The 537,619-nt window shown below is 40.8% G+C and overlaps 13 protein-coding genes and 1 long non-coding RNA gene across 38 annotated transcripts; 10 read left to right on the forward strand and 4 right to left on the reverse strand.

Moving 5' to 3' along the window:
• Positions 1-278: 278 nt before the first annotated feature.
• phc2b (polyhomeotic homolog 2b (Drosophila)) lies at positions 279-33,645 on the forward strand. Of its 5 annotated transcripts, none has more exons than XM_054783549.1 (15): positions 279-429; positions 9,111-9,486; positions 10,785-10,946; positions 12,260-12,334; positions 13,390-13,551; positions 13,910-14,068; positions 15,956-16,247; positions 20,223-20,536; positions 20,922-21,168; positions 24,951-25,162; positions 27,491-27,620; positions 27,840-27,945; positions 29,391-29,505; positions 29,603-29,936; positions 31,670-33,642. In XM_054783549.1, the coding sequence occupies exons 2-15, from the start codon at positions 9,169-9,171 to the stop codon at positions 31,822-31,824; spliced, it is 2,781 nt and encodes a 926-aa protein (XP_054639524.1). In that variant the 5' UTR covers positions 279-429; positions 9,111-9,168; the 3' UTR covers positions 31,825-33,642. The 5 variants fall into 5 exon arrangements, with proteins under 5 accessions (XP_054639524.1, XP_054639525.1, XP_054639521.1 ...); XM_054783550.1 differs by lacking the exon at positions 279-429 and adding an exon at positions 452-811; XM_054783546.1 differs by lacking the exon at positions 279-429 and adding an exon at positions 6,722-6,854 and having other exon boundaries at positions 29,606-29,936; positions 31,670-33,645.
• Positions 31,315-75,525, reverse strand: anks1ab (ankyrin repeat and sterile alpha motif domain containing 1Ab). 13 transcript variants are annotated; one of them, XR_008572156.1, is made up of 15 exons: positions 75,202-75,525; positions 68,294-68,360; positions 62,562-62,677; positions 54,302-54,400; positions 53,999-54,145; positions 47,695-47,802; positions 45,768-45,935; positions 44,119-44,256; positions 43,775-43,846; positions 43,593-43,676; positions 43,316-43,453; positions 42,886-43,064; positions 40,244-40,357; positions 37,019-38,862; positions 31,315-34,343 (listed from the first exon to the last, which is right to left on the reverse strand). XR_008572156.1 is itself a non-coding variant. In XM_054783553.1 (15 exons), exons 1-15 carry the CDS (start codon positions 75,451-75,453, stop codon positions 34,235-34,237), a joined length of 1,872 nt encoding a protein of 623 aa, XP_054639528.1. In that variant the 5' UTR covers positions 75,454-75,525; the 3' UTR covers positions 31,315-34,234. The 13 variants fall into 13 exon arrangements, 11 of the variants coding, with proteins under 11 accessions (XP_054639528.1, XP_054639529.1, XP_054639534.1 ...); XM_054783553.1 differs by having other exon boundaries at positions 38,765-38,862; positions 40,244-40,342; positions 42,888-43,064; XM_054783554.1 differs by having other exon boundaries at positions 38,765-38,862.
• Positions 75,526-88,980: 13,455 nt separating this feature from the next.
• snrpc (small nuclear ribonucleoprotein polypeptide C) lies at positions 88,981-93,790 on the reverse strand. 2 transcript variants are annotated; one of them, XM_054784860.1, is made up of 6 exons: positions 93,723-93,790; positions 93,078-93,120; positions 92,854-92,962; positions 92,598-92,657; positions 91,273-91,377; positions 88,981-89,369 (listed from the first exon to the last, which is right to left on the reverse strand). In XM_054784860.1, exons 1-6 carry the CDS (start codon positions 93,728-93,730, stop codon positions 89,251-89,253), a joined length of 444 nt encoding a protein of 147 aa, XP_054640835.1. In that variant the 5' UTR covers positions 93,731-93,790; the 3' UTR covers positions 88,981-89,250. The 2 variants fall into 2 exon arrangements, with proteins under 2 accessions (XP_054640835.1, XP_054640834.1); XM_054784859.1 differs by having other exon boundaries at positions 88,981-89,372.
• Positions 93,791-95,512: 1,722 nt separating this feature from the next.
• On the forward strand, positions 95,513-100,508 carry ilrun (inflammation and lipid regulator with UBA-like and NBR1-like domains). 2 transcript variants are annotated; one of them, XM_054784568.1, is made up of 5 exons: positions 95,513-95,816; positions 97,135-97,232; positions 97,378-97,575; positions 98,669-98,973; positions 99,041-100,508. In XM_054784568.1, exons 1-5 carry the CDS (start codon positions 95,659-95,661, stop codon positions 99,074-99,076), a joined length of 795 nt encoding a protein of 264 aa, XP_054640543.1. In that variant the 5' UTR covers positions 95,513-95,658; the 3' UTR covers positions 99,077-100,508. The 2 variants fall into 2 exon arrangements, with proteins under 2 accessions (XP_054640543.1, XP_054640541.1); XM_054784566.1 differs by having other exon boundaries at positions 97,135-97,289; positions 99,041-100,500.
• Positions 100,509-106,761: 6,253 nt separating this feature from the next.
• On the forward strand, positions 106,762-121,956 carry LOC129186629 (SAM pointed domain-containing Ets transcription factor). 3 transcript variants are annotated; one of them, XM_054785064.1, is made up of 7 exons: positions 106,762-106,991; positions 111,900-111,975; positions 112,641-113,064; positions 116,741-116,938; positions 117,014-117,061; positions 117,198-117,332; positions 119,383-121,956. In XM_054785064.1, exons 3-7 carry the CDS (start codon positions 112,650-112,652, stop codon positions 119,559-119,561), a joined length of 975 nt encoding a protein of 324 aa, XP_054641039.1. In that variant the 5' UTR covers positions 106,762-106,991; positions 111,900-111,975; positions 112,641-112,649; the 3' UTR covers positions 119,562-121,956. The 3 variants fall into 3 exon arrangements, with proteins under 3 accessions (XP_054641039.1, XP_054641038.1, XP_054641037.1); XM_054785063.1 differs by lacking the exon at positions 111,900-111,975; XM_054785062.1 differs by lacking the exon at positions 106,762-106,991 and having other exon boundaries at positions 111,519-111,975.
• A 73-nt stretch (positions 121,957-122,029) lies between these two features.
• On the reverse strand, positions 122,030-145,747 carry pacsin1b (protein kinase C and casein kinase substrate in neurons 1b). Its single transcript, XM_054785061.1, has 10 exons — positions 145,638-145,747; positions 130,643-130,749; positions 127,301-127,457; positions 126,995-127,230; positions 126,610-126,765; positions 126,233-126,408; positions 126,021-126,141; positions 125,825-125,949; positions 125,506-125,702; positions 122,030-125,427 (listed from the first exon to the last, which is right to left on the reverse strand). The coding sequence occupies exons 2-10, from the start codon at positions 130,700-130,702 to the stop codon at positions 125,318-125,320; spliced, it is 1,338 nt and encodes a 445-aa protein (XP_054641036.1). The 5' UTR covers positions 130,703-130,749; positions 145,638-145,747; the 3' UTR covers positions 122,030-125,317.
• A 384-nt stretch (positions 145,748-146,131) lies between these two features.
• Positions 146,132-149,092, forward strand: rps10 (ribosomal protein S10). Its single transcript, XM_054785245.1, has 6 exons — positions 146,132-146,196; positions 146,620-146,769; positions 147,152-147,326; positions 148,662-148,739; positions 148,845-148,900; positions 149,011-149,092. Exons 2-6 carry the CDS (start codon positions 146,620-146,622, stop codon positions 149,050-149,052), a joined length of 501 nt encoding a protein of 166 aa, XP_054641220.1. The 5' UTR covers positions 146,132-146,196; the 3' UTR covers positions 149,053-149,092.
• Positions 149,093-149,824: 732 nt separating this feature from the next.
• nudt3b (nudix (nucleoside diphosphate linked moiety X)-type motif 3b) lies at positions 149,825-160,499 on the reverse strand. The gene is made up of 5 exons (XM_054785244.1): positions 160,192-160,499; positions 159,092-159,202; positions 152,590-152,634; positions 152,411-152,495; positions 149,825-152,218 (listed from the first exon to the last, which is right to left on the reverse strand). The coding sequence occupies exons 1-5, from the start codon at positions 160,288-160,290 to the stop codon at positions 152,022-152,024; spliced, it is 537 nt and encodes a 178-aa protein (XP_054641219.1). The 5' UTR covers positions 160,291-160,499; the 3' UTR covers positions 149,825-152,021.
• Positions 160,500-162,504: 2,005 nt separating this feature from the next.
• Positions 162,505-165,621, forward strand: LOC129187024 (uncharacterized). The gene is made up of 3 exons (XR_008572333.1): positions 162,505-162,623; positions 165,375-165,491; positions 165,568-165,621. It is a non-coding gene; the product is annotated as an uncharacterized LOC129187024 (long non-coding RNA).
• An 8,818-nt stretch (positions 165,622-174,439) lies between these two features.
• On the forward strand, positions 174,440-391,764 carry LOC129185994 (metabotropic glutamate receptor 4-like). 5 transcript variants are annotated; one of them, XM_054783739.1, is made up of 12 exons: positions 174,440-175,281; positions 215,414-216,391; positions 291,975-292,191; positions 339,690-339,825; positions 339,967-340,121; positions 340,222-340,362; positions 352,448-352,648; positions 366,134-366,270; positions 368,688-369,623; positions 371,247-371,273; positions 385,551-385,797; positions 390,171-391,763. In XM_054783739.1, exons 2-12 carry the CDS (start codon positions 215,855-215,857, stop codon positions 390,218-390,220), a joined length of 2,784 nt encoding a protein of 927 aa, XP_054639714.1. In that variant the 5' UTR covers positions 174,440-175,281; positions 215,414-215,854; the 3' UTR covers positions 390,221-391,763. The 5 variants fall into 5 exon arrangements, with proteins under 5 accessions (XP_054639714.1, XP_054639715.1, XP_054639716.1 ...); XM_054783740.1 differs by having other exon boundaries at positions 174,440-175,070; XM_054783741.1 differs by lacking the exon at positions 371,247-371,273 and having other exon boundaries at positions 390,171-391,762.
• Positions 391,765-437,292: 45,528 nt separating this feature from the next.
• LOC129186237 (immunoglobulin-like and fibronectin type III domain-containing protein 1) lies at positions 437,293-461,376 on the forward strand. The gene is made up of 31 exons (XM_054784273.1): positions 437,293-437,459; positions 440,822-440,908; positions 441,742-441,777; positions 446,033-446,152; positions 446,260-446,402; positions 447,044-447,143; positions 447,235-447,279; positions 447,955-447,991; positions 449,131-449,314; positions 449,401-449,508; positions 449,604-449,748; positions 449,957-450,229; positions 450,305-450,784; positions 451,202-451,309; positions 452,671-452,784; positions 453,092-453,187; positions 454,064-454,222; positions 454,705-454,803; positions 454,944-454,976; positions 455,799-455,923; positions 455,983-456,124; positions 456,311-456,604; positions 456,679-456,975; positions 457,679-457,858; positions 457,952-458,080; positions 458,152-458,460; positions 459,099-459,184; positions 459,280-459,472; positions 459,577-459,873; positions 460,632-460,958; positions 461,052-461,376. Exons 2-31 carry the CDS (start codon positions 440,860-440,862, stop codon positions 461,054-461,056), a joined length of 4,713 nt encoding a protein of 1,570 aa, XP_054640248.1. The 5' UTR covers positions 437,293-437,459; positions 440,822-440,859; the 3' UTR covers positions 461,057-461,376.
• A 6,765-nt stretch (positions 461,377-468,141) lies between these two features.
• On the forward strand, positions 468,142-475,824 carry LOC129186807 (immunoglobulin-like and fibronectin type III domain-containing protein 1). Its single transcript, XM_054785434.1, has 22 exons — positions 468,142-468,193; positions 468,627-468,749; positions 468,858-468,994; positions 469,084-469,183; positions 469,262-469,303; positions 469,379-469,424; positions 469,502-469,685; positions 469,788-469,901; positions 469,997-470,159; positions 470,600-471,151; positions 471,236-471,360; positions 471,437-471,578; positions 471,639-471,932; positions 472,015-472,311; positions 472,385-472,564; positions 472,640-472,768; positions 472,849-473,157; positions 473,223-473,308; positions 473,389-473,581; positions 473,822-474,118; positions 475,302-475,628; positions 475,720-475,824. Exons 1-22 carry the CDS (start codon positions 468,142-468,144, stop codon positions 475,722-475,724), a joined length of 3,897 nt encoding a protein of 1,298 aa, XP_054641409.1. The 3' UTR covers positions 475,725-475,824.
• A 15,772-nt stretch (positions 475,825-491,596) lies between these two features.
• LOC129186808 (immunoglobulin-like and fibronectin type III domain-containing protein 1) lies at positions 491,597-505,420 on the forward strand. The gene is made up of 23 exons (XM_054785436.1): positions 491,597-491,642; positions 492,405-492,527; positions 492,602-492,741; positions 493,334-493,433; positions 495,430-495,511; positions 495,587-495,779; positions 495,876-495,989; positions 496,200-496,368; positions 496,512-496,784; positions 496,862-497,029; positions 500,019-500,078; positions 500,496-500,540; positions 500,713-500,828; positions 502,344-502,485; positions 502,568-502,861; positions 502,936-503,238; positions 503,327-503,506; positions 503,580-503,708; positions 503,793-503,872; positions 503,974-504,166; positions 504,484-504,780; positions 504,892-505,218; positions 505,297-505,420. The coding sequence occupies exons 1-23, from the start codon at positions 491,597-491,599 to the stop codon at positions 505,299-505,301; spliced, it is 3,579 nt and encodes a 1,192-aa protein (XP_054641411.1). The 3' UTR covers positions 505,302-505,420.
• Positions 505,421-511,671: 6,251 nt separating this feature from the next.
• On the forward strand, positions 511,672-532,090 carry LOC129186238 (immunoglobulin-like and fibronectin type III domain-containing protein 1). Its single transcript, XM_054784274.1, has 22 exons — positions 511,672-511,702; positions 518,040-518,162; positions 518,247-518,386; positions 520,480-520,611; positions 522,362-522,399; positions 523,897-524,092; positions 524,160-524,273; positions 524,346-524,508; positions 524,585-524,857; positions 524,967-525,148; positions 525,428-525,592; positions 525,688-525,829; positions 525,924-526,217; positions 526,292-526,591; positions 526,896-527,072; positions 527,155-527,283; positions 527,422-527,730; positions 529,495-529,580; positions 529,651-529,843; positions 529,942-530,238; positions 531,683-532,009; positions 532,086-532,090. Exons 1-22 carry the CDS (start codon positions 511,672-511,674, stop codon positions 532,088-532,090), a joined length of 3,816 nt encoding a protein of 1,271 aa, XP_054640249.1.
• Positions 532,091-537,619: the final 5,529 nt, after the last annotated feature.

The raw sequence follows: 537,619 nt of genomic DNA on the forward strand, positions 1-537,619 counted from the left end.
TTACTGTGATTACTGAAGTTCCTGAATATATGGGAAAAAGAAAAGTGGTCACCTTTCAGGTCCATTTTGATCCACTGCGCAGCGTTGGAGGCTTTTAAATGGTTCCTCCGGTTGCTATGGGGATGAAAACGTCGCTCTGGGCTGACAGGCCAAGGAAGAGGAGACAAGGGCAGACAGGAGGCAAGGGGCGGGGCCTGTAAAAGGGCGGGACTTCCTTCACAGCATACTCTCCTCATTGGTCGCTTTTGTGTCACGTTACCAGTTTGGAATGCAAATGAAAAAAGTTGCTGGTTCCCTGCCATTGCTCCTGCTTCACGTCGAGTAGTTGTAGGACACCGCCAAGCGTCCACAAATGGTGTAGGCTAGCAGAAAAAACAGCGAGGCACAACACCCAGACGGCACGGTCACCCGTGGAGGCTGACGACAGCGGTACGTAGATGACGACAATCATGCGCCTTTTGGCTGCTAGCTATCTTGCTTGTTTGTGTGCTGGAACGCGGGAGGGCTCTCCAGTTAGCATGTGTAAACTGCAACATCTACGTGTTGTCTGGACATGATGGTCCTCGTAACGGTTTGCTTTCATGAATTCTCGTGTGTCATGAGCTATTAAGTTGGACTGTGATGGAATTCACTGCGTGCTAAATGCTAACACGGTTAGCCTTGAATGAAAACAAGCACGTGAGTCCAGCCTTTAAATGTACAAGCCCGTCCAGGTTGTTGACAGGACAGCCTTGTGCATTGACAGCCTTCTGCACGGTGCGCCGTATTGATCAAGATTGCCTTTACCAGTGTACAAACCCTGCAACGAAAGGTATGTATACTATACAACCCTTGTAAGGTGCCATAAAAGTGGCATGCATCCATTGATGCTGTCTTGGAGGAATCGGGTTGCACAGGGCATGACAAAAGAGGAGGAGCTAGTTGTTTTTTTTTTGACAAGTGGATGTTATCACCTTGCAAGAATAGCATGGCCCAGGCGATAAACTCCCACGTCAGTTTACATTTGTGTCTGAAATCATGTGAGGGCATGTGGGTCAAACATGTGACCACAACATTAGATACACCAGGCTGCTCAATCTAATGACTTATTTCAAGAGTATATAGAGAGAGAGTCAACATGCTGCCAATACATCAATATGTTTATTATTGTAGTGTTGTCGTGGTATCAACCTGCACTGCATTCTCCTGAGAACTTTTTTTAATATTTTGATACTTTTATGCAGGTGATTAAAGCACCTGACAGCTCTTGTAGTGATTTGTTTTGGAGCTTTTGTTCTGGAATACACAGTATTACTTTCTCCACCATAAACATTAGCTTTACAGATGCCATGACAACCATGATACACTACTTTTCAACAATTTGAAATAAGTCTCAAATTCCCCACAGTAGTGCCTTGGAATCTCTCCTTGATGCTGGAATGCAGCCACCGACTGGCCACCCAGACATTTCGGGTATCAACTTATTGCCACCCCTATGTGAGTAATGGTCTCACCTTGGCCACCCCAATGACAAATTTCTGGCTCTGCCACTTCTGCTGGACTAAGATTGCTAGGCCTACATGAAAATTATGACGCTTGATTTTCTTCCCTGGAATTTTTGGGCAAAAAATGTAAATGGCGACTGACTTTTAAAACAAATGTCACAGCCTAAGCCTAATTGCAAGTATTTCTCAGATGTTTTACAATGTTGTACGATGTTGTGTACCACGTTGAGAAGCAAATTGCTGATGCTGTATCCATGACCTTCACAACAGATATGTGTTAATTTCACGACAGGAGATATGTGATGTTAGACATATCGGCATCGGAAATTGAGAGTTGGACAACATCGGCATATCTGTTATCGGACATCCAAAAACAATAATCAAACTTAAAGCTCCCACATCTGTTGCTGACTAATGCATCGTTGATAGAGAGCGAAGCTGCATTTTAGGATGTGTAGCAAAGCCTTCTTTTTGTGTGGTGTGAGTATACACATGTCGGGCTCATGTAGCTAGGGGTGATTTAGAGGCAGTATCATGTTTATTAAAAAAAAGTGCCCCAAGTAGTTTACAGAAGAGCTACAAATTACCAACACCACTATCGGATATTTCGGTGGAAGCACTTTTTGACTTTGATGCACCTCATTTGGGCTCGTACATGACCTGATTTATTTTTCCTCTGGTGTGAAAGAAGCCCATGAGAGTGATTCATCAGAGACTCTGCTTCTGTGCAACTGAAGTGCGTTCCTAATCTGCAAGCTTTGCCAGAACTATTTCACTGTGGTATTTATAGATCAGATGGAGACGGTAGCATTTTTCAGGCAACTGCTCTCTTTAAGGTTGGGCTTCTTTGGGAGGTATACTGTACTGTCTGAAAGTCCACAGAACAGACAAGAGATGTATGCCATTTAAAAAAATCCAAAAAAAAGCTGTGCAGTCAAGTGTTTTGCATCACTATTGTATTACTATGCTGGAGTGTGTCCTGGAAGTGAGCCAGAGTGTCTTTGTGCTGGTCCACTCAGCCGTGTAAAGGAATGTCCATCAGCATCATGTCTCAATTATTGGAAAACAACCCACTCGGATTGTGGTAGTAGGTAGTAGTATGGTAGTCCTGCGCCCTCTAACACATAAAATCTCCCACCTGCTATGTTTGGATAAGACCCTGACAGTTTACCATCCTCATCATGGCCTCTGTGATGTTTCTGACTGCTGTTTTTGGACGTTTGACCTTCTTTAGGCAACATTTGTCCACATATTTGGACATACAGATGGGTTCGTGTTGGCTGCCCTTCATCTTGATTTTGTCCTGTTTGCCAAGGAAACTAATTACAGCCAATGATACCTGCAATCTTGAGTAGAAAAGAGTAGTAAACTGTACACAGCTGTCACCATCCAAATCATGGTCCATAATAGTTGTCTATTAGATACTATATACAGTATACTGTAGGGGGACTTAAAGGAGATTTTCTAAGTGCTGTATGCTGTAACAGACATGTTGCAAGTCACCAACCGCTGACCATTGGGGAAAATGCAAGTTTCTGTTTCAAGTATTACAAAAAGTCCAAAGTGAAACACAATATTCCATAAAATTGTCCAATGGTACTACTAAAAAAGTAAAAAACCTGCAAAAAGTGGTCAATTTGCAGGGTTTCCCCTATCATTATATTGGAGAGGAAAGGGGCATCATATTCGTTATACAGGGTTTCCCCTAGGATTTTGTGAAACTGTGGGGGTGGGCTGAATGGGAGGGCAGACTGCCGCCCCTGTGCCGTGCCGCTGCTGCGTCTGCAATTTTCTTTTATTATGACAAATGCAAATTTTTATGACTTAATTATTAACTTATTTATTTCACATTTTTCACCAGGGTGTACCCCGCCTGTCGCCACAAGTCAGCTGGGATAGGCTCCAGCATACCTAATGAGGAGAAGCGGTATAGAAAATGGATGGATGGATGGTGACTGCAAACATTTATATTGTAGTTTATTTACAAAGCACATCTGCACTCAGTGTGCTCATTTGTCAATAGATACAGGCGTCATGTTTGAATTGAGCACTTAGTATTTTTATAAGATGTGAAGCAAATATTCTTTGGAGACCTGCTCAACATCAGCTGGTGAGCTATTGCTAGTTTACGGGCTACTCGTTGGAGACCCATGTGGTAGCGTCGCTATCTTAAAGCTGGACACACTACGTGTTTGTGTGTTTATGTTGAACACCTTTTTATACTGTAATTATAAGAAGAGAGCAAGATTGTTAAGTGACATAAAAAAAAACAAGTTAGTATGAATGTGATAGCCAGTTGTAGCTCGCTCGTGGGACAAAAACAAGCTAGCTAGCTACCGCCAGAGAGGCAAAATGTGCAAACAAAGATGCCACAAAGTCAAATGAGATTGAAACGTTATCGATCACACACGCTGGCTTAGCCTGTGACAAGCTGTCGTCAGTTGACTATTGAAAAACAGTTTGTAAAATGTATAGATACATTTTACAAACTGTTTTTCAATAGATAACAAGGAACAAAGTGAACATCAACACAAGACACGTAGGTTCATCTGGCCACATATACGCAAGTGCCAACATGGCAGACAGGCAATTCCGGTGCATCATTATCCAAATAAAGAGCAGTGAAACATTTTTATGATATTTTAAATTGTTTTCAAACTAATTGTGGTCAATATGTGTGTAAGTAATAAGCTATATATGGATCTATATAGCATATACAGTATATCCATTCACACAAGATATTTCTTAACATTGTTTTCAAGTAAAAAAAACCTCACTTTTAAGGTGTGGGGGTTTTTATTTTGTAGTGGCGGACCGATAGATTACATGTAGCGGAAACTACATGTCTTTATTTGAGTGGTGGTCTATTGATTTCTTCTATAAATGTGTGATGGTTATCCTATATAACTGGTGAGGGTGGATCGCCATGACAGTCACTATATGAATTGGCTCCACTTTCCTCTCAAGTTGCCTTAAAAGAAATCAAAGCAAATCACAATGGATCTTTTTTTTCACATAATTTAGGAGACGTGTGTTTGTAGGAATCCGCATTTAATGTCCATGTGGAGACCAGATTGTTGTTTTTGTTCATCCTCCTGGAAGAGCAAGTAAGCATATTCATTGTTGTTGAGACTAATGATGTGTTTGTGTTCCTTTTGAACAGAAGATGTGGTTTGTTTGCTTTAAAGCTCCTCTGCTCAATCCCCCTTACTTCATTAAAAAGTGTTTATTCTAGAATTCAACGCTTTAGGAAGCTGGGCTTTCATACCCTGAGGAAGAGCCCTGTCATTGTCCCTTTCTTCTTCTTTTTTTTTGTTGTTGACATCCCTCCCCCTCTGCCCTCACAGCTCAGCTCGCAAAGTGCGAGACTCGAGGCCCGGCATTTCCGGCTGTACCTCCAGCTAATCTATATGCTAATGAGAAGATGATAATCAATGAGGTTCATGCATGGCTAGCCCCAATCAATACAAGCCGCTCACATGGCTACATTTCACAGAGCCAGACATACGGGGGCTGTCTTAATGTGGCGGGGCTGACCATAAGCACACCATTATCCACTGATTCCATCTACTTTATTCCACATTAATGACGAGCCGTCTCATCGAGAGAGAGTCTTGAATTCCAAAAGTCTAAAAGTCATTTGATTTTATGAGAAGGAATTGCTATTTTATGGCTTTGTGTTTTGGGCAGATTTTTCCTTTCCAAGGGCTGCTGTAAAGTGGTTATCCCTCAGCCCATGCATGTCATTTATGTGACAATTTAGGCCACAACTACTTAACAAATAATACAAGTACTCTATATACTCTACTAGTGGCCTCCTCTCTATTAGAGAATAAACAGTGCATCTTCTTTCATTCTGTCCTCAAGTACTATTATGAAGCCGGAGATCTTGGTGAAAACGCAGCTTCATTGTGTGGGCAAACCAGCCCACAGGAACTGGTTTGAAACAAATAATTTTACTAATCAAACATAACATCATCATAGTCTTACAGCCTTGCAGCAAGTGCAAAGCGCTCCTATGGAGCAATAGGTCCTTAAAAAGCAGCTCAGCGCTCTCATATAGAGGATCTTGGTAATGGCTTATTTGTTTCGGACGTGCACGTGTTATATTGAGGAACATCACATGTTTACACTTGTACAAGTTAACATGTCCGAAAAGGATCTTTCACGAGTGTTTTTGCAGTATGTTCTTAAAAAAAAAACAGCAGATCCCTCCTGTCATGCAGAGGATCTTTGACGAGCATTTTTGCAGTAGGTCAGCTCAGCTCTCCTCTCCTATAGTGGACTGTAAACCAGGGGTGTCCCAAAATAACTTTTTCACTTCCGATACAATACCGATATTGCAGCCTTGAGTATCTGTCGGTATGAATGTGAAAAATGCACCACTTTGGCTGGGTTCTGTGTAAAAGGCAAAGGCACCTTTTACTGTATATTCTGTTTCTGTGTGGAAATGATGTGTGATGGTGTGGAGTACCAGGAGAGTTAGTTATACATGTAAATACAGCGGATGCCCCCTTCAAGTCAACTGGTACTCTCTGCAGCTGAGTGAATAAGTATGCCAGGTATTTGAGGAAATATGCAAGGCACATTCAGTGAACTGAAATAGCCTCATATGACGCTCCCAAATTCATGTGAATTACAGTCCTGCTCATAAGGCAACGGGTGAGTCACCACTCTTGTCCCTAGCTGACTGACTGACACCAAATTGGCCTCCTCACAGCTGCTGGTTATTTGTGCAAATTAATCAGTTTAGCCATACGAAAGCGGCACTGTGGAAGAGAGTGTCGGGCTTCAAATTATGGACGCACCAAGATGGACATGTGAGCAATTGAACATATGCTGTGAAAAGATGCATTGTTTTCATAGACATTTGTCATTTTTATATTCAGAACAATAGAAGTGATAATAATATTGGATATCATGTCAGAGGGTCTTTGCGTGCAAAAAATCCGGGCAGCGTAGGGGGAGGGGGCCAAACCATCATTACCATCATCTTCATTAGAGAGGATGCTGTCATCCAATCAGCTTGCCTCCCTGCACGGGGATTCCACAATCACCCCGTTGGCTGTCGCTAGGATACCACATAATCAGGAGGCAGACTGCGGCCTGGTTGGCAGACTGGGGTGTCGATGCTGGGACGTCGAGCTCGCTGTGCATTAGGTGGAGGTGTCTGTGGAGGGGGGCGTGATGGGGGGAGGTGGGCTCATATAGCACGCTGGCAAAAACGCATGCATTCACTCAGTCAGTCAGGCAGCCAAGCAGGCACTCACTGGAAGGCAGACAAAGAAGGGAAACATCCTGAAGTAGGACAGCACGCTCCCGGGGGATGGGACATCATACCCCTGCATCGCGTTGGGGGGGCCACAGGAGGTAGGAGCACCAGGGGTTATGGGGCTTTGTCTCCTCACATAAAAAAACATTTGCTGTAGCTCTCCACATTTGTGAGCTGATGTTAAATGCTTTGGATGCCGGGGCTGTTTCCTTGAGGGAAAGCACTGATGGAGGCTTCCATTCGTAGAGCCACCCAGTCTGTCTGACAGCATCTTAATGGCTCTCCTCCTTCTCTTCACTTCACAAATCTTTTGTCGGTTGCAGCGTCCATGAAATGATCATTATGAGGCTGCGGAAACAGTACTGTAGTGATGGTCGTCGCAGCTTGGTCAGTCTTCCGGGGTACCATAGCTTTTGCAACTGGAGGCATGATCCGGGACACAGATGTAAAATGTGGAATGCCAAATAGAATGTTTGGGAGGGGGGTTCTCCATCACACCCTGTCACTGATGGATGGGTGATTCCTCTCGCGGCGACTGGGGCCAAAGGCATCATCTCCAGAGGGGATTCCCTCCCCTCCTCTGCCCTCTCCTTTCTGTGCATCATCAGCAAGGCAGGCTTTGTTTACAACGGGAGTGCTCTCGTTGTCTGAATGGATTTAACGTGTAGGTGGGATGTTTTTAATGCCTTTAATGAGATGTAATATTCATGCTCTGCTCTTTATTTTGCTCCCGTGTAACATAGATGAGTTTTTATGATCATCTGCACTGAGACGCTCCCCCTTTACCATCACTGCCATTCCCATCTTATTTTAAACTTTGAAACCAGCTTTGTCCCCCTCTCTACTGTGGTTTACTTGACACATTTATTGGGAAGACATATGGTATGTAAGGATTTTATTAAGTTAGGAGTCTTCAATACAAGTGGGTTGTACATCTGGGCTCGGGCCTCTAATCCGCTCCAAATTCTAATGAGAAGGAAGGCGAGGAGGTGGTAATAGCTTTAGAATAGTAGTACTGCAGCAGGGTTGGTCCTTATTTAATTACTTCCATCAAACCCTCTTGACACTCAGACATGTTTAAAATCCTCAAACTGCTCTCTCAATCTTTTTCTGGCCCTTTCCTCCCCATCCCCTACTTTTTCAAATGAAATGCACCTCTAACCCCAAGGTTGGAAATTCCATCCTCCTCACTTTAAGCTCTTCTAAGCTGGGGAACCCTCTTCCTCTAAGTATGCCCTATTCCCTTTCAGAGACTTCTCAGCCTCATCTTCTTCTTGCCTCCAGCATCCTTTCTTTGCTCTCATTCTGCCGGTTGTCAGGGTGAAGCCTTCTAGATCCAAGAGATTTTTGCTTTGACGTTTTAGACGACTAAAATTTTGCGCATCAGTCATAGGGGTCCATATAGATGCCTGAGCCACGTAAATGGTAGGTAATACTGGCAGGAGTCCAACACAACCCTGCTTATTGGTATTTTTATTAAGTTTTGTGTATTTAGCATTTGAATTTTAGAGTATTCAACTCTCATTCATCACTTTCCCCCGATTTTGACTACACGGAGAGCAATTTTACTTCCATCCTAATTAACATTTGCAAAATGAATGTTTTCTTGTTTAAGTGTGATACTCCATCAGTGTTTAACATGTAATTTAGAGCCTCCACTAATATGAGCCAGCTACATTTTTTAATGCTAAATTGTCTGGCTCTCATTAGGGAAACCAAATTGTTTTTCCTTTTTTAACTTAGTTTGTTCTGTGTGTGATGCTCACTTTCTGTCTGTAGGGGGGAAAAAACATTTTCGCTGCCAAGTTGTGTGCCTTTTAATCAAACTGAGTAAGGCAAAGCAGTTTATTTACAGGCATTTCTGTTATTGATCTGTTCGTAGACACATCATTTAACAGTATCAATTTCCCCACTGACGCTAATGAAAGAATAAAGAATGAAAGCTGTATGAAGCATTGGCATTGCCATTTGTGATTTATTGCTGAAAACTGTGCTGTGTGCTTTATAGTTTTGCATTGGACACTCAAAACCTGAACACGATCCGTTCCAGAAGGCTTTTTGATCTTTGATTTGCTGAAAGTTTAAATGAGGTCAAACTTTGACCATCATAAATCTTTTGTTTTTAGCTTTTATTTGTACAGATAATGATTTGGGTACTGTTAAGGCATAGTAAATTCTCATATGAATGCAAAACTCTTATTTGGCACTGTATACAAGGCAAAAAAAAATTGCTTGACTTTTGCACCACATGTTCCTCAAATTGTAGACAAAGTTCCCAGTTGTTGGCCCTCCTAACTATTCTTGTGTGATGTTTCTGACTTCAAACATCTTTCCTACCTTGTGCTGTGTTCTAGACACAGGAGGGCCATTCAGAAGAGCCGAGGGTCAAAGGTGAGAAGAGCAGAGGGCACCATGAGCGAGCCGGGGCCCCCAGCTTCCACAGGCGGCAGCACCGGGACCACCATCTCCTCCGGCACCACCAGCTCTTTCTCCACCACCACTACCACCACAGCCATCAACAGCACCATGACAGCTTCTACTACTACTACTATTGCTGCTGCTGCTGCTACTACTACTACTACTACTACTACTACTACTCCTGTCACTAGCAGTACTAATAGTAGCAATAGCAGCACTAGTAGTAGTTCCACTAGCACCACCACTACAGCGAGACAGGCAGTGCCTCAAATTTCCGTTTATAGTGGGATACCCGACCGGCAAACTGTGCAGGTAATTACTTTGAATACGTTATATCTCCTAATACGACTGAAATGAGAGATGTTTGTGTTCCTTCAGGGTCTTAAAACAAATGGCTTTGGGATAGTTTAAGGGAGGAATGCTCTTTGTGCTTTAGTGCTCTTGACCCCCTGACCCCAGGATTAGCCTCCACACTGGCTGAATGAGTGCCGCTCCACTTTTGGAGACCACGCTTTGACAGCAGGTTTTTAGCTTTTTAGACCTTCTTTTCTCCTGCGTGGCCTTGTTGCCTTTGTAAGGCATACACTATTGTCACCATGCAGCCCTCTGAGCATAATGGAGCAATGGTCATTTCATGTCAGCTAAGAGCTGTAGGAACCTAGGCTATGTTCACACTGCAGGTCAGTTCAGATTTTTTTTTTTTTTGTGCTCATATGTGACCTGTATCTGATTTTTTTCCATGTCTGTGTGAACAGTACAATTCCATTTTTTTTCCAAATGCGACTCAGGCCTCGTTTGTATGTAGATATAAATCCGAAATGTATCAGGTGCTACTGCAGTATGAACATTCCATATATATCCGACATATATGTCGATATATATGGAAAGGGGTGGTTTATCGTGCAAGACTTGGATAAAGGTACTCACAGATGCAGGCAAAAGTTCTTCTTCTCATCTGAAAATGATTTTAAAAAGGTCAGTGAAGCAGCCCTCGTCAATATCTCATCACTCCTGCCACCGACATCCACTCACACGCTTCTTGGAACAGATGTCGCGGCAAGTGGTCTACGAACTGCCATAGCCAAAAATTTTGCCCTCTTTCTTCTGAATCTCCAACATGGAATCATATGGTTGACAAAATATTGACTCCCGTAGCGTTAAGGAGAGCACACTAGTGATGAGCGGATCGATACTGAAATATCGATACTTCTGAATCGACTCTGAAATGAAAATATTGACACTTCAGATATATGATTTTGTCATTTGTTTTTTTGATGTTGTATTTTAGCTTGGCTATATTGTAAATCACCAAGCTACCTCAATACACGTCAGGGTTTAAAATCAATAATAGTAATTATGATGTCTTGATTCTTTATGCTATGACTTGCAATACTGTACACTACTTACATTTTGGACGCTTTGGAAAACATGCTGGCATAAATGTAATATACTAGAAAAATGGTCAATTAGATAATTAGATGCTAAGTTCCTCCCGTGCCTCCGCACAGACATTTTGTTTAATTTTTCAACCAATCTTGTGGATGTTTTGATTGAGTTATACAGCAGACCCCGCACATCCTCATCCAGTGTCTGTCTTGCTCTTCGCACAGGTGATCCAGCAAGCTTTCCACAGGCAGCCCAACACAGCTGCCCAGTACCTGCAGCAGATGTATGCAGCCCAGCAGCAGCATCTCATGTTGCAGACCGCCGCCCTCCAGCAGCAGCACAGCCTCAGCACCGCTCAGCTGCAGAGCCTGGCCGCCGTGCAGCAGGTGATATATGCCTTTCATTCCAGTGTGGAACGCCACCTGGTTACCTGGTTTTTCACTATAATTAATTGTGGACAGACATGGACACAACCACAGCTTGACTGAGCTGTAGGTGAATCATGCCAGGTCCCTGGCATGATTCATCAACTTTGCTTAAATATGTTTTATATTGTTTGTAATTATGTTCTACGTCATTTGATTTTTGAAACTCAACAGTAAATTCTTAAAAATTACATTTATAGCTCATGGCTCCACCCATGACGAACTAGCTCTCAAAGCCTCATTCCGGAAGTGATGTCATCGGGGTGACGCCTCTCAGCTAAAGCAGTGTAAACAAACTCTTCTCGAGGTAGATCGTCGACTTGGTTCAGTATATTTTTTCATCAAACTAGTAGTCATGACAAATAGTTGTCTTGCTGCTGGATGTTCACAGTATCCGAGTGATACTGTAATATACTTTGTTTTCTTTTCTAAAAGAGGAAAGTTTAAGACAAAAATGGACAAAGCAAGTGCAGAGAACTAGAGACGGATGGAAGCCCACCTTCTGTTCTTTGATGTGTTCATTTTACTGATGAGTGCTGATGAGTGCAAACGCATTTTGAAAAAGGATTCTATTCCGCCAGTATACCAGCACAGGAAAAAACGACAACTATGTCAAAGTTGCCACAGAACAGAGTAAGTCATGTCTTGTTTACATAATGTCTTCTAAACACCATTCGACAATAGCGACAAGGCTGCAAAGCATTGTACATGTTATGTAAATATCTTTTGACAGCGATACAGTGGGGAGTGGTGGTGATGGCGGAGAAATATACAATAAAAAAGGCTATAAAGACCCCTTTACGCTCATTAAGAAGCTGATTTAAAACAATAATTGAAGGATAAGCAACTCCAGAGTAATTTACACTTACCATTCTGTGTTTTGAAAGCGACCAATCTTCATCTCCATGTCTTAAGTCCATGTTGTGCAAGTTCTCTATTTCATCTTCAAATGTTTCTCCCTTCTTTTCTCCTCGAAAACTATTGACACATCACTCAAATCTTTGCTATAATCACTGTAAACATCCTCTGTCTCGTACGGCGCTATGTTTGTTTACCTTAGTGATAGTACTCCAATGGCGTCACTTCTGAAAATGAGACTGAACAGCGAGAGCTAGCTCATCATTGCTGGTGCAGTGAACTACAAATGTAATGTACCATTAGCTTTCAAAAATCGAACAATGTAGATCATAATTACAAACAATATATAACATATTTAAGCAAAGTTGATGACCCTTTAAATAACTTTCGCCTTTCCTGTCTCCTACATGCCATAGGCCAGTATTGCAGCTGGTCGCCAGAACTCCTCCCAGAACGGCACGTCATCTCAAACAGGGTCGACTCAGGCTACGGTAAGAACAGTTTACAGGTTCAGACTCCGTCCTGCACATATAATGTTATCAGTCACGTCACTGACAAATTTACCAATTTGGAATTTTCCAAATTCCAAATTCCAAAAAATTTGAAGACAACTTTTCTCATAGGTAATGTAAAAAAATTAAGCTTCCCAAGTGTGAAAATAAGTTAACCACTGTATAATAACCTTAACCCAAAATAAAACTACTCACCATTTGAAGATGCCTGACTAGTGGAGAGGGAACAGGGAGGTGCTTAGAAAGTAATACTATCATCTAGGGATGTTTTATACTTTATACTACTGCAGTTAACTTGTATAATTGTATTTAATGTTATCTGCTTGGTAATATGTGTATGTAATTGATGTTAAATTGATTAATAGTTTGTATTGTACTTAGCAGCCAGACACGGACCTATGTGGTTCTATGGTTACCATTACTGTTCCTCTTTGGCATCACCAGTACCCTTCTGTGGCATCACAAACACCACAACACATCCTAACTAGGGCTGAAAAATGATTACAAATTTTTAATCAAATTAATTAAACATGATTAATCACATTTGCTTCTGTGTGGAATATGCCTATTTAGCTGTATATTATTGACAGAATTGACAGGACATAATTACATAAACTGCTCAAAAAATAAAGGGAACAATTCCTGTTGTACGGAAAGGATGGTCACGGAAAGAGCTCCATTTTTTACTACCGGAGTTTTAAACTATAAGCACACAAGAGGTAATTAAAAAAGTCACGGATGAAATGGCCATATTAAAAAGATGGTTTGATAAAAACAGATTATCCTTGGACTTAAGTAAAACCAAAATAATGTGCAATTGTGGCTTCGTCTGCCGTCAAAACAGAGAGATGTGGCTCGACATGATATGCATGCGTTAATGACATTTTTATGTCATTAATGAAATAAATTACTTACCGTCGTTAATGCGCTAGCCCTAATACTAATGTGATGCAATTACTGTGTATTAAAAGAAGATAAAGCTCAAATCCCTAATGTAGTTCTCCTAACGTCCCCCCCCCCTCCGCCCTCCCCAGATCAACCTGACCACCTCGCCGGCTGCAGCTCAGCTGATCAGCCGGGCGCAGAGCATCACTTCCACTCCCACCAGTATTTCCCAGCAGGCTGTTCTTCTGGGCAGCCCTTCAAGCACCGCCCTCACAGCCAGCCAAGCACAGATGTACCTGCGTGCACAGATGGTGGGAAAACAGCACAGTCATGGGCGCATTCACACCAGCCTGCACATATACATCAGCACCAGAGAACACAGACTTTTAAATGATTGTTTTCTACCCAAATGCTGTCTTCTGCTCGCTCAAGTGTGTGTGTGGGTATTTTTGTTGTTGTTGGGTAATCAGGATAATGTTTTACAGAAGCAGATGGGAATAGTTAGAAGCACTATTTTTAAGTTTGAAGTTTTTTCAGAGGAATTCCTGTTTCAGGACAACCACTTTTTAGCAGGCTCGTCTTACAAACACTGTAACCTAGCATTAACTCTTTATTAAAACAATTCATTAACGTTGTCTTATGCTTATATGTCTCATGTGTTGTTTCCAGGCCCAGCAGAGCAATGTTTTCCAGGCCCAGCAGAGTAACCTGGTGCAAGTGGCCAGGAGTTTGGGCCGAGCCGTTCCGCTGTCGCCGCAACTGATCTTCACTCCGACGGCCACCGTGACCGCCGTGCAGTCTGAGAGCTCCACACAGGTCTCCTCACAAGTACCTTTCGCTATTCATTTGTCTTTTTTCTCTATATTTCAAAGCCCCAAATTGTTGTCAAAGTAGTTTGAAAGCAACACTGGACGTGTGTGTTCAGTGTTGTGAAACAACAATGGCAGAGAAGATACTGCACTGCTACCACAACCAACAGTAATGCTTATTTACAAATTCTCAACTCAGATATACAACACTAGTGAAGAGGTTGGAAACACCTTGTAATTTCTAACTTGGACAAATGTGTCCAAACCTTTTAAGATCTGGGAAGACAAGCAGTTGCAAATGTGTGCAGTGTTTCTCAACAATGTGACATTGCCATTTACTGGTATGGCATCTATATTGCAGATCGTAACGGTTGTGTACACAGGAGAGACAAAGGAAACCTCTTTTTACCAGATAGTTGTCCTTTAAACTTATCCTAAAATGGTATCTCATGATTGTACATCAACTTTAACGAAACGTCATGAGAAGTACTTTGCATTGTTCCCAATTTATGTGCAATGATTACACAATCAGTCAGCTGTGCAATCTAGATAACACTGGAGATACACTCCAATTTTAAGACCAGTTGAACAATTGCATGTATTTACATTTTGCACGGTTGGCTCTTAGGGAGTTTCTAAGTAGCACTTCAAAGTGGAAAAAAAGGACTCGGCAATGAGTGGCTGCACCATTCTTGTTAATCACCTAAAAATTGGTTTGGGCATGCTTGATGCCAGTGTTTCCAGGAGGCTAGTGGGAATGTTGCTCCAGGTGGTGAAGACGGCTTTACGGAGGCCATCCGCTGTCTGGAACTGATGTCCATTTTTGTAAACTTCCCTTGCCATCCATTCCCAAATGTTCTCAATTGGATTTAGATCATGGGAACATGCAGGATGGTCCAAAAGAGTGATGTTATTCCTCTGCAAGAAGTCCTTTGTCCGACGAGTATTGTAAATTGCAGAGTTATAACTGTTGAAAAACCCAGTCATCACCACACAGACGAGGGCCTTCCGTCATGAGAGATGCACCCTGCAACATCTCCACATAGCCAGCTGCCGTTTGACATCCCTGCACAACTTGAAGCTCCATTGTTCCATTGAAGGATGGATCATGATGGCCCCCCCCTCTGTTGTGCCGTGTGGTGGGATCTCCTAGTCAAGCCAGTAACGTTGGAAGCCATCAGGACTGTCAAGGTTACATTTTTTTCTCATCAGAGAATAAAACTTTCTACCACCGTTCAATGTCCAATGTTTGATGCTCTCATGCAAATTCTAAATGGGCAATTTTGTGTGGTTATAGTAGACAAGGCCTTTTGAAGATGATTTTTGTTCTTAAAACCCTTTTCTGGCAGATGCCGCCTGATGGTTATTGAACTGCAGTCGACACCAGTAACAACATTCATTTGATTGTTCCGTGTCGTGACGGACAGCCAATCAGATCCTCCAGCTCAGGGCAGTTGACATTTTTTGGGTCTACCACTTGAGTTTTTTTTTGTTCCATAACCCTCAGGATCTTTTGAAGAACTTTAAAATGACAACAATCCGACCCATCAATATAAGAGATCATGGAATTGTGAATACCTGACAGAAAATGGCATTGAATCCACATTTTTGCCATGATTTTATCTTTTAAAGGCTGTGGTCTTAAACTCCTGATCAGCTGATGAACAGCTTATTTCAGTTTAATTGTTGTTTGCAATAAATTGCTTACTCTAAATTTTTGTCTCACTCCCATTTTTTTCTTTTTTGCATTTTGAAACTCTACTTAGAAACCTGCTTAAATACCTGATCCAAAATGTGCAAAATGTAAATTCTTGCGAACTTTAAACTGGATTTTGACATTGAATTTCGATGTATTTGTGTAAATAACAAACATTAAATAAGATCATTACTTTTTCTGTCTCTCAAGAATCAGGTTCAAAATCTGGCCATACGTGGCCAGCAGGTGGCGACCACGTCCTCCTCTCAAACTCAGACTCTGCAAGCCCTCAGTCTGAAGCAGACCCCCGTGCCCATCCAACCTGCCTCGCTCATCAAGAACCCCAGCCAGGGAGCCAGCCAAGTGTCTGCAGGAGGCAAGCCGGGCTCATCCGAGAGCCCATCTTCTGAGGGTGGAAAGAAGGGGGACGTCACAGAGGCCCAAGCCATTAACATGAGCCGCAGTGTTACAGCACTCAGTGCGCAGCCTCTCATTGCTCCGGGTGAGTGCCGCAAAGTTCAATAGTGTGTTTTATCAGCCTTAATTGCTGGCCACACTCCAACTAGACCAAGAACTCCCATAAATATAATTTCCTCACAGTTTGTGGTATGACCCTCCTTTCCCCTGAGTTGAACTAATCATCAAAAAAAATAATCTACTTTATCCATTATAAATGATGTTTTGGGTTGAAGCCCTCTTTGAACTGTCATTGTTCAAGGTGGGAGGGATTACGGCAGCCTGTCAGTGCACAACTTCACCTCACTTTGTTGTCGTAATTGATGTATAGAAGCAAAAGGGGAGGCGGGCAAGAGACTGAGCGATCTGTAAAAATTTACATTGGGTTGCCATGACAGCAGGCCACAAGGGACGGGGTGCACACAACATGCCGTCGTGATAATGCACTATGGCTAGTGGAGAACTCAAAGGAGTCGGATGACGATAAAAAAGGTCAAGCTAACTGGATTTTAGGAGTGCACAAGGGCTTGGAAAAAAACATACTGTAGATATGTCTAAACTATCAGAAAAAACTTTTGTGGATCTGCAGCACAATGAAATGGTGTCTTCTTCCACCCATGCCCCACCCTTCCACAAAGTCAGTGGAAATTGGTTAAGTAGTCTTTTGCATGATCCTTATGCCAAACTCACTGTGACAACATAACCTCTTGGTTGTCCTTAGTCATCATCGCCCCCTATCGGCCAAAAGGAGCACAGCATCTGCATACAGATGACAACATTTTTTATAAAGACATCTTGGCATATTACCGTAATTTCCGATGTAAAAGACGAACGGGTGTTTAAGCCGTGAGGACCAGGCAGCTCTTTGACAGGAGCCAATCATGAGCTATGAAAAAACTCCCGACAAGCAGTATCCCATTGGAAATCGCAAGAGGTCATTACTCAATATAACAGTCTGACTCATGGTGTCATCTTACGAAGAACGCTAAAATCATCACACAGCAACTTAATACGCAAAAGGTAGCTAGTAAATATTGCAAGACAAGTACAAATTTGAGTTTAAAATAACAAACTGCCTGGCAGCCATGGCAGCCGTTGGCCAATGAACTGCTCTGCTGAGAGTAATGCATTATGGGTAAAAATTAAAATAGCTTTTATTTTAAACTCGTATTGATACTTGTCTTGTATATTTCCTAGCTACCTTTTAAGTGTTAATTTGCTGTGTGATGATTTTAGCGTTCTTTGTAAGATGACACTGTGAGTCAGACTGATGCGTAATGACCTCCTGTGATTTCCGATGGGTTGACAAGCTCGTCATGAGTTCCCTTATAGCTCCTGATTGGCTCCTGCGACAGAAATAGCTACTGACTCTCCAGCAGCACAGTATTCAAAGAAATACTAGTATTTCTGAAGTATAGGAGATGTCACGAGATTAGAACATGGTCATAAATTAGCCGCTCCGCTGTATAAACCGCATGGTTCAAAGTTTAAGAAAAAAGTAGCGGCTTTTAGACCGGAAATTACGGTATACACAAGTGTACTTAATAAAACTGTATTTGCTGGTGCTGCTTTGTTGGTTTTGGATCAGAATAGGAACATGTCCTGAATAAACCCAAAGCAGCAGCAGCAGCCTGTGACACTATGGGAATTCAGGCATTTTCCAGGGTCCACTACTAACTTCATCAGAAACATTAGCTGGCATTGTAAAACACATGCAGCTTAGAGCGGAGGCCTTTTTGGTGACATGGAAGTGAAGCTTCCACTCTGTCATTGTACGGGGAGCTCGCACGCAGTGGCAGAGCTACGTGGTGGCCGTGGCCACCTTTGGTCACTCTCTGGCCACCCCTCTGGCCATCTAGACATTTAAGGTATCAAATTATTGCCACCCATACGAGAGTAATGGTCTCACCTTGGTCAACTCAATGAAAAAAATTCTGGCTCTCCCACTGCTTGCACAGTAGGTGCTGCTCTAACCGCTGGTTGTTTATTGTAGGGGCCGTCAATAAATTACTATTGCACTTTTTTTTTGTTTTTTTAATTCTACATCACACCACAAATTGATCTGTAATCATGTGAAATGATTAGTCCTACCCTAAAAATATTTTAGGTTTTGAGAAGCCAAAGTCTTTACTTAAATGTCCCCAGCAACTAAGCGGAACTACGTTATTCATCACTGAAATCTGACCAGAACTGGACTTAGGAGACCAAGTTGGGGGGTAAGTCGCTGTTATTGGACTACAATGCTGATGGCGATGTCATACAACTTCATGTAAAAAAAAAAAATCCGAACTATCCCTTTAAGGACCTGACTCACAAAGATGTGTTACTAAAACCAAACATGGAGTGTATCCCACAGCAGCTTTCAATGCAAGAACAGGTGGGGAGGTGGAGGCAAGCACAATTGGAGACAAACGCTGATGTTCCAAGCAGGTTCCCATGAGTGTCTTGGTTGTGGCTTTTATTCAAATGAGCAAACGCACCTCAAAGCTTCACATTATTGGGTGTGGAGACTATTTTCATGTGAATTCCAGGAAATAAAGGATGATTCTGTCAACTCTTATTGGTTCCTGGTAGAGTCGTAGGAGGCAGCCTAGTGTGGCTGTGACCCACTGACTCACCCTTCACTTTTATCAAGTGTCACATTTGGCTCGGTGGACTCATTCCTGGGATGTTGCTCATATTGGTCTCATTTTCCCCACTGTGCAATACACGCTCCCACAGTACACGACTGAAGGCTTCAGTGACTAGCAATGACTGGTGCTGATAGACCACCTTGAAACAGTTTCTAAGTAAATTTTAGGAATCAGCGGGGAACTTTCACAAAATTCCCAATAACACACAAGGCAAGAATCAGAATGAATGTTTATGTAAAGCAGCTCAATTCAACTGGTGTCCTGTGGGCCAAATACGGCTGTTAAATGACATCAGACCAGTCCACAACTTCCATTCTAAACTTGGGAGAGACTAAAAATGTTGCATCCGATTCCCAAAAACAGCAGAGTGCTCTGGTCATATAGAAAATCTTTGATTAGCATTTTTGCACTAGGTCCTTTTAAAAAGAGCAGAGTGCTCCTGTCATAGAGAGGATCTTTTACTAGTCTTTTTTGCAGTAGATTCCTAAAATCAGGAAAGCGGCCTTGTCATATTGAAGACCTTTGACTAGCATTTTTGCAGTAGGTGGTTAAAAACAGCAGAGGCTTCCTTGTCAAATGCACCGCGTACGTAACGAAACAAGTTTACCAAGTAACTTTAGATACGAGCTGAGCTGAGGAAAACCTAAAAAAAAACAAAAAACAAAAACATCCAGAGTGGAGGCAGTGACCAACGCGACACGAGCCGTTTTTAACACTGTCTTGCCAATTGCGCTGCGTACGTGAGCGAGGCATGGCTCCTCTCTCACTGCAGCCTGCAGCAAGTCTGTCTCGGGCGGTCGCTGTGTGTGACTGGCCAATCAGAGCGTGAAGAGTGAATACATAAGTAGTTACCCAATGACGATTTTCCTTCAACAAGATCACAGATGACGAGCTGTACTCTACTCATGCTCGTATTAAACAAAAGTGCATTATCCGTAACGGATACTCTGGCTCATCCCTACTTGTGCCCCTAAATAGCATAAGCAATACAGAAAATGGAGGGATGGTTTCTTTGTTTGATTTGGATATTGATAAACTAGCTCCAAAATGTGCTATAACCAAGTCACAAATACTTTCCATTACAATTTCTTGGAGGCCACAGTGAAGTCCTGCAATTGCCTGTCACTTTTTAGATGGATGTGGTTTGGAGCAAGAGTGACAGCCAGCTGACAAATGACTTCTTTATGGCCGCAATCCCTCCTTAAATAGCAATAACGCGCGCACGCAATCCCTCCTTAAATAGCAATAACGCGCGCACCCACATACACTGGGAATAATAACAGCCATGTGTTTCTGTTGTCAGAGTCACCCACTGGTGAATTTGGAATGCACAGTGCTGTGAATGCTTACATTTTGAAAAATGACAACTGTATCTGTTTTCCGTTCAGCCTACACGCAGATCCAGCCCCACTCGCTGGTCCAGCAACACAAGCAGCAGCAGTTTTTGGTCCATCAGAGCCAAAGCTCCCAAAGGATGCCCGGTCAGCTCCTGCAGACGGCGTCCATTCAGCCATCACAGCACCCTGTGCCCGTGTTGCCCAAACCAGCAGCGCATCAGCCTTTGACACCCAGCCAGCAGGCCACCATCTTCCACTCCACCATCAGCACCCACGCCCTCCACTCCGCCCCCTCCCCAACCTCCTCATTGGCCAAAGCCCAGCCCGTGCAGCTCACAGCCATCAACCTACAAATCCAGCCAACGGTAAGAGCCCCAACAAATTAGCTTTTGTCCGCACATACTCTGTCAACACCAGTAATGTGTTTTATTAATGCCTTCCAACACCAACAGCTATAACTCTAAGGCCATTTTAACCAACTGTTTATGATTTTAAATGCAAACACAAATTTTATTTGTAGATACAATGCCTGGATGCATTTAAATATACAGTTGTTGTTTTAAAATATGCACATTTGTTTGCACAAGGCCTAACATGCATGATGTAATTACAAATCAAACAAAAATGTATGTTTCATAGATGGCCATGCTCCACTTTCAGTGAAAATCATTTGGAGAAACTCTGAATCGGGATACTTGGGAATATTTTCCAGTCTTAATAGTCTCCTCTCTACCATATTGTTCATTGTAGGCCTCTCGGATGGTTCAGGACAGTAAAGATAAGCCAACTTCCCTGGTGGTGAGAGAGACGTGTGCAGCCCCGACCACACAGCAGCAACAAAAGCCGCCGCCTCTACCACCACCACTACCTCCGCCACCAACGCCACTACCGCAACAGCAAAAGCAGCAGCAGCACAGTGCGCCTACACCATCGCAACCCACCAAGCCTGTAGAGCAGCCCAAGTACAACCCAACAACACCCGCTGGTCAGCCACAAGGTAATCACTCAAGTTTACAATTTAAGCTGCTGAGATGACATCATCACATCATCTATCATGATAGAAAAAGAACATTATGGTTGTTGGACGTGTGATGATAGAGCTCTTTAGTGTCAACGATTGTGGCTGTGGGCAGCGTCTTACTTGTGGAAAGGCCTCTACGGTTGTAGCTTGGCAGATTTGTTTGGAAGGATATCCCACTCATGGAATGTGAGCTGACCATACCATGTAGACGGCACGAATCAAAAATTCCACAGATGTTGTGTCAGTGTTTGTGTATTGGTTTCTATGGTGACATTGGCTCTTCATGGTAGGGCTAATGTTGTGTTTCTTGTTAAGGCAGTCTACAAAGCTGCAAAAGTTTTTGGGCACCAAATTGGATCCTGCAGTATGTGAAATAGGCCCTGTCCATATGGGAACGTTCTTGGGATTTCTTTTTTTTTTTTTTTTTTTTTTTTGGCGGGTTGGAAAAAAAAAGTCACGTCCAAACTGTGCCGGATTAGTATATACTGTATATAGTATGTACAGTATATATACTGGAGTTGTGTGTGTATATATAGTGTATATATAGTTGCATCTATAAGGGAACGCATCACTGAGTGAAAATGGTGTGATACACAAGGCACACTTACGTGTGGCGCTGTGAACAGGCACACAGACAGAACCACGTGACACTCCAAACTAATGATGGGTAGATGGGGCCTTGTGAAGCGTTGTGGCACATTACACTGTATAGATACTGTGTTGTGCGTTGTGCGCATCTCTGCCATGACACATCAGACACATCGCGTTTGTCGATAGTCCAGGCTGAACCAGGCTGAAGTCCATCGTAAAATTTTTGTCCGATTCCACCTCTGATTTCAGTCAACCTACTCAAGAGACTCAACTGACATATTGATTCAACAACTATATACAATAATACTGAAATTATTGTATTATTTTATATCTTCATCGAAGTTCATTTGATAGATTTAAGTAATATAGTCAATAAATAACGAGAAGGCGTGTCATAACGTTTGGAAATCAAAATGAAAGTATTGTGAATGTGATGTTTCCTATTGTCTTTAATGCAGGAAAGTTTATATGTGTGAGTGCGTGTGTGTGTGTGTGTGTGTGTGTGTGTGTGTGTGTGTGTGTATAGATATACAGGTATATATTAATGAAGAAAATATGATTTTCCAGTGTCTTGGCATTCAAACCAAGTAAAACCAAAAGCAAATCTATATTGTAAACTGAAATCAATTATTAAATTAATTTAATATTTACTATTTATGAGGAAGTAGTCAAATGTTTGTACACTGTACCTATTCGTATTGATTAGGTGCTTTTCTTTACACAGGACAGTTCAGTAAAACAAATACATTGTTAAACACATTTAACCTGCAGAAAATAAACCAAATATTTTCAACTAAGAGTCACTGAAATGCACATGATTTCTGATAGGTCAAGGGGAGATGAACCGTTCCAGTGGAACAGGATGAAATAAGGAAATAAAAGCAAATAGCTTATTTGTCGATACAAAATGGTCCCACACGGCAGAAATCTTTCTTTATGTCACACTGGATTAAATGGAAGAATTGTGCCTCATAAGATTTGTTCTATTGCAGAGACGTTGCACCCCAATGACAGAAATCAGACTCATTTCCTTATAAATACAGTTTGGTGCTTCAGTGACAGGCGAAACAGCAACTATATCAGTCACGTGACTTTATCTCAAAGCGTTGCCCGCACCGACACGGGGCTTCGCTGTATGAGCTCGACACATCCACCAATGCATTGATGTTCCCGGACCCATCACTCTTCCAAACCACAGAAGAAAGAACGAATGTGCATAAGTCCGTCTTCTGCTTACGAGAAGTGGAATTATTTCTGTGAGTCAGAGTCAACAAAATATCATAAGAATGTTGACTGAGGTGAGTCATGTCCGTCGAAATATTCAGATATTATGTTGGCTTATCGTCAAAGCTCACTTCTGGTCATGTGACCGCGACGGTGTGGCGGTGGGTTCTCGTATTGCCTGTCTACACGGCAACGGCAAGCCATCGTTTTCAGATTTTCCCGCTCTGGAAGCCAAAAAATGCAGTTTCAGGTCACCCAGAATGTCGTTCCCATGTAGATAAGAGGCTGAAACGATTAAATACTATGCCATTTTGACCTTTAAAACTTTCTGTGTGGATAGCCCCTTAGAAATTAAGTGTCAATGCTGATGGCACTATGAGTTATATTTTACTTATTAGTTTTTGCCAAATATAATGGCAGCAGTTTGCAGATGTATAAATGTAAGCTGATCGGCAGTTGTCTAGGATTGCCTATTTTCCTGTTGTGAAAGGTTGCATATTCTACTCTTTCTTACTGAAATTGAAATAAGTTTCAGAGGCCCCACAATAGTGTATCTAGTTTTGATGCTGGAATTTAGACATTTTTAAAGTGCTTTCAGTCTGGCTTAATATGAAATGACTTAATATTTACTTCATCTTGCAAATAATTTATTAAATGTTTCCATGTACCGCCTGCAATTTGCTCGCGTACCACTAGGGGAACCCTTGTTGGGAATCACTGTCCTAGAAGCTCTACTTTGCATTTTATCCACTCTTTACATGAACACTGTAAGTCTGTACTTGTGCAACGTAAGGGAAGCCTTATATCACATACAACAGCGTAACATTAAGGAGTGGGACAGGAGGACACAAATGTTAGCAACACGTACTAGCATAGCTGTGTGAGCTGCAGGGATAACGTTACACTCTCATTGTAGCAGCAACGTCATGCTAACAAGACAAAATCATCAAACTTTCCTCACGTTTGGGGCTCATAAACAGGCTACTGTTAGAAAGTCACTTTGGCATAATAAGGGACTTTTAAATGGGGCTAACACAGACAGGGCATTGAAGGCGGTAGTAGCAGTGGTGGTGGTGGGTAGCTGTTTATTCCAACATTCTTGCTGCAGCCCTGCTCCAACACGCAGAAGTCAGCCTAACTTGACTGTGACGACGCGGTAGTCGGTCAGTCTGGAGCTGATCATTCACTGCTGTTCGTTCCAAATAGAGGTGTGGGCAACGCTGTCTCTTTAAGTGCTCAGACACAAGCCCGTCGTCCTTTGTCCGTTCGCCACAACAAGGAACAGAACCGCGTGTTTTCTGCAGGACACAAGAGTCGAAGCTGGTAAGAAAATTATTAAAAAGGAAAAAGAGACAAAACATGTTGACGTTTACTTCCGTTGTTGAACTTGATCAATTGTTCTACACTGCTGTGTGCACATAAGCCTTTGTAATGTTTTTTTGTTGTCGCGTCATGAGTATAACTTTATTTAAATGTGTTACATTAGCAGATACAAACCAAACACGTCTCATTGTAATGGTTAGATCATTTAACTCCTCCATTCTTTCATGTGTATCGCTGTAGCCATTTTTATTCATTCAGTCATTTCAAAGAGAAAGTGTTTACTGAAGAATATTACATTATCAAACAAGGATGATCAGTTTGAGTAACTTTTTAAAGGTCCAGTCTGCTTTGGTTAGGCACTCAGTGGGGGGCGCCAACTTTCGAAAGTGTTTATTCTGACCTCAGAATGCGTAGACTTTGCAAGCCACGCCCCATGTAACGTGCACAGCATTCGTTTTGCTTGTTGTCAGCTTATAGTGATTTGGCCAAATTGAGCTATCATTGAATGCCTATTATGACTTCTTGGTGGTGATCTCGACCATCAAAACAAAATCCTGCTCTTGTTGTTTTTTAAATTTTTTTATTAATAAGTATTTTTCTTGTACTCATTTCCTGGTCAGGAGGGGCTACAACCAAGAGGCCGACGGCTGCACCTAGGACGCCGCCCCCAGCTATGACCTCAGGAAATGAGAGCGAAGCGCCAAGCGTGACGGCCATCGCGCCACACAACGGCGAGAACAAGCTGCCCCAGGCTATAGTCAAACCGCAGGTTCTCACGCACGTCATTGAAGGCTTTGTCATCCAGGAGGGCGCAGAGCCATTCCCAGTGTGTGTAAGTGACCCCCACCTAGGCAGCGGCCACAACTTGATAAACAAGCCCCTGGTGGTCCAACACTCCAGTGTGTGCACGCCTGCAGGAAGCTGTCAGCCTACAAACACAAAGCCTCTCTCTTTATTTCCCGGCTGACAGCTCACAGCTTGTGTGTGATTCTGGCTTTAATTATGGACGGCCGCACTCGCTGAAAGAGTACAAATGGATGTCTGAATGTGTGATGAACATCAATTTTAACTGTGTCTGCTGTTTGTCTGGACGAGGTCTGCTGCATTAACAGGGACGCATGCTGTCACCGCACTGTTGGTTTATTTTGTGAAAATTGCGCACAAAAAATGTATTCTGATTATCCTTTTTCTTGTTTTTAGCACACGTTTAACACAAGCACAAGAGTGTCCATCCATTCCATTTTCTATACCGCTTCATCCTCATTAGGGTCGCCGGGACATTCACACATATGGACAATTTAGAGTCGCATGTTTTTGGGAATGTGGGAGGAAGCAGGAGTGCCCGGAGACAACCCACGCACACATGGGGAGAACATGCAAACTCCACACAGAAATGCCCAGGGGAGAATCGAACCCAGGTCTTCCCGATCTCCAGGCTGTTCCTGTATTGGCCAACGTGCTAACCACTAGACCACTGTGCAGGCACAAGAGTGTGTTTTGGAAATTTAATCTGTTGCAGGGTTCACATGCCGTCGTCATAAAACCTTTTAAAAATAAGTGAACAAGAGATAAAAACAATAACAAACATAATACCAACAATAAACATACTGTAATTAAAATGTTATATACAGGTGCATCTAAAAGTAGAATATATATGAAAAGTGAATTTATTTTAATATTTCAGATAAAAATGTAAAGCTCTTACATTTTTGATTCACTAGACAGAGTGAAATACTTAAAAGATTGTATTTCTTAATAATTTTGATGATTATGGCCGCACGGTGGCTGAGTGGTTGCCACACAGTCAGGAGATGGGGTAGACGTGGGTTCGAATCTCCACTGGGCATCTCTGTGTGGAGTTTGCATGTTCTCCCTGTGCGTGTGTGGGCTTTCTCCAGGTACTCCGGTTTTCGCCCACATTACAAAAAACATGCATGTTAGGTTGATTGGCTATATGTGGTTAGGTTATACAGACCCTTTCCAAAAAATTTGAATGTCAAGGAAAAGTTGTTTAATTTCCATAATTCCATTCAAAAAGTTAAACTTTCATAAATTATAGATTCAGGGCCCACAATTTAAACGATTTCAAGTGTTTATTTGTTTATTTTTATGTAATTTGGGCTTCCAGCTCATTAAACCCACGAAAACAGGAATTCAAAAAATTAGAATACTGTGAAGAAATCACCATTTACTTCTCAGTTTTTGCAGGAAAAAAAAGAAAGAAATTAGGATCACATCAAATCAATCAAAATATGGTACTTTCAAAACTATATGTCAATCTTCAATACTTGGTTGGGAATCCCTTTGCCTTAATCACTGCCTCGATGTGACGTGGCATTGAAGCAATCAGCCTGTGGCATTGCCTGGGAGTTATGGAAGCCCAGATTTCCTTGATGCTTCTTTGTTGTTGGGTCTGGTGCCCCTCATTTTCCTCTGGAGAATACCCCATAGATTCTCAATGGGGTTTAGGTCCGGTGAGTTGGCTGGCCAGTCAAGCACTGTGATGGCATGGGCATCAAACCAGGTTTTGGTGCTTCTGATGGTATGGGCAGGGGCCAGGTCCTGCTGGAAGATGAAATCTGCATCTCCATACAGATCCTCAGCAGAAGGAATTATGAAGTCCTCTAAAACATTCTGGTAGACTGTTGCGGTGACCTTGGATTTAAGAAAGCAGAGTTTACCAACACCTGCACTGGACATTGCACCCCAAATCATGACGGACTAAACTACTGCATAAACTACTGCACTCTAACCAGCTTTAATTGGTCTCCTAGTCTGAAATGAACTCCTGAGATGCACCTGCATAAAGGGTCGTCTGTTCTTTCTTACTTCAAAGATGGGAAGCAATGTTGTAAAAAAAAAAAAAACTAAAGAAAAAGCAAAACCAAGGCAGTGGCATGTATTTTGCCGCTCGCTGAACTCCCATGACATATAGTGATGACTTGCACGATAAATAGGAAATGCGCGGTTCATCTTTTGGACTAAGTGTTGCAGTAAAATAAAAAGCAGATAAACTCACAGTTACTGCGCTGCTTTGATGCTTACTGAAAGTATGCGCAAGTCTTGCATGCTGTCATCTATAAACAAGCCTCACTGGTTTATATTCATTTTGCAGCATGTTTCCATTCATGTGTAATCCTGTTCTCTTGTATTGAAACAGGTGGAGCGCCTTCCTATCCTCATCAACAGCCCCAAGAAGCTGGACAGTCAGCTCTCCTCCGACCCTGACAAAACCCCTGTCAGCAATGCGGCAAACTCCGACTCTGAGCCCGAAGACATGAACCAGACAGGTGAGACAGAGGAAGCACCAAAGATGCTCAGTAATTTAGTTTTATCTTAGATGGAGGTATGCATTCCTGTGTTTAAAATGTAATATGCAAAATGTAAAAGGTGTAAGCCGGTGTCGTAATTCGCAAGTCATAAACCTGAACATTACACCTCCTAAAGTCTTTCCAGTTCTTTTTAGACTCAACATCAAATATCTTCTTTTTGTTTTTTTGCCTCCACAGAACAGGAACAAGAACCCAAGCTGACGTGTGAATACTGTGGCTGGGTAGACTTTGCTTACACTTTCAAGGGCACCAAAAGATTCTGCTCCATGGTTTGTGCAAAGAGGCAAGTCTGACGTTTTGGGCACTTCATTAGACATGAGCATCTCTGTCCCTTCTCATTTGTGATGCTCTCTAACCAAAACGTAAACTCTCTGGTAGATTCATATACAGTCGTCCCTCGTTTATTGAGGTTGGCTGAAAGTTAAGGTAATGCAATGTAAAGAAATGTCTCATCAGTGTAACATTACCGGCGACTAGTGAACAGAATACTACATATGACTTGTCTTTCAATATTTTTGGACTCATAATAGGCCATAGTCAACCACAACATATATCAGTATCGGCCTTTATTTATATCCGATATATAGAAATAAATTTAAAACTGGGTTATTTCGGCTCATATGCAGCCGTGCCTCCCTCCCTCTCCTGCCGGCTGTGACTTCTGTCTCCAGCATTGCTCCACCCACGGCGCCATTAGTGCACCGTTAGCCAGTCTGAAGTGGACGCTGTCCTCACACACACACACACACATACACACACGGCTGAGAGGGAAGTTTTTTCGCGCGGAGAACGTCCTGAGAACAAATGCACATGTCACGGTAAACGCAGAAAACTCTCTCTAAATTGTAAGAAACATCCCAGTGCTCTACATCTCACAACTACAGGTAACGTTACAGTGAGAAGCAGAATAATGTAAGAGCTGCGTAAACATTAGCGACAGCTCTACTAGCTCATAGTATCTCCCGACATGTCTGTGAATTACTTGAAAGACGGCTGCTGATAATGTCGACAGTCAAACAGTCCGTGATAGTAAAAGCATGAATGTGAGTGTGAATGGTTGTTTGTCTATACTTTGTATGTGCCCTGCGATTGGCTGGCGACCAGCCAATCTAAATGGATAGATGGATCCATTCATTTTCTATGCCGCTTAGCCTCACTAGGGTTGCAGGGGTATGCTGGAGCCTATCCCAGCTGACTTTGAGCGAGAGGCGGGGTACACCCTGGACTGGTCTCCAGCCAATCGCAGGGCACATCCTGTATAACAACCATTCACACTCACATTCATGGATGGATGGAATACCTGCCCCAAATATAGCTTATCGGCCTCCTTAACTACTGATAATTGGTATTGTTATTGGTCCTGAAAAACCCATACCGGTCGAGCGCTAATCATTTATTAATTAATTGATTTTGCAAAAAATGCGGTAGAGCGAGGGAGTGCTGTTCAAACTGCAATGTAGCAAAGGACGACTGTAGAGGGAATCAATCATTTATTGGTTAATGGTTATTTTCTCATTATTTCAGCCTGTTTAGGAAGCAAACTGCTGGGTCTAAAGTAGCCTCTAGCTGGTTGCTGCCAAGTACTGAAATTCTCTATGTGGAATGGAAGAGTGGTCAAAAGCCACATTCAACGTACTGTCAATGACTCATACATTCTTAAGTGTCTTTTCATGGCCACTGAAGGAGATTATACTATACGTGTAAGTAATGTTCAATGTCTGTGTCCAGGTACAATGTGGGCTGTACAAAGCGCATAGGACTGTTTCGTCCAGAGAAGACCAAACCAACAAATCGCTGGCGTAGAAGAAGTCAGGGCCGTTCAAGCATCGAAGCAAAGAAACGGGTACACAAACACTCCTCATATCAGACACTGCAGCTATATATCATCAAGCCACTTGATCAACCTAATTAGCGTTCTTCATCTTCATCACCCTTCTCAGAAGATGTCCCCGTCGCCGCAGCAAGCTCAGGGCGGCTCTGTATCTTCGCCGCATCCCTGTCAGCCCAGCCAGGAGGAGTCCAGCCCATGTTCCGAAATGTCCAGCTACGAGGAGCCACCGTCCCCGCTGTCGGCAGCCAGCTCTGGACCCCTGGCCCCGCCGACTCCAGCCTCCGTCCCGGTCTCTGTCCAGCAGCAGCCCAGCCGGGCCTCATCAGAGCAGGATGGCTGCGCGGGGAGGGACAACACGGACGCTTTGTGTCAGCCTTTGTTACCCAACGACCCCACCAAGTGGAACGTGGAGGAAGTGTACGAGTTCATCTGTTCGCTGCCAGGTTAGCCTCTCACCGGCTCACTCCGCCTCTTTGTCATTTGTCATTTACTTATTTTGTATTGCAGTACCTCATTTTAGCAACAAATGACACTAGGAAAGATGATAATGCTTAGCTTTGATTGACACATATTCAAACCTGTTATAGTGCAATAATCCATATCAAGTAACTGCTTTCTAGGCCAGTGTTTCCCAACCTCTTTTGTCTTGCGTACCCCCAGAGCCTTTTTGTCATACCACAAGTACTCCGTCACTCATATTTGTTGATAACTCTCCAAAAGTAGAATGTAACACAACTGTTCTGATTTTGGCGCAGCTGTACCACAGGTTATTGTCTCCCTAGGGAAACTAGTTGTAGCGCACACTCTCCATTTTATTGTCCAGCTTAGTATGAAATGAGAATATTTACTTATCATCTTGAAAATTAAATTTCACAATTGTTGTTGTTGCTGCTGTTGTCCTTGTCTCTTGTCTCTTTTTTTTTTTTTGTCCCCCTCTCATCCCCGCACCCCCCTGTTTTCTTTTCTCTTCTTCTCTGTACCCTCCTGCTCCGGTCCGGTCGCTCCAAATTTGCTTAATAACAAGCATCAAAGTCAAATAAATTCTGTATAACAGGAGAATTGTATATCACACTTCTCCCTGGCAGAGTAACTCTGTTGAGCACTTGACGGCATTTAGATCTACAATTCTATCTGCTTTATAGGCTGGACAGGACAGAGGGAAAAAAAAAAAAAAAAATTAAATGTTTCCGCCTAGTGGTAAGCATATCCCTGGTTGGGAATCACTGTTGGAGGCTATCAACAACGAAGCACAATACGAATATAAAAAAAAACTATAATATACCTATAATAAATATGAAAATATTAAAAAAAAAAAAAAAAGAAAGATTTGTATTTGATACAGATATACCATACTGACCCGAGTATGTTTTGTTTTTTTTCTCTCTCTGGAAAAAAAATTGTGTCACACACACACACCAGCCTCACTGCATTAGACTGTTTTATTGCAATCTACCAGTTCTTTCACTTTCACATTGGAAACATAATTCCTAATGGCACTATTTTTAATTCCTTTTGTCTTTTTCTTTTTTTTAATAATATTTTTCCAAAAACAAGTCTTGAAACAGTCTTATATTCAGGGTGTACTTACTGTATATTCTGGCCAATATGTTATGATTATTATCGAACTATTTTCATATTAAAATTGTTAATACAAATTCAAATGGAAAGAAAAGATTTCAAAATATTATACAATATATAAAACTGGGATAATATAAAATTATTTTTGAAAAACTAAAATAAAGTCTTGTAACATTTTCTGGAGTTAAAACTGTGAAATTTAGTATACTGAATTAACTTAATGTTTATTATCTTTGTGATTATTATCATTACTACTTTATATGTAATTTAATTACATTGCAACAGAAGCAGTTGTTGTGCAAACTCCAACTACAAAAGACATTGTTGCATTAAAAGCTTATCAAAACTTTACTAAGCATTATTATGTTTTGATACTTTGGTTGGCCCTCATTTGACTATACCTAATGAAATGACAGGTGAATACTGTGTGTGGTGTTGTCTACTCTTTATTGCGTAAGTGGTTTTTTGGTAATAGTATATTGACAATGACTGCAAGAATAAACGCTTTAAGTGTATATTTGCGTTGGATCTGTGTGTGTTGCTGTGATGATTTTGTCTTGTCTCTATTTGAACAAACGTGTTGTTGTCGTCCACACAGGATGCCAGGAGATAGCAGATGAGTTCCGCTCGCAGGAGATTGACGGCCAAGCTTTGCTCCTGTTAAAGGAGGACCACCTGATGAGCACCATGAACATTAAACTGGGACCTGCGCTTAAGATCTTTGCACGCATCAACATGCTCAAGGACTCGTAGCAGGAGCGAGTGTCTGTTGCTTTGTGTGTGCGCGCGTGTGTGTGTGTGTGTGTGTGTGTGTGTGTGTGTGTGTGTGTTAGCAGCACAGGACAGCGCAGCACTGACTGCACTATGACGTCACCATCTCATGTTTGCAGACTTTTTGCTCTCTAATGGCTGATCTTGTGTGGCTCGAGTGTGGAAGTTTTTTTCTTTACTTCCATATGGAGAACTGATCACTCCTTGAGATTAAAAGTGTTAACGTAGAGAAAGTTTCTCTAGTAAATGTGGTTTACAGAAGAATAACAATGAAGTATAAACATAAAGGGCTGAGAGTCTGATTAGTAGCACTGCTATGACATGAAGTGTTTTTTTAAAGATGGGTTTTTGTACTTTTGTCAGCCTAGGGAAAAATATTTTGGTTTTGGGAGCAAAGGATTGTATTAATTATTGTTTATTCATCAGGACTCTGCTTTTGTAGAGTTAGGCTGCCTAGAATCTTTAGTCGTATGTATTCAAATGTTTCAACAGTTCTGCTCATGGCACTTATTGTCTCAGTGTTGCCTCCACTTTAAAGTGTGAGAAATGTGGAGTTGCCAGATGTGTAAATAGCAGCAAGACTGAAACTGTGCGCTTAACTTATCCTTGTTATTTTAATACAAAAAGGATGTTTAATATTTTGAAATATGCAAATGTATAAAAAAATACATTGATCTGGAGTTTTTTCTATTTGTTTTTGGAAAGATATGACATCTGTGTGTGTGTGTGTTTAGTGGCAATGGAGGACTTTTATAGGTAATAAATATAAGTGTAAGTGTGCTTTGTCAAATGCTTGTATTTATCAGCACAGTTTGGTACACAGCTTTTTTGCAGCTATAAATGATTTGAACATCATTTTTGGCCTTTTGTGTCCTGTCTTGTGCCATTTTTACAGATTCACAGATCCCCTCGATTACCACTCGAGCGGTCACTCCGGTAAGAGCTGTCAGCTTCTTTTTTCTTAGCAGGTGATGGCTTGTGATGTTCTCACGTTGTTATGCCTTTTTTGTGTGCAAAAGTAGGAGCTGTTGCAAATGTACAGTACATGACTGACATCCTTGCAGGAAGAGGCCTGTTGCTTGATTGTGTGCTGCTGCAGGACCTCCTACAGGAGGAGAGGGGCGCTGTTGGTTGGCTGGTAGACGTGATTACCTGAGGTGCACGGCAAGTTAAAGGTATCACCATTTATCTTATCAGGGACAGTGCATATTAATGAACATCTGCTACAAATACAGCTGTAAATATGCCAAATTATAGCACAACTGCTATACACTATTTACCATATCTGTTTACAATCGCTTTCTGTTCATTTTTAGATGGAACAGTGACTTGTTATACAACTGCGGACTTGACAGCACAACTTTTAATGACAATTTAAGTTTGCATGTAATTGTGCTCTGAGTGCGTGCAGAGCTGATTATAATTTCAGCTTCATCCAAAACCATGAAGAGAGTTTCCTTGGGGCCATGCTGGAGGCATTTTAGGAGTAGATGCCCACTCCCAGTCATGCAAGTTTTCTGCTTCTTACTTAAGCGAGTCCAAATAAACTTACTTCCAACTAGAAGTAGGGATTAGCAGTGAGAAATAAAAGACAATACTATAGAATGTCAACTTGGACATACAGTATTTTAGAGTAGTGTACAATTGTACAGCAGTGTAGATTTGCTATCCAATGAAAATGAGTCAACCCACAGCCATTATTGTCTAAACAGCCGGCTACACAAGTGAAGAACAGTGCACGAGTGCAGTGCACTGGGGAACTGCGGTTCATTGATGGAAAGGTGCATTTCAACATGTTCTGTGACATTATGAAGCAGCATGATCCTCTACCTTGGGTCTAGAGGAGCGTGTATTTACCAAGCTGTACACAGACTACTCGAAGCTTATGCAAGTTTACTTAGTTTTGTCCCTTGAGAAGGTATAATTAAATGCATTAGGAAAGGACAGCAAGAAAACACACAAACAATGCTGACTTTCGGGGATGCTTTTCTTATTGTATCATTTAATATCATGAATATAATATTGCTTTTTGAAATTTTGAACCAGTATCACATTTTCTTTGACAAATGAAACTTTGGCCACAAACATGGGCAAAGCTTTGGATGCTGGTACAGTTTTTTTTTTCTTTTTTGTCCATATCAAACAGCTATTGTCTCCCGTAGACCTGGATCGATTGACATGCTCGTCTACAACGCTCATACCCGTTGCAGTACCGACATAACGAAGACCGAGGCCAGGAAGTAGACTTGACCTTTCTAGCTGACCTTTGTCGAGAAGGTAATGATACTTGGGTCCTGTTTAGCAGGCGATATTGGACAGGTTACCTTTCGTCTGTGTGATCAGGGGGAGGTTTGATGGTGGGGGTGTAAGTGTACAGGGCGAGAGCTAAATGTCAAAGAGTTGATTTCCTCCCTCTACCTCCTCCCACTAACTCACACATGGGCCGCTCGCTGGCTGCCAACTCACAGCTTGGTGTCCGGGAACTTGAACGCTGGGACGAGCTACACAAGGAAGAATACTAATGTTAAGAGAACAAAGACATGCACCATGTCACCCTGTCACAACCTGCTTCTTATAGCTGCTGCTTTTTAAAACACAGTGCAGTAGGGATGGACACTATTTATCCAGTTTGTCGATCATGCGTAAATATGTTGCGTCGTAGGTATCCCACATCATGAAGTAATAACATCAGGGATTGTACTAGTTCACAGCTACCAGTAGGGGGTGTTATTAGGTCAGTCAGTCCCTACTAATTTGCTGTACAGTATAAACGGACTAATCCGAAAGTAAACAGAGAGCAACTTTTGTGTGTGCAAACAAAGTTTCTTGTCAACATTGCAATGATGCTTTACAGTACAGTATTGCTGTTTTGCGGATTTTTTTTTTTTTTTTTGCGTTTGTTTTTAACAGCATATGAACACGCCTTGTGTTCTGCTTCCTTGTGGTGTATTGGAGTGGTCTGTCGGTGCTTTGTTGTATGTGTCTGTTATTGTATTTACTACTGCTACCAGTAGAGGGTGTTATATACTCATGTGAGAGTTGAAGACATGTGCAGCTGCACCTAGTCTCAGTGTATGTTTAGTGGCCTGTACTAGCATATGAGGAACCCACAGTAGACAATAGCGGGCTAAATATAGAGCGACAACAGTCCTTATTGGCTAAGGGAGAACCCACCCATTGTGTTCTGCATCCTGATTGGCTGTAGACCATTGTCAATCAATCTCCCTTCATGCCATTTCCTGTTGTGGTCAATAGTCGCTAGCAAACTCGCTAACTGTGTGAGCTGCTTGCAAACCGCCAATAAACGAGAAGAAGACGACGCAAACCGGCTAAATTAAGCTTCAGTTCAAGCAGTAGGACGAGGAGGAGGTCGACGGCAGTAGGAATATGTTTTAACAAGGATACAAAAACGCGACAGCAGAACGGCGCCAGGACAAGGCACGGTCAGAGTGAATATGCGTGTGTCACTTAATAATTTCTTGTGTCCAACCTAGTTGATTGATCATTAAAATTCAAACGAAATTTCAACTTTGGGTGTGTTTAAACAAGAGAGAAATGTGAGAAAAGTGTATAAAGTATATTGTAGGAGTACGTATATAGAACACATATAATAACTGTAAACAAAGTTGGCTACTTTGTGGATTTAACCGCGATAAACAAGGGAACACTGTAATGGAATTAAATCAGGCCCAACTAGTGTGAAGTCTAGACAGCCTACTGTAGAAATCAAATCTAGTGAAACATCCAAGGTTGCTGGTCTACCTCTGGTTTGTTTGTTTAGAAGAAAATGTAATTATTAATACAAATGATAAAAGTTCCGGATGTCCGAGAATATAGGCCGACCTATATTAGGGGCTGATATTGATCAATCTAATATCACACTTCAGGAAGAATCACTCTAACTCACACGCAGCCAGATATACCTGCAGCAAAATAATAAGCGATGGTAGATGTGCTGAATGAGCTCAGTTTCTAATTTCACTGATTGTATTAGTCCAGAGTTTCTCTGTACTTTGTCCTTAAAGCTTTCCAAATTGTGTCGTTGCCACAATTATTAACAGTAGTTAGATATCAAATGTATTAAGACTAGCCTGTTTTACTTGTCAATAGTAAGAGAACGGACTGGCGACCAGCCCAGGCAGGGTGTACCCCGCCTCTCACCTAAAGTTACCTGGGATAGGCTCCAGCATACCCCCACGACCCAAGGGAGGATAAGTAGCATAGAAGGTGGGTAGATGGATAGTTAGAAAACATGTTATTTTAGTTTGCTATCATGAGTTTTTCACTATTTTGTTGAGACAAAATGTTTAAAATAAACATGGCTTGCACGGCACATTGTATTTGTCTTAGTTTGCACAAACTGTTTATTTGTGAAATGCATCCAGCGGCATCACAGTCAAAGAAGCATAATGTGTTCATTCATTACACAAGATGTGATGTGACATTAGTTTGAGGAAAGAGCTGCCTATATCTGTATCGGTTGATATTGTTAATGAAGTGTTGGACTTTATTGATATATTGGATATCGGTAAAAAGCCAATATCGAGCATCACTAATAAAAATCTAATTAATTTCTGCAGTCATTGTATTTTTCCTCTCTGTCATCACTCATACACTCCTGTCGTAACCTGCCATGAGCCAAGGAAAATTGCAAAAGACACAATTTTGGTTGTCTGGCGGTCCAACTGCAGAAGTTCCACGGTAGAGGCATAGTGGGCTTTAATACTTGGCAACAACCAACAGAGAGTGCAAATGTATTCAGGCCCAACTCGAGTGCTGCCTCATGACACTACCAATGAAATGTAATTGGAAAGTTAAAAACAGAATAGTGCTTCAACTTCCAAATTTTGAGCTGTAAGCGCTATTGAAGCTGTAAGCATGAGATACAACACAGAGTGAGGTCCCCCAGTCTGGCAAAATGCATCTAAATGTATTTCATGTGGCACTTTATGTTCACATTCTGTACTGATGATATATTTATGTTGTTATTTTGTTATATTTGGCATTTGAATATGAAGAGGGTTATCTCTGAGCTGCAGGTTCCACAACCACTTCAACCTGTTTTTTTTTTTTTTGCTTTGGTTAAACCACTTTTTAAATTTGAATGTACCCATCCTTACTTTGCAGCCATAGGAGAGCAGGTTGCCTTGGTGACGCACAAAATGGGAGAACGTACATGAAATGTTGCCCGGATGAGGACGGTGGAGGGATGACTGAAGGTGACAGGCTGGAATGTTCAAACGGAGATGGACGAAGCGTGATGAGCCAGAGCAGGAGACGCCACAGTGCACACACACAGACTGGTCCGGCCCGGCCCAGTGCATCCACAGGTACCAGACCAAACGAACACTGCTTGCATGCATCACCGGTGGAAGCTAACAGTCAGAACACGGTGGCCAGAATGCCGCTACGGTGCCACACAAACACACACAGGTCTTAACAGTCTGCAAACACATCAGCATCCCCTGTGCACACACACAAACAAACGCACAGGGACAATGGCCAGTGACTTGACAGAAACAATCCAAAGGTAGCAGTGCACACAGGCAAAGGACACAAAGCGTGTCGACTCCACAACAAGCTTTTGATTCACAGTGCAGGAGGAGGAGGAGGAGCATCCTTTAAAAAAGAAATACATAAACATGGTGTGTCGTGCGCTCAGCATAGCAAATCCATTCGTATCATCACAACACCAACACATTTAAATTTGGTTCTTTTAACACGCCGCCGTGTGACACACTTAGCGTGTGCTGCCGAGCTTCATTTTAAATTGGCGTGAAACGGCACGTGTGGAAAGCCGTTTCATCGTGATAATGAGATGCTAAGTTGGGAAACTCGTGCTCGAGCCCTCTTTTAATATAGTCAACTCAAATCATGTGGGGCATGTTTGGATTTCATTTACAAAATTAGGATTATTATTATTATTATTATTTGTCTCAGTTGGCCTCAGTGTACGAAAAAAGTATCACAAAATGGACCCCCAGCTAAGAAAGGTTATTCAAAGGGATAGTGCCACGTGTGAACACAGTGTTTTTGTTGGTTTTCGTCTGCAAATCCAGGTGCTTTGCAGTCTCTCGGTGCTACCGTGATGCTGAGAGGCACAGGGCACATACAAGGCCAGAGCAAAGACCCCCCCCTCCCCCCAAATCTGGTCATGGGTTCACAATGTCCCAGGTGAAGTTATTTTGACACAGCAGTGCCTTCCAAAAAAACGCAGCGTGCAGTCATTGGGTGGTGTCCAGGAAGGGAGAATAATTTGGATATAACTAACATGAACTTCTCAAAGTGCAACAAGGTGTATTTGTGAGCAATGTACAAATGCATAGAAGAAAAAACCAAACTTGTTTATCATTGATTTGTCTGTTTGGCATCCCGTAAGCCAAGCGGCCTCCTCACAGCGCCTCACAGTGGTAGATGCCTGGTAAGACAGGATAGGCTACACATGGAAGAAGAAAAAGCCAAAACAACCAAATGTAAAATTTAAAAAAGGGAAAAAAATTGTGTAAAACAAGACATAAGAATAAATAAGCAACCTCTGGGTGCTGTCAAGGAGTTGAGGCAGATGCATGTCGTCATGAGGAGGAGGAGGAGGAAGGGGAAGGTCGGGAAGAAGAGGCAGTTTAGTTGACAGATAGCTCAGTTCTGTGGATCTTCCACTTCCAAGGCTCCGAATGACAAGAAGGCGGAGTCAAGGGGGTCCTTGTCATGGCAGGTTGGAGGTCGGTGTGGGTCACCGGGCGGGGCAAAAGGAGGAGGAGTGCATGGGGAGGCAACCCTGAGGGTGGCTATGCCGTCACAGTGAGAAGGCACGAGGCTCAAACTGTGTTTGTGTTTGTGTGCGCGGAGTACAATACAAAGGGAGGGAGGGGGGCAGCCGCAGGGACGGGGTGGGAGGGGGCCTCAGAATATGGTGGTCTCGTACTTGGTGCTGACTGGCCGCCTGTTGATGTCCCGCTGGTCCAAGAGCCAGGAGGTGCTGCCCAGGGAGTGCATGTCTGCATCCATCTCCAGGGGGTCGATCTGCCGGGTCAATTGGGGAAGGGGGAGGAGGTAGGGAGGGAGGGGGAAGTCGGGAGGGGAGGAGGAAGGACGAGAGGAGTGCGTGAGACGGGCGTCAGCGGAGGCCTTTGTGACCACACTGACATGTCTTCAGTTCGCACACATGGATTAGAGGTGCCGCCCGGTGATCGTCTGCCGATCACGGACACTTGAGGCTCAATCCACCACAAGGATGATGGACAGCTCTGTGAGCTTCCCCCACCACCACTATAGGCTAACACCCCCATGGGAGCTCAAAACAATAATAATAGCGACATCATTGTGAAATTTCTAAACTCAATGAGGACATCAAAGAAAATGAATAATACGTGCCTACTGTATGTAACATACACTGTACACGCTCCTTTCACATAGCCTGTAAAAGCTGGCATTTTTACACATTTTTTCACATGTCACTGTTCTGGCACAGAGACTGAATTGGGGAATCAATGTCAACCAGGCAATTTTCAGTTGAAGGTCGTAGCAGAGCCATAATAGAGGTGGGACGCTGTCTGTGTGTAAGGGTAGTCCACACTGTTGTGGCCGAGTGACACTCCCTTCTACCACCCTGTTGTGTTGAAAGTAATTGTCAGTATTCGACAAGTATCAATCAAACCACGCGTCACCCCAGCATACCAAACTATCTGCTTGCAGATTCTGTGTAAAAAGTACAGACAGATAGATGCTACTATTATGGCTGTGACGTGGCAATATTGCAGGATCCAAGTGCAAAAGTGCTGAACGGGCTTAGAGTGCTATTGGAGAAATGTGTTGTAATAGCAAAGGATTATGGGTAATCCTCAGCAAAATGGAGTATTTTCTGTGAATGCAACACTTAATGCTAATTAACTGATAAGGCAAATATATATGCAGCGAGTTTGATTGTATTTGCCGTATATTACGTTTGCCATGTTTTTTATTAGGTTTCGCACACCTTGCTAGCGCTAACATGAAGCATGCACTGTATGTTCACAAAACTGACCCCCTCTCAGACGTCCATTGACACAAAAGACATGGCCACCACATCCCAGAGGTTACAATCACAGATACTGACGTCTTCAAATGTAGAAGATAGAACACCAAGAAACAAACAACCATAACCACTTTGTTCCACCAGAGGCTAAACCTCTTAGCTAGAAAGCTAAACTGCAACACTGGACCTAATGGCGTCTATTTGGTCAGATGGCGATGGCAGGTGATGTGAAAGAGAGATGAGATTGGTGGCGCAAAAGGAAGAAGAAGAAGAAAAAGAAGAAGGGTAAAAAGAAGATGACTGGTGCATCCAAATAGCGGTTGGGCAAGGTGGTGCGTGAGCAGATGTGCAATGGCGGGGGGTGGAATAGAGGCAAGGAAAAAGAAGGACCTGGACTCCAGGGCTAACAGAGTGCAACGGGAGGAAGGAAGGACGGTGGGTGGTACACGTGTGACAGTGACAGCAGCGGCATTCGAGCACGGGGGCACCCTGGGGAGCAGCAGGACCAAGAAGACAAGAACAAAGACACGTTAAAAGAGAGACATTGTTATAAAAGGACATGACATGCTTGCCTAATGGAGGCTTGTGCTGTAAGGACTCGGGGTTTGGATGGTGTCTGGTTCAAGTGCAACTACAGAGCAAAGTATGGAAACTGGGAATGGTGTCTGGAAAGGTGCCAGTCAACAAGGTTAGACCCATTTCTAACATTCTGGCTCGGAAAAGTCTTTTTCTTGCAAGTTTTTATCGCTTGGTGCATCTGCTGCTGGTGCCATTTTCAGAAATTCCAAGTCATTTAATAGGGATGGGCATAATGATTGATGAATCGGTTGATTGATCATTAAGACCTCTGTTGATTGTGTGATTGTGTAAATGCTGTAATTGTAGCCGGAACGTTGATTTATCTAAACTGCAAAGCGGAAGTGATGTTGATTGGAAGCAGGCTATAATTGGAGCGAGGCTGTTATTTATCAAATATGAAAATTCATTACCTCGGTTAGTTTACACACCTGTTAGGATATTTTTCAGTTTACGTTGAAAATGAATGCAAAAATGTTGCCTCGGTTCGCGCATATTTCCCATTAGCTTACAATATGGCGTGCGTCTTGTCGTGTTATTAATACACTGCACAAGTCCAACGGTGTTCGTAAATTATTTTTATCACAAGATGTCCCTGTTAGCATCTTGTTAGCATGCTCTGAACTGAAAACCGGACCGGAAGTCATTGTCCTCCAGCTCCATCGCCTGTCTATGATGTCATCAGCGGTTGACTCTGTAGTTCTTTGCTAACTAATACAGTTACGCCACTTGTCTCAGCTGTTCTTATTGAGTATGGCTGCAAAATAATCTACAATAGAGCCAAATTGCCAATTGCCAGCATTTGGATAAAGAAGGCGATAAACAGTATTGAATTCAATAAATAACTCAGAGCAAAATGGGAAAGTGGTGTTCCAGTGAATCTCGCTGCCATATTGTGGCCTTGACAATAAAGTCTTCAATCAAGGTAAAAGTGATGTTAAATGTTCATTTATTGCTTTCATTCGTCATTTATATGTATTTCAAATTGTTTTCTACATGTAAAACTATAATTGTAAAGCTATAAAAAAGTGTTTTGTGTTAACACATTTTTATGTATATTTTTTTATGTATATGAAATGTATTAATTGGATTTGCATCGTTTTTTGGGGGAAACATTTATTCAGTTAAGAATACGTTTTGGTTTTAGTCTGACTCTCTGGAATGGATCAATGACGCTAACCGAGGTTCCACTGCGTTTCTCTCAAGTACATTTTTTAACTTTAATTATGATTTTGGGTTCATGAGAAAGCTTAAAAAGAAAATGTAGCGCTCTTTGACCACATGGTCATTTATTAATAAGTATATTACACAGCGGCAGCAGAACCAATGTTTTAATAGCGATTAATGTAGTAATAGCGTTAACACCGCTGATGAGTTCATTGTAGATAACAGTACGGCAAGTGCACGCATGAGTTTCACACCCACATCTGAGTAGTGCTATCAGCATTTTAAAGCGCATGCAGAGGTAGCTAAAGCTGCTGACCATTCATGATACCTCAAATGCAGCTACTGCCATCTTGTGGAGTCAGTAAAAGCCACATCAGGACGTTGTCTACAGCAACATTGGTTAATACCAATGTTTTTTGTTTTGGTGCTAACGAGAGGCCCCTGTGATTATTTGCTTTTGTAGACCATGCACCCGGCAACGTCGTTCTCATTACCAAAAAAATGCAACTTGTATTTGTGTGTGATGTGAACGCAAAGCGCCCGGGAAGTGACACGCATGCGCACATAACACCAACATCACACGCATGTGAGTGTGTTTACGGAAGTGAACATGTCCGCAGTTCTTTGTCCATCATGCCGCATTTGTGTCAAGAATTTTGTGAAACCGAAGTCAACATTTTCGTAACCCTATGGTCTGATGTAGGAGATTCAAAAGGAAGAACTTTTGGGTACGGAAGTTTGTGGGGTACTTGCTGAGACGTTACTTCCAAGGAGCGAGTGGGTGGATGTCGGAGACGGGAGTGGTGGGACATTGATGTTAGCCGCCTCACTGAAACATCTTTTCAAAATAATTTTCGGAAGAAATGTTATCTACATCTGTGTGTATGTTTTCCCAAATTTTGCAGGGCCAAACACGTCTTTCGATGATTTGTAGATCAGATATACGAGATCCGAACGTTCAGACTGCAGTAGTATCGGATGCATATCGCATTTATATTACCTACGAAAGAGGCCTGGGTGACATTTGAAAAAAATGGAATTGTACTGTTCACATTGACAGATACAGGTCACATATAAGCAAAAAAATTGGAATTGACCTGCAGTGTGAATGTTGCGCTACTTGCAATAAGCAATAAAACAAAGTCAGCAGTGAGGTAACTCCAGCAAACAGACTCAGTTATTCAAGGAAAGATGATACCCGCCTTTAGGCAACGGGTAGGACTTTACATATAAAACATTAAAAGCAGAAAACAAATGTGACTTTGTGGTTGTTTGTGGGGGCGCTACTCACTGCGGATCTCCTCATGCTGCTCCACGACTGCGACACAGGGCGGCTCATTTTCGTCTCTAGGACCTCTGAGCCCAGAGACGAATGCGGGACATACTGTCTCGGCCTAGACTGGACCGTCATCTGGTAGGCCACCTCGAAGGCCTGGCCCAGTGTAAGGATGATCTCGTAGGTCTGTGTCTGCCGTGAAGAAACGGTGCGTTACACAATTGTTTTATTTCTGAGTGCTTCCGTTATTTTCAGCTCAACCTTTTGTTTTATTGGAACTGTTACCATCTTGTACATGTAAATGTCACACTTAGCGGGATGGCAAACTTTAATCAAGCCGTCTAATGAGCCAATCGGAAGAGCTCACGTCCCCATGCTGCTTTCACAGTAGGATTTCATGATGAATAATAATTAAAGCATTATTGTCTCAACACTATACTTACCACCTCCACCGTGCTGAAGACGTGACAGAAATGGTGGCCGCTCTTCAAGTCCTTGGTGATGTAGGCAAACGTGCAGAGGTCATCCGGGTCCTGGGCAGCACAGGAGATGTTGCGGATCTCGTGCTCTGCAACTATGGTCTAATAGTGCAGACAGGAAGGAAAGGGAGGAAATGCTGACTGGAAGCAATAACGGAGGCAGAGGCAATCAGCGGGAATGTTTGGTTTGAGTCGACGATCAATAAACATGAAGAGTGGTAGACAACTCTTACGACATTACCTTTGTGGCTGCGTCGATGAACTTGACCCCCCTGTAGGTGATGGATAGGATAACAACTGGACCTTTTCTTGAGTCCTTTGATTTCTGCAATAAAAGAACCAATCTCAATGGAAGCTACTCTACAGTATGGATTAAGGTAAAGAAACAGAAATACTGTACACACAGGTTTCAGCAATACTTGCCCTAATTTTGGCGCAGGCATCTTGTGTGGACTCTATCCCTCGTAGATCCCTGATTATCATTGAACCTAAGTACTTTATTAGAACAAACTAGGTTAGACAGTGTCATCAAGTGTAACATCTGGCAATGCTAATGTTTTTTGACCTGGTGCTAAATAGAGACTTAGACAGCAGTTATTTGCATTTGTAGCCCACGCCCCCAGCAACTATACTTGAAGCATTTTTGGGAAAACATTAGATGATGCAGGTGTTCTATGAAGTATGTGGTGAGTGCACATCAATTACATGTAATTAATTACAATCTGTATCTAAACAGTCCTACGCTGAAGGCCGTGAAGGTGACTTACTGTTGCCTCATATCCGCAGGCGTCCAGGATGAGTTTCTCAGGCTGGTGGTGCCAGGCGGACACGGTGGCATAGGTAGCAGAGTGGCTGGGCGGCCGCAAGTTGAGACGAGATTCTTTGTGTCGTTCACTGTGACGGTCCTACAGAGAAAAGATCTAGTTGGCCACCAAACTGGCAATCGAGTCAAATGCTCCTCCTTGTGGAGGTCAGCAGCATTTGGTGACAAAGACCACTACGGATGTTTTATTATGGTGGACTGGTGAGCGGTTCAGTCAAGTAGTATTTCTCTTCTTCTGGCTGGATGCTCTTGAGTTGTGCACGCATGACTGTTTTTGTGTTTATACCACAGCTTGACCTTTAGCGAATGGTAACATTTGATCGCAGAGTTATTCTTAGTGCTTTCACCTCAGGAGGAAGCAGCTGATCACGTAAGAGCTGGAGAATTCACGACAGTGCACCGAGATGCTGGTTCCGATCTCGTTCACATGTTAAATCGACTTGCTAGATTGTGTTAGCATTCGCTGGCTGAGGCTGGAAACAGATGCGACTCTGTTAGTATGCATATTTAGTGCAGAATGTTACTGTCTGTACTTGGAATACAACACAAGCTTGTCTGAACTTCATTACTCCCAAGCAATAATTCTTCTATGTCATTAAAAACCCGCAACTGCTCATCTTGTTGCCACGAACCATAACAAATGTATACATTTAGTGGAAACTACAGGGGTGCCACCATGAATTTTGGACCCCATGGGGAAAAAAATCACATTGGGTCCCCCCAGTCAGCTGTCACCACATCTGTATTTTTGGGGGCCCCTGTCATTCCAGGGTCCTTGGAATTGTCCGAACTTTTCCCCTCTATACGGCGCCCTGGGAATCAAGCCTTTAAATCAAATAATGAAACAGCAAAGTGCCCTGAAACGGGCAGTAGTACTAGTAGTAGCACCAGCAGCAGCAGCAGCACCAGCAGTAATTCAAATAATAATACTAATAATATTAATACTAATAATATTACGAGTTTATTTTTGTAAAATTTTGACTCTTTTCTTGTCAGAATACGACTTTTTTCTCTTAATATTTTGACTTTATTCTTGTAAAATTACAGCTATTTCTGCTGTGTTTTTTAAATTTTCCAACTAATTTTTTTTCCTCCTAATTATGATTCTAGTCCCATAATATTTTGACTTCATTCTCGAAACATCATGATTATAGTTACAACTTTATTTTGTTTTGTTTGTTTTTCATTTTTTCCTGATATTATGTTATTCTCCTAAAATTACATCTTTTTTTTTTGTAGATTACAACTTTTATTGTTAATATTTTGACTTTAATGTTGTAAAATTACTACTGATGTTTCCATTTTTGCTACTGTTGTTTTTATTTTTGTTTTTTTTGATGATTTATATTTTTAGAATGTGCCGCGGCCTCTAAACAAACAGCAATAGGCCGCATTTTGGACACACGAGTGTCACTTTAAGGTTTTGTGGCTACTGTAGTATTAAAACTTGTGCTAAAACACACAACGACATGATAAAAATTGTTATCTATATAATACAATCTATACATTATCATGGATGAGGATAGAAGTTATAGCATGGCCAGTTAGTTTAGTAGATGATGAAGGAGATGGTAAATAAATGTAGCAACTTACGACAGAGCGCGGTCTCTCACAGTAGGAACGCAGAGAAACGCTACAGTCTTGATCTGCTCCTCTCCGCCTCCGGTCGGCCTCCAGGGGCAGGAGCATGTCCATGGAGCGACTGGTGTAGGGGTCCATCTGGCCCAGGGGGCACGTGCTCTGGGACAGGAGGTCATGGAACTAACACACACACACATTGATAGAAGACATCACACACACGCACACACACACACACAGATGACTGTTTAGACAGAATTGTCTCCCTGAGCACTCCTGCTCTAAGGCCAAGATTCCTCCTCAACAATAAAGCCTCAGCTACTTTCATCTGTCTGGGAAATCAGCTTCGGCTATTTACTTGTAGGCATTGTGAACATTACGGAAGAAAAAAATCTGCTAAAGGAGATGAATCCATTTGCTCACAAGCACAGAAATACAAACTAAATCGACAACATTCACCTTAATCCCTTAAATTTGTTAAAAAAGAAAAGCAGCACAATGCATTCTTCAATAGGTATTGTTTTGCGGAATCAGATTAAATGCATTCCAAGGGTGAGTAAATAAAATGTTTTCATTCTAATTTTCAATATGCTTCAGCTTCATTCCTTGTTGGAATGAATCATTATTACCCCGTGAGGCTCCAAATGGTATTACAAGACAGCAGCTAGCTGGTTAGCCTGTCACCGAAAGCAGTGATTCTCTACTGGTGGGTCGCGACACGCAGTTTTCCATGGGTCGTGGGGGTCTTGACCAATAAAATAATAATGTCATGACTTGATGTCTGTGAACGCACCTCACGCCAAGTCGGTGCTATTCGCTTGCTACGCCAACACGAGGCGCACGCGCCATTTTGTGGGCAACTTGGCCAAATTTGAGCAGGAGGGGAAAGACAATGAGTTCGCACTTAAGGTGCCGTCTGTCCGACACACTGCTAGATAGCTAGGTATCTACTGGAGAAGAGCGTGGCATAAAGTAAAGCTCACGTTATGTTACATGGGGAAATTCCGCCCATAATGACACTAAATGACGCCTCTTGTCATTGAAGGGTGATGGTTGATCCCTCAGCCAAACCAGTTGAGAACCACGGAGGTAAAGCAAGGGTTCTTAAACTTTTTGACAGTGGTGCCCAACTTTTCCTGTTCAAAGTGGCCCGGGGACCATTCAGTTATTTACGATGATGGTTTGATTCATATTAAATAAGTACATCAAACTAAAACTGTATGTAACCTTATATACACACGCGAGAAAACACCACACAAAGATTTCCAATAAAATATACATTTTCTACAGAACTTTGTCGTAAGGAGCTTGCTACTTCTTGCATCTTCATCACTAGGGCTTCTCCACAATTCTGGAGAAAATGTGAATCAGGATTTTCTTGCTTAGAATTGAGATTGCGATTCTCTGGGACAATTTTTTACGCACACACATACGACACATTCTCCGAACCTCTATCTTGTATTCTCATGTATATTTTGAAATTGGTAGTCATACTGTAGGTGAAATGGGAATTGTGTCGCTATGTAATTGCAAATGACAGTGTGGTCCTTGAATAATGCAGCTCGTTAAGTAGTTATAAATAGCATTGAAAATCCTGCTTGCAGTGACAGATTTGGCGTTAAAAGTCTTCTTTGTAACTTTCACTACAGGCTTGTCTGGCTTCTTCTGCTTATTGAAGCTCGTTGAAACACAGACTCACGCATTACTGCCACCAAGTGGTTGGAAGATGTATTTTAACTGTAGTAATGTATTTTAAATAGATAACTGTATTATCTCTGGTGTCTTCAACTAATAACATACTGTATGTCGTCCTGCTGCCCTCGTGGCCCACAGGTGCACTGACCTAAACCATACCTTACTACTAGAATTTGTGTCATTTAGACACTAAAAAGAACCAAAGGTACCAAGTGTGAGCATAGCTGTATTGTAAAGTCATTCTCACCATGATGGGAGACAGGCGACGGGACTTGGAGGGAGCCTCCTCGTAGGGTCTCTCGGCCAGAGAGGCGATGATCCTCTTCCTGTGGCCCAGGGGACCCACCCTGATGACCTAAAAGGCAAAGCATCCACGTCAGGCACAATGACGCACACTCTCTTTGCCTGGCACAGTCTAAGCTAAACTAATAGAGTCGCATCCAAAATACACCGAGTTGGTGGCACACGCCCCTCGACTCCCATCAATAATTCAGCCTCAATCTGTTTTACCATCAGCTTTATGTACTCTACTTTCTCCTTCCTGGGATGCTCCATAATTCACAATCTGTGAGCGAGCCCCTTTTTTATTGCAAAATAACAAATGCACTCTAATAGAGGCTGTACCCCACTTAGTCTTCGGTTCCACTTAAAATAGACAACTGTTTTTCCGTTTAGTGCTCAGCAATCTGTTGCTAAACAAAACAGCAGCACCCACCGAGACACATAAACAATCCCTCAGATTAATTCAAGGGTAGAAATTTACCCTCGTCTGGTAAAGTTCCCTTCGCAGTTTAAAAGACAATCATGTGTAGACAGCGTACTTGACGAAGAGTAGATAGCTGGTTGCTCCACAATGTGTTTATGTACCAGGCAGCCATGTCTTATTAGTTCCGCCCAGTCTGTCTCTGCTCATGTAATTTCTCTGCCATTTCTCCAGGATAGTCCTTTGTACCGTAAATGCTGTAATTGTTTCTGGGGTGTTTATTTACTTAGACTGTAAAGACGATGGGAGTGTTAATTGGAAGCAGGCGATGATTGGAGAGAGGCTGTTATTTGTTTTTTAACCTGTCCTGTCCAGCCTATGGGGCAAATAGTAGGGGAATACTGGGGAAGTCCAGATGTATTGTGAGTGTGTATATGTGTGAACAGGTATCTCTGTAGGTGTGTGTGTATATACTGTGTATATATATATATATATAGACATACAGTATATATATGCGTATGTATGTATGAGTAATTGTCACTGAGAATGCATGAAAGGTGAGGGACCGTTTCCCATCACCCAGGAAGCCCCGCCCCACACAGCCAGCCTGCGCCCCCACCACCAGGGAGCCACGGGCTCCACGAGGGCGGCCAGTTCCAGGACAGCACCCTCAAGACTCCCGCAAACCTCCCGTTTGTACACCACACACCCAGTGACTATTGGGGACTCGGCGAATAGAGGTATTAATTGGAACATTTACTGTACAGGCGTCCCTCACCACATTGTGGTTCGAATTTTGCAACTTCACTCTATCACTGTTTTTAAAAAATATGTTAATAAATCACGCTGTTTTGTGGTTGAATACGGCCTATTATTAGTAAAAAATAAATAAATAAATTCACATTTAAGCAACTTTTACATATTTTTGGACTAAATGAAGCATTTTCAAGGATAAAATCGACTAAATGAACTGAAATACAAATATAAGACATTGAAAGACATGTAGTATTGGACACTGGTCACTAGGTGTCAGTAATGTTGCTATAACGACCTGTTGGTGTTGCAGTGTTCTCAATTCTGATGTTTGTGAACGCACCTTGCTCTTAATGTTATTGGCTGAGAAGGATGAAGTTTTGTTGTTGTGCCAGACACAGCGAGGAGGAGACAGGTGTGCAGCTGAACTTTGGCAATAAAACTTCCAAAGAACGTCAGACTCTTTGTGACTCTATAAGAATGCTACATTACATTAGCCAGTGGTAGAAATCCCGGAAGGACAAAAGAAAAAAAAGAAACTGCAAGCAGGAACTCTCCCAGTGCTAACATGTAAGTTTATATTATGTGTTATTTTCTATTATTGTGTATACTATATTGGGTAATACAAATGTAAAGTTCCTAATTGTGTTAAATAAACGGTATTTAGGTGGTAAATAAGTTCTCTATGCACCAGGAACATATTCCATTTATAAATAAGGAATCCTATTTTGAGGAAATTCACTTATCACGGTCAGGTCTGGAACCAATGTACTGCGATAAAAGAGGGAGGGATGACAGTATTTTGTTTGAAACTACTTATAGTTTGATGTAAATGTAATCTAAATAGACACAAAAACTTTACAGGTGGTCCTCGTTTTATAGCTTTCTGTGTTTGAAGACTCGCTCATGAACTAGTTCCAGCGCACGGCGGCGGAAGAATACACTATGTGCTGAATATTGGCCACACTTGTCTCAATCGCTCGACTGTCACGGCCATCATTAGGATAAACATCGTAATGTAACATCTACAAGGAGGTTGTAAGGATGACGATGAGGTGGTTGATCAGCAATCTCTTTACTGCAGAAACAAAAGAAACTACTGTCGGCCAAACCATGACAAAACAACATCAGCAAACTCAGCTGTCCTCTCTGCACGCAGCCACCCTCCTGGTCCCGCAGTCACACACACACACAATTAAGCCTCAATTCACATTCATGGCTGCACAGAATGACAAAACTCTAACACCACTCGTAACTGCCAGGTCGCTACAGTATCCTTGTGCATGTTAAAAGATGTGCTCCTATGAAAGTGAAGGCAATAACTAAGCAGCATAGTATTTTCTTGTTCTTTCTTGTTTTATTGCTGTTTCATGTACTTCATCTAATTCTGTGTACAGTGTCAGTGACTTAAGAGTTAATTTAGGTATGAATTCCACAAACAACGCGTCGTCCATAACCTGAGGACCACCTGTAATATATCGTAAGACGCGCGCCTTCTCCAAGTAAAAAATGTTCCTCCTTGTTAATCTGTGATTACACGTCTCTGAGGTTGTTAGTTTTATGCAGTCAAAACTCTTTATCGTACATTTGCATAATTGGCCATTAACACTCATGCAGCCTGTTATTGATGTTCCATGTGCAATTAGTTTTTGCTGCTGCAACAGACTGTGCTGCTTCTTTGTCTGAAGCTTTCAATTATTCATCCAGTCATAGGCAGGGAGAAGAGGCAACTGGTCTGGAAGTTCTGCTGCATGTTTCCATTATTCTCCACATTCCCACTGGGACCAGAATAAGGCATGAGGTGCGCTGCATTTAGATAGGAATGTAAATCCTAATAAAGAGCCTTGGGATTGCATGGGAATGTAAAACGGTTTGTAGGTCATCTTGATGCTTGATTTGCTGCGAGATGCTGCAGAGCATGTCGGAGATGTTGTAGCGGGGGTAAAAAAAAAAAAAAAAAGATGGGACACTGAAGGAAATTCTACTAAGTGTAACCATGGAAACACACTCATTTGCTGAACCTATGCTCAAATAGTAGAGGTGAACTTCTAGATGGTATCTGACTTGTGTTATATCTGCCACAATGAACACCAAGGCTACAAGATGTCTGTGGCAGTTTCTACCCTAGAGTAAATTATTCATGCCAACCATTGCTAAAATAAGTTTTAAAAAAAAATCTTTGGAGAGTGTCTTTGAAAAAGAGGCCAATCATGGAAAAGAAGACTCTAAAACTAAACCTTCATTTAAAAGAAAATACCATGATTTCTACCCTAATTATGTTTGTATCACAATAGGTCATGTAAATGTGCTAAATAGAATATCTGTAATACATTGTGCAGCCACTGAGGGTGTATAATTTGGAATTTAACCAAAATTTTTCATGGAAACGCCTCTAAAAACACACAATTCTTTTCCAACTGCCACCATGCATTGTGTAACCTGAGATCGCTGCCTATTATTTAAGTACTCAGATCAGTGAGGGTCAAAGTATAGCCATGCGTGCGTGTTGCTTTTTCTTCGTTTTTTTGTAGCTTTTTGTAAGACAAAAAAAAAGACATTCTAAGAAGAGACCAAGAACAACATACTGTCTCCAAGATTCAAAGCCGTAAGTCTTCATCGATGTCCCAATACTTCTTTCCATTGTCACCATATGCATCAACACTTTAGCTTAGTTTAGTTAAGGTACTGTGTTTTCTTGTTTTTATGTTTTACTGGGGTTAAGTTATTTTTACATTTGTGATGTAATGTTAAAAAAAAATAAATGAGGAATATCTGCAGTACACCTTCATTATTAACATTACGACAGTGTTTTATTGTTTTTCTACCTTTAATATTGACAGTGGTTAACTTCTTTCTTCACTTGTAAGACAGTTAAGAATTAAACTTAAATTTTGCCTGTGCAGTTAATAAAGATTTTTTTGATTGTTCTGTAATGTCAGTGGCAAAATATTGCAATTAATAGATGCACCCATAAAAAGGCCAAAAAGCTAAAACCAGGGGTCTAAACCAGGGGTGTCCAAAGTGCAGCTACTCCTGGCAGATCCTGAGGCGTTCGCAGGCCAGCTGAGAGACATAGTTTCTCCGACATGTCCTGGGTCTTCCCCAAGGCCTCCTACCAGTTGGATGTGCCCTGGACGCCTCCCCAGAGAGGCATTCTGACCGGATACCCAAGCCACCTCATCTGGCTCCTCTCAATGCGGAGGAGCAGCGATTCTACTCTGAGTCTCTCCCGGATGACAGTGCTTCTCACCTTATCTGTAGGGGAGAGCCCAGCCACCCTACGGACAAAACTAATTTCAGCCGCTTATACCCGCGATCTTGTCCTTCCGGCTACTACCCAAAGCTGATGACTACAGGTGCGGGTAGGAACGTAGATCGACCGGTAAATTGAGAGCCTTGCCTTTCAGCTCAGCTCCCTCTTCACCACAACGGACCGATGCAAAGTCCGCATCACTGCAGATGCCACAGCAATCCGCCTGTCGATCTCACGTTCTATCCTTCCCTCACTCATGAACAAGAGCCCAAGGTACTTAAACTCCTCCACTTGTGGCAGAATCTCATCCCAGACATGGAGATGGCACTCCACCCTTTACCGAGGGAGAACCATGGACTCGGACTTGAAGGTGTTGTTTCTCATCATCGAATGTCTTCTCCAAGTCCACAAAACACATGTGGACAGGTTGGGCAAACTCCCACGCACCCTCAGGGATCTTGGTGAGAGTGTAGAGTTGGTACACAGTTCCACAACCAGGACGAAAACCACACTGCTCTTCCTGAATTTGAGATTCAACGATCTGGCCGATCCTTCTCTCCAGAACCCCTGAATAGACATTACGAGGAAGCCTGAGGACTGTGATCCCACGATAGTTGGAACACGCTCTCCGGTCCCTTCTTAAAAAGGGAGACCACCACCCCAATCTGCCAATCCAGAGGCACTTCCCCCAATGTCCATGCAATGCTGCAGAGTCATGTCATCCCACACCGCTGATGTCCACCAACGAATTCTGGGATTACCGGCACGACAGGCACATTTTACGGCCACGACAGGCACATTTTATGGCCACAGCGCTGATCTGTCATCTTGACAATGGAGGCTCGACATTGCTCACTCGGACTCAATGTCCACTGCCTCCCTCAGAACATGGTCGAAGGTCTCCCGCAGGTGGGAATTTAGACTCCTTCTGACGGGGGACTTTGCCAGACATTCCCAGCAGACGCTGACAATACATTTGGGTCTGCCACCCAAATGGGCAATCTGTGATGAGCACAGAAGTCCAATAACAAAGCAACGCTCTGGTTCAAATCAGGGAGGCTGTCCGTCCCAGTCACGCCTCTCCAGGTCTCACTGTTGCTGGCAACGTGAGCGTTGAAGTCCCCCAGCAGAACAAGGAAATCCCCTGTGGGAGCACTTTCCAGTACTCCCTCTATGGACTCGAAAAAGGGTGGGTATTCTGAACTGCTTTTTGGCGCATAAGGGCGAACAACAAGAACAACATGAACAAGAACCAACAAGAATTACCACCTCTGTCTGTCGCCTCTCACTGCTGGCAACGCCAGAGTGGAATAAAGGCCAGCTCCTATCGAGAGGACTGGTTCCAGAGCCCTTGTCGTGCGTTGAGATCCACCAGCTCAGGCTCCTTCCCCACCAGAGAGGTGACATTCCACATATCGAGAGCTACCTTCTGCAGCCGAGGATTGGACCACCAAGGTTCCCTCGCTTTCAACTTCTACCCAACTCACTCTGCACCTGACCCCTTTGGCCCATGTTGCCTCTTTGGGCTGTGCACGGAAACGGAAACAATTAAGAAACAATTACAGGCATACATTACACTGTAATGTGCTTATTGAAACGTGTAGTTACACAACATCACGTCTTGTCAAAGTATCTTCCTGATGGAAAATTTTGAGTGAATTGACTTGTGAGACAACACCATCTGCTGGATTCACAGCTGCAGCCCTCTTTTTCCCGTGCGGATTGGGCCATCGTACCACTTTGTATTTAAGTTACCATTAAAAACAACTCATGGGTTTGCATGGTTGCATTTAATGTACAACTGAATCATGACTTAAAGCGCATGCACTATAAGCTTCTTACATTGATGATCTCCAACTCCCATAGGTTCTTGACGCACTCCAGAGTGCGGTAACCGCTGGACAGGAAGTTGGGCAGGTATTCTTGTAGACCCAGGACATCCAGCCACGAAGCCAAAGACGTGCTGCCATCACAGCCCAGAGCTTTGACCTGCAGCACAGAAACGGTGCAGGTGTGTGGCCATTGTCTCTTAAAACACACTCAGACTTTGAACCCAAGAGCTTTTTCTCTCTGGTGCATTGACATAGTATTTGAGTAGTCCTGCAAATCAAAATATTATAACGGTTTTTGAGATGGAAGTCATACCTTTGGCAAGTTGCGTGCTGCATGGAGGATTTTCTTCCTGTGTCCTGGGTCCGTGATCCCAATGTCTCTGAGATCCTGGTCCTCCATCACGTTACTTCCCTGCATGTGCACACACGTAGGAGATGCATACAAATACAAACGCAGCCGCACTCATGCAAACACATGTACTGGGCATGCTCGTGCCAACAAATTATGGTGAGCACACACACACACAGACACACACACACACAAGAACTCAAGACAATAAAGCCTGTTATGAAGTGAAACGTGTGCATTCACTATTAATAAAAGTCCAGAGCCTCGTCTCCTCCAAGCAGCACACTTAAGCTCAGTTTGGTACAATTTTTGTGTTTCCATTGTTGAGAGTTGTACATCCATACAATACATTTTTTTGGCACCCTGTTCTTGGCATAGCAAACAAGGTGGTTGGGTTCTGAAGAGGTGGAACTTGTTAGAGCCAAAGGGTCAGACAAAAACCAAAATGTACGAAAACCGAAGCAATTTTTAAAAATGTCCTGTAGCAAGTAATGAAAATAATGTTTTGGCACTTGATGCGAAGGAATGATACAGTACAGGGCAAACGAGCTAGTTTGTCACGTACAATATTGTATGACAAACAAGACAGTGAACGGAACTGAGGCAAAATTTTGATGAACATTTTCATTGACAACCAAATCATACGAGAACTGCGGCATTTGAGGTTTGACTGTGTATATAAACATAAATAGTCATTCCCTTTTATTGCGGTTAATTGTTTACAGGCCCGACCGTGATGGATGAATTTCCGGAAAGTAGGAATCCTTATCGTTATCCTTATAAATGGAAATAATAACACCCCTGAAATAACACCCCTATCTCCTATAGTGACCTTTACACTCGTATTACCCAATATAGTAGATATAATGATAGAAAATAATATGCACTCACACATTATGGGAGAGTTCCTTCTTTTTGTTTTTTGTTTTTTAACCACAGGACTGCTTACGGTGGCTAATGTAATGTAGCATTCTTATAAAGTCACACAGTGTCAGACGTCTTTTAAAGTTTTAATGCCAGCCTTAACATCAATAGGGGTGCTCAATTACAACATAGAACACAGTTCAGCTCGTACACTTGTCTCCTCCCCACTCTCTCTCCCACAACAACACTTCCTCCTTATCCACCTATAACATTAATAGCAACATTAGAATTTGGAACATCAACATTACAACATCAAGAAGTTCTTACATTATTGGCACCTAGTGACCAGTGTAGAATACTACTGTACATATTCACATCATCTTTGCATGCATTTTCTAAATACCTTATATTTGTATTTTAGTGAGTCTAGTCATTCTTATGCTTGGAAATGCTTAATTTAGGCCAAAAGACAAGTAAAATTCCTTAAATCTGCATATTTTGACTAATAATAGGTTGTGTTCAACCACAAAACAGCATCCATCCATCCATCCATCCAATTTCTATGCCGCTTATCCTCATTAGGGTCGTGGGGTATGCTGGAGCCTATCCCAGCTGACTTTGGGTGACAGGCGGGGTCACAAAACAGCAATATACTGTATTTTTGAAAAAACATGATGGGGTGAAACCGCGAAATTCGAACTGCGATGTGGCACGGGACGACTGTAGTGGCCATTCCTCTAATATACGCCATTCCCCACTTAATTGCCAGGTCGGTATGGTATGTTTATTTGTTTCAGAGATGTGTAATAAGTTAAGTGACGAAATAAAGGGAATTGAAAAATTATAAATTGGGAATACATTTTAATGAGTAAAACATGAAATAAAACAAATAAAACACTGAGGATGTTGACTTTAAAACTGCATCAAGACTTTGAGGGTTATGTCTTTAATTTCCTTGTAGGCGACATGATGTAATCTTCAATACTCTTCCAGTTCTTCAATGTCTTTGACAACAAGTACTTTGGCTTCCTCCGGTCCTCCAGTTATCTTGATGTAGATTTTGCAGTTGGCACTCCAAGTGCCTTGAATTTTCCCCTGCTTCCTTAAGGCGCGTGCCTTCTTGCGTGTATAACACCTGCGTGTTATACAAAGCCCAGTCCCAATCACATTCTTCATGCGGGTCGACTGCTCCAAATCATCCACTCTGCATGTCATTTGCGATATAATGCAATCCTTTTCATCATTTTGTTTCTTTAAAGTTTCAACTTTTCCTTCCAGACCACCCATTTGTTTTCAAAGTGATGCATTTTCATTTTTCAAATCCTTAATGTGTTTCATTAGGGATTTCACGTCTTCATGCTGTTTATCTATTTTGCTGTTTAGCTCCTTCCTTATATCATTCAACATCACAATTAGTGTACCTAGTAGTGTATCTGGCTCCTGGTTTCCTTTTGTGTCCTCCTCCTCCTCTGTAGTTGCGGGCCCAGGAACAGAAGCAGAAGCCCGAGGCATTACTACAGTACAGTTCTAGGCATTACTAACATTGGTAATCAACACCTTTGAAGAGCAGACATTAGCAACAATTTGCTTGTCTTGTTAGCGATTGTCAGCACTCGACGTAATTCGTTTTTTTAACAGATTCTTCACGCTAGACATACACAACGCTAGGTATACAGTACAAGCTATTGGTGTCAGTAAACAAATCTGTAATTATAGTCAAGATCTGTGGGAAGGAAAAGTTCCAAAATAGTTAAAAACTTTGAGAACCCTCAGCCTCCTGGGAAAGTCTATTCCAGCATGCTGGAGAGAAGGGTACGACCGTTAGTTGAACCTTGGCTACAGGAGGAATGCAATGTGGTTTTTGTCCCGGTTGCGGAACACTGGACCAGCTCTACATCCTTGCTAGACTACTGGAGGGCACATGTGCTTTGTGGACTTAAAAAAGCTACTACCTGCCATTCGGTCCTTGTACAACTGGACCAGGAGCCTGGTTCGCATTGCCAGCAGTAAGTCGAGCCTGCTTCCGGTGAACATTGGCTTCCGCCAAGGCTGCCCTTTGTCACGGATTCTGTTCATAATTTTCATGGAAAAGGCGTCGAGGGAGTCCAGTTCGGGGGTCTTAGTATCTCGTCTCTGCTATTTGCAGATGATGTGATCCTGATGGCCTCATGGGCCTGTGACCTTCAGCGTTTACTGGGTGGGTTGCAGCTGAGTGTGAAGCTTCTGGACTCAACACCTCCAAATTCGAGGCCGTGGTTCTCAGTCGGAAAAGGGTGGATTGCACCCTCCGAATTGGGAAAGAGGTCCTGTCCCAGGTGGAGGAGTTCAAGTATCTCAGGTTCTTGTTCACAAGTGAGGGAAGGTTGGAGCGTGAGGTTGACAGGTGGCTCGGCGCAGCATCTGCAGTAATGCGGTTGCTGTACCGGACCATCGTGGTGAAGAGAGAGCTGAGCCGGAAGGCAAAGCTCTCGGGTCGTGACCAAAAGAATGAAATCACAGATACAAGCGGCTGAAATGAGTTTCCTCTGTAGGAGCTCAGAGTAAAGGCGCTGCTCCTTCACAACGATAGGAGCCAGTTGAGGTGGTTCAGGCATGTAGCCCGGATGCCTCCCGGTCGCCTCCCTGGTGAGGTGTTCCAGTCATGCCCAGCTCCAGAACAAAATGAGTTGCTAACCAAAACAGCAGCACCTACCAAGGCATGTAAAAAGTCTCTTATGAATTACAGTCTCTGAGGGAGTCTTTAACGATTTTCCTGCACAGTTTTAAAGGTGATCTTACGTGATGTGGAGACGGCATCTTTCGTGTTCCAGTAGATTCTTAACAGGTGCTCGCTCCACAACGTTGTTAGGGTCCATGTTTGTGTTCTAGACAGACCTTGTTGGTACAGCTCAGTCTTGCGATATCTTTTACTTTGTTTTGAAGTACAGTTTCACTTGACATTTATTGTAATATGCTAGTAAGATTGTTTACTATTACTCTAAAAATGCGTTAGCATTTGACTAAATAAATGTGAATAAACTGACTAAAAACGGCCACTTGCGCGTGTGACAAGAGGAATGGCATGAGATGATGGGAAAAGGCACTTTTTCCTCAAATAAGCGCATTTTAATACAGGCTGCTCATTAAGTGGACATCATAGAAATGATCAGTAATTCACTTGCGTTCAAAATTTTGTTTTAAATACTTCTTAGACCCATTTATTTATTTATTTGTTGTAAACTGAAAAACATTTGTGTTCTTACCTTTTCATTTGTATGTGCCTGTCCTCCTGTTGTAAGAGTCCATCACCTTCTGTTTTGTCTGAAAGTTTTTTTAGCTTGGCTATCTACTTATACACTCCTTGTTGCTAATTCTAGCTCTCGCTGGTGCTGCCGTCTGTGTATTTCAGTAAAAAAAACAAAAAAACGCTGGCATGGCTTTTCCTCTCTATGGAAGGGCGGAAGCGACAAGCACCTTCTAGTTCACACCCCCACGCCTTCGCGGTGAGGAAGAGTTCGCCTCAGGGTATGACATTTCTATGTATTTTATTGTCCGATTAGCAGGAATAATGATGTCACACTTACATTAAAGACAGTACACAGGCTGTAGAAAGTCATGGTGTATAATAAATGTTTCTGCAAACATTGTTATTGGTGACATGCGGACACACAGAAACGGACATGCACCATCAACCATCCGGTGCACTCCGACGGTAGGCTCAGCTGTGCACTAAACTGAGAGAAGAGATTCACCGCAGTCTCATCTATGCTTTCTGCCCTGTTTTATGTTATTATTTGTTTTTTAAATTACGGTATTAATTATGACACATCACTGAAATGAAGCCACCCAAGACCATTCCGAAACTGTACACTGCTTGGTGGAAACGTGTCTCTGGGTTGATGCAATGACAGCGGGTTTAGCACCTACACACACAAACATGCAGGATGTACACACCCCTGACAAAAGCCGAGTAGGAGGACAATGAAGTCAAATAAATTGTGCATGGCGAGGGAGATCAATGTGATGCGCTGCCACTCATAGTGAACAAAGCCTTAGTGAATGCATCTGCAGTAGCTATTTGCTGCTTCGGCTGCATGAAACAACTAACAGCAGTCGTTTTCTGATTCCTCATCTCATTTTAAAACTGCTTCTTTCTTAGCACGTTTATAGGCAGATATAAAGATATGCAGTGGACCCTGAAACTGTGGAACTAAGCATTTTTCCTCAATCGTGTGGACTGCCACATATCGATTGTCCCTGGCCAAGAACGTTAAAAATGTTCTGTAGTTTTTGCTCGCTGGCGCAGCCTCCAACGACCACTGCAGCAGCCATCGCAGGCCATGATCGGAGTGGGGGAGCTGATCACCGGATTAAAGGTCACCGCCAAAGCCATGAGGGCCTGAAATAGAATCTCGACTTTCTTTAGTTTGCCTTGGGAGGCTCTCGTTTTTTTCTGTTTCATTTGATGTCACGCTGCATTTGAAACGTGTGATGGGAATGTATGGTTGAGTACTTGCATAGCTAATGAGCGGCGCCGCTTTGATCTGATGCGCGGCGACTTGCACATGAAGCTGCGCTGGAAGTCGTCCGTCTCGCTGCGCACACTCGCAAATTATACTCGCTCTTTTGACCCGTACAAGAAATTTTCATTTTTGTAAGAGCTTGCAGGCGTGGCGACTTCCTTGACATGTGTTACCATTTGTTGTGTTCACATTGTAACGTATTTGAAAACCCATGTATATGTAATATGCATGGCAATGCGAATGCTTCTCCAATTTGCCACATGAGCTCGGACATCGGGCAACAAAGCATAGCCAAAAAAAGAAGAGAATCGTCAAATGTTGAGAACAAGCGAGACAGGCGACCCACTTCCTGCTAGCATGAAAGCAGCGGAAAATGATAATCGTCGTGTAAAAATGATGAGAATGGGCACACAGCTGTTCATAATTCATGATCCCTCAAAAGCTGCTTCTCTGAGCATGAGGCAGCGGAAAGAGCGGCTCTGCGGGCCAGGCCGGGGGGAAACTTCTCATGCGCCGCTGTCCGTCTCCGTGGTGACACTTTGCCCGCCACTACCGAACGCTCTCAAATTGAGAATGCGCTTCCTTCGGGCTCACATGTGATGGGAAGGCATGGATTTCTAAAGAGCATTTTTATCCTCAGAGTGCCAACGAGTGCTGCCCCCTACTGGTCAGTCGTCTTGATTGATGACCTTGATTAATGTGGCAACATCTTAAAGGGCGCAATATGAAACATTCACCACCGTCTGCCGGACTCGTCTGACCTTTCTTGTTGTTTACAAGCCTCACATCTTGGTATGTTAGCATGGGTCGTTTGCCTCGTGGAGATGATCATTCATCTTCCTGCTGCATCAGGTCCAGCAGACACATTAGGCGTGGTATGAAAATGAACATCAGAAAGCTTAATGACCCGTAGTCTGCATCACATTATGTCTGGGAAATTTTCCATCTACACCGAATCATCCAATCTACGCCCTGGCACTTTTTTTTTTAGCCTTGTGTCTATCGCATCCACTTTGAGCAACATGGGATTTTAGATGATAAAAATCTGCCTTCTGCTGCACATTATGTACTTAGGCGCTGTGCTGTGGGAGGGAATTACAAGATCGGAACGTTAGTTTGAACATATGTTTCATTCAAAGTATTAGCAAAAGCTGTACTTTGTATATCGTCACTGAAGTATATTTTTAACTTTTGAGGCAGTTGAATTGGTGTGGATGCAGAAGAACAAGCCAACCAATCAGCATCCCTTTTAAGAGCTAGAGGTGGAAATAAGGAAGGAAAATTGAGAAGCCAAAACAAAGAAGAGATTATCGTGGATGCCAACGGGGCAGCTTTTTTTTCGGAACAGAACATTCCTCTTGTCTTGTCTTCATTAGATTTTGCTACATTTTCCAGTTATATTTAGGCAAAATTAAATGTTGGGTTGCGCCTGTTGCCCGAAGTCAGCTGGGATAGGCTCCAGCATCCCCCCGCGACCCTAATGAGAAGAAGTGGCATAGAAAATGGATGGATGGATGGAAAATGTTGGGTTTTTTCTGTCTGTGAAAAGTTCCATAGAAAAATGCATCCGAAACAAACGTTACTGTGGGTTGAATACAGTTTGTCATGTTTTAGCTGCTGAAAGCCCAGCCGTCAACAATTAAAATCTTATGTTATCAGCGGTGCATTGGGGGCAAGTGAGACAGTGCCCTACCAGATCCTTAATATACTTCATGTGTTAATTAAGGAGTACAAACAAATTGGTCTTTTAATGCTTTCAATGACATTTTGGGGTTATTTCTCCTTTGAGTTCCTGAGTTCCGGCTCTCTTCTCACGCTTTCAGTGGTACTACTATCACGGTATTTTTTACCTTGTTTTATGGCAACAATGGTGGAGCCCTTTAAATTATGCCTAGCAACAAGTGGCTAGGTAGCTGCTTTTTTGTTGTTGTCTGTTCTCTTTGTGTTTTGCATTTTGTAGTAGAAGTATTTGTAGTATTGTGTTTTTTCCTAACTTTAGTGGACCAAAGTGTATTTTTTCCATATAAAGCAACATTTCATGTTATTGCGGTTATCGCCTTTCTGGCCAGATGAGAGAGTCACAGTGCAGAGCAGAGTACCTCCACTCCCACACTTAGCAGAGTTTAAGTGACGTAATCCACAGTGCCAACACAGCTCTGTGGCCCGACAGACGCACGCCTGGAACCCTTTGGGGTGGCGTTATTTACAGCGTGCGGCCATCGTCTGACCTGGGGAGCGGGCGACATCACAGCGGATACGCGTTTTTCCCGGCAATTTAACAAAAACACAGTAATGCTTTTAGTCATGCTGTGGGCACCGAGGTGCAGTTAAAAGAAGTGATTAATATGTAATTAGGTGGAGGCGGTGAGGATGGGGTTATTGAACTCAAAAAGGTAAAATAGATAGTTTGCTGTGCTCACTTTTTAGCAGACTGTGTCATGATCAGCACAAGCTGACGTTTGGGACTTAATGAGACCGAGCAAAGTGCATTAAAAGTGAGCTCCACTTTGCTCCAATAAGGAGATTGAATAAAATACTTTAGAATTGTCCACTAAATGAGATCATCTAATTGTCGATGCTGAGGAAACGTTAATGGCTTTGATGGCCATTTGTCTTGCCAGTGATGGCGGCCTATGCTCCAGCCCAGATAGAGATGGGGGGGGTTATAAATCCTGGCAGGGTCATGCATCGCACAGAGGTGAAGCTACAAGAAGGGAGGGGGGTGATTTGGACGGATGATGTCGATGGTGGGTGGCGCAATAAGGTGAAAGAGCAGCAAAGTCGAGGTGGCGAATACAAGCAAGCAATGCCCCGAAAACCACTACCCGCGCCCCCAACCCCACCATGCTGAGACTCACCATGAAGCGCAGGTCGTCAAAGCCGTTGAGCAGGAACTTGCCCTCGTACTGCGGCAGCCCCACGTGCTCCAGCCACTCGCCCACCGGCTGGTCCAGGGCTTTGCCGCAGGCCCCATCTGCCGAGAGAGGGAAGCGCTTGAGCAGCGAAAAGCCGTTGAGCCTGTAGCAGCGGCACTCGGAGGACGACACGTGGCACTGCCACATCATCCTCGGCCAGCAGAGGCAGAGCCGAGTGCAGCAGCACCAGGCGGGTCTAGGGGGAGGCAGGGTCCGAGCTGGTACAGGCTAACACAGGAGGGAGGGAAGGAAGCGCCCTGCAAGGGGGTGGACTACTTTGTGCTAGCGTGACTGAGTGGAGATGTCAGGCGAGGGTGGAGGTAGAGCGGGGAAAGGAAGCCCATCTGAAGCTGGCATTTTCCGACAAACGGGGCTCACTAAACATCCCCTTAGTGAGCAGATGAGCAGGTGCGAACACAAGAGGCTAGCGGCTCCAAAGACATCACAACACTAAAGCAAGTCAAAGGAGGTTCATGGACACATTAGAACACATTTACACATTATTCACTATCCCTAAGTCAGAAATTATTAATGGGTCAGGAGGTTGTCACCACATACTTGTAAAGCTCTGGCTGAGTCCCATGGCTTCATTGGTCAACCTCTTTGAGAGCTAGGGCACGGCTCATACAATGAAGGTAGCAGCATTCTAAAGTACACTTGAGGCACCCGAAGAAAATACACTTAAATCATTTTCACTCCGGAACCACAGCGGTTTAGGTAGACATATTGTAAATCCTGCAGCACGAGTAAAGGATGCTTCACGTTGTGCAAACTCCTCAATTCATAGTGAAATCCCAACAAAGGTTCAAAGAGGACGCTCCAGACCAGCGTGGAGGAGGGTGGAAGTCCTCGCCCAGCATTCACGCTCTGGAGCCGGCAGAGAAGATGCTCCCGGCCCCCGGGAGCGTCCACCTGAGGCCAGTCACGGAAAATGACGATGGGAAGAGTGCCGCAGCCCACCTGGCTCCTCTCCTGGCTGTCAGGGCAGAGCTTTGCTGCATACCCCCCCACCTTGGATGTGTGTACAGAGAGAGGAGGCAAGTGGAGGGGGGGGGTCGCATACGCTCGCCACTCTTCAGTGCTCACAGGGCATGGCGTCCCGGCGCCTGCCACACAGACCTGCCTCGATCTTCGACCGCCGCCGCCGCTGCTGCTGCTACACGTCCTCCCCCACGACAGGAAGCAGACTCAAAGATCATGCCCCCCTCTACACCTCACTTCGCTCTCTGTCTCTCTCTCTCTCTCTCTAGCCACATCTCCCAGCAAATCCCCCGAGCTGCTTTTTTTAACGCCACCCCCCTCGTTGTCTCTCTCCGCAGCCGATTTCGAAGCCCCCTTCTTCCCAGATCGCACTGCAGGGCTGCTGTATGGGGTGCTGTGATCACCCCTCCTCACCCCCTCCTGCCTCACTAGCTCTGCCTCTCTAGCTCACTGGCACACAAACACACACACACTCCGCTCATGTCTCCCGTCTCTCGCTCTCTAACTGATTAGGAATGCACATGCAGAGGCGCTCTGATCTTGCAGAAAGGACATCAGAGGTACAGCAAGGCCAGACCCCCCCCAACAAAAAAATCCACTGCATTGAGTGTACATTGAGTGTAAGGTGATGCAGGGATAAGCGCCATCCTTTGGCTGTCAGTACAAAATATTCATTTGCATTTTATTTAGACGACAGGTCAATTTTTTGTCCGGGGGGCGGGGGGCGGGGGGGGGGGGTCACATGACAGACAGCAGACAAACTACCGTCTTGTTGGACCTCACTCTCACATCACATCTACAACAAAGATGACAAGTTTGCTTATGTAGAAAGACATTGACTCTGACTTGAATAGTGTTATGGTACAGTTCACTGACCACAACATCGGGTACACCTGCATAAACACGAAAAATAAAGACAGGGGTTAGCAAACACAAGCCAGCACTTAGCGTGTGTTTATTTATTTGCGGTTTTTGCGGCCTTATTAAAGTAAAATAATATATGTCCCCATTTCACATTGATATACAGTATATCTAGAAATGTTGTAAATGCCATTTGTTGATTTAAGAGTGCCAGAAATGAATGCTTTCAAATTAGCCATATAAATGTCTAATTGCATTACTAAATACAAAATCTGTGGTACTGCAGTCCAGACAAAACAAACGAGACTTAAGTTAAAATGTACTTTGTTTTTTTTTGGAGGGGGGGGGGGGTTTGGTTTCTTTGGTGAACTGATAAACCTTGAAGTCGCATAAAAAAAGGTAGATTAAACAACACTAAGGTTTGGTCATCACTGGGTAAAAAGAACATATCTGTGAAAAATTGTCTTTTGTGTTTACTAAAACATGTATATTAGATTCATTAAAGACATATGCAGGGTTCATTGAAGAAGACTACATTGCTGAACGTTTTACAACAATGTCAAAGATGTTAATATTCACGTATGTTACGTTGATTGAAGAACGTATTGCCTTTGTGGAACCTGCCACGTTCAGCCAGCCCCGCGTTGTGCCCTGGGCTCGCACCAAGGTTCGCAGAATGAGAGTGGGAGTGCTCGCTGTCAAGCTAAAAGCCCGGACAGTCAACTCGTCGTCCGGCTCGACTGTTAAGGCTTCAGGGAGTGGGGTTTACCAACGTACATTCGCGCAGTTGCGCCAGCTGGCATCTGTTACATTTGGCATTGACATAAACTTACTGTGTGTTAGTTTTAACGAAGGCTGCAAAATGAAAACACGCATAAGGTTCGCTGAAAACAAAATTGTCTATGGTGCACACAAAGAAGTTTCATTGGACACAGATTCAATGGAGACTAAAAAACAAATGGGAAGTTTATTGATGGCTACATTGTCTGCAACTTTTGTGAAAACGCACGTTAGGTTCAGTAAAGAACAAATTGTTGTCAATGTTTATGTAACGATGCATTCATTGCAGATTGCAAATGGTCTCAGATATTCATGGTAATGTACGATAGGTTCAATGATGACTTGAATGGTCTTTGATGTTTACAGAAAGACTAGGTTCATTGACGACTAAATAGTATTTGACAGTATCGTAGAAGACGTATCGTATGCTAGGTTCAGTGAAGACTAGTTCATTCAAGACTAATATCTTTAGAGTGTTTACGAAATGTTGGGTTCAAAGAAGACTAATCTGTAAAAGTGAGTGTGAATGTTTGCGCTTGCCTGTTTCCGTCATGTGATTGACAGGTGATCAGTGCGTGGCGTCTGCATAGAAAATGAATGGACGGATGGAGTTATTTAATGGATTTACGAATAAATTCAGTTAATGACAGTTAGAGCTTCTTGCCGCGTATAGACACCGAGGCTACAGCGTGGCTCCCAGCGTGCATTGCTGCTCAATGCGGTCTTGCTGGTTGGCGTTTATCTGGGTGCAGCTGCGGGCCGAGTGGGATTATGCAAGTTTTCAAAGCTGCCTGCAATCAGCCTCCTGTATGGCTCTTCAGCCAAATGAGAGGCTATTGATTGGAGTTCCTCCTTGATTGGCAGCCTAAATGCTTTAGCGATGGAGTGAAAGTCTTTCAGTCACCCACCTATGCTCATCTATGACACATGAGGAGGAGGGCTAGTTAAGATGCTAATAGCGAGTAAGACGGACTAATTCTAATTCACCGTGAGACCCCCACAGCTCGACTAAACTGAGCGCTTACGCCAGCGCATGCAGACAAAGCTTGGTAAAAATACCAGCCGCCCCTTATGATGACTTCCTAATTAGGCTCCTCTGTAGGGGGAAGCAGGTCACTATCTTATCCCGTGTTAAACAAATGTAGCGCCAGGTCCACTCTGGCGATCCCTGTACGAGGAGAACCTGGATAGAAACTCTTTTACCAGAGGCGAGCAAGAAGCAGCGGCTCCTTGTCAACACGCGAGAAAAAGAGTGGCAAAGCTGAATTAATTCAGGGAAAGTGAGGACAGTTGCTTTGAATGTCAGCGTGTCTCTACTCGCTCTGCTTTAAGCTCATTTACACGCAATGGAACAGCATTGGAACATTGGAACACTGCCGTGATGTTTCTAAACAATGCAAGCTATTGACACCGTATCATAATTCATGTGGACTTGTTAGCACGTGACGTATATTTCAATACCAGCATCCTGATGAACTCCGGAGCAGCAAACATGACTCAGCGGGATGTGGGGCACTTAGAGCACGTCTTTCTGCAAGGCTATAAATAGCACACACCTATAGTATATGTGACGTGTGTGTTTGTGTGTGGGGGGGGTGTAAAGGCAAACAAACATTGCATATTCTCCCTTATGAAACACACAACGACCTCAGGTGCTTCAGTCATTTTAGTTTATTATTGAACACGTACAGTACAGTAGTCTGGGTCTTATGAAAATACTAATAAAACCCAAAGCTGAATAATTACTAAAGTAAAAGAGGCTTTCTTAGTAGAGTACCTGTGTGTATTATTGAACAACTATAGGAGAAAAACGACATTTTCGCATCCTAATTGTGTAACTTTAATGATAGTTTGGAGTATAGGAGGAAAAGAAAACATAGCTTATTTACCAAAATCCACAAAAAGGATGGGGCATTAATTGGAAGCAGGTCATACTATGTTATTTCCACATTAATGATTTGTGTCAGGGAAATATGGTTTCTTAATGCACTTCAAAACAACCACATGCTTCCTCCACATGCTTATCACCTCATTCAAATTTGTTTACCTTGTGTACACTAGTAGTAGGGAAGGGGTGTAAGTGGAAAGGAAAACCTATCTCTCTTTGACCACATGGTCATTTATTCACAACTATATTGCACAACACAGCAACAACAGAACCAGTGTTGTAATAGTGATAAGGAGCAAACTGCTTAGCCAGAATTAATACCACCGATGAGTTCGTTGTAAACAAGAGTACAGCAAATGTAAGACACATGAGTTTCACAGCTGTCTAGCCATACCAACATTTAAAGTGCATGCAGAGGTAGATAAAGCTGCTGGTTGCTGACCACTCATGATACTTTAAATGCAACTACTGCCATCTTGTGGAGTTAATAAAAACTAACCGAGAGGTTGCCCACAGCCACAGCTGTGAATCCCGATGTTTTTTACCCAGCGCTAATTAGAGATCCTGGTGGTTATTTGATTTTCCTGGCGGCTATAAGTGTTATTATAGTATGCTGGAAATACTCACTTACCTTAGAATTGTGCACACAGTGTACATATTACAATATTTTTAAGTACCTGTTGCACTTCCATGTGTCAAATTCCATGCCCTCGTTGCTTATTGTCATAGGAAAGTAATTGGGAGAATGTCTAGCTTTGGTGGAGGTCTCTCTTCTATTGAGTGTCTTTCTAGTGTAGTTCAAGTTCACAACACGTAGCAATTAGCTATTAGACACAGAATGCTTTCTGACCTTTCAGGTTTATGTGAGTGTTATGTAATATCCAATCTTCAAAGTCCTAATAACGCCAACAAATGCAGTCAGTCACACGGTCATAGAGGTCATGGTTGCATAGAGTTTAATGTCCAAAGGAGGTTATGCTCACTGCAGCCGCCAGAGCAATAACAAGCTCTATAAACGCTTCATAACTAAGTCTCACTTAATCCCAGAGCCCCTCTTGTCATTTCCTATTAGCTAACCAATAAATTACACTCATATCTCTCAGGGGGGGAAATAAAATCACTGCGCCGTTTGAATGAAATTGGACCATTATGGGGAAAGTGTTACCTGAGCTCGTTTGATTCTTGTCTGTCTTTTCGATGCCCGCTCCTATCAGGTTCATGATCTTCTCAATCTGTTCAAAGATGGAAATGATATGACACTCGTCATCTTTCTTTCTCATGCAAACGTCAGCAGATTCCCACCACCCAAAAAATGCAGACGCTGATGCTGACTCTATGTAGATGAGTGTTGTGCTTCGATTCAAGGTTGGGGTGGCGGAATGCTTTGGAATGATGGATGACGAGCAAGGTGAAGGCGCCAGTCACACACACACGCACGCACACACACAAACACACCCACAGCTAAACTTTTGCAATCTAAACTCAGCAAATGATGCAAACTTCAAAAAGTCCAAATTGAACAGAGAGCTGTTGACTTTCCAAGAAAAGTCAAAGGTCTTGCATCCATGTTTGCAAGTTCTCATCCATAATACATTAAATATAAGCATTTATTTTAGTTAATGATAAATAAATTAGTTTAATTTATTTGGTTTTTAATTCTACAACCGACACTATAAAATAATAGAAAATAATACATTTCTTAAGTAATTTCAAGTCGAGCCGCCTTTTCTTGGATTTCCTTGAATTGCGTTCCGCAAATGACTTTGTTCACCTTTCTGATTGGCTACAATGGCCTTACAGTTAGAGGCGTATATAGCGCCACCTGGTGCTTTGGCATGAGCTTGACAGGCCGTAAATGCATTTTTATGTGTAGGAAAATCAATCTTTTTATCCTGGAGTGCAATGTAATGTTACCTATTCTATGTCATCTCTATTAATCTGACAATGAGGAAAATCAAAAATTGTTACTGGTAAAATAGTTTAATTTTAGTACAGTAGTACCTCGCATAACGTAAACCTCCTTTTACGTAAATTCCACTGAACGTAAAGAATTTATGTAAAGTTTTTGCATCGTATTACGTAAGAAATTCCATATAATGTAAAGCGTCTTTTTTTGTTATTCAATCAACTTTATGAATGCCTTATAAATTACACTAACAGTGCATCATACCATGGGCATTGAAAAATAACAGTTGGATAATAAACCACATAAAATAAATCACACAGAAATCGAGATTAAAGAAAGTGATAAATAAATTAATAATAAAAAAAAGCTAATAATAATAATAATAATAAAGTAAGATACACCAGGGGACATGAGCAATGAAAATTAAATTGAATAAGGATATTGAAGTGGGAGCACAGCTTTATAGTCTTGATAGCTTTCTTGTTATTAGCAGAGGATATTGATTTGAAGTACAGCTTCAGTTCTTTCATGAAAACATAATAAAAAAGGGGTTTCACTTTGGCAAATTTAAAGTCTGTGCAAGTTTTTTTTGTTGTTGTTTTTTTTTAAAGTCAGTGCAAGTTCAGACTAACAGAGTACTGTACACTTGGTGACGCCTTTCAGTTTTATTCATTTACAGTAATCTTATTTATTACCTTATTTTATATTGGAATGTTACTCTACTATGTTTATGCTAACATTTTCTTATATTTTCCCACCATATTTGGTGGACTTTGAATATTTTGAAGGGCCAAAGGGGTGAGTTTGGGAAGATCTTGGAACGGATTAGGCTATTTACATGTATTTTACGCTTCGTATAACATAAAAACCCTATAACATAAACGTTCTTGGAACAGATTATTTACGTTGTAGGGGCGTCTACTGTATTTATTTTGGTACAATAAAAAGGTCAAAAATCACATACTTTTTATACATAATTATTTTTATTTTATATTAATATTTTTCTTTGAAATAATGGTAATATATAAAGTTGTCATACAGAATACTGGTAATTTTTTATTTAAATTTTTTTATTTATTTTTAATTTTTTTTTTAATAAAATAATAAAATTATTTTTACATTTTTATTTAAAAATTTGTAATTTAAAAAAATGTCTGAATATAATTTTAGAACATATGAATCAAATTGAGCAAAGCATTAGCTTCTCTTTTAGGTGTTATAAATAAACAGCAATTTCTTAGAAAAATCTCTTGTTTTACTAGAAAGCAGATGTTACTTACTGACTGATAAACTAGTTCGTCATTCCAAAGTCCACACTTCATTTGTTTTGTTAGTTAGAATAAGACAAGTGACAGGCTGCGGTCACCTGCAGCAGAGCTTTCCAATGACTGTCATCAGTGCAGACTCAGGGAGCCTAAAAAGCCGCCATGTGTGCCCACTAGCACGGCACCAGCGCCGGCCCGGGCTCATTTGATGTAATATTTAGTGTTTGAAAAAGCCCCCGTGCACTTGGCTAGTGGCATCAACACTGTGAAAGAGCCTTGATTCATTTGGAAGGCAGGCACGTGGGACGCCTACTGTGGCATACTGCAGCCTGCAGCGACGCAAACCTCACATTACTCCCTGAATTAACCCACTTACATTCTATATCGCACACACACAGTACACACAGCACATGACAGGACAGCCTAAGTGCACCTTTATTGGATTCTGTCATCAAAATGTCACTTATGCGGCAACCGGCAGTGTGATGATTTATTTAAGTGTTTCATCACATGCTGCACTGTGTGCTGCACTCACTGTCATCGCAACTTTTGATTACAGATGCATTTTTTTTTTATTGGGTTATACATCTTTATATTATTTTCTCATTTGTCCACTAGGGCCACCACAAAATGTCTTTTTTATGATTAAAAATGACATGCTATAGTTAGATAGGCGTGCTATGTAATGTACTGTACAGATTTACATTCATTGGTCAAATCATTTGGTGCACCTGCACGATCTCACGAAAGTCAATACAAGAGTTGTGTTGTATACATTTTACACAGAATTCTATTTTTTAAATGATATTTTTATTAATATAATGCACAGTTTTGATTGACACTGCCAGAGGTATTCTATTTAAATATTTGCTCCTTATTTTTTTTACATTTTCTATTGTTATATGTATTACTATATGTTTAACTTTATCTATTATCTATATATTTTTTTCCAATAATTAATTAGAAATATATGAGGGGCAAAATATTAGAAACAGCTGTGATTATGATGCAATACAAGCCCAATAATCAACGTATTGTCAAATGAATACCTTTCAAACCGCTTCAACCAAAATTCAGCATTATCATATTTGAAAGGCATTGTGGATCTCCTGAGGTGTACCTAATGTGGTGTCCTGTGTGCGTATAAAGCACTTAAATATTGAACCACGTCTAGAGAAGCTAATAAAAATAATATATCTGTGAGAGTGCACCATCCAATAAAATGATCTTATTCAGGAATTCCCCCATGAAACATTCCCAATGTGTATTTATATCACCAATCTTATGTAAAGCTGCTAAAATTAGTCTTGGAAATACACACGCTGTACACACGTACACTTTAAAAGCTTGCAAGAGTAATGACTTAGTGGGGAATACTGCTGGGAAATGAAGTGATGCACTCTCTAAGATGTGTGTTACATGTAACCTTTAACCTCCTGAGAGTTCCACACACGGAGATGATGTGTCGGTCAAACCTTGTGCTACGCTACACGCTACGCAGCCGCCCCTCGTTTATCTTGGTTAATTGGTTGCAGACCCGACCGTGATAAGTGAATTTCCACAAAGTATGATTCAATAATAGTAATTGATTACCCGATTATTTGCGTAGATAGAGCATAGAAAACCTGTTTATGACTTTCTAAATATGAATTTTAACATTATTAGAGCCATGTAGACATGAAATAACACCCTATTCCTAATATTCTTTGTTTACATCACATTGCGCAGGCTACGGGATCACTGCAGGGACATAACAGATGGCTTCCGCTAGCATAGCAAGCTGCTGAGCTACCTAGTCACCCTCTCCAATGTACTTATTCTAAACTTAAGGGAGTGTTTCGAACGGAGTGGGGAAGAAGGACAAAGAAGCCAAAAACGTACCACTTCCACACAGAATGAGAGGAGAACCTTTTTTCCCCCTTTTTCCTTCATCCTCAGCCATAGCATGTCCGTCTCAACCATGACATGTCGGCTCGGCTCTGCTGTCTTAGTAGCCAGTCTCCATGCGGAGACATCACATTACTGACGCCTAGTGACCACAATAATACATATAACCTGTCTTTAAATATGTTTTGACTAATAATAGGGCATAGTTTACCACGCAAAGAGCGACCATTTATTAGTTCATATTTTTTTCAAAAAGCGCGATATTGTGATGGAGCAATATTCGAACTGCAATATAGTGAGGGACTGTAAATAAACAAGTTTCTATAGTCATCTTTGCAGTTATATGAAGTTATGACTACATTTTCACCCTTTTGTTGGCAGTGGTTCAGGAGTAAAAGAGTTACACCACGGGGCGGCCACAATTTTTCCACGTTAATTTACGTTCCTGCGCCAGATTGCTAGGTAAAGTGTTATTCCAATTGTGAGGTTTTGGATTAGATGACCAGTTTGAGCTCCCGTCATATGTGATGTATCACGTTGAAAAAAGAGAGTCAAGTAGTTCTCCCAGTACGGAGCCTGCCTAAGTAGTTGGTGCACCACCGTATTATTTTGTATACACTATATTTGTGTGTGCATGTACTAGCGATTGATGATACACACAACATCATTTGGCTTTGTGCACTCGCACGCACAAACAACGAATGAGTCGGGCCCATCATCAGACAGTCGGGGAGCAGCTGCATAAACAGGATGCCCTTGAGAACAGGACACCCCACCCAGCACGGCCTGAATAAACAGTGGTGTCACAGCAAAACCCGGGTTACCACTGCGATGACACAATGAAAGAATAGCCTCTTTTAACACAGGATACACTGAACTACTTGGAAGTCTCAAGCCAATGCTTGGAGTACATTACAAGACCTTTTATTTTTCGGACAGTATCATATTGAACTGTAATGCTCTGAAAATCTACATTCAGACGACTCTTTTTATCCCACCATAGGGATGATTGATTTCCTTGTATATGGCGCATTTGCAACATTAAATATTTTATAGTATTAAATATTCAATAGTTATCTTGCAATTGTGCCATATCATACTTAAATACAGTAATCCCTCATTTATTGCGGTTAGTTGCTTCCAGAACTGACCATGATGAGTGAATTCCTGCAAAGTAGGATTCCTCATTTATAAATGGAATATTTTCATAGCTAGAGCATAGAAAAGTTTACAACCGGTTTACAACCTTGTAATGGTAATTGTAATGGTAATGGTTTCATTTATTTCGAACATGCATGCAGTTTACGTTGAAATGTTTCATGTTCCAAATGCGTTTTTTTAACATTATAACTAAAAGAACATTATTAGAGCCCTCTTGACATAAAATAACACCGCAATGGTCAACTTTACACTCATATTACCAATACAGTAGACATAATAAGAGTAAATTAGCCGCTTAATACATTAATAATACTCATGCTCATGTGTGTTACTAGAAATGTCTTCCGTACGAGACCCGAAAGAGGGACGGACAGAAAGTGACATCAGGGTTTCAGAGTTGACTCTTGACTCTAGGTTACGGCCACAAAAGTAGATAGATAGAAAGATTGATTGATAGATACTTTATTAATCTCCAAGAACCCGTGCTTTTAGTTTTATTATTATTATTATTATTATTTATTAGGGCTCATTAGGGATTATTGTGGCTGTTGTGAAATCAATCAAACCCGCAGTAAAAGCCTTTTTCTCCGACCATCAAGTCTGATCCTTGTGTCTTTCACCCAACATTTCATTCAAAATACGTAACGTTTGCGCCAACATACATTCACAGCATGATTTATGATTTCATATATTTTTGAAAAACCGTGCTAGAATGAAGCCGCGAAAACTGCGAAGAGGCGAGAGACGACTGTATTGTTATAATATGTACCAAATACTATATTGTGCTCATAATTATGTTGCAAAAAAATTATGTATATTTATATAATATTTAACATATTTCAAAATAAATTTAAAAATAGTAAAATAAAGTCATTACAATTTAAAAACTTAAGATAAATAAAAAGGTGTGAGTTGAAAATTGTATTTTAATTTTTAATATTTTATTGTTTTAATTGAATATTCTGTTCTATTCTATTCCATTACATTCCATTCTATCCTATTCTCTTCTATTCTATTCTATTACTAATATATTCTATTCTATTACAAATATGTATTAATAGTAAAATGAAATATTAAATATAAAAAGATGAAATATTAAAAATTTCAGTAAAATATTTAATTAGCATTCGTTTAGCTTACTAGTTTTTTTAATTGCAATTATTTTATTTGACTATTTTCATTGTAATATTTTAAATTTATTTAGAAAAATGTTAAATATATAATTAAAAAGCTAAAAAGCTAAAAGGGTGCTAGTTGAAGAAATACAAAAATAGAAATAAGAAAAATAAGTACAATCTTCAGGATGTAACATTTCATTCATCATTTTTCTCAGATTGGAGGCAATAAAAGTAATAACTTGCAGCAGGCCTGTTATTATTATTCTTATTATCATATTATCATTATTAATGTGACATTTTCTTGTTCAGAGATTGTCAAAAACGCTTCACTCTGCTCTGAAGATTTTGTTAAGACTCCCTCCAAGCTGTTTGTGCTTTCAAAATGTTTTTTTTATTGAGTTCATAAACGGGTATACAACTTCATGCTATGAGAAAAATATCTGTGGTGGTGATGCTCCACGCTGCCCCCAGTGGTGGTGAATGGTGGTGGTGGAGTGAGAGGAGGACATGTGACAGCACGAACCCAATTAGCCTCCAATGCTCGAAGGATGCTAGTCGTCGGCACATGAGCGGCGGCCTGCAGGAGGTGCCATTGCCATGGCAACCTCTGCAGGACCCCCACACCTCCCACTTTCTCCTTTCCTTCCTTTTTTCCAAAAATGTGGTGCCTCGCCCTCTTCCCATTCTCTCTCATGGTAATCCCAATCACCCGCTCCCCCCCCCATAGATGGATTACCTCATCCCATTCGGAGGCAAAGGACGGCATTCTCTCCGTGGACATCTTGCCGGACTTGCACTTGGACACGGATCCACTCCGAATGGCATGGCCTCCCTCGTCCTCTCCAAGTGGCGGCGCCAACAAGTCCGAGTCTGACTTGGACAAACTTCGGGTCAGCCTTAGGTCTGCGGGTCTGGATTTTACGACCTGGTTGGTCTCTTTGCTGTCAGTCTGGATCGCTTTGGAGGGGTCCGGCGTGCACAGTGCCATTGTTTCAAAGAGCTGTCAGTGTGGGGGGGCCGTCCTCCTGCAGGGAGGGACATCCAGTGGTGAGATTGGAAGACAAAGATGAAGTCAAGTGGGGCAAAGTGCTCCAGTTGGGAGAGGAAGGGAGCATGAGAGTCACTAAGGTCCACCCACTGGTCGCTTCCTGTTGCCTTCCCCTCCACTTCCTCTCCTTTCAGTTCTCTGACAAACATTCCCACTTTTCACTTTGTGTCTGAGGAACATCCCCAAAGAGGACACTTACACGGATTGGCAAATAGTGCACATCCAAGTCGTAATGAGTACTTTCCATTACCTCATTGAAGTCTTTCATGGCTGGCCCGTCCCAAGGATGTCCCAAAGACTGTGTCCGGGAATCCCAGAAAGCCTGGTCCTAATCGCAGTGACAGCTGGATAATCAGGTTACTGGTGCACATTTGAGACGGGACGCCTCCTCCGCCTCTGCTGTCCTGTCCTGCCAAAGACGCTTGAAATACAGGTCACACTCTAACTTATTTTAATAGCACAGACATGATGTAAATATGTCTGTCTGGCTTTCCATCAATGGCTGTGATGATTTCGGCCAAATACAAACAACACTGAGGGACATGAGGGACAACACTATGGTGCCAAGAAAGATGCCATTATGTGTTGGTGAGGATCTGGATAAAGGTGCACCATGTCCGGTATTAGAAATTGCAGTGGCTGAAGACTTGTTGCACAGTACACACAACAATTAACGTACCTAAACATGTCACATATTTCATGTAGTGCTCTTCGACTTCCTGCTCCTGCCGCCTCTCCCTGTCTTTTGTTTCACGTGTGAGGCAGCAGGGCCGTCTTCCCCCGAGTTGCCAGAAAAGCAGCACTGTGACTGGAGTATGCCAGTTTCTTTTTAAAACTGGCCAAATTCTGCCTAGCGACAAGTTTTAAGGCGAGGCGCAGCATCTTGGAAAAGAATGAGGAAAGAATGTTTTTTATAACTAAGCTAACTTCATTCTATGCACTTAAGTGTTTAAAGGAAAAAATGGCAAAATCAGGGGTGTCCACAGGGCGGCCCGAGCGCCAATTGCAGCCCGTGGCTGATTTTTTTTTTCACCCCCCAGCTCATTTGAAAAATACAATGAAACAAGAAAATTAACAAAAACAACAAAAGTGGAAAAATGCAATAATTTTTACAAAATATTAGAATAAAGTCAGAATATTAAGTAATTATATGAATTATTAATTGCTAAATGAATAATTAGCACAAATTAATACTTAATTTTAAAAGGCATTATATAACTTATTTTTTTATTATTATTTCGAGCATAAAGTTGTAAAACTGATAAAAATTTTGACAAATTGAAATATTAAATACATTTTAAGGTTGAGTATATTAGAAACAAAAAAAAGGAATGAAGTTGCAATTTGGTGGGGAATATTACAAAAACAAATATTATGGAAATAAAATCATAATGTTTCGAAAAAAATTACGAGAAGATCTGTAAAACTGAAAAACAACAGCAAAAATGAAAAACGAACAGTGGAGAAAAAGAACTTTGTCACCTTCAACACAAAGCTGAGATGTTAGGCTGTGTTTTCTGGAAATATATATAACTTTTTAACGTATTTATACGGTTTACAGAATGTAAAATATGAAAGTGGCCACCGTATTCTTTGATTTTACCGTATGCAGCCCTCGCTGGGAAATGTTTGGACACCCCTGGCCTAAGTAAACATGTCACACACTTGAAATGAACAATGAAACTGAATAATGAATCGTAAGGCAGGCACAGCAGCTTGAGAAAATGCAGGAAAAGCTAAGATAGCTTCAGCGATGCCAAAGGCAAAACAGAGTCTGTTATTGAAAAGTCACAAAATGGGCTTCAGAAAATACTTTTAATTTAGATTTTTTTTAAATTCTATGTTTATTAAATGCTACTGTCCAGTAAAAAATGATCTATGGGCCCCGAATGGCCCCAGCACCAGACTTTGGACACTAATGCACTACTGTAGTATGTAAGTGTGTCGATATGAAAACACCACTAATGTGTTTTCATTTGTCGCTGTTTGATACTGTTTTATTGCATTCCTTGACCCGACTAAGAGTATATCATCTAGTGTGTTAATCTTTGAGCTGTGTCGCCATGACGACCTCCTCCTCCTCCTCTTCTTCCTCCTCCTCCTCTTCTTGTCGGTGCTGATGCTCTCATGACAGGCCGCCATCTCCATGCACAGCACGCCTGGCCGCCCGTGCCCTCAATCAGCCAAGCTCCTCTGCATTGCTCACCTCCTTCCTCTCGTAGCCGTGACAGAGAAGATGACCTCCTTCTCTCCCCCGAGGGGCAGGGGGGCTTCACGAGGCCCCATATAGTGCTGAGCCGCCACAAAAAACAAACGCCACATCTAATGATGCGTGTTGTGAAGTGAAGTCTGATCATCTCCATGACCGTGATGACGATGTGTAGCCTCCTGTGTCCTCCTTGAAACAACCTAAGCTTTTAAGAGAATGTCTTTATGGCATGTTAGAGGTCGGACGTAAACACGCTGTAGTCGGCTGATGATCCTCAGGCCAAAGACAGCTGTGACTCATGAGCGTTCTTGTGGACACGCCACACACAGGAAGTGAAACAAACAATGCACACGGGGTCATGGTCGGGTTGCGTGCTCTCCGCCGCACACGGATGCATCTTCGGGATTCCGGTGTGCGTTCGTGTTTGCCGCACTTTCCGCCTGCTGTGTTGCTTCCTCTGGTGCGTGGTTGACATAAACTGTGCTCATGCAGGAAGGACCACGTCCCTGTGGCGCCTTGTAGCCACCACGCAAATGAAGTCGCACTCAACAAAAGTAGTCATCTGGCACAGAAACAGGAGTGCAGAACAGTCGTAGAAAAAAAATGATTACTTTGGTCCAGTAGTTCTCAATTATTTTCTGTCATGGCCCCCATGATTAATTACGATTACGGTAATTACTTTCTTTTGTGCTGATAAACCTCCTGATCAGAGCAGCCATTTGAAAGAATGTTGCAGCAACTAGCGAGAATACACCAATGACAGACGTTTTGCAGCGTGCCTGTGCTGTTTTGACCTGGACACGCCGCACTGGATGATGACGACACTAAGCGCCACTGCTACTGGACCGTAAACCACTGCCAAGAGGCATGCAAAACGTCCTTCCTTTGCATTTTGTCCCCTTAAAAGGAGTTTCAAATCAAGACAGATGAGTTCAATATGAATACTGAATGAAATGAATTAACCGACCAAAAGAAGAAGACACGAATCCACTGTATTCCACAGGTCCGCTACCACTCCCATGACCGCTGCGTACCCTGAAGACAACGACGTCACCAACACAGACTGAATGTCTTAATCGTTAAAAGTGCTAAAAGAAAGCACACACATCCATACACATAAAGCAGTGCTTTATATCCTAGTATCAAGTCAATTGATTGATTACCTTTTAAACGATGTTAGATCGATATAGTTGGATATAAATATAAATATAAATCAATGCATCGATGTAGTGGATGAGTCGTTACAGCCCTAGTATTTATCTGTACATACCACTGTATGAGTTGCTGGCACCAGTATCATTCAAGCATGAAGAAAGACACTAATAGACCTGGCAACCTACAAGGGTGTTTTATGCTTTTTCTTTGGCTTTTCTTTGTTTTTTTTCCCCCCTCAGAACGATACCAGTGATAGCAAAAAGTGTGACAACCACAGATTCAGAAATGGAACTTACTGCACCTCAACATTTACCGGTGGTGTTATTACAGTTATTCGTATTGTTTTTCCATTATACTACACGGGGCTTAACTTCTTTTTACACTCGTGACATTCGAGACTGCATGAAGTCCACAACGGTCAACCAGCCTCACATGCATATCAACGAGCGCGTGATGTGAGTTTTGCTTGGCAGTGATTAGCTTCATTTTAAGGCATTGCCTGTGCAGTAAAAAAAAAGACCTGGCTTGTTGCTGACTGTCGCGCTGCGAGTGAATCGGCGTGCTAGCGTGAAGATCATGAGCAGATAAATTTAGCATTCTGCAGAGATCACAATTACAACATACCTGCAGTGTCCTCCTTTTGAGAGATAAACAATGTGTGCATGTACTTTATGTACGTGCGTGTGTGCGTGTGTGTGTGTGTGTGCCCCGCTGCCAGTGAAAGCACCGGGCATGGCTCCATGTTTGTGAATGTACCATGAGCAGAGGGTGACGACAACCACCTCTGACAGATTTCAATGCCTTCAGCCAGGAATTGAACCAAAATGTAGGGTTTAGTGACACTGAGGAGGAAGCATAGTGCAGGAAGGGTTATATCATCCATAAATAATCCATAATAGTGATGGATTACAACCAGGACATTCAATTCAATCTTATATACAGTATCTCACTAAAGTAAGTACGCCGCTCACATTCCCGCAAGCATTTTACTATATCAAAGGACAAATAAGCGTGGATATATTTTAGAGTAGTCAGTGTACAGCCTGTATAGCAGTATAGCTGTACTATCCACTGAAAAGGAGTCAACACACAGCCATCATTGTCTCAATAGCTGGAAACACAAGTGAGTGCACCTCACAGTGAACACGTCCAAATTGTGTCCAAAGTGTCATCAAGCACTGCCTTAATCCTCTTGGGCATGGAATTGACCAGAGCTGCACAGGTTGTTACTGGAATCCTCTTCATGATGACATCACTGGTGGTGCTGGCGGATGTTGGACACCTTGTGCTCCACCTGCTTGAGGATGCCCCGCAGGTGCTCAATTGGGTTGAGGTGTGAGGAGACATACTTGGCCACTCCATCGCCTTCATCTTCCTCAGAAGGCACTTGTCATCCTGGAGGTGTGTTTGGGCTCCTTTTCATGTTGCAACCCAGTTTCCCAAGCTCTGCAAATGTTTGTCACAGTCCATCCGTCCATCTATCTTCTTCCAGTCCAGACTTCCCTCTCCCGAGCTACTTCGTCCAACTCCTCCCGGTGGACCCCGAGGCGTTCCCAGGCCAGGTGAGAGACAAAGTCTCTCCAACGTGTTCTGGGTCATCCCCGAGGCCTCTTACCGGTCGGACGTGTCCTGAACACATCCTCAGGGAGGCGTCCGGGATGCATCCTGACCAGATGCCCAAGCCACCTCATCTGGCTCCTCTCAATACGAAGCCGTAAACTTCTGAGGTCTTGCACCCTTGTCTCGGTACGGTGCGTCTCTCTCTCTAGTGCGGCAAATCCGATAGAAACAAACGCTGTTGCTCTAAAAAGGCGCCTGTGACCCACAATGCATTACACAATCACGTGTCAAGTATCACAAGATTTGTGGCGCGTGATCCAGGACGGCAGTGTAAACAAACCGGACGGTATTTTGGACGCAAAACAAGCGGGCCAACGCAAGTCAAAGCAACATTTTAGCAAAAATGTTGGATGTTAGCCGAAAAACGTGCTAACCGGGGCGGATGTTAACCAAGGTACCACTGTACACCCACGTTGTTTGTTAAAAATCAAAGTTCATAGCAAAACATGTTTTTCTTTTCAAACTTGCACACTTTTATTGGGCCGACGCAGAGCTCAGGCTTTTAGCCTTTCTAACTTTAACCATGGAAGATCTAAAAGAACCTTCCTGTCTATAAAAATAGATGATGTCCTCCACCTTGTATGGAACATTTCTTTTAGAAGCTTTTTTTGCCCTTGTTGCAGCGGAAAGCCTGACAGCGCTGGGATGTTCTCCCTGTGTTTGTTGCTTTTGCGATGTCAGTGCAAACGTAAGTCGGTTGAGAGCGACTGATGATGACGTCTCTTTGCTGCACATTAGCTCGAATGGAAACATGCATGTAAGTGGTCTCGAAACAAAAGCTGACTTTGAAAAAAAAAGACAGCAGCGGTAAGCGGATTGTCACACTTGGCGATAAAGACGCTTTCTGTGCTTCCGTGAAGCACTAAATGACTTTTTCCCTTCCACCTCGGACGCCTGTTGACTGGCAGCAGGGAAGAAGAGAAGAGTCTGCGGAGGAGATAAGAACGCACGCTTTTATAGTTTCGCTAAAGAGAACAATAATAATTGAGGCCTCTGAGGTTGGAGGAAGAAGTATTTCTCTTTCTTTCTTGGGATGGAAATCTGCTGTCATCATCAGGAATAAAAGTGCTAATTTGGCACCTTCGTTTAGGTTTGACATTTTATTGTTCATGATGAGTTCGCACCGTACCGTCTTTTGGAGTTATCAGACAAAAAAAACACAATAAAATTGTCCAAATAATTGAATAAAATAAATAATTACTATTCATTATAATTTATTTTAATTATACACATACTGTACTACGATATATTAAACTACATTTCAGTTTTTGAGGTATCAAAGTGAAATAAGACAGAAGATTAAAGGACATATTTGTTCACATAAGTAAAATATTATTATTATATACAATATTTTTTACAAAATATAACGTCCATAGCGCTATTTGAGGCATCAGACTGAAAAAAGAAAATTCTATTAAATTATTATTTATTATTTTTTTTGTATATTTTGAAACAAAATTATGTTCACAACATAATTTTGAGGCATCAGACTGAAATAAGTTAAAAATCCCATTAAATGACTGTCCAGTCATTTAATGGGATTTTGTTGAATTTAATTTCTATTTGGTTTTTTTTGTTGGTTTTTTTTTTACATAATTTGTTGCTGTTAAGGAAAATTGTGTATCTCCAATTTTTTTGTCAGTTTTTAGGTTAATTGGTGACTCTAAATTGTCCATAGGTATGAATGTGAGCGTGAATGGTTGTTTGTCTATATGTGCCCTGCCATTGGCTGGCGACCAGTCCAGGGTGTACCCCGCCTCTTGCCCAAAGTCAGCTGGGATAGGCTCCAGCATACCCGCGACCCTAATGAGGATAAGTCGTGTAGAACATGGATGTACAAAAAAAACTACTTTGTGAATCACATTGTTTTATGATTTAATTTTTTCACATAATCCATCACAGTCTAAGGGGAATCAAGCATCTCCAATTTTTCTTGGTTCTATATGAAAAACAAAGACATTTTATTACATAAATATCTGTTTTTGAGGTGCTCAACTGAAAGAAGAAAGTCGATGAAATGACATGTTTGTTCAAGTTAGCCAAAGATGATTATACAAAATATGATTTCATCATACTTTTTACAAAATATAAAGTCCACAGCATTATCTGAGGTATCCGACTGAAAAAAGATAATCACTTTAAATAACGTCATTGTCATTTATTATTTTGAAACATTTGATATACAAGTATATATCATAATGCCTAATATCATTTCTAAACAAATAATCTTTCCAACATTATTATTTGGCATCAGACAAAAAAAGGAACTAAATTACTAATTTGTCTAAGTGTCATTTGAAAGAATTCAATTTAAACATTAAGCGCTCATCTGCAGCCGTCACTCCTCCTGTGTGAAACGTCATGTAAGATGTGCTGCTGCATTTTTAAGAGCACAAAGTGACGTGAAAGGCCAGCATGATGTACATATAAGTATTTAACTGTGTATATATACATAGAGATATACTGTATGTAAGCATAATGTGTGTCTGAGTGCGTGTGTGACATCTGCCTCAGTCTTTAAGTGACACAAATTGGCAAGTACTTTAGCATGCATGCTGGGAGAGATGCAGCATATGTCCGAGGTGATGATAAAACATTCAAGTCCTCTCGTCAGAGGTGAGGTCACATGAAAAATGGATCAGTTTGTTTCCAAGTTTAGCTCGGGGAAAGACAAACACAAAGACACCCCCCCCCAAAAAAAAAGACATCCATAGAGTGTAAACTGAAAACTTGAAAGGATGGACTCAAAACCATAATCACACAAAAGTGCCTAAATATCTCGAGCGAGACCTCCTTTCAAAGGATGAAACCGCATGTTTTGTTTATTCTGCGGCTTTTATTGTGGCCAGCCTCGTTAGAGTACACACGGGGTTAGGCGAAGCAGGCTTAATCGTATGCTTTTATTGCGCGTTGGGAAGTGTTTGGATGTTTTTAACGCTTTACGGTGCTGAACTTCTTTTTACACTTTTAAGGAATCAGAATGATTTTTTAAAAAAAGCGAGTTCGGATTCACCTTTGTAAGTCATTTCGAAGTTAGTTTCATTGTTTTTATTTTTTAGTAACTTTCTTTTGTGACAATTTAAACATATAATAATTTGTTCAAAACTCCTGTTTTATTTGTCTTTCAGAATGACTTGACTGTTTTATTTATTAGAATAACATGAACGGCATTAGCATTATTTCAGCAAAGTGAGCATTTTTACACGAGCAACATTTTGACTGAATTAAGATAAACAATCAAAACAATGCCGACATTAGTGATGCAATATCGGCCCACCGACTGACTTTGTGCGAGAGGCGGGGTACACCCTGGACTGGTCGCCAGCCAATCACAGGGCACATATAGACAAACAACCATTCACACTCACATTCATACCTATAGACAATTTAGAGTCTCCAATTAACCTAACATGCATGTTTTTGGGACGTGGGAGGAAACCAGATTACTGCTGTCGCAGTCGATTCGAACCCAGGTCTTCCCGATCTCCTGACTGTGTGGCCAACATGCTAACCGCTCAGCCACGGTGCGGCCAATTGGTAGTGCAGTAATACATAATAAATAATAATAATACATAGTAATAATAATACATAATAAGGTAATGAGTCCAGTCCTGTTACACATATCGGTATCGGTTGATATGGGAAATTGAGATTTGGACAATATCGGTTATCGGCAAAAAAGCCAATATCGGACATCCCTTGTGGATATTGGACAAAATATCCCTAAAATAGCTGAACATAAATAAGAACAATACATTTACATTGATATCAGTCCTGTATCTGTGCTAGTATAGGTGCTAATTGGATTTGATTGGATTACTGTCAATGACTTCTAGCAACACTTAGCAGTTTAGTTTTTGGGTGCAGATGCTGACATATGAATATTTAACGTGGTTATTTATAAAATATGGCCGTACAGCAGGTGAAGGAGGGAGGAGAATCACAGCCGGTGTCCATGATCCGTGCATGGTGCTGGTCCTGGTCCTGGTGGGACTTAGTGAAGCAGAAACCCTCACAGTCACGTTTGGATCTTCTGAGCTTCATGTTGTTGAATGTGTGAGACAAAACGTGCTGACAGGAAGTCAATACTTGTAATGTCCCCTAAGGTCAAATGAACCTTATTTGGAGGTTGTTTGGGAGACCCACAGGTATACTTCACGTCCTTACCCTCATGAGAAGGTAAGATGTTTATTGCGCTGCTTGTAGTTTGCATACTGGGTCTGACTGAGAGCTTTCTGGAATATTTAGTCCTGCAGGCCGTGTGAGGAAATGGACATTGATCTCGTCCGTGACTAAATGGATTAGATTGCAGTTGGAAGCAAAGTAAACAGCACAGAGAGAAGAGGAGGTAAAAGAAGACTTGTCTTGTTATCATCTTTAATCAATGGTATTGTCTATAATTCATAGCGTTTATATCCATTTCATATGCTTTACTAATATTTGATATTTATGTGAAAGTATCACCGCCATTAGTATGACTCAAGACAGAAATCTATCATGACATTTATTTTAAAGAGTTCTGTATTATTTTCTATTTTTTTTAATGATTACTATTAGGGGAGGTGACAAGATTAAAACATGGCGAGATTTAATCGTTCGGAAAAAAAACGTCTTGCGATAATTAATTAATTAATCACGCAATAAATGAAAAAGAACTTGATCATTTCTGATCTTTTTTGCGGTACATTGAGTGAGGGAAGATTGCTTTTATAGTTATTACCTGATATCTCCACACAATAAGTGAGATATGGTCATTAATACTAGAGAACAGGAAAGAGTGTGGAGTGATTTTTGATGAAGAACAAATTTAGCTTTATTCAATACTGAAGTATTTCTCGCCACATTATTTTCTATATTTTTGATGTGAGATTTCCAACTCATTTTTTCATCTATTATGATCCCCAAAAATGTATTTTCGTTCACCCTTTCAATGGCCACACCGGCAATTTGCATTTGCCCGTGCCTGTCCTTTCTGCTATTACCGAATAGCGTTATTTTAGTTTTACTTAGGTTCGAGGATAATCTGTTTTTATCAAGCCATCTTTTTAGTATGGCCACTTCATCTGTAACTTTTTTAATTAGCTCTTGTGTGCTTTCCCCAGAACAAAAAGCATCCGCAAATAATACTTTCGTCACTTTACAGATGTCACTAATATACAAGTTGAACAGTTTTGGTCTCAGCATGGACCCCTGGGGTACTCCACACGTAATATGTAAACTTGCAGATGTGTATTCTCCTAGCTTTACAAATTGCTTCCTGTTAGCTAGGTAGCTTTTGACCCAATTCAAAGCTAACCCTCTGATTCCGTACCGTTCTGATTTTGTAATTAACATGTTGTGATTAATTGTATTGCGAGTAATTCATTGTCATTAATACATTTGTCCAACCTGTTATTGAATCGCTTTTCGATTGTTTTAGAAAATTGTGGTAATAAGGAAACTGGTCGGAAGTTTGTAAATTGATGTTTGTGTACATTTTTGAAAATTGGAACTACTTTAGCTGTTTTCATTTTGTGAGGAAATTGACCAGTCTGTAGTGATGAATTACTGATACACGTCAGCAGTTGTACCATCTCGTTAATAACCCTTTTTTATCGTTTCCATTTCGATTCCATGACAATCAGTTGATGTTTTTGCTTTACAATTATTGACAATATCAGTGTTTTCTTTTTTTGTCACATCAGAGAGAAACATGGAATTAGGATTCCTGTCTATTGCTTCATTCCTTCCCTCGACTATCCACAATTTTGGAATCTCTTCTTCCAGTTTTGGTCCAATATTTACTAAATAATTGTTAAACATTTCAACTACCTCATTCATATCATCTTTATTGGTGTTTCCAAGCATAAAATAATGAGGGTAGTCTGCTTTCTTAGTGCTTTTCCTTGTAATACTGTCTAGAATGCCCCACGTTGCTCTACTATTTTGATTTTTGTCTAATAATTGACTATAATATTCTTTCTTACACTCTTAAGATTGTTGTTAACTTATTTTTGTATGTCTTATATGTTTTTTCTGCTGCTTTAGTTTGTTGAATGATACATTTATGATACAATAATGTATTTTTCTTCTTCCAGGCATTTTTTTGGCCTTTTTGTCATCCATGGCTGATTGTTTTTCTTTGGCTTATTGGGTTCAGAAGATCAATATTGAAGTCTCCACATACAAAGATTATTTTTTGACTGACGTCTGTGACGGTTGTTTTGATTCAGTCCTCGAACATTCCAATGCTTGACTTTGGAGTTCTATATGACCAATTTACGAATACATTTTGCTTTTTTTCTTTACAGATTTCAAATGTTATGCATTCCAAAATGCTATCAATAGCGAATGACATGTTTTTTTTACCATTTTGTAGTTCAGATGTTTGTCCACGTGCACAGCCACTCCCCCTCCACTTGTATCATTCCTGTTATTGCAGATCATTTCATAACCATCCAGCTCAAAGTCCACGCCTTTGTCGGCATTAATCCAAGTTTCCGAGATTGTGATTACTTTGAAGGGTTCCTTGAATTGATTAAAATATTGTCTGATGTTGTTGTAATTTATGTGGCTAACTGACAACTTATTGCCGATGTTAAGGTTGTTGTTGTATTGCTCCTCCGTGGAGTAACAGCAAAAGGCGTCCAATTGCAGATCTTCTTGTGGCATACTGATGACGTTGTTTGAGTTATTTTCCTTTTCCATGTTGTCGTGTTGGTATGATCTTTAGTGTTTACCCAGATCCTTCATGTCTTTGACAACAAGCACTCTGGCCTCTGATCCTCCATTTAACAATGAAAATTTTGCAGTTGGCACTTCAGGTACCTTGTATCCTTTCCTGCTTCCTCAGATCACGTTGCGTTTTGTCAGATGCTCATTCATGTAGACATTTGTACCTTTCAGCTTCTTTCCATGTTTCAGTAGTGCGGTTTTAAATGTACTGTCAGTGAACTTGACGATGATGACGGGTGTAGTGCTGTTCCAGCCATAGAGTGGGATGCAAGTGTCTATGGTTTGGATGTCTACGTCCACCTTTGGTAGAAATTAGGAGGGAAAAAGCCAAATGCCACAGCATTTGATAATAATAATGAGCAAGGTGAGCCCATCAAAACGAACAAGCCAGTTTGCCAAATTTATTGGAAAGTGGTGGCAACATAAAAGGCAACGAAACAAACTTGCCCCCCTCAAGCATATCCACCCGACCTAAAGTAGTTTTCCCACCTGGGAAAAAAACTACACATAGAGATGCAGAGCCTTCGTCCCGACAGTGGACACGGAGACGTTTGGTCAGCAAAGTGAATACAAATGGAACGGTGCAAAATGGTGTGCATTCACAGAAAGTCATCACAAAAGTTGAAAAGCCAAACAGACTGCGAATTGCCTGTGTGAGAAAATAAATGTCAATACCAATTTTGGAACTTTAGAGTGAAAGATGACATATTAAAAGGAAGTATTTCATCATATTATTTGCTATTATTATCATGATATATTCTAACAGTGGTTTATTTACTGTGAAAAAATGTTAACAGCCATTTAGCGTCAATTTGTGGGACAATAAACAATTCATAACGCAGCTGCATTGTTTTGTGACTCGATTACATAAAAAAAAAAGTTTGTCTTTTGTTGTTTAGATTTTTTCATTGTACTTTTCTTAAAATATTAAAATCTTGCCTTGTTTTTGTGGACCCAATCTCCTTTAGCATCTCTTCTAATGACCCCCTAATTACTAGCATTTTCAGTAAAATAGTCTGTTATGTTAAATTTGTATTTTTATATAATATTGTATTCTAATATTCAATATAAAACGTTTTCATTTCAGAAATCAAAAGCATCACTCCTATTTGTGATACTTATGACCAATTAAAAACGTATTTCAAACTAATATTTGCAGGAATTTACTGATAAATGTATTAGACTTTTGCATTAAATATATCACTGCCATTAGTGATACTTCATCAACATTTGTTTCTTTTCTTTCATAATTTGTAATTAATATTTACATAAACATTTATATTTATTGATATTGAATACTTTAAATGTATTATTAATTCAAATCCCTGCCATTAGCGTTAAGACAGAGCCCTTTCCAAATTTCTTGGATATTATTTTTCACTAATTGTAGTTTTAGTAATATACTTATTTACTCATTTCAGATATTTTACTACTTTCACTTCTTACATATGATGGTCTTTCTAGGGGATGATGGTCTTTCTAGGGGAGGTTGCAACTTTTGAGCCCTTTAGAGTGAAAAAATAGCTTCACATTGAATATTTCTGAAGACATGTTTGGTCACATAGCACTGAATCATCTTTCATAGTAAACTATGCATGAAATGTACGTGTGAGGATTGACAGTCACGTGACCGTTTTTTTTTGTCGTTATTGTACAGTGATGGACCAGTGATAAGACGTGTGCTCGCACTTCATCACTAATTTCATCACATTTATGCTCTCAGGGCATTATAACTCTCTGGCTCCATCTGTCGGTACATCTAATAATACACACAGACATATTAGCTTTAAATGACTGCTTTATTTCTCAAAGCAATGTAATGTGAAAAAAACTAAGTAAGGTAAAAACATGGTCAATAAAGAAAATCAAATATGCTGTAATGGGTGTGTCTGCAGAATGAGAGTGAGACAACCAAGCAGTACAGATTCCTATGAAAGCAGACGTGTGCTACTGAAGAAATAAATACATGCATGTGTTCATCACTCATCACTCTGCAGCGCCTCCTTGTGGTAACAATAACAGAAACGTCCATGTCAGTCTTATCTGTCTGGTCTCATCATGCCCGGCCTGACTGGCATCATCATGGGCCGAGGATGACGCATCATGTGAGGCGGTCCTGGCATCATCTGCATGGGTCCTCCCATTGGCGGACGCATTCCTGCTGGAGGACACAACAAGGAGCAAAGATGAGGGCAATACCAGGAAGTGTTAAAATGCTGGTCTAAGTTAATGAAGCTTCTCTTGCAGAAGTACCATAATTTCCGGTGTACAGTGTTCTCTCGCTACGTCACGCTTCACCATTCGCAGACTCGCTGAATTTTTTTGTGTATTTTTTTTTTTTTACAGCGTATGAGCGTGCATTGTGTTTTGCGTCCTGATTGGCTAAGGAAGAACCCATGCATTGTGTCTGCGTCCTGGTTGCTTGACAATGGACTACCGTCCCTTAGCCAATCTCCTCCGTGCCTTCCTGTGCAGTATGAGAATGCGTTCGAAAAATTTTATCCCCGACAACACCCACAACGTTGACGAAACGTCTTACACCGTCAAAGGCACCTGCGGTCGCACCCAAAAGGCAGAGAAGGATGCTAACCATCGCACAAAAACTTGGATTTCTGGACGTGCTGAAGGAAGGTCGAAGTTGCGGCTATAGGCGCGATTACGGAATAAATGAATCTTCGGTTCGAGGAGGAGGAAAATAGCAGGAGCAACATGTTTTAACAAGGATACAAAAACGCTACAGTACAGCGGAACGGCGCCAGGATTAAGAGGCACTGTCAGAGGAGTGAAATACATGCGAGCCACTTAATTTCTTCTGTCCAACCTTGTAGGTTGATCATTAAAACCAAACAAAGGTTTTAACTTTTTTGAGAGTGTTTAAACAGGAGCAAAATGACAACTTGTTAACGCCCGTCTGAGAAAAGTGTATAAAGTGTATGGTGAGGGGTTTTACAGCCTTAAAACATATAATCATTGAAAAAAAAATTAAGTTGACTACTTCGCGGATTTCACTTATTGCAGGCTATTTTGGGAACCTGTCCCCCATGATAAACGAGGGAACACTGTATAATCCGCTACTACTAAAAAACACATTTTGCATTAGGGATCAGCTGCCGAGCCGCTATATTTTGAAGATTGGATACTATCAGCTTCCCGCCACGAGATGGGGCCAATCCGGTAGGTGAGGTAATGCGCCTCAGAGCTGGTTGCACCTCGACTCCCACCACCCCCAAGAAGAAGAAAACGCACCACCACCACAGTCATATATTCAAAATCACACCACAAAATGACCCATAACCATGTCAGATGATTCGTCCTACCCTAAAAATGTATCTTGCACGGCCATTTTTCCAATTTTATCTTTTATTGGATTAGGGATCTGACTCACAGAGGTTTGTTCCAAAAGCCAAACAATATTGTTGGTCATGCTGTGTAACAAAAAAGTAAATTCAGCAATACTTTGGTTGCATTATTTTAATACTTTGAAGAGCTATTTTCATAACCATATTCAATTCCACAAAATCATATTTGTAACAAAAGCATATTAGAAAAAAAAAGAAAAGTATTGGTACCGGATCGGATCGGCAAGACTATAAAAAAATCGTATCGGATCAGAAGCCAAAAAATGTGGATCGGGACATCCCTATTTCCGATGATGCTTAGAGTGCAGCTACAGGAAGCAGTAATGTGGACAAATGAAGCAGAAGCTAATATCACGTTTTTAAGACACATCTTAAGTAAATTTGATCAAGTGGAAAATTACTGTTACTTCTGTTTGGACTACTTGGACCGCCAACCGTCCATTATCAATGCGTTTCTAAAGGCTGGACTGCTGTGTGATGAAGAGCTTTAGCTCAAGCTAAATGGCTAATGGCTCAAAAGAGCGACAACGAAAGAGAGAGCGAGAGAAACTGAAAAGTGTATAACGAAGGAATTATGGCGCTGTTCCATTGTGATGCTGAAGAAGACGACTTGAGTGGTTTAGTTTAGTTTTCAATTTAGTGGATGCGGCTTACGTACCGGTGCGCTCTATGGCCCGGAAATTACAGTAAAATGGATCTTACCGGGACCGCCGGGCATCATTCCATGAGGCGGGGGTCCCATCATGGGCATCATAGGAGGGCCAGGCATGGGTGGGGTTGGCAGCATGCCTGGACGTGGAGGACCACCTGTGTTAAATACAAGACATACGGTACGTTTACACAAACATGTAAATCAAAGTACATAAATTGCCCGTGTATTGGGTTTTTTATTTGGGCCCACTCAGACAGTCTCGGTTGGTCCGGACTGTGTTCACACTCGACCAAACTGTACAAGCAGAGCAAATGAACTGCAGTCCGTTTAAAGTGTGAACGCACCCTAAAAGTAACATATGTCGCTACAGCCTGTTTATGAGCACGAAACATGTCTCCCTCACTCGTATGCTCGCCTTTGTGGCTTTTCATGGCATCATGAAGGAAAAACCTTCTTCCTCATGGACATGATACTCCCCCGCTGACCCGCCCCTTGCTAGATGAAGAAGCTGGAAACATATTCCTGTAATCTACTTATTTGTAGCACATCTTCGCCGTAACAACAGCCTTAGGGTAATTCAGGCCAACACTCAGTGTGCATGGGCTCAGTCCGGTTCTCTTTGAATGCCTGCATAAATGCGACAATAAATCACTTGCTTGCTGCACTTTAGTTACTAACACATAGGCCTGTCACGATAACAAAATTTGCTAGTTGATGATTGTGCTACAAATGATCGACAATCGATAATTTTGACCTTTAAGCCATGTTATCATTAAGATTATCATTCAAAGATCATTGTGTCACATTTGAGCCACTAGATGGAACTCAAGCGTAGTGTACCAGTGTGAGGCCCAGAAATCGACTTTAATGTTGACGCCCAAACGCCTCAGTAAGCGTTGACTGTCAGGAGGAAGGCTCTGATGCACATCCACAATGGAACTGTGGCATTCGGCTTAGAAACTATCGCTTTTGTCTTCATTCACATTCACGTCTGCTTGCTAACTGCTAGCACTCCGTGTACGTAGCCGCCTCCTCCACTACTGGGACAAAGAGGCTTATTAGATGCGAAGATGCTCACTCTCATCCTTATTCATTTCATATAGAGCCAATGCGCACAGACACATGCAAAGTGAACCCTCTTGTCATCCAGCCTGTGGACCACAGACAGACAAACAGATGTGGCAGACGTGCATATACTGTATGTACATGTCGACTTATTGAGGGCTCATAATTATCAACCAGCTGTTTTTTTTTTTAATCGTTCGATAAATCGATTTATCCATTGTCGTGACAGGCCTACTAACACAATATGTTGGATTTCCTCCAGCAGCACTAAACGTTGATTGTTACAGTACAGTCCTTCGAAACATCCTACCTGGAGGGGGTGCACCTGCGAATGGTGTGGGGGGTATTTTTCCTTGCTGAAAAGCAGCCGCTGTTGAGGAAAACGAAAAAGTCATCAGCAATCATTCATGTACCATGCGTTATAATTCCACACAAGCAATGGAAATCTCATTTTCACTCAACACACAGGAGTACAGCCTTGTTAAAAATCTGTCTTCGCTACACATCATGGAGTAGATAACGGCACAGACGCAAAAATACTACGCAACTATCTTAACAATACTTACTCGTTTTATCAATAAGGCTCTGGGCCTGCTCTTCCATCCATTTCTGGTAGTAATCTTTCACATTTTCTTTGTGTTTTCTGCCACTGCAGTGGGTTTTCCTCACCGAAGGCTAAAGAATCAAGAGCAGGGAAGAGAAAATAAGATAACAGTACACCTGTACATACGACGGACACTACAACAAGCGTAATGAGTCGGGGTAGTTTTATTTGTAGGTGAAAGCTTACCGAGTCGTGTGTAAGGTAGGTGTCACAGTAGTCACAGTAAAACCTTTGGAATGAACACAAAAAAAGAGAATAATGATGAATAACAGCACCACAACAAGTCTACAACTGCAAACATGTTTGAATTTGTGTATTACACCACATTTATGTTCCATTATTTATCTTAAAGTCAATGCTATTGACAATCCATGATGCAAAATTACCGGTTACCGGTTAAATGTCAGAAATAATAGCAACCGTAATAGCAAGTATTTAGTTTAATCATATCTCTGAATGTTTACTGACAATGGGACACGGCTAATACCAGAAAAAGCGACGAATTCCTAACAGTTTTGTAAATTATGTAATATTTCTAATAAATGTATATACAGTGCTAATAAATTTGTATTTACTGACATTATATCACAAGCTTAGAATAGTACAAAATGAAAAATGTATTCTAGTGAATTCCCTTCGCAAAGAGGTTGGCTCCAGCAAATAGACAGAGCCGGAACAAAGGTAGCGAAGCTTCAATACATGGGTCGATTAGGTTAATTGTTTTTTAAAATCAGAATCAGTTAGAAATAATTGTTAACATTTTTTTCAATTATCTTAAAGTTAGGAGACACAAATTATATCGCTACGAACAAAGAAAACATCCACACTCACTTAGGCATGTTTCGGAATGAGAGTCGCTCAATGGTCGACTCGAGTGTTCCCAATAAATGTTCCCACCAGAAATGTGTCCTGGGCACAAATAGTTCCGGGTGGAAGCTGAGCAACATCGTTTTTAGGGTCCGCTTAACTGCTTACGTTTTAAATATTAAAAAACAGTTTATCATGCATACTAAATTGCGAGATTAAAACAGGAATTGTTTAATTTCCTTTGACATGTCAGAAAGAGGGCATCTCTGTGTGGAGTTTGCGTGTTCTCTCTCCCTGTGCGTGCGTGGGTTTTTTCCGGGTACTCCGGTTTCCTCCCACATTCCAAAAACATAAAAAAACATGTTAGGTTAATTGGCGACTCTAAATTGTCCATAGGTATGAATGTGAGTGTGAATGGTTGTTTGTCTATATGTGCCCTGCGATTGGCTGGCGACCAGTCCAAGGTGTACCCCGCCTCTCGCCCGATGTCAGCTGGGATAGGGCTTTGGAATCATCTTATTGAACTTTTTTAAACATTCATTCTTTGGGATTGTGTGTTTGATTATAGATAGAATTTTGTAATACAGTATAAATATTTGAGAAACATCGCCCTAGTCAAATGGCATGCTCACACTAGGCCAGATGTATCGTTCTTGGGTCTACTTTACACCGAAAGTCTGGAATGTTTGGCCAGTGTAAGTGTGTGCTAAAGTTCAGTACACTTTCCCTCCTGATTGGAAGAGGTACTTGTCATGATTGCATGCACACATGCAAAGTAGCCTCGTTGGTTCTTAATGATAACTGACACATTTCATAATACAAATAAAAATACAAAAAGCCCAAATAATCCAAAAGTCAACTACACAGCATACTCGTTCACTCGTGACTTCATTCATTTTGCATAGTAAAAATGTGTCATTTAATTAATGCGATTGTTCTTCTCACAAGTAATTAATGACAGCTGCCACCTTGCACAATATAAATAACAAACAACTCAAAATAAGATCCACAAGGGAAGGAAGGTGGACCTGAAGTCCAGCATGGTACGAATGACCTAGTGTGACTATACAATAGCTGACAGTGGCAAACACACAGCAACGTCCAAACACTCCAAACTCACAAACACCTTAAAACAAGAAAAAAAGGAAAAATGCTGCAAATTAAAGATACTGCAAGAAAGCTGCAGGATCAGAAACAAATGCAAAAGGAAAATGATGCAAATTGTAAAAGAACACATACAAACCCCAGAAATAATTGCATGAGAGAAATGCTGCAAGTTCATGGCACAAAACAAAAGTTAGCCAGGCTACCAGGGACATCAGACCTGAGGGATGGTCCTTTTTTAAAGACATGAGCAGGATACCCGGAAGAAAGTTGGATTGAAAAGGTTTTTTGTTTTGTTTTTGTTAAACACTTGGCCCTGATATTTTACAGCTGATACAGCAACCAATTTTCATGATTACATTCTAAATGCAGTGGAATAAACAAAGTCTGTTAGGGTTTAGCTGTGAACACAGGTCCAAAATTATGGACATTAGAACTGGTAGCTGGAGATAGGCCTGTGATCTCTTTCCTGTATTTAATTATTATAAATGAGACACTTACACTTTTTAGGTGTACATAATCATATATAAATGAGCTTTTAGAAGGTCTCAATTTTTGAATGTTTCAAAATGAATTCATAAACCATGCTTCGCTGCAAAATGAGGAAGTTGGATTGGAGCGATGAGCCAATAGGAGGAGGGCTGCAAATAGCAACAGATGACGTCATCGTCAACGCCGTGATTGGCGCAGGTGACGCGCGGTGCTGTCGTAACGTCAAACTTCGTCCCCCTTGTCGAGCCATGCGCATTGACGCTTGTTGTCGTGCTTGTGGAGCTGCTTGTCATGGCTAGACCAGGCCTAAGACCCCACTGAGACACAAGAGAGAGAGGACTCCCCCTGTCCTCCTCCTACCCACATGGAGGGCACTGACATGGACGTAGACGCGGAGCTCATGCAGAAGTTTAGCTGCATGGGCACCACGGACAAGGACGTCCTCATCACGGAGTTTCAGAGACTGCTGGGCTTTCAGCTCAACCCCGCCGGCTGCGCCTTCTTCCTGGACATGACCAACTGGTGAGTCCGGGGATGAGGAGCGAGGAGGAGGGCCCTGCTGGTGGTGCCACTGGACATCGACTCGACGGCTAACTAACTAGCTAGCACAATTAGCTTGTTAGCATACATGTTTCAAATAAAATGGAGCCAAACACATTGTGTTAACAACTTCGTAGCGGTTTATTTAACAGGTCAGACACTGAACAAGACCACTGGCGATCATTTGTGACATAGTAAGTACTTGCGATATAAATAAAAGTGACACTTTTAAAGGTAAACACAAGCAAGCTAGCCGATGAGAGGGTTAATTAAAGTCCAGGGAGGCTTCCGGTTTAGCTAGCCCGCTCAATGTTACGTCAGCTACGCTACGCTCGGTTGGTGACGTCATCGGTCTTGACGCGTTGGCGGATTTCAATGCCAGTGAATGATTTTTAGTCTTAATTTTTATTATTTTATATATTATATTATGTTATATTATTATATATATATGATTATACACATATAATATAAAAGTAAAACATTTTATAATTTGATATTAGATAATCAAAATCTTGAGGCCAGTTCAAAAATGGTAAGAATATGCATTTTGCACTGTTGCTCTTAAGGAGCTTAAAAATGCACCAAAAAAAACCCAGCAGGAATTTTTTTTGAAAACTGCATTTAAGCTCAAGCATGCTTTTGTAAGATGGTTAAAAGTTTAAGACCACAGCCTTTTAAAGCCAAAATCTGCACAGAAATGTGAATTCCATGTCACTGTGTGTCAGCTATTCACACCTTCTGATGGCAAAGAGTGTTAAGACTTTCTGAACGTGGTAGGATTGTTGAACTGCACAAGGAAGGCCACTGGTTAGTTTGACACGGTATTTTTTAATTTCTTAAGATCGTGAGGGTTATAGGACAAAAAAAAGTCAAGGAGTTGACCCAAAAATATTTCACCTGTGCTGAGCTGGAAGATCCGATCGGCTGTCCCGTCAAGAGGCCATTACTGGTGCTGATTGCAGCCCAATAGACATAACAGAAAACTGAGGTTTTTGGTTTGTGTCATAAGAAATGTGCAACATTATCTCATGTTTTTAAAACTTAATTAACAATACAACATGAAGTTATTGACTTACGGGCGTTGGTTTGATTTTGTGCAGCGGTTGTGTGTCCTTTGTGTGCAGGGAGAAGTTTGTTTTTTGTCACTTTGGATAAAGGAACCATGCAAAACTTTCCCCAATGAATTGTAGATACAGAAAGTAACCACACCCCAGGTTTTGTGGCCATGTCCTAATATATAACACTGCTATCCTAAAATCACTGCTCACACTAACACCATTCCCCCACTGTGCTGCACCAGGAACCTACAGGCTGCTATCGGTGCATATTACGACTTTGAGAGTCCCAGTATCAACACGCCCTCTATGTCCTTTGTTGAAGACGTGACGATTGGCGAAGGCGAGTCAGTCCCTCCAGACACACCCTTCACAAAGACCTGGAGGATACAGAACTCGGGTTTGGCTCACGTCTTTGCACGTAGGGCGTGCCTCTTTTTTTTACATACTCACTGCAGGTTTCATAGTTTTTTCTGTTTGCGGCATAGGGGCAGAGTCATGGCCGCCCGGTGTGTGCCTGAAGTACATTGGCGGGGATCAGTTTGGCCATGTGAACACGGTCATGGTGAAGTCTTTGGAGCCCCAGGAGATTGCAGATGTGAGTGTGCAGATGAGAAGTCCTACCTCTCCGGGCATGTACCAAGGCCAGTGGCGGATGTGCACAGCCACAGGATTGTTCTATGGAGGTAGGAGAGAACCAAAGACCTAGATGAGGAATTTATATACTATTTTTTTTTTTTTTTTTATTTCCTTGACTCATCAGAAAAATTAGGACAAAGTATTAATTGTTCACATTATTATGATGTGGAGAAATATGAGTTGCGACATTTTTTCTATAGACATGTACAGTTTGAGCGCAAGACAAGCTGGTGTACGTATGTGCGCTCATGGTACGTCCGGTCGGGTTTTAGGCACTGGACTCCTGGCTGGAGCTTGCGGGCTGCGTGCCTGGAGAGCGGCAAGGCAAGGTGGTCAAAATGCGTGCCTGTTGGAAATTCTCCGGGAGGGGAGGGCCATAATGTAGTAATACATTTTTTTGTCTAATATTCTCGCGATCGATCAGCAAAGTCCCAAAGATCGACTTCTAGCTCGTGATCGACGGGTTGGTGACCCCTGCAATATACAATACTAATACAGTTATTGCTGCGCAGATTAAACTAACAATATAAATACCCATAATATTTAATGTTATGTCTGAGTCCGTGTAAAAAGGTACCTGGGCCCAGATCAATTTCTGGTTTTAATAGACATTTTGCATGGGATTGAAGTAACGCTTCAATTAATGTCTCTATTCAATCATGTCTCCTGAAGTCACAGGTGCGTGGTCTACAAAAGAAAATAACCAAGTCTCAAGTGTTAGGTCAGAAAATATCTGCATAACCGCTGTGACTGTAGACAACCACCTGATGTTGTTTTTATTAACGCCACAAGATAGCAGTAGCTGCATTTGAAGTTTGAGTCGTCAGTACCCAGCAGCTTTATCTACCTCTGCGTGCACTTTATTTGTGGTTTGCGCTACTCAGCTGTTGGTGTGAAACTCATGCGTTACATTTGTTGTACTGTTGAACTTCTCAGCGGTATTAATACTGGTTGAACAGTTTGGTCCTTACCACTATTCCAACATTGGTTCTGTCACTGTTGTGTTGTGCAATACTTAGTAAATGACCATGGGGTCAAAGAGGGCTGTTTTCCTTTCCACTATGGTGCACATTTAACATTTAAAAGCCAGTGAAGTGTTTTGACATTTTGATCCCTCTTGTCCCCACGTCGTCATGACAGACGTGATCTGGGTGATTCTCAGCGTGGAAGTCGGCGGCCTCCTCGGCGTCACCCAGCAGCTGTCGTCCTTTGAGACGGAGTTCAACACGCAGCCGCAGCGTGACGTGCAGGAGGACTTTAACCCCTTCGCCTCACCGCAGAAGAACAAGCGGGAACTGGCGGACTGCAGCATCGGTGACGCCGGCGGCGCATGGGAGCACACGCAGGAGTCAGCCCCACGGGACGAAAACAGACCGTCTCACAACGCCGTCAACAGGGCGTCAAACGGCCTCCAAGCTAATGTGTCAGCAGTGACTCGTGACCAGGTACGCTAGTTCCACTTGTATTTTTATGGCCTCAACACAGATTTTTAAACATGCTTGTCTTCTCCAGGGTGTTCATGGACCCTTTCCTTTTGGACAGAGCTAGAGACACAAACAGACCTCACAGCTGGGAGTCCTTAAAGGGGGGCGGGGATAAACTGTTTTTCTAATGACTCTGAACAAGCCCCTCCTCCTAGCCCTGCACCCTCTTTCACCGACACAAAGACATCAGCCAGACGATGCATGTGTGAACGCTTCTTTCAGATTGATTACATTTTTTATTTCCATCACCAACCACTCCCGAATGGACGGGATATTTGCGAGGGTGCGGGATGTCTCCACAGGGTTCCTGCACAGGTCGGGTTGCTCATCCTTTGGCCATCTTTTATAGATGTTGGCCTTAAAAGTCAAAATACACGTCACAGCAGCGCAAACCAGAGTGTTAATCAACTTAGAACTATTGGAGTTTTTGAAGGCCCCTTCTTTCGGCCTTTCAGACCCAATTATCATTTAAATAATCCTTAAAGGTCAAATGAAATGAAAATAGGTCAAAATCCAGCATCAGTTAAGGCATCAATCTTGCGACTTTTATGTCTACAAATTCCTGTGTAGGAACTCCCAAAGATGATGCTAAAACATGAGGGCATCCAGCCGCAAGGGAGCCCTCTCATGGAACAATACTGTATGTGTGTGTTTTTTAAGGCAGGCTTTCAAAGTGTGCAAAAGTGCAAAAACACTATGAGTAATTGAAGTGTGAGAAAAGGTTTTAAAAAGCCATGAAAAGTCTATTTTGCCTGGTGAGTGATTGTGTTTTTCCACGTCTTCGTTTGTGTGTGTGTGTTGCATTTAAAAGTTACAATGCAAGGGGCGTGGGTGTGTGTGCTAACTGCCCAACTCATTCATAATCCACGTTATTTATTTGTACTCTGCAGGCGCTGCAATGCCACTCTTGGCCAGCAGGTGGTGCTAGAAATCTATTTTAAATCCTTTGTGCGTGTGTTCTACAGATTTAAATTGAAAGGTGATTCTGCTTGGAGGGAAAAGTCAGCACTGATCTTTTACTGCTGTTTGCACACACACTTCTCATGACTTCTGATAGTGAAAGTAGATTTGATTTGATTTTGGGCTTGTTGTGAAATGTGATGCATTCTTTCTGTCTTTCACAGCTTTAAAGATTTTAAAACCTGCTCGCTGCACCAAATTGTCCTCATGATAGTGAGTTTTACATCGTCATTATCACCACGTCAGACAGCGACTTTGAACGTGTATTTTTGAATGGAGAATAAAATGGGTAAAGTTGTTTGAAAAGTGTTGCCTTTTCTACACATGACGTCTAGTATTAATAGCTAGTCTACCTACAGTTCTGTCAAATTAATGTGAATGACATTCAATGAAAGCTGAAGGTGTGCCTGCCTGATAGACAGCTACACCTCCGTGCACGAGTGCAACAGCGCAAATATTGACCTTTCTTTTTTTTTTTAATACAAAAGGTCCAGTGACGCACCTCTATCACATCTACCATCTTTCATTGGTGCTTTTGAGTCAACATGCTTGTTTTCTTTGATAACTGCTGTCAAGTCAGAAAAGACGAGCAGTTTGAAAACAAAATATATTCAAAATTGAAAAAATTGTGACATGGGGAAAAAAAAGACAAAACAGAAAAGTGACATTTTCTGCCATTTCTGTGTCATGTGGAGGAGGTTTCAGCCACCTCCCGAACTGGGGTTTCAACCTACACAAAACAGCTAAAAGCTAAAACAGCTCAAAGCCTCACACCGACTCTAAACCCAAGCCCAACCTTAATACCGCCCCAAACCGAAACATCAACCTCAAACCACACCCTATCCCTGACCAAAACCCTAACCCTGACCCCCAGATTTTAAACATCCATCCATCCATCCATCCATTCATTTTCTATTCCGCTTATCCTCACTAGGATCGCGGGTAGGCTGGAGCCTATCGCAGTTGACTTGGGGTGAGAGGCGCTGTACACCCTGGAGTGGTCGCCAGCCAATCGCAGGGCACATATAGACAAACAGCAACGATGTTATGCGGATCAAACTACATAACTGGCGCATTGACACTTCGCCAAAACACACTGGCTAGCTACTAGCCGGCTAGTGACTAGCTTCACCACACACTCGCCCGCAGCGCGTCTGGAGACACATGCTGCAGGCTGGGGACCACGTGTCATTTCTGATCTAATCTGAAGAAATTCAAACAAACTCATTTCACACTGGTGTCCGAAGCACACACAATCACACGCACTGGCCACTTCATTAGGTACACCTGCACAATTTAATGATCCTCAAATACAGCTTTTGTGCTGGTTCTCATTTGATTGTATACTTACTATTGTGTTTGTGAATGTATTCTATATAAATGATTACGGGTCTGAATTTTTCTTTTTATGATCAGGATGTACAGCAATTCTGGAGTTTTTAAAACATATTTTGGTGAGATGAGATGGGAAACTATACTAATATACATTTACAAGTAAAATACACCAGTGAAAAGGACAACTTTTATCATAAACATTGTTAAATGAACACCCCAATGACAGTGTCAATCAAAACTGGGTATGGGTACCTTCGTAAAGTCACATGACGGGAAGAAGCCGTGTGTCTTCATGCACCATCTGCTTGTTGCAGGAAAGTATTAATATTACGATTGTGGGTTTTATTTGCCAGGAGGGAGGGAACGCCTGCAGGCGTTGTAAACGACAAATGTCAGCCAAGAATCCGTCGATAAACTGCACTAGAGCGACCTTTAGGGAAGTTTTTACCACATTAAAACGCTGCCATGATACATTAGATGGCTTGTTTAAACTGTTCATTTCACAAACCAATGTGGTGAATAGGTGATAAAAACTGCTTGGAAAAGTACTTTCAGAAATATATTTAATAAAAAAAAAACAACAACAAAGCTACAGTTATTGATCAAATTATACATTTAATCATAAATCACAAAATCATGGATTCTCTACTTATTTTATTAAAAATGTTTGTATGGACAGACCTGATCAAAATCTTAAGACCAGTTGAAAAATTGCTAGAATTTGCATTTTGCACATTTGGATCTTAATGAGGTTTTAAGTAGAGCTACAATATGCAAAAGCAAGAAGGGGGAGTGAGACAAAAAACATTTGGAACTTGTAATTGAAAATAAACTGAAATAGGTTGTTTATCACCTGATCAAAAGTTTAAGACCACAGGCTATAAAAACGAAGATCTGCTCAAAATGTTCATTTTCTGTCAGGCATTCACACTGTCATGCCCTCCTGATGGCTAAAGCTAAGAAGTTTTCTCTTTTTGAACGTGGCCAGATTGTCGAGCTGCATAAGCAAGGCCTCTCGCAGCGTGCCATTGCTGCTGAGGTTGGGAGCAGTAAGACAGTCATTCTACATTTTTTGAAAGGTCCTGAGCATTATGGAACAAAAAAGTCGAGTGGTAGACCCAAAAAAATCACACCTGCGCTGAGCCCGAGGATCCAATTGGCTGTCCATCAAGACACAGGGAGGTCTTCCACCCAAATTAAGGCCCTTACTGGTGCTGACTGCAGCGCAATAACCATCAGACGGCATCTGAAGGAAAAGGGTTTAAAAAACAAAAAAGGAATTGAAAGACCTCATCTCCTTCAACACCACAAAACTCCCAGTTTAGATTTTGCCAGGGAGCATCAAACATGGGATAATGACAAGGACATCCCACCTGAGATGTTTTCTACCCGGCACAGTGGAGGGGGGTCCATCATGATCTGGGGTGCTTTTTCATTCAGTGGAACACTGGAGCTTCAGGTGGTGCAGGGTCGTCAAACGGCGGATGCTTACGTGCAGATGTTGCAGCGGGCATCCCTCATGACTGAGGGCCCTCGTCTGTGTGGTAACAGCTGGGTTTTAAACAGAACAACGCTGCAGTTCACAATGCTCGCTTGACCAAGGACTTCTTCAGGGAGAATAACATCACTCTTTTGGACCATCCTGCATGTTTCCCTGATTTAAATCCCAAAGAGAACATTTTGGGATGGATGGCAAGGGAAGTTTATAAAAATGGCCATCAGTTCCAGACAGTTGATGCCCTTGGTGAAGCCATCTTCACCACTTGGAGCAATGTTCCCACTCGCCTCCTGGAAACACTCACATCAAGCATTCCCAAAAACATTTTTGAAGTGATTAACAAGAACGGTGGAGCTACTCATTACTGAGTCCTACTGGGAACATTTTTTGTTCTGTTTTGGAGAGTTTTTTGAGCGATGGTCTTAAACTTTTGATCAGCTGATGAACAGCCTATTTCAGTTTAATTTTTGTTTTCAATCAATTACTTTTTCAAAGTGTTTTTTGTCTCACTCCCCCTTCTTGCTTTTGCATATTGTAGCTCTACTTAAAACCTCATTAAGATCCAAATGTGCAAAATACAAATTTTAGCAATAAAAATGTTTATTAAAATGTTTTATATTATTTATGTAGTTCAGCAAGTTTTGTTATTTTTATACTCTTCTATTTTTACCAGCACAGATTTCACAAAAAGCTTCTAAAATATCCTTTTAAAGAGTGCAGTTGCACTCAGTTGTGAACGCTACACGGACCAAAGACCAACGTTAAAATTACAGCACAGAGACATTTGTTGGAACTTGTCTTTTCCAGATCATTTTCAGATCAATACCGCCTTATATTTGTGTCAATACGATGATGTTGTAATTTGTGTCCAAGATCCAAACATTCAGCATCCTGTTCTGAAATTCAATCGCTTTCTTTCATCAATCTTTCGGAAGGACGCGCTAAGCGACCCACGTGTGAAAATAACCATTTCCTGCCCTGCAACAATAGCTCGTCAAGCTGTAGTTTAGAGCCGAGGATTCTTGTTGACTTTGCTGAGACGACCCTGGCGGGTGGGGTCACTGGCACCTGTTGACATAGGGGGACACCTGCACGCTCATGACTCACATGCACGCCATTAACATCCCGTCTGTTAGCTTCTATTAGCTCAGCAGCGCTGAAGCGTGACAATGTTGTTTCAGATCCAAAGGAAAGTTCACACGGCACTTGAAGAAACTGCCATGCAAATTTCATTTTCATTTTTATATATACGGCGTATATACAGCATATAGGAGGACAGCTACTCTGTGTGTGTGATTTAATACAGTGGAAACGTCAAAGTCCGGTGTTTTGTGTTTGTGGTGCTGGTCGACCTCTAAGTTGTCGGAACTAAAAAACAAAGAAAATGTCACAGAAAATAAGCAACATCTTAGAAGCTAAGAAGCCTGTTCTATTCGCATGTGAAGAAATATGGAAATAAAGGGAAATGTAAATGTTTTTTGTTTGAAATATGGTATGTATTTAGACATTTTCTTTTGAATATTGAGTGATGAACAACTTCTTTTTCTTTTGGAACCTCTTATGCAGAAACAAAGCAAACCCGCTTCCACACTTATTTACATTTCCATCTCCACTACATTCAACTCCATCATATCATTACATCAACTCAAGAAAACTGGCCTGAGAAAAGTGCAAAGTAATTAAATTCAAAATAAAAATAACATTTTAAAGCGTGTTAAACATCCCGCACTAATGTACTACAGTAATTGTATTGAGAACACAATTTTTTTCTTCATGATTCGTAATCTTCAACTCTCACGTGAACCAGACTCCTGCTCCGGTTGTACAAGGACCGAACGGCACACAGTAGCGTGTCACGAACCCCGTATTCCCTGAGTAACCCCCCACAGGACACTGAAGAAAAACACGACAAAGGAGTCGAAAGTTAATGTTGAAGTGCAGCCAAAACCTGCTTATTTTTTGCAGTGTTCAATCACCGCGACACCAGAGAAAACATGTAAAAAAAAATAACTGTACAATGTTAAGTTCATGAAAAATAGTGGCAAATGAAACCTTGCACCCACAAAACATTCACATCAGTGATAACAATCATGATGATTGGACACCACACGAATTTTGGATATCAATTCAATACATAATTAACTTAATAACCGTTTGTTATCGTGGAGCAATTTGGCTACATTACTCCATTACTACTATTTGCTTTGCAGCTGGTGTGTGTTAGAAGCACAACAGAAGGTGTTTAAGGCACGTCCCACGCTAATTAACGCGTGTAATGGTGAACGGCACAAAAGGTAACAATCACTATTGGATTTCCAAATTTCCTGTACTTTGTCAATGTAATCTGTGTAGCAGAAAATGCATGTGTATTTTGCAAACAGCATATCAAGCCAAGGCAAGACGAGTGTATTTATAGAGAACAATTCGTACACAAGGTCACTGAAAGTGCCAAAAAAAATTCAGCAAACCACAGTGAGTGTCATTATCCACAAATGACGAAAACATGGAACAGTGATGAACCTTCCCGGGAGCCAAACAAAATGACCCCAAGAGCGCAGCGACTACTCATCCAAGAGGTCACAAAAGACTGCATCCAAAGAACTGCAGGCCTCACTTGCTTCAGTTAAGGTCAGTGTTCATGACTCCACCATAAGAAAGACACTGGGTAAAAACGGCCTGCATGGCAGACATCCACTGTTGAACAAAAAGAACCTTATCATCTCAATTTTGCCAGAAATCATCCTGCTGATCCCCAAGACCTTTGGGAAAATACTCTGTGGTCTGATGAGACAAAAGTTCAACTTTTTGGAAGGTGTGTGTCCCATTACATCTGGCGTAAAAGTAATGCCAAATTTCAGAAACAGAACATCATACCAACAGTAAAATGTGGTGGTGGTAGTGTGATGGTCTGGGGCTGTTTTGCTGCTTCAGAACCTGGAAGACTTGCTGTGATAAATTAAACCATGAAATCTGTTGTCTACCACAAAAAGAAGAATGTCCGGCCTTCTGTTCGTGAAACAAACTTGGGTTCTGCAGCAGGACAATGATCCAAAACACACCAGCACACCTCTGAATGTCTGATGGCCTAGTCAAAGCCCTGACCTGCATCCTATTGAGATGCTGTGGCATGACATGAAAAAGGCGCTTCATGCTGGAAAACCCTCCAATGTGGCTGAATTACAACAATTCTGCAAAGATGAGTGGGCCAAAATTCCTCCACAGCGCTGGAAGAGACTCATTGCAAGTTATCACAAACGCTTGATGGCAGTTGTTGCTGCTACGGGGGGCCCAACCAGTTATTATTAGGTTTAAGGGGCAATCATTTTTTCACACAGGGCCATGTAGGTTTGTTTTTTTCTCTCTCTTAACAATAAAAAGATTCATTTAAAAACTGCATTTTGTGTTCAGTTCGGTTGTCATTGACTAATATTTACATTTGTTTTATGATCTGAAATATTTTAGTGCGACAAACAATAAGAAAAAAAATAAGAAATCAGGAAGGGGCAACCACTTTTTCACACCACCGTATGCACAAAACCATACTTTAAAAGTCAATAGTGTGAAAAGTGATATTTCTTGATAAGATAAAGACCGGAAGTATAACGTTTCAAATGTTTGAGACACACTGACATCCCAATAAAACAAGCTGCCGCTGCTCTGTTTTCACTTTAATCCAGTGAGGTCAAATAGTCGCGTTTTGACGAGGCCTGAGCTTACGAGCACATACATTCAGGAAGTGAAAGGAGCTCCTCATCCTTGCATTTTTCACCCAAAAATCCCCACAAAGACAAATATCCTTACAATAAAAGGTGAGAAGTCAAGGGTGGTGCCGCACAAAGACAGAAAGACAACAGAGCGCGCACACACACACCAGCTTGTGTGCATAGGTAAACAAGGCGGCCCTATAAATTTAAATAGCTGTCAATGGAGCTGGAATTCCTTCACTCTCACTCTGTCAGAAGTGAGTGCGAGTGTGTGTGTCTCCACTCCAGCAGGTGCTGCTGGTGCCTTAACTTGAAGGCAGCCTGACGTGGGGTCTTTTTCTATCTGCCACCATCATCACTCAATTCACTGCCTGATGCACCTCCACCCATCCCGTTAGAAGGTCATCCTTCATCGCATTGAAGCCCACGGCTACATCACTGCACCTTCAGTCTATCAACAACATCATCTGTAGCCGCTCCAGGTAAGACCACACTGGTTTACTTGTGTTCAGTCAAATTGCAAAGATTTGTGGTGATCCACAAAAAAATCCTTTCAACTTCCAGCAGATATTATTAAATATTAGATATGATTTCTTTCCCTGCAATATTTTATTTTAATTGCGTGGGGTGTCCAAAGTGCAAACTGGGGGCAATTTGTGGCCTGCAGCTGTTTTTTTAATGGCCCTTGGCACATTTAAAAAATAAAATGACACAGGGAAACAAAAAAAAACAAGAAAATATGTGAGAAAAGAGCAGTGATTTTACAAGAATAACGTCAAAATATTAGGAGAATGAAGTTAGAACAGTAAGAGATAAAAGTGGTAATCTTACGAGAAAAAAAGTCATAATAGTATGAGGAAAAAAATTATTTTAGAAGCATCAAGTTGAAACATGAAAGAAAAAAAAGGACGTTACTTTTTAAAAAGTCGTAATATCATTTGAAAAAAACAAAACAAATATTAGCAAAAATGCCGTTTTATAATAAAGTCAAAATATTTTGGGATAAAGTCACAAAATTACAAAAAAAAAAAAAGATTCACAATAATAAAGTTGAATTATTTGTAAAAAAAAAAAAAAAATGCAAAAAAAAAATTGTAAAAAAAGTCTATTGTAAGGAGAAAACGTTAATATAAATATTACGCTTTGTCACCTATAACATAAAACTTCAGATGGACTACTAGTGACTACTTAGCATATCTACATGGATTGGTTTGCATTAGAGATGCTCCAATCAGGGTTTTATGCTGCCGATACCGATCATCCATGATATCCACCTTAGACCGCCGACTTCCACGCACACACGTCTACATTAGCCGCCGCCAGACCGATGATCACATCGCGAGCTTCAAAAACTCATCACACCCTGCCCCCCAAATGCCACACCAAACTAAAGGTTTTTAACACGCCAGACATTTTTCGTGCAGGGTGCAAAACTTACATCACTCTCACAATGACAGGTAAGTCCCAGGCTTTGTGAAAGGGAAGTGGGCGAGAGACGGTCACTATAGGCTGGATGCTGCAATGGGGGCGGAGCTGATCGGTGCTACAAAGCGAGTATCGGCACATGCCGATACCGTGCTTTTTCACGGAAATCGTCCGATCGGAGCACGCCTAGTTTGCATAATATAAATATAAAACATCAAAGTGGACACCCGCATTTGTGGAAAAAGTTTGGGCCCCCCTGGTTGTATGTTCGACATACAGTATTTTTTGTTTGTTTAGTTTCAGTGTTGGTTGCTAGGCAGAGTTCAAAGGACTCAATCATAAAGGCCCATACGACAATAAAAACATTGCAATGCCTGCTCTGTATTAAATATACCGTACAGTAAAGTATCTGCAGAGTTGCTGTTTATTTGAATCATTTTATAAGGCTTTCATAATCTGGACTATTTAACTTAAAATCACCTGCCTTTTGTTGTTAGCGTAGTTTTTAGCATTAGCTTCGAAGTCCACTGACAGCTTGTACCGTCGTTGTTGTCTTCTTGAGGGTTTCTGTTTGTCCAGAGTCTATTTGGAATTTGACAAAAATCCATCATAATTGAAGAGGAAAATGCCATTTTTGGCCCATGCTGGTCTCTCAAGTCCTGTTTGAAACACAAAATAAAAACTGTGACTTCTATTCTGCAAACACCGATGACGATTTTTCCGCACGGTGACTTTCCACAAGTAGACCAAAAGACGCCTGGCTGGACACACTCAAACCACACACACTTTTTGTTGGATGTTTGGTTCACTTTGGGGAAGATTTTTTTCTTTTGTCATTTGTACTCATTAACTTTCATCTAAACACTCTGCTGTCACACTCCTACACTGATGAAGAATGATGGGTTCATTTTAAGCTAGAGATCTGTAACTCTGATTTCAACAGAACCTCTTGTGAGGCCTTTTTGTTGCCGCTTTAAGTCCAAAGCCTGCAGGTAACTTGCTGTCCGTCAAAGAAGCGAGAAATCCAATTACACAGCTGCAGTCCTCACATCGTCACTGTCTTCCCGCTCAAAAGGATCACGTATGTGGAAGAAATGCGGTTCCCATGGCCTGATGCCGCCGTCTTCCGTCACTGTCAAAAGGCTGACTTTGCTGAGCAAATGGACTGAACGCTAATGCTCCTGAAATGAATATCAGCTTCTTGACCAAACTCATTTAGAGATCAGTCAGGGACTTAATCCGTCTTCCCCCCAAAGTGTTTGTGTCTTTTTCCTGTGCCCCCTCTTGCTTTTAGAAGAAGGTAATATGGCTAAATTTGCTATGCTAATGGGCTTAGCGCAAGCTGTTACAGAGCAGAGTTGACACGCAGCAGAGAAAGCTTTAAGTGTGGCTTAGACGGGACACTGCAGATGAAAGGAAGACTGAGCAGGAGGGAGGACGACGAGGGGGGAATCTTTTTTTAAGCATGTTTGGGGCAATAACTTCATTTTAAGTTCACCAATGAGAAACACTTCCTTATGATACCATGGCTCACAAACAACGGAATTTCATCACAAATCATCCACAATCCTTATGTGAAACATGAACACATATTTCTTTCCCTTTTCTGTGTGTTCTAAAGACAGAAAACGGGTTAGCATGAGGGAGCTAACAATGAACAATCACGGGACACACCTATTTTGACGATAAAGCCCTAAAAAAAAAAAAAAAAAATGCCATCAATGTTCAGTTTACATAACTGACCTGCATATTAACCAAGCTTCTGCGATATTGTTATTGTAGCAGCTAACACACAGAACTATATTTTTCTGGCAGAGTAACACAACACCTCGCGAGTCTCAGCGTTACTCCCAACGCCTCAAGCCACAGCCAAGCGGTAACCTACCGAGTGCAGCTGCTACTGTGCTGTTTGGGAGTTTTGAAAAGTTAACGCTAGGTTCTTAATCATGCCTCGCTGTGTATGGTAGAAAATTGTGGCAATAAGCCAAAAAGTTGGCCAACTTTAAGATTCCGCACGCTACCAACTAAACAATGGGACAGACTTGAAGAGTGGATACTGTTGGCTCTCAACGTCAGTACGAACACTCAACAAGATGCTCGTTTGCTGCCAGCATTTTTTACCTGAGGACTATGTTGAATTTACCATCTCAACGGGGAGCCCAAGTCTTGTGCTGAAAGACACAGCCATCCCAATGAGAGCGGAGTAAGTGAGTGACTGTTTTCATGACACTGTTATCCATGATACATTTAGCACTAGTGCTAATGGGGGCAAGGGGGTGTCTTACCTGATAACCTGTAGCTCATCCTCCATATATTCAGGTTTATAATATCAAGTTCTGGTTCCTCATTTGTCCAAAAGTAGTCTTTGGTGGCGGCGGGACTCTCACAAAGTCTGCCATGATCAGTAAGAGTAAACAGACATGCTCTTTCTATGCTGCTGTTGTTGACGGAAGTAGCGTTACCTCCTACTGGCTATGTGAAATCAATAGGAAAGAAAACAGCCAAATACATTTGGACCGCCACAAATACATTTCACCCTCGCTCATTAACACATCTTTGTCGCTATACGTTTAGCGAGGAATCAGACCCACCTCGATACTTTTATTCCAAATCTTTTGAAGAGCCTTTTGGCGCCATGAAAGCATGTTGCTCTTCTCAAGGGTCGCGCTTCTGCAAATGCGACATGGCCGATGGTGCAAATTTGCCGTTGATGTCGTTACGTCATACCCCATTCCTCCTGCACTGGGAGACACTGAATTTTCAAAATAAAATGAACAGATATGACCTCTGACCACAACGCAAACATCTTAGGGTGATCATGCTTTAAAATGAGTAGAGTTCTTCGATGTTTCACCCCAGCTTCCTGCAGCATTTCGAATCTAAACATCACACTATAGCATTATTTTATTGATATTAAACATCACAGACTGAAGAAGAACCAAAAGTAAAATGACTGACAAGTGAAAAAGATGTTGGTGTCACTGGCAATTCTGCATTAGGGGTAAGGGGCCAGTACCCCACTACATGAGATGAGCTTTTTGTATTAGTTTTTTTTCCCAATATGTATGGTGTTTCTAACAGAGCGATGATGTGATAGAATTGTGTGCATTTTCGTGCATGCATGACTGGCATATGCCATTTTTTTCATTGGGCTAAGGCCCCTATGAAGTCTGTCTAGCAAAAGGTGGCCATGCAAACATTTTAGTTGCATCTTTTTCATTTCATTCCAGTTGTGAATGATTCATTGCAATACTGCAGTGGTTGGTGACCGTCTCCAGGTAAAAACCTAAACATTTTTTGATCTGAAGTTTGATGGGCGGTGTTGGTCATTTCCTAATCTTTTATTGGGGCTTTAATTTCTTGAAGATATGGACAAACAGAGCACATGTGTGCTCTGTATAGAAGATTTCTTTACAGCTGATAAGCTTCTGCATATGCCACCTGTGTGGGCTACACATCACGTCTGGTGCCACATCCGAGTTCCCCGTGAGATTACAACACTTGTGCTGACGTCCATAAAAGCACACTTACGATGGTGATCATAAAAAAAAAGGAGAAAAAAAAACAGGCCATGGGCAGATGAAGTAAAGTGTTCCAGCACATTATCAGACTTTGGTTTTGATTAAAACCTCCAGCTGACAGTGGAGCCAGTGGCCGTGGTGACGGCACCTTAAAAGCTGAGGCTGAAGAGCGCCTCAATATCAGTCAACTGCCCTGAGACGGTGGCCATTCTGGATCACTGACCCACAAATTTAAGACTCAGACAAATCCAGGTTGCACTGTGTGGGTTTTAACCCTGTCCTGGGTCAGCCCCCTACCCCAATACCTCATCATCCTTAAAGCAGCTCATCAGTTTGCGTCCAGCCTGAAGGTTCTGATGGAGCTCCTCACAGGACTACATGCTTTGCTTGCCACCAGAATGGCTCTTATTTAGGAATATTTATCTTTACAATATACTCACACAGGTGGGGAAGGTCCTGAGATCGCAGAGATTCTTTAACGTTTCATTCAAGGACCGAAAACGACGCTCGAGGATCTTTTGTAAGTTTTATAAAAATATGGGGTTTTAAATTCTCTGTTAAAAAGTAGGGCTGTTTTTGTGATCTTATGACAAGAACAAAAATGGTAAAAATGCTGAGAAAATGAGTTAAGGTGACTATACAGTACTGTATATCTTTTTATATTTGTAATAGAAAAATGTATACATATTAAATAATAAATACATAATATTACAGGTATGTATTATTACACCTACCTTATTCACTTTATAGTTTAGTTCAGCTCAGTTGATAAATACAAAAATTAAAAAGACTGATAGCATTCACGGCATAACATCATAGAATTGTAGACATAGCTATGAAAGTTAAAATAAAAAAAAACACAAAGTAGAAAAACACAATGATTAATAAATTATGTGTATTGGCATGGATATATTGGATAATGTAAATATATTAATAAATATATATATAAATATAATATAATAAATATAATAATATATTAACTGTTTTGTAAATAGTCGAATTGTTTGCTTGTTGTATTATTATTTTAGTATATTTAATTTGGTCTTTTTTTCCTTTGTCATGGAGCATAGCACTTACTGAGTGTTCAATAGAACTGTGCCGCTTTCATTCTTATACCAAACACCAGTACGCCAGTAGGGGCCATATTTGCACGGATGTTTTACTTTGTCTCTGTTCCATTCACAGGTGTCCGTTATGTCAAATTCCATTGGAGGTTTAGCGGAAGTCAGTGTTTACGGATCCCGGATCGGAATCCCAGAAGATTCCCTCACCATCCTCGAGCGAAACAGGGATTGTGGTGAACCCTGGGACGCGGTGGAGGCCAAGCCAGGCAGCATGTCAAGCCTTTACCTGCCCTGCTTCGACATGCTGGCCACAGAGGACGCCGCCTGGCTCGTCAAGGTGTCCGAGGGCTCGAACATGTCTCGAATGGAGGCGTCCCGAGAGGAGCCGGAGCAGTGCCCGGTCATTGACAGCCAGGAGCAGGGACTCTCACCGGGGTTGGAGGGCCCCGAGGCGGAGCGGTCCCTAGAGCAGGTGCAGAGCATGGTGGTGGGCGAGGTGCTGAAGGACATCGAGACGGCTTGTAAGCTGCTCAACATCACGCCAGGTAGATGCGCACTCTAACTGAATAAGAAACTAAGAGTCCAAAAATATTTCACTGCTTATTTGCTGGAAAAGGCCATATTGATTCTGTGATATTTACTGTAAGCTTCAGAAACTTAGTCCCAAAACCAACATGGCTCATTCTGGATGACAGATCTCCTCCATCATATCCTTACTCATGCAAAGCACCAGGATGTGTTTAATCCTAACCTTTGCATCAGTATTGTCGGGTCGTGACGGCCAAGGCTTCTTAGCTGCCGGTAGAACGTGTATGCACAGTCTCCTGGGCGAGGTCGCCTCCCGCTTGGAGAGCAAACACTCAACTCACGCTTGTATAAGCTGTCATAAAGCAGCCATCATAAAAGCCTGTTGACTTTGAGTGTGCAGGACATCGATCATGTAGCCAGAAAAAGTGACGGGAATGATCTGAAAAGATGGATGTTTTCTGACATAAAACAGCTTTTTCAGCTGCCACATTCTCACAGTGTCCACATCTACCTCCAACAAGTGTGAACACTTTTAGTTAGCAGGATGATGCCACAACTGACAACTGATTTCCATGAAACTTTGTGGCGGGTTAGCACAACTGGCAAGCAAAAACCTGTTACATTGTGGTGCCAGTCCAGATAAAAATGGATAAGTGTAAGTGTGGGTAAGTGTAATCTTTTTGGAAAATAGCCTGCTAGCCACATATAGACTGCAGTTTTCTGCAATCTATTAGTGGTGGGTCATATAATTTGTCTGTGACTCATTTGCATGTACAGTGCAACCTTGGTTAGCATACGCCTTGGTTAGTGTGTTTTTTTTTGGTTAACATTGAAAATGTATGCCAAAATTTTGCCTTGGTTTGCGTACAATACTGTGCACATCTTGTTATTAATACACTGTGTGAGTCCAACTGTATTTTTATCACAAAACATCCTTGGTAGCAGTCTGTTACCTTGCTACAACATGAAAACAGGAAGTCTGCTCCGTCACCCATCTACGTCATCAGCGATTGACTCTGCAGTTCTTTTCTAACAAACAGAGTTACACCACAAGTCTCAAAAATGTTAACACAAAACACGTTTTATGGTTTTACATGCATAAAACTATTCTAAAACCATATACATGCCGAATGAAAGGGATAAATGAACATTTAAGGTTACTTTTACCTTCCATGAAAACGTGTTGACAGATTGACAAAGACACAATGTGGCAGCGAGATCAAAACGGACACCACCTTCGTGTTTTGCCATGAGTTATTTCTTGAATTCAGTCGTGTTTCTCACCTCCTTTATCAAGATGCTGGCACCTGCAACTTTCTTTGGCTCCATTTTGGGTTATTTTGCAGCCATGATCAAAAGAAAAGCAGAGGCTTGAGGTGAGAAACACAATAAGCAAGAAATGTCTGTGATCTTGCTGCCACATTGTGTCTTTGCCAACAACACGCCTTCAGTGAAGGTAAAAGTAACCGTAAATGTTCATTTCTCCTCTCGCATCTTCTTCTGCGACGGAGCGTTGCGGCCATTTGTTTACTTGTGTGTTCCGCAGCGGAAGAAGATGTGAGCGTCTTCATCACATACACAAGGATGCACAGGCGACAGTGCGCAGGGATACGGCGGGAGACAAATGTAACGCCGAGCGATTTGTGAGGTCTGATTTTTTTGAGGAGGCACGTTTTTGATGCAAATGTATTATTAATCTTTTGAACGCATTTTGTTTTGAGAAGCCAATCTCTTTACTTAAATGGCCCCAGCAACCTAGCGGAGCTACGTTCCTCGCCATGGATCTCCAACCAGAACTGGACTCACGGGATGTCTTACAACTTCATGTCAAAAAAATCCGAACTATCCCTTTAAGGCTCCCAATTTTGCCAGAAAACAGCTTGATGATTGCCGCACGGTGGCCGAGTGGTTAGCATGTTGGCCATACACCCAGGAGATCTGAAAGACCTGGGTTCAAATCTCCGTTTGGGCATCTCTGTGTGGAGTTTGCATGTTCTCCCCGTGCGTGCGTCGGCTTTCTTCGGGTACTCCGGTTTCCTCCCACATTCCAAAAACATGCATGTTTTGGTTAATTGGAGACTCTAAATTGTCCATAGGTATGAATGTGAGTGTGAATGGTTGTTTGTCTATATGTGCCCTGCGATTGGCTAGCGACCAGTCCAGGGTGTACCCCGCCTCTCGCCCGAAGTCAGCTGGGATAGGCTATGGCAGACCCTCAACCCTCGTGAGGATAAGCGGCATAGAAATGGATGGATGGACATCTTGATGATCCCCAAGATCTTTTGTCTGACGAGACAAACGTTGAACTTTTTGGAAGGGGTGTGTCCCATTACATTTGACGTATTTCAGAAAAAGAACATCATACCAACAGTAAGATATGGTGGTGGTAGTGTGATGGTCTGGGGATGTTTTGCTGCTTCAGGAAGACTTGCTGTGATAAATGGAACCATGAATTCTGCTGTCTACCAAAAAATCCCGAAGGAGAATGCCCGGCCATCTGTTTGTGACCTCAAGCTGAAACCAACTTGGGTTCTGCAGCAGGACAATGAAGACTTTGGAGTGGCCTAGTCAAAGTCCTGACCTGAATCCCATTGAGATGCTGTGGCTTGACCTTAAAAGGCGGTTCATGCTTGAAAACCTTCCAATGTGGCTGAATGACAACAATTCTGCAAAGATGAGTGGGCCAAAATTCTTCCACAGCACTGTAAGAGACTCATTGCAAGTTATCGCAAACGCTTGATTGCAGTTGTTGCTAACCAGTAACCAACCCATAACCCAACCAGTTATTAGCTTTAGGGGGCAATCACTTTTTCACACAGGGCCATTTAGGTTTGGACTTTTTTTGTCCCTTAGTAATAAAAAGTGTCATTTCAAAACTGCGTTTTGTGTTCAGTTGTGTTGTCATTAACTAATATGAAATTAGTTTGATGATCTGAAACATTTAAGAGTGAGTAGAAATTAGGAAGGGGGCAAATACTTTTCACACCACTGTATAAGCATTTCACATTGTTTTATGCATGTAAAACTATAATTGTAAAACTATTAAAATGTGTTTTACATTAACATTTTTGGCTCTCTGGAATGGATTAATTGGATTGACATGATTTATTATGGGAAAAATTGATCCAGTTAGCATACGTTTCGGTTAGAGTCAGACCTTCTGGAATGGATTAACGCTGCTAACCAAGGTTCCACTGTAATTGTAATAGTCGGACAGAGAAATAATGTTGTGTGAGACAAAAAGTGAGTAAAAACATGGCAAAGAAGACACAGCAGCACTTGGTGCTCTTTGAGCAGAGCAATACGTGCTTTCGTGTCAGTCTTTTCACTACATTTGTGGCTAGTCGCTTTTTCCAATAAGATCTACAGCAGCGCTCACCAACGTGGTGCCCGCGGGCACCAGGTAGCCCCCCCACGACTACATGAGGTGCCCGCAAGCCTGCTTTTCATTCAGGTTTTCAGTTAATAATGAAAGAACAATAGATGTCTAAATTGTCCAAAGGTATGTTTGTCTGTGCCTTACGATTGACTGGCAACCAGTCCAGGGTGTACTTTGCCTCTCGCCAAAATGTCAGCTGGGATATGCTCCAGCATACCCCTGGCGGACAAGTGGCATACAAAATGGACGGATGAACAGTTTAGCCGTGACGGAGGTCTGCTAAGTGCTCATCTAGTCCTTCTATTTCTTCTCAGACCCGATGGACTGGAACACGGCCAACGTACAGAAGTGGCTGCTTTGGACCGAGCACCTGTACAGGCTACCCCATGCAGGGAAGGCCTTCCAAGAGCTGATGGGACGGGACCTTTGTGCCATGAGCGAGGAGGACTTCCGCCAGCGCTCTCCGCAGTGCGGAGACACATTGCATGCACACTTGGACATTTGGAAGTCTGGTGAGGAGCTTAACAAAGTGCCGTGTCAGCATCACAGTGAGGTTTGTCTAAAAGCAGCTTTTTTTCTCTCTGTAGCTGCCTGGATGAAGGAAAGGTGCACAGTTGGAGACAGCAAAAGTCCTGGTAGGGTAACCCTTAACCCTAACCCTTTTAGCACACAAACAATAGCCATAGCCGTAGCATGAGCCCCTCAATCTGTGGACAAGCGTCAATAAAACATGAAGCGTTTTTTTTTTTGTTTTCAATCTGTTATGTACAGGCACTGATGAGCTATGGTCTGAGGCTGATTCCTCTTGTTCGGGTCAACCGATTCACTTGTGGCAGTTCCTCCGAGAACTTTTGCTCAAACCTCACAACTACGGACGCTGCATCCGCTGGCTCAACAAAGAAAAAGGTACTCCTAGATGATATTCCGATATGAACTATATTAAGGAAAAGTGGAAATAACATCAAACACTTTGTAACACGTAAGGACAAAATAACATATGTACGTAATAAAAACAAATACATAAAACCAAGACTCGTATGCTTAATAGGGATGAGCGATATGGCCTAAAATCCACACTGCGATACATATTGCAGCCTTTTGCGATCAGGATATATATCACAAGATACTCTGTGGCATATAAATTATAATGGAACCATTTCAAAGCAGGTTACAGATTACAAAAGTTCCTCCCTTGGCTTCTGACGTAGGCGTTAACGTATCATTTTTGGTGATCTGTGTAGCTGTTGTATTACTCTCTCTGGACCAGGGGTGTCCAAAGTGCAGCCCGGGGGCCCGCAGCTTGTTTTTTATTTGCCTGCGGGACATTGTAGGAATAAAATTAAACCAAAAAACCCATCAAAAATAGAGCGAAAAAGCAAAATGTACATTTCTATACTAATAATGATACTGATAACTAATAAAAATGTCTTTAAACATATAACTTTTTTTTTTTAGCCTTTTCACAAAATTAAAAAAATACATAAAAATATAAAGTTCTCTCTCTTAGCTTAGCTATTCCTCAACCTGTTTTAATGATAAAAATAGTAAGAAATGTTGTTTATTTGCAGCCACGCAGGGTAGATTACTGACTTAGAAGTATGGTTCTGCACGTACTTTAGCCGCGCTACATTATGACTTGCCGCAGCTTGTCGCTGTCAGTTTTGCAAGACACGGTTAGGTTGCGTCACCAACGTGCATTATCGCGATAGAATTAAAATCTCTATCGTAGGCCAAATTGATATTGTTTCTATCATATATCATTTATATTGTCCATTCCTAATGCTGATATAATCAATTTTATTGACTCCCACAATTCAAGTTTTAACAATTGAATAAAATTCAAAATGTATTGTCGTTTATATTGAATAGTTTAATCATTTTAATTGAAACAAAATTGTACATTTAAAATTTTGCCCATCACCCACAATCGTTATGTGAGACATGAACACACACGTCTTTCTCTTTTCTGTGCGTTCTAAAGCTATAAAAAACAGATAAAAAGAGACAGCTACTGTACGTAATGGGACACACCCAAGCCGCCTACAAAGACCGCATTTAAAAAAAACTCCAGCAAGGTTTTATGGTTTTCTATACATGCTGTAACCATGTAGTAACAGGTACATTCATGGTAACATGTAATACTTAGTATTTTGTCGTATTTTGGTCCTTTTAAGCATTACCAGAACTTCTTTCCTGGGCACATTGATTTCACATAGCAACAAACAGTACAAACGAACGTCTACACCTAGCATTAACTTTTCCACACTCAAAAATAAGAACACATCAGCAGCTCCAATATGTAGTTTTCCCCTTCGGTAGTCGCCAGTAACGTAGTCCGATCGGCGTAAAAATGTTAATAATAACAATGTCTCTGTAGCTTGGTTAATATGCACATCACATTATATGTAAATGGAGCGTTGTTGGCACTTTTCAGAGTTTTTTTCAGAAGGCTTCATAGGCGGAGTGAGTGTTTCCCATTACGTCCATTTTTAGCTGTGTGTTTTTAGCTGTTTTTACATATTTAGACCGTACAGAAAAGAGAAAGACATATGTGCTCATGTCTCATATAAGGATTGTGGATGATGGGCAAAATAAATAAAAAAAAGTGCAGTTTTCCTTTAACTTTCAAAAATGTAAACAAAAAGAATTAAATAAGTATGTATGTATGTACTGTATGTACAGTTTAAAAACAACATTTTGATTTTACATCTAAATTATTACATTACAATGATTTACACCCAATAAAATTAGACTATTTATGAATAATATGAATAATCAATATACAGTATTTCCATGTTTGAAAATGAATACTGAAAACTTCTGAAACAAATGTAATTGCATTAAAATGTATTTTATGTGAATAGAGTATTTGAACAAAAGGAAGTCTAGGGGGTGAGGAGTTCCTTAAGGTATTGGGGGGCATGTTTCTAATGCATGTTTCTGTGATCGCATCCAGGTATTTTTAAAATCGAGGACTCGGCTCATGTGGCAAGGCTGTGGGGGCTGAGGAAGAACCGTCCCGCTATGAACTATGACAAGCTAAGCCGCTCCATACGTCAGTACTACAAGAAGGGCATCATTCGCAAGCCGGACGTCTCTCAGAGGCTGGTGTACCAGTTTGTGCACCCGGTATGAAGAGCAATACATGCAAAAAGCCACTCAAAAAAAAAAAAAAGACTCCTGGAGGTGACCTCTGGCCAAAAAAGGTCGGACAAAGTATGCAAATCGTTTTCCACTGCCAACACAATGTTGTTCACCACAGCCACTAAATATACTGTACATTGACTACATTGTCTATAGCGCAATATGCCTGTTTCTTTGTTTTTACAAAGTGATTTTCTATATTTTTCTAATGAAACACGTCTTAAAAATACAACAGGAAGTGAACATATAAGGACAAAGGACAAGAGCGAAAGACAAAACAGGACAGAAATACAAGGTTGCCCACCCTGTAGAAACAAAGGGAGGAAAATACAGTTGGATTTACTTTGACATGAATAATAGAAATTGAAAATAAGACGACAAAGGGTTGGTTCCCTCACCAGGTTAAAACATCTTTTACTTCATGTGTACAGTCATCCCTCGCTACATCGCTGTTTGAAGATTGCTCGCTCACTCAATCGTGGTTTTTGAAAAATGTATTGATAAATGATCACTGTTTTGTGGTTGGTTATGGCCTATTAGTCAAAAAAATATTGAAAGCCAAGTCATAAAGTGGTGTGAAAAAGTGTTCCTTTGTCACACCTAAATGTTTCAGATCATCAAGCAAATTTAAATATTAGTCAATGACAGCACAACTGAACACAAAATGCAGTTTTTAAATACAACCTATAATTATTATTATTTATTATTAATGTCCACCAAGGCCGCACGGTGGTCTAGTGGTTAGCATGTTGACCAAGACCTGGGTTTGATTCTCCCCTGGGCATTTCTGTGTGGAGTTTGCATGTTCTCCCTGTGTGTGTGGGGGTTTTCTCCGGGTACTCCAGTTTCCTCCCACATTCCAAAAACATGCATGTTAGGTTAATTGGCGACTCTAAATTGTCCATAGTATGTAAGTGTGAATGGTTGTTCGTCTATATGTGCCCTGCGATTGGCTGCCGACCAGTCCAGGTTTTACCCCGCCTGTCGCCCGAAATCAGGCTCCAGCATGCCCCCGCGACCCTAATGAGGAAAAGCGGTATAGAAAATGGATGGATGGATAGAAGTCCACCTATGAATGGCTGAAGAAAAACAAAATGATGACTTTGGAGTGGCCTAGTCAAAGTCCTGACCTGAATCCTATTGAGATGCTGTGGCATGCGGTTCATGCTGAAAACCCTCCAATGTGGCTGAATTACCACAATTCTGCAAAGATGAGTGGACTAAAATTCCTCCACAGCGCTGTAAGAGACTCATTGCAAGTTATGGCAAACGTTTGATTACAGTTGTTGCTGCTAAGGGGGGCCCAACCAGTTATTAGGTTTAGGGGGCAATCACTTTTTCCACAAAGGGCCTTGCAGGTTTGGATTTTTTTTTTCTCCCTTAATAATAAAAAGTGTCATTTAAAAACTGCATTTTGTGCTCAGTTGTGTTGTCATTGACTAATATTTAAATTTGTTTGATGAACTGAAACATTTAAGTGTGACAAACATGCAAAAAAAGTAAATCAGAAAGGGGGCAAACATGCACCTCTTTATGTAGTATTCTGGTCACTAGGCGTCAGTAATAGGGGTGTTATCGCAAGATCTCATGTCACAAGATGTCATGAGACTAAAACATGACAAGATTTGATGTTTTGAAAAAAAAATTTTCTCGTGGGCACTAGGCCTGGGACGATAATAAATTCATTAATTTATCACACAATAAATGAAAATGAACTCCATAATTTTGCCAACCTCAATACATTGCCGTGTGCATGTATGCCTGTTTTCCTTACCTCCTGCCTGCATGAAGAGAGTTCACTTATTGGTTTCAGCACCTTGGCGCCTTTGTTCCATAGAACAACAGCATGAACGGAGTTTTGTCAGTCTTTGTCTCAGTGGGTGGAGGCGGGGCCGGTAGTATACACACAGAGTGCAGAAGAGTGTAACGTAGTAGAAATTAAATGAGTAAATTGCAATATATTGTAATATATTTTTTGTTTTTCATTGTACCTTTCTTAAAAGTAATGTAATGTCCTGGGATCGTTCAAATTTTTAAATTTCAATCCCGAGTTTCCATGCCTTGTCCGATGACCGGAAGAAATAGCCACAAACGCCAACGAAAAAGAAGCGGCTACAATGTTTGCCTTAACTTAATAAAAAAAATTTTAAAAAAGAGTGATTGGCTCAGTGCAATATTTGCAACACAATGATATCAAGCAAAGGAGGGTGCATGACAAACAAGATTAAAAAACTCCAGATTCATGGTGTACAAATAATGGAGCCCTACATTGAGCTTCCGCTACGCAGTCCGAATCAGGGAGGTCACACAATAAGTGACGTCTGTCTCATGCCAATGTCCAGAAGATTTCAGGATGCCTCTTGATGTTGTGGAAGTTTGGTCAAAATAAAGGACGGGAGCCACGGCTGCTGGATGCAAATTTATTCATGTTCAGAGCGAGTCTCTAAATAAGACTCAAGAGACCTTCTCGCCCCACACAACACACTCCCGACCTTCAAAATAAGAGTGATGTGCACTACATCCTGTTTGCTTATGGTAACAAAATAAGGGTGCCATTAAAAATAGCTTACACCAGCATTGAGGCAGTAAGTAGACAAGTGCTAATATGGTAGATCAAGACTCCTAACTCATTGACAACATTCTGCACCCGGGTTAGTGCATGTTTAAGTGCCTGCAGCATCACTCACACATAAACGACAGCATATGTGGAAATGCTTTACATAAGCTTTTTAAAAGTAAACATCTTTTGTGAAAGTGTTTTCTGGGAAAATAGATCTGTGAGAAATGGTGTTGATACAAGTTGATACAAAAAAAAGTTCATATCGTTTAGAAAATTCATGGAGAAGTTCAGACATTTCATCCAAAAAGAACTCTGTTTAGCACGCTCATTTAAACCATGCAAACTTGCCTTTGAATGCATCGGAATCGAGAATCGTCAAGAACTAGAATCGAAACAAGGAATCAGAATCAGAACCCGGAATCGTTCAAATTCAAGCAACTCCCAACTCTACCTCACGCAGGTGTTCTCTGGGACAAACAATGCACAGAGTGAACTCCCTTCCTGCCTGTTTGTTGGCGAGAGACATGCAAAAGAGACACGAACGCACATGTCAGAGTACTGAGGCCTGCTAAATTATTGAGTTCATCTTCATTTATTGCGTGATTAGTCCCAGGCCTAGTGCCCACGAGAAATCTTGTCACGTTTTAATTTCGCAAGATCTTGTGCCACCTCTACAATATACAGCGCAATACTTATAGTACGAAATGCAACTAAATTCTTCCAAGAACAGGCTCTCCTGCTGCATGATCATAGAGCTGTCTAGCTGATAAAAAAAGTTAGTAAATACTGACCTCCAGCGGCCAAATCTTTTTACAACCCGTTCAGAAAACTGCTTTGAGACTCTGGTGTGCCTCCTGATGACAACTTTTATTTCCACTCAAACAGGCACTACAGTTTGGACTTTGGAGCAGTGTTCTCACAAAAAGACAGTCGTTGAGTCCTTTTAGTAGGAGGTTGTCCTCACATTTTCCAACAAGAGCAGGGAGGACTTTTAGGGTTTCATTCCAGGACTGTCACAGTGTATGCAGCCATTGAAATACTGTTAAAATGCAACAAGTCAGTCTCTTTCTGTTGGTGGAAAGTAAACAAGCGCTGCAAAGTCAGAAGAAAAGGAGTTGAAGCAAGCACTTTGGATGCGGCAGGGTGGTGGACTATGATAAGGCGATGTTTAGTCCACCTGAAAACAGTAAACAGTTTGTTCACAACCGGCTTCTTTCTTGCGTAAGGAAACGCTCATCAATATTTCATATGCTGGTCCCGTTTCTTCTTCTTGTCGGCTGCAGCTTTCTCTGCTTTTGCAAGTAAGACAACACCAGACAGGGTGTAGTGTTCACTTCAACGCTGACACCTGTAGCCACCACACCACTATCATATAACATACCTATGCTGCAACATGCTCCCAGGAGTCTGCCTGATACCCAAATGTTCATTACATACAAAACATTGCAGAGAAAGCAAATTGAAGCAATGCAGTAGTTCTGGTAGAGCGTTTGTGTTAGCAATAGCACACACATACTGTAACCACCAAGGGAGGCTTAGTTTTCCATGTAAATATTTGTAAGAAATGAGGCTATTCTCCTTTAAAAGGCGGTAAGTGGAGGCAGGTTTTGTTTCTGGTCGAAATGGGGGGAGCGGAAACGTGTGTGCTAATTCAGTGGCTGCTTATTAATCAGGTAAACCCACTGAACTGTAAACTACTTAGAGTTCAGTGGGTAACCCTGGTCAAATGTGACAGCGAGCCTCCGGATGCTAGGTGGCTACATGTTAGCATTACTAACGACAAGTATTTTATAAAACATTATAACGTCGGCAGCGAAGTTTCACATGTCTACCTTTGTTGTTTAAATGAGTAAAAAAAAACAACATACTACCTACATTTGTGCTGCCATGTATTTTTGGAAGTAGCGGCGCGCAAGGCATGATGGGAAACGTGAGGTTCCCAATGATGCGCACGATGATATGACGTCATATGTCTTAGAATGCAGCCCGTAAATTGGCACACATGCTTTTTGTGTTCTTGCTTAAACGTAAATAGCAAATTCCCCACAAAACAACAATTCTGATCTCAAGTAAGTCACAGCGTTAGCTTATTAGCTAAAGAGTGAAAACATGGTTAGTGCTGCTAGCAATATCAAGTCAGTCACAGCATTAGCTTGTTAGCTTAGCACAAAGAGTGAAAACACAGTACTGCAAATGATATGTAGTATTATGGTCACTAGGCGGCAGTAATGACACAAAACATTGAGACGTTACGTTACATTTCAGTGCCTCTCAAATAGTGGGGCGGGCCACGGTGAACTGTCCGGTGTGAGAGGCAGGGAGGACTTTCAACAGACCTGCCAACATGTATGAATTTGTCGTACTCTGCAAGCAATTTGACTCTTGAATACGCTTGTATGCTGGTTTCAGTTTCGAGTTCAGTCCTTGCAGTACGGATAAATAAATAGATATTATGAGTTTCTCAATAGTATTTCAAATTGGGGGGGACAACGAGGGACAAGTGTATATTAGAAATGTATGTAGGAAATAACCGTGCCAATACAAATTTACTAACCAAAGATTTGCTGAAATTGAATTGACTTTAAATGTTCCTTTACTGGCTTATTGTTTAACTCAATTTGGTTATCTATGAGTTATCTACTGCCACATGTCCACGGCTAAATTGTGATGGCAAATGGAGGTAGCAAATGTACTTGCAAAGCAACATTTTGCGGTGGTTCTTGGTGTAAAAAGTTCGAGAGCCCGAAATTGAAGAGCAATATTGTTTTTTGTGTATTGAGTACAGGTTAATTGGCAAAGTGTAAAAATGCCAGTTTTTGCTTGTCCGTGGATTTTGTTTCCAGTTTTTAAGCTTAGCTAACACCTAGCCTGCCTGTCGCATGATCTTTTAAACCATAGTCTTTAGGATCCTTTAAACTAAAAATGTAAATAATTCACAGTCTATGAAGAGTCAACATTGTGCAAGCATCCAGATGGTAAAAAAAAGGAAATATATACATGAAATGCACAATGCATAGCTCGTTCTTGCTATCCAGGCATGACTTTGAAGACCATCTCTTAAAATGCAGAATTGGGAGTCACATGATCCTGAATGGGGAAAGAAAGCTCAGTGGGATGGACGCACGGAGAAGCGTGAGAAAGTCAGTGTGCGTTCATGGTTTAGTCCAGTTTAGAGTCTGAAAGACCGCTAGATAGGCTCCACGTAATTGGCCGGGTAGAGACCCAGCTGGCCGTTGTCGAGGCGACCTTTGCACCAGCCCTGCTCATCCTCGTCCTCCAGCTTTGTCAGCTCGTCGCCTTTGTGGAGAAACACACACACAAGACTCCAGCAGGATGACCAATAGCAGATTTGTTAAGATTGTGCGCGACTCTCACCTGCTTTGAAGCTGAGCTCATCCTGCTCCTGGCCCTCGTAATCGTACAGCGCCCGCACTCTCACGCCATTGGCCATCTCTTCGTCAAAGGGGTTGCCGCCACCGTTGGTGTCGCTGGCTGAGTTGGGTGCCGTCTGGTCCTCGTCCGACCACTCGTTGGAGGCCGTGTACGCTTGGTTCTTCTCGTAGCTGCTCACACTGAATAAAGACCAAATAAAGATTGTTGTGTGGACCCATGAGGGAACATGGAATGACCAAATTGACTCAGCGTGCAGAGATCTTTTGGTCCCCTATCCAAAGGTCACTTGAACACAACTCACCTGCCCTGATCTGCAGCTTGAGCACGGTCCACCACTGTGGTGACATTGGTCAGCATGATGCTATCACTGCCTTTCTTTGACTTTTCCTTCTTTGTGATGCTATGGGCAAGGTCTGGGTTGTACTCCTACAAAACAAGAAAATGGTTTGGTCGCTGCCCTTGTTTCTGCATTGACGGGACTGTGGTGGTTACTGTACCTCAAACTGCGGCCAGTTCATGTGCATGCCGGGGCCATGGTTGTTGCTGAACCACTGCAGGTCTTCCTGAGGGCTGGCTGACGTGATGGTGTGTTCGAGTTCCCGGTACACTGACGTGTAGCTGCTCAATACAGACAAGAGTTCAGGGCCGATTTCTACAGCATCTCACATATGTAGGCACACCCTATACTTAGCCTTTAAATGATTCAAACCTTTGGTTCTCTGTGAGGTTGAGGTGGCGTTTGATGTCCAGCAGCACCTCCCTGAGGAAGCTCAGCCTCTTCTCCTCAAACTGCTGACACTGGTCAAAGACTTGTTCCATGTTCTCCATGTACGCAGGCGTGCACTTATTCAGCTCATCCAGAGCTTTCTCGTACTTGTCCTTGGCCTTTACACACACCCACACACAGCAAATCACAGCTCAACAGAGTGGAAGCCAAAATATAGCAGATTCCAGTGGAGAAGAGATCTGCTCAGTGGACTCAGAGGGAGGTGGGGGTTAAAGTGCGGTGCTGAGTCACATATTAACAATGCTGATAACACCCATGATGCTTCTCATCTTTAAAAGAGAGGCTTGCATCGTTCTCACCTTCTGTGAATCGACTTTGCACTTATCCACTTTCTCATGGAGTTTCTTCAGCTGGTCGGCAGTTACAGTGGCTTCACCCTTGCCGTTGGCCTCCCTGGTGGAGGCCAACCTCTCCTCTTTGCAGGAGACGTGGTACGATTTCTTGGCCGCCTCCAGCTGACAGGGCGAGATGACAAAAGAACATGTCTGTGTGGATTCTCTCTGCCATCTGCAGGTCACGGTTCCAAAAAAGGTGAATTGTAGGCAACTGGACTCCTTCATTGTTGTCAAGATGTTTCAGAATTCTTCTGATTTAATGCGAAACATCTTCAACAACCACAAAAAAGGATTCTAGGTGGCACTGATTCAACTTTTGTGGAGTTCATGGCTTCTATCATTTTCTCACCTCCTTCAATTTTTTAGCCCAGGGCTTCTGGGCCTTCTTGAAGCCGTCCTCTGCCTCTTTGGTTTCCTTGAAGCCTCCCATCATCTGCTTGTGGTACGAGTCTTTCTGCCAATTCTTCACCTTCTCAAAGTCCTCGCTCATCAGGCTGTTCTTCACGTCCTGGTGAAGCTCGCTCACCTTCTCCGCCTCCGTCATCAGTGATATCCAAGCGCGTTCCACTGTCCCATACTGAGGACCTGGGATGGGATGGGTCATGTTATCACAGAGTGAGAATATGTCGACCTGGGAGCTTGAAACTTCTCTCACCTTTGTCTACCAGCTGTCTCCATCTCTTGGACCACTCGGTCAGCTGCTGTGCGTAGGCTTTCTCAATTTTAGCTCGCTCCTGGATGCAGTTCATGAGGTCATTGCAGAGTCTGTGACCATCGTCGATCCGCTTCACTGAACGCTTGTAGTTTCCGACCTTACCAACAGAATGAAATGTGCAAACTCAAAGTACGTTTTATGGACTAAGTATCCTGACCACATGTGATGTTTGATGGGGTTGAAGTTCATATAACCCTTGCTAACACCCCAAACTGTTCCCATAAACTTGAAATTAGCATTCTGGAGGAAGTGAGCTGTCTAGCTCATCGCTTGACTGATTCATGAATTGATTAAAATGTGTGTCTGTAGCACCTTTTAGTTGGTTATATGTGCTCGATGGGAATATACCTAATTGGTTTTGGGCTAATGAGCCGCCATGATAATTAATTGATGAATGAAGGAGCCACAAGAACAGGGATAGCATACAGATTAGATAGAGCAGGCCTCGCATTCTTTCAGTATAAAAGTTACAGCAGAAAACCTTTGTGACTGGATTAAAGAAATTAAAATGTGAGGATGAGTTCAGCAGTTACATGATGAAGAATCGACTAAGCTTAATCGACTAAACTATGTCCATCCAGCGGTCTTTTGCATCTTATTTATTGTACAGACGTGAGCGAACTTAATTTTACCTTCTGACTTACATATGCTACTTGAAGCAATTTACAGGGCATACGGTGATGTGAAAATGACATGTGGCGCTCCCCATGGGTTGTGGTCAAAATGCTTTGGAAGACATACCAGCATACATGTCATACAGATATCATCAAAGTTTTATAACAGACAAAATGTCAGTTAAATGTCAGGTTTCAGTTGGTGTTGTGTACAGAAATTTCAAGTCAATCCGACTAAGGTGTCAAACTTTGAGGTTTAATAACAGTGCCACAATGTGGTGCGTTTATGTATTTGTATGAAAAAATAATAGCATAGGCAACACAGTATGGTAGCAGGAGTAAAATAATCATCTTACACAAATTCATAGTCATGTGAAAAAATTAGGACACCACACTGTATTGGATTAATTCATAATATTAGAAACACAACCTACAACCACAATATTAAACATACAGTTAAATAAATACCTCTCTGGCAGTGTCATTCCAAAGTGAGCATTATAGTCTTTATAAAGGCAAAATGATTGTATTTCATTGCATTATATTGTAGAATTAAGCCACTATGGGTACAGATTCAGGTCTTTGGTCTGGCAGCTCAAGATCTTTCATTACGATTTATGAATCTAGCGATGTCACGCCCCTATACATGAACTCAACACCCTCAGTGGTACCGTCAGCATTGCCAAGCAGTCGAGTCAGCACCGCAGCACCGTGATGCAGCGGGCAACACTGATGTAGCGATGCTGCACTGGAAGACGACACCTATTGCTGCTCCGGCTGAAAGCACCGCACAGCTGAGTGACATGTTAATGATAAAACACTGCAGGGTGTGAGGGGACACGCAGGAAGGGACGACTTTGCGTGTGAGAACAGTTCCATTCCTTGTTAGACTTCCAAATGCAGCAAACCCGCTGAGGCACAGTGCTACTTGTGTTAAAGCGCTTCTTGGTTGGAATTCTCAACAGTCATCAGCTCTCATATATAATGAATGACCTCAGGGAAGTCCAGTTACTCTTGGTTGCTTGTGCTAGAAAGCCGTAGTTGGTGGTGTCATGTTAATTTCTCATTCATGATGACGTCATCTTGCTATTTTGTCAACAAAACGGCACTATTTCACAGCTTGGGAACACACATTTACATTTTTAGACCTGGAAATGGTACAAACAGTTACTTGGAGTCCAAGGCATTACTGTAGACTGGACATTAAGGGACACAAATAGACTCCTACTCTAACCCTGTTTTTGACTTCTTTGAGACACACACGATCTTTAGACAGTTTAAAGGACAATGTCTACATACACTCCTGGTCAAAATTTTCAGACAAGTTGAAAAATTGCAAGAATTTACGTTTTGCACTATTGGATCTTCAAGTGATCATGACACAAAAACAATAACAAAATGAAAATACTCACTCAATCAAACATTTTTGTCATACTGCTGTCATAGATAAATAAACAACTATAAAATATAAGTGAAATGAATTTTGACACGCCCCCCAGCAATTTTTTGTGAACCGCCGCCATCTTGGCTGTGACATCATGACCAGAACACGTTCTGGGAACCAGATTCAAACAAATGCAGCCATGAACTCACAGCAAAGACAAGGAGGTGACATATTGAAATTGTACGAGAGCACCAAACATGGGACATTGAAAGGTGGAAGAAAGTATGAAAAAAAAAAATGTAACCTTAAATGGTCCTGATAGCTTACAACATTACTGGCATTACAAGAAGGTCCCACCTGAGATGGTTTCCACACGGTTACAGTGGAGGGGGCGCCACCATGATTTGGGGTGCTTTTTCAGCGCTTCAGCTTGTACAGCGACGTCAAACTGCAGCTGGCTATTTAGACATGTTGCAGGGCGCATCCCTCATGACTGAAGGCCCTCGTCGGTCTGGTAATGACTGGGCTTTTTTTACAGGACGACACTGGAGTTCACAATGCCTGCCTAACAAAGGACTTCTTCCAGAGGAATAACCTCACCCTTTTGGACCATCCTGCACGTTACCCTGATCTAAATGCAACTGAAAAAATGTGGGGATGGATGGCAAGGGAAGTTCATGAGTTTTTGCATTTTGAAGCTCTGCTGAGAACCTCCTTAAGATCCAACAGTGCAAAATGTAAATTCTTGCAATTTTTCAACCCGTCTTAAAATTATGATCAGATGTATATAAGCTAATCGGGAAAGGCTCAACACAATAATTAACCAATTATTGCACCAGAACCCTTAAAGTTCCTCCTGAATTTAATTTTGTCATTTTAGCAAGATATTCTAAACTATATTGTATTCTTCGTGGCAACAATTTTGGGGTAGGCTGTGAACTATCCATGTTTACCCATACGCACAGGTGTCATCCTGCCTCTGTTACAGCTCGCATAGTACCTCTGAAGCAGGAAAAAACGTTTTTTTCACCTTCCCAAGGCTGGAATATTGCACAGCTGACGTTGTCCCCCCATAGGGTGTCTTCTGATACGAATTCAAAAAGCCAGAAAAAGGCTAGCTTTTGCAGGAAGTACACTGTGTAAGGCAAGCAACGCCATATTTACCTCCATTCTTCCACCACTGGCCATTTGGGCTATGTTTTACACATGGTCCTAAAGAAATCTATTTCCACAGATGTCTGGTTCACAGAGAGATCAACAAACTGCTTCCCTCGTATTTCTCACCTCCCAGAAACTGTCTGTGCTCTCCTCCAGGCTGGCCGACTCGTCGTAGGCACCAGACATGTTAGCAGTTAGGGCAGGGCAGCTTTGGTAGCTCCTCTCATGCACTGCTGAGTAGAAATAAAAAAAACAAAAACAAATGAGATGTCAACTTCCATGAAAAACACTACAGCATGTTTAAGAACATTACCTCTTTGATTAAAGCAATATGTATGCGACCATGCACAATACGCATGACATTCAAGCTGCAACAATTAATCGATGATTAATCGATTATCCAATCAAACAACAACTATTTTGGTATTTGATTAATCTTTTTTAATTTAAAAATGTAAATATCACCTGATTTTAGCTTCTGAAATGTGAATATTTTTTAATTTCCTTAATCAGAAAGCAGACCTATGACCTTTGTGTTTTAGGCAAAACAAGATATTCACACACATCAGCTTTGACTCCAGCGACACACGAAAGTGCAACTTTCATCTTTATTAGTCCGATTACAGATAAGCTAAGTCAGCAGTATGATGCCGATATCTTTAACAAAAGTTATCCGTTCACTTGCAGCGGCTAGTTATATAGGACAAAACTCAGTTGTTTGACAGCTCTGCTTGGCACCCTGAACGCCGCTATAGATGCGTTTTCTACAGTTTTGTTTGTGAAACTATTATTTCATGATTCATTTTTGCCTCGACTCCAGCTGCATTGTCTTGCGCATAATCATTTTCATTTCTTGTCTATCTGTAATGTTTGACGGCAAATGCTAACTGGACGTAGTACATGAACTGGAATGTATACAATGAACGCTGCGTAGCTATTTTGACTGACATACGACTGAGGTTATCTGCAGAATTTTTGAGAAATTATGTGTAATTTCTTTCATTGCCATACTGAATTGAATTGTGAATTATTGAACAATATCAACTACTTTGATGACCTGCAAACTTTGAAACTGTGAATGTGAAATACTTACTAGTACTTGTATTTAGTAGTTTCAAGTTTCAAAGTTTACCGGTTAGATATGTTATACGTTTTATAGTAACAGGTAGATCATTTTGACGTGTAACTTGCATGCTGAAAAAGTGTGTGCACCCCTGATGTACAAGGTACAATGTACATAAATAGTCATATTGATAAAATAGCTAAATATATAAATTCTCCCTGTTTGTAGTATGAGGTAGATCTTTGAGACTTGGTCATTTTAAAAGTAGCTCACAGGCAGAAAAAATGGTACTCGATTAGTCGAGACAGACTAATAATTGTTAGTTGCAGCCCTGCTGGACATTGGTCAGATATATACGGTAATATTGATATTTGTGCAGTGTAGTAGTAGTAGTGTAAGCAATCAATACTGACAGTGACGGCTCAACATACTCATTTTGAAACCATGTAACAAAACCATGGAACAAGTATCACTCCATACTCTCTATTGTTCTGATTTTACCATATCTAACCTATTGTGTGGCGATATGGAAATAACTATAAAAGTACACTTCACTAACTGTGCTACAAAAAAGGTCAGGATAATCCACAATGCTGCTTATAGAGAACATACCAACCCTTTATTCTTAAAATCACAATTATTAAAATTTGCTGACATCAGCTAAAACTATGCATAAAGCAAACAATAACCTGCTACCCAAAAACATACAATTCTTCTCAACAAGAGAGGAGAAATATGATCATAGAGGAAAAATTAACTTAAAATATTTACTGTATATGTGCGAACAACACTAAAAACCTTCAGCATATCAGTATGTGGAATCAAATTAAGGGGGATATCTCCTTTTGGACATGTGGAACTGTGAATTGTAGTGTTATGTTTTCCAATGTAACCCGTATGCATGTTCAAAATCAAATTAAACAATTACCATTGCCATGCAGTTTTACTATTATGCACACACAGCAGCTGATAAAAGTACAAAGTCTGAATCTAAAGGTGAACCAGTCGACGGCATCAAGGAAACAGTAGGTTCTCAACCTGAATGCTTCGGTCTCTTTCTCCAGCTTTCTCCTCCCTTGAGATCAATAAATACAAAGAGCAGCTATTAATCTTCAGTGGAATCGACCCATTGACATTTCCGTGGGACAACTTGCAGAGTCACTGTGTTGTCAACACACATAAGGAGCAATCACTGAATGAAGAATTAAACAGTTGCAGTCAATTGTTACTATCTTTTGTTAAGTTGCTATACAACACATGGACGATTGACATTTTATTATTCTTTTAATTGTCGCTATAAAATGCACATGTGACAATTTGATGTAGCAATTAATAAGGGTGTAATTGTTTGCCGGACTGCTGGGAAACACAAACAAGGCACAGGGATGAATAAAGCATTTCAAAATGAAATGCAAACTAGAAAATGACAGAGTAGTCACATGATCCTGCAATATTAAAACTGATTGTCCAATAAAGACAAACAAGTAAGTTAATAAGAGCAATTAATTAGCCTAGTTTAGTATAAAACATTAAAAGTGGGAAACTCCACTCAAATGTTTGCCTCATGGCCGAATCCAACTGAGGAGCTTGTTTATCATCCTATAAAAGCTGATTTTTGTTCCATATATTGTAACCCAGAATTTCTGACTTCTTACGTTTTTCAACAGACCGAATACTGCTTTGTAAACACTCCGTCACTTTGTAAACAAATTAATGGGCTGGAAGAAAAAGTTACATTTAAGATGACATCATCTTGACTACAAGGTAATAAAATACAAGTTTATCCCAAAGACACGAAGTGGCAGCGAGGTCAAGACAGACACCAACTTTGTGTTTTGTCACCAGTTATTTCTTGAATTCCAAAGTTTTTCCACTTTCTTTATCAAATGCTGGCACTCGCAGCTTTCTTTGGCTCTGTTTTGGGTTATTGACGTGAGAAACGCTATTGAATTCAAGAAATAACCCATGGCAAAACAGGAAGGTGGTGTCCGTGCCATTGTTTCTGTTCTGTCGAATTTGGCTTATTTGAGAACATTTTGTTAAAAATAAGCATCACATGACTGTGCATGACTGTATGTGAGAGTATGACAATTTTTATGCTAACCATGATGCTTAATAAAAGCATGTCTTTCAAGTCTGATAAGAATATGATGCAAAATTGACTTGTTTGATACCTATGTGACATAGCTATGACATGTTTTATATGATGCTAGCTGGTTGTACAAAGTAAATAATTGGTAAATTCAGTAGAGAATTAAAAGACACTACTACGCAAATGATTGTAAGGAGAGAAGAGAGACCACTGGTATGTAAAAACTACTGTTGATGAAGATACAACTGTGTCTTGAGTCGTAATTTGATGCTATTCCTCTTTGATTCAAATGTCATCCACCTAACTTGCAAGCTCCCGTAAATAGTTCAAGTGTCAGCGAAAACTTAAGAAAATCTACTGATAAAGCGTCTTATACTATCTTCTCAGCCTTTTCCAGTGCAGGCTGGCTCGAGACCAAAATAACTTCACAGTTGATAACCATGGTGCAGTTGTTGGACGGAAAAGAAATTCTGTAAATGTTCCAAACCAAACTGCGGACCAAGCTGAGATCTATTGAAATGGAGGATCACGTAACAGAACTCAAAATACTTTCAAGGAAAAAACCTTCTGCTACAGGTTCTTTCATGAAGAAATTTAACTTAATTCACAAAATGGCGGACAAGATGGCGCAGAAATTTGTTGAGGAGCTCATTCGGACCAGTCTAGTGACTAAATGTACACTCAACAAAAATATAAACGCAACACTTTTGTTTTTGCTCCCATTTTTTACGAGATGAACTCATTAAAACTTTTTCCACATACACAATATCACCATTTCTCTCGAAATATTGTTCATACATCTGTCTAAATCTGTGATAGTGACCACTTCTCCTTTGCTGAGATAACCCATCCCATCTCACAGGTGTGCAATATCAAGATGCTGATTAGACAACATGATTAGTGCACAGGTGTGCCTTAGACTGCCCACAATAAAAGGCCACACTGAAATGTGCATTTTTATCACACAGCGCAGATGTAGCAAGATTTGAGGGAGTGTGCAATTGGCAAGTTGACAGCAGTTGGTCGTGTATTGAACGTTCATTTCTCTACCATAAGCCGTCTCCGAAGGCGTTTCAGAGAATTTGGCAGTTCATCCAACCAGCCTCACAAACGCAGACCACGTGTAACCACACCAGCCCAGGAACTCCACATCCAGCATGTTCACCTCCGAGATCGGTTTGCATAACCAAAGAATTTCTGCACAAACTGTCAGAAATATATAATATTCGCGATAACTACAAATCACATCTGGATGACCTGGAAAAACAGGTGACTGAAACAACTTATGCTTTTTCAGCGTGGCAAATGTGGGGACCACAGGATGAGATGAAGGAAATAAAAGCAAGGGTCGAAACTATCCTAGAGACTAAAAGTGACCTGAAGTATAAGTATAAGAAATGCCAGTTCCACATCCCACAGACTGATCATGAGAGTTTATCGCTAGTCCCAGCACAGTCCAGAAAAGTTAAAGCAAGTCGTCTACCCATGTTCAATGGTTGCGACAGACTACTACTGATGGAAGAAAGATTAGATTTCACTGCAAAAACAAGCAAATCCACACGGATCAGATGAAGTCTTGGAAGTTTAGTTCATAGACAGCTTAGATAAGAGGATAATAAAAGACCTTCGATTAACATCCTACAGTACTGACGAAGAAATATTCTGAGTCCTTGCCAGCAAGTATGGAAACAAACCATCCCTCGTCATTTCGATCCTGAGGAAGTTACAGGATCTACCTCCCATCGAGGGGAACAACCCAAGGCAAATAACTGAACTCATCAAAAAGATAGAACAGGTTCTAGCAGACAATCAATGATTGAGGTTTGTAGATGATACCAGGAACGATGTTTCTACTTCAAACTGGTTCAGCAAGTTGCTGTCATTCCTCCAAAGAAAGGAAAAGAACCTTGTAGAAATTACACGATTTAGCGCACATTAAAGAAACCCCCCCTACGCTATTGAAAGAACACGATCATTCACCAAAAACATCAACCTCAACGAGGGCCACTGGAAGCACATGCATAGTGTCCGGAGAAGGTCGACATCACTACAGAGTCTTTCTCTGTGGGAAGTTCAAAAGGCTTGGACTGCTTGGGAAGAAAGCTGCGGTGGCGAATTTAGGGGCCTGCGGACTGTGTTAAGATGTCGCGATGAAGAAGAGCACTGTGATAAATTGTACCTCTGCAACAACAAGGAGTGGAGAGGGGATCACCATTACTTCCTCTGTCCAATATAGGAAAAGAACAGTGGAAAAAGGAAGAGAGTACTAGCAATCTGGCAATCTTAGCAGTGATCAGGTTAAACTCTTGTCAAACTTGTCAAGCTTGTCGGCTAAAGGAGGCCAGAAAGCTCTTGGTACTCAAAGGTGCCAGGGAAACCAAGAAAGCTTTTACAAACAAATCAAGCACTTTCATCGAGCATGATGACCTATCAAAGACAGGAGAAAATGCCATCATTTTTAACACTGAAGACAGACCAACTGGTTGCATTGCTCAGGCAGCTATGCAAGAAACCGCAAGAGTAAACTTGTCAAGAGTAAATTTGTCAAAAAGTAGTTCAGGAAAACAAGGTTCTCAACGTGTCTGATATCTTGACTTCTCCAAAAAGGTCAAGACAGACTTGACAAAACCAACCTGACAGTCATCAAGATCACAATGTTCTTGAAGTATCTGATAGCTTGATTCTCCCAACGGTCAAGAGGAACTTGGATACACCGAAGCTGCAGCAGCTAAGGAAATCTTTGCTCTCCCAAACCAAGATGACAAAGCCTTCAGGAAAGAAACTGAGGAATATGTGCAGCTTGCACAAATCAAACTCCACACGTTTCACAAGACCAGACTGGCAAGGAAGACCGAATGAAATCACATTCTCCAACGGCAGTGACAAAATCCATGGAGGAATTGTCCTGCACGTTAAATGGAACACAAACCAAGTGACTGTAGGACTTATAAAGTCAAAAGACAATTTAACACCACTAGATCAGAAGAGAGCTAGTCAAACTGTTCAGGAAGCTATTCAGAGATATTTCAATTTGCTAACGTCACTAGAGCATGCACTGATGACACTGGATGGAAAATTGGATTTATAAAGAGTGGCCCAAAATGTCAAACAATCAGTGAGAAAACGAGAAAACGCTCTGGAAGGCCCCTTCCATTATTTCCAGGACAAAACAGGTATTCCGAACTCAACCTTCAGTAGGTTAGCGGGCTACGAAGATGAAGACACTGAGCCCTTAAGGCGGTAGTTCGAATTTTTTGACATGAAGTTGTATGACGTCCCCATCGGCATTACTTTGTCTGTTGATGCACTACACTGCTGATGGGGATGTCATACAAGTTCATGTAAAACTGAACTATCCCTTTAATGTGTGGGGTCAAAGCCCACACATTTGACACACAATGAATTTCAGCCAACGTTGAAGAAGGTACCAGGAATGGAACAGATTCAAACAGAAATCAGGAGGATCTTGGAACAACAACCTCACATTCTCACTCCTCTGGATTGGAGCAACCGAGGTGACCCAAGTCCAAATAGGAAAACAAGCCCTCACCGACCTTGAAGGAAATGGAGTTTTGATTTGGGAAGAAATCCAATTTCTTATGGTGACCAACTTTGCACATGAGCGACCCCTGATGCAAGGATGCCAAGTCAGGAAGTGCATGTACATGTCAGTGCCAACGCACTTCTACTAGGACAAACCAGGAGGAAGCCAGGCAATTTCCAATTTGAAGGTTGGAAAAGCCATAAAAGACTGGTGTGACTTCCTTGGGTTTGAGAACCACGAGGTCAAGTAGAAGGTGTTCTGTCGAATGTGGCTTATTTAAAAATCTATTGTTAAAAATAGCATCACATGACTGTACAATACCGTACACGTATTCATCAAAGAGTATGACAATTCTTATGGTAATCATGCTATAAAAAACGCATGTCTTTCATACAAATATGATGCCAAATTGACTTGTTTGATACCTGTGTGACATAGCGATGACATGCAAATTCAGTAGAGAAGGAAAAGACACTACTACGCAAATGATTGGAAAGAGACCAGAGAGAAACCACTGGTATGTAACAACTATTGTTTCAACATACAACTGTGGTTAGTTTTCAGCAGTAATTTGATGCTATTCCTCTTTGATTCAAAGGCTGTCAACCTAACCGGCAAGCTCCGAAGTGTAAAATAAAACTCAAGAAAATCTACTGGAGTTGAGTTGATAGTGTCTCTACAATCTTCTCAGCCTCCAAAAGAACTTGACTGTCTTTGGGAACAGTCACGTCATGATAATTTAGCCCTTTCATTCATCATTTGTATGTATATTTTAAATAACATTTTGAATTATTTTCTGCATGTAAAACTATAATTACAAAACTATGAAAATGTACTTTGTGTTAACAGTTTTGGCTTTCTGGAAGTGATTAATTGGATTAATTGGTCATTGAACGTTTCTGTGTGGATGAAAGGCTGAAACAATAAAACAACATTTCGACTTGAGGGAAACATTTAAGACAGGTCTCAAATTTTTGCGGGTCAGGTCATGGGTTGAGTCTTTTGGGGCACCAGCGCAATTTTGGTCTCAAGTCTTTAAGTTAGTCAAGTCCAGAAGAAATACGATGTTTGGATCTGGACTTTTTTCTCAAACCTGGTTTTGAAATGATAATTTTATAGAGAAATGAGGAACGTGGGACAGATCTGTAAGAATCTGATCTGTTTTTATAGGATGTCAGGGGAAGTTGTAAGGGGGTGGGGCGGGAGTAGTATTGGTATTTGGGTCAACCATTGCTATCACATGAAGCGACACTTTTGCCAATGATCATCCCTAGACAGTGAGCGAGAGATTTCCCAAAAAATCCACTTCATTGAGAATTTCCACAGCAACATCTTTGGAGCGTTGGGAGGGGCGAGGACACACTGTGTTTATCATGCTTGCTTAATCCATTAGCTTCACGCTGAGAGAAGGCTTTTGTTTGGCACAGCCCTGCTAGCTGCTCCCACTTTTAAACATGGTAGTGCACAAACATCGACAACATTAACTGAGGCTTCTCTGCTCCTCCCTCAGCATCTTCCCAAACATGCCGGAGCACCAGAGCATGTCCAGAAAGAACCAGAACTCCCAGCATCAACACATCAAGAGCCGAGACAAAGACCAGCACAGCCCCCACGCCGGAACAAAAGCTTACCCCCGGTCCTCCATTAGCAGCAGCCTAGAATGCAGCCAGGAGAAAAAGAAGACACGTGGTCTTGGACAGCAGCTTCCTTCCTCTTTGGAGCAACAAGAGCATCAACAGCAAAGCAGCTCGGATTGATCGTTTGTGTTTGTCAGTGAAGAGAGTGATAATCCCGTGGTGTTTAGCTCAAGTGGTTCTGACAGAGCGCTCAGCTGGAGGGATGCAGGCAGAGAGGGAAGGCAGTTGGAGGGGGGTGGGTGTGTTGCTGTTTGTGTGTAGGGAGTGACCCGCCTTTGGAGGGGCTAATCCAGAAAGGCACTAGGAATCAGGACGGCTACACTTACCGTCTAACTCAGCTCTTCAGATTTTAGAACGCTAACATATACAGAAGTCAGGAATTAAATGTTAAAAACAACATCATTGTTATTAGAACATGTTCTTCAGACTATATGTGCCTTGTGATTGGCTGGCGACCAGTTAAGGGTGTACCCCGCCTCTCGCCCGAAGTCAGCTGGGATAGGCTCCAGCATACCCGCGACCCGAGTGAGGATAAGCGGCATAGACAATAAATGGATGGATGGATGGATGGTGTCCGTCAGACGAAACAATTAACTTTTCATGCAACAATGATGCCATGGCATGTACAGAAGTTAATCCTGATTAATATTCATCCAATCAAGAGTGCTAGAATGTTAGTACTATGTTGCTTATAGCCACCAGAGAGCATATTTGTGTGGTAGCGTGGATTGCTATAATAGGCTATGATGTACAGTATGTAACAGTGTTAAAGCGGTTTATCCATGACTTTGCGACTGCAATGTCTGAAAAAAATGACAATTTCTAGTTATTAGACCAAGAATCTGCAAGCGCTATATAACTATATAGCTAATAAAAGTTGAATCATTTACATTTACATTGCACTTACATAAAATAAAATCTTAACATTTTGCAGCTACAACAGATCAGCACAGATACAAAACCTTGGTGCGGTTGCTGTCTTGTTCGTCCCGACGACCTTCAGGAGAGCTGACGCCTCACTGAAAGTGTGGACCGTTGTTGCTGTTGCTGGCCTGCAACATGTCGCTATGCAGCACTCCTTTAGCACACACGCACTGCAGGAGTGAACTTTGATATTTCCCTGCTAAGACACATCAGGCCATCAATAATTAGCAAGGGAGGGTCACGCACATTCCTCTCAGTCCAGCAGGAGATGACGCGCTGATAGACGAAAGAGAAAGAAAGGTGGTGACACGGCGCAGAGTCATCAAGTGGTCAACTGCCAATCAATTGTGGGGGAGGGACACATCTCAGAATATCAATGATTTGGGGACATGTGTCCTTCAGAAGTGACAGGAATGGATGAATTATCAGGGCCAAAGAGATGGCCATCTCAGTCCGAGGTGTTGCAGTTCGACGTGCTTGATGGGCTTCTTCCACACCAAATCCACCCAAGCACACCTTTAGGAACAGAAAAGAGCCTTCCATCAAAGGAACCTGAAAGTATATAGACTTCATTGATTCTTTAATTGATTAAAGAGGTGTGTCCTATAAAGACTGTAATATCTAAGATGATGCACACACAGGCGGATGTTCAGGCCATCTGTAGATCATCTAATTAGGGTGGCCTCTGAGGAGACTCGCTCCATCTGACCTCTGTGTTGCATCCCACCATTGTTACAGCTAATTTATGACAGCCGTGAATCACAAATTAGACAAGGAAAGGGGGCATCAGGTCCGGGGTTATCTCTCGGACATTGAGACAATCTTCTAAGTGAGTCCAGCTTGGCATTGTTGCTGTGCTTGGAAGACAAGTGCTGGCCGAGCTCGTGTCAAGTTGAAGACAATTGTTAGTGGAAATATTTGGTAATGGTAAGTATCGATGACACCTGATGCAAATCCAGTGGCGGGGAAATATGTGTTCCTTCCCTCGGTGCTTTAATAACAGCGACGTGCTAACACTCCATCGAAGGTTCTGCTTTGGTGCAGTTTGGCATCGTGAACACTTGCTCATTGACGCTAAACGTCTAGCTGTCTCTAGAGTCGCCTCTTCATGGCAGGGAAGCTGATACTTGGCAGGATGACTCGCTCGAAGGCGCTGCAGCTGCACATGCACGCACACACACATACAAGGCCTCTTGTCGTCTGACTGTTAGATGCTGCCAGTAAGTCTGCAGCCAAGCAACAACACACTATAGTACAACATAAACACATGCAAAACTGCATCATAGCTGGGTAATGCAACAGAAAGACAATACAAGAATATGTGTCAACATGAGACTTATTTAAATGTCACAGAAGTATATTGGAAGTGTGTTGGCCAAAAGACCGTTTAAAAGTGCTTTTAGTAAGCCTTACACGCTATCTTGTGTGTCTGTACCTACAATGCTAATGAGCTGTGTGTGTCTCTAAGAACCGCTATTGTGCACTTATCCACTTTTTACATGTACACTTGTCCAGCGTAATTGATGCTATATATCACATACCACATAACAAGAGTGGGACAGGAGGACACAAATGTTAGCAACACTAACATAGCCATGTTAGCACCAGTGCTAACATTACACTCATATTTTAACAGTAACATCATGCTAGGTTAGCCTGTTTGCTGATGACAAACAAAATGATCAAACTTGCAGCTCTCACATCTGTAGTTGACTGACGCATATTTGACAGAGCTCCTGGCTTGTCCTCACTAGGGTCGCGGGGTTATGCTGGACCCTATCCCAGATGACCTCAGGCGAAAGGCCGGGTACACTCTGGACTGGTCGCCAGCCATGTAACACAGCCAGACCATTTCAGCACAATCAAAGCTTCTTAAGGCTCGACAATAAGCATCAGTAACACACACACACACACGTCTAATAGGCTGTTGTTGTTCCACTGTGGCTGATTTATTACAGGAAGTGATAGCTGCGCATGCCACATTATGAAGATAAACAAAGGACTATAAATTATAATTTGAAGAAAATTTGTCGAGAACTATTCATAACTATAGCAAGACTCAACCTTTACTTAACTATCTTATAGAAACATATTTAGAGGTGATTACACTGAAGGAGCACTTCAGCCCAAATAAGAGCTGGCGTGAAATCAATAGAGCTTCTGAATCATTTATATATGACATCATTAATGTATAAGTGTATAGCTGGAGTCTTTCAGGAAGTTTTTAAAGCATCGGAGCACGTACACGATTGTGTGCCTCGAAGCCCTATAGCTGTTCATTACCTTTGCCATGGTTATATTTTCCAGTTTGTGATCATAATAGAAGTGAGGATTACCGTTATTACAAAACAGAACACTTAAGGCTAATGGAAACTATGACAAAATATGCTTTATACAGTGGTGTGAAAAAGTGTTTGCCCCCTTCCTGATTTGTTATTTTTTTTGCATGTTTGTCACACTTAAATGTTTCATATCATCAAACAAATGTAAATATTAGTCAATGACAACACAACTGAACACAAATTGCAGTTTTTAAATGAAATGTTTTATTTATTTATTAAGGGAGAAAAAAAATCCAAACATGGCCCTGTATGAAAAAGTGATTGCCCCTTGTTAAAACATAACTGAGATTCATTGAGATCTATTAGTCTGGAAAAGCCATTTCTAAAGGTTTTGGACTCCAACGAACCACATTGAGAGCCACTATCCACAAATGGCGAAAACATGGACCAGTGGTGAACCTTCCCAGGAGTGGCCAGCCAACCAAAATTATTCGAAGAGCTCAGCGACGACTCATCCAAGAGGTCACAAAAGACCTCACAACAACGTCCAAATAACTGCAGGCCTCACTCGCCTCAGTTAAGATCAGTCTTCTTGACTCCACCATGAGAAAGACACTGGGCAAAAATGAGTTCCAAGACTAAAACCACTGCTGAACAAAAAGAACATTAAGGCTCGTCTCAATTTTTCCAGAAAACATCTTGATGATTTCCAAGACCTTTGGCAAAACACTCTGTGATCTGACGAGACCAAAGTTAAACCTTTAAGAAGGTGTGTGTCCCATTACATCTATAACACCGCATTTCAGAAAAAGAACATCATACAAACAGTAAAATATGGTGGTGGTAGTGTGATGGTCTGGGGCTGTTTTGCTGCTTTGGGACCTGGAAGACTTGCTGTGATAAATGGAACCATGAATTCTGCTCTCTAACAAAAAATCCTGAAGGAGAATGTCCGGTTTGTGATCTCAAGCTGAAACAAACCTGGGTTCTGCAGCAGGACAATGATCCAAAACACACCAGCAAGTCCACTTCTGAATGGCCGACGAAAAACAAAATGAAGACTTTAGAGTGGCCTAGTCAAAGTCCTGACCTGAATCCTATTGAGATGTTGTGGCATGACCTTAAAAATGTGGTTAAAATCCTCCAATGTGGCTGAATTACAACAATTCTGTAAAGATGAGTGGGTCAAAATTCCTCCACTGTAAGCAACTCATTGCAAGTTATCGCAAATGTTTGATTGCAGTTGATTGCAGTTGTTGCTGCTAAGGGGGGCCCAACCAGTTATTAGGTTTAGGGGACAATCACATTTTCACACAGCGCCATGAAGGTTTGGATTTTTTCTTCTCCCTTAATAATAAAAAGTTTCATTTAAAAACTGCATTTTGTGTTCAGTTGTGCTGTCATTGACTAATCTTTAGATTAGTTTGATGATCTGAAACATTAAGTGTGACAAACATGCAAAAAAATAAGAAATCAGGAAGGGGGCAAACACTTTTTCTAACCACCGTATCTATGTAAAATGAAATCAAGATTTCTAGGTGTGGACCTTTAACCAGATCCTCACCACAGTTGATCTGCAAAGGAAGCGTATCAGAGGAACTGAAACAACCTTTCTGCCTGTGAGGCTGCCAACTTAAAGGAAGAGGCCATCATAACGGCTACTGCCTGTGTTTTTCATTTCAGCCGGCTGAGCCCGTAGCAGATGTTGCGAGGCCAAATGAGAGACGGTGTCTGGCAAGAATAACACAAAGGTCTGAAAGACAACTTAGGGGATGAGTGCAATTAATTACATTAGCAGTGACATTTCGTCTGTCACCTCTGCAGCCTAAATGGAGAGCAATTGAATGAGTCTCTTTCTCTTTAGCCTGACATCCAATAAGATACTTGTTTGTTGAAGTGAATCCCAAACATGCCCCTGCATTATAATAACAATAAAATACAAACGCATTAGGGAGTTGACTTAAAAACCACATGGGGCAAGTGTAGGGCAAAGGGGGCCACACATCTCCCACTAGAAGACATTAGTTTAACCATGTGACTTAATCCAGCCAATGAGCAAATAAAGGTGATGATAATAATGTTAAAATGATTAAATGTAATTAAATTATTACTCGCACATAAACTTTATAAATATGATGAACAGCTTTGTAAAGTTATTAAAGTAAAAAACAAAGTTTCACAACATACCACAAAACTTTTCTGGGTTTATTTTTTTAAATAAAATTTTAATTAGATAAAAAAATAATAATAATGGAAAAGTCTAATAAATAATAAAGATATCACAATCATTTTCTGGCGTTAACATTTTAAAAAATTACATACAATTTGGAGAAAAAACATATTATGTTTTTTTTTTTAAAGACATAGGTTAGAAAAGTAGAGTATGTGTTTTTTTAAATTGGAAAAAAAACCTTTAGGTGGAAAAAAAAAGTCATTTTCATTTCAAATGAAATTACATAAAACACTGACAAAAGTGCCTTATAGGAACACCTAAATACATTTTTGCACTGGATAGATGACACTCACAGCGCTTGACTTTTTCTTTTTCCAAAATGGAATAAATTCATAGTCATATAATGAAAAAAAGTACTTTGTAAATGTTTTCAATTTAAAAAAAAATGTAATGTCCAAAAAACATCACATGTACAAAAGTAGACCTATTCACAGCCTTTACGTAATACTTGATTACAGCCTCAGGTCTTTTTGAATATGATGCCACAAGCTTGGGACACCTAACTTTGGGAGGTTTTGCCCATACCTCTTCACAGCACCTCTCAAGCTCCATTAGGTTGGATTGAAACCGTTGGTGTAGAGACATTTCTAAATCTCTCCTGTAATGTTATTTCTTTTTTTTTTCTTTAAGTTTTTTTATTTTGAACAAATTTGCAAACATTTTCAAATCATGTTTTTGTGTAGTCATTAGGGGGTGTTGTGTCTACAATTTTGAGGAAAAAAAATAATTCATTCCATTTTGTAATAAACGTCACACAAGAAAATGTGGAAAAATGAAGTGCCGTGAATATTTTACGCATGCACTGTATTGTCCCGTTGCAGCTCTCAGTATACATGATGTAGTGCAGCTGCACACCGCTGCAAACGAAAAACACAATAATAGACGTGTGTATGAGATAAAAGGAACTTTAAGGAGGAGCCTACAGTGTGCACTGCCCAGCAGCCCCCTCACTTCAGAACCATGGACAGAGCCCGAGCCCACTCAACATGGAGGTCAGCGGCAGAGTGACCACGACCACCACATAAATAAAATAATAATAATAATTTCTACCCGGCACATCCCTCTCCACTGCATGCAGTCTTGAACATTGTCTTCAATTAAAACTGCAGAGTAGGATGAAAGCAATATACGGCACGTAGCAGCAGCTGCAGCGTTTTAAATTAGAATTCTAGATTGCTTAAGCAACTCTTACGTAGAAAAGATTTGTATTTCAATAAACGTCATGACATTCAATATTGTGAACCAACGCTGACAATTGGACAAGCGGATGATGAAAAGGACACAGTTAACGCAGTTAATTTACAATCATATGTATGCTAGGTTTAAATTAAAAAAGGCTTACATACCGACGAGGACGATCCACGTGCTTCAGTCTTTGGAAAATGAAACCATCGTCTTCTTTATTCACAGGCAGAAGGGGGATGGCGAGAAAGCGAGAGATAAGGTCAAGACAGCGATAGTAATGTGCACTTCCGAAAACCTACCTGTGTATTTCAAAATAAAAGGCAAGAAATAAATCTCACCAAGTCAACGGCAGATTACAAGCACTTTTTTTAAAGATCGACGAGAACATTGGAAGGGAATATACTAAGCCGAGATGGGTGGTTTAAAAACGAAAGACATTTTATTAAGATAAGCAAATGACTCAACCCAGTGAGGTCCAAAACAAAATCTGTCTTAAAAATCTGTCTTTGCAAAAACAGTAATTCTCTGTTTTAACTGACACTGAGGTATTGATTTATCAACAAAACTCCATAGATAGATAGTGATGAAGTAGTCCGGGCTGCTATTATCCTCCGCAACGACAGGGGGCAACATTTCACTCCAGTCTCCTAGCGGGAGCATAACCCCTCCTCACCAACACCGGTCTGTCCTTCCGGCTCCGGTCTGACATCAAGTGTAAAGGTAAAGATACCGACTGGTGTAGAAATCTAAATACATCTCCAACATCGTGAGTGCTAATAAAAATCAACAACGAACATTCAAATCGTGTAATCATTTGGGTGGAAGATGTCGATGTATTTTAACCGTGATTGATACGAATTAGATGATATTCAGACTGGTGCTGTGGTGTTCGTCCCTGACTGCCATTTTATTTCGGCTAAACTAGGCCCTGATATATTGTATTAATATCCGACAAAGTGTGCTTAGCTTATGCTGTCATTGAACACCATATTAGAGTGTCTATGTTATAAGGCTTGAGATAATGTTACATACTTTCCGGCCATAAAGCCACACTTGGTACTAACTGGTAGGCTAGCAAGTTAGCATTGTAGCCACTGGAGGGAAACCACGCACTAATGATTACGCCTTATGATTTTAACACAGATGCTGATGCCCAAGAAGAATCGCATTGCTATCTACGAGCTCCTCTTCAAGGAGGGAGTAATGGTGGCCAAAAAAGACGTCCACCTGGCCAAGCATCCCGAGCTTGCTGACAAGAATGTGCCCAATCTTCATGTGATGAAAGCGATGCAGGTGAATTACTGGACCAGTTCTGCTAAACAGTGGTGCTGGGTTGGGGACTATATAATGGACTAGTTATATCAACATAATATATCGTAATATATATTGCGATCACGCCTTCTGCTGTGCGCGCTACAAAGAGCAGAGAATTGTAAGTGCATGACCACGTAGAGGCACAAATGACATGCTGTTGTGTACGTAAGACAAATCGTTTGTTGTTCAGTTAAAAGCAGAAGATGGAGACCTGTTCTTTTAAGAAATGTATCCTAAATGACTTCTGTTGTGATCTGGCGATATTCAGACACCCCACCCAATGATGTAGGAAACACTGCTTTGCCATAAACTGAACTACGAAGAATGAACTTAATGCTTTTTTGTTTTGTTTTGCTTCCAGTCCCTAAAGTCGTGCGGGTACGTCAAGGAGCAATTTGCATGGCGTCACTTCTACTGGTCCCTCACCAACGAGGGCATCCAGTACCTGAGAGACTTCCTCCACCTCCCCTCTGAGATTGTGCCGGCCACCCTGCGTCGTCAGACCCGCCCCGAGACAGCCAGGCCCAGGCCCAAGGGTGAGCCCTTAGTTAGGTCATTTTTTAGAACTCATTTTGCAGAGTGAAATTGATAAAGGTAGGTCAGTAAGACTAATGTTGGGCCAAATAACATAAAAATGAGGGTGATTTTATGGTTCCCTTTTTCATATCGAGCAGATAGCAGGGGTGCGACCAGGAATTCTGGGCCCCATGAAAGAAAAAATCACGATGGGCACCCCCCTTTTTTTATTTTTTAATAATTGCTTATTTATTGGGCCCCCTGGCAGTTAGCGGACCTTGGAATTGTCCTAACTTTTCCCCCTTATACGACGCCCTTGCCAATAGCACTCAAAATAAATACATAAAAGCATACACTTAATCTATGTCATTGGTATCGGCTGATTTCACTCATGGATGACCCTTGCATCGATCGTGTGGGATATCCCCACTGCCTCAGACAAATCGCGCATTAGCTAGCTAACTAACCGCAAACACTTTGCGGCGCGAGAAAGAAAGAAACAAACACTCAGCACACCAAATCCCACTAGCCACCTGACATGCCAGCAGCATCATCATGGCCAGCTCCGATCGCCGCTGTGTCCTCAATCACCGAGAACACCAGCACCTGCCTCCAGCAAACCACTATGAATCACAATTTGTTTTTGTTGGTCACCCATGTGAACCCTGGCTGTTGACATTACAAAAAATGCGACTTGTAAACAAACGTGAGGCGTCCAGGACATTACGAGCATGCATTGCTGTCTGTTTACAGGAGTAAACATTGCCACAGTTTGTGCTCTCCTTGGCAGTTTCAGATTTTGTGCAATGGGAGCCGACATTTTCTGAAACCAATGATTCCATGTAGGAGATTTAAAAAGGAAAAGGGCAAGACTTTTTGCTATGGCAGTTTGTGGTGAGCTTGCTGCAGTCTTTGTTCTGAGGTGCGTGTGGCTGATGTGAGCTGCTTCACTGACACTTTTTAAAAGTAATTTTTGGATGACAAAATTTTTTTTCTGAGTACGTTTTTATTGAAGTCAGGCACGACAAAACACTGCTCTTATGTATAGGTCGGACATGTGATCTGACCATTCAGACAACAGTAGATCGGATTTATTTACATACGAATGAGTCGCATTTGGGAAAAACATCGAAATTGAACTGCAGTGTGAAGGTAGCCTAATTTTCCTGCAATTTTAGGCCATGTCTACACAGGAATGCTTTTTTCCCCTTTTTGGTAGGTTGAGAAAAAAATCACCGCTTCACTGTTCTGTTTACCACATTTTTCAATATGCTCACTTTGCTGTGTAGCAGTGCAAATGTCAACGCTAAACTTGATAGAACATAATCTTCAATGTTTTTCATTCATTTCTGCAGGAATGGAAGGAGACAGGCCTGCCCGCCTTAACCGTGGAGAGTCTGACAGAGATGCATACAGGCGATCTGCAGCACCCCGTATGTACTATTTCTTCACAAGTGATTTCTGAAATACATTTTTCAGGCCTATTGAACTGTGGTGAAAGTTTTTTTGCAAATTTGCTGACTTTTAACATCTTTTAGCTGGTGCTGACAAGAAAGCAGAGGCTGGTGCCGGAGCTGCCACAGAGTTCCAGTTTGTAAGTACTCAAAATTGTCAACTACTGCATGCCTAAGACGTTGAATACTACAAATACCTTTTAAAAGTGACTGAAGTTGGATGTTGATGAAAGGTTGTTTTGTATTGCAGAGGGGCGGCTTTGGTCGCGGCAGAGGACAGCAGCCTCAGTAAATTTACTATCTTTCTGTACAATAAAAGAAAATCCAAACAACTCATTCCTCAGTGTTTTGCTTTAATTTAAACTACATATGATGGAAAAGTAACATCTAAAGTCTTTTAATAATCCTTATTGTGTCTTGAAACAGGAAGCTAAATTCTTAGTCATATGAAAATGTTACATGGTTAAAGGCGCCAGTGGAAGAGGGAGTTTCAAATACTTAGACATATTCAACTGATAAGCTGAGTACAGGTTGTTCTAACTACAAAAAGGCATGGACAGACAGGCAGACAAGGCTGTATGTGAAATACTGGTGTTTATTGTTGGCACATTTATATTACAATCTTCAGTCTTGCACTTTTATTCTACAGTCCCAAATGACAAGAGAAAAAAAAAACTCCAGTGACACGTTAAACAAGTATAAGGATGTTACTTCTAGGCTAGGTTATTGGCCAAAGAAGTACATGTGTTGACGCAGCTAAGAACGTTTTACTTTTTTGGGGGGGGGCATTTCCAACCACTGTTAGTCAAGTTTGCCAGATCTGCAAGCTGCTTTTCACAACTTTGACCACTAGGTGGTGTCAGTCAATACCCTTGGTGTGAGCTGCAGTATTGCTTCTGGTTAAATGTGACACCTCCCAACTATAAATTCCAGATGTGTGTCAGACAAGAGCCATGCTAAAACTTCTGGAAGGAGGACTATGTGGATGTTAGTCACTTCATAAATTTCATAAATCTCCAGCTTGAATCACTTCCCCTTTAACAGCCTGCAGTGTTCATTTTGAGTAAAGGAGGATTTTTTTTTTTTTTAAACATCCTTGAGTGTCATGTTAGCACTGTACAAATATAAGCATGTGGACAACACAGGATTAAAGACAAGGATGAAAAACATGGACTGAAATGAAATAGCTGAGACTTTTTTTTTTCCCCCTTGTGACACCTGTCCTCCACATCAAACCTATTTGAAGTCTCCAACTAAAGGTCAATGCCCTCAACTTTTAATTGCACATTCAGATGAAGACTCAAAAACGTCATGCGAAAGGGGCGTCGTAAACAAAGACTTTGGCCACCGCACCTTTCCTGATAGGTGGCAATAAAAATAAGACTCCTTATAATTTTTACCAGTTGACGAAGTCTGATAAATTCAGTCATCATTGCAGGAAAAGCCAGAAGAGCCTGATAAAAGAGGAGGAGAGACTACTCCCTCAAAAGGTAAACAGGAAAGGAAAAAAGGTGTTGGGTCTCAGCATGGTTTCACATGACTGCTTCACAAACACCAATAAGCTCAGTTTCTGGCCATCAAAAATGACATTTTGCCTCTTATCAGCCAAGAATGGAAAAAGCTCACACAGATCCCACAAAATTGCTGCCTCAAAGCTAACAGAAAATTCAGCATTAGTTAGCCTGTGCCTTTCACACAGATTCCACTGAAGGGAGATGATGCTGCAACTGTGTGCCTCTATTTCGGCTCTTGGACAAGGGCTATTTCATACGCACATTGGCTAAGGCAACATCTCGCTTGGGTAGGTTTTGTGTGAAAGGCACAGGCAAATAAATGCCAGATCTACTGTTAGGGCTCTGAGAAAGAAAGACCATCTCATGTGAAAACACACTGGGCTTCAGCTAAGGTGTCACTCCCCGAAAGAAAGGGAAAGGATGTCACGGGTATTCAATCACAGCCTCATCCCACATTATTCAGTGTCTCGTTAAGACCGTCGATCGGCCTCTGCACATGCCAGCACTTGCAGGATCTCTATCCTCCGTTGAAAGAAAAAAGCACAAACACATGTGCAAGAGATGCTCTGTCGTTTGTACGCTCACCGTTGATCTATACAGAAATAAACAATTTACAATAAAACCTCTTCCGTGCTATCTACAGCGCTCCCTCCAGTTTCACAGTATCAAGCCGGCGGCTTGCGTGACGCGGCTAACGAGACTCTTGCCAGACCTTTTTTTTTTTTCTTTGTGGAGAGGGGAAAAAAAAATAGTATCCAAAAAAAGGAAGCATTTTACATGTGAAAAACAAACTGTACAAGGCTTGTTTGCTCTGCATCATGCCAAAAATAGCATTGTGGATTGTGTTACTTTACTTTCTAATGGGGTGTTTTTTGGAGGGTGGGGAGGTGGATGCAGATTAAATACTACAGGAGGAACAATCATTTAAAAAACAATGAAATGTGCCCAATAAAGTTACCTGTGCTGTTACAATGTAAACAATTGAACCAAAACGACAGAGGGGGAGTAAAACAGGAAGTGATATGTTAAAAAAAAAAAAAAAAAAAGCTGAAATGTTGTATTTCACCCTCAGCATGTGGCCAAAGACGTTTCAGTTGACAGGCAAAGCATTAAAAAAAAAAAAAAAAAAAAAGAGGCAAAAGCAAATGGAGAAGCTATGTTGACATTCTTTCACTCTCTGTGGAGCGAACGTGTCCCGAGAGGATCAAACTGAAGCACAAGCAGACAGAAATCCAAAGAAAAAAAGAATGGGAGACAGGGTTGTGGTGGTGTGGAGGCGGCGGGGGGCTACATGGGCACATTCACACACAGACAGGAAAAAAAAATGAAGGAGACGTTATTAAAAAGGACCACCAAAAGCCTTTCAATTAGCACTAGATACACACTTTTACATGACAACAGTAAAAAGTAGTTCTTTGCATTCCGTTAACACGTTAATTGTGTGTCCAAGGAGGCCAGGGAACTTTTTCTTCTTTCATGCAAAGAGTTCAGTAAAAAGAAAGCAAAAAGAGGTCAAAATGTACAAAGTGTTTTCACACTTTTTTTTTTTAAGCCAACACTTGGTCATCCAGTCTGTGCCACGATAGCTGTGGCACCACAGAGTTGGCAAGGCAAACCAGACAAAGAGTAAAAGAAGAAGACTAAGAGCGCAAGTGGTGGCTAAAGCTCCCAACGTGGAGGAGTGAAGGAGGGAGATTGGGGCAGTGGTAGGTGGGGGTTGGAAGGGGGTCTTCAGTTATGGTTTTAGTTATCTGATATCCGAAACAGAGCTCTGGTTGATGCTGTAGGTAGGGGAGAGGTCCCCGCCTATCGTGGTCACCAAAGGTGTTCCATTGCTGGTCAGGCAGCTCTCCTGGAGAGCCTCGAAGTAGGTGGCCTGCACGGGCTTGTGACACTGCAACAATTGTATGGCATCGTCTATTTTAAACCATTCCCTTTTTCTCCCTGTTGGTGAGAACAAGACACCGATGGAGAACAAGTCAAGACATGGCAAATAAAAGGGCTGGAGACTACAATACAGTGTGATATTATAACAGCTCTGAGGGGAAACAAGGCTTTAAACAGCCCCGCGCCATGTGACGACCCCCTGATCCATCATTATCCCACACTTGGACAAGTAAACAAAGTGCTGTTTACCAATGTTGACTGAGTCCTCCCAGTCCTCCAGAACCTCAGTCACGATCAGAACATACACATATGTCCTGTGTTTCCTCTCCTGGTTCTGTGAGGGGGGGAATAAAAAAAAGACAGGTTTCACTTGCAACTTACAAATATGGTGAACTGTATTTATGGGACAAACATCAAAGGCAGCTCACCTCAAACACGCCCACTAAGCGACCCAAAGTCCCCTTCACCCCTGCCTGCCAAAGAAAAACAGTAAAACAGTGACAGAGATTCCTCACATATACAGTACAGTATCTATTTAGACCATAAAAATAGTTGTGTGTTGAGTTATTTTCAGTGGATAGCAACTCTATCCAAGCTTTACACAGACTATAGTACGTCCATGCTTACTTTCTATGGTGTTGTCCCTTGACAAGATATAAAATTAAGGCTGTTAAAAATATTGCATTAACGGTGCTAACTAAATTATTTAAACGTACTGTATGCCCCGCCTCTCTGATATGGGGACAGAGTAGCGTCCCCACAGAGTACCACTCTTGAATTCTGAGAAAATCTGGCAGGGAAACATCAACAGCAGTGCAATTCCAACGCAGGGTTTCTGCTGCATGTAATTGATTGTGTATAGTGTAGCATATGGTTTACACGCATATTGAGCACAATTAAGTTTGAAAACAATTTAAAATATAAAAATGTTTCACTGCGCTTCATTTTGATAAAATTCGAATTGCCTGTCTGCAGTGTCGGCACCTGCTCATGTCGCTGGCTCCAGGCACCAGTGATGGAAATTTCAGCTCTTTTTAGTGAGCTGTTTTTTTTTGGCTCTGTTCACTAAAGACGGCTCTTTCACTTCCAAGAGGCTCCTCAGATTTTTTTGTAGTCTTAAATTAAATTTATGACCAAATGATGTGTATTGTGTAAAAAGAGTTACTAATGTAAAAAATACAAATTATGAAATGTTTATTATTGAAATGGATTTATTTAAATCCTCAATGAGCAACTACAAAAAAATATAACGTTATAAAATTTTGATTTATATTATCTTGATTTTGCACTTTCTATGCTTTTGTACTATGCTTTTGCTGGTGTAAACCAGGAATTTCCCCTGTGGGACTAATAAAGGTATATCTTCATCTTAAAATACAAGACCCATCTCAATAGACAAGGTCTATAATGTAAGGTCTATAATCTCTGCATGCAAATTTCTAACTACCGGTATTTACAATCAAACAGCACATCAACAAAAAACAAATTAAAAAGTGCAAAAGAAAAAGAAAAAGCAGCATCCCGGTAACAGTTGTGTCTTTACGGAACACTGGCATTCAAAGACTCCTCCTCCATGTGCTGTGTGCCCTTATGGCGTCACACTTTAACAGGAAAAAAAAGCCAAGGAAAAAACAAACTCTCTAAATTGGCTCCCAACGATGCGAGCCGGCTCCTGTCGTTCATTTCAAAGAGCCAGCTCTTATGTGCGATTCGTTCACCACCGACACATCACTACGCAGCACTAGCATCTTGTGTTGACGTTTACTGTGTTCCTTCCTTATTATCGGGCAAACAAAAACATTGTCCGTAAATGTATCAGCTTGTCACATGCGAAGCCTTTCAATGCCAGCGTGTGTGATCGCTCACGTTTCAATCTCATTCGCCTTGGTGTCTGTTACCCATTTGCACTGCCTCTCTGGCAGTAGCTAGCCAGCTCACAGGCGAGCTAGAAGTGCTAACTTACTTTTTAAAGTGTCACTTAACAATCTTGCTCTCATTATAATTATAATACTTATGGTTTGACACTTAAAACACTATAAGTGTGTTCAACCAATCAGTGTTCCTCAGTACAGCCCACCCCTCAATAGCTCCGGGAACTTCAGAGAAAGTACCTAGTGGGCTAGGAGGAACTTTTTAGGTCACTAGAGGAACTTTTTTTACCCAGGTAGGCTTTAGGAGGGTATTTCAAACCACCAGGGTAAAGAGGAAAGTTCCTCAAAGAGTTCCTGCGGTGGAAAAGGGGCTAATGTGCGTTGTGGCTAAAGGTTTGCTACAGTGTCAGTACAGAAGTACAGTGTCAAGAGCATGGAGGAGATATCAGAAGAAAGGCCAGTACACTCGGAGACATGGAGGGGGCGCTAGGAGAACAACAGCCCAGCAGCAGGACTGTTATATGCTCCTTTGTCCACGGAGGAACAGGAGAAACACTGCCTAAGCCTTACAAAATGACATGTGCATGTTTCTGCTCAAGCTGTCAGAAACTGACTCCATGGGTGGTATGAGGGCCCGACATCCACAAGTGTGTCCTGTGCTCAAAGCCCAACACCGTGCAGCCTGAATCGCTTTTCCCAGAGAACACCAAGATCGGCATATTCACCAATGATGCCCTGTGCTCTTCACGGAAGAGAGCAGGTTCATCACACTGAGTACGTGTGACAGAGTCCGGAGAGGCTATGGAGAATGTTCTGCTGCCTGCAACATCCTCCAGCATGACCACTTTGGCGGTGGTTCAATGATGATTTGGGAAAGCATATCCTTGAATGACCGTACAGACATCCAAGTGCTAGCCAATACTGCCATTAGGTGTCTGGATGAGATCCTCAGACCCGTTGTCAGACCATATGCTGGTTTAGTGGCCCCTGGGTTCCTTCTGATGCATCACAGCACTTGCCATGATGTGGCTACAGTGTGCCAGCAGTTCCTGATGACGATGGTCACAAAGGACTGGCCTGCCCGTTCCTCAGAACCAAATCCAACTGACTTGGGACATCAAGTCCAGTTCCATCCACTGTCGCACCATAGACTGTCCAACAGTTGACTGATGCCCTGATCCAGGTCTGGGAAAAGATCTCCTCCATCATCTCAGCAGGAACATGCCCAGATGTTGTATGGAGTGCATACAGGCACGTGGAGGCCACACACAACTGATGATACTCATTTTGAATTGACTTGAGGAATTTCCACAGAAGTGGAAATTGCTTGCCTGTGATCTGATTTTTCCACATTTGAGTCAGATTCTGAATCCAGACTTCCAAGGGTTCATGATTTAAATTTTTGTTGAGTATTCTTGTGCTTGTGCTATCAAAATGCTATTTTGTTCTGAATGCATACAACTACACTGTATGTATTCTCAGGGCATTGAATCCAGTCTGGGCATGCCTCTACCTTTAGAAGATAAATACTTTGGATCCTGTACCAACAAATTAGAGCTGTCCTATCTAGTCGATGAGCATGAACTAGTGAAGCCTGCTCAGATGAGGAGAAACATCTTCGAAGACAACCTGAACAATCGAGTTGCCATCAATTAATTGCCGTGAAAATACAATGACCTGGATGAATGAGAATATTCACAGGCATTCCACTATGTAATGAATGAAAAAAAAGAATATTTAATCAAGATCAAGAATGTGTAATTTCAGTGGTCCCTTATTTCTTGACCATTTTATAAATACAGTACCAATAAGTTATGAAGATAACTTCTAAAGTCAAATGGCATTATGTTGTACTGAGCAGGCTCACATTTTACTATGTGGCCATGCGGTCCATTTCCTGTTCTATGGTTATAACAAAAATGCAAAAAACTGTCAGTCAATCTGTTATATGACCACTAATCTTAAGTCTAAAAAAATTTGTGACATATACAATCACCGATGATGCTGGTTTGAACTTGTTTGACATGACTTATGCAGATCTTCCCAGAAAATGTAGGGTTAAATTTTAATTAGGACTGTCAAATGATCAACTATTTTAATAAAATTAATCAGTCCTGAAATTAATTAATCATGATTAATCACCATTAGCAAGTATGTCTGAAATATATATAATTTTTTTTTTTTTGTCTAACACTAGCTTCTTTAATAGTAGTAGCAGAACATTTGAATCACACTTTAAACCGTGTTATTATGAACAATGAGGTGTTGTGTTCAAAGACATCAGTAAATTTAAGGTAAATAATAATTTAAGGTTACTTGTTTTCAGTGTATTTGCTGATGTACTGAAATGTAGCAAGTTGTACATCCGAGTTACAGAGTGATTTTCGTCCTGTTCCGTCACAAAAGAGGCGTGCTTGATCTGGTGCGCATACGTTAATTACACAAAAAAAATGTTACGTGATGAATTCAATTAATTAGTTACCGCCATTGACGCGTTATTTTTGACAGCCCTAACTTTAATTGTATCACTTTAGGTACACTCCACTGTCATGGTTCTTCTGTAATGCATAAGGAGTGAATAATTGCCTGGTCCAGTCAGCCCCGTGTTCTGCCAGGGTCTTGAACCAGGGTGCAGAGAATGAATATTTGAGAGCACTGGTCATCGAGCTAAAAGCACCGGACTGCCGACTTGATGTCCAGCGACTCTAAGGGCGTCAAAGAGCGAGGTAAACATTCCCACAGCCACACTAACTGACACCCGTTAAGACCCATTGATTGGAACATTTAACACAAGGAGAAGCTACACCTTAAGTGACTACTTCACTTTTCTAAAAACCAAACCAATCGCAAGGGGAGATGCCAAGGTGAACGGTAGGTCAGCTGTAGCTGTGGAGCCACTCAGCTGGCGTCTTTGCTGTTTCTTCTTCATCTTCAGCTTCCAGTTACAGTCTAAAAATAACTTGACTGCACTCGCAGGACTGTGGTGTCAGTATTGCACCCTTCAGGCTTCCAGCAAAGATCATGTGGGAAGGCAAAAACAAACAAACAAAAAAAAAAGGCCTACTACCGCATGAATGGGATGAAGCGATGAAGTCAGGGACCAAAAGTCAACCTGTGCACTTCTTTTATGCAGTGCCTAAGTGGAGCATTTATGTAGCTGATAAGGATGACTTAGCTTCGGCTCGTAAGATTTTTTCGTTATGCAACGCTGTCCTGGGTATAGTTAAGAGGGATAACCGTGTGCAACGACTGAGCATAAACAGACTGATAGAAGAGCCTTCTTAAACCTTTTGCCTACTCATGAGTCAAGTTTGTTTGCCTCAGCTTTGGCAAGATGTGTCAATTAGCATAAATGCATCCTTCAGCGCAATAAGTTAGAACATATGACAAGTTAAGGATCCGTTTGAGAGTTTGTTAAAAAACAAACTAGACTTTGTATTCAGCGCTTACAGTGTGTGGCGTGTCTCTGGCATGTTGGCAGCATACTGCCACTGATCAAAAGCCACCACACACAAGAAGCTGGGGGAGAGAGAGATGATATCCAGCCTCCGTCATTGTGCTTGGACCTTGCACAGAGAATAGGCTTTTTATGTTCAGCAACCTGCCAACAACTGACAGCCGGGTGAGGATTCAGTGTCTTCCATGCCACCGCCATGACCGCTCTCTGTTCAAAATGTCAACGGCTTGAACAGCATGTACCCTCCAGAAATACTAGAATTAAGTGATGGGACAGGGTCCCGGAGGAAAGATATTGATTTCCATGGAGCTTCACAACTGTTTATTATTTGCTGCCCTTCCCTGACCACAGCGATGTGCATAAAAACCAATACAGTGGAACCTCAAAAGTCGAACACCTCAAAGCTTGTGCAACTCAAACTGACCCAAATTATCCATGAACAAAATATGTACTTCAGTTCACTGAAGTAAGAGTTAGCAGACAGGATAGCGCATAGCATTGCTTTAGCCTTGTTTGTATATGCTATACAGTTCGTTGACCACATTATTGCCCCAAAAAAAATCACTTTATTTTGTGTCATGTATGTTTAATGTGAAGAAGATGTTGTTGCGCCTTGAGCTCAACTTTTTTTTCTTATGTTTTCAGTAAAAAAAAAATAATAAAAAAAAAAAATCAAGACTGCCATCTACTGCAGTATATTCTTGCCTCTATTCAATTAACCATAGAGTCGTCTAAAGTGAGACTATAATGAACTCCTCAGTGGTATTAATGCTGGCTGAGCAGTTTGCGCCTTACTGCTATTACAACATTGGTTCTGTTGCTGCTTTGTTATGCAATATACTTGTTAATTACCATTTGGTTGACGAGAGCTACATTTTCAGCCAACTAGAAGCACCATGAAAAAATTGATCGCCAATTTTCTCTTTATTTCAGGGGAAATAAGACTAGTCAAGGGAATTCTCATTCCTAGTTTTAGTGGCTAACTTCTTTGTGACAGTGACTTTAAAAATGACTTTAATATTACCCCCTGCTCACGCATCAATAAAGTTAAGTCCGTATTTAATACTTTTAATATGTTAACTTGGTGGTGAACTTATTTTTATAGTGTATGGTAAAGTGTTACTTAAAACATTGCCTGCACGGGTCATGAAGGTTTTACAATGGCGACAGTTTAAGCCTGGAAAGGATTTATGTTTTGAAATCCAAACAAATCTGAGGTCAACCAACTTCCCACAGCGGCTTGTGATTGACCTTTTCGAGCTCCACAGTGTTTGTATGAGCTTGTCACGTTCCTTCATTTGAAATATTTGTAAGGATAGGCAGACCTCAATCTCAGTGACCTCCCTTGACATCCAAACACTGCTGTGTAACATGATGATAATGGCACTGCTGACATGTTGCTAGGCTCTCTCAGAGCAAGCAAACAGGAGCTGTGCATTGTTGAAACAGTGTTTAAGTGCATGGTATTTGGCCGGGTGCAAAAGCCAGGCAAATGTTTTGGAAACAGGAGTGAAGTTTACCCGAGTACAGTTTAACCAAGCTATTGAAAAGTGATATAAACCGTAAAATAATCACGTGTGTGTGTTCAACAGCAAAACCCACCTCTTCACACACTTCCCGAGCAGCAGCAACGTTGGGCTCCTCCTCGGGTTCCATGCCCCCTCCGGGAACGATCCACTTATCAGGGTGTCTGCTGCTGCTCACCAGCAGCACCTGCAAAGCATCCCAAACAACAATGGCAGGGTTTAATGGTCTCGATCAATGCTGCATGTTCACACTATGCAAGGATTGTTGTCCGAGCATACTTACAGGGAGTTATGGTGCACAAACGACTGGGACAGAATGTGTGGCATTGTCAACTTACAAATGTCTATGTGGAGAGTTTGATGAAGCTTGGCTGGATAAAGTTTCTAAGCTTCGAGCCATTCATACTTATCTGATCACTTCACGATAGTAGTAACAATTATGACCCTATAACGAACCTCTTCTTACAACGACAACTTTGTGCATGTTGGTGTCTGAACCTTCCAGAACTGCATCTGATCTCAGCTCTCTCGGCTTTCGTACACCGGTTGCTACAGTGGCACAGTGGTAGCAAATACATAAAACACAAACAACAGCCAGGACGTGTCATCTAGTAAACATCTAGCATATCTAGCTATCTATCTTAACGCTTTTTGGTATATAACAATGTGGCATACACATGGCTATATAAGCTAACAGTGCATCGCCTCTTGTGTTGTGTCTTTTGGCTAAGAACTACTTCGATGTTTGGCTAGCAGTACCAGTTGCATTAGAATAGTTACTTGAATTAATAGGAGGGATGCGTTGTATAATTGAACAATGAATTGACATTAAAATCCGAAATGTCCCACCTCACAACAGCCCTGGTTGCTGGCAGACAGCTGGCTGCCCACGGATGGTTAGCATTAGCTGTCGGTGGCTAATGACCGGTGCGAGCGAGGTGTAAAAGGCTGTTAGCCACATTAGCTTACATAACACTAGGGAATACAATTATAAAAATAGACAATAACATATGACGTTAATATGACCAACACAGTTACAAGTAAGAGGTGAGTATAACATAGACACATACCACAGCTGTGTTGATGAATATATTCATTTACAGTTAGCGCAGATGCTCATGCTGCTAATGCTAACCTTAGCGCGGCCTGACTAAATAGCGACATCCCCGGACTCACCTCCTCCTCTGATTCGCTCCTGAAACACAGGCAGGCAGCTCGCTTCTTGTAGCCATCCCCGTCGTACGTCCGGGTCTGGTTGGACTTAAGCTTCATCATTGCGGGGCGGGGGGAGGCACAGACGTTCAACAGCACGGCTAAGTTTACCACGTTTGAAGGCGACGGTTGTAGACGCAAAGAAGTCCTCCTCCGGGGAAATCTCGGCGTTTTTAATTCAGTAGAAATAACTTCTTCTTCGCTTCATTTTCACTGAGAGAGAGCTCGGCGCATCTACGGCACGGTCGCCATTACAAGGAGCCACTACGCCCACAACGTAATTTAAGCTTTAATAGCTCCATGAGCGGAAGGAAAGTCGCGTATGCCGCGTTCGAGAATAGGGGCGGCGGATAGCGGGGGGGACGCAACACGGCGTAGAGACCGGAGTGAGCCGGTGAAGAAAACTGACACTTTTGCTTCCCACCCCTTTGCAACAGACACTTGTTTGAGCCTGCTTTTACCGCAGTCCTTAATTTGAACAATCTAAATACCCATTTAGTATCTTCAAGTAAAGGTGGAGGAAGATGCTGTTTTTTTAATCACGTTCAGCACCGCAGGTAATGGACAGCGCCATATCAAACATCCCAATAATACATGCGAAGATGACTTTTCGCTTTGCCCATTCCTCTGCAAATCTCGAAAGACTATAGCCCAGTAAATAATTAATTATGCTTAAATTTTACTTTGGCTTTTTGTGTTTTTGCTTGAGGTTCCACCACAAAAGCACAAAAAACACCATAAGAATGTGACTATGACCATATCAATCAATCAATCAAAGTTTATTTATATAGCACTTTACAATAGCCCACAGGCTCCCAAAGTGCTTTACAATAAAACGATACATAAGAACACAGCATAAAAACAGAACATAACCACAAAGTACACCAAAAAAACAAAACAAAAACTATGACCATAGAACAGGAAATGCAATATAGGAATTAAGTAAATGCGCATCTGTCCTGGCTGCTCAGTACAATATGGCTAAAGCATCCGTGTTGATAGTGAATACGCAGTTTCAAACCACACAGTCTCCTATAGACCACAGGCACGTAGTAATAACCGCCAAGGTTAATTTGCGCTGTGTCAAATTTTTGGGGGGCATCAACATCTGTGGCTGCTGACAACCTCTTGATGTATTTTTTAGTAGCTTTATTTGAAGTATCATGAGCGATCAGAATCCAGCAGCTTTATCTACCTCTGTATGCACTTTAAAATGTTGGCACTCAGCTGTTGATGTGAAACTCATATGTTTTACCCTTGCTGTACTGTTGTTTACAATGAGATTCATCAATGATATTAATGCCGGCTCAGCATTAATATCCTTACCACTCCTACCACTATTACAACATTGATTCTGTTGTTGCTGTGTTGTGCAGTATACTTGTTAAATAATACATTCAACATGTGTGCTTTGATTTTTTTTGTGCTTTTGTTTGAGATTCCACACAAAATGGAAAGTTATCAGAGATGGCAATGAAGAAAAAGTGCGACGACGACCATAGAACAGGACACTCAACATAGGCTGTGGCTGCTCAGAACAAGATGGCTAAAACATCAGCATTAATGATAAGTACACATTTTCGTCTTTTAAAAGTTGTTACTAAGCAGCGGCAGAGACCGTTTTAGCTTTAATGCTGCCTTGTGCGAGACCTCCTTTTGGTGCTGTCTGCGCTCAACACATAATTGGGACACTGGGGCACCCACACCACACAAGGGTGTGCTAATTCCCCACATATGTCACCACCGCTTGCCAAGACACAAAAACACTTTTTGGCGCCATTTATTAATGTTTTTGTGGTGGGGGCGCACATAATGTGCATATATGGTGCATATATGGATGGGTGCCCATCTGACACACATATCCTGACCTGATGAGCAAATGAACAATGAATACAAGTAAATATGATTCTTTTTTTTCTCCTCCTCATCCTTGCAGCGTCCCCTAGAGAATGTCTTCCAAGGGTGTGTAGAGTAGTTTTGTTTTACAGTGTTCCCTTGCTCTATCATGGTCACCTTTCGCGGATTCGCTGTTTTGTGGATTTTTTTATAGTGCTTCTTTTTTTAAATTACATTGTATAAATGCTGTTAGAGGACGAACCTGGTCCTTTAAGAAGAATTGCATTCAGGGAAGTTGAGTGTCTTTCTCTTCCCTCCCTCCTCTGTCTGCACCGCCTACTGTTTTCTCTGATTGGCTGTAGACCATTGTCAATCCATATCCTTCATGCAGCCCTGCTGTGTCTCCTGTGTCATCGCTAGCTTGCTTGCTAGCTTGTAAATGAATCTTCGGTTCGAAGAAGGAGGACTGCAGCAATATGTTTTATCAAGGATACAAAAACACTACAGTACAGCGGAAAGACGCCAGGACGAAACGACACGGTCACAGGATTGAAATACGCGTGAGTGATATAATAATTTCTTGTGTCCAACCTGTAGGTTAATCATTAACATTCAAAAGAAGGTTTGAACTTTTTTGAGAGTGTTTAAACAAGAGAGAATGTGTGAAAATGTTATTACCTGTTTGAGAAAAGTGTATAAAGTGTATGGTGAGGAGGTTTACAGCCTTAAAACATATATAATAATTGAAAAAAAAATTAAGTTGGCTACTTCGCGGATTTCACTTATTGTGGGCTATTTTGGGAAAAATAAATTATTTTTAGACTTGTATGACACAAAATGCTATACATTGCCTGTACAGTTGATCAAGGTTCTACGTAGTTTGACCCTGGAACTCCATACCAATTTGGGAAAACATGCATTAGAAAATAAAAAAATTCCATACGTGAAAAAAATCTGAAAAACGGTAACAGCACTCAGTTGGTGTCAGGAGCACTGTGTGTGTGTGTGTGTGTGTGTGTGTGTGTGTGTGTGTTTATTAAGATGGCCACTGTTGAGAACATTACAGAGTGCAGGAAATGAAAAATGTAATTAGAGTGAAGTGTTTCTGCCACCCCCCGGCCCCCCAGGCAGTGCAGCAGTAAATATGCAAACATAATTAAACTCCAGTGGTAATGTTTCTAAAGCGGGTGCCAGGACGTGTGAAGTTTGGCTTCGTACATTTAGAGTTGTTGTTGTTGACCACTTTTAACAAAGCCATACACATTCAGTTGTCATAACGTTTTGTGCAGGCGTACCTAATGTTGTGGCAGGTGAGTGTATATTCCAGGAGCTTGTACACTTTGCTGTGAAGAAACAAAACAAAAAAAAAACAGCTGCAAAGATGCTATTTGTTGTTTTCTTGAAGAGGGTGTGTGGAGGCTTCACGCGGTTAAAATAAAATAATATATACAGTGCATAAAGAGCAGGGTCAGACACAAGAGGTTCCGCTGCTTCGCGCACTTTTGCGATCCACAGTTGCTAAGGCAACCCCTTCTCTGCTGCTGGGCGAGTCATTCATACACTCAGTAGTCATATCGAGACTGTCCAGATGGGGGCGCTCATCTTCTTTAAAAGACACAAAGTGAAGTGACGAACAGTGTTGAAGCTTACAAAATGTAAATGGGAATACATAATGTTTTCTTTGTATTCAAAGACAGATCATGTTTAGCATCGACATTATATGTAAATACACATCATTTTACATACACAGTTTATCACAAATGATGCTCCTAACACCGACAACGACCATTACTAATACTACTACAACTTCTACTACTACTTTGTCTACTACACAGATAATACTTGTGACTTCTAGCTTTGCTGCAACTACTACTACTACTACTAAGTAAGCACAGTAATGCCTCTGCTCACTCGAAGTAAACACTAAGTAAACAGACAAACTGCTAACACGACTCCCGCTACTAATAGTAAATATAAAACACAAATAATACTGCTACTGTACTACTACTAAGTAAACATAACATATACTGCAGACACCTCTACCAATACAACCACCAAGTAAACACAAATGATATTGCTACTACTACTAACTAAGGATAAATTATACTACTATTACTATGTGAACACAAATGATGCTTCTAGGTGGGAGGTGGGGGCATGTCAATGGTTGCAAGCCTCAAGTAAGTCTCAAGTCTCAAGTCAAGTCCCAAGTAAAGATGTGCAAGTCCAAGTCAATACAAGACAGGTCGAGTCAAGTCCCAAGTGATAGGCATGACATTTTTGAGTCCTTGCACGTCGTAAGTGCTGTTTGGTGTCTCCCAAATAAAATGTCATTTTAACAACGTAAGAATGTATTGAATTTGACAAATACAACAAATGCATTGTAAATTGTTGTATTTCTTAAATAAAATACGACCAATGTGACAAGACTTAGTCACGGAAAGAGTGCTGACATAGCGTTCAGGACTTAGTGAATGTAATTCACATATTCGTTGTTTGTTCTTAAATCTGATTGGACGTTAATACTGTAGATGCATTCAATGAGGCACATTCAAAGGGAAAATATGTTGTCTTGCTGGAAATTACATAATAACAACCGTGTTAGTTGAATACCTTGAAGGGGGACACATTTTACTCACACACATTCACTGAAAATCTCAAGTACTCTCAAGTCATCAGGCTAAAGTCTGAGTAAAGTCCCGAGTCATTGATGTCAAAGTCCCAGTCGAGTTGCCAGTCTTTGATGATATTGTCAAAAGTCATCAAAATTGTGACCTGAGTGTGACTCAAGTCCAAGCCGCGTGAGTCGGATCCACACCTCTGCTTCTAACACTACTACAGCTACAAGTAATGTTAAAAAAAACACAAATTACTCTTATACTATTATATATTATACTAGCAGTAAAAGTACAAGTGCAAAATATACTGCATCCTACCTACCTTCTACTACTACTACTACTACTACTACAAATATCACTGATAGGAATACTAAGTACATCACTTACACAATTTACATTGCAAACAAAATGTAATCGTAAACACGACTTGAAGTACAACAACTAGTACAATTTCTATGTAACCGCAAATTATACTATTGCTATTACAATCACTCAGTAAACAATACAAATAATCTCGCTAACACAACTACTCCTAACAACAACTACAATCAGTACTAGGTAAACACAGATGATAATGCTACTACTTACTCGGCAAACATTTTTTATAGTATACCATATAACATAAAAAATCAGGGCTGTTAAAGTTAAAGCATTAACGGATGTTTCGTTGAACTTGACGATTATTGTGCGCAGGTCCTGTTTGACCCTCGGCCCACATCGTCGTGTGAGGAAACAAGAGTGGTGACGGTGGAGCCACAAGCGGGAACAAATATTGAACAGAAATGGACAAAGAAAAGGGAATTTTGATTGGTAAGTTTAGCTTCAAAGCCCTGGCGGATGGCTCTCACAACAAAACTGAAGTTGTTTGTATCTACTGTGATTTCAGTTGCCACGGATTACGTCATCTGCCAGAGAGAAGAGAGAAGTTACCGGAGCACTGCCGGTATTTTTTATTGTCATTTATACAGTGGTACCTTGGCATACGTGTGTCCCAACTAACTAATGTTTTTTATATGTCAGCCGTCTTTTGGCTTTGAACTGCAAGCTAAAATTTGGGTTACGAGCTGCTATTTACTGGCAGGTATAGCCGAGGACAGCTATTGTGGGGCTTGTGTCAGCGTGGTAAATAGCATTAGCAGCGCTAGCATTAGCAGCGCATTAGCTGAGAAAGATTTTCAACACATCAACAAAACATACGTACTAGGGATGAGCGAGGACACCGCTATCTGTATCTGTATCTGTTCACCCATCTAAATATCTGTATCCGTATCTGTACTCGGAGTGGGCGGGGCATAAACCGGAAGTGGGCGTAGTTTAACCCGGAAATGGGTGAAGCTTAAATCGGTACATTATTTTAAGTCTGAAATTGAAATAGGTTGATCAGAAGTTGCTGTATTTATTGTTTATTATTCAGCTATATGTGTACTGTGTATGTGTGTAAGTGAAACACGAGCCGTTTACAGCTCTGTCTTGGTGAAGGCACCGCATACGTAACAAAACAAGTTTACCAAGTAACTTTAGATACAAGCTGAGCTGAGGAAAACCTAAAAAAAAAAACAAAAAACGTCTGGAATGGAGGCAATGACCGATGCAATACAAGCCGTTTACAGCTCTGTCTTGTCAAATGCACCGTAACAAAACAAGGCATGGCTCCTCTCTCTGGCTGTAGGGAGTCTGTCTAGGGAGGGGCGGTCGCTGTGTGTGACTGGCCCTCTAATCACAGAGCGGGAAGAGTGAATACATAAGTAGTTACTGTACCCAATGAGGATTGTCCTTCATATTGATTATGGCTATTGATGAGCTGTACTCATTTCATGCTCGTACTCAGCAAAAATGCATTATCCGTAACAGATACTCGTCTGAAACGAGTATCCGGCTCATCCCTAATATGTACATTATATAATTTATCTTATTTATCACGTATTCTGTAAAACTATGACAGGAACAACATCAAATTAAAAGCACAAAATGAATACACAGCCACCATCCACCAGCACTGGTGGATGGTAGTTAATCGAATCGTTAACCACAAAGAAATTTACATCCCTATTTATTACAGATAAAAACTTATTTGTAGCTGTGATTAAGTGTGATTAATTATGACTTCACTATGGACAAGATGTGATTAATCCCGATTAAATATTTTAATCGACTGACAGCACTAATTATACTACATCTAGTAGTTGTAATAATAAGTAATCATAGTCATAGTCATAGTCATAGTCATAGTAATACTAATAGGAATAGTAATTAAAAAATGCTGGTAGTAGTAGTAGGAAGTAAAAATACAAAATATATATATAACTATCACTTATATGAAGTACACAAACTACATTGCAAACTAAATTATCCTGCAAACACTAAAGTAAAAGTAAAACAACTACCACTACTTATGATAAGTAAACACTCATTATACTACTACTTCTACTACCACTAAGTAAATAATACAAATAATGTTGCTAACACAACTACTACTAATTCTAAGAAAATACTAATGTTACCAGGGGTGGACTGGGACAAAAATTTGGCCCTGGACTTTTAGGTTCAGACTGCCCTCCGACCATTAAGAGCCTCCTCTTGTTTTAGAAAACCTGTCTAGGACTGGGATGAAACCAGTATACTCTGCCCTGAAGGGGGGCAGCATGTACCATTACACCAACAGGCACTGACAGGAGAGTGGGTGAATTCTGCAATGTTATTCGCTAATTGGTGACAGAGCCTCAGGCTGACTCGATGCTCCATGCTCCACCTAAACGATGCGTATCCTTTGCGCATTTGCAGAGAATGCACCCCCTTGTGCAAAATGGGCCACCCCATTGATTGTGGGGCCCTATGTGCAGCGCGTGTTCTGCGTGTAGGGAGGGGCTGTGCCAACTACTCGCTCCCTCTATTGTGTTGTGTCTGCTGCAGCTTGTTCCCGAACCGGCCCGGGAGAGTTAGTTACTGTAGTTACCAAGCAAGGCAAGGCGCAGCACAAAGTAAATTAATAATGTAAAAACAGCCATCAATTGGCCTGGTACTGGCCAGTCCGTCTCTGAATGCTACTGCTAACACTACTACTACAACTATGACCGATACTAAGTAAACACAAACGATACTGCTTTAAGTAAACACGAATTATGCTTCTACTGGAACCTAACTGGAACCACCACTACTACTACAACTACAACTAACCCTGATACAAATGCTAATGATATTGCTGACGTGAAAAGCAAAAGATATTGCAACCACTATCACTTCCTCCTGTCATTTTTTTAATTAAAATGATTCGTTTGTCAAGAGAATATAAGGACAGCCAACACACACCTCTCTAATGCTAATCTGTTAAGTAGATAAAAAGATGACAAGTAAATAATCTCCTTGGTAGAGATCATTGTTGTCCAAAATAGCCTTTTCTATCGATAATCCACACTTCACTAATGGGATAAGAGCTTCAGTAAAACAAATAAGCATTAAACGTTCGCAAAGTGACATTTAAATAAGACAGGATTATCAGACCTCAATTAAACGCAGATCTATTAAAACCCAGCTGCTGACAAGCGCACAGCAAGGGATCGAAGCAGAAGTCATAGAGCAGCAACATTTGATGGTTGTGTTTGTCCTCAGTGAGACCTTTCTTCACTCACACCACCAAAGACGACAAAGCATCTGAGCATATTGTTATTTATTTATTTCACTCTTTAATTGAAGCCTGGAAAGATATTGGCAACATTAACCTTTTTCTGTGGCTAAATATGTACATTAGCGACTTCAATGAGCAGGAGATTGCGTTGTGGCGCCCGAGGCCAGAGGAGATTGCGCTCGGCTTCGCCCGTAAGAGAAGCAATTTGCTGTGCTGTGATTGTCTGGGCTTCCAGTTGCACCGCCTCTTTATGCAAGCTATCGTTTGCTAAAAGGTATCAGCGTAAAGAAACATTAGTTTTGCTTCCTCCTCCGGGACACAAACATAGAAAAATACATCATGTAACACAATATAATAATGTACATAAACGAATGATACAAAACACAAATTACATGAAGTCATAACAAATGTGAATCAAAAAGCCCTTTGCCACAAAACGGTTTGCCTGCTTGACGAGCAAGTCGGCGACCGAACGACAAGTGGACTGTGACCCAATTTAGGTCCAGACCCTCTGTTTTGGAGACCTGAACAATATACACTGTAACCTCTTAAGTTGTACAATGATATTTTACTGAAATCTCTAATTGGTGGTGTGCCTTGAAATTTTTCTAATGTAAAATATGTGCTCTGTCACAATAAAGGTTGGCACACACTGCTCTAAAGTCGTACAAAATATATGATGCCATCTAAGAGGGCTTGGCTTTTTCTTTGGCTTTTTTGTGGCCCGTATTCCAGTTACACAATGTAAACGAATGTATAGTCAAGGTCGTAAAACTCCAGCGTGGCACCACTTGTTATGAACGTAAAGGTCGGGTATTTTACACTTTTTAACGTTTTAGAGTGGTTAACTTGTTTTTACAGTTTGGACTATTTATGATGTATAGCAAGTGAGCTGGGGCCGCGCGGTGGCCTAGTGGTTAGCATGTTGGCCAACACAGTAACAGTCTGGAGATTGGGAAGACCTGGGTTTGATTCTCCCTTGGCATTTCTGTGTGGAGTTTTCATGTTCTCCCCGTGTGTGGGTTTACTTTGGTTACTCCGGTTTCCTCCCACATTCCAAAAACATGCATGTTAGGTTAATTGGCGACTCAAAATTGTCTATAGGTATGAATGTGAGTGTCTATATGTGCCCTGTGATTGGCTGGCGACCAGTCCAGGGTGTACCCCGCCTGACGCCCGAAGTCAGCTGGGATAGGGTCCAGCATGCCCCCGCGACCATAAAGAGGAGAAGCGGTATAGAAAATGGATGGATGGATGGAGCAAGTGAGCTGCATTATGCTTTTAAAGTTAAAATGGAATGTTTTCTACACGTCAATATCTGACTGTCAACTCCTTTTTAAAAGCAGAATGTTACTTTAAAACTAAAAAAATCACCTGAACAGTTAATAATGTTTCACAACCGACTATTTCTATTGTTCAAATTGTGCCCTGCCTCTGTGGCTCACCTGTATTTGAATGCATGCTAGTCTTTCTCCCACCACTAGGGGCTGCTCTCATCATGTCAGTTATTTCTCATGACACCCAACAATATATACTTCCTTAATAAACCCTCGGCAATCAGATAGTAGACCATGCATCATATATAAAATATGACAGCATGAGTCTGTGGAGTCACGCATGATTGAAGCACCATCATTGCATCACCTGGCTTGTGACAGCTGCCCATCCGTCCCCTGCACATTATTACATTGTTCTTTATCTTTCTACTTTAGCTTTCCATGGAAATGCTGGAGCTGCAGTGTAACCACCCACTGGAGATGGATATTTTTACATTCAAGTGCGTGTTAAACATCCCTACGTCGTACCAATTGTCCTTTTTATGATGTGCAGGCGCACCCACAGAAGAATGCTTGGCCGTCACTTTGAAAGGGATGTGTTTATTTCCTGTTATAGGGTCTGCCATAGACAGATAGTTGTCAATGGATCTTCAGGGAATTGTTGCTTACTCTTCACCCATTCTCACATGTAGCTGTGAGGATTGGTATTAACCCTCAGAGGATTCAAGTGACAGATGACCATTAGCAAGCATGCAGAGGTCCTAGAATATGATATTTAAAACAAATGATTTTAAAATATGTTCAGATTTTGAGAATACTGCTTGAGCTGCCTTTTTGTAGATAGTATATAGCGCGGATTGCTATCTTTAGAGGACAATATACCGGGAGGTTTTCCTAATCTAGATTGAATTTATTTACTGTTGGTATAGTTAAAAATTCAATACAAAACACATAGAAAAGTTGTTTCTGGCTAAAAATAAATTTTAAATTAAAAATACAGCAATGACAAATTGTGATTCCATTCTTTCATAAAATTATATTATTGCCATACTTGCACATTTGGTTGTTAGTTAGGATCATACACAAAGACAACACAAAACGACATTCCCTGACATTTTGTGGAAGTGCTTGTTACATGTTGGTGTAGATCAGGGGTCACCAACGTTTTTCCTTGTGAGAGCTACTTTTACAAAATGAAAATGGCCAAGAGCTACTCATTTTTGTAACATTTATTTTCAGATTTTAAACCCAAACAAAGCGAATATGCTTGTTTTACCAGAACATCAACAAAATGCTGGTGTCCACAACTCACATTTTGTATTTCAGAATACATTTATTTCTACTGTTCTTTCAATATTAACTGAAAACCTGAATGGAAAGCAGGATTGCGGGCACCTCATGTGGTCGTGAGGGGCTACCTGGTGCCCGCGGGCACCACGTTGGTGACCCCTGGTGTAGATCTAGATAATGTGTATATGTAGAATTCGGTTTTTTAAATTAATTGAATTTTTACACCTTTTCTTAACATTTTAGTGACTACTGCATGACTCCTGAATATCCTGCTTACTCAAATGGCGGAAATAAAATCCTTTATCCAGATTGTAAAACAAAAATGTAATCCACCCCTCTAATAACTTTTGGTGTAATCTTTATAGGCATGTACAGTATAGCCTCCTTCTTTCTGTTTTATTATGTCTACATGGCTACAAGACTTTTTGCACAGTGCTATGAAAGTACCTCACTACAAAGGGGAAGTCATAGCTGTGTGCACGGCACACATGTGCACGGAACATATGTTGCATCAGATAGCTGAACGTCAGACGCTCACTTTGATACACTCAAAAGTCAGCAGAGAGAGAGAGAGAGTGTGTGTGTGTGTGTGCCGGGAGGAGTTCAATATTAGATGACACTGATGAAAAGCAGCACAACACAATATCTTTATTTCCCGGCCACTATTAAATCAACGTGTTTGATGCTGAAGGACACCCGTATCATCATTTCACACGCCAGTGGAAAACTTTTTTCCTTGCCAGCCTAATTGAACATATTAGTAACTTATTTAATTTCCTCTCCAAGACGTGAGTGAACGAGAGAATGAAAAAGGATTGAGAGCTGTCAAGAGGAGCTCAAAGTTTTGGCCCTCTTAATGTACACCAGTAGATAAAGAAACCTTTTGAACTTGAAATTTACACTCTGAATAATTGCCATTATGTGTCCATGAAATGAGAAGTGTCTGGGGGCAGGCGATTATGCCTCTGTAGTTCGCTGCTTCCGCTAGGGATTTCTGGGAGTGACTGGAATTAACATGGCTTCAATTCTCTCCACCTCATGGCTAATTGAAACAAGTACGCTGAGGCCCATGCTTAAGGGAAGGGATGGGGGGGGGGGGCCTGACTGTGTTGTGTTCAGCTCAGACAGATGCTATAAGAAAATACATAAATGTACTTTTTAGGGCGTGCAATGTTTTTCACCAGGTTCTTCTTTTATATTCTTTGGGATCAGTTTTCAGTCCAGTAATTATCCCGATTGTCTACATTGGCGTACGGTATCGGCGGTATCGCTGGGAACACAAGTGAGTAGCAAGATAATTGTCAGTAAAAGTCAAGCATGGTAGTGGTAGTGCCACGGTCTGATACTGTGAAGCAGAGTTTGGGAAACATGATAAAGAGCCCAAACACCCCTCCAAGATGACAAGTGCTGTGCTGAGGAAGCCGAAGGTGATGGAGTGGCCAAGTATGTCACCTCCACACCTGAAATCAATTGAGCACCAGTGGGGCAAGCAGAAGCAAAGAAGGTGGAGGAGGGCAAGGTTTCTAACTCTAACATGTGTTCGTGCAGATGTTTTGTGAGATACTGTATGTCAGGAATAGGGATCCACTATCAGGGGGCCTTGTATGTTTCTTATCTATTCTATTGTTTCTTATCTATTTCATCATTCATGAAAAAATATGATGCAAGAATTGTTATAATCCAATTTTGAGAATTTGTGGGTGAATACAGTTTATTTAAGTTTCTTGTTATTCTTTACTATTACTACTATCAATATGGCAACTAAATCGAAAACGCACCAAATGTTGTGAGCATGTGCATTCTGCATGGTGAAAATGTATGTATCTTAGGGATTCTGGGCGAGAAACACACAAATACAGTATAAAATAGGAGCACCCACCACCAGTGTGTCCAATTTATGCAAAATCACATGTTCATCATGAAATCATCAAAAAAACCTATGCTGCAAGACACACAGGTCATCCTTCATTTTGGATTGCAGGTGCCAAGCTCTTGCGTTCCGTATATATAGTGTAGCTAGGACCATGAGAGACAAAAATGGCCTCCTACTCTACTGCAATCCCCGACAGAAGTGTTATCATGTTGGAACATCCCATGTGTGTGACAGTGCACCACAGACAGATGGAGCAAACGGAGGCCAATGCATTGTGGGATAATAAAGTCATGTGAAACATTTTGCTCAATAACGGGAACAAGTTAGCGCTGCGATTCCTTTTTTCGTCTCGTCCCCCAGTGCTGCTCCCCAACACTGTCAGCCTGCTCCAGTTGAGCTGCAGGGATGAATATTCATAAGCTTGGCTGCCTCAGAGGAGGCTGCACGATGTACCCCATCCCAGTCCCCCATTCCTGCTTTTCCCTTGATGTGGAGGCCAGCACATCACCACAGGTGTTGACCTGCTCACTAGAGAGACTTCACACTGCAAGTGGAGCTTTCTATTAGAGGCAATATACATCACAATATCTGTAGTCATGTGAAAAAACTGGGACACCTCATGAACTGTATGTATTTGTGTCAAATGACTCTTCTACTCCTGAAACTCTGCACACAAAAGGATAAAGTGTGTCAAAACACGCACCCCTACTGTGTTGCATGCGGGCTATTATTTTTCCGACACACACACCACATGGTGGTGCCGTCATTAAAGCCCATAAGTCGGACTGACTTAAAATTTCTCACACAGCTCAACATGCTCTAAGCACCCACTGTAACATTAGGGTGTTTAGCCCAATCACCACAACATTTAGTACACACCTTTGGGGAGCTGACAAGCAGATGTGTGTATAATTTGAGCAACATTGGTTGACAAACATGGCTGCCAACAAGTGAGACATCTTTGCAGGGGTTCGTGCAGGACTTAACAACTAATATCCATAAGTCACATCTATCTACTGTATATATGATATAAATATGAACGGTTTTGGAACAGCGTGTACAATAAAAGTGACTGATGTTCCACATTGATTATTTCCAGCCTCCAGCTGCTAACAACGATGTGGATGTTGCGAAGACACTCGCATCTTCTTCCGCTGTGAACACATACGTAAACAAGCGCGGCGGAAGTAGATGCGAGCATCTTTGTCACATACACATGAACGCGCAGGCGATTCAGGGAACGCGCAGGGATGCGGTGGGAGACGGCGTTTTGTGAGGTCTGATTTTTTTGAGAAGGCATTTTTGTGATGCAAATGTTTTCATCTTTGGAATGCATATTGTTTTGAGAAGCCAAACTCTTTACTTAATTGTCCCCAGCAACTAAGCGGAACTACGTTCCTCATCACAGAAATCTCACCAGAACTGGACTTAGGAGACCAAGTGGGGGGTAAGTCGCTGTTATTGGACTACAATGCTGATGGGGATGTTATACAACTTCATGTCAAAAAATCTGAACTATCCTTTTAACTACTGCTACACAGGAAGCTAAACAGCTAGTGAACAAAAGCTGTGGTTGCTCACTCTCAAGAAAACACTGCCCCTCGCGTTTTGGTAGAGAATTGCAAGTCACGCGCTCAGCCCCGCTGGAGAGCTACAACAGCACCAAGAAAGAGTCAGAAGAGCTGGTGTAGTGACTACGCTGTAGCACAGTGATGCCTTTACTTGTTTGCAGAAGATGCATGAAGTACACGTCAGTTGAAGCTCACACATACGCACGGAGAGAAAGAGAAAGAGAGAGACCAGAGTTTTTTCTCCCACTGATTGGACTTGATATCTTCGTCATGCTTTACGCACACGCACTCCCACAACGCGCATCATCTGCTGCGCACACCGGACAGCCAGCAGCACCTGCAACACCCCACACCGCGGGTATCGGTCGGATGGATGCAACAATTGAACTACCCACAAGTCGGGTTTAATTAACCTCAGTAGATAGCCATTCCCCCACCCGCAGAAGAGGATACCTGCAAACTCCACCGAAACTGCGTTGACCAAAACCAGGATGTAAACGCTTGGCGCCGCTCTCGCCGAACATCCATTAATCTGGCATCAACACTTTGACGTTCATGTGTGTCGGGGGTGCAGTTCGGCACAGATAAGAGCTCCGTGGAGTGGTGCGTGGGGCATCAATCACGTGGCATCGTCCAGCAGGGAACGCAAAGCTCGCCTCGTTTGTGCAGGCGCGCCTCTTTGCTTTGCAACGTGATACCCCCCACTAAAAAATCGGATCCACCTACTTATCAGCCACACCGTCCAAGCCACATACAGTAAGTTGGAGACTTTTCAGCACCACTTTCCTCATGGACAGCGCTCGTTTTCTGTGAATTAAGATGGACTTCAGCTCGGTGAATTCCTTCTGGATACTACACCATGCATGACTTCCCCGCACGCCACTGTAAGATTCACTAAGGTGCATTGTGAGGGTTTCTTTGATGTGGGTCACTTCGGGTGGACGGATCGTGGAAGGAAAAAACACAGGTAAGTGGACAAAAAATAACATGCAACCAACTAGATGGTTTTAAAGTAAATAACATAATTTGTGCACGATAAATGCACCCAAATGAGGTGTGCAACACCCAGGGTTGTGGGTGCATTGCTTGATTTTATTGGTGTTATTTTTAGTGCTGGCTGCGCTGCAGAGGCGCCTCAAGTGTTCCCTGTTTCGATTAAAAAATGCTCGGTTTCAAGGAAGGTAGGATTTAAAGGTAGCAACAGCTGGTGCACATCAGCTGGAGTGATACAAACTGACCCCCTCAGCCTCTTCAGTCTATCTCACATTTATCTCATGTGTCTCCCCAGCAGCCCTGAAACAAGTTGAGTCATGTAGGGAAGCACCCTGGATGCCTGGGTGGTGTGTGTGTGTGTTTTTGTGTGTGTGTGTGTCTGCAGCTTCCGAGCAGTGCCCCCAACCACTCCAGCCTTTTTTGGCAGACTTTAATAGGGCACTTCAGCATGACCCTAATGCAGCACCATTATCATGTTGGTATGGAAATGTGTGTGGGGGGGTGGGTTTTCCTGGCTGGAGGTTGTGACTGTGGACTGTAAGCAACACAACACTGTGGTATTAATATTGCCTCCATTCCTTTCCTTGTTATTCCCTGCGGCCTTTTTTGCAGGGGCCAGAGATTAGCTTTGTGCCATGTAATTCTCATAGCTTCAACATAGCTTCAGTGGGAGGTGGTGGGTAAATATGCCATTGTCTGCATTCTGTCTCAACTTGCAGCCAAGAGAGGTGGACATGGAGATAGCGGTGGCGGTGGTGGTGGGAATACGCCTCATATCAGCATCAACGAGTAATTATCTCCAGGCGCTGACTCAGCAAAAAAGAGATTTTTAATTCACCCTCATCCGCAGCACCTGATCTCAGAGGGGATATTTTAAAAATATATTTTACATCATAGTTATTCGTGGTTGGCGTGTTCCTCACATTAAGTATCTTCTGCAGCTCCAACAGTATACATGGACTTTTTTGCTGCTTTATCTGCTCCCCTCCTGAATGCACCGTCAGCGTAAAATGTTCCCCCCTTCGTGCTGCAGCCAAAGTATGAGGCACAGAAAGAATAAATATGGCTTTATGTGTAATAGAACAGCACTGATGCACAGTGTATGATAAGAAATCAAGTCTGTGGTGACTTCCAATTTGTTCCAATTTCAAAACAAAACTGTGATAAAACATTTATTAAATATACTGGCAATGTTTTTAAGTAACATTCCTACCAGCCATTCAAGTATTAAAGAAGTAAGTAGGGAATAATTGGAGAGAGGCTCATTAAAACACTCATAATATATAACAAGATATTTATTTTTAACTTTAATAACTATTTGGAGCGCATGAGAAAGTGGAAAAGAAAACTGTAGCTCTCGATGACCACATGGTCATACACTAACAAGTGTCGTCCCTTGCCACTTTGCGGTTCGAACGTTGCTCCCTCACTCTATTGTGATTTTTCAAAAATTAATTAATAAATGTTTGCTTTTTTCATGGTTGGCAAATTATTGGCGAATTATTAGACAAAAAATATTGAAAGACTAGTCGTATGTATTATTGTGGCATCAGTAATGTTAGATTGATGAGGCATTACCTTACATTACATTACCTTAACACTGCATGGAGTCAGCCATGGCATGCCCGCCACGACATAGTGTAAAAAAGCTCTCCTCTCATTTCGTGCAGAAGTTTTTGGCTTCTTACTTTGTCCTTCTTTCCCGCTTCTCCATAAACCCTTTCTTAAGCTTAGAGTAAATAAATTGGAGGCAAACTATTTAGCTTGGTAGCGTGCTATGCTTAAAACGGTGGCTTCAGCCTCCTGGTGCATTCAGAGCATCAGCAAGGCGCAGCATGTTGTCCATGGTTTTTTTTTGGTCCTCAGTTATCAGGGTTGCTGTCCTGGGGTCTGGTCCTTTGGTGGACTCGTACTGATGATGGCAAGTTTCATCACTTGCCTTTGCACTACTGCTTCTAGCTCATCCGTGTCCTTGTAAGATTACAATGTTTAGAATATGCTGACTTGTAATGTTTTGCCACTCTTGAATTCTGTTTAAAATACAATGGGGCTGCATTAACAAAATGAGTATTAATTTTTTGCTATTGTTTGCAGGGTTTGTCTTTACAAACTTGCTTTTCAATCTAATACGGTACCTCACAAACGGCAGGACACGGCAGTACACCCCTCAGATTTCTGCAAATATTTCATCATACCCTTTCATGGGGCAGCAATAAAGAAACAACACTTTGATACAATGTAATGTAGTCAATGCACAGCTTGTATAACAGCGTAAAATGACTATCTCCTTAAAATAAGTCGACCACAGCGAGGCCTGTTCTGAGTGGAAGCTGTCCTGTTAAAGCGCTGTATGGTGTTGGCCACCGTGTTGCAGCTTACTTTCAGGGTGTTGGCAATCTTCTTATAGCCTAGAACGTCTTTATGTAGAGCTACAATTCTTTGTTTCACATCTTCAGAGTGTTCTTTGCCATGAGTTGGACTTTCTTTGACGAGTATGAAAAAGTGTGACAGCGATAACACCAAATTTAACAAACCTGCTCTTCATTCACACCTTAGACCTTCTAAAACTAACACCTAACAGGACCCCAGGGAGAAAAAAAACAAGATTAATTGGGCCCAATTTGTGCAGTTTAACATAAGTGTGTACAAACACACTGTGCCCCAGTCGAATACACACTGTCAAATATACTGTCATACAAGCTGTACAATCACTACTTTGTGTATAAAAATGTCATTTCTTCAGTGTTGTCATGAGGGTATAATAAAATATTTGCTGAAATGTGCCCAGTGTGCACTCACCTTTATCACATACTGTATCCAATACAAGAGCAGCATGCCTACTTGAACACCTGACTGCAGAGCTGGTGTAGAAACAGTTACTTTGTATGTAGTCATTTCTTGTAGTTACAGTACTTACAATGACCTCCATAAAAATGTCCTAAGGTCCCCAAGGCAGACAACCAGGCGGCAGATAGCTACTTCTCGGTGGACTTCAACTGTATTGTTCTGTTACGGGAAGAGAAAAAATATCTGACAAAAGTTGCTAAAGGAATGCAACAAGAAAGGCTCAGTAGCGTTCAGTAAACTTAACATAACTTTTTAACTTTAAGCTATGATACCCGAAGAAGCATCCTTAATTTGTCTCATTGCGACTCTCACAGTTCCTCTCCTTGATAATACTACATCCATCATTTTGGCAGTACAACGATCACTACAGCACAAATCAAAGGCCTGTTAAATGAATTGTCAAAAGCAATGTTATTGTTTATTAGTACTGTGACAAACTAGCTGGACATATGTACTGCTAAACCCTAAAGATTAGCATTAGCTTTCTCGTCTAGTCGAGAATGTACTCAGAGTCTCATAGAGGCACTTAGCACTAGTCTATTTGTATGTTCTAATATGAATCCATCATAAGCTGCTAAGTGCATGTACCTGTACGTTGCACAATGTACGGTATTTCTAAATGAAAAGATACTCACTTGAAAATATCCGTTGGCTTTCAGCTTCAAACTTGCCCAGGCATGTTTGGTGGGTGGGAGGAGGAGACCTCAGAAATTCGGTCAGGGTGGAAAATTAAGTTATCCGAGTAATTTTATCAAGTTTCTTCAACTTTTTTCTCTTAACTAATAAATGCAGAAAATGTATTTAAATGAATTTAAAATATTGGGTTGATGCAATTACCAGCATGATTAAGTTAATACAACTCATAATTATAAAGTTCTCAACATAGTAGTTTAATTTAAAACAATATATTAATATTCTGTAATGATGTATTTAATTAAGTTACTATAATCGATACGCTGCCGTAGTTTTTACAGTGTATGCTCTAACTACGATGTCGATGTTGCATTCCTCAATATTGAATCAGTACTGCAAGTGTAACACGCAAGAGTTTCACACCAATAGCTGAGTAGCCATGCCAACATGGCAACACACGAGGTAAGCTGCTAGATGCTGACCACTCATGATACTTCAAATTGAGCTACTGCCATCTTGTGGAGCTAACAAAAGCAACCATCAGGAGGTTGTCTACAGCCACAGCTGTTAATACCAATGTTTTCAGACACGGGGCAAATTAGAAATCCCAGCAGTTATTTGCTTGCTCAAACTCATGTTCTATGGTTATCAGCACACTCTATGGCTTTGCCATCACCGGTACCTGTCACAACAACAGAAAAAAAAGGGATAGTTCGGATTTTTTGACATGAAGTTGTATGACGTCTCCATCATCAGTGTAGTACATCAACAGTGACAACACCCCCGTGAGTCCTGCGAGTCCAGTTCTGGTTGGATTTCCGTGACGAGGAATGTAGTTCTGCTTAGTTGCTGGGTCATTTAAGTAAAGAGTTTGGCTTCTCAAAAAAATATGCGTTCAAAGGAGAACATTTGCACAAAAAAATCAGACCTCACAAAACGCTCAACGTTATATTTGTCTCCCGCCGTGTCCCCACGCGCTGTCGCCTCTCCATTCTCGTGTATGTGATGAAGACGCTCGCATCTTCTTCCGCTGTGGAACGCACGTAAACAAGATGGCCGTGGCGCTCCGTCGATGCGAGCATCTTCCTCCGCATGAATGGAGAGACGACAGTGCGCCCAGACACGGCGGGAGACAAACATAACACCGAGCGATTTGTGATGTTTTGGCTTTAATGACATCATGCAGCCTTGGGTAAGAGTCTGCTTAAATGGACTGCTATTTGGAAGTGTCCATAAGGACCTTCAGCTGAAACAAAGCATGATGCTGCCGCCACCGCTTCACTGTAGCCGTGCTGCTCTTCTGATGATGCACATCACCGTTTGTGCACCAGCTCTTTTTCTTCCAAAGACAAAAAAATGTCCTCCCAAAAGCATTTGGTTGAAAAATGTTTCATGGACAATTGCTGTATATATATTTACAGTACACAGCAGGTATAAAGGGCACATGTAACCATTATGTCATGTTCACTCTGTGCAAGCCCACCTTGATCAAAGTGCTTGAAATCATTCCAAAGCTGCTCCAGTCTGCAGAGAGCCTCTCCACCACCAAGCACAACCTCCAATATAGGGCTGCTGCATCCAACACAGACTGCAGGGAGAAGAAAAAAAACATTTTACCAAAACAGAACTGTGGTCAAATTCCCACTAGTCCTTCGTTATTCTCGTTACAAAGGCTTAAGCTGGAAATAGGAAGTATTCGTGTGTGTGTGTGTGTGTGTTTGGTTACAGCTTCATTCTTGTGTCGCCAGAAACCATCTGCTCAATAGGGAGGCTTTTCATAGTAAAAAAAAAAAAAAAAAAAGGAGGTGAATCAGACACATGGACACACTACAAAGCCAGCTCTTGTTTGTGTCCCTAGAAAATAAAACATGTAACAGCTCAATTCATCATACAGCAGAATATGTTCATCACAGGACAGAATTATAGGTCTTTTTGCAAAAAAAAGTAAATGTAAATAATCAGTTCCAGGATCATGATACTGTGGCCATCATTAAACCGTTTTGAATCATACAGGAAAAATAAAAACTTTAACAGTCTTAATGCTCATAGAGGTGAAAAATAATAATAACCACTAGTAACGGTATAACGTAAAAAAACAATAAATCAGTCTCGCTTGACTTTGATAATAAGCGAATACTTTTTTTCCCTAAAAAGTTTTCTCTACAGAGATATGTTATCATTGTCCACATAGTACATCATTTACCAGGGGTGTCCCAATCCGATATTCATATGGGATATCGGGCTGATATCAGCAAAAAAAAAAAACGGACGATCGGATTATATCGGCCTGCATCTAAAATCTCCAATATTGGCACAAACAATTGATTCCAGACTGCGTCCCAGCACGTTTATCCAGCAGCGACTGGACAGTGCCCATGTGATCACAACAACAGCGTGTTAAGCACGGAGCAGGAATGATGTCGGATGTGTTTATTTTTCGTTAAAGTTCGAAAAAGACGTTCCAGCCGAGTGCGACAATGAGTGCACAAGTGGTGGCATACAACCAGGGAAGATTAATACAACCAAACTCATTGCGTGTTTGAAGCAGCGTTACATGGAAACTCTTGTGACAAGAAGGCACTAGATATAACAGAAAAGATGACCAGCCCCTGTCGGTGGTGAGTAATGTCGGGTTTAAACGTTATAAAAACCTAAAACCGCGCTATATTGTGCCAAGCCTGTTGCTGGTTATTGTTCTCTGTCTGAGTGATGTTACTTGATGAAGCCTTTTCTAACATTCCACACTACAAAACGAGTAATAAAAGTATGTGTAATTCGTGCTGATATTGGATGAATATTGGTATCGGATCGGAAGTGAAAAAGTTATATCAAGACACGCCTAAGGAACAAACTATGCAGTGGCCATTAACATCACCGATGAGTTCATTGTAAACAACAGTACGGCAAGTGTAACATGAGTGTAGCATGAGTTTCATACCAACAGCCGAGTAGCCATAGCAAATAATCAACATTTTAAAGCGCACGTAGAGGTAGATAAAACTATTGGATGCTGACCACTCATTCAACTTCAAATGCAGCTAGTGCCATCATGTGGAGTTAATAAAAACTATATTCTGATGTTGCCTACAACTACTACTGCTATTTTTCACCCGGCTCCAATTAGAGACTCCGGTCAATTGAACAGAAGTGTTATTTGGAGAATTTATAGTATAAACAATCACATACAGGGAGTGTTCAAATGAATCATTTTCATTCATTTTCATTTAAAATATGAATATCTCAGTAACTACATGTGCTAAGCAAATGAAATGAATAGGCTTCACGTTGACAGGTAACATAATTAGCAACATTCTAACAACGTATTCCAACGGACATAGATTTCATAACAGATTTCACAAGGCTTCACAAATATGACACGGCACACATCGAGTCGGTAGTAAGGCCCCTGTCAAACACGCTGCAGCATATATTGCGTAACATTCGCCTGCACATCGATGATTCTCTCTAAAACATGAACGTTTTTACACATCTCGTGAAAATTTTACATAATTTTAGCTGAATTTGGCTGCTATTAGACCATGAAATTATATATATATATTTTTGGGACACACTGTACATACAAAATTAATTAATTTTTTAAACTTTAATAATAATTGGTAAGTACACGGTCACACGTATATTGCACACTGCAGCAGCAACAGAACCAGTGTTGTAGTAGTGGTGAGGAGCAAACTGCTCAGCCAGTATTAATACCACTAATGTGTTCATTGTAAACAACAGTACGAGAAGTATTTTAAAGTGCATGCAGACAGTATATAAAGTATACACTATATAAAGCTGCTGGATGCTGACCGCTCATCATACTTCAAATTTTGGTGGGGCTTCTAAAAACTACACCCTGATGTTGCCTACAGCTACTATTGCAGTTATGGTCAATATGTTTTGACCCGGCGCCAATGACAGATGCCGATTAATTGAATAGAGGTGTTAATTGGAGAATTATGCGTATGCAGTATGTACTGTACACTGAAAACAAAGTAACAGGTAGTAATCAGCTCCTCAAATGCCACACGGGAACGCCCCTCTTACATCTCGATTTGCCAGATACCGCCGTGTGTTGACGAGTATGAATTTCACACATAACATGGAACCTGGCTCTTTTTGTCGCTGACATTTCATTAATTTTGAAATATTGTGCCACTATTATGGGTTTTCATGTTATTATCAATAAAGGATTGGGGGAAATAACAGCGGGGAGAAGCAGAAGAAGAGTAATGTTGTGCGTCGCCTGAGTCATCGTAGACTTGCACTTGTGCATGCACACGCACACACACACACATGCACACACACACACACACACACACACGCATTCTTCTTCCTTGGGCAGCGTTGTGTGAAATGGAGTGTGAAATGAGTGCACTTAACATCCCTGCTGTGGATTATACACATTATCTTACACCAGGGTTGAAGAACATCTTTGCCTAGGAATCTGCCTCCCAGTTCCATTTATTTCCACGCGTGTCCATTTTAATGTTCCCTACATGCCCCAGTCCATTTGTTACACAAGCTCCACACCTGAGCGACAAGCAACATACCTCGCAGTAGACTTTTTTTAGAGGTTTGCGTGATCGGGAACCACCAAAAAGTCAGATATTGTAACTTTCAAACTTGTTTTGTTCTTTTTTCCACCTTACAACAAACACTGGTTAGAAAAAAATATGGTATGGATTCAAGATAGAGTTGTAAAGGTATGCCGTATGGTTCTGTATGCCTCGGTTTTGTGGCGGCTTACCATAAATACATTCGAGCTGCTGCAAATTGATTTAGCGCTACCTGTTCGCCCTAGCTCATAAACAAATTATAATGCACCAGGTCTGCCAGACAATAAAGGGAGGGATCAGTATTGCCAAAGTGACAACTTTGTCGCTATATTTAGCGAGTAATCGGACCTTTCTAGATGCCAGTGACAAATCTAGAGAAGCGTCTTTGGACGACTCTGACATGGAAGCCACTGATGTGCGATGCCACTGATTTCCTTTCCGATCTGATACTGAGTAAAACTCATTCTAATACCGATACTTTGTGCAAATACACCTAATGCCTAGGGTAAATTTTTAAAAGTACTGTATTTCAAATCATAGCATAGCTCACAGCACAAAGAATACAAGACATCAGAGTAATTGACTTATTTATTTTGAAGTATACAGTAATCCCACGCCACGTCTCACTTAGGATTTTGCGTCTTCACTGTATCACTGTTTTTAAAAAATATATGAATGAATAAATCATGCTTTTTCGTGGTTGAAAACGACCTATTATTACTAAAAAAATATGGAAATTGAAGCAAATGTAACATATTTTTTGCCTAATTAAGCATTTTAATTCTAATTAAATTACCATTAAAATGACAAAATGAACGAAAATGCAAATATAAGCCATTCAGAAGACTCATTGAAGGACGTTGAGATGTTGGGAAGTATTCTACACTGGTCACTAGGTGTCAGTAATGTTACTGGAATGTTTGGTGAGACACACAAGCACCAGACTTGAGCAACAGGCTTTTATTGCAGGTTTGAATTGACTCACAACAGGCACAATGATCCCTAACATGGGCTACTGTTGCGGCCGTCACCCAGGCCAAGCTAAAACTCAAATCTGAGCACCTAAGGTCACTTCCTGTCCCCTAGAACCGGAACACATTTACAGTAACGCACACGTGCACAGGTCCTACTTATGTCTTAAACGGCTTATTTTCTGTTATTATGTTTACTGTATTGGGTAGAAGAAGTGTAAAAGTGATCATGGGGTATTATAAAATGTCCCGTATTTACGCGTACTTATGCTGTAACTATAGCGGTGCAACAATTTTCAACCTTTAAAAACCTGATTTGCCAATTCTGATTTTGGCTGATACATTTATTTATTTATTTTTTATAACTGACTGCATATACTTCAATGTCCCAATCTTATTTTGCTGAACGTCATTGAACAATAACTTGTAACTGCACATGAGGCAGTTCTCTCAAATACAAATAAAAAGTTTAGAAAATTACTGTCTAAACTACTAAATGATATCCTTTAGTCTTTCGTTTTTTACAGTTTAAAAAGAAACAACGGGTTACACTGCAAAGCCACTTACCAAAAATAAAGTGCACAGCGACCAAAAATGGCTGGTCGTCCAATGCCACGAACTCCATCATTGTCCTTATGGTAGCTTTGCTCTTTTACTGCTCATAAGCGGCAACAGCAGGCCACTGTCTGGATGCATGAAAGCTACACCCGCTCTTGCCTTGTCCGAATATACACAAATATGCGGTACTTCTGCAACATTGGGTGGTTGAAGAGGAAACACAAAGACGCATAAGGGTATTTCATTGTTTACAGAAAGTACTGAACGACATAACTGCGTATACACCCATATGGAAAAGAAATAGAATAAACTTATCAAAAAATGTTTAAAATTTCAGTCGCTATGTTTCATATATTGTGCATCATACAGGGCTTACATTGCATTTTTTCCATACATGATAATAAAATAAATTTCATCAGAATCATATGAAAACTATGTATGTGGTATATAAGGACATCAACACACAATACCATACATGTTTCATATTATTTTGAAATTATAGTTTCTATAGTTCACTATTACTATTTAAAAAATGATATGAGACATGTACGCAACATATGTTGACATGCGATTTCCTTATTTACCACATACAGTCATGGAAAAAAATTATTAGACCACCCTTGTTTCTTCAATTTCTTGTTCATTTTAATGCCCGATACAACTAAAGGTACCTTTGTTTGGACAAATATAACGATGACAACAAAAATAGCTCATTGGAGTTACATTTGTTGTCAGTACAATGCTATAGATATTCATGTAAGAACTTAAGTGATTTTGGTTATTATCAAGAAAACCATGGAAGTTGCTAGATATCACCGCTTAAGTTAAACTCTTATGAGCTATATTTGTTATCATCATTATATTTGTCCAAACAAATGTACCTTTAGTTGTACCAGGCATTAAAATGGATCAATAAACTGAAGAAACAAGGGTGGTCTAATCATTTTTCCCATGACTATACATAGTTTTCACGTAATTCTTAATTGATTTTATTATCTAAAAATGCAAAAGTGCCCACTTTCCAGAGTAAATCATATAAGCCTCATATGATTCCCTATATGTGAAACACAAACGGAAGGTGACTGAAAGTTTACATGTTTTTTTCTGTTTCTTTCCCATATGGGCAGATGGTGTCCGCTCTCATTGTTTATGTGTGTTTGTCTCCCTCCCGCTTTCATTCTTGTGTTCGGGTTAAAATGTTATTGTGTCATATTTTTAACTTCAGTTTAGTCCCACAGCTTCTACTGACTGTTTACTCAGCCGTCTTCAAAAGCCAACTCGGGGGTAGTGAGGCTTCTCCGATTTTCCACGTCGGAAATCTCATCTAGCCTTAGCTTGATTGCCAGCTGTCAGTCTGGCAGAGCAACAGGAGACAGTGGCTGACTTTCAGACCTTTAAGGATGCAGATAAGATCGGTTTCATATGGGAGAAAAAGTAGTTCCCACCAACGGTGTATCATTTAGACAAGATGTCAATAATTTAGTTACTCTCCATTGTTTTCCTGTTGATGATACACATTGCCTCAAATGACTGACGTAGGAAATGATCAACGTTTTGATTTGAGAATTGATTTTGAAACATAAAGATCTGGTATCACAAGTATCGATATCTCAGTATTGCGCTGCACATCACTAATGAAAGCAGCGAGTGCTGCATCTTCCCCCCAACTAAAACGTCAGTTTTGTTTGTGACATTAAAAAAAGCGACAAAAAGAAAAAAAACAAGCAGGAAAAAGTTCATTTGCAGTTGCAAACATGCAAGTGAACAGGTTGGATTGGTCACCCATTCATGGGGAACGCGAGCGGTGTTTAGACTGTCGTGAGACAGGTTAGTTTTACCCTACTGATGATGTGTTGTTGTAAACAGTTGTAAACATGCAAAGGAACGCCCTCTCATGTTTGTAATATACTGTCTTATTATACTGTCGTATTATCTACACACCGTCCTCTCCTGCACCACCGAGGCACATTGAGTAATAACAAAATAGCACTTCTTCACTTCTGTCCACCTCTGAATGTGGGCGCAGTAGGATGAGCGGAGGAGATGAGCGATCGCGCCGCATGCACACGTTCCATTTCATGCTAACCCGAAGCTCTGTCTGTGTCACATCAGCATTTTTGAAAGGCGGGGGTGGGGGGCTTGGGGGGCAAAGCCAAGGGTTTAATATAATGCCATTTTCTGTACCATACTATAGAAAGTCAACTTTAGAGTCATCAGTGTACAGCGGTACAGTAGACTGACTACGCACTGAAATGAGAACATTTGGTGGAATGAGTCCAAATTGTGTTGTTATCTTAGTCCTCTTGGGCATGGAATTCACAAGACCAGCACATGTTGTTGCCGGACTCCTCTTCCACTCCTCCGTGATGACATCACGGTGGATCTGGTGGGTGTTAGACACCTTGCACTCCTCCACCTTTCTTCCACTTGAGGATGCCCACAGGTGCTCAATTGGGGTCAGGTGTGGAGGTGACATACTTGGCCACTTCATCGCCTTCACCTTCATCTTCCTCAGCAAAGCACTTGTCATCTTGGAGGTGTGTTTGGGCTTTTATCACGTTGGAAAACTAACTGCCATGCCGCCACTTTCCCAAAATCATAAAATTATCAGTGCATTCAGTGCGATCTATCATTTCTTTATTTATGTTAATATCTTTTAATATCTTTATTTATGTTAATCGTTTTAGTTCTTTCTCATTTCTTTTTCTCTTTATTTGTGTAATTATTGTTTTATAATTATACGCATTTATTATTTATTTATGTACTGTATGTACTGTATATAATAATAGTTATTTCTTTGTAATCCATTTATCAATTTTCAATCACAAAAAAATCATATTCTCAAATTATCTGTCTCTGAGTAGAAAATGGTAACATTTAAACACAGGGAGTGCACAAGCTACCAGTAATTGCTGATACACGGAAAAGGGGTACAATTAAATCAGCTCTGCCGCGTCCTACTCCTTTTCAAACATGTTGCATTGTGCAAGGGTAAGCATGTGAGGTTGGGCATGTTTGAAAGAAATAAACCCTAACCAAAACCATGCTCCAATGTCATTGTACATTTTGGAATTCAGGTTTTCCCTCAATTAGCCACAGCTCCCCAGTGCTGGCAACACTCATGCACCACTATGCTTAACCGTAGGTTGCATAGTAGGTTGCTACTCACTTGTGTTGCCCGCTGTTTAGACAATAATGGCTGTGTGCTGACTCATTCTCAGGTGTTGGTTGCTGAAATGCGAGGGGTGTGCTAACTTTTGTCAGCTACGGGATTGTTTATCCTCACCAGAAATTTAAATAAGTCAAAGTTTCTGGTGAAATGTGACACACATGTTTGTCATTGGACAATGAGCATCATTATCAGCACCCATGCATGTACTGGTGCTCTCATCCTGCCGTGGGTATCATTAACAACCACTTCTCCAGAAATAACAAGCTATATTTCTGCATAAAAGGCAAAACGCGATTTAAGTTGTGTGAACATCTGTCTGAAGCGCATCCACCTACATGCAGCGTACAAAGGCAGCTGCGCGTGCTTTTGAAAGGCTCACGTGTGCACAAGATGGCACACGCGGCGAGAGGGACACACTTCAAGCAGTCTGCATGCATGTGTATGATGATTTTAACCATGTGTCAACTAACGTATATTAACAATGGCTGCACAGTTCAGGGGGGCGGATGCAAAGATCACAATCTCTTCTGAGAATCTGCCGGCCCACCGTGGGTGTTTTTGTATCCCCTGCGATGGATGTTTGTGATGCAGAGGCAGGTTGAGCTGCTGGATTAATGAAAAGCCCCATCTTAGTCATGAAAAGAGCATTTTCACAATCTATTTAACACACTGCATAGCCGAGGCTCTCACATGAGGCGCTGTTGACTTACGGTCGCCTCCAGCGATGTGTTGTGATGCATTCACTGACGCTGCTGTGATGGTCTGTGGGAAGGCTGCAACCGCCGCCACCACCATCATCATCATCAACCTCCCCCCACATTGTAGCCCATTGAGTCAGCATGCATTTGTCACATTCACGGTCAGAAAAAGTCATTTTTCAGCGACACGCCACTGGAGGTCTGAGCGAAACTAGCAGAAACGAGCATGCGGACCACTGTGCCCAGGGAACAGTGTGAACAGTCAACAACCCAACAGCAACAACAACAACAACAACAACAAAAACAGACGTCGCCATTACATTTGTTGTTTTTTGTTTTGTTGCTGTGATGACCATGAATAACAAGCATGTCCGAAGTGCAGCCTGGGGGCCATTTGCGGCCAGGGGCTGTTTTTTTATTGCCCCTGGCACGTTTTAAAAATAGAAACAAGCAAACAAACGAAAAAACAAATTGAAGAATTTGCAGCAATTTTACAAGAATAAAGTAAAAAATATATCAATAGCAAAAAAAAGTTGTAATTTTACGAAAATAGCGTAATATTATGAGGAAAAATAACGTCATTTTAGTAGCATAAACTTGAAGTATTGAAGAAAAAATTGTATTTTTATTAAGTCATAATCTTAGGAAAAACAAATAACAAATAAACTTGTAGTTTTTGGAAAATTTGGTTGAGGAAAAAGTTATAATGTTAGGAGAATAAAGTCAAAATATTATGGGAATAAAGTCATAATTACAGGAAGAAAGTTTAAATAGAAAATAAAAAAAACAACAACGGCAGAAATAGAAAATACAGCTGTAATTTTAGGAGAATAAAGTCGAAATATTAAGAGTTGTATTCTTACGAGAAAAAAGTCACAATTGTACGAGAATAAACTCGTGCTATTATGAGGAAAAATAAGGCCATTTTAGTAGCAGGGAGTCGAAATATTAAAGAAAAAATACGGTATTTAAAAAAAAACGTGTAATATGAGAAACAAACAAAATTTTTTGGAGGAAATAGTTATAATATTGGTGATAGACTAAAAGAAAATTTACAAAGATTATTTAAGAAGAAAGTTTAAATATTTGGAAAACGAAGAAAAAAACGGCAGAAATGGAGGGAAAAAGAGCAAAGACCCAAGTTTATATTTAATATGCTTTTTCACTGACATCACAATGCTGACATGCATTTTTTTTCTTGAAATATAAATAACTTCTTATCATATCCATATCTGCATGTGTTGCTTTATAAAATATCAACGTGCATCCTTTCATTTTCCAGTATGTGGCCCTCGGTGGAAAAAACTAATCAGTCAGTCAGTACAGGAGAGTGCACACTTCCAGCAAGGCCAGACCAGTCGTATCATATTTGTGTTAGACGTTCCATCTGTTTGTTTATTACCAGGCTACTTCCTGTTTCATGGAGGATATTTAGACAATATGATTGTGGGGGACGGATGCTTCCATTAACCCTTTATCCAGATTCTCACCAATATGTAATGGCTTGTTTCTGTGCCCGTGAACCTCCCCTCTACAAAGTTTTTCACTTTTAATGTAGCAATGTTGTACAAAACGACAGATTGAGTCTCGGTTCTGTTCGAGGTTTCTTCCTTGTGTAGGAGTGGTCGCTGGAGTACAATGAAAGGTATTCCAGGAATTACTGCGGAGTGCTCCCACCTTTCCTCCCTTCTTTTTTGCTGCATTAGCTATTTCACCACCACCCAACCCCCGCACCGCCAGTTGCTGGCGTCGGGCCGGCCGTCTGAAGCTTTCAGAAGGCTGTTAAACGTCCGTGGGAGACACGGCCATCGTCCCTGCGCTGTCGCTGCCACCCAGCGACTTGCCCACGTAGCCCCTTTAAGCATCCACGGCTTCTCCGGATGTCAGCATGAATTAATCTAACCCCCTCCCCAGCCCTGCCCATCACACACACACACATAGGTGCACATACTCCCTTTTACGCCTGGAAAAGCAGGGGAAGTGCGGCAAAACCCGCAAACGGTCTGGACTTCTGTGCTACGGCTGATCTCAGAGCGGACCTTTTGAGCATGCTACTAAGTGAGCGATGGCCAAATTATAAACCAGAGAATGACTAGCGCTGCAAGTCATGGACGTTAAAATGTTATCCAAGTTTCTCTTTGGAAGCGGGTGGGGACAACCTGAGGGCCCGTCATGCGATCCTGGCTCCTCTGTAAAAGTAAAATGCCAGCACTGAGGATTGGACCAGACAGCTCCCCCGGGGGAGACAAAGTGGTGTCAACCTGTTGCTGACAATGTGATGATGAACAACTTTCATTTAAAAAAAAGGGATGTCACAGGAAAGGACAGAGCAGGAACCACTGAAGTCCAAATGAGGATTGGGTCTTATGTGCAGCCAGAGGCCGTATGTCACTGCAGTGCACAATCGCATTTGCAGGATTTTACAGGAGCTACTAAAGTATTAGAGGCGAAAGCAAAGGTCCAGTCGCTGTTGGAGACTTTAAATCTTGTCGAACGTTGTCAACAATACATGTGCGAATTCACTCTGCTTAATTACTGCTACTTACTGTAGTGACCAATGTAGGATCATGGATGCATCGGTACTGCAGGTGCGTCCCGTCTGACATTTCCATGTATTTTAATAATAATCATGTTGTTTACATTAAACACATTACACGGACTGTAGAAATTCATGTTGTATAATACATGTTATGCAACGTTATATTTTTGGCGACGTGCTGACAAACAGAAGCCGGCAAGCACCATGATCCCACTAAGTGTGCACTCATAAGGTAGGCGGGGCTTGCGCAGTAAGCCAAGAGGCGTGGCTTGCGGCGGCTTCATTGTTTTCTCTCCCGTACCTGCAAAGAAAATGTTAAAAACGATTGGAATCATACCGAAAATACATTCGTAGTACAGTTCAATGGACAAATATTAATATTCATTATTATACATTACTATTCCGTTATTATTCTTTTTTTCGTGCTTTTTTCATGAGGCTCTGCAAAAAAGTTTGGAGTTAAGCTATAGTCTCAAGGGATTTACTTGACAGTTTTGTTTGACTTTTAAGGCAGATTTTTTTTCAGAAAATTTTAGGTTGTACCACCTTTGGGGCGTTCCCCATTTGTAAGTTGCACTGCATTTTGCGTAAACGCTTGAATCAAATTGATTTACCTAAAGTGCACAGAGGATGTCTGGAGAAAGGGCGTTGTTTCACAAATGTGAAAACTCATTCTATATATTATTATATATTATGTTATTTTTTGAAAAACATTAATAATGATTTGGAGTGCACGTGGAAGTGCAAAGGAAGATGAAGCTCGTGGTTGTTTATTAAGAAGTGTATTCCACAACACAGCAGCAACAGAACCAATTTAACAATAATACCGACAAGTGCTCTGCAAGCGTGAAAACTGCTTATGAGTTCATTGTAAACAAGAGTAAGACAAGTGTAACACACATGAGGAACACACACAACATTTCAGAGTGCTTGTGGACTTAGATAAAGCTACTGGATGCCGACCACTCATGAAACTTCATGATACAGCTACCGCCATCTTGTGGAAGTAATGCAAAAATGAACTCAGGAGGTTGCCTACAGCCACATATGTTAATGCCAATGTTTTTTTGAATTAGAATCGTTTTTTAAATTTTTTTTTTTATTTATCTTTGTAGATCACACACGCAACAACTACAGGAGACTTGGCAGGAGACACGGTCACAGATAAAGAGACCGGCTTAAAAAAATGTGTTATAACATCATGTATTTTAATAATCATACACTACAGAGGGCAAGATTCTTTGCGGACAACTCAGGAGCAGTAAGATACTAGATACGCGAGAGAATAGGTGAACGTTAAAGTATCCATGATCTAGGGTCGCCTTGGTTTCTGCCTTATTAGGAGCCAGTGTAGAATCAGCATGATTCTGAAGATAAATTACAACATAGCGCTGCTTTAAAACTGCACTTGGCAGCTTTGACACCTCCAAATGGCAGAGTTGGTAACCATTTTGACATTTTAATATTGGGAAACTCCAGACATTATCATTAAACTGCAGACAGCCACACACGAAGAGGCCAGAAACTATGAATTATTATGTTTTTGTTCAACTCAAAGTTTGTGACTTCTTTGGCAGAGTTTATTGGATATATGGTAAATCATGGCTGCATAATAAATCCTTTATTGTGGCTTTTTAATATAATGAGATGTCCATGACCTTTTGCACACACTGTTAAAAGCATGTTTTATTCTGTTGCATCATGGGCGGTTTTGGCATGATGTGTCCAATCTGCTCTTGAGGTTTCCCAGCAGCATGAAACCAGACAACGCATTTGCTGGGGAGCAAAGAACAAAGTCAGTAATCGGCAGCGTATCCCTCTTGAGGAATGTGACAATATGTCGAGTGATCAAAAGTTTGGGGAAAAACTACATTTCCATTGATTATGGTGAGAGAAAGAGGCGGGCTGGTATCCATTCGTAGGATGCAAATGACAGCATTAGGAGAAAAATGAAGGAGCTTGGATGTCCACGTAAACACCTAAAATCCATCCGCAAATCATTAGCAGCCTAATGAGCGACATCAAAACCCCACATAATAACAAGATGCCTCCATCTCCATGACGACCGAGTCTCCTTGTGACTTTCCCTCTCCCCTGGAACTTTGCGTCACGGAGGTTTGGCACTAAGTGCAGCGCAGGATGACGATGCACGTTTTCCTCTTTTTAACATTGGACAGTTGTATCGACGCTCGCTACAGCAGTGGCCACACAGGGTTCGATTACATTGATTTGTTTTTTTTAAACCCCCATCCTCTTCTTCCTTTGCTGGCTGTTTTAGATGCTCGGGGCTGCACTGTGCAGCAGAAGACAAACAACTGCAACACCTGAAATTATCTTATTAGATCATTTTGAAAGAAAACAAGCCACTAATCTGTATCGTAAAAACGACACACACCTAAACTAACAGTTGGCATCTACGCTAGTAAAGGTCAACGGTGGTAGAAAACAGCTACAGCCAACTGGAGCAAAGCGCAGAACTCCGCCAAGGCCAAACACTCACACTGACAGTTTGGATTAGCATCAAATTGTATACCTTCACATGGTATGTCATTTATTGAAAATATAGACAAAATATAGAACAAAGTATAAGTAAAATAAAAAAATGAACACCTTTATCCAGAGCTGCACCAAAATAATTAAATAAGGTCTTGCATGGTTAAATAATTTTGTTGAACTTTTTTTCACAAATGGAAATAAAAAATAAAAATAACTTACTGGACAGTTTCCAGTGTAGTCGTATCATTCCAAAACATGCATCTTACTCTTTAACTTCAGGGTCAAGTCAAATAGTATAAAAATAGCTTTTAATGGGTTAGTTAGGTCCTAAAACTGGAGTGACCACAGCTGTGATTTTTTTTTTTCAGGGGCGATCCTGAATACAGGGATGTCTGGATTGCTAGAAAAGCCTGATATTTTTTCCATCGTCCAATGGGGTGGCTTGGTCTTTGCTGAAATAGTCCGATGCACCATGGCTCTTTTTCTCTGTAATCTCATTTATTGCCATGATTTGACAAAGTGAAGAGGGACAAAGGGTGTTGAGATGCCACAAAGGTGCACAGCTGATTTTGAATTGTAAACAAACAGCAAAGCCGTCAGCACAGCTCACTTCTCAACCTGCATCTTTTATTTCCTGCTGCCGTTTGTCATTCGTGCTGGCTAGAGCTAATAAAAAAAAGACCTTTATCCAACCTGCTTTTATAAACATGCATTACATGGCTCGCTTGTCCACCTGCAGCTTTGCTAGTGAGACCTTGCAGCGTCAACATCTGCTGTATGTCTCACAGGACTGACCTCCTGTCGACCAACGTGCTCTTGCATTTGTTTATGTGAGATCCATTAAGAGGCTCCTTGGCCAGATTATGAAAAGGTTAAAGAAACAGGTAGGATGATGGACTGACAGTAAGATGAACCAAAATTGATTCCAACATCCAAAAAGTTTAAGAATAATGTAATTTCAGGTTCACTGACTTCATATTGAGGCACCTAAAGAGCGATATTCACATATATGAACATGCAACCCCGGTTGCCTTCATTTTCGGGGACACTCCTTCAGTGGTAGAATTTGAAAGTTTTGCTGTTGATTCTGCAGGGAGCCAAAGACAGTAATACAATAGGGATATGAACTATTTTTCAAATTCAGTAGAAACCAGCTGTACTGTGGGCCATGGGGATCATCCTAACTGCACCTGATTTGTGCCTTGTGTTGCATACCACTGCTCATCTGTACTCTGCATAATGAAGCAGCTGCCTCCAGTCAAGCATGGTGGTGGTAGCGTCGTGGTCTGGGGCCAAACGAGTCCTGCCAGCACTGGGTAGCTGCGGTTCACTGAAGGGAAACATTATTGACAACACACGTACTGTGACATTGCGAAGAAGAGAATGATCTCCTTTTCCAACATGACATGGAGCACAAACACACCTCCAGGACGACAAGTGCCTTGCTGAGAAAACTGAATGTGAAGGTGATGAAGCGACCAAGTATGTCTCCAGGATCTGGACCCAATTCAGCACCTGTGGGGCATCCTCAAGCAGGAGGTGAATCGCAGCTCCCCAGTACCACACAGCACTCGTGCAGCCCCCAGTCGTGACGCAACCACCACATGCATTGCATGGCAATCACCTTATAAGGGTGTACTCACACCCAGCCAACTTCATGCATAAAACAATCTCCCTTTGACATGAATGGAAAAGGTGGGACAGGGCACAATCCAATTGCATGCAATACAATGACTGTACAGTGTTCCCTCATTTATCACGGTGGATATGTTCCCCAAATAGCCCACAATAAGTGAGAGCCGTGAAGTAGCTAACTTTATGTTTTTTTTTACCATCATTATATATGTTTTAAGGCTGTAAAACCCCTCACCATACACTTTATACAATTTACTCAGACGGGCAATAACATTTTCTCACATTTCTCTCTCGTTTAAACACTCAAAAACACAAAAAAAGTTCAAACCTTTGTTAGAATTTTAATGACCAACCTTAATGATCAACACAAAAAATTGTTCAGTCACTCACGCATATTTCAGTGCTGTGACCTTGCCTTTTCGTCCTGCTGCCATTCCGCTCTACTGTAGCGTTTTTGTACCCTTGTTAAATCATATTGCTGCAGACGAACTGAAGATTCATTTACAAGCTAGCAAGCTAGCAAGCAAGCAAGCTAGCGATGACACAGGAGACATGGCAGGATGGCACAAAGGAGATTGATTGACAATGATCTACAGCCAATCAGGACACAGAAAACAATGGGCGAGAGAGGGAAGAGATAGACACTCAACTTCCCACAATGCAATTCTTCTTAAAGGACCAGGCTTGGCCTAAAGAACCACTAAAAAAATCAGCGAATCAGCGAATCCTCGAAAGGTGAACCGTGTTTTGCGTGTTTTGTTTCTCTCGTCACAAGCTCTTAATGATACCTGACGTATTTCATAATAAAGATATATGAAAAAAGTCTAAACCCATGGTACGGTCATGTGCATGATAAAGACCATTTGCCATTTAATGAACATGATCTCTCCTCTCACAAGTAATTAATGACAGCTGCCACCTTGCACCATAGAAATAATCTGACTGAAAAAAAATAAAACAGGAAATAATCCACAAAGTCATGTGAATTAGAGTAATACAGCAGAAGTGTGAGTGAGGACCAGGAGAGGGATGTCCAGCATTGTAAGAATGTAAGATGTCTGGATCCACATTTTTTGGCTTCCGATCCGATCTGAATCTTTTATAGTCTTGCTGATCCGATCTGATCCGGTACCGATCCTTTTATTTTTTTTTTTTAATAATAAGCTTTTGTGACAAACATGAACTTGTGCAATTGAATATAATTACGAAAATAGCTCTTCAGCATTAAAAATAATGCAACCAAAGTATTGCTGAACTTAACTTTTTTTATTACACAGCATGACCAACAATATTGTTTGGCTTTTGGAACAAATCTCTGTGAGTCAGATCCCTAATCTAATAAAAGATCCAATAAAAGTCCATCCAATGAAAGATAAAATTGAAAAAAATGGGCACGCAAAGTACTTTTAGAGTAGTACTAAGCATTTGACACAGCTACAGATCAATTTGTGGTGTGATTTACAATATATGACATTTTTTCATTTTTTTAAACTTTCTTCAATGCAAAAATGTCATTTTTTGACAGTCCCTAGTATAAACAACTAGCGGTTAGAGCAGCACTTCCCATGCGAGCTCCCACAATGACACAGCAGTCCATACACAGTGAGGGGGAACTACCGCTGTAGCTACAGAGCCGAATATCCAAAATCCAATATGAAACCAACTTCACCACGGTACACCGCAGACATGTCTGCATGGTGGTGGTGCGTTTTCTTCTTCTTGCGGTTGGTGGGAGTCAAGTGGCAAGCAGCTTTGAGGCGCATTACCGCACCTACCGTGTTGGAGTGTGGCCCAGAGTTACGAAAGTTATGCGGCAACCGTATCGGCCCGATATTATTTGATCTTCAAAATACAGCGAATCGGCAGCCGATCCCGATCCTGAAGATCGGATCGGGACATCCCTAGTGTGAGTTTGGCCTATACTGCAAAAATTGTACTGTGCAGTACAGGCATTAGTTGCTAACAGCACCATCATTTTCAATGCCGTGTCATGTCGTTAAAGACAATTTCAACCTGAAGACTTTAGGGTGTCTCTCCTTTTGAGACTTGGACACAATGCATACATTGGAATGTCTCTCAAGTTCTTGATGCACTGTGTTATTGCCTACAATCTTAAGCCAATGCTCCGAAAGCGTTTCCCTTCATTGACGATAAGGCGTAGTTTTCCATACGTTGGCAGCCTCGAGCGATTCTCTTGGAAATAACTTCTCTCAAGGTTTGATAGGACAAGAATGCCTTAATCTTGACAGGCAGGCAGGCAAGGCAGGCCGGGCTCAACAGATACAGTAAATCAATCAGTGTGTCTGAGAGGTAGCAGCCTCCTGTATCGACCGTAACACCATCCTCCCCCCACACTCTCTCCTGTGATGGGCTCGTCTGTGTGATCATCTTCCATCTTCCAGCTCCTAAGCTCTTAGGTTGTGCTCACACTTTTCATGTTTTGTTTGGTTAAAACGAACTCTGGTGCATTTGCTCTGCTCGTACGGTCCGTTTGGTCGAGTGTGAATACAATCACCCGATCCCCAGTGGAGTGAGACTACTTGAGAGATGGGTTTTGTTTCCACTTCCAAGTCAACTCTGGTGCATTTTGGTTCACTTGAATGCAAACATAAATGCTAAACGGACCAAGACATGGACTAATGTTAAAATGACAGCAAAAAGCCTTCAGAAATGACAAATATCTCTCCCTCTCCCTCATGGTGCTCTTTAAAATATGAAATCTAAGACGGTAAATAGCAGAATATAAAAATAACATACATGACGCTATCTGATTAAATCCTTACGTTATGAATATGTTCTAGCGTTTGCTCCCATGACAAAAATACCAGCGTGAGAGCCAAGCGAACCGCATCCAAGAGCGCACAAAGTAACCTTGGTTCCGAACCACAAGCGTGAACGCAACCAGAGACTGGGTTGCATTTTTCCATGACAAGCAAACAGGTGCTTTACCTGTATATTATATACAGTAATATGCCCTTCAGTTCATTCCCTCAAGATGTGCATCTGATGTTTTATTGGTTCATTCCCAAAAGGAGAGCCCAAAAGAGTGACTGCATAAAGAGGAAGGCAGGCTGGTGAAAGGTTTTATTTCATTATGATAGGAAGATGTTAGCCAGCAAGCGGGAAGTCAACAATTTTTGATATGCTTCCATGTCTTCCTGATGGATTCCCTGCAAAGCATCTTCCATCCTTTTTAAGCAGCATGTGATTTCTCCCCCTTTAGTTCGTCCAGGGCAGGAGAAGCAAAGCTCCTTCTCACATATCACTCAATTTATCTCCTGCTTGATGCCGCTCAGTGATCATAGCCCTCCATTAGCCTGAATGGACTGCCAGGAAACCAAAAACTTAAGGATGGCCCACTTCTTCTCCTTCTTATCAATTCCGTCTTCTAAAGTGACCTGCAGTATATAAAAAACAACACACTCCGCTCCCTGTGGTATTATTGTCACTAAGCCTTGTTTGCATGCCCTAAAATGTCTCGTCCCCAGTGTAGAAAGGCAGAGACTTTCTGGCACAGTTGTCATCAAGTTGATATTTCAAAAAGATAAATTGCACTCGCAGTGTTTCCTCGGGCGTCCTGGCAAAGGCGAATCAAAACAGCAGCAGTCACGTCTCATAGAGAGATTTACCGTACGTCTTGGCCTTCTAAATAAATCACAACAGTCATCTGTGTTTTTGCTCTTTCTTTAAGTAATGCACCCTCAGAGTTGGAACTTTTCAGCCCTTTGCGCCCTTCTTGTTTAACACGGAACACTGACTAAACAACATCAGACTTTAAGGGATGTCAAGACGGAATCATCACCCTCACCCTCCCTTGTCTAGTACTGATCTACACCATGCATCACATGATGGAATCCGAACTATTGAGTTGTTTGTGCCCGCTTCGGTAAACATCACTTTAAACGCAGACAAAACTATAAAATCTAAGATGTTACAGGCTAAAATAAAGTTCAATCCAGGCCCAGAAACACTTACGTATGCAAGGGGCCGACATTTACACAAACAATAAACAAATACTGTACCACTCATTGGTTTTGAGACAACCTCACATTCAATAGCATAAGTAATTGTCGCCAAAATTTGACTGGTGCGGTAGATGTATGAAATTGTCAAGTAGGATTTGAACATGTTTATTTTCATGGTTAAAGTTGTAAGAATATGAGTAATAATAAATATGTTTCAAATTGAATATGGATTTCATTCAAAAATGTTATTTTAAAAAAATCCCACCCTCTGAAAAAACACACACACACCCACATATATATTAAAAAAATTAAAAATTAAAAATTAAAAAATTAAAAAAATTAAATTTGACCAAAATGTGAATATGTCTTACATCATGACGAATTTTTCTGTGTTTTGCTTTTTCTTTATCAGCCTCAAAAAGGGGTGTAGAAGAATATACATGGTGAGTTACAAGTAAGCAAGCAAAGCGCCCAGTGTCAGTGTCAGTTCATTTCAACAGTGGTTAACTTATTTTTACACTGGTATGAGGTTTTTGGTGCTTCTTCCTACTCCTTTTCAGATAGGACGGGTTGTGCAAGTGTAAACACCATGTTCTTTATTGTCACTTTTTGTAGAAACAAATAAAACAATGACCATAACCATTTCATGTTAGGTTTTATGATGATAGCAGTTTGACCCTGGAACAGCCCATTTCTGTTGCCAAGATTTGCTATGTGAAAAAATGTACTACGTCCTGGGACAGATTGTGTTCATGGCTTGACCGTGGGCATGTTTTTTAAGCTCTACATATGGGTCCTAAACTGGGATTGAAATTTGGCCTTGTATTTTTGCTCACAATACAGTATGTAAGCAAACAAACACACACAAACCTCCTTGGTGGAGGTAACAATAGGCTCCAATCAGCTATAAAAGAACAGAGAAGGATGGTGCTGGCCTATGACTTCCTTCCTGCCAACTGTTTCATCTGACAGCTGGGATGTGTTGTTGTTGTGGAGTGTTCAAAAAAAAAGAAAAAGCATGCATGCACCACTTAGCAGCCTCTGTGAGGCTTGGCAGAGGTGCGGCGGCTTAAAGAAATGTTCGACATAAGCAAGGCCAAGCCCCATAGTTGTTTTTTTTTGTATAGCCCGAATAGAAAGACATCTCCACTGCTGCTGTTTGCTTCCTAATGTGCGGCCTAACGGTCATGGAAGCGTGCTTTGTCTAAATTATGCAAATACTTAGGAAGCAAATGTGCAGTGGAGGGATTTCTAAATGGGCTTTTTGCCTTCCTGTCTGTCTGATTGAAAAAGCCATTCAGATGGCCTCCAGACTGTTTACATTTGTGGACAAGGAGCGATATTGTACGTTTTAGCCACCCTTCTTCATGCCACCTCTCAAAGATTTCACTTTTCCTCCACTACTGCACGGGGGCACCCTCATCTAAGTCTTCGCTAGCGCTGCCTATGTGTGTATGTGTGTGTGTGTGTGTGTGTGTGTGTGTACGCTCGCCATTCATTTTCCTCAGGGCGTATGTCCTCCACCAATCTATTGATCAACTGCGCAGCGTCAACATGCTGAAGTGTCAATTAGGAGGCCCCTCCTGCCCATCTGTTAGAGGAGCACATCTCTAAAAAGGTTCCCCGGCTGGTTTCAGCACCCAGCAGCTGCTGCATGACTCCAGAGAGTGGATGTCCTGTGGAGAAAATAAACGCTTATTTATAGAGGGAGGTTTACTAAAAGGTTTTAGTTGTATGTTTATTTGTAAAGGTAGCCTGGTGGCTATCAGGCCATACAGAGAGAGATTGTATGCATGTCCTTTCAGCTCGTTTTTCATTGGCCCGCAGTATATGGAAAACTTAAATGAAGCATTTACCCATTGCTTTGTCACCCCTAACAAAAGCTGATTGAGAATACTGTATTTTCTTAAAATACTATATCCAACTTTTGAGCATAACCTGACCTGCGTTGGTGAACAATATTTGTCATCAACGAGTGAGGGAATTCTTCCGATCAAAAACAACAAATTGCTACCTAATCTGATGAATTGCAATAGCAGTGCAAGCATCCGAACATGATGACGGTTTCATGTGTTAAACTTGCAGTGAAAACCTGGACTTTTTTTTTGTAACCATTATATATGTGTTTACTTTTGGTCAGATTGATTGATTGATTTTATACAGGGTCAGGCAAAATGATCTGACACATTTGTAGGTTAAATAAAAGGCAAATAAAGTAAGAAACAAGAAAGTGTTTTTATTTTCGAAAAGTACATATAATGCCATTCTGTTTCATTATGTTTTAAAAATTAAATCAGTCAAATGGGATCCATTAGTGTCCACACACTCAATGCAGATCCAGTAGCTGTGAAGTTGGTAACCCATAACAAGATGGTGTTTCGAGCTGGTACGGGATCATTTCTACCAAGATCGAAGTGCAAACGGAACGCTCGTTGTGTTGCAGGTACAGATTCGTTTGTTTTGATAAACGTTTCCACAATGAAAGCGCGATGCTCACCAGTCCAATTCATGGCAGCAACTGAAAAAGAAACGAAAAACAATGGCATTATAAAGAAACAACGCAAAATGGCATTATATGAAAAAATGGCATTATATGTACTTTTCGAAAATAAAAACACTTTCTTGTTTTTTTACTTTATTTGCCTTTTATTTAACCTACAAATGTGTCAGATTATTTTGCCTGACCCTGTATATATATATATGTATATATATATATTACTCAGTAATGGATTGAATTTAGAATGTAGAAAAGTATCAATTAAAAACAAGCTCCTGTCAGTAAAAGTACTACAGTGGAACCTTGTGTTTTTGTCATTAACTTGTTGCAAAAATGTACAAAAACCAAAATGTCCGAAAATTGAGGCAATTTTTCCCCATAGAAAATAAAGTCAATGCAATTAACAAGTTTCAGACACCCAAAAATATTAACATTTTAATACATAATACATTTTATCGAAAATAATTACAATTTGACGTAAAAAAATAACGAACGGATGGAACTTGCTGATGCGGACGTCCTGTACAATGTTGCGATCGAATTGAAATGGCGGGGGTTATTTAGCCGTTGCACTCAGTGAGTCAGCAACACGAAGGGTGCTTTGTTTGGACACTCCATTTTGCAGAACTATACAGTAAAGGGCAAACAGACTAGTTTGTTACATGCAATATTGTACCAAAACAGAGGCAATTTTCTGCGAAAATTTTTGACGAAAACCGAATCTGGGGTGTACGAAAACCGAGATTTGACTGTATAACAGAATTTAAATATGACTTTAAAAAATCCACAAGTAAACGTCGTTACTTGCTTTCTACTTCGGGAAAATTGTAGCAGGAAAGCTGCATACCAGCAAATATGAAATAGGGTATTTTCCTGGCAAAGTACAGTAGATCCCCACTACCCCCCGAATAGCAAATAAACACGAGTAATTGAGATGCCCATAAAAATGTCTATTTTGACACTGTAATAAAGCCTGGACTATGCTGCTGCACGAGGTATTAACATAAACTACGTCAGCTCGCTCCTCCCTCTCCAAACCATCCCTTTAGCTTAATGTTGATGTTCTCGGATTTAGTAATTATTCTATTTGATTCAGCTCCAGAACTCTCCCTGTCTCTCTTCAATAGCCAATGTTCACTCATGACAAAGGAAGCTAACAAGCTATACTCATAGAAGCACGGTCCAGGTTTAAGCCCTAAATGTGCCTCCCTCATGAAAACATTTTAAATTATAAAATGTATCGGTACTCAACGATCAAGAAAACAGATGGAATCGGAGTCATGGTCTAGCCTTCAGCCTGGTTGTCAGGCTCGCGCAACTGCGCTTCTGTGCGCTGTGGCGCCGAACTCCAGCTCGCTCTAAAGCGGTTAGCGGTGATACGCAGCTGTGCTACGGCACTAGTTCATCCTGGCTAGCTGTCAAAGAAGCCATTTCTCTCAGCCGCTTCAACATAATCCACAATACTTGCCTGCTGTAATTCCAATAATCACTTACAATCGTATATTAACTTGTGTTCACCTCTCTTCAAGTTTTTATGAAGGTTAGTGCTTTTGGAGCCACAAAGGGATTTAAAAAATGTTATCAATTTCACATTAACAATGAATGTTTGGAGAAGTCTGAGACCACCAATGTAATGACTGGGGAAATATCAAAACCTCCGATCCCAGATATTTTCGAATGAAAATATTGATACTTTGATACTTCAGTCAGTGGAAAGTAGCTAAATTATTGAGATCTCGTCTAAATGATATGCAGCTGGTGGGAATGACTTTTCCTTCCGCCTGGGTAAGTGCGTAATGCAGTGCAGGGACATACTGCTGCGTCGCTCAGACTCAGTCTGTTGAAACGATCAGAAACCGAGGCATGTGTGAATTACTTTTCATTATTAAAGTAGTTCTTAATAATTTATCATTTATTTTAATGGTTTTATTATTATTTTTTACTTATTTTCTATTTTTATTGTTTCAAGCACCATTTCCACATACTTGATATGATTTTGTCCTCTGTTTGTATATATGTCATATATTATTATGTATATAATATTATGTATTGACTAGATTGTAAATGCCCCAAAAAATCACAAAATAATAAAATAAAATAAAATAAAATAAAATAAAATAAAATAAGTAAATAATGCTGCTATCTCAATGTACTTCAGAGTTTAAAAGAAATAAATCAACTATTTCAACTATGGAAATGGCTAAAGGAATTAAAACACAAATAAGGCATTCTGAAGACACATTTAAAGATGCTGTGGTTTGTACATGTGATCTATGTGACATTTGACACTGGTACGAGTGTCAGTCATGTTACTGACACACAAAAAACAGACTTGATTGCCGCAACAACAGGCTTTTATCGCAGGGTTGAATTATCTCACATCAGGCACAATAATAACAACAACAACAACAACAACAACATAATAATAATAATAATAATAATAATAATAATAATAATAATAATAATAACATGGGCTACTATGGCAGCCATAACCCACGGCAAGCTAAAACTCAAGTCTGAACCCCCAGCATCACTTTCTGTCCGTCTGCCACTCAGCTCTACTAGGGAGCACATTTACAGCAACACACATGAGCACTAGCTTATTTACTCTTATTATGTCTACTATATTGGCGAATATGAGTGTAAAGGTAACTATAGGGGTGTTAGTTCATGGGTAGAGGACTCTAATAATATGAAATATCGTATACAGTGTTCCCTCGCTCCATCACGGTTCACCTTTTGCGGACTTGCAATTTTAGTGCTGTTTTTTTTTTTTTTTTACAGAGTATAAAGTATGTTATAGGCTTTAAGGAGAATTGCGTCTCTCTCTGTTCTTCCTCTTCTGTCTGCACCGCCCATTGTCTTCTGCGCCCTGATTGGCTGTAGACCATTGTCAGTCAATCTGCTTCGTCTCGTCTCTTGTTGTGATCATGGCTAACAAACTAGCTAACCATGTGAGAGCAATATGACTTTAACAAGGATACAAAAACGCTGCATCTGAACGGCGCCAGGAAGAAGAGGCACGGTCATAGGAGTGAAATATGTGTGAGTCACTTAATAATTCCTTGTTTCCAACCTAGTAGGTTGATCGTTAAAATTCAAACAAAAGAGAGAAATGTGAGAAAATGTAAATGCCTGTCAGAGAAACGTGTATAAAGTATATGGTAAGGGGCTTTACAGCCTTAAAACATACAGTAGATCATAATTGTTAAAAAATATAGTTGGCTACTTCACAGATTTCACTTATTACGGGCTATTGGGAACCTATCCTCCACGATAAACAAGGGAGCGCTGTATACAAGTTGTAAACAGGTTGCTCCAAGTACAAAATATTCCATTTATAAATAAGGAATCCTACTTTGCGGAAATTCGCTTATCACGGTCGGGTCTGGAATCAATTAACCACGATAAAGGAGGGATTACTGTATATATAGTTTTTGGTTCTTACAAGTGTTGGACAGCCACCTCATGCTATGCCACTGGCCTTAACCATGTTATCTTGAACCCTTAAATGATAACAAAAACAGCATTTTCAGCATCACATAGTGCCTGAACTCAAAACTCTTCATGACAATGACGCAAAACTTAATACACTTAATACCAATACTTGTACAGTACTTCACTTTTGTAGGATTTCTTAGTAACCTTGAATGTTCTACATGTTCACTTCCTCCCCCATCCGTTACGTCTGTCTCATCCTCCCCCGCCTCATTTATCTTCTGCTAGAACACAAATGCTCTCCAGACCTCCTAAATATCAAAACGAGCTCAAAAAGAGCCTCTGCGACAAGCGCGTGGGATGCGGTAAAATATAGCAGCACCCCCTGTGTCTTGTGCACACAAAAATAAATGGTTCAATGTGAGAAGAGATATATCTGGGATAATTGTCAGGGTTTTCTTCCATGATAAAGCCTGTAAGGGTTCCTTATTTATTCACATGCCTGCTTGCGTAAGCTAACTCTTCTACTCCTGAACCACTGAGCACGAAAGGGTGAAAATGTGTCAAAACACGCACCCCTCCTGTGTTTCCTGTGCTATTAGTTTTCTGATAAATACACAGCGTTGGGAGAAAGTCAGTGTTTTACAAGTCTCAAGTCAATACATGCAAATCCAAGTCAGGTGTCAAGTCCAGACAAGACATAGGCTTGACATTTTTGAGTCCTTCCAAGTCATAAGCACTGTTAACCAAAACAAATACGATAACTTGAATGCAAATTAAATTCCCTCTGTAGTGTGTTGACACACCCCGGTGTTAGTGTGGTGACGTAATTTTCAAATGGCCATCAAATGGTCATTTATTGGCCAGAATTGCCTTTAGTGACACTCCAGATATACTCCAAAATACGTCTTTGACCGCGCTTGTCAGGTTTGCTCCTGAGCTTTCATCTTAAACACAATAAGCTTGCTATCGTCTCGCACAGCAGTGTCAGTCTGCAACAAGAGCAAAGGCGTGTAGCATATGGTGCATTACAGTGCACGTCTGGAAATAGGATACGCAATGATGATGATGATATGGAATATGCTAATGTAGTGCTTTCCACCCAGTAAGCACATGGCTCCATGTCACTGTGAACACTACGCTCTGAAAGGTGCTTGATTAAAATGGCTGCTTTTTTTTTGACAGACGGGCGGTCGGTACTGGAGTGATTTATTCTGTGTATGTGCCAGAACCCACCTCCAGGAAATGTAAATATATACTGGTTAAGGAGCAAACACATATGAAACAAGGATTAGGATCACGCAGCAGCGGTGTCCAAAGTGTGACATAGGTATATTCTACAGACAACTGGCCCACATTAAAGCAGTGCACGGAACACAAAGAAAAATGGCCCAAATCTCCACTAATCACTAAAGTTAACCCAAACAAATAAAACTGGCAACGTTTTGTGTGCAGATGACAATCAAAGTGATCCCTTTTAATACAGACCTGAAAAAAATGCACGCCAGGTCAGTAGCTGGCAATGCAACCTTTGTAAAGAAACACTGCAATCATGTTCTTGTTCTTCCAGGCTTTATGCAAAACCTTCTTTTGAATGCTCTTATTTTACGTACGTGCCTCAAACAGTGAGGCACGTACTCCAATATCGAAATCCAGTTGTACACTTTTTTTGTTCATCCCAAATTTTCTTGAAATAACCGCCTGAAAAGTCAAACAAAACTTATTTGGCTTTTTTGTGGTGCCACCACAGAACAGTCCCAGTAACATTAACCATAGAACCAGAAATGGAACCCACTGTGACATAGGAAAGGCTCTGGCTGCTCACTACAATATAAACAATACAATTCATTAAATAATGAATATCGATTACAGATGCAAATCAGTCTTATGTACAGTAAGTATACACTATACACGACACTTATTAATCCCAGCAGTACCTATAAAAGGCCACCGTGTCACAGCATCGCTCTGCAAACACCTTCTTGCTCCCTCTCAATCTGGCTGTTTTTCCATTATTTCGGTTTTCTTTACTTCTTTTATTCTAGTGTTTTGCTTGTCTTTACACTTGGGTGTCAACCAGCTTCTTTGAACGGATTGTGTTAAGACTTTAGTGGTTCCTCAGGAAAGTAATGCATCTCTGAGCAGTGCTGAAGTGTTTATATTGATTACATTATGGTTCAGAAAAATGTGCATATTGAGAGCCATTTCTGTCGGCATTTTCAGGCTCCAAGATGCAGTTAAAGGCGTTGCTGTTATCCTTTCGTGGTTGAAAAAGCTGTGGCCTAAGGGGTGATTTGCCGTGTGAGAGCATTCCCATTCTCGTGCTGGTTGTAAGTGCAGGACCAGTGTGAGGACATTAAACCTCCCATCCACAAAGCTCAGGGTTTGCGGTCTTTACTGGCTCGTCGGCAGTTAAAGGGCACCTGGAGTGAATCACCTGTAAAAAAGAACTTCTCTTCACTCTCGGTGAGAGACGGTCGGCTGTGTTCGCGGGACCTTGTCACTTCACATGTGCTCTCAATGAATCTCGGCCGTTTGCTGAGCCAAGGCTTTAACCCGTTGTCTTTTGACGCTGGAAGATTGTCCCTTCAGAGATCATTACCGCTTCAGCCATGAATCGGGTGCTGATACGCACTTATAGGAGGGGGATAGCTGAGTGTTACTTAATATGTGTATATGTATGTTTTCAATACACTCTTTAGCCGATATGCTGCTGAAACACAGCACTGAAAATACAATACCTTGCCACCAAAACACAATATTTAATTTCCACCAAGGAGGTTATGTGGCGGTACCACCATATTTGTATGGACAGGTATATTTGATATGTACTGGGGGTGCGCCGATCAGGATTTTATGCTGACAATTCTGATACCGATCTTCCATGAGTGAGATCGGCCAATACCAATACCGATCACATGGATTAACTGTAAGTTTTTAAATTAGTTTATTTGAAGCGATGAATTAGTAATACGTTAGCATGCTCAGTACACAGACGCTTGCTAGCACACACATATAATTGATCGATTGAATATATTGATTTTTTTTCCCCACTATGCTTCTGCATGCTAACTGCTGTATCTGTCACGATCCATGAGTTAGCCTGCGTGACAGTTTAGTTTGTTTCCACTTTTATGCCTTAGTTTCTGTTTTATGCTCTTATTTTGGTAGTGCTTCCTGTTTTGCCTGGTTTGTGTCCACCTGCTTTGCTTTTTCCTTTGTCACTTGCACCTGTTGCTAATTTGAGTTCTCCTTCTATTTAGTTCAGGTGCGTGCATCTTAGTTTGTCGTTGCATTGTTTGTGAAAGCCTGACACGCTCCTGCAAACCTGTCTTCCTGAGTTCCTGCCACTGCACTGCAGCTATCATTAAAAGATACGTTTTTTTCCTGCAATTGGTTCCTGCTTTTTGCATACTGGGGTCATCGCCACAATGCACAAGACAAGACGTGGCAGTATCACTATTATGTATATTGTAGCATAGGACACAAGTGTAAATGATTGTCTTTAAAGTGACGCACACAATCACACACACAGTCGTGTTAGGGTGCTAGGAGGTATTTACGAGTGGAAAAGCACCAACGGAGCCATGACAGGCTAGCCCAGGATGCTTTGCCATGGTGACAGGCCAAATGGTGATATCAAAGACCCCCTTTCCCTGATCCGAGGGGGGCAGGGACAGTGTACGGATGATTCTAAGGTGAAAGTCATGAGAAGTTCAAACGTCTCCCTTTTCGGGACCGCTGCCTGAAATTGTATCTTTTTGCTTCAATGAACCACAGTGTAAAATAAATCTAAGATGAATTGACAGATGCTTGGTGAGTTTTGTTTTGGTGTTTGGTGTTTGTTTTTGGTGTTTCAAAATTAATTAATAAATTGTTGCTGTTTTGTGGTTGACTACGGCCGATTATTAGTAAAAAAATATGCATATACAGTCAAACCTGTCTTAACGGCCACCTTTATAGAACGGCCACCTGCCTATAGCGGCCACTGAAAAATCCCCCGCAGCAAATTTACATGTTATAGACCCTGTGTATAGCAGTCACCTGTCCAACGCGGCCAGCGGCCACCCATTTTGTCTCCCTTGGTCAATACCTGACCGCATATAGCGGCCAAATTACCAACTCAAGTAGAAGCTTCATGCACGAAAAAGTTTTGTTTTTCAATCAATGAAGCCGTCGTGTGTAGACTTTAATTACTGAGTCCTAGCTCAGTCACAATCATTCACAAGATCCACACAAACTGTCAGTTGTTCCACATAAAAAAGCCGTCTTCTTTTGAGCTTGCTATTTCCTGGTCAAACATGTAACTTTAAGAGCATCTGCACCAAAACATTACCACAAAGTAGGCTGGGAACATTACGTGCTCCCAGCGACGCTACAATACAATACAATACTGGATGCACTCTAAAACACTTTTTAAAACGCTTTTTAAAAAGGCAGCGGGCGCAAAACTGAGTTCGGTTGTACTTAATTGAAGTATTTTAGAATGTACTCACGTTATTTTTCATCAATCCCCATCCGCAAATCCATCAAAGTCCTCATCTTCTGTATTCGACACAAAAAAGCCGTCTTCTTTTCCGTTCGCTACTAGTCTGTTAACTTGTCAGTGTTATTCAGCTCCGAAGCAAAGAAGGAAACTTCTCCTGTTGCTTCTGCCAACTTTATTTATTGAACGCGGCCACCAGACAGCAGCTCAGAAAGCTTGCCCACAAAGCAAAGGTTAAACAAGCCCCACTACTTAGCTGTCCAGGCAATGCCTGTAACAAGTGACACCGTTTATTTCCTGGTGTGAGACAATGTGCACAATGTGTGTCAATACTGTAATGCCGCTTGTTGTGGGGAAGGAGAGACTCACGTCGCCGATGCACTTTAATGGCTTTATTAACAGCGGAGAACACTGCAGGACTTTACATCCACGCCAACATAAACACACTTCCCAACTCTCTCGAAACTCACAGCTAGCACTGAGCCTAGCTCTCCTGCTCGGGACGCCCACCGTCACTTCTCGTCACTTCCTGATGAACTAAAGCTGTAATGACACTCTGCCGTATAAAAAGTAAAATATTAAAAACAAGCATAAGACATTACTAGCACAGCTTTGTTCTGTGGGTCGTGGATATATTCTATCAGTTATTATTAAGCCTCTAGCTTCCTTTTAGTAAGTAAAAACCTTGGCTATGATTGCACTACATTGTCATGTAGACCTACAAAGTACACTTGGAAGAACAAGAGGTGAATAAATGTATTGCAACTGATGTGAAACTGATGAGGGGTAGGATTAAATACGCTTTGCTTCTTCCTACTCCTTTTTGGACATGCAAAATTGTGAATTGTACTATGTGATGTGCTCCTGTTGTAACTCATATGCATGTTCAGGATTAAAACCATGAACTATGATAATAACAAGCCTAGTAGTGCTGTACAACTTTTATCCGCAGTCCGCAGTGCCCTCTACTGGTCAACATTATTATTATTATTATTTTTCCCTTTTTTTTCTTTTTTTTCCTCTTCTGGTGAACATTCAAACTGGACGCCAACCTGTCTATAGAGGCCACCTATCTATAGCAGCCACTTTTACAGACTCCCTCTAGTGGCCGCTATAGACAAGTTTGACTGTATATTGAAATTGTATGTTGTCTTAGCCTTAAAAAAATCGTTAAAATAATGAATTAGATTAGATGAATAAAATTACAAATGTAACGCATTCACAAGACGCATTCAAAGACGTAATATGTATGTATTCTACATCGGTGATACACACAATAGCCACCGCAGGAAGTACACTGTCCAGAAAAACAAGAAACTCTCCCAATGCTAACGTCTGAGTCTATGTTATGTCTTATTTTATTTGTCTAATATGGCTTATTTTCTGTTATTATGTCTACTACATTGGGTAATATGACTGTAAAGGTGATTATAGGAATGTTATATCATGTCTGGGGGTGTCTAATAATGTTAAGAACCATATTTAGAAGGTCATAAACAGGCTTTCTCTGCTGTAACTACGAAAATATTCTGTTTCTAAATAAGGAACCCTACTTCGCGAAAATTCACTTATCACAGTCAGGTCTGGAACCATTTATCTACGATAAACGAAGGATTACTGTATAATGATTGTATGTTCAATTGTTTTATGTAGAGTTTTACATACATCCAGCAGATTTGTATGAAAAACAGATAAACAAACAGATTCGAAAGCCACATTATTTGATAGTGTAGTAATTATAGTAATTATTATGGGCGTAACTGTACACCATAATCAAGGTTCCTTGCTTTTAATGTCATCGTTTAGTTCATTTTCGTGCAAAACATCAAACTGTCTAGTTTTTTGTGAAAACAGCTTTAATAGTTTTAAAAATGAAACATAAACAACTGCAAACTGTTGGCAGGTAATTCTCCAAAAAATAAAATACTTAAATGAAATGGAAGATGGATTGATAGACGAAAGAAAGTTCCTTATTGACTGAAACGCAGCATTAATAGTTCCAGCTTGTGACCCGTTCTCTACTGAGCAATGCCGACACACTGCTTTTGTCTTATCCGCTTGTCTTTGTCCATCCGTGTATTTCATATGCATAAATGTATCAAATGTAGGTAACATTATAGTGTGTTACAATTAAGCATCTGTGTTGATTTCCTTAATTTTGAGGGACCCTTACATATGAAACCTGACCTCATCCACCAGTCTTATCTACCTCGGCAAAGGTCTGACAGTCAGCATCTATCCCCTTCTGCTCTGCCAGACTGACAGCTAGCAATCGAGCTAAGGCTAAAGCTAAAGCTAGCCGAAGTCAGGCAGCGGCCTGCTGTTAGCACTTATGAGCAGTGAAAAGAGCAAATGTCACACCGGGGAAAGGCGATGTGGGTGAATCCCAGGATGCAGACACGGGAGAATTCCAGCAGTGAGAGCGGTTTAATAATGAGTCCAAACAGATGATAAAAAAACAGCAACGGAAGGTGACGCCGCACAAGACAGGAAAGGCGCCGTGGATATTCTAGAGACAAAAAACACTATCTTCAGCTGGTTCCACCGTAGGAGCTGGACGGGCTACTGGGCCGCAGGATGGCAGCTGAAGTACCTGAACAGAGGTGAGTCCAGAACACAGAACAAACATGCGGTAGAAGGAGCTGATAGGAGGAATAATCCAGCGCTGGCCAGGAGCAGCGGAGAGGATAATAAAGGGTGCTAATGAAGAAAAGCTGCAGGATTCCAGTAGCTCCGCCCAGCTCAGGTGTCTGCTTCTGCAAGACCAGCGTACGAGGCATCAGGGGACAAGACAGTATTGTCAAACAGCAAAATGCAGACAAACTTAAAAGGGAACAAACCTGTGTCACCGTAGAGTGTGACAGCAAAGCTACTACAAGAAAAATGATGGCGTTCATGGCATTTGGTCGTTGTGCACTTTATTTTTGGTAAGAGGCTCAAATCAGGTCTGCAGTGTAACCTGTTGTGCAAGTTTGGTTTGTTTTTAAAATGTCAAAAATAGAAGACTAAAGGAACTGATATAATTTAGTACTTTGGGCAGCAATTTTCTAAACTTTTCATTTCTGTTTGAGAGAACTACTTCATGTGCAGTTAAAACAACATTTTGTATTGTGTCACAGCTCGTGTTCAATGTTTTTCAACACAGTAAGATTGGAACTTTGAAGTTGTATGAGGGAAAAAAAACACATTGGCCAAAATTGGAATTGGCACGTCAGACTTTTTAAAGATCGCTTATCAGTGATCAGCTGGAAAATTGTAATTGGTGGACTCCTAGTTACAATGCATTTAAAGGTGGTGACCATTTTTCGGACATATCATTTTAAGAAGGATTCCAGTAACTCCGTCAACATGTATTACTTCACTTGCTCGGACTTGAGTTTCTGGGTTGAAGTCCCGCCTCCCTGCTACGTCTCTGGAACACCATTGGCTGGCTTTTCACTTGAAATTTAATTTATTCACATTAATCTATTCGGGTCGTCTTGTTAGAGGTCATCATGTTATTTTGAGGCAATGATATGATAACTTAACTAATTACCTAAAATGACAGTAGCTAGTAATATGTAATATATTGCAGTTTGGATGTAACTTACCCACCAGTGCAGGTAAAGTTGTAATTTGTGCCTGTCTGGCATTGAAAAGGACTAACAACACATCTAGAGTGGCAGAATACTGCCATGCTGATAGCGTGTTATGTTCAGATCCAAGGATCTGTTTATTGAGATTACCAAGTCTATTTGCTTGAACAATTACCTTTTGAATCTTAAAAGTCCCCTTTTTACTGCTTAATAGCACTATTACCACTTCCGTCTGCTTCTTTTAGCCCGCGAGGCTCATTCACCTACATGCACATATAAATACTATTGTATGAATGTAATTGATTTTGCCAGCAGTGAGCAGACACAGCAAGGTAATGTTAAAATGGTCCAGTTTGGTGCAAAAAGATCACAGCAGTGTTTGAACCCAATTTTTAGAGATTTAATGTACCTAATGGTTTCCTTTATAGTAGAGCTCTGCTACATAACACCCTTTTATACAGTACAGCCTCTTAGAGCCTTTCCCCCAGATTGCTATTCTGCTGTTCCGCCATTGGTCCACCTACAGTTTTAAAGCTGGTACAAAGCCCTGTGAGGTTGTCAGTACAGATGCTTGATAATGGCTTTTTACCAATATCTGATATATTGATATTGTCCATCCATCCATCCATCCATCCATCCATCTTCTAAACCGCGTATCCTCACTAGGGCGGCGGGTATGCTGGAGCCTATCCCAGCTGACTTCGGGCGAGAGGCGGGGTACACCCTGGACTGGTCACCATCCAATCGTAGATATCGATATTGTCCAGCACTTTATTACTTATACCAATATCAGCCGATATCGATATTGGCAGCAGCTCTTCCCTCAAACTAATATCCGGCCACAGCTTGTACAAGTATAATGAATTGACGAAACGGGCCGAGATCTGTTCTCTCAAGCGGTCTCGGTCCACTTGTTTGGTGCACACTAGGGTTTGGATGATCACATTCACTCTTGACCAAACAAGCCGTACAAGCAGAGCAATGGTCCTGAGTTCTTTTTAATCAAACCAAACATGACAGGTGTGAACACACCGTTAGGGTGTATTCACACTAGGTCAGTTGTTATGGATAGACACGTAATAGAGATAAATAAAACAACTCAACAACTTTTAATAGTAGAAATAATCAAAGTGACTAGAAATAAGACTGCAGTGGGAAATAATCTACAAAGTCAGGGGAACTGCAGTAATACAGCAAAATAAAGTGATGGGATGAGGAAACTATCGTGGCTCTAACGTTTAGTGTGAGCATAGGCCAGTGGGGGGCCAGGAGAGGGAGGGGCAATCGTAGCCAAGTCTAGCAAAATACAAATGACCTAATGTGAGGACGCCCTTAGAGTCTTCAATTAGCCTAACGTGCATGTTTTGGGGATGTGGGAGGAAACCTGGAGAAACCCCATGCAAGCACCGTCTGAACATACAACATCCACACAAAGATGTTTAAGTTTAGCAAAATGCACAGAATGCAGAATGCAAACCTGTATGGGCCAGGGGTGGAATGGTTAGGTCGGAAAATGTTTTTATCCCAGCCTGAAGGTTGCTCCATCCTTAGTCCCCCTGTGACCATGTTAAAGTATCCTTGTGCAAGATACTGAAACCCTCCTGATGGCTCCTGATGCTGTGTCATCAGTAGCTGAATGGGGCAACAGTGTCAAAGAACTTTGAATACCTTGAAGGTAGAAAAGAGCTATACATGTTTACATGTACGTACACGCATTCGGCTGATGATGGAAATGTAAACGTATCATCATGTTATCGATTAATTTGAAATCACAAGCAAAGAAGACATATTGGAAAAACGTGTGCTACAGAATGTGTTGACAAGGTTGGCAGCTGAGGAGGAGGCACTGACTGTGACATTGACCTTGAGAGTTCATGACAACTCTGTCTGAATTCAAAATGCATCATCACTAGATAACGTTGCATTTAGAAAGAAAGCAAAGAAGTATTGAAAAGCTCCCGCCAACACAAATCCCTTCACCTTTTCTTTCCTGTTTCTCTCAACCTCACTGCTCTCCTTCTTTTCATCTTTCAGGAATTCACAGAGAAGCTTGCGGACCTAAGCACACCCGAGGGCTCTGACATATACCAAATCCCTGCCAAGAGGGACGGCGAAGATTAAAACTTGTGATTGCGGCGGAGGGTGGACGAAAGAATCGAAGGCAAAAAAAAACAAAAAACACAGCTTGTCTTTCACCTTTGTTCTTCCTGATGCCCCAAGTGACGGATCTCCATAGGTAAGGGTGTGAGAAACAACAGACTTTGGTTCAGATGATGTAGTGAGGGAGTGGAGGATTACATCCTTTGAAAGAGCCAAGCTCATATTAGACATTAACTGTCTGAGAGAGTGGAGACATGCGAGGAAGCCGTTCCTGTGCCAACTGCTTGGAGAGCAATTAACCCTCCGGCCAGCATCAGCGAGTACCTGGCTTGTATTTTGCAATTGCGGAGGGTTTTGCTCATACAGGCTGCCGTCATGTTTCACCCCCCGCCTTGCAGAGCGGATCGGACCGGCTGCCAGCGACACGGTGTTGTTCTCCTGTTGCTGCTCCTCGACAGCTCCCTGAAGGCCGCTCAGGCCGCCAAACCCAAAGGTCCGGGCCACACGCATTTGAATTCCATCCGCATTGACGGTGACATATCATTAGGTGGGCTGTTCCCGGTGCACGCCAGGGGCCACGACGGAAAGCCATGCGGGGAGCTGAAGAAGGAAAAGGGTATTCACAGACTGGAGGCCATGCTCTTCGCCCTGGACCGCATCAATAACGACAATAACCTGCTGCCAAACATTACGCTGGGGGCCCGAATCCTGGACACCTGCTCGCGGGACACCCATGCCTTGGAGCAGTCACTCACCTTCGTGCAGGCGCTGATCGAAAAGGATGGGACAGATGTCAAATGTCTTGGCGGAGGGGCGCCCATCATCACCAAACCAGAGAGGGTGGTGGGTGTCATTGGGGCGTCTTCCAGCTCAGTTTCCATCATGGTGGCCAACATACTGAGGCTTTTTAAGGTAAGGACAGATCAGTGTTTTCTACATTTCTTATCATCAAGACTTTGCTTTTGCGGATTATATTTGATGTGTAGCTTCAATATGATTTGCAGATAAACTGATTCATTTCTGAAAATGATCTGGATTCTCAAAAGTAGTGACTGGATTACAGTGAAACTGTGTATCTTTGGTACACTGCAAAGACGAACGGATTAACTTTTCTTCACTATCTGGATCTTATAACTTATCACAAACTCAAATGTTGGGAATACATAATACTGACTGATTCATTTTTAACTATTTCCTACAACATGTCTCAAGTTGTGGCTGGATTCTTATGAAACTATATACTAGTGACATGTGGCCAGGAGAGGCGGGTGATGATAACGTAATATACAGTGGTGTAAAAAAGTGTTTGCCTCCTCCCTGATTTCTTATTTTTTTGCATGTTTGTCACACTTCAATGTTTCAGATCATCAAACATATTTAATTTGTCAATGACAACACAACCAAAGTCAAAATGCAGTTTTTAAACGAAGCTTTCAATTATTTAAGGAGGAAAAATCCAAACTTATATGGCCCTGTGTGAAAAAGTGATTTCCCTCCCCACATAATTTTACTGAGATTAATAAAAATCTATCAATGTGGAAAATGTTATAAAGCCGTTTCTAAAGCTTTGGAGCCTCCAGAAAACCGCAGTGAGAGCCATTATCCACAAATGGTGAAAACATGGAACATTGGTGAATTCCCAGGAGTGGCTGGCCAACCAAAATTACCCCAAGAGCGCAGCGACGACTTATACGAGAGGTCACAAAAGACCCCACAACAACATCCAGAGAACTGCAGGCCTCACTTGCCTCAGTTAAGGTCAGTGTTCATGACTCCACCATAAGAAAGACACTGGGCAAAAACGGACTGAATGGCAGAGTTCCAAGACGAAAACCACTGCTGAACGAAAAGAACATTAAGACCCGTCTCAATTTTGCCACAAGACATAATGATGATCTCCAAGACCTTTGGGAAAATACTCTGTGGTCTGACAAGACAAAAGTTGAACTTTTTGGAAGATGTGTGTCCCATTACATCTGGTGTAAAAGTCACGCCGCATTTCAGAAAAAGAACATCATACCGACAGTAAAATATGGTGGTGGTAGTGTGATGGTCTGAGGCCGCTTTGCAGCTTCATGACCTGGAAGACTTGCTGTGATAAATGAAACCATGAATTCTGCTGTCTACCAAAAAATCCTGAAGGAGAATGTTCGTGACCTCAATCTGAAACAAACTTGGGTTGTGCAGCAGGACAATGATCAAAAACACACTGGCAAGTCCACCTCTGAATGGCTAAAGAAAAATGTAAAACTTTGGAGTTGCCTAGTCAAAGTCCTGACCGGAATCCTATTGAGATGCTGTGGCATGACCTTAAAAATGTGATTCGTGCTGGAAAACCCTCCAATGTGGCTGAATTACAACAATTCTGCAAAGATGAGTGGGCCAAAATTCCTCCACAGTGCTGGAAGAGACTCATTGCAAGTTATCACAAACGCTCGATTGCAGTTGTTGCTGCTAAGGGTGGCCCAACCAGTTATTAGGTTTAGGGGGCAATCACTTTTTCACACAGGGCCATGTAGGTTTTGATTTTTTTTTCTCCCTTCATAATAAAAAGTTTCATTTAAAAACTGCATTTTGTGTTTCGTTGTCACTGACTAATATTTAAATATGTTTGATGATCTGAAACATTAAAGTGTGACAAACATGCAAAAAAATAAGAAATCAGGAAAGGGGCAAACACTTTTTCACACCACTGTATTTTCAGTATGACAGAAAGACAGATGGAAACTTTGCTCATGATTGGCTTTCACTGAAATTTTGTATGCAGCTTCAGATAACTTTTATCACGATCTGGATCTTTTATAACGACCACATACCTGTGAATGGATTCCAATTACCATGAATGTGTTTTGCTTCCCAAAAATGAATCGATTACCTTACCTTACCTTACCGATTACCTAATCTAGATCTTATACTTCATCATAACCTACAACTTTCAGACATTTCATTGGAATTTGGTGTGTATATTTGATATGGACTGAGTTTTCATCCTGATTGGGTCTGGAATTCTGGTGCCGATCTGAATTTGCGCCTTGTCTGCCTCTGACTGTACTCCTCATGACCACACAAGACAGACTTACTTTATTGTTATGTGTTCTGTGATAGCGAAAATTGGCTTTTGATTGATTCTTTTATATATGTGTAGTTGCTCTTGCTATACATGGAAAAACAAAAACACTTTATGTTTGATTTCTACTGCGATGCAGTGGACACATTCATAACTTAGAAGGGATCCCTTGGTAAATCTCATCACTCGCCGCTGTGGCCCTCAAGGGGTTGGTTGCTAAGCAGTGAGAGGTATTGCTTGTCACTGTGGAGAAGCGACTAAGACATCACGTCTGGCGTTCTTTGCCTGCCGCCATAGATTTTTCTCACTCGAATTTTACATCTGCTTATGCTATAGAAAACACCATTTTCATGGACATTTGATAAAACACTTATTAAATTGTCCATAGGTATGAATGTGAGTGTGAATGGTTGTTTGTCTATATGTGCCCTGCGTTTGACTGGGGACCAGTCCAGAGTGTACCCCGCCTCTCACCCGAAGTCAGCTGGGATAGGCTCCAGCATACCCGCGACCCCAGTGAGGATAAGCGGCACAGAAAATGGATGGATGGATGGATGAATGTTGCTATTCCTGTTTCTTTTTGGTCCCACAGCAGCTCATTTTCATGTATTTAGTAGGATTTTGCCCCAAAACACTGCACCATCCTGGCCTTTGTCTGGAGCAATTCACTTCAAAATAGCAGCAGGAAAACCATGCAGCACGGAATGCTTCACACGTAACGAGACACGCTAACAAACAAATGCAACGGAGGAGAACGAGGACCTCCTGTATTTACACGACATTTCATCCAAGAGGATGCAACAAAGCACAGTGCTTGACTTCTCATATGATTTCCAAAATAATCACCAGCCGCTGGTAGTGAATCACTGCAGCCTAGTTTGACTTTTTAAAAGCGCCCCTTTAAGAACATAAAGTAATAAACTCTCATCATTTGAAACTTCCCAAGACTTCAAAACTAAGTTCACAGGGTTTGTTGACCCCTCTTTGTGCTGCACTCACCAGGAAAAGCAAATGATGAAAAAAAACAAGGGATTCTTGCAGTGAAGCATCACAAACAACTCCTCAATACATCACCTCTAATAATATTACTCATTGTTGCAACATTAATTCCACTTGTCGTGACTCATGCAAGTCATTACAGCAGTCAGCATAACTTCAACTTGATTGAGTCTTTCAGTGAATGAGCTGCTGAGTGAATTGTCAGCATTCCACTGTGTCAGTGGTATGGAGGTACATGTGCATCAAACTGCAATAACCGTGTTGACAGATGGATTATTTTTGTACTAATTTAAAATGCAGCAAGGCCCAAAAGTGACTCGTTCCTCAGAAGTAAAACCATCTCAGCCATTGGTCAAAGAAATCATCACTTTTTTAATTCACCTCTTGGAGTTGTGGGAAATCATAGCGTGTATTCATAGCAGTCTGATAGCCCAATAAAATGGGCTGAATGATCATTAGATGCAGCTCGGTAATACACAAACTGGTGATGCATGGCTATCTTTTATGACAGCAGCAAACTTCTGAAAAAAAGTGATGATACTTAAGATACTTCCGATTTTTATTGATATTCTTTAGCAATGATTACAGCAAGCTGTACAGTCCAGTCTTGCTTGGTTTTGCCCGGCAAAGATCCTCTATATGGGAGTGTCACTCTGCTCTTACATATTTTACATTCATTAAATCAAGCCAGTCAAATCAGTCAGTTACATTATATGTACAAAATATGAATTTTTGGACCAATTAAATGAAATTGGATAATTTCACTTATTGCACACTAATGTCGCTGCACAGTGCTTGGGAATCACTGCTCAAAATGACAGAAGCGCTCTGCTGTTTTTATGCACATGCTGCAGAAACGCTAGTCAGAGATCCTCTATACGAGAAGTGCGATCTGCTGTTTTTAGTCATTTTAGTCTCTCCCAAGTTTTGAACTCACCTCGCCCGTCTGATGTTATTCACCGGCTGGATTTGGACCGCGGGCCACCAGCTGAATACCAGACATTATAACGCCACTAAAACAATTGTGTGTTTTTTTTGCAGTGTGAACCTAATAAACACATGTAGATGGAACCAGAGCCTGAGCAGAACACTCTGTACATGTAAATGAGCGCTCATACAGGTAATGAGTAGCAGCAGCTCGTTGTAGAGCTAGCACTCATTCTCTCCTCATTACAGGCCCTTAGTGGTGTCCTTGCATATTTAATTTGGATTTCTCTGATCTCCCATCTCCTTCGACTCAGTGTATGCATTAGCATTCACCTCCACTATGTGTTTCCACATATACGAGAGTGGAAAGTTAAAAAATTCTCTGCACTCAGACGGACGATTGCGAGAGACGTTTGCGGTATCATTCCAGATAAAGGAAAAACCAATCACTTTCCGAACCCTATTAGACAACACAAACACAACGCTTTATAGTATAATACTGTACTCCTAATAATAATCATAATAAATGTTATTCATTGGCACCATTGTGGCCACTCAGGGATACCACACATAAATAACAAAAGGACAAACAAAATAAGTCAAACACATGAGGTCAGTGAAATGAAACTGAACAAAGAAAGACAGCATGTGTACTTTCATGCTTATAGCATAGCGACCGTATTCTGGCAAAAAAATAAAATTAAAAAATCTGATGCATTTCTCCTATATTATGATTTTAATATTATCATGACGTCATGCCTTGTTCTCATGAAATTATTGTTTTTCCTGTAATACCGTGTTATAAAAAAAACAATAAAATCATGTTTTTTTTCTCATAACATTATAACTTCAAAGTGGCAGTTGTATGACTTTATTGAAACATTTTTTGTAACGGTAAAATTACAACATTTTTTTCTTGAGATGCTGACTTACTCTTTTTTTGGTATTTTTTTCATTAAATTATCAAATTCATAATTCCAATTCTCATATTATTTGGATTTTCTGGGGGTGTCAAAGGATGTATTTATTATCTAAATGTACCATATTTCATTTGAATTCCAATTTAATTCGTATAAAATCTATGTTTCACTTTATTTATAATAATCAATAATTATTATATTGTATATTCTGCCTTTTTGTAGTATAAGTATAAATCTGAATTTACTTTTGTTTTTAAATTCCAACTTAATTCTTTCTTAGCAACTGTTTCACATTAATTTATAACTCAATTCTCTTGATATTCATTCTTCCCATAATATTTCAATTTTGGTCTCGTTGAATTGCATTTTTTTTCTTTATGGGAAAATTCTGACTTAATACACATAAAATTATTAGTATTTTTAAAATTAAAAGCATGACTTCAGTCTCATAATATTACAACATAATTCTTCTCTAATATAATTTTTTTTCTAGAAAAATGAATGAGATGGCGGATTGAGAGAAACATTTGTAGTCCTGTATTATTCCAACTAAGGAAACACTGAGGCCCATCAATCAGCATCCACTCTAATTGAGTAGCGGTCATTAGAATGATCAAAAAAGGAGACTGAGCCCGCTGGTGATGTGATGTAAAGCAGCCTTGTCACTTGTATGGATTAAACAGTAAAGCTTTAATGGAGAGTGCCATGTTGTCATTTACTTATGGCGTCCTTCTCCCGTTCCCCGTCGCTCTCCAAACATACGAGCTGCTTCTGCAGGACCTTCCTGATGGCTCCAGAAGGACTGCACTCATCAAATACTTCTTGCTCAACGTCATTTGCTGCATGGGCTCACATGCAAAGAGAAAAAGCGTTGCAGCCAGACACAAATGTTTGCTTTAAATGGCAGGAAACCAATGCACTCGAGTACGGCGAGGGCATACTGATGAGACACTGTAGACATGCTAGACATGCTGCTGAACAAACGCAGTGGAGCACGTTAGCACGCAGGTTAAAGGCAGCAGTGTCAGCAGCGAGGCCTCGCTGCTGAAACTAGCGGCAAAATGTTTCCTCGCCATTGTACAGATGGTCAATCAATATTTAAATTCATGTCAAATTTGGTGCTGGCAAGCATTTGTCAAGAAGATAACAAAAGAGATCCCAGATGAAGGATGAAAAAGGCCCCAGTGAAAAATATTTAGAGCCGTTTGAGACCCAACAATGCATTTTTTGTCCTCTTTGAGGGAAAAACATGTCACTTATTTCAAATGCAAAACACGACAAGATTAGTAAACCTGTCAGTTAGGAATTGAGAGTGTTTTTAAGCAGTGTGTTTTATAAATAGTAAGAAGTGGATTTGGTAATATCCAGTCGTTTGTGAGATACTGGGGTCATGGGTTCAACGCCGACCGGTGCTGAATATTTTCCCCATTTTTCTGTTGTATTTTCTTGCAACAGACGAGGCTTTTTCATCTTGTTGGTATATTTATCATTCTTAGTCAATACTTGGGCACTTGCACAGTTGGAGCATTAAATAAAGCAATGAGGAAATGAGTGTTGGTCAGAGGTGCACATATTTTGTAAATATTTAGCTTTCCACTTGGCGACACATTTAAGATTTAACATTTATATTTAATATTTACAATTAGATTTAGGTTTTAATTTTACATTTAGATTTAGCATTTAGATTTCAATTTAACATTTACATTTGGCATTTACGTTTAGATTTAGCATTTAGATTCACCATTTAATTTTGATCTCAAATGTGAAGAAAATGAGCTAAATGTGAGAAATGTCATCTAAATATTTCAAATATAAGTGCGACTGAATTTTTACATTCTGCACCCTATAGAAAACAACACATTTTTCCAATGCCCTTTGTGGTGGACATGAGGATTTACTTCTACTACGATTGTTTCATATAAAATGATGTAGATGATGTAGTTGAGATGCAGACATGCATGTGTGTAACCAAGAAGAAAAACAGCTTCTTGCGGTATCATTCATAATAAGACTGAAAAAGTGTGAACATGAAATTTCCAAAATGCTGAAATGTTCAAGCAACAATTTCCAATGTTTTTCTTTATTTCCAATGTTAAAGTATTTGTAGAAAAATCAAGAAATATTTTCTGACAACAACAAAAAAATTATTGAGACACATAATTTTCACTTAATGCAAATTAATGCAACTTTTATTTTTCAGAGGCAGCTGAATGAATCATTGTAACGCCCCAGCAGTCGTGGCTAATGAAAGGCTTGGCTGGGAAGCACTGCATGACGGGAAGCCGTTAAAATTGTTGTTTTTTATTTTAAACTCGTATTGGTACTTGTCTTGTATATTTCTTCTGCGGCGGCATGGCTCAGGTGGTAGAGTGGTCGTCTCCCAACCTGAGCGTTGCGGATTCGATCCTCCGTCCTTCCGTGATCGTGTCGAAGTGTCCCTGAACGCCCAGTTAATCCTGATGCTGCATCATCAGTAGATAAATGTGCTAGCAGTGTCAAAGCGCTTTGAAAGCCTTGGAGGTGGAAAAGCACTATACAAGTGAAAGACCATTTACCATTTTTTTTACTTAGCTACCTTTTGAATGTTAAGTTGCTGTGTGATGAGTTTAGCGTTCTTTCTAAGATGATACAGACTGTTATATTGAGTAGTGACCTCCTGTGATTTTGACAAGCTCGTCGTAAGTTCCCTTATAGATTGTGATTTGCTCCTGGCAAAGAAAGAGCTACCGTTTCCTCACCGACTCACGAGCGGGACAGTATTTAAACAATTAGTTGTAGTTCTGAAAGATTAGAAAATGGCCATAAATTTGCGGCACCGCTGTATAAGATGCAGGGTTCAATGTTCAAGAAAAAAGTAGTGTCTTATACACCGAAAATTGCAAAAATTGTAATAAACCGGCTTGAGTCGGTCCACAAGTGGTCAGTCCAAACAAGGCAGAGGCATCCAAAACGTGAGGCAGAAGTCGAGGTCAAAAGGTCAGGCAAGGATCAGTAACAAGAAAGGCAAAAGCAAATAGAAAATGCTAGGACGTGGCTGGTAGACAACAAACGGGCATAAGAGTGAAAGGCTAGGGAAATGTACTGTACATGGAAAAATTTGAAGTTTTGCAATGCAAAACACCTGGGCAGACATCGGCAGGCGGGGGGAGGGGCCAGAAAAGGGCTGGATCACCAGGACTGACAGGAGGCAGGCATGACATGATTTTACTCTATCCATCCATCCATCCATCCATTTTCTATACCGCTTCATCCTCATTAGGGTTGCGGGGGCATGCTGAAGCCTATCCCAGCTGACTTTGGGCGACAGGCGGGGTACACCCTGGACTGGTCGCCAACCAATCGCAGGGCACATATAGACAAACAACCATTCACACTCACATTTTTATGACTCTATGTTTTTATTTTTTAAACAATAAGGGAATAACAATAGGACAGTCATTTTTTTAGAGTAAAGCAGTAATATTTAAAGAATGACGTCCTAATTTTACATGAAAAAAGGCAGAATATTACAAAAATGAAATTGGAACTTTAGAAGAAAAAAGTTTTTATTAAGAGAAATTGGCAGAATTTTACAATAATTAAAGACATTTTTAGGCAATTTAAGACAATTTTACCAAACAAAAAGAAAATTGGGAGATTGAATATATGGTTTTTATTTAGGAAGATTTTTTTTAACAATAAGGAGAGTAGAGTAAATAAAGAGTACAATAGGTAGAAAGTAGAAGTGGACAATAGAAAGTAATAAAGAGAGTCATTTTATGAGCGTTAAGTTGAAATTTTATAATTATTATTATTTTATGACACAAAAACAATAAAAAACAAAATCAAATATGCTGCAGTGTGGTTATTATTTAAGTCTGAATGTTATGAGTATTTGTATTACGAGAATTAATTACCAATTTACAGTCATCGAGCCGTAATATTCCGAACTGTTTGAGGATGAGTACACAACCAATGAACACTAATGGCTTGTCACATCAAAACCATCATCAGCATGAACACATCAATGTGACTATTTCTATGTTTGTTCCTGACAAAAAGCGACACACGATCACCCTCTTTTGTTGGTGTTATTCCATCGTCAAACAGATGTGATGATTTTCCCTGAGTAACATATGGAACGTCTGCAGAGACCGTGTGAATTCACTGGATAAAATGGCATCTTTTTTTTCTCATAATTTGACCTTTTTCTATGTCAGTATTGCCGCAATACTCCTAGGTCTGGACCGAAATAGACCAGGTCCAAAAGGCATCCCTGTAGGGCTCAGTGACATGAGACCAACTGAGAGGAGGAATCGTAGAAGAAGAGCATTGATCATGCAAAAGCACACCAGGCATTCAGCATCCCTACTCCTCCTGACATTTCTCCTTCATGCCCTCAAGTTCAGGCTGTTGTTGCCAAGTTTCACATCGGGGACACCAAAACTGACCTGCAGAGTTATTCTTGTGCTCGTGGAGAATACAGAGACCTTCACATTTGCCCATGCTGGATCCTCTCAGAAACGAACCTTGAAACATTCCCGCTTTGAATCTAAGGCATTTTATTTACAAAGCACAGCTTTCTTAACTGCTGTAGTTATTAATTATTGAGTATATGATGCTATGTTGATGCTCTATTTTTTAATAAATTCTAGTGGGATTTCATAATGTTGTTGATACAAAGCATGTAAACATCCACACTGTTGAATTATACATTTGGAGTCAAGTAAGATGTTGATGTTAATGTTATATAAAAGGAAAAACATAAAATATGTCAATTTAATTAATTCTCCAATATTATGAGAGTGAGTATTTAGTGATTTTAACAACAAAAAACCCAAATTTGCTCAAAATTAAACCATAATTTAACAATAAACATAATGTCATTTTATGAGTTTAGAAGGAAAAATATAAATATTGTACTCCAGCTTGCTCCCACATTCCAAAAACATGCATGTTAGGTTAATTGGCGACTCTAAATTGTCCATAGGTATGAATGTGAGTGTGAATGGTTGTTTGTCCAGATGTACCTTGCGATCGGCTGGCGACCAGTCCAGGGTGTACCCCGCGACCCTAGTGAGGATAAGAGGCATAGAAGATGGATGGAGGGATGGAAATATAAATATTACTTATTATTATTATTAACAACAACAATAGTCAGTCATATTTTACAAGAAACAATTGTTAGAGGTGTCTTACAGTCGCCGACTGTTCGACGATTTGATTCATAAGAACCACTGAGATAGACTGTTCGACTATCAATCTCGCCGTTGAATCATATAAAAATGGCATGTGTCTTATGTCTTATTGACTCATAATGGCTACTAAAAATCATGTAAAATGTGGAAGTACAGGTGCTGCACAATAAATTAGAATATGACCAAAAAGTTCACTTATTTCAGTAATTTCATTCAAAAAGTGAAACTAGCATTTTATATACAGTCATGGAAAAAAATGATTTGACCACCCTTGTTTCTTTGATGCATTTTAATGCCTGGTACAACTAAAGGTACATTTGTGTGACAAATATAATGATGATAACAAATATAGCTCATAAGAGTTTAATTTAAGTACTGATATCTAGCAACTTCCATGGTTTTCTTGATAATAACCAAAATCACGTAAGTTCTAACATGAATATCTATAGCATTGTACTGACAACAAATGTAACTCTTATGAGCTATTTTTGTTGTCATTGTTATATTTGTCCTAACAAAGGTACCTTTAGTTGTATCAGGCATTAAAATGAACAAGAAACTGAAGAAACAAGGGTGGTCTAAACATGTTTGCCATGGCTGTACATTTATTACACGCAGATTGGTATATTTCAAATGATTCTTTCTTTTAATTTTGATGATTATAACTGATAACTAATGAAAATCCCAAATTCAGTACCTCAGAAAAATGTAGTATAATTTAAGACCAATAAAAAAAATGGTTTTAGAAAAAACTGAAAAGTATGCACATGAAAAGTATGAACATGTACTGCACTCAATACTTGGTCGGGGCTGCTTTTGCCTGAATGACTGCAGCAATACGGCGTGGCATTGAGTCAATCAGTCTGTGGCACTCCTCAGGTGTTATGAGAGTCCAGGTTGCTCTGATAGTGGCCTTCAGCTCTTCCGCATTGTTGGGTCTGGCGTATCGCATTTTCCTCTTGACTACACCCCATAGATTTTCTATGGGTTTGAAGTCAGGAGAGTTTGCTGGCCAATTAAGGACAGGGATACCATGGTCCTTAAACCATGCACTGGTAGTTTTGGCACTGTGTGCAGGTACCAAGTGCTGTTGGAAAATGAAATCTGTATTTCCATAGAGTTGGTCAGTAGCAGGAAGCATGAAAGTGCTCTAAAACTTCCTGGTAGACGGCTGCACTGACCTTTGACCTCAGAAAACACAGTGGACCAACACCAGCAGATGACATGGCACCCCAAACCATCACTGACTGGAAACTTTACACTGGACCTCAAGCAACGTGGATTCTGTGTCTCTCCTCTCTTCCTCCAGACTATGGGACCTTGATTTCCAAAGTCACAATTTTAACTGAAAAAAAGTCCTCATATTAGAATGAAGTCATAATTTAATGAGAAACAATTGTAATGATATGAGAATAAAATTATAAGGTACTTTGGTCATTTAATCAGAATAAAGTTATAATTTAACAAGAAACGAATTAAAGTTCCCATTTTAAGAGACAAATGCAATTTTTTTTTATTATAATTGTAATTTTATGAAAATAAAGTTATAATATTTTGAGGTCATTTGGTCATAATTTCATGAATTAAGTCACAATTTTACTAGAAAATATCCAATAGAAAATTTGGAATATTACAAAGTTAAAAAAAAATCAGTCAATGAATTTTATTAGAATAACATTAAAGTATTAAAGTATATTAAAGTATACTTCACTCAGTAACTATGCTACAAAAAAGGTCAGTTAGAATAATCCATAATGCTGGTTTATCGAGAACACACAAACCCTTTATTCCTAAATTCGCAGTTATTAAAACTTGCTGGTAAACTTTCAAACAGCTAAAATTATGAACAAAGCAAACAATAACCTGCTACCCAAAACCGTAATACAATTCTTCTCAACAAGAGAGGAGAAATATGACCCGAAGGAAACATTAAACTTAAAACACTTATACGCGAGAACAGTATATCCCTCAGCATATCAGTGTGGGGAATTAAATTGTGGAACGGACTGAGTAAAGAACTCAAAGAAATGAGCCATTTCAAGAAACAGTACAAGCAGTTGATGCTTACAAAGTATAAGGAAGACGACTACTGAACCACACGCAAAATATCTGTACAATGCTACGTCAAGTGATAATATAGGTTTGTTGTAATCCTGACTTGGGTGTTCTTCTTTAGATGTTGTGCTTTATCTTTTCGTTACACTTATGAACACTTGGAGTCATAAAGTGAGTCGTTCGTCTTTTAGGAATTCTCCATTAAGTGAGCGGATGCACACGGCTGCTGTTCCCGGTCAAAGCGTCACCTTCCCAGAGGTGCTGGCCATCTGCTCTGTGACAACCTTTCAACTTCCTTGATGGTTATGTACCCTCAGTTATCTCTGTCAACATTTTTAGCACTTTTGGTGTGGTAGAAGGGACAGAAAGATGGGCAAGTCTTGTCTTCAAACTTCCTGTGACATTTCTGGAATCATGCTACTGTGGCACCATTGATTGTGCAGCTCATTTAGTGGATGAGCACTAAATCACGACTAAATCGCGGGCGGATGTTAACCGAGGTACCACTGTACATGTGAAGTGTGCATTATGTCCCAGAGCAAAGTGTTTGTACGCGTTCGCTGTGAGTAACTCTAATCTCTACAAAGCTAAATCTCAATTCTTTGACATATTTTAAGGTTTTACTTTCCAATAATTACTTTCCATGGTAATTAATTACATTTTCAATTCCATTACTAATTCAGTTTTTGGCTCTCTTTGATCACATGGTCATTTATCAACATGTATATTGCACAACACAGCAGCAACAGAAACGATGTTGTAAGAGCGGCAAGGAGCAAACTGCTCGGTCCGCATTAATACGGAAAGTGAAATCCGCATGAGTTTCACACCAACAGTTGAGATACATAAACATAGATAAAACTGCTGGATGCTGACCACTCATGATACTTCAAATGCAGCGGCTGCCGTCTTGTAGAGGAAATAAATAAAAAAAACTGGGGTTGCCAACAGCCACAGCTGTGGTTATTTGTTTTGCTGACCACGCACCCGGCGACTATAGGAGACTAATTGAATAGAGGTGTTCATTGGAGTATTTATCGTATGTACATCTGAGCGCAGCCTCCATTTGAAAGCCAGTAAAGAGACTAAGTGGAGGTTTTATTGTGTCTTGTTTGTAACCACCTTTGGCGCTGATAACTTCATGCATGAAGGCCCTAAATGCTACATCTGCAGGAGCAAACAAACAAAAAGAAACACATGCTAGATGAACCGCATCAAAAGTTCATCACGCACCTCAAGCACACCCTAATGGGTCTAAATATCTTCTCACGACAACTTCATGAGCACAGTTAAATAAGACTAAGACAGCTGGACTGCAAGGTCATACTCATATAGCATTACAATAGTGCCGTGAAATGCATGGTTGTAGAGAACTAAAAGGTATCCCGCCAGGCAGTCTGTTCAACACAACCCTCACATTTCAATAATAAAGTCTGCTAAAAATGAAACTGCATTTGAAATAGGGGTGTCACAAGATCTCCTGTCACGAGTTTAAAGATTTCTGAAGATTTCTCGTTCAGAAAAAAAATTTCTTGTGGGCACTCGGTCTGGGATGATAATAAACACATGAATTAATCACTCAATAAATGAAAATGAACTGGATCATTTTACCGGCCTCAATATATTGCCCCGTGCATGTGTGTCTGTTTTCCTGTTTTTGTCAGTCATACAGTTTCGTTGTCTCGATGGGTGTAGGCGGGGCCGGTAGCATACGCACAGAGTGCAGAAGAGTGTAATGTAGTAAAAATGTAATTAGTAGATTGCAATATATTGTCATATATTTTTTCATTGTACTTTTCTTAAAGTAATGTTAAAATCTCGTCTTGTCTTGCTCTCGTAGACCCAATCTCATGTATCATCTCATGAACTGCATGAGTGTCTCATGACACCCCTAATTTGAAATGTTGAATTTATGAGTAAATATGACATAACTTCAAATTAAAAGTAAAGAAAGAGCTGACATTTTTGGAGCTTGTTGACATAACAAAAATGTGAACCTGTTGGATTATCCCTCAAATTGACCGAAAGCCTTACATCACACTATTTAGAAACTAAAAGAGACTAGAATCTAGAGTAGCAATACTTTATCCAAACAGATCTTGGATTCCAACTTGTTAACCACCATTTAATTTTTAATGTTACATTTTGAAGCCTCTTGAATATATATATATATATATTTTTAAATTGTGCTGACTTCAAGTGGCAGAGGAAGGCTTCCTGTTCTGTGTTCTCAACAGCTTATTATGTGATTAAAGTCAATTAATCGTCAGTGTTAACAGCAGCAAGTGGCTGCTATTTAATTAGGCTTAAAAAGCAGCACTAAGGTTATTTGAAGCTTGATGTCTCTGTTGAACACTGGCAAATAATAAATATAGGTCGCACGTGCATTTTCCAATTCAGGGCGTCCAACGTAACAAGGCTGTCATTCGACGCTGACATAATGGATTTAGTGATGACAGCCAATTGGTGTTTGTAGCGCGTGGGAAAATGGCACACTGGCCTTATTATTGCTTCATTTCCCACTTGTGCTATTTTGCTGGCGGATGAGCGTGTTGATTCACAGTGACTCATTTGTCTGGAAAAGATATGTTCTGACAACACCCAAGGCCACAAGACAGACACTCTATGAAAACAACGGTAAGAATATCTGACAAACACACATCCCGTCCACGCTTGCTTACCAGGACGGAGAGGGCTTTAATTGATGTTTAACTCAAAGACAATTTGCCTTGTTTTGTGTGGTGATGTTGTGTGATAGATGTTGGTGTGCCTGCAGGAACAGACTGGAGGCAGGATGTACAGTCAATAATTACATTCTTTCCTTGTCTAAATTAGATTTTGGCGTAATTGTCACCAAAGCCGCTGAGTGGTTCACCATAACAACATTTTTGCTATGTGTGAACTTGACAAATGTCCATCCACAATCCCAATGCCGACACTTTACCATCTGTTGGTTTTCGTCACACGCCAGACGCTCTGCTGCTTGACTGTGCGAGCGTGTGGGAGGGTGCCTTTGCACACATATGTCCAAGTGTTTGTTGACATATTTTACTTTGTGTATTTGTTTAGACATTTCAATATCATACCTTCTCAGCTGAGTGTAAAAATAACCATGTAACACACAACCAGCTGCCATTTATAGCCCCCAAGCATATACAGGGCCCTGGAATTCATCCTTCCCTCAATGAACCACAGCTCCCCAGTACCAGCAGCACTTGTGCAGCTGAGACGAGCCGTGACGCTACCACCACCATGCTTGACCGTAAAAATGACAAAATTATCTTGATGCTCGCTTGTATTGCCAAATAATTAGAAAATAATGGCGTAATGACTCATTTTCAGTCCACAGTAAATCTTTACTGCTGCACAAGCTGTACACTGACTACTCTAAAGTACAGTATATCCAAGCTTACTGGTGGTGTTGTGGTGTTGCCCCTTGAAAAGATATACTGTCATAAAATCCTTGCTGAAATGTGAGGGGTGGACTCTCTTTTGTCCAGGGCTACAAATAATAATTATTTTCTTAAGAGATTAGATCTGAAGCTTGTTTTGATTAACTGATTTATCGGTTAGGCCCTAGACAGACCAAATGAATATGAACCAAACACTAACAGTTTGTGGTTTGGTCCTCAACATATCAGAAAAGATACAAAGTCACACCCTGGTGTGTGTGAATGTCTTGCTATACCTAAAACACAAAGATAATAGGTCTGCTTTCATGGATGACTAAGGAAATGTAAAAACTATTCTCATTTGAGAGGCTGAAATCAGAGAATATTTCCATTTTTTAATTTAAAAAAGATTAATTGAATCCCAAAATAATTGTCAATTAATTGGATAATCGACTAATCATCATTTAATTGAATAATTGCTACAGCTCTAATTGTATCAGATACTGTAATTGCACAGTTATGAATATGCATAGGGGCCGCACGGTGGTCTAGTGGTTAGCATGTTGGCCACACAGTCACAGTCCGGAAATCGGGAAGACCTGCGTTCAATTCTCCCTTGGGCATTTCTGTGTGGAGTTTGCATGTTCTCCCCGTGCGTGTGTGGTTTTTCTCCGGGTACTCCTGTTTCCTCCCACATTCCAAAAACATGCATGTTAGGTTAATTGGAGACTCTAAATTGTCCATAGGTATGAATGTGAGTGTGCTTCTGGACATGGCTTCCCCTTTCTGAGGCGTCGGACGGTTTTCCAGAACTGAAAGTTGTGCTCCATGGCCTCACCTAACTCCTCCCACACACACATAGTTCTTTTCTCGACCACCGCTGAAGCCACGTGCCGCTTGGCCTGCTGGTACCTGTCAGCTGCTTCAAGAGTCCCACAAGCCATCCATGCTCAATAGGATTCCTTCAGGTTGACGGCAGTCCTGACCTCTGGTGTCCACCATTGGGTTTGGGCCTTGCCACCACGAGTGCTACCGACCACCTTGTAGTCGGCTGCCTCGGCAATGGAGGCACGGAATACGGCCCAATCGGATTCGATATCCTCATTCTCCCCCCAGGATGCAGGTGAAGCTCTGCAGATGCAAGTGAGAGTTGATGACTCGACGAACCGGAGACTCTGCCAGACATTACCAGTACAACCTCACTACACGTTTGGGTCCCAGGTCATCCTTCCCCACCATCTAATCGAACTCATCACCAGCTGATCAGTTGACAGCTGAGTCCCTCTCTTCACCCACGTGAGCAGAACATGAGGACGCAGGTCTGATGATACGACTACAAGGTTGATCATAGACCAGCGACCTAGGTTGTCCTGGTGCCAAGTGCACCTGTAGACATCCTTATGTTCAAGCATATTCGCACAGAAGTCCAATAGCATCACACCGCACGGTTCAGCTTGGGGAAGCCATTCCTCCCAATCATGCCCCTCCAGGTCACACTGCCATTGCCCACATGGGCATTGAAGTCTCCCAGTAGAACTACGGATACACCAGCTGGGGTGCTGTCCAGCTCTCCAAATAGACTCCAAGAAGGCTAGGTACTCTGAGCTGCCGTTTACTTTTTCCCCAACCCGAAGGCGCAGGGATGACTTCAAACTATCTACAAAAGGGAAAGATGTGTGTTCTTGTTTCACAAAGGGATTGTGGATGACGTTCAAAATTAAAAAAGTGCGGTTTTCCTTTAGGAATACATACTGTTTATATTTTGTGCCTTCATAGTATGGTCTGTGGCAAAATTGACCCAAGCCAAGAATTCCCTTGTAGCAAGTATTTCCACAAAATGTTTGAAATACAAACTTGTTTGGAATGTTTGAATAGCCTATGCCAGTTAAAAAATAGGAATCCTTCATACATGTTCCAAAGAGCAAGGAAAGTGCATTCTTCAGGTTTCACACCACTAGTTTTTGGTGAAAAATATCTATGACACAGTAATACAGTATATGTAGGAAATAGAAATATACAGTAAAAGCTATAATGAGTTCAATATATTGGACTTCAAAATATAACCATTGAACACTGTCCTCATCTCTGCATCATGAGATACAAAGTGCTTCTTGTGAAGTCGTCACTGTATTCAAAGCAGAGGTGGGACACGTTTATTGTATGGATCTTGTACATGTGTTTGTCACATTTCCAGCAGGTTGTCCCTGTTTTTTTTTTTTTTCAAGGCATAAGCTGCATCTCCTTCTCTTTTGTTTTCTCATGTTTGCGTCATGACCACGGTCAGGGTCAGGTTGCCTCATTGCCCTTACCATTTCTACTGAGGTTGCTGTGTGCTTGAAGTGTCGCTTTTACATGTAGGAGCCACAAGGACCTTTCCAAACTACTCCAGAAAGAACCCTCTCTAGTTCTTGCTTGCCCGACAGGTTGGGTTTAGCTCACTCCGAATCGCGAAGGCATTGTACGTGGATACATCAATTATGTTGTGGAATATGACAAGAGGCCAATGGTGTGATGTAGTTTGGCCAGGTGGTAGTTCAGGTTTGTTCCGTCTCACAGTGCCAACCTTCCACCTTCCACCTTCCACCTCCTGCTCTGACACATCCTCCTCTAAATGACTATCAGAGCCATCTTGGAAGAGTAGACCCAGGGCCTGTTGGACATTTAGTCTTGTTGGCATGATGTCCGACTTTGAAATGGCAGCTCTCTCAACCCAAACAAATTCTAATTTGTTACTTTGTAGATGTAGGTGCTTGCTGGTGCACATATTGTTTCTGTGTGAAACCACCGTTGAACCTCTGGATGACTTTACCATATGTGATCACTCCTTTGTTGTTTACTATTTCAATATTTTGGGATTCACTCTGCCCCCCACCCCCATTGCCTTTAGTAGTAGTTCTGAAGTATAGGAGATGTCACGAGATTAGAACATGACCACATCAAGCATCGTGGGAAATGTAGTTTTTAAGCCATAAATTAGCCGCACAACTGCATAAGCAGCAGGGTTCAAAGTTTGAGAAAAAAGTAGCGGCTTATACACCGGAATTTTTTTAATGTATTCAGTCGCTTCATTAAATTTCAGGCTAAAAAAATGATGTTTGGGGTATTTTTATTGCTGTCAAATATCAAAACGAGTCAAATTTGACCCGAACTGTAGGGTTAAGAGCATTTTTGGTCTTTACTTTGTTCTTTTTTTTTTTTTTTACATAGTGACAGTCTGTTACAAGCAGATTAGTTTTAATTTTGCGCCTCTGAACCTAAAAATCTCTGACATGAAGAGATCACTGCAGACTGTATGACAACATTTGCTTTAATGCACATTAAATTGCTGTTTAATGTTGGATCAGCCCCACATATCCCATCTAAAGGCACTTAAATACAATGTTCTCATCATGGGGGGTGGGTATAACCCCGTTGTGGGAGAGATTGTGTCACACAAAAATAGCAAGAGAGGTTTTCTTTAACACTGCGCTCCGTTGCAGTCAACTTGTATCTCCAGCAGCAGCGACAGAACAATGGAGGAGGACTTGTATGCAAATTACACCATTCACAGAGTGTCAGCTCCCTGCTTGTAACCATGGCGATCTTTGGCATCCGCTCTGCTTGTCCATTGATTTGATATCAAGGTGCAAAGCCTTGACTTTGTTCACAGATGAGCGAGCAATGTGACGGCATCACATGGCCTGCCAAACGCCTAACAGATTACAGTGTATGGGCTGTTATACAACAGTACACATTTACTGTGAAAGGTTCACAACACATCCTGTGACAGGCCAAAAGGTCTGTGGGGATTAATATTGGACAAGATGATGTATTGATCAAAGTCGTGTATTGGCAGCCATGCTCTTTTCATACGTATCATCACAACATCACCTGTGTGGGTGATTACCACCGCTTGCTGATTACTGCTCTAGCATAGGATGGAAAGGCCAGACTCTTCCAATTGATTCTTATCAGCTGTCTTATCTGATGTCTATTGATGCTAGCAACAGTGATGGGAAGAAAATAAAACATTTTTGTCCTCATACAACTATGGTGTAACAGTAGGGCATTATCACGGTCCTGTACGCGCCTCAGTTTTAAGGTTACCATAGTTCAGTTCATTTTTACTACAGTAAGGGAACAATATGCTAAACATAAAATAATGATTTTTAAAACAAAACATAAAAAACCTCCAAAATGTATGCATGTAATTCTCCAATTAAATAAAATTCTGGAATGAAAATAAAATATTTTATTGGGAGGGTGCCGTGAGGTGTTGCGAGGGCTTGAGAGGCAGGGGGGACTATACTTATGCAATTTTTTGTAAATTAAAAACCTATTTTTTTAATAAAATAAGTTGGCAGGTGTGTTAGCGTGTTTACTCAAGTTTGGTTGATTCTGGTGCCTGCAACTCATACAGTGGTTTGTACAAATAAAGAATAAATTCCCTCAGGGGAGCATGGCAGAAAATAATTGAGAACCACTGGAGTAGGTGCATGACGATGGGCGGGTGTACTTCCTGTACCCCACTTGTACCATACCACAGGTTCAATACTGGAAAATATCAAACTTTGTAAATGTATTATTTTAAGTTAATGTGTTAAGTGTAAGAATAAATGAGTAAGAATGCAAGGAGTTTCATAAGAAGCTATTTATTGAATGTATAGTTATGGATTGTGAATACTCCTCTCGCCTTATAACAAACATTAGCTGGTTAACACTACAATGTTCAAAATCAGCATGATTCATTGTTTTAATGCATAATTTAGGTACAGATTTTTACTTTTCCGCATCATTTACACTCAGCTGAGCAGCCTAAACCATTACGTTTTTTACCCAAAGGTGTTAGCCGCTGGTAATGATGATTGTCTCTAGTATTAACCTCGTTGGTAGTATTTGCTGTTCTTCCACAGAAAGTGAACAGTGGGTGTGGTCTTTAGGGAAAGTCCTGCCCCTTCTCAAAGATGTAGCAGTTCCTGGATACAGTTGGGAGGCGACAGAAACTGTCAGCTTCCCAAACACTGCTGTAAAACACGACATAGTAACACTTTTTTTCCCATTTTAAAATCAATATGTTAAAACGACATCAGACTGAAACATGCATTAGGTGAGAAATTCTGCTGCATGCTTTGAATGGGTTAATGTTGTGCTATCTGGCGGATAACTGTAAAAAACAGACAGTAGTCCAAGTTGAAATCTTAAAGGAAAACTGCACTTTTTGGGGGGAATTTTGCTCATCATATCTTTAGAACGCACAGAAAAGAGAAAGACGTGAGTTCATGTCTCATACAAGGATTGTGGATGATGGGCAAGTGCAGTTTTTCTTTAATATAAAGGACAGTGTAAGTTTTTTTTAAAGCTAAAATGGATGGAAAATAAAAAAAACAGAATGCCACAAAATGTGCCTCAGATCTCCTATGGTCTGGTGTTATTGGACGAGAGGAGCCCATCTCCCAGGCTGCTGCTCCGGTACGGCTGACTGACTAATTATTTGTCCAAGCTTGTTTTCAAGTCACTTTAGACAAGCGGCAATTGGCTTTGACCTACTGTGATTGTCAGTTTGACATGGAGCTTGACAAATGCCAGCCAATCACAGCCTGTCTGCTCTGTGCACGTATATAACAACAATACGTGCATGCAGGTACGAGTTTTTAAACGCTTCTGACCGCCGACTGGGCGTCATTTGATGAAAAGGCCACCAGACCAGGTAGGAATTGCAAAAGTGCGTTTGTCATCCTCTCTGCCATCTAATTCTGGGATGTAGTTTTTTTTTTTTTTTGAAGGCAGTGGCAGCGAGGCATGAGAGAGACCATTACACACACGTCTAGCACACTCCACATGATGAAGAGATGTGGGAGCACGTCCTCCCGTAGAAAGCGCCTGTGGCAGGGATGCTGCACTCAGCGGACACAAGCCGCAGCCAAGCCACCACACAAACAATGATGAGACTTGTCTCCCTGCCTGGTCTGGGCTGGGCCTCTCCTGCTAACTGATACTACTGAGGGGTCTGAAAAACAGGTATGCAAATTAAAAGCAAGCTTTTTCTCCACGGCAGAGTCTGCCCCATCAAAACCTTCCTGCCTGCAGTATAGAGCTGAGCTCATTCACACATGAAACAAAGTTATTATGTCCAACATTGTGGGTCAAAGAACAGGTCAGCCGAGATAAGTGTTGGACAGACTTTGTAACATGTAGTCCCCCGTGTTGTGTTCACTGACCATTTTGTTGCAGGAAACGCTTAAAAGACACATGGTCATAGGTCAGCAACCTCTAAAATAGACTCTACCAAGACATTGGAATGTTTACTGAGGCCACACAAGCGCAAATAGTTTTATAAGGTCCACTTACAATCTCTGTTCTAGGTCACTGAAAATAGACTTTTCTGCCAAGGTGAATATTTCCTGGACTCTTTTTTTGTGTGTGTTTGCAACTGGCATTTTTTTTAAGCTTGTATCCTTTTACGGCACATCTGGTCAACTAAGTTGTTCAGGGGGCCACATTTTCGGAAAAGAAAAGCACCAGAGACTAGACTAGTACTTAGGAATGATTGCCCTGTCGACTAACAGAGATATCTATTTAACAACTGTCAAAGATCATCTGCATAACAAGAGCATTGGTTACCAGTACGTAAAGACAGACACATTTTTGTCAACGAAAATGCAGAGGAGTGATTGTCCTGCCCACAGACATACGTAGAGGGTCTATTTACCAGAAGTGACAACAGTCAAAGATTGTCTACATAAAAGAAGCGTTGCCTCTGCTGCTGGTTTAAGTACAACCTCTTTTTAAAAAAATCTTTTGTGGGATTTTTTTTTTCATTTGCTCGATTTTTTTTAAGTGTACACAGAACAGATTTCTTCTAATTCTACATACTCTTAGGCTGAGCAGTTTTACACCCTTGGCTTTTTTTGTATTTTTGTTTGCTTGTTGTTTGCTCAAGTGTGATAGTGGATGACATAACTCCCCTGACTCCCCTTTTCTTGATTTACCATTTATGCTATTATTGTATTTTTTACAGACTTTACTAGACTAAGGTTGGGGATAAAGCGGCATATGACAGACTTTGAATGTGTTCTCATTATGTGCAAAAACAGAAATCCCTCGGCACTTTGCGCTTCAAAGTTTACGACTTATATTAAGTAATAAATCATGCTGTTTCAGTTGAATACGGCTTATTGTCAGTCAAAATATAGGCAAATGTAAGCATAAAACTGGCTAAATGTAAAACGGCTAAATGAACTAAAATATGAATACATGTAAAGGTGACAAATAGTGGTGTGTTTCATGTTTAGAGGGCTGTAATAATGTTAAAAAACATATTTAGAAGGTTGTAAACAGGTTTTCTATGCTCTAACTATGTAAATATTCTATTTATTAATAAGGAATCCTACTTTCTGGAGATTCACTTATCACAGTTGGGCCTGGAACCAATTAACCACAAAACATGAAGCATTACTGTATAGACTGTGCATATATATATATATATATATATATATATATATATATATATATATACATATATATATATATATATATATAAATAACACTGGCAACATAGACATTTTTTCTATTAATATGATTCAATAAAATAAAAAAAATAGTCTTCTTCTTTTTCTGCAGCCGTCTCTTATTTATAGCGGTTAATTTGTTCCAAACCTGACCACATTTAATGAATTTTGGCAATACAGGATTGGTTAATAAATGGAATATTTTCATATTTAGAGCATAGAAAACCTGTTTATGACTTTTAAATATGTTTTTTTAACATTATTAGAGCCCTGTAGACATGAAATAACACCGCAAGAGTCACCTTTACACTCCTATTATTCATAGTTTACACCACATTGCAACTCTTATGCTGCAGGGACTCAAGATGGCCGCTAGCTCGTACACAAGTGAGCTAACCAGTTAGCCTCGAACGTATTTCTTCTAAACTTAAGAACCCAAAAACATACCACTTCCACACGGGATGGGAGGGGGTCAGACATGCTATGGCTGACTTCATGACTTCATGCAGCGTTAAGGTAATGTAATGTAAGGTAATTTCTTCAATGTGTTCAATATGTTTTGACTAATAATAGGCCATAGTCTATCACGATACAGCGATCATTTATTAATTAATTTCTGAAAAAAAAACGCAATAGAGTGAGGAAGCGATAATCAGACGCGATATTGCGAGGGACAGTTGTATATTTAAAAATAGTAAACATTAAAACTAAAAAATACTAAAATGTTTAAAACATTTTATGTAATATTAATGATATTTGTGTATGATATAAACATACATCAACTCAATATATGTCTTAATAAACAGTATCGCTAAAATCAACAAATTAGGCTAATAAAAAGTGAAGCTTTCCATTTAAATAATCATGCAATAGCATAGCACTGCTTATTTAATTTAATCCTCTCTCCTTGTGGGAGTGGGAATACTCACTACAGCTGCTGTCTTTGAACAGAATTTTATTTTGAAAGGAGTCCTCGTCGTTGTCATATGCTCGCTTCACGGTCTGTCTCAGACATGGCAGTCTTTCGCTGCCAAGCTGTCACTTGGAGAGATGCGTGAATAAAAGGCTACTTATGCTGGAATGGACAAAATGGAGCAACAGAGCGTATAAGGTCCACGCTGCTGTTGACAAGCTCGTCTCAGTTTAGTAAAACAGTGAACGCTGCTTTCATTAAAAAAACATCAAGTTGCCAAAAAGCCGCCACGACTGACTTTTTAAGAGCACTGTGGAGGAGGACATGCTGAATCCACCTGTAACATAGCAGCTATACTGTATAGCTCACATCTCATATTGTGGAATCTGCTTTTATTGTGGAAATGACTCATAGTGAACAAAGTAGCAGTAATTGATGAGACATGGAGGATTAAATTAGATCTGCTTCTTCCTGGTCCTTTTCATACATGCTGAATTGTACAAGTCTAAACGTGTAAACTTTATGTACTTTTAAGCATGTCCAAAACAAGTACTGTAGATACCCTCTTTTTGTGGGGGTTACTCTCTGGGACCACCAGCGAATGGTGAAAATCCATGAATAATTAGACGGCCATAAAAATGTCTATTTTTAACACCTCCCCATCCAAACCCTCCTGCTAGCTTGACATTGATGTTCTCCTTCGATTTCGGATCAATGTTTACAATAAGAGTGACTGTTCTAATGATTAGATTAGATTCAGCTCCAGAACTCTCCCCAGTCTCTCTTCAATATGCCTCAACCACTAATTACAAATATTTTAAAATATGAAATGTAAAGGTCGCGCGGTGGCTGAGTGGTTAGCATGTTGGCCACACAGTCAGGACATCTGGGAGATCTGGGTTCAAATCTCCACTCGGGCATCTCTGTGCGTGCGTGGGTTTTCTCTGGGTACTCAAGTTTCCTCCCACATTCCAAAAACATACAACCCCGCCTCTCGCCCAAAGTCAACTGGCATAGGCTCCAGCACCCCGCCGCGACCCATGTGAGGATAAGCGGCATTGAAAGTAGATAATTAGTGAATAATAATGTAATAAGATCAGTGAACAAAGGGAATCAGAGTCACGGTGTAGAATGTATACAGTATATAAGTATATAGCACAGCAACTATGGTGCATTCAAGTACAGCTGAACACATTGTGACAAACATTATCAGTGAAGCATAAAGACATAAACGTGTAAAAAAATTTAAGCTTTTTTTAAACAGTGGTTCATGTATGCTGTACATTTTACCTGTATTATCAGGTATTTGTAAATGATCAACAACTTAGGGTGAATGAGATGTGTTTTCTGTGGAAAATATATTTCATTTTGGATGAAAGAATATGTATACAGTAATCCCTTATTTATAGTGGTTAACTGGTTGCAAACCCGACCATGATAAGTGAATTCCTGCAAAGTAGGATTACTTATTTATAAAGGGAATAAGAAAAAGGAAAGAAAACTTGTTTACGACCTTCTAAATACATTTTTAACATTATTAGAGCCCTCTAGACATGAAATAACACCCCATAGTCATCTTTATACTCATATTACCCAATTTAGTAAACATAATAACAGAAAAATAAGCTTGTGTTTGTTGCTATAAATGTGTTCCGGTGCTTGGACAGCAGAGTAGCAGAAGGACAGCAAGTGACTATGTAGGGTTCAGAATTGAGTTTTAGCTTAGGTGGGTAGCGTGGGTCACAGCCGCAACAGTAGGATTATTAAGGATTTTTATTCGGGATTATTATGCCTGTTGTGAGACAATTCAAACCTGCAATAAAACCTTTTGTTCCGGTGACCAAGTCTAGTGCTTGTGTGTCTCACTGAACATTACAGGAACATTACTGACATTTAGTGATCAGTGTAGAATACTACATATCGTATTGAATGCGTCATCTGAATGCCTTATATTTGTATTTTACTTCATTTTGCTTGAAAATGCTTCATTTAGGCAAAAATACAATATATTTTATGTTTTTGGACAAATAATAGGCCGTATGCCACCACGAAATTGACCGCAATCATCTTGGTGTATCACTGTGTTAATCCCAATCCTCAAAAGGCAGTGATGTGATAATTGCAGCAAGTCTGTAAAATAGTATGGAGCTATTTAATATTGTGTGAAGATGTCCTCCATCTGGCTGACATGTTAATTGAACGGTGCATGGAAGAAGAGTGTCAGAGGTGGATGTATAAAATATGTATAATAAAGATGAAGCTGCTGAGGTTATATAGGGAGAGGGAGACTGACTCATATCTTAAAGGTCCCATATTCTACTATTTTTCACCAATTTTAAATAACTGTCAGAGGTCCTACAGTGTGTTGTCCAAAATCTAGCCTCGATGCTGGAATTTAGACAGTTTAAAAGTGCTTTTACTAAGCCCTACTTGTGTGTCTGTCACTTTATTGCTAATGAGTGGGGATGTAAATCTCTTTGTGATAGACGATTCGATTTGAATGTAGATACACACGTCACGGTACGATTCAAAAACATTATATTTTAAAAACAGAACGATACGATTCGATGCAGTGTACAAACGATTCTACGGGTAATGTTTGTTGATGCAGACATTAATCTTACATTATAAAATAAATTATATATATAACAGTGTTTTTAAATGTGTAAAAGAGCACATCATATCCCCAAGCATGCTGTAAGGCACTAGCAAAAATAAAGTCAACAGAATAACCTGTCAAATATATATATTGTTAAGAAACCGATCAAAAACAGACTTGCTGAATGACCATCTATTTGTTTGATGGGATCAATATTTTACATTCGATATTACATATATTTTTATACTGTTACATTTGGAACATTTAAGTTTGAACATGTTGCTAGAAATGGAAGCCACCAAATTAAGTTTCGTTGCAGTGGTGTGAAAAAGTGTTCGCCCACCTTCCTGATTTCTTTTTTTTTTCCACACTTAAATATTGCAGATCATAAAACACAACACAATACAACTGAACACAAAATGCAGTTTTTAAATGAAACTTGTTATTATTAAGGGAGAAAAGAAATCCAAACCAACATGGTCCTGTGTGAAAAAGTGATTGCCCCAGGTTACAACATAACTTAACTGAGATTAATTGAGATCTATCAGTCTGAAGAAGGTTATAAAGTAATTTCTGAAGCTTCGAAACTCCAGTAAACCACAGTGAGAATCATTATCCACAAATGACAAAAACATGGAAGAGTGGTGAACCTTCCCAGGAGTGGCCAGCAAACCAATTACCCCAAGAGCGCAGCAATGATTCATCCAAGAGGTCACAAAAGACCCCACAACAACATCCAAACAACTGCAGGCCTCACATGTCTCATTTAAGGTCAGTGTTCATGACTCCACCATAAGAAAGACACTGAGCAAAAACGGCCTGCATGGCAGAGTTCCAAGATGAAAACCACTGGAGAACAAAAAGAACATAAAGGCTTGTCTTCAATTTTGCCAGAAAACATTTTGATGATCCCCAAGACTTTTGAGAAAATCTTCTGTGGTCTGATGAGACAAAAGGTGAACATTTTGGAAGGTGTGTTTCCCATTACCTCTGGCGTAAAAGTAAAACTGCATTTCAGAAACAGAACATCATACCAACAATAAAATATGGTGGTGGTAGTGTGATGGTCTGGGGCTGTTTTGCTGCTTCAGGACCTGGAAGACTTGCTGTGATAAATGGAACCATGAATTCTGCTGTCTACTACAAAAATACCAAAGGAAAATGTCCGACCATCTGTTCGTGACGTCAAGCTGAAATAAACTTGGGTTTGGCAGCAGGACAATTATCCAAAACACACCAGCAAGTCCACATCGGAATGGCTGAAGAAAAAGAAAATGAAGGCTTTGGAGTGGCCTTACCTGAATGCTATTGTGATGCTGTGGCATGACCTTAAAAAGGTGGTTCATGCTGGAAAACCCGCCAATGTGGCTGAATTACAAGAATTCTGCAAGATGAGTGGGCCAAAATTCCTCCACAGCGCTGTAAGAGACTCATTGCAAGTTATCACAAACGCTTGATTGCAGTTGTTGCTGCTAAGGGGGGCCCAACCAGTTATTAGGTTTAGGGGGCAATCACTTTTTCACACAGGGCCAAGAAAAAATTTTATTTAAAAATGGCATTTTGTGTTCTGCGATTGGCTGGCGACCAGTCTGGGGTGTACCCCGCCTCTCGCCCAAAGTCAGCTGAGATACTGTAGGCTCCAACATACCCCCACGACACTAACGAGGATAAGTGGCATAGAAAACGGATGGATGGATATTGTGTTTAACTGTGTTGTCATTGACTAATGTTTACATTTGTTGTACTCCTATTCCAGGGAGGTCATTTCCCTTTGATCGGAGGTGCTAATGTGAGGAGAGGGTTAGACTACAACTCCTCCCAGTCTTAGTGTAAGGAACCAATAGGAGGAGGGTGTTGGCACACCAATTCCGCCCACTCTTACTATATTTAAGGCCTAGGCTACCAGCACTTGTTAGTTCACTGCCGAAGCTCTTCGGATGAGGAGCGAAACGTCCGACACCTTCTTCACAGAAGTACAGATGACGTCTCAAGAAGCCTTTCCCTTGATGTGACAAACATGCAAAAAAAAATAAATCAGGAAGGGGGCAAACACTTTTTCATACCACTGTATTACTGTTACAACATTTTTAAAACCTCACTTTTGCATAATAGGGGACCTTTAAATCGGTGGTGCCCAACCCCCCCTGGTCTTTGTGGACGTAACTTAGCTTGAACAGTTTTGCTCTGATCAACCTATCAGGGGATAGAAAAATGCTGATGCCACTGTGGGCCAGCTAGCTGGTTAAAGAAACAGCCCTATTGCTAGTAGTGTTTAAGTGACATGGGCCTGCACTGCTGATTCGGAAGGCTCTGAAAAATATTTAACATAAACATACATACTGGGAGTAGTGCAGCCCAGAGACACACTATGAAATGGAGATGATAGACTGCTGGGAATAAATTAATACAATTTCATGGAACAAATAGAATTTAAGTTGTAAATGTCAGTGCTTCTGGTAGTGTTTAGGCCAGCAGAGAAAGATTTGCTGGCCCTGACTGCCTGTCACTGGTGCAAAACCAGGCCAAGAAAATCCTCTTAGGAAGCAAGACGCCGAAAACAAACACTATTGCATTGTGTTGTATTATTGATTTGTGATGATTCATGGTGTACACGTGGTGATAAACACCATGTCTTCATATTTCATAGCCTTTATTGTTCCACGAAAGACGAGGAGGTCAACTTGGGCATCTACTTTTGTATTCAAACTAATAGTGAGCACATTTTAATGAGCTTTCTCATAAGAGGCAACATGAAAGTGAACACCACACTACATTTGCAGTATTTTTTTTTTTAGAAAATAAGAAACAAAACATAACATAACAATAAGAAATAAAGAACCCATGTGCGTTTGAAAGCAATAGAGCAGACAGTGAAGTACTGCACTTTTTACTCTTAAGCCAATTAGCTTGCAGGAGGATGTGTTCACGTCACAATCATCTGGGCTCATTTCCTGAGAGTTGATGGGTCTGCTGCCCTTTAAAGATGATCACTGCAGCTCAGATACACCTTGGGGAAAGGAATAATATTTTCATTGCTTGACCTATATGATCCAATGTCTTGAAGTGAATTAAATAAATGATGGTCACTGTTAACAATTAAAAGTGAATAGCACAATTTTATTCCTCACTTTGTCTTTGTAGACACACTTTCAAATGTTTACTTATTTTTTTTTATCTTTAATCTCTTTATTTTAATTATTTTCTCTATTATTATATACTATTTATGAAAGATGTATTTATTTTTAAAACAGCCTGCCAAAGTAAAACTTTCGTACAACATGAATGAGTCACAAAGTCTTTGCTCGTCGTCTTCTTTCATTTCACCTCTGCGAGGACAAGGGGAGGTAAGAGTGAGTAAAGCAGCAAGGAGACATGTTTATCGCCTCCTTGCAGATACACTAAGTCACTTCTGGCTGTGATGTAACGTACAAGAAAAGAGATTTTCCAACATGAGTTATACCTCTGACGTTTTCCGGGAAAAGGGATCTGCGGTGCGGATGTTATCGGTGTCGTACAGCATCCCCAACCCTCCCGAAACAGCATTCAAATATAAGACATTAAACTTTTTTTGAATGAATTGCTGGGATGTGGAATTTGGCGGTGTGCACGTTATTGTCTGTGCATGCAATAAATACTTTTTTTGTTTCGAATAACTCTGTTGGCAGGGATACTTGCAGTATATTTTGATGCCAGGTTAATTAAATTTACTTTGTGCAATAAGCATCAATGCATGCAAGTAATAGAATGGAAAAAACTATACTTTAGAATATAATTGAGTTTACAGTTATGGTTAAAAGTTTTGAGAATGACAAACTTTGGTTTTCACAAAGTTTGCTTCTTCAGATGTGTTTGTCTGATTCTAATGTGATATATTGAAGTATAAAGAGGTTAAGGTCTGAGGAGTTTCCTGGCCAGGGACCCAAAATGATGATGTTTTGTTCCTCGAGCCAGTTAGTTATCACCTTTGCCTTATGGCAAGGAGCTCCATCGTGCTGGAAAAAGCCTTGTTTGTCACCCAAGTGTTCTTGGATTGTTGAGAGAAGTTGCTCTTGGAGGATGTTTTGGTTCCATTCTTTATTCATGGCTGTGTTTTTAGGCAAAATTATGAGTGAGCCCACTCCCTTGGCTGAGAAGCAACCCCACAGAAGAATGATTTCAGGATGCTTTACTGTGGGCATGACACAGGATTGATGGTAGCGCTCACCCTTTCTTTTACAGAAAGCTTTTTTCCGGATGCCCCAAGCAATCAGAGTGGATTCATCAGAAAAAATCCTTTACCCCCGTCTTCAGGAGCCCAATCCCCGTACATTTTGCAGAATACCAGTCTGTTCCTGATGTTTTTCCTGGACAGAAGTGGCTTTTTTGCTGCCCTTCTTGACACCAGGCCATCTTCCAAAAGTCTTTGCCTCACTGTGCCAGCAGGTGTACTTACACCTGTCTGCTACCATTCCTGAGCAAGCGGTGCACTGGTGGTGTCCTGATCCCGCAGCCAAATCAACTTTCTAAACCTGTCCTGACACTTGCTGGACTTTCTTGGTCACAACAGTTTGGTGGTGTCTGACTGGTCTCCTCCGTCCTGGGCTGGCGGCGGTCTTTCTGCCCCCGGGGCATCCTCCTCGGCGTGTTGGTGGATGGATGGGGTGGTGACCAGTCTGCGGCGTGTGGGGCCGGGCGAGGTATTGCTCCTCTCATGGGCCCTGTTGTGTGGTGCTTGCTTCTCCGTCCCTCCTTAGTGCTTTGTGCTGGCATCCTTTGCATGCCTTTCTGTGCGGGGCCTGGTTCTCTTGGGGTCGCTGTGGTGTGGCTGCTTGGGCTGCCATGGTGGCGGTTGGGGAACGTGGCTGCTCCGTGGCATGTGGTGGTTTGGGGGTGGCTTTGTGGGTGCTATCTGTGCTATCGGGGGCTCCTGTGTTGGGGGTGCTGGGGTGGCCTTTTCTGGGAGGTTGGGCCGGTTTGGTTTGCCCGAGTCTGTGCTGTGGTTGGTGGCCTGTCGGTCATGTGTCATTGGTTCCTCCCCACTCGGTTCGGGTTGGGTTGGGGGTGGGCATGTGGGGTCCCCGTCTTTACTGCTCCACTGCAGCAGTTCACATACATATAAGACTTTGGGGGGTGGTCGGCCGTGGTGGGAGCGTAGAGCTGTCTCGCGGTGGCTTCTCTGCCCCTGGCATGCCTCAGAATCAGTCATCCTTCAATTTTAACCGCACAGTAGACACTTAGGGTATGGGGGAACTGGGAAGGTGAGGGACTCATCCATACCTCAGTTGTCCCCCAATTTTAGTTGCCTCATGAGCTGTCACTGACATACTGAACATTCCTACCACATACATACACACACATACACCCCTCAGGCACATAGAGGCACATAGAGAGCCCTCCAGAGCTGTCCTCTTTTATTTATTTTTAAATTGCACAATAGACACAATCCCATCTTATCACATACATGTTGGAGTATGCTGGATCGGGGCGCCTCCTGACTGTTTTGTGACACCTGTTCGCCGGGTAGGACCGAGGCTGCGGCTGAAGACCTGTTCACCGAGGCGCGGTGGCTCGCTCGGGGTTGCTTGGCTTGTGGGGCATTTTAATGTGCTGTGGGGCGTGGTCTCACTCACAGGGACTGTGGGCCTGGGCCATGTGTCTTGGAGCCGTGTCTGTCGGGGGTGTGGTGCTCTGCCGGGTGCTTGGGTGTTTGTTGTCGCCTGTCTTCGTACTTCGCTGGGCTGGTTTACGTGTCTTTGCCTTTCCCCGATCTAGCTGCAAGCTGCGAGCGGGGGTTGGTCTGACTCCTGGTGACTGTTGAGGCCCAGCGGATCGAGGGGGATGGCCTGTTGTTTTCATGCTCCTTAGCGGTCCACATTCTCTGCAGCTTGAGATCTGGGTTGTGGGTCTGGGACCCCATGGTCCACGACGTGGCTTTCAGGTGTCGGGGGAGTGACCACGGTGTTGGTGTGTGTGTGTGTGCTTTTATTTATTCACTTATTTTTACTTATTTATATATTATTTTTCTTAATTATTTTTTAAACGCCCACATGGGCGTAGGCTCCGTGGGGCAGGGTACTGGATGTTCCACCTCTGCCGGCCGGGCCTCCTTGGGGTGGGGGGTCATATCTCCTCCATCTCTCGGCAGTGCGGGGTGGCAGGGCTAGGTGTGGGGTGGCCTGGGGCGAGCCGGGCGCTCCGGATCTCCAGGCGTGGAGGCCTGGCACACACGTGTTGGGAGGGCTTCTTTCTTGTTGGCGAAGGTGGCTCTGGGCACGCTGGTGTGTGGTCCCCGGTGTCCATCTGTCCTTGTAGGGTGTGGGCTCTCACTGGTCTCGGGGGCTTGTTGTCCTCCGGCCTGCCAACGCCCTGTTTCTGGTCAGGGTTGCCTCGCTGCGACCCTATGCTGGTCTCCTGAAGGGGGCTCTCCGAGCAGTGTCGTGCGTGGCCGGTCTTGGTTCTGCTCGCCCTCTTGGGGCCGGTGGTGGGGGCTCGTCCTGGCTGTGTGGGGCAGAGTTTTCTGGGTGGTAGGAATCAGTCCCTCACCTGTCATACATTCTCATTGACAATTACACGTACATACAGTCATACATACAGTCATACAGCGTACATACAGTCATTGAAAAAATTATTACACCACCCTTGTTTCTTCGGTTTATTGATCCATTTTAATGCCTGGTACAACTAATGCTACATTTGTTTGGACAAGTATAATGATGATTACAAATTTAGCTCATAAGAGTTTAATTTAAAAGATGGTATCTCGCAACTTCCATGGTTTTCTGGACCACTTAAGTTCTTACATGAATAGCAACGACAGAGTGCCGCGGCCATCTTGTTTACGTGTGTTCCACAGCGGAAGAAGTGTCTTCATCACATACACGCGAATGGAGAGGCGACATTGCACAGGGACACGGCGGGAGACAAATAGAACGCAGAGAGATTTGTGAGGTCAGATTTTTTTTGAGGAGGCATTTTTATGATGTAAATGTATTACTCTTTTGAACGCATATTGTTTTGAGAAGCCAAACTCCTTACTTAAATGACCGAGAAGCTACGCAGAACTACGTTCCTTGTCACGGAAGTCCAACCAGAACTGGACTAAAAAAAATCAGAACTATCCCTTTAACAATTTTTATGCTTAATTAATTAAGCTTTTTTTTTTTTTTTTACTAATAATAACAACCACGAAACAGCATGATTTATTAATTAATATGTTTTTGAAAAACCATAAGAGTGAAGCCATGAAATTCCAAGGGCAAAGTGGATTACTGTATCTGTATTCCTTGTATGCTAGCATGTCTTCCGAATCATTTTGACCACAACCCATACACCACAAAAGTATTTCACAATCATGTGGAAACATTTGACTAAAGATTGTATATTGGATTTTTTTTCTTGGTGCCTACATATTAAAATGGATACCCATGATCTTTTTGATCAGGCAGTTCTGTGCGGACTCCCTCTTTTTCTGATATGGCCACTCTCTGCTCCCAACATCGCATTCCATATTGCGCAGGCATCCACATTCTAAAGCGCATAGTTCACACACACACACACACCTCGCCTCTGCTGCAAAATGAAAGTCTGCTGTGTCAACAAGCCTTTTATTTGAATTTGAGTAAAAAGGAAAAGATTAAAGAAAAAAATATATGTTTCTAGCCACATTTATTTTTAATTAATCTTCTCTACTTTAAAAGGTTGCTTTTTATTCACCACCTTTGTGCTGGATCAAGGGGGTGAAGCAGCTTTCGCCCCTCCACCACATATCACAGGCAGTGAAACAAAAGTCGGATCGGCAACTACAGATCGCAGTCTTTCAAAGGAACTCCAATGGGTGTTCATGAAAAATGCATGAGTGCTGGCTGCACATGCTCCCTTAAGCCCAGCCTCAGAAAATATGACAGTGACAAACAACGGTTTGGTATGTCAGCATTACTACAAGAAAGCACACTTCAGCTGCTTCATGATAATACTGTTATGTACATTACAAGCTCTCTGGGGCAGTTTTTTTGGTCCCAGAGTCCTGCGGACCTCAGAAATAAATCTACGCCTCCAACTTTGAGTAGATGGACAAGAGGAAAACCTCTTTTGGCTTCATCTCCATCAGTGGGTTTGAAAATAACATTTTCACATCAGACAAAGGACACACAAAAAAAGTCACCTCTCACAGAGTAAATTGTTGTAGTTGTATTTGAACGAGGCTTTTCATGCAGCGCTGTGATGATTCTGCCTGCTGCACAAAGCGGACAAGTGAGTGGCATCACTGTTTGACCAAGTGTCACAAAGAGGGAGAAAATGACCATCCATCTAAGAGCGATGTGCTGCTTTGTTCTCCACCAGCCAACCAACTGATTAGACAGAAAGACTGCACTTTAGCAGTGTGACCTTTCAAACTAAAAAACAGATTTGGCCACACTCGATCACAGTGCAAATGAAGATGCCTTGTTATTTTTCACTACAATGTAGTCTAATGAGTGGACCGTACCACATTAAGTGGGCCCCTATTTTTTAACATGACTGTTAGGGTTGGACGGTGCCATGAAACATCATTATTTGCTTTTTCATGTTGCAGTCTTTCCCCAGCATTTTTATTTTCCGACCACTTGAGCAATTAAAAACAGTTGCAAACCACCTTCTATTCAAATATCCAAAAACGATACGGAACCGTACAGAACCCAAGATGCAGAGAGGACTCAGTGGGCGTGAACAAACATTTTATAGAAAAAATAAACTCCACAGGAGTACAGAGGATGTACAAAAATACAAAAATGTACAGTCCAATAAGTAAACAGAAATGACACGGGGCTGAGCCACAAAAGGATACAAAAAAACGCTGCTAGAAAAACAATAGCAATAGCACAAGGTTACAGAAAGCGCTGCTAACCTAGCACAAATGGCAATTAAATAAAGATTACTGCTGAAAACCAAGCAGTAGCAAAAATACAGACCGAGTAGGTACTAACTTCAACTGACGAGGCACAACTACTCACAGTAGAAGATACAAAAAGGTACCAGAAAGTAGACACATGGGTAGGTAAGCAACAAGGCAGGATAGACATGGTAACAGGCAAGGAACAACGACAATCGGGCAACAAACGTGCTCCACCGTCTAGCTTAAGAAAGGTGGTGGCTGATTAGGTACAGGTGCGTGCTGGAGATTCCGCCTCTGCAGGATCAGCAATGCGCTGCAAGAGATAGCAGACAGGCGGCAGCAGAGCGACAACACAGAGCATGAAAATGTGTGGTCACAAAAATCCTTTTTTCAGAAAACAGGCCGTTTATTCTGCAAAAAAATGCATCTCATTCCCCCATCTCATTTATAAATACGTAATAATAAGTTAAATTGTACCGAAGCTCACAATTTTTACACGTTTATGTCTTAATGCTAACTGTGAGGGCTGTACTCATTTTTGCCTGACATTGTAGGTGTGTCCGTCTTGATTAAAGACCCAGCTCCATAGCTGAGCAAAAAGCTGGTATTTCACCTGGGGCCTGTGTACTTTCTGTATCCCGTGTATGTTTTATCAACGTGCCCCAATCAGTACAGATCTGGCACAGATTATGGTACAACAGCCATCAACAATCACCAGTCGGGAATCAACAACAGACACCAAACAAGCGCTACGATTTCAACAATATTGTACCAGGAGGTAGACCTTTAATTTCACTTTTGCATTCCCTTTCAAAATATCGTCAAAGCTGACCTTTTTCCCTGTTGACGGGAAACACTATTGAAGCTGTGTCAGTTTTAAATGACCCTTGATGCCTCATACCTTTGCTAGGACTCCAGGGTTTTGAACTAAGAACACTAGTGGCTCTCAAGAGGAAGCAGGAACCTTCCAATTACCTGGAGACCTGCTCAGCCTCCTGAGCCCTGCCTCTCAATGTGAACTAAATAAAACAAGACAGGCGTTCTTGACAGCGCTTTACCAGGTGAGGGGAGATATGGAGGACTGCTAGGGTGACAACACTCATTTTGACTTGAAAGGATGACAAGACAGAGCGGGTGACGGGGAGTTATTATTACCGTTAGTGGCATCAAAAACATCTTCACAATGTCAGCAAATGCATATTTTGCCATAGGGGAGAGAAAACAGCTAGCGGGTTCGTCTGTTTAATTAGCTTGCAGGAAGTGATGTTTTTTCCTTTCTGTCACAATGCTGTAATCCGGGTCAAGCTAATCACGTTGAGACAGAAATGGATTCACACACTCACTTTTTCACTTTGCTGCCCCAAAGGCTTCGTCTTAATAGATTTGAGACGCCCATTTATTGGCTCATCCTTTTTCCATGTAAAAGAAGGTCACATGAAATGAGGATTTACGTACTGGTTATGCACACAACTACAATTCACTGTGCTTATTATCTCACCTACATACATGGTGAACCCTCACCCCAAAACAAAAAAAGACTCGGTTAACCAAGGATAGTCAGACACGAATACTGTTCTATGCTCAAGTAATCGGCCATTGTGCAACCTTTAACTGTACATGTTCCTAGTAACATTGTAACATCAGTAGACGTATTAAACCACTCTATAGTAAAAATAAAAGTATAGTAAAGTATAACTACTGTACATGTCACCTAGTGACAGGTGGAATTAATGAGTGTCGTTACTGCAGCATCTGCTTGGTAAATCCATTTGTCTATGTAATAGACCCACAGTATAGTTGAACTAAATAAAACAAAAATACAGTAAAACTTCACCCTTCGCCTCACATATACCTGTACATGTACATACTGTATATGTGTCACCTAGTGGTGCTTTATAGGTACTGCTGGAATGAATGTGTTGTGTAGTATTGTATTGTGTGTATTGGTGTAATATTAATGCAGGGGTGTCCAAACTTTTCCCACAGAGGGCCACATACAGCAAATTCAAAGGATGCGGGAGGCCACTTTGATATGTTTATATATATATATTAGAATTTTGTAAAATGGCTAAAGAAAACTTATTTTTTAAAATTTCATTTCAGCCTTTTCTCTTTACACTGTGCCTTTTTACTCTATTTTTCCAATTTTTGCAGTTTTTTTAATGTTTAATTTTATTTCTACAACGTGCGGTGGGTCAGTAATAAACGAGTCATGGGCGGCAAATGGGCCTGGGGCCGCAGTTTAGACACCCCTGTATTAACATGTGTATGCAACTGATATCTCTTTGCTTGTTTTGCCAATATTGCACTGAGGAGTAGTTCGGTAGTTCGATGTTTATCTAAAAAAACAACTCAACTATCGTATTAACAGTCACACAAATGTTCATGATGAAGTGACTGTATTTGAAGTCATATGCATATTTACATTCAAACTGATCGGCATTTTCATTTCCCAACAAAATATTCTTTGAGCAGTTCATTTTACACGACACACAGCTAAGACATGGAGTTACATTTGGCTCCTCGTCACACATAAACACAACGCAACTGCGGTGTTGGGCACTTTACTTTTTAGCATGCCGCATTACCATGATGTAGTAAAGTACGGCAGGTGCAGTCCACTTACCGATTCAACTCTGACATGTATTTAGATGTGGGGATGCTTATTTGCTGCTACCTGTATCTGTGGTCATGCCAGGCATGGGAGCATTAGCATAATCAATAATTATCAGCAGGTTCTAACCAACATTAGCAGTCTTTTTGGCTTTTAGTGCACAGCCTCTTATTAAACTATGAAAAACTACCAATGCAAGCACACACCTCTTACCTCTAAAAAAAACCTTAAAAACAATAATAAAACAATTAAACCTAACTTGAATGCCTTTGGAGCTCACTGAACTAAAGTCTTGCATGACGGCATGCGTGAGTGCAGTTCAAACGTTGCCATTTTGTGCGACTTTTGGCCTCTTCTCTTTGAATATTTTTGTCCAATTGTACAACTTTAGGGACATTTGACTTCAGAGGTTCCACTGTAGCTGTTGTTGTCTCAAAATATGTACGTACTAACTAATGAATCCCACAAAAGTGGTGCAAAATCTTAGTATTTATTGTCTTTAGACTTTCTTCCTGGTTTTTTGGACCACATTGCTATCAGAGAAGTAGTCAATGATAACACAATTTAAAAGGCTTTGAAATGGTGTTAAAAACTAAGAACGATATATTTGGTTACAGCCTCAGACTCTACATTGGTTTGGCTTGGCTTGGTTTAATTTTATTTGAACATGCATGCAGGATACAATGGAAGACATCTCATGAATCATTTCCAAGTTGCACATGTCCAAAAGGAGTAGCAAGAAGCAAAGCTTATTTAATCCTACCCCCCATCCGTTCCACATCTTGTGCAGTACATGTCATTCACTTCCTGTATTACATGTCATATTATTCCATATAATAATCAGTGTAATAATAAATAAATAATAAAAAATAAAAACAAGCATGACAGAACAAAAAATATAATAATCAATATAATAATAAATAAATAAGATGAAGACAAGCATGATAAAGCAAGTTCAAGACTGTTCTGTCTTATATTTAGCAAACATCAACTGCTTGTATTGTTTTTTGAATTTGCTCGTCTTGGTGCATTGTTTGAGTTCCTTGATAAAACTTGAAACTGGTCGGTAATTTGTAAATTGATGATTATCTCCATTTTTGAAAATTGGAACCACTTTAGCTGTTTTCATTTTGTTAGGAAATGTTCCAGTCTGAAATGATGAGTTACTAATACACTGTATGTTAACGGGTCTGCAATGTCATTAATAACCCTTTTAATTGTTTCCATTTCCATCAGTTGATGTTTTTTGCTTTAAAATTTTTGACAATGTCATTGATTTCCTCTTTAGTTACATCTGTGAGAAACATGGAATTAGGATTCCTATCTATGGTTTCATTCCATTCGTCCATTGTTCAGAGTTTTGGAATTTCTTCATCCAGTTTTGGTCCAATATTTACTAAATAATTGCTAAACATTTCAACTACCTCATTCATATCATCTTTATTGGTGTTTCCAACCATAAAATAATGAGGGTAGTTTTCTTTCTTAGTGCTGTTCCTTATAATACTATTCAAAAGGTTTCTCGTCTTTGTACGCACGCCTACCCTACCGTGTTAGTGCACATGGTGCCTGCCAGTTTGTGTTTGTCAGCATGTCGCCAATAATATAATGTTGCACAAACATTTATTACACACCATGACTTTACACGGCCTGTGGAATGTCTTTAATGTATGTGTGACATCCTTATACATGTAATACATGTAAGTGTGATACGGAAGGCACTTGCAGTACCGCTGCATCCTGAAGGGGTCTGGGTTTGCGTGAGCTGACGTCCTTCCACAGAGGAAAAGCCAAAAACGCAGTAAATCAAATGCATTCAATATATTTTTATGTTCTGCTGAATAAATGAATGAATTTGACTTCCAAGACCCAAACTTACTAGGAGGTGATCAGACGTTTACACAAAGTATCCGAACCTTTCCTGGAGAAGGAAAGGCTAGCATGTACGTACTTCATATACACATGAAAGGCCAGAACACACGTTTTTCAGTTTATAAAAAAATAAATAATGTGTCTGAGAAGTATCTGAAAACATTTTGAAAACATATTTAAACTAAAATGATTTATTCTCTTTTTTTTTGTTATCCTCTTAATGAGTGTATTAACATAAAAAAAAACTCCACAGGAGTCAGTGCCTCACCAGCCATCAACTTCACTGCATGTCCCTGTTGTCATGGAGGGTAAGTGTGTGTGTGTGTGTGTGTGTGTGAGTGTGTGTGAGTGTGTGTGTGTCCTATGAGAAGTTATGAGACTCACAATGCACCAAGCTATTAGACTGAATCTAAAAGTCTAATAATAACAAAAATAATATCTAACAGTAGAAACGGCAAAAAGGCAGACAGGACATGTTTGCTTGTCACAAGTGTAAAAAGAAGTCTACCCCTGTAAAATGTTGTGCTTTGAAAAGCATCAGAAATCCTCAGTGTTGCAGCAGGGGACCTTTAAATGGCTAACGTTTATGTTTAACTTTACCATTTGACAAACTGACGACAATGTGGCGGAATAAGGGCTTCCATCCCAGGTGGGCGCGCTCACCATATTGAACATATTAGCATTATTGGACAACACATGACAAATACTGATCTATTCCGACTGCTATTATTTCGTGTGGACGGGCCATTGATGAGGGCAGTCGAATAGAAACTGCGACTTTGGAAGGGTGGGATCGATGGTTACACGGGTGCGGCAAGCTCTGCTTGTGGGAGTCATATTATTAGATTTCATACAATCTGATAACCCTTTTGCTTTTGATTGATCTCTTCCATTTCAAACATTCAGCCTCGGATCGATGCTCCTGCCCCGCGGCCCTCTCGGCTGTCGAAGCTGCAGCTCGGCGTACTCGTCCTCCCTCCCAGTAAAATTGTGTTTTGTGAATCGTTATAATAAAGAAGACAGACATCATCAGTGCTGCTTATATCAAAGCTGCCTTGTTGAGGCGATGTAATCTGTCAGATGGGATTTTTTCAAAAAGCCTTCATATGATGTCATCTTTGCACAATATGTTTCAAAAGAATCTGGCACTTAAAGAGCGCATTTGAAAGCCCCTCCCCGTTTTGTAATTCACTCAAGATTGTGCTGCAGCTGCTGCAAGGCCTGAATGAGGCGTAATGAGATAAGCAAGTACAGTACATGGTAACAACCTTTTTATGCTGGCTATTAAATGTCCTCCTGGAGCTTGTCCGGATGCTGCTGCTGCTGAGCTCAGCCTGAATGAAATGAAACACAATAGTAGTCTTCAAGGAGGCAGCAGAACATCACATAATCACGTAGTCAAGATGGGTCCGTCCATCCATTATCGATGCCGCTTAGCTTGTATAGTAAGCCCAAATAAAAGTTCATCTGCTTGTCTGAAGACAGGAAAATTATATATTATCCTCATTAGGTATGCTGGAGCCTATCCCATCTGACTTCGGGTAACTTTTTAAAATTTTAAACATTTTAACATGTATAGTTTTGCAATGTGTTATATTTACTACAAGGACATGCTGGCATAATAGACTTTATTCACTTTATAAGTAATGTAATCAAATGTTATTATCATTATTATTATTATTGGTAGTAGCACTAGTAGTAGTAGTAGTAGTAGTAGTAGTCCTAGTAGTAGTAATCATAGTACTAGTAGTTGTAGTAGCCATATTTAATATTGAAACAATGTATTTGTTACATGCCCAATTTAGTGATTTCTCGACCAATATATTCATGTATTGATTTATGTATACAATGTATTGCATTTTTCTTTATTTGGGAAATACATGACATCAAAACATAACATACAAAACATACAAATACATCAAAACTTGCTGAAATACTTTGAAATAATCACAAAATTATTATTATTTTACTTTATTAACTTTTCTTTATTATAGCCATTTTACCATATATATCTGGGGGCTGTATTATATCTTCACTTAATACATGTAATCAACAAATGCTATTATTATTATTATTATTACTAGTAGTAATAGTAGTAGTAGCAGCTGTATGTAATATTGAATTTCAAATTCATATTTATTTATATTCAATATTTAATATTGAAAGTATGTATTTGTTACATGCCTCATTTATTGAATTTCGGACAATATATGTATTTATTTCATTTATATCGTTTATATAATGTATTACATGATTATTTTTTTCCAAAATACGCATATTATTATTATTTACATATTTATCCATCCATTTTCTATACCGCTTCTTCTCATTAGGGTCGCGGCGGCATGCTGGAGCCTATCCCAGCCGACTTCGGGCGACCGGCAGGGTACACCCTGGACTGGTCGCCAGCCAATCGCAGGGCACATATAGACAAACAACCATTCACACTCACATTCATACCTATGGACAATTTATTTATATATAAATAACGTTTTTTGTATTTTTTTATTACAGCCATTTTTTATTTTATTGGTATTATTATTATTTGTTGTTGTAGTAGTAGTAGTAGTAGTAGTAGTAGTAGTAGTAGTAATAATAATAATAATGATGATTAAATGACTAATAGAACTGAATAATAGTCTGTACAGACCAATGCTGCATCCTGAGTTGTCCACATTTGCTTCTTCAGTCTTCATGACTTCATGTGGCTGAAAAATAAATCACAAAATAAATCACAGGTGCTTTCCTCCGTCAAAGTGACAGACATTTGAATTTGAATGCGGAACATTTGGATTTTCCAGCAACGGGTAGCTTTTTCTCCTTGAATTCATCATGAAAAGTTAATGTCTCCTCACAAATAAATAGTGAAGAGCAGCCAGTGAGGCGACAGCAACCTCACTAAGCTCCACGACCACAACAACAACAACAACGACCCACTGTGACATGAACATAAACAACAGCACTTAGGGACATCATTTACCACTGCAAAAACACTGAGTGATGGTTCTATGATCTGATGTGCAAAACCATTTCATCCAGATGAAGGATTTCTTCTGAATCAACAAACAAAAACTAAAGATGCAACTCGACAAAACCTAACTTTCGCAATCAGACTTAACTGACCCCGCGACAGTGGTTATCAACTTACTTTGTCAAGTCCGGTTTTCGGCTTTGTGCCAAGTGTACGTTCACATGAAAGGGGGCGTTTAACGTCATATTATTCTACTTCTGCTGAAAAGTGAAGCGGTCCCAACCAGTGTATTTTCCAAAAAATGAGTACGTAATTATTATGGAGTGTTATGAGGAGTTCCCGAAAGATTATGACTGCTTAAAGCAACACTGTTGCCGCCAATAGAGGAAGGACCGCTGACAGAGCATGTAATTGGCAAGTTAACACCCATTTATAGTCTTTTCATTTCATTTCAACACTTATCCATTTAAAAAAATAAATATATTGGAGCAAAAGCCTATTTTTTTCAATCTTTGCAATATGTCTTCTTGTTGTATCTAGTTGTGACCACTAGATGGCACGCAAGGGCTGCGGTGACGTTTACGTCTGCTAATGTTGGCCTAATTATTCATATTTCATATTGCATTTTATTCCTGGTGCTCGTCTGAGCATATCTAGCGTATTCCCTCGTCTGAAAATCTATCTCGCTTACAGATGGATAATATCATCAGGGAATGATCTTTTTTTCAATTTGTTTCTATCCGTGTCCCCTCGGGAACCTCGTAGGTCCTCGATAAATGGTGACGCCATCTCCCAATTAGTTAAACAGTGAAACAGTGCCACTTTCGTAGCTGATTTTTAGCTGAAAGCCTGGACATAAACCGGTCCCTATCAGGTTATGAGTTACCATGGTGATAGAGCTGCTTTAAAAGAGAGCTACCTTCGCCGGACACACAAGTCCGGCCTTCAACTCAAGATAGCTCGCTAACCTGTATACCCCCATAAAATCAAATAAGCCAAACAAATTAAAACAATACTAAATCTGGATCACATTTGGATAAAACTGGTTTGCTGCCACAGCTTTTGACGCTGCACTCCTTCTAAGCGGATACGATTGAAACTGAATGTTATTTTTTAATAATACAAAAGCTCCAATAGAGGCAACGACCAAATAAATGACCTTAAAATATCCTGATTTGATCCATCTCTGCTACTGTAGCCCAATCAACTGTGCATCAGAATTAATTAGGTATTAGCTTCAACTCATCATTGACTAACATTTTTCATAAGCTGGCATTGTAATTGCTCACCTTATGATCTGTGGTGCAGCCACTAATGAGCTTATGAAAGGCACAAGTTGCCGGCAGGAGCAGCACTCGATGCTAACGAGCTGATTTAGGATGTAAACTCAAACGTTAAGGATTAAGTGCGCTGCGTCTCAGGGTTTGGATGCTTTTCATGATGGTTGAAGACCACCAGCGAGCTGCTACATGGTCAGTGTCAAAACATGAAGTGAGAACACGAGGAGGGTCGTCATATTAGACATCCACTCAGAGGAAGCAATCTACATAATTCACGTTCGATTAGTTTGCAACTCACTTCCAAAACATTTCCCATGAGATTCACATCAATTCAATTACATGAGCAGGCTGTGATATGCGTGTAGCTGCCCAGGAAAAGCAATCAAGACAAGATACACAGAACTAATCTCCCTTAAAAAGAATAGAAGATACATATTGTGAAGGATATGGTTATAATAAATCTGGCAACAGTACGTGTTCTGTTATTGTTATTGGCAGTAGGTATAATATGGTCAGAGTGTATGGCAGCTCCGTCAAACTTACAAAGTCTCCTATTATGGAAAAGTGGTGTTTTAATGATGTTCTAATGGTAATATGTGTTCCTAGCGCTTGTTTATGAACAAACATGAGAAAAATCCATCTACAGTATATCCCTCTCTTGCTTGCTCCACTTTTGAGAGAAAAGGCACTCAAACGGTCGCTGTGGCTTTTCATGACGCCATGAAGGCAAAACCTCCTTCCTCATGGACGTGATACCACCCCATAGCTAGATGAGCCCACCCTGAGTACACGCCCGCCGCTTCGGACCTGGAGCTCTGCCAACTCGTGGAAGCTGTACGTGTGATTATTTGGTTTTCTTCATCGAATAGGCTAACCTAGCAGGATGGTGCTGTTCAAATGTGAGTGTAATGGTAACACTGTAGCTCACACACTGTAGCTGTGCTAGTGTTGCTAACGTACGTGTCCTCCTGTCTCACTTCTTAATGTCACATTGTTGTATGCGATATATGGCATCTCTTACGTTGGACAAGTGCAGAGCTACAGTGCGGATGTAAAAAGGGGATCAAGTGCGCTTTTCGGTTGTGTTTGAGGTTTTTCCTCGCCTCAATTGCCAAAGTGGGGTTTTCTGTAACGTGTGAGGAGTGTGGTTCTAGACACACAAAGCTTTCACACAGTGACACAACATACCGCAATCGGGTAATTAGTTACACGAAAATATCATGTATCATAAGCATGTTGTGATGTATCAAAATTGCTACAATTGCTTTCAACACAACAGAACGCGAGAAGTGAGTGTCGGGTCACTTCACACTCCTGTCGTGGCATTGCAGTTTCCTCCTCGCCACACAGGTGCCGTGCCCCGCCTGTTACGGCTCTGACACACGGCTGGCTTGACTTTGACCCACCCAACCCCCCACCCCACCCCAACAGCAATGCGAATAAATAGGGAAACTGTCGGCTTTTACAGGCGGTATTGACTACTACTGGTGCGTTTGATGACATCACCTCTGCCTCAATTAAGCTGTCCACAATAATTTTCTAAACAATCGATCTCAAAGTGCGACTCGAACCTGCATCAAATATTTTGATCCCCGCCGAGGCGCGGAATCAATTTGTGAACAGAAAACAGAATAACCTTTAAGGCTTAAACTAATTAAGTAATCCAATTAGCAAACTGCTGCTGATTTAGTCATCCAGTGGACACAACATCAGCATTCATTGGGAGTCCTCTTCTGGCTCATTAAAGACCACCATTGCTTTCCTGTCGAGCTACGTTTGGCCTGAATGTTATTGTTTCATCTCATCTCATTGTATGTCTGTTTTTTCTATTTACTCATATGCCTAGCCACCTTGTACGACAACCTTAGTTTCACTTTTCCAACTTGGCCAAACCCACGATCACGACTATCACATTCCACTGTCGAATGTAATTAGCCAGGAGCTGCCCACCGAGTGGATTCTCCTTTTCTCTCTGACTAGAGTGACTCGCCAAGTCTGTGTGACCCTCTGGCGGCTGTAGAGCTGCCCATCATACACTTTTAATCATTAAGCAGGCCTGAAAGCACGCTGCGAAGTGCCAATCCCTCCCACCATGTACTGAAGCCCACTTCATCAAGCGGCTCCAAGGACGCCGTCATTCGTTGGCCGTTGCTTGGCCATCGCACTAAATGGAGCGCCGTAGCCACAAAACGCATATTTGACAAGATCCCTGTATCCCTTCATCGTTACTGCTTCACTGACATCCTAGCAGCTTCAAGAAAAGTGGCTTGTAGGAACTTGAAGGAAGGCTGAGTGTGTTACATCCATTCAACTGGGGCATACGCTGTGTGAACCGAGCCTGATTATTTTGATTACAGTTGGAAACAAGTAACACTTGGCAGCTCCCAACTACTCGAAGACAGTTTGGTTGATTTTCAGACATGCTGCAGTTAAAGCTTAAAGTACCTTCTCCCTTCACTGTGCCCGCATAAAACAGGCAGTTAAATTCATGTTACAAAGGATGTTGTTGCACAATCGTTATCACTGGCATATATTTGGAGGATTTTATTTGCCACTATTTTTCATGAACTTCAAATTGTCTTTTTATACATTGAGCAAAAAAGTGGCAAGTTTTGAGTGTACCTCAACTTTAATTTTTTGACTCCCTTGTCAGATTTTAAGGCAGCAGGTTCGGAGAATGCGTTTGGCACAGATCGAGGCACAAATTAGCGGTAGCACTGTGACTCCATAGACCGATGAAATGTTCTTGGTTTTGCGTGACTATTAGAAACAGATTCAAATGCAGATGACTGTCACGTAACAGATTTAAGTGGAACAATTTGTGACCTCTCTGGTGTAGTCTGCAGTTGTTAATTGTACATTTTATATGTTTAGCTGCTGATCAATCAATACATTGCAGTTTGTCCCGATTCAATTTATCGCGTTTGTACCATATCAGTGGGTAACAGGGACAAAAGGTAGTACGGATGGATATTTCTGTACCCTTTACAAAGTGTAAAGGGTGGGGATGTGATAAAAAAAGACCCATTGTAGTCTGATGGAGGCCATTTAGCGACAGATGTCTTACTGTAAGAACAGTTATTTTTAAAGTGAAGTGCGTTTTGATGGGCTGCTCAACATCCACAAAGAGGTCAAAGGGAGCAACTGTATGCCATAATAAATATGTTAATTATCATATTTAGTCATTATAGTGGCCGGGGTGTTGGAGGGCAGGTGGAGGGAAGCCTTAAGAAAGGCAAAATCCCCATCAGTATTGGGCACTAAGTGTCCTCATTGCATAAGTCATGACAATAGCTATGGATTTCTTTGTGTAACTGTGTCTTGCACATAAATTTTTTTTAGTTTTATCATTTTCGAAATGCAATCAGAGTTATTGCTTTAAGTGCCTCAGTAGGTAATGATTTGTTTAGCCACTGAGTTTAGCGGGGCTCACTTTAATTATTTAATGTCTGTTCGCGATTGATAGCATCTATGAATTGAAGGGAATTACAGCTACTATCGGGTTTTTTCCTGAGGGGAGAAATGACATTCCTATTCGAGGGAAGCGTTTACTTATCAATAAAGAGATGGCCGCTATTTGAACAAATAGGTGACTTCTGACTGGAAGCAGGATTCAGCGATCTTATTAAAGACATTCCAGACCTCGCTTTAAAAAAAGGGAAAAGCCGGATTTGACGGGAGAAGCCTCAGAGTCTCTTTGCGACTTCTATTTCCATTTACGACTAGCTGTGACCAACACCATTTTCTACGGTTGTTGCAACAGTGGAGTTTATTTGCGGGGTTCTATCTACTGGCTTGCCAATAAAATGTCTTCTTCTACTGGTGGAAAACTGTCGATTGGTTTCACCTTATCTACCTTAAACACGCCTCTGCTGACTTCATACTACTTTATATTTCTTTTTCATTGCTTTTTTTGCACAAACACATGGGAAAATCTGTTATTAGCATTAGTATTATTACCAGAGATGCTCGATGTTGGCTTTCTTACCGATATCCAAAATACCGATATTGTCCACTTAATTTATTATAATATAATATAATATAATATAATATAATATAATATAATATAATATAATATAATATAATATAATTTAATTTAATTTAATTTATTTATAGTAAATAAACAAGTAAATAAGTAGTGAAAAAATAAGGAAGCGGTATATACAGGTCACAGGTCACAGGCACATGTCACATCTTATCTGACATCTTCATTGCCCACAGTTCATATATAACTGCCCAGCACTTCATTTCCGATACCGATATCAACCGATACCGATATTGGCAGCAGCTCTTCCCTCAAACTAGTGTTGTGTAATGAACAGATTATGCTTCTCTTACTGTGATGCCGCTGGGTGCATTTCACAAGTAAACACTGTTTGTGCAAACTAAGACAAATACTGCAATAGGCAAGGGCCAAATTTATTTGAAAAAATAAAACAGTCATGACCAATAGTCAACTAAAATAACATGTTTTCCTACTATCAACAAGTAAGACTCGTAAGTAATCCAACCAAGTAATGCTGCCAACGACAATTTAGACAGCTGCACATTTCTATGTGGCACAAAAATCCATATAAGAACAAACTAAAGTGCAAAGTATGAAACTCTGGACTAATACAATCAGTTAAATGATAAACTGGATACTTTCATTACAAACTGCAGATTTACAATTCAAAGGCGGCACTTGGAAATAAGTCCAGACCACGGCTATCCGACGATAGCAAACATGTTGCTGTGTGGAGCACATCATTACTCACGTAGAAAAAACAATGCCGATACAAAACGGTATCTCATTTTTATGCGGCTATTAATGGACATTCTTAATTATTACCAAACAAAACACTGAGTTTCTCAGATATTTAACTTAAGAGTAAATTCTGTTCCACGAGACAAGTTAAATCCCATTAATTCAATTGTTATAAACTGGGAGTCCCTATCGAGCAATCTACCAATTTTACTGAGCTTTTGAACTAAAAATGCTTGATGACCAGAAAATGGGAGGCCGGAAGTCTTTTTGGGAAAGAAATGGTAATCTCCTCATCTTTAGAGGCAGGAAGGAGCTCTGGCTTGTTTAGGGGGACGGGTAATGAAAGCTATCATCGCTGTGTGCTCCTCCAAATCAAGGCTCCAAACAATTGGGAAAATATAGATGACAAAGACAGTCCAGGGAATTGCTCTCAAAAGGCTCTGATTGAAAACTTGTGTCAGGATGGCTCACGCGATAAAAGGACTTGTGTATTTCAAGTCGAAAGGGGACGAATGCAGAGCACTATAAATCCGGCGTCCCAATCCACCGTACAAAACCTACCTGGCTGGTCTGCACCCTCGGACACATCATCTATCATTGTAACCTCCAGATTAGCACACAGTTCATACCTGGAACACTGTGGAATAGTTACCAAGCAAATACTGAGTTTCAGTCCTAACAGGTCTGTTTGGGAAACCTACCCTGTAATTATGAAGCCGGCTGTTTGCTTGAAACGCTGCCAAAATACCACTAAAGGCTCCGCAGCACCTGCCGGCTTCTGTGAAAAAGATGTCACACCAGATAAAAATAGTTGTGATGAGTAGCTTCGCTTCCCAGAAACACTGCGATGTTATGATAGCACTTTTCAAAGCAGGTACAGCCTGCTTTCCACATGCGCACACAAAAACAATGTGTTAAATGATGCCATCAGAGTGTTAAAGTGGCTTTCACTAAATGTTTTTTGGGGTGATAACAGGAAATTATCACAAAAAAAAGCCCATTCTGAGAGAGAGCGTCGCATAACGCTGCACCTAAAATATACCCTAAGGTGAGGTTTGTCAGTGACACTTCAGGTTGCTAGAAGATATGGTGGGGCCCTGGTTGTCATGGAAACCTTCCTGTCTGAATATCCTCATCTGTCACTCATTGCTATTGGCTGGTGCCTCCATCACATCGCTCACAGCGAAATAGCACGAGCCCATTCTTAGTATGCTGCCCTCTATTGACCCTGAAGAATAAACTGGAACGTGTACTTTGTTAAAGCTGGCTACAAAATACACCTGAAAGATTCCGTTAGTTCACTTGGGATTATTCTAGGTTTGTGGCGGACATGACGGAGAATGAGGGTGCTTCAGGTGTGGCTGCTAATTGGTTCTCCGTGTCGACACGAAGGTTATAACTTACCATTGTAGTAACGTCTGAATGACAGTCAACCACTTTTCATCACCTTTGCATTAAGCGCTGCTGATTGTCATGGATGATTCTTTTATTTTGTATAAAGTATGCTTGGTGAAACCAAACCAAAGCTTATCATTCAAAATTGTGAACGATATGACATGACAGTCATGGAAAACATATAGAAAAGGAGAAAAAAGGTCAAATGTCCTGGAAACTGGGAAGTTCCCCAGGAAAATGTATCCCTGCCTTGTGAATGCAAACGTTACATTTTGCAACTGGTTAAAAGGTATGCGCATGCACGACTTTTGTCACCTTATCTTCTGGGCAACTTTACTTTGTCTGCTTCTAGCCAGCACAGCACCCCACATGATGCTGCCAGCCAATCAAATTAGCATTTCCGATAAGAGCAACTCTGCTTCCAATTGACTTTGTTGCTTGATTTAGCAACATTTCAGACCCGTGAAGGACTGTCCGACTAGAGATACAACTAGCAACTGTCAGTTGAAAATATTGATCCGTATGACATCATAATTTGTCTCTGTAGTGGCTGAAGATGCCCTGGAAAATAACTTCAGGGAAAGAGTGGGAACCCTAATAAAGATCAGGCTGGCTGGCACACTTTATACTTTGTTAGAAATTAGGGGTTTAACGATTCATCCACTACCTCTGGGGTCACCAACGTGGTGCCCGCGGGCACCAGGTAGCCCCCCCACGACCACATGAGGTGCCCGCAAGCCTGCTTTTCATTCAGGTTTTCAGTTAATAATGTGAGAACACTAGAAAGAAAAGTATTCTGAAACATAAAATGTGAGTTGTGGACACCAGCATTTTGTGAATGTTTTGGTAAAATAAGCATATTTGATCTGTTTGGGTTGAAATAAGGTATGAAAATCATTTCTACAAAAATGAGTAGCTCGTGGCCATTTTCATTTTCTAAAAGTAGCTCTCGCAAGAAAAAACGTTGGTGACCCCTGCACTAATGGATGTATCGATTTATATTTCCACGATCAAACTACATCGATCTGTGTTCAGAAAGTTGCCATTCCGGACGACATATATTGATCTAACATCATTTAAGAGGTAATCAATCGATTGTATTGATACTAGTAAATAAAGCATTGAATTTAAGCATGGCAGGCTTATTTATATGTTTATGGATGTGTTTTTTTTTTTTTAGCACTTTTAATGATAAAGATGTTAAACGTTACTTGTGTAACAGTTTTATTTGGCGTAAGTTGATTAGTCATGCCTGTTGAGTGGGGCGCACAGATGATGTCATGTAAAGGCGACTGTTGTTGGCGACACGTCCTCTCCTGTTTGTGAGTTTTGTCCTGCAAAGAGTGACTGTAGATGCCCTACACCTCCTGCCTGTGATGTCATCACCACGCTTTACACTGGATTTATACTGAGTGTTGGACCACATCGAGTCATACGAGTGCTTCGGAAGTTAAGTCCAACTTTAAGCTTTTCAAATTCATGGATCGGCGCTTCAGGACAAGATAAAACGTATATAGGATATAAACTCACTTTAATATGTAACTGGAGGTGAAGTTTCGTGTGGCGTGGAAACGAATACAGCGTGCTGCTGCACTGCAAGTGCGAGGCCGACATGACTTCCATTGACTTTTTGATTATCAAAAAATGTAAATGGCTAGTCTGTTGACATTTAAAACAAATGTCACAGCCAAAGTTATTATATATTTTGTAGTTCGGTTGTACTTGCCAAGGTCTGGGGGTCAATCACAGCTTTTGTCTTGACTCAACGTTCAAGCAATGGGAACCAAAGGCACTATTTCCCGATATGAAATTTGCTCTGACTTCTTTAATACTTTGGGTAAAGAAGTGAGGTATCAAATTAAAGTTCGAATCATATTTTATCAGATAAAATGAATCACATATTTGATTTAATTCAACCTGTTAATTCATTCATTGTTAATTCACCTGAAGTGTTGGTTGCACTAACCCTAACCCTGACAAAAAACAACGGGAATCTAGGAAACGTCACCTGCACTGTCCAGTATCCAGGTATTAATTTTACAGTCAGACTGGTTGAATTTTTAGCTAAAAAGTCACTGAATCGATTTAAAATTACTTAATCGTTTTGGATCGTATCTAAATGAACCAATATTGTTCTTGAATCGTATCAGCAACCACGAATTGTGATACGAATCGTTATTAAAACGAATCGTTACACCCCCATTACAAATGCTGCTTGCTTGCTTTTTAGCCTAATGTTTTGTCCTGCACACGTGTATTAGCTTTTATAAATAGTGACATGGGTGTGAACAGTAGTACTTTTTATCTCCCTGGCAAACTTGCCCAATGTGAACATTCACGGACCTAGCAAATTGTTTCCACTCTGGAATTGGTAGAGTGACAGACTGATTTTTAAAAATCAGGAATGATTTTGGCCTAAAATGTGCAAAAATCTGAGGACATTGGTAATCAAACAATGGAACATGGTCTGCTGGTGTGACTTTGTTATTTTACTGCCGTGCTTTTACTTTGAAGGCCTGACTTTACTGGGTACAGGATGTGTTACGCTGATGTTGTGCCAGGAAAGAAGGGCGAAACCTTAGGATTGACAGGTTTGCGATGAACGGAGTCGATTCCTTATTCAAAACAGTGCATTATATGCTGCTTGCATGACTACATGTGTCTCTTAGCAAGCTTAAAGTTTTGTTCGATGTCATTCTAGGCTGTTTGTGCTAGTATTTGAGATGTTCAGCACGGTGATGATGTCTTAAAAGTGTCACGGAAATGAGACCGCTAGTTGGATGATGAGGCTGACATCTGTCGGCTAATCGATTGGTGGCATCCCGGCTTGCATTTTGAGTTTTCAAATTGTCAAGTACATCAGCAGGGACCCTTCACCAGTCATCAAAAATTTAAATGGGATCTGTCTTTTTTTTCAGGCGACTATATCACCTGTATTAACCCCAGCCTAGCTTTGAAGGCGCACATTTTTAATGATTGAGGAACTGGAAGAGCATCAATAATGGAGCCTTTTATTCATTAAACAACAAAGAGAAAGCAACAGGGCCAGCGAGGGAAGAGGATTGTGCAGAGTTGATCCCATCCCAGGCTGACAGGAAAGCCTGATCTTTGGGCTTTGGGATATTCGGACTAAAACGTGTGAAGAGGAGGGGAGGGCTTGTGTTCCTTGTGGCGTGCAGCATGACAGATGTGTGGGATGGACGAGCGGGCTGGTGACAAGTGTCATCCCGGCACATAATGAAGATGATCTGCTTTTAGTTTGACACCCCACAGCGATCATTTTCCCCCACCTTCCCGGGATTTCATAAAAATCGATTGCATCTTATTGTCAATTACAACAAGAAGTATATTATGTTTTATATTCCATCTGCCTGGCTTGGGCCTGTGTTGTCCAGCCTAGCAGTGTCCCTCCATTTTCTCTTTTATTGTGCCACTTTTATTGGATGAAAGGACACAAGCTACATTTCTCTGATCGCGATCGAGGCAAAAGGCGGTCCTGAGCCTGATTTTAAAATTGATCTACAAAAGGATGGAGCCTGAAGCTGAAAACACCCTTTTTATTTGTCTGTCTTATTGACTACTTCTTCTTTCTCTTTTACTGCAGTTTTTGTCGGCTTTGTGAACCAGCTGGATATAGTTAATAAATGCAGACCAGCTGCCAGCCAGCACCTTGCATACTAATGCAATGTACAGGGAGATCATTTATTATTGCTCCCCAAATAAAAAAAAACAAAAAAACATTAATTGCATCTTTTTAAAAGCAAGGCTGCCTGGCTTCTAGCACACATTCAGTACAATGCATGATATGCTTGCTTGCTTGTTTGACTTCTGTTACTTAGTACAGTAGTGGTTTCTTTCTTTGTCAGAACATGCCAAATGGTTCTACTGGCTACGACCAATGTTTGTCAAATGATTGTGATTGCTTTTACATCTTCTCCCAGATTCACAATTGGTTGTTTTTCACTCATAGACAACTCTCTGGTTTTCATGTTGTTTTTACCTCTAAATGCCGGCTACACAGGCAAAAGCTATTCTACCCAATCTGAAACTGAGCATACACATTCAGTGAGATTTATTGATTGAATAAGTAATGTAATAGGACACACTTGGATAACAAAACACACCCGTCAGTCACATATTCCAATACTTTTGCTCGCATAAAAAATGGGTGGGTTCAAACGAAAGGTGCTATTTTCGAAGTTGTACATCTGATTCAGATGTAAATATGTGGACATAAAAGATGTAATGATGCTCTGAGGTTTCAGATTCATCTTTTGATGTCAAACCCGAATGTCTTCAGTCTGCAGCACAAATAAAGGAATTGACCTCAACTATGTCAATACTTTTGGGGTGCACTGTATGTTGGCCTTTCTATAGTTCTGCTACAAACTTGATTTCTAAGGCTGTGTTCACACTTCTATGAAAACAAACTCTCTGATAGCTCTAAAATTGCCTTTAGTAAAAACTACGGCGACATGTCAACAAACTTTAGAGATATTTCCTAACGTTCCAAAAGTTAAAGACACCCACAAGTCTGAGAAATGATTCACAGGTCATCGGGCACATCCAGTTATTCAAGGAGAGAGACGATAATGGGCTATTGACCAACGGGTAAGTAAGACTGATGTTGCTTTGCAGGCCTTTATAATTGCTAAATATTCACCTGCAACGGCACTACCACACGCGGCTAGGATTTATTTTAGATAGGCTGCAAAAGATGGGATCCGTGTTTCTGGTTAGCGCTGTGGCATTTGTGGTTAAGGATACAAACAGAATGTTAGATAATAAACACTGATTTCAAATGGGAAAAAAATGTTGGTCGGAGATGGACGCCCACGTCGAGTTAACACAACCTGCCGTTGAGGATAAGGCTATGGACTCCCTGCAGATAACAGCACTGTGAGGATTAAAGGATGACAAGCATTCTTTTTGTTAATACGTGGTTGTAGTGACACTGAATAAGCCCCCCCAACTCCTCCAATCTGGGCTGCACCAGAAATTGAGTTATTCCTGCATTTAAACAGGAAGTGTTTCTGCAGCTGTCCGCAATGCTTTCTGCTGGGTGACTGAAAATCATCACCTTCCATTCATTTTCTCTACCGCTTATCCTGTTCACGGCCATGGTAGGAGCTGCAGCTGATTTAAAGGTCCCCTATTATGCAAAAGTAACAACGTTCTAACAGTAATATGTGTCCCTAGAGCCTGTTTAAGAGCACCAAACGTGATTTAAAAAATCTATCATCTCTCTCACTTGTTTGCTTCGCTTTTGAGAGAAGACGCTCAAATGCCCACGACTGAAGTTGCAACTTTTCTTGATATTATAAGGAAACATCTTCTTCCTGATTGGACGTGATAGCGCCCCTGACCCGCCCCTAACTAGATAAGACCGTTCCATGTATACGTCAACGATCTGTCAGTCAGCAACAGACGTGGGAGCGAATAGGCTAACCTAGCATGATATTGTTGTTGAAATGTCAATGTGTAATGTTAGCACTGTAGCTCACGTATAGGCATGGGCCGGTTATACTGTAGCTATACCACGGTATGAAAAAGTCATGGTTTGAAAATGTTAATGTTGCTGTATGTGATATATAGCCTCTTTGGGTGGATGGGTAATTTCCAACTCTAAATCATGAGGTTTAAAAACAGGGAATATAAAAATCCCATTCATCTCCATAGACTATACAGTCGATGTTAGCAGAACTACAGTCAGGGTGAGCTCAAGTTAAGAAAACTAAGTTTCTCCCTCTTCCTACAGCCTCGTCTCCTGGTAATTGCATTACTCCAGACAGGAACTACTCTCAATTATACTTCCATCTATCCATCCATTTTCCTTCCCTGTTATCCAGTGCAGTGGATGCAGGGAGTTTCTGGGATCCATCCCAGACAAAGGTCAGACTTGTTTAAATCACGTTCATCGCTAACAACGTTTCTAGTGGTAATAAATGATTGCAGGTGCAGTTTAGATGTCGGGTCTTACTTTTACAAGAGCACCAGCACTTAGTTGTGATGTCTCGATCCACATTTTTTGCCTTTCGATCCGATCCAGAACTGATCCTTTTTTTTTTTTTTTTTTTTTTTTTTTTTAATAATAGGCTTTTGTTACAAACATGAATTTGTGGAACTGAATATGGTCATGAAAATAGCTCTTCAGCATTAAAAATAATGCAACCAAAGTATTGCTGAATTTACTTATTTGTTACACAGCATGACCAACAATATTGTTTGGCTTTTGTAACAAACCTCTGTGAGTCAGGTCCCTAATCCAATAAAAGATCCAATAAAAGTCCATCCAATAAAAGATCAAATTAGTGTGCAAAATACATTTAGGGTAGGACTAATCATTTGACATGGTTATAGATGAATTTGTGTTGTGATTTAGAATTTTTAACTTAACAAACTCTCCTCAATGCAATATTAATCTATTGAAGGTCGCTCGTATAAACAACCAGTGATTACATTGGCGGAGCCAGAAATTTTTCATTGCGGTGGCCACCGTGTGACCGTTACTCACATAGGGGTGGCAATAAGTTGATAGCTGAAATGTCTAAATGGCCAGTGGTGTAGCCGGAGAGTGACCAAGGGTGGCCATGACCAAACTCGGCCGCCGCATCGCTCTGCCACTGTACAGCGGCACTTCCCGTGCGAGCTCCCATCCACGGTGACACAGCAGTCAGGGCACAGTGGGGGGAACTACCACTGTAGCTACGGAGCCAACTGAAAGTAACTTCACCACGGTACACCGCGGACATGTCTGCATGGTGGTGTTGCGTTTTATTCTTCTTGCGGGTGGCGGGAGTCGAGTGGTAACCGGCTTTGAGGCGCATTACCTCACCTACCATGTTGGAGTGTGGCAGAGATGTAACATCCAGCATATCTGTTTACGAACGCACTACAGCCCGATCTCGGGGCGGAAGCCGACATTGTCTGATCTTCAAAATACAGCAGATCGGCAGCGATTCTGATTCTGAAGATTGGATCGGGACATCCCTGACAGGTATTGATTGCATTTGTGGTCAATTGGAGGCGATCTTAGAAATTGTTTCTATACTCAACATTATCTAAACATGGAAAGATATATTATAACTAAGAATGTCTGGACCCCAAAATGGGTCATGGGTCAATTCTTATTGGGTTGGTTTATTCGTCTAGATTAAGATTTTTGCTCTCAAAATGTTACCACATCGCCACTGTAAATTTTTTTTGTTTTCGACTATCTAATTGATTCAAGATTCAAGATTCAAGATCTTTATTGTCATATGCACAGTAAAACAAGCAGTTATACTATGCAATGAAATTCTTGTTCTGTTCATTCTCCCCCCCAAAAAAAGTATAAGAACAAAAGAAACATTAATACCAATAAATTAAGCAACAAGACCAGAAGAGACATTAATACCAGTAAATAAATAAATAAATAGTGCTATCAGTGTGTGCGTGTGTTGCGTGTGGCGTGAGTGAGTGCTTCGTTGAGAAGCCTGATGGCCTGTGGGTAAAAGCTGTTTGCCAGCCTTGTGGTCCTGGACTTCAAACTCCTGTAGCGTCTGCCTGACGGTAGGAGTGTGAATAATGAGTGTTGTGGATGTGTTGATTGTTGTAAAATTAGCCAGCTCAGTATGTCCGCAGCCTGTAATTATTTCCAAATTTCACTTTTGAATTGTAAATATGCAATTTGCAATTAAAGCGCTTATTATGTGAGGGGCGAGTAAGGTGTCTTCCTTTAATAATTCCAAAATGTTTTGTTCATGCATGAAATTGTATTCGTCTAGAGTTTTACACTTTGCACTTTACTTTGTTCTTGCACAGATGCCACATACAGTAGAAATGTTTTCCAAATGAATTGATATTTTATTTGATTCTTGTTAGTGAATGTATTAAGACTTGCCTGTCTTACTTCTTGATCGTAGGAAAACATGTTATTTTAGTTGACTATTTTATATTTTATTTTTTAATGAATATTTTATTGAGAAGAAATATTAAAAAGAAATATGGCACTTTTTCTGTAACTTATATTGCATATTGGAGTATTTGTCATATTTTGCACAAACAGTGTTTACTTGTGAAATGCATCCCGTGGCATCACGTTAAAAGTGTTCACCCATGACACGAGATGTGACCTGACATCCAATATTAGTAGGAAAGCCAATATTGAGCATCTAATTAAGACTTGTTTATAGCTGAGAGTTGGCTCCTGTCGCTCCAACACAGCAATGATAGTAACTATTGGCTTTTGGTGACATCTGTGATAACATTCTGTGGTTCTTTTAAGTGATGTTTTATTAGTTTAAGGGGTTTTATCATGGGACAGCTCTAAATCCACTGCTCCCCTTCCTAGTCATGATTGATCATTTCTGGCAGTCGTGTATTCATTGCTATTTATTTGGAGTGTTTTCATTTTGTTGGAAGGCAATGTCTCAAAAAAGCCTTGTTTTTTTTGGATTTATTTACAAAGTTGTGCCTCTTTAGCTTTCATCTTAAAGTTTCTCTCGTCCAAACAAAACTTCCCTCAGCTCGTTGGTTAGTTACCTGGTGTTGGCAGGAGATGTGTGTTTGTGTTTGTGTCTAGCGCCATATGTTTTCAACGCCGCCACAAACCCCAGCGGACGACCGTGGTCTTTTGGGCTGTTTTTCCTTGCGAGGGGCCACGCTGATTACTAAACCCTTGAATGAGTGTTAGTGCCGAATGGTCAGCCATGCACAGTAGCGGTATCCCCTGCCTCCATGCGCTGCATCAGTCATCGTTTGGAGGAAAAACGTTGGATGACTTACAGCCTTTTCCTGATGGCACTCTGTTTTTGATTCATTCAGTCATTCATTTTCTATGCCACTTGTCCTCACTAGGGTAGCGTAGGGTAACGCAGTAAAATAAAAACAACACATAGTGCAACATCGGAAGTTAAACGCGTAGGCCTAAAATTTGTAGTTTGACCAAAATTTTGGTGAAAGTAGTCGCACAAAGTATCATTTTGAACCACCATCATGCAAGATGTCAACATCTATGAAGAGACACCTTTTCCGTTGCAATTGTGTGCACTTTCACACAGCATCGACACAGCATATTGCAATCAGATAATTATATGTGTGACGACGTCAGCACCAGAATCTGGTATAAAACACCTTCTCAGACAGCCACAGTTGCTTTTAACACAACAGGGTGGAGCAAGTAAAAGTCAGGTGTGAAATTTCTTTTTTTGTTCCGTCATACTTATTAGTGGTAACAGTGGTAATGAAACTATTAACTAGAATAGTGAACAGGTTGACAATAACTGTTAGTGATCTTATTGCCGACATCATCATCACTGTAATAAAACCAACGACATGATAACATCAGGTAAAGTCAGGTGTTAAACTGAATTTAACATCCGTTAAGGCCCGGATACTACGTCCAAAGGCGGAAGCTTGGCCTCAGTGTTGGTGCTGTTGACGCGGAACTCCCTGGAAAGAATGGGGGAAATTACAGTCGTCCCTCACTACATTGGTGTTCGAATATCGCTTTAAAAATGAATAATAAATGAATAAATGATCGCTGTTTCGTGGTTGACTATGGCCCATCATTAGTCATAAAATATTGAAACACAAGTCATATGTAGTACTCTGACACAAAACCTTGATGATACATGACATTAGACTACATTATCTTCACACCGCATGGACTCAGCCATGACATGTCCAACATGACAGAGTGAAAAAAGTTATCCTCTTATTCCGTGTGGAAGTGGTAAGTTTTTGGCTTCTTACTTTGTCTTTCTCCCCCACTCTGTTTGAAATCCTTTGTTTAAACAATTTACAAATAAATTGGGGGTTAGATAGCTAGATAGCTCACTAGCATGCTATGCAGCCATGGCCATCTTGTGTCCCTGCAGTGAATAGAAAAGAATAATAGGAGTGTAAAGGTGACTATAGAGGTGTTATTTAAAGTCCACAGGGCTCTAATAATGGTAAAACGTTTACGTAGAAAGTCGTAACCAGGTTTTCTGTGCTCTAACTACGAAAATATACAAATAATTAATATTGAATCCTACTTCGTGGAAATTCACTTATAACGGTCGGTTCTGAAACCAATTAACCACTATAAACGAGGGACTACTGTGCTGGCCTTAAATGTTTCTGTTCTACTTTTCTTTTGTGTTACCACAGAAGGGTACCAGTGATAGGAAAGAGGAAGTGTGATGAGAACCATAGAACAGGAAATGGAGCTTATTGTGGCATAGAGGTAACACAACGACAGAAGCAGTACTCCGCACCCTTGTTTTGCTTTTTCTTTGTTTTTGATTGAAGGGTTATTTTTAGTGACACTCATATTACAAAACAAAGGACTACAAATATAAAAAATATACATACACAGGAAGTTATATGAAGTAAAGCTGACTCATTCAAAACAGTAACACACTGTACAGATACTGAGGTTAAAGTGTGTTGTTTTTAACAGTGGTTAACTTATTTTTACATTTCGAACATGTTGAATTGTGCAAGTGTAAAACATGTGATGTACAGTTGAAACCAGAAGTTTACAAGTACTGTGTACATTTATTTACATTTATTCTCTTAATCTGAAATTGAATCTGGCTGAACCTCCTGTTTTGGGTCAGTTTGCCTGATTTTTCAGAAAATGGCCCCCATTTTCAAATGTAAATGTTGACAGGTATGATAGTTACTCTTGTAAAGGTAAAGGGGGCGCACTAATTTAACACAGTGTTTCACAATGGGACCTCATTCGCCGTTTGGCTCTAGCTTCTGGGCATTGGTGCCATGAAGTGAAGGTTAATCTCCCCTGTGAGTCGACTAGTATTTGTACCTGTAGTAAAATGATGTGGTAGTCACATTTAAACTGTAGCATGCAGCACAACACCACCACCACCACCTAAACAGGAGGCAGCTACATGGACCTGCACAGGGATTGTTACAATAATAATGACTTCAACCTGTGTTTCCCTCCCCTTCTTAACATCCACAGCTGCTCTCGTTCCCTCCCTTCGCTAATCCCTTCACAAAATAGCCCTCTGTTTACTCCGCTGTGAGTCGCAAATTGAACAATTACACATTGTCTTCATCAAGTTTTAATAGTAGTCATCTGTAGAGTCACACTGCGGCTCTTTTAATGCAGCCTAGTCAATTGTGGAGTTGTTAGGCTATAGTCGTGTTCTTGCCAGGGACAGTTTTAGGTCAGAATGCTTTAAATTTGGACATATCCACATGCATTGGCATTAATTATTAAAAATAGAGCTGATGCTGTAAGTCTTGGGAGAGGGGAATCAGCGCTCATTTGTAGGGTATCAAGATCGTTAAGTTGGTTTAACACAGCAGTGAGTCGACGAGGAAAGGGTCACCGGAGGCGTCGTCTTTGGTGAGTGCGCAGAAAGAGACCATGATAGCGGGGAGTCTATCACCCCCGAGCCGCCATACGGTCTTAAACTGATGGGTTTGCTATGTTTAGCACTCTTGAGAGGTGCTTCAAAGAATGTGCTGGAAGGCCTCTCAAAGGGACCAGTGAGACCACCCAGCTCTAAGTAGGGGTTTATGGGTATATGGCACGACATGGCAAAAAAGTAAAGAGTTCACTGGACTCGTTTTCCACATGAAAGACAGTTTTAAGATCTGGGGTAGTACTGTTGGACTAACGCTTAATACTGTACACACATAAGGCACAGTACAGTCTAATAAGACTACATTTTACAAAATTGTAATTTAAAAGTAAAATATATTTATTTTACTTTTGTATTATGTATATGTATTAATAATACATATTAATACATATAAATTATATATTTATCAAAATAAATACAGTATGTATAAAATTTATGATTAAATATACAAAAATAAATGTAAGGTGTATAAAAATTTTTTTAAAAATGTGATACCAGATCGATACAAAACTAATATACAAAATATATGTATAATCTAAATAAATAAATAAATATAAAATAAATACAAGATATTCAGTATAATTAAAAAAAAATATGTAACATAAAAATGTATAAATGTATAAAATGTAACTAAAGTGTTACTAAAATAAATATATAAAAATAAATACAGCCTGGGAATGAGGTCCTGCCCCAGGTGGAGGAGTTCAAGTATCTCGGGGTCTTGTTCACGAGTGAGGCAAGGTTGGAGCGTGAGGTCGATCAGCGGATCGGCACAGCGTCTGCTGTAATGCGGTCGCTGGACTGGACCGTCGTGGTGAAGAGAGAGTTGAGCTGGAAGGCAAAATTGTTTTGCGGAAATTCACTTTTTGTGGTCGGGTCTGGAACCAATTAACCGCGATAAATGAAAGACGAGTATATAAAAATAAAAAAAATCCAAAAATAAGATAAAAATAAAACAGTAAAAAAGACTGCAATGTTAAAAATAACTACAAATAACAAAGTCATAGACAACCTTAATGTAGTTCTTACAACAACTTCTCAAAATTCTCATACATTCCAACACACAGGTGGATAAAACGGTTACAGTTGATTGTCTTGTAGAGCACAGGAGAAAGTTCATTTGGTTTAACACCTCAAATCTAAATATCTATCCATCCATCCATCCATCCATCCAGCCATCTTCTATGCCGCTTATCCTCACTAGGGTCGCGGGTATGCTGGAGCCTATCCCAGCTGACTTTGGGGTACGCCCTGGACTGGTCGCCAGCCAATCTCAGGGCACATATAGACAAACAACCATTCACACTCACATTCATACCTATGGACAATTTAGAGTCTCCAATTAACCTAACATGCATGTTTTTAAATACTGTATCTATACACCAAAATGTTAAGTTGACACTTTTTCCCCTCAAATCGAGACTGTCCATTGGACTACATTTGCACTCATGCAACGCCAGAAGACTTTAGGTTTTGGATTGGATTATTAAATGCATGAATTGTGCTATCTACTAAGAACCATGGATTTTCTTTCCTCACTGGGGTGCAGACATTTGTGTCAATTTGTACACTGCAACTTTGATAGAAACTAGTAGAATTATGTCACACTCAAACAGAAACCATTGACATCATTTAGAAAGATGCTCAATTAATTATTCTTTCATAATTCAACAGGACGAAACAGCACAGTGTTATCATTGTCAGTGACAGCAATGGCAAGGTGCTCTCATCTCAGCTCCAAAGTAGTTCAATACAATTTGTCTGTGCTGAATGTGTGTTCATGATGTAAAAAGTGAATAAAAAAAGTTCCTCTGAGCAGTTAACTGACACATCTTGAAGTGGATATGAAGTGTTGCGAGACGTCGCTCTGCTGATTATCACTTCCTGTCGTACATTCACGTACAGGCTGAAACAATGTAGTCTGTTAGTGCACACATGACAGCTTGATTTAGATTTCATTGTCTGGGTTAAATTGATTTCTCATCCGCAGGTTTGGCATAAATCAACACCTGTCACTTACAGGCGTAAGTGACACTCGCCAAACGTACAAGTTATTTTTGTTAGGGACAAAATAACACAAAATAGTACAGTATGTAATGTGGCACTTCACTGAGTGCTACTTCAACAAAGACAAAGGTGAAAGCCAACACTCTGCTCTGAATGGGACATCATCACGTCTCATCAATTAAAGACAAAATGCAGAGCTTGACAACATGTAGTGCTATAGTGAGCACGGCTGGCTCCAAAATCAATATCTGTCCTCCAGACCAGCATGTGCAGGTATGCACACTCACACAGAGAAGGGTAACGACTGCACTACAAAAGAATCCTACATGACTGCTTTGTTGTCATTTTACTAATCGGTATGCTGTATCTGCTCATAATAAGCATCTCTACATTGCTATATGGAAGTGGAATGACTTTTTAGAACATACAAGGACCTCCACCAAGGCCAGCCCTAGTTCAGTAAACACGTACTTTCATTATACCTCACTGTAGACAGTTTGTCAGTGACTTTAATGTTTATGGGCATGAGTGGTGAGAAAATCTATCATTGCCCTTATTTGTTTGCTTCACTTTTGAGAGAAGAGGCGCTCAAACGGTTGTTCCTCATGAGCATTATACCGCCTCTGACATCCCCTCGCTAGATGAGTCCACCCTTTTAAAACAGCAACCACTTCACGGAGGACAGCTTTGTATAATGCAGGTTTTGCTAAACATCTTGAAAATAACCCTGCTGGAAAAAGCAGCACAGACCAGCTTCTACATGAAAAGAAGAAATGGGAGTCAGACAAAAACATTTTTGACGAAGCAATTTATTGTACTTCCAACAATTTCCAACATTTTACTTCCAATGTTACTGGCATGCCAAGGAGATCCCACCTGATATGTTTTCCACAGGGCACAGTGCAGGGGGCGCCTTCGTGACTTGGGGTGCTTTTTCCTTCAATGGAACAATGGAGCTTCGGGTTGTGCAGGGGCGTCAAAAAGCAGGTGGCTATGTGGGGATGTTGCAGGGGCCATCCCTCATGACTGAAGGCCCTCGCCTGTGTGGTAATGACTGGGTTTTTCGACAAGACAATGCTGCAGCTCACAATGCCCGCCTGAAAAAGGACTTCCAGAGGAATAACCTCACTCTCTTAAACCATCCTGTGTGTTCTGCGGATCTAAATCCAATTGAGTACATTTGGGGAAGGATGACAAGGGAAGTTTATAAAAACGGACGTTGTTTCTAGACAGTGGATGCTCTCCGTGAAGCCATCTTCACCACCTGGAGCAACATCTCGTGGAAACACTGGCATCTAGCTTGCCCAAACACATTTTTGAAGCGATTAACAAGAATGGCGCATCTACTCATTACTAAGTCCTTTTCTGAACATTTTAGTTCTTTTTTAGTGGGGTTTTCTGGGTTTGTTGAGCTACGGCCTTAAACCTTTGATCAGCTGATGAACAGCCGATATCAGTTTAATGCTTGTTTGCAATAAATTGCTGACTCACTTCTTTTTGCATTTTGAAGTTCTACTCAGAACATCCTTAAGATCCAACAGTGCGAATTCTTGCAATGTTTCAACTGGTCCTAAAGTGAGTGTATGTGATATGTGCCATCTATTACGTTGGACAAGTGCACAGTTACAGTGTACATGTAAAAAGTGGACGACATTCACAATAAGAGACACACGCTCTGTCTGGGACACAGTTCACTAAATTCCAGGATCAACTACTAATACTTTATAAAAATACAATACAATTAAAATAGGGGCTGCACAGTGGTCTAGTGGTTAGCACGTTGGCAGTAACAGCCTGGAGATCGGGAAGACCGGGGTTCGATTCTCCCCTGGGCATTTCTGTGTGGAGTTTGCATGTTCTCCTTGTGCGTGGGTTTTCTCCTGGTACTCCGGTTTCCTCCCACATTCCAAAAACATGCATGTTAGGTTAATTGGAGACTCTAAATTGTCCATAGGTATGAATGTGAGTGTGAATGGTTGTTTGTCTATATGTGCCCTGCGATTGGCTGGCGACCAGTCCAGGTTGTATCCCTGTACCGCCTGTCGCCTGAAGTCAGCTGGGATAGGCTCCAGCATGCCCCCGCAACCCTGAAGAGGAGAAGTGGTATAGAAAATGGATGGATGGACAACCTTAGCATGGCCTTACAGCAGCGAGTAAATAACTGACATGCTACGCCACATAATGCTTGTATCTTTTCAAAGTTGTTTGCGTACTACTCTTAGGCTCTAAATCTTGTCTGATCTTACAAGCTTGACTTCAAATAGATGCCTGGTTCTCACTGACTTCAAATAGGTGCCTAGTTCTCACTGCAATAAAACACCACACTAATATCTGTGGTGTTTTTGGCCCAACTCTCACCTCCTAACACTGCTAACTAAAAAAAAACAGACAACAAAAAACTTTTTGGAGAAGGTACGTAATGATGTTGAACTGGAATACCTTAACCTGCCTGATAGATTGATAGAAGGGATCGCAGCATTCCTGTCATTTCTATTGCTTATTCTGTGTACAGTTTTTTTGTCATCGCCAATGGCCACCATGCAGGGTTGAGGACAAACACCTTGAAGAAATGTTTTAATTCCAAGCTGTGGAAGTGGAATGAGGCTCCAGTTATGGATGTTCATCTTCATGGGTAAGCAGAGTGACGGCTCGCACTCTCTGTGGAAGACAAAGCCAATGTTATTGAACCTCTCCATTCAGTCTGCTGTCAAAATATTAAAGGTCAAATCTGAGATATGGAAATATTATGGAGAGGTCCAAAACTCACAGATGATATCTCCAGGCTCTCGGGGCTGAACATTTCACCTTGTAGAGAAGCTACATAGAAATTAGAACCTTAGCTAAAGACTTTAGATGCCATAGCCTGTATTTTAGTAGGCTAACATTGTTAGCTAGTTTTGCTGCAAGTTTTATTTTATTGTATTTTAGTAGGCTAACATTGTTAGCTAGTTTTGCTGCAAGTTTTATTTTATTGTATTTTAGTAGGCTAACATTGTTAGCTAGTTTTGCTGCAAGTTATTTTTTTATTTAGTAGTGTTTCTCTGCAACCTGTGGCAGGGACCTAACTGTGTTAGTTGGCAAAAAACTACAGACTCAACCCCTGATTATGTCATAGACGGTTGATGGAGCTGGGGGACAATGACTGGCAGTTCTCATTTCCATGCTAACAGGCTGCTAACAGGGACGTTTTGGGATAAAAATGGGTTACAAACCCAGTTGGGCTCACGTAATGTTAAAAATTCAATTTTCAGTCTCTACTTTTTTTTTTCCTTTTAAAGTCAATCGTGCCATATTTATTTAAATACAAGTCATCTTCTGCTGCGTCACTGTGTCGCGTATGCCTCGCTGTTACCCGCTGCAGAGCGGAGGAAGTACTGCATGAATGAGTACTCTAGTTAGACTGAATGTTTGCGTTATTTGGGTGATGTTTTTTACAGTTCAATGAAAAGCTTCTGTGGCCTGAGGGCCGCCTATTGAGGACCACTGCTGTAGACTAAGGTTGTGTTCACACTGGTGGTTCGGTACGCCCATCTGGTAAAAAAAAAGATACTTTATGCTCACTTTTGTCTGGTTCACTTTTCATTTGCACTGGTATTTTTGTCCTGGGACCAAAGGCTGTGCGGTAACATGGCCTTGATTAGGCAGCTTTACGTAACGTAACTTGAATATTACAAATGAAAATGCAATCTGCTGGGTTGGCAACATCAGATATTTTTAAATTCTGCTTTATTTACCGGCTTACCTTTCGGAAAAAAAACTTCTAAAATATACAGTCGTCCCTCGTTTATCTCGGTTAATTGGTTCCAGACCGGACTGTGATAAGTGAATTTCCGATTCAATATTAATAACCGGAATATTTTCACAGTTTGAGCATAGAAAACCTATTTATGACTTTGTAACTATGTTTTCAGCATTATTGGAGGCCTGTAGACATGAAATAACACTGCTATAGTCATCTTTACATTGCGCAGGCTATGGGATCACTACAGGGACAGAAATGATGGCAACTGCTTTAAGCATATCATGCTAGCGAGCTAACTAGTTAGCCTCCAATTGAAACTTAAGAGAGGGTTTCAAATGGAGTGGAAGAAGAACAAGGTAAGAAGCCAAAAACGTACCATTTCCACACAGAATGGGAGAAGTTTTTTTCACTCTATCATGTTGGACATGCCACGGCGGACTACATGCAGTGTTAAGGTAATGCCATGTCTCATCAGTGTTTTGTTTCATTATGAAGTGACCAGAAAACTACTAATATGACTTGTCTATCAATATTTTCGGCTAATAATGGGCTGTAGTCGACCACAAAAGAGCGATCATTTATTATTTCATTAATTTTTGAAAAAAACACAATAGAGTGAGGGAAAATGCTCGAACCGCAATGTAATGAGGGACGACTGTACTTATAAAGAGCCCTGTTGTCACACACATGGGAGAGAGCAAAGCAGCAAGACAGCACTTCCAGTGCATTTTCTATTACATATTTGTCATTTCTGCACGCTTTTGCTGTCATTTTAACACTGCCTTTGCTTCGTGTAGGGTTCACATTTGACCTCAAGTGAACCGAACCACACCCGAGTTCACTTTCGAGAAGAGCTCGGTCTGCTTGGTTGGTGTGCACCAGAGTGTTGACCAAATGAACCAAATTATGCAGAGCAAACGCACCGGAGTTTGTTTTAACCAGACATGACAAATGTCAACCCGGCCTAGAGCATTAACAAAAAAAAGAATGAGTGGACCAGCCGAATTTACATCATTAATCAATGAATTTGACTGATGAGCAAGTACAGTATGATGTCAAGCCATTGTGATAAATCACAGCGAATGAACAAAGACAGACAAATGAGGTCTCTTTGTGAAATAGAATAATAGAGATAATAAATTAATTCCCACTAGTGTAGCAGACACAATGCATCAATTGGGATGATGGCGTAAAGGCTCTCATTGTTTGTCGCCGTGCCGCCGTTCAATCTCATAGTGCTGAAAATCTGATTTGTCGTATCATTATGCGGGAATTGCTTTTCTATTCAAGAGGCTCGGCTATTTGCTGCTCGGCTCGCTTCGAGAGTAACAAAGTGAAACTTTAATCTCCTCCAGTGTCAACAACGGCTGGCGGCAATTAGGAGAATGTCTGGCTAGAGCGGTGCTGGCTCGGAGATCTCCGCAAGGGTTCAAGCGCTTCCCGCCATGCTGAATGTAAACAATAACACTCCAAAGTTTCCAGCTGACATTCACAAAAACATTAAGTGGCATGAATACATCGAGCAGCTTTAAGGGACACTTATGTCTCCATTGTCACACATTTATTTTTCTAAAATTATGATTTTTTTCTCATAATATTACCACATTATTTCCATAAAATGTCAGGTTTGTTATTATATAATATTGATTATTGTGGCAAAAAAACCCTCAAAATTATACAAATGTTTTCTTGTAAAATGTCAAGTTTTTTCATTTAATATTACGGCTTTGTTTCCATAAAATTGAAAGCATATTCTTTGGCTATTATGTAATATTAATGCTTGTGAAAATATTTTTTCCTCCTAAAGATACAACTTTATTCTCTTTAACTATTAAATCGTCTTAGTCCGGACAAAAACATGTGCAGCTTTCTAAATTGTAGGTTGCCAGCATTATCTACGTGGATTGTTATTTGTGAATTTATTAAGACTAACCTGTCTTGCTAGTAGATAGCAGGAGAACATGCTATTTTAGTTGACTATTGGTCATGATTTGTTCATGACTATTTGCTGAAACAATATATTTCAAATAAATATGGCATGTTTTCCATAACTTGTATTGCGCATTGCAGTATTTATCTTATTTTGCACAGTGTTTATTTGTGAAATGCATCCAGTCACATCACAGTAAACGAAGCATAATGTGTTCATTCATTACACGAGGTGTGACCTGACATGAGTTGGGGGGAGGACCCGCTGCCTATATTGGTATCAGTAATGAAGTTTGGTGTATCGGTTATCTGTAAGAAAGCCAATAATGAGCATCTCTTGTTTATTCTTTGACTTGTAACATTTTTAAATTTATTCATTACTTCATTACTTGTGGCAAGGAGCTAAAATGGGTCAATTTTTTTTTGGGGGGGGGGGGGGGGGGGGGGTCACTCTTAGTGTTTATGCCTGTGGTAATTTACTTTATTCTCATAAAATTATGATTTTTTTCCCCCTCGTAATATTTTTTTTATATTTGCCACATTTTGCATTTTTTCATAATAGTGAATTTATTCCTTTAAAATTATTCATTTTTTTCTCTTTTAATGTATGACCTCATTCCCACAACATTGTAAGTTTTGATTGTCAGGCTAATAATGCGATCTGTTTTATTTATTTGGCAAGTTCATTGATGTTTGTTGTCGCAAATATATGTATGTGTTCTAGTATACGTATGTCATTGTATGTATATGTTTTAGTCATTGGGGGTCGTTGGGACGGAACTATACTGTATTTCTAATGTGAGTCTTGAGCTGTGGAAAACCTGGGCCAAGTACATCAGAAATGCTACAGTCCATTCCTACAAAGGCAGCCTTGACCGGGCCTTTCAACAGTGTTGGTGGACAAAATGGACCCCTAAAAAGGAAAAAGAAGGGCCTCTCAACAGGTAAAAATAGTCTAGCTCCTCTCTCTTTGTGAGGCGTCGATGCTTCTTCTTCTCCTGAATGCATCGATCCAAGGTTACCAGGGCATCTTCAAACGTGTTTTCTTGCGTTTGAGGCAAAAGACTAAAAACACATAGCTGGCACCACAGCCAAATGTTAAAAAGGAAAACAGTTGTATTGATGTTGGAAGATATATCACCATGTAAGTGAAGAAGTGAAAATTATAAAAAGCATACAAATATCAATGAAATGAAATAAATGAATTCATAAAGTACAATGGCGGAGTGTTGGAAACGTGCAGCAGATGGATTCAAGGCAGTAACACATGAGAGCTGTTGAAATGTTGTGGATTTTTTTCTGAAGGACAAACACCTGAAGGGCCCAATAATTCCGACTAGTGCCGCATTGGAATGAAATAACCGTCCGTGTCCTGTCTGTGTCCTTGCAGATAATGCAGGAAAACAACAGTAGCAAGTAAATGTAATGCGCCTTTCTCACTATACTCACTGATATTTGACTGAAAAGAAGTTCAGTGTGAATGAATCACCATCAGGGTAGGAAAGGCCCTTATTAAGGTAAACTCTATGCATGTTAGTGTGTTCATAATTCAGAATATCCTAATCTGCTAATATGAAGAAATTAAAGCAGGGGTTTCCAAACGGAGGGTCAGGACCCAAAGGGGGTTGCAGTTTTTATTGGATCCAGCTGTAACAGTAAAAGGCTGTTCTTCTCCTTCTGTTGATTGCCTAATGTGATGCTGTGGGCATCACATTACGCCTCCATCCCTCTCTGCCCTACGTCATCCTGGTAGACTCCGCCAAGCCCATGCTGGTCCATTCCTTCGTGTCTTTAAGCCTAAAAGCCAAAAAGCCTGTAAAATATTGTATTCATAAACATGTCTTGGTAAATTGCTTTATGGACAGCAATTGAGGCGTATTATGATTGTTAAATGATGAAAAAAAGAAGGATTTCAACAAAATGTCACATTTTATGTACTTTCAGCAAAAAGCCATTTAATTGATATGATTAATTCACTGTAAACTGATTGTTTTGCTGCCCTTTATGATAGCTTTTATTATCAGCATAAAGGCAGAGTGCACCTTAGATTTTTTCATTTATCAAATTTTTTTATCATGTGAAGGTATCAGTGATGGGAAAGTCGATTCCTTTGACTGACTCAAGTTTTTATGAGTCACTCACTACAGTGAATTGAGTACTCGATTCACTCGAGTCGAGTGTCACAACGCGCATTGACAAAAAAAAAAAAGACTCACACAGAGACTCCCATTGATATACAATATACATGCAAACACCTCATTGAGATGGTTGACCCGCTACAGCGATACGTTTGGATGTGGCATATCTACCTCTTAAACAAATGCAAGAAAATGGACCAAACTTAATAAAGCGCCTTTCTCAATGTTTTTGGATGCTGGTTTCATCGCAGGAACCCACACTATGATGCCACAGCCTGATGCCACAAATTCACCACATTCTCTTCATAAAATGATGTTCGAATGACCCAATACAATTAAAAGTAATTTTTCAGCCATACCTGTGAAAGGTGATGCCATGTGATCTTGTTTGGACTGTAAACTGGTTGGGACAATTCCACGCAGAACATGAATTTGGCATCTTCCCGTTCTCTCTTGCCAAATCCAATATGGCGGTGTTGTCCACGTATGATTCAGCGCTCAATGCGGCAGCTGCGTCACCAGAGAAACTCGCACACTAAACCCGTGAGCCCACATCAGGTTTACAATTGACTTGTCGGCACCCTCATGCGCCATTAACGAGGGAGTCTAGGTTTGTGAGTTCTCGGGTTCAAGTGCTCGGCTTGGCGTTAGTGAGCGAGCAGCTCAGACAGGAACAGAAAGTGGAAAGGCGAGTTGATTGGAGGCACAGAGCAAATCTGTTGCTTTTCCCACAGGGTTAATACATTCATACAAATGCAGTTGGAATAACAGTTGCACAATTAATGCCATGTTACCTGGTTTCCTTTTTAATTTAGCTAGCAGCAGCAGGTTAAGTGAACGAGTTAACAGCGACGAATAGCCGCGAGTCCCAGTTCAGTAAAAAACCCGTGATTTGAACAATTCTTGGCTATTCTTCCAAAAAATGACATTATTAAATTGGTTGATTCATTTAAACAACATTAAAATAAATATTAGTCAACAATTTAAATATCAATATACAGTAGACGCCCCTACAACGTAAATAATCCGTTCCGAGAACCCTTATGTTTTAGGGATTTTATGTTATACGAAGCGTAAAATACATCCGTTTGAAGATCTTCCCAAACTCACCCCTTTGGCACTTCAAAATATTCAAAGTCCACCAAATATGGTGGGAAAATATAAGAAAACGTTAGCATAAACATAGTACAGTAACATTGCAATATAAAATAAGGTAATAAATAAGATTACTGTAAATGAATAAAAATGAAAAACAAAAACAATCTTACTGTTCACGACATGTCTTGATCAGGAGCGCAAGTGGAGGCAGGAAGGAGGAGGAAGACTAGCCTGAGTCGAAACGCGACTTAAAGAGTCTAAGAGTTGGTCAGCTGGTCTCACAGACAAACGCACACGCACTACACAATAATGCTGTGTGCAAAATTTTAATTTGTAACTTAACTTAATTGTTGAAGTTAGTTTCAGGGCGACTACGAAGAGGAAGGAGGTTGAAGGGACAAGCCTGTCTCTCACACAAACTCACGTACGTGCCGTATAACTCAGCCAATGAGATGAGAGCGTAGGCGGTGCCCCGATAATCAGCCAATGAGATGAGAGCGTAGGCGGTGCCCTGATAATCAGCCAATGAGAGCGTGATGCGTCAGAAGGCGTCACCAAGTGTTAGTCTGAACTTGCACCAACTTGAGGCATAAATAAAGTTGATTGAAAAAAAAAAGACTTGCACTGACTTGAAGCTTTATGTTATATGGAATTTCTTCTGTAATACGAAGCAAAAACTTTACATAAATTCTTTATGTTCAGTGGAATTTATGTAAAAGGAGGTTTATGTTATGCGAGGTACTACTGTATATGAGAACACTGTCTCATTTTAACAAATTATAAAATATATCTAAAATAAAATAAAATGATCAATAGATTAGAAGGTAAAAGGAGATGATGAATTTCAGGTGTTGGCATTCTTCTGCAGGTATCAAATGTTTAAGCTTTGGTGGATGTTTGTGTATTTTATTACCGTATGTTGAAATGTGACCTAAAGCAGTCTTTTCTAAGCATATTCAAGTAGCTACATGTGTTGTTTATTTCCAATGAAGGGAAACACATCTCGGCTTAGCTGTAAAGACCTCAAATGCCATATTTGGCCTGGGGTACAATCTGACTGCCATACTGGAAGGATCATCGATCAGTGCTCTCACCTGCAACAGCAGATGCTTTTACATTTGGAGCTCCATGCCAGTGTGCGCTGATCTGAAAGCGGTCACGATTTGGTTGGGAGAAATAATGTGATTGTACTGTGTTGTCCAAGAGTAGACAATCTGGGGTTGAGTTACATCCCTTAATCCTACTTCCTCATTTTAGCAGACATTTTGGGACAACTTTGTGGGAACGGTTTGAAAAATAGACAGCTCTAGGATGAACTAAGGTTCAACATCAGCGGCCTACGGCCTCGCAAATGCTCATCGATCTTGTAGAATGTTTTCTCAGAAGAGTCGAAGCTGTTTTAGCTGCAAAGGAGGGACAATGTCAAATTTTCATGCATTTTCATATTAGACTGACAGAAAAAAAGATTATTAGTGTTATTTCTGTTTTCAGACAAATAGTTACAGCTGAGGAGTGTCATAATTGTCGGGTGCATTTCTCAACTCTTTGCCTGTGACTTTTTGTTTAAGGTAAATATCAAGGAAACAGTTTCATTTATTCTGGGGGTTAAAGGGAGTCCCATGCAAATGCATTTCAGCAAGCATTGCATTCTATATTCTACATTCTATATATTCTATTCTTATCACCTCAATGAACCACAGCTCCCATGTGCCAGCAGCACTCACTCAGCCCTAGGCCACCTACCACCACCTTGCTTGACTGTAGACAAGACGCACATATCTTGCTACTCACTTGTGTTGCCAGCTATTTAGTCAATAACGTATTGTGTTGCAGGATTTGTCATTTGTTGAAACACTGACTACTCTGAATTACAGTGTATCTAAGTTTACATTCTATAACAAGGGTTGGCAACCATTACTATCAAAAGAGCCATTTTGCCCCCCTTGCCCACTAAAGTAAAATGTCTGGAGACACAAAACACAACAACTTAGTAAAAGTTTGAGGTTTTCTCAATGTTACCTATTACAACAGCAGAATAAACAAACAGAAGTGCAGTGTTCATGTGTAACGGATGCCAACTAGTGGGGTTGTTGTGATATCACGCTGGTTAAACTTTACTACCGGAAGCCTTATTTAATGTGGAGCACAGTGAATTCATAGCCTGTTCCTTTTAGCTTGTTGGCTAACACTGCTCGACTCTCAATCAGTGGACTTACAGAATGTTTTTTTTGCAGGGATGACCACTGTTACACAAATCGGTCCATTTTGAAATAAGTGAATACTTTTCAGTGCTGTTGTTGTTTGCTAATTTCTCGCCACCTATCAAGCATACAGGTAAACCAGCAACCTTGGCAGAGAAGACAAAAGAATCCGTCCGTGCAGAAAACTCTATTTTCTTGTGAGATGTTTCTTTTTGAAGGGGATATATTAGCTCGGTGGAAAAAGACGACTTCCCCTCCCTTCCTCACACTCTTCTAATCAGTCAGAACTCAGCCGTGATGCATTCGCGGGCAGATATTTTTTAACTCTTTTCCAAAAATGCATATTTTCCCCACTCAGGTGTTAAAAAACTATTCAAGCACTGCGAACAGAGCCACAACAAGGACACTGAAAAGCTGCATGTGGGTCAGGAGCCACAGGTTGCCGACCCCTGTTCCATAATATTATACCTTGAGAAGATATACACAATGTATGCAGATGCTTGCTGAAATGTTAAGGTTGGACTCACTTTTGTGAGATACTGTACATTCTTCTCTGTTTGTATTTTTTCTCTGCTGTGGGAATCATCTTAAGGTCATGAAAGTGAATTTCAGTCCCTCAGAGAGTCTTCTAGTTGTTGTTCTACCGTCTCATTCAATTCATTTCAAACACGGACAAGCACTCATAGACCTAGCGGGCATGTTTTTCCAGAAGGTTTTTTGACCTCCATATTGTGTATATTCCCTCCCTTTGCAGATCCCGCAGGTGAGTTATGCCTCCACGGCTCCAGAGCTCAGTGACAACACACGCTACGACTTCTTCTCCCGGGTGGTGCCCCCAGACACGTACCAGGCACAGGCCATGGTGGACATTGTCAAAGCTATGAGGTGGAACTACGTCTCCACAGTGGCCTCTGAGGGGAACTACGGAGAAAGCGGCGTTGATGCATTCATTCAGAAGTCCCGCGAGGATGGTAAGTACGCTCGCGCCTCGTATGTCACGGCTGTGGGAGGTAGAGCAAGGATTTTCCTCTTCATCAGTTATCCTTGTGAACATACTGTGCTGTGCTGTAGAAAATTGGTGAGGCACAGAGACCTGGTAGCATAAATCAGTTAGTTCCAGAACAAAGAAACAACTCTGATATAATCTCGGTAATACTTCATGGTCACTTTAAAAGTGGTTTATGACGTAACCATATTTCCACCTCACATCATATGCAAAAGGGTGGTGGGTGCAGCTGATCCTATTAAGAGAGTGTGTTTCTGTCAAATATACTCTGCTATCTTTATCCAATTTTTGGCAAACTGGGTTGCGCCTGAATGAGGCATGAAATCCACTTGTGTATTGATTAGTCCTGTCTCTTTGAAAACCACATTCCCGCTCTGCACAACTGCACTCTCTATATTACATTTGCAGGGGGCAAAAATATTTTGCAGACGAGGTAAGATGAACACCGTGGGCCCAATATGCAGACACAGCCCACCATCATGTTTGAGAGGTTTATTTGTGTGCGCAGCATGGCTAAATAAAGTAACAAAATGCTGAAGAACATACGTTCGCCAAGCTTTTGATCTGCTCTAATTGGGTGGGTGTCTGACTGTGAACGATGGAACTGCTCTTGGCACCCAAACGGCAGCACGATGGCGGACTGGCAACGCCACAAACTCTACTGCAACTCTCACTGGCTCTCATGCAGAGTCACTTCGATGCCAACCAGAACTGTAGCTTTTCACTGTAATTCCTGCCTGTCATTGACTTGTATAAACAAAAATAAATATGACAACTGAATCAACAGTTAAATTCTAATCCATATTTCCTCCCAATGGGAGTAGTCATCGTGAAAACCTAGCCGTGTTCAACCCGCTCCCGAGACTGTGGAACAGTTTCAAGCTGATATTTCACTCTGTAAGTATTATTAATCCACCACCACCACCACCCTTGTCCATTTGATTTACTTTGCTCCATTGTTTAAAGCTTAATATTTACAGGAAGCAGCCCAGTAAATCAGTAAATTTTGTGAGTCAGCTGCTTCAGCAACAGCCCCACACTGACCTGCTTTGAATTCATCGTCTGGCTGCTCTCCTTTAGGAGAATGAGCAATAAAAGAGGGAAGGCGCTGAATATGAGAAGAAATAAAAAGAATGACCAAGAGGGGCTTTTCATTTCTGCTAGTTTGCTTAGTAAACATTGGGGCCTTTAATGTTCTTTCTTGGCACGTTTCCAGCCGATTCTGTGAGCTGACCCAATCTGTCTGTGAGCTGACCCAGGATGCTAGCCCCTCATTGAGATAATGGGAAAATTACATTAAAAAGCACAAAAAAACATTGTGAGTAAAAATAACTTGTTTACGACACTTGTTTGGCCAAAAAGGGGTTTGATGTTGGAAGACTAAACTGGGATGTTGGGACTGACGTTGTTGGACTTCGATAGGAGTTGCCAAGATGGCTACAGGCTTTTGGGGGCTTGAAGAGACTATGCAAGGGATGGACTAATCACAGAACATGGTTGCAGACTGTACTAGGATGTTTGGTTACCTATTATGTTAGGATGGTAGAGACTGTTTGCGTAGACAGGATGGTTGCAGAGCATGTTGAGTTGATGGCAGACTTTGATATGATGATGGCAAACTATGCTAGGATTGTGGATAAAAATAAACATAAATCTTGGAAGAGCTCAGATGGCTCACCAGCAATCAGTTGCAAGTTCTATGTTTTGATCCACAGTGGGTCCTAAAAACAGACCTAGCCACCCAAAATATGAACATACTTGCATACATCAGATATTCAAAATTCATATAGCAAGGCGCACAGTACTCTGGCTCACCATAAAGGGGGCGTACATGAGCTGGGAGGTGTTTGTCACTGTGGTCGTTCTGATTCTGTCACTGATTTACAGACTAATATATGATGGTAGAGAGCATGTCATGTTAATTTCACACTGTGTTGGGATGGTCTCTACCATGTTGGGATAGTTGTACACTATGTTAGGCTGGTAGTGAGTAGGACGGATGGAGACTATATTAACCCTTTAGGCGCCAGAGTTTTTTCAAGAAAATATTCAGTTTTGATATGATTATTTTCAAAAGGTTATTAAAAATGGTTAGCGATGAAGGCATACTGTAAATGAGACAAATCATCAGTATGAACCAAAGTTTGTGATGGAGTAAATTCACTAATTTGCATATTATGACATCACAAAGCTCAGAAATTGTCAGATCCATGTCTCCACGATACCGGCTCATCAAAATATCTCATCCACTTGTGATACTCTTCCTCATCACTCAAGCAAACCCAGCCATCATTATCATCATTTACAGCGGGATCTTGAACACCACTGCTGCCTCCTCCGCTGTTAGTAGGGTATGTTCTACCGCAGATTCTAGTGCGACTGCTGCTTTTATACCCCCCACCCCCCAACACATTTGTTTCTACTAGTGTATTTTAGGAGAAACATTTTTAGACAAAATGCAAACTAAAAATGAGGCTGAGATGAGAATCTCAAATTTGTATTCTGTGGAAGAGCAAGCTTTTAGCAGTAAAATTTTCCTCTGGGACGTCAAGGAGATCACCTTCTGCCACCCCAAACACAGTGAAGCAGAGCATCGGCTCCACAATGTGTTGTTTGTGGACTGTCATGGCGAGCGGACTCGGGAGTTCAAACTCGTTAAACTCTTGAACTTTGCAAAGAAGCTAGCCCAAAATGTTGCTCAGATTGAAGTTACAGATGTCCACCATCTCCTGGTGTTAAATAGTATCTATATGAGGCGTCATATGGTTCTATGGCTTGTTAAATTTACCAATGTTGCTTGTCGCAATTTTACGATTGTGGCGCAAAGTCCATGTCATGATAGTTTCAGACTAAATGAAAATGGTAGAGACTATGTTAGGATGGTCACAGATTATGTTACGATTGTGCAAACTATGCTAGGTTGGTTGCAGACTATGAAAGGATGGTAGAAACTCTCTTGTGATAGTTGCAGACTATGTTAGGATGGTAAAGAGTACTTAGGGACGGTTGCTGATTATATTATGATGGTAGAGACTATGTCAGACGATGTTGGAATGGTGGAGATTGTACCATAGTACAATGGTACAAACTACATTAAGATGGGAGACACTGTCTTGGGATGGTTGCAGTATACGTTAGGATAGTAGAAAGTACTTTGGGATGGTTGCAGACTACATTGAGATGGTAGAAAGAAAATCAGGATCAGCAGTTGCAGACTTTGTTATCATGGCACAGACTATGTTGGGCCAGTTGCAGACATTAGAATGGGTAGAAAGTAGATGTAGGGATTGTTGCACCCCATGATAGTGTGGTTCCAGATTATGTCAAGTTTGGTAGCTACTATGCTGGATTGTTACAAACTTTAATGGAATGGTAAAAAAACTATCCAGGCTTGGTAGCAGATATAGTTGGGAAGCTTGCCTTCTCTGTGGGGAGTAGCATAGTCAGGTATTGAGTCAGGTCAAATTTAAGATTTCCTCTTCTCTAATGAATTTGTATTAGTGAGTATTAGTTGAATTTTTGAGTAGAGCCAGAGTACCAACTCGACAGCCTCACCGCAGAGATGTTGATTACCGTGGAGCATTCTCCAATAGATGTCATTAATCAACTTAATGAAACACAGTGTCAATAAGAGCCCTAACAAGATTCCCTGGCAAACCAACAGCCTGCCTGACATCCACATGAGAAACCCTGCTAATGGAGTCACCGCCATCCCCATTTGATGAGAAGGATGATGAGCAGCACTGGATGGATGAATAAATGTATGTGGGGAATGCATAATCAACAGGGGACTACCAAATGAGCTTCTGCCAGGTACAAAATTCAAAAAACCAGGCAAGACTGTACAGTACATATATGACATGTTCTTCGAACCTGCTGACTACAAACCTGAAAAGGGAGTCAAAATTTAAAGTTGAGGTGCACTCAAAACTTACGTTTTGCAATGTTCAATCACCGCCAAACCATAAAAAATCATGTAATAAGACAACTGTGCAATTTTATGAAAAATATTGACAAACAAACCTTGCACCAAAATAAATATCAGCGATAACAATCGCGATCATTTGGATACCCCATGATTTTTAGATATCAACACATAATAATTTTTTGGCCCCACAACTCCAGAAGATCCTTGTAAAGATTTCTGCAGGTTCAGAGAACTCAAAAATAATTCAAAAAGCTTTCTAAAGCACATCAGTCTATGATTAATTATATACATTAATTAATCTCTAGTAAACAGTAAATTAAACCACGCTGATAAAAATAAACATACATCTTGGAAGAGCTCAGATGGCTCACCAGCAATCAGTTGCAAGTTCTATGTTTATGGTCCACAGTGGGTCTTAAAACAGACCACGCTACCCAAAATATTAACATACATGCATACATCAGGTATTCAAAATTCAAAAGAACAATGTTTACCTCCATAAATATTAGCCTGGTAAATTAATTTAACTCTTTTACATTTGCCTAAACAACACATAAGGCCAGCAATCATGAAAAATGTGTTTATCTATTATCTATTTTTAGTTTCTTTAGCTAGAGTCATTTATGTTGAAGGAAGGTGCAGTCGTAAACTAAAGGACGGATGAACATTTGGGGGCACGGAATTGATGGCACTCAATGAAAAGATGGGTGTTCATGAAAAATGATTATAAATCACCCTGATGAAGGACATGAAAATGTGGAACAGCTTTCAGGGTAATCCATCACAACTTGTAGCAGTCAAATCACAGATGCTGAAACACAAGATGGTTGTCAAGAAGGGGTTCATCATTTGTGAGCACTGTTAGGCACCAATCCATTCAAAAGTTGAGATGAATTGGTGTAAATCCATGTCGTCAATGTAGTCTCCAATCTTTGCTTCAGCCAAAGCAATAAGACCAGACACAATACATTGTAAGACAATAAAGTCATAATATTACACATTTACCAGATTAAATTCATTTCATACCAGGATAAAGTTGTAATTGCATGAGAAAAGGAAGGGGTAGTATTGCCGAAAAAACAAGAATTAAAGAAAGAAAGCGGTGGCCTTATGCCAAGAAAGTCACAATGTGCTCATGACACCAAAAACGTTTGGAAAAAACAATAACAAAATGAAATTACTCACTTAATAAAACATTTTTGTCATACTCCTGTCAGATAAATAAACAACTATGGAATATTGAGTGAAATGAAGTGGTGATTTTGACACGCCTCCTAGCGAGTTTTCTCAACCGACGCCATCTTGGCTATGACATCACGACCAGAACACGTTCCAGGAACCAGATTGAAACACGTGCGGTCATTAACTCACAGTAACCAAGAAAGTGACATATTCACAATAATATTATTCACCGATATTGCGTTGTGATAACTATGATATGCAGTAACACACACACACAAAAATGGCCACATGTATGTTTTTTTGACTGCCAGTAAGTGGCACTGACAGCTCTATGCACACTGCAAAATAAAAGACCAGTGAGCTCTGGAATGAGCTCTCATACTATGATTCTAAGATTTCTAGAATAGATCTAGTCACAAAATATGGATTTACTTACTGAAACTGACAGATCGACTGCAAGATATGCTAGAAAAGCGAGTGACAGCAAGCCATGTTTTGCTACCAATTCAGGTCTATAACACTTACGGGTGACACTGGCAACAAGAACAGCTATGAACGCACGCGAATGAGGTGACATATTCACAACAATAATAACATTCACTAGTATTGTGTTGTGAGGACTCTGATGTTTTACTGGCAGTGATGTCCACTGACAGCTATCAGCTTGCGCGTTGCACACTCCACCGAGCTGAAGACGATAAACAATGTTGTTTAGCAAGCAACCCATATTACTGTATTATTCTAAGATTCGTAGCGACACTGCAATCAAAGATGACCATTTGGATTTATTGTTGCACGCTGCAACAGACATCACATTAGCCGCCTAGCTAGTGTGTCAGAACAAGCCAGATAGGAATTAGCACTGCATTAGCCACCATCACTAGGTTGGCTACTAAGGATCAGGAGAAATGTAGATTGACTTGCTGCCACCTTGGCATGCTTTTCCACGATCGAACGTCTTGTGTGTGTTTTGACTTTTTTTTCCCATCAGCAATGCAGAATCATTTGTCCCACGAAGTTTGCCGACGCATCTGGCGAGGTGAATGGTTTCTTTTAGCAATGTGAACAAGTGTACTGTACTCTGTCTGCTCAAGTGTTCCAGCAAAAGCCTTCAACACAACGAGCAGGGATAATATAAATACATATACAGTATAACAAACAACAGAAATTCACAGAGAAATGCGTTGTAGTGTCCGGACGTCACTTGCTCCGCCTCCTCCACAAACGGAAGAAGTGAGGGAAATTCTAAAAAATAATATATTTTAAAATTCAAGCACTCATCTAACACAAAAAATACACCTTTCAATGTTATTTTTCACGGCAGAAATAACAAGACTAATGTGTTTTGGTGTCACGGGCATTTTAAAGTCATATTGTACTGTAATACAGGTGGTCATTGGAATACGGATGAGATACGCGTTATGTGTTGTAAGTTGGATTTTAGTGTAAACTGGAACTCCTACCAAAATGAACACTCACAAGCACTCACACTTTACATAGAACACATGAAGGACATAAAATACAGTAATAAAAACACTAAATACAAGAAGTAAATGAATCCGTAATAAAAAGAAGAGATAAAAAAAACACTTTGCTGCTTAGTTATTACTGTCGCTTTCATTGGAGTAGATCCTTTAACATGCTCAAGGGTAGTGTCGTGACCTGGCAATTATGTGTAGTATTAAAGTGTTTTGTCATTTCCGACACTCTGTGAAGCTGTGAACGTGACAAGAGGCCTTACTGCGTGTGTGTGAGTGTAGGCCGAGGAGGACGGCTGCGTGCAGAGAGGACAGTTTGCTGATGTTTGTTTTTCGTGGTTCCGCCGACAGTACCTTCTTATGTTTTTTTTGAGACTGTTGATCGACCACCTACTCATCATCCTTGCAATGTCCAGAAAGAAGTTACAATTAGTACACTCCAGTACACTCTTTACCTTTAATGATGGTTGCGACAGTGGAGCGATTGAGACATGTCTTCTACAACTGCCACACGCTGTACTTCTCAAACGAGTCTCGTGTTTACAGACCAAAATTACGTTTTTCATTAATTTATGAGAGCAGGTTCGTAACCACAAAACTTCATAACACAGAATGCCGTAAACCTGAGTGTAGTCTGTCTGACACTGGCTAAAAATAGACTCTGCGTTGTGTTCTTTGGTGTTTGTGAATGACGAGGCTACAGCTGCAGTTCTGTCGTCAGCCATAGGGGGCGTTTATTCTCTGTGCACAACATACAAAATGCACTGCAACTTCAGCAACATCTTTCATGCACACCTCTCCTCTCCTCAGCAGTCCAGAAGGCGACAGAAGAGTATTTCATACAAAATATACAAGAACAGGGAGCCCACATACCTGTGCACAACATACAAAATGTACAGCAGCTCCAGCAACATCTTTCATACACACACCTCCTAGAGAAGACACCACATGAAAAACGAAAACTAGCTTAATTAACAGCAGCAACTTTCATGAGTTGTATTTTAGTGAAATGCAGTTTTATTTTGTTGCGAGAATTAAAGAAAGAAGTTATATACGTCGTCATTTTACAACAATAAAGTCAATGAGCCACAGTGCAAGATCAACCATGACATTCCTGCTTCTATTACAAAGCCTCCTTCATGCTGGTCACCTCTTCATTATATGGCAGGACAGAAATACCCCCTGAGTACCTTCATATTTGTCCTGTCACAATTTGCTTAAACAATTACATGTCATTGCTTAATTGGGCAAGGCGATGAGTTGAATAACGATCGCGCTTCTGCCGCTGACAACACGCTGAAGTGCCCCTCTTAGTGGGGATAGATTGCACCAGGCAATTTTCTTAAGCAAGCAGTGCCGCGTGAACCTTGATCCGGAACATTAGTTATCACATGGAGGAAGATCAGTTCCTCGTGTGTTATATCTATACGTGCTTACATGGATCACTCTCCACACAAGGAAATATTCAAATGAAGACGAAGAGAAAGCTCACAGAACCAGCAGCAGTGGATTAGGGGGCGGGGGAGGTTATGGGGGGGGATGCTGTTGTTTAATTTATCCTGAAGTTCCCGGGGGATGCTGCAGCGAATTGGCCACAAAACGCAATGTGAATTGGAACAGATAAGGTTAGCCAAGAAGACAGTATGTGAATAATTACAAAAGGATACAAGAGGATGATTCAGACTAACCGAGGATCAGCGCCTCATTTGCTGAGCTGCTGTGTTGTCATAGGCCAAAAAAAAAGAAAACAGAGCTTTTGTATTTTTTTAAATTTTTTTAAAGAAGTTATTGAATATACTGCCAGAAAGTGCAGTTAACAAGATAAATATCCATTATGCTTTAAGTCCAACAACTTATAAAATACATGTGATGAGGTTTTGTCAGAGGTGAGAAAAAGTCAGTGTTTTGCAAGTCTCAAGTAAGTCTCAAGTCTTTAATTCCAAGTCTCCAGTCTCAAGTCTCCATGAAAAGAAGTGAAAGTCTACGTCAAGTCTCAAGACAAGGCAAGTCCGAAGTCACGAGCTTCAAATTTTTTAGTCCTCACAACTCACAAGTACTGTTTATTAAATAGTTTATTACCTTAATATAACAAAATACATACCGTGATGCACAAAATAGTTGCAAAATACGGTGTAAGCCACTGGTTACTTATTAAAACATAAATTAGGAGAGTAAAAACTAGAATGCTGAATTTAGTATATTACATAGACTTTGGATAATAACAACAACAACAATAACAATCTACTGCTTTATTATTGTTGTTAAAACTATTTTTATTAATTTTGTGTATATTTAGCTTACATGTCGACCAGTCCAGGGTGTACCCAGCCTGTCGCCCGAAGTCAGCTGGGATAGGCTCCAGCACACCCCCGCGACCCTAATGAGGAGAAGCGGTATGGAAAATGGATGATTGGATAGCTTACATGTTTTGTTTTAACAGTGTCTGCTTACATGAAAGTGTTTGACCTTTTTGCTCTTTGACTGTGCACCACTTTGTGGTAGGTTCTGTTAAAGAATGCAATTCAAATAAGCTCTGCCAATTGTACGTTAGTTTATTTAGGAGCATACCCTCAACACGCCCACATCACATTATTTACGTCACTCTTTACTTTGCAATTGATTTCAGCTAACGTAATTTCAGTGTGACAGTTTTTTTTTCTTACAGCTATTTCACAAGGGAACATGTACTGTGACATAACAAGGACGCTAAGACAGAGTTACACAAAGCATTACCTCCCAATAAGTATCAGCCCAACTTACCGTACTTTAGGTGCCGAACAAAGTTTGAAGTTGTCACTTCTCGGTCTGTTTTGTACACGGCAATTAGTTGTTTTTTTTATGACCTCATAATTTGCGAACGCAAATGAAATTATCCTCCGTAGCATGTTGACATATCATAGTTCTGGGGTTTGCAACTCTCTTTCGCTCAATTGTCGGTTATTTTCCAGCCGTGATCAATACAAAAAAGCAGAGAGTTGTGGTGTAACTGTGTTAGTTAGCAAAGACCTACCGAGTCAACCGCTGATGGCGCCATAGACGGATGGGCAAGAGAGCTGGGAGACAGTGACTTCCAGTTCTGGTTTCCATGATAACAGGAACAGACTTCTTACAGGGATGGTTTGTGAAAAAAAAAAATATTACGAAAACAGTTGGACTCATGCAGTGTATTGATAAGAAGACAAGACACAAGCTGTATTGTACGCTAACCTGGAAATGCATGGAAACCGAGGCAAAACATTTGCTTAAATTTGTGACGTAAACAGAAAAATACATACAGTACATATGCTAACCAAAGTTCCACTGTATATAGTAATGTTGGCTTCAGCGGTAGGCACCTCATCTTTGACGTAACGGCTTTTCGACAACAGACAGGAATAACCTCATCCTTACAGGTGTTGAATTATCTGGAGGCCTGTTCCTTGTGAAGTATACAGCGTACAGCTCTGTGGATGCTTTCACACAGCACCACACCCCTGAGGAAACGTATGCTAGGTCTGCAAATGCACCTAGAATTCAACAGGTGCCATTGGTCATAGTGATGTGCCTCAAGACCAGTGTTGGGCAAATTACTTTAAAAAGTAATTAGTTATAGTTACTAGTTACTTTCCCAAATAAGTAATGACCAAGGAAAGTGACTTACTTTTTGGAGAAACCATAAAATACGTAAGAACTTGGATTTAGTTTTGTAGTGGCATGTGCCGCTGAGAGATGTTTTGCGATATTAGGGCCGAGCGCTGAGATAGGGGACAGCGTTTTCCTGAGAATGAGCAGCAACCACAATCGCTTGTTGACTAGTTTTTTAGCTTCCTGTGTATAAGTAGTAAACAATGGCGACTGAGGCGACATCTAGATCCTTGATATAGACATTAGTGCATAAGAGCACAATCGTGAAAATATTAATAGTTATTAATTTCATTAACCGTTACTGGAAAACAATAAAGGCGTTAGGGACGCCATTATTTTTGACAGCGTTATTCCCAACACTGCTCAAGCTTGGAAAATAGTGTGTTTTGAGGGGGATTAGTTTCCCAACTTGAGTGATTTTCCTCACAGTGCTCAAACCAAGAAATCTTTTTCACTCATTAAACACTCGACAGGTGTTTAATTATTACATCTGAACCTCCAATCAAGAATAAATGTGCCCTGATTTTTTTTATCCTCACCTTCACAATACTATCTGGACTGAGAGACCCAGGATGTAGCCACTGGCAGAGCAGAGTAGGATTAATGTTAAATTAAAATATTGAGTTACGAGTTATTGATTCCCTTGGTGAAACTGGACCATCCATCCTCGCAGGAAAAATAAATGCAATAAAATGAAGATTATGCGTATAAGAGGAGTATAATTAGTCACATAAGACTTAATGTAAATGTACAATGTGTTAGATTGGCAGGGAAAGGTATATACTGTATGTGGTGCCAGTGTAAAGTTGCCAGCAAGAAAAGTACAATGAGCAAAAAACAACAATATCCTGGAGGACAATCACTCCTTTCAAGACGGTGTCTGCTAATGAGACAGTTTGGAATTTGTGAGCAGATTGTTCAAAAACAACTTTCACAAAGACGCTTCCACTGCTACTGTCGGTTGGTTAAAAATTCCCATGAAATAGTATAATTAGCACATGGGGGGGCAAATGCATGAATATTAAGAGAACTGACTAATTCTCTTGGCTTGGAAGAAGCACCAATTGTCTTAAAAGCGTATTAAAAAGCTGAAGCGCAATCCTGAATTGGTTTGACCATTTTAGCAAGACATTGCTATGTCCCTCTACTAGTGCCAACGGTAAAAAAGCTACATTATACAGGTATGTTAATTTATTTAATAGGTTTCTTTTTAAAGTAATATCACGATGAGCGGGTGATTTATGTATCAATATATGCTAAGAGACAATGGTGTCCTTGGCCCCTTTTAACTTTAAACCAACCTTTGCTCTTGCATTCCTAATTCAATTACTTGGCAGCATCATCTAATGTCGTCACACACACACCTCCATCCATCTACTAAAGACTCTTCTTGTGCTAACGGGGGATAAATGCAATTTAGGTTCTGCCCAAGAAAGAGCACGAGGGGCTGAAATAAAGACACCCTCTCGTGTTAGCCAATTGAGGACACACGTGACGAGGAAATATAGTCATGATGCAACCGTTCCGATCTTCACAACACACAGTCTTCAAAATAACCTTGATGCTAGGAACTGAAATTACATTTAGAGAAAAAAGAAGACACAAACAAGATTTCCATATGGTAATTGGTGACACAGTGAGATACAAATAGGATTGCTATTATTCCATTAGTGCCAAATCAAACGTCTAAAAAAAGGAAAGGTGGGTGAGTGTCAGAAGCAGGAGATTTTCTGGCCTCAAGTCTCTTATCATTGTATTTTTCAATGATTTCCCAGTATCAGAGGTTCCACAATAGTGTATTGGAAGTGTCGTTGTCCAAAATCTAGGCCTTTATGCTGGAATTTAGACAATTTAAACGTTATCCACTTTTTGCATACAGACTGTAACTCTGCACTTCTGAACCAGGACACTCGGCCGACAATGAGATATTGAAATTATACTGGAAGTTTACTCAAATGTCTTAGAATTTCAATACATTTAAAGTATGCCTCCTCTGTATGGATAGATCTTTTTTTATTAGTATTATTATTACTGTTATTATTGTTAAAATACTATCTATAACCAAAGACACAAATTCCAAAGGAAAAACGTTTTTAAAAAATGGCATGAAAATGATTCCAAAAACAGAACTTAAGTTTTGGAATGTAACCATATATTTGTGGAAAATGAGCCCTCCGAAGTCACAAGAACTTCGGAATTTGAACCGCCATTGTGCATGATGTCCCCAATTTTATGAGACTTCAACTGCGCAAGCATCAGAAGAGTAACTCTGTGCATGCGTTTTGCTTTTTCTTTGGCTTTTTTATTAATTCAAAAATCCGCCCATACGGCAGCCTCTCAGGGATTACATGCAGAAGAGCGCCCCGATTGTGCCGGTCAATTTAATGGCCCAATAAAAAAATAAATAAAAACCAGGACGGCCAGTAAAGGATGAGAAAATAGGACATGTCCTGGGAAAACAGGACATTTGGTCACCCTAAAGAATGTAACATTAGGGATTGGGGCAGAGACACAAACCTTAGCAACGGCAGCATAGCTATGTGAGCTATACAGTGCTAACTTTACAGTCACGTTTTAACAGCAACATCGTGTTAGGTTAGCCTACACCAGGGACCGGCAACCCACGGTTCTTCAACCTCCTTGCTGCAGCTCCCTTTGCAGAGCTCAGTGATTTTTTAAAACACTGAAATGGAGGAAAAGTGCATTTTCCAAAAAAGTTTGAAATATATAAAGTTACGAAAGACCTAAAGCGATTATTATTTGCAGGCGATACAATTGCATTTTGTTCTGGGGAAAGCACACAAAGGCTGATAAAAAAGTCACAGATGAATTCTGGGCCAAAAATCACTCCACTGAGTCAAGTGTGCTACCCCCACGGTGAGTTATACATAACGGATTCAGATTCAGAGAAAGCATCCATGTCTGGAACGAATGTACATTTTTGTAAACTTCCTTTGTCATGTTCTCAATTATATTTAGAACTGGGGGACACACAGGATGTGTCCGAAAGAGTGACGTTATTCCTCTGGAAGAAGTCCTTCGGGCCGAAGATCGTCCCGTGTCTTGACAGACAACCAATCGGATCTCCGGCTGAGGACCAGTGACATGTTTTAGAGGCTTAACAATCTGACTACGTTCAAAGAGAGAAACCTTTTTTTTGCTTTTGCCATCAAGAGAACATGGCAGCGTGAATACCTGACAGAAAATTACATTGATTCCAATTTTTTGGCCAAAATTTGACTTTTAAAAGCTGTGGTCTTAAACATTTCATCAGCTGATGAACAGCCTATTTCACTTTAATGGTTGTTTGCAATAAATTGCTTGCTTAATTTTGTTTTTGTCTCACTTCCACGCATTTTGAAGCTCTACTTAGAATCTCGTTAAGTTTCAACAGTGCAAAATGTAAAATTCTCACAATTTTTCAACTGGTGTTAAAATCTGGACCATGAGTGTATTCCTTTGCCTTCACTGCCAAATACGCCAGCTCACCCAAGTGCTTGAGATGTGGCGAGAAATTAGCGATGAAAGGATGAAAAAGATATAAAGATATTTTCAAAACAAGCACTCAGCTTTTTCCCCAAGTACCCAACTGCAGAGGGGCCTAAGACAGTATTTTCGGAACAACTACGGAGGATTGAGCAGAGCAAACATACTTTCAAGAAGTGGATGAACGCTCCAAAGTCAACTATAGCTACTCGTGTCGTGGCTGCACTGGAGATCGTAAGAGGCGTAAGCCGTTCACAGATGGAGAATACATGAAAGAATCGTTCATAGAAATATCAGAGCATCTATGCTCACAATTTAAAGAATAAACAGGAAATTATTCAGGAAATGAAAGAAATGTCTCTCTCTTCAGAGACAGTCAAGGACAGGACCAATAGAATGGCAACAAACATCACCAGTCAGCAAATTGATGATATTAATTCACCACACGCATGTTGAATTGCCTGTGATGAGTCAAGGGATGTGAACAATATTGAGCAGACAGCACTGATATGTGAACTGTGATGGGCTTTTTATGGTAAAGTTGGCTACGTTCAATATTTAAATTATTTAAAGTAGGTCTCCACATGCACTCTGTACTTCTGTTAGTTCAGCTATGTTGTAACAGGTAAAATTAAAAAAATATTAAAACTTTTGAAAGTTTATAAGCCCTATCGTGTTTTGCGGCTACAGACTATTTTTCTTTACTGGAAGAGGAGGCAAAATGGCACTTTTGATGGTAAAGGTTGCCAACCCCTGGTCTACACGCTCAACAAAAACAGACTGATCAAACGTATAAGGTGTATTTTAAAATGTGTAGCAAAGTGGTGGAAGTATAGACTGTGCAAGCTCATCTAGCTAAGGGTGGGTCATATCCATGAGGAAGGACGTTTTTTCTTCATGACATCATAAAAACCTGCAACATCAACAGCAAACAAGTGAGGGAGATAATAGATTTATAATAGATCACGCTTGGTATCATTAAAATGCAAAGTTTTCCCCAATCATTGTGTTTTGGATTGTGCATTTGTGCACACATAAATGCATTCCTGGTTATTCAAAAGATTGTCATATTTGACTTTTCCTGTCTGATTCCTTTTTGATCTAAAAAAGGACTCTCCGCTATTTATATACATAACAAGTAATGTGGTCCTTCAGTTACCAACACAAACAGCAGGTTTGAGGAAACCCCATCAAAGTCTGAATGTTGTGAAAGAGGCAACAACCATTAGTGTTGAAAACAAGCAGGTTTTATTGCCATTAAAGTATAATTCACCTGCTTCAAGACACTGAAGCAGCTTCAAGGTTGTCAACGTTCTCAGTGAGACGTGCCGGGGGGAGTAATATTTATAATATATTTGCTTGCATTCAGCATTATTACAGACTTTTATGCTGGCGTCTTTTTGAAGTGAAGGCACTAATTTGACTGTGGATGAGTCATAAGGCGATGTGATTAGCCTGCTAGGAATAGTGGTGTAAACACAGGATGTGTCAAACTGCTACAAAGAGTTTGCACAGACAGATGAGCTGAAGGAAAGAAGCGTGAAGCTCAGATTTGAATTTAAACTGAAATCCAAAAAGTGGTTGCATGGGTCTCACGGCCAAACTACCCTGTGAATGCATGATCTCATCTGATCATGGAAGCATGCTATTGACTGTGTTTCCTGGAGGAATGTGGTTGTCTATATGTGCTTTGTGGTTGACTGGCGACCAATCCAGGCTGTCGTCTTTTCATCAAAAGTCAGCTGGGGTGTCTCCAGCTTCCGTGTGACCCTGAACAGGATAAGCGATGTATGGAATGTATGGATTGAATAACATGATTGGCCGGCTCTAACTCTCTGTGAATAGCATGTTCATCAATCTGAATACAATTTGGATGATCAAAAAATGCTTTTGACAGTGTACACCAGACCTTAGTTGAGGTTTTGCAGGGAGATCCAATTTCCCGAATGTCAACACACAGCTCTTATCGTCAAACAGTGACCTGAGATAATGAAATGGAGTTGGATTTGAACACTCTGAGGTCATGTTGTGCTTTTTCTTTGGGTTTTTTAATATTTTTTTGGGCAACACCTGATGTGTTACCTTGGTGTTACAATGCCCCAAACGTTGTAAAACGTGGATTTCAACTAACATTTATCGAACCTTTCTCCTACATGATGTCACGTCAGACCTTTACAAAATCCACGCAAGGCTTTGGCCTCTTGAGTTTTGATCTCAATAATGGAGCCAAATGATTAACTTGGATGTTTATTTTGTTATTTCTTTTGCAACATTTTGGGATACTTTTTCAACTACAGGTGGAAAGCTGTGATGGCCAAAACAGAACTGTAAAATGAACTTGCTTGCTAGTGTATTGTGGCTTAAATTGTCTTGAAGTTGTTTTTATGTATCGATATTAGCCACTGACCCCAGGTACCTGTGAAAATATCATAACTCCTCGTTGGTTTTAGACCGCAGTCTAGTCGCAGCAGGAGGAGGGTGGTGTGTTACCACATTCCCCCTCAATAAATCTCCTTTCTAACATCATACTTCAAATTCCCCACTCATATTGATTCACCATGCCATAAGCGAGCTTTGACAACATATTTATCTGTCGCTGAGAATGTGGTATCCCGACATCTGTGATCAATGGACGGTCGGGGTCAACAATCGTGACGGCATTGTGTTCACTGAGGCGTTCACTGAGTGTTGCCAGTGAAAATGGTGGAGGAAAACCGTAATCGATAGAACAACTATCATCATTTGCTGGCTTTATTAACGACTCTGCCACGCGGACAAACATTCTATTGCATTTAGGAACACGAAGATTGCAGAGTTTTCATGCGGCCCGCGGCTTCTATCAATCATTTGGCTGCATGCTGCTCCAATCAAGAGTCAGGCCATCTCCAACTCACCTCTTCAAAGCAAGGCTCTCCATCACGCAGAGTGGCATCATTTACGTGGCTCAGATGCAAAGTTATAGAAATAATTCAATAGCGGGTCAAAGTCTAAAAGCAACAACATTGACTGAGCAAGGCACAATTTCATTCATTGCCATTCGCTCAAGTCTGCTGCTACCCAATAGAGCTTTCATGAATTTTAAAGGCTCCACTCACCAACAGTATCAACAGTCTTTGGGAAAGCATTGCTTCCATCCACAAAGACGACATTTATACATTTCCCATGTTTTCCCATAGAAACATCTTTGACTTATACACTGTCTTTAACTTAAGAGACTGAGATGCATCCAAAGCAGAATTTTCGTATAGCTGATATTGTGGCCAAAGAAAATGTATGATGTGATTTTAAAATGTTACTGGATTGTCGTCAACAAGAAAAATAAGATCAAAATTTTAAGACCAGTTGAAAAATTGCAAGAATTTATATTTTGCATTGTTGCGTCTTAAGGAGGTTCTAATTAGAGTGGCAAAAAGAAGAAATGGAAGTGAGACAAAAATACATTTTGGAAGAAGAAATTTATTGCAAACAACCACTAAACTGAAATTGGTTTTTCATCAGCTGATCAAAAGTTTAAAATCACAGCCTTTAAAAGCCAAAATCTTGGCAAAAATGTGTTTTCAATGTATTTTTCTGAGCGGTATTAACACTGTCATAATCTCTTGATGGCAAAGGCAAAACAGTTTTTTCTCTTTGAATGCAGTCAGATTGTTGAGCTGCATAAGCAAGACCTCTCGCAGCAGGCATTACTGCTCAGGTTGGATGCAGTCAGTCATTTGAAACAGAAAAGTTAAGTAGTAGAAACCAAAAAATGTCACCGGCCCTCAGCCGGCGGATTCGATTGGCTGTCTTTAAGACACAGGACAATCCTCGGCCCAAATAACGGTAGGTACTGGTGCTGAGGGCAGTCCAATAACCATCAGACGGCATCTGCGAAAGAAGCGTTTTAAGAGCAAAAAACGTCCTCAACGGCCTCGCCTCTTTCAATGGCGCAAAATTGCCTGTTTGAAATTTGCACAAGAGCAGCAAACATCGAAAGGTGGAAGTTTTCCCGCACGGCATAGTGGAGGGGCGCCATCATGATCTGGGGTGCTTCTTCCTCCAGTGGAACAATGGAGCTTTGGGTTATGCAAGGGCGTCAAACGGCAGCTGGCTATGTGGAGATGTTGCAGGGGGCATCCCTCATGACTGACGGCCCTCGTCTGTGTGGTAATGACTGGCTTTTTCAACAGAACAACGCAGTTGAACGGCGTTCACAACGGAGTTCAAAAAAAGGACTTCTTTCAGAGGAATAACGTCACTTTTAGACGTTATTCTTTTAGACCATCCTGTGTGTTCCCCTGATCTAAATCCAATTGAGAACATTTGGGGATGGATGGCAAGGGAAGTTGACAAAAATGGACATCAGTTCATTAAGCTCCCCCTGATTCGCGCTTACTCCCCCGCAGCGTTTCAAGCTACACACAAAGATGCAACTGTCATCTTTATTATTGTGATTATGGATGAACTAACTCTGCGGTAAGATGTCTATATCTATAAGAAAAGTTATCTGTTCACTTGTAGTGGCTAGTTATGTAGAAAAAAAGTGTATTGTTTACTGGCTTTGCTTGGCGTCATGAACTCTACTACAGAAGTCAGTGTTTTCTACACGTTCGCTTCTTAAACTGTTAATGTGAAATACTAATCATTAATATTTACAATAGAATTTCAGAGTTTACTGGTTACATTTTGTATATGTTATATGTTTTATAGAAAGAGGTAGATCATTTTGACTTGTACTTGCATGCTGAGAAAGTGCGTGCACTCCTGATATACATGTGTAATGTACATAAATGCACTCCTGATATACATGTGTAACGTACATAAATGCACTCCTTATATACATGTGTAACGTACATAAATGCACTTCTGATATACATGTGTAACGTACATAAATGCGCACTCATATTTTTTAAAAATAAATATAGTCAATATATATACTTTCTATATTTATAGTAGTAGGTAGATCTTTGGGACTTGGTCATTTTAAAAGTAGCTCACAGGCTAAAAAAGTATGAGCACCTAACTAGTTAGCCACTCCAATTTGCTCATTCTAAACTTAAGAAAGTGTTTCAAACAAAATGGGAAACAAGGACAAAGTAAGAAGTAGCTCCGATCGATCAGCCACTGATCAATATCAGATGATTTTCATGAAAAGTATGTGAACGGCATATGCTGATAAATGCCTTTCAATGCCGATCACAAAAGCCGATCACCTCTGGCTCATAATACAAACTCTCATTAAAGAACGCGTCTCATCCTTTGTAAGTTTCACGAGTGATACATTTTCTCTTGAATGAAGGTGATTTTATGGCTCCCTTTTTACATCATATAGCTAACAGCATTGGTGCAACCTATTTTTTGGGCCCCTTGGCAGTAAGGGGACCTTGGAATTGGCGTAACCTTTCCATACGGCACCCCTGGCCAAAAAAAAATGTACACTTAATCTATGTAGTCGGTATCGATATGAGCTGATTTCACTCATGGATGATATGTATCGGAATCGGCAGCATACTGTAAAACCCTGAGCGGAGCATCCCTAGTAAGAAGTCAAAAACGTACCACTTCCACACGGAATGGCATGGCATGTCCGTCCCAGCCATGGCAGGTGGGCTCAGCTCCGCTGGCTCAGCAGCCAGTCTCCATGCAGTGTGAAAGGTAACGTAATCTCACATCATGTCTCATCAATGTAACATTACTGACTCCTAGTGGCCAGAATACTAACTTGTATGTTTTGACTAATAATGGGCCATAGTCAACCAGGAAATGGTAATAACATTTTGAAAAAACAGTAGGAAAAAGGAAAAAAGGATATTCGAACCATGATATAGGGACACTTAAGTCTGAAAAGTTGCAATTATACAGTACGGTATTTAACATACGGTATAATTACACTTGTATGACAGTTAATGTTGAAAAAAATAATTGTTACTGTGCCAAAGGTTTGACCCTGAAACCAATAATTGTATCAGTTGTATCATTACATGCAATGAAAACAGTTATTTTAAAACAAATCAGAGGCCGGCCAGTGTTCTGGATGGGATTTTGATCAAGCTACTACTGTATTATTTGAGTGAGGTAACAGTTAGTGCATGAACCTGTGCAAGAAACTGTCTAAGAGCAGTGTTAAAATGCAGTAACACCGCCAGCATGTTCATTCGACAAGTCACACATCGTGTGAGCTCTAATTAAAAACCGATAACACGATTAAACAAAGTCTCTTATCTTACTCAGCTTCCTTTTGCTTAAGTCATTTATAGCAAGATGTCATTCATCTTGTGTTCATTTTTGTCCCCATATCACTCCAAAACCCGTCCCACCCAAACAAACGCCCCTCAACACCCTCGCGCCCCTCGGCCCCCCATCAAGTGTTCTTTTCCAGCAGAGGAGCCAAGTGAACAATGTGTGCTTTCATCTGTAAATAAATAAAACACAAGAGTTCTTGACAAGGCATGCGAGACAATGCACAGTGGAAGAAAGTATCATGCATATGAGGATGCTACTTTCACTAATGTTGGAGACAGTCAGTGAAACAACACTGCGCTGTTTGCAACAAATCAGCTTTTTTGAATATGATAATATATTTTATACATTTAAATTCCCTGCTCCACTTCAGTTATAATGTTGTGATATTGGCTATGTTATGCATACAAACAAAACTTCGTGCATGAGAAGTAGTTGGATACATTTTTAAAAAGAATGTCACAGTCGTGAGCCCTCAGGCCGCCAGTAAATGAAAGCTTCACTGATATCTTATTTTACTCGTATACAATGACTTTTGCATAGAGCGAGCTTGGCTTTTTTTCCCCTTTACATTCTATTTCTTTTATGGCTCAGAGCAACTACAAATGACAAAACATTAACTGGCGTTAGCATAGGCTCAGAGGGGAAAGTATCCCAGCTTGTAACCGAAAGCTGGCCACTTTGAAGATTGACTGCAGGAACCCAATAGACGTGCTCCTGGCTGTGCAGAGGACATAATTAGAGTGAGAATATATGCATTCACCAGAACATCTGCAAAGCTCTTTTTGTGCGTTTGTAGTACTTGATCTAACAGCACGCCATATGACTAAAACACAGTATTTGGTTTGGATTGTGCAAAATATAAACAACTATTTTCATTAAGGTACACTCTGGTTCGATAGCAAGTGCGGATGCTATTGACCCCAACCCGAAAACACTTGAAGAGGTGGGTCTCGGTCTGCTTGCAAACAAACAAACAGTTTGTATCAGTAATAATAATAATTTGAATTATAATAATAAAAATTCTTGCAGCACACTCGAAGGTTAGCACTCCCCATGCAGTACAATGTGTGTTACAACAATTTTAGCATTAAAGTATTTTTCTTTATATATTACATGTAGGTCTGACAGTACTGTATTGCTGTGTTGTCCAAAATCTAGCTTTGATCTGGAAATTACATGGTTTAAAAGTGCTTATAGTAAGCCCTACTGGGAACACGCCGTTTTGTGTGCGTGTAGTTTTAATGCTAATGAGCTGTGTTTGTCCACGCCTATCTCTGACCAAGTGTGTATCTCCAAGAAGCTTCATTGTGCACTTTATCCAAAATTTTACATACCGTCGTCCCTTGCCACGATTCTTTTGCCAACTACAGTATATTGGCTAATACGAGTGTAAAGAGGGGTGCTATTTCATGTCTAGAGGGCTCTAATAATGCTAAAAAAAAACGTATTTACAAGGTCGTAAACAGGTTGTCTATGTTCTAACTACGAAAATGTTTCATTTATGAATAAGGAATCCTACTTCATGAAAATTCACCAGCCAATTAACTACCATAAACGAGTATACACTGTAACTCTGCACTTGTCCAATGTAATAGATACCAACATTCAAGATTCAAGAGTTTTTCTTGTCATATGCACAGTAAATCAGGTAGTTCTGCTATGCAATGAAATTCTTGTTCTGTTCATTCTCCCAAAAAAAGAAAGAAAAACACAAGAAAAACACAAGAAAATGAATAAGAACATCAGAAACATGAATACCAATAAATTAAGCAACAACAACAGAAGAGACATTAATACAAATACATAAATAAAGAAATATATAGTGCTATGAGTGTGTGCGTGTGTTGCGTGCGGCGTGTGTGAGTGCTTCGTTGAGAAGCCTGATGGCCTGTGGGTAAAAGCTGTATGTTATGCAACATAACAGCTGTATGTCACTGGCTCATTCCTTTTTTTTTCAACCAAAAAATACACCACCACTGGCTAGCATATGTGCAAACCAATAGTGGTTTAAAAGACGAGATTGAGCAAAACAATGTCTATTTTTTTCACAATTAGAAACGGAGAGGCGATCAAAAATTTGCTGTCATGATGCAGTTCTGATAGGCGATGCGTTCAATACTAGCTAATGTTAGGAACTAAAGTTCTCCAAATTGCTATCGTGAGCTGACAACAAACATAACTAGTGCGCAATCACGTACTCAAAGCAGGAAGAGGGCAGCTAGTACGTTCGCAAAGTAAAACGTTGGTAACGCGAGCACCCTGTCCGTGACATTGCAGCAGCTTTCAGAATCGCACAGTAGACACTTAAGTTTGGGGGTGCTGGGCAGGTGAGGGGCCCACCGTGCTTCAGCTGTCCCCCAATTTTAATTGCATCATTAGCTATCATCCACAAACACCCCTATCATATACATGCACACACATACACCCCTCAGGGGCACAGAGACCAGCTCTTCAGAGCTGTCCTCTTTTAATTATTTACATTTTTAATTGCATAATAGACACAATCCCACCTTATCACATGCACGGGTGGAGCGGGCTGGATTGGGGTACCTCCTGCCTATTCCAGTGTGTGTGTGAGTGCGTGAGGGGGTGCGTGTGTATGTGTGTGTGCGTGCTTTTATTTATTTATTTTATTTTTTATTTTTTTGAGGGGGCTTGCACCGTGGCGTCAGGTGCTGGGTGTTACATCTCTGCCGCCCGGGCCTCCGTCGTGTGGGTGGGGGTCGATGCCTCCTGCATCCCTGGGCAGAGCGGTCCTGTGTCAGGGGTCGGGCATGGGGTAGCCTGGGGCTGGCTGGGCTGCGTTCCCTGGGGATGGGGGGGTGGCGGGGTGGGTTGGCGCTTCCGGCGTGGGCGGGCTTCTTTCCGGTTGCGGAGGCATCTCTCGGCCTGCTGGTGTGTGGCCCCGGTGCCCATCTGCCTGTGTGGGGTGTGATCTCTCGTCGGTCTTGGTGGTTGGCTGTCCTCCAGCCTGCCGGCGCCCTGTTTCAGTCTGGATCCGGACCCAGTGATGACCTTTTTTTATGGTCCCGTGACCAATTAAAGTGAATGGGAAACAACATATTATCATGCTTGCGGACTGATCGCAGAGGCAGTTGGCGGGCGTAATTACTTCAGTTTTTACAGTAACGTGACAGCAAACGCAGTGACGTCATTCAAAATGAGCCAATGAAATCGTTTTTGTTTACTTGCCGAGCGATTGCGAATCTTGGCTTGCTCAAAAGTAAGAACAGTTGATTGAGAAAACCGAACATTTAAAAGTGAATGGACAGACCAATTTTTGTTCATTCTTGCAGAATCCAGTGCCAAACCGCGATGTCTCATATGCTCTGAAACCGTAGAGCCCAGTATGAAAAATCTACAAGATTTGGCCCTGTGTTCTTTTAAATGCAATTTAGGTGCCAAAATGAGTTGTAGGACAGTGCTCAATTATTTTCTGTCATGCCCCCGCTGGGGGACAGAAATGTTTTCGTGCCCCGCTGATTTGAAATACTACTGAGAAACTGATATCTATTTATCTGTACTGTACAGACAGAATTCGAAACTGAAACCAGCGAAATGCAACAAAATGGAGAGCAGTGAAGCATACAAGCGTTTTTCAAGAGGCAAATTGCATGCCGAGTACGACAAATTCAGACATGTTGGCAGGTCTGCACTAATATTAAAATTCCTCCCTGCCTCTCACGCCACCCCTGACAGTTCCCACTATTTGAGAAGCTCTGTGTGTCGGGTGATGTGCAGGGTTTCATTACATTCGATATTCATCAGGGCTGCATCTGTTTGACGCAATTTAAGGCAGGGGATTCGGACCAAGGTTCGGACCTTCGCTGTGAAAAAAATTGAATAAATGGACCTTACTCAATGTTAATTCAAGACCACCGGTCTACATGAATGATCATCTGACAAAACGCAACACTGACGTTGCCAAGAAAGCACGGGACTTGAGGATGCAGGTGAAGATACAAAAGCACCAAAGGCAAAATTGACATCATGCTAAATGAAGGACCAGCAAGCGTACTAAAGATATCAACGATCTGGATACGTATTAAAGATCATATTACCATGACAACAAGGAAAATGAAGGATACAACCCCCAAAGAAAGAACCATGCGGTTGGAAGGATTACAATCAATAACATTTGACATTTGATATCAATACCACGTTGCAAGGGCCTGCTCAACAATAAGTATTGGTATTAGGAACCCATGTATCGACATTCAATGACACTCACAGTACAACGGCAGAACAGGAAGACCTGGAAGTGGAAACGTTTAGCTATCCAGACTACAAAGGATGGATTGGGGAATCGTATAGATCCTGACAGAATAATCATGTAAATAGTGAATTGGTGCGTGTTGAATACAGGAAGTGAACAAATGTACACTCAACAAAAATATAAACGAAACACTTTTGTTTTTGCTCCCATTTTTTATGAGACAAATTCAAAGATCTAAAACTCTAAAACATCTGTGGCATTGTGCTGTGGGATAAAACTGCACATTTCAGAGTGGCCTTTTATTGTGGGCAGTCGAAGGCACACCTGTGCACTAATCATGGTGTCTAATCAGCATCTTGATATGGCACACCCGTGAGGTGGGATGGGTTATCTCAGCAAAGGAGAAGTGGTCACTATCAGAGATTTAGACAGATTTGTGAACAATATTTGAGCGAAATGGTGATATTGTGTATGTGGAAAACGTTTTAGATCTTTGAGTTCATCTCGTAAAAAATGGGAGCAAAAACAAAAGTGTTGCGTTTATATTTTTGTTGAGTGTATTAGCAATTGACCTAAAACGGGGAGGGGGTAGGATTAAATAAGCTCTGTTTCTTCCTACTCATTTCAGACATGTGAAATTGTGAATTGTAACATGAAAAAAATATATGAAAATTGTCTTTTAACCAATAAAAGAACAATACGTTAATTAAATTATTAATTATTCAGAACTACCATAAGAATAAAAACAGGGTTCACAATTCAAACATGGCACCCTTTCAACAGACAAAGATTACCACAAATGACTGAAGTATCAAAATTATAGATATTTGCATTTGAAAATTGGTTTTAGAGCATGAAGAGATGGCATCAGAAGTATCAATATTTCAGTATCGATCCACACATCACTACTCTCCATCTCAAACTAAATGGTAGAGGCAGACAGCCTCTGTTGGTTCTATTCTTAGGAGTTTTTCCTTCCCCACCAATGCCAAAACGCTTGCTCATGTGGGCTTCAGTTAGTTTTCTTCCATGTGTGAAGGGCGTGGTCAAGACTACTGCTTGATGGAGCTAACATGTAAAACACAAACAAATTGAGTACGGCCCGATGTGTATCTTTTTAGTCTTTAGCCAAAACCAGAAAACACAGCCTTAGAACACTAGATGTGAGCTATTTCCAAGAGTGGATTAAATCACCTCATCCTGGTGGATTGTCTTTGTAAGTGACAACGCCCACTTACTAATGCTAGCTTGTAAGTGCAGTGTTATGGCCTGTGTAAGAACTTCTCAATAGACCACAAGTGTTCTCTCAGTAATTACCTGAGTGCAAAGTGACACTTAGAGCCCCACTTTAACTGCGCTACGCATGTGTGTGTGTGTGTGTGTGTGTGTGTGTGTGTGTGTGTGTGTGTGTGTGTGTGTGTGTGCGTGTGCGTGTGCGTGTGAAGCGTGGCCACCTGCTGCGCTGCCGCATGTGCAAAGAGGGGCCAAATGAAGGTGAGCGCTGATACCGCAGGTGTTGCAGTTTAATTAATAAACTTGCAGACAGTCACACTTGGATGCTTGCAAGGTTCCGGGACAGCTGAGCTAATCACAGCTCATCATATAAAAATCTGATTTTTGTCAGGGAAAAAAAAGGTCTTCAATCTGTGAACAAGTAATTGATGATACACAGCAACATTTGCAACACAATTTCAAACTTTAAGCATCACTTTTTGCTTTAAAAGTGCACTGTTTTATATTACTACTTTTCTCACCGGATCCAGCAGAAGCTTTAGTGAAAAAAGCCTGTTGTGTTTATTTAAAAAAAAAAAAAAAAAAAATAATAATAATAATAATAATAATTCTTAAATACTGTATATGGCACAGTAAAATGATATACTTTGTGACCTTTCTTGATTATTAGTGTCTGACTTAATTTGTTGTTTTTTTGTTGGCGTTCCTGTCAGCTCTCTTTGCCCTTTTTTGGCCATATGTTGCAGCAGAGTGGGTCAGACTACTACTACTGTTTTTGATTGATTAAAAGTGACTGCACCCCCCCGAAATCTGCCAAGCAACAAGTGGCCGGACAGCTATGTGATGTGACTGGGCAAAATTATCTGAAACAAAATGACACGAGCTAGCTACAATTTGATTTCAGTTGACATACAGTCGGCCCTCGTTTAATTGATTCCAGACCCGACGGCGATAAGTGAATTTAGGATTCAATATTAATAAATACACACGAGACGGCGGCCGCTTTAAACATAGCATGCTACTGAGCTAAGTAGTTAGCCTTCAATTTGTTTATTCTAAACTTAGGAAAGGGTTTCAAACAAAGTGGGGAAAAGGGCAAAGTAAGAAGCCAAAACCTTACCACTTAACTTTTTTTCCCCTCTATTACGTTGGACATGCCATGTCTGACTACATGCACTGTTAAAGTAATGTAAAATAATGTCTTGTCTCATCATACGATGTTTTGTGTCATTACCGACGCCTAGTGACCAGAATACTACATATAACAGGTCTTTCAATATTTTTTTTACTAATACTAGGCTATAGGCAACCACAAAACAGCGATAATTTATTAATTTTTCAAAAAAAGCAACAGAGTGAGGGAGCGATGTTGGAACTGCAATGTGCCAAGAGACGACTGTATTTACAATGAGTGACTTAGAGCAAACATTTTACACCACGTACCATCTGAAAACTATTTTTTTGCTGCTAAGTACTGCCGATTTTGCAACCTCTGTCATCACGATTTAGCTTTGAATAATTGGTGGTTTTCCTTCGTAGGTAATGGGCTTGTAGTACATGATAAGAGTTATACATTAATATTTCAGCAAAGGAGAATGCATTGAAATTCAATTTCAGCAATTCATTGGTGATTGAATTTGTACAATTATCCATCCATCCATCTTCTATGCTGCTTATCCTCACTAGAGTTGTGGGTATGCTGGAGCCTATCCCAGACGACTTCGGGCGAGACACACACTGGACAAGTCACCAGTCAATCGCAGAGCACATATAGACAAACAACTATTCACACTCACATTCATACCTATGGACAATTTTGAATCACCAATTGACCGGAAATTTGAAACCAGATCTTCCGTATCTTCCGACTGTGTGGCCAACATGTTAGCCACTAGGCCAATATTTAGATGTTTGTCTTTATGCTTCATTAATAATGTTTTTTCGCCAACTGTTGAGATTTTGCTCAACAGATAACAGTAAATAAACAGTTCACTTTTTTCATATAGGTGTATGCTGAGATACAAAAATTTGTTTGGCAGTCAATCCCATTTCAGCAGCAAGGTGAACACAAGCTAATATATTATCAATATATTATTGTAAGCCATTACTGGAAATACACCAGGCAAGCAGTGTGGATTATGTATATGGCTTGAAGAAACCGCTTTTCTAGCGTGCTATCCTGCAGCGCTAGCATGACAACCAGTCAAAAGCTACACTGTGACTCCATATGTACCTTGATCATCTTGTATTTGTACTTTATTTATCCCACAGCGGGGAAATTCACTACTTACTATCTTACATTATCACTCATTAGTGTTTTATAGGTGTGTTTAATAGGAGTCGCCGTGTGTTAAAAATGGCTCCATCAATTACTGGCTGTTTTTTGACATTTGCTCGTGGTCCCCGAACAAAAAGCAGGGCTATATTGTAAAAACACTACAGGTTTCATGTATGTTAGGTGTGGTGTCATTTTTTTTTCTTTTGTCTTCCAGCTTTTCCAGTAAGGGATCGCCACAGTTGGTCAATTGCATGTTGGATTTAGCTTAGTGTTTTACGCGGGATGCCCTTATAAACTGGAATATGACCATATTCCGGTTTTTCAAAAGGGTTATTGGTGTTTACATGGCCGTGAGCAACCGGGTTATTGCTAATATTCCGGTTATGATAGGGTTATTTGACTGCATGTAAACGTACTCCGTGTCATTTAGAAGGTACGCCTGAAAAGCGTGAAGACTAGTTTGCGCACTGTTTGTGCAAAAGTTACATATAAGGTACGCAATTCATGACCGCAAATGGTGCGTATTAGCACAACTGGCCACGCTCCCGTACAGCTTATTTATACCTAAGTCAAATATTGTTTACGTCTAGTGAACGACATAGTACGCATGATGCACATTGCAACACATCACCACCACTTCCTGCAGTCGTGGCTTTATTTAGTCCCGCTTTATAGCAAGCATCACCCCTCGCTTCATTAATTCCTCTATTTGCAAGGGACCTACAAGATGTTAAGCTCTTATTGCAGAAAAGAAAAGTTATCTGGATTATCTTGCAGCCTCAATACTATTACTACTTGCTAAAGACCAGACAGTATTCAGAAAGAAGAAGGCATAACCCGAACTAGAAAAAGGAACGCATGGACAGTGGGTGAGGGAATGGCTGACAAGAAGACATCGCTTCGGGTATCATGATCAGTTCTTAACACAACTTCACAAGGAACATCCAAGAGGCTATAGAAATTACTTGAGAATTCCCCCCTCAACTTGTTCCAAAAGGTGGTGGAAAAGTGAATCCAGTCATGAGAATAAGACACGCTTTGATGCACACCGCCTGCATTGTTTGTGAATAGGTTGCGTTGTGTTCACGACTAGTTCACGTCAACATTATGCGTGTCACAAATTTTGAACATTTCCACATTTTCTTTGTGCAGTTGCACGCAGCCCTGCATAGTTTACAAATACTTCACACTTGGCACGCAAAATTGTGTGCCACTGTGGGGACAAAATTTGTGAAAGTGTCAACGTGGCTTTAGGAATCAAACCTGCGTCATCTGCATGCAAGGCAGTCGTGTGTACCATTACTCCACTAGTGTTAGGTCAGTTTCAGGTGATTAAGTGAAGGAAAGAATAGTGAATGAAGCCCTTTTGTTAAGTCTAAAAGGTTTTACTCTGAAGGTCATGATGATGCAGGAAGCACTAACTTTTCCGGCAGTACAAATGAGCTAAGAAGCACATAACGTTTGAGCTGACTAACAGCCATTAGCTCAGGATAACCTCAACAGATTTAAAGAAAAGCACGACTGTGATGAAGTTCCTTTCAAGCGAGTGCCAGCGCACGGCGAGATGTGGGCTGGATCAGCTTAAAACCTGGCTCGCATAGGGCCTGCCGAGCTGCCAGAATGCTTTGTGGGCATTCTGTGCTGAAATGGGCGGTGGCTGTCTCTCCCGCTGCTGCTGCTTTACCTATTACCATGTTTCAGCTCTTCTCCAAGCAGTGACTGTCAGAGACGCTCAATGCAAAGCGCACATCCAGGTGTGTCATTAGTGAGGTGCGCTTATCCAAATTCACAATCTAACTAACCCACTTTGAGTGATGACCAAGGTCAATTGTGTTCTTCTCTTTGCTATCTGACCCAACATGGCGGATGTAGCTTAGGTGAGATAGATGGTTGCTTAAAATAAAAACACAAGCAACACAATGTTGCTTGTGTTTTTCCACAATCGCACATCCAGCTCAAGAATTGTGAGCACTGGGACCCCACAGGGGTGTGTGCTGAGTCCGCTCCTCTACACGCTCTTCACCTACGATTGCGTGGCCTCCCAGAACAACACCAGCATCATTCAATTTGCGGATGACACTACAGTCATCGGACTGATCACTGGTGGTGTTGAAACATCATACAGAAGAGAGGTGGCGGACCTCATAGCTTGGTGTCGTGATAACAATCTCCTTCTCAATACAGATAAGACTAAAGAGATGATCATCGACCCAAGAACAAGGGAAAAGGAGCCGCATAAACCCCTGTTTATTGATGAGACTGAGGTGGAGAGGGTGAAAACCTTCAAGTTCCTTGGCACACACATCAGCAAGGACCTCACCTGGTCTCACAACACCCAACAAATTCTGAAGAAGTCCCAAAGGAGACTGTACTTCCTGAGAAGACTGAGGAAATTTGAAATGCCCACCACAATCCTTAGTTGCTTCTACAGATGAACTATCGAAAGTGTCCTTACCGCATCCATCACTGTTTGGTACGGTAACTGTACAACACGTGATAGGAAGGCACTCCAGCGGGTGATCAAGACCTCACAGAACATTGTTGGGGCAGCCCTCCCCTCACTGCAAGACATTTATAAAACCAGAGTCCTACGCAGGACACACAACCTCATCAAGGACAGCACACATCCACAACACTCATTATTTACACTCCTACCGTCAGGCAGACGCTACAGGAGTTTGAAGTCCAGGACCACAAGACTGGCAAACAGCTTTTACCCACAGGCCATCAGGCTTCTCAACAAAGCACTCACACACGCCGCACGCAACACACACACACTCATAGCACTTTATTTATTTATTTATTTGTATTTATTTATTTGTATTAGTGTCTCTTCTGTTGTTGTTGCTTAATTTATTGGTTTATATGTTTATGTTTCTTATGTTCTTATTCTTTCTTGTGTTTTCTTTCTTTTCTTGGGAGAATGAACAGAATAAGATTTTCATTGCATGGTATAACTGCTGTTTTACCATGCACATGACAATAAAACTCTCTTGAATCTTGAATCTTGAAGAATGATGACAACCACATTGCTGTGCAAATGACGATTACATCGCATGTTTTCACCACTAAGAATACCAAAGGACACTCACATTTCTTAATTGGAAACCAAAAAAAAGTGACTAACTTGCAAAGCTTTGAATACAAACGAGATCACACGGCCTATTCATGTATTTGACAAAAATATCTTTTAGAGCTAATCCCATCACCTAAGGATATCAACAGGGAAGGGCATTCAATTAAACGGCATTAGTATTTTTTTTAATACTTTTTAAATAGGATAATAATACAATATAGGTTAAAATAACCACATGTAAAAATGTACTATGATTGTTAAAATGTTAAACACTATCATGATGTGCCATCATTTATACAATGTATCAAACAAATAATTATTGAAATAAAAGAAAAAAAATGCAAAACAGAATGATGGCTATAGAGAGAGTCGAGCCTGTTTACACGGGAGTCAAAACTGATTAAAAAAAAATGTTGTTTTATGAGACAGCAGCATTTCAAAGAGCAAAAACATTTAAAAACAGGCCACAAAGTGCAAGGTTTTGTGTTACTACAAACACTGAAAGAATGCATCTTTTCCAAAACTTAAAAGTGTGGCACTTGTCAGGGAAAATCTAAATAAAGTCCTTTGTACACAAAAAGCTGCTACTCGTTACTTCCATACATCCATTTTCCGTGCCTCTTCTCATTAGGGTCACGGGGGTATGCTTGAGCCTATCCCAGCTGACTTTGGGCGACAGGCGGGGTACACCCTGGACTGGTCGCCAGTCAATCGCAGGGCACATATAGACAATCAACCATTCACACTCACATTCATACATTCATACTCACAATTTAGAGTCGCCAGTTAACCTAATTGGAATGTGGGAGGAAACCAGAGTACCCGGAGAAAACCACACACACACACACGGGGAGAACATGCAAACTCCACACAGAAATGCTCAAGTGAGAATCGACCCAGGTCTTTCCGATCTCCAGACTGTTACTGTGTTGCCCAACATGCTAACCACTAGACCACCGTGCGGCCGCTACTCGTTACTTTACTTACACAATATACATGACAAAAGTGAGCACAGCCCCAGAAATTAAATTCAGACACAATGGACTTCAGAGTAGTCAGTGTAGAGCTTGTTTCGCAGGAGAGATTTAGTATCCACTGAAAATGACTCAACATACAGCCATTTTTGTCGAAGTAACTATTTTGCCTTGAGAAGATATACTGTACTATAATATGTACTATAACTATTAGGGATGCTCCGATCAGGTTTTTATGCTGCCGATCATCTACGAGTGAAATCAGCCAATACCGATCACATAGATTAAGTGTACATTTTTAAATAAAAAAATATTTAAATACATTTATTTTTACTGCTTATTTCAACCCAAACAAAGTGAATGTTTAATTATTATGAGAGAATTAACATAATGCTGGTATCCACAACTCACATATTTTTGTATTTCAGAATGCATTTCTTTCTAGTGTTCACTCATTGTTAACTGAAAACCTGAATGAAAAGCAGGCTTGCAGGCGCCTCATGGTCGTAGGGGGGTACCTGGTACCCGCGGGTACTATGTTGGTGACCACTGGGCTATACGATATGAAAAGGGAACCATAAAATTTAGACAAAATCATATCTGAGTTAATTTTTCAAAATCACTGGTGAAACGCAGAAGATCAGGCGCCTTCTTTAAGGAGACTTTGGATGCAAGAGCATCCAGCAGAACCCCAGGCAGTCGGCAAACCTGGTTTCCACCGCCAACATCCGTCCATCCAGTCCAACTACTGTACGGGCTATCTGCATATGCCAATACCATGCTTTTTCACGGAAATCGGCCGATACTGATCGTTGGCCGATCTATCGGATCACCCCTAATAACTATAAGAAAAGTTATGGAATTGTGAGGACGAACTTACTTTTGTTAGATACTGTATTATACTTTGCTATACAGTATTATTCTTGTCTTGTCATGATGTCCTTGATCTCTTAACACCGTCCTTATTCAGAAAAAGCTGTTGTAATGTGTTATGACAAATTTTTCTGCGTCATTTTAGCAAGATTTTTCCCTTACATTTTGGAGAATTGAGGTTCTCCTGGACTCCTCAGACTGCAGAAAGCATGCAACCACGCTGAACCTGGTTTGTGACTAAATAGCAAAGCAAACTGCTCACTTTTACTTTGTTTCTGCTACTGCAGAAAATGTTTTTTGCAACCGTTTGAGTCCATATCAGAAGGCCGCCAACAGCTGGATTCTGTAAATCAAATCAAACAGCCGTCAAAGGGGACGGTTGAGCGTGCCGGGTGAAAGCCTGCGAATCAATCCGTGAGTTAGCGGATGAAAGCGCCTCCTCCGCAGGCACTCAACTGGTGACGTGGCAATGATGACGAATCGACAAAGGACATCTATCTCCCGCAGCCAAGGTTGTCTTTGAGATGAAAAGAGTCGGGCATTGAAGACAGGAGAGTAGATAGAGGAAGGATGCTGGCCAAAAAAGCTGTAAATTTTAAAATACGCTACACATCATTCTTGAAAAATGCGAGGTAATTGTGTTCTATGAAAACATTCCCTACCCAGAATGCATGACACTATGCTTGAAATAAAGCGTAATTCAGGGGTGTCCATTACGCCGCTCACGAGCTACCGTCACTTTGTCATTTGACATCAGTCAGCTGACATGAGGCTCCCCTCCTGATTCGCTTTTGCTGCCCTGCGCCAATGGTGAACAGACGTCTGAAACTACACACAGAGATGCAACTTTCATTTTATTTTTCCGATGATGGATAACCTAATTCAGCGGTAAGATGCCTATATCTTTAACAGAAGTTATCCGTTCACTTGTAGCGGCTAGTTTTGTAGAAAAAAAGTGAATTGTTTGATGACTTTGCTTCTCGTCACGAACTCCACTATAGAAACATGTGTTTCTTCCGTTTCTTAAACTATTATTTGATGATGAACTGGAAAATGTGCCCGTTGCTTAAACTTTTTTAATACAGTATGTTGCCTTGACTTCGGCTGCATTGTCTTTTGCATAATCATTTTCATTTCTTGTATATCAGTAATGTTTGATAGGAAATGCTACCTGGACGTAATACATAAATAACTAACGCTATATAGCTATTTTGACAGCCATATTACCGGTACTCAGGTTATGTACACAACTATTGAGGAATTATGTGTAATTATATTTATTGCCTTATTAAATTGAATTGTGAATTATTTGTGAATGATATCAGCGACTTTGATTACCTGTAAACTTTGAAACTGTGAATATGAAATAGTAATCGGCATTTAGTATAGTAGTTTAAATGTTTACTGGTTAGATTTGATGTATATGTTTTATAGTAAGAAATAGAGCCATCCATCCATCCATCTTCTTCCGCTGATCCGAGGTCAGGGGTCGCGGGAGTGGCAGCCTAAGCAGGGAAGCCCAGACTACCCTCTCCCCAGTTACTTCGTCCAGCTCCTCCCGGCGGATCCTGAGGCCTCCTACTGTTCGGACGTGCCCTGAACACCTCCCCAGGGAGGCGTCCGGGATGCATCCTGACCAGATGCCCGAGCGGTCTCATCTGGCTCCTCTCAATATGAAGGAGCAGCGGTTCTACTCTGAGTTTCTCCCGGATGACAGTCCTTCTCACCCTATCTCTCAGGGAGAGCCCAGCCACCCTACGGAGAAAACAAATTTCGGCCGCTTGTACCCGCGATCTTGTCCTTTCGGCCACTACCCAAAGTTCATGACCATACGTGAGGGTAGGAACGTAGATCAAGCAGTTAATTGAGAGCTTTGCGTGGTGTAACTGGAAATGGGTGGGGCTTAAATGGTACTTTTTTTTTTTTAACACGTCTGGAATGGAGGGGGTGACCAACGCCACACGAGCCATTTCTAACTCTGTCTTGTCAAATGCACCGCGTACGTAACAAAAAAAGTCTACCATCATCCATCCATCTTCTATGCCGCTTACCCTCACTCGGGTCGCGGGCATGCTGCAGCCTATCCCAGCTGACTTCGGGCGAGAGACGGGGTACAGCCTGGACTGGTCGCCAGCCAATCGCAGGGCACATATAGACAAACAATCATTCACACTCACATTCATACCTATGGACAATTTAGAGTCTCCAATTAACCTAACATGCATGTTTTTGGAATGTGGGAGGAAACCGGAGTACCTGGAGAAAAATATTTCCCAAAGGTGAGCACAACCCTCACAGAGAACATGCAAACTCCACACAGAAATGCCCAACGAAGATTCAAACCCATATCTTCCCGATCTCCTGACAGTGTGGCCAACATGCTAACCACTAGGCCACCGTGCAGCCTGTCTGCCACCATACAAACCAAAATACAACAAAATAGCGAACACGTGCTGGAGTCGAGCCAAGCAAGCAGAGAGTCACTGTCTGTATTGTATCTGTTTGTAAAAAACTGACAGGCATGGCTCCTCTCTCTGGCTGTAGGAGTCTGTCTAGGGAGGGGCGGTCGCTGTGTGTGGCTGGCCAATCACAGAGCGTGAAGCGTGAATACATAAGTAGTTACCCAATGAGGAATTTCCTTCGTCATGATTATGGATAATGATGAGGTGTACTCATTTCAGTCACGTACTCTGAAAAAATACATTATCAGTAACGGATACTCGCTCATCCCCAATTGTTAACATGCTAACATTAGCATACCGGAGTTGTATTTTAGCCGTTTTCATGAGTAGAAACCTAAATAAGCACTTAGTGCTAAAGGCTAATACTAGAATAGTACAACTTTTTGACATTTTTGTGAATATTAACACATGCAGACATTTACAGTCATGGAAAAAAATTTGACTACCCTTGTTTCTTTGATCCATTGTAATGCCTTTGTTTGGACGAATATAATGATGATAACAAATATAGCTCATAATAGTTGAATTTAAGAGCTGATATCTAGCAACTTCCATGGTTTTCTTGATAATAACCAAAATCGCGTAAGTTCTAACATGAATAGCTATAGCATTGTACTGCCAAAAATGTAATTCTTATGAGCTATTTTTGTTGTCATTGTTATATTTGTCCAAACAAAGGTACCTTCAGTTGTTTCAGGCATTAAAATGAATAAGAAACTGAAGAAACAAGGGTGGTCTAATAATTGTTTACATGACTGTAGCTCTACCATGCAGAGTGTTGCATGTTAACGTTAGCATGTTAGTAATGTTAGCATGCTAACGTTAGTAGCATTTTAGCCATTTAGTGCTATCATGCGAGGTATCATTCATACATCCATTTTAAATTTCAGCATGTTGGCGCAGCTTCACTTCTGCTTTGACACTTGCGCCTTTCCTGTTAATTTCTCCTTTTTTTCCCTTCTTCCATTCATTCAGCTCACGCATCTTCAGACGTTGCCATCATCTGGTTATTAATACATTTGCAAAAATCACAAAACATTTTTTCTCATGTTGACTTTATGGGGTATTGTGTGAGGGCTGTAACATGACAAAATGTGGCAAAAGGCCCCATGCTTTCTCTGCCTGTCTGCCACCAGAGATGAGTCATCGAGCAGACAAGCAGTGAGAATTCATTCCCAGGCAGTAATAAGCCTGCTGCGAGCCAGCCTCCTACCATATGGCACCAGGCCGCTTTTTCATCAACACGTTTGGAAGAAAGGCAGCATGTGCCTGTCACACAGGACATTGACAGAGGTGGGAAAATGCAATAAGAGGTCCTGGAATGATTAGAACAAACCCAATTCTCAAGAACTCCATGTCGGTCACACATCATGGTGAAAAACAGGAAAAAAAAAGTTAAAGAGCAGCTATTTATGTAGCAAAGGATGAAGTACAACGCAGATACAATATTTCCCAAAAGTGAGTACAACCCTCACATTTCAGCTAGCATTTTTATTACAGTATATCTTGTACCCCTTTTCCACTGTAGCGAACTCTGGTGGTGGTGCTGGATTCAGTTCACGCCCGGGTGGAACCAGTGTTGCCTGCGAACTGACTCCGACACCGGTTTCCTTTTCCATTGTCCTGGGGAGCTGTGTCATTACGTCACAGGGGCTATGCCTCCGATCAGCAAATAACAGGAAATCTTAAGTGTTGACCATTTTTTAAATCAAAACACACAACTCACTACAGTCCTTGACACTGCCCATTATTTACACTTAAAAATATAAATATAAAAGTGCAGAAATGTAAAAATGAATTTGCAAACTGCAAAACATTTTAACATAAAAAATTTAACGTTGCAGGCTTCGGGGAGCTCGTAGCGACGGGAGAATGATCCATCTCGTCATGATTGTTTTCAAAAATATATTAAACCAGGTCACAGTTGCACAATACATGTTACTTCTTACATGACTATCGGTTAACAATGAAACTAGTTTGCTGCCGTACACACAAATGAGAAGGGGACAACAGCAAGCTAGCCTGCTAACGTTAACAGCAAGCTCGTATTCACACCCAAAACTGTGCTGGGAACATTAAATTAAACAAGTACAATTTACGGGAGTCCATGCAGGTCTCACTTCTTCTTCTTTTGGAATAGCCTCCTGGATTTTGGTGGAGATTGGAGAAGTACAGCATTGATTGTGGTAAATACTAATCATTCATATTTAGTACAGTAGTTCCAATCGGTTAGATTTGATATACCCTTCCTGTCAAAAGTTTTAGAACACCCCAATTGTTCCACATATTTATGGCAATTCAAGTCGTTCAAGTCCAGTGAATAGCTTGATATGGTAGAAAGATACGCGCTGAACTGCTACAGGTTTAAAAAAAAAAAATGGCAAGGATACCCAAAACTGAAAAACAATGAATATTTCAGAATGATACATAAAGGCCTTTTTCAGGGACCACAAAATGGTTTAAAAATTAAAAGCTGTTCTGCAAAAATGGAGGTTGATCAAGCCTTGACAGTTGGTGCTACTAATTTCTACAGGTGTTCTAACTTTTCTGGAGTATTTACAGTACAACCTCCTCTGTCTGCATAAAAGCAGGGTGTGGAACTCGTGAGCATCAGTTGAACTGCACTGGATTGCAGAATCTCATGTCATGTGTTGCTACAAAAATGGCAAGAAACAGGCAACTAACTATGGAAGAGAGACAGGCCTTAAAATGTAGGTTTTTCCTACAGAAATTGGGGTGTTCTAAAACTTTTGATCCGTAGCGTATATGTCATATGTTTTATAGTTAGTGGGAGCTTGTTTTGGCTTCTAACTTGCATGCTGAAGTGTTCGTACATTATAGCGATCTAATTTATCTTATTTATTATGTATTGTGTAAAACTAAGACATGAATAACATCAAATTAAAAGCACAAAATGAATGCCCAAACCCACCATCCACCAGTTCAAGTTCCAGCCAAGTTTTTCCAGAGAGATTATTACATCGCTGTTTGACGTGTATGGTAAAAGGTAGTGTGCTAGCATGAATTAACTTGAGACAAATGTGCACATTAGCACTCAATAAGTCATCAAAACTTACCTTTATGCATTCCCACATAGTATCAGCATTTGACACCAAATATGAGGTGAAAGAAAAATGGTAAAAATACAGTAGTAGTCTACCTGTACAGCATGCGATAAAGTTAGCACACGCACAATAGTCAACATGTGCGCATGCGTCAAGTGAGACGGATGTACCGTAACAGAGAGAATCCAGCCACTTTTCAAAATAAAACAAGTAAAAAATGAAATAATGAAAAATATTTTTTCTTCCTGTGTGGCCCGGTACCAAATGACCGGGGGTTGGGGACCACTGGTATAGGGGATCATAAAGATATTTTCTGGCAAAATTGAAACATTCTTTTTGTTCAGCAGTGGTTTTTGTTGTGGAACTCTGTCATGCAGGCCGTTTTTGCCCAGTGTCTTTCTTATGGTGGCGTCATGAACGCTGACCTTAACTGAGGCAAGTGAGGCCTGCAGTTCTTTGGATGTTGTTGTGGGGTCTTTTGTGACCTCTTGGATGCGCCGTCGTCGTGCTCTTGGGGTAATTTTGGTTGGACAGCAACTCCTGGGAAGGTTCATCACTGTTCCATGTTCTTGCCATTTGTGGATAATAGCTCTCACTGTGGTTCGCGGGAGTCCCCAAGCTTTAGAAATGGCTTTATAACATTTTCCAGACTGATAGATCTCAATTAATCTCAGTTTGTTTTAACGGGGGGGCAATCACTTTTTCCCGCAGGGTTTGGATTTTTTTTCTCCCTTAATAATAAAATGTTTCATTGAAAAACTGCATTTTGTGTGCGCCCTGTGCTGAGAACCCGCCTCGCCCATCTCCTTCCCCAAGCACGCCAATGGTTTGTTTACTTTCTGTAGTATTGTCCCGTGACAAGATACTATAAAATGCTTACTGAAATGTGAAGGCTATACTCACTTTTGTCAGATAATGTTGCTACTGTATAGCTGTCCCCAAATCAACCCACGCAGATGTTCAGACTTATCTGAACCCTTAATCGCCAAGCAGTTCTGTTGACGCTCATTGCATTGGGCTCAGTGCTAACACTCGGTTCACTTTCATAACACACCTCATACTCATAACACACCTCATACATAGAAAAGATTGAACAATTAAACAATTTAGCAACATGGTCGTCATCTTTAGCAAGTAAGGGTGCGCATATAAGTGTTTCTTGTGTCATGCATTGATTCGGGAATTAAATACAAGCAATCAGCTAAGGTGAAGGTCGCCTTGCTGAACCATACCTTCCTGGAAAAATAGAGCAAAAAGGCATAATGTAACCAAAAAAACTAAAATGTTGATATTAATAATTAAAACACTAACATTTATCATAAAATGTATATACTGTATGTATACAGTATGTATATGTGCATGTTGTTTTTATTGGGGTTTTTCAAAATTAAAAATATCAAAGGACAGCCCTGATGTAAATAGACAAAGGCAAGTAGATAAGAGATAAACTGTATTATTATTATTATTATTATTATTATTATTATTATTATTATTATTATTTCCAGTATATTATCATAACCATCGTTCATTTGGTCTCAAAAAACGTTGACAATCATATCTTTCAGCGTCAATTTGTGGGACAATAAACATTTCAAACCGCACCTGGATTGTTTTGTGACTGGGTTAAATAAAAAAGTGTATTTGTCCAGTCATATTGCCTTGTCTTGTCTCGTGAGTTGGGTGTCTCATGACATAACCATAACCACAGAATCAATAGCTGTTCTTCAATATTTGTCATAACGAGTACTAACAAAGCATTAGCTTCATAATGTAATCTGCATCACAGTTGCTTGCTTGGTTAAACATGGCCTGAGGAGGTTTATGTGTCAACTTGCAGGCTAGCAGTGTTTGCCACAGCATTCTCGAAAATACATCCAGTCGATTTGGTGGCACTGAACTATGACACGTTTACAGAGTCAATTAGGTGGCCATGAGTGTGAAGGGGGGCGTGTTAGGCGGCTTAAAGCAAGGATTGACTGGGCCTAGCCTGAGGGCGCTATTCTGGACTGTAGTCATGGCAGGGAGGTCAGTTACAAGTCAATTGGTTTGATTGAAACCAACATCCTTTGCTTGGCGAGAGAAAGGAAAATAAAATTAAACAAGATGGAGCAAATGTATTTATTTGTGCTGTAAGAATGGCCTGCCTGTCTTTTTTCTGTCACACCATTTCATGTTGTAGTTTTTCATAGTAAATATTTCACTTTACTTGTGTATCTGCAACAGCTTTATCTACGACCCAGGTATTGGATTTTCGCTTAGTCTTGGTAAATAACCACAGAATGTTGGAAGACAACTGATCAACACGGACACCATCTTTGCGTTTTTCAAGTTATTTATTGAATTCAATAATAGAGTTTCTCATCTCAAGTCTCTGGTTTTCTTTTGATTACGGCTACAAAATAACCCAAAAGGGAGCCAAAGAAAGTTGCAAGTGCCAGGATTTTAGAAAGTGACTGAAAAATGACTGATTTCATGAAGTAATTCATAGCAAAACATGAAGGTGGTGTACGCGTTGCTTCCGCAGCCACATGGTGTCTTTGTCAACAATGATGTCTTTATTGAGGGTAAAAGTAACCTTAAATATTCATTTATCCCTTTCAGTCATCATTTATACGCGTTTAGAATTGTTTTATGCATGTAAAGCTATAACTGTAGATTAGAATGACATTTTTTTGACTTGCGGCGTAACTGTGTGAGTTAGCAAAGAATTACAGTCAACTGCTGATGGCATCATAGACGGGTGACAGAGCTGACTTCCAGTTCCTGTTTCCATGTATTAGCAAGCTAATAAGTTTTGTGCTAAAAACGCATTAAGAGCACAGTTGGACAGTGTATTAATAAGACAAGTTGCTTGCCATATTGTACGCTAACTCTATTGTACGCCACTTCTTAATTATTCACTTGAGTGGCTCCAAAGACTAAACAACACGCACAAAGACATACAGTGAACAAACAACAAGGGAAATATGAACAATTGGCAAATTCAGTGGAGCAGAAAGATGACAAATTCAGTCTTTATATGTCAGACGATTGCATTCCGGGCCTTGAACTGAATTAACATGAACTGAGCTCGGACTCAGCAGTCGACATGAAGGCGCAGGCAGTAGCAACTGTGGACAAAACAAAATTGTCTCGGGGATTTATTTTGCAAAACATTAACTATCCGTTGACGGTAACGCTCCCTGGCACGTCAAAGCCACACAAGCGTTTAATGTCATCCAGGGAGCACTCGGTGAGAAAAAGGAATCATTTCAAATCTCCTCACACATCCACAAAAACAAGCTCCTTATGCCAAGCAAAGCAACAAACTCAAGCATCGTCTTTGTAAATGCAGCAGGAAGGTAAATCCATCGCAACCTCACTTTCCTTCCGAGCATCAAAAAGCCTTCCCAGGATGCACTTTTCCTTGATGAATATGTAATCGCTTCGGAACTCCTGCGTGAACTTTTGTGACTTTTTTTTTTGGTTTTTGCAGATCATTTGCAAAAGTAGCATGGGAGAACAATTCACTTTTTCAGTTTGTCATTTTTACATGTCGTTAGCTTGCCACAGTTCATTTGTCACAGCTTTATCAGATGACTTTTTTACAATCAACCTCATTAATCCAGTAAGGGATCATTATTACTCAGCATCAGTAGATCCTGGAGCTGTCCACGCCGTTACGAGAGCTCAGGACACGTAAAAGTCACATTAAATCGAACGGGTCAGTTATAATGAAATTAAAAATGAATAAAAAACTTGACTGGTTTCCACTCACAGCTGTCTGGATTAAATTAACTCATCCAATCCCAGCCATGAAAAAACCCCCCAAAAAGCTCTGTACCGGCCATTTTAGACGATTTTGACTGATCTTTCACGCGACACAGAATATTGTGTTCTATGGCTATATAAACATGTAACCTACCAAAAGAAAGCTGCGACTCTCATCTTTCATCAGAAAAAACAGTTTGTTTCAACCTTTTTTCCGTTCTTTAGTAATCAGCAATAGAACAGAGGTAAGTTTCAGGAAAATATCAGTTCTCGACTAAAAAAGACAGAAAACAAGCTTTTTGTGAAAAGATACATAACTTTCAGTTTGACTTGTTTCTTCAGTTTCTTGCTCATTTTAATGCTGACACAATTAAATAGCTCATAAGAGTTAAAATTTTTGGCAGTGCAATTCATGTAAGTGATTTTGGTTATTATCAAGAAAACCATGGACGTTGCTAGATATCAGCTCTTAAACTCTTATGAACTACAGTATATTTGTTATTATCAGTGTATTTGACCAAACAAACGTACCTTTAGTTGTACCAGGCATTACAATGCATCAAAGAAACAAGGGTGGTCTAATTTGTTCCATGACTGTAAATGTCTGCATGTGTTAGTATTTATTTTCGTTATACCAGGCATTAAAATGGATCAGTAAACCGAAGAAACAAGGGTGGTCTAATCATTTTTTTCATGACTATACTGTATGTATATGCTTCTTACCGTTGAGTTATTTTATCCAGAATTTGGATAATAAAGATAATAAAGATAGAGCAGAAGCTGAACAGCGACTCAAGAAAGGACTTTGATGTCAGCTGACTGATGTCATGTGACATCTAGATCAGGGTTACAGTATATTTGATTCATATTGCGTACGAAAGACCAGATACATGTACTTTTGCACACCTCCTAAATATGTGTGGGGTTAGTCATGTGACCATTAGTCTGTGCAAAGCAATGCTCTTTTTTTTGTGTCTCTCTGGCTGCTGAATGCTTGACTATGTCCAGCAGCTAATTCCTAACTTCCTATTCTAGGGAAGGCACACAACTACTGACAGCCAGCTGGATCAGGAAGTTGTGATGATTATTGAGGCAACAGTGATCCAAACCATTCAAATATGGGCCAAAACAAAAAAAAATCCAAACAATTAGCTGACAGATGCTTAAAAGCTCTGCAGAAGCATGGGAACCCCAAATTCAATTTGGATGATAATTATCTGAGTGTTTGTCACTAGCGGCGACACCATTCACATTGATTCACACTTTGGCGTAATTTCAAGAAACCATAAGTACGAATGTCTCCAACACTTTTACTTTCATCACCTCTTTTATTAATTGCAGTTGTTTTTCTGCACGGGACTTTAGTTCCTGTGGTTATTTAATCAATTAGCTATCGTTTGCTGGGTTGTATTGCGTTGAAGTCGTCACACAGATACAGTACAAGACAATATGAGACGCTGCTTGAACTCCATGTTTGGCAGCCTGCACTTTGACCTTCGATGAACTCATGCCATTAACACATTTAAATAAATCTGCTATGACGTTCCTACCATGTACTAAAAGCAAAATACTTTGTGCTCCTCATGCCTAAACCTCGTTTGCTGTGATGAGTCAAATATTTAATGGTGCAGCATCTCCCCACGCACGGCTTACTTAGAAGACATTTCACGAGAAAATAGCAGCAGAATCTTTTGCCAGTCAGTGTTTGAACATTATGGTACTTTTAGACTTTTAGACTGGATGTGCCAGGGGAAGAGTGTCATGTCTGATGTAAACCCTGGCCAGGACTCCAACTGGAGATGTCCAGTGTCGGTCCCAAGCTCGGAAAAACTGTAAAGTTGCACCAGGAAAGGCATCTGGCGTTTCAAAGGAAGACACATGACATATGATTGACATTTGATTGATTCACTGTGGCGACCACTGACGGGAGAAGCCGAGAGACAAAAGAAAAATAAAACATGGCATTTTTTGTGTTCTACATATTAACAGTGTGTAGCCAAACAACCAATATCAAAATATGGTACATAATGCTTTGTTATATTACCAAGTATGTATCTCCATTCGCTGCCAGAGCTGTCCTGCAAAACACGCATCTACAGTCATGGAAAAAATGATGAGACCACCCTTGTTTCTTCAGTTTCTTCTTCATTTTAATGCCTGATACAACTAAAGGTTGATACAACTAATTTGTTTAGACAAATATAACAATGACAACAATAATAGCTCATAAGAGTTACATTTTTTGGCAGTACAATGTGATAGCTATTCATGTAAGAACTCAAGTGATTTTGGTTAATATCAAGAAAACCATGGAAGTTGCTAGATATCAGCTCTCAAATGTACCTTTAGTTGTATCAGGCATTAAAATGGATCAATAAACTGAAGAAACAAGGATGTTCTAATCATTTTTTCCATGACTGTAGTTGCCATTATCAACTAGCACTAAGGTTGCTACAAAATGCATCCTCTCCAAACAGTTGCTATGGTGCAATGGCTCCCCAATTTCCTGAAAATTGGTCAATTGAGTGTTGTGCGTGACTGCTATGATGTCAGCCAAACAACAAACATGTTGTTAAAGTAACAACATGTTATGTAGGGGGGACCTGCAAAGTTGGCATGTGCTTGCTTTTTAAAATCCATCCCTTCAAGTGTATGGTCAAAAGGACCCTTAACCGCACCTTTTTGGGTCAACAGTTTGCAACACTCAGGGTGATAAAATGCTCTCACGATTGTGGTGAAGCAACAATTTGATGATTGACCGCACTCGAGCGAAAATTGAAAAAAAAAGTGAACCCCCAGGTTATCTTCACTGCATTCTTATAAACAAGCACCAAGTGTTGACAACCTTGGATAAGTAATGTTTTTTTAGAAGCTTAACACCACTGAAATATGAATTATGCTTATTTTTATGCAAATATCAGCATAATGCTGCGGTGCTTTGTGGAAACGTGTTCTTGTACCTTGCTGCACATTGTTACATTTAAGAGGAATGTAAATGCCCGCTAAATATTTCTTTGAAATAAAAAGCCATTATTATCTCATGGAGCTCATAAAACTACATCAAGAAGTTGTCTACAGCCTTGACTGTTAATGCCCATGTTTTTACATGTGCTGCTAATTAGACCCTTGTAATTGTTTGCTATTGTAGAGCACACACCAGGTGACTCAGCGGTTCATTTAGCAGATGTGGTAACTGGACATTTACGTTGATCACAGATGGTTTGCTTAAAATCACAGCCTTAGCATGGCTAAAAATATAGAAGGTGGCGTTTTATAAATATTATATGAACAAAATAACTGGGGTACTGGGAAGTGCAAATCATGAAAATAAAAGTTCTTCCTTCCTTCTTCAGGTATACCAGCTTCCCCTCTTGTGGGAAGACTTTGTACAAGATTTTGGAGTGTGTCTCTGGGAATGTTTTTCCATGTATCCACTAGTCCAAGCACCTTACTGATGATTATCAATGTGCCATTTTGTTACAAACAAGCTTAACAGATACACAGGCATTTGTCACACATGAAAAAGATTTGGCAGCATCTGTGTTTAGGCTTGACGGATCTACGTAGCGCACAGTCTCGACGTGAAAGTGATAACTTAAACGTATTTGTTCAAGCTTGGGACACATGAGAAACTTGGAAAAATACTTAAACAGGGCCATGCCATTCTCACCAAATTCCCAGTCGAACTACTGCTAAATGTTGTTGGCCTAAATAAGTGAATGAGAAGCACAATATATTTCTAAAGGGCCAATTCGCAACAGAATTATTATGGAGTTAAGGAAGTTTACACATGGAGCAGGTCTACAATACATAACCAACTGAATGAAGCTCTTTGGAAGACATCATATAAATATGTCCTCACAGATTTATAATCATTAGACAAATTGTCAATTACTTAGTTGCTAATGAGTTGCTAAGTCCCAGCTGTGCCCCTGCAAAGACATTTTGCTCGGTGGCGGCCATGTTTTTCAGCAAGTCTTACTCAGATTTTCCACACACGTGCTTGTCAATCCCCTAAAGGTGTCTACCAAATTTGGTGGCGATTCTACAAAACACCCTAAAGTTACGGTGAATGTTTTGCATATGCAGTAAATACTCAACAAAAATATAAATGCAACACTTTTGTTTTTGCTCCCATTTTTTATGAGATGAACTCAAAGATCTACAACGTTTTACACATACACAACATCACAATTTCTCTCAAATATTGTTCACAAATCTGTCTAAATCTGTGATAGTGACCACTTCTCCTTTGCTAAGATAATCCATCCCACCTCACGGGTGTGCAATATCAAGATGCTGATTAGACACCATGATTAGCGCACAGGTGTGCCTTAGACTGCCCACAATAAAAGGCCACAGTTTTATCACACAGCACAATGCCGCATATGATGCAAGATTTCAGGGAGCGTGCAATTGGCAAGTTGACAGCAGTTGCTTGTGTATTGAATATTCATTTCTCTACCATAAGCCGTCTCCGAAGGCGTTTCAGAGAATTTGGCAGTACATCCAACCAGCCTCACAACCGCAGACCACGTGTAACCACACCAGCCCAGGACCTACACATCCAGCATGTTCACCTCCAAGATCGTCTGAGACCAGCCACTCGGACAGCTGCTGAAACAATCGGTTTGCATAACCAAATAATTTCTGCACAAACTGTCATATACCGTCTCAGGGAAGCTCATCTGCATGCTCGTCGTCCTCATCGGGGTCTCGACCTGACTCCAGTTCGTCGTTGTAACCAACTTGAGTGGGCAAATGCTCACATTTGATGGCGTCTGGAACGTTGGAGAGGTGTTCTCTTCACGGATTAATCCTGATTTACACTGTTCAGGGCAGATGGCAGACAGCGTGTGTGGTGCCCGACCCCCCAATAAAACAAAACTGCACATTCCAGAGTGGCCTTTTATTGTGGGCAGTCTAAGGCACACCTGTGCATTAATCATGGTGTCTAATCAGCGTCTTGATATTGCACACCCGTGAGGTGGGATGGGTTATCTCAGCAAAGGAGAAGTGGTCACTATCACAGATTTAGACAGATTTGTGAACAATATTTGAGAGAAATTGTGATATTGGGTATGTGGAAGAAGTTTTAGATCTTGAGTTCATCTCAAAAAATGGGAACAAAAACAAAAGTGTTACGTTTATATTTTTGTTGAGTGTATATATCCATCCATCTTCTATGCCGTTTATCCTCACTAGGGTTGCGGGTATGCCGGAGCCTATCCCAGCTGACTTCGAGCGAGAGGCGGGGTACACCCTGGACTGGTCGCCAGCCAATCGCAGGGCACATATAGACAAACAACCATTCATACTCACATTCATACCTATGGACAATTTAGAGTCTCCAATTAACATAACATGCATGTTTTTGGAGTGTGGGAGGAAACCAGAGTACCTGGAGAAAACCCACCCATGCATGCACGGGGAGAACATGCAAACTCCACAAAGAGATGCCCAACAGAGATTCAAACCCAGATCTTCCCAATCTCATGGGGGTTTTAAAAACAATGCCACCATGCAATGTATTTGTCAGCAAAATAATAGGAAGAAACCTTGAACATAATCAAATCCAAACAAATGTAATGTGTTGATTGCTATGTTTGCATGTAGGGGGCGTATGCATCTCCCAGTCCGTGAAGATTCCCCGTGAGCCCAAGCAGGGCGAGTTCGACAAGGTGATCCGACGACTCCGCGAGAATCCCAACGCACGAGTGGTCATTATTTTTGCCAACGAAGATGATATCAGGTATCACGGAGAAGTCTACACAGATTTTTCAGTCCAGAAATGAGCAAATATCACAAATGAATCACAATATAAAAACAAAGTGGAGCACTGTGGGGTGGCTGACCTTATCTACAGCGACATCTATTTTCTCCCCTGTTGCAGGCGGCTGCTGGATGCTGCTAAAAAGGCCAACCAGACGGGTCATTTCATCTGGGTGGGCTCGGACAGCTGGGGCTCCAAGATCTCACCTGTTCTGCATCAAGAGGAGATGGCAGAAGGGGCGGTCACCATCCTGCCCAAGCGCCAGTCCATCAAAGGTAGAGAAAAGTCTAATTCCTAACCCTGCAATCTTTAAATAGTCTTCTTGACACACACTCTCTAGTTTACTGTGTCATTAATGACAATTATTCCATCCAGGCTTTGATCGTTATTTCATCAGCCGAACACTGGAAAACAACAGACGGAATATCTGGTTTGCAGAATTCTGGGAGAACAATTTCAGCTGCAAACTGAGCCGTCATGCCTTGAAGAAAGGGTCCGGACTCAAAAAGTGCACAAGTAAGACGTTTCCCTGTTCCACTGGGGAGTTTTATAAAAAAAATACTGGAAACTGTTTTGGATGTCTTAAGAAAAGAGACTCCAATGAGCTCCTTACACATGTGATTCTGCCATGCATTCATTATTTACATTCAGCTAATACCACTTTGTAGAAATAGTATAAAAATACAATGCATACATATTTGATAGGTAATACTGTCAAGACAATACTACCGTTAGCTTTAAAACACATATTTTCACATACAGTATTTCCAGGTAGTACAAATACACTTCAGCTGAATAATGATACTACTACTATTACTAATAATAAGAATAATAACAACATTTTATGCTAAAAAACACTTAATGCCAATTAAATAAATCAATAAAATGTGAAACAAGTAATACATTATATTTTGAACTATAATCTCCAATAAGAGTGCTGAACCTATAGGTTTAGGTCAGGGGTGTCCAAAGTGCAGCCCAGGGGCCATCAGCGGCCTTGGCCCTTTTTTTAAAAAACAGCAGCAAAAATAAAAAAATAAAAATAAATTGAGAAAAATGGAACAATGTAAAGGGAAATCTGGAAAAGGTTATAAAGCCATTTCTAAAGCTTTGGGACTCCAGCAAACCACAGTGACAGCCATTATCCACAAATGGCAAAAACATGGAACAGTGGTGAACATTCCCACGAGTGGCCGGCCAACCAAAATGACCCCAAGAGCGCAGCGATGACTCATCCAAGAGGTTACAAAAGACCCCACAACAACATACAAAGAACTGCAGGCCTAGCTTGCCTCAGTTAAGGTCAGTGTTCATGACTCCACCATAAGAAAGACACTAAGCAAAAACGAACGAAATCATCAGTGGATGAAAACAACTGATGAACAAAAAATAACATTAAGGCTCGTCTCAATTTTGCCAGAAAACATCTTGATGATCCTCGAGACCTTGTGGTCTGACGAGACAAAAGTTGAACTTACGTGACCCCTATATCCCTAGATTTTTCAGTGTGCGGCCCTCAGTGGAAAAAGTTTGGACACTCCTGGTTTAGGTAAATTATGTTACGTTGTATAAATAGAAACCATGTCGACTAAAGGGCACATTTCAAGTGTCCTGTTGGACTGAATTACGCTTTCGGCAGCATGCTTGCACACAGACACACACACACACACACTCCAGGGAGTCGAGGCAGAGACCCTCATGCTGTGAGGCGGCACTGCCACTGAGCCACCATGCTGCCCTCAGGCAATATTTGCGTATATAACCACAATGTGCATGGGGACTACTTACCATGCAGAAGCTGGTATTTAAGAGAAACAATGTGCTGTGACAATACATGAGAAGTATGGGAGTCGGTCGGCCATAACAAATGAAAATTGTTAATTTTTTTTTTAGCACATTATGTATCATCTTGCCTTATTTGAACGCCAAATGTAGACTCATGTGGATGCCAGCTACTGTTAACATAATTTAAGTGCAGTCTTCAATAAAATCGGGGTCTTAATTTGTTCACATGACTGTAAATAACATTTGTGGCGACACCTACGGGTCGTGGTCAAAATGTTTGGAGGACATGCTAGCATACATGTAATACAGATGCCCTCAAAGTTTTATAATCATTAGACAATGGTCATTGACTTATTACTTGGCTGTTAGTTACAATTAGTCCTGTCCTCTTGCAAAGCCATTTTGGTTGTGCCGGCCACGTTTTTCAACCAACCAAAAAGGTGTTTGTCCAATTTTGTGGTGATTTGGATAAACACCCTAACGTAACAGTGGGTGTTTGGTAGAGCACATTGAGCTGTGTGACAAATTTCAAGTCGATCCGGTTAATGGGGGCTCAAACTTTGAGGTTTGATAACTGCACAGACACAACACAGTAGGGGTGCACGTTTTGTTAAATTTCCACCCTTCTTGTGCAGCAGATCAGGAATAGAAGAATTAGCTGCAACGAATAAAGCCATACTGTGTGTACGGTGGGCGAAGAAGAAGAAAGACAAATTTAACTCCCGAGGAAAAGTGTAAAAACCGGCAGCCGAGGCTGGCGCATCCCGATGCGTTGCCCCTCGTGAGAGGGGGAGCGCTGAGGCCTTGTAAGTGGAGGAACAAGATGACACTGATAAATGACGTAGGCTGCTCTCTGGCGGCACTGACCTAAGCTCACTGTCCACGGGGAATGAAGCGGATTCTCCTTTGGGAATAGTGATGGTGCTTCAGGAGCAGTAGACATTCAGGTTGACTATAACCATGATGTAAAATAGAGATGGTCAAGTATTGGCCAAGTCGTTTAAAACTTTTTTACTGAATCGGGAATCACGGGTATTCGTCTCTGTTAACTCACTCATGGGGATCAATTAAAAAGGAAGCCAGGTAACATGGCATTATTTGTGAAACTATTAATCTAACTGCATTTGTATAAATGTACATGTGGAAAAAGCAACAGATCTGCTCCTTGCCCAAAATCAACTCTTCTTTCCACTTCTTGTTCCTATCAGAGCTTCTCGCTCGCCGAGCACTCAAAGAATGCGGGCACTCGCGAAGCAAGTGAATCGTGAACCGGACATGGACTCACGGGTTTAGTGAGTCCAGTAGGTGGATTTCTTTCACATGTGCAAGTTTCGCTGCGGGGCTCATGGTTACAAGTGATTCGGGGAGGTGCACTTGTTGTGCATGTGCGAGTTTCTCAGGTGACATAGACGCCGTATTGAGTGCTGACTCATACGTCGACGTCATGGCCATATTGGATGCATGGCCATAAATGCATGACGCAAGAATCACTTTGTGTCTTTGACTATTAATGCGCACCGCTACTTGCTAAATATAGCGACCATGGCCCGGTGATTCAAAACTCTGTGATTTTAACCACTGGTTAACCCCTAACCACCGGTTAAATTCTTAACCCTCCATTAGCTAACCGACCGTTAAATATGCGTTGTTCAAAACATGGTTAGTCACGTCGTTAGTTAACGCACTGTCAAAGTTAACTGTGCGGTTGACGTCACTGGTCAGCGCCAGTATATCCCACAATTCCTCATTTTGTTGACTTCCGGTTTAGCGAAAAAATTGATCGTGAAACGATTTAACAAATTAAAAAAAGAAATTAAACAAAAATATTTTTGTTAAATATATTATTAATTTAAGTAAGCAATATTTAAAGTTTCCAGCTTTACACCAAAATGAATCTCGGGCCCTAAGAAGGATACCGGAAGTACTTAACCAGCTTTCAAAGTAAGAGCCCAGACGAGCTTAATGAGGTGTGTTATGAAGCTGAACCAGTGATCGCTGTCGCTTGTAAAATTGATGCTCAGACAAGCATAACGATTGTAAATTGAAACAAACAGTGATTAAGGGTGCAGACAAGTCCGAACATCTACGTGTGCATTAAGGCAGCTGCTCAACTCTGATGGAAATAAACAGCCACACGTCACCCGCTGACGCTGACGCTGGGATCACCATGGTGTGCATAAGGCACTTAATGTGCAGTTCCAATGATGGCTCATACACTGCCACGTACATATTACCTGTATTATCATTCATAGTAGCAAAGCCATAGTTCACAGTGTGATTGGCTTCTGGCTTCCCTGTTCTCGCGAGACAGCTTTTCTCCAAACGAGACATCTTGCCTGACAATACCTTTACATTTTATCATTTAAAATGTGCTCAATAAGTGTTCGAGGCATATTTAGGTGTTACACCTGGATGATGTTGTGACTGAACAGTGGCAATTGAATAGAATAGGGAATAGGGAAGGGTTCTGGAGTTCAATCCCATCTGATAATTACAAGTCATTGTACGTGTTGATCCGAAATTGGAAGAAACGTCAATCTAAAGGTACTGTACCATGCGCGTATCAATTACTCACGCTTTTTTCACCATTTGCTGTTGGTCCTGGAACGTAACTCCAGGGAAAAGCATAGATCTATTGTATATATTATGTATTACTATTCCGTATACTTGTCTTCATTAAAGTGAGCTGGAGCCCCTCCCAGCTGACTTTGGGTGGGGTACACCCTGGACTGGCTGCCAGTCAATCACAATAATATATAATATAAACAAACAACCATTCACGCTCTCATTCACAATTCAGAGTCTCCAATTAGCCTAACAAGCATGTTTTTAGGATGTGGGCGCAAGCCGGAGTACCCAGAGAAAACTAACACAAGCGCAGGGAGAACATGTAAACCCCCCACAGAAATACCCAAAAGGATATTCTGAGCCGAATCTCTAGACTGTGAGGTGTGCCAACCCCCATACCAGGCACCTCCCACATTCACATGATGGTTAGTGTGCTGACTGTGAGCAATGTGAGGATGATCATTGCAGTTCTTGAAGGAAGCGCTGTGTCTGGCTTCAGTTGATTTTAGCTATTTTCCTGTCAATCTTGACTCTATAACCTTTGCTTCATGGAGACAGGCAGTCTCAAAACAGTTGTTTGAGGTTAAAGAGTGACAGTCCTTGTTCCTACTTCACCGACTGGAAAAGCTTTGACATCCGGCCGCGAGAGAGAACCACGCTGCAGAATAATCAGTGTCCTCCGAGGCTTGGACTGATCAAAGGATAAAGGAGGGCTCAAGTGACTGGGAGGGAGAAAAATGGAGTCTTGTCTTTTATCTGTGAATGAAGGAGATGTAAAATTGATATTGATTAATGTTGAAAGGAGAGGCAAGGCTGATGTGGCAGGCTTCTTATTTATGCTGCTTATTAAAGATGTGAGTAGAGCAAACGTGCTTTTGCTAAAAGCGCTAATAGCACTCACTGCAGCACGGTACATTCTGGAACAATTTAATAGTCATAGTTCTTCTATGATGGAATTAAATACAGCAAATAATACACCCTTTATTACGCTTTCTTCAGTCATTCACTCTAGCTATCTGTATTTCTATAAACATTGTTCCTTCCCCCAACTCAGCAAAAACTTCAAAGTCCAATCAGAAATCTGGGTCCTCCTAAGAACTTACTAAAAAGGTGTCATGCATTGCCAGAACAATGACTTTCATTCACATTCTCTCATTCATTCACTCGAGTTGTGGTATTCTTAAATGAAAGTCTTTCATAAAGTTGTTTTTATAAAGAAAACATGACAACATGTCTTTTTCCTGTGAATATTCTCATTCATCCAGGTCATTGTATTCTCACGGCATGGAATCGATCACAACTAGACTATCCAGGTTGTCTTAAAAGTCGTTTTGCCTCTCATTTGAGCACGCCTTATCAGTTCATGCTCAATGACTAGGTGGGACAAACACTAGTCTGACTAGATAGGACAGCTCGAGTCTGAGAATATCCAATATCCAAAGTACTCATCCTCTAAAGGAGAAGACATGTCCAGACAGGAATGGTTTCGCTCTTTTGTGGTGTCAAATGACAGTTGTTACAATACAATGGAGTGGGGCTTCTGCCAGCCAACGATGGTCATTTAGGTGGTATCACTTTTATTAACATTCCATTCAGATGTAATAATGATCATGGACACCTGAAACCCAGGTGGCTGTTATTTGTTAGAGGCTAAATTATTTAATCTTTTAGTAAAGGATGAAAGGACAGCATTGTATGTGGGAGAAAGATGGTCGCTCTAACTTTCAAAACATCTGTCTTGAGAATGAACAGAATAAGATTTTCATTGCATGGTATAACTGCTGTTGTACTATGCACATGACAATAAAACTCTCTTGAATCTTGAATCTTCTCTGTCTCGTCCTCTTGACCTGAGGGCTGTCTCGTCCTCAAAAGACTGCTGTTTCTTTTTGAGGTGCAGGTAGACAGCTGAGTCTTGACCGGAAGAGTTAGCCCGTCCGTGTTGTGACATGCGCTTGCTCAATGGCTGCTTAGTTTCCCCAATGTAAAAATTGGTGCATTCACCAGATTGTTTTTCTGGGTGTCCTGTCTTTGGGGTGTGCCAACCTTTATCTCAAAGTGTTACCAGGTTTGAAGTGTACTGGTATGTTGTCTGTTCAAAATCCTTCTGAGTTTCTCAGATAGACCACAGACATAGAGGATGGCAATGTTATTGCTGCCTCTGCTGTTCTTTTCTTCCTCATCCACCTTTTCTTTGTAAAACAAGATGCACTTTTTCCAAATAACCAGCTAAGGTAACCTTAGGTTTTGCTTATGAGAGATGATAACCTTGGTTCCCTTCACTGACGAGTTTTTATGAGTCACTCACTAAAGTAAATCAACTACTCGATTCACTCGAGTTAGGTGTTACAGCACTCATGCACACAAAAAACAACTGACACTGAGACTCCCATGGACATATATGCACAAAGTAAACACCTCATTGAGATGGTTGGCCTGTTGCCGTGATACGTTTGGCAGATCTGCTCTTTAAACAAATGCAAGAAAATGGACCAAACTTCATAAAACACCTTTCTACACCTTTCTCTAAGTTTTTGGAGGCTGGTTTCACTGCGGGGATCCACAGTATTATGTCACAACATTATGCCACAAAGTCACAAAAGGTAATCCTGTGACATCTTGTTTGGACTGTAAACCGGATGGTATAATTCATTACAATGCAGAACATGAATTAGGCATCTTCCCCGTTCTCTCTTGCCACATCCGATACGGCAGTGACGTCGATGCATGAGTCAGTGCTCAATGCGGCGTCTATGTCAACCAAGAAGGTCTTCACATGCGCAACAAGTCTACCGCCCCGATTCACTTAACACGCAAGCCCAGCATGACTCCCTGAACCCGTGAGCCCACGTCAGTTTCACGATTTACTTGTTGGCACCCTCATGCTAGCGTTGGTGAGTGAGTCTAGGCTCGTGAGTGCAAGGAGCAGATCTGTTCATTTTTCCACGGGGTTAATACATTTATACAAATGCAGTTAGAGTAACAGTTGCACAATTAATTCCATGTTACCTGGTTTCTTTTTTAATTTAGCTAGCGGCAGCAGGATAAGTTAACAGAGACGAATACCCGCGAGTCCTGGCTCAGTAAAAAACCTTACTGAGTTATGAATGACTCGGAGAATACGTGACCATCTATATTGCTTATGCTCTTTCTCTTTGGCCTGTGGGCTGGTGGGAACATTATCAGCTTTGTGTTGTAGGGTTCTGATAACTCCCAGTTTGTGTTCCAGTGGGTGGTGTGAGTCAAAAAGTAGGTCTTGGTCAGTGAGTGCGGGTTTTCTGTAAACACCAACATGGAGCTCCTGAGAATGCCATTCATTGTATTGCATTTATTAAGGTCCCATATTATAGTAGATTTTTACCAACGTTAAAGGGTCCCACAATAGTGTATTGGAAGCATACTGGAAAAAAAAAATATATCCTTAATGCTGGAATTTAGACAGTTTAAAAATATTTCCTGCTTCCCAGCATTCTTTTTTGGACTTCTTTATAAATAGTTATAACTATGAAGTGCTTAATGTTATGTAAGTTGTTTGTCATTCACTTTAGTATTAGTAGTTGCCCTGTATGCGCTTATCTGTTGGTGTTAAGTCTGCTGTGTTGTGCTCATCTCTTTTATCTTTGACTGACACCATGGTCATGTTAGTGTCCTTTGTAGTTACCCCCCTTTCATTCCTACTGCATGCCAAGCTCATTGCAAGTTGTCATGACTGCCCAAAGAAAGAGCAATTCCATTTCAAGCAGCTGAAGCGCCTGTGACCTCTTTGCCGACTCGTGAATGCTACATTGGTGTCAGGAGTGGGATTGCAGGATGGCAACCACTCTCCTAAAGATTGAGAACTTCACCACATGCTTGCAAACAGCGGATGAAGGTGCTTGTTCCAGGTGGGGCAAGAACCTGAAAATGGGCAGGCCTGATGGGCAAGCAATTCCTGACCTACTAGTAACATGCTGTCTTGGGTGTCTGTAGCTTTAATGTGAATGAGCTGTATTTGTCCACACCCGTCTCCAACAGTGTGTGTCTCCAAGAAGCACTACTGTACACTTTACCCACTTTTTAAAGATACAGTAATCTCTTGTTTGTCGCAGTTAATTGGTTCCAGACCTGACCGTGATAAATGAATTTCCATGAAGTAGGATTGCTAATTTAGACATTTAAACAAATTGTAGTTAAGAGCATCGAAAACCTGTTTACGACCTTTTAAATACTTTTTTTTTTTACATTATTAGAGCCCTCTAAACAGGTAATAACACCTTTATATTCATTTTTACACTTGTATTACCCAATTTAGTAGACAATGTAGAGAAAACTAACCATCTACAACATAAATATGATTTGTGTTCGTGTGTGTTACTGTAAATGTGTTCCGATGCTAGGGTTGGCAGTTGGCAGAACTCCAGGGTTTACTTTAAAATGTGTAGTGAAAGTTAGCTTTTTTCCAAAGATATCCTCCATGAAGTGATAGGTGTATACATGAGGCGGGCTCATGTAGCTTGGGGCATGTTAGAGCCGGTATCGTTTCCATGAGGATGGAGGTTTTTCCTTCACGACAACATGAAAAGTTGCACCTGCGAAAGCAACTACTTGAGTGCATCAAACAAGTGAGGGAGATGATAGATTTTTCTCATGTTTGGTGCTCATAAACAGGCTCTAGGGACACATATTACTGTTAGAAGATCATTCTAAAGTCACTTTTGCATAATAGGGGATTTTTGGAACTTTTTAAGACTCTTTAGGGATCATCTGGTATCCTCCAAAAAATAAGAAAAAACACATTCAAAGGAAACTTTAATTTGGACTACTATTCATGCAATTTTAGGACATAATTGACTTTCAAGTGCATCTTCCAAAGGGTGCTACTATCATGAAAACCTCAGAGGAGGACACCCACTCCTCCACACTCACACTTTGTCTCATCTGGATGGATTTGTCTACAAGCGCCGGTCTGCAGGTCCCACATGAGAGATGAGGACAAAAAGCGAAGGGAAAACAGTCGCCTAGAAGTCGATACCAAATCAGTGTGGGTGGCCACGCCGAGGCCAAAGCGGAGCGCCATTGCTCTTACACCCACTCTCGATCGCAGGATTCCCCGCAGCGCTGTGTTGGCCAAACTGTGACTAACTCCGTCCAATCAAAGCCGCCCTCATGGACCTTTAATTACTGAGCCGTGAGCTGGAAATGATTATTCATGCATTTGAAAAGCTCACCAGATAATCGGTGACGTTAAAACGCCTCAGGTCCGTGTGGCGAGCAAGAGATGGGGACAAGCGCTGATTTGGGGGTCTAGCACTTTTCAGATTGAAGAGGCGATTGAAAATTGCTTGCACCTTAAAGGGACACAGGTTGAATGATGAATAGCTTGCTGTTATAGAATGCTTGGAAGGGACTGTCATTACGTCCCCCACTTAACTGGTAAAAACAAAACATAAAAAACACCCCTGACCTGAGACTACCACCCTCATTTATATGTAATTTTACTAATGGATCAGCTTATAGTGTTACACTTCCATACTGTAATTGTTATTAAGTCAACACTTAACTTAACACACTTAACACACAATCAACATACAGTATCAAAGGCTGTCTTTGGCTGAAAGGAAGACAATTTGTGTATACAAGTAAAACATCGGTACAAAAACAAATGGTGATTACATCGCATGACTTAAGTGGAGAAGAATCATTTAAATGGTAATTGCAATTAGCCATTATTGGAAATAACATTAGAGCAATGTAGCAATTTCCATGTTTTTCACTTAACATTTACCTTAATGTGAACAACTGTAGTCCTGTAGAAACTGCCTTAAACCTACGAGATGATGACAAAGACTGGTAGATGACTCAAACACTCACGTTAGACGTCTCCTGGGAGGTCCAGAATGTTAAGAGTTTGAAAACCCCTGATCCAAAAACCCCGTGTGTGTTTCTACCTAAAGTAAAATGTTCAGACTAAATACAAAACAACACGAGCATCTTTCCATTTTTTTGTGAGTCATCTGTGCCACTGTGTAGAGTCGAAAACTTTGGACAGCACAATTGGGAGCAGTTTTTTTTTCTTCCCTATGCAGCGTAAAAGACGAACCAGGAAAAAACCCATTACTTTTCTATAGGTCTTATTGTCGTCGCCTTGCCTCTCGCAATTAGCTAGAAGCTAAACATGCAGGTCGCTGCCGGAGAGTGAATGAATTGCAATATCTGGAGTCCAAGGTTTTCTCCCTCGGGAAATCTTATAAGTTCAACAGAAAATATATTTCTCGTCTCCAGCAGAATTACATGGATTTCCCAGTGAGTGATTCTCTAAACATGACGTCCTCCATGAACATGTTTATGCTATTATCTTCTACAAACACGACATGCTGTGTCCTGCTTGTCGTTTTTCATTAACTTGACAAATGCTATGGACTGAATTATGCAGCTATAATTAGGCATAAGGCAGAGTTGGTGTATGAATTCGCAGTGTGCCTATAGAGGCCAAGGGAGAGGAATTAGGGATGCCGCAAAAGCAGACACACTGTACATTCGCAGAGTAGAGATAATCCACTCACGGACTCAATGGAATAACACACGATAGGAGTTTATTAATCCTGGCCCGCGCTGTTGCAAAGCTTCTTGTGATTATTATTAATTGATCAGAGCTGGTGGGCTCAAAGAGGGAGATGTCAACATGTCAATCCCAAATTCTCCATCCCCGCCGCACACGTTGCTCAATAGACGAGTGGATTAACAGTGAAAAATTAGCAGTGGTGACAAGCTGGACCTATTAGCTTGGCATATGACAAAATGGAATGAGGTTAAGCCTCACAAGCAGGTGCTGAGCTCGTCCCTCTTTTCAATTATTCCCAATGACAAGAAGCTTTATTAGTCTCTCGAGGAAAAAAAGTGCTGCACACGGCTTCTTTTTAGGACGGGAACAAACCTTTTTTAGTGTGAGAACGCCGTGTGCTTTGAGTCAGAAATCGTTTTTTCATTAAGGCGCTGGTGTCAGGTGTCAAATCAGATGGTTTGGGACGTGTTGCCATGGTAACCAAGATGCTGGAGGAGAGGCTTCTTTTACACAGCTTTAATGAATTTGAAAATAAAACAAAATTGCTGCTGCTAGCAGGTACCTTTCCAATAAATAAAATTATCCAAAAATTAAAACAAATAAGAAACTATATAATAGTTTACAATGTTTTTGTTCCGGAAAGTGCAGTACTAAAAGTATGAACAGACTGAATTCTTATCTTATTTTTAGTAAATGAAAGTTCTTTAATGCCTTATAAGATATGATGATTGATGACGTATATACTGTACGTGGCTTTCCATACATCACAGCCGCTGTAAATGGAAAACACTCATGGTACATCAAATCTGCAGCAAACACTAGACCAGTCTAGACCATTAAATTAACAAACAAAAAGAAAGAAATGTTCTTTTGCAAGGTTAAACCTTGAAATCCAGATAACCTTATCTTCAAATTCATCATCACCAATACGCCTGACTTATATGTCCGCTCGTAACTTTAAGCTTTATATACAGTAAGTAGCCGCTGGGGGCTGCCTGTGAATTTTGCACTTGGCCAAAAGTAATAAGTGTCAGACAACTTCAAACCTCTACACTACAACATCATATACTATAGATCAGTTCAGAATCAATATTTATCTAATAACATGACAAAAACATAAAACATTTGAACAAAATACATCTACCCACCAGAGATGATGATTATTTATACAGTAGACAAAATCCATCCATCTTTCCAGATTGCTACAAACTACTTTTCGGTTTTGCTCTGATCGACCAATTAGAGGATGAAAAAATGCAGACGTTATTGTAGGCCAGCGTCCTGTCAGGCAAATCTGAAATCTGACTGGTTAAAGAACCAACCCCATTGCTAATAGAGTTTACGTGACGTGGGCCAGCACTACTGATTCTGAAGGCCCTGGACAGATTAGATTGACATGGCAACACATAAAAGCTGAAATTTAATTGGACCAAAAAAAATGAACAGCCAAGAGACTTAAGTCTCTTTAGATTTAAGTTGTAAATATAGTTCAGTGCTTCTGATAGTGTTTAGGCCAGTAGAAAAGGCTTTGCTAGCCCTCGCAGCCCATCACTGATAGTTTGGTGCTTATGCAAATTGGGACAATTCTGTAAATAAATCGATGTATTTAACTACATTAGATGACGATCCAAATGTAGAACCATGGAGGTTTACATAGTAATTATTCCAAACACTGCTGAGCATATGTTTGTCGTGTGTGTCTTCTAGATCAGGAGCGTATCGGCAAAGACTCGAATTACGAGCAGGAGGGCAAAGTGCAGTTCGTCATCGATGCCGTCTACGCCATGGCTCATGCGCTACACAACATGCACCAGGAGCTCTGCCCAGGCAAGGTGGGCCTCTGTTCCAAAATGGACCCCATCAACGGCACGCACCTGCTCAAGCACATACGCCGCCTCAACTTTAAAGGTGAGTCGGAATTGATCTAAACACTTTCAGGCATTCTATAACCACACCCTGACAGTGACCTTCTTCAACCTTTTAGACCGGGGTAGGCAACCCGGGGCTCTAAAGCCTTTTTTTGTGGCTCTTTCGGTCTTTCGATCAGCTAACCATGAACACATAAAAAAACCCTAATAATAATTCATCAATATCGGTCACAAATGAGAGCCTGTGTGAAGCGCATAGTCATATATTACTGGTTCGACATTGGGATGATCGAGCGAGCAGCATCGAGCGTTATATTAAATAGATGAGACCACTAGCAATTAAAAGGCTGTGATTTAAAAGCAATGAGCTAGGCAGTAAGGTCCCACCCGACCTGGGATCAAAAAAACTGCCCCGTCCACCGGGTCGTCGCTCAGTTTGTATTAGGTCAAAGGTTAATTTCATCAATTTATTATCCATCCATCCATCCATCTTCTATGCCGCTTATCCTCACTAGGGTTGCGGGTATGCTCGAGCCTATCCCAGCTGACTTCGGGCGAGAGGCAGGGTATACCCCGGACTGGTCGCCAGTCAATCACAGTAATATCTCTATTTGTTATTACACTGATTACTATATATGATTTCTATGTATTATGAAAACATCTTACTGATTACATCATCATATTGTTACATTACCTTATTATTCCTCTATGTATTAAAAAAACTGACATATGGAATACAGGAAGTGAATAAATGTACTGCAAAAGATCGGATGGATGGTAGAACGGATTAAAAAAAATGTAGGATTAAATCAATTTTGCTCCTTCCTACTCCTTTTGGACATGTGGAACTGTGAAATGATTCATGAGATGTACTCCATTTTAACCTGCATGCATGTTCAAATAAAATTAATCCATTAACATACGTTTATCATTTCAACTGATTTGAACATTTTTGAGGGATTAATGTGGTGTTTTGCGCTCTACCAGTTACAGATTTTCTGCAATTATCAGCACCTCTACATCCACTAGTTCATCAACTTTCAAGATAAAGCATGCGTTGCCACAATGACTGCGAGAGTTTTTAATTTATGACATCACAATTTCTTTGACGAAAGTGTCTTCTTTTTTTAAGGCACATTAATGACTCCCCTCGCTTGTGTTTTACATTTTCTCCACTAATCTATCTGCCAGGTTCACGTTTATAAAATGACCAGCATATTCATTATTCACTTATTCACACAAAAAAACAGTGATCCACAGTTTCTTTCTGGAAAAAAAAGGAAGGCGAGGGGAAGCAATTTAAGACTATTATTATTCTTTCACAGGGACTGGAGTGTGCAGTGTTTGTACAGATAAATTATTCATTTGAAGTCACGCTCTGTGAGATACTGTATCTTTTTTTTCCCCATTCTAATTCGGCAGAATGTCAATTAAATGTTTAATACATAAGCGATCAGCTGAAAGGAATACTTTTGAGACTCTCACTGGGATACTTTTATGATGAAAGACTGGTAATATTTGTTTTGATATGTATTTTTGCAAGTGGACATGTAAAGTTCATTGCCTTTTATTATATTCCCTTTATGAGTATTGTTAGTGTTCTAGTGGTTTTTGACCACCATAAATATTAGGGATGAGCGAGTACACCACTATCTGTATCTGTTCACCCACCGAAATTATATGCGCGGGGTATAAACTGGAAGTGGGCGTGGTTTAACCATAAATTGGTGGGGCTTAAATCGGTACATTATTTTAAGTCCGAAATTGACATGAAGTTGCTATAGTTATTGTTTATTATTCAGCTATGTGTGTACTGTGTATGTGTGTAAGTGATCTGTAAGACTTTATTATTTAATTATTTTTTTATGATCTCTGTGAAGTTGGTGATTCATGCAAACATCCAGTGATGGCAAACAAGGAAATAATCTGTCAGCCTTGTTCACTGTAGTTTTCTCAAAAACAACGCAACGCAACGAGAGAAGACAAAAAAAAAATAAAAACACTGGCAGTGACCGACGCAACACGAGCCGTTTCCAGCTCTGTCTTGTCAAATGCACCGCGTACGTAACAAAACAAGTTTACCAAGTTACTTTAGATACAAGCTGAGCTGAGGAAAACCTAAAAAAAACAAACAAACATCCGAAGTGGAGGCAGCGACCAACGCGACACGAGCCGTTTTCAACTCTGTCTTGTCAAATGCACCGTGTATGTAACGAAACAAGTCTACCAACGAGCTTTAAGTATCATACAAACCGAAATACAGAACATGAGCTGGAGTTGAGCCAAGCAAGCAGAGATTCACTGTCTGTATTGTGTCTGTGTGTGAAAGAATGACAAGCGTGGCTCCTCTCTCCAGCTGTAGGGAGCCTGTCTAGGGAGGGCCGGTCGCTCTGTGTGACTGGCCAATCACAGAGCCTGAAGGGTGAATACATAAGTAGTTACCCAATGAGGATTTTCCTTCATCACGATTACGAGCTGTACTCGTTTCATGCTCGTACTCTGCAAAAATGCATTATCTGTAACGGATACCGGCTCATCCCTAATTAATGTCATACTGACATAAATATGTTAAATATCCTTAGTTGAACCAGATAATTTTTCGTTGGACACATTTTTGTTTATCCTTTAACTGAAAATCACAAGAACATGCCAAAAGACAAACAAGTATTTATTAAAATTAGGTATTTTCATTACATCTTTAAATTTCCACCCAAAATGACTTATCCCCTAAAAATGTGGGTGCTTAATGAATTTAGTGATTTAGAACCAATGAATCACACGTTTAATGGTTGGCACTGAGTAGCTGTGGATTTTAAACATGCAAAGTCTTTAATGCATATGTCATGGTGACCATTAAAAACACCTCCTGCTCTTTTTATCTTGTTAACCTGAAATGACTGCCCAGAGTCCCCCAGACAGCTACCAAGCAGAAACACTCGCCGAGAGGCGCTCTTGACTTTCAGTTGACCCATTTAATTTTTTTTTTTTTTTGGTGAGGGGGTTCTGTTGATTAAAAAATGACCAGCTAACAAATTATCTCAACACCAAACATTACGATGTCCTTAAGACCCCCGCAAGTATGCTATCTACAGTCCAACCAGGTCTACACCAACACTAGTATTTAAAATAAATAAACATACCGCGACATCTGCTAAATCAAATACCCTGCAGTGCCAATAAATTAGAAGGAAAATATGCCTTAATACACAACAGATTGTTTAAAAAATACAAACACATGGGAGATCAACCAGCGTCATGGAACATCATTTTTTGCCGTATTAACTTCTCATTAATTGCCTTTTGGTCCAACAAAAAATGAAGAACATTGAGTAAATACTCAACTCCTCATCTCCAATTCATCCTCCTTTTTATTTCACCCTTCCCCCCAAATGACTTTTTTCAGGCTCCGGATTGGCTGTTGCTATGGCAACCTACAAATGTGTTTTTGCATTGACTGTGATTTTAATAGACCATTACATTAGAGTTTTTTTGATGCCGTACAATGAACAAACAAGTATTTTAAATTAAAATATTAATTACTTGTGGGACATAGTATCACATTGTTATCTCATGGTAAAGTACTGATACGTGAACATCAACTATCGATATTGAAAACTTCACCTCATTCGCCCTAGCTCGGTAATCATTTCTCAATATGTGATAAAACAACTAACAGGTACAGCATACATGTACCACGGTTAAAAAAGTTCAGCACCATACTTGCTGTAAGACGCAAAAGTGAATCTTTTGAAACACTCCTGATCAAAAGAAGTAAGACTCGTTAAAAAACTGCAAGAATAAAATGCTAAATTTAGCTCAGGAATACCTAAAATGTGATTTGATATGCATATTTTTGGACTAATAACAGGACGTAGTCAACCACAAAACAGCAATAATTGATTCGGTTTTTTTGGCAAAAACCGTAAAGTTACAAAATTCAAACCGCAAAGTGGCAAGGGACAACAGTATACTTCATGCACAAGAAGAACATACTTTTTGTTAAGATTTGTAGATTTTATGTAATTATTTTCACAGTATTGTGTTGTTATTGTTAAAATATTTTGATTTAAGGAATTCCCCCCCTCAGTGTGAATAGGCGTCAATATAGCCTCATAGATTGAGTTCGACAGGAAGTAACAGAGAGCCAGAGTCCTTTCAGATATGACCAGATAAGACACAACTTTATTGACCCATCAAACCTTAAATGAATTTAGTTCTAGAACAATAAACTCTATAAACAACATCTGACCAGACAGTTTTCCACCAGGTAACACGCTACACTTCATCTAATTGCATCAGCACACTGCAGGATATTGAAGGTGTCCAGATGTAGGAACTGCATTCACTGCATAGTCTGACCAAATGTACAAAGATCTGTATCAGTGTGAAAAAACAGTAAACTATGTATGTTTGTGTAGACGTGATGATGATTCATTCTTTCTGTTGCTTTTTCTTGTGTTTGTCAGCAGTTTCGGTGCTAAAAAATAATGAATACTTCTCGACAAAACAAGGGCTTCTCATGGTTTTGAAGCCATGACAATGAAATTTCCAAAAGCTCCTTAAAAACTCAGCTAAAAGAAGACACTTGCAGGGAGCCGGAGACCCACCGCTCGCGTAAAAACCATTTATCTGTGATATCTCAGCGCACTGTCTGCAGGGTGCACACAAGGCTAGCTGACGACAGATAACCTTTTCCAAAAGATGGAGGGTAATCTCGAGATAGTTCTCATCGTCGGGTAATATCTGTGTGATTCTTCCACATTCACTTGCAATCAGATTTTCCACACTGACAAATCTAAAGTCGTAGCTTTTTTTTTTTATTCCGAATCAATTTCACAGCTCAGTTTCAGCTCATTCAGCAGCCGCCCACAAAGCCAAAATATTCAAACACATCCAGTCCAACCCTCTTTGGAGTTGTTCTCACTTCAGTCTGTCACAAGCAGAAAAAGAAGTGTCTCATCAGTCTTTCCTGTCTCTTTCTGATTTAAAAAGGGATGTTCACGCTTGTAAAAGCTTGCCAACTGCTTGCTTTTCTCAAGACGCAGACATTATGAAGCTCAAATACACATTCCTGTTTATTTATTTATACATGATTGCAAACTTCTGTCTTTTCCTGGAGTGATACCTTGCTCTTTATTTAGGAAACAACCAATCTGAGGTCATGTCCTTACTGCTGTCCGATATTGCCTTTTTTGCCGATAACCAATATCCCGATATTGTCCACCTCTCAACTTCCGATTCTGACATCAACCGACACCGATACCGAGATATGTAACATCACATACAATATGTCATGGAATGAACACATTGTGGTGAACCGCAATATTGCTTTAGACATTTTAGACATTTCTCTTGGAGATGAATAAAGTAGTTATCTATCTCTCTAGCTAGTTATCTAGCTATCAAGTGTTCTTCTGTTTCTGGGTCATGAGGTTGTTGTAGCCACTTAGCTATTGCTAAAGAGTCGAGTGGAGAGTCAACTGATTGCTGACAATAACTGTAATGCACACAATTGTAAAAACTATAATCTTATTGCCGACATCACCGTCACTGTAATAAAACCAACAACATAGTAACACCCTGGTTAATGTGGGGAAGTACGTACGTACTGTGAGTGTGCACATGTGCGTGTGTACAGGTACCTCTGTACGTGTGCAAGTCTTCATGTATATAAAGGTGCATGAATGCGTGAGCGTGTAATTGTCACTGAGGATGCATGAAAGGAGAGGGGCTGCCTCCCACCACCCTGCCTCCCTACCCGGAAGCCTCGTTGCAAGACATCCCCTGCTTGAGACACAGGGCGCAGCGGAGTAGGGGACCCTGGGGTCCCGGCCCACAACCCAGATCCCGAGCCGCGGAGAACGCAGACTACTAGGGAGCAACAAAACCCCAGACCCCTCCCATTCCAACGGCAGGACGTTACCAGCAAGGCAGACAGAGGAGCAGGCCGACAAAATATCGAGTTCATTTTTACTTATTGTGTAATTAATGAATTAATTAATTTACTGTTGTCCTAGGTCTAGTTCCCTTGTTTTTGCTGAACGAGAAATCCTGTCACGGTTTAATCTCGCAAGACCTTGTGACAAGAGATCTTGTGACACACCTACCAACTAATCATTCTTTTTTCAACTTCATTCATGTCAAACTCTGTTGACTTGAATGATCATTACAAATTCCCCATCCAAACCGCGCCCCTAACCCCGCCTCTATTTACTTTAGAGATGGCAATTGGTCTGCTCAGCTTTTAACTCTGCGCTTGGAGCTTGTTACATTACACTTCATCAATCCATGGTTTCTGAGTTTCCAGTGATCACAACGTTTACAGGATTTTTCACAGTGGGAGAGCGCATGCAGAATTTACATGCATTATATCCTTTAATTGAATCAGAATCACCTGTAGACAGAGCTGTAAAGCTATGATGGTGTAAGACACATGTGGCGTTAGTGAGCGAGGAGCGACAGGCTTCTAGAGCAAAGTGTACGCCTGGTAAATTCTGCATGACTGGCCTGTGCAGGGGTCATTAAGAGTTAATGAGCGTTGTAGGAGGAAACACTCCATGGCACCATTCACCAAGGTGTCCCGCTTGTGTGTCAGTGCAGAAAAAGCACATGTTGGATTAATGACCGGTAATTCTTAAGGTGTGTTTAAGCCATGGGAGGGATATCTTGATCATTAAATATTGCATATAGGTACAAGCAGTTAATTAACCCCAATGGCCAAGAACAAGCGAGCGGCCGTGGGTTCGCACACGTGTGCAATCTTGGGGCCATGTTGTCACATTAGAGTACAGCTCATTGCAGCGGTGGCAGCGGCCTCTGTGGAGCTCATTATGTGAGCAGACTGTTTAGACAAGCAGTTTGTGCCACATGACAGGTCTAATTTCTTATCTGCAACTCAAACGTTGACCAGACTTGCCCACAATGCACCACTCTATCCGCCCTAATGAAGAGGACATACCACTGGCTATGGAACAACAACAACAAAAAAATAAAAAATGCAGGTCGCATTCCCCCCTCAGCCATTTCATTTCATTACCAAAGCACAAGAAGGCCCACCATTATTCTGTTTGCCCAATTTCATTCACCACTGGAGAGGTCGGATAAGCTGTGCTAGCACATGATGCCATCTGTGAAGGAGGATGCCATCGTTATGGTTGTCTAAGCGGTGTGGCTACCAAGCTAAAGATTGTAGATCTGGGGCGTCGTGAACAGTGTTTTCTCAACGCAATAGACCCAGATTTAAATCTGGTTTGAGGATAGAGTTCCATGATAAATTGTGTCAGCCTTGCCCAATTTGAAAGATGGAACGGACCATGTGATCGCTGCAGTTGTTGACGCAATGTGGCTACCATGCCGAATTGCCTTGGTTCATTTTCCTACTCAGTATACACCAGGCGACCAGTCCAGAGTGTACACTGCCTATCACCCAAAGACAGCAGGGATAGGCTCCAGCATTCAAGCACAAGCGGTATAGAAGATGGATGGACACCCATATTCAAATCACGTTTGAGGATACTACTTCTTAGAGTTCTGTGAAAAATGCTGTCAAAAGTCGGATTTTTTTTTTTCCTCATAGCCTCTCCTTGTTAAGGAACCTTTGGGACAGGTGACTAAGACTGCAGAGATGAGTACCTGTGTAGAACATGGACCCACCTCTCACAGGACGTATGACGATTAGTGTTGTCACTGCGGTTGGTGAAGCAAACTGGGTTCAAACTTGTTGAGGGTGCCGCTCAGAGCTCCCTGACAAATGTTGCCACAAGTGGGATGGTTCGCGATCAGGTCACTGGTGGCACACACAGTTTTAAGTAAAAAGGAGTTTACAATGATGTTCCAACAGTAAGATGCTTCCCAAAAGCCATCTTCTCCCTCACTTCTTTGCTCCACTTTTGATAGAAGCGCTCTAACAGTCGCTTTTGGAGTTGCGGGTTTCCATGATGTCATGAAGGAAAAAACCTCCTCCCTGATACATGATACAACCTCTGACCTGCCCCTAGCGAGATGAGCCCGAGAGGACAGCTGTGTCAAAAAAGTAGGCTTTGCAGCAGATTTTTAAAAATGCATAAACATGTTGTGCTACACGTCCTGTTGTTCCTGTCGACAAGGGTGACGCGCGAGCATCCTGTGGCGATCGTGCTGTTTTGCATCTTTTCATTGTGAGGTACGAAATTGGCCATGGTGAGTCTCAGCGGGGGAGGAAGTGGGAGGGGTGGGTGACTGAACGACTGAATTGTCAAATAGATGTTTATCACTCTTGAATGTGAAGTGGTCATTGAGGAATGGCAGGGAGATGCTGGCGTGCTGCAGCAGTAATGTAATTTGGCTTTATATTGATAGATTTTTATATTTATACTGTATTAAGATTGTTTTGCAAGTTGTGCAACAGCATTTTGCTATACAGTGTTACAATAAGGCTGAATTTGTTTGTTTGTCTGTTTTAAATTGTCCTGTGTGTCCATGTTGAACAAAAACAGTGAACCCACCCAAGTCTCAAGTTTATTTAATATTATTTTTTTTATTATATCGTCCAATGATTTTGTCAATATTGGTTTGTGGGGAGGTGAGACTCATTTATATTGCAATTTGTATTTTTTTATTTTAATATATATATATATATATATATTCAGGAGGTGGGTATCCATGACGTTGTACCATTTTATGTTTATCCAAATTAGGATTACTCATCCTAGGCTGAGGGAAACTGAGAATATTATGTTTTTATTAGGCTCTGAGAGGATTTTTTTGTTTTTCAACGGGGGGACTGTGGCTCATTCCAGATACATTTTGGTGCCGTTTCCTTGAGAGTGACGAGGCCAGGGGTAGGCAACCTGCTGCTCTGGAACCGCATGCAGCTCTTCAACCTATTTGTTGCTCTTTCGATTATGACAAAAGAAAAAAAAAAGGTATTTATTAATGGAATTATTATCCAGATATGTGAAACTTTAACATTGAATTAAAAAAAAAAAACTATATATATATGCCCTTTGCCTTTGCCTGCAGGCGGCTTTTTGATCTGAAGTAAGCTAACCATGAATAAATAAAAACACCAAACACCAGCATTTAAAACGCTGTTATTTGTCAGAAAAAAAACAACCATTTTAGACCCATCAAGGAACATTCCTAAATGTCTTTATTTTTTTATTATATTAAAATGGGCTACGTTTTATTTGAATTTTACACTAATTAATATGGGAAGGACTAAAAAAGGCAGCAAACTGCACTTCTGTTTGTTGTATTCTGTTGTTGTAATGAAAAAAGACCTGTGTTACGTTTGCGGCTCCAGACTATTTTTCTTTAGTATCAGAGGGGGCAAAATGGCTCTTTTGATAGTAAAGGTTGCCTATCCCTGGTCTAGGCACTGCACATAAGTCTTAATATTTTTTTCCATAGAGCATAACTCCTCGTATGTCGTAGTTTGGATTTGACCAAAATTCCAGGTACTCCTGTTTCCTCCCAAAAACATGCATGTTAGGTTAATTGGAGACTCTAAATTGTCCATAGGTATGAATGTGAGTGTGAATGGTTGTTTGTCTATATGTGCCCTGTGATTGGCTGGCGACCAGTCCAGGGTGTACCCCGCCTCTCACCCCAAGTCAGCTGGGATAGGCTCCAGCATACCCCCGCGACCCTAATGAGGAAAAGCGGCATAGAAAATGGATGGATGGAAATCTTAAAGTCACACAGAATGTCATCATGCATGAACGTGTGCAAGACCTTAACATTCCTCATGAGACCTCACCTTTTTGGGGGGCATTTTTGAGAAACTTATTCCAGAAAAAGGGATGGTGCCAACAACGGCTGTTGATGAAAATGAAGAAGCTAAGTTAAAGAGGAACATTTTATTGTTTCTACATTTTATTGCTAACTGTGGGTATCTTCTTCTTAAACTTTTATAACCATTCAAGTCTGTTCAGTTTTCTAAATGGTTTACAGTGCAACATTTTGACAGTGGAACTGATTATTTAATGGAAAAAAATAACACAAAAAACAAACAAATGGACTTTTAGACCAATTGTGCCACTCCAGTCTCAGAGGCAACACTGCCACCCTTATAAAAATGGTACAGTTAGGCGGAAAAGAAGATAAAATGTTAGACTGAATATCGATAGTGTCAATGAGCTTAATAGGCACTATAATTCCTCCCCTGCGACATAAAGAAAGTGCAACCCTCCTGTGATGGCTAACTGCTCTGTGAAATGGCAGCATTGTCACAGAGGCACAACTGAGTGAAGCTCCACATCTGGGCTGACTCATCGAGCTGTGGATTAGAGCACTGCATCCTCCAGCACTGAAGCAAAACAAAACTGTTCAGCAGAAATCCATCAGCGGCCATTTGGCCACGTCTAGCCTTTCATTCCTATCCTGGATGCTCATGGTGTTTTGGGAGGCTTCTAAACAAATAAGCCATCTGTGGGGGGGAAATTTAAAAAAAAATGAACAGGCTTTCAGAATGTTGTGAATGTTTGTGAATGTCGATGGCAGAAGAAACTGGATACAATCTGTGCCTTTGAGGACAACTTTCTACGTTCTATCTGGATTGCTGAGCTTGACTGGCTCATCAAGCGTCGTCTTGTTGACACATCTCAACAGCATGTCTTGAAAACATTACACTAGCATAGCTTTGTGAGCTTAAGTGCTAACATTGCAGTCACATTTTAACGGCAACATCTATGAACAAATGAACAAACTTACAGCTCCCACGTACTGTATGTAGCTGATGGACAGATAGTTGGCAAAATGTCAGGGTTTGTTTTAAGATGTGTAGCAAAGTCTGTTTTTTGGGTGTTTTTTTTTCTTACAAAGCTGTCGTCTTTGAACTGGTTGGCATATACAGTTATCCCTCATTTATCGCAGAAATGTCGTTATCGCGGTTGGGTGTGGAACCAATTAACCGCGATAACTACATTTCCGCGAAGGAGGATTCCATCCATCCATCTTCTACCGCTTATCCGAGATCGGGTTGTGGGGGCAACAGCCAAAGAAGGGAGGCCCAGATTTTCCTCTCCCTGGCCACCTCATCCAGCTCCTCCCGGCGGATCCCGAGGCGTTCCCAGGCTAGTTGGGAAACATAGTCTCTCCAACGTGTCCTGGGTCTTCCCAGAGGCCTTCTACCGGTCGGACTTGCCCTGAACACTTTCCCAGGGAGGTGTCCGGGAGGCATCCTGACCAGATGTCCAAGCCACCTCATCTGGCTCCTCTCAATGCGGAGGAGAAGTGGTTCTACTCCGAGTCTCTCCCGGATGACAGTGCTTCTCACCTTATCTCTAAGGGAGAGCCCAGCCACCCTACGGAGAAAACAAATTTCGGCCGCTTGTACCTGCGATCTTGTCCTTTCGGTCACTACCCAAAGCTCATGACCATAGGTGAGGGTAGGAACGCAGATCGACCGGTAAATTGAGAGCTTTGCCTTTTGGTAGGATTAAGGACAAATAAGGATTCAAAATTAATAAATGGAATATTTTCATAGTTATGGAATAGAAAACCTGTTTACAATCTTCTAAATATGTTTTTTTTTAACATTATTAGAACCCTCTAGACATGAAATAACACCCATATAGTTACCTTTACATTTGTATTAATCAATAGAGTAGATGTAATTAAAAAAATTAAGACATATTAGAGAAATAAAAAGAGACTCTCACATTAGCAGTTCCTTGTTGTTTTCTGGAGAACAGCGGTGGCTATTATCTCTTCAATGTTATGTAATGACGGCTATAGATACGACAGATCGACATACAGACAGACAGACAGACAGACAGACAGACAGATCGATAGATCGATAGATAGATACTTTATTGATATCCAAGATAAATTCATAAATGGTAAATAAAACTCCTGTGTCACAGTAAATGTGTTTCCTAGTGGATCTTAGTCGCGGGCGGACAGACGTGTAGAGGACAGGAAATGACGCTGGAGGTTCAGAGTTGAGTTTTAGCTTGTTGTGGGTTATGGACCTAACAGTAGCCTGTGTTTTTGTTGTGACTATTATGTTATTATTATTGTGAGATAATTTAAACTTGCAATAAATACCTTTTCTGGCAATCACATGTGACTATTGTCTCACCGAATCGAACGAACCGAACGACACATAGTGGCCAATGTAGAATACAGTACTACTTTCACAAAATCAGAATGCTTCTTCTTCCTTGCCTTTTAGTTCATTTAGTTATTTACCTATGTTTATTCATGAAAATTGCTTTTTTGTTTTTACTAGTAATAGGCTATATTCAACCAAGAAACAGTGACCATTTAGTAATTAATTACGTTGTGAAAAACCGCGATAGAGTGAGGGTACAATGTTCAAACTGCGGTGTAGCAAGGGATGACTGCTCATCTAGATAGGACCGGTGTCATGTCCGTGAAAGGTTTCTTTCTATGATGTCAACAAGAAAAGCAGCAACCTAAAAAGCGACCATTTTTGAGCACCTCCTCTCTCAAAAGCGGAGCAAAAAAATAAGCCAGATAATAGATTTTCCTCACGTTGGGTGCTCATAAACATGCCCTACAGACACATATTACAGTTACCACATCATTGAAAAGTCATTGTTGCATAATAGGGGGCCTTCAACTGGAGAACTGTACTAGCGGTGAAGACTGAACTGCTAACATCAGTGTACCAGTAGGTATCACTAGCATGGGTTTCAAACTGGTGTTGACTGTGGAAACCATGTAAGATGCGTTTCAGCTGTCTGTGGGCATGAAATGCTAACGTCAACAAAACAACGTGCCTCTTTTTATTGTGTGTGCCTTGAGCTTTCTCAAAGACACGCGTAATCTATATACAAACATCATTTATTTACTTTAGTAGCAGTACCACAGTTCAACGCATTCCAACTTCATCAAAGAGCAAACAATGCAGCATGTTTAGGACAGTTGAGTTTAATTTTCTCAGCCCAAACACTTCTAGTTCTAAAAAATGTTGTGATTTTCCTGCAAGCTGATCAAAGAACAAGATCCTACCTAGACAGAAAGGCTTGATATCACCTCAGCTCTGTGGCGTCGTCTCGTCATCTACGAGCAGTTTCTAAGGAGACTGCAACATTCCGGTCCACGTTATAAAACTCTTGTACAGCTGTCTCAGCCTCAGCCGCGCCTGTCGCTATTTCCTGTCACTTCCCTTTCACGGCTGCATGAGCTATGTGGGGAGATAACATCCATCCCTGCATTTAATCCCCCTGCAAGGCTGTGATGATGGTGCCCAATCGCTTCTGTAATCAGTGTAAACAGATGTGGATAAGCACCAAAAAAAAAGCCTTTGGGAGTCTGATGTGTGGTACCTGACACTTCTAAAAGACTGTAAGTTCATGCATATTTTTGATGAATAACCAGCTTAACATATCCATTGTATAAAGTGGAGTCAATTAATAAGGAAGGTAATATTTAGGATGAAGCGTGAAAAAAGTTTCATCCAGATCCAGAATTTCTTGTGGATCGAAGAGGACTAAATGTATCAAGATGCTACAATAATTTGCTACAACAAACAGCCAAATATATTCCAATAAATGAATATGATTTTCTCATTTAGGTATCGCAGGAAACCCGGTGCTCTTCAATGAAAATGGTGACGCTCCCGGTCGCTACGAGATCTACCAGTACCAGATTCGCAACCAAACAGCGGAATACAAAATCATCGGTCACTGGACGGATCAACTTCATCTGAATGTGAGTGTTACACTTTCATTTCCATAGCTGCACAATCCCAACTAAAATGAGTGTTTTGTTTGTGTGTACGGTGAAAAGTTTCAATGACTTCTACGGGAAGTCCTCACAAGGTTCATCTGATTGGTGCCATCTTCCGAGTATAAATATCCAAGGGCTCTTTCAATGATTAACTGGACAGAGTGTGATGAAAAGAAAGCCAAGACAGCTTACGGACAGACATTTAATCGCATCTCTCCCTGCGGCATCATTGACTTCCAAAAACAATACTGTGGGTTTGGGCTGAGATGAAGTGATGGCTTTATAGCAGTAAATTACATAAAAGCAAGCAAACAAATTACGTTTTGACAATATGAAGAAGAGGCCTTGGGCAGACAAAAGAGATTAAAGTTGAACACATGAAGCAGCTTTTGTCTTCGGTGCTTTTTGTTTTTTTAAAGAACCTGCTGCTGAATTCAAGTGAGGCGAGTGGCGGTGAAGCGCACTACTTCTTAACACAGAAGCCAACTTTAATTTAATTAGCGCGCCGCTTTGTCTTTTTAATTAAACACCCTTTTAGTGGCGAATGCGTCAGTTTTGCGTGAGCGGCGACAATTGAATAAAAGTGAAATCATTAAAGAAAGCAGACCTGTTTGGAATGTCCAATTGAATCCATCTTAAGGAGTGATGGTAAAGGAAACACAGTCACAAAAGTACCAATGGGTACTAGGGCCACTACACTGGAGAGAAAAACTATACTGTATATACTGTAGATCCAAAAATTGGGAAAAAAATGGGAATTAAGTCAGAGAAAAACATTATGAGAATAAAGTCATCATTTTTGTAGATGGTTTCACAAATAATGAAATAATCCAATGGCTCTCAAAGTGTGGCAGAGCTAGCCTCCCCTCAGAAGATGCAGTCGATCCTCGCTATTCACAGGTGTTACATCCAGAGACGGCCATACAAATGCCTATTTTTGACACTCTAATAAAGCCTGGATTTATGCCGCTCTGTCGAGGCGCCACCGAACGCTATGCCGGATCGTTCCTCTCTCTCTAAACCCTCTGTCTTCCAATTTCGTAAGAACATTTGCAATAAAGGTGACTCTTGTAACTAGGGCTGTCTTTGACGAAGAATTTTGATAGTCGAATACTACTTTCATATAGTTGGCACCTTTATTTTCTAATGTAAGATTAATGTCTACATCAACAAACATTAACCGTAGAATCGAATTGAATCGTATCGTTTGTACACTGCATCGAATCGTATGAAATCGTTCTGTTTTTGAAATATACTGTATACTTTTTCGTATCTGTGTTATATCTGTCATTATATATATAATGAAGTTGGTGTAACAGCCTTACTTGTTTTAAATGATATTCAATAATGATCCAACAATGTTGGTTGTTGTCGCGTGATATAAAAGGCCCTGTCCATGGAAATGTTCCCGGGATTTTTTTTTTGGTGAGTTGAAAAAAATGTGCGTATTAGTTACGGGTGTAAATCTCTCTGTGATAGACGATTTGATTCAAATCTATTCTATATCTAGTTGTCAAATAGTCGACTAGTCTAAGACTAAGATTAAATTCAGCTCCAATGACCTTCCCTGTCTCTCTTTAATTGACATTGTTCGCTCACGATAATAATAATAATAATCCTGGCTCAAGGCCCTATGATTTGCCTTAAGGCCCTATAATACGCCTAACACACTTATTCAACACATTTAAAATTGTAAAATGTAGAGGTACTCACTACTAATGAACGATAATGGAAGATGATCAATAGAACAGATGGAATCGGATTCACGGTCTAGCTTTTAGTGTGGTGATCAGGCTACTGCCTTAACCACACTTCTGTATGTTGTTTGGCCGCCTCCGTCTCTCTCTCTAAAGTGGCTAGCTGTGTGATACGTAGTTCCGCTGCTCATGAGACCACTGGGTCATTAGCCGAGCAGTCGAAGAAGGATATGGACAATTTAGAGTCATCGATAATTTGTTTCTCATTAAAAAATAAGCTTTATTCTCAATAACATAATAAACTATGTTTCTCTCAAGAGTACACTAAAACTGAATTTTACATGATCCAGAAGTTCAAGTGTTGATTTTGTGGCCAAAAATACAATGTGGGATTCCCTGCGGAGCAAAGTATAGTCTACCCTATTGCTGTGTCTTGCCCTTCAGATACTATGATTTGACCTCAGAGAAAAATATTCTGATGAATCAAAGTGTAACATTCCATTGAACACCCCCATGTTGCTCTGTACCACCACTGCACTGAAATGAATATGCCAAACCAACTAGCAATGATACCTTAGTTCAGGTTAAAGCTGTTTTCTCGCTGCCAAAGGCTAAGGACAACAAACCTGATACATACTGTATATACAAGTATCTATTATAATCTGTCTCTGTCCGTCTGTTTTCCGTGCCTCCACCCTCAAGGTTCGTTCAATGCAGTGGCCCGGCATCGTCCACCAGATCCCTTCATCCATCTGCAGCCCGCCCTGTCGTGCTGGTGAGCGCAAGAAGATTGTCAAGGGCATCCCTTGCTGCTGGCACTGCGAGCGATGCGACGGCTATCAGTACCAGGCCGACACTTTCACGTGCAAGATGTGCCGCTTCGACCTGCGGCCCAATGAGAACCACACAGGCTGTGTTTCGATCCCCATCGTTAAGTTGGAGTGGAGCTCTCCGTGGGCGGTGATCCCCGTGCTCATTGCTGTGGTTGGCATCATGGCCACTCTCTTTGTGGTGGTCACCTTCATTCGCTACAACGACACCCCCATCGTGAAAGCGTCGGGGCGAGAGCTAAGCTACGTGCTACTGACCGGCATCTTCCTCTGCTACGCCACCACCTTCCTAATGATTTCCACTCCTGATGTGGGAATCTGCTCCCTACGGAGGATCTTTCTGGGTTTGGGCATGAGCATCAGCTACGCCGCCCTGCTCACCAAAACCAACCGCATTTACCGCATCTTTGACCAAGGCACCATGTCTTTGAGCGCTCCCAGATTCATCTCCCCGGCATCGCAGCTCATCATCACGTTCACCCTGGCATCGGTGCAGCTGCTGGGTGTGTGCATCTGGTTTGGCGTGGATCCCTCTAAGGCCATCATTGATTACGAGGATCAGAGGACGTCTAATCCGTCTCTGGCCCGCGGCGTGCTCAAGTGTGACATCTCTGACCTCTCCCTCATCTGCCTGCTGGGCTACAGCATGCTGCTAATGGTCACCTGTACGGTCTATGCCATTAAAACCAGAGGGGTACCAGAGACCTTCAATGAGGCCAAACCCATTGGTTTTACCATGTATACCACTTGCATTATCTGGCTCGCCTTCATCCCCATCTTCTTTGGCACCTCGCAGTCAACAGAAAAGGTAGGAAGATCCAATGTCTCATTCTCTTTCTTAAATCTACTCAATTGATCTTTTCGTTGAGCATTTTAGCTCCTTATATCTTGCCCAAACACAATTTTTCATCATCACTGAATGATGGGTCAGTTCACAGGATGAGACGATACACGCGATTGGGTCTATGAGAACCAGACGAGATTTTAACATTACTTAAAAAAAAAAAGTACAATGAAAAAAATACAAAAAATACAGTATATGGCCATATACTGCAGTCTACTAATTTAATTTATACTATGTTACTCTTCTGCACTCTGTGTGTATGCTAGCGGCCCTGCCTCCACCCATCGAGACAAACAGAATGTATGACTGAAAAGAGGGCTCACTCCATTCATGCCATTGTTCTATGGAACAAATGCGCCAAGGTGATGAAACCAATGCACAGAGTGAATCCTCTTCCTGCCTGTTTGAAGAGGAGAGACGAGGAAAACAGACACATGGCAATATGTTAAGGCCTGCAAAATTATACAGTTAAGTTTCATTTATTGTGTGATTAATTAATTAATTTATTATTGTTCAATGAGACATTTTTTTCTGAACGAGAAATCTCGTCACGTTTTAATCTTGCGACATCTTGTGACATGAGATCTTTTGACACCCCTGCTGAATGACAAAAATATTTTGAGGTTCTTTATTCCTAATATTGAGATATAACCACTATACAGAAATCCCTCGTTTATTGCGGCTAATTGGTTCCAGACCCGACCGTGCTAAGTGAATTTTGGTGAAGTAGGATTCAATATTAATTAACTGAATATTTCCGTAGTTAGAGGATAGAAAACCTGTTTATGACATTCTAAATACGGGGTTTAATATTATTAGAGGCCTGTAGCATGATATAACACCCTAGAGTCGCCCTATATTCTTGGTTTACATCACATTGCCCTGGCTGCGGGATTGCTGCAGGGACAAAAGACGGCTGCTAGTGAGCTAACAAGTCAGCCTGTCCAATGTACTTATTCTAAACTTAAGAAAGTGTTTCAAACGGAGTGGGTGAGAAGGACAACCTTTTTTTCACTCGATCTCAGCCATGACATGTTGGCTCAATAGCCAGATTCCATGCAGTGCAGGTAATGTAATGGTAAATGGTCTTTCACTTGTAAAGCGCTTTTCCACCTCCAAGGCATTTACCTACGTGGCGACTGGGGGTTCAGTATCTTGCCCAAGGACACTTCGACATGATCACGAGAGGACGGAGCCCGTGATCGAACGCGCAACCTTCAGGTTGGGAGACGACCACTCTACCACCTGAGCCATGTAATCTAACATCATGTCTCATAACATTACTGATACCAAAGTGAGCACAACTAGTATGCTGCCTAAACAATCTGCAATAGAATCCAAAATTAAGTTTAAGTTTGTTGGTGTTTTTAGTTTTACATGCTCATATTTCTCTGAAAGGATCAGTAGGTCGGTGTTACATCGTCGTTACAGCCGGCTTGTGCATTGCAGTGTCAAGACATTTAGCTCGGAGGTTCAAGCTCTACTGCTTTTTATCCTGTTGAATTAAGAAACCATAATGTCTTTTTGGGAGCCATCCCTAGTTCTAACCTGCTTCTTCCACTCTTCCAATCCCGCTCTGTCCTTTAGGGTGAGAGCCACTTCAACATTCCCATGGTAAAGAATGAAAACTTTCTTATGTACTAACAACTCACTAACATATGGGGATACATCGTAGTACAGTGGAACTTTCAAAGTTGAACAGCCCAAAAGTGGCACAATTTGGAGTTCAACCAAAACAAAACTTGAAACCACCATCATAGTGAGCATCGCAGGGATTAGTTCCATGTGCTAGTTTTTTTGATGGGTGAGTAGTTTTACTTTATTTTAGTTGTGTTTAGTTTTATTTTACAGAGTTTGATAAGATGTTTTACACTTGTAATGACACTTAAATATTACTTAAAGGATTGCCTGTGCAGTTAAAAAAGGTTTTATGATGGTAAAAAAAACAAATGAATTAACTTCACATTATTTCTAATGCGAAAAATCATTTGGAAATTCCAAACTTGGAAAAAAACTTGGTGTCAACTCACGTCACATTCCAAATCATGTTGAACTTTGGATTTTCCACTGTATAATGAGTTAACTGGCTAATACTGTAACAGGGAGCATGCAGGCCACACACACACACATACATCAGAAGAGAAAGGCTGTTTGCCCAAACAAAAGTGCACACTCGCATTCCCATGTCAAATCAGTGTTTGTGATCTGGTGAACTACGTACTGTACATGGATCTGAATGAGTGAGGGCGCTGGATGTGATCCAGGTCAAGTGGAATCCAAAAGCGACACGGATATAGCACTTCCATTCATAAGGGATGGTCTGGGTCCAAAGCCAAAGGGGTACAACAATGGCACAGTACAAATGTGTTGATCCAATTGAAAGGGGTCTTTCTGGCCAAGCAACAAGAGTGGCTTTGTGCGTCAACATCAGAGTAGAGCGGGGAGGGAAAAGCCTCACACTGGCATGGACTCTATCAGCAGTGCCAGCATGGGTCTGACAGATGCAATAAATTAATCCTTACCTCCTCCCCCTTTGAGATTAAACAAACCAATGCATCATAATGTAGGGCCCGGAAAACTGGCTGTGATAGTTAGCGTTGTGGAAAAGACCCACTGTGAGCAGCGTGTTTCGTTTCCCAGCATCCCCAAAATAATTTCAATAGTGTACAGCATTGCAAAAAATCTGCATATGACTGCAGACGAATAAATTACATTAATAATGCAGTATGTGACCGGCAGCACAATGTCTTGTTTTCACATGCTCAATGTTGTTAAGCCTCTATGAATCTGCATACGAGCTTGTTCATACGCCCACCTGCATTTAATATGGTAAAAAGTAACGTCCCGTACACAAGCCAACTGGTGTTATGTTTCGGCTACCGTTACTACAACATCACGACACATTCTTGAACATCATGAACAGAGATGGTGCCTTTTTCAAGTGACAGTCACATACTTGCTTCCGAAGATTTATCACAGACACCCATTCATCAGCTGATTTACAGTAGAAAGACTTTTCATTTTTCTTCCCTAATTCAAATGAATTTTGTTTTCAAAGTCAAAATATTATTCTGCCTCAATACACAATAACAGTTCTCTTGATCCTTACTTTATCAGTCATTCATTACCACGCACGGAAACTTGAGAAACTTGGCTGGGAGATTTTTCAGAATTTGAAATAGTCAACCCTCACCACATTGCACTTTGAATTTAGTGGCTCTTTCACGGTTAAAAAAAAAAAAAAAATCAAACATGGAAACGCAAAACATGACGATATGAACGAGGTAGTTGATAAATTAATACTAATAAATACTTACTAAATTGGACCAAATTTAGAAGAAAGGATCCCAAAAAAAGCAAAAAAAATCAGCGGAAGAAGGGTATGAAAGTATAGACAGGAATCCCAACTCCATGAAAAAAGAAATAATTGATATCAACATGGGAACGATAAAAAAGGTCAAGGGATGGCTGAACCACTGACGTACATTTCTAACTTATCATTTCAGACTGCTATATTTCTAAAAAAAAATGAAAAGATCGATACTTTATTGATCTCCAAGAGAAATCGACATTTCCAGTAGTTCTGCAAAAATGTCTAATGTCTAATGAACTTAATGACTTAAATCCATCCACCCATCCATTTTCTATACCGCTTCTCCTCATTAGGGTCGCGGGGGTATGCTGGAGCCTATCTCTGCTGACTTCGGGCGAGAGGTGACTTAAATCACAAAATAAAATAAAACAACCAAGGCAAGACATGAGAGACAAGAAAAAGAAGAATAAAAAAATACAAAGAAATAAACAAATAAATATGGGACAGATCACGTCACATTTGCAGTCAATAATGCATAATGAATAATAATACATAATAATAATACACCATAACCGTAATAGACCATAATTTAATACTGTAAGTCCAGTCCCGTGTGTGTTTTTACCGCTCCCCCTCTGTTGTGTTGAAAAGCCGCATGGCGCGAGGGAGGAATGATCTGCTTAGTCTTCTGGTGGAGCAGGGCAGTGATAGTAATCTGCCAATAAAACTGCTCTTCTCTTGGGTTAGTGATGCTGTGCATTGGATGATGCTGGTTGTCCATGATGGAAAGGAGCCCCCTCAGTGTCCTTTGCTCTGCCACAGATGTCAGGCTGTCCAGCTCACTGCCAATGACAGAGCCTGCCTTCCTTGCCAGTTAGTCCAGGCGTGTGTAGCTAAAGTAGTAATAGCTAAAGTAGTACCAATTTTCAAAACTGGAGACAAACATCAATTCGCAAACTACCGACCGGTTTCTTTATTGCCACAATTTTCTAAAATCATCGAAAAGAGATTTATCAATAGGTTAGATACATTTCTAAGTAAGAATTAGTTACGAACAAATAGCCAATAGGATACAGAGCGAACATTCCAACTTCCATGGTACTAATAGAAATAACCAAGGAAATTATCAATGCTATAGAGCGGAGAGAGTGCGCAGATGCAGTATTTATGGACTTAACAAAAGCATTTCATACAATTAATCAAAATATGTTAATTAACAAACTAGAAAGATATGGATTCAGAGGGTTAGTATTGAACTGGTCAAAAAGCTACTTAGCAAACAGGAAGCAATATATGAAGCTAGGAGAATATACATATGCAAGCTTAATTATATCATGCGGCGTACCCCGGCCGTCGATACTGGGGCCAAAACTGTTCAACCTATAACCTACAACCTACATTAATGACAACTGTAAAGTCACAAAAAGCCTAAAGCTGGTATTATTTGCAGACAACGCTACCGCATTATGTTCTGGAGAAAGCACACAAGAGCTAATAAAAAAAAAAAAACAATCACAGATGAAATGACTATACTTAAAAGGTGTTTTCATAAAAACAGACAATCCCTGAACCTAAGGAAAACTCTAATAATGCTCTGTGGTAATAGCAGAAAGGACCCCTACGTGTAAATACAAATACGTAGACGGTGTGGACATTGACAAAGCGAATGCAAATAAATCCCACATTAAAAATATACAACATAAAGTGGCAAGAAATACTTCTATACTCAATAAAGCAAAATTTGTTCTGGACCAAACATCACTCCTTACTCTCAACTGGATGTTGAGGGTCTCTCTTGGCTGACACGTCTCTTCAACATTGCGTGGAAATCGGGAATAGTACCTCTAGATTGGCAGACGGGGGTGGTCTCCCTTTTCAAGAAGGGTGACCAGAGGGTATGTTCCAACTATAGAGGATCACGCTCCTCAACCTCCCTGGGAAAGTCTATTCCAGGGTGCTGGAGAGAAGGGTACAACCGTTAGTTGAACCTCGGCTACAGGATGTGCAATATGGTTTTCGTCCCAGTCGCGGAACACTCGACCAGCTCTACACCCTTGTGAGGGTACCTGAGAGTACATGGGGGTTTGCCCAACTGGTCTACAGCCAACCAGGCTCCGTTTCTTGAAGGCACACATAAGATGCTGCATACTTCATATCACGTCTTTTGAATGCCTCAAATTTTTATTTTCCCTAATTTAGCTATTTTTATGCTTGAAAGTGCTTAATTTGTACGAGTATGAATATGTAGAATTTATTTTTTACTAATAAAAGGCCATATTGGGCCGCATGGTAGCTGAGTGGTTAGCATGTTGGCCACAGTTAGGAGATCAGGAAGACGTGGGTTCGACTCGCCGCTTGGGCATCTCTGTGTGGAGTTTGTAAGTTGTCCCCGTGCGTGCGTGGGTTTTCTCTGGGTACTCCTGTTTCCTCCCACATTCCAAAAACAAGCATGTTAGGTTAATTGGCGACTCTAAATTGTCCATAGGTATGAATGTGAGTGTGATTGTGATTGGTAGACGACCAGTCCAGGGTGTACCCCGCCTCTCCAACAAAGTCAGCTGGGATAGGTTCCAGCATACACCCGCGACCCTGATGAGGATAAACGGAATTGAAAATAGATGGATGGATAAAAGGTAATATTCAGCCACAAATCATTGATCAGTTATAAATTAATGAGTTTTAGAAAAAACGCCATCGAGTGAGGGTGCGATGTTTGAACCATGATGTGGTGAGGGACGACTCTAAAGGCAATTTTTTAATTGTTTAATACTATTTTTATTTATTTTTGATGATATTATTAGCTTTTATTTTATGCTGCTGCAGCACATTGAGAAAAGTCTTCAAAACTTGAAAAATGTAAATCATGACTATAAATAATTGAGGGATAGATCAACATAGTTACCATTATATTTCAGACTTTACTTAGTAAATGGACAATTTTTATTTTTTGATCCATTTACTTGGCTATATATTTATCTAGTTTTGGCACAAAATAACAAAAAGCGTTAAGTCTTGTGAGAAAAAACACTGACCTGTTGTTGAAGAGTTACTGCTTCCAAATGAAGTAGCCACATTAACGTGACATATGGCTGATTCTTTCAGTTGTCCCATAAGCAGGATTCTTATTTCGCAGAATTACCACGTCCAAGCAAACGCACCTCACAATCACGGCGCTGCACGGCCTACGACAGGCCCCATAAAGCAGCCCGCATTGACACATCTCGCAGAGCAATTAAATGCTCCACTTCCTGCGTCTTGATTTACCTTATCCAGCAATCGTGCACTTTATCACATGTTGCCAGAATACGTCTAACCACGGGAGGCTTTCTCCATAATTCAAAGCGGGACATCTGGCCAAGCTGTGGCACGTCATCTGTGTGTTTTACATGGCATTCTAGAAGAGACTTGACGCCTGCTTACCCCGGAAGAGACAGTCTAAATCAGTGGTTGTCTCAGTGGCACAAGGAGGAGGTTTAGGTGGGAGGATGGGACAAAAGGGACGCTTGGGATAGCGGCTCCAAAGCATAAAGGGCTCAGCTGAAATCCAATCAGCCCACACAAAGAGGTCGCGCCATCATCATCTTCCATGAATGGACTGACGTATCGAGCGCTGTGGTGTATTTCTTCATGAAGGCAAGTCAAGTCCACAACAAACAAAAAGAGTTGCTGTGGTGCACCATGCAGGGGCAAAGATGTGCAGAGTTCAGGGTGTGCATACAACTCTGTGGAGATCTGTGACTATGTAAAAATGTGTCCACATCTCCTATTTAGCCAGCAATGAGCCTCACTGCGCAGATATCCTGCGGAACATCAGCATGAGAACTGTAATAGAAGATACAGGCAAAACCTTTTAAAGCACATGCAGAGGTAGATAAATTAACAGAATCAATGTTGTAATAGTAAGGAGCAAACTGGTCAGCCAGCTTTAATACCGCTGACGAGTACAATACAGGCCAAAAGTTGCGTTTGAAATGCGTTTTCTTTATTTTCATTGTAGATTCTCACTGAAGGCATCAAAACTATGAATGAACACATGCAGAATTATGCACTGAACAAAAAAAGTGTCAAATAACTCTAAATACGTCTTACATTTTAGATTTCTTAAAGTAGCCACCCTTTGCTTTTTTGATAGCGCTGCAAACCTTTGGTGTTCTCTCAGTGAGCTTCATGAGGTAGTCACTGAAATGGTTGTCATTTCACAGGTAGGCGTTGTCAGGGTTACGAAGTGGAATTTCTTGCCTTATTAACGGGGTTGGGACCATCAGTTCTGTTGTGTGTGTCCAAACTTTTGGCCTGTCATTAGTGTGACACGACTGACTTTCACACTGACAGCTGAGTTGCGCTAGCATTATTTTAAAGCGCATGCAGAGGAAGATAAAGCTGCTGGATGCTTACCTCTTGTGAGACTTCAATGGCAGCTACCATCTGGAGTTGATAAAACAACATCAGGACGTTGCCTACAGTCACATCTGTTTATGGCAATATTTTCATGGCACTTATTTGGTTTAACCCACGCACCGACTCGGCTATCGACTGGATTATCGACAATTATAGTAGTTTATAAAAATATACAGTATGATACAACAATCAAGGAAATGTTGTATATGAAGGACGTGTATGTTAGGTTTTGTGTAAGTGTGCACCACAACGTGCTGTACACCTCCCCTCAGTTCACTTGTAAACAATCATGGCGTCGATCGGGTGGGACTTCTTTACTCTATGAGCCACCTGAAACGCCAGCATCACTACAACGGTGTTTTGAAAGACACCTGTGGCCTGCTAAGGAAGCGGCCACCATGCTGGCCATACTGAACAACCGTCCCTTTACCATTGTTAAAGATACTGTCTTTTGTCAGCTAGTAAACGCCTTAAAGCCATGGTTTATACTTCCGAGCCGCCGTTATGTGTAAGTTATACTGTATCCATCCATGTTCTTCTGCTTATCCGGGTCCAGGTCTTGGGGGCAGCAGTCTCAGCAGGGAAGCCCAGACTTCACGGTCCGCGGCCACCTCTTCCAGTTCCACCGGGTGGACACCTAGGCATTCCCAGGCCAGCTGTGAGACATAATCCCTCCAGCATGTCCTACGTCTGCCCCGGGGCCTGCTACCGGCTGGGCATGCCCGGAACATCTCACCAGGGAGGTGTCCGGGAGGCATCCGGACAAGATGCCTGAGCCACCTCAACTGGCTCCTCTCGATGTGAAGGAGCAGCTGGCGAGGGGCTCTACCCTGAGCCCTTCTCGGATGACTGAGCTCCTCCTCACCTTATCTCTTAGGGTGAGTCCAGCCACACAATGGAGGAAATTAACATTATTAAAGGTGACAATGGGCAGCCTTGGCGGAGGCCAATGTTCACCGGAAACAGGCTCGACTTACTGCTGGTAATGCGGACCAGGCTCCTGCTCCATTCATACAAGGACCAAATGGCACATAGTAGCACGCCACCAATCCCGTACTCCTGGAGCACCCCCCACAGGACATGGTCTAATGCCTTTTCCAAGTCTACACAGCACATGTAGATTTGTTGGGCAAACTCCCATGTACCCTCCAGTACCCTCAGAAGCGTGTAGAGCTGGTCCAGTGTTCCGCGAGCGAGACAAAAATCACATTGTACCTCCTGTAGCCAAGGTTCGCTTAACAGTCGTACCTTTCGCTCCAGCACCGTGGAATATACTTTCCCAGGGAGGCTGAGGAGTGTGATCCCCTATAGTTGGAACACACCCTCCAGTCACCCTTCTTGAAAAGGGGGACCATGACTCAGGTCTGCCAATCCAGAGGTACTGTTCCCAACTTCCATGCAATGTTGAAGAGACGTGTCAGCAAAAAGACAGTCCCTCAACATCCAGAGCCTTGAGGAATTCAGGGCGAAACTCGTCCAACCCCAGAGCTTTGCCACTGGGGAGTGTTTTGACTACCCTAGATATGGTGGAACTGTCTGCGTTCGTGTCCTTGGACTCCGCTTCCTCTATGGAAGATATGTCAGTGGGATTGACAAGGGCCTCAAAGTATTCTTTCCACCGTCCGACTATATCCTCAGTCGAGGTCAGCAAGCTTCCGTCCCCACTGTGGACCGGGGACGGTCGAGAGGAGCCAATGTGAGGATACTGCTTCCCCTTTCTGAGGTGTCGGACGGTTTTCCAAAACCTCTTTGAGGCCGGCCGAAAGTCGTGCCACCGAACTCCTCCCGCACCCAAGTTTTTGCCTTGCCGAAGCCGCGTGCCGCTTCGCCTGGCGGTACCTGTCAGCTGCTTCAGGAGTCCCACAAGCCATCCATGCTCGATAGGACTCCTTCTTCAGCTTCACGGCAGCCCGGACCTCTGGTGTCCACCACTGGGTCTGGGACTTGCTGCCACGACTGGCACCAACCACCCAGCTCCGATCAGCTGCCTCAGCAATGGGGGCATGGAGGCGCTGTATGTATGTTTGCCAGCAAAATACGACATGATCGCCACGCTCCTGCATGCAATGATGGAAACATGGACACTACTAAGCTTCACTACTCATGTATGGACATGTGATATTAGCCCTTTTAGCTTGCTAGGTCTGACAGCGAGTTTTGTTTGTTTGAAAAAATAAACATTTTTATTATCAGGACTGTTCTTGATTTTTTACTTTTATATTTTGTTTAATAGTAGTGATGTCATATTTGGTTAGGACAAATCTACATGTACAGTTTGTCTAACCCACCTTTGAGTTTCTTCCTTCCTGGTGTACACAAATTTAAAAAATCTAAAAAAAAAAAAAAAAAAAGCTATAAATAAGTTATACGTTATTGCATTGGCATCAGTCTTGAGAAGCAGAAAGTTATCGTATCAGTTTGAAAAAAATCTATCATGCATCCCTAGTTTTGTGTTTTTAGAACAGCATGGTAGGCCGGTGTCCTGACCAGCCATGCGCCCTCATCGGGTCGTGCGACCCAGAGCTACTGCACATGCATATAACAAGGAAACCTGTTTTAAATGTTCAAAATTTGCATCCCTTTGAAGGAGTTGTTCATGCCAGTCTTTCCACTAAATAAAGCCATAATGGTGTTATATTTTTATATATTATATGTGTTTTTTATATAATATACATGTTTAACACTACAACCTATTAAACCATAAAATTTGCGAGGTTATGATATTAATTTGATTGTGTCAGAAATGTACTTACAGTATATAGTGTTGTCGACTCACACATTAGTCAGATAGGTGCATATCTGGGTCAAAGCCACACTAAGGGACGCACAACTCGACATGGGCGCATGGTTCAGGAGAACACTGGATCCAATACTCTTGGGGGTCATATATGGCCCATGTGCCGTAGGTTGACCACCCAGTCATAAAGCCATAACTATGGTCCTGCACACAGTGTTGTATGATTTGTGTGTGGTAAAAAGCTCCGCAACTATGACATCCCACTCCAGATGTTCCAAAGGCCCTGCTCCATCTACCTGCTTTCAGCCCCCCCAGCTCTTCCATTTCTCTCTCTGTTACTATTTCCAGTGCAACTAAAAGCAGCATTATTCACAGTAATGTCCCACAGGCCCAATAAGGCGTAATGAAGATTGATGCTGGAGCGCAAAGAGAGCAGAGCGACATCTTGAGTTTCGGAAAAGGCGGTTGTTGCGCTCATTAGAGTCGTGGCACAGGAAGAAGCCCTAAGGGGTCTTAGCCACTAACCCCACCCTCACCCTCCCGGGTCCTCCAGTCACGGGTGAAAAGTCCATTAAAGCAATCAAGGCTAAAGGACTGTGATCTTTACAGTATAAATTACGTTGTTCAAATGAAACTCTATTATTGAATCACCAGAGGCTTCTATTTGTTTATTAGCTTAATTACAGCGCAGTTATAGAGAACTTCATGCAAAACCCCCACCATACTCTCCCTGAAGCACATTACCATAGCAACAAAATGAAACAAGACAGTAGGATGGGTAAATCCTCCAGTTTAAAATAATTTGATGGTTTTTGCATCTGAAAGCAGATGCTCTCTAGAGTCCCTGTTAAAAAGAGAATCTGTTTACAATTCTCAACTCTCAAATTAACTGCAAATTACCATTGATCACAGGCACTTTCACTTTGTTGTGCTTTGCAAATGAGGGGATTTCAAAGACTTCTCTTTTCAATTTGTCACTATTGTCATTATTCTCATCATCAATAATAATAAAAATACAATAGAAATATATCATAAAATTACCTCAAAGCAGTTTCCATTAAAACTCACATAAGCAATAAGCTCAATTAAATTCTGAAGAGGAAGTGATCCTGAGTGATTATTAATAAGCAAGTCAACATGTGCCTCAAGTAACCTTTTGCAATTACATTTCACACCGTGGCGCTATATGTAAATGAACGTGTACATTATTTATGTTGTTTTCCAGGAAGTCTGGAGGTAACAATGTAGTAACCTTGCAATGCAGTCAAGAAAGTTGTTGAATACAGGTAGAGGTGTGACCAAACGAAAAAACAGGCAAGAGCATCTCCTTTTGGTCTGAGGCATTATTGAGCAGATTCCTAGTCAATAGGATTCTTGCTGACAATTTGAGAATCAATCACACAATGAAAGGTAATATGCAGTGATTTGACCTTTGGTTCCAAGTCACCTTGCCTCATCATTCAAATCAATGTCAAACTCAATAGTCATGTCTGACGAGTGAAGACAGCAGAGTCATGACATGAGGAGATTACTGTTTTCAAATCAAATATATTCAATGAAATACAGTAAGTGTGCTAATTATAGCCGGGTGTTTATTTACTCAAAGGAAAATCCACCTTTTAAAAAAAAAAAATTCCCCATCGTCCACAATCTCTATGTGAGAAAAGAACACACGTCTTTCCCTTTCCTGTGCGCTCTAGTAGCCGCCTCGTGCTGGCGGTTTTTCACTAACAATGCAGGTAATGGGGATTCACCTGTTCTGCTTATAAAGCCCTCTAAAAAAACCTCCAAAAACCAAACAATGCTCCATTTACATGTTCCATATTAACCAAGCCATAGCGACATTGTTATTGTAGGAGCTAACACTGAGAAACTACTTTTCATAGTGGCTATGTGCTCCATGTATCAAACTCAATAGACTTACTGAATGGACAGTTGTCTGTCTGGTCCAGCTGGCTTGGGGTGACTTTTCCAGTTGATTATGGGCAGGTGGAAAAAATGTTGTACCACTGCAGGGTTTGTTAGCGCTAACAATTCCTTGTTTGTTGTGATGCAGTCTCTTGGAGCAGTGTCCTCCTCGCCAGATACATGAAGCCTTTCCATCGATGGTAACATTGCGTGCTACTTAGTGCAGCAGAAACAACAGATTTCTGTTTGCATGGCTTGGAAAGCGCCACATTTATGCCACCAAGTCATGGTGGTCTTGGCTCTTTCAGCCCCGTCTGCTCTGACATTTCATCCTCTCTTCTTTTCCACTCAGCTTCTAAAACCTGTAGCTCATCCTCAATATATTCAGGCTCAGCAAGATAAGGTTGTGGATCCTCATTTGACCCAAAGTAGTGGTGGGCGGCGGCTCTCATGAAGTCTGCCATGGTTAGTGTTAGCAAACACACAACGTGCTCTCTCTATGCCGTTGTTGTTGATGGAAGTAGCGTTAGTAGTTATGCGCTCTGTGAAATCAGTGCGCCCAGGAAATAAGTTCCGGTGATGCTTAAAATGACCAAAATACTGTAAGTTATACTGTGAGTGACATGTTAGCATGAATGTCCCTGTTACTACATGGTTATGGCATGTATATAAAATGCTGTTGGAAATTTTTGGCTGTTTTTTTAGAGGGCTTTGTAGGCGGAATAGGTGAGTCACAATTACGTCCATTCTTAGTAAAAAGCTGCCAGCACGAAGCAGCAATCTAGAACGGACAGAAAAGAGAAAGACGTGTTCTTGTCTCACATAGGGATAATCATTTGGAGTGCATGAGAAAGTGAGAAAGGAAAATGTAGCTCTCTCTGACCAAATGATCATTCATGAACAAGTACATTGCTAAGCACAGCAGCAACAAAACCAGTGTTGTAAAAGTGGTAAAGAGTAAAGTGATGACTTTATTGTAAACAACAATACAGTGCAACATCACATCAGCAGCTGTTTAGTGCAACCGGCATTTTAAAATGCATGCAGGGGTAGATGCTGACCGCTCATGATATTTCAAATGCAACTACTGCCGTCTTAGAGAGGAGTTCCTGAAAACTACATCAGCTGTTGCAGCCAATGTTTTCTGACCCAATGCTAATTAGAAACCCTGGCGGTTATTTGCGTTTGCAGATCACGTCCCTGGCAACTATAGGAGACTCGGTGGTTAAGTGAATAGAGGCGCTAATAGGAGCATTTACAGTATAGCTATTTGGAGGTTCCACTGTATCAGTGTATTGTGAATAGAATGCTGTGGGTTTCTTTGAAGCTGGCTAGTGAGAAATAATCGTTTGTGTTTATCACAGTAACAGCCTGAGTTCAACAGTGAGTCTGTCCCTAAGGCATCAGTGATGCAGGAGCAATGAGGTCCACTAGCTATCCCTCTGCACAGCTGTCAGGGGAGCACTGCAGCTGTTTCTCCACCATCCACTCCTCCTCCACAGTGCCACCAGTCACATGTGCTACCAGGCCTGGCTGGCCGAGATGACACATGCACGGCCGCTCTGCTGCAAAAGCACAGCGGAGAGTCGCTAACCATAACAAAACAAACGAGACATACAGCAGAGGTCACATCTGCGAGGGTTAAATGTTACACTGCTTTGATGAAGAGGAGTTGGAGGGTTCACACACTAGGAGGGAGGAGGAGGAGCTGCTACTTTAAAGGCGAAATGTGATAAAATATTTACACTTTCTGGTACAAAGACTACATATGCACACAAGCCACTTTCATTGCACCCATTTTCCAAGCATGCTGGACACTAACAACATTTACATTCAAAACATATAAGACAGTTTGCATGTTATATTATCTGCACTTACTTAATTGTTCAATACCATTTGCTTAGTACCTTATAGTATATTGGGGTTGTCAGTAACAATGCATTTTTGGTTTTCAACTAAAGGTACAAAATATGGACCATCTTGAGACAATAAAAGATAATATGGAAAATCAATTAAGAAAGAGGGCCACCATCCAACTGGTGGCCAGCAGGGCAGCTGTGTGGCTTTTCCAAGTGTCTTTTGTTTATACCATATAAATGCAATGTTTTTGCAGTAGTCCTTAAAGGGATAGTTCGGATTTTTTGACATGAAGTTGTATGACATCCCCATCAGCAGTAGTCCAGCAACAGCGACTTACCCCCCACTTAGTCCAGTTCTGGGCGGATTTTGGTGATGAAGAACGTAGTTCCACTTCCGACATTTCAGTAGAGTCACAAAATAATATGTGTTCAAAAGAGTAATACATTTGCATCACAAAAATGCCTTCTCAAAAAAATGTGACCTCACAAAACGCTCGGCGTCATATTTGTCTCCCGCCGTACTTTCGCCAGTGCATTCATGTGTGTGTGATGCTTTTTTGAGAAGGCATTTTGGTGATGCAAATGTATTACTCTTTCGAATGCATATTGTTTTGAGAATCCAAACTCTTTACTTAAATGTCCCCAGCAACTAAGCGGAATTCCGTTCTTCATCACCAAAATACGACCAGAACTGGATTTAGGAGACCAAGTGGGGGGTAAGTCTCAGTGCTGGACGACACTGCTGATTGGGATGTCATACAACTTCATGTGAAAAAATTCAAACTATCCTTTTAAAAGTGCTATCCCCCTTTGGCCCCAAACATTCAAAAACCGTGTGTAGTATTTCTGAATAAAATAATGGGCCATATTTCCAAACTTGATATGCCTTTACTGTATATAAAATTGTGTGTACTTATCGTTACAGTTGTTGTTGTAGTTGCGTATTGGATTTCTTACCACAAAGAGATTTACATCCCTAAACTTTTTTTCATCATCATTCATTAAATGTGATTAATTATGAGTTAACTATGGACAAAATGCTATTAACCATGATTAAATATTTTAATCGATTGACAGCCAGAAAAAAAAATACATCAGAAGGTTGCTGGCAGCCACTATTGTTCATGCCAATGTTTTTTTAAATTATTATAATAATTAATAATAAATCTAATTATAGGCCCAGGCCGTTATTTGCTTTTATAGACTACTCACTCAGCGGCTATACGAGAATACACAATCTATGTTAAGGACAGGACAGCCACTCCTGAAGGGATACAAGTCCAGCCCCTGGTCCTTTGCTTTCTGAAAATGGGACCCTCTAAACATTTTAGGTAAATAGCCCTAGACAATGCAGCATTTAGCAAACATTGCTTTACATTTTGATGTAAAGTAGTTTCTCTTTTATCTGCCTTCTTGCTGCTGTAGCCAGAATACAATCCATTTTATGGTGAATTGTTACCAAACAGGCTAGCAGGGACTGGTTTGACTTCCATTCATCGCAGCAGAAAGTACGACAGCTTGGCCAACTAACGGGTCATTGGCTGCACTAATGACAATCATACACAGCAGCTGTCACATGCACCTTGCAGAAACATTCACAATGTATACGCCAAAGGAGCTAAAAGGTTAATGTGTGTTTGTGTTTGTTGTTGTTGTTGTTTTTCTTCCCCTTGCAGATGTACATCCAAACGACCACACTGACCATCTCGGTGAGCCTGAGCGCCTCTGTGTCCCTGGGTCTGCTCTATATGCCCAAGGTCTACGTGGTGCTCTTCCACCCTGAGCAAAATGTGCCCAAGCGCACACGCAGCCTCAAGGCTGTGGTTACAGCCGCAACCATGTCTAACAAGTTCAACCCCAAGGCCGGACTCAGACCCAACGGAGAGGCCAAGACCGAGCTGTGTGAAAGCCTGGAAACACAAAGTAAGCGCTTGAATGGTAATGACTGAAAACCTGCTGGATACCTTTTTCTTTAATGGTGTTCCTTTGGTGTATATTTTCCTTCCGACTGTAAAGAATCTGATGCATGGATAGGAAGCATGCTGTGTGGTTGTTTACTATGAAAGGTAATTTAATAGAAAATCCACTAAACTGCCACCATTGTTCGTTTAACAAGAAGTGAATTGTTTTCACGTCCTGGGGAAGCAGAATACAGAGTATCCTCTTGTTTTATTTGTCTTTGTGGTGCTCACAAATTTGAATATTCATTACATTTTTGCTGAATTTTGTCAAATTTTAGTTTGGACCTAGTTTGCTGTTATTCACACTCATTGCGTTGCGTAGGTGTATCATTTGTGGGGGCTGGTGAGTGTATTTTGTACAGTATATGTTCGGTATTTAGACTGTAAAAGATGACACTTTTTCACTAGAAAAAGACTTAGACAAGCAAACCAACAGGCGGCACAACAACTTGTACCCTAAGCAAGCCAGAGCGGTTATTCCTGTCACTCACACACATACACCAGTGACCTGGAGACATCCAGCCCAGTCTCAAAGGTTGTTAGCAAACCACAGAAGAGTTTTGATTAGCGGTGCACGATAATTATTGGGTTGACATTAGGAATGATGACGTTGTACCAATAAATCTGATAACATAAAAATAATAGCTCCAACAACCGCTAAAAAAACACTCCAATGAGGCGATATTACATACATACAGTGGTGTTAGTGGGTTGCAGAGAGCAAATCGAGTGTTCCCTTTCGGTGACATGCTGCAAACGGCCTGTCGTAACCTCCCCTGAGCTCGCTTGTAAACAAACATGGTGTTGATGGGACTTCTCACTGTTTCAAAGGAAGACATTTCGCCAAATGCTCTGCAAACATTCCGCGATGAGGGGAAAAAAAAAACCTTTGAGCTTCAACAGTTTATCAGCCACCCGAAACACAATTCCAGAAGATTTTCATCCAGAGAGTAAAGTATTTATTTTGCGGTGTTGAAATTAATATTGTTAAAAATAATGTTACTAACTGTTATCGTTACCAACAGTCAAATGTGTCCCATTATTATGCACTGATATCTAACAGATCTCATCCGCTCACCGGCTCCATCAGCCAGTGCAGGGCAGGAGCAGCAAAAAAAGGTGTTTTTTTCTAATTGTCTTTCTTTGGTAGGTGGCGATACATAAGTAATGATTATGGCTAAAGGTAAAGTACAACAATGACAAGTCCGAAGCGGAGTTAAAACTTTCGTTTTCAGAATGGAAGCGCAGGCTCAACTCTGAGTAAACTTGTCTCTTGCTTCTGTAACAGTAAATTATTGTCTTTGAATTACTGAAACACTGAAAAACGACACAAGGAAATCAAACGTCATCAATGGTTACATGTCAAAGCGCAGTTCCACATTCCTTCCTCTCCTTACTTTCATCCCAGTTGATGGCTGTTAGGGCCTTTTGTTACAATAAATGGCAAGAAGGTACGGACGCATGACTGATCGCCAGCAGCAATTTATCCCGATGGGATTTTTGTTACCAGGGGCTGTACGGTGCATGGCTATTTGAATAAGCGCCATTCGTCACTGTCATGGCTCCGTGTGGATATTTAGCTTGATGGAATTGAAAAATTCTTGTCGGGGGCTGTGGGATGGAGGATGTGCATTTCACCAAGTGGCTGGATATGGTGGCAAATGTGTCAGGATTTATCTGCTCCATCTCAGCGAATCAGCTAACACCGTCGTCTGGGGAGACAAGCGGGCTTTCGAAAGGAAAACGAGATGGTGGCGGTAGGCTTTAGGGAACCACCCACACACCCCAGTGTAGATAAGAGTGGATCACCACACATTCGTGATTCAGCATTCCCAGCCTCGCAATTTTGTGGGTTTTTAGTCAAAAAATAATGTTTGTTTTTTTTCTCCAAAAATAGGCATTTTTGCAGCAGAAAACCCATCATTCACCATAGGTTGCTAATCATTTACAAATATCTGACAATACAGTACTACTGTTAAAAAAGCCCACAATTTGTACATGTTTATGTCTTTATGCGTCACCGATCGTTTCATCAAGCTTTGGGATGTTACGTTTTGTTCGGTGGACCTTGAACGCACAATAGTTGTGTGCTGTGACTGCTACACTGTGACGCAGTCATGGGTCATCTACATTATCATTCATTAGTGGCGAGTCCCTACACATTTTATAATTTAAAATGCATTTATTAAGTGTGTGAGGCTTTAAACATACTACAGATTGTCTATGATCTGAAATCGGAGGACAGCGTTAATGTTGAGCAAGCAGGAGGGTTCGGAGGGGCATGAGTGAGCCATGTGTGAAAAATGTATACATTCTTACAGGCATATAAATTAGTTGCGGTGTGTGGATCATAACTCCTGCAAAAAGCAGGATTCTACTGTACAGCCCATTAGGGGTGTAACGCTACATAGATTCATAACGTGATTTACAGAACCTTCAGTTCGGCACGTTGTGGTACTGATTTTCTCCTCGGTTGTCCGTTGCTACATTGCTCCCTCACTCTATTGTGTTTTTTCAAAAATGAATTAAATGATAACTGTTTTGTGGTTGACTACGGCCTATTATTAGTCAAAAAATATTGAAAGACAAGTCATATGTAGTATTCTGGTCACTTGGCGTCAGTGATGTTACACTGATGGGACACAGATCACATTACTTTAACACTGCATGGAGTTAAAGTGAAAAAGAGTTCTCCCATTCCGTGTGGATGACATACATTTTTGGCTTCTTACTTTGTCCTTCTTCCCCACTCCGTTTGAAACACTTTCTTAAGTTTAGAATAAGTAAATTGGATAGGCTTACAATAGGACTGTAAAGGTGACTGTAGGGGTGTTATTTCATGTTGACATGGCTGTCAAAATGTTAAAACCCATTTTAAAAAGTCAGAGACAGTTTTTTTTTATGCTCTAACTACAAAAATATTCTGTTTATTAATATTGAATCCTACTTCTCGGAAATTCACTTATCACATTCGGGTCTGGAACCAATTAACCATGATAAACGAGGGATGACTATACATTTAAAGTGAGGGACAGGAAGTGTTTCTCGTGTCAGGCGTCTACTCGGTAAACAAATACCATAGGGATATGGCTAGAGGAGAAGCCAGAGCTTGAAAAACGTCTTCCTTCATGAAAGTTTGCGTTTCACCTTCCCGCTGAAATAATTAAACAGACAAAGACAAGCGGATAAGAAGAAGGAAGTTTGCTGCTATAAGCTGGGACTATTAATGCTGTGTTTCAGCCAACAAGGAACTTTTATTAACTAAAAGTAAAATAATAATTCTGTTCAAACTGCTGCACTTGTCTGTATCATTGTATTTTCCTAAAGATCAACATTGTTAACTGGGTGTGTCTAAAGTGCAGCCCGAGGGCCATTTTCGGCACATAGCTTGTTTTTTTTTGGTTTTTTTTGTATTTGTCCTTTGCATATTCCAAAAAATACAATCACCTTATTATAAGTGAGATATATTATTAGATATTATACTAATTTTCTTTGTCAATTTATCAAAGTCGTCCTCCACATCCTTCATTTTTTTTTGTATTTGTCTATATTTGTATTTTTTGTTGTATTTATTGGAGCATTACTTTGCAGATTATTATGTTTCATTTTGAAAATCGCTAAAGCCGTTTACAGAAAAGCTAAGCAGCTTTGTGTTAAGCATAATGCTCCCTTTCTGTTTTGAAAAATAAACCACAATGTGACCTTAAAACCGAGGTAAATACCAAACCGTAACTATGGCGTCCTTTTGCACCAGACAAGTACTGTGCATCGGGATATCATGGGCTCTCCTCAGTTTTGACTTTAAATGACATTAGTGGCGCCCCCTATTGATTGTGGCCAAAATGCTTTGGAAGACATGCTAGCATACATGTAATACAGATATCATCAGCGATTTAAAATTATTAGACAAATGGTCAATGACTTATGGACAATTAGGCCTGTGTCCCTGCAAAGATGTTTTCTTTGATGGCGGCCATCTTTTTCAACCAGTCTTCCTCAAATTTTACACACGTTTGTCTGTCCCCTAAAGGTGTGTACCAAATTTCGTGGCGAACACCCCAAGTTACAGTGGGTGGTTTATAGAGTGCATTGAGCAGTGTAAGAAGTTTCAAGTCAATCTGATTTATGGGGTTTAATAACAGCATCACCATGTGGTGTATTTGTCAGAAAAATAATAGCACAGGCAACACAGTCGAGAGCATGTTTTGACAAATGTTTCCCCTTTTGTGTGCAGTGCGTGAGGACTAGAAGACATACATCATGGGGTGTTTGCATTATTACCACGGGAACACCACATGATAATTCCCAATTTCTACTCTAATTGCTCTTTTTCAGGTTTCTCAACAAAGCAGACGTACATCAGCTACAGCAACCATGCGATCTAAAGGACGCCTTCAGTTCAAGTAATGATCTTTAATTCAGGATTCCCACCTGATCCGCTGCAGGAGTGTTGAAAAAAGGCCAACAATGGATGGGGGATCAAGGGAATGTTTTCCAAACATGGTGAGGAGGGACCACAGGGGAACAGAAAAGGTCATAATGTATCATCTTCTATTCCAAATGACTCAAAAAGAAGAAAAAATACTGCATGACAGGACTGGAGATTTTTTCCTTTTTTTTTTTTTTATTTGGTGCTTTCCTTTTTTTAAATTTGTCATCTTGAGCAGCACTGACAATGAGCTCCAATCTACGATATGTTCAGGTGTTGTCAATGTTGTCTGCCAGTTTTGCATCACTAACACGTGATAAATCAACACCAAAAAGACATGAGTGGGGGGGGGGGTCGACTCCTGTAAGCCGTTTGTGTTTATTCCTGAACGTGTAAGTCATGCAGCAACAAATCTATAGTAGACTCCTATTGATTTGGACCTGGAATAACTGTTGGATGGTGAATTTCGTGCATGATAGTTTTAACATTGTGTGTTGTTGTTGACCAAAAAAAGAAAACAAACAAAAATATATATATTTGGAATGCATTTTAACTCTGTTGCAGCATCGTTTGGGCCTCTTGTACGTTCTCCAAATGGTGACGGTGTAGTGAGTGTGCTTAAGTGAGGCCATTATTATGTGTTACCAGCTGCCCCCAAAGAGGTCACCACTGCCATCTGCCCCACTTGTATGTGCCCGTGGTTCATTCTACTCAATTGCTATATTGGCCGAAGGATCTTTTCGGAAAGCCGTCACCTCAGTGTTGAGTCTCCCATCATTGCCAGCAGTTATTCCCTCGGACACATGGGGGTGAAGCCTCGCTGTACAGATCCACTAAGAGGGGGAATTAAGATGAAGTATGCCCTTGAGAGCATCTCGCTATACACCCTGAAGGTGATATCCATATATCCCTAATGGAAAAGATACTAAAATTCATTACTATAGGCTCCACGTCCTCCCCTGGCACTCCTCTCGTGATAAGGGTAAGGAAGTTATAAGGCTTTTTCAGATATATATTAGAAAAATGCAACAGTAACTCTATCACTCAACCGCCGCTTGTTGAGAAGATGAATAGCCGGCTTCATGCAGTATAAAAGCCATCAGATGTCTTATGGGGGTGGGGGGCCGTTGTGCGGGTCATTTGTGTTGTGAGTTCAATGCTGCTGACTTTTGTGTTGGAGAATCCAATGTGCTGACTAAATTAAATGTGATTAAATAGATTGGTGATGTCTCCTTTCTGTCCTGACATATTCTACTACAAAAGAACATGTACATAACGTTAATAGTGCCTGGCTTATCAGATTTATGTATTTGTAAAAAAGAAAGAAAAAAAAAACATCATGAAGACTAAATGAAGTGTGTAAGGCATGTTTATTTTTTTGATACCAAATTTTATTTCTATTAAAATGTTTTCAAACTCTCAACTATTGTGTTTTTTTTCCCAGGTTTTCTTACGTGGATAATGTCACCACAAACAAGACACAAACGATTGCCTGTAAGTGGAACCTGCAAAGTCCGAGACACGCCGTAGGAGATTTTAACATTTTAACGTCTTTGAATGGCATACAACCCTGCGATTGGCTGGCGACCAGTCCAGGGTGTACTGCCTCACGCCCATAGTCAGCTGGGATAGGCTCCAGCATACCCCCACAACTCTAATGAGGACAACCCGCATAGAAAATGGATGGATGGATGGCTGGATGAATGGCATACAAATACCGGTACATACCCGTCAATATTTACATCATCCATCCTGATCTTCCATATGCTGATCTCCCATGAGAATTGATGGAGGGGTTGGGAATAGGTGTAAAGACCTGGCTGCCTACTGTGGCACGACTGTGTCATTTTGCTGGCTGCTTCTTTGATTTTGAAGGCGTGAGTTGGGTTGAGTTGGGGGCCCTCCACATCTTTTTTTTACATTTTTATAAAATATGAGTATGCAATTTAGGCCACTTTTTTCCTGCTTTTGAAATCTGTTACAGTTCATCTTAAAGGGATAGTTTGGATTTTTTGACATGAAACTGTATGACATCCCCATCAGCATTGTAGTCCATTAACAGCGACTCACCCCCCACTTGGTCTCCTAAGTCCAGTTCTGGTCAGATTTCTGTGATGAAGAATGTAGCTCCGCTTAGTTGCTGGGGGAGAATTCTACTTCGGGGAAATTCACTTATCACGGTCGGGTCTGGAACCAATTAACCCATGATAAACAAGGAATTACTGTATAATAGAAAACGTATTCAAAGATGGTATGTAGTAATCTACACTGGTCACTAGGTGTCAGTAATGTTACTGTAATGTTCAGTGAGACACACAAGCACCAGACTTGATTGCCACAACAACAGGCTTTTTTTTGCAGGTTTGAATGACCTCACAACAGGCACAATAATCTCTAACAGGCTACTGTTGCATTCATAACCCATGCCGAGCTAAAACTCAACTCTGAACCCCCGGCGTCACTTCCTGTCAGCCCCCCACTCAGCTCCCCCAGCTCCTGAACATATTCACAGCAACACGCGCAAGCACGAGTGGCTGGCTGATCAGTTTGCTTCAGGTAAATAAACGCTCCGGCTGTGATTACAGCATTCGTGTGTATTTACGTTACCATATGCTTTGTTAAATGGATGTCTGCATGTAATACTGCTTATTATACTGTCAGCATACTACAGTACTAGAAACATCCACGATGTACATGAGCATAAACATGAGCTTTCCCTTCCCTTCTGTGATATATTTTGCTAAGATATGGCACTATATTAATAAGATTATGATATATGAACAGGACCACAGTGTCGGCAAAACCCTATTGAGATCATCCTTGCACAAGGTCTGTGGAGAGTCCAAAGGTTTTCTTGGGAAAATACAGTAAATAAATAATTAGTCAGACTCATCATAACCCAATTTCATTTCATGAACAGCACATTAAGAGAAGGTGACTGTCGTGCATGTGGACCTAAGTGAAGCTGTCCGCTCCAGCTTGTCGTGCCGGTCCTGAAAGACTGAAACGCTCAAGCTTTTTTTCTAATATGCACCTGAAGTTAATACGAGTGCCCTCAAGTGACAGAATGAGCACAGGAGCACATTTGTCCAAGCAACATATATACCAGGTTGGAGAGAGCGGCATTGCATTAATGAGTCGCTGGCGGCTCCTTTGAAGGAGCTCTCAGCAGTGCAGCCATGCTTCATGTAGCACCATAAACAAACCAAGCCCCCACAGTGCTACAAATAAATTTAAAAAATCTGATCTTGGCAGGATTTTTCCCATCAGAGGAGACAGTAATCCAAACAAATCACTGTGGAAAACACCAGAGTGATGAATATATACAGTACATGGAGTCATAGATGCGTATATACAGTATATACATGAAGTCAAAACATACAGTAGCAGGAATGCTTTACTGTATGCAACATGAAAAATAAGTGTCTTCAGTAGTGATGAGTGATCAGAGATGTCATTCTTGTACATACGGGATGTACACCGTTGCTAGGAAACAGCAGCTCATGAATATTCAGCATATAATACACAATCAAAAGGAAGCATTTTAATGCACACTGATAGCAAACATACTGAACGTGTTCTCCGCCATGCCCCTACAAAATGTACTACCGTACAAAGTACAGAACATTGAAACTTTATTTATTCTGAATGTTCACCATTGTTTCAGACTTTTTTAAAAGTTTAACTTTATGTTTATTTTTAGGGGTGCCTAAATTCAGCATTTTCAAGCATAAACATGGCCAAATGAACTAAAATACAAATGTAAGGCATTCAAAAGGCGCATTCAAAGACGTTAAAGATTTGTAGCATTTTACAACCACCAGATATGATTTCTGGAACAACAGGCTTTTATTGCAGGTTTGAATTATCTCACAACAGCCACAATAATCCCTTATAAAATTCATGGCAAGATGAAAGTCAGCGTCACCTGCAGTCCACCATTCACTCTGCTCCAGTAAGGAACACATTTATAGCAACACACAAGAACAAGTCTTCTTTATGTCTTATAGTTTATTATGTCTGCTATATTGGGTAATACAAGTGTAAAGGTGACTATAGGGGTGTTAGTTCATGCCTAGAGGGCTCTAATAATGTTAAAACCAATATTTAAAAGGTCTTAAACAGCTTTTCTATGCTCTAATAACTGACAATATAACCTTTATAAATAAGGAATCCTACTTTGTGGAAATTCACTTATCACGGTCGGGTCTGGAACCAATTATTTACTATAAACGAGGAAATACTGAATTATTATTATTATACTTATTATTACTTCTTATTTATTTATTTAACAGAAAACATCATACATTTATAAATGTCCTAATAAGTTAAATATATAGATTTTAAGAATAATAGACAGTCTCTAGATAAATATATGTACGCAGCATTGATACTAATTGTTTGTAATTATTTACTACACATTACACTACATTTGAAATCTTGATTAAAATCTCTTCATTAAAAATTCAAATGCAAACTTTGGTTTTGGCCACAGCAGACAGAGAGATGCCACCACGAGGAAGGCTGTGGCTTGAAAGAGAACATGCGTAGAAAACCAAAACTCCTTGTCCACAGGTTCTAATTGAGCCCGAGGGAGGAGGGGGATACTTGCGTGTGGACACCGCCGATTTAAAGACAGACTAGCAAGTTTTTTTCAAGGGAAGGAAAGAACAGCAAGTGAGGAGGTTGGTGAAGCCTCCACAGTGAAAGTAGGCCATGCTAACAAGGACTGGGAAGGACTATGACAGTAGAGAGCGGACTACATCGGCAATATGGCTTTCATTTGCTATGCAGCATTTCACATTCTCCTTTTAAAATCATACACCAGATGCATATATCCATGATAAATATGTCTTTATGAATCAAGAGCTTCATGATAAAACAAGGCGAGAATAAAATACATACTTGAGTCAACATACACCAGGTCGCTGGCCTTCTGCTCATGTCCCGCCTTTTCAAGCACTTTTTATGCACCCATTAGGGGGTCTGAAGTGCCAATCAATATAATGTATTATTAATGCCATACCCTAATTTGCACCTCATTACATTTCATTGTATTTATTTCATTAGGAGAGTGCATACTGATAAACATACAGTTGAACCTAGGTTAGCGTACGCCTCGGTTAGCGTCTTTTTCGTTTTACGTAGAAAATGTATGCAAAAATGTTGTCACGGTTTGCGTACAATATGGCGCTTCCTGTCGTGTTACTAATATGGCGCATGAGTTGAAATATGATCATAACCAATCATTACTCTGAACTAGAACCGGAAGTCATTGTCCCCCAGGTCCGTCGCCCGTCTATGACATCATTACCAGTCGACTTTGTAGTTCTTTGCTAACTACCACAGATAGGCCACAAGTCTCTGTTTAGTCTCTGCTTTTATTTTGATCACAGCTGCAAAATAACCCACAACAGAGCCAAAGAAAGTTTTAAGTGCGAGGATTGTAAGAAACACTATAAATTTAAGAAATAAATCATAACAAAGTACAAAGATGTCATCCGTGTGGATCTCTGCTCGTCCCTTCTGCGAAGGTAATGCTAAATGTTCATTTATCCCTTTCATTTGTCTTTTATATGCATGTTGAATTGTTTTCTGCATGTAAAATTCTAATTGTAAAACAATAAAAAATGGTTTTATGTTAACATTCGTGGGTGTCCGCAACGGATTCATTGGATTTGCATGAGGCGGAAGGTTGGGTAGTCTCTAACATGAGCTGGTCGTGCGTTCCATGACAGCGTGCTTCTGGTAGAAACCACCACTTGGCTAAACGTAGTTCTACGTCGCTGCATGTTTCAGTCCCCCGAGTACACTTTGTGCGAGTAAGCTAGCTTATCTACATAAAAATGACAAAAATGGTATATGATATTGAATAATAGTATTTACGTATAAGAGAAAAATGCATTTTATCTGTTCTGGAAAGCCAAAAATGTTAACCTGAAAACACATTTTTACAGTTTTACGTGCATAAAACAATTCGAAATGCATATAAATGATGAATAAATGGATACTTTCACCTTCATTGAAGATGTGATTTTTGACGAGGAAGGTGGTGGTGGTTGATCTTGCTGCCATATCGTGTCTTTGGGAGCAGCCACATCTTCACTGAAGGTAAAAGTGACCTCAAACGTTTATTCCTTTCATTCGTCATTTACATGAATTTAGAATTGATGATAACATCATAGACCGGAAACATAACTTAACTTACATAACAACATAACTTCCGGTTGCCATTTTGTTTTGTTAGCTAATAGGATGCTAACAAGGAAGGACGTTTTGTGATTTTAAAAATTCATTAAGAACACAGTTGGACTCACGCAGTGTGTTAATGACATAACAAGACGATTGCCATATTGTACGCTAACCGGAGGATGTATGTTAAACACGGCAAAATTTTTTACGTTAACTGAAAAACACACTAACCGCGGTGCACGCTAACTGAGGTTCCATTGTATTGTGATTGTTTTAAATACACTGCGTGAGTCCAACTCTGTCCGTAACGTGTCTATTACAAAATGTGCCTGTTAACTTGCGCTCAACTTCCGCCCGAATGTTCACCTCCAACTCCATTGCCCTTCTAAGACATCATCACTGGGTGACTCTGTTGTTCTTTGCTTACTAACACAGTTACACCACCACTTTCCTTGTTTCGGGCCATCGGGACAAAGAAAGTTGCAAGAGTCAGACCTCTGACAAGGTAAGTAAGAAACGTTTTTGAATTTTAAAAAAAGAAGTTGCAGCAAAACATGAAGGTGTCGTCCATGTGGCTGTCCCTCCGCTCATCGCCGTCTTTGCCAACAAGAGTCTTCAACAAAAGGTGCAAGTGATGTTAAATATAGATGCATCCATTTCAGTCGTGATTTATATACAGTAGGGCTCCTATGGATTTGACATTTCAAAATTCCATAAGAAATTGATGTCTATCATTAGAGCTGCAACAATTAATGAATGAATCAATGATTAATCCATTAACCGATTGACTATTTTGGTATTCGATTAACTGTTTTTTTTATTTTGAAATGTAAATATCCTAATTTTAGCCTCTCAAATGTCAATAATTTTAATGTCCTTAATGATCCAAGAAAGCAGACCCATTATCTTTGTGTCAGAACAGGGCTGTCCTACCTAGTCAGACAAGTGTTTATCCCACCTAGCCATGTATGACGAAGCCTGCTCCGATGAGAGGCGAGACGTCTTGTAAGACAACCTACAGTCCAGTTGCGTAATTAATGACGTTAACATTATTACGCATGCCCATCATGTCAAGCTACATCTATGTTATGACAGCAAGTGACACCACAAAAGTGTCCCCACATTCACAACACAGATCTGTGTTGTGACTGTAAATACACTATAAAGTTATTACAGTTACACTTTAAAGTTATTATTAATTTAATAACTTTATTCTTACCTGAACACACCAACAGCAAATGATGTTCAACACCATACATGTATCTCCAACTCACAAACACGTCCCCACTCAGCTGCGCCTGGGAAGGACACTTCCTCATTGTCACTGGACCACAGTGAGGTGCATTCACCAGCCATCCAAAAATCACAACAACGTCTTTATGAGGTGTGTATGTGTGGCCGAAATGTACAGAAAGACAAAGAAAAACAGTAGGTGGATATTCTTATCTCTCATTAACGTTACAGTGGAAGTACAATTTGCTGCATTTAAGTATGCTCGCAAATTCCTAAAAATACATCTACAGGCAAAACATGCACATTCAACTTAAGTTACGTGGCGTCTTTGAACGCAACTCTTCATGGCTCGTAATAACACGATTAAAGTGTGATTCAAATGTTCTGCTGCTATTAAAGAGACATTTTCAGACATGTGTGGCATCTTATATGTCCTGTCATTTGTCTTTCTGTTCATAAAATACAGTAAAAATTGACATATGGTATTTCACACATAGGGCAAATGGTGATTAATCATGTATTTTTTTTTGTTTTGTTATAATCAACTTGAAATACACTTACAACCACTCATGCTAATGTTAATATATTACTGGTTGTCATTGATGACTTATGTAAAAACGAATTGAATTGCTAAACTGACTGCAAAATAAGTGTTTTGTTACACAGTAGTGTAGCAGAGGAGTTAAACTCAGTCCCAGGAAGTGGACTGGAATGAGGACATGCGTAACAAATGAAAGTGGACAATGAGAAGTCGGGGAAGATCCACATTCGTCTCTCACCCACCAGGGAATCTAGTTTGTGTGGACTCTTGTCCACAAGAAGTGGGTCAAAACTACAAAGTGGTGAACTCAGTCCCTTGAATACGGTGAACAAAATGGTGATTTATTGCGAGCCGTCCGTGTCGCAGCAACACAAGAGGGCACTGTAGGTAAATGTGAAGCGCAGACTTACTGCTTTTACGAGAGGTGCAAGGTTCAAAAGAATGGGAGCGCAGTAATAAATGTTTCTTCTCAAGGCGCTGTGCGATATGTCCACTCTTACACAGATAGCTCTTGGGCCATGTTCACACTGCAGGTCAGTTCCAATGTTTTTGCTCATACGTGACCTGTGTCTGATTTTTTCATGTCAGTGTGAACAGTGCCATTCAGATTTTTTCAAATGCAACTTGGGCCTCATTCATATGTAAATCCGACATGTATCTGAGAATCTGTAGTCTGAACGGTGAGGTCGCATAGGACATGACCTATATATCATCAAAAGGCGTGTGTTTGCCGTGCGAGACTTGGATAAAGGCACTCATCGATGTAGGCAACAACATCTACCCACATGCTAAAGTTCCCCACAAACTACCATAGGCAAAAGTCTTGCCCTCTTTATTCTTAATTGTAATAATTAGAAAAAAATTTTAAAAATTAAAAAATGAAAAAATATCAGAAAACGTTGACTCCTGTTGCACAAAATCCTTAAAATTGCCAAAAACGCACCAACGAGAGCACAAATTGAGGCAATGCGTGTGACATTGTGTTTTTGCGCATGCGCCTAACTTCCTGGACGCTTTGCGTTCAGAAGTCCCATTTTTGTGGCAATGTGAATGACCGCATGAAAGATTGGATTTTAACAACAAAATCTGAATTGGACATCATACCCTGCGACGTGACCACAGCCTTTTTTTAGTAGTTTGCAGATTTTTGAAGCAAATGAAAAGGGATTACAAAAATAAAAGTGAGGTTGCAAGACTGTAAACAAAATTATAGCGTTTGCACTAGTGGGTGAAACAAACAACACAACAAATTGGTAACTTGTACAGACTACCTACCAAGCTAAAATAGTAAAGCCATATATATGGTCACAAGACAACATCACAAGAGTCCGTTTAGGGTCATGCTTGATTTGTTTTTACATTAAGTCAGTTGCTTTGGATGGAGGTTGAATTGCATTCTCATCACTAGTTTGTTTGAAACCATTTTGAGACTAGTCTATTGTGTCTATCTGTGGGATCCTTGAAAAGGTACGTGAGATGAAGCAGCGGCAATCAGGACTCCCAGATTTTTGGACCAGGGTAACAAAAACAACAGGTATGCAGTCATTGCTAAAATGAGATGAATGGTCTTTCCTAGAAAATACCACTACAACTCTGAATGTTATTGTTTCCGCTTGCTTGGAACTAGCAAACTGCTGAATGTGGAAACGTTGCAAAGCAACTAGAGAAGTGACATTTGTGGTGCCCTCAATGGGTTGTAGTCAAAATGCTTTGGAAGACAAACTAGCATACATCTTCAAGGTTTTACTGAATAATCATTAGACAAATGGTCAATGACTTATGGACCATTTGGACCAAGTCCTACTGGGGGGCCTACAAATACGCTTTGCTTGACGGCTTCCATGTTTGTCAACAAATCCTATTCAAATTTTGCAAAACATTTGTAGTTTCGCTTCGTTGCTGGGGACATTTAAGTAACGAGTTTGGCTTCTCAAAACAATATGCACTCGAAAGAGTAATACATTTGCATCATTGTTCACCACACACACATGAATGCACAGGCGACAGTGCACAGGGATACAGCGGGAGAAAATATCTAAATATTTTTGGTGATGCAAATGTATTACTCTTTCGAGTGCATATTGTTTTGAGAAGCCAAACTCGTTACTTACATGTCCGCAGCAATGAAGCGAAACTACGTCCTTCATCACCAAAATCCGACCAGAACTGGACTTAGGAGACCAAGTGGGGGTTAAGTCGCTGTTGCTGGACGACACTGCTGATGGGGATGTCATACAACTTAACATCAAAAAATCCGAACTATCCCTTAAATAGTTGTTTTGCAGTTCACATTCAAGGTTGTTGATCCAAAAGGACTGTTATGAGCATGTTCAAGGCTTTAGAGAGGTGCTGAAACTTGTCCTTCCTCTTTACACATGAAGAAAAAACATGCTCAGGCACATGGCCCGGCTTTGAAAATTGAAAACGCTCAAGCTGACCACAACCTCTGTTAAATGAAAAATCTTTCAGAAACAGAGTTTAAGTGTTTGCTACTCAGAAAGATGCGTTTGTGCCACTTGAGCAGCCTGTAGGTGTTTTTCTTATATTTTTGTGTAAGCTGTTGTAAGCCTGTGTGCTCGCTTTTCCTTTCAGCATGGCAAGTGTCGTCTCGCAAAGTGACGCTGAGTTTATTAACAGCGCTCTAAATATGGAGAGACGCTGACGGAAGGTGAAGAAAACCTCATCAGATGGACTCATGATTCATAATCTGCAAACATACAGTAGGTGGTTAAAGACAATGAGCAATACCATCCCTTCCTCGGGAATTACTGTCAAATTGTCCTTGATGAGGACGCCCAAATAAACGAGTCAGCAGAGGACACCGTGCTAGCTGTGCTGCTATTGCACTCAAAAACTGACGGAAAAGCAATCAGTGGGAATGTGTTCACATCAACAAACACACTGGTGATGCTACCATTAAAAGAACCAGAATATATTTTGTGGACACTCAACTTTAAAGTAGCTTGATAGACTGACTGCAATGATTCCTTCACTATTGATTTAATGGCTGGAGAATATATGACTTTTGGATCCAACTTTTTAATATAGGAAATTGTCCATTTGACTCCAAGATGAATGTTTGCTTCTGTGAGTACTTCTGGCACACAGCAGAATGTGATTTTAGCTTCAGAAATGATTTATTCCCTGTTTTTCAGGACATGCGATATATGATAAATGCAGTCATAAGTCTAGCACTGCGGTAATAATTTTAGCCGCACATAAATATAATCTTTAGCTTGATGCACGTCCAAGGTTTGGCGATATTGAATTCAAATATTGACATGATATGAAGCAGTCTCCTGGAGTTTCAATACTTTTTCACGTTCTTGGTTATACATACAGCAAGACATAAACACTGGAACAACGCACCTTTGGAGTACTAGTGGCATTAGGGCTCATATTAGTGTTTTAAGTTTTAAAACTATGCTTTTTTAAACTTTGAATTTATGGATTACTATACAATCTTTTCTCATGAGATTTCATTTAAAATTGAAGTGCTCACCCATTGTCTATACTGCTTGTCCTCAGTAGGGTCAGGGGTATGCTGGAGCCTATTCCACCTGTCTTTGAGCCAAGGACGACTTTCAATATTAGTGCACACCTGTCAACATGTATACATTTGTCGTACTCAGCATGCAATTTGACTCTTGAATATTCTTGTAAGCTTCACTGCTCTCCATTTTGTTGCATTTTGCTGGTTTCAGTTTAGAGTTCAGTCTGTACAGTACAGATAAACAAACAGACGCACACCCTGGACTGGTCGGCAGCCAATCGCAGGGCACATATAAACAAACAACCATTCACACTCACATTCGCACCTATGGACTCTCCAATAAACCTAGCATGCATGTTTTTTGTGGGAATGTGGGAGGAAGTTTAACGTGTTTTGGTGACAAGAGCACTTTAATTACATGCTTGAAGTAACATTATTTATCTCTAATAGTTTTAAGTGTAAATCAATTGCATTCAATCAATCGCGACTGGACTGTTCAGGTTGTCTTAGAAGACGTTTCACCTCTCATCCGATCAGTTCATGCTCAAAGACAAGGTGTGACACACACCAGTCAGACTAGACAGGACAGCTCTAGTCTAGTTCATGCTCAAAGACTAGGTAGGACACACAGCAGTCAGACTAGATAGGACAGCTGTTGTCTGAGAGCCAATCTATTTATCCTCTAAAGGAGGAGGCAGGTCCAGACAGGAATGGTTGGCTCTTCAGTGATGTCAAATGATAATCGTTAGGATACAATGGAGGGGGGCCTCTGCCGGCCAACAATGGTCGTTTGGGTGGTATCACCTTCGTTAGCATCCCATTCAGGTGTAATGATGGTCATGGACCCATCTGAAACCAAGGTGGGTATGCCTTGTTTATTTCTTAGAGGCTAAATGAGTCCTTTAAGAAGGGATGAAACGACAGCATTGAATGTGGGAGAAAGGTGCCGTCGGTGCCTTCACTCCCCTATCAAACCATCCTTCTTCTCTGTCCAAAATGTGTATATTTTTGTCCTCAAAATAGTGCTCTTTCTCTTTCAGATGCAGGTAGACCACAGAGTCTTGAGCTGGCAGTTAGCCCATCTGTGTTGTGCCATGTGCATGCTCAGGTTTCCCCGATGTACAAGTCGGTACATTCCTCACTGCATTGGACAGCATACACCAAATTGTTCTTCTGGGTATGGGATGTCCTGTCTTTGGGCTGTACCAACCTCTGTCTCAAAGTGTGAGCAGGTTTGAATTGTACTGGTATGTGTTGTTTGTTAAAAATCCTGAGACATACGGGATGGCAATGGTATTGTGTCTGCTACTCTTTTCTTCCTCATCCACCTTGCTTTTGTTCTTTCTGGAAAGAGATGTACTTTTCACAAAAAAACAGCTAGGGTAACCACAGATTTTGAGGGCATCCCTCAGATGCTTATGCTTCAGCATTAATGTTAAGACACAAAAACAATACTTGATAAAAACAAACATGTGCCTCATGCATCTAATTTTTAGTTTTAGTTTTCAAGTGTAAAAAAAAAAAACTGTTTTCTAGCATCACTGTTGAGACTGGTAAAAGAACCATAAAATAAAAAAAAATAGCTTGGCCATAGAAGTGAAGATGTCTTTTAATCGAAAATATTTGTAACTTTTTTTTCAATGCATCTGATGCACAACAATGAACATCAAATCTTGGCAGTATCCAACAGTTCAGATTCATGTGGCGATTCAAAAACAATGACTTGGGAGGATAATTATTTGTTCAATAATTCAAGGTGCTCCCTGTGGTGCTCCCAGTGGAAAAAATTGGGGAGCCTGTGGTGGTGACAGTGCGGTAAAATAAAAGTTCTTCGAATGAAGGTTTTTGCTCCATCATGAGACTCCACCTTTTGGTGTTTTTCCGGTAGCTACTCTTTCACAGATGCTTTTTTCGTGTCGGTCCAACTCTTTCCCATTCATCCATACATCTTTCTACCGCTTATCCGGGTCCAGATCACTGGGGAAGCAGTCTCAGTAGGGAAGCCCAGGCCTCTCGGTCTCTTCCAGTTCCACCGGGAGGACACCAGCGCATTCCCAGGCAAGCTGTGAGAAATTATCCCTTCAGTGTGTCCTAGGTCTGCCCAGGGTTTCCTCCCAGCTGTGCATGCCTGGAACACCTCAGAGGCATCCGGGAGGCATCCAGACTAGATGCCCAAGCAACCTCAATCGGCTCCTCTCGATGTGAAGGAGCAGTGGCTCTACTCTGAGCCCCTCCCAGATGACCGAGCTCCTCACCTTATCTCTTAGGGATAGTCCAGCCACCGTAGGGAGAAAACTAATTGAATTTAATTTGTATCCGTGATCTCGTTCTTTTGGTCACAACCCAAAGCGCATGACCATAGGTGAGGGTGGGAACATAGATTGACTGCTGAATTGAGAGCTTTGCCTTCCAGCTCAGCTCTCTCTTCACCATGACAGTCCAGTACAGTGAGCGCATTACTGTAGACGCTGTGCCGATGCGCCTGTCGACTTCCATCCTTCCCTACAAGATAATTGAACTCCTCCACCTGGGGCAAGACCTCACTCCCAACCCGGAGTGTGCAATCCACCCTTTTCCGACTGAGAACTATGGGCTCCCATTTGGAGGTGCTGAGTCTCATCTCAGAAGCTTCACACTCACCTGGAAACCACCCCGGTAACTGCTGAATTTCACAGTCTAATGAGGCCATCAGGACCACATTGTCTGCGCCTAGAAATTCTGTCGATAAAAATTATGAACAGAATCAGTGACAAAGGGCAACGGTGGAGGCCAACGTTCACCGGGAACAGGCTCAACTTACTGCTGGCACCTGCCCCGGTTGTACAACGACCAAATGGCACATAGTAAGATGCCACCAATCCTGTACTCGTGGAGCACCCCCCACAAGACACCGTGAGGGACATGGTTCTTATATACACATTACAAGAGGACTGCATGTGAATGTAGTTTGTCGTTGTAACTCTGTACAGTAGGTGGCGGTCTGCATTGGACTGTAACTCCGCTTCTTAACCCTGGAGAAGTATAATATACTTCATAGCATGTGGTTTGCCAGAGAATAAGAACACGTTGCAGGAGGGATCAGTGATGCCAAATTAGCAACGTTGTCACTGTATTTAGTGAGTATTCAGACCCCTGTAGACACTCTCAAAAATGCAACAAATCTAGCAACTGTTTCTGGTCTTATTGGAGACTTTTGGCGACTTTGACAGGAAAGCATGTACAGTAATCCCTCGTTTATAGCAGTTAATTGGTTCCAGACCCGACCGTGTTAAATGAATTTCCGCAATATATGAGTCAATGTCAATAAATGTAATATTTTTGTAGTTAGAGCCTACAAAACATGTACGGGTTTTACCAATATTAGAGCCCTGTAGACATGAAATAATACCCCAATAGTCTTTTACACTCCTATTATTCTTTGTTTACATCACATTGCTCAGCCTACAGGATCACTGAATGGAAGGGAAGTGAAGTGGGGAAGGAGGACCAAGGATACAAAAACGTACCACTTCTAGACGGAATGAGAGGAGAACCTTTTTTTCAACTCGATCTCTGCCATGGCATGGTTTTTCGGCTCTGCTAGCTCAATAGCCAGTCTCCATGCAGTGTGAAAGGTAGTGTAATCTAACGTCATGTCTCACAACATTACTGACGCCTAGTGACCAGAATACTACATATAACTTGTCTTTCAATATTTTTTGACTATTAATGGGCCATAGTCAACCACAAAATGATTATTAATTATCATTAAATTAATTATTTGAAAAGCCGCAATATAGTGAGGAAGTTATATTCAAACCTCGATATCGTGAGGGATGACTGTATCGCTGTTCTCAACAAGCAATGCCTCCCCCTTTTAAAACCACTCACAGGCAGCTCTGTCTTGTTGTGACATTAAAAAAGAAAAACGCCAAAAACCAGCAACAGAAGTAAGTCCATTTGTATTTGTAACCATATTTTTTGTTTTTTACTCATTTTTTGTCTCCCAGTACATCCTTCCTCTCTCCTGCAGCATACATCGCAATTACAGTGATTTAAAGAATAGAGGGTTCGTGTGTGCTCTGTAACCAACATTATGTGTTATCCTAATTGCCTATTTTCATAGTACAGTTAGTGAATGAAGTGCGCTTTTGTAGCTATTTCCTTAAATTCCATACAATAATTCAGATTTGACGTCCATTATGAAACCTAAGAATTAGTTTATGTTCACCTGTCAATGTCTACACTAGGGTGAGTATGACTGAGTACATCACTATCTGTATCTGTATCTGAATGCGGAAGTGACGTCAGCCCCAGGACGCCCCCTCCATTGCTTCTGTGTTCTGGTGGCTCCTTTTTTGTTGAATTTCTGTTGTTGTTATACATATTTTATGATATACTGTATTGTGAGGCGGCCTTTTGCTCAAACACTCGGGCAGAAGGAGTAAGCTTGGTCCCGTTTGCAGAAGACCCAATTTGCCGCGATAAGTGGACCAACACAACCACAGACGGCAATAAAAAAGTCAAAAACCCAGAAGACATTCAACAGTGCAAAAGCGTGCAAAGGTGACAGTAAATCCACATTTTTGTGCTAGATATTAGGGATGAGCGAGCACACCACTATCTGCATCTGTTCATCCATCTAAATTATCGGTATCCTTATCTACACTCAGAGTGGGCGGGGCCTAAACCGGAAGTGAACACAATTTAACCGGAAATGAGTGGGACTTAAATTTGTACATTATTTTAAGTCTGAAAATGACATGGATTGATCGGAAGTTGCTATATTTATTGTTTATTATTCAGCTATATGTGTACTGTGTATGTGTGTAAGTGATCTGTAAGGCTTCATTATTTCATTATGTTTTAATGATCTGTGTAAAGTTCATGCAAACATCCAGTGATGGCAAACAGGGAAATAATCTGTCAGCCTTGTTCACTGTAGTTTTCTCAAAAGAACCGAGACGAGCAGTTTTCCAACTGACTTTAGATCACCGGCCAAATTAGAAGCAAGCAGACGGGGAAAAAACAAACAAAAAAAAAAAACACTGGCAGCGACCGTCGCAACACAAGCCGTTTACAGCTCTGTCTTGTCAAATGCACCGCGTACGTAACAAAACAAGTCTACCAAGTAACTTTATATGCAAGCTGAGCTGAGGAAAACCTAAAAAACAAAACATCCAGAGTGGAGGCAGTGACGGACGTGACACAAGCCGTTTTCAACTCTGTCTTTTCAAATGCACTGCACACGTACCGAAACAAGTCTACCAACTAACTTTAAATATCACACAAACCAAAATACTGTACGGCAAAATAGAGAACGTGAGCTGGAGTCGAGCTAGGCAAGCAGAAAGTCACTGTCTGTATTGTATCTGTTTGTGAAAGAGGGACAGGCATGGCTCCTCTCCCTGGCTGTAGGAGTTTGTCTAGGGAGGGGCGGTCGCTGTGTGTGACTGGCCAATCACAAAGTGTGAAGAGTGAATACATAAGTAGTTACCCAATGAGGATTTTCCGTCATCACGATTACAAATAATGACGAGCTGTACTCGTTTCATGCTCATACTCGGCAAAAATGCATTATCCGCCATCCCTAGTCTACACCATCTGTTTGATCGTTAGTTGTACTACAAGTATTACCAAACAACATTACGGTATTTTAGTGTTGCTTAGATTCAAAGATAGTCTATTTTTTATCAAACCAACTTTTTAATTTGTTCATTTGTTCCACTGTGATTGTTTTTAGTAGCTCAAGTGTTTTTTTTTTCCCTTGAAGAAAATGCAGTTGTGTAAACATTGTGATGTTTGTTAATGCAATTTGTTAAGCATGTCCGAAACAAAAACAACATTACCATTACCAGTGCTATACAGGCCAGGCATTTAACATTCTTTAAATGAGTAAAGTTTCAACAAGATACAAATTTATATCTACGTATCGTTATGTGGGAAGAAAGTGTGTTGGTATGGTTTTCACAGATGGGATGTGCTCTCTAAGTGCTGTTTTGTTATTGCTGTTTCTTTTCTGTGTGTTAGATCCAGTGGAAAGTTTGCCCAGACAAGAGGATAAATGGTTGTTATGATGGCATGTGATTGCACAAATACTCCTTTCCCCCCCACAGACACCTTATTGACCATTTCCAAGGTCAGAGCGCAACACAGAGAGCAAAAAAACATTAAATGACAAATAAAGACCTAAGAAGGTTGGCTGGCTGGAGGGTGAGCCAGGTCTTCCACAAACCATCTTTTTCTCTCTTTCTTGTGCGATAGTCTTCCATCATACTAAAGGAAAATGTGCCGTTTTTAGCAGAAGTCCGCCACAGTAGTGATTAGCTTCGAAACACATTGCAGGTGGAAGAAAATGTTCTGACCTTTCTTGCTTACTTTAGCCAAGGACGGTATGTTTTTGCATTTTTACCACTTTTATGACATTAAAAAAACGTGTTTGCAAAACATGACCCCATTATGATAACATTTGGTGCTGAGGAAAGAAATTGTCTTGTATACTGTATTTTTTTCAGAATGCATATATAGTTACAACACAATAATCTAAAGCTTGGTGGTTTGTACATTCTGTCAGTTGTTAGGAAATTAGATTAGAGGATTTGTACCATAAATAGTTTAAGATTTGCACATGCGGTTGTGATACAATGAACACTAAGCCCCTATACGTTGTGCAGCAAATGATGCTAATTCTGTTTTACGCGTGTAAGCAATACCAAATTCACTTTGATGCGATGATGCTTAGGGTTTAGCCTGGTTGTTTATTCAATTTCCCTGTCAAAAGTACCTTTAGTGCCATGTTACTGATGTTGTAAGCAACACAACTTCCTATGTAGACATGGAAAATGAAGACTACAGTATTGAAGTGATGTGCAGTCAAGGAAGGCAGGGGAGGCTCTGCCACACCTGTCGTTGTGAAAAATTGACAAAACCATAACAAAAAATAAATATTACTATATACCTGTATATATTATCTGTCTACTGGTCTGTGTTATCAATGTATTTTCTGTATCATTCCAATCCTTTTAAACATTTTCTTCAGTTACAATTTTACATTTTGTGATCAAACCCGATGTGAGGCAGCGATGAGGTGTGGTCTACCAATAACTTACAAAAAAAAATAAACAGCTATTGCTGCAGGTAACTTCCTGATGTAGTTTCCATTCATTCCACAAGATGGCAGTAGCTGCATTTGAAGTATCCAGCAGCATTATCTACTTCTGCATGCGCTTTAAAATGTTGGTATGGCTACTCAGCTGAAACTCACGTGTTGCACTTGCTGTACTGTTGTTTACAATGAACTCATCAGTGCTATTAATGCTGGCTGAGACGTTTCCTCCTTACATTACAACATTGGTTCTGTTGCTGCGGTGCAATATGTGTGTAAATAAACTAAATGACCATGTAGTTAAAGAGGGCTACATTTTCCTGTCCACTTTCTAATGCACTCTAAATAATCACAATCAGTTAAAAATTGAAGTTATCTATAATGAGTTTTCACATTTAGAAAATAAGGCTCTCCCCAATTGTCGCCTGCTTCCAATTAACACCCGTTCTCCTATAATTAAAGCATTTACAGTAAGCGCTGTGTGATTATGAAGTATGACAGTTTCTTGTTATGTTGTACATGATGGCAAACTATTAGAGAAGGGCTCCGAAGACAAGGTGCCACATTTCCCATAAAAATACTACATGTATTATTATTAGTAGTATTGTTGCTGCATAGTATCTCTTTTTGTCATTTATTTCCTGTGGTGATGTTGCTCTTAAAGAGGAAATGAGACACCGTGTGGGTAATTGAGCCTTGTAGTGATGTGACTGCTTGAGCGCCACTCAACTAGGCAGGGAAAGACGAGTCTGGGATGGGGGTGCCACAGGTCAAGTAACAAAAGGCCATCTAATTTCTCATTCACATTCCAATTGCCCTTTTCTCCACCTGATCCACGACAAGAAGCCGAGGTGGGGAAGTGTCTACCTGCCTTATTATGGTCATGCTTATCAACGAGCTCATCAGCAACAACCAGACGGATGGCATTTAGCGCAAGATAAATAAAAGCTGAGACAATACTGTGATTGACCAAATCATGTCAGAAAATAATCCCAGGAAGCGATCAAGGAATCATGTAAATAAATCAAAAATCTACAGGCAATGTACGATTGTCTAATTTACGTTTTAAGAGAAGACAACCACGTTAGAACGAAACAATATCGTAAAAACGACAATTGTCTCTGGTTGTTTTATGCTACTTATTAGCCATTATGCTTTTAGCTACATGCTATTTACATTAGCATCTGCTTGGTAAAATTAATGTGTTGAATGAATGTAATATATATTTAACAATTAGTACTGCTCAAATTGATGGATGGCTAGACCCAAATAAAATGTCCGGTCTATCTATCATCACATATCACATATTCCTTTTCTACATGACTAGTATCCTTTGCAAAAAAAGAAACAAAAAACAAATAACAACTCCAAATCAAGACAAAGAAAAAAACACACTTATGGAGTTAAGCGTTTTCCATCACACTGGTTAAAGAAATGATGTACCTTAATCATAAAACCGCAGGTAATTATAGGTATAAAGTGATGTGTAAAGATAAGTTAACCACTCTATATAATACAACTAAATAAAACTCAAATAAATTTAAATTATTGACCATTTGAAATAGTAAAAATGGCAATTGTCTTATATTTTTTATGTTAGTTATTAGCCATTATTCATTCAACTAAATGACATTTATGTTAGCACCTGGTTGGAAAAAACACCACATTTAGTGCACTGCACTTTTTGGGGGAATTTTGCCCATCATCCACAATCCCTACATGAGACAAGAATGTCTCACTTGATGCCCACTGCAACATCTGCACGTAAGCATCCGCCGTTTGACGACCCTGCACCACCTGAAGCTCCAGTGTTCCACTGAATGAAAAAGCACCCCAGATCATGATGGACCCCCCTCCACTGTGCCGGGTAGAAAACATCTCAGGTGGGATCTCCTTGTCATGCCAGTAACGTTGGAAGCCATCTGGACCGCCAAGGTTACATTTTTTCTCATCAGAGAATAAAACTTTTTTCCACCTTTCAATGTCCCATGTTTGATGCTCGATGGCAAAGTCTAAATGGGCACTTTTGTGGTGTTGAAGGAGACCAGGTCTTTGAATTTGTTTTTTGTTTTTTAAACATTGTTCCCGCAGATACCGTCTGATAGTTATTGTGCTGCAGTCGGCACCAGTAAGGGCCTTAATTTGGGTTGAAGACCGCCCTGTGTCTTGATAGACAGCCAATCGGATCCTCTGGCTCAGCAAAGGTGTGATTTTTTTGGGTCTACCACTTGACTTTTTTGTTCCATAATGCTCAGGATCTTTTATTTTGAATGACTGTCTTACTGCAGGCCTTGCTTATGCAACCCACAATCCGACCACGTTCAAAAAGAGAACACATCAGGAAGGCATGACAGTGTGAATGCCTGACAGAAAATGAAAATTTTGAGCAGATTTTGGCTTTTATAGCCTGTGGTCTTAAACTTTTGATCAGGTGATAAACAACCTATTGCAGTTTTTTTTTGTTTGTTTAAATTACAAGTTCCAAGTGTTTTTCTCTCACTCCCCCTTCTTGCTTTTGCATATTGTAGCTCTCCTTAAAACCTCATTAGGATCCAAATGTGCAAAATACAAATTGTAGCAAAAATTTTGATCAGGTCTGTACATGTAGTAACCGTGTAGTAACAGGCAACAGGTCATTTCAAACATTACTGGAATTTCTTTCCTAGGCGCACGGATTTTCCATAGACATAGCAACTAACGCTACTTCCGTCAACAACAACAGCACAGAGAGTGCATTCTGTGTTTGCCATCACTAATCATGACAGACCTTGTGAGAGCCGCCGCTGGCGACGACTTTGGGACAAATGGAGTGTTGTTGGCGTTTTTTTTTTGTTTTTTTTAGAGTGCTTTATAGACAATATAGGTGAATCCCATTACCTGCAGTGAAAAACTGCCAGCAAAAGGCGGCAATGTAGAATGGACCGAAAAGGGAAAGACGTGTGTTCTTGTTTCAAAGTGCACTTTTCCTGTAATAAACAAATAGTTTATGTTATTTGCTATTTAGTTAGTTGTATTTCTCATGATGTACAGAGCAGCGTTAAAGTTCAATTTCCAGTTTCCGCTCTGCCATCAACGGGACCCCGCTGTGGTGACATCGCAAAAAACGCATTAAAGCAAATGGAAAAGCAAAACACACTTGTGGAGTTGATCTTTTAGTTGTGTTAAGTTTTGAACTACCATGGTTTGTTTGACCTTTTGAAGTTGTTTCCAATGTACTCCTTGATAAGTGAAATATATCAATAACAGTAGATACATTGTTAAAAAAAAGAATTAAAATCATCCACACTTTTAAATGGATTGGATTACAAAAACCTTTCGGTTTTATTTGCCTTTTAAAAGCAATGTCATATTGGTTAAATGAATCTACACTACACGGCAGGAGAGCACTAACTCTCATCAGCCTGGAGCAAGTGTTAGCATGCTAAAACCTTAACCCCACCACTGGGGACAGTGGCACAGACTGCTGCGCCTCGGTGCAGCCTGCCGGAACAAACACGACTTTAAAGTATTTATCTTGTTGAAATAAAAATGTCTTACACCCATAAAGCTAACCTCTGGCACTCTCAGGCTCAGATTTGCTTCCCACTGAGGGGGTGAAACACATTTACCCCCCCCCACCCCTCCACCAGAGCCGCTGGACAAATTCTTTTGCATAGCGATAACCTTGGGCAGCCCAGGCGTCTCCAGGAAGCGTAAGGGGATTTTAGTCTCATGGGTTGTTTCTTTTCTATCCCCACAAGACTTAGAAGAGGAAAGATTTTCATTAAAGAAGTGTGTTTTAGCAGGAATATATCCCTACGAGGGAGGCTCATCCATCATTACGGCCTCACTGAGGTCCATTATTACAGCAGAGTTATCGTTCCTGTCCCTGGCAACACTGCACTACTCAAACGGCTACTATAAGGAAGAGTTATGATGGCTAAGACAGAGAGATTAATAACGCCACAGCATCACCTGATGAATTACGGCTTGGCCGGCCCGCTTGTTTGGGAGGATTGGCTTCGCTTGCCACGAGTTACGGCACAATGCAGAGGTGCTTCCGGTGTCACACAGTCAGTTGGAAGATGGAGAGCTGTTGGGATGTTGATGTTGGGATTATGTTCGGAATATTGAAGGTGTGCTTTGTTCCATAAACCAGCTATGCATCTTCAACGTCACTATGAAGAAATGCACTCTGGTGGAGATTCATGGCTTAGGATTTTCTATTCTTCTATTTACAGGCATTTGAATACATTTCTTTTTTTTTTATTGGGACAGTTGACAACAAATCAATGAATTGTTATTTAAAAAAAATATTATTGATTGGTAATTTCTCTGTGAATGTTCTAAACTCCTGTTTCAGTGTCATTGTTTTATTGAGCAGAATAAGTCTGCCCGCAAAAGTTGCCATTATTGTCTTCTTTAGACAGCAGACAAGTTGAAACTATTGGTTAATCTCGGAGCAATGGAAGCAAAATGGAGTGCAGCACTTGGCTATAACCTGCAGGGGCGCTGTTGATTCAACTACTGTAGTTTTAGGGCAACAAGTAAGGATTATTTTCTTATATAAAAGAAAATAGTCTTATATATAAATAAGCTTATATATAAGTTTGTTGTTTTGATTATTCAAGTGATCGATTCAGCCCGAGACGGACCATATTAATATGAACCAGTTAGTGGTTTGCTCCGCAACATAGCAGAAAAGAGGCAAAGGTCAAAGCTGATGTGTGTAAATATCTTGATTTGCCTAAAACACAAAGATTATAGGTCTGCTTTCATGGATAACTATGGAAATGAAAAAACATTCAGACAATATTTACATTTTCATATAAAAAATTATTAATGGAATACCAAAATAGTTGTTGATTAATTGGATAATCAATTAACCATTGATTCATCAATTAATTGTTGCAGCTGTATGTAAACTGCTGTCTAAAGAAGTTCAAAACACAACGTCTGCTAGATAATGTAAATATATATATATATATATATATATATATATATATATATATATATATATATATATATATATATATATGCCCTGCGATTGGCTGGCGACCAGTCCAGGGTGTACCCTGCCTGTCGCCCGAAGTCAGCTGGGTTAGGCTTCAGCATGCCCCCGTGACCCTAATGAGGAGAAGCGGTATAGAAAATGGATGGATATATATATATATATATATATATATACAGTATATATATATATATATATATATATATATATATATATATATATGAATAGGGGTGTCAGTTCACAAGAAGATGCATGAGATTGGGTCTACGAGAAAAGACAAGATGAGATTACTTTTAAGAAAAGTACAATGAAAACATATAAAAAATACATGACAATATATTGCAATCTACTAATATAATTTCTACTATGTGACACTCTTGTGCACTCTGTGTGTGCTACCGGCCCTGCCGCTACCCACCAAGACAAAGAGTCTGTATGAAGGGTTCACTCGGTTCATGCCGTTGTTCTATGGAACAAACGTGTCTAGGTGCTGAAACCAATGTACAGAGTGAACTCTCTTCCTGCCTGTTTGCAGGCACGAGATGAGGAAAACAGACAAGCATGCACATGTCAATGTATTGAAAATGATCAAGTTCATTTTCATTTATTGTGTGATTAAGTAATTTATTATCGTCCCAGGCCTTGTGCTCTTAACGAGTAATCTTGTCATGTTTTAATTTTGTGACATCTTGTGACGCAATGTCTTGTAACACTCCTATATATGAATGACCTTTTAAGTATTATTGGTTGGTTGGCTTCACTTGCAATACCGCTGTTTTCCTCAGGAGGCAGTAATGCATCAAAATGTCCATCCATCCGTCCATCTTCTATGCAGCTTATCCTTATTAAGGTGGCGGGGGTATGCTGGAGCCTATCCCAGCTGACTTTGGGCAAGAGGTACACCCTGGGTTGGTCGACAGCCAATGGCAGGGCACATATAGACAAACAACCATTAACACTCACATTCATACCTATGGACAATTTAGAGTCTCCAATTATCCTAACATGCATGTTTTTGGAATGTGGGATGAAACCGGAGTACCCGGAGAAAACCCACACACGCACGGGGAGAACATGCAAACTCCACACAGAGATGCATCAAAATGTCCTCTATCTAAATATGTTAATGTATTTCTTGGAATAAGCAACTGGCCAATAAAAAAACAAGCTGCAAATGGCCCCCAGGCCGAACTTTGGATGCACCTGACTTCAATGATAAACAGGTTCTCGAGTCTGTGTTACGCTGAGCAAGTAAAACTTTTAAGTTTAGTTACAAACATTAGTATATAAATAATAGCAATAATATTATTATTATAAACAACAATAATAAACCATCCCCTTGTCGAAACAAGCATTTTATTTATTTTCATTGAGGTTGTATTTTAAAGTGAAAATTAAATGACTAGCACTCTGATGGAGTGCATACTTTAGTAACACAAAGGTAATTTATACATTGCAATAAATTCTGTTTCATATCCGCATGAGAAATGGTTATTATCAGAGCCACAACACCGCAATTGTGTTGGTTTGTGCTTGATGAAGGCTTGGAATAAAAACACATTCTCCCCCTTTGGCAACACAATCCAATTTTCTCTTTAACTTCAATGCACTGTTGTGTGCCTGCTTTACAAGAACAAGAAACAAAGGATGGTAATTAAGAAATGGAAGCCTTTATGTCCATGAATCAAAATATTCCAGGACACCATGTGATGTTATGCGAGTAAATTTCATGATGCAATCAATACTTCATGTTCGCTGCAACTACGTCAACACAATGGGAGCACTGCCTCAAAACATGCATTGAAATTCAGGCTCTATGAATCCAGGGTGTTCCACTTGCCTCCAGCACTTGCCATGTCTTCAGGTGTTCATATCCGTGGCTCTAATGAAGCACCACAAAGTGTCACAGTGCCATCTAGTGGCCCATGGACACTAACTATAGTCTTGAGTGGCTCAGGTTTAGAGAGATGAAGCCCACCTTGTTGCCTTGAATGGTGGAGTGGTCTTGTGGTGCATTTGGAATGGTCATATTGAGGTGGCTAAGTGCTATGTTCACATTATTAAAAGAAACAAAAACTATTAGAGGTGATTCAAGTAAGACTGGCATGGCCTTGCAAGACTTGTCGTCATTTTGTCTGGGCAGAAATCTGACCTATGTGGTCTTGACTGACGCCTTGCACTGGCGATCACTTTCAAGACTATTTTAAGCCCTGATGTCCACACACACGCACCATGGTGCTGATAGATGTTTATTCCTGCAGTTTCGGGTGACCTGCATGTTGGTTCATGATAATAGCAATCATGGACATACTGAAGATCAGGTCTGTTATCAAAAAACCAGATGAAGAGCAGTCTGCGGAAAGAGCACATGCTTTTAACACTTCAGCAGCGCCACTCCCACTTGCGTTTGGAGGTGATGGATCACGCCGCATAGCTGAGCTTTAGACTAAATGTAGCAACTCATCCTGACAGCGTGTCATGTCCTGTTCTTCCTGACGCACATCCACAGATCTTTCGCTTCCAAAGAAAAACAACCAACTAAAACAACAAACAAAATAAAGTATCTTACAAAAGTATGCAAAGCCCTCAAATTGAAGCCAGAATTTTATTATATCTTCTCTTGAACCAGTGCTTTCAAAAGGGGCTGGACTTTATTCCACTCTGGCGTTGTCAGCAGTGCAAGGCGACAGGCAGGGCCTGTACATTGGTGTTTAACCTGGTGAACGAGAGGGTAGTTTACCTCCGCTTTCGGGTGGGGGGATGGGTCCTGAGTTGTTGTTTGCGCTTATGCGCCAAACAGCAGTTCAGAATCCATCCGTCCATCCATCCATCTTCTACTGCTTATCCAAGATTGAGTCGCAAGCGCAGTGTCCTAAGCAGGGAAGCCCAGACTTCCCTCTCCCCAGCTACTTCGTCCAGCTCCTCCTGGTGGATCCCGAGGCGTTCCCAGGCCAGTTGAGAGACATAGTCTCTCCAACGTGTCCTGGGTCTTCCCCAAGCTTCCTACCGGACGGACGTGCCATGAACACCTCCTCAGGAAGGCATTCGGGAGGCATCCTGACCAGATGCTGGAGCCACCTCATCTGGCTCCTCTCATTGCAGATGATGATTTTTCCCCGGATGACAGTGATTCTTGCCTTATCTCTAAGGGAGAGCCCAGCCGCCCTAGGGAGAAAACTCATTTCTGCCGCTTGTACCCTCAATCTTGTCCTTTCTGTCACTACCAAAAGCTCATGACCAGAGGTGAAGGTAGGAACGTAGATCGACCGATAAATTGAGAGATTTGCCTCAAGGCTAAATTCACCTGTCGATGCATTTCAGAATACCCACCATTTTTGGAGTCCTTACAGGGAGTACAGGAGAGTGCTACCTCAGGGTATTCCCCTGTTGTGCTGGGGGATTTCAATGCTCATGTTAGCAGCGACAGTGAGACCTGGAAAGGCGTGATTGGGAGGAACGGCCCCCTAATCTGAACCCTAGCGGTCAATCTACGTTCTGGCAGAAACTCGGAGTAAAACTGCTGCTCCTCCAATGCGGAGGAGCCAGGAGCCAGATGAGGTGGCTCCAGCATCTGGTCAGGATGTCTCCTGGACGTCTCCCTGAGGAGGTGTTCAGGGCGCATCCGACTGGTAGGAGGCCTCAGGGAAGACCCAGGACAAGTTGGAGAGATGTCTCTCAACTGACCTGGGAACGCCTCGGGATCCGCCGGTAGAAGCTGGATGGAGTAGCCAGGGAGAGGGAAGTCTGGGCTTCACTGCTTAGGCTGCTGTCCCTGCGACTCGACCTCCGATAAGCGGAAGAAGATGGACGGATGTAGTATTTTGGTCATTAGACGGCAGTAATGACACAAAACATTGCAACATTATCTTACATTACGTTACCCTAACACTGCATGAAGTCAGCTATAGCATTTCTGACATGACAGAGTGAAAAAAGTTATCCTCCCAATTGGTGTGGACCTTTTTGGCTTTGTAAATTTTGAAGAAATAAACTTGAGGCTAACTGGTAACCTTGCTAGCTTGCTAGCGAGTTAGTACTAGCTTGTTAGCTCGCTAGCTAGTCTCCAGTCCCTGCAGCATACTGTAAGAGTTGCGATGTGGTGTAAACAAAGAATAATAGGATTGTAGAGATGACTATATGGGTGCTACTTCATGTCTACAGGGCTCTAATAATGTTAAAAACCAGATGCAGCCATAGACAGGTTTTCTATGCTCCAACTACAAAAATATTCCATTTGTTAACATTGAATCCTATATTGTGAAAATTCATTTATCGCGGTTGGATCTGGAACCTTTAACTGCTATAAACGAGGGACGACTGAAAATTTACTAATTATTGAAAATTAGTCAACACACAACTATTATTTTTAAAAGTGCGCATGACATCAAAACTAGGGATGTGAACTATAAACCAATGCGACCGGATAACCGGTTTGAGGAGCTAACGATTCTGATTAGCCAATAAAAGAATACTGTATCGATAATAATCAGACATAAATTTTAGATTAATCGATTGTGAAGACATGCACCGGGTATAGCGAGAGAAGCAATTGTTTGACAGTGTCTTATAAACTATGCTTGGGCTGCCGGCGAAACGTGCCAGCCACTAGCTAACTAGTGCCGGCTAGATGGCTAGACAGAGAGACAGACAGATAGATGGATGGATGCTTATTGTCATCGCACACTGTATACAACCAAACTTAGTTTTGGGGCTCCACTTCCATTTCAAGCAACATTAAGACATGTTAAAACTTAAATGTTCCAAATCCAAATTTAACAGGTATAAAAATATACTGTAGATATTCAAGTTAGAATGTAAAATATAGCAAGTCTTTGTTTTGGTCTGTGTCTAAACAATATATACATTTGACATGTTATTATGTTGACTTTATTTTTGCCAGTGCCTGTCTCTATTTTGTAACTCGAGCAGACGGAGTAAGCTTGTTCGCCTTTCCAGAAGACCCAATTCGCCACGATAAATGGACCAACACAACAACAGACAGCAATACAAAAAGTAAAAAACCCAGAAGACATTCAACAGTGCAAAAGCGTGCAAAGGTGACAGTAAGTAAATCCACATTTTTGTGCCAGATATTAGGGATGAGCGAGCACACCACCATCTGCATCTGTTCACCCATCTAAACGGATCTGTATCCTTTTGTGTCCTCCGAGTGGGAGGGACATAAACCGGAAGTGGGCGTAGTTCGACCGGAAATGGGTGGGGCTTAAATCAGTACATTATTTTATGTCTGAAGTTGACATGGATTGATCAGAAGTTGCTATATTTATTGTTTATTATTCAGCAATATGCGTACTGTGTATGTGTGTAAGTGATCTGTAAGACTTTTTAAAGATGTTTTTAATGATCTGTGTGAAGGTGGTGATTCATGCAAACATCCACTGATGGCAAACATAGAACTCATCTGTCAGCCTAGTTCACTGTAGTTTTCTCAAAAGCACCGCGTTCAGCACTACGAGCAACGTTTTCCAACTGACTGTAGGTCACCAGCCAAATTAAAAAGATGCCGCGAGAGCACATGTAAATAGTTTCATGAATGAACAGTATGAACACAAATAATATATATTGTCTTTATTAAGAGCCACAACAATATATGTGACAAACAGCAAATATTTTGCTCAAACAATGACCTCAGTGGTAAATAAATCCCACGTGATCGACTGATTTTTTTTTCCTCCTGTAGGATAAAAAAAAGACATGTTAATGACATGTTATTTTATTGTACATTATATTCTTTGAAGTAAAATGCGATTGAGACTAAGATTTTTGCAGATTGAAAATGGCAAAATTAATAAAAAGAAAATGCTCCTATTTCAGGTACGCTCAAGGCATTCAATCAATCACAACTGGACTGTTTGGGTTGCAATCTGTAGAACGCCCTGAGAATACAATGACCTGGATGAATGAGAATATTCACAGGCATACTTCAGGTTCTGTTATGAATATATGGAGTTTACACGTATATGAGATAACACTTACTCATTCCCTACATCATGTCTGTGGTGTTACAGTGAGCGTTGTATGCTGTTGCTAAGACGGTGGTGTTGAGACACGGGTTTAAATCCAGAGTGTTGGGTGCTCCTCTGTCTTCACCATCACTTTGGGCTTTTCTTTGCAGCACACGCTCTCTTCCACAGAGCTCATTGGCTAACATCACCCACATAACCACCTATGGAATAAATATCAAGGTCAAAGTTCAACATTATTACATTAGATACAAATTTACATTGAACAAAACAATTAACATTAGCAAATACTAGTACATTAACTGCCAGATCATCAATATTATGATTATTTTTGGACAATTTCAAAACATGTATGAGCTGATGTAGTATAAAGTAACTACTTTATACTATATAAGTTATATAGTATATACCTTACATACACTTACATAAGGTACGAAAACCTACCGTTCTTTATTTTGTAGTCTCCCACTGTACACACATTCACATGGCCTTGAAGATAGTTATTAGCTGCCTGGTCTTCAAATTGGTCAGAATCAGTGCTCTGTTGCTCTCAAGATGTGGCTCAAATCTGTATGGCCTGATGCCCAACGCTCCCTCAAACACTCCTTCATTTTCTTCTACTTCAAAAAAGTCTTCAATTACCGAAGAACAGTCTGAAATGTCAGAAAATAGGTCTCTTTCCTCGCTCTGTTGTTGTTTCCTCGCTCATGGCCGGACTGACTGCTCCAGAGGTGACGTTACACCCAAGATGGCGGAGGTTCAGCAACCTGAACTGGGGGGGAGTATCAAAATCGCGTCAAAATAACCACTTAATTTCATCTCCTATTTCATTGTTGTTTATTTATCCATGGCAGCACTATGACAAAAATGTTTTTATTAAGTGAGTACTTTCCTTTTGTTATTGTTTTCTGCAAAAATATTTTGGTGTCATGAGCACTTTCAATACCTGGCAACACAAGTGAGTAGCACAGTACTTGTGCCTTGCCTACAGACAAGCATGGTGGTGGCAGCATCATGGTCTAGGGTTGTAAGAGTGCTGCTGGCACTGGCGAGCTGTGGTTTATTGAGGGAAATATTCATTCCTCTGATGATCACCTCCCAAGGTCATGCAAGCTGTACACGGACAACTCTAAAGTAGATCCAAGTTCACTTTATATACTATGGGCCCCATGATCTGAAAAAATGGTTGCTGAAATGTGAGGTGTATACTCACTTTTGGGAGCCACTGTGCATTTTAAATTGTGCGTACATCTGAACACAATCTGCTCAGTGATGCTGGTTCACTTGCAAGTTGTACAAATGACAAAAAGATTTATTTTCATTGCATAGAACAGAGTGAATGGAAAATCGGGTAAAACTACTGACCCTTTGAAGAGCTTGCCAGACACATAATGGGGAGGTGCTTGCAGAGTGATATTGTCACCTAGTGGTGTTTTATCATTGAACTTGGTTAAATATCATAGACACAAAACACTCATTTGATTCTCACTGAGCTGAAGTACCAAAAGATTTGATGAAGTTGCACCAGGTTTGTTTGACTTTTGAGGCATATTTTCTTAATAGAAAATGCTGATTGAACTACAAATTGTAGCACTTTTGGCGGTTTTGTCTTCACAGATTCCAATGTATTCTCATAATAAAGTATAAAAATAACCGATGTTTTGGTAGTGAGTTATGCATGAACTACTACTTTAAGAGTGTTCAAGCAGTGCCTTTTTTGTGATGGATTTATTTGTAGCTGGCAGGCCATTGACTTTTAACAAGGTAACGTGAAGGCATGTTTAGTATAATTATAACTCTGCATACAGTCCCTTTAATGGTGAGTAAAATTGTTGTAAATTAAAAGTCAAAGCCTTCTATTATGGATTTACTAATTCTTCATTCCTGAAGTAAACACACATGACTTACAAGCTGCTCTTGTCGTGTTGCTATGTAGTGGACATACATGTACATTTATCTACGAGATAGAATTCAGGATTACTGCGTTATCTCTTAGCATCAAAAGAGACACCCCAGCACCAAAATAATGGAAGTGTTTGGCATTTGGCTATGCTAACCGGCAGCTCAAATGTCAAAGGCATCTCTGTTTACTGTAGCAGAGGAGTCAGGTTGAAATGGGTCAGACGCTTTGGTCCGATGGCGTCATCCATCATCTACTGGGCAGGGCCGACCAAAATGATGACTCTGCAAACCTTTTCGTTGATGATAATCAGCAAGATGCCAGGAGATTTTTTTCACTCAGTGAGTGATTGTTTGAGGCCAGGAGGGCAGTGACAAATGTAAGGAACCTCATAATGAAGATATAACGAACGACAATTCGTTCCACCAAGAACCGAGTCAGTGAAAAAGATAAAGTGGGAGGTCTTCATCGTCATAAAGTTTATTTGTACAACTGTGGTTGTCTTTAATTAAAAACTGTTAGGTAAGGGGATGAGAACATTTGCGAAGTTTAAGGCAGAGTTTCTGTATATTTGAGAAATCTGTGCTTGTGAATGACAGAGCGCCCGTTTCTGTCTCAATCTGGCTCACTCTTGGCATCGGGAATCAGAAAACTGGCTAAAGTAGACCAATAGATGCAAAGGCCCAAAAGAATATGTGTTCATTTTTTCTGCTACGATTATTTGTAAAAAGTGCCATTTGGAACACAAAGCAACTGTGTATCAAACCCACTCAAATCACGATGTTATTGTCAACACGGTACTACCTACCCTTAATACCATTTTTTAAATGAAATTTTATATCAAGGATAACTCAACAGTTGTTTTAGATCTGACGTTCAAAAGTTCTTTTAAACACAGTGGAACCTCAGTTAGCATACTCCCCGGTTAGCGTGTTTTTCATTTACTGTCAAAAATTGATGCCATAATTTTGCCTCAGTTTGCATAAATATTTCAGTTAGTGTACAATACGGTGTACATCTTGTTGTGTTATTAAGACACTGCCTGAGTCCAACTGTGTTTTTAATGTTTTTTTTATTATTTTTTTTTTTAATCACAAAATGTCCTTGTTAGCAACTTGCTAATACTGTACATGGAAACAGGAAGTGGAAATCAGCTCAGTCGTTTGTCTATGATGTTGTCAGCAGTTGACTCTGTAGCTCTTTGCTAACTCACAGTCACGCCAAAAAATGTTAAAATGTTAAAACATGTTTTGTAGTTTTACAATTATAGTTTACATGCATAAAACAGTTAGAACTGCATATAAATGAGGAATGAAAGTGATAAATTAACATTTAAGGTTACTTTCTCCGGGTACTCCGGTTTCCTCCCACATTCCAAAAACATGCATGTTAGGTTAATTGGTGACTCTAAATTGTCCATAGGTATGAATGTGAGTGGGAATGGTTGTTTGTCTATATGTGCCCTGCGATTGGCTGGTGACCAGTCCAGGGTGTACCCCGCCTGTTGCCCAAAGTCAGCTGGGATAGGCTCCAGCATACCCCCGCGACCCTAATGAGGAGTAGCGGCATAGAAAATATATGGATGGGATACTTTTACTGTCATTGAAGCTGTAATTGTTGACAGAGACACAATGCGGGATCAACATGGACTCCATGTCCGTGTTTTGCCAGTTATTACTTGAACTGAAAAGGTGTTTCTCACCTTCATTATCAAAAATGCAACTTTCTGGGGTATAATGCTGCTGTGATCAGAAGAAAAGCAAAACATTGTGGTGAAACACCAATGAATTCAAGAAATAACTCAAATAACTGGCAAAACACAAAGAAGGTATCCGTCCATGTTGATCTCGCTGCCACACTGGGTCTTTGCCATCACATAACGCCCCAACATGTCTTTAATGAAAATAAAAATTGATTTGGTTAGGATGTTCGCTTGGAGTCGGAACTTCAAATGGATTAATGAAACCGAGGTTCAACTGTATCCAATAGTTTAAGCCTGGGGTATTCTAAGTGAGAGGTGCACTGGGAGGGGTGCAGCCGCTTGAGAAAAATAAAGAAAAACATTTTTCAAGACAACAAAGCTAACTTCAGTTATGTCAAAAGGCAAAATTAATTGATTTTTCGTCCCTCCAGTGAGAGCAGAAACAGAGTCTGGGGTGAGCAGAAAACTCCATCAAATATCCCATCCATCCATCCATCCATTTTCTATACCGCTTCTCCTCATTAGGGTCGCGGGGGCATGCTGGAGCCTATCCCAACTGACTTCGGGCGACAGGCGGGGTACACCCTGGACTGGTGGCCAATATGCCCCAGAAAATTAGTTTTCAATGAGTAGGAGAGGCCCCAAACGTATCATATTGTTTGAGGAGAGGCTCCCTGTGCCACACTTTGAAAAGCCCTGGTTTAAGACATTTGGATCAAACCTCTCCTATATCACTTTCAGAAGTGTATCAGCACAAATAGCTTGTGCACACACATTTAGCAGAAACTTGAGTACCCCTGTGAGGTTCACACTCCTGACGGTTATGCCACATTGAAGTTCCCAAAAAAACATCAGTCAGTGGAGTCTGGTGGTTATATAAGCCGTTTAAATGAGCTGCAACAGATTAAGGTATTTTAATGCAATCAAGATTGCATTCACACTCGTGATGGGCCAAATGTTCTTACTAAAACAATATCAAGTATAACAGAAATAGGTATCGCCTATACCAATACAAATACTTGAGGTTCGGTAAGTACTTAATACAATACTGTTATCAGCTGTTGAATCAAACACCGTAACTACTTGTTTTACACTGAAACAGATGGATAGATGGATACAAGTAGTTAACTTACTGTATATTAAACTTTTCACTGATCATACAGTAGGTCTACATTACTATAAACTGTAAAGTACGGTACAGTGTGACAACTTGTCTGAAGTCTGAATAAGTGCTAAATTGGATTCTTTCTATGAGTTTTGGAGGGAAATGTTGTTCCTGCCAACATGACAAAATTAGATTTTTTTGCACAACATAGCTGACTCTTCAGGTTGTCTTAGAATATATTTCGCCGACCCATTGCTGCTGAGGTTCGACGCAGACAGACAGTCATTTTAAACTTCTTAAAACATCCTGACGGCTAAGGAACAAAACGGTAAAGTGGGAGACACAAAAAATTTCACAGATTGGATTGGCTGTACGTCAAGACACGGGACGTCAGTTCCGGACAGTGGATGCCCTCTGTGAAACAACATTCCCATTCATTCATTGAACATTCCTGGAAACACCGGCATCAAGCATGCCGAAACAAATAATTACTGAGTCCTTTTTTGCCAATTGTAATTTATTTTAGGGGGGGATATCTTTTTTTTTTTTTTTTTAGCAATAAACTTTTGATCAGCTGATGAACAGCCTACAGTACTTCAGTTTAATGCTTGTTTGCAATGAATAGGCCACGGCCAACAAATTTCCCCAAAATTGAGGAGCTTGTGCGTGTGGTGCGTGATGTAACTCAAATGTAAATTATCGCAATTTTTAAACCGGTCTTAACATTTTGATCAGGATCTGCTCGGATGAGAGGCAAAATGTTTTGTAAGACAACCTTAACAGTGTTCCTGTGCTTTTGTCAAAAGCACAGCTAAAATTCAATAATGCTCATTTCCAACACGTATCTCCCCTGAATATGTCAATATATCAATATTGTAAAATGGGAACCAGTATTGTAAAACCTTCATATAGGTATTTTTGTATCGAGCTGCCCATCACCACACTATGACACCTTCGGAAAAATCAAAGTTTCCTGAAATCAAACACAATTAACAAACTCTCAGATACGGCATAGCATTAAAAAGTAGTACGGCATTCTTGACAATATGACCCAAGAGTTTTTGTTAACACTAAAACAACTAGACGTATAATTAAAAATATGAGAGGAAGAGCCTTGTCTGTTTTCTTATAATATGGGACAAGTAGTCATGTTTTCTAAGGATAGAGCGACAATGGGTCTATGGGTCCAGAGAGATGGGGAATTGGTACTATCTAAATATGCACTGTATGACACATTGAGCCTCTGCCCCGTCTAGAAGGTTTGTCAGAGCCAGAACGAGATGCCAAGAATGGCCAGTCGATCCTTCCAAATCTTTGCCTTTACTGTTTTTGAACAACATCCCACCGTTAAACAGATCCCAGCGTGGGAGCGATCAGCGGCTGAGCAGGAGCCAAGTTTGCAGTATTCCAAGTAAAGCGTCTCGACACGCACAAGCAACAGGTGGCACCTTTACGAGCTTCCCCGGTGTTACATGATAGCAGAATCCAGGAGTTTATGGCTGCGGTCAAGGGGAGGCGAAGGCGAAGGCATGGGGAACTTCAATGGAATTTCAACAAACTGGACGGTACAGTAATGGTGCAAGTGGGCAAAGAGGGAAGAATCAATTCGGTGAGGAATTAAAAGCCCAGGTCATGATGATTGGTCAGAAGTATAGCCAGTACTTATTAGTATAAGGTATTAAGGGGCCGACTCAGCATGTACCTTAGTTTCAAATACCAACATTCTTGTCATCCGAAGCATAAGCACGTGATGAAAAGTAAATTCCACTGAAACCACACAAAATTAGGCCCCCTGCCCCTTCTGGATTTCAACCCCAAATAATCTTAAGCGATCCAAGATCAAAAATCTTGTGACGGCTCCATGAAATCAAAGCCTGTTAAATTCACAGCTGCGCAAAATCAGTGAAATGTAACAACATTCTAGCATTTCAGCAGCTTCAATTCCCTGACTGTGATGGATGGCATGACAGGATATGATTGGTTCCCCAATGTAGGACATAGTACTAACATGGATGGAGAAGGAGTGAAATTCAATTACATCTAAATGACAAGAACATGCTGTCTCATTTACATTCATATGAGACATACATTTATGTCTTTTAGTATGCTGTTAACGCGCCACTCGTGTGGGCACTACTTTTCAATTTTTGGACTTCAGAATGAGGAGAAAATATGTAATTAAAATGCCTATGGAGCATGGTGTCAACCCTCAGAAGAAGATTTGAGGATACAGCATACAGTCATGTAAAAAATCCCATGAAGTGTCAACATTTTTTCACAATTGTATGCATTTGTTTCTATAAGCTAAATCTTCTACTAAAAATCTGACAAAACATCCTCCCCTACTGAACTGCTTGTGCTATTATTTTCTGACAAATACGCAAATGTGCTCTACAAAACTGTAAAATTAGGCTCTTTAGGTGAATCACCATTAAATTTGTTACACACCTTTAGGGAAATGACCAGCACATGTCTGTATAATTTCAGCAAGATTGGTTGAAAAACATGGTCCCCATTAAGCAAAACATCTTTGCTGGGGCACGGGCTGGTCATTAGTCTAATGGTAATAACATTTTGAGCATCTGTATTACATGTATGCTTGCAAGATGGAAAGGAAATAGAAGGGCCATCAGTCCACATGTAAGCAGCATGATCTTCACTGCATCACTGGTCCCCTTGGTATGGCTGACTTCACCAGTGATGTGCTTTTAAGGCGCAAAAATCTGTCCCTCGAATGCTGAATTTGTATACCCAACATGGCAACACATTTAGGACCAGCTCTCATTCTCATCCGCATGTTGTTATTTTATTTTTTGTGGTTGTTTTGTTCTCTAAAATGTTTAGATTGACACAACGCTCATATGGACTTTCAATTATTTAGCAGGCTGTATCTGTTTAGCAACAGTGACACGGACTGGGGACATATGAGGTGATCAAATGTCCTCATCAGTTAGTCACGTTTTTGACAGATGCAGACACACTGCCCCTAAATAACCTCAACTTTATCCATGGATAAATACAGTATGTCTTTCTAAATTTGATGCTATCATCATAATGTAGATAAATATAATTCAACCATGCCTAAAACAAAGAAAAGCACAGTAGGGCAAGAACCTTTCCTGTGGACTAATTTAAACACAACAGCATCAGGAGTGGTAAATATGTATGGACTAATAATAGAACAGCCACTGAATTGTAAAAACATTGCCAGTGTTGGCAGGCAAAAAAAGTAAAAAAATAAAAAAAAAAAAAAAGAAAGGAAAAATATAAAGCCTATATTGACTGGAAATTTAGATAAATCCCTGCTGGTGTGATGGGACGCAAAAGGACGTCTGGGAATACCACGTGAATAAGAAGGTAAAGAAACGATGTGGAGCCAGAAGAGGTGGAGTGTAAACAAGTATGACACCATTATAAATACATGCAGAGCGTAACAAGGGCACTATTGCCAAAGTCGGTAAAGCAATTTAAGCAAGTTGCTGTACCTGAAGGTTTTGTAGGAGGAACAAAACACTGAAATTACGCTATAAACACAACACTTTAGTTTTTGTTCCCATTTTTCTTGACCTCTAAAACTTTTTCTTTGTACACAAAAGGCCCATCTCTCTCAAATGTTCACAAATCTGTCTAAATTTGTGTTAGTAAGCATTCATCATCCATAATTAATAATCTATCCACCAGGTGTGGCATATCAAGATGCTGATGAGACAGCGTGATTATTGCACGGGTGTGCCTTAGGTTGGCCACAAAAGAAGGACGCTCCAAAATGTGCAGTTTAACTGTACTGGAGGTGGTCCAAAGGGGTCAAAAAACCATCCAGTATCTGTTGTGACCACCATTTGCCTTAAATACCGTATACACCAATCCAGACCACCCCAAACATGCTCAGTGGTTGACATATTGGGTGAGTATGCTGGCCATGCAAGTACTGGGATGTTTTCAGCTTCCAGGAATTATGTACAGATCCTTGCAATATGGGACCATGCATTATCATGCTGCAACATGAGGTGATGCTTGTGGATGAATAACACAACAATGGGCCTCAGGCTCTCGTCACAGTATCTCTGTGCATTCAAAATGCCATCCATACAGTAACATGCACCTGTGTTGTGGATGGAGTGGCCATGGTGGCAGCGGGGTTATGGTATGGGCAGTTGCATAAGTTATGGACAACAAACACAGGTACATTTTATTGATGGCATTTTGAAGATAGCGAGGATATTTGGGATGCTCTGGATTGGTGTGTACGGTATTTGAGGCAAATGTTGGTCACAGCAGATACTGACTGGTTTTCGGACCACCCCCAATACAGTAAAATTGCACATTTTGGAGTGACCTTTTATTGTGGCCAACCTAAGGCATACCTGTAGAATAATCATGGATAGATTGTGAATAATGAATGATGAATGCTCACTAACAAATTTAGACAGATTTGTGAACAATATTTGAGAGCCATAGGCTTTTGTGTGCTGTACATAAAAAAGTTTGAAATCTTTTGAGTTCAGCTCATGAAAAATTGGTGTACCAGTGTATATGTACATGCAGTGGAAGATTTAAACTTGGGTGTGATAAAGGCATCCATCAACAGTGATGACAAGGAGTTGACAGGATTTGATGCTGGTGAGTGATTTTGTCAGCACGGTATCACAGTAAGCAAAACCTCCAGATGTTACTATGTACAGGTGGTCCTCGGGTTACGGAGTTCCGTAGAACTGTTCAAAGAACTAGTTTCAGCACCTGTAGCAGATGAATATGCGCTGCACGCTGCAAGGATGTACACGGCCTGGGTTTTCTCCGGGTACTCCGGTTTCCTCCCACATTCCAAAAACATGCATGTTAGGTTAATTGGCGACTCTAAATTGTCCATAGGTATGAATGTGAGTGTGAATGGTTGTTTGTCTATATGTGCCCTGCGATTGGTTGGCGACCAGTCCAGGGCGTACCCCGCCTCTCGCCCAAAGTCAGCTGGGATGGGCTCCAGCATACCCCGCGACCCTAATGTAGATAAGCGTCATAGAAAATGGATAGATGGAAAAAAAAAAAATCCAAACCTACATGGCCCTGTGTGAAAAAGTGATTGCCCCCTAAACTTAATAACTGGTTGGGCCACCCTTAGCAGCAACAACTGCAATCAAGTGTTTGTGATAACTTGCAATGAGTCTCTTAGAGCGCTGTGGAGGAATTGTGGCCAACTCATCTTTGCAGAATTCTTGTAATTCAGCCACATTGGAGGGTTTTCGAGCATGAACCGCATTTTTAAAGTCATGCCACAGCATCTCAATAGGATTCAGGTCAGGATTTTGACTAGACCACTCCAAAGTCTTCATTTTGTTATTCTTCAGCCATTCAGAAGTGGACATGCTGGTGTATTTTGGATCATTGTCTTGCTGCAGAACCCAAGTTGGTTTCTGCTTGAAGTCACGAACAGATGGCCGGATATTTTCCTTCAGGATTTTTAGGTGGACAGTTGAATTCATGGTTGCATTTATCACAGCAAGTCTTCCAGCTCCTGAAGCAGCATAACAGTTTGTTTCTGTTTCTTGTGATGTCTATACCCACCACATCAGGGAGGACAGCTTTGTATGAAAATTCTAATTAAATAAAGCAGGCTTCACTACACCTCTTACTTGCTCATCTGGTTGGATTGGTACAAGTTAGTCTGTTTCACTTTTTACAGGTAAATGCATCTAATATAACTGCAACCAAGTCCACCTGCTTCCATTTTAAGTCCTGATTTCATATTCATAGAATTGACAGAACAAGCTTTAGGCCATCTCAATATATTACCATACATAAACCTACCTTGCATTATTGCCACATGTCAAACGTATGCAGATGGGCTTGTTTTTATGCTCTCCGCCGACGCTTCCCAGACGTGGAGCTGCTGGGATGACACGCTTTAAAGCGGCCAGTAAGGCTGAACATGCCAGAGGGGTCATCTTTCCATGCGAGCCAGCCAGATAAGCAGCTGGTGAAAATGTATGCATGCTTAAGCATTACATAAACGCTACCTTTTACTGTATCGAATAGACACTGTAAGATCATTAAATTGCATTTAACCTAGACCTCACTGACAGTATAATGAAAATATAAATGCAATTATTCTTTCTTCAAATTAAATACTAGAGCAGCAACTGAGTAACTGTTTACAACCTAATGAACCCAATTACAGCACATGTTAATTCAACAGCCACTATTAGTGATGCTACTCTGCTGGAACGTGAAAGATTTATGCTTGTCGTTGCTTGCATGAATGCAAAGTTCACTGCTTTTACGATTTGGGCAGGAAAGTTGTGGCAGTCGGGAAGGCCAACATGTGCTAAAAACTACAGAAGAGGCAGGTCCCATCATACCTTCTTTTAAGACATACACTTTTGCTACTCAAGTGCACGCAGACATCAGCTCTCGGACAGTTGCTGACATGTCAACAATTGAAACGTTCACAGCAGCTACGATGGTGGATAATGAGCATTGAAAACTACAGACAATGCCTGGCAAAGCTTAACGTGTGTCCTAAAATAATACACAATATCCAAATGGATTTACAAGTCCGTAATAAAAGACAATGAACACTTGAAGCCCTGATTCACAGGTAGCTGTGGCCAATACATTGTGGGGCGACCTTCATAAAAGTAGCACCATAGCTTTATATTGCCACTGCTCTTTTTACTGGTCTGACTGACTTACATTTGTTTAAAGCCCCTTTATACAAAAGTGGCTTTTTAATGTTGTTCTCACAATAATGCGTGTCCCTAGAGCCTATTTATGAGCACCAAACATGAGAAAAAGCATGATGTTGCTCTTAAAATGTGAGTGTAATGTTAGCACTGTAGCTCACATAGCTAGTGATGCTAACATTAGTGCCCTCCTGTCGCACGCTTTAATGTTGTATACGATATACTGTACTGTATTGTCCATCCATCCATCCATCCATTCATTTTCTATACCGATTCATCCTCATTAGGGTCGCGGGGGCATGCTGGAGCCTATCCCAGCTGACTTCGGGCGATACTGTATTGTATGGTATCCATTACGTTAAACAAGCGCAGAGTGACAGTGTAAAGTCATCCCTCATTTATCCCCGTGATAAGTGAATTGCATTCCATTCCGTATTTCTTTTTTAATAAATTGAATATTTTCGTAGTTACAGCATAGAAAACCTATTTAAGACCTTCTAAATAAGATGTTTTACACCATTAGAGCCCTCTAGATATAAAATAGCACCACCCTATTCACATTTACACTTTTATTAACCAATATAGTAGACATAATAATACCAAATAAGTAGGTCTGTCAAAGTTAAAGTAAATGTAAGGCATTATTCCCCTGTTTTTATTACTGTTTCATTACATTTTTGTATTTAACCCTAATTATTCCTGTCCTTCATGTGTTGTGTGAACAGTGTGATTTAGGAGTTCAATGACGTATAATTTTGTTATGTAATTACAGTGTAAAAATGGAACTCGGACGTAACCCGATGACCATCTGCACTGTATAATGAGCGGGAACAAATATTGAACAGAAATGGACAAAGAAAAGGGTATTTTGAATGGTAAATTTGGCTTCAAAGCCCTGGAAGATGGTTCTCTCGACAAGACCAAAGTTACTTACTTGTATCTACTGTCGCTGTGAAGTGAGCTGTCACGGAGTACTGCCAGAGAAGTCGGAAGGTACTGAAGCACTGCCGGTATTTTTATTGTCATTTGTACAGTGGTACCTTGGGATACGAGTGAGTATTTTTTAATGCGAGCTGTCTCTCAGCTGATTTTTTTCTTTGAACTGCGAGCTAAAATTTGGGTTAGGAGCTGCTAGTTACCAGCAGGCATAGCCGAGGACAGCTATTTGGGGGCTTGTGTCAATGTGACCATGGCTGAAGACGAGAATGGATTTAAATAGCATGAGCAGCGCGCTAGCTAGTCACCCGGAAAATTTGTCGACATATCAGCAAAACATACGTAGATTATGACAACCTAATTATCTTATTTATTATGTGTTGTGTAAAACTACGACAGGAACAACATCAAACGAAAATCACTTAATCAATACAGAGACACCATCCACCAGTACTAACCTGGTGTTTGTTTTTGAGAGAGGTGCGCTGCACAAATATGCAAATTACCACTCAATAACATCATCAAATGTTACCTTTATGTATTCTAACATAGTATCAGTATCATTATGGCTCATATTTCCAAAACGTATATACCTTTGCATAAAATTTGATGTAGTTATTTACAAATTATTTCATTTATTTTTTATCATTGCACCAGTGGCCCGGTGGTTGAGGACTCCTGTCGCACAGCATGCTTGGGGATATGATGTGCGCTTTTACACATGTGAAAATACTTTAAGAATGCCACTTTTACAGAATTGGCTATTTTATAATGTAAGATTAAAGTCTACATCAACAAACCGTTGAATCGTATCAAATCGTTCTGTTTTTAAAATATATCATTTTTGAATCATGACTTAACCCGTGTATCCAGATGTGCTGCTTCCTGAGTCCGTTCACCACTTAATCTTTGCCGCAGGGGAACAGTGAATCAGGAGGAGATCTTTTTTTTTTTTTTTTTTTTTTTTTTTTTTTTTTTCCCCCTGTCCTGTCCAGCCTTTAAAGCAGATAGAATTGTATACCTAAATGCCGTCAAGTGCTCAACAGATTTACTCTGCCAGAGAGAAGTGTGATATACACTTCCCCTGTCATACAAAATTTATTCGACCTTGATGCTTGTTATAAAGCAAATTTGGAGCGCCCGGACCGGAGCAGGAGGGGACAGAGAAGAAGAGAAAAGGAAACCAACAACATAATAACACCCTGGATAACTCAGTGAGTAATGTGGGGAAGTACGTATGTACTGTGAGTGTGCATATGTACAGGTATCTCTGTATGTAAGGAAGACTTCATATATATATAAAGGTGCAGGAATGTGTGGGCGTGTGATTGTCACTGAGAGTGCATGAAAGGAAAAGGGCCGCCTTCCACCTCCCAGAGAGCCCCGCCCCAAATAGCAAGGCCGGGCCCCGGCCGCCAGAAGGCCACCAGGCCCATAGGGGCAGGCAGCACAAAGAACAGTGCCCCAAGAGCCAGCCCAGAGAGCCCCCCCCCCCCCGGGAAGACCAGTAAGGGGCCGAAGAGAGGTAATCCCAGCCAAGGACAGGGCGCCAGCGGGCCGGAGGACTGCCAACCCCCGAGACCAGCGAGAGATCACACCCCACAAAGGCAGACGGGTACCGGGGGCCACAAACCGGCAGGCCCAGAGACGCCTCCACAGCTGGAAAGAAGCCCGCCCGCGCCGGAAGCGCCAATTCCCCCCCACCGCCACCCCCACCCCCAGGGAGCGGAGCCCGGCCCGCCCCGGGCCAACCCCCGCCCGACCCCCGACACAGGGCCGCCCCGCCAAGGGATGCAGGAGGCACACCCTCCACCCACCCGGCGGAGGCACGGGCGGCAGAGATGTATCGCCCAGCACCTGACCCCACGGAGCAAACCCCTGTATGCCCCCCCCCCAAATAAATAACTAAAATAAATAAATAAATAAAAAAACACACACGCACGCACATACACACTCCTACGCACCCACACACACGCACATAAACACTCCTACGCACAAACACACCCCTATGCGCACGCTCATACACACTCTTACTTACTCAAGCGCGCACACACACACACACACACACACACACACACACACACACACACACACACACAGTGGTCGACTGCCCGACACCCGGAAGCCCCACCCTATCCCCCGTTGGTAACCCAAGGAGCAGCGGAGCCGGGGACCCCGGGGTCCCAGACATACGATTCAGAACCCAGGGGCGGAGAGCGCAGACTGCCGGGGAGCAGGAAGACACCCGGCCACACCCCCCCAGCGGTAGGACGCCGCCAGCGAGGCAGACAGGGGAGTCAGCGAGGAGGAGAGCGGGAAACCGAGCAGGCAGGCGGGAAAACGGGCGAGCAGCCAGGCGAACCACCACACAGCGCCAACCGAGACCCGCGGGCCAGCAAACCCCGAAGAGAGAGCGGGAGCACCACACCCCAAGCCGCAGGGAGGCCAAGCACCAGCGCCGAGAAGGCGAGACCAGCAGCCGACCAGCCGACGGCCCCCACATACCACCAGAAGCCAGACCAGCCACATGCCACCAGAGCCGACAGCGCACCACCCGCGCACCGGAGCCCCACCCCCGACAAGCCCACAGACAGACCGGGGGAGGCGAGGACACAGACAGCGGCCCGGCAGCGCACAAAGCGCAACGGCGACAGACGCCCAAGCGCCCGGCAGAGCACGACCCCCCCCAGCGAGCCCGGCCCCAGGGCACCCGCCCCCCCACCCCCACCCCGCCACCCAGGCCCACAGTACCCGCAAGCATGACCAAGCCCCAACCCACCAGCTGGCCCGGCGCCCCAGCAGCCGCCACAGCGCAGCAACCACCGGCCGCCGCGACAGCACACGGGCCACCCGAAGCACCAGCACCGCCCCCCGAAGACCGCCGAACCCGCCCCAAGAGCGCAGAGGCGCCCGCGGCACGTGTCAGTCCAGGGGGGGCACCGCAAGCCGCCCCCCCCGGCGCAAGCCCCGGCATCAACAGGCCCCAGAGGGCCACCCCAGGGAAGGGCAGGCGAACCAGACAAGGGCACCCCACAGGCCAGGCCGCCCCGGGCGAGCCACCGCGACGGCCAGGCCCCCGGCCACACCGCCGACCCTGGCGGGCAGACGCCGAGGTGCACGAGGCACCCCAATCCAGCCCGCCCCACCCGTGTATGTGATAAGGTGTGATAGTGTCTATGATGCAATTAAAAAAAATAAATAAATAAATAAAATAAAATAAAAGAGGATGGTGTATCTGTGTGCATGTATATGGAGTGTATGTGGATGATAGCTAATGATGCAATTAAAATCGGGGGACAGCTGCCGCTCGGAGGGCCCCTCACCTGGCCAGCCCCCCCAAACCCTAAGTGTCTACTCTGCGATTAAAATTGGGGGGCAACAGGTCAGTGGCACAGCAGGAGCAAAGGAGCCCCGCAAGGCAGCTCCCCTCCCCAATCACGCCCGACCGTAGGCCACCCCCCAATGTCCTATATATATGTGAGGTGGTGCAGTGGCACAGGAAGGACGGGGGCCCCACACCCCAACGCCGCCCAAACCGAGCAGGGGGGGGACCAAGGACACATGACCGACCGGCCGCCCACCACAGCCCAGGCTCGGGCGTGCCGCAGGACACACCACAGGCCCTACCCGGCCCGCCAGGATGCCCAGTCCGGCCCACCCAACCCCCCAGAGGCGATACCCCCAGTGCCCCCCAACACCGGAGCCCCACCGGAGGTAGCGTTCACAGCGCCACCCCCAAACCGCCAAACACCACGGACAAGCCACACGCCCCCAAGGCAGATCCGACCGCCACCAGGACAGCGGGAGCCGCGCCCACGCGCCCCCCGCATACCACCACGGCCGGCAAGGGAGCAACACCACGACGACCACAAGAGCACCGGACCCCACATAGAGCGGAGCACGGCCGCACCCACGAAGCACGCAGGCCAGAGGCGCCAGGGAGGGACAGAGAAGCAAGCACCGCACGACCGGGCCCGCGAGAGGAGCGGCCCCCGCCCGGCGCCCAAGCAGATGCCCCCGCCCGCCCCGCCCACCGCCACGCCACAGACCGGCCACCGCCCCACCCCCCGCCCATCCACCAACACGCCAAGGGGGAAATCAGGAGGAGATCTTAATGTCATCTGACTGTTGTTACCTGTCAGTTTTTTGGGGGGTATACCGTAAGCACATTCATTTGGCGCACTCACATGAAAATTGTACACAAACTCCAGTAGTCCGTTTGGCGACGTATCATACCATAGACTTGAGTGCCCAAACAAAGAAATTCCACCTGTTGATAACTCAGTTTTGTCGTGGTATTAATACAATGCAGCCTAACTGGGTTGGTAATGTGTCTTTATTAAAACACGTGCCTGTTAGTCATTGTCTTCCGGCTCTGTCGCCCGTCTGTTACGTTATCAGCAGCTAACTTTGTGGCTCTTTGCTTACTAACACAGTTATACCACAAGTATGTTTTTTTTATGGATCACGGCTGCAAAATAACCCATAATAGAGCTAAACAAGATTGCAACAGCTCAAAATATGTAAACAACTGTACCACAACATAAACAATACAAACAACCATTCATTTGCAAATATAAAATCATGAACTATATACAATTTTTGGAATTTGGAACTAAAGTGCATGTGTGCACGCGCATGTGTGCGCGTGCACGTGTTACAGTTTCCCTACAATGCAGTAACCTTCTGCACGCTACACTCCTCCATGCTCTTACACGTCCTCGTTGCTGTTGAGTGTGTAAATACAGGTAGAACATCCATGCCGAGCTTTTATGGCTTAAAACTGCAGTGACAGTCACTTATTTTAGTCTGCAGTTGCATCATCACCTCTTTCCGTCTCTGGCACAAAAAAAGCGTAAAAAGATGTATAAATACGTCTTTGGAAGGGGCCGTTCGGGTTTAAAAAAAACATATAAATACATCTTTGGTATTGAATGAGTTAATCATGAAAACCAAGGTTTCACTGTACATCGAAGGCCACAGCAGGACTTCTCCAATCTAAATGTATCCAATCAGGACATATACAAGTTTGAAAGGTACTCAAAGCTAAAGACTCATCACCTTCACCTTAATGAGCATGACTGTCCAGTTATTTAGGACAAACCATTCTATAAGAGGTGTTTCACCTGCTCTTTGACCCCCTCCCTTCATGGGTGCTCCCCCATTGCATCGCCACCCACCCAACCTCCCATCCCAATGTCTCTGGAGTAAATACGAAAAAAAACCTAAAGCGCTTTGGGCAGTGGCCGGAAGAGGAGCATCAAGCACAGGTCCCGCACGCCACGGGAAGGATCTATTACAGTGAAAAATTAGGAGCGAGCAGACTGGTGCCTGAGAAGAGAACACAGCTGAAAGCAGGTAGGTGTCCCTCGACATGGAGACTAGGAGGAATAGAAAAGAAATGGATTAGAAATGGACTGCATTGTGTGGCTCGGCCCCCAAAAAAATTTATTTCTGTTTTTGTGCCAGAGGAATATAAGTAGGCGCAGTAAACAGCCTGCGTTGTAAAACTCTGGGGAGATGAATACGAGCCCGCACCTCAGCTTAAAGACCAATAAAGTGGCTCACAGTATTTACATAGTCTTTTATGTGAGCTCTCAGATACCATTCATTTAAAAGAACATTGAGCTGCACAGCCGTATGGATTGCAAGGTGGTGCATGAAACCCATTTTAACCCCTCTGTTTGAATGTCACAGTTTCTAATCTGGTAAATTGCTTCCTGGCATAGAGAGCGTGAGAGTTGGGAGCTGTGAAGGTGTTCTGGCTTGATGAACTTTAGATGGTGGTATCAAATTGATACGTGGCCTTCGGGGAATCGAGGGTGTTGCGCAGGGTTAGGATAAACAAGATGTTTTTTTCCCCACACTGAAAACAAACAGGCAACAGCAACTTGATGCTTCACACTCCAGCAAAAAGCATGCTGCGCTCCACTGCTAAAGCTATTATTGTAATGCAACAGATCTGCGTAAAGCATCAATTAAATCAAGCCACACGTAACAGGCTTGTTCAACATGCATCAGTTTGTCCGCCGCCCACAATCAACAAAATGCAGAAATCCACCGGGAAGTTCAAATATGCCCATTAGTGCTCATTTCACACACCAAGGTCTTGTCAACAGGCCAAGTTTTGTCAAGCCAAGAAATGCAGTGTGGGAAATTTGAGAAGCTGCAGATGTCCGTGTCAACAGTCAACCAACAGAATACTCACCAGGTGGCCGCACTGCCGGGTACTTGTCACGTACCGACAGCCAAGACGTTTAGATATCGCTTATTTATTTGTCGGCCCCTGCACAGAATCCAGAGCGGCCTTTCGGCAATGTACAGACGTCTATTCTCATCTCCAGCGACATGCTATTCCTTAAAAATTGACTGTCTACTTTTAATTAGATAAGACTTGACAGTGACATAATGCACTGACAAATGCAAACTCGCATCTCGACTGGTATACAAAAGTTAACACAAGTCCATCAATACTGATTAAACTTAGTTTGTCAATCTGCCAACTTGGCTTTTATTGAATCAAATTATTATACAACGTATCCTGATTCTATACTGATTTAATTCATTTATCATTTACTTATTGCTTAATCTATGGCCTGCATGTGTTTACATACTATACAGTTTTTCAGTCCTGCATAAACTTATTTATCTTTCTTATTATTTTATTAACTTAATTTGATATGTATACATTTATTTACATATGTGTTATTAGTTATTTTTATTTACTGTATATATATATATATATATATATATATATATATATATATATATATATATATATATATATATATTAATTTCCTTTTTTATAAGACTTTTTTTCTTTTTCAAAAACTTGTTAATCATGTCTGAAAGAAACTAAACCATTAACATGAACATGGCCATTTTCTATCAGCATAATCGAAAAGCAACAAGTGCAATTTACAACTCAGTCTCCTCGACAATGTTTGTATTCAAAGATACAGGGAGCAAATGTTTATGTATCCAATGTCCCCTGCCTCTCAATAAAATACTGTTAAAGATGTTTTTATTAGAGAATAGATACTGTAAATTGAATATAAAGCGAGCCTCAGCCACATGCATAAATGGAAAAAGGAGGGTGTTTTTTTTTTGTTGTTTTTTTAATGAAAAGAGGCACACTGCCAAGCAATTTCTTAAAGCTGGATGTTTTGCATTCATCGAACATCTTTTCTAACAAGAGCCAGGGAATGCTGTGCTGCCAGAGGCCAAAAATGTATGTAACATATGTCTGCACTTTTGTACAACTAAAAATAAAACGCTTTACAGAAAGCTGGCTTCTGCCCGCCTGTGAGGCATTGCAAACATGTCTTCAATAAACCTGCAGAAAACAATCATCAGTGATCATCAACATCCTTTTTTTTGCAATGTACAGTATAACTGAGGTCATAGAGAATTTCCATAGATTATGTGACTACCAGGTGATAGACGTAGGATACATAAATTACCAACATGCAATTTTAAGTGCACAATATGCATAATCTAAACAAATCCAAACGTTGTTAATGTGGCAAGAAGGAAAAAAAGTCAGCACTTCCTCTCCTCAAGTTTCAACCCAAATAATCAGCTATTTTCCCCTGGCTATAGATAACCACAACTAGTCTTGAGTGTCATTGTCCAATGGGAAGGTTAAGGACACTTAACGTGAGAGTCAGCGAGATCAAATACTTACACGGACGCTAAATAGTCAAGACATCAAATGACGCACACAGCGTTTCACAACACACACACAGACACACACCGGCTGTGACTTACCTTGAAAGGGTCACATGATGTCACTTCACACCTGAGGATTACATACCAAAGTATTGTGTCAATAAATAATTACATTTAACCCTTGACAATCGTTTGGCATCCAAATGTGTACATTCAGCTTATTTGTTGTTTTGATTCTTAATTTATTCAGTATTAGGGCTAAGTGTATCAAACAACTTTTTTTCAATTCTACAATCTCCTGGAAGGTATATAGAATAGGATATGTGCGTATATTCCGACTCTATTTACCCTCAGGACCAATTTCTTCACATTGACTCCACCTACAACCACATCTATTTTGATATAATAATGCATCAAAATCACTGTTGTTATCAGTTATTGACCTAGTCAAGGCTCTAATAACCTCATTCCAAATAATCTACTTTGCACCTATTTTTTTTTCCAAAATGTTGCTTATTTTGTCTTTTTCCCCTTTGAAAAAACTGAAGTTTTTATAACAAAAATAAAACATTTAAAAAAGTTTGTTTGTTTGTGTTGATGTGGTGAGAGTGGAAAAAGTATACACATTACCTTTGTGTTTTTGGACCTACGATCATTTTTTGGCGTTAACAGGCAACATAAGTGACATAGCAGTCTAATTAGATGTAAACATGATATCTGTGTACATTATGTATTCAGAGGCGTTCACAGTGGCGGTGCTGAAAGTGTTGCAACACTAAGCCTGAAGATCTTCAGCTTGTTTATTTAAGTCCCCAACAAGTGCCTTGCCGAATTAACACATTCCTGACGAAGAGATTCCAGAGAGGGGCATCCATGTCGTGCTTAGCGTAACACGAAACCGTAACCTTGTTAATGTCAGCGCCCCTCAGTGACTGAACAGAGGAACTGCAGACATGAGTATTTACTCATGTCTATGGATTCACTCTAGTTTGATTGTCAGTATTTACCTTGTCACACGTGTTGATGACGATCTTGTTGTTTGGTGACAGAACCTTCTGAAATCTCCTGGCGTCAACAAGGTATCACAATGTGGAAAAAGTCAAAGGTGACCGATCAGACTGCCGCTGGACAGACTGGTAAGTGCCCCATGAAGGACACCCTCTCCACGTGGATCAGTCATCTTTGTGCATCTGTAATCCCTTTTTTCCAAGCAGCCAAGCCAAATCTGTTCAGATAATTGAAGACAAAAAAAAACCCATCATTGTACACAAAAGAACAAAGATGAAGTTGAAAAAACATTAAGTAGGTGACTTAAGATTATCTAAAATATATATTTTGGAAGAAAAAGCAGCTTTTTTCTACAAAGAATCTTTTTTCCATTAAGTAAAGACCGTCCCCAAGATGATTCAACAGCCTTGACGAGGCCAACGGCTCAACAAGTTGTGATTCATCGCTTTCTTGTTCCCAAAGCGGTCCATTTTAAATGTGTTCATGGCAGAAGAAAATAAATGTATGCTATGAAACATTTGTATTTTCATCCGGTGCAGTTAATAAGGATGCTGAACACAAGCGGCCATCCTGAGAAAACGATCCCAAGCGAGATGAATCAGCCTCGTGTTTGATGAGAAATCAGTGAAATCGCTTTCTGCACAGATTTCTCCCTCAAGTACCATCCAGAAATCATCCTCGGTTGTGGGTTTTGAGAACATCTTCCAGGGCAAAAACGCTACTGCTGACACCCTATTCATTATTTGTGACTAACCGTGTTTTGTGTGTGCGTCTCTGAATAGCAGTTCTGTTCCTGTGCCTCCCATTCCCGGCTCATGCGGTATATTGTAGTATGTGTGTGTGTGTATGTGCACTATGTGTGTCCATAACCCTGCCAAATTTCCAACGTGCCGTGGTGCTTCTGTCAGGATTAATACTAAACTGTCCTGTTCCTTCTCCTGCTATCCCGTTACGTGTTAAGTCACCGATACTGAGGGAGGTCACCCAGACGACAAAGGTACAGTAAGTGCGTGGAAGGATGAATCGCATTCCACAAACAATTCACTCTGTGTAAGTGCATGTGTCCATGTGGGCTGGTTGCCTGCATGGCGTGGTCGATGTCCTACCATGATGGTGTCATCCAAAGAGGGTGAACCAGCTTATGATGCAGGGCTATTCAACTCAAGTGTTCTGGGGGCCACATTTTTAGAAAGCTTCTTAGGACCTGAAGGGATGTCAGCGCAAGGTTCTGCCATACGTTCACATTTTTACCTCACGTAATATAGCCATAAATACAGTCATAAAGTAAAACATAAGCAATATGTTTATGCTAGTCAAATATCCTCTGACAGGAGCACACTGCTGTTTTTAAGTGTCTTGCAAAAATATTCAGTTAAAAATCCTCTATTCGATATCTGTTGTGTTTTTTAAGACCATACTGTAAAGACACGTCAAAGATCCTCTATTTGGAAAAAGTGTTCTGGCGTTATTAGGAATCTGCTACAAAAACTCTTAAGTTTTGAACTGAACTTGCAGGACAGTGTGACTGCATTCACGGGCCACATTTGGACCAGGGGCCACCAGTTGAATAGCCCTGCTCTAATGCGCTTTGTGATATTTCCATCAGCCTCCAAATACAATACATGCTAAAGGCTGATGCTAGGGGGCGCTGTGCGTTTACGTTTGTAGTGTCTTGTGTGGTGACATTGCAAAGGGTTGGCATGATGTATTTAAATAAATATTAAAAGTTAGTACTTGGGGTCCCCATAGCACCTTAAAGCACTGTCAACTCAATACAGTATCGTAATTTGAGACTCATGAGACCCTGAACACTGATACACACACATCATTTCCTGAACTTTGCATGATAAACAGAGATATTGGGGACTACGAAGTCAAGCCTTTGGATTTTACAATGGAATCTGCAAATTCTAAAATCTAAGATTCCAGCAGCAAGATCAGCAAAAATCTTGGCAGTGTATGGTGCCCTCCAGAAATATTAAAACAGTGAGGCAATTTAATTTATTTTTGCTGTACACTGAAAACATGTGGGTTTGACATCAAAAGACAAACAAACATGAGACCAGAGAACAACATTTTAGCTTTATTTCCAGGTATTTACATCCTGATCGGTTGCTTGAAACCACCCATTTTTTATGAGAGCAAAAGCATTGGAACACGTGACTGACAGGTGTGTTGTGTTGCCCAGGTGTGTCCTGATGCATTGCTTATTCAATCAATAAATAGCACTGAATCTCTACGCTCAGTTTCAGATTGGGAAGGACATGTTTCGCTTGTGTTGACTGCATTTAGAGGGGAAAATTGCATGAAAACCAGAGAGCTGTCTATGGATGAAAGCCAAGCAATTGTGAATCTGAGAGAAGATGCAAAGAACCATTTCACAAACATTGGTCATAGCCACTACAGCCATTTGGAATGTCTTGAAGAAGAAATAAAACATTGGTGTACTGAGTAACAGACCTTGACCTGTTTGACGTGATGACAAACATTGTGAGAGATGTAAAGAAAGACCCGAAAACAACTGTTGGTGATATCAGCAACAACCTGCAGAGGGCAGGAGTGAAGGTATCACTATCTACTGTTCATAGAAGACTTCAACAACAAAAGTACAATGGCTACAGCAGAAGATGCAAACCATTCATTAGCAAGATGAATGGGAAGGTCAGGCTGCAATTTACCAAAAAGTACAGAGATGACCCTCAAAAATTATTCCGTCCATAAAACCTTTGTTCAGAAGTAAGTATTTTTACTGTCTTTCTTTATAGCTCTCACAATGTTTCTGTCGTCACATGCTGATGTTTTCCTTGGTCTACCCGTTCAATGTTTGTTACTTCATACACGAGTGGTTTCTTTCTCCTTCAGTACATTCCCAATGGTTGTGCTAACTATGACCAATGTTTGTGCAGCGGTTCTGATAAGTGATGTGCGGCTCGATACTGAAATATCAATACTTCTGATAACAGCCGTTCATGCTCTGAATCTGATTCTCAAATCAAAATATCAATACTTTCGATACTTCAGTCAGTGGAGGTAATGTTTGTCTCAAAATGTTGTCTGAAGCGTTGACGGATCGTAAACGGAGCCATGTGTGAATTGTGAATAAAGTTTTCATTCTTAAAGTAGTTTTTAATAATTAATCATTTATTTTAATGGTTTAATGTTTTTACTTATTTTATTTTTTTATTGTTTAAAATACCGTTTTCACTTATTTCATATGATTTTGTCCTGTTTTTCTCTTGTTGTATATAAGCTTGGCTGTATTATAAATCAATCCGCTACCGCGATATACTTAAAATAAATAAATAAACTAGTTAAATTAATTATTTAATCATTAATTTATTTGAATTAATAATTGATTTAATTAATTGGTGTATTTTTTATGCTATGATATGAAATACACTAATTTAAAAAATTTACATTAGGTGAATTTGCATTATGTGAAGTATCGGATCGGTATCGCCGATGACAGCCTGAATTTTACTCAGTATCAGTTGAGACACTACATCAGTGGTGTTGGACATCTCTAGTTCTGATTGATTTGCCATCATTCATTCACAATCTGCTTTGTTTTTCACTCCTAGACAGCGGTCTATGATTTTCATTTTGTTTACACCTCAAAATGCAGTCCATATAGGCAAAACCTAGTTGTGCGTCTGATCCACCTGGAAATAAAAGCTGAAATGTTGCTCTCGGGTCTCGTGTGCATCCTTTGATATCAAACCCAAATGTTTTCAGTCTACAAGAAAAATAAAGGAATTGACCCCACTGTTCCAATACTGCACTGTACACAATTAATAAAACTGACTCATACAAGACATACTAAAAGACACTTGTGCCTTTCTCTAGAACATATGTTTTGCAAACACACGCTTACGTACTGGGCTACTTTTGACTGGCTCACATAATCTATGCCTGGCTTCCACCTGCAGCTTTGATTGCTGCTCATATTAATCAGCTGACCTATATCTCTGTGGTTAATATGTCGTTTTCAGCATGTTCATGTGTTGTACTTGAAACCAAATGTCTAGCTGTTTAACAGCTGCAAGACTGCAAAGACATAATCATCACTTTTGCTACACAATGCCACAATGCAATTAGGCTACAATGGCTGTTAGACTACAATATGACACAGGCACTCCGGGCATTTCATTTAACACTATGCTAATTTGAAGAAAATACTACTAAGTACTGCAGTCAATCACATTAAGTTAAAACTAATAATAACAAATAACGAAGAGCCAGAGAGTACCTAAGGCCTTAGTAGTGGTGTTACAGGATATACGAAGTTTGCAAATCACCTTCATCTGCATATATTTGGAAATATACAGTATGTATTTCCTATATATATATATATATATATATATAATAACTATAATATAAGTTATAATATAATTATATATAATAACTATAATATAAGTAACTAATATATCAGTTCAGTTAACTTTTTCTCAACACACTGCATTCACAACAGTAGTTAACGTGTATTTGTGAGTGGACAACTGTATAAGAGATATAATTTATATATTTACATATATTTATTCCATAGTGTTTATTAGACTATATACAGCACGGTAATTATATTAGACTGCATTATGGTTAACTGTCTATAGATATCCCATAAGCGTACATGTTTATTGTCATAATCCCTGTATTAATATGGATATCAATTAACAAATCTCAGCAGAGATTTGTTAAAAATATATTTTTAACATGCATTACAATAAGTAAAATATTGTAAGATAGCAAATCTCAATTTGTAAAGTAGATACTAGTTGTAATTGAAGAGAAATATTGCTCTAAACAGTATTTCTCTTGTTGAAAAGGTGTCAAGCTTGTGAGCCTGTTGTCAGCCTTACATAGTGAATTGCTCATTATTACCATCTGATGGGAGAGCTCAGTGTTGCAGTGCTGTCAAAGTGCTGTATTGTGTAGAGTTTCTTTGTTGTTTTAAGAAGCCCAACAGAGTTCCTGCAAAAGACATGCATGTCAGTAAACAACCTTCATAGTTGGGTTGGGAATAAATTTGGCAGTCTCTTCTTCTTTCTTTCCAGGAGAATTTGTGAATTAAATGCTTCTCCAGCACAAGTTACCTATTCTAACATCTTGCTGCACAAACTTTAATTTTAATTAAGTTTTTTTTAAATCTCTATTTGTATGATCTTTTCATCCATCTTGATTATGGCTCTCGCCCACTTGATTTGTCAAATGTGCCTAATTGAAAATGTAAATAATTGTATTCCTCATTTGATTAGGCATCCGTAAGAAGTCCAAAGTGCCGGGGGTTATGATAACACAGTTTCAGGAGGAACTTCCAGAGGGAATGACAACCCCAGATTTTTCCCGAAAGCCCATTGCCATCACTATTCAAGAAGGTTTGTCTTTCATCAGAAGGCATGTCATCTTTGTCATCTTTTACCCCTCCTGATGACACAATACCATGCTATTGTGCACTAATGACATGTAAAATTCAATATTTCAGGAAAATGTGCCATCTTTAAAGGCATTGTGGTGGGGACTCCAAAGCCCAGTGTAACTTGGACGAGAGCAAAGGGAGAAATCGTGTTTAACCCCGACACCTGCAGGCAAAATTACAATGAATCATCACACGAGCATACTCTTGAGGTACAGTGTCAATCTAAAATTTATGAATGCTGACAAATCAATGCTCCAAAGAAAAATGCTCCAATTGTAGCGGGGGCATTCAAAACTGCAAAAAGGATGGCATGACATTTGGCGAGAGGTTGTTAGAACAATGTAATTCTTTTAATGATTTGGTGTGCATGAGAAAGTGGAAAGGAAGACATAACTCTCTCTGACCACACGGTCAGTTATTAATAAGTATATTACATACACAGCAGCACAGAACCAATGTTGCAATAGTGGTAAGGAGCAAACTGCTCAGCGAGCACTATCACTGATGAGTCAATTGTAAACAACAATATGGCAAGTGTACACCAACAACTGAGTATTACAACCAACATTTTAAAGTGCTTGCAGAGGTTGATAAAGCTGGTGGATGCAGACCACATGTAATATTTCTTGTGGAGTTAACTAAAACACGACACCAGGAGGCTTCCTACAGCCACAGCTGTTAATGCTGATGATTTTTCACCCGGTGTTAGAGACTCTGGTGGTTATTTGCTTATGTAGACCATACACCCAACAACTATCGGAGACTGTGGTTAACTGAACGGAGGCATTAATTGGAGCATTTATGGTTTTTCAATGATGATAAAAATGTCTTGAATGTTGCATTTCATCAGTTTCCCAAGGTGGCCCCAGAGGATGCAGACACCTACAAGTGTTATGCAACAAATGAATACGGCCGCGCTGTTTGCACTGCCGTCCTGAATGTTATTGAGGGTATTTATGTCTGAATCACTATTTTATTACAAAAAAAGTGCATTATACATGTACATGAACGGATAATAATCATTCCATTATCTGTTCACAGTTGGATTCTCTAAAACCAAGGAACTCCAAAAGACATATGGGGATGGTGAGTTGTTTTTTTTTTTTTTTAAACCAGAGCACACAACAGTAGAAATGACAAATGACTGAGTAGTTCTTCTTTTTACGACAAATATTGCAAAATGGCAACAATAAGCTCATCTTACAAACTTCTAAAGAAGACACACGACTCGGCTTTACGACTGGTGATTTATATCCTCAACCGATTGATAGTTCTCCAACATAAAATGTTCAATGGTCTAGCCCATACATTTTCATACCAGTGTGACATTTTCCTGAGTCAGTGAAATGAATGGGAAAAATCTGCCTCTCAGGCTGAATCTTATACGGTAGGCTCGTATCATAACAACATCATGACTGCAAATCGCCTCTCTGAGTCTGCTTTTGTGTGTTTGTATATGAAATACATATGAATACCAGACATAGATGTTCATAGTGTGACATTTCCCTGAGTCAGTGAACTGACTAGTTTAATTAAAGTCTGCCTCTCAGGCTGAATCTTTCAAATACACAAAGTGGCACACATGAAACTGCCTTCAGAAACATTAAAGAAGATGTCAGTATGACAGAAAAGTTTAGTGGGATCAGAATCAAACATCTCTGGTCGTACCTTTCGAACGTATTTCCCAAAGAAGAAGAGAATAACGCTGGATATTACTTTAAAAGACAATTCTAACTGATTCTTGTGATTGTCCTTACGCAGATATACCAGACTTTTTAAAGAGGAAACTTAAAAAACGGTGAGTCAACTCGATACATCTTATTTTATGACATAATTGCAAACATGAGGATTTTTCAGGGGTGTAACGGTCCGCATGATCGGTGCGTACCTCGGTTTTAAGGCCACAGTTTGATTACATAGAAGTGCTTCACATTTGTGTAAACAGCTTTAATGATTCTTAAAACAAAACATAAAAAACTGCTTGTAGGTAAATTCTCCAATAAATTAAATCCTCAAAAAATAATTCAAATTGAATAAATGGTAATATATAAGTTTATTTTTAGCACAGTGCAATTACATACAAGTGCAACAGCAACAGCTGGAACGATGTAAACTTGTATTTTTATTCAATTAAAGCTGCTGTATGTCACAGAGAGAAGCTGCCTAGCGGGCACATGCTGCTCGCACTATTCCTGCTTTGACTTCATAAACTACGCCCGATGTAACACACACCAGTTATATTGTTTGGCCATGGTTAGCTACTAACGTTAGCTATCATTGAATGTATAGGCTAGTATCAACAGCATGACTGCAAATCGCCTCTCTGAGTCTGCTTGTGTGTTTGTACATGAAATACAGTACATGTGAATACCAGACAGCTGAGAGAAAGAGATCTTATTCGGCCCGATACAACAGTTTAAGCAATTTTTTAATGTAGGTTAACTGTTGTGAAAAATATATTTTGTTGAATCTATTCTTTAAAACCAGTATTTGTAAAATATGCTATCCGGGAGTGGTGGTTTTATATTTTTTGCTTTAGAGTTTGTTATTCACTGAGGGGCAGCATTAATAACTCCAGCTTGCAACCTCATTCCTGAGCTCTACTAAGCAATGTCGGCACACTGATTTCATCTTATCCTTCTATGTATTTTACCAGGAAGGCAAAGTGTTCCCAAAGAGGAGAAATTAACGAAGGAAGAGGGTTTTCAAAGCCTGGGTTCAACATGGCACAATTGCTAGCCACAACTCCCTCTAGCCAAAGGCTGGACTGAACTGTACTTGTATACAGAGTATGACTATGCTCAAATACATGTCCTGTGTACCGCACCAAAAAAATCTGATAATGAATACATGTACCGTTACACCCCTACTATTTACTTACTGTGACGGTATGTGGACGGTCAGCATAACAACATTCCTGATGTCCTTATTATACAGTCCTACTGAGGAAGCAAAGGAAGAAAAGGCAATGACACCAGAGGAGAAGGTCTGGGAAATCCTTCTGAGTGCAGATAAGAAAGACTACGAGCGCATCTGCGCAGAACACGGGATCACCAACTTCCGCGGTATGCTGAAAAAACTCAATGACATGAAGAAGGAGCAAAACGAAGATATTGCAGCGGTAAGTCGACCGTTTTAAGATGTCTTACCATGAACATATTTCTCTGTTTTGTTATAAAATGTGTTCCCTTCTCACCTGTACTGCAGTTTGTTTCACACATGAATACTCTGAAACACATTGATGTCGACGACGACGACTTAGCAACACTGGACTTGGAGGTGGAACTCAAGGATAGTAAAGTATTTCTTTACAAGGTGAGACATTGGGCTCACACATCCACGTGTTTTTTTAATTGCCATTATGTTATTCATCACATTTCACAATGGAATTGTCTGTGCAAAAAACGAAGGACGGCTCCATGGTCCCGTTCACAAAAGAAGAATGTGAGGAAAAAAAGCATTCTTTGAAGCAAGTTGGCAAAAAACATACTTTCACGATGAATAATCAAGATGTTGATGTGGAGGGGGTCAGTGTGTTCGCCGCAGACTTTAAAGGTATTTTGTTCATGTATCCTGTTGGTTATATATTCACTGAGTAGATTCACAAAGGGTCAAACAACATATTTGTCTGTAAGACCTCAATTCACAAACATTACACATATATTCCACAATGTAATACAATAAGGCATTCAGTGCCCCAATGGAGATATTTTATACAATACATACATATATAATAATTATTGTCTTTTGTGCAATCCCTCAGTACCCGATGTCGACTTTGCTCTTAAAATCCAAGAGGTCAAGGCAGAAGAGCGAGAAGATGCACTCTTTATTTGTGTCCTGACCGCACCTCTGCATGAGATCAAGTGGTTTGGTAAAAATGCTCTGCTGTCCAATGGTGAAAAGCACGAAATCAGTGTTTCTGAAGACAAGCTCATCCACAAGTTGATCGTGCGCGACTGTTTGCCTTTGGATGCTGGCATTTACGCTGCTGTGGCAGGAATCAAATCGTGCAACGCCTGGCTTGTGGTTGAAGGTGAAAAATGATTGGGGAACTATTTCAGAAAAAAAAAAATAATAATTTATAACGTATCACTATATTTTTCTGCAGCGGACAAAGACGGTAGCAGCAAAGGGAAGAAAGCAGCTCGTAAAAGTACCATGGCTGGAGTTGGGAATGACGAAGACCTACTAAGAATAGCCAAGGAGCAGCAGGAAAGATATCAGAAAGAAATGGAGGAGAAGCTGGAGATCGCCAAGAAGAGTCAAGCAGAGCGGGATGCTGCAGATGAAGCCGCCCGGCTGGAAGCACAGGCAGCTAGAAAGGCGGCCGCCGACGCCAAGGCTGAGGCCAAGGCTGCTGCCAAAGCTGCTGCCAAGGCAAAGAAGGCAGAATCCAGCAAAGATGAACCCATTAGGAGAGCGTCGAGTGCAGGACAGAGAAAGGCTTCTGTTGCTGATGGTGAAGCTGGGGCAAAAGAACCGAGCGAAGACAACGAAGAAGTTGGAGAAAATTCCTTATTTATGGAATCAGTTGTGGTAGATGAAGTAAAAGATGAAGAAGAAAGAAAGAAAAAACATGAGGTTGAAGGTAAGTAGGATTTTTTTTCGTGGAATAAATTAAATATACACATTTTTTAAGTAGTGAAAAACAGGACTGTATTTGATTCATGTTAACTGGATGTTTTCTTTTTGTCAACGCTTATTCTTGCTTTTTCATGGATTTTCACCCTTACTATTAAGGACAATCCATGTCATAAATATATACATATTTAACCAAGAAGAAAATATCAATCAAAAATAAAATTGATTGATTTTTCCAAAAAAAACAAAGCAATAAAATTAAATGTGCAATTGATGGTGCCTATGCTCAGTTAGGAACTGAGGTTATGTGGTACGTATGTTTTGTGATGTCAGTCAGGCTGTATATTAATAACAGATATGAGAGCAACTATTAATCTGTCCATAAAGATAATGGATGCTGCTATTCATTTAATATCATCAATAGGAAAAGATCATGGTGAGGAAACTGCAAAGCAAAAAAGTGGCAAAAAGTCTGGAAAAAAAGAAAAACATCTCAAAGTGAAATTTGCAGACGGCGAAGATGCTGCTGTTGGTAAGAAATGTCTGAGGTTGCACATTGTAGATTATTTTACTTATCACAAAAGCCGTTTACCATATTATGATAAAGACTGCTCCATATTCTACTATTCATTATTCTACTGTTTCACCAATAGTGTATTGGAAGCATGTTGGCCAATATCTCGCCTCAATGCTTGAATTTAAACAGCTTAAACACGCTTTTAGTAAGCCCTACTGGGAATATGACATTTTGTGTGTCTGTAACTTTAATACTAATGAGTGTGTGTCTCCAAGGAGCGCTATTGTGAACTTTATCCACTTTTTACATATACACTGTAACTCTGCACTTGGCCAACGTAATACATGTCATATGTCACAAACAATAGCATAACTTTAGGGAGTGGGGCAGGAGGACACAAACGTTAGCAACATTATACATTTTAACACTTTTTAACAGCAACATCATGCTAGGGTCGCCTATTCGCTGAAGAAGAAAAAAAAAGACAAAACTTACAGTTCCCATATCTGCAGAGCTTTAGGCTACATTTTAAGTTTTTTTTTGTTTGTTTGTTTGCTTTTTTTTTTACAAAGCTACCCTGCATCAAGTGCTGACCGTAGACACAGTGGGGGCTCATATAAGTATGGGCGTGTCAGGGACCATATCATGTCCATGAGGAGTTCCTGAAGTTTTGCCTTCATGATGTCATGAAAAGCCGCAACTTCATAAGTGGTCGCTTAAGCAACCCTCAAAGTGGAGCAAGCAAGTGCACGTTTGGTGCTCATACACAGACTCTTGGGACACATATTAATGTTAGAACATTATCAAAAAGTAATTGTTGTATAATACGGCTTTGGCATAAAGGTTGTTAATCAACTGATTTTCGACATGATTTTTTCAGGAAACACAACATGGAACTGATGCTGACTTTGCTCAGTAACATAATGTAGAGGCATGGAAAAAATGATTAGACCACGCTTGTTTCTTCAGTTTCTTGTTCATTTTAGTGCCTGATACAACTAAAGGTACCTTTGTTTGGACAAATATAACAATGTCAACAAAAATAGATCATAAGAGTTACATGTTTTGGCAGTACAATGCTATAGCTATCCATGTTAGAACTTACGTGATTTTGGTTATTATTAAGAAAACCATGGAAGTTGCTAGATATCAGCTCTTAAATTAAACTGTTATGAGCTATATTTGTTATCATCATTATATTTGTCCAAACAAATGTACCTTTAGTTGTACCAGGCATTAAAATCAATAAACTGAAGAAACAAGGATGGTCTAATAATTGTCTTGAACTACCTTTTTGATTGTCAATCAAAGTGCTTTAAATAACTCTTTGAGATCTTAACATCTTGGATAAATCTGCCATTTAATATCACCAATAGGAAATTATCATGGTGAGGAAACAGCTGCGCAAAAAAGTGGCAAAAAGTCTGTGAGAAAAGAAAACACAAACAGACCCACAGTGAAAAGTGCAGACAGTGAAGATGCTGTTGTTGGTAAGAAATTGTTTCACAGTCTATAAATTATTTGAGATTATGTGGCTTAAAAGGCTTACATTTATACTGTAGATTACTCTTATAATTAAACTATAATTTAGATATTGAAAGGCCTCACTCATCATTTTACAATATCATCTGGATGTTTAAAGGTACTTGTTTAGTTAATCAACTTAATTAAACCATTAAATATCTAAATGAAGGGACACAGTTAGGAGGTTATGATCACAGTTATGATTGTCAGCCAAAGTGCATGTTAATAACTGATATGATTCTGGATGAATCTGCCATTTATTATCACCAATAGGAAATGATCACAGTGAGGAAAAGGAAAAGCAAAAAAGTGGGAAAAAGTCTGGGAAAAAAGAAAAACATTCTAAAGACAGTGAAGATGCTGATGTTGGTAAGAAAATGTATTATATCATGATTTATTTTTCAAATAGTTAATATTTGAAAATGTATGTCAGCATGTTGATGCAATATAAAGTTGCAGATACATTATTGTACACCATGACTTTGTACAGCCAGTGTAATTTCTTCAATATAAGTGTGACATCATTATTCTTGCTAATGGGACAATAAAATACATAGAAATGTCATATGGGAGGTGCTTACGGTAATCGCTTCGTCCTGAAAAGGTGGGGCCGTGTGTGAGCTGGAAGGTGCTTGTCACTGCCGTCCTACCATAGAGAGGAAAAGCCAGCATTTGAGGCTTCCTGACAGTTTTTGAGAGCAGAAAGTCAAATTCCAAGCTTACCAGGGGGTGATCAGACTTTTACAACAAAGTATCAAAGCTTTTCCTTGAGAAGGACAGGGTGCATGTATAGTACTTTATGTACAAATAAAAGGTAAGAACACAAATGTTTTTCAGTTAAGAAAAAAATAAATAGATAGGACTAAGAAGTATTTGAAAAGCATTTGAGAAAATTTTTAATCAAAGTCTCAAAGTACTGTATGTCTCTGTAAAATACTTACCTTCTTTTGATTGTTGTCCTCTTAAAAAAAACTCCAAAGGCATCAGTGCCTCACCAGCCATGAACCTCACCACACGTTATTGCAAGAGGTGTCAGCTAAACACCTTAAAGTTACAGTGGGTGTTGTGTACAGCACATTGCCTTTTTTTCATATACAAAACTGAAATTGATGTACAAATGTTCAGAGTTAGCAGAGAGTTGGATGCATGTCATCAGTATGGTTCATAATTGTCAGTCAAAGTGCATTTTAATAACAAATTCCACATAATATTCTGGATCAACCTGCTATTTATTATCACCAATAGGAAATGATCATGGTGAGGAAACCACAGAGCAAAATAGTGGAAAGTCTGGGCAAACAGAAAACGGCTCCAGTGAGAAAATTGTGAACAGAAAAGATGATGATGATGATGATGAAGATGTTCAAATTTCTGACGACAAAGATGATGATGATGATGACATTGGTAAGAAATGCGTGAGGTTGCACACGGTTGATTATTTAAGATGACAATTTAAAGGTGTGTGCTGCTTTGTCGAGAAAGTTATTTGCCATGGTCAGTTTGAAATATTAGCACAAAGGCCTCATATCATGTTGTTTATCGTGTTTGTCTTGAAATAAGTCACCTATTTGTTTTGTTAAAACTGCTTACATGTGGAAATGTGTCATGTCCTAGTATAAATCCTAATTGTATTCATGCATGGTGTAAATGATGCTGAATTAAATAGATACATTTGGATAGTTCTGTGCACCATAAACGCATCCTTTCTAACCCGTTTTGCATTGCATTGCTAATGAATTTCATGGTCAATGCTGCTGTTAATTTTGTGTTTTAATGCATACTCAACAGTAAATGTCAAACACTGGATTGATGGTATTCACAATGATGATGTCACCTAAAAGTGAAAGCAAATAATAATAAAGAGTGTGATATTGGCACTGGACCAGCAGGAAGTGATGAAAGTGACGAGGAGGTGGAAGAGCAGCCAGCAGTTGGCAAGCGCGTTAGAGTACGGCAAGGCCCATTGATTGAGGAGACAGTTATTGGTAAGACTGCATTAACGTCTGCATGGGATGTGAGAAGTAGTTTGATAAGAAGATGACTTTTATTGCAGTTGGAGGCTTTTACATCCATAGTGTGTGTGTGGCCAAATGTGATCTCTAACTGATGAAATGACCTTTTCCAGCCATCGGAGCTCAACAGGAGGGCATTTCACCTTGAGTGCCTTGAGGATGTGCTAATCAAATTGAATGCACTTGTGAGGGCACCCCACATAATTACCACTTTACTGGCGTAATGGTGAAATGAATGAAAACATTGGGGTGTGGTGTTGGGTACAGTGCAATACATCTGCATCTTAATTACACTTTGCTGACAGGAGGTAATGTATGTGTGTTTTCACCTCCATCTTGTGTGTTGTGTTTTGAGCCAAATGCATTTTGCTCAATGCTCTGTGCATTTGTGTTAACAATCTTGCTTGCTTTTGGCATATCTTAATTGAGAATGAATCAGTGTGCAGAGGGTTATTAGCCAAATGAACTGTTTGTGTTCTTTAGACAGAAACACTTTTATCACTCCAAGATGAAAGACGCCTAGCATTTTTGAAAGGATGACCTAGCCTTAAAAGGTTTTTTTTTGTTGTTGTTGCACAAGACATTTCTCGCACTCAGCAAGGAGATGTCACTGCATTTTCTTGCAAGAGCAATCCAAGAAGAGAAGCACTTAATGATGATGGTCTTCCGAGGCATTTTTAAGGATGAGGATTCTCAAACCAGACAATGGAGCTACCTACACATTGAATACAAGCTGTTGCAAATGACAACACTTCAAATTCATACAATCTGCATTTTGGCATGTATAGATGAAATGAAAATGATAATATATTGGTCTATCAGGTAAGTTTGTCCCCCCAAACGCGCCACCCCCACCTCCACACAGATAAACTAAATAAATGTATATATGTATATAATGTATAAATACATCTTGTGTGCTGAGGTCACCAGCAGCAATTTTACTAACTTGTTAGTCGCTTAATTCTCAGACCCAGGTGTTCACTTCCACATTGGACTTTCCGACTGCAAGGCCATCACTGGGGAAGCGGCCGAGCTGATGTGTAAACTCAGCAGCGAGGACTGTGAGGGAATCTGGTACAAAGATGGCGAAGAGGTACACATTACATACATATGAAGTTTGGATTGTTTCATTTATGTGATATTTTCTTCCAGATCAAGTCTACCGAGGGTATTACTGTTTCCAAAGAAGGAAGTTTCCATAAGCTGAAAATTCACAAAGCCACGGATGATGACGCCGGGAAGTATAAGTTTGAAGCAGATGGACGGAAGACAGAGGCCTTGATTGTAGTGGAAGGTAAGAAAGGAGCAAATATTTGACACAATGTGCTTCTGTGGAGTGGAGTCTTGTCCAACAACACCAAATTTTTGCTAAAGCAATCGAACATGACCTGACGTAGTCGCTGGACTGACCTGACCTGCCAAAAAATTAAAACAAGCAGCAGCTAGATTTCAAAAAATGATTTTTAATCGTCCATTTTAGATCCACCAAGATTTGATCCAGAGGAACTGAAAACATTTATCGTACCAGTAACCGTGAAAAAGGGACACAAGGCCACCTTCAAATTACCCTACAGGGGCAGGGAGCCTATCAAAGTTCAGTGGTACCTGGAGGGGGAAGAGCTTTCAGATGAAGCAAACATCAAGATCGAGACATCGGATGGTTGCACCCGCCTGCTGCTCATCAAGCTGCAGCGCAAAGACAGCGGCGAAGTCAAGTTAAAGCTAAAAAATGAGTTTGGGACTGTTGAAGCCCTCAGTGAACTTATTGTTATGGGTATGTATTCCCGAAAAGCATATATTTATACTGTTAGATATTTAGCGCTTATAAATTTACTTTTTTGCGGACAGATAAACCAACTCCTCCAATGGGACCTCTGGAGGTTGTCGAAGCCTCCTCTTCTGCGATTGAGTTCAAGTGGAGACCCCCAAAAGATAGTGGCGGCTGCAAGATTGGCAACTACATCCTGGAGAGGCAGCAAATTGGCCGTAATACCTGGAAGAAGGTTGGGCCCATCGGTCCAGAAGCCAAATACAGGGACCTTGATGTAGATCACGGCCGCAGGTACTGTTATCGCATCAGGGTGGAGACTGAAATGGGCACCAGTGAGCTGATGGAAACAGAGGATATTCAAGCTGGGACAAAAGGTACACTAATGCTTTTGATGGATGTATTGAATTTAGTTCTAACACTGAACAGAGCTACCCTACTACTGACTCGGCCATCCATTCTAGACACAATTCCATCTTCCTCTCCTGGTCTCGATGGCCTGTGCTCACGCTGAGCATTCATGCTACGTTTGCTTGTGCAACTAAACTTCTATTTTGCCACATTACTGCAATTTCCCTGACCTCGTGGATCACATCTGGTCTTATTTTGAGACATTCGCATTATTTCGGAACGTGGTAGCTGTCAATACTTATTTGCGAGACAACTTTTATTTGCAATACTTACATGAAACGTCTTTATTACGCACTCAAATATAGTCACAGGTACGCAACCGTACCATGGGTTTTCACATTTCGAATTATTTTCAGTCTTTGGATTTTATATTTACTATGAAATGTATCGGTTTACAGTATCATTAAGAACTTGTGAGGAGCGATTGCATAACAGTCCATTGTATTACTGGGATACATTTTATGCATGCATGCATGACCGTGTGCATGTAATCATGCCATGCCCAAGCCCACCTATTCCAATCGTGCCAAAGTAGCTGAAGTTTGCCAAACTGGAACGCGGATCAGAGGACTCACACTTGCCAAATGTGCTGGAGTTTAGGTACAAAGTAGGCCCAAGCAAGGTACAGCCCAAAGTTTCCCAAAAGACCCTGGTTGTTTGTGTACACAGCATACCCTGGACCTCCATCAGCACCAAAGGTTGTCAGCGCCTTCAAGGACTGCATCAACCTGTCCTGGTCCCCTCCTGCTAACACCGGAGGAACCAATATCCTCGGCTACAACCTTGAGAAACGCAAGAAGGGCAGCAATCTGTGGGGTCAGGTAAACCCGCCAGAGGAGATGATCAGAGGTAAATTTAGAAATCCTTCCCCATAGTTGCATTTAAAGAGTTGTGTTTGTAATTTTTGGGGGGAAGTAAAAAGTATGCTTTCCACTCCAACAGCTAAAGGATTTGCTGTAAAAGATGTCGTAGAGGGAATGGAATACGAATTTCGTGTGTCAGCTATCAATAACTCAGGAGCGGGTGAATTCAGTACACCTTCTGAGTTTGTGTTTGCCAGAGACCCTAAAAGTAGGTGGATATTCAATGTACTGTATACCAACCTAAAATCTGTAGCACTAAGTATAGATGATGTGTTGCAGAGCCTCCTGGAAAGGTCCTCGATTTGAAAGTGACCGATTCCACATACACAACTCTATCACTGTCTTGGAACAAGCCCAAGGACATTGAAGGGGTCGAGGATGAAGCCAAGGGATACTTTGTGGAGATCCGTCCCGCGGAGAACACGGACTGGAATCGCTGCAATTCTACCGTATTAACCACAAATTTCTACACAGTGAAAGGCATGAAGTCAATGGCCATGTACTGGGTGAGAGTCATTGCTATGAACGATGGCGGGGAGGGAGAACCACAGGAACTGGACAACTATGTCCTCGCTATGCCTCCTCCTGGTGAGAATGTGTATGATGTATTAAACCCGGAATATAAGACGACCCCGATTTTTCGCGACCCTGTTTTTGAATCAAAGACATGGCTTTGTTCGTAATCATGTTTTCAATATCAGTTAAATCATATTTCATTCATATTTAGTAGCTGTTCAACATTTGTTTGCTGCTTCATTGAGTGCTATTATCTTAACGTTATCATCATAACTCCTTATCTGATGTTGGTGAGTTCTCACATGTTTGGTTCAGTTAAAACGTGTTCTGTTATGTTTGCTGTGCAAGTACGGTTTGTTTGGTCAAGTGCAAATGCTTAGACTGAAACCAATTTCTCAAGTGGTCTCAGTCCGCTTGTTGAGTGCACGCTCTGGTTCGGTAGATTGCATTGCAAGTGGACTTCGGTGACCCTGAATATAAGACAACCTGTCACTGACTATTTTCTAAAGAAAAAATATTGTGTTCTACCTGGGTCAGTACCGTATTGCGCTCTTGCTGCTCTTGATAAATCACTGGAATTTAAGTTTTCACAATCAGTATAACTATGACGTGACTAAGATTACTTCAGTTTCAAGTAGGCAATTCTACAAAAGTCTTTATAAGACAAAACCAAACATCACTGAATGTCATATCATGCATTCTTAACCTAGTGAGACCACGCTTCACGGATGCCAAAATCAAGAGCTTCATGGTGGTGAGAGCAGGAAATTCAGCGCGATTCACCATGAACTTTGAGGTAATTTGTCCAAAAAACAAGTGTTTAAGCAGAAACAATTAGTCAATGTTCCTCTGAGTGATCTATTAGTCATTATTGTTTTGTATGCTTTGCAGGCCTCTCCTTGGCCTGAGGTCACATGGCTGAAGGATGGTGTGCCGGTCTCTAAAAAGGTGACAATAAGTAATGCAGAAGGCACATCGCAGCTTCTGATCCCTTCTGCTGAGCGCTCTGACTCCGGAATCTACACTATAGTTGTCAAGAACATTGTTGGCCAAGAAACGTTCAGTATTGAAATAAGAGTCACAGGTGAGAATTATTAGTATAGTATTATCACTATTATTAAATACATGACGTCCATATAATTTACAGAAAAGAAAGTGAAAGAGAACTTTATTTTATTTAAACTTTAGATGAGCCAAAACCACCAGGTCCAGTGGAGATTGAAGAAAACGTGCCAGGCACAGTGACCGTTTCGTGGACACCGTCTCCAGATGAGAAACGTGATGATAGGCTGCACTACATGGTGACAAAGAGGGATTCCAGCAAACGAACATGGCACACTGTGGCAGATCACATCTTCAACAATAAATTCACAGCTTGCAATATAATGCCTGGCAGAGAGTATCAGTTCCGTGTCTACGCAAAGAATGACATGGGCTCCTCCAAACCCTCTGAATCACCCAAGTGGCTGATCACCAACAAAAAAGGTACATACTGTAAATGTTCCCACAGTAGTGTGTTGGATGTGTGTTGGTCAAACTCTAGCCTTGATGCTGGAACTGTTTAAAAGTGTTTTTAATAAGCCCTACGGAAACACGCATTTTGTGTGTCTGTAGATTTAATGCTAATGAAATGTGTTTATCCACACTTGTCTCAGACAGAGTGTGTGTCTCCAAGATGCCCTACTGTGCACTCTATTTACTTTTTACATATAAACTACAACTTTTAGTACGCCATTTATTCAACATAACAGATGCCATATATCACATACAACAATGTAAGATTAAGGAGTGGGAAAGTAGGACAAAAATGTTACTAGCATATGACACGAGCGTAGCTATGAGAATTTTAACAGCAACATCAGTCTAGGTATTTGCTGAAGAAAAGCAAAATGATAAAACATACAGCTCCCACGTCTATAGCTTACTGGTGGATAGTTGGCAGAACTACAGACTTTATTTTAAGATGTGTAGCGAATCTTGCTTTTTTTTTTTCTTTTTTTTTTTCAAAGCTGTCCTCTGTGAAGTGGTGGGCGGATACTCGGGGCGGGCTCATCTAGCTCGGGGCAGGTCTAAGGTGATATGAGTAAGGAAAAAGGCTCTAGGGACACATATTACTGTATGAACATCACTAAAAAAGTCAATTTAGTATAATAGGAGACCTTTAACTCAGCAATTTGTGTTGATGACATTACATTACAACGACTGCAGAAAATTACATAATGAATATCTACTCTTCTCCTCAGAGAGATTCACTGTGAATATGCCTGAATCCAAGGCCTGCGATCTCCAGTGCCCCCCAAAGTTCCTTGTCCCACTCAAAATGCACACAGCTCCTCAGGGATATGAATGCTACATGAGCTGCGCTTTGAAGGGTGATCCAATGCCTCATGTTACATGGCTCCGCAACAACATCAGTCTCAATACCAACACTAACTACTACATCTCCAACACCTGTGGAGTCTGCTCTTTGCTCATATTGAGGGTCGGACCTAAAGACACTGGAGAGTACAAGGTTGTTGCAGAAAATGCTATGGGAACAGCAGAGTGCTCCACCAAGTTGACAGTAAGGGGTAAGTCTTTATCATAAATATACAGTACAACACTCTCACAATGGCTTGCATTAGTGCAAGTAAAACAAATTATGTCATTCTTTTTTGTTTCAGAGTAAAAAAAAATGTGATGAAGATGGAGGACATGTTACATTTCTGGTCCTGTGTGATCCTCCTGAATCCTTGAATTATTACTTCATATTTATTTACAATAAAGTATTATGGAAAAAAATGTTATTTTGATTACTCTAAAATTGTATTACAAATATATATTTTAAAAAGATGACAAATGTATGCATGCCTTACCAGAAAAATTACAGTCCAAAATGAAAAATGCAGTTCCAATCTAATAATTAGTTAATTCTTTAAATAAATGTATTAATGTTAACTATGGTTTAAATAAAGCTTGAGAAATGTCTTCTGATTGGCTAAATTCTGCCAAAACACTACCCTAACTGAATAAAATTGCTTTAGGATTTGATGTAAATAAAGTTTTCTGACTCGCTTCAAAGTGTGTGGGTTTTTTTCAACAGACCAGAAACAGGTAGTATCTTGGCTAACATGACAGTATACTATATTTCCTCATATGGTGGCTAGGGGTATCTATTCACACAACTGCAGAGAGTGGGACACCGCTATTAAGAAGTTTAAAATAAAATGAAAAATACATTTTTAGGAGACATGCAGTGAAATGGCAAGAATATGCGAATTTGGCAGACCGAATATAACACCAACACACACAACGTTGTGGAGCGACCACCTGTCAGGCTACTGGAAGAATTCGCCATCTCCACATAACATGAGATCATCTTTAATGCTGTGCAGGGAACTAATTTTACAACATGCGGTATAAGACTACACACACTTTACTTCATGTGAGGGAATGTATACATGTGTCACTCGGCGCTGCTGTGGGAACAGAGTGTAAATGGGAGCAGCAGTTAACTCTTAAATGTCGTTTATTTGAGGGAGGCATTTAGGTATCTTAAGTGGATAACGCACATGCCGACTAATTGGGACAAGGTGTCAATGGATGGCCACTATTTGAGTAAATGTGGTACCCTCCAGAAGTATTGGAGCTGTGAGGAAAATTCCTTTAATTTTTTGCTGTAGACTGATGTCATGTATTTGCATATGGATTGGATGCACAACTTAGAAGATAGCACATTTTGTTTGAACCTCGCCATTTTTCATGCAAGTAAAATTATTGGAACATTTGACTGACAGGTGTGTTTGGTTGCCCGGGTGAGTCCTATTACATGACTTATTCAATCACTAAATAACCCTGAATGTCTTTGCTCAATTTCAAATTGAGCAGAATAGGTTATGCCTGTGTGGACTGCATTTAGAGGCGAAAACAACATGAAAAGCAGAGAGCTGTCTATGCGTTAAATACAAGTAATTGTGAATGCAAGATGGAAAACCAATCAGAACCATTGTACAGACATTGGTCGTAGCCAGCACAACCATTTGGAATGTCCTGAAGAAGAAATAAACCACTGGTGTACTAAGCAGCAGACGCCAAACAAGTGGACCAAGAAAAACATCAGCAGGTGATGACAGACATAGTGACATTGTGAGAGTTGGCGATATCAGCAACAAACTGCAGAGGGCAGGAGTGAAGGTATCACTTGCGACTGTTCATAGAAGACGTCATGAACAAAAGTACAATAGCTACACCAGATGATGCAAACTATTCATTGTGGAAGCAAGAAGCAAGAAGAATAGAAAAGTCAGCCTGGAATTAAAAGTATAGAGATGAGCCTATCCAATTCTGAGACAAAAGTGTTATGGACTGATGAATTTTAGCGATTATGATACCTTCACTCCTGCCCTCTGCAGGTTGTTGCTGCTGCCATTAATAGTTGGTTTGAGGAGTTTCTTTTCATCTCTCGCAATGTTTCTGTCAACTGCTGGTGCTTTCCTTGGTCTACGTGTTCAATGTCTGTTACTTTGTACACCAGTGGTTTCTTTCTTCTTCAGGACATTCCAAATGGTTATACTGGCTATGACCAATGTCTGTGCAATGGTTCTGATTGATTTTCCATCTTCTCTCAAATTCACAATTGCTTGTGTTCCTACCATAGATAGCGCGCTGGTTTTTATGTTGTTTTCGCCTCTAAATGCATTTTACAGAGGCAAAACTTATCCTACCCAATCCGACACTGAGCATAGCCATTGAGTGTTATTTATTGATTGAATAAGCAATTTAATAGGGCAACCGAACACACCTGTTCCAGTACTTTTACTCACATGAAAAATGTGTGGGTTCAAACAAAAGGTGCCATCTTTTAAGTTATGCATCCGATCCAGATGTAAATACCTGGAAATCTCTGTCCTCATATTCATCTTTTGATGCCGAACCCAAATATTTTCAGTCTACAGAAAAAAAATAAGACATTGACCTCAAATGTTCCAATACTTTTGGAGGACACTTTACCATGGACACACACAACATTGTGGAGCGACCACCTGTCAGTCTACTGGAAGAAGACGCCATCGCTGCATAACGTAAGATCATCTTTAATGCTGCACAGGGAACTCGTTTTACAGCATGCGGTATGACTACACACTTTACTTCATTTGAGAGACTGTTTACATGTGTCGTTCGGTATTGCTGTAGCAACGGAGTTTAAATGGGCACAGCAGTTAACTCGTCAATGTCGTCTATTTGAGGGAGGCAGTTATTTGTCTTAAGTGGATCACGCACAAGGTGTCCCTAAGATGGATGGCCACTACCTGAGTAAATTGGGTATGTCCACATTGGATAGGGTCGGGGGGAAAGTAGCCTACTGCAAAATACTGCACTTGTTGCACTTGTTGTATCTGAAGCAATAGACTACCATTCTTACACGCAATCTAAATGACAATAATTATGAAGAATTAGCATTGGAAAACAATGATTGGACAGAGAAATCTAGTCCAGCAAGGTGAAGGTGAACAGATCTGAGGAATTACTGTAGTTGGCAACCACTTACATCAAATGCAACTTATGTTTTTTATTATTGTATGCACTTCGTATAATACTCCTAAATGGAAAAAAATGCAGCCATGTGCAAAAAATACAACATCCCATGGGTAAACCCTAAAGTTTGACCCCATCAGTCGGACTGACTTGAAATTTCTCACACAATGGTCAGTGTGCTCTAAAAAACACCCCCTGTAACTTCATGGTGATTAGTCGAATTTCACAGAATTTGGTACGCAACTTTAGCGGACTGACAAGCACGTCTGTGAAATTTGCCTCACGAGGGCACAGATGGGACTGTAGTAAAGAAGTACGCGTAAGTCATTGGCCATTTGTGTAATGATTATAAAACTTTGAGGATATCTGTATTACATCTGTCATGTCTTCCAAAGCATTTTGACTACAACCCATGGGAGATGCCAAATGCAATGTACAAGTTTCAATCCATGTGGAGTCAAAATAGGAAGTTAAGCGCTATAATTGAGACATCAGGAAAGCTATTAGCAGTACAAAGATTGGCCCACGCTGCATTTTAATCTGGCCAGCGGGACTATTTGGAAAATAGCAAGGAACTGGTCAGTATCGCTGACCTCAACAAACAACATGCTTATGATGATCTTCTCATGAAAGTAAGTCTTTCTACTACTACTCATATAGCCTTAACAAATGAAAGTGGCCACAGCATTACATACTACTCACACAAAGTGAGGGATATTTCAGATAAATTTAAAGATTAACCTAAAATGTACTACTGTGTAAACTTTACAGATGAACTTAATTTGAGCTTCTGTAACTTTGAATGCAAATGTCTAACCTGTTCAATAATTAACGCACTTAACACACAACATGCTCTTTTCTAACATAACAGTTGTGCATATCCATAACTTTTTGTGAGTATAATAAATATATCATTATTTGCATAACCATTGTTAGTAGAGGTGCCAGATTCAGACTGATAGTTGCAGTAATGTAACTGTACACGACTAGAAATGAAACCACTTTAAAACTATTACACTCTGTCTGTACAAAATAACACTGAGGCATCACAGTCAAAAGTAATAATTTTAATACTACATCAAAGCATGCTGGGAAACATGTACTCTGCTCATTCCACAGCTGCAAACTCTTCCGAGTTATACATGTCGCGGATTATGATGTTTTTGTGTTGTAGCTTTTGCCCCAAACGTTGAGAGAATGACGAAGAGGTGGTCGATCAACAATCGCTTTACTGTATTGAAATGAAGAACCACGTATATCTGCAGCTGTCTACAGTACCCCTCCCTTTTCCTGGCTTATCCAATAAACAGTCAGGACACATTCACGGAAAGTAGACATTTCAAACAGGAATGAAGGGACATGAACGCGGATATTTTCCTCTACTCTGATTTTTTTTTTTTTTTTAAGTCCATTCACACAAGTGAAGTTGTTAAAAAAATTATGTACACATAAAAACACATTCACTTGCTGTCATGCACATTTTGTCCGAGCCTGAAAACGCAACCGCAGCTGCCTGGAGCATTATAATGGTTTGCAAACTTGTTTGCTGTCCTGTTCGGCCTGCAACCTAAAGTGGGCTCTGCCTTTTGCCCCGTTGTGCGACTGAGTTTGACAACCCTGATTTAAAGCATGCTGTAAAATGGACAAGGGTTCATTGCACATTGGAAACACCGTTTTTCACAAGAGCGAGTAAATTATTGGTATGTAAATAATCACATGCACCATAAAGATCAGGCAATAAAAGTCATCAAATTCATCAGATGAGCCTAAAGACTAAATGAGTCGAGGAAATAGTTGAACCCAGGAGTCAGATGAATTAACTCACCATATTCTTGATGGCGAGTACAAGTCTACTGAAGAGCACCCCACGAGAGCAGCAGGCCTGGATGCCTGACCCCTACACTGAGAGGGTTTCTTGGGTCCGTTACATTGACGGGGAATTTTGTTTCCCCAATCCTGGACCTGCAAGAAAGCACCACAAACAAACTTGTCATGAACACTTGTCTGTCTACCCAGTCATTGGAGGTTTGTTGGAGATGAAGTGAAATGAAGTGGTCCCCAAAGTCCAGGAACATCTGAGAGTTTCGACTGACTGTGATGTCTGTGTTAAGATTCATCAATGTTGGCTTGCTTGTTCAGTTTATTCTGGCACAGGGTCAAGTCTGGAAATAGCCAGAAAGTATAAAACATTATGACACTTGGGTGAAGTTTTACGGTTTTAATTTATGCTCAAGTCCTCTTGAATTACCTCCCAGAACATATTTTTTGAGTTGAGGGTCTGACATTAGTCCAAGTTTAGTGTCACTGAAGAAGAGAGGGTTCAACTGTTGCCCTCAGCAGGATGCCACTTCTCAGATTCTAAGTGAAGGGCTCCTTACAATGCTCAAGTGGAATAAATCTCTTCAACGTATGGAATAGTGTATGATTATCCTAAAAACAATATTTAGCTTATTTTGTTTGCCTTCTTTTTGATATGTCCTGTGCAACCTGGTGTTAGGTTCTATTAAATTCCTATAGTACATTTTCAGGAATTTAAGACTGCTCGCATTTATTTACAGTAAACAGTACATGTAAAACAAATGTAATGAAAGTAATGCTTACCTCTTAATTGACAAATGGCCCAAACCAGCAAATGAACACAAGATATAGTCAAGGCTGTTCAATCAATCAATATATCCCGTCAATTCCAAAAAGACTTTTAAGTAAAAATATGTCCGAGTGTCCTGCTGAAGTGGCTAAAACTGACATTGTGGTTTTGAGGGAGGGATTTGGACACTTCATGGTTGCATTTCCTACAGTGTCCCCCCCACCCCCCCATTGAAGAACCTATAGCTTTTTTAGGGCCAAAGAGCATGTGAGTAAACCTATCCCTAAGGGCCACGGGGGGGAAAAAAGTAAGAGCTTAGGTTGCCCCAAGTGTCTCTGAAAGGCTTTATTGGCTCTGAAAAGCCTTCACTCCCACTAGGATTGAGCTGGAACCTAGCTGGACCAGACAGCAGCTGAGAGAAGTCTACTTGGAAATAAGTAAGTATATTCACAAGATGGCAGGCTTATGTTGTAGTATGGTTTCTTAACTTATCAATACTTTCATTTAAATACGTTTGAAACAACCTTTGTGTTACTCAGTGAAGGTTACACAAACATTAATTTATACAACTTCAGAATGTGTACTACAGTATATACTTATGATATAATTATATGTAATAATTAATACAGAATATGTCTTGATGACTATTTATTATGAGTATTTATAATGAGTGTGTTTCACTATATGATCACCGAAATGCATTTTTATTAGGATCTGTTCCATACAACAGTGCTTTACAGTGATACTTTAATTTAGCATTTTCTTGTATATAAAAAAAGGGACAAAATAAGGTGGACTCCTTGATTTATTAAGTCCACAAACCTGTTATTCATAAATCAGTCACTTTGCAACAGCCTCAGCAAAGCTATTTTGTGTCTTAGACAAATATAGCTCCACACCTGTGCACCAAATGTACAAAACGGATAAATCAAGTTAAAAAATTATATTAAAACAAAATATGTAACAATCATAACTTCCTCCATGATACAAGGGAAGGCAATTTGTCTTATATTAAAACAGTGTATTGAAAACAATAGTGTCCTTAAATGAAATAAAATAAATATTTGCCCTTTTGTCCTCTTACCCCAGTTCTGAATATTGTCCTTCCAATCATTATTTTCTTACTTGTTAATAAAGCTAAATCCTTGGCTAACTACAGTACATCAATGACAAATGACTCACTCCCGCATTGAGCCAGTTAACGTCACTTCCCTTTTAGACATGACTGATAGTTTTATGACTTATGTGACCTACTGGCTGCAAAAAGTGAGCTGGATACTTGCAGGAATCTAAAGAGGGCATGCAAAGTATTTGATGAGCGCAGGAGTTTGCTCACGCAGTTCACCACTTGATGATATTTAAACGATTTCAATAAAATGTTGTCGTTTTACTCTCCATCATCGTACCATATTACAACATACGGTTATAAAGTTAACACACCAGGTAATGTCCAGTGGGCGACTTTACTGTAAAATCCTATCATTCTAAATATTTAACTACCTATTGGTTGTGATGAGACACTATAACTAACAGTGTGCCATGTAAGTCACGTTTATCATTCATGAATATGAATGCACTGATGTTATATGTAACTGTGTGCAATACATATTTGTTTTACAGAGCAGCTGTACAAGCTGTGCATTGCAGGCAAGATGTTTAAGATACGTAGAATTAAAGATGTGGAGCCAACTGCTCCAGGCCAGAGTAAGTATATGATGTTTTTCAAGCTTATTTTCAAGCTAACTAGAATTCATATAAATTTGAATTAAGTATTTAGGCCATTCATCATAGATCAAGGATAAGTATTACATGACCTAATAAAGTAATAATTATGGCAAACAAGCTGTTCGCCTTGCTGGTTGAACTCAAATGTGCTCAAATTTCATAACAAAATTCCTCATGATAAGCTATCATGATTGAACAAACTGTATGAACTATACTACCAATGTTTTGAGTTACTTTTTAACTTTCATACAAGTGTAAAAACAAGTTTACCACTAATCAGAGATTAAAACAGTAGTGTCTTCCCATCTCTGATACCCTTCGGCATGGTAGTTCCCCTGTATATTGCATTAAGCTATGTCAACAAATACACATATTTAACATTTTTAATGACATTTCATTCATTTGATGGAAGTCAACATAAAAAAGAGGTCGAGGGTGCCCGGAGTGATGATTACTCAATTCGTGGAGGAAGTCCCTGAAGGCATGAGCACTCCAGATTTCACCAGGAAGCCCATAGCTCTGACCATTCAAGAAGGTATCGTAATCTGCCACAATGTCACAACTGTAGTCATTGTGGACTATGACACATTGCAATACAAGTACAATATTTTCACACTTGGTCATTTACGCTACCACTTTCCAGGAAAGCTGGCCATTTTCAAAGCAGTCATTGTTGGAAAGCCTGAACCAACAGTGACCTGGACAAGGAATAATGGAGAACTCAATGAAGAAAATTACAAAATGGTCCACGACACCAGTTCTGGGGAGTACCAACTACAGGTGAGAACACAACAACTACTCTTTGAACTTGGCAACAACAAATCGGTCAAAGTGAATAACTGTAGTGTCTTGATTATGCATTACTATAGATCCCAGATGTATCAGTAGACCACGCTGACACCTACAAGTGTTTCGCTACAAACGAGTATGGGAAAGCCATCGTCACTGCTGCCCTTAATGTCATTGAGAGTGAGTTAATAAATAAAGAAAACAAATAACGATCATGAATGAAGTGTACCTCTATACTCTTAATTTCTTCTTCTGTAGTTGGCTATAAAAAAAGCAGAGCCCTGCAGCAATCAAGAACAGGTACAATCTCCACACTGTCTGACATGTAAAGTCAGAAATACATTGAATTAATCAACACTCCCATTGCAATTGTAGCTATACGAGAAACACCTGAACATTTAAGGAAGGCCTTAAAAACTACGTAAGCAGCCAATAAATTAATGGGCAATGGTAAAGTAGATGACATTCAGTTTGATATCTATCAATTCCTTTTTGTAGGGTTGACAATGAACCCAAGCCAGAAACCAAACGAGTTATCGATGACAGATTTTGGGAACTTTTGATGAGCGCTGACAAAAAAAACTATGAGAATATCTGTGGCGAGTACGGCATCACAGATTTCCGCTGGATGCTGAAGAAACTGAGTGAGAAGAAGCTGGAAAGGGAACATGAGCAAGAAAAGGTATTTTTCTTTGTGTCATCATATGGTGAGCATGTCACCAATAAGATAAGGCTTAATAATAGAACACACTGTATGAACTGTTTTTGATTAAACAAACCACAGGTTGTTGAAAGACTGTGTAATCTAAAGCCCATTGAAATGAAAGGAAACGGTGGAGCAGAATTTGAACTTGAAATGTCACTTAGGGACCCTACAAGCAGAATCTTCTTATATAAGGTCAGATGCTTAATTTTACAGTTCTTAAAAAAATTAAGAAGGATGTTAAGAAACAAGAAAGTGCAACAAAAGTAATGTGTTTTCTATTGGGACAGGATGGTGTTATGGTTCCTTTTGATGTCGACACAGAGGTGAAACATGGCCTGAGGCAAGTGGGGAAGAAGTTTGTTTTCAGCATCAATGGCATTAGCCCAGAAGATGCTGGATTATACCAAGTGGAGGTTGGCGGAGTTAAGATCTTCTCGACTGATTTGAAAGGTGAGATGCTGTATCAGATTCATCTTGTGCTAGGAAGTGTATTCTAGTTAGATTAACTATGCTAGAGATGCTAAAACATTCTGTTATGTTGCTGCAGTTCCCAGTGTAGACTTCCTGGTGAAGATTCAAGATGTCAAAGCAGAAGAAAGAGAAGATGCCGTGTTTGAGTGTGTTGTTTCGCAACCAATGAAAAAAATCAACTGGATGGGAAAGAATATTCCACTGGAGCAAGGAGACAAATATGACATAATTGTGTCAGAGGATATGCTGATTCATACTCTGGTGGTGAAGGACTGCCTGCTATTGGATAAAGGAATTTATGCAGCTGTGGCTGGACTTAAATCTTGCAGCGCCTGGCTCATAGTGGAAGGTAAAGTAAAAGAAAAACATTTAAAATGCCAGCTGAAGCACAGCTAATGTGCATCTATTTTGTAAATCAGCTGACAATGATCCAAACTCGCATGGAAAGAAGAAAGCCCGCAAAACAACGCGAGCAGGCGGCGGTGGAGGAGATCTGTTGAAGATCGCAGAGGAGCAACAAGCCAAGATAGAGAAGGAGAGAGACGTGTTGCTTGCGAAGGCTAAGTCAGACGCGGAAGCTGAAGCTGAAGCTGAAGCTAAAGCTAAAGCTAAAGCCGAAGCAGAGGCTAAAGCTAAGGCAGAAACAGAAGCTAAAGCTAAAGTAGAGGCTAAAGTCGAAGCAAAGGCAAAAGCCAAGACAAAAGCAAATGTAAAGAAAGTAGAAAAGGCTAAGACAAAAGATAAAAATGAAAATGCAGGCAAAAAAGACACCACAACAGACACCACGGGCGAAGATGAACAAGGTGAAGAGGAAGTCAAAGGGGAGGATGAAGAGGACGAGGAATATGAAGAGGAGGAGGAAAAGGAAGATGGCGAACCGACACCAGTAGCAGATGCAGAAGAGGAGAAGATGGTTCAAGAAAAGAAGAAGAGAGTGCGAGCTGGCCCTCTTGTTTCTGATACTGTCATTGGTGAGGAAGGAAAACACCATTTGTATCAGATGTTACTACTTCTTTCTTACTACTTCTTTCTAATAATCTAACAATATCTTTCAGACCCGGGAGTTTACTTTACCAGTGGTCTCTCGGACATCAGTGCGATCATTGGTACGGAGTCGGAACTGGTATGCAGACTGAGCAGTGAGGACTGTGAAGGGACCTGGTACAAAGATGGAAATGAGGTGAAGAGCACAAGCGCTTTGCTGGTAAAAGAAGCAACTTCTGATGGCTTCAATGTGAGTTTGCTGTGTGTTTCAGATAACAACCACAGAGGAGATGTGTATTGTTAATGATGGGACTTATCGCAAGCTAGTGTTCAAAAACTGCAAAGAAGAGGATGCTGGGAAATATCGATATGAAGCTGACGGTCGTAAAACAGAAGCTTTGCTAGTTGTAGAAGGTACTGACACATGTTGTTTTGTCAATTGAGCCGAGTGACGAAACAATGTTCTTCTACCAGATCCTCCAAAAATCAACAAGGATGACCTCGCCGAGTTCATCAAACCGGTTGTCATAAAAACTGGCAAAGACGCAGCCTTCAAGCTGACCTTTGTGGGCCGTGAACCCATGAAAATCCAATGGTACAACGAAGGTGAAGAGCTGCTGGAAGACACTCATACCAGAATTGAGAAGTCCGGCTCATATAGTCGCCTGCTGCTTCTGAAGTGCAACCACAAAACCAGAGGCGAAATAAAGATAAAGATTAAAAATGAATTTGGAGCAACAGAGGCCATCACCCAGCTCATTGTATTAGGTTTGTATGTACACTAGGCTATGAACAACACTTAAAAATAAAATATTAAAATGCATTTCATATTTCTTTGGTTTGCTTACAGACAAGCCAACGCCACCCTTGGGCCCTATAGACATCATTGAAAGTTCAGCATCCTGTATCGACTTCAAATGGAGGCCTCCAAAAGATAATGGAGGCTCCTCTATCACAGACTACATCCTGGAACGCCAGCAAATTGGTCGAAACAGTTGGAAGAAATTGGGGAAAATTGGACCCGAGGCTAAATACAGGGACACGGATGTGGACCACGGACGAAAGTACTGCTATCACATCAGGGCTGAAAATGATCAAGGCGTCAGTGAAATGATGGAAACTGATGATATCCAGGCAGGGACCAAAGGTAACTTACCTCATGATAAACATCACTGCTATATTATACAAGGTATGTTATTCTAATAAAAATATTTTTGCAGCATTCGCTGGACCTCCCACCGGACTGAAAGTTGTAAGTGTTTTTAAAGACTGCATCAACCTTGCATGGTCTGCACCTTCAAATACTGGTGGAACAAACATTTTGGGATACAATGTGGAGAAACGAAAGAACGGCAGCAATCTTTGGGGCCTTGTCAACCCACCAGATGAACCCATTAGAGGTAAAATCCTGGAATTACAAACAATGCCACAAATAAATAGCTAAAATTAATACATGCCTATCACAACACCAACAGAGAAGAAGTATGCGGTGAAGGACGTTGTTGAAGGCATCGAGTATGAGTTTCGTGTTTCAGCTATCAACATTTCTGGTGTTGGCGAGCCAAGTGCACCTTCCGAGTTTGTTGTTGCACGAGATCCAAAGAGTGAGAAGTATTGCCAAATTATTTATTAAGAGAAAGATTACGGAACCATTCTCTATTAACTATTTGATGATACCATTTAGAGCCCCCTGGAAAAGTCACAGACTTGAAGGTGACTGATTCGACATACACCACCTTATCTTTAACCTGGACCAAACCTAAGGAAGAAGAAGGGGTCCAGGATGAGGCCAAGGGGTATTTTGTGGAGCTCAGGCCAGCAGAGAACCCAGAATGGGGTCGCTGTAACTCCAGCGCTATCATCATGAACTCCTTCACCATCATGGGCCTCAAGTCCATGGCTATGTACTGGGTGAGAGTCGTCGCCACCAACGAGGGTGGAGACGGTGAACCTCAAGAGTTAGACAACTACGTCATTGCAATGCCCCCCCCAGGTGAGTAAGCGGATGGTAAAATATGTGTTTCGTATGTTGTTTGATGTTTCAACCCTCTCATACAGTGAGACCTCATTTTACTGACAAGAAAATGAAGAATTTCTTAGTAACAAGGGCTGGGAATTCCGCAAGACTCAACTATAACTTTGAGGTTCAGTAAGAGTACCAAATGAATGAATGAATGCACAATCCATCACTCAAAGTAAAACATTTCTTCTTTGATGTTGTCAGGCTTCTCCAATACCGACTATTACATGGCTCAAGGATGGGCTGCCCGTCCCCAAGCATGTGACAGTGAACAATTCAGACACGTCATCACAGTTAATGATCACTTCGTCAGAGCGTCAGGACACTGGGATCTACACCCTTATCTTGAAGAATATTGTTGGACAGGAGACCTCCAGTGTTGAGATAAGAGTGACAGGTACAAATACAGTTACTGGCATTTTGTGGAGTGAATAAAAATTACATCGGGGGTTGCCTACAGCCACAGCTGTTAAAGTCAATGTTTTTTGACTCAGCTCTAATCAGATAACCTGTTATTGGCTTTTGTACACCAGACACCCGGCCACTACAGGACACACACATAATTGAATAGAGAGCATTTACAGGAATTTCAATGTATCCATGAACATAATTATTTCGCTGTGTGCTTGTACTGTAGATGACCCCAAGCCTCCAGGCCCAGTGGAGTTGGAAGAAAACGTGTCTGGAACGGTCACAATTGCCTGGACTGCCTCTCCGGATGAGAAGAAAGACGACAGGCTACACTACATGATCAGCAAGCGTGACTCTGTCAAGCGTACATGGCAAACTGTCGCTGACCATCTTTTTAACAACAAGTTCACTGCCATCAACATCATGCCGGGAAGGCAGTATAAGTTCCGGGTCTACGCTAAGAATGATATGGGGACTTCTCAGCCCTCAGAGTCGCCCACCTGGGAGGTGAAGAGAGAGAAAGGTGTGACTGACTGATTAAGATATTGATTAAGATATTGTCATCACCAGAAAACTTAATATACAGTATCACACAAGTTCGTGAGTGAGTACACAACCTAACATTTTAGCAACCATTTTTATTATAGTGTATCTATCGTGATAATACTACAGAAAGTAACCTTGGCCATACTTCAGAGCAGTGGTTCTCAACCACCCCACCTCAGTGACAAGCACTGACCCAAATTGCAGAAGTTTTTCAACTCAAACCTTTCAAATATTTTATATTTGCAAGGGTTGCGCTGTTACCTATAGGGCACTGTTTTCTTGTCTTGTAGGAGGAATTCCCCCACTAAACACAATGTGAACTGCAGCAGTGAGAGGCTATCCCTCTCTTTATGGCTCACTCTTCTCCAGCAGATATCTGCAGTTGCGTGTCTGACAGCACAATAAGCCCACACTCGAGGTCTTTCCCTTTCCGCTCAGGCTTGACAAAGTTACCCATAAACATGGCATGCACCTTGTGGTGGCGTAGCAAGCAAACAGCACAAAGAACATGAGGTGCATTCACGGAGACTGGGTCATCGAATCGCATCGTTTGTACACTGTATTGGATCGCATCAAATCATTCTGTTTTTAAAATGTATCGCTTTTGAATCGTATCGTAACCTGTGTATCTAGATGTGCATTGAATCGTCTATCACAAAGACATTTACAACCGTAATTCCTGGCCACTGAATCACACTTCAGCTTCCTCAGAAAGGCACTTGTCATACTCGAAGTGGTGTGGGCTCTTTATCATGTTGGAAAACAGTTTCCAAAGGGAGGGGTCATGCTCTACTTCACAGTGTCACAGCACTGTACAAGTTGTAATTCATCTTTCCCTTCAATACATAGCTCCCCAGTGCTGTCACGCTACCGCTATCACACTATCACCACCATGCTTGACTGTTGACAACTCACAGTTATCGTGCTACTCACTTGTGTTGCCAGCTTTTTAGACAATAGTGGCTGTGTGTTGAGTCATTTTAAGTGGACAGTAAATATATAGTGCAATACAAGCTGTACACTGACTAAAGTATCTCCAGGCTTTATTGCTGTAGTATTAGTAGTAGAGAAGATGAAACTGGCTGGTGAGGGTGTGTACTCACTCAAGTTACTGCAACTGTAAAGTATCAGTTATTTACAACTCTCACCCTGTATTCTAGAATCATTTTCTTTGAACCTTCCGGCCTCAAAGGACTGCAGCTTCGAGGCACCTCCTGCCTTCTCTGTCCCACTAAAAATGCATAACGCTCCCGAGAGCTACGAGTGCTACATGAGCTGTGCCGTGACCGGAAACCCCAAACCCTACATCACTTGGTACAGAAACAACATCAACCTGAACACCAACTCTAGCTATTACATCACCAACACTTGTGGGGTGTGCTCCATGGCCATACTCAAGGTGGGGCCCAAGGACAGCGGGGAGTACACCGTCGTCGCAGAGAATGCCCTGGGTAGAGTGGAGTGTTCAACCAAACTTGTTGTCAAAGGTACAATATTGTCAACATATTTACGTCTCGAAAGCTATTTTTGGTAGCACATATTTTAAAACGTCTTTTGCTTTTATTCCCCCATCTTCAGATTAGGTGGCATACTCGTGAACAACTCCTGCTCCTTGAAGAAGAAATAAAAAAAAAAAAAAAAATTAAGTGGGAAAGTGCTGCCATGATGTCTGCTCATTGGAATTATTAGGAATGAGTTTAACAGGTAAATGGCAGAAAGGATTAAAACTGAGCAATTCCACTTAATGTATCCACATTGCATGTACTTCTCTTCAGGTTATATCATAAAAAATTCAACACTTTTCAGAATGGTTCTTCAAGTGTATTTGTATTACAATGACCCTGTTTCAAAATGTGCATTCTAAGTGTGCATGCGAAAATGTAAATACATTTAATCTGAGCTGAGATTTGGTTTTACTGAGCCATCTTTAAATTTAGTTCTAAACCTCATATCTAACTGCAGTGATGATACTGCAACACATTGGGCTAAATGTTATTTCAGAATATGCATGTTTGGAATTGTTTCATTATTTTGTTGAACTGAATGTGTGAATACCAGCATTTTGTTCATCAAGAACCAAGTGTCACCCAAGAGTCATATTAAACATTTCACTCACAGGTACTGTAAGTGCTTGCGTTGCAGAATTGCAGTGCATTGTGCACTTTAAATGACGTCATCACACATGGTTTTGTTATGTGTTACTGTAGTGTGCATTCACGCTTTTAAAAGGAAATTAAGTTCAACTACAAATGTGAGCTTTTGTTCTAGTTTATAGGTTTTAATCACTTATTTTGTGATGGCTATGTCAGGGGTCGGCAACGCCCTGCTGTGGTGCTGCATGCAGCTTTTCAGGCTCCTTTTTGTGGCATCAAAGTGGAGGAAATGTGCATTTTCAGAATAGACTTTCCCAGGGAGGCTGAGGAGTGTGATCCCCCTATAGTTGGAACACACCCTCCGGTCACCCTTCTTGAAAAGGGGGACCACCACCCGGGTACTGTTCCCGACTTCCATGCAATGATAAAGAGACATGTTAGCCAAGATAGTCCCTCAACATCCACAGCCTTGAGGAATTCAGGGTGAAATTTGTCCACCCCCGGAGCTTTGCCACTGGGGAGCGTTTTGACTACCCCAGATACCTCAGCCACAGTGATGGAACTGTCCGCATCCGTGTCCTCTGACTCTGCTTCCACTATGGAAGGTGCAGTATGTCAGTGCGATTGAGAAGGGCCTCAAAGTATTCCTTCCACCATCCAACTATATATATCCTCAGTCGAGGTCAGCATGCCCCCGTTCCCACTGAAAACAGTGTGGACCGGGCATTGCTTCACCTTTCTGAGGCGTCGCACGGTTTGCCAGAACCTCTTCGAGGCCCACCGAAAGTCGTGCTCCATGGCCTCACCGAACTTCTCCCAACCCGAGTATTTGCCTCGACCACTGCCGAAGCTGCGAGCCGCCTGGCCTGCCGGTACTTGTCAGCTGCTTCAGGAGTGTGACAAGCCATCCATCCTCGATAGGACTCCTCCTTCTGCTTGACGGCAGCCCTGACCTCTGGTGTCCACCATCGGTTACGGGGCTTGCCACCACGACTGGCACCGACCACCTTGCGGCTGCAGCACCAATCGGCTGCCTCAGCAATGGAGGCACAAAATGCGGCCCATTCGGGCTCAATATCCTCGTCCTCCCCCGGGATACAGAGGAAGCTCTGCCGGAGGTGAGAGTTGAAGACGGGATGAACGGGAGACTTTGCCAGACGTTCCCAGCACACCCTCACTACATGTTTGGGTCTCCCAAGTCTTCTTAATATATTAAATAAATAATATATTATAAGAGTGTATATACATGTATAAGGGCCGGGTGGCCGTGTGGTTAGCATGTGCATGGGTTTTCTCCGGTTACGCTGGCTTCCCCCCACATTCAAACCCCCCCCCCCCCCCCCCCCCCCAAAAAAAAACATGCAGGTTAGGTTAATTGGCAACTCTAAATTGTGTGAGTGTGAATGGCTCTTTGTCAATATGTGCCCTGCGATTGGCTGTAACCCGCACCTCGCCCAAATTCAGCTGGGATAGGCTCCAACATACACCGCGGCCCTAATGAGGATAAGCGGCACAGAAAATGGATGGATGCAAACATGTATATAAGTGTGCTGAGTTCAATTTGTGTTCTGTATCAAAGCCTACCATATTTTCGAGTTGTATATTCCCTTTGATACTCAGTAGTACTTTCACAGTATTTTTCAAGTAACAATTTCAATTTTATTCTATGTTTTCTGTTATTCCAAATAAAATCTGCTAACATTTTATTCCTTGAGTAGAAATAACATTTTTGACAATGGTATTGGTAGAGCCTGAAAAAGAAATAAATATAAAAACATCATTTTAGTAGTCTTAATTCTACTTAGAATTCTATTTGTGACTAGTTTCCATCTATTCAACTGCATTCATAGTAGGGTGTCCGATATTATCAGCCCACCGATATTATCGGGCCGATACTGGCATAAAACTGTGACATCAATTTATATTGGTATCGTTTTTTTCCCTATACTGAAACCCAATATAAAAAATGCTGTATGCCTTTGGGCTCCCGTACGACGGAGAATGACTGTAATGAAAATGTTGGTTATGCGATTTGCTTTCCTCAAAACTTCCAATTTAATTGCTCACCTCAGGATGAATCATTCAGAAAGATATGTGGCATTTGTGCATCTAAGCAATGAGAAGAAGCAGGCGGCACTGAAAAAAACACTCAATTGGCCAGAGAAAAAACAAGAAAAAACAAAAATACGACAAAGACGACACCAGAGCAAAAGCCATCAGTCCAAAAATAATGGTGTGTATCTCACTGGATAACCAGCCATTTCTATCGTGCAACATGCCAGATTCACCAAGCTTCCTCGAGCCACGCTATGCCATGCCCAATCACAGGTACTGTATTTCTCGGATGTTTGCTTACCCAAATTGTACAATATTGTTGAGAAGCTAATTGTGAATGCAGTATCCATTAGCTTCACAACAGATATCTGGTCTTCAAGCGTTAGCCAGGTTAGCATGATGAGCTGTGTTGAGATGTAGAAAATCCCCAAGGAGAATGTGCATGTAGTGGTGAGAGACACAGTGCGCAAGATGGCCAAAGCTACGTCGGAGTTTGGTGTCCCAAGTCTGCCCTGCATAGTGCACACTTTGCAGCTCGCAGTGAACGGAGGTGCCCTGTCTCAGCGCAGCGTTGCAGATGCCCTGGTTGTGGGGAGGCGAGTTGTAGGCCATGTCAAGCACTGAACCCGTGCTTGCAGTCGTTTTGAAGACCCACCAAAATAACTCAACATACCCGTGAAAAACCTGCAACAAGATGTCCCCACCAGGTGGAATTCCACATACTATATGATGCAGAGCCTGGTGGAGAAGAAGATGGCTTGAAGTGCATATGCTGCTGATTATGAACTCCTTGCAACATTGACAGCAACTCAGTGGAAAATTATGGAGAAGAAGACCACCCTACTAACCAAGGACATCAGCTCTGCGGAGGCCACTGCTGCAGATGTCATCCCTGGTGTGGTGTCCCTGACACAGGTGCTTGTGCTTGCCAAGATGGATGAATCAGACAAAGGTGTGCAAACAGCCAAACATACTCTATTGGAAGCTATCAGTAAACACTTTCATGGTGTGCGCTTTAAAGTAGATGCGAGCGTCTTCGTCACATACACAAGAATGGAGAAGCGACAGTGCTCAGGGATACCGCCGGAGACAACTATAACTCAGAGCGATTTGAGAGGTCTGATTTTTTCGAGCAGGCATGTTTGTGATGCAAATTATTACTCTTTTGAACGTGTTTGTTTTGAGAAGCCAAACTCCTTACTTGTGAAACCCCAGAGACTACCTGGAACTACATTCTTCATCACCGAAACCCGACCAGAACTGGATTTAGGAGACCAACTTGGGGGGTGAGTCGCTGTTGGTGGACTCCACTGCTGATGGGAATGTCATACAACTTCATGTCAAAAAAATCCTATCTATCCCTTTAAGCTTATCTCAAGGGGCGTGAGCCAAACAGTTTGAGACAATTAAAAACAACCTTTTTCAAAACCCAAGTTTAAGTACTTTTGTTATTTTGCACAATGTTTACATTTGGAAAGCCTTGTTGCATTTGAGAATGCCTCCAGTGAGGCATCACAATAAAATTAGGCATGATGTGTTAAGCTGTGTTATGTTTTGTGGCTCTAGACCATTTTTCTTCACAGGAAGAGGAGGCAAAAAGGCTCTTTTGATGCTGAAGGTTGCCGACCCCTGGTTTAGGCACTTCAATTGGCAGTTGTTGTTCATTACGGTATTGCTATTTGCTATAAACATTGGTTCAGTTCTGGTTTGACCTGTTGGTGGCACCAGAGGACGTCATGCTGGTCGGAAGAGAAAAGTCAGCCAAGTGGTAAACACCGTGTAAGGCTAAACCATCCAGCCAGTAGCATGCCTGGTGACAGCCAATAAAATTACATGGCACTTTCTATGCATGCATTTATAGTCTATGAATCTTTACATAACAACATAAAGAAAGCCTTTGTCCTAACAGCCCCTCAACCTCTTGACCTTTGCATAGCATATGGTATGGGAATTTTTACAACACGAGCGTGTGTTTGTAGGTTTTAGGAATGACATCTGTGAGCCCTTTATGAAAAAGCCATAAATGCAAAGTGATGGTTGTAAAATGACATAACATGGTGCACCGATTCACAAGACTTCCTGTGTAAATTCCCAGTGGGAAACCATGTCGTTAACGACTAAAGCCTTTCACGACAGATTCCTGTGCTAATGGCCTTTGACCCTAAAACGCTCGTAAGTAATGGTAAGTAATGAGCTGTATTTACTCTATGAAATGATAAGGCAAGAGAGATTTAGGAAATATTTCCAATTGTTCAACACTACAGAAAAAGGGTAATCTTACTTTGTTTCACCGTAAATTGTTTGACTAACAAGATATTTCTTTCTTTCAGGCACGTTCGTTCTATGTCTATGCCAAACATTGACATATAAATGGGTTAAAAATGTGTTTGCTCTCTTCCTGATTTCTTATTTATTTTCATGTTTGTCCCATTTAAATGTTTCAGATCATCAAACAATTTGAAACATTAGTCAACGACAACACAACTGAACACAAAATGCAGTTTTTAAATAAAACTTTCCATTATTAAGGGAGGAAAAGTAATCCAAACCTACATGTCCCTGTGTGAAAAAGTGATTGCCCCCTAAACCTAATAACTGGTTGGGCCACCCTTAGCAGCAACAACTGCAATCAAGCGTTTGCAATAACTTGCAATGAGTCTATTACTGCCCTGGGGAGGAAACTTGGCCCGTGGGTCATTTACAGTCCCTTATGATTTTTAATCCAGATATTTTATTTTTGGTAAACTTTGATTATTAAAGCTATAACCGAAAATAGGATTTGAAGTTCTATTTTTAGTGAATAAAATGCAAAAATTATTACATTTATTGATGCAATACATCATTGGCCCATTTTGTTCAGTAATTGGGAAATCGGCAGCCGATCTCGATCCTGAAGAACGGATCGGGACATCCCTAGTCACTGCCCAAAGCTCATGACCATACGGAAGTAGGAACGTACTGTAGATCGACTGATAAATTGAAAGCTTTGCCCTCTTCACCACGACAAACCGAAGCAATCACTGTATCACTGTAGACACCGCACCAATCTGCCTGTCGATCTCGCTTACTCGTGAGCAAGACCCCAAGGTACTTGAGCTCCTCCACTCCGGTCAGGATCTCATTCACCCGGGGATGGCACTCCACACTTTTCTGCATACCTGCATACCGAAATCTGAGAAATGTTGCTTAGAATAAGCAAATCTGCCAATAGAACAATCACAATTAAATTTTTCTGTTAGCAAATAATTTCAGATTATTCCGTGTAAATATGACTGTCCATCCATCCATTTTCTATACCGCTTCATCCTCATTAGGGTCGCGGGGGCATGCTGGAGCCTATCCCAGCTGACTTCGGGCGACAGGCGGGGTACACCCTGGACTGGTCGCCAGCCAATCGCAGGGCACATATAGACAAACAACCATTCACACTCACAGTCATACTTATGGTCATACCAATTTAGAGTCGCCAATTAACCTCACCTGCAATGTGGGAGGAAGCCGGAGTGCCCGGAGAAAACCCACGCGCACACGGGGAGAACATGCAAACTCCACACAGAAATGCCCAGGGGAGAATCGAACCCAGGTCTTCCCGATCTCCAGGCTGTTCCTGTATGTGCCAACATGCTAACCACTAGACCACCGTGCGAAAAACAGAAAGGGCCTGGTAACAAAAAAATGTTGTTTTAGTAAAAAAAAAAATAAGCACGGCAAGCTTGATTTTGGATATTTAATCTTTGATTTTGTAGTTAGTGTATTAGTAAATTACTGTAACAAAATGAGAGTGATAATGACATTAAAAAGGCCCTCATCCAAACAGTACAGTAATTCTGCAATGTGTTACATAACATTTCGTCATCGTTTTGCATGGTACAGTCCAAAGAAAAAAAAAAAATTGACATTCATGACCCCCTCCTCTCACGATGAATGCCTTCCAGAAGATCAGGCCACTCGGATCGGCTCCTCGTGCCTGACAACAGTCACAACTCCTGTGTCATGCGTTGAATTTTATTACACGGCTCGAAATACACAATCGTGCTCACGGTGGGCATAGCTGTGTTATTGCTAAGACCACAATAACCGTGTTGTGGCTGCGTGCCAATGGTGCAGGCTCCATGAGGAATATGAATGACTTGTGACATGTAAGGAAATACCCACAACAGATGCAATACATTTCATTGTAGAAAAGCGTTGCACTTGTGGATGCTATTTTTTTGTACAATTACTCATGATGCCATCTGCTCTCCTAAACAACATAGACTACTCAAGATAGTGCTCCACGCTGAGATGACAGTTATCGCCATTCATGATGTCGCCGCCGCAGTGTCACGTTGAAAAAAAACACCTGTTACACCATGGCTGCTCTCATGTCGCTGGCAAGACGTGTCATTGTCGAGAGATATTTACAAGCCAGCAAAGGGTCATACCTGGGAGTCATACCACCACCACCAACATAGTCATCCAGTCATGCGCTTTCAACTATTAATTTCCTGTTGAATCATTTTCTTGTTGCTATAACTGACAAAGAGCTCATACGTGTATGATTCATTAGGCTTTACTTCTTACTATGTTTGCTTCATCTTTATAGTAAAACTATATTTTGAAAAACATTGCATATTTTTTATTTTTCCCACTGGAAAAAAATCTAGGGTTCTTATGACAAACAAAGCACAAACAGACTACAACAAACATAAGAAAACCCTTCAACTATAGTTAGGTCAGAAATAGTTGAAAATAATTGATGTTGATAAAGTGGAAACCATTTTTTATGTATATACCCTAATCCCTGGTTTATCGCAGTTAATTGGTTCCAGACCCGACCGTGAATTTCCGCAAAGTATGACTCCTTATTGATATAACAAATATTTTCATAGTGAAAGTATAAAGTCACCTTTGCACTCCTATTACCCCATACAGTATAGTAGATGTAATCAGAGTAAATAAGCCATGCAAAACATAAATAAAACTCATGCTTGTGTGTGTTGAAATAAATGTTCCAGACGTGTGGACAGGAAGTGACGTTGGGGGTTCAGAGTTGAGTTTTAGCTGGATTACGGCCGCAATAGTAGCCAGTGTTATTACTCGAATTATTATTATTATGATTATTATGTTATTGTTATTGTGCCTGTTGCCAGATAATTGAAACCTGCAATAAAAGACTGTTGTTCCTGTTCCTGGTATGTTTGTCTTCATATGTCATATACTTGTACTTTAGTTAATGTAACCATTTTTATGTTTGAAAATATATGAAATATATGAAATTTGAATATATATGCATACTTATTTTTTTGTAACTAATAGGCTGTATTCAACCACGAAACAGCCTTTGAGACCCTCTAAAAATTATACAATTATTTCCCTTGGATCCCAAATGGTCCCGGTCATGAAACCTTAATAAAAATGTAATACAGAACACTACTTTTTTTTCTTAAAGGGAAAGTTTGGATTTTTTGACATGATGTTGTATGACATCTCCATCAGCAGTTTAGTCCATTAACAGCGACTTACCCTCCACTTGGTCTCCTAAGTCCAATTCTGGTCAGATTTCGGTGATGAAGAACGTAGTTCCGCTTAGTTGCGTGGGCTATTTAAGCAAAGAGTTTGGCTTCTTTAAACAATATGTGTTCAAAAGAGTAATACATTTGCATCACAACAATGCCTCCTCAAACAAATCAGACGTCACAAAAAGATCAGCGTTATATTTGTTTCCCACCGTATCCCTGCGCACTGTCGCCTGTGCATTCATGTGTATGTGATGAGCACACTCGCGGTAATGCCACTCTTTCTCCGTGACGAAGCGCCGAGGCCATCTTGTTCCAAAGCAGAAGAAGATGTGAGTGTATTCATCACATACACATGAATGCACAGGATACAGTGCACAGGGATATGGTGGGAGACATAACGCTGGCCGTTTAAACTATGAACCCTGCAGCTTAAACAGCGATGAGGCTAATTTATGGCCATGTTCTAATCTTTTGGCATCTCCTTTACTGCTGAACTCGTATTAATCGTTTAAATACTGTAACGCTCCTGAGTCAGTGAGAAAACGGTAGCTCTTACTTTGGCAGCAGTCAATTGCGAGCTATAAGAGAACTCACGACGAGCTTGTCAAGCCTTCGGAAATTGCTGGAGGTCATCACGGACTATAACAGTCTGACTCACTGTTTCAACTTAGAAAGAACGCTAAAATCGTCACACAGCAACTTAACACTCAAAAGGCAGCTAAGGCCAAGTACCAATACGAGTTTAGAATAAACAACAATTTTAACTTCTTCCCATCATGCACTGCTTCCCAGCAAGGCAGTTCATTGGCCATGGCTGCTGGGGCACTGCAATGAAACATTTAGCTGCCTATATCCACCAGAATGAGCTCCAGAGGGAGGCAGGAGAGTCAGACAATTATATTAGTACTCGTGTATATTAGTATAGTACTGACCTCCTGCAATTTCCAATGGGTTGATAAGCTTGTTGTTCTCGTAGCTCATGATTGGCTCTTGTCAAATAAAGAGCTGCCTGTCCCTCACAAACGTGAGCACGTCACAGTGTGCCATTTTATGACGTGGACATGTGTGGCTCATAGTCCGGTTCGGCTTTTATATGTACAAATCTGTTTTTCTATCAAAATTTAGTGGGTATGGCTTAAACACCTGTTCGTTTTATACGCCCGAAATTACGGTATATGATTTTTTTCCACTTTCATCGCATCAAATATTTTCTACAACTTTAGACCTGTCTATAGTTTAACAGTTTTTATTTTTATTTTTTGTTTTATTTTGTTGTCGTCCTTTGTTTATCGCAGGTAATTGGTTCCAGACCTGACGGCGATATGTGAATTTCTGCAAAGTACAATTCAATATTAACAAATGGAATATTTTCGTAGTTAGCGCATAGAAAACCTGTTTGTGACTTTCTAAATACGATTTTTACACTCTAGCCTTTACACTCCAATTATTCTTCGTTTACACCACATTGCGCAGACTACAGGATCACTGCAGGGACATAAGAGACAACCGCCACTAGGATAGCAAGCTACCGTGCTAACTAGTTAGCCGCTCCAATTTACATATTGTAAACTTAGGAAAGTGTTTTAAACGGAATGAACAGGAAGGACAAGTAAGAAGCCAAAAACTTACCATTTCCACACTGAATGGGAGAACTTATTTTCACTATGTAATGTCGGACATGCCATGGCTGACTCCATGCAGTGTGAAAATAATAAAATCTAATGTCATGTTTCATCAATGTAACATTACTGACGCCTAGTGGCCAGAATACTGCATAAAACCTGTCTTTCAAAAAAGTTGCAATAGAGTGAGGGAGCGATGTTCGAACCGCAATGTAGCAAGACGACTGCATGACATTTTTGTTATAAAAACCCTTGACTTGACAAAATACGCAACTTTTTCCAAAACCCCTTCCTTTTCACCTTAATCCTTTATTTTTAAGGTAGATGCTAACATTCATTAGGCTTCATGGGAGAGTATTACGTGTCAAGATTACAGTAGAACTGTTATAATGGGAGTCAACAGGACGGCATCAGTGTAGGCATATGTACAAAATCTCCTATTCTACACACCTTGCAATAGGGTGGAACATGCATTTTTTAAAATAATAATAAACAAATAAAAATGATGTTCTAGCATATAACCTATAACATGAACAGTGTCAAGATTCCACTTTATAAAGGCTCATTAGCTGATACTTTTTGGATTCCAAAAAAATCAAATACATTGGTGTATGATGATCTTGTGATTTCACAAATGGCAAGTATTGTCAAGATTTCGTATTGTATGTTAGAATAGAATTTCTCAGGCGTAAAACATCACCATGTTCAACTATATCTCCTGAGGAACTTCACAGACATGTCAGGGGGAAAGCTCAGTCATGGTCACCCCACTCTGAGGCTGGTAACTGCCGTGGCCTTGCCTCCTCCCCTTTTTGCCAAAGGTGGCAATTTAGGTCAAAAACAAAAAAGCAACAGCCTTTCTTGGCAGTGAGTGTGTTGGACAACGTGGGCGCTTACCGCAAAGTCATTTGCAGGCATTCCTATAAGGACATAGCTTGTAGGGAAGGGAGGCAAAGACTCAGACTGAGGAGCACACAGGAGGACCACAGGAGTTCTGAGGTAAGATCATCCTCATCCCATACAGCATTATTCATCAGGCACTTTTTCAACATAAGACCTGATTCATCTTTTCTACAGACAGCAAAATGTGGGAAAATGTTTATAAAATATGTTTGTAATAGTTATGTGTGTTTTGTGTTGAACTGGTGCTGAAAGTATACAGTACTGTACTAGATAACTAGTTACAAAGTACAGTAAAGTACATGAGAATTATTTATCCAAAGTACAGCATTGCCAAAGGCAATTATTTGTTTGAATTAGGAAAATTGACTTAAGTTCTGTTTTCCAAAAGCTGCACCGTTGTAAAAAATAAATGCTTATTCTAACACAAGCTTTAATTACAGTACAAATCTGATGTCAAATTTAGCCAGGAATGTAAAAAAAAAAACATAAACTGTGGCAGCCAAGAACATATCTGAGCAATAAACCAAAAAAAGCTAAACTGCCACTGCCAGCTGTTGCACATGCCCAACGTCCATGGCAACTCCCCGCATAGCGACATGCTTTTTGAACATGACCTTAGCAGTGTCTTCCTTTGAATGACTTTTATGATGCTCTCGGACCCTCGGAGTCTGTACGCATGGAGGCGATAACTGCAGCATGCACTGTGTGGCCACAAGAAACCCAGCAGGAATGTGCTTGGTTTATGCGGTGTGTCACAAGACAAGAACTACAAAGAACTTGTAAAATAAAAAAATTCAACGTAAATCTCAGACAAACAAATCCAGATAGCATAGTTCAACCGACACAGATTTTATGTTGGAGCTCATTTGACTAAAAAGGCAGTTGGCATATTTGACAGTCATTTAGAAAAGGGACTGTATATTGCAGTTTTTATATTGCTGTATTCATCTAAGATTTTTAATTGCAGATTTAATTTAACACAAATGCGTGATTTTTACATACTTTTTCCTGTTTCAAGTAAATGTATTGTAGTTAACATTTATGGCGATAAAATTTGGCGAAATGCATTATCTATTTCTCAGCCAGAGATGGAAAACCAAGCAGGTTTTTAAAAAAACATTTTATAGCGACTAAATGTGCAAAAATGGCCCCACAACACAAGCATCTGGTCATGTCAACAGTGATTTACAAGCATGCTCGGATGCTGCTGTGGCTGTGAGAGGCTCACCGTTTTATTTGCAATGTGACCTATCATGTGACTGTCGGTTTGCTCATCTCATCAACAAACACCAAACGCATGGGACACAGTTGGGGAAATAATTATTTGAATGGTTTTGTAAGTTTACCTTCTTACAAAGTCTGTGGAGGGAGCTGAAGCTTTGAGTTTCCAAGTGGCAGTTTCAAAACCTTCAGGAGTTGGAGTGTACAAGTGCAGGGGACTGAACCAAAAACCCCTTCTGAAATGCGTACAACTACAAGAAATGTCTGATATTTGTACTTGCCAACAAGGGTTTCTCCACCAAGTACTAAGTCAAGTTTTGCTTGAGGATTAAATACTTAGTTCCCTCAATGTAAGTGTTTCTTCATTAAATTTTTTTTTTTTTATTCTGTCTCTCCGTGACAATAAACCAGCCATAAAAATATTATATATATCCCCCGCTGCAAGTCTATAGAACATGTAGCGTTAACAATCTGTATGAGTAGATTACGCCATTAAAATTAACTGTTTTGTGTTCAGCGTGTAAGAGTTATTTTTAGCTGACTAATTATGTCAGATGACGAAGAGAAAGATATGTTGATGGAACGTCATATGTCACTGAGTTATTAATAGTGTGTGGTTGTTCTAAAGATGGTGTAACCTGTGAGTCAGCGTGTGTTAGTGTGCACATTTGTCCTTTCACCTTCAACTGCAAGGGAAGCCTCAGACGTTACTCTGTTGTGTAACTGTGTGTGGACTGTGATGTTCATAATGGTAACATGTGAGATGCACGCGAATGAAATCAAATATCAGAGAGGCGCGTCTACAAGTCTACGTATTCACTCTTGTGCCAGCAAGGCAGTTCTTTTCCAGACAAGTGACATTTCTGCAAATACCCTGGTGGCCCCCCTGGGTGCACTGAATCCATGACAAAAACAAGCTCCATCTGGTTATTTCTGTCAAGTGACATTTATCCTTCTAAGTTAAGCCATCGACAGGGTAATTAAATATTATTATATGGAACACTGCCGTAAATGGAGCTAACAGATCATAAAAAATGGTGACTGGTCGAGTTCACCGCGGTATCAAAGCAATGTGCTGCAAAGAAAAAACAAAAACACAAGCCATATCGTATATCGTACAGCGATATCTTAAGCTGGCTGAAATTAATCTCGCCATGAATAAGTCATTTTAAGATTTTAATCATGACGAAAAGGCCACATAAAAGTTTTATTTCAGCGATGATTTTATTTTGGGTGGAGTGCGATAAACTGAAGCATCCAGCCAGCAGCTGCATGGCATGCAGCCACAACTTGTCAGGATGATGCTTTGTTTTTTGCACTACAGCAATAGCCTGTAGTTTATTTAAATAAAAACATTGACCTCTGACCAGCTTGTGATGCTTACATTAGAGACTTTTTCAAGAATTCTGCAGATTACCACTTGATTACTCACTTACTCAATCAACAACTGCGAGCCAAGGTGGTTTAGCACTCGTGTCATTGTTACACAACAGCTACAAACCTTTGCGACTGACCGGGTACTGTTTTTGTAATACAGTGTTTCCTCGTTTATCAATGGGGTTAGGTTCCAAAAATAACCCGCAATAGATGAAATCCACGAAGTAGTGAGCTTTATTTTTCACAATTATCATTTATTTTAAGGCTGTCAAACCCCTCACCATACACTTTATACACTTTCTCAAGACGCGTTAACATTTTCTCACATTTCTCTCTTGTTTAAACACTCTCAAAGTTCAAACTTTCGTTTGAATTTTAATGACCAACCTATTAGGTTGGACACATAAGAAATTATTAATAGTGACTCACGCATATTTCACAGTTCTCCGACAGTGCCTCTTCGTCCTGGCATCACTCCACTGTAGCATTTTTGCATCCTTGTTAAAACTTATTGTTGCTGTCTTATGCTATTTTCCTCCTCCTTTATGTAACGAACCGAAGACTCAATAATCCCGTAATGGCACCCTCCAGCCGCGTAACTTCTACCTTCCTTCAGCATGTCCAGAAGTCCAACTTTTTATGCGATGGATAGCATCGTTCTCTGCCTTTTGGGTGCAGAACATTTCGTCGACATTGTGGGTTTTGTCGGTGACAAAACTTGCAAACATAAAGAGTTAAGAGTCGCACTGCTACCTGTTTTCTAGCGATAACACAACAGGAGACACAGCACGGAGGAGATTGATTGATAATGGTCTAAAGCCAATCAGGACGCAGAACACAATGCAGGTTCTCCTTTAGCCAATCATGATGCACAACACAATGTGTGGATTCTCCTTTAGCCAATCAGGACACAGAACACAATGCAGGTTCTCCTTTAGCCAGTCATGATGCAGAACACAATGTGCGGATTCTCCCTGAGCCAATCAGGACACAGAAACAATGCGCAGGATTTCCTTAAAAAAAAAAAAAGCATGCAAAATTGCACCAAAAAAAATCAGCGAGGCCACGAAAGGTGAACCACCAAGTAAGGAGGGACAATACTGTATAATAAAACGAGTTAGGATCATTTCCCTTTCATGTTTTAGTCACTACTCTGTCGGGGCTAGTCAACTGGTGGCCCGCCCATTAAGGGTGGGAATCTCTGGCAACCTCATGATTCGATGCGATTACGTTTCAGAGGCCTGCGATGCAATAATTACCGATTACCGCACCTTTTTTTGTGATCAATAGTTTGTCAGTTTTTGCATGCATAATTTTTTTCTATGTATAATTTATTTTTACTCACTGTGTACTACTAAAACAAAGCATATTTGTAAAGATCCACAATTAAAATAAACATGAAACAGATTAATTTACTTCCATTATCTTTTAATAATTGGAAGGTCACATCTACCAACATATTTCCCATTGTGCCAGCATGAAAAGTAAAGTGCACCAGTAGCAGCATGTATCAAATTAACAAACTTCAGCATATTCTGAGTAACCAACATAAAAAAAAATATTCAAAAATAAATAATAGACTTTTGAATTCAAACTAAAATCCTGAGCATAGAATATGTGACAAAATTATATTTTTGCTGGATGGAAAAGTCACAAACAGCTTTCATACAAAATATAGATTTCTGTACCAGCGACTCTCTTACATCATTATGAACAACCAAAAAAACTAGACTGCCCTCACAATTGCGGTGTCAGTGAAATAATGTTGCGATAGGACATTATATCTGGGTTCCAAAGAGCGCAACAAAGCACAAAAGCCCTGCTTCTCAACAACCAAATAGAGCCTCAAATACTTCACAATAAAAGTTGCAATTGATTTTGTGATTCGCTTCGCCTTTTCCAAGTTGGGTGGAAAATTAGTTATCACCTGCTCTGTGGTTCTCTGGTTGACAGCAACTTCAGCTGGCTATTTTTCCTCCTGGTTCGGGTGGAAACGCGCTATGTGGTTTCTCATATTTGTCGTGTTCCCAAAATAGCTTGCATGACAAAACTTGCATATTGTCTTGCTCTTGCCCAGCTCATTTGTACCTTCAACTACATTAAAGCCAAAGTGCTTCCAGACGCTCGCTTTAAACCAAGGGCGTGCGGGTCGTAGATTGGCTGTAGTTGTCTGGGCGGCACTTCCGCTTTCCGTCTTTTTGTTCCCTTGTTTTTTTTGTTCTGTTGGCATCGATTATTGTCATTTATGAATCGATTAAGCATCAATGTACACATCGTGAAGAATCGATTATTTCCCCCACTCCTACCACCCACTAGTTCAGTATGAGTACCTTTGCCTAGTGTTTTTGTTAAGTCCTTAAAAACAGGACACTCCTGTCAAATAGAAAATCTTTGACGAATGTTTTTGAAATATATTGCTTCTGTTTTATATTTATTTAGGACGACATTAGCTGTTTGGTGAGGTAAACATCTTAAGGCATGCCAGAGCAATGCATTAGCATTATATACAAAAGCTTACCATATAAACAAAATGTTGCCCACAGAATAATTTAGCTACGTGAATCTTGACAACATACAAATTCTGCATTTGCAGCGGGTGGGCCTCTGAAATAACCACAACAATTCTACCCTTGAATCTGTTATATTATTTTCTTATTTTTCAAGACTCATACAAGGAGCCACGATGTTCAAAAGATCTAAAGTGACAGATGGGACGGGCGCTGGCCAAGGTAAGCAATTAGTTTTAACAGCCACAAAAGGCTGTGAAAAAACAAACAATAATGGTCTTTCCGGTATTTGTTTTTCATCTTTGTCTCCCCAAACCTCCCCCATATTTTTCATTAAAGTGACACACATATACAGTATATGGAAAACATGATTTTAAAAAACACTGTGTATGATTTTTATAATTTCACAAACAAAAAAGTAGGCGAGCTACACTGACAGGATTTAATTTCTTTCATATTAATACAAGTGTAGTTACGTTTTGCTGCACTGTATCTAATTTAAATGAGTTAATCCAATGCGACCATCCTGACATGTGCTGTATATGTTCTTCAACGTGTGCCTTATCAGGGCCCGCTGCAGAGAATGAAGGTAGGCTTAGAGGAATATTCGGAGAAGCTTGCCATTATCCATCTTTTCCTTTTTCCTCACTCCTGCTCACAAAGGCATGAAGTCCTGCTGTGCAATCCATTACGTAATATCTTTTATTCGTAGATATGTAGGTGCCACACTACATATCGGTTCACCGTGTGGAACGGAGGCATTGAGGCAAGATAAATGTTCATGTAATGAACATGTTGTATATATATCCCAACCCAGACGATATGTATTGAATTTAATTTGACATTCTAATATTTTATGTATTAGAATGTGTTACCGCATGCTTTAAAAAAAGGGTGGTGAGTTTTTCTTCAGTGTTGGACATAACAGTGATTCTCATGTTTTCGTCTAGTCCACTGATATTAAACGCTGCATTGGTTTCTCAGTGGGCATCAAGAAGAAATCTAGGGTCCCTGGAGTAATGATTACACAGTTTATAGAGACGCTGCCTGAGGGGAAGAGCCATCCAGACTTTACTCGCAAGCCAATTGCTTTGACCATCCAAGAAGGTAAAACTTAAAATTACTACAATTTATCTTGCATATAGTCATTGTCTCTAAACATAACAATTTTCTTTCTTCAGGCAAATTTGCCTTCTTTAAAGCCATTGTCACTGGAGACCCCAAGCCCACTGTGGCGTGGAGCAGAAATAACGGAGATGTCTCTGATACGTCAAAATATCAAAGCAAATATGACCCCAACTCCAATGAGCACACATTTGAGGCAAGTAAAGACCTAACAATCAAGCAATGAAACCACTGGTCACTGTAACTGGCAGATGTGTTTCTTTTTAAAGCCTAGCTCACAACGGACATACGATTTTTTTATCGGGTGATTTTTGGCGTTTCCCAAATCTTTTTTTTGTTCATGGTGACCATAAAGGACACGCATGGAGGACGTACGAAATATCTGCACATGCGTTGGCCGCACTAATTAGATATGTGGGGTGCACAACACACAGGAGTCTGCAAATGCGATGTACAAAAAAATTGACATTTTGCCCAAACCTGACACCAGCAAAACATACAAAAGATGGCCGTACAGACGACGCACAAGGATGCACAAAGTGTGTAAGTTTGTCTTGCAACCTCAAAAAAACATATGAACCTCTGCGGCCGGTCTACGACCAGTCTACGGCTCAAAAATGAACACGTCACACACGCGCCCTCTGTAAGTACCTTGCGTTGTTTTGCACGTAGACCAGCCGTAGGAGCCTGTACGACCGGTTGTGACCTAAGTTTAATGGAGAGACTATACAGTGAAACATACTGGGTCACTTTACCACTTACCTAATTGTATGTTCTGCCTCTTCCAGATGCCCAATGTCAAGGCTGATCAAGCAGATACATATAAGTGTTTTGCGACAAATGAATATGGACAAGCCTTTGTCACGGTTGTTCTGAACGTTATTGAAGGTAAAGATAACACTAAAGATTACAAAAGGTATTAACTGTTTTTTTATTCTGTATTTGAAAATATTGACGGGAAACATTCGCATGTTCGATTGAGCATACTTTGGAGCCACTTTGCCACTCTGTAATCGATCATTCAACTGATCATTACTCAACTAAATGACTATATCAGGGGTTTTCAAAGTGTGAGGCATTTGAGATGGAAAGGCATTGGAAAGCTTGCAGTGAGTACTAGTAGAATACAACAGAAAAAGCCATTGACACGTATAGTTACACCTTGAGCCCACCAGATGGGTCTGATGACTGGTAACTGACTTACACCTGGGTTGTTTGGTTTGTATGGTTTTTCATACCAGCTGTGCTGACCGCATGAGCATGTGGATCGGCTTAAACTGACTTTTCATTTGTTTTTTTTTTGTTAACTAGAAAGGACGTACATGGCAAGAGCTCTGCTGTCAATACTAGCGTTTTGAACTACTGTAATTTGATGCTTTCCTGATTACACTTCACAAACACAAGATCATAACAGCTTGCTGACACCCGCAACTCAAATCCGGACAAGCGAGAGGTACAGATTTATTGAAAAAAAAACAAGTTACAGGTGCTGACAGCTGCTAGCAAGCCAAGCTAACGGCTAACTGCTGAAGTTCAAAGCGGTTGGCTAGCAACAATGCCAAACACAACACCAAATGATACAGCCCTGGAAATCCAAGTCCAAAATCAGAAACAGGGCCAGTCTAGCTATCGAATGAGGAGGATGGCTTTTTCATCGTAAAACTATTAGAATTCAACGATCTTCTCAACAGCAATAATTTGATGTCATTTCACGCCTTGAAGAGCTACAAGAGCAAGCTGTAGCACAAACAAATATCTAAGAGGCCTGCTAACACAAATTGGATATGTACAAGCACAGAATGACAGCCTCAACAAAAAAGATCACTGCCTAAGGATACCAAGGCACTACGAGACAATATCAAGGTACCACAAGATGATAATGCTGCCTTGCCCGCTGCTCTTAAGGAGGTTAAAAACCCTATGAAGGACAAAAGAGCACTACACAACGATATCAAGTTTCTACAGAATGATATTGAGGCACTATTGAAAGATAACGCTGCCTTCCGTGACACTCTTGAGGAAACAGGAATATATCACTGAGCAAATGAAAAATATAATTGATGAGATGGATCAGAATGCATCCCAGTGAATGGCAGAAACAACACCACACCCGTCATCATCGTCAAGTTCACCAATAGGGAATTCAAAACTGCACTGATGAAACAGGGAAAGAAACTGAAAGGTACAAAAGTCTACATGAATGAGCATCTGACAAAACGCAATGCTGACATCGCCTAGAAAGACTTAAGTAAGCAGGGAAAGATACTAAGAACTTAGCGCACCAACGGCAAAATCTACATCAAGCTAAATGGAGGACCAGTAGAAGCAAGAGTGATTGTTGTCAAAGATATTAACGATCTGGATAAATATTAAATATCATATTACATGACAACAAGGAAAATGGAGGATACAACCCACAAAGAAAGAAGCGTGCAGTTAGAAGGATTACATTCAATAACATCTAACATTTGATATCATTACCATGTTGCAAGGGCCCGCTCAACAAGAAGTACTGGAATTAGAAAGGATTAAATAACATCTGCTTCTTCCTACGCCTTTTCGGACATCTGGATCTGGATTTTTGAATTGTAACATGAAGCATTTCAATGTAAACTGTATGCATGTTTGAAATAAAGGGAAGCAATTAACAAGCAATAATTAATGTTGATAAGAATAGCCTTGATTTGATTAACTATTGGAGGGAGGCCCACAATGTTACACTTTGAAGACCCCTGAGCTAATGTACATTATTGTAATACAATATGCATGGGGGCACCATAGCCTTTTGGCTCCTTGGAAGGTGGCCCACAATGTCTGACTTTGACTTTGAAAAGCCCTAAGTTACCTGTATATCATTAAGACTACAGTCTGTTTCTCTCTCCAGTTGGCTTCAAAAAAAAGAAAGCAGTTCAGCAAAATGCGACAGAAACCATCAATGGTGATTTTAAGACAGTTCTAAGAAAAAGGTTGGTTGTGTGTTGATGGTCGCTCGTCTGTACAAGCGAACCCAGCTAATCCATGCCTTCTTTTTTCCTTTTTAGTAAAGTGGTTCCCAAAGCAGCGCAAACAGAAAAAAAGGATGGTGAAATAGATCCAAAATTTTGGGAGCTGCTCCTGAGTGCTGACAAAAAAGACTATGAGAGAATCTGTGCTGAGTATGGAGTGACTGACTTTCGCTGGATGCTGAAAAAACTCAATGAAATGAAGAAAGAGCGAGAAGAAGAACAGGCCGAGGTTACACTGATGTTACATGTTCTTGTATTTAAGAGTGGATGAATGCACATATTTAGGTCTCAATATTTTTAATGATACATTCTTTTTTTGGCACAGTTTGTCAGGAACATATCTAACTTGCGGCCTATCCGGGTCAATGCAGATGGTACTGCCTCCTTCGAGATTGACATGGATCTTATTGAACAGAGCAGCTCCATTTACTTGTATAAGGTCAGTGTGACAATAAGGCGACTTGTTTTTGACAATTCTACAAACATCATAGAGTAACCAAATTAATAAATGTAATTGTGAAGGTTCAACTTGGTTGTTATGACTTGCTTTTAGTTCAATGTGTAAACAATGTTTTACAGCTGATGTTTGAATAAATTTTTGTCTTAAAAATCTAATGAACTGAAGTTTAATTGTGTATTTCTTTCACAGGATGGTGAAATGGTCCCATACACAAAGGAACTGGGAGACACGATGAAGCACAGCCTGAGGAGAGTAGGGAGAAAGTATATTTTCAGCATGAGGGATCTCAGGCCAGACGACGGTGGATTCTACCAGTTGGATGTAGAAGATGTGAATATTTTTTCCACAGATTTTAAAAGTAGGTAAACAGGGAACATATCTACTCTACATTACTTTGACAAATGACTACAAAGTTGCATTGTAGTTGTAAGAGGCCATGCAAGAAATGGTCTTTGTTTTTGTTTTTTTAGTTCTTTGCTTTTTTATGGTGTTCTATTTCAGTTCCCATGGTGGATTTCTTGGTGAAAATCCAGGAAGTGAAGGCAATGGAGAGAGAGGACGCAGTTTTTGAGTGTGTTATATCAAAACCTCTTGCCAAGATTTCATGGTTTGGCAAGAATCTGCCCTTGGAGCAAGGAGATAAATATGATATTGAGGTTTCTGAAGACAAGCTCATCCACAGACTGGTGGTCAAAGACTGCATGGTGGTAGACAAAGGAATTTATTCCGCGTGTGCCGGAATAAAATCCTGCAATGCCTGGCTCGTCGTTGAAGGTTAGACACTCAACACGCAGGTGTTAATTCTCCAACCAAACTCAGCACAACTTCAGAGCTACCATGTCCCTCTTTAGCTGATAAAGATGCAGATCAGGGCAAGAAGTCAGTGAGGAAAACAACAAAGGCCGGAGGATCGGGTATGGATCTGCAGAAGGTGGCCCAAGAGCAAAATGCAAAGTTGGAGAAAGAGAAAGAGGAGGTGAAAGCTGCAAAAGAAGCTGAAGTTGTGGCACCAAAACCAGGTAAGATTTGTAAACTACCAAAATGTATTTCAAATTTCAAAACACAACATTAGCAAGATACTGTTGGGCCAAATTTAAAGACAGTCTGTAGATGTTGGAGGGGGCAAGGCAAGTTTATTTATAGAGCACAATTCATACACAAGGTAATTCAAAGTGCTTACAGAAAAAAAAAAGAATAGAATCACTTCATAAAATCATTCCATAAAAACATAAAATCATTCTAAAATAATTACATAAAAAAACAGATACGGATACAGATAATTGAGGTGGGTGAACAGATACATATACAGATATAGATAGTGGTGTACTCGCTCATCCATACTAATAACACTTTGTCTTTGTTTCTGTGGGCCAAAGACAATGATTTCAGTTTTGTCTGAGTTAAGCTGGAGAAAGTTGCTTTGCATCCACACACTGATCTGTTTGATGCAGTGACAAAGTAAATCTGCAGGACCATGTTGACCAGCCATCAGTGACATGTAGATCTGAGTGTTGTCTGCATAGTTAAGAGCCATTGCAGAAGGTCATTTTGACAATGTAAGACAACAGCTGACAATATTAAAAGTCACTGCTTCAATTTGTATGTCTTTATATACACAGCATACAGGCCTGATCAAAATCTTAACAGCAGTTGAAAAATTGCTAGAATTTGCATTTTGCACATTTGGATCTTAATGAGGTTTTAGGTAGCGCTAAAATATGCAAAATCAAGAAGGGGGAGTGAGACAAAGAACATTTGGAACTTGTAATTTAAACAAAAAAAAACAAAAAAAACTGAAATAGGTTGTTTATCACCTGATCAAAAGTTTAAGACCACAGGCTATAAAAGCTCAAATCTATTCAAAATGTTCAATTTCTGTCAGGCATTCACACTGTCATGCCCTCCTGATGGCTAAAGCTAATAAGCTTTCTCTTTTTGAATGTGGTCGGATTGTCGAGCTGCATAAGCAAGGCCTCTCGCAGCGTGCCATTGCTGCTGAGGTTGGGCTCAGTAAGACAGTCATTCTACATTTTTTGAAAGATCCTGAGCATTATGGGACAAAAAAGTCAAGTGGTAGACCCAAAAAAATCACACCTGTGCTGAGCCGGAGGATCCGATTGGCTGTCCATCAAGACACAGGGCGGTCTTCGACCCAAATTAAGGCCCTTACTGATGCCGACTGCAGCGCAATAACCATCAGACAGTATCTGCTGGAAAAGGGTTTAAAAAACAAAACAAATTCGAAGACCTTATCTCCTTCAACACCACAAAACTGTTAGACTTTGCCAGGGAGCATCAAACATGGGACATTGAAAGGTGGAAAAAAGTTTTATTCTCTGATGAGAAAAAATGTAACCTTGGCGGTCCAGATGGCTTCCAACGTCACTGGCATGACAAGGAGATCCCACCTGAGATGTTTTCTACCCGGCACAGTGGAGGGGTGTTCGTCATGATCTGGGGTGCTTTTTCATTCAGTGGAACACTGGAGATTTTGATCAGGTCTCTGTATTACACGGTATATTTGATTTTAAAGCTCTGCATACAGTAGCTTTGGTAAACTCCCCAAGATCATAGATCACTATACTACTACTTGATAAATTACAATCCATAAAACCGATGCTGCTATAAACACACAAATTGTACATAATTGTTTGACAAACCTACAGTACATACCTACATCTATATATAACCAAATATCAATGGCAATTTTACCAAATTAACCTCTGGCTTCAACTAGGCTTCAACCAAACCTTCAGATTTCAATGCAGATCAACTGCATTGTTTTGCTTTGCTATATAGTGTCTGTCATGCTGTTCATCAATTTGCATTAAGCCTCCAATGTGAAGTTGTTGACACAGCAGCTACTCACACTGGCGTTTAACAGGAAGAGATAAACCGGCAGACGTGGCCCCAGCTAGACCAATTGTGAAGGTGGTAAGCAGGGGTAAGAGACACCATTTGCTGAGGTGACGTCTACAGATGGTTTTATCCAGAGTTCATATGTATTTTTAACGGTGTTCATTAGGGGTGTGCATTACCTATTATCTGGCGATTCGATTCGTATTGCGATTCATAGGTCACGATTCGATTCGATTTCGATATATCCCAATACTTAAGTACAAGACAATTATTCTGATTTTTTTTTTAAATATATGATTCTGGAAACAACTAATGACTAAACTAGTACACATTCAAAAGAAAATTTGTATAAAATATTTTATTATCTGAAATGTCAGAAACATAACTGCAGCAGCAACCGTATTTAAGAAGTTGCAGACTGTGTTTTAGGTTTCAATGTTGGGATCATTGTCAGTAACTACCACAGGATTTTTTGCACTTACGCCCCAATCAGCCACAACTTCACGCAGCAAAGCCTCAATATTCTCTCATGTGTGACTGTCATACACTGGACGTGTTTGTGACACATGAGAACGCATCTTCCACATGCTGTCGATGTGATGCGCCGTTACTGTTATGTACAGTATGACTCGGTGGCCCTGGAATTCCAGGCATCACATGTTAATGCAACTCGCTCCGCAAATGAAGATCATCCAGCACATCGTTTTTTACTAATTTGTACAAGCGAGAGTCCAAATTGCAGATTTATAAATGTGCTTCGGAGCATCTCGTAATTCCCTCTCCATGTTGAAACTTTAGCTGTTCTCTAAACACCGCGAGAATATAGTGTAAAGATACCGCCCTGTGATAACTCTCGCGAGATGCTATTATTACTCTGGCGGGCTTGGGTGGTGGGCTGCCAACACTGCCAGCTAGTGACCGGGAGTGTAAGTGCAGGACAAAAGACGCTGCAATAAATACAGTACCTCCAAAACACATTTGAAAACATCCATTTGAACGTCTTTTGAATCGATATGAGAATCGTGCGATGTAATATCTCGATATATCGTCGAATCGATTATTTTAAACACCCCTAGCGTTCATCAATTTTTAGTATGCCTGCATTGATAAATTGTTGGCACAGCAACTACTAACAATAATGTTTAACAGGCAGCGATAAACCAGCAGACGTGACACCAACTAGACCGGTTGTGAAGGGGGAAAGCAACGGTAAGAAAGTGTTGCTGTAACGTCTACTTATGGTTTTATCTGAGAGTTGATATGTTTCTTTTTTTAACACTGTTCGTCCATTTTCAGTATGCTTACATTCATAAATTGTTGACACAGCAACTACTAACATAAATGTTTAACAGGAAGTGATAAAGTGGCAGACTTGGCTTCTGTTCAAGCGGTTGCCGAGGAAATGGGCAGTGCTCAGATCACATAATTGCGGCAATGTCTAAGAATATGCTGAAAGTAAGCGTAGAACGTCTGTCATCAGTTTTTTCATGGGGTTGGCATCTATTTTAGACAATTTTAAGAAAATTTTGAATGAATAGTTCGTGGGAAGAAAACCTTGAGCAAAGACCAAAAGAGGAGCATAAATAATGAAGACGGAATTACATTTCTTCTTGTTTGCCCCCTCAGTTAAGGAGACAAAACCTGAGCTGCCACCTGCAGCTCCAACAAGTGGTAAGTTGCTCAAATACTGTCATAGTTGTTAGTAAATATTAAATTAGTGTTTTTTGAAGATGCCCAAAATATAACTCTGTAGTTTAAAAAATTATGTATGGATATGAATAACTGTGTTCCTTTGGGTTAAGTCAAACATGGCATAAAACATCTTTTTATTTAATGTTCCCAGAGCCTGTGATTACATGCGGACTCACTGATATATATTGTCTGCGTGGGAAGCCAGCTGAATTAAAAGTCACAATGAACATGGACTGCGAAGGCATCTGGTTTAAAGACGGAGAGCCGGTAAAAAGCTCATTAACGACAAATTTTTCAGTTTTCTTTTGTGCATTTGGAATAAACACTGATGTAGGACTGATGTGTTGTCACTTGTCAAGTAAACACACCGAAGAGGAAATAGAGTTGGTTTTGAGTTAGACCTTTAAAAAACAACAGGGGTTTTCAAGGTGTGATGCGGGCCAGAAGACTTCAGAGAAGGAGGGGCAGCAGCTTGAGAAACAGAGAAAAACTTCTACAAGCCTGCTAAGCAAACTTTTGTTACGTTTTAAGTACGTTACGTTTAAATTAATTGATTTTTGTTACTACAATGAGCAAGTAAGTTTGGGCTGAGCAGAAAACTTCACAAATATGCTCCAGAATATCCGTTTTTGGTGAGTTGGGATGATCACTCTGTTTATGCTCTCAGAGGGAGGCTCTTTGTGCCACCATTGAAAACCCCTACCCTGCAAGCAGGGGCGCTGCCAGGAATTGTGGGTCCCATGAAAAAAAAAAAAATCATATTTGGCCCCGTGGGCAGCTGTGGTGACTACAGCGCTAGGACTCAACTGACCCTTTAAAGCTATTTTTATGCTATTTGACTGAAATCTGAATTTAGTTAGATGCATGTGTTGGAGTAATACGAATACATGGGAAACAAATTGCTCAATTTATTTTTACAAAAAATAACATAACTTGTCAAACGCTGGGATTGAACTCATGTACCTTATTTACTTCATGGAAAAGTCAGTCAGTATAATCTTTCATTATATTTAATCATTGGTGACAGTGCAGAAAATAAGTTTGATGTAAAATTCCATGTAAAGTGCCCCATTATTCATTAATGCCATTGACATTTTACAGATTATTTTTGATTCTCATAGATTCAAGAGTTTTCAAGATTCAAGAGTTTTATTTTCATATGCATAGTAAAACAGGCAGTTATACTATGCAATGAAATAGTAAATAGTAATATGGAACAAATTGCTTCCCTTTTGAACTCAAAATGGGACATGTACTTCTGTTTCTAAATAAATAGCCGGAGTAGTACTATCTTATCTCCTTCTTTTGCCTTTCTTCCCTCTTCTTTCTTGCTGTCCTTTGTGAAAACCGGACTTTATTTTAGTACTAGGCAACATTGTAGTGCATTGGCTCCTACGCGCTCTGAAGCGGGACCAAACCATTTTGCAGATTTCATGCAGGGGGGTGGTTGGTCTATATGGATGCTTACTTTGTGGTCAATGTGAATTTAACTTTTACTGCCAAAAACAAGTAAAAAAAAAAAAATCATTTTAGGACTATATTTGAAAAATCTCATATATATATCTCTCAACCCAGATAACAAAATTTGATTTTAATTTGTACCTATTTTTTTGGAACCCTTGAATCATCCTAACTTTCCCCCCCTTTACGGCTCCCCTGTCTCCTTTAAGCAGGGAAACTGACTACAATAACAAGCATCAAAACCTGCTTGGTTGATTTGATACGCTTTTATATTTTGTGGCGTGATAAAAACTACTTTTCCTTTCACCTTTGATATTCTAGCTAAACACAGGCGCTGGGATCAACATAAGCAAAGATTCCACCTCTCACACACTGACTTTTCAACACTGCAGAGATGGTGACTCCGGCGTTTATCGCTTTGTATCAGGGGATCAGAGTACGCAGGGAAAAGTCACAATTGGAGGTATAATTTACTTCACTTTTTAGTAATACGTGAGATGGTCTATTCCAGTGCATTATACTTAATTATACCTTGTGCTTTGTAGATGTACCTGAATTTGACCCAGAGGACCTTCACAAATTCTCCAAGCCCTTGACAGTAAGAGTGGGCCAAAACGCCACTTTCAAAATGCCTTTCGCGGTCCAGGAGTCTCTGATTGTTAACTGGTATAAGAATGGCACTGAGGTCAAAGACGGCGGAGGAGTCAAGATTGTGAGGGAGCCCAATCACAGCCGGCTGCTCCTCAGAGACTGCCTACGGTCAGACACAGGGGAAATTAAAATCCAGCTCAAAAACGCATTTGGGGCCGTGGAGGCCACATCTCAGCTTTTTGTGCTTGGTAATAAAGCTTAAGTGTTCTAATGAGAAATATTACTACTTAAAAATGTTAAAGCACTATGTTTGCTCATACAGATCGTCCAGCTCCACCAGAGGGTCCGGTGGAGATTCTAGAAACCACCTCGTCTCTAATCGAGATCAAATGGAAACCTCCCAAAGACGATGGTGGTTCCGCTGTCACCAACTACATCATAGAGCGACAGCAGCAAGGCCACAATCGGTGGGTTAAACTCGGGGATGTCTCTGGCGATAAGACCTCCTTCAGGGATAGGAATGTGACTCACGGAAAGAAGTACAACTACCGCATCTACGCAGAGAACTCTGAGGGCCTCAGTGACATGCTGGAGACTACTGATAGTATTATGGCCGGCATAATGAGTGAGCAGAAATGAAAGAAGTCTCATTCAACGTTTCTGTGGTTAGTTTTTGTTTTGGTTGCCAACTTGTCTATTACCTGATCACACAGTACTTTCTGGACCACCTGGTGCCCCCAAAGCGGTGAGTACCTCAAAGACCTGTATTACATTAATGTGGACCCCTCCGGAGGATGACCGAGGGGTGCCCATCATTGGTTATCAACTGGAGAAACGCAAAAAAGACACAAATCAGTGGATTCCCCTCAATGCAGTCAATGAGCCCATTGAAGGTTTGTCACAAAAGCACAACCATATCCTGGGTAACAGTATAGAGTTTTGACTCTTCACATCCTTTTTTTCCAGATGTGAATTACGCAGTTAAAGATGTCACTGAGGGAGCACAGTATGAATTCAGGGTTCTGGCAATTAATGAGTCAGGGGCAGGGGATCCGAGTCCCCCCTCTGCAATGGTGTGTGCAAAGAATCCCAACAGTAAGTTCCGACTGTAAATACAGTATCCAAGATTCCACTTTTCAAGTCTGAGTTTGTATCTGAAATGTATGTGTTTTGGTCCAGTGAGACCTCATTTCAAAGACCCGGAGGACTTCATTGTCGTCAGAGCAGGAAATTCAGCACGTGTAAAAATTTGCTATGAGGTATGACTTTACAAGCTGCAACTACTTGAATTCTCAAAAGTTAGCCTCCAGTTATCGCTTTGCTAAGTTTGACATTTATCGGAATACCTCAATGTCTCCAGGCTGAACCTCCACCTGAAATCACATGGCTCAAGGACGATGAACCAACACCCCCATGGATTCAAATAATCAATTCAGAGGGAATGTCCCAGCTTGTTATTCCGTCATCCAAACGTTCAGACTCTGCCATCTACACCATCATCGCCAAAAACTCTGTCGGGCAGGCTTGCTTTGATGTTGAGGTTAGAGTTACAGGTAAGAAGAAGGGCAGTTGCCAATGATAAGGTCTCATTTGAGAAATGCAGAAATGTTATTGGAATATAATTGGAAGCAAACTCCAGTTGTGTTCTTGTTCTGAAATCCAAGCTTCTTCTGGATATGACTTGTAATTTTTTGTACAATATGGACAGCAATGGAGGAGTAGTAGCCTCACAGAAACAAGGTTCCTGATTCAGTTCCATCTTGGAATCCAAGCAAGGCTAATTTTCAGCCAAAAAACAGCCCAAAAAAAAAAAAAAAAAGAATAACCTCAGAAAGGGTATGGAGTCAGTATTTTCCTTCCTTCAAACTAGATGAACCCAAGTGCCCAGGACCAGTGGAGCTGGAACAAACCGTCCAGGGGAAAGTGGTTATATCATGGGCTCCCTCCCCAGACCAGGGGCTTGATGACAGACTTTACTACATGGTAGCTCAACGCGACTCAAATACCAGGATATGGAAAACTGTGGCAGACCGCCTCTTCACTAACACGTACACAGCCAACAACATTCTTCCTGGGCTGGAATACCATTTCAGGGTCTACGCCAAGAATGACATGGGCCTCTCGGACCCATCTCAGTCACCAACATGGGGAATGAATAGTAACAAAGGTATGCTACTATTTCCTGCTAAACACGACACCCCACATTTAGAAATACCAGCCAGCATCCTAAATGTCAACACATTCTAATCTGTTTCTTTTTAATGTATTTCCCATTTAGTCCCAATTGTCTGCAATGCATTCAACTCATCACATATCAGCTTTGAAAGGCCCCCATCCATCTTGGTCCCCCTGAAGGTCCACACCCCCCCCAAAGGCTACCAGGTCTACATGACGTGCGCTGTGCGAGGATTCCCTACACCCACCGTCTCCTGGTTCCTCAATGACCAGTGCATCAACTCAGACAGCAACTACTACATCACCAACTCCTTTGGCGTATGCTCCATGTATATTCTCAGAGTGCGGCCAAAGGACAGCGGCGAGTACAAAGTGGTTGCAGTCAACTCCTTTGGCAAGGCAGAGTGTTCCACTAAACTCATTGTTAGAGGTAAGACCCAGCTTAGGGATTTGATAACAACTTTTAAGGTATTTTTTTTTGTGATTTTAACTTTTTTTTCCTTCACAGAATGACACAAAAAATGACATCATCTGACATGTACTTTTAGTGCAAAGGGTTTCGGAAAAGTCTCCTGTAAATGGCTGAAACTTCCAGAGCAATCAAATATTAACTTATGTCTTTAAAATGCTGCAAATGAGCGACAAACTGATTTCAGAATTCATTAACCTGCAACTGCAATAAATCATTAAATACCCAAGTGTGAGTGTTTTTATTCTGCTTTTCCAAATACAAAAAAACACAGTGGAACTTCCATAATCAATTTAGCCGTGTTGATATTTTTATGTATTTTTAAATTTTCCAAAATGTTCTTATATATTTTTAAAGACAAAACTTTATCATTAGTTATTTGTAACAACATTTCAGCTTCTTCTCTTTACATTTTGCCTTTTTTTGTTATTTTTTTTTTTTATTTCTATAATGTGCCGCGGGCCAATAAAAAACAAGCTACGTGCCACATATGGCCCCAGGCTGCACTTTGGACCAGGCTGTTTTATTATCATTGCTGACTTGGCTATATTGTACAATGATGTTCTGCCGAGCCTGGACAGACAGATCTAGCACTTTCTTACAACCGTTTCAATTTCCGGTCCACAGTTCTTACAACAATCTTTTTTCCAGAAAACCTAAAATTCAGAATGTTTGGATTTCAGGGGGATTAGAATTTAAGGGTTCCACTCTTTTACTGACACAGTTGAACAGGTGGTTATTTACAACATACAGTATATTTTTCCATCTAAAAATGTACGGCAGAAGACACCATGTAGCTTACACGGTGTCATAAACGTTTAAGAACTGTCTGACCAGTTTTCATTGCCTTTCCATATATAACGCCAGTAAAATGACCACTGGAGCTTCTTTGGTTACGGACTGTAAATACTTTTATCCCGTATCTATCAAATAAGCATTTAAAATGTAATAATTTCATTCAAATAGTGAATGCTTCCTGAAGTAAAAATTTATATTTAAAACCATTGTTTTTCCTTTGCTGCAGCCATTAAGTCATATTTGTTCGTAATACCGTTTGGTGACCATTCAGACACTGTATGAGCTTGACCTCTGACAATATGAACTGTACAAGTACGACACACTTGCACCCCATTAGCCATCATCTTTTTATAACACTGCGTGACCCTCTGTGAGATTTTCCAGTGACACCTTTGAAAGCAAATAAAACACTCAAGTGAATGAATGTTTATCAACCATTAAAATCCTGAGATGAACGATCGTATTACAAAGACACGTTAAGGCTGCCAGTCGGGACAGTGTAGACGCATGAAGACCTTCTAGCACTGACATCGGAGAATAATCCATCTGTAATGTACCGATAACATATTGCCACACACCATCAATCTGTTGTCTAAATCATAGAGATCATGTCATCGGGGGTTTCATATTGTCATCAGCACTGGTGTATATTGTTGATACGGACATTTCTGATACCAGATTAAGTCATGAGTTTTTTCCAGTCCAACTATGAGGCTATCACTTTCATAAGGATTTGTAAAAGAAGAAACCGCCACCCTTTGCTACTGTTGTACTGTGGCTTTTTACCAAATACATTGGCTCCATTTAAGGCTTTCTGTGTGCCACAACATTTTATTACCCAACAAAAAGGGGCGCCATCCTTCGCCGCGATATTAGACATTACAGATATTAAGAGACAAGACTACAAGCTGGGGACACAAGGCTTAACAAAGGCAACCAAGGCATTGAAAGTAAGTCACGTTGATTTTTTTAAAATTCTGAGTGAATTAGCGTGCTGAAATGATTGCATTATTTTCAGTCGCATAACACGGCTTGGGCTTTTAGATGTTAAAATGAAGAAGAGGAATGTGCATTTTTTTTCTGGGCTGCAGTTTAATGAAGTATGAACATGAAGCAACATCCATCCATCCACTTTCTATGCAGCTAATCCCATGAAGCAACATAACATCCAAATGTCTGATTCCTACTTTGTAAAAGTTAAAAAATGGTTATGGAAGCAAACCAAGTTTTAGTTACATAGAAATCTGTTTGAAATCAATGAATAATTAAATGAATATTTTTGTTAAATCATAAACTGTTGAAATTCTCCAATACTACGGACATTCATGTCGTCCTTGTGCCATATTCTGGCAGCTCCTTACGACAAATAACTGAACAGGAGATGATCAGGTTTTTGTTCATGTTGGATTGGCGTTGCCCTTTTTCAAATCGTAACTTTTCTTCTTATGTGGCCCAGAAATTAAAATGTGAAATGCCACTGGGCTGCAATTATGATACACAGCGAATGATGTTCTAATTAAAAAACATCAGTGCTCTTCAGTTACTAAAATAATTCCTCAACTAAGTCAAGATAAGATACATCCTTCATGCTTTGCAGCCATTGGCAATAGTGCTGGAAACAATGGAAGTAGGTCAAAGTAATTTTCCAGTCATGTCTCATGAGAGCTTGGTACACATATTCTATTCAATGTATTGATGTTTGTTGCAAGTTTTCCTAAAAGTCCAAAAAATCCAATGTCTTTTGATTGTGCTACTACTACAAAAAAAAAAAAAAAGTGCACCGCACATGAAGACATTCTGCCCTCCCGTCTATGTTTGGCTCGCAAGCAGCCACTTGACTCCACAAGCACTTGGGGCAAAGTGGGCCCAAAGGTGGGGTTTCACATTCCCCATTTACGGCATCCCAGCGTGTCTCCACGCAAGAGTCAAGGCATCCCCGCTTTGACAAGCTGATGTCATAGTGCCACTAATGTGATACATGAGGAGAGAACTTCCAAGGCTCACAACCTTTTGTGGCTCTCCAACCTCTTTTTAAGTCTCACAGATTTGTGTGACATCCCCTGCGGTTACACAACAGTCATGTTTAGTCATGAGACTTGCATGCATGTACATTATGCACCTTTGTACACAGCAATGTTTTGATATAAATCAAGTATATTGCCTAATAATGAAATGTTGACATTTGTAAAAATACAGTGCCCTCCAAGTATTTACCTGCTTGGCTGTTTCAGCATTTTATTGCTTTTAGAAATGTAATCATGGTCAATGTAATTTGACTTTTATGACAAAAACTTATAATTTAAAGTAAGTTATTTTCATGTCAAAGTGAAAATAGACTTTTACAAATTGGTGTCAATTAATATATAAGATAAACTAAATGACTGCATACCTGTCGCTGCAATCACAGCACAGTCTGTGGAGATACAGTATGTCACTGTAGATTTTCCCCATTTCTCCTTGCAAAACAAATTCGTCAGGTTGCTCCGGGATTGGGTGTGAACAGCACTTTTCAAGGCCAGCCAGAATGATCAATTTGGATTGCAGTCTGGGCTTGGACTTGGGCCCTCTAGAACATTTAGCTTGTTGTCTTTGAACTAAGTTTGGCGTGGTTTTTGCCGTATGCTTGATATCGCTGTCTTGCTGGAATATAAATCTTCTCCCACGGCAGAGTTGTCTTGCAGATTGAAACATATTATCCTCCTGGATTTGCCAATATTTTTCTGTATTCATGTTCCCTTCCACCTTGACCAGCCTTCCAGGGCCTGCGGCTGAGAATCAGCCCCACAACATGACACACCATGCTTCACGGTGCAGATGGTGTATTTGTGGTGATGTGCAATTTTTGATGTTTGCCAAACTGATGGGCAAGTCTGATGGCCAAGTCTTATGGCCAAAAAGCTCCATTTTTTTCTTCTTCTTTTTAGGAAAATTCCAGATTTCAAGGGAGCTTTTTTCAATAACAGCTTTCTCTTTGCCGACACTCTCTTTGTCTACGACTCGGGAAGAACCTGTGCAACGGTTCTTGCGTGTGCAGTCTCTCTCAACTCATTAATTCTTTCAGAGGGGTGGTAGAAATCTTGGTGGTCTCCATCACCACTCTTCATCTTGCCAGATCACTCTGTTTGTGAGAATGGCCAGCTCTAGGCAGATTTACAAAAGCACCATATCCTTCCATTTCTTAATTGTGGATTTTCTGTAACTCTGTGGGATGCCCAGTAAGTTTGCAATCTTGTTGTTGCCATCTCCTGTCCTATACTTTTCTATTATCTATCATTATCTATATATTGCTTGGAGTGTTCTTCTGTCTTCATGTTGCAATTGTAGAAGACATACTAATAAATAGGGATGAGCCGGAGAATGCAGTTACGGAAAATGTATTTTTGCAGAAAACGAGCATGAAACAAGTACAGCTCAGTAACAGTGATGAAGGAAAATCCTCATTGGGTAACTGCTAATGTATTCACTCTTCATGCTCTGTGATTGGCCAGTCGCACACAGCGACCGCCCCTCCGTAGATAAACTCTGACAGCCATAGAGCGGAGTATGCGGTGCATTTGACAAGACAGAGTTGAAAACGGCTCGTGTCATGTTGGTCACTGCCTCCACTCCAGACTTACTCAGCTCAACTGGTATCTAAACTTACTTGGTAAACTTCTTTCTTAGCATAGGCGGTGCATTTGACAAGACACAGCTGTAAACGACTCATGTTGCGTCGGTCACTGCCGGTGTGTTTTTTTTGTTGTTTTTTTTTTATCTGCTCATCTCAATTTGGCTGGTGATAGTTTGAAAGCTTTGCTCTTAGTACTGAACGTGGTGCTTATGAGAAAACTACAGTGAACAAGGTTGACAGATTATTTCCCTGTTTGCCATCACTGAATGTTTACATGAATCACCAACTTCAAAAAAACTTTAAAAAAATAATTAATAAAGACGTACAGATCACTTACACACATACACAGTACACATATAGCTGAATAATAAACAATAAACATAGCAACTTCTGATCAATCTATGCCAATTTCAGACTTAAAATAATGTACCAATTTAAGCCCTGCCCATTTATGATTAAACCATGCCCACTTCCGATTTATGCAGATACGGATACAGATAATATAGATGGGTGAACAGATACAGATAGTGGTGTACTCCCTCATCCCTACTAATGAAGCAGAGACTGGACCTCCCAGACATAGGTATTCAATCACTTAGCACAGATTAAATGCACTCAAGTGATCTCCATTTCAGTAATTATCGCACTGCAGGCATCACCTATCTGGATCTCTGCTGAATTAGGCCAATCACTCTAAAGGGGGTGAATATTTATGCAAACACTTATTTTACGTTAACGAGTATAAATCGCTTCAGTAAAAAAAATGAAGAATGAAAAAACATGTAAGTCTAACTGGACTACAAGTCACATTTATCGGTATTTATGATCAAACTACCATCAGAGCAATTTTTTTTTTTTTTTAGGAGTGCCAACAACAAAAAAAAACAAAGACAAGAAGACAAAGCCAGAATTAGATGGCAACGTGTACACCAACCGTGACAAACTAAAGCTACAGAAGCTGAAATAAGTCAGATGTTATCAAGTATATAGATACAATAAAAACATACCTGTTTAATAAATGTCAGAATTTTGACCTTGAATGTCAGAAGACACTTAATACTGGATACAACTCCTAGACGCATCCTGATGTGTATAAACATCAAACAGCCATATAACCAACACTTCATTTTTGTATTCACAAATGAATTGAAATAGACTGAAAATCATATGTGTGTATTTAGTTATCAGTGGCTGACACAGTCGCTACAATCTCCAAGCTAGAAATAATTATTGTCCTAATTAAACAACACTGCTGCTTAATATACAGCGTTTCTCAATCCACACAGATATCATATACTCATAGTTGCACAATACTGACAAACACAAAGTCTCCAAGGCAAGAAAGTTTTCCGTAACAAAAAGTGCCCGGTACGTTAAGTCGCATCTGACTATAATTCGCAGACGAGACAAACTATGAAAAAACTGTCACTTATAGTCCGGAAAATACGGGATATCTGTGAGAATCAGTTTTTACTTGAAATTAGCTTTTTTTTTTGTAAATTCTTGTCAAAATAAGCCAAATTGCATTGACCATTATTTAATTTATGAAGCAATAAAATGCTGAAACATCCAAAAGGGCTTAATAATTTTGCAAGGCACTGTATATTTCATGCATGGCATGTTTGATTATTTAATGCTGTTTATATTTAATAGTATATTTGCGTATTTAATGACATTCCTAATTACTGTATTTAATGACATTTAAAATGTATTCAATTACATTTTTATTTTTAATGGTATTTTAATTATAGTATTTGATAAAGACAAATGTATTTATTTCATGTACTTTTATTTTATGATGCTGCAACACATTGCCATTGCTATTTAAAATGGCATAGAATGTATTGTTGATGCTTATCTTCAATTTGATCATCAAGCACTTGTTTAAATGATAATCAGCATGAAAATAATCTCAGATCGTCCCTATGCAATCAAGATGTGATAAATTGCTGATTTCAACGCTGAATTTCTGAATATTTGTGTAACTGTCCTATTTCAGAGCAGCAATGAGTTCAAAAGCCAAAGAGCAGCCAAAAGGTAAGGTTTTGTGCCGGTATTGCATACTGAGTGGTGTTGATTCCTTTATTTTACAGATGGAAATGCCAAAAACAATAATATGATTGAGGGAGTTGAAAGGTCTAATATCTACTTTGTAAATATTTGACCAAAACTGCAACAAAAGATCACAAATTTCATGTCAGTAGGAGGAAGGGAATGAAATAAACACAGGAATCCCAATTCCATGTTCCTCACTGACGTTACAAAAAAAAAAGAAAGCATTGATATTGTTAACACATGGAAAGCAAAAAGATGGAATGGAATGGAAATGATTAAAAAAGTTATTAATGAGATCGCAGAACCACTGACGTACACTTCACTCACTAACTGTGCTACAAAAAAGGTCAGTTAGGATAATCCATAATCCCTTGACTGTCATTGCACCGCATTGTTATATCGCCTTATCACTTTCCTACGTATTCACAATTGGCAGACTACATTTGGAAAACAGGAGATGAACAAATGAATTGCAACTGATGTGAAACAAATGAGGGGTAGGATTAAATCAACTTTGCTTCTTTGTACTCCTTTTTGGACATGTGGAATTGTGAACTGTGTTGTGTGATGTACTCAGGTGGAATTTGTATGCATATTCAAAATGAATTAAACCATTACCATTGATTTTTCTTCTTTTTTATGGTAATTATCAATTCTAAATTACCTGTGCTACCCCTATTTTGGTATACTTCCATGCCTGTTAAATGCAGTCATCCCTCGCCACATTGCGGTTTGAATTTCGCGGGTTCACTCTATCATGCTTTTTCAAAAATAGATTAATTCATAAAGCATGCTGTTTGGGGGTTGAACACCACCTAATATTAGTGCAAAAATATGTATATTTAATCAAACTTGAAAATATTTTTCAAATGTTTAAATGAACAAAAATACAAAAAATATATATTTGTATTCAGTATTAGTTGATGCTATGTACTAGTCTGCATTGGTCACTAGATTATCAGTGGTGTCGGTAATGTTACTGTAGTGTTTGTGGAGAAACACAATCACCTGACTTGATCACCGGAACAACAGGCTTTTATTGCAGGTCTGAATTATCTCACAACAGGTACAATAATAACATAATCATCATAATAATTCAAGATTCAAGATTCAAGAGAGTTTTATTGTCATGTGCATGGTAAAACAGCAGTTGTACCATGCAATGAAAATCTTATTCTGTTCATTCTCCCAAGAAAAGAAAGAAAACAAATGAAAGAATAAGAACATAAGAAACATAAACACATAAACATATATACCAATAAATTAAGCAACAACAACAGACGAGACATTAATACAAGTAAATAATACAAATAAATAAATAAATAAAGTGCTATGAGTGTGTGCGTGTGTTGCGTGCGGCGTGTGCGAGTGCTTCGTTGAGGAGCCTGATGGCCTGTGGGTAAAAACTGTTTGCCAGCCTTGTGGTCCTGGACTTCAAACTCCTGTAGCGTCTGCCTGACGGTAGGAGTGTGAATAGTGAGTGTTGTGGATGTGTGCTGTCCTTGATGAATGATGATGATGATGATGATGAATGATGAATGATGAATGAACAATAATCATAATCGTCACAATAAAACAGGCTACTGCTGGGGCCATAATCCACTCAACTCTGAACACCCGACGTCACTTCCTGTCCTCCACACATCCGGAGCACATTTATTAACACACAAGAGCACAAATCTTATTTATGTCTTAAATGGCTTATTTTATCTGATTATACAGTATCTACTATATTGGGTAATATGGGTGTAAAGGTGACTATAGGGGTGTTCATGTCTAGAGGGCTCTAATAATGTTAAAAAACGTATTTTAAAAGGTCATACACAGGTTTTCTTATGCTGTAACTCTGAATATATTTGATTTATAAATAAGGACTCCTACATTGTGGAAATTCACTTATCATGGTCGGGTCTGGAACCAATTACCTGCGGTACACAAGATGACTGCAATACTACTGTCAGTAAATCACCTTTGTGTAACTAGGAAGCCCCACATTTAAATGAGCAAGCAGTATATACAAAAGATAGTCTATATTTTTTTAAAAAGTGCACAATGTCAATACAGTGATGAGTTCAAACACATTTGTTTCTAGAAATACAGTACCATCCTAAAGTTTTGACATACCTTCTCATTCAAGAGCATGAGAAAACATTAAGGGTGTCACTAGACACTCAGTTCACGAGACGAAGATGATACACAAAATTGGATCGATGAGAACACGTTGAGATGAGATTTCAACATTAGTTTTAGGAAAAGTACAATGAAAAAATATATGACAATATATTGCAATCTACTAATTCAATTTCTACTACATTACACTCTTCTACACTCTGTATGTATGCTACCAGCCCCGCCTCTACCCACTGAGACAAAGAGGCTGTATGACTGACAAAAGGGCTCACTGCGTTCATGCGGTTGTTCTATGGAACAAAGGCGCCAAGATGCTGAAACCAATGCACAGAGTGAACACTCTTCCTGCCTGTTCTGAAGCGAGAGACGAGGAACGTAGACACGCATTCACATTGTAATATAGTAAGGCTAACAAAATTATCAAATTAAGTTTGATTTGTGTGATTAATTAATTAATTTATTATTGTCCCAGGCCTAGGCCTAGGCCCACGAAACATTTTTTTTTCTGAACGAGAAATCTTGTCACATTTGAATCTTTCAAGAACTTGTTGCACGAGATTTTGTGACATGCCGAGAAAACATGTCCAAAACTCAAAGTTCAAACATCATCTTGTAGGACAGTGCTGACAGTTTGAGCCTGGAAATAATTAATTCACAATTGCCTTTAGAGGTTCTGCACATTCATGAAAAATATACAGTGGTAGCTTGGTTAACGTCCGCCTCCGTTAGCACGTTTTTTTGGTTAATGTCCAAAATTTGGAAGATTTGAAGAGTAATGGCTCTTCGGTCGCTCCGTCATCAGCTGTGGTACACACACACACACACACACACACACACACACATACATACAAGCATGTATGCATACACATCTCCAGTTCCTGCCTAACAGTTTATCAACCCGGCGGCGCATCGAGGGTCTTATTTTACATCCATAACACTAATTTCTGGTTCCAACAGCAAAACATAAGCATTCTTACCGTAGCATGTTCACGGCGAGTCAAACAGCACACATATCCTCTAAACATCTCACCCAGTTTCACCTCCTGTTCTTCTGTTCCCGTAAACGCCGACAGCCAGTCCCCCTTAAAAGAACCACTTTTTTTTTTTAAGCTTTAGGTTGGTGAGAGGATGTTGCACTGTAGCAACTTCTGATCAATCCACGTCAATTTCAGACTTATACTAATGTACAAATTTAAGCTCCACCCATTTCCGGTTAAACCATGCCCACGTCCGGTTTATGCCCCACCCACTCAGAGTATAGACACAGATACAGATCATTTAGATGGGTGAACAGATACAGATAGTGTCGTACTCTCTCATCCCTATTATTTTCCATAGGAAACTTTGCTTTGGTTAGAGTCAGTTTTGGTTTGAGTCGGACCTTCTGGAACAGATTAATGATGTTAACCAAGGCACCACTCTACTCAAAAAGTTTGCTACTTTCCATCCTTTCCAAACTTAATTGCACCACCCAAACTTCCGATAATTATCCCTCTGTATTATCCTTCCCGATGGAGGAATATTAGCATTTATTTCAAAAATCAACCTGGAGACAGAAAAGCAATGACTCCAGATGTCAGCATTAGTGGCTCAGCATGACGAGGCTATCAGCTTGATACAGCCGACAAATTCTCACACGGCTCCCCAATAAGTCTGCTGGAAGTCCAAATCAAAGAATAGCGATTGGTATGCAGAACTAAAAGAGCCATTGCTGTCCTGGCAGACTTGGATTAGCGTGAATCAGCGCTCGAGGAACTCGCTGAGCACAAGTCCTGCCTGCATCCGGATGATATAAAAGCATAGCCGAGTACCCCACCAGCCCTCTGGAGAGATGACGCGTTGTGGTTTGATGAATATTCAACACGTATGCCCTCTGACGGGAGAAGAGCTGCTGCCCAAAAAGTGATGATGAACACGTAATCTTGCAGTGACTCTCAATGGTAATGGTAAAATAGTAAGACAACCTTGGGATGTGAGCGCAAAGAGAGGAAGAAGAGGCTCCAGTTTCACTTTGAAGTTCGCTTTGTAGCTGCATCTTCACGTTGTCAAAGCAATTTCACTCATTTTTGTGCTGCTGAATGGAGGAAATGTTATTTTTCCTCTCCTGTCAGTCCACACTGTCCCCAAAGAATGGATTTTATTTAACATTAGCATCTTTCCTTCTAACATGTGACAACTGAGTGTGGTGATGTGATAAAAGTAGTGCCCGCAGCATTTCATTGTAGCACCAGGAAGCTGCTAGCAAATAATATGAGATTTCATCTCAGTGAGCATCTTAAGGAATAACGTCACAAATAAATATGCTTGTTCTTTGGCTATCTTTTTTGGCAATGCCACTACAGAAGGATGCCATTACAACAAAGAGTATTTTCATGGCAACCATAAAGCTGCAAAATGGTTAACTGTAATACTTAAGTTACTTAAAAATGGTACTTGAAACATTGTTTTTACAAACTAATTCAGGGAATATATGCAACTCACTCCAAATTAAAGATTTTGAAACGAAAAAATATAAGAACATCATCGGCTAGCATGTTACCAATAGTGGTTTAAAAGAACAGATTGTAACAAAAACTGTCTATACTGTCCACAATTGTCAGTTTTTCAAAAATTAAATAACTGGAGTCATTGTGTGGTTATTAGGTCTGTACATTCATTCACAGCTAACATGTGCATGTACATACAGTATACACATGTGCGTGTGTTTGCGTGAGGAAGAAGTGGGTAAAGCTTTTCGTATGTTTGAATGTTGGCGCCGTCAAGGAAGCTGGTGGAATCTGCTGCATGCTGTCTCTTTAATATTATGTCTGATGGGAAAATGGCTCAGGCTCTAAGCTTCCACTGTATTCTGAACACAAAGAAGTGTGAAATATCTCAAATGTTTTAAACCTCTAAGTATACTGGATGCAAGCACTAGAGAGCAATTCAGTATAATTTCTAAACACTCTCAATCTCCATCTGTGACGTTACTTGAAATAATCAATTTCCAGTTACCCTGCCACTGCCAAAGCTCAGGTCCAAGTGAATGGTAGCGGCTATGAGTCATGATGAAGTATGATGCCTTCACTATAACAACAGATAGTGTGCTGCATTAGCAATTAGCAAAAAACACGCTGGGTGAAGGAGCTGGTGTTTTGCACTGACTGAGGCAGCGTCGCTGTTTAATTCCTCTAATCCCTAAACGGTTCAAATTATTTGAGGTAAATGTCATTTATTTTCATTGGTAGTTCTAAAAAATTGTTATTTGTAAATGTCCCATGTATTGTATAATTCACTTTTGGATTTAGTCTCATCAGGTTACTATCTCAAAAGATGATTTTGTCTTTATATTAGATTTACAGAATTAAATGTAAAATGATACAGTCCCTGCCTTGCTGTAGTTACTGCTATGGTGAACTACCAAGAAAGAAAAAAGTGCCCTCTAGTGGCATTCTGACATACCTGCAAAGAGTATTATGTCTGGCTGCAGTAAATATGACTAAGGATTTTCATTTGGCATTGATTAAAATACATAGAGGTCATTTTTAAGATTCACTACACATTTAAGTTATACAAAAATGAAAAGTGTTCACATTTTGCACTGGTGGATTATTCCCAAATTGAAAGTAGAGTGTTAAAATGCAACTAGAAGAAACAGGAACGAGAAATAGAAAATATAGAGTCTGCAATTTATTGAAAACGGCACTTAAACTCAAACAGGCTGATCAAATGTTTAAGACCGTAGTCTTAGTCCAAATCTTCACTAAAATCTGCTTTCATGTCATTTTACGCCAGACATTCTGACTTCATATTTTAATATATATAAACTCACTGTCTTACTGCATCCCGGCCTTGCTTGTGTAGTCCAGCAATCTTTCCCCGTTCTAAGACACAATGCCTTTCAGGAGGTGATGACCATGTCAATAACTGACAGAAAATGACACGATAGCCGGATTTTAGTGCAGAATGACTTTTTAGGGCTACAGTCTTAAACTTTTGATCAGCTGATGAACAGCCCTTTGAGCCTAAATGCTGTTTACAATAAGCCAGTGCAAAATCAGAATACTTGTAAATTTCCCCTGGTTTTAATACTGTTTTCTGGAGTGACTGAATCACTTGATGGACCACAGTGTAATTAATGATGAATGATTACTTGCTTTCACACTATTCCGATACATTAAACTAGAAGATACTTTTCTATGCTCATCAGTGGCCATCCAGAGGCGGTCCAGAGTCGTTGGCGTTGTGATTACTCAGCTTGTCGAGCAAGTTCCGGCTGGAAAATCAACACCTGACTTCATCCGGAAGCCAATGGCCATGACGGTTAATGAAGGTAAAGGACCAAATTGAAAAGGGCAAAAAAATACTTTCTAAAATGACATCTGAGTTTGACATTTCTCATGACGTCTCTTTCGAGGGAAAAGAGCATTTTTTAAGGCTATCGTTGATGGTGAGCCAAAACCGAGTGTCACATGGGGGAGGAACAAAGGCGCTGTCAATGGCTCAGAAGAGTTCCAGATGAGATATGACGAAAAATCCAAGGAATACATCCTTGAGGTGAGCACAGTCCCCACAAAATACACTCCACCCTATAGTACATGTGAGCAAAACAGAGCTAGTTTTGAAAAAGGCACATAGTTAGACAATCACAGACATATAAGGGTCAGTCTCCTAAGAGAGGTACAACAAAATTGAAAGTTATTGTCTAACCAATTTGCATATTACATAAAGGATCGCTTTAATTTATATCGCAATATCATCTATATAACTATACTGTAAATGCATTGAACTTTTATGTACCTTAAATTGTCACAAACATGCTCCAAAATGGCAACTTATCTTGCACATCACACAGAGCTAGTGGATGGACCCTGCTTCAAACCGTGCAAGACTCAGACTGTGTTCTTTAAAACATTCAGTTACCTCTGCCAAGCACCAGCACGGAGGTTATATTTTTGCCGACGTTTATCTGTTTGTTTGTGTTCAAAATAACTTGAAATGTTCTTCATGGATTTGGATGAAATTTTCAGGAATTGTGGGAAATTAGATATGGAAGAACTGGTTAAAGTTTGGGGGTGATCCGGATCACCGTCTGGTTCTAGGAATTTTTTAAAGGATTCTTAACATTGTGAGATAGGCCCATTTTAGGCATTTATGCATACAACTCAACAAAAAATGGTCAGAGCACTTGGAAAGAAAATACAGGACAGGTTTCCAACAGGTTCTACAAAATATCAAAGACTGATCCAAAAAAATGTAGGATTATTATTTTGGTGTGAATCACAATATGGGGGGGAACTATGTTGGCTGAGGACTCTCTGAATGCTTCTCTCGTTAGCACCGTAGCAACACACTTCACCTTCCTGACATAAAAAACAGTTCCCTAAAGCCTAGGTTCCCAAAGTGGGGTATGCGTACCCCCAGGGGTACACAAATTGTCATAAGGTGTAGGTGAATAAAAATGAAAACAATTGCTGCCTATCACTCACAATTACGAGTGCACTTGAACGCCATACGGCGCAAGGAGAACAGAGCAAAAAGGAGACAAAGCATGAACTTGTTCATTGCAACTGTGTGCATCATATGAACAAATAAGTACGTTTGATGATTATTTTGTGCATTAATATTGGTGTTCCAATCCCCACATGGCGCAAGGGTGAAAACCCGTCACTGTGAGGGGGGATTCCCCCTAAAATGAGACTTTATCGTTGGTTGTATGTATTTTTGTACTGCTTTATCATGATTGTTAAACTTTCCTCTTCAATTTGGTATGAAATGAATATGCAGACTTAAACCATAGCCATCGTGAGCGGACAACAAAAAAAAAGTGAAGCTCACATTCAACCCATTCAAACGGAAGGATGCAAACATCAAACTGGAATAAAATAAATGATCTAATTATAAGAGCTCATGTGAAACTTTATCAAATTAACGAACCAATTAATTATGTTCAATATTTCAAGTTAATTAAGATAAAAAGGTGTATGTTTTTTAAGTGTGCAGGAGTAGCTTGGCTTCAAGTCAAATGTCTGAAGGTGTACGGGACTGTAATAAGTTTGGGCACCACTGCTCTAAAGTATACTGATAGATCAGTAGAAATCGTGAAGGTAACACATATCCTGGACATTACCCCATATTTCTGATTTTAAATCAGTGTCACTTGCTATTGTCTGAATTTTGAAACTAAGAAATAACATGCAAATATTCTGAAGTTCACATTCTTTGTCAAGCCAGACGTCAGCTCATTTGCACATATTCTTCAACAAGTCAATTTCGGCTACATTGTGTGTGGACAACACTATTTATGTCTGCGACTTGTACACGTTTTGTCAGAGTTTGGCCAAAGTCCATGTTTTTGATGCAGCAAAATGTGTTTGGTTCACAATAAAGTGTTATACTTTGAAAATCACAGCAGCTGAAACGTAAATTCCACTGTTTTGTATTATTTATGGCGATGCGCAAACGGGCTGAAATTGACATCAGATCGTGTTTCAATGCGTTTGCAGTATATTTTTATTTGGGCATAGGATTTGGTTAATCACTGTAGTCATGCCCCTCGAAGTGACGACACCCTCTCTGGGACCCCTTTTGGGAGACTGATCCATAACCAAATAACTAATGATGTGCTTGGCATGCATTTTCTTTGTCAGATACCGTATGCAAAGATGGACCTCGCTGACATCTACAAATGCTTTGCTACCAATGAATATGGCACAGCTGTTTGCTCCGCCACCCTCAAAATCATTAAAGGTGAGGTGCAGGTTCACAATGGAATGTTGTCTGTTACGAGAATGGAAAAGAGCTTTAACGAGTCACAGTTCTGCTAAGATTGTTTTTTTTCCCTCTAAAACAGGGGCGTCAAACTCGATCGCATGGGGAGCTAAAACTAAAGCCGACTTTAGGTTGTGGGCCGAACTTGTAGCTGTAGCATGGGCGGATTACATGTTTCCCACCATGATGATCATTTTTGACTGTCTTATGCCTGTTTATGGTGTTATTTTGTACAGGCAGGTAGCAATAGCTTTAAAGTGGTGTCGTTTTGAGTTGTTTTGAAATTAAATTATTGTTACTTTGAGTTTGAATTTAGCAACCTTTAGCAACAACGGTCCTGCAGTTAGTGCTATATATAATCCTGTGGCCACTTAAATTTAGCAATGCTACAGTAATAGTTGAAACTGACGCAATGACGAAATAGCGATGATTGGATATTTGGTGTCACTTTGAATGCATGTTGTTGACATGTTGGTGGCATGATGAAGAGGACTGTTGAATGACAGTAAAAAAAGAACCATCAAAACTAAACTGTTGGTCCGCCATGGATCATACACCCTTTTGGGTTTGGGGGCAGGGGCCTGGCTTGCGGAGGTGATGGTGTGTTCTGGCTTTGTCCTGGGATGTTGCCTGGGTGCCTAATGTCCCCACCTTTTTGTGATTTGTGTATGTGGAGAGCAAATCTATAACTGAATTAGTAACTGCTGTAACATGGAGAGGGGGTAGGATTTAATAAGCTCTGCTTCTTCCTGCTCCTTTTTAGACATGTTGAGCAGTGAATAGTGAATGTGTTAAGTATTTCAATGTAACATTGTATGCATGTTTGAAATAAATCAACTAAACATTATTTTATTATGCATATCATTGTAAGCACATTGTTTGGTAAGATCCACACTACAGGACAACTTAATGCTATTTTCCGCAGACCTTGAGTTTGACACCTGTGCTCTAGAAGAAAGGAAAACTCCACCTTTAAGTGACATTTTATGTTGTCATTATCTGTTAAGGATTATGAAGAGGCTCAAATTGTTTGTGTTATGTTGGTGCTTTTTGGTTTTCCACATATGCGTATTTGACAAATAAATTGATTTAAAATTTCCATTATCACATAGTAGAGATGTAAATCTCTTTGTGAAAGACGATTCGATTCAAATCTAGACACACAGGTTACGATACGATTCAAAAACTATATATTTTAAAAACAGATGTAGACATTAATCTTACATTATAAAATAAAAATGCCAATTATATGAAAGTGGCATTCTTACAGTATTTTCAAATGTGTGAAAGAGCACATCATATCCCCAAGCATGCAGTAAGGGACTAGCAAAAATAAAGTCAACAGAATAACATGTCAAATGTTTATATTGTTAACACACAGACCAAAAAATAGACATGTTTTTGTTTGATGGGATCAATTTTTTTTCCATTTTATACCTTATAATCTACTGTATAATTTTATACCTGTTACATTTAGGACATTTAAGTTTTAACATGTCTTAATGTTGCTAGAAAGAAGTTACAAAGCCCAAAAGTTACCATGCTCACCTCTGTCTCCACAACCATTTAATCTAAAGATTTATGGCTGATTCTTATCAATACAAGGGGCTGCTACTGCCGCAGCCGAATCGTTCGTTCGTCAAACCAAATATCCGGTCTCATCGGTTTACCGTTCACAACCCTATCACATCGTGTTGTTGAATATGTGCAAAGAGGCTTTCATTAGGTACATTGGTACATTGCTTTTTTCCAGGGAAAGAGGAATCTCAACAAGACTTCAGATCAATGCTCAAGAAAACGTAAGTTTGTTACAAAGATCATGTCACTCATTCAGATCAGACGGTGCACTTGGGACATAGCTAGCTATACATATGCTTTTATTAGTGGCAAACATATCAATATTGGCCATGGTATTGGTAATGGTTTAGTTTATTTTGATCATGCTTGACAGACTTACAAAAAAAGAACACCACATTTTGCACAGTTCAACATACCCGAAAAGCAGTGGAAGAAGCAAAGCTTATGTAATGTTGCACCTTCTCAGCAAGAGTCTCAGCAATTACTGACAGTTTGTTCACTTCCTGTTTAATGTGTTCACATATTGCCTAATAGTGAAAGGAAGGAATAAGAATAAGTGTGATGGTACTTAATAGAATTTATTGATAGGTTATTGAGTAATGGAAGAAGAAATAGAACAAATAAATATTGCAGTAAAAATTGGCAGAAACACAGTATAATAGACAAGTAAGTACAAAATATATGATAAGTAATAAAATTGAACAAATATGAACAGATTATATAACACTGGTCTACATCCAAAATGCTTCTGAGATAAAAGTCATTCTTGGCTAATTTTGGGTCACTGAGTACGGAAATGATGTTTTAAAATGCTCATTAGCTCTTGTTTTAAAGATACACAACCCGTGTGGTATACCATATGCCCACAATTGGCAAGGAAGGTAGGCCACATAATGTTGAATACAGAACCTATATTCACTTCACAAGAAGTTCCTAGTTGATTCTTCATAATCGTGTGACTGTATGCACATAGCGTGTATGGAGACAAATCACATTGTGTATTACTCCCTATACGTTACTATGTAATAAAGAACGTCGCATATCTTTAAAATTTTAGCTTTATCTCAGAAGCAGAATTTGTTTTTTTTTTCATTTGTAGACCGCTGGGATGGATCAAACTGACAAACACTGTAAATGAGTATGTAAAGAGAGACAGGATATTCAGGGTAAATGATATCAGACACTGTGGTATTCATTACATAATGAATGAATCCAGGATAAATTATATCAGACACTGTGGTACTCATCCCGCTTCTTCCATAGGCATTCATCATGTGTGCCAAAATGTGTTATTTAGTGCCAAATAGTACTCACATGTGTCCACATGTGTAAATAGCCCACTGTGTGTCATTTTGTTAACTTTATTAAACATAGTTGATTTACACCAACATTCTGTTTTTGCCAAGATGTCTAAAAAAAAAATTTTAAAAGTCTAAATTCATACTTTTTAATTAGACGGAAATGAAATCCAGAGTTCCATCTCTTACCGTTACACTTACCCAGTTGCATAAATATATACAATGTTGCATCTAAAGTGACCATCAAAGTCCCCAGTTATTGATAACAAGCTCATCTATGTAGACATTGTAGATGCAGTGAAAAATGTTACTTATTGTGGATATGTCATTTTCAGAAACATGGCACAGGGCTTAAGAGGTTAACATTTGAAAAAATTATAGACATAACCTACTCTTTATCACCCTTTTCCTTTTGTTCAGTGCTGTTGTCACCAGGAAAAAACAGCTCCCACCACAGAAAGAGGGCGAGCTCGATCCTAAACTCTGGGAACTGCTTCTCAGTGCTCGAAAGAAAGACTACCAAAAAATATGTTTGGACTTTGGGGTTACTGACTTCCGCTGGTTGCTGAAAAGATTGAATCAGATGAAAAAGGAAAGGGCAGATGAACAAGCAAAGGTACAGTGTTCTCACTAATGTCAGTCAATGTTTTTTGTCACTTTAAACATTTTCTTTCTTTCTGAAGGTTGTCGAGAATCTGGAAAATGTGAAACAAATTGAAGTGAAACCCAACGGAAGGGCAGAATTTAGCCTGGACATGACCTTACTGGATCGTAACAGCAAAATTTATCTATACAAGGTGAGTTTAGTAAGTAGCCCAGTTCACAACAATCATTAATGCCCCTGACACATGACCTCTCTCCTAAACAAGGATGGTAACATGATTCCGTATGGTAACGATGAAAAGTCAAAGATTCGCCTGCAGAAACGTGGGACCAAGTACTGCTTCAGCATCAAAGATCCTCAGCCAGAAGATGCTGGCTTGTATCAGGTTGATGTTGGTGATATAAACGTTCTTTCAACTGACTTCCAAGGTATGTCATACCAGTTTATTGATTTTGCTAATTAAAGCAATGCCACTTCATTTTTATGATGCTTCCTTTCTGAAAGTTCCTGCTGTGGAGTTTGTTGACAAGATAAAGGATGCGAAAGCATTGGAAAACAACAATGCCACTTTTCAGTGTGTCCTGTCAACACCCCTAAATGGAATCACATGGTCAATGCTGGACTCGTCGCTTGAGGACGGGGACAAATATGAGATGACTGTCTCAGAAGACAAACTAGTTCACACACTAACAATTAAAAACTGTGGCAAGGCTGACCATGGAGAGTATTACGCTATTGCTGGGACTACATCTTGCAGTGCATCTCTCGCAGTGGAAGGTGGGAAACATTGGCTGAAGTAATTGTCAGAGCATATTTTTTGGTATAAATATATGTGATATTTAGACAGTATAATTGATCTATCCAAATATCTTTGTTTCAACTCAAGCCGATCCGAACGCTCATAAAGGTCTTAAGGGCAAGAAAGCTGAGGATGACTTGGCTAAAACTGCTCTGGAGCAAAAAAGTCAGACAGAGGACAAGGAGGAAAAGGATGCTCTGCAGAATGGACAAAATGACTCCGGTGGAAAGATTGTTGCTGGGTCTAGCAAAGAGACTAATATAACCAAGGTTGATGGCGCTGATGGCGGCAGGAAAACTGATGGAGGTGAGGGTTATGGAAAATGCAAGAACCATGACCTCTTGGGAGATGGAGAGGATGAAAGCAGAAAGCTTAATGCTTGGCACAAAGCTGTTACAAACAGACCTAACACAGCAATGTAGACTTCATTTTTGTAAACGTCAAAGAGTGATCAGCTAGGCTAGCAAGTACAGTATGTTTCACTCAATGGCAGAAGGAAGTAATGCATTAATTTAAAAAAATGACGTTGGAGATTGTTCTACTTGTAGTATTTTCAGTATTGTAATCTTCTGACTCTTACAGTTGCAGGTCTAGGTGTTCAGTTTGTCAGTGGACTGTCAGATATCACAACTAATATTGGTGGCCGGGCCGAGCTATGTTGTAAATTAAGCACTGAGAACTCTCAGGGAAAGTGGTACAAAAATGGGAAACTGGTGAGTCAAATTACCTTGATGCATATACTTTTAGCATATACTGCTTATCATCAAATGTCGGTCCTGGGATGATGATAACATTTTTGTCTGACTAGCTCACCAGTGAGGATGGGCACAAGATTATCAAAGATGGTGCAAATCACAAACTAATCATTGACTGCTGTCAAAAAGATGATGTAGCCATGTATCGCTTCGAAGCAGATGGACGCAAATCAGAAGCAAAGCTGAATATTCAAGGTGAGAATCAAAAGGACCATTGCTATGCTAACTCATTTTCAGGTTTAAAAGGTCTTTATTTTGTGTAAATGGTAGCTTTTTCTCCTCCCAAAAGATCCACCAAAGATTGACACTAATGCACTTGGAGAATTCACAAAGCCGGTGATTGTAAAAGCAGGTGAAATTGCGAAATGGAAGCTTCTATTCTCAGGTGGAGAACCGATGAACATTCAGTGGTATAAAGATGACGATGAGCTTTTGCCTGCCCTCAATGTGAAGATTGAGAAATCATCCACTCACAGCAAGCTTCGCCTGGCAAAATGCCAAAGGAAAGACAGTGGCGAGGTTAAAATAAAAATAAAGAATGAATATGGAACAACAGAAGCTATTTCCAAACTTATAGTTTTGGGTGAGTCAAAAGGGACATATTGTACTGTACTGTATGTAAAAGAAAAGAGTAATACCACATTTTTCCATCCACAGACAAACCCACACCACCACAAGGACCTGTGGACATTATAGAAAGTGCGGTAACATCTGTTGAATTCAAATGGAAACCACCAAAAGATAACGGCGGACGCCCTGTCACAAACTACATGATAGAACGCCAGCAGGTTGGACGCAACAAATGGTCCAATCTGGGGGAGATCAGTGGAAATGCACCAGTTTACAGAGACTCGGGTGTGGACCCTGGAAGGAGATACTGCTATCGGATCAGAGCCAAGAATTCAGAGGGCATTAGTGACTACCTGCAGACTGAAGACATATCAGCTGGTGTATTACGTACGTTTTAAATGCACTAAACACTCAGCTTTGTATTCATTCGGAAAGTAGGGTAATATGCATTAGTAATTAGGTAAGTAACTAGTATATACTGTAATAGTAAGTAATTATAAGCAAAGGTAAAAAAGTAAAAGCAATAAAGTAATTACAAACCAATGGGAAAAGATCACAGCCTTCAACTGTAATAGCCATTAATAATGTGCTTCCGACAGCTAGCTACTTTGCAAACAAACTCTCTTAACAATCACACAACTCTTCTGGCACTTTATTTTACCTTCAAAAACGACACACGCTTCTGTTGCAGGTTATCCGGGAGCCCCTTCGGCACCTAAAGTGGTCTCTGCCGTCAAGGACTGCATTAGTCTGAAATGGTGTGCCCCTTGTGACACCGGAGGGACCACAATCATGGGATATAATTTGGAAAAGAGGAAGAAAGGCACTAATTACTGGAGTCTTGTAAACCAAGGAGGACCAATAAAGGGTATGACACAGCCTTAGCTAATGTGCTATAAGTAGAAAGCACCATCGACAATAATGTAAAAATCTAATATTTTTTTGTCTAGGATTAACACATGGGGTTAAAGATGTAATTGAGGGGGCAGCATATGAATTCAGAGTGTCAGCCATCAACCTATCTGGTCCTGGGGATCCAAGCATTCCGTGTGATACCGTATTTGCAAGAGAACCAATGAGTACGCAAGTAATATCTTAACTTTTTTTCAAGATGCGAATCCTACAACTTTGAACCTGCATGCTGTTGAAATTGATGCGTGTTGTTGAACTTCATGCTGCCTGTGTAGACTAGTAAACAACTATTACTGTCATTTCAGAAGCCCCGGGCAAAGTCACAGACCTAAAAGTAACATCCAGCGATTATACAACCTTGTCTCTGGCTTGGACTAAAATCAAGGAGGTCAAAGGGTCACATGGTGATGCCCAAGGCTACTACGTGGAAATCAGACCCACAGAGAGCCCTGAATGGACCCGTTGCAACACCCTGCCAATTACTCCCACTACTTACACTGTGCATGGCTTAAAGGCCATGGCAGCGTACTGGGTGAGAGTAATTGCTACCAATTATGGAGGCGATGGAGAACCTCGGGGCTTTGACAAACCCATCATTGCCATGCCTCCTCCTGGTAAGAAGAGCTTTAATGGATGACATTCAGGTTACAATATGGTGGACAATTAGTCTCAATTAAAATGTCCTATCTATGTTGAGTCAACCGTGTAAAGTACCATAAATTATATACACAGTATTATATAAATATATTATTTCATCTCAAATCCAAGTGATTATGGAATCAAACAATCTGATATAGATGTATGCAACTGCAAAGGGTGCTAATGCAGTAATTTAGGCTGAAGCCCAATTCTACCGCTTCCCATTCGTCTTACCCCTTAAAGAGTCACTGACATGATTTTTCAACTTTGCTTCAATGTGTTCTATATTGTTTGTAATTATGTCTACGTTGTTTGTTTTTTGAAAGCGAAAGTTAAATTCGTAAAAATTACATTTTTGTACGTGTCCGGCACCACGATGGTCTGAAGTCGTCAGAAGAAGGGCGTTTCCCAAGTGACGTTGGCGAAGGGGCAGCCCTCATCTGAGAGGAAACAAACATGAGCGAATGGACGAGGCAAAAATGTAAGCAATGTGTCAATAGTTTGAGAAGGAAGAAACATCTGGAGATGAAATAGCGAACCCGCAGAACAGGGAATTAAGCCGTATTTATTCGAACTACCGATGATGGGATAGCGTGTCTGATGCGGAGGTGTCTGATCACAAAGACAAAAATAGCTCATAAGGGTTAAATCCTTAAGAACTTAAGCCATTTTGGTTATTATCAAGAAAACCGTGGAAGTTGCTAGATATCAGCTCTTAAATTAAACTCTTACGAGCTGCATTTGTTATCATCATTATATTTGTCCAAACAAATGTACTTTTAGTTGTACCAGGCATTAAAATGGATCAATAAACAAGGGTTTTTCCATGACTGTATATGAATAAAGTTCTTGAACCTTGCTACAAAATACCATCACGTCCTCACTTTAGCCAGAAAGTTATACCAGAACTTTATGAAAAAGTTAAAAGTGATGTCGTCAACGAGCTATCTTGTGTCCGCTATTTCACTTACAACAGATGGTTGGACTTCACGTGAAACAGAGAGCTATTTAACTGTAACTGTCCATTACATTTTGCCACAATGTTTAAACAATTCGGGCCTAGCCCGAACAAGCCACACGGGAGACACACCACCTGCGGGGGGGAGGTCCGGTGCATTGTGCTTTGGGTGGCGGTCAAGGGAGGGCGCTTGGGCGACCTAGTTTTCGGCGGCCAAATCTGGGTCTTGGGACATTGAATGTCACTTCTCTGGTGGGGAAGGAGCCCAAACTTGCCCTGGGGCAGACCTAGGACACGCTGGAGGGATTATATCTCACAGCTGGCCTGGGAACGCGTTGGTGTCCTCCCAGTGGAGCTGGAGGAGCAGGTCGGGGACCGGGAAGTCTGGGCTTCCCAACTGAGACTGCTGCCCCCGTGACCCGGACCCGCATAAGCGGAGGAAAATGGATGGATGGAAAGATGGGAAAAAAACTCAGTCTAATTTATTTGAAATATCACCCAAATGGGTCGCTTCCATTTATTAAAAAAAAAGTTCTGTTTGCATTTTTTTTAAATAAAAGCATTTTATTTGGTCCATTTTTGCTGAAACCCCTACGACCATCAAAGAGCAACACATTAAATAGATAAAAACAGCAAAAATGGAGGTGACTCGAGGCTGACATATCCGGAACACACAAAATTTGAAATTATCATTAAATAAATATAAAAAAATATATATAAATATTTTTAAAAAACATGTTTGAAGGTAAATTAACCTATTGTTTTGTTTTTATCTCTACAGTAAGGCCAAAGTTCAAAGATCGCAATATTAAGAGCTTTGTGGTGGTGAGATCAGGAAACACCATTTGTCTCAACATCCCTTTTGAGGTAATGTACAAGCTCTAATCACGAGTGTAGAATTTGACAAATATTCTAATCTATGTGGCTTTTATAACAGGCTTCACCCCTCCCAGAGGTCTCTTGGTTAAAGGACGGTATTTCAGTGGGTAAACATGTAACAATTACCAGCTCTGATAAAGGTACTCAAATGTTAATCCCGATGTCTGAGCGGTCTGACTCTGGGGTCTACACCATCGTGGTCAAGAACCTTGTTGGCCAAGAGAGCTTAAACGTTGAAATTAGAGTAACAGGTAAATGTCAGTGAGCATTCCTATTTGCCCAAAAGTGATCTTTTAGCTGTATTTATATTTCAGCTGTATTGTATTTTAGCTTGTTAATGTGATTCCAGATGACCCCAAGCCTCCAGGTCCAGTGGCGCTAGATCAGATCGTCCCAGGAACAGTGACTTTGTCCTGGGCACCCTCTCCAGATGAGAAGAAGGACGACAGGTTACATTATATTGTATCCAGAAGAGACACCTTCAAACGCACTTGGAAGACAGTGGCGGAAAGCCTCTTTAACAACAAGTTCACAGTGGTCGACATTGTGCCTGGACGAGAGTATCACTTTAGGGTGTTTGCTAAAAATGACATGGGCCATTCAGTGCCATCTGTATCACCTGCCTTTGAAATCCAGAAGGAAAGAGGTGAGTGTCTCTAATGTCTGACAGAATTCAGGATTTTTTTTTTAGCTGTGGTGGTGGGCTGCATGGGAGGCATACTGCCGTACATGTATATAAGGGGTGCGCACAATCAAAATGATCTACCTCTTACTATAAAACATAGGATATATGAAATCTAACCATTAAACTTTGCAACTACTACACAAAATACTAAACATTAGTATTTTACATTCACAGTTTCAAAGATTATAGGTCATCAATATAGTTTATCGTTCAGTAATTCACAATTCAAATCAATATGGCAATAAAGATAATTACACATAATTCCTCAATAATTGTCCTCAATATATAAACTCAATATATGTGCAATAGCTACATAGCATTCATCAAGTATTATGTGAAACTGAGTAATATGTGCAATAGCTACGTAGCGTTCATCATGTATTACGCGCAGTAAGCATTTCGTATACAACATTATGGATACTGTATTTGAGAAATTACTTTTTTTTTTGCCGCGGCGGCGGCACTAGAGCAAATCAGATGGGGGCTTAGGGTCAGCTGACTGACTGATGTCATGACATGACATGACATCTATGAAGTGATGGTGATGAAGTAGGAGACACGCTACCAACACTACCTTTGCAATTGCCGTAATGGGCACCCCTGATATTGCAAATATGTCCATTCATACACTGTATTAGTTAACATTGTTTTCACGTAAAAAAAAAATAATTTCCAAGGTGTGGCAGCTTTGATTGAGCCGTGGCTCCCAACCACAATCCATTATATGTAGCGGAAACACTGAAAAAGGTGCTACCAACTGAAAACGCAACATATTCTTCTGATAGTTCAGTAACCAAACAGAAAAGATCATTGACATGACAGGAACGCTTTGCTGCTTTTAAAGACCTACTGCAAAAAGTAAAAAATTCTCTATATTCGTGTTCCCCAACCTCTTGGAGTCCACGAAATGACAGGACTGCTCTGCTGTGCTTATTTACTTACTGCAAAAACACTCGTCAAAAATCCTCTTCTATCAGTGGTCCCCAACCTTTGTGAGTTCACAGAGCGGTTTGCAATCCAGCAGACCGGGGAGGGGGGAGTGTATTGGGATGGTCGGTAATGTCATTGTTTATAATGTGTTGTGTGTGAAACAAAGACAAGCATAATGTAACCGAAGATGACCATGGACCTTGTGAAAGTTTAACATGAAGAAAGAACGACAAGAGAACGACTTTATCTTCCTGTCACACATTACAGCCGTCAAGAGCTCAAAGACCAACAACACACTTCCAGCCTTCATAATAAAAGCACTGCACATATTTACTGAATATGTTGTATGTCTGACTTCTTTTTAAGCAGCGTTGTGGTTTTCATCACTGTTGGATCGTGATTATTCTGATGGCATTGTCAGAGTATTTACAACATTAAAGTAAGACAAATCTCCTTGATTGTTATTGTGCTACAGAAAAGTTCACCGTGAATATGCCACCGACAAAACCTTTGGACTTCTCGTCACCCCCATCATTCATCAAGCCGCTCAGGCAACGCACGCCTCCGGAAGGTTACGAGTGCCACATGAGCTGTGCGGTGAAAGGCAATCCAGCTCCTCGAGTGACATGGTATCGTGACAACGTCAGCCTGAACACGAACGCCAACTACTACATCAGCAACGTCTGTGGCGTTTGCTCCTTGCTCATTCTGAGGGTGGGGGCGAAAGACAGCGGGGAGTACAAAGTGGTCATTGAGAACGGTCGGGGGATAGCTGAGAGCTCCATGATGCTCAACGTCAGAGGTAAATATTTCACTCATTTAAACCCATACCCAACCTCACGTCTATACCAACAAATAACATACTTGTCCTTTTCCAGTGTGAAGAACATGAACATGAACATCAGCAGCTTAGGTCCTACTCACACTAGGCCATTTGCTCCGTGCTGGACTTTCACGTGATTCCGCCTGCCAGCGTTTTGAGTTGTTGTGACTATTTCTGGGGGAGGGTTAGCACACTCACAAGACATCACTTTCGTGTCTCACAACACACAGTAGCCTCCTTCCCCTTTACCTTGCTCATCCAATCCAGTCACAAGGAAGTGTAGATGCATTCATGGACCTGCGGTGAGTTGGATATTTAAAACTCTTTTCGAAAATGCTCATTTCCTCCACTTCAGTGCAAATCAGCAGGCTTGGTGAATGGAGCCGCAACAAGGAGGTTGAAGAGCCAGGGGTTGCCGACCCCTGCCCTAGCCAACCCATTCCTGTTTTTTTCTTCGAGCTCACCTATTCTAATGACGCCAAAAGAGGGGAAGCGTGCCAAACTCGAGCACGCATCAGGTCACTTACATTAGCCAAACATGAAGGTGGCCTAAGCATGGTACAACATTAAGCTAAATCATCACACGATTTTCTCACTGGCGACCTCTTACGGTAAAAAGCCGAAAAAAAGAAATGTATTTTATTTACAGTCTCTCGTTCCATCGTGGTTCGAACATCGCTCCCTCACGCTATCGTGGTTTTTCAAAAACGTATTATATAATAAATGACCTCTGCTTTGCGGTTGATTACGGCTTATTATTCACCGAAAATGCATATTTAAGCAAATGTTATGTATTCCTGGCCTAAATGAAGCATTTTCAAGCATAAAATTGCAAAACTACAAATACAGTTTAAGGCAGTACAAGCGTTGATGAACGTCACTAGCAACAGGCGTCACTAGTAACAGGCACCAGACTTGATCGTAAACGACAGGCTTTTATTATTTTAAAATTATTTATCTCACAACAAGCACAGTAAAGACATACTAGTCATCATCATCATAGTAATAACAGAGGCTACTTTGGTGGCCGTACTACAGCTAAAACTCAACTTGGGATCCCCAACGTCACTTCCTGTCCACAGAAAACACACACAAGTACAGTCTTAATTATGTCTAAAATGGCTTATATTCTCTGATTATATCTACTAAATTGGGGAATACGAATGTAAAGGTGACTATAGGGGTGTTATTTAGGTGGTGCTATAGGGGTACAAATCGTATTTAAAAAGTCCAACAGGTTTCCTATGCTCTAACTTTGGAAATATTCCCTCTATTAATATTGAATCCTACTTCACGGTCAGGTCTGAAACCAATTAACCGCAATAAACAAGGGATTACTGTAGTTGATTACTTTTATTTCTTATTATTTTTTGTATTTATTATTTACATTTTTTTTATTTGCATAAAAAAAAGAATTATTGAACAAGTTGTTTCCCATGTATTCGTATTACTCCAAATCATCTAAATAAATTTGAAGAAATTTTGGAATTCAAATATATTGGAACTTCGACTAGCGTACGCCTAAGTGAGTGTGTTTTTCGTGTCATCAAAAATGTACGCCGTAATTTTGCCTTGGTTTTCATACATCTTCCGGTTAGCATACAATAGGACAAGCGTATTGTCATGGAATTAATACATTGTATGAGTCCATGTGTGTTTAGAATGTATGGATTTTTATCACAAAACGTCCTTGTTAGCAGCCTATTAGCTTGCTGTTACATGGTACCAGGAACTGGAAGTCAGCTCTGTTGCCCGTCTATGATGTCATTAGCGGTTGACTCTGCAGTTCTTTGCTAACTAACACAATTATGGCAAAAGTCTCAAAAATGTTAAAAACACATTTTTATGGTTTTAGAATTATAATTTTACCTGCAGAAAACAATTCCAAATACACATAAATGATGAATGAAAGGGATAAATAAACATTTAAGGTTTACATTCACTGAAGACATGATTGTTGCCCAAGACACGATGTGGCAGCAAGATCACACGGACACCAACTTTGTGGTTTGCTATGAGTTATTTCTTGAATTCAATAGTCTTTTTCACCTTCTTCATACAATGCTGGAACTTGCAACTTTCTTTGGCTCTATTTTGGGCTATTTTACAGCCGAGATCAGAAGAAAATCAGAGCCATGAGGTGAGAAACAACTCGTACAACATACAACTCAAACACAAAGTTGGTGTCCGTGAGTACGTTCACAATAATGACTACTACTGATTACTGTCTACCAGTGTGATAAGCCAATTAATAGAGAGCTCTAAAAATGAGTTTTGGGGAATCTTTCATAAGCAGCATTACAATGCACTGTATACATTAAACTAAAAATGAGCTCAAATGTTGCTGAAAGTATTATTAGTGTTTTTCTTTCATTACAACCGCCACAGCACTCGCACACAGCTGCATTGTGTGAGGAATGTTCAGTGCAAGGAGGTCGGATCCCAAGATGCAGAGACAACAATGAAGTGAGTAACACTCTTTAATAAAGATTTCAGTAGGTTTGATAACAAAAAACTACAGTGTAGAGATGGTGAATGAAAAAAGCACTGGGAGGAAAAATGGAACATGAAAAGGTAACAAACACAGGTGGCAAACCTGGCCAGGCGAAGCTACAAGACGTGTAGCTGAACCAAATAAACTGGAGCTACAAAATACCAATGGCACTGGAGGAGGCCAAATGGTAAGCTAATGAGCACAGCACAGGAGAACCGCAAACTCGTGGAGCGGTTGCCAGCAGGTAGTATCTCCGAGTGCCATTTGGATGCCACAGGTGAGCATAAGTAAGAGGATCGCGGGGTATGCTGGAGTCTATCCCAGCTGACTTTGGGCGAGAGGCGGGGTGCACCCTCGACTGGTCGCCAGCCAATCACAGGGCAGAAACAAAAAACAAAAGTAAATAAAACAAAGAAACAGCAAGAAAGTAACAAATACAAAAATGACAAATTACCAAGCCTGTGTCACAGCAGAGCTTTTAAGTTAATGGGTTCCATTAACGTGCCGGAACGTACCTTTTTCCCGACAGAGGAAATACAGTTTTTCACATTTCTGACATGACAAGTTTAAAATATATATACACCGGTATATTTAAAATGACCATTAACCCATTGACTGCCAACCATGTTCAGAGCAGAGAGCGCCATATTGCCATTGAGTTTTTGGGCATTTTTGAAAGAAACCTTAGACTCTCTTCTGTCATTCGAAAAAAACGGTTGTTTCTAATCTTTTTGGGTCTTTTGATACTGGCGGTAGAACATAGGGTAGTTTCAGCAAAAACACCTGATTTTGACCAAAAACCAGACAAAACGAGCTTTTTCTGCAGAGAAGCAAATTCAAGCAGAGTGACGGTGGGGTCTGCTGGATGTGGGGATGAATCCGGCAGCCACTCGTCAGAACTGACTCGGGTTCTGAATCACCCGACTCTGAACTGCTTCCGGTGTCAGGCTCCGTTGTTGCGCCACATGGCTCAGCAACGCTAACCACTAGCTTGTTGCTTCGGCTGCCTTTGTCAACTTCATTTGTGTCTACATCACCCACATCACCCATGTCACCTCTGTATTTTGTGTCAGGCAGATCCACCACCAGACAAGCTCTGTGACAGTGTTAGCTGCTTGTATTTTTTTTGTCTCCGCTCGATTTCTGCATGTGTTTCGCCATTTTTCTCTCTCAACCCACAATCCGTCTTCTTCATAGACAATCTGTCGCTGCTGGTTGGAGGAAAAGAGAACCGTTGCCCCCTACTGGGACAGAAATACATTGCCGACAAGTGAGAAATTCACACACAAGATAAATAAGACTTTGATGTGTACTTCCCACGAAAAACAGACGTCTTTGGCAGTCAACGTTACTTTTTGAAAAGACGTCTTTAGCATTGAAAGAGATTAAATTGACCTTTTTATGCTAATAATGTAACATCCCGCAGGTGGTGACAGAAATGTAATTGGATATATGATATATTACAGTATGTTTTTACAAGATACTTTTTGGGTTTGTTAGTAATTGTCAAGTAATTAAACAGTCAACACAGCTGGTTATGATAAGTAGAGAATGCACCTGACAGGAAATTGTGCTTCACTTGCAAAACCTAATGATTTTCAAAATAAAACTCATTGTGGTGATTTGTAGGCTTCTCAAATGATGTACAACCTAAAAATGTGCAACAAACCGCATTTCAAATCATAAGCATTGTTCATTTGGGTTTATTTCCACTCACATACATCGTCTAACAGCTGAGTTTGGGTGGGGAGAATAGTTTTTAGTTTTTATTTTGAAACTTCATTTGTACAACACATCAGAAAAACATATGAATGTGATTTTACGTCAAATAATCAAGTGATTGTGAAGGAACTCTGGAAACAAGATCAGGCTGGTAAAGTGCTCTTGACACCACAACAAGTCTAAAAAAATAATAATACAATGAAAGTACTCACTTAATAAAATATTTTTGTCATACTGCTGTCATAGATCAATAACTATAAAATATGAGAGAAATGAAGTGGTGACTTTGACATGCCCCCCAGCGACTTTTCTGAATCTAGGCCATATTGGCTGTGACGTCACTGCCAGACTACGTTCAACGAACCAGATTCAAACACATGCAGCCATGACCTCACAAAAAAGCCAAGAAAGTGACATATTCACAACAAGAACACAAGAATAACATTCATTGATATTGTTCTGTGATATAACACACACACAAAAATGGCCACAAGTATGTTTTTTGACTGCCAGTAAGTAATGGCAGCTCTGCAAACTGCAAAATAAAAGACTCGTGAACTGATCGCTACTAATTTAGCCCCAGAATGAGCCTCCATACAATTATTCTAAGATGTGTAGAATAGATCTAGTAGAAAAAAAATATTGATTTAATTACTGAAACTGACAGATCAACTGCAAGATATGCTGGAAAGACGAGTGACAGCAAGCCATGTTTTACTAACAATTCCGGTCTAGAACAGGTATGGCTGACACCAGCAACCAGGTGCAAGCACATCTATGAACGCACACAATAAATATATTCACAACAATAACAACATTCACTAATATTGTGTTGGGAGGAGTATGATATGTTTTACTGGCAGTGATACCCACAGATGTTAGTTTGCTTTTTGCACACAACACAGAGCTTAAGACGGTAGACAATGATTGCTATTCAGCAAGCAATTTGGGATGAAAACCCAAAATATTATTCTAAGGCTCGTAGTGAGCTGCAATCAAAGACGACCCTTTGGAGTTATTCTTGCAGCTACAACAGAAGCCACATTAGCTGCCCAGCTAGCCCGTCAGAACAAGCCAGATAGAAACTAGCACTGCATTAGCCGCCAGCACTGGACTGGCTACTATGGAGCATATTAGCAGGAGAAATGTAGATCGACTTACACGCTTTTCCACAGCGAACGTCTTGTGGGTTTTTGACTTTTTATTTCCATCTGCAAGGTAGGAAAGTTTGTCCCACGAAGTTTGCCGGCATATGTGACATGGCGAATGGTGTCTTATAGAAATATGAACAAGCTTACTCCGTCTCCTCGAGTGTTCCACCAAAAGCCTTCACCACAATGAGCGGGCAAAATATAAATAAATATATAACAAAC

The sequence above is a fragment of the Dunckerocampus dactyliophorus genome, chromosome 8 (assembly GCF_027744805.1).
Source record: "Dunckerocampus dactyliophorus isolate RoL2022-P2 chromosome 8, RoL_Ddac_1.1, whole genome shotgun sequence".
NCBI lineage: Eukaryota > Metazoa > Chordata > Actinopteri > Syngnathiformes > Syngnathidae > Dunckerocampus > Dunckerocampus dactyliophorus.

Bases quoted from the DNA above. Each gene is read 5' to 3' on its own strand.
- phc2b (XM_054783545.1), top strand. From the start codon at position 6,811: ATGGGACATCATACCCCTGCATCGCGTTGGGGGGGCCACAGGAG. The intron at 21,169-24,950 runs GTAATCACTCAA...TTTCCTGGTCAG, and splicing joins ACCCGCTGGTCAGCCACAAG to GAGGGGCTACAACCAAGAGG. The intron at 29,937-31,669 runs GTTAGCCTCTCA...TCGTCCACACAG, and splicing joins GTTCATCTGTTCGCTGCCAG to GATGCCAGGAGATAGCAGAT.
- anks1ab (XM_054783551.1), bottom strand. From the start codon at position 75,453: ATGGCACTGTGCACGCCGGACCCCTCCAAAGCGATCCAGACTGACAGC. The intron at 68,361-75,201 runs GTAATCCATCTA...ATCTTTGAACAG, and splicing joins TTGCCTCCGAATGGGATGAG to ATTGAGAAGATCATGAACCT. The intron at 38,863-40,243 runs GTCCTTCTTTTT...TTGACCCGGCAG, and splicing joins CTGTTAGCCCTGGAGTCCAG to ATCGACCCCCTGGAGATGGA.
- snrpc (XM_054784859.1), bottom strand. The intron at 92,963-93,077 runs GTAAGCTTTCAC...TTGATTCTTTAG, and splicing joins CCTACCTTACACACGACTCG to CCTTCGGTGAGGAAAACCCA. The intron at 92,658-92,853 runs GTAAGTATTGTT...TTTCCTCAACAG, and splicing joins GAGCCTTATTGATAAAACGA to CGGCTGCTTTTCAGCAAGGA.
- ilrun (XM_054784566.1), top strand. From the start codon at position 95,659: ATGGAGGGCACTGACATGGACGTAGACGCGGAGCTCATGCAGAAGTTT. The intron at 97,576-98,668 runs GTAGGAGAGAAC...TCGTCATGACAG, and splicing joins CACAGGATTGTTCTATGGAG to ACGTGATCTGGGTGATTCTC. The intron at 98,974-99,040 runs GTACGCTAGTTC...TGTCTTCTCCAG, and splicing joins CAGCAGTGACTCGTGACCAG to GGTGTTCATGGACCCTTTCC.
- LOC129186629 (XM_054785064.1), top strand. From the start codon at position 112,650: ATGTCAAATTCCATTGGAGGTTTAGCGGAAGTCAGTGTTTACGGATCC. The intron at 116,939-117,013 runs GTGAGGAGCTTA...TTCTCTCTGTAG, and splicing joins CTTGGACATTTGGAAGTCTG to CTGCCTGGATGAAGGAAAGG. The intron at 117,333-119,382 runs GTACTCCTAGAT...GATCGCATCCAG, and splicing joins CTGGCTCAACAAAGAAAAAG to GTATTTTTAAAATCGAGGAC.
- pacsin1b (XM_054785061.1), bottom strand. From the start codon at position 130,702: ATGTCTGGTGCCTACGACGAGTCGGCCAGCCTGGAGGAGAGCACAGAC. The intron at 126,142-126,232 runs GTTTGAATCATT...TGTATTGAGCAG, and splicing joins AACCTCACAGAGAACCAAAG to CTACACGTCAGTGTACCGGG. The intron at 125,703-125,824 runs GTGAGTTGTGTT...GTCTTTATTCAG, and splicing joins CAAGCTGCAGATCAGGGCAG to TGTGAGCAGCTACGAGAAGA.
- rps10 (XM_054785245.1), top strand. From the start codon at position 146,620: ATGCTGATGCCCAAGAAGAATCGCATTGCTATCTACGAGCTCCTCTTC. The intron at 146,770-147,151 runs GTGAATTACTGG...TTTTGCTTCCAG, and splicing joins ATGTGATGAAAGCGATGCAG to TCCCTAAAGTCGTGCGGGTA. The intron at 148,901-149,010 runs GTAAGTACTCAA...TTTGTATTGCAG, and splicing joins CTGCCACAGAGTTCCAGTTT to AGGGGCGGCTTTGGTCGCGG.
- nudt3b (XM_054785244.1), bottom strand. From the start codon at position 160,290: ATGATGAAGCTTAAGTCCAACCAGACCCGGACGTACGACGGGGATGGC. The intron at 159,203-160,191 runs GTGAGTCCGGGG...GATGCTTTGCAG, and splicing joins GGAGCGAATCAGAGGAGGAG to GTGCTGCTGGTGAGCAGCAG. The intron at 152,219-152,410 runs GTAAACAGCACT...TCTCACCAACAG, and splicing joins GGAGGACTCAGTCAACATTG to GGAGAAAAAGGGAATGGTTT.
- LOC129185994 (XM_054783739.1), top strand. From the start codon at position 215,855: ATGTTTCACCCCCCGCCTTGCAGAGCGGATCGGACCGGCTGCCAGCGA. The intron at 340,363-352,447 runs GTAAGACGTTTC...TGTGTCTTCTAG, and splicing joins CGGACTCAAAAAGTGCACAA to ATCAGGAGCGTATCGGCAAA. The intron at 366,271-368,687 runs GTGAGTGTTACA...TCCACCCTCAAG, and splicing joins CGGATCAACTTCATCTGAAT to GTTCGTTCAATGCAGTGGCC.
- LOC129186237 (XM_054784273.1), top strand. From the start codon at position 440,860: ATGTGGAAAAAGTCAAAGGTGACCGATCAGACTGCCGCTGGACAGACT. The intron at 449,315-449,400 runs GTAAGTCGACCG...CCTGTACTGCAG, and splicing joins AAAACGAAGATATTGCAGCG to TTTGTTTCACACATGAATAC. The intron at 451,310-452,670 runs GTAAGAAATGTC...TATCACCAATAG, and splicing joins CGGCGAAGATGCTGCTGTTG to GAAATTATCATGGTGAGGAA.
- LOC129186807 (XM_054785434.1), top strand. From the start codon at position 468,142: ATGTTTAAGATACGTAGAATTAAAGATGTGGAGCCAACTGCTCCAGGC. The intron at 468,194-468,626 runs GTAAGTATATGA...ATTTGATGGAAG, and splicing joins GCCAACTGCTCCAGGCCAGA to TCAACATAAAAAAGAGGTCG. The intron at 470,160-470,599 runs GTGAGATGCTGT...TTTGTAAATCAG, and splicing joins CTTCTCGACTGATTTGAAAG to CTGACAATGATCCAAACTCG.
- LOC129186808 (XM_054785436.1), top strand. From the start codon at position 491,597: ATGTTCAAAAGATCTAAAGTGACAGATGGGACGGGCGCTGGCCAAG. The intron at 491,643-492,404 runs GTAAGCAATTAG...TTGGTTTCTCAG, and splicing joins TGGGACGGGCGCTGGCCAAG to TGGGCATCAAGAAGAAATCT. The intron at 504,781-504,891 runs GTATGCTACTAT...TTTCCCATTTAG, and splicing joins GGGAATGAATAGTAACAAAG to TCCCAATTGTCTGCAATGCA.
- LOC129186238 (XM_054784274.1), top strand. From the start codon at position 511,672: ATGAGTTCAAAAGCCAAAGAGCAGCCAAAAG. The intron at 525,593-525,687 runs GTGAGTCAAATT...TTGTCTGACTAG, and splicing joins GGTACAAAAATGGGAAACTG to CTCACCAGTGAGGATGGGCA. The intron at 527,731-529,494 runs GTAAGAAGAGCT...TTATCTCTACAG, and splicing joins CATTGCCATGCCTCCTCCTG to TAAGGCCAAAGTTCAAAGAT.